General features: G+C 34.2%; 5 long non-coding RNA genes and 1 other non-coding gene across 13 annotated transcripts, besides 10 other annotated features; 4 read left to right on the top strand and 2 right to left on the bottom strand.

The window, feature by feature from the left end:
* Nucleotides 40810-41530: an enhancer, noted in NCBI's record as "H3K27ac hESC enhancer chr2:184862331-184863051 (GRCh37/hg19 assembly coordinates)". NCBI's record gives its function as "activates a minimal SCP1, AML or CMV promoter by ChIP-STARR-seq in primed H9 embryonic stem cells {active_cell/tissue: H9 hESC(primed)}" and the evidence as "EXISTENCE:reporter gene assay evidence [ECO:0000049][PMID:30033119]".
* Nucleotides 48417-48496: an enhancer, noted in NCBI's record as "active region_16840". NCBI's record gives its function as "activates an Ori minimal core promoter by ATAC-STARR-seq in GM12878 lymphoblastoid cells {active_cell/tissue: GM12878}" and the evidence as "EXISTENCE:reporter gene assay evidence [ECO:0000049][PMID:35858748]".
* Nucleotides 48567-48616: an enhancer, noted in NCBI's record as "active region_16841". NCBI's record gives its function as "activates an Ori minimal core promoter by ATAC-STARR-seq in GM12878 lymphoblastoid cells {active_cell/tissue: GM12878}" and the evidence as "EXISTENCE:reporter gene assay evidence [ECO:0000049][PMID:35858748]".
* On the bottom strand, nt 183934-247488 carry LOC105373777 (uncharacterized). 2 transcript variants are annotated; one of them, XR_923654.2, is made up of 4 exons: nt 247464-247488; nt 230456-230580; nt 185545-185614; nt 183934-184060 (listed from the first exon to the last, which is right to left on the bottom strand). It is a non-coding gene; the product is annotated as an uncharacterized LOC105373777 (long non-coding RNA). The 2 variants fall into 2 exon arrangements; XR_923653.2 differs by lacking the exon at nt 247464-247488 and adding an exon at nt 230679-230719.
* Nucleotides 200434-200634: a silencer, noted in NCBI's record as "peak3970 fragment used in MPRA reporter construct". NCBI's record gives its function as "represses an SCP1 promoter by STARR-seq MPRAs in K562 erythroleukemia cells {active_cell/tissue: K562}" and the evidence as "EXISTENCE:reporter gene assay evidence [ECO:0000049][PMID:32103011]".
* Nucleotides 230397-230897: an enhancer, noted in NCBI's record as "H3K27ac hESC enhancer chr2:185051918-185052418 (GRCh37/hg19 assembly coordinates)". NCBI's record gives its function as "activates a minimal SCP1, AML or CMV promoter by ChIP-STARR-seq in primed H9 embryonic stem cells {active_cell/tissue: H9 hESC(primed)}" and the evidence as "EXISTENCE:reporter gene assay evidence [ECO:0000049][PMID:30033119]".
* Nucleotides 230898-231398: an enhancer, noted in NCBI's record as "H3K27ac hESC enhancer chr2:185052419-185052919 (GRCh37/hg19 assembly coordinates)". NCBI's record gives its function as "activates a minimal SCP1, AML or CMV promoter by ChIP-STARR-seq in primed H9 embryonic stem cells {active_cell/tissue: H9 hESC(primed)}" and the evidence as "EXISTENCE:reporter gene assay evidence [ECO:0000049][PMID:30033119]".
* Nucleotides 233476-479696, top strand: LOC102724340 (uncharacterized). Of its 3 annotated transcripts, XR_001739819.1 has the most exons (5): nt 233476-233604; nt 269299-269387; nt 376000-376099; nt 476521-476710; nt 479007-479696. It is a non-coding gene; the product is annotated as an uncharacterized LOC102724340 (long non-coding RNA). The 3 variants fall into 3 exon arrangements; XR_923652.2 differs by lacking the exons at nt 476521-476710; nt 479007-479696 and adding an exon at nt 377948-378096; XR_001739818.2 differs by lacking the exons at nt 233476-233604; nt 476521-476710; nt 479007-479696 and adding exons at nt 247740-247782; nt 377948-378096.
* Nucleotides 241864-242447: an enhancer, noted in NCBI's record as "OCT4-NANOG hESC enhancer chr2:185063385-185063968 (GRCh37/hg19 assembly coordinates)". NCBI's record gives its function as "activates a minimal SCP1, AML or CMV promoter by ChIP-STARR-seq in naive H9 embryonic stem cells {active_cell/tissue: H9 hESC(naive)}" and the evidence as "EXISTENCE:reporter gene assay evidence [ECO:0000049][PMID:30033119]".
* Nucleotides 247458-247631: a silencer, noted in NCBI's record as "fragment chr2:185068979-185069152 (GRCh37/hg19 assembly coordinates)". NCBI's record gives its function as "represses an EF-1alpha promoter that drives an FKBP-Casp9 reporter gene in an ReSE screen in K562 erythroleukemia cells {active_cell/tissue: K562}" and the evidence as "EXISTENCE:reporter gene assay evidence [ECO:0000049][PMID:32094911]".
* Nucleotides 313627-314826: an enhancer, noted in NCBI's record as "CDK7 strongly-dependent group 2 enhancer chr2:185135148-185136347 (GRCh37/hg19 assembly coordinates)". NCBI's record gives its function as "activates an origin of replication core promoter dependent on BRD2, BRD4, P300/CBP, MED14 and CDK7 cofactors, with strong dependence on CDK7, by STARR-seq in HCT116 cells {active_cell/tissue: HCT116}" and the evidence as "EXISTENCE:reporter gene assay evidence [ECO:0000049][PMID:35650434]".
* On the bottom strand, nt 321966-438594 carry LOC105373776 (uncharacterized). 5 transcript variants are annotated; one of them, XR_001739817.2, is made up of 5 exons: nt 438533-438594; nt 403541-403599; nt 398119-398172; nt 388568-388662; nt 387043-387129 (listed from the first exon to the last, which is right to left on the bottom strand). It is a non-coding gene; the product is annotated as an uncharacterized LOC105373776 (long non-coding RNA). The 5 variants fall into 5 exon arrangements; XR_923648.3 differs by lacking the exon at nt 438533-438594 and adding an exon at nt 407724-407855; XR_923650.3 differs by lacking the exons at nt 387043-387129; nt 388568-388662; nt 398119-398172; nt 438533-438594 and adding exons at nt 321966-322053; nt 335169-335210; nt 407724-407855.
* Nucleotides 381643-382278: an enhancer, noted in NCBI's record as "OCT4-NANOG hESC enhancer chr2:185203164-185203799 (GRCh37/hg19 assembly coordinates)". NCBI's record gives its function as "activates a minimal SCP1, AML or CMV promoter by ChIP-STARR-seq in naive H9 embryonic stem cells {active_cell/tissue: H9 hESC(naive)}" and the evidence as "EXISTENCE:reporter gene assay evidence [ECO:0000049][PMID:30033119]".
* Nucleotides 422181-422250, top strand: MIR548AE1 (microRNA 548ae-1). Its single transcript, NR_039638.1, has one exon. It is a non-coding gene; the product is annotated as a microRNA 548ae-1 (primary transcript).
* On the top strand, nt 423364-427653 carry LOC107985968 (uncharacterized). The gene is made up of 2 exons (XR_001739820.2): nt 423364-423492; nt 425354-427653. It is a non-coding gene; the product is annotated as an uncharacterized LOC107985968 (long non-coding RNA).
* Nucleotides 479697-505134: 25438 nt separating the features above from the next.
* Nucleotides 505135-510393, top strand: LOC105373779 (uncharacterized). The gene is made up of 4 exons (XR_923656.1): nt 505135-505204; nt 506743-506904; nt 509430-509509; nt 510132-510393. It is a non-coding gene; the product is annotated as an uncharacterized LOC105373779 (long non-coding RNA).
* Nucleotides 510394-530765: the final 20372 nt, after the last annotated feature.

Below are 530765 nucleotides of genomic sequence, written 5' to 3' on the forward strand. Positions count from 1 at the left end.
TATTAGCTTCCTTCTTTGTACTGATAATGAAAGATTTCTGAGGCACAGAAATGTTAAGTATTTTTCCCAGAGCACAGAATTAGTAAGTAGCTGAGCAGGGATTCAAATTCAGCAAGTCTGTTTCCAGGCCCTAACCATTAACCTAGACAAACAAAAAGCAGCAACACAAAAATAAACAGACAATCAAAAGTTTAAAACATTTTCAGTTGATAGATATTTATAAATACATCCACTGGCTTCTATTGTTCCCAAATTCAAAGTAGTAAGAAAGGGAGCCAAAATTTGCAAATGCAAACATTTATGGCCTTTTCCATTTCAGTAATGATGGTAACACTTTGTTTTAGGGTTTACACAAGATGATTTTTTTAAAAAAACTGTAAGGATAAGACTAGAAAGGTCAAAATAAATAAATAAATAAAAATTCAAACAAATTTTTATCTGATTTCTTCAAAACACATGAATGTTTTCAGATTTTTGAAAACGCTTTTTGGGGAAATAAAAGCACTAGAATCAGAATCAAAGTTGAATATGTTAGCAGAAGAAAGGCAAAGGAAGACCTATACATTTGTATAGAATGGTGGCAGATACTGTATACTGTGCTGTACCTCTTAGGATTCACCAAGTCCGATATGCTACAGAATTGACAACCATTGTTCAGCAGTCATCAAACAATAAGTTCACATATAAGTATTCCAGCTCTCTCATCTTCCAAGTAGCATAACTTTAAGTTTGACATCATTTCCCAAATTTTTCTTATAGGATTAAGTTTCATTCACTCACAGTGATAGCTGGCTTGATGATACCCTCTTTTTACTGCTATTTTTTTTGGAATATTTATTGGCATTTAACAAACTACTCCAAGTATTAGTGGCTTCAACACCAATCATTTTACTGAATTTTTCAATTTTTATAATTTACACCTTTGGGCAAAGCCCAGCTGTACATTTCTTCTGATACATATCACGTCAACTGGGGACACTCAGTAGTAATCAGCTGGTGGCAGGGATGATACTGAGGATCCAAAATAATTTTGCTGACTTTGTTCACATTCCTAGTGCCTCTATGAGGACATCTGGAAACCTGAGCCCAGCTGGATCTCTCTCCCTCTCCATGAACTATTAGGACCTTCCCACTTGGTCTCTCTTAACAGGTAATTGGACTTCATACATGGCTGTTTACTGCCCTGATGCCAAGTGTTTCAAGAGACAGAAGGTGAAGCTGCCAGTCTCTTAAGGCTTTGACCTAGAAATTGGCATGGGGCCCCTCTGCCATATTCTATTTGTCAGAGAAATCATGACCCCTTCTCCTTTTACCAGGGCGTCATGCTTAATTGAAGGGGTAACCTCTCAATCTCAGGGGCTGAAAACTGTGTGGCCATCTCTAATCTGTCACACTCTTTTCTCCTTCCTCTCTTTCACTTGTTTACCCTCCTAGTGTTTTAAATTTGTATAACTCAAAAACTACCCGTTCTAAATTTACTATCTCAGTGTTTGTTTCTGGTGGAAACCAAACCAAGAAAAGGATGTTTGTATTTGGCCAAAAGAAAGATTTTTATAGACAATTATTATTTTGATTCTTATTCATGGTGAAGTGGTTCTTAATGCTTCTTTCTCATTAAATAGATTGTGAGTGAGAGATGGTAGCTGATTTGTCTAATAAACACTTGGGACTTGAACAACATTTTTCAAACCATAACTACAATGTTTTTGCCACTGTACCTAAGGATGAAATAAGGAGATAAACCTGAAAACAGTCATTTAAAGCTGCAAACACCAAGCAGTTGTTGGCTTTATTTTTTAACTCACTTGATTAAATTCAATTTGTGAATTTTTAAAAAGCTGTTTCTTTTCTGACAATTCCTCGAATGATCCTTTCAGTTGACATGGAGTCAAAGGGTTGGCTAATTTACTTACTCAACTACAGCATCCCTGATTCTTTGATTTTCCCAGGAAGTAGGAAAGAAGGAGGATTAACTTTTGCTGCACACCTCCACTATGTCAAGCACTGTGCTGTTCACATTCACTGCTCTTTTATTTAATCCTCACATCATAGGTAATATCCACATATTTTTAGATGAAGAAACTGCTTCAAACTAAGGTAGCAAGCAGGGATTTTGATGCAGTCTGTCTGGCCACGGAGCCAGACAGATTCGACTATACTTTACTCTTCCCAATAAGAAGAAAATGCTTAGTGGCGATTTCCCTGTAGGGGAAGTGAATTGCAGGCCCTGGGAAACCATGAGATTCTTTTGCACTGCAACTAGTAGTTTTAGTGCCCTGCTGGGGAAGTTGAAGCAATTTTCTCCTGCATGATAGGTCCATAGATTTTATTATTATTTTTAAACAGCTCCTATTGAGGTGAAGTTTGACCTACTCCTGATATGATTGCGTTTCTGCTTCTCCATGTTTTCTGTGCCTGCCTTTATTCTTGACTGTCCAGTCTTACAAATCAGTGGTTTTTATTTTTTAAGTATTCACAAGCTAGTTCTTCTTACTCTTGCTCTCAAGTTTATTATGCTTCAAATGTCACTATAGAATCTTAACACTCCAATTACAGACAGTAAGTTAAAAAAAACATGCAAAAAGAAGCCCCTTATACCCTTGCTAACATGACGTTATAAATTTTTTAAATTTGTTGACAATATTATGGATTTAAAAAGTGGTATATTATTTTTTAAGTGGCATTTACCTGATTCCAAATAAAACTAAATGACTTTTCTATCTCCCAATTTTCTTTCTTTTTAGAATTGAATTATTTTATTAATATTCTCAAATTAATTCATAAATTTCCTATGTATATTAAAGATTTATATTTTGACTGACATAAAAATTGCAAATTTTTCTCATAATTTGTAATTTGTCTTTTAATGCCGTTTACGGTATTGTTTGTCATTGAGATGTTTTAAATTTGTATGAACTCAAGTTTATTAGTATTTTCCTTTATGGGTTCTGGCTTTTCTATTTAAGAGTAAGTAACACAATGTAATAGAAATATTGTGTTAAATTTTTATTGTTACATTTAAATATCTAGTCTTAGATGATGTATTTCTTCTAATATATAGCTAATTATATGTATACTCTATCTTTCCCAATAAAATGAAACCTTATTAAAAATTATATCCTTACTTTCTCTACATGCAAATATAATCCCATATCCTTTATTCTATTTTTTTCTTTTTAGAGAAAGGGTCTCACTCTGTTGCCCAGGCTGTAGTGCAGTGGCATTATCATAGTACACTGCAACCTCGAACTCCTGTGTTCAAGTGATCCTCCTGCCTCAGCTTTCCAAGTAACTGGGACTACAGACAGAGGCCAACATGCATAACTAATTTATTTTTATTTTTGGAGAGATAGATGGGGTCTTGCTCTGTTGCCCAGGCTGTTATTGAACTCCTGGACTCAAGTTTTCCAAAGTGCTGGAATAACAGGTGTGCACCACCATACCTGGTCCCCTTTCTTTTTAATAGCAATATTTGCAGGTTTAAATTCCTCAATGCACTGCTTCATCTGATCTCAGAAACTTTGATATTTTGTATTTTCATTATAATTTAGTTTCAAACATTTAACAAGTTCCACTGTGATATCTAATTTGACCCGGGAGTTACTCATAATTGTATGTTTTAATTTCCTAATGTTGAATTCTATTAGATCAGAAAAATTATTCTGTATGATTTTAATTTTTTAAATATATTAAATCTTGTTTTATGGCTCAGCGTGTGCTTTATCTAGTTATGTACACTCATAAAAATTGTGTATTCTAAAAGTCAACCTCATGAAAACACTAGAATGGCTGAGGGGAAGCCATTACCAGGACCTCTGGGGAAGAGGAATTGGGGAGACGTTGATCAAAGGGTACAGTTTCAGTCACAAAATGAATAAGTCCTAGAAATCTACAGTACAACATAGTGCCTATAACTAAAAATACTGTATTGTATGCATTAAGATTTGTTAATAGGGTAGCACTTATGTTAAATGTTTTTACAACAACAACAAAAAGAAGGAAGAAAACATTTACAGGTGATTGTTATGTTTATGGCTTTGCTTATGGTTTCACAGGTATATACTTCATGTTCATTAAGGTATGTACATTAAATATGTACAATTTTTGGTATGTCAATCATACCCAATTAAAAGCAAAAAGATTATTTTAAAAAACAACAAAATATGATAAGTATTAAGTGTAGTAGTAGACTTATGTGTACATTTTAATAGTGTTTGTAGGAAAATATATGCCTTTAGTTTCAACAGTTTACATGCATAGAGAGTCACATGTGGAATGCTATATACCAAACTTTGATATTTGTTACATTTGAGAACATATAGAATTGAAGAAGAGAAAGAATAATTTATTTATATATTTATTTATTTATGTGCTACTGCATTATTTTATCTAAATGCAGTATTTTTGTACTTCAAATTTCAGTAAGTATAAAGCTAAGAACCTCATTATAATAAAAATTCAATAAGTAAAATAATTATGTAATTATATTACATTCTTTTTTTCATTTTCATAGTTTCCTGTTTTTAGCTTTTGTAAATATGTATTTCTAAATAAATCCCAGGTAAACCCAGACTTAGCCAATTTATATAAAGGTTTATATAAATAATATGAGGTGTTAAGAATAACAAGGAATCTGTAGAAGACCATGTTACCTAACAATAGCGTACATTGGGAAATACTGAAAATTCACATAGCCATATTTAAAGTAAAAGGCATTATTTATTGAATTTTGAGCTTTTACACTTTTAAATTACTAGCTGCTGATAGCTTCCTAGATGTGATTTAGTATTTGTACATAGTATTTGTGGAAGCTTTTTACAGTAACCTTCAACTGAATGCAAGTTTAGTTTTGAAACATTCCTTATAGATACACAAACGTTTCATCACACTTGACTCAGTTTTGAATATTACCCAGCCAACACTGGCATTCTGGCTGTTTTTGCAATTAACCTCTAGCCTATTGACAACAGCACTTATAATTATTATATTCCATATTTATGAAATAGACTATGTCAACTGAAATAATAGGCTATTGATTCGAATAGCCATTTTAAATGCAATTGAAAATCCAATCAGTTTTCGCAAAACTACTGAATATTCATTTACTATACTTTTGTGCTCCATTAATAACAGTTCTTGCTTCATCTTAGAAACGTTAGACAGTATTTTATTTAGCATTCATTAGATAACAAACAAAGGCCTACCACATTTTTATTTCAACAAGAGTTGAAAGAGATTGCCTTTATGGAATATCTTAAACATGTTTTTTTTTCCTTTTGATATAATTCATCAAATTACATTTGAAAGTGTCATCTGATGGTGGAAATATGTCCACTTTAAAGATTAAGATTCTCCATACTCAGTTTGACTCAATAGTTAGAGGATCACACATAAGGTTATTCAAGTTACTTCATGTGCTACATTGATACATTTTATTTGAGTAATTTAGGGGGTGGCTGTTTGAAGATAAATGCTTTCTTTTATATCTCATCTAAGTTTGTCATAGAATCTTTAAAGTAAGGCATCTGATCACATTTTACTTAAAAAGAAGTATTTCTAAATTCAATGACTACTTTAAGAAATTTAAATTTTCAATGTTTTGTTTTAGGTAATTGATATCTCTAAACAACATTTTTTGAGAGCTTGTTATATGTTAAAATTTGTGTTAAGCTATTATTTTATTTAATAATAGTTTAAATCTTTTAATTGTAGTAACTAGAAATATGCAGATATTTTTTCTCTTCAATGACTTTAAGAAAATATACATTTTATTTATAAAAAGGCATGTTATTAAAGGAAGTATTATTTTATTTTAAAGAGTGATAAACAAAATATACATTTAGTTATTTGTGACAGTGGAACTGAACTAGATTCAATTTCTTCCTTTCTGTATATTAAAGTCCAGAACATATGACATTTCCCATCCATCTATTTATCAGACATTACTTTATCCAATAAATATTTATTTTGTCCTATTATGGCATTTGCAGGCACTGCTTAAATGAAGATGAATTACAGTCTATGATCTGAAGGAGCTTATAGCCAGTAATGTAAATAAAACATTATAATTCATTTTGAGAAATGATTTAACAGTAGTATGTGTATGATCACAAAGGAAGGAATAACAATATGGTATGACCATGTGCAACTATAGTCACTTGTAGTGAATGAATACCTGGGTAAAGAAAATGACAAAAAGGAATATAGGCATTGCAACATTGTATGCCAGCACTCAAAGCATGGAGAATTTCTAGCAATTCCATGTGCACCTAAGTATGGGATTCAAGAGCAGGAGCAGCAAATACTTAGGTTTAATAAATAAAATGGGTGAGATCCAGAAATGCTCTGAACCTAGGAACTTAGATTTATCTTATAGTTGCTAAGGAGATTGAGTGTTTTGCAGTAGTTAAGTGAATAAGATTTTAGTTTGAAATACGTAATTCCAGAAGTTTAATCCATATTAAAGAGGACTGAGAATGGAAACAAGGGGAAAAATAGGACAAAATTTTAGTTGCCCAGAGGAGATTAATGAGGTCTGCCATGAAGACTATCTTAATTCACAGAAAGAGATGGGATAAAGAGACATGGAGAGGTAGTGTAAAGAGTGTTTGGTCAAAAATAAGATGGAAAAATGGAGTACAAGTGTATGAGCTACAGGGGAAAGTCTAAGACAATTCTTAGGTTTCAAGACTGGGTGCAATTATGCCACATTAAAATGGCAGATGTTGGTATCTCATAAATGACATAGGAAATTCAAGAGATGGTTGGAGGACGAAATGAACTCATATTTGGACATGTTAAATTTGAGAGGCCTATGTGAAATAGCAAAAAGATATAGAAAAATAGGAATTTAATCTTGGAATTGAAGACTGATGTGAGTGCATATCTAGATATAGAGGTCATTGAAATATAAGTGATTATTGATAGAAATATGTGAGCTCAATTCTCTTGGATGTGTAATAGAGAGGAGATGTAATAAAAATGCAGTCATAGCTTTTAATAGACAGGTACAGGAAGTGGAAACAGTGGTAAAGAATGCTTCATAAAGGTGTGATAAGATCCATGAGCAAACCATGTCCTGGAAATCAATGGGAAGGAAAGTTTCAAACGAGAGGCAGAAGAGCAGAGTGAATGAGAATGTGACTCCTAGTAACAAAGAGTTTTATCTCTAATTACAATTTCCTACCATTGTGATCTTGGGCAAGACTTCATGGAGAGTGATTTTCTCTCTCTGAGTTTCATTTCCTCAGCTGTAAAATTGGAACAATAATGGTTTCTGTCCTTTATAATTGTTTTAAGGATTAATAATATAAAGCACAATGCCTGACATATGATAAGTAACCAACAAAAGCTTCTCAATATTAGGAAGAGGTGGTTAATCATTGCAAAATTTCGAACAGGAAAATGAGAGAAGTCTCCATCTGATTTGGCATGCAAGTGGCGATAGGTAGTTATCTTATACTTTCTTTTCAATGACAAAACTCATGGTATAAGATGAAATACAAAATGTAGATCATAGAAACTCATTCTGTTTTATTTTTTTCAAGAGTGGAGGCTAATTCTGCTCACTGTAGATTGTCAGAGATACAAAAGTCCCTTGCTGTTAACATGAAGATGCAGGCACTTAGGGAGAAAGCACCAATATCAGAATAGAGAAAATTGTCAATATGAATAATCATCCTAAACCATCTAAAGGCCAGTTGAATATATTGATATAGTTTTGATGTAGGAATAACTGACACTGCATTTCACGATGCTCTGAAGGGAATATAAGGCAATGGAGAATGTTTGTCTGATCATTCTGTTGTATTTTTCTATCACTTCTCTTGCCACTTTCCTCCTGGGTTGAAATTACAAAAGGCATATGGAAAAAAAAAAAACAAAACTAAACAAAGCTTGTTTTATTACTTGACTGCCTCATAAAGGTGATTGCTGCTATCAGCAGTGCCCAGGGCTTATTTTCTTCTGTGAAGGTTGAAATGGGAAAAAGAAGCACAGGACACAGTTGCGTTGCTAGCACCATCCCAGATGGGAAATAGAGAAGTGAGTGAGCTTATCTCTAGACAGCATTTGATATGTTTGATGAAGATTGCCTTTGATGTATATAGATTATCTTCAATGAGTTATGTTTAATACAATTCAGAAAATATAAAATATGTATTCAGTAATGATAATGAATTATGATAATCTTTTGCAAGCCTGATAAGACATCATTCCGAAATTAGTAGTACTTATCTGTTCACTCTGTGTACTAGAATTTTGATAGCAAAATTAAATTGGTGTTCTTAAAGTCCAGGTAGCTATATAAAATCATTCCTTTAATTTAAGACTTTTCAAATTAGCAAAATTATTAATGAAAAATGAGTAAATAAACTTTATAAAATGGAAACAATATGCCATTTATATAAACATGATTATTTGTTTGACAAATTTTAAATAGTATATACATGGCACTCATATTAACTTCCAATTTCTTCTTACTATGTAAATGCTGAAAATACCTGTGCAGATACTGTTAAAAATGTGGTCTTTTTTCTCATTCTCTCAGTGTTCATTTCTCTCATTGTCTGAGTTTTGATGACATATTTTTTTGTAGCTCATTGTATTCTACAGTAAAACCCTGCCTTTGTTGTTTGTTTAGTGATATAAGAACACTAGCTTTGTTGTTAGGCAAATGTGTTCCTAGTACTAGCACCACCAGTGACTGGTGGGCAAGTCACCCACCCATTGTAGCCTTGATTTCTGCAAAAGGGAATACGGTATACCTTAAATATTTATTTGAGGACTGCATAAAATATTGTCTATAAATTGCCTACCACAATGTTTGATGTATTATATAAGTTTTATCATTATTATTGTGATTATTATCTTGATCATTTTCCCAGTTGAATAATATTATTAATCTCTGTATCAGTACATGCTCAAAGTTCAGATTTTCATATATCAAAGTCTTAATCAACTGTATTAATTATTGTTACTTCCTCTAATAATGTTTTCTTACAATGCCTAATGCCAAAAACTTATAATTTTCAATAAATTTTTTCCAAATTAAGATCCAGTTCTTTAGTTTATTGTCTCATTCTTCTGGTCATTCTTTGAATGTTTCCTCTTTCTCAGTTTTCTCAGTGTTATGTCCTCTCTGCTGTGATATCTTCTAGTTTACAATCTTTCCTTTCAGATGGAAAGCATAACTTTTAGCCTGCACCTGTTCCTAAAGTGAACTCTCTCATGCTGGAGAACTATGGGTGTCTTTATACCTTATCTGTGTTTTAGCAATACCAAGTTTTATTGACTAATTATTTCATATTCATAATAAAATAATTTGCACATGTGTATCATATGAAGCATTGTCTTAACTATGTCTTTAATTATTTTGAGGTTTTTTTTTTTTTTTTCAGAAACAAACTAGAAGGAAAATGCAGAGACAAAGAGCAGAGATCACAGTGAGAAGAAAGGCATATTTGTCATCTAAAAGTGGCAATATTGCTTTACCGGGACAGTGGAATTTTGATTCTGGATTTTTCTGGCAATTACACTGCTATACACTCCCTAGAGGGAGAGGGCTATTTTATAAGGATGATGCTTTAACTATGTCAAAAGAAATACTAGAACCTTGCTCTAGACATGATTGATGATAGTCTTTCAAGAAGTAACCCAAACTATCAGTGAGAAAGACAAAAGGGTGTGACTTTTCTCTAGCTTCTGTAGCTGGACCAGCAATTACTTGACAGGATACATTATTTTAAGTTGTTCATTTTCATACAGAAAAGGTGGTTAAAATTTTTGGCTATTTCCACATAAAGGAAGTGAAATAGGCATTTGAAAATTTGTAAAATAAAATAGGGATTTTCTGTTGGGAAATGGAGGTTAAATTGAAGGTTGAGTGACCATTTTTTTCAATATTGATAAACCGATAGCATTTTCTTGTGTGGACATAGTTTGTGTTCTACCTATTAGCAGTCTGTACATTTGCCTCTTCAAAATAGCATGATGACATTTCTTGTATTTTCCTTGGACAATACTTAATATAGTGCTGAAAAGAATTTTTCATCAAATAAAAGTTTTTACGGATGCTGCTTCTAAAAATATGCTTTCCTTTGTGAAAGTTTTTTCCTTTGATGGTTTTTGGTTATCATGAAAATGAATTACCGCAATTACAAAGTATATAACTATATAATTTATACAAACAACACATGCCATTTGAATAATTTATTTAATAGAAACTTTTAAATATATGGACTGTGTAGTGCTATATACTAGCAATCCAAGGTCTGCTCTTAATACATACATTTTTATGTCCATTAACAGTAATCACCTGGACCTATCTTCTACTAATTGTAATTAATATAAGCACACTTTCAATCTTTGCCCTTTTCATTATAAGTGCATAAGAAACACTTTGCAAAAGAGATAATGTCTTGAATAAATTGCATTGTCTCAACAGAAACTGGCCGGAAAAAAATTGTCAGGAAGGTTCAATTAATAAAAGCAATGCTATATGTAAGATTTTTATATCTAATACATATTTTCATTTTATATATAGTTTTATTTTTAACTCTAGGCATATTTTCATGCATATTTCCTTGAAACTGTAATTAGGATATCAATAGGACATATGTCCATTAATAAACGTTTTTGTAATTCATACCATGTTCCAGATGCTAGTCTTTACAAATATATCTTTTAAATATTGGTTAGAATATAAATATTAACTTTTTAAATTAAAATAGTAATCCTAGGAGGTGGTAATTCTTATTTTACAGAGGAGGAAACTGAGACACTCAGTGGTGAAATAATTGCCTGTGATCATACACCTAATAAGTACAGTAAATCCTCAATATCGTTAAATAGGTTCTTGGAAACTGCAACTTTAAATGAAGCAATGTATAACAAACCAATTTTACTATAGGCTAATTGATATAAACAAAATTAGATTCATTCCTATGGCTTATTTCTGATCATAAAAAAAATCACCAAACTTTTAGACAAAGATCTAAAACACTTCTAGTATTAAACGTTAAAGAAAATGTGAGTTATACATAAATTTAAGAAAGAGTAGTTAAGTAAGACAATAGTTTACCCGCTTACTTCAGTTCAGGGTCACAGATCACTGAAGCATCTCTTGGCAGCTCAAGGTGCTAGATGGAATCCACCCTGCACAGGATGCACTTCCATTATAGGACGCCCACACACACACACACACAGACTCACTGAGGCGGAGACCATTTAGACATACCAATGAACCTAAGGTGCACATCTTTGGGACATGAGTAGAAACCTGAGTATCTGGAGAAAACCCATGCAGACATGGGACAATGTGCAAACTCCACATAATTTGTGACTTTTGCGTCCGTTAACTTTCCAGCAGTATAATTCTGACTTTCTTAACTTAAATGGTTTTTCAGTAATGAAATGTGTTTTGTTGGATTGTTTCTCATTCATATTAGGGCCTAGGGATATTATTTTTTTAACTCGAATTTGAAACAGTGTCCCGAACACTGATTCACTATGTGCTTGAGATCTCCTAATAACTCAGGACGTTTTGTTGCTGGATTTCATGATATACACTAATGATTCCCTTTGTTTCAGAAACTGCACAGCACCCTCTCAGACTTCCCATTGACCTTCTCTCAGAACTTGTTCTACCCAGACCTAGTCATCTTCTCCCGGTGACCCTGTGTCCAGATTTTAGCTAAGTGATTGAAAAATGCATTTAAATAGATTGATAATGGAGACTAATGGCTTCTTTTTAACATTTATATTTGATCATTTCTTAAATTAGAAGAACAAGTGAGGCAGCAGAGTAAAGAGAGATAATATGCAAAAATGTAGAACCGTGGTTGTCAAAATTTTCAGTGCATTAGAATCACCAGAAGGATCTGTTAAAATAGATGACTGGGGTCCCATTCCCAGAGTTAATTTCTAAAATGTTCCCAGGTGATGCTGATGCTTCTGGTTTGGGGAACTACACATTGAAAAACACTGATATAGAGCTTCATACATTATCAAGACACAGAATGGGACCTGTACCTCCCTGTTATTGCTTTCTTGTAATTTAAGAGGATTAAGAGCTGTACTGTATATCATCTCATTTCTATCTTGTGTTAGCAATGACAAAATTTAAACTTCTTCAAATATGAGTTCCTGTCTGCTAGTTATCTATCATTTTAACCACAGACGTTTACTAAAAAGAAAAGAAAATTAAGCTTTTGGTGTGGGCTGAGGTGAGTCAGAGGTGAAATGGTGGATAATGATGTCTTAGGGGTCTTTAGAAGTTCACTGGATTAAAATGTATTCAGTAAGTAGGAGGCTTGCAGGAAGTGGAAAAGATGACTTCTTAAGGCTGCTCTATTAATATCATTTTCTATAAAAGACAATATAGTAAAAACTAGGAATTATGTATAAGGATTTAAAAAGGAAATTTTGAGAAAAATAAAATGTGAGTAATGATAATATTTAGATAAAATTCTTTTTCTGCTCATAAAAATTTTTGCACTATTTTCTGCATCGAATGGTAGCTCAGAAAGTAATTTGTTTTCCCTCTACCGTCTTTAAGGGTATATTATTGTCAAATTTTAATTTGAATTTGTATTACTTATTCAATAAATAATCTTGGATATTCACTCTGTCAGAAAGCATGGTATAGACTGGGCCAATACGCTCACATTATTTAATAAAAGTGTTATCAATTAAGGATCTGAAACAGTGCCTGAACACTGATAGCTGCTTGATAAATATTTTTAAGTTACGTTAAGAATAAATGAACGGAACTAAGTATTTACAGAAATATATGGTCAATTTCTTTTTTTTTAAATTTTATTATTATTATACTTTAAGTTTTAGGGTACATGTGCAAAATGTGCAGGTTTGTTACATATGTATACATGTGCCATGTTGGTGTGCTGCACCCATTAACTCCTCATTTAGCATTAGGTATATCTCCTAATGCTATCCCTCTCCCCGCCCCCCACCCCACAACAGTCCCCAGTGTGTGATGTTCCCCTTCCTGTGTCCATGTGTTCTCATTGTTCAATTCCCACCTATGAGTGAGAACATGTGATGTTTGGTTTTTTGTCCTTGTGATAGTTTGCTGAGAATGATGGTTTCCAGTTTCATCCATGTCCCTACAAAGGACATCAACTCATCATTTTTATGGCTGCATTGTATTCCATGGTGTATATGTGCCACGTTTTCTTAATCCAGTCTATCGTTGGACATTTGGGTTGGTTCCAAGTCTTTGCTATTGTGAATAATGCCGCAATAAACATACATGTGCATGTGTCCTTATAGCAGCATGATTTATAATCCTTTGGGTATATACCCAGTAATGGGATGGCTGGGTCAAATGGTATTTCTAGTTCTAGATCCCTGAGGAATCACCACACCGACTTCCACAATGGTTGAACTAGTTTACAGTCCCACCAACAGTGTAAAAGTGTTCCTATATCTCCACATCCTCTTCAGCACCTGTTGTTTCCTGACTTTTTAATGATCACCATTATAACTGGTGTGAGATTGTATCTCATTGTGGTTTTGATTTGCATTTCTCTGATGGCCAGTGATGCTGAGCATTTTTTCATGTGTTTTTTGGCTGCATAAATGTCTTCTTTTGAGAAGTGTCTGTTCATATCCTTCACCCACTTTTGGATGAGGTTGTTTGTTTTTTTCTTGTAAATTTGTTTGAGTTCATTGTAGATCCTGGATATCAGCCCGTGGTCAGATGAGTAGGTTGCAAAAATTTTCTCCCATTCTGTAGGTTGCCTGTTCACTCTGATGGTAGCTTCTTTTGCTGTGCAGAAGCCCTTTAGTTTAATTAGATCCCATTTGTCAATTTTGTCTTTTGTTGCCATTGCTTTTGGTGTTTTAGACATGAAGTCCTTGCCCATGCCTATGTCCTGAATGGTAATGCCTAGGTTTTCTTCTAGGGTTTTTATGGTTTTAGGTCTAACGTTTAAGTCTTTAATCCATCTTGAATTGATTTTTGTATAAGGTGTAAGGAAGGGATCCAGTTTCAGCTTTCTACATATGGCTAGCCAGTTTTCCCAGCACCATTTATTAAATAGGGAATCCTTTCCCCATTGCTTGTTTTTGTCAGGTTTGTCAAAGATCAGATAGTTGTAGATATGGGGCATTATTTCTGAGGGCTCTGTTCTGTTCCATTGGTCTATATCTCTGTTTTGGTACCAGTACCATGCTGTTTTGGTTACTGTGGCCTTGTACTATAGTTTGAAGTGAGGAAGCGTGACGCCTCCAGCTTTGTTCTTTTGGCTGAGGATTGACTTGGCGATGTGGGCTCTTTTTTGGTTCCATATGAACTTTAAAGTAGTTTTTTCCAATTCTGTGAAGAAAGTCATTGGTAGCTTGATGGGGATGGCATTGAATCTATAAATTACCTTGGGCAGTATGGCCATTTTCACAATATTGATTCTTCCTACCCATGAGCATGGAATGTTCTTCCATTTGTTTGTATCCTCTTTTATTTCATTGAGCAGTGGTTTGTAGTTCTCCTTGAAGAGGTCCTTCACATCCCTTGTAAGTTGGATTCCTAGGTATTTTATTCTCTTTGAAGCAATTGTGAATGGGAGTTCACTCATGATTTGGCTCTCTGTTTGTCTGTTATTGGTGTATAGGAACGCTTGTGATTTTTGCACATTGATTTTGTGTCCTGAGACTTTGCTGAAGTTGCTTATCAGCTTGAGGAGATTTTGGGCTGAGACGATGGGGTTTTCTAGATATACAATCATGTCATCTGCAAACAGGGACAATTTGACTTCCTGTTTTTCTAATTGAATGCCCTTTATTTCCTTCTCCTGCCTGATTGCCCTGGCCAGAACTTCCAACACTATGTTGAATAGGAGTGGTGAGAGAAGGCATCCCTGTCTTGTGCCAGTTGAATGATGTCTCTTCTTGGATGCAAACACACTGGGGTAGCATGATGCTGAGCTTCTTGGCAGGATAAATAGCCCTCATCACTGGCGTATTTCACAAAGGAAGACCATTCTAAAGAGATGCTGCTCAGATATTTCATTCTATCTAGCTTCAGTGAATGTCTACATGAACTCACATAGTTTTGATGGCAGATTCCTAAGCAGAAACTATATTCTTGCTTGTGTGTTGAGGCAGTTGCTTATGTCCCATTTCAAATTGCAAGCTAACCTTTTCAAAATGTCAACACACTTACTTCCCATCTTTACAATCACCAGGAATTTACATTTATTCAGTAGCTTCACAGCTTGAGCACTGTGTAAAATTATTTTATTCTCTGAGAACCTATGTTCCAAAGAAGAACCATCCACCTCATATTTAAGATACTTAGAGATAACTGGCAAATAAATCTGTACAAATATTTCAGCCTACCTTTCAACATGCTACTCACTTGGGGATAGGAGAATTCTGTCATTTTGTTGATAAGTGAGTGTTTCAAAATGACTGTCTACTCATAAGTTAATTGTGAGCATATGGAGAGATGACATTCATTGAAGCTAGTGTGTGTGTATCTCTCTAAATCCTTATTCTTAAAATGAAGGGTCCCCTGCAAAGATTATTGGAAGAAAGTCAGATGACATAGTTTCTAAAAACTTTATATAACATGGCTATGTAATTAAATTAATTTCCACTAAATTATGCTAGCTCAGACATTTGACTTATAATTGTGCAATTGTTGGAAAGCCAAATTACATCAGGTTGCACAGACAGCAAGTTATTAAATAAGACATTAGCAGATATCAGATGTTATTATCTGTTTCTTAAAATGTTCTGTTTTGTAGAAGTTAAGCATCAAAAGTTTTTGTATCACTGAGAATGATGAAATTAACTATATATGAGAATCATCCTAAAGACCTATCTTCAAAAATTGCAGGACATGTTCTAAGAGTGGGATTTCTATTGTATGTTTGCCTATATGTCAATTGAGGAGAAACTTCTTTTATTATTATTACCTTGATTTGAGGACAAAGTTCATTGGCCAGTGAGGTTCAGGTCACTTTCCTTCCACCTGAATTCAAGATCCTACTAGATTAGATTCCAGATAGACAGTCTTCACCGTCAGGCTAATTTGTTATCACACTCTGTATTTCTTCAACCCAAAATACACTTTTCTGTTCCTAAAGGAAATGTAAATGGTAAAGAAAAAAGCAAAGTGATGTGTTTTCCAGTATTGTACATCCTTCTGTTCCTGAAGTGGCCATCAGAACACCACCGTTGGATTTATCAAACTGATGACTCCAGCAGCCCAGCAGAGAAAAAATAATCATGGTACTTTTCTGTATGCTGCTACATTGTTACACACACTTTACTGACAATAGTGATTTATTAATGTTACAAAACTAATACACTTATTTGGATTATTGTTTACCTCCTTCTCATCTGAACTTTCGTATGCCAATTGATTTTTTTAATTTTATTATACTTTAAGTTCTGGGATACATGTGCAGAATGTGCAGGTTTGTTACATAGGTATATGCCTACCATGGTGGTTTGCTGCATCCATCAAACCGTCATCTACATTAGGTATTTCTCCTAATGCTATCCCTCCCCTAGCCCACCAGCCCCCAAGAAATTTGTAAATTTGTTTAAGTTTTTGTAGATTTGGGATATTAGCCCTTTGTCAGATGGACAGATTACAAAAATTGTCTCCCATTCTTTAGGTTGCCTGTTCACTCTAATGATAGTTTCTTTTGCTGTACAGAAGTTCTTTAGTTTAATTAGATCCCATTGGTAAATTTTGGCTTTTGTTGCCATTGCTTTTGGTGTTTTGGTCATGAAGTCTTTGCCCATGCCTAGGTCCTGAATGGTATTGTCTAGGTTTTCTTCTAGGGTTTTTATGGTTTTAGGTCTTTCATTTAAGTCTTTAATCCATCTTGAATATAAAGTGTAAGAAAAGGGTCGAGTTTCAGTTTTCTGCATATGGCTAGCCAGTTTTCCCAACAACATTTATTAAATAAAGGATCCTTTCCCCATTGCTTGTTTTTGTCAGGTTTGTCAAAGATGAGATGGTTATAGATGCGTGGTGTTATTTCCGAGGCCTCTGTTCTGTTCCATTGGTCTATATATCTGTTTTGGTACCAGTACCATGCTGTTTTGGTTACTGAGCCTTGCAGTATAGTTTAAAGTCAGGTAGCGTGATGCCTCCAGCTTTGTTCTTTTTATTTAGGATTGTCTTGGCTATATGGGCTCTTTTTGGTTCCATATGAAATTTAAAGTCGTTTTTTTCTAATTCTGTTAAGAAAGTTAATCGTAGCTTGATGGGGATAGCATTGAATCTATAAATCACTTTGGGCAGTGTCGCCATGTTCACAATACTGATTCTTCCTATCCATGAGCATGGAATGTTTTTCCATTTTGTTTGTGTCCTCTCTTATTTCTTTGATCAATGGTTTGTAGTTCTCCTTGAAGAGGTCCTTCACATCCCTTGTAAGTTGTATTCCTAGGTATTTTATTCTCTTTGTAGCAATTGCGAATGGACGTCACTCATGATTTGGCTCTCCTTTGGTCTATCATTGATGTATAGGAATGCCTATGATTTTTGCACATTGATTTTGTATCCTGAGACTTCGTCGAAATTGCTTATCAGCTTACGGATATTTTGGGCTGAGATGATGGGGTTTTATAAATACACAATCATGTCATCTGCAAACAGAGACAATTTGACTTCCTCTCTTCCTATTTGAATACGCTTTATTTCTTCCTTTTGCCTTATTACCCTGGCCAGAACTTCCAATACTCTGTTGAATAGGAGTGGTGAGAGAGGACATACATGTCTTGTGCCGGTTCTCAAAGCGAATGCTTCCAGTTTTTGCCCATTCAGTATGATATTGGCTCTGGGTTTGTCATAAATAGCTCTTATTATTTTGAAATACATTCCATCAATACCTAGTATATTAGGAATTTTTAGCATGAAGGGCATTGAATTTTGTTAAAGGCCTTTTCTGCATCTATTGAGATAATCATGTGGTTTTTGTCATTGGTTCTGTTACGTGATGGATGGTGTTTATTGATTTACATATGTTGAACCAGCCTTGCATACCAGGGATGAAGCCAACTTAATCGTGGTGGATAAGCTTTTTGATGTGCTGCTGGATTCAGTTTGCCAGTAATTTATTGAGGATTTTCGCATTGATGTTCATCAGGGATATTGGCCTGAAATTTTTTGTTGTTGTTGTGTCTCTGCCCGATTTTGGTATCAGGACGATGCTGACCTCATAAAATGAGTTAGGGAGCATTCTCTCTTTTTTCTGTTGTTTGGAATAGTTTCAAAAGGAATAGGACCAGCTCCTCTTTGTACCTCAAGTAAAATTTGGCTGTGAATCCATCCAGTCCTGGACTTTTTTTTGTTGGTAGGCTAGTAGTTGCTGTCTCAATTTCAGAACTTGTTTTAGTTCTAGTCATGGATTCAACTTCTTCCTGGTTTAGGCTTGGAAGGGTCTATGTGTCCAGGAATTTACCCATTTCTTCTAGATTTTCTAGTTTATTTGTGTAGAGGTGTTTATAGTCTTCTCTGATGGTAGTTTGTATTTCTGTGGGATCAGTGGTGATATCCACTTTATCATTTTTTATTGCATCTATTTGATTCTTCTCTTTTTTCTTCTTTATTACTCTGGCTAGCAGTCTATCTATTTTGGTAATCTTTACAAAAATGAGTTCCTGAATCCAGCCAAGATGGCCGAATAGGAACAGCTCCAGTCTACAGCTCCCAGCATGAGCGATGCAGAAGACGAATGATTTCTGCATTTCGAACTGAGGTACCAGGTTCATCTCACTGGGGATTGTCAGACAGTGGGTGCAGGACAGTGGGTGCAGTGCATTGAGTGTGATCCGAAGCAGGGCGAGGCCTCACCTCACCCAGGAAGCGCAAAGGGTCAGGGAATTCCCATTCCTAGCCAAGGAAAGGGATGACAGATGGCACCTGGAAAATCGGGTCACTCCCACCCTAATACTGCACTTTTCTGATGGTCTTAGCAAATGGCACACCAGGAGATTATAACCCACACCTGGCTCGGAGGGTCCTATGCCCACAGAGCCTCGCTCATTGCTAGCACAGCAGTCTGAGATCAAATTGCAAGGCGGCAGCGAGGCTGTGGGAAGGGCGCCCACCATTGCAGAGGCTTGAATAGGTAAACAAAGCAGCCGGGAAGCTCGATCTGGGTGGAGACCACTGCAGCTCAAGGAGGCCTGCTTGCCTCTGTAGACTCCACTTTTGGGGTCAGGGAATAGCCAAATAAAAGGCAACAGAAACTTCTGCAGACTTAAATGTCCCTGGCTGACAGCTTTGAAAAGAGTAGTGGTTCTCCCAGCATGCAGCTTGAGATCTGAGAACGGAGAGACTTCCTCCGCAAGTGCGTCCCTGACCTCCGAGTAGCCTAACTGGGAGTCACCCCCCACTAGGGGCAGACTGATGCCTCACATGGCTGGGTACTCCTCTGAGACAAAACTTCCAGAGGAAAGATCAGGCAGCAACATTTGCTGTTCACCAATATTCGCTGTTCTGCAGCCTCCACTGCTAATACCCAGGCAAACAGGGTCTGGAGTGGACCTCCAGCAAACTCCAACACACCCGCAGCTGAGGGTCCTGACTGTTAGAAGGAAAACTAACAAACAGAAAGGACATCCACACCAAAACCCCATCTGTACATCACCACCATCAAAGACCAAAGGTAGATAAAACCACAAAGATGGGGAAAAAACAGAACAGAAAAACTGAAAATTCTAACAATCAGAGCACCTCTCCTCCTCCAAAGGAACCCAGCTCCTCACCAGCAACAGAATAAAGCTGGACGGAGAATGACTTTGATGAGTTGAGAGAAGAAGGCTTCAGACGATCAAACTACTCCGAGCTAAAGGAGGAAGTTCAAACCCATGTCAAAGAAGTTAAAAAACTTGAAAAAAGATTAGCCGAATGGATAACTAGAATAACCAATGCAGAGAAGTCCTTAAAGGACCTGATGGAGCTGAAAACCAAGGCACGAGAGCTACGTGATGAATGCACAAGCCTCAGTAGCCAATGTGATCAACTGGAAGAAAGGGGATTAGTGATGGAAGATCAAATGAATGAAATGAAGCGAGAAGAGAAGTTTAGCGAAAAAAGAATAAAAAGAAACGAACAAAGCCTCCAAGAAATATGGGACTATGTGAAAAGACCAAATCTACGTCGGATAGGCGTACCTGAAAGTAACGGGGAGAAGGGAACCAAGTTGGAAAACACTCTGCAGGATATTATCCAGGAGAACTTCCCCAATCTAGCAAGGCAGGCCAACATTCAAATTCAGGAAATACAGAGAATGCCACAAAGATACTCCTCGAGAGGAGCAACTCCAAGACACATAATTGTCAGATTCACCAAACTTGAAATGAAGGAAAAAATGTTAAGTGCAGCCAGAGAGAAAGGTCGGGTTACCCACAAAGGGAAGCCCATCAGACTAACAGCGGATCTCTCAGCAGAAACTCTACAAGCCAGAAGAGAGTGGGGGCCAATATTCAACATTCTTAAAGAAAAGAATTTTCAACCCAGAATTCATATCCAGCCAAACTAAGCTTTATAAGTGAAGGAGAAATAAAATACTTTACAGATAAGCAAATGCTGAGAGATTCTGTCACCACCAGGCTTGCCCTACAAGAGCTCCTGAAGGAAGCACTAAACATGGAAAGGAACCACCGGTACCAGCCACTGCAAAAACATGACAAATTGTAAAGACCATTGATGCTAGGAAGAAACTGCATCAACTAACGAGCAAAATAACCAGCTAACATCATGATGACAGGATCAAATTCACACATAACAATATTAACCTTAAATGCAAATAGGCTAAATGCTCCAACTGAAAGACACAGACTGGCAAACTGGATAAAGAGTCAAGACCCATCGGTGTGCTGTATTCGGGAAACCCATCTCACATGCAGAGACACACATAGGCTCAAAATAAAGGGATGGAGGAAGATCTACTAAGCAAATGGAAAACAAAAAAAGGCAGGGGTTACAATCCTAGTCTCTGATAAAACAGACTTTAAACCAACAAAGATCAAAAGAGACAAAGAAGGCCATTACATAATGGTAAAGGGATCAATTCAACAAGAAGAGCTAACTATCCTAAATATATATGCAGCCATACAGGAGCACCCAGATTCATAAAGCAAGTCCTGAGTGACCTACAAGGAGACTTAGACTCCCACACAATAATAATGAGAGGCTTTAACACCCCACTGTCAACATTAGACAGATCAACAAGACAGAAAGTTAACAAGGATAACCAGGAACTGAACTCAGCTCTGCACCAAGCAGACCTAATAGACATCTACAGAACTCTCCACCCCAAATCAACAGAATATACATTCTTCTCAGCACCACACCTATTCCAAAATTGACCACATAGTTGGAAGTAAAGCACTCCTCAGCAAATGTAAAAGAACAGAAATTATAACAAAATGTCTCTCAGACCACAGTGCAATCAAACTAGAACTCAGGATTAAGAAACTCACTCAAAACCGCTCAACTACATGGAAACTGAACAACCTGCTCCTGAATGACTACTGGGTATATAACGGAATGAAGGCAGAAATAAAGATGTTCTTTGAAACCAACGAGAACAAAGGCACAACATACCAGAATCTCTGGGACACATTTAAAGCAGTGCATAGAGGGAAATTTATAGCACTAAATGCCCACAAGAGAAAGCAGGAAAGATCTAAAATTGACACCTTAACATCACAATTAAGAGAACTAGAGAAGCAAGAGCAAACACATTCAAAAGCTAGCAGAAGGCAAGAAATAACTAAGATCAGAGTAGAACTGAAGGAAATAGGGACACAAAAAACACTTCAAAAAATCAATGAGTTCAGGAGCTGTTTTTTTGAAAAGATCAACAAAATTGATAGACTGCTAGCAAAACTAATAAAGAAGAAAAGAGAGAAGAATCAAATAGATGCAATAAAAAATGATAAAGGGGATATCACCACCGATCCCACAAAAATACAAACTACCAGCAGAGAATACTATAAACACCTCTACGCAAATAAACTAGAAAATCTAGAAGAAATGGATAAATTCCTTGACACATACACCATCCCAAGACTAAACCAGGAAGAAGTTGAATCTCTGAATAGACCAATAACAGGCTCTTATATTGAGGCAATAATTAACAGCTTACCAACCAAAAAAAGTCCAGGACCAGATGGATTCACAGCCAAATTCTACCAGAGGTACGAGGAGGAGCTGGTACCATTCCTTCTGAAACTATTCCAATCAATAGAAAAAGAGGGAATCCTCCCTAACTCATTTTATGAGGCCAGCATCATCCTGATACCAAAGCCTGGCAGAGACACAACAAAAAAGAGAATTTTAGACCAATATGCTTGATGAACATTGATGCAAAAATCCTCAATAAATCACTGTCAAACCGAATCCAGCAGCACATCAAAAACTTATCCACCATGATCAAGTGGGCTTCATCCCTGGGATCCAAGGCTGGTTCAACATACACAAATCAATAAACATAATCCAGCATATAAACGGAACCAATGACAAAAACCACATGATTATCTAAATAGATGCAGAAAAGGCCTTTGACAAAATTCAACAACGCTTCATGCTAAAAACTCTCAATAAATTAGGTATTGATGGGATGTATCTCAAAGTAATAAGAGCTATCTATGACAAACCCACAGCCAATATCATACTAAATGGGCAAAAACTGGAAGCATTCCCTTTGAAAACTGGCACAAGACAGGAACGCCCTCTCTCACCACTCCTATTCAACATAGTGTTGAAAGTTCTGGCCAGGACAATCAGGCAGGAGAAGGAAATAAAGGGTATTCAATTAGGAAAAGAGAATGTCAAATTGTCCCTGTTTGCAGATGACATGATTGTATATCTAGAAAACCCCATCATCTCAGCCCAAAATTTCCTTAAGCTGATAGGCAACTTCAGCTAAGTCTCAGGACACAAAATCAATGTGCAAAAATCACAAGCATTCTTATACACCAATAACAGACAAACAGAGAGCCAAATCATGAGTGAACTCCCATTCACAATTGCTTCAAAGAGAATAAAATACCTAGGAATCCAACTTACAAGGGATGTGAAGGACCTCTTCAAGGAGAACTACAAACCACTGCTCAACAAAATAAAAGAGGATACAAACAAATAGAAGAACATTCCATGCTCATGGGTAGGAAGAATCAATATCATGAAAATGGCCATACTGCCCAAGGTAATTTATAGATTCAATGCCATCCCCATCAAGCTACCAATGACTTTCTTCACAGAACTGGAAAAAACTACCTTAAAGTTCATATGGAACCAAAAAAGAGCCTGCATCGCGAAGTCAATCCTAAGCCAAAAGAACAAAGCTGGAGGCATCATGCTACCTCACTTCAAACTATACTACAAGGCCACAGTAACCAAAACAGCATGGTACTGGTACCAAAACAGAGATATAGACCAATGGAACAGAACAGAGCCCTCAGAAATAATGCCACATGTCTACAACTATCTGATCTTTGACAAACCTGACAAAAACAAGAAATGGGGAAAGGATTCCCTATTTTATGATGATAATTCATTATTTAGTAAATGATATCATTGGCTTTTAATCACATAAAATGTTTGAAAACTTTTAAGAAGACCAGAAAAAGAAATCAGCAAGTATATCAAAACAGTGACAATCAAAGGGAAGAGTCCTGTTTTTTTGAGACAGAGTCTCACTCTGTCACCCAGGCTGGAGTGCAGTGGCAGGATCTTGGCTCACTGCAAGCTCCGCCTCCTGGGTTCACACCATTTTCCTGCCTCAGCCTCCCGAGTAGCTGGGACTGCAGGTGCCCACCACTGCGCTAGGCTAATTTTTTGTATTTTTAGTACAGACGGGGTTTCACCATGTTAGCCAGGATGGTCTCCATCTCCTGATCTCATGATCTGCCCGCCTCAGCCTCCCAAAGTGCTGGGATTACAGGCGTGAGCCACCGTGCCAGGCCCATTTTTTTTTTTTCAACTGGGAAATGATTCTAATCGTCGGCTTGAACTCCAGGCCCAAATTTCAGAATGACTTTTCTTGGTATATACATACCTTAAACATCCCCACCTGAGTGCTGAATGTAAATTCCTAAACAAAACACCTGTTAAACAGAAAATCACTTAGGTACAGATAAATGAATTATTTCAAGTACATTGTGCCACAAAGCTCTATCAACTATATTCCCTTGTACAGGGAATTAAATTTGAAAGAGGTAAAGAATAATGGTGAATGCTAGAGAAAGCTATGAAAAATTGGTGTATGTTTTCAGTTTCATCGCATTTTTCACCCTTGAACTTAAAAGGGATTTATCCATGTGTAAAAACAATACCTCAGATTCACATTTACTGACGTTGAGTTGAATTTTTACAATCCAAAAACCAAACCAGGTGAGAATATCAGACTTTACAAAAGTTAAATAAATACTTGAGAAGAAAAGTGATTTTATACATGAAAATACATTCTCTTGTCAATCTTAGTATCTGTAGATTATAAGAAATATAATATTTCATTTTGAAATCAAGTCTTCATACTATTTTCACCTGGGACACTTTACAAAAGATGTTCTGTGTTCCTTGATGTTGTGGTACGGACCCATAATTTGTATGCTCATGATATGTTCCTCTCAGTTTACTTCTGCTGTACTTATGCAACAAGTAATCAGAGGGGAGGGTTCACTTTACCTCACAATTTGCATTAACAAGACAGATGTGTTGAGTGACATTGCTTGACATTGGTGTTTAAGTTGTTGTTTATCAGTGGAAGACACAAGATGTAGCCAGGTATGGTAAACATTGATGGCTCCCAGGAGAGAAAATGACTGTCAGCGAAGTTAAAAGGAGCAGTGCAAACTCAAAAAGGACAAAGATTCTATAGTGATAATGCAGAATAAAATAGATACTAATAAAACAAACCAAAGTGAGCAGCTGTTACATATATATGTATGCATACACATTTATCATTATAATACCCCATTAGAAGAGTTTCATTTGCATCTATGAAATCTAGCTATAAAATGACTCTCTGATTAGAAAGCTTTTCATAAGAGAATGCAAAAGTCTAAAAATGATTCTTATCAGTTGCATTCTTTTTGAACAACATTCCAAGTATCAAATACTACTGTAATGCATCAGTGATGGCACACAATTATATTTAAGCCTCAAGGCACAATGAAAGTGCTAAAAGGTTTAATCAAGTAGACAGTATTAGAGCATGTTTCTCAGCAATGTCTCCCTTTACAATCTCTTATGCTTGTGCAGATCCCTACAGTGGTGTTTATCTGACTCTTCTCCATCTCTGAAATGCCCAGTGATTTTCCCAGAATGATCTTATTTAGGTTGACACACTTTAGGGGCTGATTCTGCTCTCAGTTTGATCCTGTTAGGAGTGTTTACACAAGAGAGCCTATTGTGATCTTCTCAGGGACATTTATTTTTCATTAACTTTACTTGCTTGATTAAAATAAAAATTGATTTATGTTTTTGATTTCTCAGGCTATATTAATTAGCAGGCCTAGTTCTAGAAGATGGTAGCTATATAGTTTTATCTCAAAGTCTCTTGGATGCTTAGGGACTTGGAAAAAAAGGAAGCCATTGCTATTATATAAGTGACATATTTGCAATATTGTTCTTATTAATAGATAATTATTTTTGAAGTTTTGAACACTTTTAGAATTAACATAGCAATTTGGGATATTTTGGGGATGCTCCTAATATATTTAGCAATTTAATGAGACTTACATTAGAACCCAAACAGTTGGATAGTCATATATTTGCTGAATGATCATTCTAATTTGAGTGTTTTTCAGCATTTGAGTGAAATTGCCAATGGATATAATAAAACTAGAATACAGTACTTTCTGTTAACTGAACATCCTAAGGTGTTTACAAGTTTTTACAATGTATACATCATCATAGTAAAATTAATAAGAAGCACAAAATCAAAAGGAATTTTTAAGGAAGAAAAACATTTAGAAATTGTATGGTTGTTCTGACATTTTACCCCATGTGATTCTATGGAAGTCAGCATGCAGTCTGTAATTACGTACCCTTAAAATCAAGTATAATAAGAAATAATTTCCATGCAAGGTCATTTCTTGTCATGAAGAAAGTTGAGCAAGAAATAAGAATATATTACTGCTGATGTTCACAGGGGGTAACCAAAATCCTGTATCCAAATATCTATAGAGAGAACAATAAATTCATTAGCAGTTGTCAAAAAGTGGTCTGAGTCTTACATTCATTTTTTCTTTGTTTCATAATGAAGTATTATCAAGTAACTAATCAGGAATCAAACTGATTTTAGTAATTGCCACCTTGATAATTTCTGTGTAATGCTGGTGGGTCAGCTAATTCCAGGTCATGGTAATCTTAGAGGTGGATAATTGGGTACTATTATTATTGCATTTACTCAAGACTACAAATGGTTGATTTAGTGTAATAAAAAGACTATATGCACTGAAAAGGAATCATGTTACAGGTATTTGGTCATACTGTTGTTATCTGGAAGATTTCCTGGTAACCAGCATAGTAAAACTATTTCCTTCCTGATCTTCAAAAAATCTTACTTTTGCAAAAGTGATATTAGCAGACTAAAACAATCTACAGAACTCAATCTCAGACTCTGCTTGGCCAGAATTACACTTTATTTTATAAACAGAGAAAAAATGTATTTCAGGAAGGTTTGAAAATAAAAATGAGGCCTGGCACGGTGGTTCACGCCTGTAATCCCAGCACTTTGGGAGCCCGAGGCAGGTGGATCACCTAAGGTTGGGAGTTGGAGACCAGCCTGACCAACATGGAGAAACCCTGTCTCTACTAAAAGTATAAAAAATTTAGCAGGGCATGGTGGTGCATGCCTGTAATCCCAGCTACTCGGGAAGCTGAGGTAGGAGAATCACTTGAACCCAGGAGGTGGAGGTTGTGGTGAGCCAAGATCGCACCATTGCACTCCAGCCTGGGCAACAAGAGCAAAACTCCATCTCAAAAAAAAAAAAAAAAAAAAAAAAAAAAGAAAGAAAATACAAATGAACTAATAGAATAGTGATTCAAATGTCTGTGTCACTTTGGCTAGGGGGATAAATGCTGTGCTTGCTTGGTTACAGTTTCCAAGCTTCCCTACTAACTTGTATCTGTTGCTTAAATATTATAAAAATAAAGAATATTTTACAAGTTGAATTAATTATCAAAGCTTTCACTCCCCTAACATGCTAACTCTGTGCTAATTCCTCTGTGAGCCTTAACATTTTCAAATGCTGTATTATGGTATCATTCTATTGATTTTCAGTTCCATTTTCAGACCTCACAATCCAAAAAACAGGATTTTCTGACTTTTATAAATAACTAAATTGATGTAGCTATTGCCTTCACTATATCACCTCTATCTAGCCATTTCCTTCTGTCTCAGCAGCCACAAGTTTTATCCTAGCCCTTGCTATCTGTTACCACAAATATACCAGTGACCTTGCAGATCTTTGTTGTTGGTCATCCTATTATCTTTATTATATATCGTTGTCCAAGATTTCTGTAACAACTTTCTCTGGAACTTTATTTCCTCTCTTCAGAACAATAAACTGATTCCCGAAATGGTTCTACCTAATAAAAACTCTGATTCCTTTCAGGTTTGCCTTTAACCTTGTCTATACATATACTTTCTTACCCATTAAACAATTTTGTTAGGATTGGATTGTGTATGAATACCTGGCTAGGCCTAAGTGGTCTTTCAAGTTATTAGGAATAAAGCTATTTGAAAAATACACCTCTTTCCTGATCAAGAACATTATTTATCAACTAGACCCATTCTACCATCTGTAGCTCATTGTTCATTACTTTTCTAAATACAAATCAATTTCAGGCTTCCTAACCTTAGTCTACAACCCCATCTTTCCTCTCTTCTTGACCTTTACTGATAGTCCTTCATTCTTTAGATGGTTTCTAAACCCTTGCTCTCTTTGAAGCACAATGGAACAGAGCCATTCTTTCTAAATGATCATAAGTTATTTTCCAACTCTAATTACTTTAACACTACTTAAGTTATATTTTCTAGTATTCTCTCACATGTCTACAAACTAATGTCCCTAGAATTCAAAAGACAGAAGTGAGCCAGTGCAAAGGAACTTAAATATTTATGTTGATGTCCTAACTCTCCAGGTCTTGCAGGTAATTATCTATTGTTACTCTTATTGTGTAACAGTAAGCCAGTAGTCTTTAAACTTTTATTGTAGATAAAAATTTACTCCTCTAAATAAGGAAGCATTATGTAAAATGCAGAATTTCTGACCCACCTCTTGAGATTGCTGTCTCAGAATCTGTATATTAAATGGCACAGCCAATACTACTCTTAGAAAGCCACACCTAATAACACTTGGTATCTGTTGGAGGAAGATGAGACACAAAGGAACAACTTCACATTTAATGTATATAGAGTGCTTGAATGAGTATAGCATACATGTTGGTATACACACATTTTACTTGCTTGTTTTGGTACATGCTGAGTCAGTTTGCTGCCTCATTTCCCATTATAATTATATTTTCCATACAAAGAGGGGATAGTACTTCATCTCAGAAAAAAAACCTGATGTCACAGTGTACTACATACACAGTGGGATTTTAATGCTGTGATTTTACTAGTTACTTTTGTGTTTTGTTGAACAACTTCTTTGTACCAAACCTATTTAATGTGGTTTACAAATATTTTCTCAAATTGACATAAGAACCTTGTAAGGTAAGTCTAAGTGCATTCCATATTATAGACAAAGAAATTGAAACCCATAGAGGCTCATGAACATATCTGTGAGCAAACATCTAATAAGTGGCTGAGCTAAAATCTAAATTTGACTCCTGATCCCATGCTTTTCTCCATAATGTCAGATAGCTGATTTTGTTTGATTGACTGTCTTGTTAGATGAATTATAAATTTGCATTAGGGCTTTATTTGGATAAAGTATTTTAAGTCATCATATCAATTTATCTTTGGTTTTAGAAAAAATATAGACAAAAATATTTAGCATGGCAAATCATAACCAAGAGAATTTCAAATACTGTCCTATGATTTTGTTTTTTGTGGTTATCACACTTGAAAGTGACCCCATGAACTCTGTCTCCTCGAATTCATGCCTTTGTGTATCATCTTCCCTATGATTCTAATCAATGGTATGTATTGATCATGTTTAGGTGATTACATAAGATTGTATTTCCTATATTGCTAGAATTTCTTTCTGTTGCTTGCTTTGAAGAAGAAAGTTTTTTGTTTTGTTTTGTTTTGTTTTTATGAATCCTACAGTTTCAAGAAAAGGAATTCTGTCAATAATCTTAGGAAGTTTGAAAACAGATTCTTCCTCAGTCAAGCTCTGATGAGACCTCAGCCCTGGTGATCACTTTCAGCCTGTGACCCTTTAGCAAGTGACCCAATTAAGCCATGCCTGGTCTCCCGACTCACAGAAACTGAGATAATAAATGTATGTTGTTTTCAGCCATTAAGTCTGTGGTAATTTGTTATGCAGCCATAGAAGACTAATATGGTTTTGATTTATTTTTATCCTTGGAGTCTAATTATTGATTACCTAACCAGATACTGAGTTTTTCTCTTTTCAGCATATGTAAATTGAGATAGCATTTTTTCCCATGTCTTAAAACCATTATATGAATGAAAATGCCTATGTTTTATTTGGATATGGGAAATCATTAATTTTTCTCTTTTTAATCCTTTTAACCCCGATAAAACCCTCATTAATTGAATAGACTAAGCATAACTCTTTGCCTCAGTGAGCCTGTTCTACATTAGCTAATTTTTTTTACTTTATGTTTTCCTGCTGTGTTTTAAAAATGTTTTATCAGCATCTAGTAAATGTGTGCATAATACTTTTTATTGTCATTTAAGGTTACACACATTTCCTCAAGTTTATTAAACTAGAGCTTTAGTATTTTATGATACTTGGGTTTATGATTATAGATTTTAAATGACTGAGAGAGAAGAGACCATCGACAATGAAGTCTTGATGTCTACCAACCTTTCTTGTGTCCCCACCATTTCTCCAAAATCTCCCCAGAAGAATATGAGGTTTAATATCTAAATAAAATGTAGGTAGAACATTGTGTTATTTTGAGTTCTCTAGAGATAACCAATTATATGCATATAATTGGCTATATATATAATTTCACATATATATAAAATAAGGTAAGGTATTAGCTCATGTGATTATAGAGGCTGAGAAGTCCCCAATCTATTCCCACAATCTGTCATTTGCAAGCTGTAGACCAAGGAAAGCTGGTGGTATACTTCAAAGGCCTGAGAGCCAAAGAGTCAATGGTAGATTCAAGTCCAGGTCTAAAGACCTGAGAACCAGGAGCACTGAGGGCAGGAGATCAATGTCCCAGCTCAAGCAATTAGACACAGAACAAATTTAACCTTACTCTACCCTTATATTCTAGTTAGACCTTCAACAAATTGGATTATATCCACATACACTGAGAAGGGCCATCTTCTTTTCCCAGTTCACCAATTCAAATGCAAATCTTTTCTGGAAATACTCTTACAGACACACCCAGAAATAATGTTTAGTCAGCTATCTGGGTATCCCATGGCCCAGTCAAGTAGACACATAAAAGTAACCATTTAGTAAGTATACACACATGTATTTGCTATGCATAAACCCTGTATATTTTTACAGAGTCAATCTTCAGTCTTGGGAAAGGCTGCTGGGTAAATTTAAGAAAAAATTAAATTGCCCAGCAAAATGAGAAAATACAAAAATTTTTAATATTTTTATCCTACCATCTTATTTTTTTAAAAGTCCTCTTTATATAACTTCTAAGTTTTATACTTCTAAATTGTGAAGTGATCACATCAACATTCATACCCTCCCTATATTATGTGCAAAAATAGAATTCCAATGTATAAAGAATTTTTTTCAACTTTTATCTTAGAGTCAGGAGGTACATGTGCAGGTTTGTTACCTAGGCATATTGTGTGATGCTTAGGTTTGGAGTACAAATGAATCTGTAAAAAAGTAGTGAGCATAGTACCCAGTAGGTAGTTTCTTTCAATCCTACCTCTCTCCCTCCTTCCCTCTCTTATATTCCACAATGTCTATTATTCCCATTTTTATGACCACGTGTACCTAATATTAAGCCCCAACTTACAAGTGACAACATGTGGTACTTGGTTTTTTGTTTCAAATTTAGTTAGCTTAGGATAAAGGCTGCCAGGTACATCCCTATTGCTATAAAGGACATTATTTTATTCTTTTTTATGGCTGTGTAGTACTCCACAGTGTTTGTTTATCACATTTTCTTTGTCCAAACATTTGTTGGTAATTACCTGAGTTGATTCCATGTTTTTGCTACTGTGAAGAGGGCGTGATAAATATAGGTGCATACGCATTTTTGGTAGAATGATTTTGTATTCCTTTGGGTGTATACCCAGTAGTGAGATTGCTGGGTCAAATGGTGGTTCTAAATTATTTGAGAAATTGCAAAATTGTTTTCTGCAGTGGCTGAACTAATTTACATTTCTACCAAAAGAGGATGTTTCCTTTTTTTCCACAGCCTTGCCAACATTTGTTGTTTTTTTGACATTTTAGTAATAGCCATTCTGTCTGGCATGACATGGTATCTCATTGTGGTTTTGATTTGAATTTCTCTGATGATTAGTGATGTTGAGCACTTTTTTCAAGTTTGTTGGCCATTTATATATCTTCTTTTGAGCAGTGTCTTTTCATGTCTTTTGCTCTCTTTTTAATAGCGTATTTTTTTTTTTTTTTTTTTTTTTTTTGCTTATTGATTTGTTTAAGCTCCTTACATGTTCTGGACATTAGACCTTTGTCAGATACAGTTTGTAAATATTTTCTGCTGTTATGTAGGTTTTTTGCTTACTCGGTGGATAGTTTTTTTTTTTTTCTTTCTTTTTGCTGTGTTCTTTAGTTTAATCAGGTCTCATTCAACAATTCTTATTTTTGCTCAATTGCTCTGAGGACTTAGCCATAAATTATTTGCCAATGCTGATATTGAGAAGGATATTTCTTGGTTTTCTCACAGAAGTTTTATAGTTTGAGGCATTACATTTATGTCTTTAATCCATCTTGAGTTAATTTTGGTACATGGTGATGGGTAGAAGTCTAGTTTCATTATTCTGTATATGCATAGCCCACTAGCCAGAACCATTTATTGAATAGGAAGTCTTCTTCCCATTGCTTATTTTTGTCAACTTTGCCAAAGATCAGATGGTTGCAGGTATGCTACTTTATTTCTGGGTTCTCTATACTATTTCATTGGTCTCTGTGTCTGTTTTTGAACTAGTACCATGACATTTTAGTTACTGTAGCCTGGTAGTATAGTTTGAAGATGGGTACTGTGATGCCTACAGCTTTTTGTTTTGTTTTGTTTTGTTTTGTTTTTTTGCTTAGGATTGATTTGGCTATTGGGCTATTTTTTTGGTTCCATATGAATGTCAGAACAGTTTTTTTCTAATTCCTTGAAAAATGTCATTGGTAATTTGATAGAAATAGCATTGAATCTGTAAATTGCTTTGAGCAGTGTGGTCATTTTAATGATACTGATTCTTTCAATTCATGAGCATGGAGTATTATTCTGTTTATTTGTGTCATCTCTGATTTCTTTTGGCAGTATTTTGTAATTCTCCTTGTGGAGATATTTTACCTTCTTGGTTAGCTGTATTCCCAGGTATTTTATTCTTTTTGTGGCTATTGTAAATGGGATTATGTTCTTGATTTGGCTCTCAGCTTGGATAGTATTTGTGTATATTAATGCTACTAATTTTTGTACATTAATTTTTGTACATTAATTTTTTTATCCTGAAGTTTTACTGAAGTCATCAACTCTAGGAGCCTTTTGTTGGAGTCTTTAGGGTTCCCTAGTTGTAGAATCATATCATAAATGAAGAGAGATAGCGTGACTTCTTTTTCAATTTGTGTGCTTTTTATTTATCTTTCCTGATTTCTCTGGTGGCGACTGGCAGTACTATGCTGAATAGGAGTGGTGAGAGTAGGTATCCTTGTCTTGTTCCCGTTCTCAAGGGGAATACTTCCAACTTTTGCCTGTTTGGTATGATGTTGGCCATGGGTTTGTTATAGACGGCTGTTACTATTTTGAAGTGTGTACCTTCAATGTCTAGTTTCTTGAGGGTTTTTATCATGAAGCAGTCTTGGATTTTATCAAAAGATTTTTCTGCATCTGTTGAGAGGTTGTTGTTTTTAATTCTCTTTATGTGGTGAATCACATTGATTTACATATGTTGAGCCAAACTTGCATCCTAGAAATGAAGACTATTTGAGCAAAGTGAATTAATTTTTGATGTACTGTTGAATTTGGTTTGCTAGCATTTTGTTGATGATTTTGGCATCTATGCTCATCATAGATATTAGCCAGTAGTTTTTTTGTTGTTATTGTGTGTTTACAAGGCTTTGGTATCAGGCAAATAGAATGAATTAGGGATAAGTCATTCCTCCTCAAATTTTTGGAATAATTCTAGTACCAGCTCTTCTTTGTACATCTGGTAGAATTTGGCTGTGAATCCATTTGGTCAAAAGTTTTTTTCTGTCGGTAGATTTTTTATTACTGATTCCATCTCAGAACTTGATATTTGTCTGTGCAGTGTTTAAATTTCTTCCTGACTCAGTCTTGGGGGGTTGTATGCTTTCAGGAATGTATCCATTTCCTCTAGATTTTCCAGATTGTGCAGAGGTATTCATAAAAGTCTCTGAGTATCATTTGTATTTTTGTGGGATCAACTGTACTGTCACCTTTGTCATTTCTGATTTTGCTTATTTGGATCTTGTCTCTTTGTTCATCTATCTAGCAGTCTATAAATTTTGTTTATCTTTTCAAATACCTACTTTTGGTTTTATTGATTCTTTCTATGTATTTTTCGTTTTCAACTTCTTTCAGTTCTGCACTGATTTTAGTTATTTCTTTACTTCAGCTAGCTTTGGGCTTGTTTCATTTTTGTTTTTCTAGTTCCTCTGGTGTAATATTTGATTGTTAATTTGAGATCTTTCTAACTTTTTGAGGTTGGTGTTTAGCATTATAAACACTCCTCTTAACACTTTTTTTTAACGCTACATCCTGGAGATTTTGGTATATTGTTTCTCTGTTTTCATTTATTTCAAATAATTATCTTGATTTTGTTATTTAAAAGTCATTCAGTAGCAAATTGTTAATTTCCATGAACTCTGTAGTTTTGAGAGATATTCTTGGTATTGATTTCTATTTTTATTCCACTATGGTCGAGTATTGTTGGTATGATTTCTTTTTTTTTTTTTGTATTCATTAAGATTCCCCCAAGGATCTCCTATATGGCTTGTCTATGGGTTAGGAATTCTCTTAGTGCTTGCTTGTCTGGAAAAGCTGTTATTTCTCCTTTGCTTGTGAAGCTTAGTTTGGTGGGATATGAAATTCTTGGCTGGAATTTCTTTTCTTTAAGAATGCTGAAAACAGGACCACGACCTCTCCTGGCTTATAAGGTTTCTGCTGAGAAGTCTGTTCTTAGCCTGATGGGTTTCCCTTTGTATATGATCTACTCTTTTTCTCTAACTACCATTAAGATTTTTTTCTTTAGCATTAACCTTAAATAGACTGGTGACTATATGCCTGTTGATCTTCATTATGTATAGTATCTCACGGGTATTCCCTGGATTTCTTGTCTCTGGATGTCTATTTTTAGCAAGATTAAAGAAGATTTCTTAAATTATTCCTTGAAATATATTTTCCAGGTTGTTTACACTTCTATTTCTCTCAGATATGCCAATAATTTGTAGGTTTGGTAGCTTTACATACTTTTATATTTCTCAAAGACTTTTTTATTTTTTTAAATTCTTTTTATTTTTCTCTGAGTCTATCAGTTCAAAAGACCAATCTTCAAGCTCTGAGTGTCTTTCTTCTGCTTGGTCCATTCTATTGATGAAGCTTTTAATTTTTTGTTTGTTTGTTTTTGAGATGGCATTTTACTCTGTTGCCTAGGATGAAGTACAGGGGCAAGATCTTGGCTCACTGCAACCTCCACCTCCCAGGTTCAAGAGATGCTCCTGCCTCAGACTCCTGAGTAGCTGAGATTACAGGAATGCACCACTACGCCTGGCTAATTTTTAGTATTTTTAGTAGAGACAGGGTTTCATCATGTTGTCCAGGTTGGTCTCGAACTCCTGACCTCAGATGATCCACCTGCCTTGGCCTCCCAAAGTGCTGGGATTACAGGAGTGAGCCACAGCACCCAGCCTAAATTGTATTTTGAAATTCCTTAAGTGAGTTTTTTAAGCCTAGAAATTCTGATTCATTTCTTTTTAAGATGTTTATCTCTTCCTTCATTTCCTGGATTGCTTTAGGAGTGTCTTTGTTTGATTATCAACCTTGTCTTGGATCTCATTCAGCTTCCTTGCAATCCATGGCTTGAATTATTTGTCATTTCTGAGTTTCCATTTCAGTTAGGGTGCATTGCTGAAGAGCTAGTACAATCCTTTCTTGGTGTCACTGCATTCAGATCTTTCATTTGGCCAGAATTCTTGCACTGGTTTCTTCTCATCTGGAGATCCTGGCACCTCTAAGTTTTGTAATTATTTTTATGTGGGTAGGATTTTTTCTTTTTCTTCCTTTCCCTACAATGTTATTATTATTTTCTTCTTTCTCTTTCCTTTCCTCTCTATTTCTAGGAGTTGTAAGGCATGCTGGTAGGGTCTCTTGGCTTTGTTTCTATAGCGCTATGCATTTCTTTCAGCAGATTTTATATTAGGCTGTGGAGTTTGACATGTAAGCCCATGGATGGTGCTTATTGGTAAGAACAGACTGTGGCCAACGTGGCTGGGTATATACATAATCCTTATTTACTGGCAGCTCTCTGTTGCCTCAGGCATTGGGATGATTTGTGGAGTATACAGTAGTTTGAGCTCCCTGTTGTGCCCTAGGAGCAAGAGACTGAAGGGTGGGACCAAAACAGACAGGTTGACCTATGGGTCCCCCATGCCAGGCAGAGGCACCAGCAACAAGGGGAGAATCCAGTGAGTAGCCACCAAGCACCCAAAGGTGTACCTAGGTGTGGAGGTAGGAAGCCACCTACTTCAGCTCCAAGTTCTCTGCACAGGAGTAAGGGATGGCCTAGATTTCTAATCTAGTAGAGTGGGTGCTCCAGATGTCTGGAGATCTGCCTGGGCATGTAGCAGAGTGGGTCCTGCTGCACCAATATTTCTGCACAGGAGGGGCTGGGCAACTCAGACTGCTGATTCAGGTGATCTTGTGCTCCAAATGTCTCGAAATATGCCTTGGTTTGGAGTGGAGAAGGCCTCACTACACCATAATCTACATTTGGGAAAAGTGGGGCAGCTCAGGCTGCTGAATCAGGCAAACAGGTGCTTCACAAGTCTGGAGATCAGCCTGGGCATGGAGCAATGAGGGCCTCTTTGCATCAGAAACTCTGCACAGAAGGGTGGGGCAGGTCAGATTGCTGATCCAGATGAGCAGTTCTCTGAATGACTGGATTTCTGCCTGAGCGTGGAGCAGAAATGATCCCCCAGCACCAAGCAACTCAGGCTGCTGGACTAAACAAGCAGGTGCTCTGAATGCCTGGAAATCTGCCTGGTTGTGTAGTAGAAAGGATTCCCCTGTGGCTGGATCTCTGCACAGGAAGGGTGGGACAGCTCAGCATGCTGATTCAGTCAAGGTAGTACTCCAAATGTATAGGATCTGCCTGGGAATGGAATAGAGAGGGCCCCCCACACCACAATTTATGTCCAGGAATGGTAGTGTGGCTCAAGCTGCTGAACCAGGGTAACAGGTGTTATGGATGCCTTGATATCTGCCTGGGCATGGAGCATAGAGCCCCACTGCACAATCTATGTCCAGGAAGGGTTGGGTAGCTCAGGCTGCTGGTCCAGGCAAGAACATGGTCCAAATTCCTGGATTTCTCTCTGGGGGTAGAGCAGAGGGGAGCCTCTACTGCACCATGATTTCCAAGGAGCAGCATGGGCTACTCAGCAAAGTCACACACAGATGAGTTCCATGTCACCAAACTGGGCCTTGGTGCAAGTCTTGTTACCCAGGAGAAACCACAGCCGTAGGAGTTCTCTTCCTGCCCTAGGCCTGCTACAGGGAGGGCACAATTTTAGCCATACTGCTGAGGCACTTTCTGGCTGTGGAAGTCCCTACCCCACTCCAAAGCAGATACTCTAATCTCTGGTCTGAGACTAAAATGTTTGCACAGCCACACTGCCAGGTAACCAAGGAATGAATAATGAAATAATGAAAGCATCATTATCTGCAAGTAATGTGATTTTATATGTAAAAATTTCAAGACTCTACAGCAAAACTATTGAAATTGTTAAGTTAATGTATCAAGTTGCTGGGCTCCATTATGTATTACAATATGTTATATGTTTATACACCAGCAATAAATTTGGAACTTGAGAAAATAAGGTATTTTGATTTTGCCAAAAAATCAAAATATATAAATTACCTAAGAATAAATCTAATTAAACATGTACAAGACCTCTAAACCGAAAACTACAAAATATATTGGGGAGTAAAGTAGAAAAGTATCTTCATTATTTTGGGTTAAAAATTTTTCCTAAATGGGACAGAAAACTACTAATCATGAAGGAAAAAAATTACAAATTAAACTATGTGAAAATGAAAAACCTATACTTACCGAAAAATGTCATTTACTGAGCAAAAATGCAGGCCAGAGAATAAATGGAATTATTTGCAGTACATATACCCAATGAAGAAAGTTTTATATCCAGTGAAGAAAATGCAAATTACTCCTACAAGTGATTGAAAAGAAAGAAAAAGACCATCTGATAGAAAATGATTTCAAAAGTCTATAAGATGAAATAGAAAGTATGCATGAAGCACTGCTACTGCATACCAAAGTATAATGCTTATCTCAAAAAAAAAAACCACTAAGATTGCTTGGATTATGAGCTGAACGAGCTGCTTTTCTTCATGGAACACCATTTTCATTTGAAAAGTAACAGACAAATTACAGTTATTACAATTTGGGTATTTGTCATCAATTTTCTTTGTTAATCATAAAATTTGAATTTTCAGGGAAAAAATAGAAATTTTAGAAAATTTGCATTCACCACTGTAAGCTTGAAAGCTTACAGTGCAGAACACTTAGCTATCTGATTAGATCATTACTAATATTAACAAATGTGGTGGTTTTTATATTGTATGATATATATGTCAAAGTTTGGAAGATCTGCATAACTCAGTGAGCTAATGTTTTACAAATGACCAATGCATGAAGTAACACAATCTAGCAAGGGCTAAATTCCATTAAAATGAAAGAGAGATCAAGAGATTTTCATATAATGGAATATAAAAACTACAATGATATTTAGATTCCACATTGCAACTAAGTTTAAGAAACTACCATTTGTTGAGTTTGGGCATATTATCAGAAAGGAATAATAATAAATTATTTTCAGTAAAATAATCTGAAAAGATTTCTCTCTTTTCTAACTATATAACTACATGAGGAGAGAGTCTTATTATATACTTCAACCAAAAAAATATATTGCAACTTACTGGATGCAGAAGAAGATATGAGACTCCATCTGTCCTCTCTTAAGCCAGAAATTAAAGAAATTTGAAAAAAATATAAAACATTACCACTTCTTAGTTTCTTTCTGTTTTAGGAGATATCTTTTTTAAATAAAAATAATGTGACTATTTAATGGTACTATTATTGATATTTTAAAAGCATTAATAAACATTTTAAAATTTGTCAGTTTTAATTTCTAAGGCAATAAATATTAACAGATATAACCCACATAAAGAAAAGCTCATTGGAGTCCCCACTGACTTTCAAAATTATAAAAGGATGTGGAGACCAAAAGTTTTAAAAACCATCATTGTTGAGCTGTGAAATGAAGCGAGAGAATCTGAGAGGTGTGCCATGTGGCCGGAGACTGTAGAAGTCAATAGAGAAAACCCTGAGTTCTGAGATTGGCAGAGTACCAGGGTGCTGATGGGCCTTTAGATCTGGTTTATTTGAATGACATTATAGATTTCAATGACTCCTTACTGTTTGCTGCTGAGATGCTTTTCTGTTTCACCAGTGGTGACACATGAAAAAGTACTGATTATTTACTTAAAACAACCAGCAGCTGCCAGAGACATTGAATCATGTTACTTTTCTGCCTGAATACCTTCAGTGGCTCCCTGGTTACTGTTTTATGTTGGAACTCATTGGCATGACACAAGGAATCCATGATCTGGTCTCTTCATATCTGTTCAGTTTTATCTTCTTCCAGTGCCCCTTCACATATTACTTCCCATTCATCTATTTCTGTTACTAAAACATTTTTTCACTTTATCACATGCCATTTCATAGGAAGAAAACTTTGTTTCTACTTGGAATTTTTTCACTGTCACTCCCCCTTTTTTAAATAAATAAATAAATCTCCTGTTCTTTATCCAGATTCATCTAAAGCATCTCTTCTTTATGAAGCTTGGCATTTGACTATCCTTTCTGTTATCTTTGCACATGATATATTCCTCCAAAATAGCATTTACCTCAATAAATCTATTCATCTTTATCCCTGGACTATAAAATCTTGCACACACACAAGTAGTAATTTTTATGTTAGTATCCCTAGCATCTAGTATCTTTCCTGGCACACATAAGGAATAAACATAAATGAATGAACCAATTGTGGTAGATAAAAGAAGGAACATAGTAAGATTAGGCTTTGGGATTCATTACTGCCCAGAAGAGTCTACAAAGGAAAGCATTCAGAGGAATTGCAATACGAATTATAAATTGAATTTAATCACTTTTCCCCACTTATTCAACAACATCTAGTGGAATCAAGAATAATAAAAAACTTAATAGAGAGTTCCTGCTGTCTAGTTAAGATTACAGAGCAAAATAAAGAAAAGAGGCAAAAATGGCATGCTTTGAACAAAACTGTTTCTTCTAAATTATACAGTCAGACAAATCTATAAAAAGCAATAAATAGGTCATCAAAGTCTCCTCTTTAGGATATAAGTTTATTTGGAATCCTTTTTTCTTTTCTGGAGAATTTCGGCTGTAAGTATTCACATCCCTTTCTTTAATCTTTTTTTCTATTTTTGGCCTTTATAAAGCCACTTTTCTTTTATTCTTGTTTGAGCCTCTATTCTTCTTTGCCACCTCCTCTGCTCTTTTCTGTTTAACACCCTTGGAAATCTCAAGACCCTACTGTTTGAGATGTGATTGCTGTGGAATGTGTTATTACCGTCTCTCACCCAGACCATTGTAATAACCTCCTAAATAATCTCCGCTCCTTTCTCTCCCTTTGGAGAGGAAACAATATTATTATTTTGTATTATTATTCAAAATCTTTGTATGTCTTTGTTAGGGTTTCCCTCCTCCCTGTGGGAGAATTGTGCTCTTGTCTTTTGATGTCGGACTTGACCCCATGATTTCCTCTGGTCAATGAAATGTAATTAGAAGTAACTCAGGGCACTTGTGAGCAGAAGGTTTAAGAGGCAGCACCTGGTTCACTCTGTCTTTTTCCCTTCGCTATGAGACTGGCAAGGTTCCAGATAGCAACTGTTCTAGCAGCCAGGGTCCTGGAGAGAAGTCAACATGAAGCAGAGCCACAGATACGCCACAGATAAGCTTATGTAATGAAGGTAAGGAAACAATTTTTTTTTTTTACTTTGCCTTTTAAATCTCTGAAATTTGTGTTGTGTGCTACCACAGTATAATTTAGTCTATACTGATACGTTATCCCTCCCCACCCCCCAGCATTTTCTCAACACAGTAGCCAGAGTAAGCCTTTTAACATTGTAAACCAGATTATGCAATTTATCTTATTTGGACTTTGAATGTTCCCCTATTCCACAAGAGTAAAAGAGTCTTTCAGTGGCTGAGGAGACCCTGCCTATGTGCCATCTCACTCCCTCCTTAGCCCTCTCAACTCAATTACTGAGCATCAAGCACTTAGGCCTTCTTGTTCTTTCTTAAATTAACTCGTATCTTAGGTTTCACTCGCGTCCCTGTGAAGAGACCACCAAACAGGCTTTGTGTAAGCAATAAGGCTGTTTATTTCACCTGGGTGCAGGTGGGCTGAGTCCGAAAAGAGAGTCAGTGAAGGGAGATAGGGGTGGGACCGTTTTATAAGATTTGGGTAGGTTGTGGAAAATTACAGTCAAAGGGGGTTGTTCTCTGGCTGGCAGGGGTGGGGGTCACAAGGTGCTCATTTGGGGAGCTTTTGAGCCAGGATGAGCCAGGAGAAGGAATTTCACAAGGTAATGTCATCAGTTAAGGCAGGGACTGGCCATTTTTACTTCTTTTGTGGTGGAATGTCATCAGTTAAGGCAGGCAGCCATTTTCACTTTTTTTGTGGTTCTTCACTTGCTTGGGGCCATCTGGACATAAACGCGCAGGTCACAGGGGATACCATGGCTTAGCTTGGGCTCAGAAGCCTGACATTAGGAACTTTGCATTTACTGTTTCCTCTTTCCTCTGGCTAACACCCTCACTTGCTTCAAGTCTTCACCCAGGTGTTACTTTCTCAATGACTCCTACCTTAACCACCCTATTTAAAATTGCAACCTATTAACCAACTTCTCCCCCACTGCCTGCAGATTTCATATCTCCTTTGGCCTAATTCACACTTTTCTTCATTCCTTCTGTCAACTTTGAACATACTATGCAATCTATGTAACTATTTACATTTAGTTTTTATTGTCTGTGAACACTCAAGAGAGAGCTTTGTGAAGTCAGGGATCTTTCTGTTCATACAATACTGAACTAGGATAGTGGCTGATATATAGTAAGCATTATTTGGTGATAAGCATTGGACCAAAAAAAAAAATTTCTATCCGTTTCCTGTCCAAAAGACTACCAGTATAGGTAGAGAATAGAAAAGAGAGTTTTACTGGAAATATCAGTTTACAAACTGGGGAGAGATAGTCTCTGGCTTTAACTGAAACTATTCTCTCTGAAGAAGATAGAGAAGGTTACAGGTTTTATGAAAAGGAGAAATGTTATGTATTACTCTTTGAGAAATTTCATTGGCACTAGTAAGGTTTTGAGAAATTGGCAAGCTTTGATTGGTAAGTGACAACCAGAACCTTGGGCAAAACTAGTCTGAGAGTTGCAGCAGATTGTTTCAGTGGTCATTAGATAAAACTGGTTTTAGGTTACCTTAAGGCAGTTTCAGCTTCCAAGCTTGCAGAAAATTACATTTGTGGAGGAATGTTATGTGCCCTGAGTGCTCCCCCACCCGCCTCCTGCTGGCTTCTTGACTGTTTTGGTTGTGTGTGACAAGAATGATGCAATTCATATGATCAACTTTCACATATTCATGACTTTTTTCCTAATTACCTCAGCTTACCTGTGAAGTCCTAGTCTATAAATCTTCATGAAAATAAATGTGCTACACTAGAGACTGGACCTAAAGCCAGAAAACATGGTACATATTTGGTATTCAGTGGTCTGAGGGCCACTGCCTTCACAAGAGCCCTAGAAACAATAGGTGTAAGTAAAGTTTGCGTTTGGTTTTTCAGCTCCTTTGCTGGGTTTTTTGTTTGTTTGTTTGAATAAAAGAGGGTAGAATTATAATTATTCAGGTGAACAAACATAGATATCATATTTGATTTCTCTTACACGACAAAAATAAAGGAAATAAAAATATTAAGTAACTTTCCTGTTGTCCTTCTTCCCTTCACTCTAACCCAAGTGTAAACAAAATGAGTCAAGGAGAAGGGACAGAAGACCCAAGTGGAGAAATTGACAAACTCAATCCTGGCCTCTCTTCTACTAAAGATTACAGATCTTAAGGCATAGAGTGCAAGAAAGCTTAGAAGTAGATGAAAAACTAAAGCCTTGGTATTTGGTTGTATTGGAGTTTTTACCACAAGAAAAAAATAGTTTGATGGTGCTGGTTTAAAGGATGGTGATGAAAAAGAATCAAGCTTAAATCCTATTTAATCAAACTCAATACGGTTATGCTATTATTGCTTAAAAGTATTTTTATATGTGCCTAATTCTGTTTAATGATGACTTCCTAACTGGTCTTTGCAAGTTCAAAGATCAATGAACCTTGATTTTATAGACCTTATTTTAATATTAAATACATCCCTCTTTAATGAATATCTTGTATAATTATAGGGCTGTATTTTTCTTAATTTTGCCTGGTGTTTAATAATCTTATGTGAGGCATTAGAAAGTATCTTTTAAATTATTTTATCATAAATTTTGTTTTATTTGTTACCTTTGGAGAGTTAACTCCTAATCAGGTTATTTAAAATCCTAGGGCAGGTCGAATGTTAGACTTTCCCCCTGTTAAAATAGAAACTTTAGACAAATTAAATTTAACTGTGTTTAAATAGGCAAAGAATGATTAGCAAGTTAGGCAGCCCCTAGAACCAGAATAGATAGGGTCAGAGCAATTCCGGGGCAGCCATGTGATTGGATAACATTTATTCAGAGAAAAAGGAATGTGACATACAAAAAAATGGAAATGAAGTACAGTAACAGCTGGATTGGCTTACAGTTTGGTGTTTGCCTTATTTGAATATGATTTGAACAGTTGTATGCTTGTGATTGTCCCAAACTTGGCCACTGTAATTACACATCCAGTTAGGTTATAGTTCACTATGTATGGAGAAACCTTTAGACTCAACTTAAAATATGTAAGGAGGCAACGGTAGGCTAAACTTAACACTTTAAGCAGATTTATTTTACAGTATCAATTGCCACAATAGTGCCCTATGCTTTAAAAGGACTATTTTTGAAGATTAAGAAAATGTCTCTGAAAAAAAAAACTTAATTTTAGAGATACAAGTGTTCAATTATAAAAGCTTCTGGTTGAATGTGTGATATGATTTTGCTGCTGCTCACTCTTTGAGTCCTCGCAGCCTTTATGAGTTGTAACACTCACCGCCAAAGTCTGCAGCTTCACTCCTGAAGCCAGCGAGACCACAAACCCACCAGGAGGGACGAACAACTCCACACGCGCCACCTTTATGAACTGTAACACTCACCGCAAAGGTCTGCAACTTCACTCCTGAAGCCAGCGAGACCATGAACCCAATGGGAGGAACAAACAACTCCAGACGCGCTGCCTTTAAGAGCTGTAACACTCACTGCGAAGGTCTGCGGCTTCACTCCTGAAGTCAGAGAAACCACGAACCCAGCAGAAGGAAGAAAATCCAGGCACACCATCTTTAAGAACTGTAGCACTCACCACCAGGGTCTGTGGATTCATTCTTGAAGTCAGCGAGACCAAGAACCCACCAATTCCGGACACAGTTTGTCTGTGTCCCCACCCAAAATCTCATCTTGAATTGTAATAATACCTGTGTATCAAGGACGGGACCAGGTGGAGATAATTGAATCATGAGGGCGGTTTCCCTCAAACTGTTCTCCTGATAGTAAGTGAGCTCTCACAAGATCTGACGGCTTTATATGGGGCTTTCCCCTTCACCCAGCTCTCATTTTCTCTCCTGCCACCCTGTGAAGAGGTGCCTTCTGTCATGATTGTAAGTTTCTTGAGGCCTCCCCAGACATGCTGAACTGTGAGTCAATTAAAGCTTTTTCCTTTATAAATTACCCAGTATCTCGTACATCTTTATAAGCAATGTGAGAACAGACAAATACAATGTGGATGAAATATGTTATCCAGCCAGTTCCACCCTGGTATTTCTGCAATGGCACTTCTAGGCCCCAGGGAAACCAGTCATAGATGATATAAAAATTCAGAAAGTTAATATTTTTGTTCAAGAGAAACTAATAGCTTTGCAAGCCATTCTTTAACATAGAATCAGGGATGCTTCACATTTAAACTGTTTTTGTTTGTTAAGAAAACTAGAAATGTTCTTAATATGGTTAATGATAACCTCTTATATTTGTCAAGTATTTTGTAAAGCAAAGAACAATTTTACATCCATTACTGGGATTTGTTTCATAACATCCAGATAGAGAATGGTTGTTTTGTAATTTACCTGAGGACTAACAGGAGCACAGGTCTTCTGTTTTTTGGTACACTTTACTATTTTGATGGAAAGGTAAGTGGTTATCCCAAGTCCTGCATCTGGGAAAACACCACAAATTCTGTTCTCTCAACTGTGAAATGTGAGTGCATCTAAAAAGATTAAAGTACACTTTATTTTGCTTTAGAAATTCTGCCATCTAATATCAGGCTGAAGGATAAAACTCAATTCAAATATTTCAATTACCTTAGGCCCTTGGCTGACATAACAGTTGAAATGTATTTGCTTTCCAGAATACCTTCACTACAAAGTCATCTGTTTGGGTCTGGAATTCCTTCCATAAAGTTACAATTTAGATGAAGTTTTCTTTGATTTATTCAATCTTGTTCTATGTATTTTTTACTCTAACTAGTTAATGCTTTTTGAATATTGCTATTTAATTCATTGGCTGTTTCTACATAAAACTTACTCTCAAGCAGAATTTTACAAATGTATTAAAATATGTAAAAGTATAATGAGACTTAGTATGTTAGCTCTCTCAGTGATATTTGCAATTACTCTTAAGATAAATAAATTTCAGATATCCACAAATAATTTAAGAATTTTTGAGGTAATTATAGAGTGCTTTTTTTTTTAAATTTCCTCAATTCATACTATAGAGTGATTGCTTTTTCTGCTCAATATGCCTGGCCTATGGACACTGTGCATTCACTTTGCCCCAGTAGTTGGTTGGGGGAATCTGGGAGTTCAGAAGTGATAAAACTGCTATACAGTAATACCTGAGACTGGGTAACGTACAAGAAAAGAGGTTTAATTGGCTCACAGTTCTGCAGGCTGTACGGGAAGGATGGCAGCATCTGCTTCTGGGGAGGCCCCAGGAAGTTTTTACTCATGGTGGTGGGCAAAGCAGGAGCAGGCATCTGACATGGCAGGTGCAGGACTGAGAGACTGAGGGAGGTGCCACATTCTTTTAAACAACCAGATCTCATGAGAACTCACTCACTATCACAATATCAGCACCAAGGAGATGGTGCTAAACCATTCATGAAGGACCACCTCCATGATCCAATCACCTCCCACCGGGCCCCACCTCCAACACTGGGGATTTGACATGAGGTTTGGGTGGGGACACAAATCAAATCATATCAATGTGATACATCACGTTTACAGAATCAAGAAGTAAAAATGCATGATCATTTAAAAAGATGCAGAAAAAGAATTCAATAAAATTCAACATATCTTCATAATAAAAACTCAATAAACTGTGTATAGAAGGAACATACCCCAAAATTATAAGGGCCATATATTGCAAACCCATACTGAACAGGGCAAAACTAAAAACCTTTCCTCTAAGACCTGGAACAAGGCAAGGATGTCTCCTTTCACCAGTTTTATTCAACATAATACCAGAAGTCCTGGCCAGGGCAATCAGGCAAGAGAAAGAAAGGGCATCCAAATTGGAAAGGAAGAAGTCCAATCAGCCTTGTTCACAGACAACATGATCCTATATTTAGGAAAACCTAAAGATTCCACCAAAAAACTGTTAGAAATAATAAACTAATTCGGTAAAATTTCAGGATACAAAATCAACATATAAAAATCAGTAGCATTTCTATATTCTAATAGTGAACAATTTGAAAAAGAAATTCAGAAACCAATCCTATTTACAATAGCTATTAAAAACACCTAGGAATAAATTGAATCAAAGAAGTGAAAGATCTCTATAATAAAAACTATAAAATCCTGATGAAAAAAATTGAAGAGGACACACACACACAAAATGAAAATATATGCCATGCTCATGGATTGAAAAAAATAATATGGTTAAAAAGTCCATGCTATCCAAAGTTATCTGCAGATTCAATACAATTAATTTCAAAATACTAATGACATTATTCACACAAATAGAAAAACAATTCTAAAATTTATATGGAACCACAGAAAACCCAAGTAGTCAAAGCAATCCTGAGCCAAAAGAACAAAGCTGGTGGCATCACACTACCAGACTTCAAACTATACTACAAGTCTATACTAACCAAAGAAGCATGGTACTGACATAAAAATAGACATATAACCAAGGGAACAGAATAGATAACCTGGAAATAAATCTATGCATTGATAGCCAATTCATTTTTGACACAGGTGCCAAGAACATACATAGGGAAAAGACAGTCTCTTTAACAAATGGTGATGGGTATCCATATACAGAAGAATGAAACTAGACCTCTACTTCTCACCATATACAGAAAACAAATTAAAATGGACTAAAGACTTATGTAGCTATTTTTGATTAAAAATGAGTTAGATTTCAACATGTATTTACTTGAAGAGATGTCCATCATATGTTATCATATATAGACAGAAAAAAAAATCTTAGATAAAAGTGTATAACAGAGGTCATTTTATAGAAAAAAGTAGAAAATCATATGTTAGTACAAACATAAATAAATATTTCAAAAATTGTGCAATTAACATTTGACACTGATTACTTCAGAGATGTTGGAGAAAAGGAATTAATAGTTGATTAACTTTTTGAAATAACTGCATTGTTTAATTTTTTACAATAAAACATTTCTTTTTATAATTAAAAATTCAATAAAGTACAGGCACATAGAAAAAGAGAATGACTTGTAATTTTTCTTATTAAGATAACATTGGTTGACTGACATGAACAGGATGAGGGGAATGGAAATGCCCCCGTACTGGCCATGACTAATTTCTTCTCCCCATGCAGTTTGTAGGGAAAGCCTGTGGACAAGTGTGGCTGTTTTCTCTTCCTGCCAGGGAAAGAGAATTCTGGTTTGCCCTAATCTGTCCTGTCCAGTTTTCCAGGGAAATCCTTGTTTGCCAGAAATGTTCTTTGCTGCTTTGTCAATTGAATTAGAAAGGAAACAGAGTGTAGCACAAGGATTGAAAGATTTAGATTAGGGTGAGGTGTGTGGGTTTGAAGGAAAGAACATTTGGTATGAGAAGTCTGAGGCCAGCTGTATAATAGGAGGAAAGAAGATAGAAGAGAGGGCATGTTAAAAATACCTCAATGACTAATATATCAACTTCAAACTGCTGGAGAGAAGCAAGTGATGACATTGAGGTAATTTGATTCTACTTTGGTTATTAGTCTTAAAACAAATGCAATACCCCAACAGTGCTCTGAAAACAGAGCATGTGAGTTATCCCTCTAATATCTTAAAATAATGTTTTTCTTAGATTTGTTTTTGGCTCAAATTGACCAAGTTGTTGCATTGCAGACAACTTATATAAGATGTAGTTTTAGTCAGTTTTGCATGATAAGTCTGCTTAACAAACAACCCAGCAATGCCAGTAATTTACAACAAGAGACACTGTCTCACTCACAGGTCTGGCAGTTGGCTGGAGTGGCTTTCTTTAGTCTGAAACTCAGATTCATGTCTGCTCCACATGTCTCTCATTCTAGGACCCAGGCAAAATCTGATGACAGATGGCAGAAGCACAAAAGCACAAGGCAAACCATTTGAGCTAATTTAAAGCCTCTGATTTGATGCATCACAGATTATATTCACTCACATATGATTGGCCAAAACAAATCATATAGCTAAACCCATATTTGGAGAGACACAGGAGTTCACTTCAACAGAAAGGCATTAAAAAGCTGCTTGGAAAAGGGCGTGAATGAATAATTCTATTATAAGGAGAGAGTGGACAGCTGATAATAGTGATCCATGCTGGGGCTGGATCACAGGGAGTGAGTGGATAGCTGATAATAGTAATCTACATTGGTGCTAGATCACAGGGAGCACTTCCTTAAACTAGGTAGGCCTAAAAAGTTTCAGTCCTAACTCTAAATAAAGACTGCTCTCTATCTTGTTTTCAAACTCCCCTTCTACAACATCAAATCTTTGCTTGAGTTTTACCACTGTGATGGTAATAGAGAAATGGAATAGAGAGAAATGGGCGAAAACATGATAAGCCAAGTCTTCTACTTTGAAAACAGATCTACTACTTAGCATTTCTGTTCCATGGACAGAGGGAGTTAGGCTGAGGGCTATGTCCATATGAAATCTGGTGCCACATTGTGACTCCACCTATTATTTGTATGTGCTCCAGTCAGTGTAGTAGAAAATAATCCATAGCGACTTCTTATGGGGCAAAAATAGGGAGATAAGGTAGGGAAAGAAGCTCCAAACTTTCTTCCCTGCCTAGCAAATACACTGCAGAAGATATCTATCATTTTTGGCCTGCTCAACTTTCATTTTTACTTCTGGCAAAAGCATTATTGCTTTTTCCATTTACACTCTATGTGTTTTGAATGAGATGGAGTTGAACCCTGCTCTGTGAGTGGCCTTTTGACCAGGCTTAAGCAAACAGATTCCAAGGATTAATTTAGGGTTGAGTAGATGATCCAATCAGAGTTCTGAGGGTTAGATTCTAGGATTTTTCTTGGAACTGCTGAAGATAATATCCTTCTACCTGCCCCACTGGAGTTGCTCTTAGGATGATTTATAACCTGTGTAGTGTAGGCAGCTATCTTTCTACCTTGTAGGGGGAGCTAAGAATTTAACCAAGCCATAGCAATGTAGAAAATGTAATGGCACAAGCAAGAAAGCTTTTTTTGACATTGTTTTATTTTCTGTAGCTAGCCAGTCCTAAAAATACTCCTAGACATTCAAGTTATATGAGTCAATAAATGCACAGTTTTAATCAATTAATTTTGCTTGTTTTTTTTCTGTCATTTGCTACCAAATTACTTCCCGAATAGTTAATGTTAGTATCTACATTTTATCTAGTTAATGTTGGTATCTGGACAAATTTTGTATAGAAGATGCCTGAAATAAATATGAAGGCACACACAACTGAGAAGAAAATTTCCTACAAATTCATGATTTTATTTTTAGTGTTTTTTTCTATAATTCATTCCTACCCTTGTCTATGCCCAGTGAAATGTGTTTGTTGAATATTCTTATGTGAATAGAAAGTTCATTAATGCCACTAATTAGACATGGCAAAATGATTCAAATACAAACCACTGTCCCAAAAAGTTGCATTTAGAATAATTTTTTAAAAGAACATAATAGGTCGATGCAAAATAATTGCTGTTTTGGCATTTTAATTGCAAAAACCACAATTTTTGGACCAACCTAATATAAAGGTAATTATATAACAAATACTCCCTATGATCAAAAGATATTATGGAAGGTGACAAAAGCATTTTCTCTCAAAGAGGTATTGATACTTATGTGCAGATTTGGGCCATCAGAGGGCCTGAGTTTTGACCTGCTTCATGACTTTGAGGAAAATCACTCAGCTTTCTGGCCAGCAGTATCATCTACAAAATAAGGGACCTGAATTAAACCACTTCTAAAACTGCCTGTCTCTTTAAAATGCTATATGCTCTCCCACATTGCTCACATTAGTTTCACTTTATTATTTTTTATTGTTTTTAGACACAGGACTCACTCTGTTGCCCAGGCTGGAGTGCAGTGTTGTGATTATAGCTCACTGTAACCTTGAACTTCTGGGCTCAAGTGCTCCACCTGTGTCAATATCCCAAGTAGCTAGGATTACAGGCATATGTCACCATGCCTGGCTAATTTTTATGTTTTTTATTTTAGCAGATATAGGGTGTTGCTATATTGCCAGGCTGGCCTCAAACTCCTGATCTCAAACGGTTTTCCTGCCTCTGTCCCCCAACTCACTGGGATTATAGGCATGAGCCACTGCACCCACCCTAGTTTCACTTTAAATGGCATGTTTTCCTAAGTAAATGGAATATTACCTTTATATACTTATGTATGTCTGTAGTGTCTATAGAGTAAAATGTGTCCTTGATTTTACCTTTGGAGAAGTAATTCCATTCTTAAGCATGTGGAACCAAGTAAGGAAATCAAAGAATGACAAAGTGGCTTAATTTGTATAATCTCAACTTTGTCTCCTAAGAGAGTGGAGATAATACTGACCAATTCACTATGCATAATGTATCTCAACTCTGTGGCTCATGCTGACACACTCATAGTATTTATCTGAGGGAAGAAGAAAAAAAATATTATGCAATGGGTTGATGCCCCAATAATCATATTCTCAAGTATTTCAAGTACTTAATTATAAGCTAAACACTGAAACCTTGCTATAGAGAGGTGACTTCCTCTGGGACCAATACAAATTTATATTGTTACTGAACAAACTGGAGAACTTTGAAAAGTGGATTACCAAGAAATTTCTTAAGAACTAATTTTCTATACTGGATTAGTGAAGTTTCTTGTGGTTTATTAATTTGTATCCCCTTTAGAAATCTTTTTATTTATCTTATTACTTACCTTTGCTTGAAAAATCCTCACGAATCTTTGAGCTAAAAGAAAAATAAGAGGATTTTTCAAGGTTTCTTTGTTGCCTAATTCAATAAAAATTGGAGATAAGAAAATGCTATTAACATAGTTTTAAGGGTGTTTTTATTCTTGTACAAACTCAATGAGTATTAAAATATACACAAATTGTTAAAAGATTTAGATAAATATAGGAGCAAATTATCCTTATAAACATGAAGCCTGATGAAATAAACATGACTAATTTATATTTATTTGTTTCAAAAAGGAGTTGAAGTGGCTTACAATATGTGTAGGGAAAACGGCTAAAGCAAATAGCTGAGAAATTAAGTAAAGGAAAAATAAGAATAGGAAGATAACAAAAGCAGGGATTCATAGAACACAGGCAGAAATGCACATCAGAGGCCCTACTAGTTACTAGAAATATGCCACATTCAGCTCTAATTCACTCAAAGCCAGAAAAAAGTGAGGATCATGATCCAGTAGAAGATTCATCATGTTGGTAAGATAAATATAAACCTACTGTTACTCAGAAGACAGGTGTTTCTGAAACTGAGACTTGAATAATAGTTCTCCTATGAAATCTTATGGGCAATACATGATATTAAAAGACACTTTGATATTAGAGACAACATCCTTCATTTGAAGCATCATAATTAAGCCACAATACATTTGATAAAAGTTCTAAAAATAATATATCTTTGAGTTGATTGATGGTATAAAGTGGAGTTCAGTAAGAGTAATCCTGTGAAGCCAATATAGTGTAGCTCATTTGTATTGATATATCATCAAGCTATTAAACACCATACATTAACTATTATTATGGTGATATTTTTGGAGAATGATATATATTTCATGTTATAGACAATAAGCTAAATGACAGTCTACATTTTTAGTTATAGTGCATAAACTTTCATTTGTACCAGAGTGAGCTGGGTGCTATCTGGTATACAGTTAATTTCATAAAACACAAAGCATGCCAATTATCTGTTAGGTAGTTGGTTGTAACGATGAAAACTCCTGGCTGCTTGTCTCATGAGGTCAAGTTCTACTACTGTGCAGAAAGCACTCAGGATTACTGATACAGGCTGATGGGCCATTTTGTGTCCCCTACCCATCAGTAGCCCTCTTTAGAAGTAGATAAACAGGTAGTCTACAAAACAATCTAGAAGATACTTTACTCCATAGTGCTCTGCTCATAAGAGCTGCATTAGCTTTATTAACTGTGACTTAAATCATACATACACACACACATACACATGCAATCTAATAACCATCAATCTCTTTGAAAGTTCAATTTAAATAAAAATGGAGACATGAACTTTTTTCTAAAAATGTAAATTAATCCAAGTATACCGTGAGGGAGGAATACAGTATTGCTTATAAGCTTCACATAGGTGAAAAGCAGAAAATATCAGAAGTGATGAAATATGATGGCTGGTCTATGAGTTCATCTCAATGGAATTGAAAGCTTAGAAGGGGTTAAAAAAGTGAGCTGACAATATTTGCAGTGGCAATCTTGATTTGGGTTTGGCAATTTTGAATATTTTTGGGTGATTGGTTGTCTATAGTTGTGTTTCTTGCTATATGATCTCTATTTTAAAAAGTTTTTTGTAATTAACATATATTAATTTCACAATTAGGAACACTAATAATGACTGTGACTTCAAATTGCCCAACCTGAAAAATTTTAATAACAGGATCAGATTTAGTGATGTCATTAATAAACTTATGGTTGTTTCTGGAAATTTTAGCTAGAATGATATAGAATTAGAATATCTTTACCTCAGGGAAAGCCTGTGATTTTTATAGTAAAGAAGTAAAAGAAAGCATTTCCATTTCTCATATGAGATAAGTGCACTACAAGTCTTACTACTGTTCATTAATCTCTTTTTGAATCTTTTATACTATGTCAGAGTAGAAGGAATTCATGATTGGTTGGTGAGCAGTGTTAAACTGATGAGAAGTAGAACCCTGGAAAATGGGTAGAATTGAAAACGTTTCTTTCCCACGACCCCCTTCACCTTTGGAAACCCTATCTTTCAAACTCTATTTCTATTTTGGCACATTCTAGCTTCCTTGTGGTGGTTTATTTGGGGATGTCAACTTGACTGGATAAAGGGATAGCTGGTAAAGCACTATTCATTCTCAGTGCTTCAGTAGGCACTGAGCTTGTCCCTCTGCTGAAAGAGAAACCCAGGTGGCTTTGATTTTGATTAAAGATTGGGCTGACCCAGGTGTCTGTGGGGATACTTCCAGAGATTTCCATGTGAGTGGGTGGGTTGAGGGAGAAGATATGCCTTCAAATGAGTGGGCAATAGCCCAGACAAAACAAAAAGGCAAAGGAGGGAGAATTTTATTTTTTTCTCTCCCAGAGATGAGAAGTCCTTCCTCTGCCCTTGGACATCAGAATTCCAGACTTTCTGGCCTTTGGACTCAGAACTTGGCATCAGCAATCCCTGGGGCTCTTGGGACTTTGGCTTCAGACTGAGAATTATTCCATCAATTTCCTTGGTTCTGAGGCTTTGGGACTTGGCCTGAGCCAGCTACCAGCTTTCCTCGTTCTCCAGCTTGCAAACAGCCTATCATGAGACTTCTCAGCCTCCATGATCACATTAGCCAGTTCCCCTACTAAACTTCTTTTTATCTGTATATCCTGTAGGTTCTGTTTCTCTTGAGAACCCTTGCTAAAACCCTGAAATAACCTAAGTAGAGATAATAATTTTACTCCATTAGTTCTGAGGATGGTGTTGCAAGATGGTGCCCACCCCAACTATCTGTTTCTATTTTGACATCACAAGGGGGATGAAACATGAACAATCAACAAGTATTCTTAACCAAGTCATGGCAGTTCTATAAAAGAATTTAACATGATTATACTGACCAATAAATATGAAGTTTGCATTTTAATTTTGTGTAATTAAAATCTAGCTAAGTTGTTAAAACAATTTACGTGAGGTGAAAGTTTGTTTTTTTTTGTATTTATTTTTCTGAGTTTGACTAATCACAATCTTTGAAATTTATTTCTTCTTCTTTTTTTGTTGTTTTTTAAGCATGAAATGAAGCAGCAGGTGTATTTTTCTCAGAAAGCTCATCATCTAATCGGTCAATCTGTCTGATTATAATCGGTACTTATTATTTTTGAGGGAGAGGTAGGTGTAACAAAACTTAACATAAAATCTTTCAGTGATTTTAGTTATACATTTGGATTGCCTGCAAGTCTTTAGGAGGAAATCTTTGGATACTTAAATGTGGGATGGGAATTGAGAGGCTTCTTACCATACTGGATTCCTCTTGGCCCAAGGCTGTTTACTCACTTAGCAAAATTTATTACACATCCTAGGCTTCTAACTTACAAGGAATATGAGAATGCTTTATGTAAAAGAAAATGAATTTTAAAAAATTAAGAAACTCTTCATGTTTTTATTTAAAATTTCCATTCTATAAATAAGCAATATTCTATAATTATATAGCCATAGTTTATAACTTATTGCTGACCAAGTTGGATATAATCTATTCATTCACAGCTCTCAGATTTGATGCTTGAGACAGAAAAAAAATGTGTGGCAAATAGTTACTTATTCTATGTAGTATCATATATCTAAGGGGAAAATCTTTACACTATTAGAGGTATTTTTCAAAGCCTCACATCAATTTACATCACTAATGGCTTTTATTTCTGGCTGTGTTTAATTCATTGGTAATATAAGCTTGGGGGAATTTACCTATACTTTGGGCAGGACTTTGAACATCCACAGGAATGAGGTGGGGATGCAAAGGAATCTCATGTAGATCTTATAGAGCAAACTAACCTCACCAGAAATCTGAGTTACATAAAAACAGCTGATTTGGAAAACAAGAAATCTCTAATGCCCACCAGAATTCACATCAAGACCATTTTTGACTTGTATTAAATCATCCTATCTTTTTCTATCCCCATGCTTAGTGGTTTATGAAATGGCTTTACTTTTAAGTAATTGCCTTTAATACCTAAGAATTACTACTGTGAAATTGTCTTACACTGAATTCCTTGTAGTTAATTCTGAACCATCCTACTATCGGCACTCTTGTATTTATGTTTTTACCTCTTAAGAAAGCATTTTATTTTCTGCAGGATCACAGATATTCAATAAGTTGACATGCATTGAATTCTTAGTGTTCAGGCTACTGCTGCAGAGGGAATTGTAATAAAACTAGGATACTTGGTTCTTTAAAAATCTCATTATATGGTAGGGATGATGGGGCCAAAACAACTGGGAAACATAAACCATTTGTAAGGATAATGGACAGAAACATATGACACTCAGGAGGTTACATTCTCAGCCATCCTATTAACTAGAGATGTAACATGAAACAAGTCAATACACTCTTTTTCTGAGTTTCCTCATCTGAAAGATAAAAAATATTACTTCCATGGTTCCTTTTGTCTCTGCAAATTGTACGCTTTTGTTGTAATTGTTATTTCTTCATGTTTTCTGACATGAACAATAATTGTACATACCTGTGATTTCAGAATAACATTCTTAAAAGTATAGAAGAAACACTTAAGCTTTAAATGTTCTAATTTATTTTTCTAAATAATATTAACCTCAAAATATAAATAATACATGTTCATGTAGAAAACTTTGATAATATATTAACATATAAAGACAAAATTCAGATTCTCCCATAAGCCATCCACACCTACAGAAGCACTGAAAAACTATAGTATACCTATGTAATAAATATTATTTTTAGACCTGGGTATGCTGCATTTTATGACTTTAGTTTATATTTCAGGTATTTTAGCCAAAATGTTGTCCTTATATTTGAATCAAGGCCTTGAGAAAGTTCTATGAATTTAAAAATTCAGTGACTATGTCCTAGAAAGTAATACAAATGATGTTGTAAAAAATAAACCAGAGTCAGCAGATACCTCAGATAGCCACAATAATTACATCAGGGGAGAGTAATATAGAATGTTATTAGCCATTACATTCATTTATAAACAAAACAGAATGAAAGCGATGGAGAGGAGAGGTAAGGTAATGTCCTCAAACAATAGTGTTCTCGGAATTAAGTGGACTTCTTGATGCCCTGGGATCCTGGACCTATTTTCCTGCATGCTTTTAAGGAAGGTGCACATTTATAACCTAGATTATGTTACACACTCAACAAAAGAAGTTCTTGAAAAAAACTCAGACTGAAAGAATAATAGGCTCTAGGAGAATTTTAAGGTTGCTAATAAGCAAAGTTAGCAGAATTTCTTGATCAGTTTTCAGATGTATTAGTTTTAGACCACATGTGCGAAAAATATTCATCTTGCTTAGACCAAAGATAATTTTAAGTGGCTATTATTATTAATCATGAGCAAACATGTGGAAATAAGAAAATCCAAGTGGCAACATAATCTTTGCTTGTATGTTATGCATCTGAGTTCCTTGCCATCAGTTTCAGACTCTGTTGTCATGGGAAGTATGCTAAAAGTGTAGTGTTGGTTTTATTGCAGTTTGAAGAAAAATTTTAAAGGAGACCATTGCTATGTCAGACAAGGACAAGGTTCCATGGAGACAGTTATCAGTAAATCTGGATGCTCTCAGAATTGCACATCAGCCCCTGGATGTGGGAAGGGAATGGAGGAGCAACTGTTTTTCTCTGTTTTACCCAATAGTCTTTACTACTTGAAAGAGGAGCCCATATGCAGGAAGTAACTAAGTGCCTCTTGTCTCAAGTGAGTAAAGGGACCTATAGGAAAGAAGAAGGAGGTTGAGAGAGTCCTGAATAGGAATTATTTAAAAGATTTCTAGAATTAAAAGTAATACACTCTGAATCTTCCCAGATATTATTTTTGACCACACCTAATTTACATCTTCAACAATATTTGTAATTGTGTATTCTCTCATTTTTTCCTCTCTGATAGTACCTATCAAAGATTTAGCTCTTATATAGGTATCCTGCACCCTCTCCAAAAAGGGGTAGCATTTGGTTTTATTAATTTATCTTTTCTTCAATTTTATTTATTTATTTATGTTTATTACTATTTTTTCTTTCACTTCCTTTGAGGCAATTTTTCTTTTTTTAAGATTTTTATTTAACAGCATAATTTTATTAAAATTCTCTAATAAATATATTGAAGACTATAAAATGTATTCTGAATGCTTTAGATAGATTTTCATACATAGTTAATTCTGTACTAAATTAATTGTCATTATATTTCTGTTTCTTCATTATCATCAAATTTATTTGAATATTTAGCTGATTTCTAAATGCAAAATTCTAGAGTCAAGGGGGCTGCCTTTTGATTTTTCTATGCTAATTTTACTGCATTGCATTCAGTGAATATGGCCAGTATGATAGGAGCTACTTAGAATTTGTCGAGATTTATTCTGTCTTCCAATGCTTGATCAATATTGTTGTTATGCTATATATATTATAAGAGAAAATGTTAGGAAGAAAACAAAGGACATCATTTCACACATTAAAGATCAAGCGTATTAATTATGATAATCAAAACCTATCACATTTTTGTACTACTATTTTGGGTTTTAATTTATGTATTTAATCAATTTGCCACCAAATATTTATTGAGCATCTACTGTGTTCTGGGTACTGTTCTGCCTTGCTTTCCTCCTTCCTTATTTGCTTATTTACTTTCCTGTCTTTCAGCTTCCTTTTTTCACAGTGGGTTTGCTAGTCTCACATAGTAAATCCATTTTAACATGACCACCTTCCTGGGTCTTCTGATGCCTTTCTCATTGCCCTGCCAAAACCTGATTTGATGAGGGACATATTTGTGTCTAAGTTTGAAACAGCTATCCTGAAAGTATACTAGGACTGAGTGCATACCACTTCATCAAGCTATTGTATCCTGAGTTACAGGGGTGAGCCCTCATATCAACAAAATGTTTCCTACTGAGTATTTAATCTGTGCCTCTGTTGTAACCCTGAAGACCTACACGTATATGTGTTACTCTAGGCCCCACTGAAATATATTAGTAAGATACTGTAGATCTTTGTTTTGGTAAATCATCTATTTTCTTTTTCATATCAGGGCTTTGCTATGCCAAGCTATGTTAACTGAGTGAGCTATGCTGAGCCATGTCTCTGATTATTGATCTAGACCATAAGAGAAGGAAGGGGAGTATATTAAGGAGGATAAGCATCATTTTATGAGGCATTTGCCTGAAGTGTGGCTTTTGTGATGTCTTTGCAACAGTAGACACAGTACTATAGAAAGGTGGCTGCTTCTGCTGGCCTAGGGTTTTCAGAGGAATCTGAAGATTTAAGTTTCTCAGGCATGTGCACCCAAATATCATCATTCTAGATTTTGGATTCCAACTCTTTCCCAAGCAGGGCCCTGATTTTAGCGTAGGAGAGTTTCTGGGGTGTGTACTCAATCTCTTTTGTAGCTTTACCACTCTGGGAATCAAATCCTATACCTGCTTAGTAAAACTGCCTTATTATTACAGGAGATTAGGGCTCTTTAAATATTGGCATTGAGGTTTTCTGGTTTTCAGCAACAAGCCCTAGGTCTGGAGTTGGCTAACATGAGCCTATTATTCTCTTATTCAAGGATTCTAAGGTAGCTACCTAAAACAGCTAATTCCACAATCCTTTTAATGACTTTTGCTTCCATATTTTTAAGCCACCTGTACTTCACTCCAATCCACAACCACTGAAAGTCTTAGTAATTATGATGTCACAGCACACCAGGAGTTATTAGTATACCAATTCTCATAACAACTGTTTTGGTTTGGGTTCCCCTAAAAGCAGACCCTAAGAAAAGGACTTAGGTGCTGGTATTTTATCTGGGGTGTGATCCCAGGAACCACACAGTGTGTGGGGAAAGTCAACAGGGCAAGAGAAGAAGCCAATTAAAGGATGTGTTAACAAGCAGGTTACCACTTTGTGCAACTGGGGCTCAATCTTACCAGGAAACCTATGAGGTACCTCACAAGCATCCCACCAAAGAAATGGGAAGTTGGGGATATTTATCCATCAAATTCAGTTCCTCATTGTTTAAGGGTTGCACCTGGGAATATGGAATTCTCAGATCTTTGGGGCATTCCTGGATACAAACTGAGCACACTCCAGTGGTGCTGGAGAAAACCTTTAGGAACAGAAGGAGAAAGCTCAGGCACTTGATATGGTAAGAAATCGTGTTGGGAACTGTCCACTTCAGCTTCAGGCAAACTTAGACATGGATTAAAATGGCAGGAAATGGAAGCATCAAGTGTCTGCTCCAGTATGTCACTGTGTTTTTAATATACTTCTAGTATATAGCAAATAGATGATTTTTTTTTTGCTTTTTAAGTATACCCATATGTATCCTGTTTGCTTCAGATTGATTTTTGTACTCATTTCTTCCCAGAGTTAGAAGTTATGCAATCTCTCTTTTTCTCTAGATGTTTTCAAGTTATATTTCTCATCTAGTTTTTTAGTGCTTGAACTTAAATGGTTAACTTAATTAGCCTTTATTCCTCAACAATATTTTGAATAATCTAGTATTCACTCTCTTCTGCAAATATGTACTCTATGTTCATGTGAAATTTTATTTACAAATTGATGTTAAGAATTAGTAATCAAAATATGTGATAATATTTTACTAATTTATTTGGTCACCTGTGCATTTGACACTTTCTCTTGCATTCATTTTTTTCACTTGATGGGCTATGTATGAATCGTAAATGTTTACATACCTAAAATATCTTAATTTGCTATATCCCTTGAATGTCTTTTTGGCTAAGTATTATGTACTATTCATAATTATATATGCTATACTTTTATAAAACAGGCAGTGCAGTAGGTTTGTTTACACCAGCATCACCACAAACGTGAGTAATGCATTGTGTTATGAGGTTACAATGGCTGTGACTTCAGTAGGTGATAGGAATTTTTCAGCTCCACTATAATCTTATGGAACCACCATATATAAGCTGTCTGTCATGGATGGAAACATCCTCATGTGGTGCATCACTACGTAACTATGAATTTTTTTGTTCCATCTCCTATATTAATTTTTTTTCCTCCACAGGTACTAGTTCTGCTTCTTGAATCTGCTTGTTTCTCCTTAATGGCCCTAAGTTTCTGCATATATTTGCTGATATTTTTATTTAGAGCTCACACTTTGATATGGTTTGGTACTGCGTCCGCATCCAAATTACATCTCAAATTGTAATCCCCATGTGTCGAGGGAGGGATATGGTGGGAGGTGATTGGATCATGGAGGCGGTTTTCCTCACACTGTTTTCATGATAGTGAGGGACTTCCCACAAGAACAGATGGTTTTCAAAGGGGCAGTTTTCCATTTACGCCATGTCTCTGTCTCCTGCTGCCATGTAAGACATGCCTTGCTTCACCTTCACCTTCTGCCATGATCATAAGTTTCCTGAGGCCTCCCAGCCTTGCAGAACTGTGAGGTAATTAAATCTCTTACGTTTATGAATTATCAGTCTCAGGTATAATCTTTATAGGAATGTGAGAATTAATTAATACAGAGAATTGGTACTGATAGAGTAGGGCACTGCTATATAGATAACCTGAAAATGCACAAGTGACTTTAGAACTGGATTAACAGGAAGAGTTTGGAACAGTTTGAAGGGCTCAGAAGAAGAAAGGAAGATGAGGGAAGATGAGAGAAAGTTTGTAATTTCCTAGAGACTGTTGAATGGTTTTGACCAAAATGCTGATTGTAATATGGACAATGAATTCCAGGCTGAGGTGGTCTCAAATGGAGATGAGGAACTTATTGAGAGCTGGAACAAAGGTCACTCCTGCTATGCTTTATCAAAAGATTGGCAGCATTGTGGCCCTGCCTGAGAGATCTTTGGAACTTTGAACTTGAGAGAGATGATTTAGAGTATCTAAAAGAAATTTATAAGCGGCAAAACACTCAAGATGTGACCTGGCTTTTCCTGAAAGAATATAGTTACATGTGTTCACAAAAAGATGATTTGAAATTGGAACTTATGTTTAACAGGGAAGCAGAGCATAAAAGTTTAAAAAATTTGCAGCCTGACCATTTGGTAGAAAAGAAAACCTCATTTTCTGGGGAAAAATACAAGCCCACTGCAGAAGTTTTCATAAGTAGTGAGGAGATGAATGTCAACAGCCAAGACAATGGAGAAAATGTATCCATCACATGTCAGAGATCTTCGTGGCAGCCCCTCCCATCACAGGCCCGGAAGCCTAGAAGGGAAGCAATGGTTTCGTGTGCTGGGACCAGGGCCCTACTCTTCTGTGCAGCCTCAGAACTTGATGCCCTGCATCCCAGCCACTCCAGCTCCAGCCATGGCTAAAAGGGGCCAAGGTGCAGCTCAGGCTGTGAGCTCAAACAGTGCGAGCCTCGTCTTGGCAACTTCTACATACTGTTGTGCCTGCAGGTTGGGAGCCTCTGACTAGATTTCAGAGGTTGTATGGAAATGCCTGGATGTTCAGGCAGAAGTCTGCTACAGAGTCAGAGCCCTCATGGAGAATCTCTGCTAGGGCAGTGTGGAAGGGAAATGTGGGGTTGGAGTTGGAGTCCCCACACAGAACCCCCACTGGGGCACACTGCCTAGTGGAGCTGTGAGAAGAGGGCCGCTGTCCTCCAGATCCCAGAATGGTAGATCCACTGACAGCTTGCACCAGCTGCCTGGAAAAGCCACAGGCACTCAAAGACAGCCCGTGAAAGCAGCCAAAGGGGCTGTACCCTGCAGAGCCACAGTGGTGAAGCTGCCCAGGGTCTTGAGAGCCAACCTCTTGCATCAACATGCCCTGGATGTGAGACATAGAGTTGAAGGAGATTTTGGAGCTTTAAGATTTAATGACTGCCTGACTAGGTTTTGGACTTGAATGGGGCCTGTGGCTCCTTTGTTTTAGCCAATTTATCCCATTTGGAATAGGAACTTTTGCCCAATGCCTGTAACCCCATTGTATCTTGGAAGTAACTAACTTGTTTGTGATTTTACAGGCTTATAGGTGGAAGGGACTTGCCTTGTCTCAGATGGGACTTTGGATTTGGACTTTTGGGTTAATGCTGGAATGAGTTTAGGGGACTGTTTGGGAAGGCATGGTTGGTTTTGAAATTTGAAAAGGACATGAGATTTGGGAAGGGCCAGGGAAGAATCATATGATTTGGCTCTGTGTCCCTACCCAATTCTCATCTTAAATTGTAATCCCCGTGTGTTGAGGGAGGGACCTAGCGGGAAATGATTGGATAATGAGGGATCATGATAGTGAGGGAGTTCTCACAAGATCTGATGGTTTTCAAACTGGCAATTTTCCCTGTGCATGTTCTGTCTCCTGTTGCCAGGTAAGACATACCTTGCTTCCCATTCACCTTCTGCCATGATTGTAAGTTTCCTGAGGCCTCCCCAGCCATGTAGAACTGTAAGTTAAACCTCTTTTGTTTATGTATTATCCAGTCTCAGGTAGTATAGCAGTGTGAGAATGAACTAATACACACTTATATTTAAGATTTCTTATTTGATTTTACCTTGTATCTTTGCCACTGTTGTTTGTGAGGATAAATACAGTAGACTACAGTGGCTTTTAATGCTGCGTTTCTTAAATGAGAATGAAAGGTCTGTAGACGATTTGTGTAGCTTTGCTTCTGTTACCCAAGCTCCTGTCTCCACTGCTGTGCTTTAAGGCAGACAATCAATTACTTGGCAAATTGGCCCAAAGAGAGAGGGGATATGATAAAAGACAACCACCTGTCTACTCATCCCTGTACCTCAATAGTCATGTGGAGGATACTCCTGGATTACTTTCCTGTGCTTGGTATATACCATCTCTAGAGTAAAACACTTTAGTTGAATACCACCTTTAATATTAGTCCTTTCTCCCTGCCCTCTATGAAGTTCTGTAAATAGTTCCTTTCATAATTTTTCCAATCTTATTTTCTCTTTTCTTTGAAGAATCATTTATTTTTATTGCCAGATTTAGTAAATAAAATAGTCTAAACATTAAAAACTTACTAAATGTGCTAAATACACTAAATATTAAATGCTAAAAATAATGTTTTGGTTACAAGCATATCCTAAATATTGCATAGAGCCTACTTATACCAAAAAGACATTTGTTTTTTTATCGGAAATTCAAATTTAACTGGGCATCCTGTACTTTATCTGGCAACCGTACTCATATTTTTTGTTTAGCTGTGCAGCTGTCTTCTTATTCTTGGCATATTCGTGCATCTATTTAGTTTTACTTTTTTTCTGTCATTGCTAGGCATCTGGAGTGTGTGGCAAAAAGGGTGTGTGTGTTTCATGTGATTCAAGTTTTTAATTGCATATTGATTTGAAGTGTTTAGTTATTTACTCTGTGTAGAATTCATTTTCTATATGTGATATGAGATATGAATCTCATTTTACTATTTTTTCAAAATAGATAGTCTATCATCTTCATACAATTAATTGAATAAGCTGTCATGTCCTCTTTGATTTGCAACCATTCAGGAAAAATATTGACATTATCCTTAAGATACCTCTTTCCTTCACTCCTTCATCCAGTAGATCACAGAGTCTTGTAGAATTTAACCATTAATTTGGAAAGGTAAAGAAGGCCTCTTCCTCTTATCCTCCTCATGCCCCCTTCCCAACCCCACACAGAGTTTTCTTACAGTTCCCTGCATGAGTTATGGCCAAGGGTAGCTAATGACAAATTGAGCTTGATTATTTCACATATAGAGCTTTCCAAGGGTTAAACTTTAATGTGCTTTGGGCCTGGACTCATTTCTGTTGTCCATTTAAGTTGATTCTATGTCTTCTTTTTTGGGCCAAGCTGCACTTTACTCATGTGTCATGGAATAGGCATTAGGGTGAATGCTCTCTCTCTCTCTCTCTTCCTCATCATTCTGTCCTTTGTCACTCTTCATATGGCCCTCAAGTTGTACAGTCATATATTCTCATGTTCAGGGTTGAAATTAGATCAAAGAAGCCACTTAGATAAAGGTAGTGTTTTGAGTATACTCTTGTTGTAGGCACTGTAATACTGCCCATATCCTTCTCTAGGAATCAAGAATTTATTACTTCATCTCTTAGGAGTGTTGCTGACCTTCAGCTATTGGTTCCCTTGGATAACTGCCTCTGCTCAAGATACTCACTCAGTATCATGCCCACTTCTTAGGATGGCCCATAGCCAGTGAATAATCAATGGGAGGTTATAATGACCTGATTCTCATCTAAACTCACGACATTCCTGAGAGGTCACTAAATTTTAAAATTCTCTGTATAGTTGGATGTCTTACCCTGCGAATACATCACAGTGCAACTTTTTTTTCTGCTCATTCCTACTTGCTTCCTACCCCTTTCCTTTCATTTTCTTAACTTTCCTTTCCTTCCCCTGGTTTTACTTCTGAGAGCACTCTTTAATAAATCTCTGAAATGTAATCTCTGTGTCTTGTTATTAGAAATTCAAACCTGCAACTCTGTATTAGAGTTCTGCTTTAGAGCCATTAAGGCAGAGCCACTGGTCAATATAAAGTGACATAGTGCTATACTCATTATTTACCTGGGCACATCTCTCTCTTTTGGTACTCTGTGGAACAACTGATATAAAGTTGAATTAACATAATAATTGGTTTGATCTCACATGTTGTCTTTTGAAATTATAATTTTGCCTTTTATTATGTTTATTTTTAATTTTTAAGATTACAAAGCAATTTAGATATACTCTAGACAGTTATAAAATACAGAAAAAATAGTAAAGTGCAATAAAAATATCAGATTTTCACAATCTATAGGTTACTATTGTTAACACCTAAAATTATATTCTTCCACATAGTTATCTATGTATCTACATAAATGTATATGTATTTTTGTCACAAAGATCATAGTGTACCTACTCTTTTGTAATCTATCCTCTTTTAGACAATGATTCTGACTATTATATTTCAATACATTTTCTTAGAATACCAAGTCTATATTCACATTTCCCCAGTTGTCAAAATGTCCTATATTGTTGATATCATTATATCAGGGACAGACCTTGTATCTGGCTGTTTTTTCTCTAAATATTTTTAAATTAAATTAGATAAAACTCCCTACACCCCAATGTGCAATTATAGTATTATTTTAGCCATCTTAATAGTGTGGTTCAAACCCTGGATTTAGACCACATAATGTCTAATTCTAGTCCATTTACTTGTTAGTCATGCTCCTTCTGTAATGTTTCTATAATCTTTCTATGAATCAGTTTCCCTGTATGTAAAATAGAAAAGATATTATTACCTATCCCATTCAGTTATTTTCATTATTAAATAAAATAATACGGGTAAAAGGCCTAGAACAGTGTGTGACACATTATCATTGTTCTACTCTTATTAACTATTAATACTTTCATTGCAATTTTGCTGCTAACTCAATCAACCCTCAATAACGCCTCCTAAACAGCTCCATAATCCATTCATTGTTCTCATTGTCAATGTTTGCCTCTAATCAAGTATCACCATAGCTTCAGAAGCAGAATACCTATATCCAATATTTTTCCTTTCCAAATAATTCATCATGTTGCAACCAGGATAATTTTCTTAGCACAATTCTGATAATGACAATTAGCCTGGTTTAAATATCTTCATGAATTATATTGTAATTCTTATTATAAAGTCTAAATTCATTGCCATATTTTATAGAACGATTTCTGATCTAATCCTCCCCTGTCCCTTTACTCTCTTCTCTCCCCTCTCAAAACTTTCCTTTTCAAGTTTTTCAGGTATTCTATGCTGTCACACACCTTTGGAACCTGAAAGATGGTATCACCATTGCCTGAAATGGTTCCTCTTTTTTCTTGCTGAATCTTGTCTGGTTTACTTCCCTAGTCTCAGCTGGGATGTTTGTTCTGCTGTTAAATCTTCTTTTATTCCCTAGACTCAATTGGATGACCTTATTATGCTCTGCATTGAGTCTTCTTCACCATTGTTAAGTCTCAATTGATTATAATTGCATGTTTAAACTCTTGTCTCTAATCACTTTTGTAGAAATAGAGGAAATATATCTGTTTTATACATTATTGTTTCCCCAGTACCAAGAACATGGTATAGGCTCGCTAAATACCTGTTATATGAATCACTGATTAAATGAACAAAAAAGGAGGCTCAGGAGATAATGATTGTTTGTCTTCAGTAATTCAAATTTGTGACTAAAAGAGTATTTTTTAAATAAATATTTGTAATGGATCTTACAGACTGATGAATGTGAAGCTTAAAAAGTTTAGCAAGAAAGAGTTTCTGGCATGATGTAAGGAACTAGAAAAGTAGAGGACAAATGACTGAACATGTGAAAACAATTCCCTGTAAGGCTGAAAGAGGAAATGAAAATAAATGGGCTTTACTTTCTTATATGGTTTTTTTCACCTAATTAACAACAACAACAACAACAACAACAACAACAACAAAAATTGGGGCTCTATTGAGGTCATTCATTTTCAAGAGGAATGGGATAATTAGATATGATAAAAATAAGAGACTTGGGATAAAATCAGTCATCTTCTTGTTTATCTTAGAACAATGTTAAATGGAAGTTTCAGGCATCTACTGGTTCTGAGCAACTATATAATTTCAGTGCTTAAACAAATAATTGGGCTGGTCAGGAGAAGAGAAAGTGGAGCCTGCAGGTTTACTCTACATTTTGGGTTAAGTGGCAAGAATTGAGTAGGCTTTTCCAATTTCTTATTTTATAGTAGTAACATATATCTCCTCTCCTTGCAGCTGGGCAGGCTTTTGAGTACTTCGGCCAGTAGAATAAGTAAACATGGTTACATACAGTTTCTGGCCTCAAACCTTGAGAGATTGGTACTTAATACTTTTAATGCTTGTGATACCATGAAAGAAGTCTGATTACTCTCAGACCACAGCACTAGAAAGGCCAAATGTAGCTACTCTGGTTGACTGGAGGAGTGAGCTCAGTCATTCAGCCATTCTTGAAAAAATGCCAGATATGTAAGGGGTACCTTCTTGGATTCTCCAAATTTGCCTATCTACAGTTGAACACTAATGAGTGACCAATTCAATGCCACAAAGAATAAATTAATTTCTCTATCTAAAATTCTGAACCACAAAATCATGAGATGAACCATAAAATCATGAGATGATAAGATATTTGGTTTAATACATTAATGTTAAGGAACTGTGTATGTAGCAATAAAAGGCCAAAATAAAATTTAGCATCTAGAAGTAGGGTGTTGCCTAAAACTTGTGACTTTATTTTTGTGATGGAGTGACAGATAGGAGCTGGAAGGGCATCATAGAAACGGTTAGTAAGGATATTAAAAAGAGTGAGGAAATGCTGCTGGAGGCTAGACAAAGGGTACCAGATGTCTCCAGCAGTAAAATGGGAAATAAAAAGGTCACTTAATGATCTGGCCAAGGCAGGGATTTGACTTCCGGTTGCCTATGATAAAAGAGAAGAATGCAATAAATGAAAGGAGGAGCTGTTCGATTTTTAAGTAGAATTTAGAGAAAATATATGGGTGCCAGTTCTGAAAATAAAACTGTTTCTCATCCTTGGTCTCTCCCACCAAGAGAATCTCAATTTTGAATGTTGTCAGGGCAAAACTGAAATGTAGAACAGCTAGCAGTAAGCATGGCTTAAGGTTAAAAATCACGTGTTGTACTGTGGGAACTTTTTTGATATATCAGAAAAATTTAAGGGCCAGCACAGTAGGACTTCAAAAATTCTTAGTACCTCCTCTTAGACATCATCTCTGATAGGATGAGAAAGGGTCTACAAGTCTTAGATAAGGCTACCAGAATGTCTCAATATGCCAATGACTTAGAAGAATCTTAAGAACATTTTCCTGTAGGATTCTGACTATTAGCTCAAGGTAGAGAAGGGCCTGTCTCAGAATTTGTTTAGTAGAGTGAATTGTAATTTGATACACAAGGAACCCTCGCGATTCTAAAAGAATTAAATCAGCTTAGATTGAATGTGACAGAGACAGTGCAAAATGAAAAGGGGTCTTGGGACCTCCAAATTTCAGTAAAGACAAGGCAGGCTGAGAAGCTACACAGTTATGAATATAGCATTTCAAATGCATGTGATACATGAACTAGAGGGCAGAAACAAGGGCTCAGAGGGTACTGTCAAGAATTATCCTGGAGATTAGTACTGGGCCTTAATCAAAGAGTAGAAGTCATGTGCCTGATTAGATTTCAGAAATGTCATGGACTTGTTACTGCTGTGTCTAAGTCTCAGCATTGAATGTTATGTGTGTGGGGGACAAATTATTTGCTTCACAGATATTCAGAATGAGAGATGCTTTACCTGAGGAAGCAAACCTGAGAAGGCTCATCTCCTTCTGGATGTGATTTAGGTGACAAGATCGAGGAATTTGAACAAATACTATAATGGGAGGAGACATTGGGGGTCACAGGAGTAGATAAGTGTATTTGATATGGAGGAAAAAATAATTTGCAGCCAGAGAGAAGCCTATGGCTAATTAAAGATAGTCACAGTATTTTAAGAACATTCCTTCCATAGAGGTGTATGTGCATGTGTACAGGGCAAGGGGTGTCTACAATTCCTCTCCTTCAACCTGGGCAGGTTTGGTGACTGCGTTGACCCAGAACATTTGGGACAGATGGTAATACTGTGTCTTATGAGAGTGGCAGCTTCCACATTCTGTGTCTTACTTAGAACACCTTTTCTGGAATCTCTAAGTGGTTTTGTGAGAAGTCAAACTACTTTGAGACTGCCAGGCTAGAAAGGATTTGTCTAGTTGCCCAGTTCAGCAGTCACAGATGAAACTAGCTTTCCTGGCTATCCCTATCAAGGTGCCAATATTTGAGTTAAGCCCCTCTGAATACTTCAGACCAGCCTATCTTCCAACTAAATACCGCCAAGTGACCTAAGTTAACACTACATGGAGCAAAAGAGTTGCCCAGTTTAGCACTGCCCTATTTCTTGACCCACAACATTATTAAATATAATAAAACAGAGATTTTTTAAAGTAGCCATTTTGGGATTATTTTTTATACAGCAGTAGATAATTAAAAGAATTAAAATATTTTTAAAATGAGATTATAATATACATATGATTTATAACTTCTTTTTAGATCTATGATATATTATAAATATCTTTCCATGTCAATAGGTATTCATCTAAAATATAACTTATAATAGCTGAATAAATATATTTTCTCAACATACTTATTGGAAATTTGGATGTTTTAATTTCTTTCACTGCCACTTTTTTCAGGGTCAGGAAACCATCATCTCTCAGATGTGGTAAAAAAAAATTTTGGGAGGCTGAGGCTGGCGGATCACTTGAGGTCAGGAGTTCGAGACCAGCCTGGCCAAGATGGCAATAACCCATTTCTACCAAAAATATGAAAATTAGCTGGGCATAGTGGTACATGCCTGTAATCCCAGCTATTCAGGAACCTGAGGCTGGAGAACTGAGATCATGCCACTGCAATCCAGCCTGGGTGACAGAGCGAGACTCTGTTTCAAAAAAAAAAAAAAAAAAAGAATTGTTGAGGAGGCCATTAGGCTGAGACGGCTCCAGTGCATTAGATAAGCAAACCAAAACCTAATTCAATGTAAACAATAAAACAAAGTTAAACCTTCTACTAATAAGCAACAGCCAACAAATCTCTAACTTGGGACTTTTTACCAGACCATATTCATATGCAAATAAGGTTAATGCCGAGAGGTAGCCAATTAAATAATTTCTTACTTTGATTCCTTGTTTAGCTTATAAAAGCCCACTGTTCATGTTGCTAAGGTGGAGCTCTTTGAACCTCTTCTAGTTTTGAGTGTTGCCTGATTCATGAATCATTCTTTGCTCAAATAAACTATGTTAAGTTTAATTTGTCTAAAGTTTATCTTTTAACAGTTGGGATATAACAAAGGTGTTTAAAATTTCTCTCTACATTAATTCTCACTTTTATTCAGTCTGTTCTCTATCCTGAAATGAGAATTATTTTTGAAAACAATCATCTGACCATTGCAAGATAAATTTCCTAAAAGTGGAGACCATGAATCTTTAGTTTACAGGGCCTTACATACAGTAGATGCTGAATAAAACATTGTTGCAAGAATAAATTAGTTTGCCATGCCTCTACTCAAAGGATTTCTGTTACTCTCCATTGTATTTAAATATGAACAAGTCAACTTGGTTTACCCAATCTTTATATGATCTTAGCTTAAAATCACATTGTACTTTTTTCAATGTATTATGCTTTTTCCCTGCTGCAATTCCCTTGCAAATGCAAATTTTATTGACTGGCTTATTCTTTTTCCTCACTATCCTTTCTTCATTTACGAGTTTATCATTCATCTTCCAGGATTCAGCTTCTATGCCACCTTCTCAAGAAATTCTTCTTTTGTTCACTTTATCTAGGTCAGAAATCTAGGTTTTAAGATCTCATTGCACCTGTATGATCTCTGTAATTATGACATTTACTCCCAGCTAAGCTAAGCTATAAGATCCATAATTGTGATAGTCTCAGAGTAATAATGTTTACCCCTAGTGACTGGAATATATTACTTATTTTAAAAATAAATGTTAATTTGTATTTTGATGAGCACTTTTATACCTTCTCATTGCCCAATTATTTACAAAATATTTTCCTAGTAACACAATTACAGAATAAAAGAGTAAACATGATTGTTATTATTTGAATTATATATAATTCAAATAATTCAACAAAGTTTCTTCCAGTGCACTGAATAAATATTTTGGCATTTTCTATGACTTTTTCTAAACATTTTTAGTAATTTCATTAAAAACAATTGCTATATTGTAGATATTTTAATTTTATTTCTTTGATTATTAGTAATGGTGAACATTTATTTATTGGCTATTTGTTTATATATGTTTATTTCTTTTGCCATTTTGTCTTTGTCTTATTGACTTATCAAATTCTTTATATATTAACATTGTCCTGTTTATTTAATATTTTGCTCTTTATCTCCACATTTTATATCATTTTGATGTGTAAACATTTTAATTTTTAAATAGTTTTTACTTTTAACATTGGCTGTAAAAATTTATATTGTAAAGATTTCTGGTACATATTTTGGTGTGTTGTAAGAATATTGATCTAATATTTCTCTCAACTCTATCCATGTTGACCCAATATCACTTCTTCATTCTTTCCTTTTCCAGTATTTATGAAACAAAAACAGTTTCAAAAAATGTGTAAGACTTTAGATTTTTATCAATCTTAGCACTATGGAGAGGTACTAATCAAGCTATAACATGAGCTTGAATACTCATGGTAATCAATTAAATCTGTATCCAAATGACAAAAAATATGAGATATTTTATCTCTCCTAAGATCATTTAATGTAAAATATTCTAAAAATTATTTGTCAAAATCATGGAGTAGAATTTTCAGTTTTCTACGTGATTTTCTTTATAGTTTATTGGGAAAAATCAGAAAACTATCCTGCCAGAGAGGTAAAAAGTGGGGAAGGAAAGCAGGAAGAATATGCAATTGTAAATTCAAATATGAGTCCTAAATGGGCTACATTGCCTTATTAACATTGAGTCAGATACCTGGTGAGATTCTAAGTCATCAGCAATATAAAACAATAATTTTACTTAGTAAATTTTTAAAGAGATGGCAATATATATGGTGTTCTGGAGGTATACCAGTATCTCCTGTATCTTCATCTTTCTGTAGGAAAGTGTAACAGTTTCTCCATCTTTCTGTAAGATAACTACTACTGTGAGATGAACTGATCAGCTTTGTTCCAATTAGTTACTTTCAGAAAGAAAGAAATCTGAATATATGTGCATTTGTGCCTTTACTGTGGAATGTATGTGTTAATAAGTAAAACTCTGAACCATTGAAAAAAGACATTCAGCCAATTATTTTGAGTACTGCTCAAAGAGGCCTTGTTATTTTGAGGTCTACTTTTTATATTTTTTTCTGAAAAATCGTAATGCAATTGGTTTAATCACTGTCATCATCAGCTTTCTTAAGGAAATTCATTTCAAATTTGTGCATTGTACTTGCTGGTATTTGAGTTTTGTGTTATGTGCTGTTTTATTAACAAGAACATCTATATTTTTTCTGAAATATTAGTTTTGAATGACTAATTTAAACAGATGAAGGAGTTAAGATAGACATTAGTCTAGAAAAAGAAAAAAGTGATTATTTAAAAATTATAATCTTAAGATTATATTGTTGGAAGGAAGCTTAAAAACTAGCCACCCATCTGGCAGCCGATTTTTAAAAATCTCATTTTTATCAGTTAGTGGATATTCCGTTCTCTTCCATGACAGGAAAATCTCTACTTGTTGTGTAATAAGCTATCTAATTTCTGGGTACCTCTGAGTCTAGTGAGGTTTTCCATCTTTACTTGAAACCCTTCTGTATATGGCTTTTTTTTTTTTACAATAGCCAAAACTGTGACCCAAGAACTATGCTTATACTCTGCCCTGTTCCTCTAAGTAATTATGACATAATGGAACAGGTTGATGAATATATAGCAATAATTTCTATCTTATGAGAAAAGTGGGGAGACCTCTTCCTCACTTCTTTCACACACTGATGGATGACATCATGCATCCCCCTACATGTAGGACAAATGCTTTTCAGTAGGGCAACGGCTGTAAATAGCATCCATCTTCTCTGTTGAATTCAGAACCATATGAGAGTCAGTCAGATGGCCATCAACATGTCAGCTTTATTGCTAGTAAAGCTGACTTCCAGGGTTGGGGGAATATATGGTTTTATGTACATAACTAACATACTCTCCTTGCCAGTTTAAATCATGTGACTGCCCATCTAAAATGAAAGTTTGGGCCTGGGATTACTGCATCACATTAATGCAACAGACAGAAAGCGAAGCAAAGACAAAAAATCTATAAATACTTATAGACTGAAAACAAATAAAATTAGTACACCATTGAGAAATGTGGACAAATTAGTCTGTTAGAACAAGCAAGAAAGGGTTCAGACAAAACACCAGACTTACTGCTCTATGGAAATACAAATAGTGGGATTTCTGTTGTCACCCAATGTCCAGGTGGTACTATATTGGACATCTTATTTTAAGAATAATAGCAAATGTTATTATTCCTGTGGACTTGTGCGAAAAGTTATTTCATTTAAAACTTGGAAAATTAGTTCAAGACCAGTCTGCCCTACATGGCGAAACCCCATCTCTACTAAAAATACAAAAAATTAGCTGGGCATGGTGGCAGGTATCTGTAATCCCAGCTACTTGGGAAGCTGAGGCAGGAGAATCGCTTGAACCCGGGAGGCAGAGGTTGCAGTGAGCCGAGATTGAGCTGCTGCACTCCATCCTGGGCGACAAGAGCAAAACTCTGTCTCAACAAAACAAAACAAAACAAAACAAAACAAAACAAAATTGGAAAATTAGTTTTGATCGCTTAAAAAAAGGAAACTTATTTTACACTCGTGCTGTAGAAAGGGTGTATGGTAAATACAAGATAAATGTGTCAAGTTTCAGGATTCAGCCACTGTCTGTTGATTGTCATCTGAGTGCCAGACGCCATGTGTATTGCTTACACATTTAATTTAGCTAGCATAGCTCGGGACGTAGAGATGATTTAAAAAATACTTCAGATAAGAGCTAAATATTTTTGTTAAAGTCACATAAATATTAAAATCAAGATTTGAACAGATTATGTTGGGCATGTTTTCTTATATTCACTCCTCTCTCTTCCCTTCCTGTTTATAAAAGGTCTAACAGCTAGTATCCTGTTCTCTCTAAGGACTGACATGATTGTCCTGGTTGGTGTTTTTATGCACATTGTAACTACTGGTGACCAAAAAGGCATAGTTTAACTCTTAAAATTATAAAATGCTGCAAAGACATCTTTTTGCACTTTCAATGTCTGTCATTTGATGCTTGAAACTTTATGAAATAAAGTCACCTATTTATTTGATTTAGAGAACACTTTCAGGGTAAATGACAATTCTGTGTTTTTAAATGGTGGGTATAGATTCACAGGCTTCCAAAAATTCCTTGCAACAGTGCTTTAGAATGCATTCTAAAGTGTTTTATACCTATATATTGGGTCCTCTTTTTGAATGTATTCAAAATAAAGTTCTCAAATAAAGATTCATAACTCAGATGAAAAGATGTTGTAGATATTTTACAAATTCAATATGATTTCCTAAAACATTCAGCTGCCTTTCAAGAAAATCAGTCTTTCTGTCAGGCCTTGGCAGTTAAGCTATAGTCTGCTGAGATGGCAGTATTCAACACCCTACATCCTGCTCTGCAGCAGACGTTAAGCTTTGGCTGTGACCATGCAATCCCACTTTAAACTCTTGTCTCTATATGTGTCAGTTACAATTTGGCAGCTGGCTGGAACAATCATTCAAATCTTAAGATCTGAGGATTTAATTAAAGTACTCTATAATAAAATGAAACCATGAATTCCATGGTTTGTAAATATATAGTTAAATAATTCCAAACATCTAAAATGTATGTTGGTATGTTTCCTTTGCTGTTCTAAATTTAAAATTAGAGTGCGTTTTAATATTGTAAAAACCCAACAGAAGTTACATGGGATATAATATTCTAAGCCTGAGCTCTTAAGTGGTGTACGTCTTTCTTCAGTAAGGTCAATTGGCAGAGAACAAAAATGCAGAGCTCAGGAGAATGAATTCGTAGCTTTTTCTCCCATCTGGACATGGAGTTACAGCTCAGTCCTTTGCTGATGGCTGGCTCAGCTATGACCTTTTACCCTGTTCTAATCTCTTAGAAATAATTCTAGTGAGAATGGAGTAAAAATTCACTGTTTAGCAGTTTAAGGAACCAGGTAGTTCCTGACCGCATGCCTTTATACTTGATTTCCTAAAGGTGCTACAGACTTGGTAGGCCCTTTTGGGGACATGCTAGAAAAATTCATTGGAAAAGTTTCTGTGGTGTCAGATTTTGGGCATAGTTTCTGTTCTTACAGAACTTGAAACTGTGGCATGTCAGGTAGTGGCAGACAAAGACAATCATTTCCATTTGAGGAAGCAGGAACAAAGAAAAGAACCAGCCTGCCACATAGTGACAAAATTGCTTTAGGAACCCAGACCCTTTAATCCCTAGTCCAGTTCCTCACCAACTCATAGCACACTGCATTCAAAAAGAATCACTATGAAATTTTAAGAGAATTTTTCTCCCCGCTGACTGGGAACAACTTACTATTTCTGTGTCCATGTGGCTCTTCATGATTTCAGTTTTTTAAAAAATTTTATTGTATACTAATGACAGTAATTTTTCAATGCTCGCGTTTTGGCACATAAATAAAACATGGTACAAGGGAAAATAGTGGGATTTACTGGTAGAATTACCGAGATAATAGCAAAGTGGTTAAGAATATGGACTGTAGAGAGCTAGATTCCTAAGGCTTGAACACTTAATTTGCCACTTTTTCAGTGTGGGATCAGGGACACATGACTCACCCTTGTATGTATGTTTGTTTCCTCTGTGTGAAATGGGGGCAAATATTAGTAGCTGTCCCATTGAATTGTTTAAGGATTTAATTAATCTATATTAAGTACTTTTAGCAGTACCTGGCACATGGTTAAGTTTGTATAAGGGTTAGCTATTACCATTATTAGTTGGACAAACCTAGACATCTTAATCTCTCTGAGACTCAATTATTTGATCTGTAAACCGTGGGTGTTACTTATCTCGTAAAGTTTTTATTAACATTTAAATAATACATAACATAAATGAAATATATATAATTATATAACACATGCACACAGCCTAGCAAAATAACTGACAAAAAACAGGTAATCAATATCTGTTGGTTCACTTTCACTAAAGAGGATACACTGATATTTCCTTTAAAAATATGTATTAATTTGTTTATATTTTTGAATGGGCAACACACTTTTACATGGGTTAGAAATTAAAAATTTTCAAATCTCTACAGTAGGAAGTTCAGCATCTAACTTTTTCCCATTTATTCAGTTTCTATTACCCACTATCATGGTTAATAATTTTTACCAGTTGTATATATGTCCTTCTAAAGTTGTTTCATGCAAATATAAATACATAGTTTTATTTTTTCCTCTTCCTTTCACATATGAAGCACATTACACAAACTGTTATGCATCTTTCTTTTTTCACTTAATATATTTTGGAGAGTTTGGCATAGTGGTAGTATAGAGAGCCATTTCCTTTTATAAATTTACAGCTGCGTAATAGCCCATTGCAGGAATGTACTATGATTTCATTAATCAGTGCCCCGCTGATGGTCTTTTGGGTTGTTTCCAACCTTTTGCTATTAAAAGCACTGCTGCAATTGAGTAACTTTGTACGTAGATTACTTTGCACTTATGGAAGGCCATCTGTGAGAAAAATTCCCAGAAGTGAAATTCCTGGGTGAAGCGTATATACATTTAATTGTCAAATTGTCCTCTAGAAGAATTGTACAGATTTACCTAAGCATTAGGTATTGTATAACTTTTGAATTCTGCCTGTCTGAATACATGAAAAATACACCTCAGTGAATTTTTTAATTGTATTTTTCCTATTACCATAGTGAATAAGCATTTTCCCATTGTTTAAGGGTAGTTTGTATTTATTTTCTATGAACCTTCTTTACAGGTTTGTCTTGATTTCTTAGGAACTATGAACATTTAGGGAATGAGCTCTTCATCTGTAATAAGATTAGCAACTGTTTTTCCTAACTCAACATTATTTTTATACTAATTTTTCCCCATACAGGCATCATAAAACATCTTTATGTGTTTGAATTTATTTTCTCTTATGTGAATTTTGCATCTGTGTTAGAAAGGCTTTTCCTATTCTGAGGAAATAAAATAATTCTCTTATTTTTCCTTTAAATACTTTTATGATTTCCTTTTTTTCACTTAATTTTTTAATCAAAAGTAATTTTTATCTGTACTCTGTATTCAGTCTATTGGCATTTATATTACCTCACTATTATTCAAAGCACCTACTGGCATGTAGAAGATGCTAAATGTATGTTTATTGAGTTGAATTGCATACATTATTCGACTTTACAAGATATTCTTAATTCTGTAACACTAAGGTCAAATAACAGCCCCACATCAATGCCATGCTTGGGTCCTGTGTGCTGCACTGTGTGCTGCACTCTACATCATTCCAGGAACACCATTGCCATTGTGATGGGGCAGAACTTAACCCTCACGGCCATGAGTTGCAACCTGCCTTCTTTGTCCTACCTCCATTAGAGAGGCATCAGTCCTCACTTCAAATTGTTGATAGGTTCTTGGAATCTGTGACTTTAAATGAAATGACATACAGTAGGCCCTCAAATAATGTGGTTTAATTGTAATATAAGAAAAAAATCTGTTTCATTTTAGTCAATTTGCTTAAGGTAGCAGTTTTCAAGAACCTATTAATGATGTGAAGTAAGGATGTATTGTACATGTTACAGCCTACTTGCCTTCCCATGATGTCATGATCTGCTTGAAGGCAGATACTTTGAAAATTCAACCTCTGATACCTAGAACATAACAGTATGCTTGCATACCTTATATATGTTATGAATCACTGTGGAATGAATGATCACATACCTAATACATTTTTGAAAGTGGAGACAGGTTGTATTTGTTTCATCTACAGTGTCATTTTTTATTTAAGTAAGCTATTAAATATAGTTCATCATTTGAACTAAATGTTCATTCAGTATTTCTTTGCGAGAATAAAAAAAGGTTTTACTCATACATTATTCCTAGAGGCAAGGGTTTCTCATGGAATTGCATAATTTTTAATATTTTTAAAATGACTGCCATATTCAGAAAGGTACTGTATGGCTTCTAGAGGAAAACTTTTATTTATGCTTGTTTTAAAAATGTAACTACAAACAGGTATCATTATTGAGCACATCCTACAGCTATAGGCACGATACTAAAATTTTGGCACACATGCTCTCTCATTTAATTCCTTACAACGATATGATCATTATCTCTATTTCATATATAGGAGAATCACAGTGTTCAATGTCTTAAATTGGAGATATTAAGACTCTTGCCCAAAGCCACAGACGTGGTTAGAGCCAGACTCTAAATGCAAGTAATCTGAATCTAGGGCCTAAGGGTAACAGCTATGGTATTCTGCCTCTCTCCTGACCTTGTTGAGGCTCATTATCCTAAGATTACTGATATGAATGTGTAAAATTAGAGGCAAAAAAGAGAGAGAGGTCACTAGCTGATATGGTTTGGCTGTGTTCCCACCCAAATGTCACCTTGAATTATAACTCCCACAATTCCACGAGGAACCTGGTGGGAAGTAATTGCATCATGGGGGTAGGTCTTTTCCATGCTTTTCTCATGGTAGTGAATAAGACTCATGAGATCTGATGGATTTAAAAGTGGGAGTTTTGCTGCACAAACTCTCTTTGCCTGCTGCCATCCATGTAAGATGCACCTTTCACCTTCTGCCATGATTGTGAGGCTTCCCCAGCCACATGGAATTGTGAGTCCATTAAACGCTTTTTTCTGTATAATACTCAGTCTCAGATATGTCTTTATCAGCAACGTGAAAATGGACTAATATACTAGCATTGCTTGATTCCTTAAACATTACTTTTAAGGAGAAGCTCCTGATTTTCATTTCTTTCATGCCAAAATCCCTCAGAAGACAGTGGATCTCTGAATACCTATCATCACCTGGAAACCACTGAAGAATGACCTGGTGGTATCATAATAGCCAAACAGTACACAACCAATGCATTTCTGGATTTTGGGCCTCTCTCTAGTGGTCAGGAATATACGTTTCCTTTATTTTAGAGCTGCAGAGACCCAAGATCATATGTTCTCGTACTCAGATTGCCTGTGAGGTATAAATATTTTAATTACATTCTCTCCAACCACTAAAGTTAGCTTTGCCACTGCCCCTCTGCCTATATCACAACTTAAATACCCCAGTCCCCACCTAACAGGTAATTGTATGTGTGAACGTGTGTAACCTGGTTGAAGTTCCTCTAGTAATTGCAGAAAAAAAATACATTTTTAACATTCGTTTATCTCTCAACATTCTTAAAAATACTTTCTGGTCTACATATTGTTAACTGCATGATGAATAAACATTCGACTGAGGTACTTCATTATTTTGGGCTTTCAGGATTAGCCTAACTCCAATGAACTGATAGTCATTTTCCTCACACATAAAAATGAATGCCACAAATGGGAAAACCCTCCAAATTCTATCATATTAGATCAATGATACATGATATAGTACAAGAAGGAGAGAGACCAAAAACAATGACATTAGTAAGTATGGGTTAATTGAAAGATTGTTGGATAAATAATCGCTACTTAAAAAAAATGCCTGTGGTAAAATCAGAATTCTGTTCTGAAATGTTAACTTCTTTAGCTTTGTATTTTGACTTTTCATGAAATTCAGTATCCTGTTCATTGGTTATTCTTAATTTATACATTGCTACATTTAAACATGTGAGAAAGTAAAAATTAACTTGGACTAAGAAAGTAAAGGTCTACCTAGCCATCCATCAGGCTGAAATAACAGACATAGATGAAGTTAACAGTTAATTTATCGGGAAACAATATTTTTTCCAAGGACACACTGCAGGTGGAAAGTGTCATAATGACCTCCTTCACTCAATTGGAGACTGTGTTTTTACACACTGAGAAACTTTGTTCTCTCAAATCATAGACTATCTGAAAATTTGCTCTTTGAAATTACATCAGTAAGAATTAAACACTGCATTCTTGCCTGGAGTACCAAAGTCACTTTGACACGAAGAGGTAACTCAGTTTCCAGCCTAGTCCTAGAGCTTCAAATATGGGGTTTCTAAACACAACCTTCTACCTTTATCTTGACTTTTTGGTTTCTAAGAAAACAAGATCCAGAATCCACTTTGCAGGCCATATTCTTTTTTACACAGTTCTGCTTTACACCTATTAATACCCGGCTTCATTTAAATTTCTCTTATGCTCTACCCTTCTCAATCTTATAAAACTCCATCTTTCTTTCATTTAATGAGATGCCCCAGATTTCTGCTAGAATGTAGTTTCCTTCATTGCAATTGGTCAGTAAATTAGGTTTGTCCCTGGTGTTAATGGTCTGATTGGGCTGAGACACATGGTTAAATATATATGAAAAAAGATACATCTGATACATCAGGGAGAAATAGTACTACAATTTATAGGGATAAAGGGTTCAAGTTGAGTAAAGAATGTGAAAGATTAACTCATAAAATATGTGGCATGCTATCCTTTGCTTTTCTAGGGATGGACAGCAAATTTACCTCTAGGCATGCAAGTAGCAGTGAGAAACATGCAATCAGGTTCAAAGCTTGCAGTATTTAAGAAAAATCAAATCAATTGCCTAGAAAAAGTTAAATTCTTTATGCCACTGGGATTTGCAAGAAATGTGTCCTCAGAAACACTGTGATGAAGTGAAATGTAGTCTCAACTCTCTCTAAATTGAATAGAGAATAGTAACATGTTCCACAAAGCAATTAATGTTATTGAAATTCCTCAGGACTAAAGAGCTGCTCTTGTCTGTGTCTACATTGATCACATTACCTCTCATGACCTATCTGAATTGCAAGTCTCTCTTGCCATTATCTCATCCTCTGGGAAGTGATGGAGAGCCTTAGTCGAAGAGCATGCTCGTCTTACATGTACCTGCCAAGCTACTAGAAACATGGAAATTACGAGAAAGTGCACAGGCAGCTGCAGTCAGCCCCCTCATTCCATTTCCCATGATTTCTCCCAGAGTTTTGGCAATGTACAAATTAGGGAAATAAAAATATAACTCTAACTGGTCTGCTCAGAAATCCCCTATTATATGCATAAAATCATCCATACAATCATAAAGTACTTACTTATTTTCTATCAAGGATATGGAGAAATAAAAAGAAGCAAGCTGTATGCTAAGGATATTATGGCTCTCCAACACCTTTAAGAAGATATACAAGGACAAATAAACTCTTGAAAAGGAATGTGCTCATAGTTAATTTGGGTCCATACTTTAGGTTTCTAAAAGACTATTTTTAAATTTAAGTCCTAGTTTTTATGAAAGAGAAAAACAAAATTATATAATTTAAGGAATAAAATGCAAAATGTATACAAACTGTAACTTGAGAATATTGTTCATTGTAGGGAACAATATTTAATCTTTAAAAATATTTTAATGATTAAAATAAGATAAATATAATTTATTTAAGTATTTAAAATTAAAATTTATGATAATTTATCTAAAGTCAAAAGGGAAAAAAACTGTCACAGCTATTAAAAATGCTTTCTGTTTCTTTATCTCAGTCTTGACAATTGTTCAAAATAAAAAAGTTCTGTTGTTTTAGTGAAGTTATCTTGCATCAATATTTTAAAGCATTTGAAAGTTCTGAAATTTTTTTCATACATACTTATTTTCATTCTGGTGGTGCTATTTTTTTGTGTGAAACTTTTTGAAAACATTATCCATCAATCAAACCAGTATGTTTCAATGTTAGGTATTGTGAAAGCTAAGAAAATTAAAAAAAAGACATATAAATTGCAAGGTTTGAGTTCTTGTCACAGAGGGATTTGTGACTCAGTTTGGGAGACATTTCTTTATTACTTATTATTATTAAATGTAAGCAAGTGTGGATCTAATGAATGCCAATTAGAGGCAGGCAATATCCTAGGTGCTTAGTGACCCAGTGGTGGGTGTGTCAGTAGGGTCTTGGCAAGGATCAGATGGAACACTCAAACTGGGTAATTTAAGAAGCTCTTTACCAAACTAGAGGTGGATTTTAGGGAAGTCATCAAGGTATTGTGCTGCAAAGGCTGCCATCAAAGGGGAGTTGTTTCTACCTCCACTCTGTGGGTGGAGGTAGCTCAGTGGATGTGAGACTAACATCTGACTGAAAAGAGAAAAGTGAGAGACAGCATGATGTGTCAGGAGAAGTAAATGTAATTATAATATTTTATTGTCATTTTTAAGTGTATGTATGTATGTATTTATATGTTCATATTTGTGGTTTTTTTTGTGGAGATGAATAAACGTGGGAAATTTGTGGAGATGAATAAACGTGGGAAATTTGTAGGACTAGAATAGTTCAAACTTCTGATGCTATGTCAGTGGTGTAGAAGGAGAAAATGGATTATCCAGAAAGTATTTAAGAACATTAAGCGGGAATCACAGATGGAACATAACGGGAGCTGCGTAAGAAGCAGGAGTTAGAGATTAGTCTTAGTTTTTGGTTTTGTGGAATTTGAGATTTGTAATTTTATTTACTGGAATAATTAATAGGGAAATGTAGTTGGTTTTGTAATATAGATTATTTTCCTGATTTCTAATCCCAAATTATTTCATTGAATTCTCTCATCCAAAATCATTGATCTTTTCACCACTGGAACTTGAAATTTTGTATTTCTTGCTCTGATAAATAACTAGGCTCAATCCCTAATATTTGAGGAGCTTACAACAATACAAATGAGGATGATGAAAATAAGTTCTTGCTTGGGCCACATAACTTTAACTTTAAAGAATAGTAAATAATATAACCAAATGTCCGTGATTGTGGTCCTGCAGTCAAAATCATAAAAGATAAATGAAAACTCAGTGTTATAAATTATTTCAAATACATAGATTCGATATAAGGTTCCATATTTCATATTTAGTTTGATATAATTTAAAAAGCCAGACATTATCTTTTAGAACTCACCAAGAACAGAGATCCTTTGTTTCTGTTTTAGGAGCTTAAATCAATAATTTAATTACTGTAGTTACCATTCTTCTCTTATCCTTACTAGGCCCCAGATTTCATATTGCTTTAATACAATTAGCTTATCTGTGTGTCTCATTTATATATTTATGGTTTGAGCAATTCTAGTTTTAAAAATAGTTAATTGCGATTGCAGAGTATATCTGAGTTAATTTAGGATTATAATGTGTAGTGTTCCCATACCATTAACTTATTTGGGAGCAAGGGATATTTAGGGGCAATGATGTTTTCCTAATATAAATAAGCGTTATTCCCAGATACTAGAAGTACCCAACTTCTCCAGAATCCTGATTTGTATCTGGACTGTGGAGTTTAAAATTTGGAGGGAAACAGTATGGAGGCCTCTCAAAAAAGTAAAAATAGGACTACCATATGATCCATCAATCTCACTTTTGGGTATATCCAAAGGAAATAAAATCACTATTTTGAAGAAATATCTGCATTCCCATGTTCCTTGCAGCATGATTCACAACAGTCAAGGATGGAAACAACCTAAGTGTTTATCAACAGATGTACTGATAAAGAAAATGTAAAAAAATATATGCATTGTATATAATAGAATATTATTTAGCCTTAAAGAGAAGGAAGTCCTGCTATTTGTGACAGCATGGATGAATGGGAGGCCTTTATACTACATGAAATAAGCCAGGCACAGACAGACAAATACCACATAACCTCACTTATATGTGAAATTTAAAATAGTCAAACTTACAGAAAGAGAAAATAGGATGGTGGTTAACAGTGGTTACAAAGGGCAGTAATGCAGAGATGTGGGTTAAAGGGTACAAACTGTCATAAACTGAACAAGTTCTGGCGATCTGATGTATGACATGGTGAGTATAGTTAATCATAACTAACTATATACTGTATACATGAAATTTTCTAAGACAGTAGATCTTAAGTATTCTTACCACATTAAAAAAGAGTAACTATGTGAGGTGATAGATATGTTAATTATCTTGATTGTGGCAATTATTTCACAATGTATATGTATACAAGTCACCACATTGTGCATCTTAAATATGTACAATTTTATTTGTCAATCATATCTCAATAAAGCTGAAGAAAGCTGCTGGAAAAAGCAGAAAGTGTTACTCCTAAAGCTGTTAAATTTTAAGTACTGTATACTCAACCTCAACTGCTGAAGATCTTCTGCCTGAGTTTCAGAGGGAAGAGTTTATTGGGTTATAATTTTCACACAGATTAAAAATGGTTAGGAGCTCCAGGAAAAGATCCTTTCTAAATTGTCTTTTCCTTACATTGTGATAAGTGCTTATATTACTTGGTATTGATTAAACATTTGTTTAAATAGCTGAGGAAAAAAGGGAGAGAGATTGATTTTTTGTGGGGCGTTAAATCCTCCAAATTATTTACCATGAGAAAAAACACAGTAATTTTTAGGTAAACAGTCACTAGAGTTTCTCTCTGAAAAACACACACAGACACATACACAGATGCACACACATACTTGCACACACACTGGGGATGTTTATTTACCTCTTATTTATGTTAGCTTTGAGGAATCTATGGAGACTCGTTATATTTATAATGATATAAAAATGCTCTTTCCTAATGTGCTTGCACTGTTAAAGCAATGTTGATAGTAAAACAGTGTGAGAACATTCCAGGGATATTTTAAAGAGATTAAACCTTGACATGGAGCTATTTATTATAATAAAAGACATTTTTAGACTGGGCATGGTGACTCATGCCTGTAATCTCATCACTTTGGGAGGCTGAGGCGGGCAGATCATCTGAAGTCAGGAGTTCAAGACCAGCCTGGCCAACGTGGTGAAACCCCATCTCTACTAAAAACACAAAAATTAGCTGGGAGTGGTGGCACTCGTCTGTAATCCCAGCTACTCAGGAGGCTGAGGCAGGAGAAAAGCTTGAACCCGGGAGGCGGAGGTTGCAGTGAGCCAAGATCGCGCCACTGAACTACAGCGTGGGCGACAGAGTGAGACTCTGTCTCAAAAAAATAATAATAACAAAAAAATACATTTTTACACACACTTTTCTAGTTTTTCATAGTATCTTTAAAAATCTATTGTAAATAAGTTTTCAAGAAAACGTCTGCAGCATCTTGTACATTGATACTCATAACATATACAGTCTTGTGCCACATAAGGACATTTTGGTCAATGACAGACTGCTTATACTATGGTGAACGTATAGGATTATAATGGAAATACAACATTTCTGGTCTTTTATGCCATATTTTTACTGTACATTTTCTGTATTTAGGCATACAAATACCATGGTGTTACAATTGCCTACAGTACTCTGTACAGTAGCATGCTGTGTAGTTTGTAGCCCAGGAGCAATAGGCTGTATCATATGTGCGTAGCAGGCTATAACATCTAGATTAGTGTAAGCACACTCTATGATGTTCAGACAATGATGAAATCACCTAACAATGCATTCTTCGAGCATATCCCTGTCGTTAAGTCACACATGACTGTATTTACATAATTACACCATTTTAACATTTTAGCTCAAGTTTTAAATTCATAATAATTAAAAATCTGTTTTAAACTGAAGGTTTTGATTAATATATGCATGCCTCTACAGTAAATATGCTATCTTAAGATTTAATGAAGTAGTGCTTTGATCTCAGCCCATGAAAAACAAATGAAGAGCAAATTTAAAAATTGGGTTATATTTCAGTGACGAAACTCTGCCACAGTGAAATAGTGTTCTTTGAAAAAAAATCAATAGATATTTGCAGCTTAGAAAAGCAAATCTTATTGTAGTTATGTCTTGTAAATGGCTCTTTCAATTCATTTTAAGTGCCAAAATACACTATAGTTGGACTTATGTTTAAGTATTATTTTTTACTACAATCACATAAAGTATCTCCTAACCAATTCTACCTAATGGTTTTCCTGGATAATGTGAATAGTTCTTTATTTTCTTTATGGGGAAAATTAACCATGTATTTAGTTAACAGATTAACTATTGCTGATTCCTATTATAGTCAATACTGTGATATTCTACTCAGATCCCCTTCCCAGAAATGACTGTCTCCTAACTGCTCTGTGTGCTGTTAGCACATACCCCCTTCAGGAAGTCTGATATAGTTTGGCTCTGTGTCCCCACCCAAATCTTACCTTGAATTGTAATAATTCCTGTGTCAAGGGGAGGACCAGGGAGAGATAATTGAATCATGGGGGCAGTTTCCCCCATATTGTTCTCGTGATAGTGAGTGTGTTCTCATGAAATCTCATTATTTTATAGGAGGCTTCCCCCTTTGCTCAGCTCTCATTTTCGCTCCTGCAGCCCTCTGAAGAGGTGCCTTCTGCCATGATTGTAAGGTTTCTGAGGCCTCCCCAGCCATGTTGAACTCTGAATCAGTTAAGCCTCTTTTCTTTATAAATTACCCAGTCTCAGGTTTTCCTTCATAGCAGCATGTGAACGGACTAATACAAAGTCCTTTAACTGAAGAATGCCATGTTCCTGGCTCAGCTTGCATCCAGTGATGGGTTAATGTGGATGATAAAGGTTAAGTCTCTTCTCTCCCAACTCAGTGCAATTCTGAAGGGTTATTCCAGCTCCAGAGTTCCCTGAGGGGTTGGCTGAGGCTTTTCTTGAGAATGAATCACAACCCAAACTTTCCATCTGCCCAATCCCACTTTCTTCCTTATCTTTTCTTTTCACACTTATTGATCTCAAGAACAGTCCCTAATAATCCCTCTTTATGCTAACCTCCATTTCAGAGTTTGCTTTTAAGGATGCAACCTGCAACACACACCGAAATCCCATGGCTTCCAGGCTGCTCTCAAGTATGCCCATACAATTGATTACTGCAAGCTTACCCTGTCCTGTGTTATTATAAAGAGTTAGGTGTATTTTCCCTAATTTATCTATTGTAGTTATTTTTGTAATTACATGATTTAACTGAAGACTATATAAACAAGGTAAAAATGTGAATTTTTTTCTTCTGATTATTGTTTTTCATTAAAAATATTTGCAATGGAATTAGGTGTGGGCAAAAACAATTGCAATTTAAGGGGTTTTTTTGTTGTTTGTCTGTTTGTTTTGTTTTGTTTTTTTTGAGACAGAGTCTCGTCCTGTCACCCAGGCTGGAGTGCAGTGGCGCAATCTTGGCTCCCTGTCACTTCCACCTCCTGAATTCAAGAGATTCTACTGCCTCAGCCTCCTGAGTAGCTGGAATTACAGGTATCTGCCACCACACCCGGTTAATTTTTGTATTTTTAGTAGAGGCAGGGTTTCACCATGTTGGCTAGGCTGGTCTCGAAATCCTAACCTCAGTTGATCTGCAATTTAAGGTATTTTAAATTGCAAAAATCTATAAAATTTTATGAACAGATTGATTAAGTAGAATAAATTTTTTCTCTTTTCACTTATAAGAAATAAAAGCAAAAGTTATAGAAGATGTGTAATGGGTGTGTTTTAAATCAGAAAAACAGTGAAAAACTCTTCTCAACAGACCTATATTCAAAGACAAATCTTTAATTAAAATATCATTAAAAACATACATGTATATAATTTTATTTACTTATTTTTATTTTATATTATAATTTGAGACAGAGTCTTGCTCTATTACCCAGGCTGGAATGCAGTGGCATCATCTTGGTTCACTGCCAGAGCCACCTCCTGGGCACTAGCGATTTTCCCACCTCAGCCTCCTATAGCTGGGACTGCAGGCGTGCACCACCATGCCCAGCTAATTTTTGTATTTTTTGTAGAGATTGGGTTTTGCCGTGTTTCCCAGGCTTGTCTCCAACTCTTGAGCTCAAGCATTTCACCTGACTTGGTCTCCTGAAGAGCTGGAATTACAGGCATGAGCCACCATGCCCAACCTAATTTTATATTATAATAAAATATTTCAGTTGTAAATATGGGTTAAACATTTTTCACTTAGCCAATAAACTTACTGTCAAATGCATCAGATAACAAAACACACTATACTGCATAATCAAAACAAGTAAAATATTATGACACCTTTATTTTTCATCTGTATTTTAAAACAAAGTTGAATATATGGATAGAGATTATCTGAAGGGGTTTTAAAACTCTTGAAAGCCAGATGACCCAAGAAAGGAAGAACACACAGAAACTTCTAGTCTGCTTTGTGCCTCCCATCCTGTACTATGGCTACAAAGAGCCTGATGAATTTGTTAAGATGCAGATTTGGATTCAGTATGCCAGTGGAGGGCTGGCATGGAGGGGCTGGAAGTTCTGCATCTCTAACAAGCTCCAGTCCAGGTAGATTCTATTGCTATGAGAACCAGCAAGATCTAGAAAACTAGCTCAGCCATTTCAGTATAATTCATTTTTCCTTTGTTCCACTCTTAATTTGTACTTTACTTCTAACAAGGGGTTCCCTGTTAGTGAATTGCTTGTTATTCACCATTGTATTAGTTCATCTTCACGCTCCTGATAAAGACTGGACAATTTACAAAAGAAAGAGGTTTAATTGGATTTATAGTTCCACGTGGCTGGGGAGGCCTCACCATCATGGTGGAAGGCAAGGAGGAGCAAGTCACATCTTATGTGGATGGCGGCAGGCCAAAAAATAAAAAAGCTTGTGCAGGGGAATTCCTCTTTATAAAACCATCAGATTTCATGAAACTTATTTACTATAATGAGAACAGAACGAGAAAGACATCCCCCATGATTCAATTACCTCCCACTGGGTCCCTCCCATGACATGTGGGAATTCAAGATGAGATTTGGGTGGGGACACAGCCAAACCATATCAACCACTTTTAAACTTTAATTCTATTCTACTTTTCCTGCTTTGTTTCTCCGTGTAAAACTCTATTAATTAATGTATGGTAGTCCCATTAGGTTAACTATTAAGCCAACACCTAGTATGGTTAGAGCACAATTCTGAGGTGATTTTTGATAATATCTGATGGGATAATTCTTCCTCCTTTCCTACAGTTTCTGAGTCACTGGCTATAAGGTCCTATTGCAGAAATGAGTAGCTAATCATGCTGAGAAGTAGAATAGAGATATCTGATGGAATTGAATGAGTAGAAGTGTTGAACAGCAAGATCTGGCTGCAGTGGGAAAATATATATTTTAGCCTAGTGCTGATAATCACAAATAAAGTGTTCTTTTTCTGAGAAGATGAGATTGGATGTATGTGTCTAACAGAAAAGGATTATAGAGCTAATACTGCATCTTGGTCAAAAAGGATGCTAGTCTTGTTTGTAACTTTTTCACATTATGAAGCTGGTAATAACAGTTATACAGGAAAAAAACTGTCCTATTTTTGAGATGTTCAATGTTTTTCTGTTTGTGGACATATATATTGGTTCATAGCACATTGCGTTATAAAAAGTTTGCGTGTACTCATTCAACAAACTTTTCCTTGCATCCAAAATAATGGTTTTGGAATCTTGTTTCAAAAATTAGTTTTTCAAGTTGGCTGAGACAGTTATTAAAAAGCATTTCCTCTATTAATAATATTTGATAACAATAGGGTTCTTTTTGCTTGTAAAGAACAAATCCCAACTGCTTTTGTATTTTTCTCAACCTTGTTCCACATATTTAACTTTTTCATAAGCTCAAGAAAAAAGTACAGCTTTAATTATACAGCATTAAAATAATTGGGGAAAATAACTATATTTATAAATGTATTTTTTAGAAATAGACATAAAAAGACGTCAAATCCATTAGTGGTTTTTCCAAACAAAGAATTACTCTTTGGTTGTCTGTTTGCCATACATTACTAATATTTCCTAGAAGGAACTCAGCAAATTCTTGTTGATTATATGACAGCATTCCAAATATTACAGGGACATCTTGTCTTCATTTAAGATATAATATTAGGGATGATTTTGACTTAAATAATATATCAAACTTGATAGTATCAAACAGTAATTTCTCAGGCTAACAAAGAATCTATAATAAAAATAAAACAGCCTTCACCCTGTCTGAATATATATGACTTAATTATAATGTTGATTCAGAAGATAGTTCAGAGAATTTAGTGTTGCAGAAAAGACAAAAAGCCTTAATTCTGTTAAGATTAACTGCATAGACTTTAAAGATATCTTCATGGCAAAAAAATTCTAAAGTAAAAACAAAAAAAACAGGTATTATTCAAGCTGGTAATTCCTACCCTGACTCTGTAAGATATATCTGGTTTACAAATCTAAGTGCTCACTTGTCCTTTATTGTAAGCTTTAATAGTGTTATTGTTTTTTCAGGAAATAAAGTGTGGCTGTGATACCACAGTTTACCATAGTATTTGTTGGCCAATACTGTCTGTAAACCTCTACCCTAATTATTAGCTTTGGTGGGAAAATCAGGAGAGGCAGCCTGCATGAGTAAGTTGTACCTCTCTCTTATAAATCCAAGATCCTGTGGTCGGGTCAAAATAAACAGATTTAAATATTCTAATCTCAGAAGCGACATTCCATCATTCCCAAACAGACTCCTGAGATTTGTTACTATCCTGTAACATTTCCTTCTCAAGTAGCCACTATGGCTTATTACTAAATGTATGCATTTGATTTGAGATAGTAAACCTGAATCTTGCCTTGACACCATTACAACTAAGCATATGAGGTTCCACAGTAGGGAACAACAACACAAAAGAATTTCACATCCTGAGATAAACTAAATACATATATAACATCTTGCCTAGTGCTATCCTTCAAATAAATAGCAGACTTGAGCCCTTTCTTGTAAGTTGCTAACTTCCTAACACAAACAATTTTATCTCTGACTTTTGCAATACTGGCATCTGCAGATATGTGGATATTCTTACAGATATGATAATGCTGTAAAAAAACTGTTGCATCCTCCCATTGTGAAGTGAATGGCAATAATCATGGTTTTATATTTTATATCAGACATACTGTATATTAGATATATAATACTTATGAAGTTTTATAAATATAAATATGAATATAAAACTTCTTATGAAGTCTGAACTCTCTTTCAAACCATTTGCAGGTAAAAATATACTTTTTATTTTCTTAATGCTTTTATCTGTGGCTTTTCTTTCCAAAGATGGAGGTCCCACCAAATTGCTCAGATTTAACTACCGGTGCCAAGTAGATGGTTTTGTCCAAGAGATGTAACTAATGAGCTCCTCATACTCAGGTCAGCCTTTTCCAGCTCTAAGGATAAATCTCGTAATTCCCAGATAAGAAAGTTTTTCTCTTGCTGACTCATGTTACTATTGCAGATTCTAGTTCTTGGTGAAGTCTGGTTCTCTTTTGTACAAGTTTGCCAATACATGGCTTCTATTAGTGGTAGAACATTAGGAGCCTAGCTTTGATTATAATATCGGATTAACTGGTCTTTGTCAGGTAACAGAAAACAGAAAGTGTGAGCTTTTCTTTATAGCTGGCCTTTTTATTACTGTCTTTGTCTTGATGATTCTGTCACCTCTTTCTTGGGACACCCATGACCTTGCCACCAGGTTATAAGATATCATAGGTTTAGTAGGACCATTAGCCAATATCAGTCGTCAGGTTGAAAAGTTGCTTGTGTCACTTTTTGTCTTCAATACAGAAGGTTATTTTGTCTTCTGACTTTCAGTAGCATATTTTTTTGTTGTTGTTGGACTTGTTTGTGTACCATTAGGACCTCAAATCATTAAAACAAAAACCACAAAACAAAAGCAAAGCTTTGTGCCCCGTGGAGTAAAGAGCAGCCCCTGGATTGAAAAACCGTAACAAGTTTGTCTCAGATATGTTTTGCACTCCTTGACTTTTCTATTAGAGAGCTAAAGCAATCAACAGGTGAGTTTTTGTTGAAAATAAATTGTGTGCTTCTCTTTTAACCTATGGCTAAATTTGTAAAACTGAGTGTGACAGTTTTCTGTGTGTATATTTGTGTAGATGTAAAAACACAGAATATTTTAGTATCTTTTTATAATTGGAGTGGTTTTTTTTTGTCTGTGGCTGGCATATATTCAGTTGTTTTTGGACTCTGTATAGGTCATTGTTGTGTTTTAAAAAACATGTTCACACATGCTATGATTTTTTTCCCTCTTCAAGAAGTGGAGATTTGTTTGTGTTCCCTTGAGTATAAACTAGAATTAATGACTTACTTCTAAAGAATAGACTATGACAAAAATGATGGGATGTCACTTCTGAGATTAGAATATTCAAAAATTGTGGCTTTGTCTTGAGATTGCACTTTTCTAGGGGGCAGCCAGATGACATATTATGTGAGCAGCCCTACGTAGGGGACCATATGGCAACAGCTTCAACAACTTGACTGTTTTATTCCTGAGATAACCTGACCCAGACCATTCAGCTAAACCACTCCCATATTTCTGACCCTCAGAAATCATATGAAATAATAAATGTTTTTTTTTGTTTGTTTTAAAGCTGTTATGTTTGGAGTAATTTGCTATATAGCAACAGATAACAGTAATGTTATAGACAAACTTATTTTTTTTACTTGAAATATAAAAATGATGTGCAAAGTTTATTCATGTGGCAACATCCTCTCTAGAGAGTGTGAGTCTTGGAAGTGTATGATTTTGTGGGGTCTTATATAAAAATTTAACTAAAATGGAATTATAAAATTCATGGGTTCATGTGTGGTATAGTATATTGTAGCTTATCAACAAAAACTTAGAGTAATGGTTAGAAAAAATGCTCTTAAATATTGCTTGATTATTTGATCAGTGAATGAGAAGATTCTTCATATTGTTCAGGCACCATCTCTTTCTCTTCAGTTCCAGGAACCATCTTTTCATGTTCATTATCATTAATTGTACATGCATAGCTAACTTCCTGTCTCTTACCACATGGAAAATGTAGCAGTACTGATGCAATGCAATGGCTTTTGGGAAAATGTTTGTATTAAAATAATATAGATCTTCCCTCTGCAGTTCTCCAATATCATGTATTTAAACCTGGTTACATCATTAATTATGAGGCTGCATCATCTATCATCTGTCCCTCCCATGAATACTGGCTTCCAACAACTCCTTTTACAGTTGTTAGTGTGTTTCTTTGATAATGATCACAATTTCAACACTTGCCCAGAGCATGCAGCAAAATGTGTGTGATATTTTGTTTTCTGGTCATGTTAAATTTAGCTTTTGGAATGTGTAGGTGTAGAATAGCACATCTTCCAATTGCAACTTCTCTGGAACTGTAAGATTGTAATCATTTCATTACCAGAATGTGGTCTCTTTCAGTGATGAATGCAACTACTTCCTTCTGCATATTGCCATTCAAGGAGCCATGGGTAGAACAAGAAGAGTAGTACCATCCATGCAAGGAACGATCATCACTCCTGAAGTGTGGTTTAAGAGTAACCTGGAAAAGCACAGTATCACCCTTTCAATAAAAGGCAAGAACGGACACCAATGGGAAGAGCCCATAGCCTTGCAGAACAATAATCTGAGAAGTCCTTAAGTCATTTCAGGAAATGGTTGCAGCCTGCTGGGGGACTGCCTGATATGTAGTGAGGCTCCTGTGAAAGAGATGGAATGGCCAATTTCAGTGTCAGTGAAATGGGTAGGCACACAGTGAAATGTAGTGGGTACACAGGATAAAAGATGCCTGCTGTCACTCACCTCTGCTGCCCTCAGGAACTATAGACCAGAGGTGGCAACACAGTGGGAACACTGACAAGTCCATACATGTGGCTTGAACTCAAGGTTTGACGATGTCCTCAAGAGCTCTAAAATTGTCTCAGGTCCCATGTAAGTGAGAATTTTCCTAAACATCGTTATCACCAAGGTCATCGTTATTCTGGTGGTCTAATCTTGCTTCTTCCTGTGAAAGAAATATTGCATTTGCCTGAAGAGGAGAACTCTTGCCAGTGCCAAGCCATACAGCTCTGAGATAACCCTATAGAATCATATTCCAGGGATCTGGAACCTATGTATGGTGTAGAAAATAGGAGAGCGTACCTAAGGGTTTTGAAAAACTGAGATGGGTTCCCATGTTGGATCTGGGGCTAATTTAGGAGCAGATATGACCTTGGATTTCTTTGCCTGAAGAGCACTGTTAATCTCTGCTGATTCCAGGCAGAGGAAGGGAAGCATCTCTAAATCAGGGGGCACTATGAGTATACTGAGGCCTCGAGACCAGGGCAGAGGTCTGAGGGTGATAGCATAACTAGGGCTGAGCATAGGCTAGGTTCAGTAGTAGCAAAATAATGGACATGGTTTTGCCTGCTTATTAAAGGAAACATTAGAAATTTATTAATGTGATAAATTCTCTATTGTCTTGTATGTTAAGGTGACTATATCTTAAACACTTGAAGTTGTTTAATTATATGAATGCATCTAGGTACACATATATACATATGTAGAATATTAAATTATAAAGAAAACAAATAATGAAGAGAAAAATAAGAAAAAATGGTATTTAAGTATAAAATCTGTTCTTAATAAAACCATAGCATTATTGTACAAAGCTTGGTCATAGAGATGTGCAAGTCTATGTGTCAGACCCTACTTTTTTGGGAGAAGCCAAGCTAAGACAAATATACAAAATGCCTCTGCTGAGTCACTTTACTTTTCATGGAAATGTAGTAATTTATGTATATTTCATAAGAATTTGTCTTCTTTCCCAAAAATATATAACTGGACAAATCGAATTAGTAATCGTGGCAATGATAAAAATGTCACATTTAAATATATATATCATTCCACAGACATAATAAGCCTGCTATAAAGAAACAGGGACTTACACAAGCACTCCCAGGAAAAGGGCCTCATACCTGATCTGTGGCTTACGCCATCCACACCTCATAGGCTGCGTGTGGGAAAATTGCCCTCATACAGTGTGGCCTTGTGGAAGACAACATAAAATTCTAAAAAAATACATAAAACTGATATCATTTTAATATGTTTTGGATTGTATCCTTTAACAACTTTTTAGTATGGTATCTTTCAGATATTTTTATAAGTACCTAACAATTAACATACACAGGAGAGTACACACACACTAATTTGTGTACACCTAAATACACACACACACACACCCCTCTAAACAGGGCTTTAGATGTCTTAAAAGTGATATGAACAAAAATTTGCAGTAGAGAAGAATCATGTTTTTTACCTTTCAAAGGATCTGTTTTTATTTTCTCTAGAAATTATACATGATAATTTATATTCTTGTTACTATATGTATAGTATTGGGTACATGCTTGCCTATGTGAATCTTTTAAATTGTTTTAAACTATAAAAGTCCACTCTATTGCCAGGCATGTTTTGCTCAGTTACTTAAAGTGGTTGAGATGATAGAATTAAGACCATAAGGTTAATTAAGATACATTTTGTTGCATAGCCACTAAACATGTTCCTAACAGCGGTCAGTGAAATCACACTGAATATGCAGTACATGCACTCAAACTGAACTTCAAAGGCAAATGGTTCTAATATGGTAATGGTCACATTTGTTCTATTTTTGAGTGGAATGCTACAAACTGATCCAGTATTTATGAAGGAACCTAAATTTGTGCTTTAGATATTAATCACAAATATGGCTCTTCATTTGTCTGATATCACAAAAGTTGATAAATTTTAAGTGTTCTGGGCCTCTTTTAATGTCTGAAAAGACTATTCTTTGACCATTGTTTCCTGCTTTTAGAAGCAATCAAAATATAATATAAACCAAAGTAGAATTCGCTGATCTTTGTAACTTAAAATGTAAAAGAGTCAAAAAAATTGGTCACATTAAAAAAATTTTTACTAAATAAATATAAGGCAAAACATTGCTTAAAAATATGAATATAGTCATGTTGAGGAAAACCAGTATTTTCAGTATGAATGAGAAATAATTAATAAGAATGACTATCTGTAGGCATAAAACATTTAATATAATTTTTGTTCTTTTCTCCATTTTTCTACTCTGAAAAATGCATTTATTTTCTTTACAAAAAAGTACAAGATAGGCCGGGCGCGGTGGCCCATGCCTGTAATCCCAGCACTTTGGGAGGCCTAGGCGGGCGAATCAGTTAAGGTCAGGAGTTCCAGACCAGCCTGGCCAACATGGTAAAACCCTGTCTCTACTAAAATACAAATATTAGCTGGGCGTGGTAGCATACATCTGTAATCCCAGCTACTTGAGAGTCTGAGGCAGGAGAATTGCTAGAGCCCAGGAGGCAGAGGTTGCAGTGAGCCAAGATCACACCACTGCACTCCGACCTGGGCAACACAGTGAAACTCCATCTCAAAAAAAGAAAAAAGAAAAAAAGAAAGAAAAGAAAGTACAAGATATTAATATTTTAAAATTGCAAACAAACCAAAACCAGGTACTTCTCATTTTAACAAGTAAATGTGCTGAAATATTATAGTTAAATACAATTTGTTTTAAAATTGCAATTAAGACCAGCTATATGCAGTTGTAAAACTTTCTACAAAGCAAATGATGTTGCTATAGAGTAGTAATTTCCTAATTAATGTACAGGTTTTAATACATTAGAGATAAAGGAGAATATGTAACGGTCTATAAGAAACCTTGGTTCTGACAAAATATAAATGGTATATTTTGTCAATATACTGTGTTACAAAATAAATGTATTTCTAAATTAATATCAAAGATGTAAACAAAAGTTCTCTGAAAAGAAATTTGGAAAAAAGAGACTTTTTTCCAGTGAACAGTTTGCAAACTGGTGAGAGACAGCCTCTGGTGTAAAATGAAGGTGCACTATAGAGAACAAAGAAAGAGTTTTGATTTTATAGTAAAAGTGTCTTTCCAGATTCCTAATCAGGTCTATTTATGCAAAGAAAGGACTGAAATTCACATAGTTCTGATTGGTCTGTATAGCTGAATTCTGATTTGTTTGTTTTCAAGCCCCAAACCAGAAGTCTCTGTCAGATGTTTATTTCAAACAGTCAATGGGAGTAGTAGTTTCTGGCCAAAGTTTATCTTGGCACCGACAACAGGAAATGATTTGGCTTGATTATAGAAAGAGGTGCTGTGACACCTTTACAATGTCTTTCTGAGAACACAGACATCCCTCACCCAGCTGTAGCTTCCTGGTTCTGTTGTAACTTTGAATACCTCAGTTAACCATGAGGAGTCTATTTTGGTCGTCGGCCAGGGCTCACTTTAACAAAGCTATAAGAAAGATAAATTAAGTGGGTCCATGAAGGTTTTGAATATATTAAGCCTATTTTATGTTTAAAAATATAAAGCAAAATAAAACCCCCTTATCAAAATTTAAATTCGTGCTTTTATTTGAAGCAGGCTCTGGATCCTTAAGCGTAATCTATGGCTACTTCATGAATGTTTCAGAGGGAAAACTGCTGGGCATGGAAGTATGACTCAGGACAGCTAAACAAATTAGAAGCAAACAAGTACACAAAATAAAAAATCAAATTGAAACTGGTCATTGACCATTCAGATCTAGATTTTGCAAATGTATGTATGTCTGAAAGTTTAAATGTTATAATAGTCAAAAAGTGCAAATAGAAAAATAGGGTTCTATTTTTATTGCACCACCTAGTGGAATTGTTATATAATTTTAATACCAAAAATATAGTAAAATAAACTAAATCAAGTGCCCTTTTTTATTTCTCTTTCTGGGCTCTGGCGTGTCTATAACATTTATTTTTCTGAATAGTTAAACCTCCCACATAAAAAATGGTGTACTATTGTTTAGCTACTGGCATTTTTGTACAGGATGAATGCTTTATTATTATTATGTTTTACTATTCCCCATTCCTTTTTTTTTTTTTTTTTTTTACTTTAAATTCTGGGATACACATGCAGGACGTGCAGGTTTGTTACATAGGTACACACGTGCCATGGCGGTTTGCTGCACCCATCAACCCGTCATCTATATTAGGTATTTCTCCTAATGCTATCCCTCCCCTAGCCTGCCACCCCGGACAGGCCCCACTGTGTGATGTTCCCCTCCCTGTGTCCATGTGTTCTCATTGTTCAACTCCCACTTATGAGTGAGAACATGTGGTGTTTGGTTTTCTCTTCCTGTGTTAGTTTGCTGAGAATGATTGTTTCCAGCTTCATCCATGTCACTGCAAAGGACATGAACTCATCCTTTTTTATGGCTGCATAGTATTCCATGGTGTATATGTGCCACATTTTTTTGTCCAGTCTATCATTGATGGGCATTTGGGTTGGTTCCAAGTCTTTGCTATTGTGAACAGTGCTGCTCTGTTCTAAGGATCAATGAGAATAAATACCAGCCTTCTAGGATCAATCTCTAGTGTGTCTAAGGAGCAGAGATAAAGCATTAGTATTGATTCCTGTTATTAAACCAAAGCTGATATTTTCTTTTTTGTTTGTTTGTTTTTTTGAGATGGAGTCTCGCTCTGTCACCCAGGCTGGAGTGCAGTGGCACAGTCTTGGCTCACTGCAAGCTCCACCTCCCAGGTTCACGCCATTCTCCTGCCTCAGCCTCCTGAGTAGCTGGGACTACAAGTGCCCGCCACCACATCCGGCTAATTTTTTGTATTTTTAGTAGAGACAGGGTTTCACTGTGTTAGCCAGGATGGTCTCGATCTTCTGACCTTGTGATCCACCTGCCTTGGCCTCCCAAAGTGCTGGGATTACAGGCATGAGCCACTGCGCCTGGCCCAAAGCTGATATTTTCATTCAGAAATTCAAAATTTGCAATAAAAATGCTGGTTTGCTATACATTGGCATTTGTATGTGATTTGTTCCCTCTTTACTATTTATAAATATATGAATATGCGTATTATATTGTGTTTTCTCCATGCAATCATTTCTTTTCTTTTTGTTTCCTTTTTTTGTTCATTTGTTTGTTTTTTGTTTTTTTGAGACAGAGTCTCACCTGTCCCCCAGGCTGGAGTGCAGTGGTGTGATCTTGGCTCACTGCAACCTCTGTCTCCCGGGTTCAAGAGATTCTCCTGCCTCAGCCTCCGGAGTAGCTGGGACTACAGACACGCACCACTACGCCAGGCTAATTTTTGTGTTTTTACGAAAATTAGAGACAGGGTTTTACCATGTTGGCCAGGCTGGTCTCGAACTCCTGACCTCAGATGATCTGCACTCCTCGGTCTCCCAAAGTTTGCGGATTACAAGCATGAGCCACCACACCCAGCCACTTCTTCTTTTCCAAATGCAAAATGTTAGCTATCTCAGTAAAATAAAAATATGCCTGTGATTATTACAGTATGCTGTAATTTCAATTGTTATTGAAATACTTTCAGGCCAGGTGTGGTGGCTCACGGCTGTTATCCCAGAACTGTGGGAGGCCAGGTGGGCAGATCACTTGAGGTCAGGAGTTTGAGACCAGCCTGGCCACCGTGGTGAAACTCTGTCTCTACTAAAAATACAAAAATTAGCTGGGCGTGGTGGTGCATGACTGTAGTCCCAGCTATATGGGAGGCTGAGGCAGAAGAATTGTTTGAACCAGGGAGGTGGAGATTGCAATGAGGCAGATTGCGCCACTGAACTCCAGCCTGGGCAACAGAGTGAGACTCTGTCTCACCAAAAAAAAAAAAAGAAAGAAAGAAAGAAAGAAAAACAACTTTCTCTTTTTTACTTATTAAAAGGAAGAACTGGAGAACATTTAAGAAGGTAAAAATATATGCGTACGAAGTGTAGCCTAAAGTTTTATTTTATATCTAGATCAGATAGTTCATTTAATCAATATTGCATAGTGGTTAAAATCATAGCTCCTAGAAGCAACATGTCTGATTCCAACTCTGGCTCTGCCACTTACTGTTTGGCCTTAGATAATTTTCTTAAACTGTTTGTGCCTTAGATTTTCATCTGTAATTTGTGTATTATAATGGTACCTGTTTCATAGAATATAAAAATTATGTTATTATATTTGAACACTTAGAAAATATTTATAACTGGCAGTTATAACACACTATAAAACTGTCAGCTTTATTATCATTATCATAATGTAATACTATTGTTATCTAGCTCACTATTTTTTCTATACATTTTATTTTATTTAGTTATCTATTACTAATATTAATATTACTACTACTATTATTATTTCCTTGTTTAATCCATTTATTTTACAAATGAAGCCAAGAATGTAACTTGCTAATGGTCAACCATCTAGATTAGGGAACTAGATTTCAGTTAAGAAAAAGAGGAGGAGGAGAAACTAGCCTCCTGAAGGACAATATTCAAACTTGTTATTATTATTATTATTATTATTATTTGAGGCTACAAAACAAAGCATTCTTCAGTTTCTCTATTGGTCCTTGTCCCATTTTTTTGCTTTTAAAAGGAAAAACAAATCAACAGATTCTTGCCTAGAGTTCTGAACAAACCTTGTTCTTCAGGTTTTCCAAAAAATCTAAATCCCTGGAAGAAGTAATACATTGTATTATAGTCTGAAAATAAAAGTCAGAAAATAGTTTCTGCCAAGAAAGAATGAGGGCTCCAAGCATGAGGTCTGGGAGCACCACAGGCCCTGAGATCCAAGCTAAATAGGTGATGTCTGTTTCATGAGATTGTAGTTAATTCTTTTGCTTAAATGGCATCAAATGTAGTAAAACATAGTAGTTAAAAACATGAAGTTTTGTGGGTTCATATCTTAGCCTTATCATTTATTATCTGAGGGATATCAGTCAAGTTACTTGACCTTTCTGAGCTTCTGTTTCCTCATCTATAATGAAATAGGTATAGACAGAGTACCATTCTCATAGATATGTTGTGAAAATTGAGTAAAGGTCGCCAGGCGCGGTGGCTCACGCCTGTAATCCCAGCACTTTGGGAGGCCGAGGCGGGCGGATCACGAGGTCAGGAGATCGAGACCATCCTGGCTAACACAGTGAAACCCCGTCTCTACTAAAAAATACAAAAAACTAGCCGGGCGTGGTGGCAGGCGCCTGTAGTCCCAGCTACTCGGGAGGCTGAGGCAGGAGAATGGTGTGAACCCGGGAGGCGGAGCTTGCAGTGAGCCGAGATCGCGCCACTGCACTCCAGCCTGGGTGACAGAGCAAGACTCCGTCTCAAAAAAAAAAAAAAAAAAGAAAGAAAATTGAGTAAAGGATGTAGTACAATTTCTAGCATAGGATAATTTCTCAGTATTTAACATTATCATAAACAGGTATAAAATGATTAGTATTTTAGATATTATTACTTATAGGAAAACATATTTTTTAAAGAAAGATAATCTGGGCTGGGCACGGTGGCTCACACCTGTAATCCCAGCACTTTGGGAGGCCTAGGTGGGCAGATCACAAGGTCAAGGGATCGAGACCATCCTGGCCAACATGATGAAACCCCTTCTCTACTAAGAATACAAAAATTAGCTGGGCATGGTGGCGCGTACCTGTAGTCCCAGCTACTCAGGAGGCTGAGGCAGGAGAATCACTTGAACCTGGGAGGCGGAGGTTGGCAGTGAGCAGAGATCGCCCCACTGCGCTCCAACCTGGCAACAGAGCGAGACTCCATCTAAAAAAAAAAAAAAAAAAGATAATCTGTCATTAATTTGAATAGTTCTGCTACAAAAATTTAAAGGCAATTTTGGCACATGCAACTATATAATATCTGTTACTACAGTCTCACAAAAATTTCCCTGGGTAATTAGTTTCAAGGAATATTGCTGAGTTTGCAGATCATCGTCCTTTACAGCACTTTTGAGAATAATTAAATACAGCTCAGAGACAGTTTCTCTTATCACAGATTTATATTAACACATTAATTAACATAGAATATTTAGTGCTTGCCAAATGACACTAAGAACCCTCAGTTTTACCTGCTATCAAGTTTCTCATCTCCTGGGGTCTCTATTTCTTATCAATGACTAAACATAGCACAAGTCTTTCTTACCCTCCTGGAATCAATCTTTGACTTCAAAGTAGCCTTAGCTTGCTATTCTGAAGTCCAAGATTCAGGTGAATAAAATGTTTTCATTTTCCCCTGGAAAAGGAACAATTTTTTTTTTTTTCAAAGATTGGCCATGTTTTCCTGTTTATTCCTGGGCTCTATCCCTTTACTGTCATCATCACTGTCATCATCCCACCTGAAGAGCTTAGCTCTATGTTAGGATCCTTTTCCTGTGGCACCTCTGACAGAACTTGCTTGTGAGTTTTCAGTTTTCTCTAGTATGTATAATTTTGTCGGTACTAAAGTGTTAACTAGAGTTGTTTGAGATTTAATGATTGGAATTCTACTTTCGTGGCCAGTGGATACTCTATCACAACTAGAGATGAAAGTTGTGGTTAAAAGTATCAGGAGGCTGTGTGTGGTAACTGGGATTAACTGTGACCCTGGAATCAAGAGATTGGGGTTTAATTCTGTGGCTGTCCCTTAATTTCCTCTGTCTGTATCCTTTGGTAAGTCATTGAATCTCACTGAGGTTCAGGTTCCTCACAGATTAAATATGATAATAACATCTACTCAAAAGGTTATTCTAGGACAAAGATCCTTAAAGCATAGTCTGGGAATCTCTTGCAGATCTCAGAGACACTTTCAAGGGGTCTATGAGGTCAAAACTATTTTCATATTAATACTAAGACATTATTTGCCCCTTTCACTCCTATTATTTCGCAAATGTGCTGTAAATTTTTTCAGTGGCTATCTGACACGTAATATCACAACAGACTGAATGTAGAAACAGCTCCAAGAGCCCATCTGTCTTCTATTTAGCCAGAAATTAAAGATATTTGAAAAAAGGTAAAGCATTGTCATTGTTCTACTTCTAAAAAATATAGTTATTTTTATTAAACTATATGACGTTAAACTGCAATAAAATTAGTATTGTTATTTTGAATGAATTAATAGATATTTTAGGCATTTCTCTGTTTTAATTTCTAATATGGCAAATACTGATGGATATAATTGTCATAAACAAAAGTTCTTTATGGTTTCCAATAATTACTAAGAGTGCAAACATCCTGAGACGCTGTTTGAGGGGTTTTGAGAACTGCTGTTTGTTCTAAGGATTAAATGAGATGTCTCCTAGAATAATGCTGTACAAAATAGGTATTCAATAGACATGTTAAGAATTACATTGACTCTGGTAAGATGAGACATAACTGTATTTTTAGCTTCTGTTCTTTTTATTATTTATTTATTTTATGATTTCAACTTTTATTTTAGAATCAGTGGGTACAAGTCCAGGTTTGTTACCTGGGTATATTGAGTGATACTGAGATTTGGGATATGAAGAATCCCATCACCCAGGTAGTGAGCATAGTGCTGAGTATAGACACTGGGGACTATCATTGCCATCTTTATGTCCATTAGTACCAAATGTTTAGCTCCTACTTATAAGTGAGAACATGTGGTATTTGGTTTTCCTTTCCTGCTTGTTTGCTTAGGATAATGGCCTCCAGCTGCATCCATGTTACTGCAAAGGACATGATTTCATTCTTTTTTATGGATGCATAGTATGCCATCACATGTATGTACCATACTTTCTTTATGCAGTCCACCGTTGATGGGCACCTGGATTAATTCCATGTCTTTGCTATTGTGAATAGTGCTGTGATGAACATACACGTGCATGTGTATTTTCGGTAGAATTATTTATTTTCTCTAGGGTATATATCCATAAGAGGATTGCTGGATTGAACAAAATAATGTTATTATTGCTGCATTTCCTGTTCTTATAATTTTTTAATTTTACTTTTAAGTTCTGAGATACATGTGCTGAACGTGCAGGTCTGTTACATAAGCATATATGTGCCATAGTAGTTTGCTGCACCTATCAGTCATCTAGGTTTTAAGCCCTGCATAAATTAGGTATTTGTCCTAATGCTCTCCCTCCCCTTGCCTCCCACCCACCGACAGGCCCTGGTGTGTGATGTTCCCCTCCCTGTGTCCATGTGTTCTTATTGTTCAGCTCCCACTTACTAGTGTGAACATGCAGTGCTTGGTTTTCTGTTCCTGTGTTAGTTTGCTGAGAATGATGGTTTCCAGCCTCATCCATATCCCTGCAAAGGACATGAACTCATCCTTTTTGATGGCAGCATAGTATTCCATGCTGTATATATGGCACATTTTCTTTATCCAGTCTATCATTGATGAGCATTTGGGATGGTTCCAAGTCTTTGCTATTGTAAATAGTGCCGCAATAAACATACGTGTACATGTGTCTTTATAGTAGAATGATTTATAATCCTTTGGGTATATACCCAGTAATGGGATTGCTGGGTCAAGTGGCATTTCTGGTTCTAGATCCTTAAGGAATCACCACACTGTCTTCCACAATGCTTGAACTAATTTACAACCCCACCAACAGTGTAAAGCATTCATATTTCTCCACATCCTCATCAGCATCTATTGTTTCCTGACTTTTTAATGATTGCCATTCTAACTGGAGTGAGATGGTATCTCATTGTGGTTTTGATTTGCATTTCTCTAATGACCAGTGATAATGAGCTTTTATTTGCATGTTTCTTGGCCGCATAAATGTCTTCTTTTGAGAAGTGTCTGTTCATATCCTTCACCTACTTTTTGATGGGGTTGTTTTTTTCTTGTAAATTTGTTTAAGTTCCTTGTAGATTCTTGATATTAGACCTTTGTCAGATGGATAGATTGCAAAAATTTTCTTCCATTCTGTAGTTTGCCTGTTCACTCTGATGATAGTTTATTTTGCTGTGCAGAAGCCCTTTAGTTTAATTAGATCCCATTTGTCAATTTTGGCTTTTGTTGTCATTGCTTTTGGTGTTTTAGTCATGAAGTCTTTGCCCATGCCTATGTCCTGAATGGTATTGCCTAGGGTTTCTTCTAGGGTTTTAATCGTTTTCGGTTTTACATTTAAGTCTTTAATCCATCTTGAGTTCATTTTTGTATAAGGTGTAGGAAGAGGCCCAGTTTCTGTTTTCTGCATATGGCTAGCCAGTTTTCCCAGCACCATTAATTAAATAGAGGATCCTTCCTCCATTGCTTGTTTTTATCAGGTTTGCCAATCAGATGGTTGTAGATGTGTGGTGTTATTTGTGAGGCCTCTGTTCTTTTCTATTGGCTTATATATCTGTTTGAGTACCAGTACTATGCTGTTTTGGTTACTGTAGGCTTGTAGTACAGTTTGAAGTCAGGTAGCATGATACCTCCAGCTTTGTTATTTTTGGTTAGGATTGTCTTGGCTATACGGGCTTTTCTGTTGTTTGAAATGAAATTTAAAGTAGTTTTTTCTAATTCTGTGAAGAAAGTCAATAGTACCTTGATAGGAATAGCATTGAATTTATAAATTTCTTTGGTCAGTATGGCCATTTTCATGATATTGATTCTTCCTACCCATGAGCATGAAATTTTTTTCCATTTGTTTGTGTCCTCTCTTCTTTCCTTGAGCAGTGGTTTGTAGTTCTCCTTGAAGAGGTCCTTCACATCCCTTGTAGGTTGTATTCCTAGGTATTTTGTTCTCTTTGTAACAATTGTGAATGGGAGTTCACTCATGATTTGGCTCTCTGCTTGTCTATTATGGGTGTATAGGAAAGCTTGTGATTTTTGCACATTGATTTTGTATCCTGAGACTTCGCTGAAGTTGCTTATCAGCTTAAGAAGTTTTTGGGCTGAGGCAATGGGGTTTTCTAAATATACAATCATGTCACCTGCAAATTGGGACAATTTGACTTTCCCTCTTCCTATTTGAATACTCTTTATTTCTCTCTTGCCTGATTTCCCTGGCCAGAACTTCCAATACTATGTTGAATAGGAGCGGTGAGAGACGTCATCCTTGTCTTGTGCCAGTTTTCAAAGGGAATGCTTCCAACTTTTGCCCATTCGGTATGATATTGTCTGTGGGTTTTTCATAGATAGCTCTTATTATTTTGAGATATGTTGCATCAACACCTAGTTTATTAAGAATTTTTAGCATGAAGGGGTGTTGAATTTTATCAAAGACATTTTCTGCATCTATTGAGAAAATCGTGTGTTTTTGGTCATTGGTTCTGTTTATGTGATGGATTACATTTATTGATTTGTGTATGTTGAACCAGCCTTGCATCCCAGGAAAAAAGCTAACTTGGTAATGGTGGATAAGCTTTTTGATGTGCTGCTGGATTCAGTTTGCCAGTATTTTATTGAAGATTTTTGCTACAGAGTTCACCAGGGATATTGGCCTGAAATTTTCTTTCTTTGTTGTGTCTCTGCCAGGTTTTGGAATCAGGACGATGCTGGCCTCATAAAATGAGTTAGGAAGGAGTCCCTCTTTTTCTATTGTGTGTGATAGTTTCAGAAGAAATGGTACCAGCTCCTCTTTGTACCTCTAGAAGAATTAGGCTGTGAATCCATCTTGTCCTGGACTATTTTTGTTTGATAGGCTATTAATAAGTGCCTCAATCTTAGAACTTGTTATTTGTCTGTTCAGGGATTTGACTTCCTGGTTTAGTCTTAGGATGGTGTATGTGTCTAGGAATTTGTCCATTTCTTCTAGATTTTTAAATTTTATTTTCATAGAGTTGTTTATAGTATTCTCTGATGGTAGCTTGTATTACTGTGGGATCAGTGGTGATATCCCCTTTATCATTTTTTATTGTGTCTATTTGATAATTCTTTCTTTTATTCTTTATTAGTCTGGCTAGAGGTCAATCTATTTGGTTAATCTGTTCAAAACACTTGTTCCTGGATTCACTGATTTTTTGAAAGGGTTTTTTTGTGTCTCTGTCTCCTTCGGTTCTGCTCTGATATTAGTTATTTCTTGTCCTCTGCTAGCTTTTGGATTTTGCTCTTGCTTCTCTAGTTCTTTTAATTATGATGTTAAGGTGTTAATTTTAGATCTTTCCCACTTGCTGATGTGGGCATTTAGTGCCATTAAATTTCCTCTAAACACTGCTTTAGCTGTGTCCTAGAAATTCTGGTATATTGTGTCTTTGTTCTCATTGGTTTCAAAGAACTTCTTTATTTTGCCTTAATTTTGTTATTTACCCAGTAGTCATTCAGGAGCAGGTTGTTCAGTTTCCATGTAGTTGTGCAGTTTTGAGTGAGTTTCTTAATCCTGAGTTCTAATTTGATCACACTGTGGTCTGAGACACTGTTTGTTATGATTTTCATTCTTTTGCATTTGCTGAGGAGTGTTTTACTTCCAATTATTAGATCGATTTTAGAATAAGTGCTATGTGGCGCTGAGAATAATGTATATTCTGTTGTTTTGGGGTGGAGAGTTCTATAGATGTCTATTAGGTCCACTTGGTCCAGAGCTGGGTTCAAGTCTGGAGTATCATTGTTAAATTTCTGTCTCCTTGATCTGTCTAATATTGACAGTGGGGTGTTAAAATCTCCCACTATTATTGTGTGGGAGTCTAAGTCTCTCTGTTGGTCTCTATTAATTTGCTTTATGAATCTGGGTGCTCCTGTACTGGGTGCATATATATTTAGGATAGTTAGTTCTTCTTGTTGCATTGATCCCTTTACCATTATGTAATGCCCTTCTTTGTCTTTTTTGATCTTTGTTGGTTTAAAGTCTGTTTTATCAGAGACTAGGATTGAAACCCCTGGTTTTTTTTTGTTTGTTTGTTTGTTTTACTTTCCATTTGCTCGGTAAATTTCCCTCCATCCCTTTATTTTGAGCCTATGTGTGTCTTTGCACATGAGATGAGTCTCCTCAATATAGCACACTGATAGGTCTTGACTCTATCCAATTTGCCAGTCTATGCCTTTTAATTGGGGCATTTAGCCCATTTGCATTTAAGGTTAATATTGTTATGTGTGAATTGGATCCTATCATCATGATGCTACCTGGTTATTTTTCAAATTAGTTGATGCAGTTTCTTCATAGTGTCGTTGGTCTTTATATTTTGGTGTGTTTTTGCAGTGGCGGCTACTGCTTTTTCCTTTCCATGTTTAGTGCTTCCTTCAGGAGCTCTTGTAAGGCAGCCCTGGTGGTGACAAATCCCTCCGTATTTGCTTGTCTGGAAAGGATTTTATTTCTCCTTCGCTTATGAAGCTTAGTTTGGCTGGATATGAAATTCTTGGTTGAAAATTCTTTTCTTTAAGAATGTTGAATATTGGCCCCCACTCTCTTCTGGCTTGTAGGGTTTCTGCAGAGAGATTCACTATAGTCTGATAGGTTTCCCTTTGTAGGTAACCTGACCTTTCTCTCTGGGTGCCCTTAACATTTTTTCCTTCATTTCAACCTTAGAGAATCTGATGATTGTGTTTTGGGGTTGCTCTTCTCGAGAAACATCTTAGTGGTGCCCTCTGTATTTCCTGAATTTGAACGTTGGCCTGTCTTATTAGGTTGGGTAAACTCTCCTGGATAATATCCTAATGTGTGTTTTCCAAATTGATTTCATTCTCCCTGTCACATTCAGGGTCCCCAATCCATTTTAGGTTTGGTCTTTTCACATAGTCCCATATTTCTTGGAGGCTTTGTTCATAACTTTTCATTATTTTTTCTCTATCTTATCTTCATGCCTTATTTCAGCACCAAGCTTGATTTTAGTAAGTTGATCTTCGGTCTCTGGTATCCTTTCTTCCACTTGATTGATTCAGCTATTGATACTTGTGTATGCTTCACAAAGTTCTCGTGCTGTGTTTTTCAGCTCCATCAGGTCATTTATGTTCTTCCCTAAACTGATTATTCTAGTTAGCAGTTCCTGTAACATTTTCTCAAAGTTCTTAGCTTCCTTGCATTGCGTTAGAACATGCCCCTTTAGCTCAGAGGAGTTTGTTATTACCCACCTTTTGAAGTCTACTTCTGTCAGTGCATCAAACTCATTCTTGGTCCAGTTTTGTGCTCTTGCTGGGGAGGAGTTGTGATCATTTGCAGGAGGGGAGGTATTCTGGTTTTTTGAATTTTCAGCATTTTTGTGCTGTTTTTTTCGCATCCACATGGATTTATCTACCTTTGATCTTTGAGACTGGTGACCTTTGGATGGAGATTTTGTGTGGGTGTTGTTGATGTTGATGTTATTGCTTTCTGTTTGTTAGTGTTTCTTCTAACAGTCAGGCCCCTCTTCTGCAGGTCTGCTGCCCTTTGCTGGAAGTTCACTCTAGACCCTGTTTGTCTGGGTATTACCAGCTGAGGCTGCAGAACATCAAAGATTGCTGCCTGCCTCTTCCTCTGAAAGCTTCGTCCCAGAGGGGCACCAACCTGATGCCAGCTGGAGCTCTCCTGTATGAGGTGTCTGTTGACCCTTGCTGGGAGGTGTCTCCCAGGCAGGAGGTGCAGGAGTCAGGGACCCACTTGAGGAGGCAGTCTGTCTCTTAGCAGAGCTTGAGCACTCTGCTGGGAGAATCTTCCTTGTCAGGATTCACTGCTCTCTTCAGAGTCAGCAGGCAGGAAAGTTTAAGTCTGCTGAAGCTATACCCACAGCCGCCCCTTCCCCCCGGGGCTCTGTCCCAGGAAGATGAGAGTTTTATCTATAAGCCCTTGACTAGGGCTGCTGCCTTTCTTTAAGAGGTGCCCTGCCCAGTGAAGAGGAATCTAGAGAGGCACTCTGGCCACAGCCACTTTGCCGCGCTGTGGTGAGTTCTGCCCAGTCCAAACTTTGGTCTCCTTAGCACTATCAGTGGAAAACTGCCTACGCAAGCCTCAGTAATAGTGGACACCCTTTCTTGCACCAAGCTTGATCATCCCAGGTCGACTTCAGACTGCTGTGCTGGCAGCAGGAATTTCGAGTGAGTGGTTTTTGGCTTGCTGAGCTCCGTGGAATTGGGACCCGCTGAAGGAGACCACTTGGCTCCCTGGCTTCATCCCCCTTTCCAGGGGAGCAAACAATTCTGTCTTGCTGGGGTTCCAGGCACCACTGGGGTATGAAAAAATACTCCTGCAACTAGCTCGGTGTCTGCCCAACCCGCCACCCAATTTGTGCTTGAATCCCAGAGGCCCTGGTGGTGTAGGCACACGAGGGAATCCCTGGTCTGCAGATTGCAAAAACCATGGGAAGAGCATAGTATCTGGGCCAGATAGCACAGTCCCTCACGGCTTCCCTTGGCTTCTGGAGGAGGTCCGCTCCTTGCATTTCCAGAGTGTGGCAATGCCCCACCCTGCTTCTGCTTGCCCTCCGTAGTCTGCACCCCCTGGCTAACCAGTCCCAGTGAGATGAACTGGGTACCTCAGTTGGAAATGCAGAAATCACCCGCCTTCTGCATTGGTCTCGCTGGGAGCTGCAGACCAGAGCTGTTCCTATCTGGCCATCTCCTGTTCTTATAATTTTTAAGTGATATAGTGTAAACATATAAAAAAGAGAAAACTGTGTTGAGTATAGATAGTTCTGTATAAATATTTTGATAACATTTGATTTTTTTTAAAAAAGAAAAAGTTTAGACACTGCAGTTTTGTTATTTCTTGAGAATACTGGGCTATATATATATATATTTTTATATATATATACACACACACATTGGGCATTATATACATATTTCATCTTGTATATATACGTGTATATATATGTACAGTTTTTTATGATGCAGTCAGTTTTATACAGTATTATTTAACTCACATCATTTAACAAATGAGAAACTTTAAAAAGTATTAGAAGTTATTCACTTCCATTATCTGCAATTTATACATTAGCTAGTATTTCATTCATTCATGTAGTCATCCACATATTTTTCCTTTCAATCAGCATATATGTATTGATGATCCATTATTCTAGCCACTGTGATCATTTCTGGGATGCAATGATACTCAAAACTTAATTCTTGCTCTCATCAACATTACAGTTAGCTGAAAACAACCACAAACAAAGAAAATGAGTATGACCAAGTGCAAGCTGTAGATTCTCTAACTTGCTACCAAACTTGAAAATAGGAGACAGATTTTTTTTTTTCAATTACACTGCTGGAAACCATGAATATCCTGAAGAAACTATTTGAGTATGGAGAATGAGATTAGATGAGGAAGTGCAGATGATGGCCGGCCAGAAAATGATGTGCTTCTGAAAAGCATGAACATGTGAAATAAAATTATGACTGCAAAGATGCTGTGTGTTTGCAATAATTAGCCAGGTGTGGCCCTGCTGATAGTGCTTGGCAGAATTATCTATAGAACAGAAATGGAAAGTTTGCAGAGGATTGTAATTTAAATAGAACAGCTACTCTGTGTAGGGAAAAGTGTAAATGGAGAAAAGTGTAAATAACAGCTGGCAGTAGTTATGTGTCTCAAAAATCCAATAGTGTTCTGTTTTTGAATATAGGTTAAAGTAGATCTGATATGCCAGTGCTTTTTTTAGGATCTGGAGTCCTAGAAGTCTGTAGAAACAGAGACTGGTGTAATTTTGTGCTCTGCAGGATGTAGGCGCTCTTGGTTTACTTATTTGATAAACCTGCTGTGAACTACTGGGAAAACTTTATTATTTCAGAAACGTTTTGTCAATCCAATGTACACTTATTCCTATATCAGTTTTTAAGTCTATCTGTTTTTAAAAGCCTATCCATACACCTGGTAATAAGAAGAGAATGTCTAATAACCATGTCCATACCACGGTTGGTGGTATTATCACACTACTCTTTCAATATAGACTGATGGTGTTACATGACAAGCTCTTGAAAATTTCATGAATAATCCTTCTTCTACTTACAGTGAATGGCATTCCTGGATTAACATGTTTAGGTTATAAAACAATATGAATTTGTGTGTTTCTAATTTTTCAGAAGGAATATGCAACTTTAGATTCTCTATCTTGCATTTTCAGGGATATTTTTGTTTTATAGTATCTGTTATTCCTGTAAAATGTGATTCTTAGTGATAGGTATATATCTGGCTATTGTTTAGTAAGCAAGGTTTAAAAAACCTCAAATTATATAGGAAGCATCTTTAATTTTGATAATTCTATAATTTAAGAGAACACAGTTGGCATTATGAAGCTGAAAACAACAAAAAAGAAGAGTATAACCAAGTGTAATCTACAGATTCTCTAACTAGCTGCTGAACTTAAAAATAGGAGACTTTTTTTTCAATTATGCATGTTTGCCTGTGAAGTCTGTTAAACATGGTTTTTTGTTTTGTTTTGTTTTGTTTTTTTGCTGATTACAGCACTCCTATTAATTCGGAAAACCAAATCAACAATCATGCTAGAGTAATAGATTCTTAATATCAGAAGAACATAAGAAATTCAAGTAGCTTAAAAATCCATATTTTGCTTGATACTATCTATTATTGAGTACTTTTGTTGACAGCAAACTCATTAATCTTTAGGACCTCCAATTCTGTTTTTACATGTCTCTAGTTGTTGGACCTTACACTCTCAGCTATTGGCATTTTCTCTCTAACTACAGTGAAGAGCTGTGCCTTTTCCTTTTAGTAGTGTGATTTCATCATCTCCCAAAAAGTAGCCCTAACATCCTTGCTCTTTTGATAATCATGTAATAAAAATCAATTTTTCTTTCTGGTATTTTTGTTGTTTTGTTCACAAAGCTTTAATGTTTAGATGTCTTAATACTTATCATTTTTGTAAATCCATGCTACTCTTTTTTATTGGTCCCTGATTACATGCATGTATTTTTAAAATTTGTCTTTTTTTTTTTTTTTTTTAATCAGTGTCTCCTGGAAATCTCTGGGCAGCGCTATCTACTATATATATTTCTACAGTTTCCACTTCTTTTTATTTCTTCTTGGTGTAAATGGTCATTTTGTATTTAGAATTCATTATTTTTGTTTTTCTTTTAGTCTCCTACAATGGAAGCGGACTTAGGAACTTTTTAAAGGAATGTGTCTTCCGACAATTGAGGCGTGTAACATTTATCTGCTTACATGGCTGCTCCTGTTGCCCTCTCATATAAAGGGATTTGCTTCTGTGTTCATACAGAATTTACTAGCCTAAACAACAATTTCCAACCAAAACGTTTCGCCTACTTGTAGGAAAATAAAAATATTGTAACATGTATTTTATAATTATGACCCAATTTAGCTTTGATTCTCCAACACACTGTACTTAATTTATTTTCCTGCCTTTTAAAGAGCCACTGAAATTGTATCTCATGGCTGGTTACTCAGGAATGCTACATTGCAAGATGTAAAATAACCTTTGCTAATAAGCTTTGAATGCAATTATTTTCTACCCAAAAATCATGGTAAAAATATCAAATAAAGGCCGGGTACGGTGGCTCATGCGTGTAATCCCAGCACTTTGGGAGGCTGAGGTGGGCGGATCACAAAGTCAGGAGATGGAGACCATCCTAGCTAACAGGGTGAAACCCCGTCTCTACTAAAAAAATACAAAAAAAAAAAAAAAAAAAAATAGCCGGGCGTGGTGGCGGGCGCCTGTAGTCCCAGCTACTCGGGGGAGGCTGAGGCAGGAGAATGGCATAAACTCAGGAGGCGGAGCCTGCAGTGAGCCGAGATGGCGCCACTGCACTCCAGCCTGGGCGACAGAGCGAGACTCCGTCTCAATAAATAAATAAATAATAAAAATTTAAAAATCAAGTAAATAAAGAGTTTTTTAAGTTGTATATGCAGTATGTTATTTCCATGGTGCAGCAGAGTTTTCTAAGTTTTCTTTTTTTTTATCAAATATATTGTTTTTGGGGTGATGTCTCCTACTCCTCTAATAATATGTAGGAGACATCTTACTAGAATGATAACTGGCTTTTTATTTTGATAACCTAATTCTTTTTGTTTTTCCTCACCACTTTTTCTTGACATGTGGTATAACCAATGAAAAGCCTAGAGATATCATTTTTAGAATGCGGTTACTTCTAAGATAATATTTAACATATCACTTATTTGTTTATTAGCTTCTCATCTATAGATATGATCTTTAAATGCTTTAATATTCAAAGTACTTGATTTACCTTGCCTTAAACTAAGAAAATTAATGCAAAATTATTGTTTCTTTTCATAATGCACAATGGATATAAACTAAAATTTTAGTAAGTTCATGAGTCTTTTAGTGAGTTTTGTTTGTTACTTTATGATTTAATGAGTTCTAATCATCCACTTTAAAAAGTATGTTGACAAGTTCACAGCAATATGTTAACCTCTATCTGTTTTTATCTTTTATATGACAGGTTGATAGTTAACTTTTTCTTGTAACTCCAATTTTGTTGAATTGTTATAAGAGTAGCAGTTGAAAATCACTCTGCCCTCCATTTTCCGAGAACCAGATGAAATAGTTGCTGTTGTTACATTTACCAGAGAGAATGTAAAATTTACTTAAATCAGCCTTTATTCCTCTCAAGTTCCAAGAAAGGAACACTCTTAGTTTCCTATTGCTAACCATTGTTCACTCTTGTGCCTCCTCATCTCAACATTTTTCGACCAATTGTAGGATAGTGGTAGGGAGTTCATTCATTTCTTTTCATTCTTTTTTTTTTGGGAGGGTTAGGCAGAAGCATATGACAGTCTACTGAAGAATTGCCATGGGTGAAAGGAAAGGGAGAGAGAAAATGGTTTAATGGTTTTACTTCCACAGGACATGATCATTTCTGTAGGTAATGCTCTGGACTGCAATGGCCATTTTCCAGTTCTGAGATAAACTAAGCCAAAATGTTGAGGGTAACAGAGAGAAATAACTAGCATCCTTGATAATGCAATTGCCACATCCCTTGAACTGTTCTCCCTTAGTGCTTAATGTTATATTAAATAATAATTACATTATTGCTTTAAAATGTTTTGATTCAGGTCTTCTTATACTTGTAGTGAAACATACAACCCTTTTTATCTTGTGATTAAAGCCCTTTAATTTCTCTAACCTCATTTATTCACCTGTGATTGGAGCTTCCATTTTATTTAAATTTCTTTCCTTTACACTTTTTTATTTCCTTCTCTTCATACTACAAGTAGAGAAGATGAGAGACATTAAAACTAACGGGATGATAAATTAAAAGAAAGGAGTTGGGTTGACTGTAATATTCTACTCCAATTATATTTAATAGTATTGACTCTGTGAATAACATTATAGAAATCAAGAACTAGAAAGCAATAAATGTTTATTATTTTTCATATCACTGGTCACTGGTCAATATGCTAAGTGTGTATCACACTAAATACATATTTTTAATGGTTATATATCTTCCCAGAACTTTGTTAAATAAAAATATAACATTTAAAAGTATTTTAATAATTTTACAGCTCAAAAACTTAGTAATGCAGAAAATATTTCTCTTTAAATTTTTCTGAAAGCCAAGCTTGATCTTTATATTGAGCTCCCATTTTGCTTGACAGAAGGGAACTTTTAAATCCCCAGAAATTTTACTTCCAAAGTAATTCACTGAGAATATAGTATATTTTAAAGTTAAGTTTTGTCAAATTCAGATTTTTCCTCCTCAACTTTTTTTATTTCTGTTGTAGAACCTGTATTCCTGTGGCTTTTATGGCATTGCGATATTTCATGAAAAAATAGTCCACACTCATTTTATGGTGGCATCCCTGAAAAATAGTCAGCCCACACAGACTTTAATTATTGGCACCAACCCACAGTGGCTCTTGTCAATATATCCATTGTCCTATTGCACTTTTAGTGATGCTCAACTGCTTTTCCCTAACCTGGTTTTCAGATCCATTTGAGCCACTGGTTTGCCATCAATACTGCCTATACCCTTTTAATAGTCCCAGAGACAGTTTACTGTGTTTCCTTCATGCGGGGTATTTGAAGATATCAACAAAACCTCTCTGTTCCTAACATTTCATGCAGTGGTCTTATTTCAGGATAGAACTTAAAACTGATAGGTGAGGCTGTCACCAGTCCTTTTTGTGATATTTAATATGCTACCAAATATTTATAAAATTTGAAAGCAAAGTAAGTATGGCATAAGAAGTGACTTGAATATCCTTATTAATCATTGACATATTAGAATACAGCCAAGTGGAAACTTGCAGAATTTTAGCGTTGCCACTACTAGAAGCATTCTTTGGAATGGAATGCTGCTTCCTAAGAATTAGAACTGCCAACAATAGTTTAGGTGGGGCATTGTCCTCCCTCTCTCCCTACCACCAAATCCCAATCTTAATCAGCTCTCTCCTCAATCACCCATGTAAATAAGTACCTCTTTAAGATACCTTTTATTACAACTAGATCTCCATGACTAAGGCCTGCTTATATAGAAAGCAGAATATGACTCTGTCATAAGTACTCTCACTTTGTTATGTAGGAGATATTCAAATTTGCAGTTTTTTACAGTAAATAGATCAAATAAGTACAAACTCTTTTATTTAGTATTCCTTCGTAAGTAAAACATGATGCTTATGAACTTGATTCTAAACTATTTTGTTTATTTCAAACTTTATTTCATTTATAATTCACATAATAAGTGTACATATTGTGCAATGTAATGGTTCAATTCATGGATACATTGTGTAATGATTAATCAAGGTAATTAGCATATCTATCACCTTAAACGTTTCATTTCTTTGTGGTGATAATATTCAAAATTCTCTTGCTATCTTAAAATATCCTATACATAATTAATAGCTATGGTCACCCTACTGTGTAATGGAACACTAAAACTTATTCTTCCTGTCTAACTGTAAATTTTAGAATCTTGATATAAGTCTCATCTCTTACTTGAATGAGAATTTATTTTTCCAATATTTCTAAGAAGATTAGTCATGGTTCTAGGAACTCTCCGATCAAATTATCTTTTATAGTCCTGTGGTCTCTTAAAAATTATAATTTTTTAAATCTTAGTGAAAACTGAAAAAAAAAGTATGACTGTTAATTCCTTTTATCCAGTAAATAACATCATCTGTGTGTCCTTTTCTCAAAAATACATATTTCATATTATTGCAACAAATAGAACTTTGCAAGAGTTGCACATTACTGAAAAATATATTTATTCAAAAATTGTACTAGGTAGATCTTTATTGTTACTCTTAATTAGCTTTGGACCCATCATAGATAATGGAGCTGGAATCAGACATCATCATGGCCAATCATTTTTTGCTGCAGGGAGAAAAGTTTAAAGAACAAAACAGCTCTCTTCTGTTTGAAACGGATATCTGATTTGAGGCAAAATCTTCTGAATCTCCTTCTGAATCTATAGCTGATACTGTTGTGGCAATATTTGAACATTGCATAATAGCATTTGGAGCATAGCTGATGACTTTCCTTTAGCCTCTTTGTACTCTGAAATTTCTACCTCATTGCTTATCTTAAAAGAAACAAAATCAAGCCTAGTTTACTGAAGCTACTCCTGACTTTCAGCCAGAACCGAGTATACTGAATTTCTGACTGTATTTTATTGTTAGAGTTCTGAAAATATTGAGTATTTTTTTTTTTTAGTTACTTAACTTCTATCTCCTTATGATACACACCTTCACATATTTGGTCCTATTCTTCTCTCCGGAGCAACAGAAGAAATGAATACAATCTTTTTCACATAAGTCTATTTGGGGGAAACTGTATATGTCCTGGCTATCTCCAAGTCCTTTCCTTTGCTATATTGCTATTCCCTTGTTCTTTAATCAGTCCTTACCATGTTTTAGTACTACGTTGTTGAAACACCAGGAAATACCCTAAATGTAGATTAATACATAGACGTCAAGTTAAATCTATCCTTTAAATGTAAATAAAACATTCAAAACATGGGAGCATTTTTATCTTTTCTATCAGAAAGGCTTTCACTTTTTTCTATCTATATCAAAGGTAAAAATGCACCTGAATGTCTTTGCACCTGTATGAGTGATTGATTGCCACAATAATGCTGAGTGACAAGCCAGTATAAAACCTTATCATAATAGAACAATAAGCATTGATTGCTTACACATCTGGACTCAGCTGGGGATTGGTAAGGTGCTTCAGTTGATGAACCTTAAATTTAATCAAAATTTTAGAGGTTGGCTGGCTATTGGCTAATCTAAGTTGCCTTTGGCTAGAGTGACTGGATGGTGAGCTTTACTCCCTAATTTAGTTTCTTTTGAAATAAGCCAGGACTTGCTTTGGCTGTTTATGCATGTGCACAAAAGTGTGGCAAACACTGAAGAGCATAAAAGGTAGAGTGCAAATGTGTAAGCATTTTCAAGCCTCTGCTTGCACATTTAACATCCCATTGCCTAAAGAAGTTCATATAAATAAGCCCAGAATCAATATAGCAGAGTACTACAAAGTTACCTAGCAAAATGGGAGGATGAAAGGAGGGATGAAAATTTGGGGCCAGTTTTGCAATCTACCTAGAAATGCTTAATTCGGCAAGTATTTAAAAAGAGTCTGTGAATTCAACTCTGTGCCAGGAGGTCTGAAGGTTTTAAAAGAATAAACATGGTTTCTAATTCTATGATAAATGAGCTCACATTTATTGTTTATAGTGATGATAAAATTTTAAAAATGATTATCGACTTTGCATTAGCTGACATACTACATGCCTGTTAATAGTTGAGCTAAATTACAGCTTGTTAAAATTGTGCAATAAATCATCATGAGGAAAAAAGGAGAATCCAAAACTACCAGTTGATCAGTTATTTAGAAATAAAAAACTGAACTTATACCTGAAAAGCTTTACCCCAGATTTAATGAACCTGAAATTATCTTCCATATCTTTAAAGTGGTTCTGAATCTGTTCCTGGTTTTTTAGGCTAAATGTGTAAGGATCTTCCTGAGATTTGAATAAATATAGAATCATGACAAACTGTCCTCCTTTCTTCCCTCTTCCACTCCACTGTTCCCCTCCCTCCCTCCCCTCTCTTCTCTTCCTTTCTCTCTTTCTCTCTCCCTCTTTTTCCTCCCTCTTACTTCCTTTTTTGTACTAAATAAAGTCTGATTTTGTAAGTTATTAAGTGATGAAAATGTCTGAATATGGTTTATCATAAGCAATAAATAATCTAAAACTCTTTAAAACAAGTACATATAATTATTTTCTTTAGGTGATAAAAGTGACATTTGATTGTCATGATCCATTTCACTTCATTTCCAGCATGCAACAGAATCATCATAATGCTTCATGTGATAATTGAACCATTTAACATTTATGTGACAGACATGAAAATACTAGAAAATATAAAATATATTAATCCTTTTGCCATGTATTTTGTATAATGACATATTTTCTACCAGATTAGGTTTCAAATAAGATTATACAATTCCAGCTTCACTTTTGGCTACCCTTTTTTTTATATTTTACTTCAACCCTGGTATATTTCTTTCCATTCCTCAAATATACTTTCTCTGAATACAGGTTGTCTTTTTCTTATAAACTTGTTTTTTTGAACTCTTAAATCAAGAGAGACCTTAACCTCCATGAGATCATGGTTAATGTCTGAGTCACTCATTATTTTGTCCCTGGGTGTCTAGTAGAAGATTCAATGTAAAATAGGCTACAATAAATATTATTAAGAGAATAAATAATGTTTATTTTATACATGAATAAATTCTGTTTCTCTGCCTTATTGTTTCCATTTGATGCCTTGAATAAACTCCTTTTTCATTCTCATTTTGTCCCTAGGTGATAATTCTAAACAGAGTTAGCTCTGCTGATTAAAACCCATAAAACCCGTAGGAATTTCTGCCCCACTCCCATGCTCAGTTCAGACCCTCTAGGATTGTTCAGCACTTACAGTTCCTGCTTGTCTAGAGTACGCCTTACTGCTAAGAATGTAGATGAGCATATGGGTTCTACAATATTGAAGTAAGGATAATGCTTGTTATTAATCAAGAAATTTTTATTTTTAGATCAAAAAGTATGACAAATTATGCATTATATGTTTGAGTATATTATTCATTGAAAAATTTCTTAAATATTTTAATGTTATTATTTGTGAACCTTTAAGAAAGATTTACTGTTTGATGATCATCTCAAACTTACTTTACTATTGAACCTTGTGTGTTTATGAATCATCCACAATATTATCTGTGCTATACTTTGAAAACACTACAGGCAAATTAAGAATATAATCATAAGACTAATTCAAATTTTTGCAATGTGACAGTTGAGACCATTATGTTAAGTGAAATAAGCCAGGCACAGAAAGATAAACATCACATATTCTTACTTATTTGTAGAATCTAAAAATCAAAACAATTGAGCTCATGAACATAGAGAGTAAAAGAATACTTACCAGAGGCTGGGAAGGGTAGTGAGGACCTGGGGGAGAGGTGGGGATGGTTAATTGAAACAAAAATAATAGAAAGAATGAGTAAGACCTATTATTTGATAGCACAACAGGGTAACTATAGTCAATAATAATTGTACATTTTAAAATGTACAATTGGATTGTTTGTAACTCAAAGAAAAAAGGCTTGAAGGGATGGATAACCCATTCTCCATGATGTGCTTATTTCACATGCCATGCTGGTATCAAAATACCTCATGTACCCCACAAATATATATACCTATTGTGTACTCACAAAATTAAAACAGTGATTTTAGTGAAAAAAAGCTAAAATTGAAATGAAATAGCTAGGTTTCACTAAATGCAAATGGAAGACATTATTGGTATTTTCATCAGATGCCAAAGAGTGTAATTTTACATAGAAATAAACAAACGCTGTCTCATTAGAACATTGAATCTCTGAAATCTATAAATTATTTATCATGACTTATATGACCTTTATTAATTGATATCAGGGATACCTTAGTCAAATGATCTGGCAGCATTTGGATAACCCTACACTCTATGAACAATGTCCTCATTCATTAACTCATTTTTTAATTAAAATTTATTAAATGGTAGATACTGAGTTGGGCACTAGCACAACAAGGATAAGTAAAATATATGCAGACATCTTAAACTCCACAAGAGAAGAATCACTCCTTTAACTTAAAATGTAGTCACCCTTAGAAAGCAGCACTTTAGTTTTACCAATAATTAATACATACATCAGTAGATTTAAATTCTTGATTACAAGCATGAGAACCTCAGAGTACAAAAAGTTAAACGGTAGGATGTTGGGACACAACAGAGCAGGAAAAAGCAGTGGGTAAAAAATGAAGAAAACTAATATTAATTTACTCCCTTCTATATGTGCTAAGTTCTCTACTAAAAGGAATCTAACACAAACTTTCTACATATTTTCAGACATAAATGTTATGTCCTAAAATTTGCAATGATTTTGATGAGTACACTTAATTGGTACAAAATAATTTTGAATAAGCAAAGAATGGGTATTATTATGTAAGCAACCAGATGACTAGTTCACATATAGTAGTAGTTAATAAATTAATACTTGTTACACTGAGTTGAATTAAAGCTTTTGGTTTCAGTAAACAACAGTGCTTTATATATTGAAAACTTTTAGAATTACAGCCTTGTTTTAAAGCAGAGGAAATAGAAGAGTTTCTTTGTTTGTTTGCTATATTAAAAATCTTGTATTTGCTAGAGGCAGATTTTAACTCCTCAAAAACATAATACAATTACCCATTCTATTCCAACAGCAGTACCATCTGATGATTTATGGTATCAGAGTTATAGGCACTTCGAACTTGTAGAATAAACATGACTGAGTTTTCCTCGTGGACCGGGGAGGAAGAATCAGTAACTATTCAGCAAAGGCAATGGAAAAATTGGTCCCTAAGCCAAAATACATGTTGTACTCCAGGGTTCTAGGAACTTTGGTGATAACTGTTTTCAGTGGAATCTCCAAAGGCTGAGGTAATCATATAATGTTCATTATTAGTCTCAAATTAAAAGTAAACTGTATTTCATTTTTGTTTTCACATTAATGCCAAACAATACATAATGTTTCAGATGTTTAATTTGAAAGGGAATTGTATCTATGTAAAGCTAGAACCAATTTTAGTTGTCTCCCCAGAGGACTATATTTTCCTAAAGAATGTGAGAGACATACACATTCTTAAACTCATTTATCCATAACCTCAAAATATGGAAAATATAAAAATGTACTTTGGAAACAGTAGTTTAAAGAGGGTAGATCTAAGAAAAATATCAATAGTTGTCAAATAGTAAAATATAGTTATAAATTAAAGTCCTTTGAAATAATGTCTTTGGATGATTTTTTAAAATATATCATTTTTATTTGGTTTGAACTTTAATTTTGTCTTATCTCTCATAGATGATTTGAAAATGCCCCGCTCTTGATATCTACTTATAATATATGATGGATAAGAGTTTAAAAAAAACTATTTCCAGCTTTTTAAAATGCTATATTTGTTGATTAATATGCTGACCACTTCAGACCAATTTGGTTTAACTTTTATGTAACAAAGTTGAGAGTTGGTTTTCATTGCCATGGATCCTAAGGTAATGAGCATACCCAGATGAATTAAGTGTGCAACTGCATGGAGAACCTAAGTGCTTGGACTGAATTAAGAAGTAGATACTGCATGGCAGGATCCAGGACCCTGGCATAGCCCCATGAAAGGACCCAGTCAGATCATGCCTCCTGGCATCACCTCATTGCAAGATCCAATCACATCACGCTTCATTACCCTATGCTTACAAAGCCCAATTCAAATGTCAGCTCATGGAGACAGATCTGAGTGTTTTCTCCTGTCTCCTTGTCAATTAACTCACCATAAAGCCTTTCTTTTCTCAAAAGATCGTGCCATGGCATTGGCCTCTATGCACATTGGGCAGTGAGCTCACTAATTACTTGGTAACAATTTGTTTTAAATAATAAAATTAAGTAAAAACCAAATAATAAATATCAACAATAGTGGTCACTAGAGCAGATCCAAATTTACAGTCAAAACTTTTTACCTAAATACTTTTATATTTATATATAATTTGGATATAAGAATGTGCTCAAATTTTAAGTGTATAGATTGAGAAAGTTTGACAAATATAGGCATTCATAAAACTGTCACCTAAATCAGGCTATAAGATATTGACATCACCCCAGAAAGTTTATTCATGCCGACTTACAATTCCCCACCCTAAGAAACAACTGATTTCTATTACAAAAGCTTAGAAATTTGATATATGTATGCATTGTTTTGTGTTTTGCTTCTTTCAATCAATATAATGTTTTTGAGATTAATTTAGCTTTTTTCTTATATCAATAGTTATTTGTATTATGGAGTAATATTCCAATGTATAAATATATCAGAATTTGTTAACATTCATATTATAACATGGGTTTTTCCAGTTACAGATAAAACTGCTATTAACATTCTTGTACTAGTTTTATGTGTACATATGTTTTCACCTCTCTTGGCTAAATAAAAAGGAGAGAGAGGAAATTACATGTCTGAGTTATAAGAAATTGTCAAATAATTTTCTAATTTGATTATATACTTTCATATCTCCAACAGGAAAATGTGTGTGTTCTAATGTTTTTGTCAATTTGGGCTGCTATAACAAAGTACCATTGACTGCATGGCTTATAAACAACAGAAGTGTATTTATCCTCATTCTGGAGGCTGGAAGGTTTAGATTAGGGTGCCAGTGTGCTCCAAGTCAGGGGAGAGCCCTCCTCTAGCTTGCAGACTTCTGACTTATCATTATAACCCCTCACATGGAGAAAAGAAGATGAGCTAGCTGTCTGGCTTTTTGTAATAAGGACACTAATTCCATACATGAGGGCTCTACCATCATGATCTAATACCTCCTAAAGGCCCCATTTCCAAATATCTTCACATTGAGGATTAGATATCAACAAATGAATTTTGGGAAAAAAATACATTCAGTTCACAACATCCGATTATTACACATCTTCTCCAAACCTAACTTGGTCAATTTAAAAAAACTAGTGGATATAAAGTGGTATATCATTATGATTTTATTATGATTTTAATTTGAATTTTTGTGATAACTAATTAAAGAGACATTTGTATATTTTTGATGCAACTACTTTTCTAGATATATGCATTGTGAATATTTTACTCTAAACTATTTTGCCTTTTTATTTTCTTAACAATGGCTTTTGAAAAATAGGTATTTTTCATTTTGAAGAAGATAAATATGTCAATTTTTTTCATTTAATGGTTAATTCTTTTTGAGTCTTAAAGACTCAGAGTCTTTTTACTTACCATTACTTTTCAAATATTACTTTTCTGTTTTTTTTCCTAGAAATTTTATTATTTTTATCTTCTATGTTTCGACCTATCTCTTTGAGATAGTTTTTGCGTTTTTGTGTTTGGTGAGAAGTAAATGTTAAAGTTCATTTTTTTAACATTTTTTACATGGATATCTAGTAGCTCTAGCACTTTTATGAAAACACATCTTTTTTCCTGGTTAACTTACCTTGGTTCTTTGTCAAAAATTAATTGGCCATATACGTGTGAGTCTATATTTGGATAATCTATTCTGTTCTACTATTTATTTGTCTTTATGGAAATAATAGTCTTGACTCATGCTGTTTTAAAGTAAATCTTTAAAAAAGTAGTATAAACCTTTCAAATATGTTCTTTACTGAAAGTTTTGGCTATTTTAGTTCCTTTGCATTTTTATATAAATTTAAAAATCAGTTTATCAACATTTCCATAATAAGTGATTAGGATTTACACTTCCAGAGCACAGGTAATAGCAGGCCACAGTTTCATTCTCCTAAATGAGACGACCAAAGAATGAACAAAGTATATGAAATGATAATTAGGCAAACTCTGGCTATAAGAGAATGAAGAATAGTGATCCTGAAGAGATGAGAAACAGATAAGGGTGCACCAGGTTGTGGCCTTAAAAATTTTTCTAGGCCATGATAAAGGGAGGTGAACACAGGTGGAAAACAGTGAGGTCCCTGAATTGAGGTTGTAGAGCTAAGATTTTGTGAAGAATGCAATGACTAGAGTTCACAGGACAGAATATCAGAGAAGAGAGATCTATATTGAGAGAAAATTCTGGAAATCTGCAGATAGGTAGTCCTCCTTGAGTACTAAGCTCAGTCCTGATTAGGGAGTGCATTTGTATGAGAAAACTACCTGCCCCTGGGGAAAGTACTACTCAAAAGGATTAGAGATTACAGTACTCAGCATTCACATAGGACAGAGAATGGTGCTTCTTCCCACCAGCCAGACTGGAAAACAAGTCTGGTGAGGATTTGGGTAGAGTACACAAAAGGCTAACGTCAATAGTGGAGAATAATTAGCTCTAGACTAAGTGCTATTTCACTCCCACCTACAAAAGGTAGAGGAAATGCATACAATAAACAAACAGTTTCTAATTAAATTAATTCTGTGCAAGAAGAACACTCAAGAATATTTTTTTTTTTTTTTGGAAACCAAAATTTCCAGTACTCTGTATGGTAAAATTGACAATATCTGACATCTGATCAAAATTGACTAAGCACATAAAGAAACAGGAAAAATGTGCTCCATAATGGGAGCACACGTAGAACTGATACCTATTTTAAAGTAATGAATAAAATCATTTTTATGAATAGATTCCGTTAAAAAATATGTTGAGATAAATAAGATATAAAGAAGGACCAAATCAAACTTCCAGAGATAAGATCTTCAAGTGTGTGATGAAAAACACACTGGATGATATTTAAGACAGATTAGACATTAAGGAAAAATATTACTGAATTTGAAGTCATAGAAACAGAAATTATCTACAATGATAAAGTTTAAAAAATATTTTTAAAAGGTGACACACAATGAATGACATATCAGTGAACAAGGGGAGAACTTCAGGCAGCCTAATATATGTGCAAATGAAGTATCTTAAAGAAAAAAAACGAGGAAGAAGCAGAAAGAAATATGTATAAAATTATGGCGAAATTTTGCCAAATTTGATGAAGCATGAAAAAATTACACCAAGGCATATTCTAATTAAACTGCTTAATACCAGTGATAAAAAGGGAGTTATAAAATTAGCCAGAAGAAAAGACATGTTGTAAACCAAGGAGCAAAGGCAAGTATAACAGTTGATAAAAACAAACAGACAAACAAACAAAAAAACTGCAAGTGGGAAGTCTATGGTATTTAACATATTTGAAGTACTAAAACATGGTGTCAACCTAGAATTTTATAGAAAACACAGACGTCTTTTCAAGAAGAAGGCAAAATACTCATTTGGACAAACAGAAGCTAAAAATATCACAGCATACCCACATTTTAAGAATATTTAAAGAAATATTTTTAAAGGATGATTGGCAATTTAAACAAAAATAATAACAATAAATTTGGGATTTATAATGTGTAAAAATACAATGAACAAAAACAGGACACAAATTAGGAATGGAAAATATGAACTGTACTATTTTAATGTTCTTGTACATGAAGTTGCATAATATCACTTGAAGCTAGACTGTGATACGTTAGAGATATAAAATATTGGCTCTAAAGCAATGAATAAAATAACATACACAGAAACACCTCATAAACCTAAGTTAATTATGGAGATAAATAAAAACAAAAACACCAAAATTTATGTAAAAGAAACCAGGAAGAAAAGGAAAAATGGAACAAAAACAGGTGAGATAAATAAATATATAGCAAATTGTTAGTTATAGACCTAGCCGTATCAATAATTAAATTAAATGGAAATGGTCTAAATATAAAAATAAAAAAGTAGAGATTGCCAGATTGAATATACAATATAGGCTGCCTAATAGAAATAAATTTCAAATTAAAATATACAAATGGGTTAATAGTAAAAGGATAGAAAATAACATAGCATATTAAAACACTTAAAATCTATTTATATTAGTATCAGAGAAAGTAGATTACAAAGAAAAGCATATTAACAGGAATAATTTCATTTCATAAGGATGCAGGAGTCAAGTCATCAAGTGGACATAAGAATCCTAAACATTTACTCACCTAATAAGAGAGATTCAAAATACATGACACACAAATGGATAGAATTGCAGGAAAATATAGAAAAATCCACAAATATATGTTCAAATTTCAATACTACTCTTTCAATGGTTGACAGAACAAGTAGGTAGAAAATTAGTTAATTATAAAAATAATTTGAACATCAGCAGCCAAATTTACACAATTGGCAAATTAACCAGATAACCAAATTAACTTAATAGTACTTGCCACCCAACAATAGCAAAATATACATTTAAAAATGTACCTATGAAACACTTATCAAATGAGACAATGCTTGGGTCCATAAAACAAATGTTAACTTATAAAGATTCAAGTCATGCAAAGTATTTTTCTGATCACAATGGATTAAAATAGAAATCAATAACGGTAAGTAAATCTTTGGAAAACCTACAAATATTAGGAAATTAAACAACACTCTTCCACGTAACCAAGAAGCCAAAGGTAAAATGAAAAAACAAAATCATTATTTTCAAGTGAAAGAAAGTAAAAACACAATATATCAATATTTGTTTGATAGCATTAAAACATTATTTAGGGATAGATTTGTACCAATAAATATTTATATTAGGAAATATGAAAGGGTTAAAATCAATTACCTCAGCTTCTACCTTAATAAACTAAAAAGAAGAGCAAATTAAATCCAACAAAATGAGAATAAATAAATAATAAATGAACATGTAAATAAATTTCTGAGTAGAAGTCAATTTAAAAAAGGAGAAAGATAATTGAGAAAATTAATTAAATCTAAAGCTTTACAAAAAAATCATTGATGTCTCCAGCTTTGCAAACTATGATTCTGACAAAGGTCTTATATCCAGCATCTATAAGGAGCTCAAATAAATAAAAAAGCAAAAAACAACCTCATTAAAAAATGGGCAAAGAAGCCAGATGTTGTGGCTCATGCCTGTAATCCCAGCACTTTGCAGGCCGAGATAGTCGGATCACTTGAGGTCAGGAGTTCAAGACCAGCCTGGCCAACATGGTGAAAGCACCTCTTTACTAAATATACAAAAATTAGCCAGGCATGGTGGTGCACATCCGTAATCCCTGCTCCTCAGGAGGCTGAGGAAGGAGAATCGCTTGAACTCAGGAGGTGGCGGATGCAGTAAGTTGAAATTGTGCCACTGCTCTCCAGCCTGAGTGACAGAGTAAGACTCTGTCTCAAAAAAAAAAAAAGGCAAAAGACATGAACAGGCACTTCTCAAAAGAAGACATACATGCATACACGCAGCTATGCAGCTAAACAAATAAGCATATGAAAAAATGCTCAATATGTATTTCCCTAATAAATAGGGAAATGCAAATCAAAACTACAATGAGATACCATCCCACAGCAGTCAGAATGGCTATTATTAAAAAGGCAAAAAAAAAAAAATAGCAGATCCTGGTGGGGTTGCGGAAAGAAAAGGAAATGCTTATAAACTGCTGGGAGGAATTTAAATTAGTTCAGCAACTGTGGAAGGCAATCTGGAGATTTCTCAAAGAACTTAAAATACAACTACCATTCCACCCAGCAATTCCGTTACTGGGTGTCTACTCAAAGGAATATACATTATTTTACTATAAAGACACATGTAGTCATATGTTCATTGCAGTACTATTGACAATAGCAAAGACGTGGAATCATCCTAAAGGCCCCTCATCGAATTAAAAAAATGTGGTACATACACACCACGGAACATTATGCAGCCATAAAAAAGAATAAGATCTTGTCCTTTGCCACAAGGTAGGTGGAACTGGAGGCCATCAATCTGAGTGTACTAACACAGAAACAGAAAACTAAATACCACATATTCTTGCTTATAAGTGGGAGCTAAACACTGGGTACATATGGAGACAAAGAAGGAAACAAGAGATACTGGGCCTACTTGAAGATGGAGGGTGGGAGGAGGGTGAGGATGGAAAAACTACCATTGGGTCCTATGCTGATTATCTGGATGATGAAATAATCCATACACCAAATCCTCATGACATAAAATCTATCTATATAACAAACCTGCACATGTACCCCTCAACCTAAAATAAAGTTTTAAAAAAAATTTAAATTGATGGGTGTCTAAAAATGCTGATTAGAGAAAAATATAATGAAATTATAAATTACCAATATTGATCCTGTGCAAAATGACAGCAGTAAAAATTCTACAGATATTAAAAGGTTAATAAATAAATATTAGACATTGTGTGGCAATACATTCAACAACTAAGATAAAATGGACAAATTCCTTGAAATAAACTGTTAAAGCTGGCTAAAGAACAAATAGATTACTTGACTAACACTGTATGTATTGATATAAACACATATCCACAAATTAAGAGTAGAAGACAATTTCCTCAAAGCAATTGATAAAGGGCATCTATGTAAAACCTAGTATAAATCAAATACACAGGAGAAAATCTTTGTGACCTTGGCTTAGGCAAAGATTTCTTAGACACAATACCAAAGATAAAATGGATAAATTGGACACTATCAAAATTTAACATTTCTATTTTTCAAAAAGTATTATAAGGAGAATGAAAAGACAAACCAAAGACTGGGAGAAAATATTTGCAAATCCTGTATCTTATAAAGGACTGTAATTACCAGTTTTCTGAGGTTTTTTTTTTTTTTTTGCTTTTAATTATGAATGTACATTAAATTTTTAAAAAAATATTTTTTCTGCACATATTGAGATGACTACTTTGTTCTGTTAATGTCATGAATTAATTAGATTCATTCTTGAGTGTTGAACTAACCTTGCATTATTTTTATTGATGTCACCTCATCATTATATAATACCTTTTATAGCTTGCTTGATTCAATTTGCTAATGTTTTCTTGAGAATTTTTGGATCTTAGTTCATGAGGGACTTTGGTCTTTTCTGGTAACATCCCTGTCAGGTTTTGCTCTTTCTTCTTTGACCTGTGGGTTACTTGGAAATGGTTTTTTTTTTTTTTTTTTTTAACCAGATAATTGGGATTTTTCTATGTATTTTAATGTTACTGATTTCCAATCTGTTGTAAAGAGAATGTACTTTGTATGACTTCTTTCCTTTGGAATTTGTCAAAACCTTGTTTTATGGTCCCAGCGTAAAGTCTCTCTTAGGGTTGGCAAAGTATGCTCTGTAGACTGGCAGTTATTGTGTGTGTGTGTGTGTGTGTGTGTGTGTGTTACTGAATGTACTATGCACATTTCAAGAGATGTATACAGTTAGCCCTCCATATCTGCAGGTTATACATTTGTGAATTCAACCACTGTGGATTGAAAAAAATGTTTTAAATACAACAGTGTAAGTAAGCAAATAAAAATACAATATAACAACTGTTTATACAGCATTTACACTGTATTTGGTATTATAAGTAATCTAGAGATGATTTAACATAAATGGGAGGATGTACATAGGTTATATACAAATACCACACCATTTTATATAAAGGACTAGAGTATCCATAGATTTGGTATTTGCAGGGGTTCCTGGAAACAATCTCCTGCAGATACTTAAAGGAGACTTAATTTTCTTTCATAGGTGTTGTATTTATAGCTATCAGTTACCATGAATTGGTTTATAGTGTTATTTAATCTTCTGTATCTTTATTGACTTATGGCCATTTTTAATGAATTACTGAAAGAAGAGTGTTAAAATATCCAACTAGGATTGTGGGTTTTTTATTTTTCCTTCAATTCTGTGAATTTTAGAATATTTTAAAAGAGTTAATTCATTTATGATTTTGAAATAATGTTTTTGTATTTTTGTATCACTCTTAAAATATAGCATATCAACATCTTTATTTGTTTTTCATGATATATTTTTTCCTATATTTTACTTTTAATTTGTGTATCTTTTATATGTTAAATATCTCTCTTGAAACTAGACAGCATGTAGTTAGTGATTTCTGTTTTATTCAGCCTGACAATCTTCAGCTCTTTGACTTTTAATTGGAGTTTTGGTTTATTAACAACAAATATATTAATAATTATAATCTAGTTATTAATATGGTGGACTCTATCTACACTAACATGCTATTAGTTTTTTCTTTGTTTCCTCTGTTCTTTGTTCCTTATGTCCATCCTTTTGTGTCTTCCATAGGGAAAATTGTGTAATTTTGATATTTTTTCAGCTATAATTATTTGCTTTTAATTAGCAGTACCTGTTTGATTTGTAGTTGTTTCATACATGACATATGCAATTTATTCACATTATACCTTGATTTTATATTATACTACTTCCCATATAAGGTTAACACCTTAAAACAATATAATTTCACTTATATTTCTTCTGCCCTTTGTGTTATCACTGTCATATATTTTACTATGACATCTGTTACAAACATCCCAATCCCTTGTTATATTTTGCTTTAAATAACTAATAGACATATACTTTTAAAGAAAAGAAGGAAAGTTTTATATGTACTCCATATTTTCCATTTGTAATGTTCATTTTCGCCTGTGGATCCAAATTTCCGTCTTATACTATTTCTTGTTGGACGTAAAGAAGTTTTCCTTGCAGTTTTTGTAGCGCATGTTAGTTTTTGTTTGCCAGTAAATATCATTTCTCTAATTTTAAAGGACTCACTGTGCATAGAATTCTAGGTTGACAGTTTTCTTCTTTTAGCATTCTAAAAATGTTTTATTGTCTTCTGGCCTCTATTGTTTCTGAGAAGTCAGCTTTCATTCTTATTCCTTGTATGTAGTATTTCCCTTTCCCGCAAGCCCCCATAAACTCCCATTTCCACTCTCACATTCCAAGCAAAAGCTATCTTTCTTTGGCAGGCTTGCTCCTTGGACATTTTGTCCCCTAGTCTCAGCAACTGGCACAGATATGAAAGTATCTTCTGTTTCCTGTTCACTTAAGGAATACTTGTCTTACAGGAGTTTGTTGGATTCTTTTATGCTCACAGTTCTTCGATGGATTTAAGGCAAAGAATAACATTTTTGTGTATCATTAACTTCTTATTTCAGTGGTTGTGACAGAATTTTGTTTTTCTACATCCTAACTAAAAGTAGATCATTATACATATAAATTTTAAAGGCAATAAAATGACAGAGATTGATGTTTTTGTCTTTTAAAAAATTTATGCATATTTACTTATTTAATACGTGGGTGTGGGTGTAACAAACTCCTGTAAGACAAGTATGTGCGCTCTCTCTCTCTCTTTATATATATACATTTATTTGTAAATATATATGCACATTTATTTATTTACCTTTTCCAAGGAATAAACAACTTTGAGAGAGATTCGATGACAAGATTTGGTCATAATTTAGAGTTTCATATTGACATGCATAAACTATTAATTTGATATGTACTTACTAAATGTCTACTAGGTCTTAAAATTATGCCAAGTGTTGTGGAGACATTGTATTTGGAGATATAGTTATGTTATCTCAGAAGAAACCACATCTTAACACACATCATTTGATCGTTAAAGAACAAAATGATTGCTAAAGCCATTTTTATTTTAGAAGTTCACAGAAAGAATACCAATTAATCTTGGCTGAAATGAACAGAGAAGAATTTTTATTCAAACTGTTGGGACTTATAGGAGAAACAGTGGAGAGTATCAGATAAACAGCCATTTTGAAGAGCATAAGCAAATGCTGGTGAATATATGACTTATTTAAAGGAAAGAACAAGGATCATAACAACCTATTAAAAATGAGAGCAGTTTTAATCACTTGTTCATATTTATTTGAATATTAATAAAGTGAAGGGCATATAATTTTACATGTGAGGGTCAATTAACTTAAACAAATACACTCATCCATGCCACCACCATACAAATTAAGATATAAAAGACTAGTAGAATCCTAGAAGCCTTCCTCACATCCCCTCCCAGCTATTCTCTCTCCTGAAGGTAACCATTATTGTGACTTTCAATTTCAAAGAATAAAGCTTCCTGTTTTTGAATTTTTCACAAATGGAGTCATATATATGACACTCTGCTATGTCTGGCTCCTTTCAGTCAATGTCAAAATAATTGTTCTCTATTACAAGGAATTCCTTAGAAGAATAGAAATAAAAGAAGGAAAAATATAATAATTATAGCCACTAGGCTGAGCCTGATACAAAGGTCAGTATGACATGGACAATATTCCTCAAATCTGAGATGTAAGGTGCATTTTGAGTTCTTTGTGTGAAGTCAGGTAATTTAATAATGTTCAATAAATTACTTGATTATTGATCTCAATGGTTTTTGATGTAAGAGATACAAACTCATAAGACAGAAGTAACATAATTATTTCATGTGCTTCTAATGATACAAAGTCTTTGAGGGGTGACAAGTTTGCAGAAGTTGATAGGGTAAAGTGTGCATTAAATGAGAAAAATAGTAAATAAAGGGTTAGAGGAAACTGAAATAATAAAAAAGTTACAGAAAAGCTATTTTTTTTACTTTTAAAGACATTATTACATTACTATACAATACTTAATTTTATATAAAATTTAGCAATGTAAAATAGTCAATTTGAAATTTAAATAAGTATCTTTGAAGAAAACTGAGCTTCATGTCTGTCTTCTTTAGATCTTTCAAAGAAAAAAGAAAGGTTGAAAGTATACATGTTTTACTCTTTGCTCATTAATTTTTAAAGTCTCATCTTTGAAATGTCTGCCGTACAATGATGTTTCACCTGATTGGTTATGGCATACACATTACTGTCATGTCACAAAACATGCTGCTTTAGAGAGTTGATTAATTTTGAATACTTGGTTAGAGATGAGAAAACATTGGTAGGTTGATTTTAGAATAAAGAATCTATGTGGAATTAATAATGCAATCTACAAGTTCAGGCAAAAATTGCCTATGTGCAGCATTTATGTTAATCATAGAATCACTGAGGTGATTTGCTCAAAAGGCATATTGATAAGGTAGCTAAATTTTTTCAGACATCAGGGACATAATAATTAATGTTTCATTTATTTTCAACATGCTGAAAAATGCACTTGTAAGCCAATATTTGGACATTATAGAAAACTTATTACTTTAGATATAGGTGTTTCATAATTTTAGTTTAAACAATAATCTCTTTTTCAACAAAGATGATAAAAAATGTAATAATGATTTATAACTTTCAATATCTTTACAAGTACACAGTTTGCCTGCATAATAATGATATCACCTCATGACCTTTACTCCATTTGTGTCTTAAAATAGGGCTTTCTTTTGGATGCCTGTTAAATATATGTTATGATAGAACACCAAATTTATTAGCAGAAACTAGAAAGTTGCTTTAGATCCAATATTAAAACTCTATATTGTCTGAAAAAGAAAAGTGAGAAAGGAAAAGGGAATGGAGGTAAGAGTAAACAGAAGCATTAAATTTAAAGTGAACAGGAGATGAAGGGGGGAAAAAGTATGATTTGTTGCGTTAGTCTTTTCTACTCCAAAGTTTTCTTTCCTTTCTCTCTTTTTTCTCCATTCATGACTACTCTCTATATTAATCTTCATTTTACAGACTTCAGAGGCTAGGATTCTGAGCTGCATCTCTCCAGTCAGTGGAGAGATGTAGAAATCCTTTGGCTCCAGCTTTAAGGTTTAAACACACTTCTATTGGGTCAAACTCCCATAAACTTCGGACAGAAAAGATTAGCTCTGCTCACTGGGACATTTGCCTTCGCTGACAATATGCAAATAGAAAATTCACTTTTTTTTTTTTTTTACTTTGCAATTTAACAAAAGGTAATAGGTCTTTACTGAGAATAATATACTAAGTTAGCCTATGAAGCCATAACCCAATAAGGGCTATTACCAAACATCAGTGAGATAGGCTTCATGAAATAGTGCAAATATATGCCAAAACCTGTGTCACATGTTCTTAAAAACGACGATTTGATAGAAGACAGCTAGTTTGGACAGTATGTCCAATCCAAAAGCTCTACCAATCTGAAACATGGTTTCCATATGCCCACAATATCATCTTCTATTTGTTGTCAATGCTTTCCAGCCAAAGAATATAAGAAATACATATGTAGGTGAGCAAGTTGGATTTATTAATCATTTCAGTGAGAAAATATGCATATGGGGGACACCTATGAGGTGTCTCAGTAAGAGGGTATTAGAAAGGACTTAGAGAACTTAGGCTTTCGTTGGGTGATTTGGGGCACAGTCCTGTGAAGCAGGGGTTCACTTTGAATTAAGAGCTTTCAGAAAGCAGAACCAATTTTATGGCGGTACACCTCAGTAAATCTTATCCATAGAGTGGGGACACTAAAGCAAAACTAAAACTGTAATTGATAAGTAGTTAGCAGTCACTCAATTAGCCTGAGATGAGGATGTTAGAAACTTTTTGAGATTTGGACAATGTTTTGTATGTGTTCAGACATGATTATGGAGTGGTTTTGTTTTTGTCTTGATACACCATGGTCACAGAATGGCCTTGTCTGTGGACAATCTTTTTTGAAGTTGTTCATCTTCAGCAGAACGCCAATACCTTATGGTGATGCTGTTAGAGCCTGGATACCAGGTCTGGTTTTTGTTACACAGTGGTCCAGGATGTAGGGTACAATTACTTCTCCTCCCTAACAATGACGAAGACATGTTTTATTTCTTATCTCTTCTTTATCATAACGTAAAATTCAGCTGCATGATAGCCACGAAATAAATAATAGGTGAATGAGACTGAATAAATGAATAAGTATTGAAATAGGCACATAAACCAGAGGTTAGGCTAAAAAATGAGCTGAGCAGGCAAAATGATCACTTAACCAGATATCCATTGGCACTGACTTGAGCAAATTTTATTGAAACACAGGATGATTATAATAACAATAATAATGATAAATATTTGTTAATAATCTATGATAGTCACTCTGCTGCATAATCTATTCAATTCTCAAATGAGTCTTTAAGAATCATTTTAACTTTAAAACTACAGTCTGGAGAGGATCAGTTATTATCTCAAGGTCATTCAGATGGTAAGGGTGGAGTTGGTACTCAAACCTCAAATCTCAGGCGTCCCACTCTCAAACTGCCACTTCCTCTTTATCCTTGAAACTATTATATTTTTATCCTATTCCTTGCAACCAAAGCTGAGTATACTGCAAATAGCCACCCAATTGCCATATTCAATAGCCTCTTTTCAAAGATAGTATTACTTAACTCCTCTATAGGTTTCAAACAGTACTGGATTCTTTTTTATATATTAATACATGGTTTATTGATCATTATTTTTAAGAGGTAATATTTTGTTTGACAAAAATTATTGTCATTTCCCACTTTGTGTTATTTATAGTTCTAATGATTGAATTTTTAGATCAGATTTTAAAAGATCAATTACAAGAAGCTTGAGGTAGTTTGGGGCATTTCACATTTTAAAAATCTCTAAAGGTTTAAAGGAAGTACAGTTTTGCACCACATAATGACATTTTGCCCAATGACAGACCGCATATACGATGATGGTCCCATAAGATTATAATGGAGCTGAAAAATTGCTATTGCCTAATGATGTTGCAGTTGTCCTAATGTCATAGTGCAACACATTCTTCACTTGTTTGTTATGAGGCTGGTTTGAACAAACCTACTGTGCTGTCTGTCATATAAAGGTACAGCACATACAATTATGTACATAAAACTTAATAATGGTAATAAATGACTGTTACTGGTTTATGTATTTTCTATACTATATTTTAATAGTTACTTCATTTTTTTAAAATTTCAATAGATTTTGGGGGAACAGGTGGTATTTGTTTACATGAATAACATTTTTAGGGGTGATTTCAGAGTTTTGGTGCACCCATCATCCAACCAGTGTACACCAGTGTACACTATAACCTGTGTGTAGTCTTTTTTTTTGTTTTTTTTTTTTTGAGATGGGGTCTTGCTCTGTCACCCAGGCTGGAGTGCAGTGGCATGATCTTGGCTCACTACAACCTCTGCCACCCGGGTTCAAGTGATTCTCCCTCCTCAGCATCCTGAGGAGATGGGATTACAGGCACATGCCACCATGCCTGGCAAATTTTTGTATTTTTAGTACACATGGGGTTTCATCATGTTTGTTAGGCTAGTCTTGAACTCTTGAACTCAAGTGATCCGCCTGCCTCGGCCTCCAAAAGTGCTGGAGTTACAGGCATGAGCCACCACACCCGGACCACTGTGTGTAGTCTTTTATCTGTCAACCCCCTAAACCCTTTCCCCAGAGTTCCCAAAGTCCCTTGTATAATTCTTATGCCTTTGCATCCTCATAACTTGGCTCCCATTTATGAGTGAGAAAATAAGAGGTTTGGTTTTCCATTCCTGAGCTACTTCACTTAGAATAATGGTCTCTAATCCTATCCAGGTTGCTGCAAATGCAATTATTTTGTTCCTTTTTATGGCTGAGTAGTATGCCATAGTATACATAAATACACACACACACACACACACACACACATATATTACATAGTATATATATACACATACATACACATATACATATGTGTATGTATATATATACACACACATATATATCACATAGTATATATATACACATACATACACATATACATATATGTGTATATATATACACATACATACACATATACATATATGTGTATATATATACACATACATACACATATACATATATGTGTATATATATACACATACATACACATATACATATATGTGTATGTATATATATATATACTATGTGATACGTGTGTGTGTGTGTATTTATGTATACTATGGCATACTACTCAGCCATAAAAAGGAACAAAATAATTGCATATATATCACATAGTATATATATATACATACACATATATACACATATACATATATGTGTATGTGTATATATATATACTATGTGATATATACACATATGTATATGTGTGTATATATATGTATATATCACATTTCTTTATCCACTCATTAATTGATGGGCATTTGGGCTGTTTCCATATTTTTGCAATGGCAAATTGTCCTGCTAGAAACATGTGTGTGCAAGTATATTTTCATATAATGACTTCTTTTCCTCTGGGTAGATACCCAGGACTGGGATTGCTGGATCAAATAGTAGATCTGCTTTTAGTTCTTTAAGGAATCTCCACACTGTTTTCCATAGTGTTCGTACTAATTTACATTCCCACCCACAGTGTAAAATATTCCCTTTTCACCACATCCTTGCCAACATCCATTATTTTTTGATTATGGCCATTCTTGCAGGAGTAGAGGTGGTATCGCATTAAGATTTTGTTTTGCATTTCCTGATTATTAATGATGTTGAGCATCTTTTCATATGTTTGTTGGTCATTTGTATATCTTCCTTACAAAATAGTCTATTCATGTCTTTAGCCCACTTTTTGATGAGATTGTAAGTTTTGTTCTTGCTGATGGTTTGACTTCCTTATAAATTCCAGATATTAGCCCTTCGTCAGATGTATGGATTGTGAAGATTTTCTCCCGCTCTGTGGGTTGTCTGTTTGCTCTGCTTATTATTTCTTTTGATGTGCATAAGCTTTTTAGCTTAATTGAGTCCCATTTATTAAATTTTGTTTTTGTTGCATTTGCTTTTGGGTTCTTGGTCATGAAGGCTTTGCCTAACCCATTGTCTACAGAGGTTTTTCCAATGTTGTGTTCTAGAATGTTTATTGTTTTAGGTCTGAGATTTAAGTTTTTGATCCATCTTGAGTTGATTTTTGTATAAGGTGAGAAGTGAGGATCCAGTTTCCTTCTTCTATATGTGGCTTGCCAATTAGCCCAGCACCCTTTGTTGAATAGGGTGTTCCTTTCCCCACTTTATGGTTTTGTTTGCTTTGTCAAAGATCAGTTGACTGTGAGGATTTGACTTTATTTCTGGTTTCTCTATTCTGTCCATTGGTCTATATGCCTGTTTTAATACGAATACCATGTTGTTTTGATGACTATGGCCTTATAGTATATTTCATAGTTTGTAGCAGGTAATGTAATGCCAGATTTGTCCTTTTTGCTTAGTCTTGCTTTGGCTATGCAGGCTTATTTTTGGTTCCATATGAATTTTAGTTTTTTTTTATAGTTTTGTGAAGAATGATGGTGGTTTTCTGATAGAAATTACGTTTAATTTATAGATTTCTTTTGGCAGTATGGTCATTTTCACAATATTGATTTTATCCATCTGTAAGCATGGGATGTATTTCCATTTGTTTATATCCTCTATGATTTCTTTCAGCAGTGTTTTGTAGTTTTCCTTGTAGCCGTCTTTCATCTCAGTTAAGTATATTCCTAAGTATTTTATTTAATTTTTGTAGCTATTGTAAAAAGGATTGAGTTCTTGATTTGATTCTCAGCTTGGTCCTATTAATGTATAGCAGAGCTACTAGTTTGTGTACATGAATTTTTTATCCTGATACTTTGCTGAATTTATTTACCAAGTCTAAGAGCTTTTTGGATGAGTCTTTAGGGTTTTCTAGGTACAAGATAATGTCATGAGTAAACAGCCACAGTTTGACTTCCTCTTCACTGATACGGATGCCCTTTATTTCTTTCTCTTGTCTGATTGCTCTGGCTAGGACTTCCAGTACAATGCTGAATAGAAATGGTGAGAGTGGGCATCCTTCCTTGTTTCAGTTATCAGGGGGAATGCTTTCATCTTTCCCCCGTTCAGTCTAAAGTTGCCTGTGGGTTTGTCATAGATGGCTTTTATTGCCTTAAACTATGTCCCTTCTATGCAAATTTTACTAAGAGTTTCAATCATAAAGTGATACTGGATTTTGTCAAATGCTTTTTTATTTGCATCTATTGATATGATCATGTGATTTCTGTTTTTAATTCTGTTTATGTGGTGCATCACTTGTACTGACATGTGGATGTTAAACCATCCCTTCACCCCAGGTATGAAACCCACTTGAACATGGTGGATTATCTTTTTGATATGCTGTTGGATTTGGTTTGCTAGCATTTGTTGAGAATTTTTGCATCTATGTTCATCAGGGATATTGGCCTGTAGTTTTCTTATTTTTTTGTTTTGTCATTTCCTAGTTCTGGTATTAGGGTGATACTGGCTTCATAGAATGATTTAGGGAGGATTCCCTCTTTATCTTTTGGTATAGTGTCTATAGGATTGTTATCAATTCATCTTTGAATGTCTGATAGAATTCAGCTGTGAATCCATCCGGTCCTGGACTTCTTTTTTTTTTTTTTGGTAACTTTTTAATTACCATTTCAATCGTGTTGCTTGTTATTGGTCGGTTCAGAGTTTCTATTTCTTCCTGGTTTAATCTAGGAGGGTTGTATATTTCCAGGAATTTATCCATCTCCTCTAGATTTTCTAGTTTATGCACATGAAGCTGTGCATAGTAGCCTTTAATGATCTTTTGTATTTCTTTGGTATTGGTTGTGATATCTCCTGTTTTATTTCTAATTGAGCTTATTTGTATCTTCTCTCTTCTTTTCTTGGTTAATCTTGCTAATTGTCTATCAATTGTATTTATCTTTTCAAAGAGCCAGATTTTTGTTTTATCTTTTGTATTTTTTTGTTTCAATTTTATTTAATTGTGCTCTGATATTGCTTATTTCTTTTTTTCTGCTGGGTTGGGGTTTGGTTTGTTCTTTTTTCTCTAGCTCCTTGAGGTATGACCTTATATTGTTTGTTTGTACTCTTTCAGACTTTTCGATGTAGTCATTTAATGCTATGAGCTTTCTTCTTAGCAGTGCCTTTGCTGTATCCCAGAGGTTTGGATAGGTTGTGTGACTATTATCATTCTGTTCAAATAATTTTGTAATTTACATCTTGAATTCATTGTTGGCCCAATGATCATTCAGGGACAAGTTATTTAATTTCCATGTAATTGCATCATTTTAAGGGTTCCTTTTCAAGTTGATTTCCAATTTTATTCCACTGTGGCCTGAGAGAGGACTTGCTATAATTTGGTTTTCTTAAATTTATTGAGACTTGTTTTGTGGCCTATGATATTGTTCATCTTGGAGAATGTTTCATGTGCTGATGAATAGAATGTATATTCTGCAGTTGTTGGGTAGAATGTTCTGTAAATATCTGTTAAGTCCATTTATTCTAGGGTATTGTTTAAGCCAATTGTTTCTTTGTGGATTTTCTTTCTTGATGACCTGTCTAGTGCTGTCAGTGGAATATTGAAGTCCCTGCTATTAATATGTTGCTATTTATCTCATGTCTCATGTCTAGTAGTATCTGTTTTATAAATATGGGAGGTCGAGTGTTAGATGCATATATATTTAGAATTGTGATATTTTCCTATTTGACTAGTCCTTTTATCATTATATAATGTCCCTCTGTCTTTTTTAACACTGCTGTTGCTTTAAAGTTTGTTTTGTCTAATATAAGAATAGCTAATCCTGCTCATTTTTGGTGTCTATTTGCATGGAATATCGTTTTCCACCCCTTTACCTTAAGTTTATGTGAGTCCTTATGTATCAGGTGAGTCTCTTGAAGATGGTAGATAAATGGTTGGTGAATTCTTATCCAGTCTGCCATTCCATATCTTTTAAGTGAAGTATTTAGGCCATTTACATTCAATGTTAGTATTAAGATGTGAGGTACTATTCTATTCATCTTGCTATTTGTTGTCTGAATACCTTTTTTTTCATTGTTTTGTTGTTTTATAGGTCCTGTGAGACTTGTGCTTTAAGGAGATTCTATTTTTGTATACTTTTGATAGAGACAGTAGACAGCCAAGTGCCACCCAGGCCATTGTGAACAGGGGGTTGGCCTAAACATGGCCACAGTGAAAAATTCCACCCCTTAACACACGCACAGGAAGGAAAATAAATCAATGTGGAGTGGCTCAGATTAAGGGCCTGCCTGGGCATGGGGAGAATGGGGTGGAGCCACCGGGAATTTGTGTTTTATGCAGGGGAGGGGATCCTGGCCTCTTCAGCTCCTGTGTGGTGGCCTGGTATTCAGTACGTGAGGTGGGAGACTGTTGGCAGGAGCCCCACCACCCACCCCCTCGGCTTTTTTTTTTCTCTGAGAGCTTTCTTTTAATGAATTCCATTCTCCTCACCTTTCAATGTGTCAATATGCCTAATTTTTCCTGGTCTTGAGACTAGAACATGGATTTTAGCTGAACTAAAGAGCAAAAAATCCTGCAATATTTTGAGAATTTGTTTCAAGATTTAGAGCAGCTCTTGTAGTGCTGGCTTGGTAATGGCGAATTCTCTCAGCATTTGTTTGTCTGAAAAAGACTGTCTTTCCTTCATTTATGAAGCTTAGTTTCACTGGATACAAAATTTTTGGCTGACAATTTTTTTGTTTAAGGAGGCTAAAGATAGGATGCCAATCCCTTCTAGCTTGTAAGGCTTCTGCTGACAAGTCTGCTGTTAATCTGATAGGCTTTCCTTTATAAGTTACTTGGTACTTTTGTCTCACAGCTCTTAAGATTCTTTCCTTCATCTTGATTTTACTTAACCTGGTGACTATGTGCCTAAGTGATGATTTTTTTGCAATTAATTTCCAAGGTGTTCTTTGAGCTTCTTGTATCTGGATGTCTAGATCTCTAGCAAGGCTGGGGAAATTTTCCTTGATTATTCCCTCAAATATGCTTTCCAGACTTTTAGATTTCTCTTCTTCCTTGGGAACACCAATTATTCTTAGGTTTGGTCATTTAATGTAATTCCAAACTTTTTGGATGCTTTGTTTATTTTTTAAAATTATTTTTTCTATGTCTTTGTTGGATTGGGTTAATTGAAAAGCCTTGTCTTTGAGCTCTGCGGTTCTTTCTTCTACTTATTTGATTCTATCACTGAGACTTTTCAGTGAATTTTGCAATTCTCTATTCATTTCCAGAAGCTGTGATTATTTTTTATTTATGCTATTTATTTCACTGGAGGTTTTTCCATTCATATCTTGTATCTTTTTTGTTAATTTCTTTAAGTGGGACTTTACCTTTCTCTGATGTCATCTTGAACTACTTAAGAGTCGATTTTCAGAATTCTTTTTCTGGAAATTAAGAGATTTCATCTTGGTTTGGATCCATTGCTGGTGAGCTAGTGTGATCTTTTGGGGGTGTTAAACAAACTTGTTTTGTCATATTACCAAAACTGCTTTTCTGGTTCCTTCTCATTTGGTTAGACTATGTCAGAGGGAAACTCTGGGACTCAAGGGCTGCTGATCAGATTCTTTTGACCCACAGGGTGCTCCCTTGATGTGGTTCTCTCTTCCCTCCCCTAGGAATGGGGCTTCCAGAGAGCCAAACTGCAGTGGTTGTTATTTCTCTTCTGGATCTAGCACCCAGTGGAGATGCCAGGCTCTGGGTTGACACTGGAGAGTGTCTGCAAGGAGTCCTGTGATGTGATCTGTCTTCGGGTCTCTCAATTGTGGATACCAGCACCTGATCTGGTGAAGATAACAGGGGAGGGAAGTGTACTCTGTGAAGGTCCTTGATTGTATTTTTTTAAATGTGCTGGTTTTGTGTTGCTTGGCCTCCAGCCAGGAGGTGGCACTTTCAAGAGTGCATCAGCTGCAGTAGTATAGGGAGGATCAGGCAGTGGGTGGGGCCATAAAGCTCCCAAGAGATTATGTTCTTTGCCTTCAGAGTTCCTCAGCTGTACCATGGAGTCTACAACAGCAATCCACCCCCTTCAAAAGGCCATGGATTCTCTTGGCTTTTCAGGTACGTTCCAATGGTAATTCTTGGAACAAAAGTTCACAGTGTAGATCTCCACACACTGCTCAGGCAGTGGGTGCTGAAAGCTAGCCCTGCCTCCTGACTGCCATTTTCCTTCAATGATCTCCAGTATTGGATGTTAAACCCCTCATCTCCACTGGCTTTCATGGCTTGCATGTCATCCAAGTTGCTCCTCTGGCTCTCCTCCTGTATATTTATTTCCTTCTTGTTTCATTTTTTTTAAATCACAGTTTCCTCAAGTTTTACCCTTCATTCTAAGTCTTCTCCTTTATTCTTTCTCCCTGTATAATTTCACTCCTGCAATTTCATTTGCTCCCCATCTTTCCAACTTTATATCATCACATCTGAGGGTGCATTTGAGCTCCAGTTCTGCATTTTCAGGAGCCAATTACACAATCCCACATGCATTCCATGCAGGCTTTTTTTTTCATACATAGATAGATAAATAGGTAATATTAATATGGACATTTGTCCCCTCCAAATCTCATGTTGAAATGTGTTCAAATGGTGCCTGGTGGGAGATGTTTGGGTCATGGGGACTTGGAGCCCTCCTTGAGGTAATGAGTGAGTATCACTCTATTAGTTCACATAGGAGCTGATTGTTTTCAGTGTGGCATGCCCCTCCTTGCCACATGACACACTGGCTCCCCTTGCCTTCTGCCATGAAGGAAAGCTCACCATGAAGTTGAGCAGGTACCAGTGCAGTAGTATACTTCTTGTTTTTTTTGTTGTTGTTGTTTGTTTGTTTTTGTTTTTGTTTTTGTTTTTGGAGACAGAATCAGGATCTGTCATCCAGGCTGGAGTGCAGTGTCCTGATCTCGGCTCACTGCAACCTCTGCCACCCGGGTTCAAGCAATTATCCTGCCACAGCCTCCCAAGTAGGTGGGACTACAGGTGCGCACCACCACACCCAGCTAATTTTTCTATTTTTAGTATAGACGGGGTTTCACCATGTTGGCCAGGCTGGTCTTGAACTCCTGACCTCAGGTGATCCACCCACCTCGGCCTCCCAAAGTGCTGGGATTACAGGTGTGAGCAACTGTGCCCGGCCGCATACTTCTTGTAAGGCCTGCAGAACCATGAGCCAAACAAATTTCTTTTCTTTATAAATTATCTAGTCTCAGTTATTCCTTTATAGCAACACAAAATGGACTAACACAGATAGATAGATAGAGATAAAGCTCTCTCTCTGTATATATGTATATATATAAATATGTAGTTATATATACATATGTTAGATACATTTGTGTGTCTATATTTATAAATAACACCTTTCACTAAACGTTTTTATTTTATCTTTCTCCAACTCACTTAAATGAGTCCACAGAGTTGCCTGAACACAAACTTTAGAGGTGAGAGCAATCCTGATTCTATCTTATTTCTCATATTCAATTGGTGATAAAGACCTATCATTTCAATCTCTCACATACCGCCCATCATTCAGGGTACTTACAAGTGCCTCCATACGGATATTCATCTCTTCAGTAAAAATTAACTCTTCTTACTGTATTTAAAGCACAGATCTGATTCGGTTTTTTTCCCCACTAAATTCTTACCCTTTTCTAGGCTTATAAGATATTTAACCATTTAATCCTAACCTGACATTCCAAATTTATTGTCATTGCTTTTCCTCCAATTGTGATCTCTACCAAAGTATATACTTGACCTAACTAAGCCCTATCATTTTCTCTTTACCATTTCTTCCATGTGGATTCCCCTGTCTTTACTTGGCCTCGTGGAAAATTCCTACTCATGTTAAAACACAAGATTTATGAAAGGCTCCTAATTTCCTAACATTCTATAAAGCCCTTTACATAAATTTTCTTATTTAATCTTCAAAACTACCCTATGGCAAAAACATTTTTGCATTTCCATTTTACAGAAGAGGGAACTACAGACTAATGTGGATAAAAACCTTGTTCATGGGCATATCATTATCGTGTAGTAAAGTTTGTATTTGAACTCATACTTTTTACTATAAGCTATATTAGTCACTTCCAGTGCCAACTCATACAGTTTTTCCCCTGTAAATTCATTTGTGTTTCCCCTCTTCTCTTGCCATAATAATTATTACATCCCCTTGACCACAGAGCATACTTTTAAGCTTCTACTGTAGAATTTGTATATTTACATGTAATTGTTGTGTCTAGTAATTGAGTATCTTGATAGCAGCCATTGTACCTTATTTGTATTTAAATCCAACATTAGTGCTTGGTAGATAGTAAGTTTTGTTGAATGAAAACTAAATAAAGAGATGACCCACAATAAAAGAAAGTATAATATTTTGGTCACTAACATAGGACAGTGATTATGTGTTTATTTTCTAGTTTGAAAACAATGGTAAAATACAAAAGAAAAAGTATTATTTATTTTCATATAAAAGATTTTATATGAACTGTATGAATCCTCTTATCCCTTTTCTCCAACATTCTAAACCCCATCCCTGAAACCTACCTAAAAATAAAATTCATGTAAAATGAAGAAGAGGAAATAGTGCCTTAAAAATTTCTAGCATCGATTCATATTACTCTTTTGAATTACTTTTAAAGTGTTCAGTTAAACCACTGTTTTGGAATTTTTTTAGCATATGAATTTTCTTGACAAATCATGTTGTGACATTTATAAAAAATATTATACCAGAAATCCAGAGTTGCAGTGTCAAAAGTTATTTTAAAATATCCATGAGTAGGTAGACAGCCAATTACATTCCTGTAGTTTTCATCTACTGACCAGTGTAAATTATTATATGGGGAGAGGATTATCCATGACGTAGAAATATCACTCTTTTCAGTAACTCTTCTCAAAGTCTGAGACATTTTCAGACTCTAATCACCTGGAAAGTGAAACACCAATTTTTCTCTTAAGTTGACAGGAAAATAACTTCTGTAACAGGTGCAAGGATCAATACAGAAGTTACATAGTATACAAAGTTTATCTCTTTTTACCTCAAAAACTTCATTGTGGCCTATATGCTACTGGATAGTAAAAACTAACCTAAATAAACTAAAAAGCAAAGAAACCAGTGTTGTAGGTGGTCAGTTCAGGTTCTTGACTTTGCCACACAAAAGAATTTGTGAGTCCAAAGTAAGAGTAAGCAAAGAAGTTTATTGCAAAGCAAAAGTAACACTCTGAGAGGCAGAGCATCTTATACGTCTGTAAAGATTCTAAAACACAACTTCTAATATCTGGCTTCCACCAAATTATCAAAAAATACATATTCTATGTCTTCTTCCTGAACCTAATGAATCAGGATTATTAAAGAGGGTACCCAGATATTGTATGTAGTTTTATTCCACCTCAGTATTTCAAACTCTTATGCATGAATGTCCTTTGAGTACTGCTGCTTTACTGTAACCCATTTAGGATGGAAAACAAATGAGAAATCAAAAGAACTGTTACACTAACAGCCAAGTACACTGTACTTCCTACTATGAAGATTACCTTGATATATTGAAAGAAATAAGAACTAAGCCTACTTAATGATTTTAAATTATTAGTCACAAAAATGACATTTATCCTATTCTCCATCTATGACTGGGACTGTCACTATTTGTGCTCAACCTGTTTCATCAACTCCTATCTGAACTAGCTAAAGGAACAGGCTAAGTGGGCATTTGTCTGGAGTAGTCAAATATCACTCAATTGTAAAGAAATGGAGAAAATTGATGAGACCTCCTCTCAGAAGAGTTCTGAGTATGTTTGGTAGTAATAATTTGATAAACTCCTTGCTGGTTATATGGGGCGGCAGTGAAGAGAAATGGACTGATGACACAGAACACCTAAGGGTAAAGGACAGATTTTTGTACACTTACTTGATAACCACCCCTCTGACACATCCCAACTCTGGATTTCTGGTATAATATTTTTTATAAATGTCACAACATGATTTGTCAAGAAAATTCATATGCTAAAAAAATTCCAAAACAGTGGTTTAACTGAACACTTTAAAAGTAATTCAAAAGAGTAATATGAATCAATGCTAGAAATTTTTAAGGCACTATCTCCTCTTCTTCATTTTACATGAATTTTATTTTTAGGTAGGTTTCAGGGATGGGGTTTAGAATGTTGGAGAAAAGGGATAAGAGGATTCATACAGTTCATATAAAATCTTTTATGTGAAAATAAATAATATTTTTTCTTTTGTATTTTACCATTGTTTTCAAACTAGAAAATAAACACATAATCACTGTCTTATGTTAGTGACCAAAATATTATAGTTTCTTTTATTGTGGGTCATCTCTTTATTTAGTTTTCATTCAACAAAACTTACTATCTACCAAGCACTAATGTTGGATTTAAATACAAATCCAAACTATTATATCTGGAATAATAGTTTGATATGCAATTTTTAATTAATCAAAGCTCCTCCTATGTTGGAATTTAGAATAAGAAAAAGTCTATGGAATATTACTTTATACTATTCGGAGTATAAATATTTCAAATAGCTAAAGTTCTTTTAAACGGTAATCATTCATGAATCATGTGTGCTTATTTTCTTTAATCAAATTTATTTTGTGTATATAAAATAATGTGTGTCATTTTGTTGGGGGTATTAAAATTGTTCAAGAAGACAACTTTTCCAAAAATCTGTAAGCATAATGAACCCTTAAAATTAACAGTACTAGCTACTTACAAATAATTTCTGTCCATTCATTAGGGTAAGCTATTTCAAACTTACGTTAGGAAGCATTTCTAGAGCCCACATTTGAGCTAATCTTCATATTTGGAAGTTAAAAAGCTTAAGATGTAAAGTATCTTGCAAATATGTACTGAACAACTTGCTATTTTTAATGTCTGAATATCAACTTTTTATCTTTATATTTTCTAATATAAAATGCTTATTTTTTATTTTTAATATAAGTATTAATTTGATATGTTTAGGTTATATTTTGTGATTTATTTTATATATGTATATTTTTAATTTCACTATTTTGCTGAAAGTAAGAAAACTCATGGTACCAAGATAAGAAATATACCCAGCCTCATCTTGGTATTGTTTCAGAAAGAAATCAGATGGTTTGTGATTACTTCTTGCTATGACGTTTGCTTGCAATATTTCATTGCTCTCTCCTGTGACATTGGAGGACACCATCTTGATGTCAATAAACTTGTCTATGTTTCTGCAAATCAGACTAGCTTTCTCTTACCCTAGGACCCCAAGGATCCTATAACTAGTAAGTAGATATTTTTAAATATATATTAATGTTGAATTGTTCAAAATGTTATTGATTATTCTACTTCTTTGTGGTTGCTGCTTGGGTAAAATTATATCCAAATTAACTGAAATAAATATTGAACATTCTTCCCAAATATTTTTTAAACATTGTTTTATTAATATCCAAATTTCTCTATTAGATCAGTAAAAAGATAGTTACTACTCTTTGTCCTTAAATACCCCTTTTTATATAATATGTGAATTATTGCCTCAGGAATATAATATTCTAGCCTGTACTATTCTGTACCTTTCAGGATACTGAACACAATGACACTTTGACTTTTATGCTCATTTAAAGTATTGACTATTTTATGAGACAGAGAAAATGACACAGCATTTCTTTACAGACTTTTTTTTTGTTTGCTGATTTCACTCTTATCCTATTTGATCAGAGAATCGTTATCTTTCCTGACATCACATTTTATATTCATAGAGAATTATTTTTTAAGGTGTCATCATTGAAATTTTTTAAATGGACTTTACAGTTAAATGTAAACACAATCTGGTTCTCCATAGTCACTGTAAATGTTTTGCTTCACTATTTAACTGAATACACTTTTTGTAAAATTTTATTTACCTTCTTTTAAATTTGGATTGTGTAAGTTTTACGTTTCAGATATCTTCTATGAAAATAAAAGTAATTTTACATAATATGGCAACAAATGACTTCAACAAAGTGCTGTGGTTCATAATATATTTTTACTAAAGGTTAGAAAACAGCAGAGGGTAGTTGGGAAAATGAGAAAGGAGCAGCTTTTAACTGAACACCAGATAACTTTAAAAAAATTTATTGGTCTTTATTCTTTATAGAGAACCTTGTACAAACTATGAAGCCTCAAGTTCCATAACTGTGATTATCTTCCTTAGCCCTGCTTTCTCCTTCAAGGCCTTTCTTTTATATTTCCCCTTATATAAGTTCTTCTCTTGGCTCTACAGTTAATAGGATAAAAATTGGAACCTCTCTCCTCTTATTATCGACAAAATACTGGATTATTTTTCCCAATACAAACCTCCTTCTTCTACACTATGTAAATGGGGCCATTTGTTTTATCACCCCAAACACGTTTTTATGACTTGGAAACTAAGAAGACGTCTACCATGAATAGCAATACATTTACAACTACAAAGACTCGATAATTGATTGGATATAGAATTAGAGAGAGGAAGCATTAAGAATAATTTTTAGATTTCTGGAACTGAGCACCTTGGAGTTCTTTATTGAAATAGATAGTATAGCCAAAAGCAATTTTGGGGAGAAGATGATGGAATCAGTGTTGGACGCATCAATTTTTGAAGTATTGAATGGATTACTGTAGGGCTGGGATTTTACCTGGCTGGGGCTACAGATGATAATGGGGCAAAGGATTCGAGAGTGTTGGCAAAAGAATAGTTGGGTGGAGCAAAGGATTTGAGAATATTGGCCAAAGAATAGTTGGTTGAAACAATGTGACACAAGGTTTGAGTTATTTAGGGAAGCAGGTGAAAACTAAATGGAATTAATAGGAAAAGGTAGAGGGGTAAAGGAACTAAAGATTTCAGTATGCTTAAAGAACAAATAGATAATGTGAGAGTTGGAAGAATGAATGCTAGTTTAAGGATTTCGTAAGTAATTCTGGGAGATGACTGAATGGGCATGGATGGGTAAAATATAACCAATGTTGTTAGTGTTATAAAAGTAAACAGTAAATAGCTGAAAATCTGGACATATTATTTTGCATTATCAAAGGACACCAGAATGATGGCAAGATTTAAGTTAGAAAAGAAGTATTTGAATAATGAGAAGCCATGCAATTGACAGATGAAAATGATAATACGAGAACGATCTCATTTATTAGATTGAGCTTAATTTCAAAGGAGGTTTTATCTAGTGTTGTTGGAGCACCAGTGATCTGGAAGTTGCACTGAGTATTCAGGGGCATGCTAAGACCACTTCAAGCCCCAAATTAATGGAGTATAGAAGAATAAGTGAAGTCCAATGTAGAGGGTGGATAGGAAAGTAATCCCTCAGAAAAAAAAGCTAGAATTCGTTTATGAGAAGAAGAAACAGTATATGCATAAACTAGTGGTCGACACAATGTATTTTTGAAGATAGTTGTATCAGAGGACAAAGAAGAAAGGTTGGGAAGGAGGCAGACAGTGGAAATCTGGCTTAGATACAAGAAATCACAGGCCATATATAGATGAATGCATGGGGAGATGGACATGTCAGCGGTCAGGGGAATTACTTTAGGAAAATGGCCAAGGATGGTGTTGACATGAGGTTTGCTGTAGTGATCTGGCTTTACAAGTAAGTACTTCTTCATCATTCTCTAAAGAAATAGGATAAATTTTACCTTTGTTGAGAAAATGTCCCTCACCCTGGTAGCAGCAATAATGGGGCTAATTATTTTACAGGATCCTCACCATAATTAGCAAATAGCACATACCTAGGAAATTTTTATTATATTCATTAAATCATTATGAATATTTATTAAATACTTCTATTCCAGACACTGTTGTAGAAATTACAGTTACAACAATTAGCAAGGCAAACAAGGTCCTGGCTTCCAAGGAGCTAAGCCTATGGAGCACATACTGATGTGAAAGTGCCCCTCTCTCTGACAGGAAGTTGGAAATGAACTGTTGACCAAAGTCCTTGAGTAACAAGAGACTTGAGTTTCTTGAGAAAAACTCCCTAGGCCCACTGAGGAGGAAGGATTGGCTAAACTGGGCCGGGCACGGTGGCTCACACCTGTAATCCCAGCACTTTGGGAGGCCAAGATGGGCGGATCATGAGCTCAAGAGATCAAGACCATCCTAGCCAACATGGTGAAACCCCGTCTCCACTAAAAATACAAAAATTAGTGGGGCATGATGGCACACGCCTGTAGTCCCAGCTACTTGGGAGGCTGAGGCAGGAGAATCGCTTGAGTCCAGGAGACAGAGGTTGCAGTGAGCCGAGATCACGCCATTGCACTCCAGCCTGGATGACAGGGTGAAACTCTGTCTCAAAAAAAAAAAAAAAAGAACTTAACCTCAAGGATCTAGAACTAGAAATACCATTTGACCCAGCCATCCCATTACTGGGTATATACTCAAAGGATTATAAATCATGCTGCTATAAAGACACATGCACACGTATGTTCATTGCAGCCCTATTCACAATAGCAAAGACTTGGAACCAACCCAAATGTCCATCAATGATAGACTGGATTAAGAAAATGTGGCACATACATACCATGGAATACTATGCAGCCATAAAAAAGGATGAGTTCATGTCCTTTGTAGGGACATGGATGAAGCTGGAAACCATCATTCTCAGCAAACTATCACAAGGACAAAAAACCAAACACTGCATGTTCTCACTCATAGGTGGGAATTGAACAATGAGAACACTTGGACACAGGAAGGGGAACATCACACACCGGGGCCTGTCGTGGGGTGGGGGTGGGGGAAGGGATAGCATTAGGAGATATACCTAATGTAAATGACAAGTTAATGGGTACAGTACACCAACATGGCACATGTATACATATGTAACAAATCTGCACGCTGTGCACATGTACCCTAGAACTTAAAGTATAATTAAAAAAAAAAAAAAAAAGAAATTAACTACTTTCAGAGAATGACAATTCTCCTTCTTAATTTTTAAAAAAGTGTATACAATGCATTAATGCCATGGATATAAGGCTAATTGTTTATGGTTCCTATAGCAGTCTGAATTTTAATAAGGGGTAGGAACAGAATTATTTTTTATTTGTTTTGGAAGCTGCAAGAACTTGACTCTATATTTCAGAGACATTGTTAATAGTAGGTGGTGGAAAAGTTAAAGGTCTACATCTCTTTACACTGTTACTTGGGCAAGCATATTGAGTCTTGTGCAAGATATTCCAGTGAATCTTAAATATGAGATAGAACATATGCTAATGTTTTCATTTGTAGGTATTTAGAAACTTGTGTGGCTTAGTTAATTTTTTCTTACGTATTTGTTTTCTTACATTGACACTCATAAAATTTTTGAATAGAATGATGAGACATTTTTTCCATGTCATTTTCATGCCATTGATTTAATATTTCTTTCATGATATAAACTAGCTGATTGGAAGTTTTCTGGGTAAAAATTATTTATTTATTTAATGGGTAACAGAATATTGTATTAAACAAAGTACTGGTTGGTTATTTTAATACTTTGTTTTGGAGATAATCAAGCCAGCTTTATTTTCCATTCCACTCCCACTTTTTCTTGTACTCTTCTCTCCCTTTTTCTTAATCAATACCTGTGTATATGAGGAGTGGGCAGAGAAGGGGCAGAAAATATATTGCCACCCTCCCATCTTATGGCATATAGTCAGATTTTTTTGTGAAATTTCTCCAGCATTGAGAAGTATTTGATCTCTACTTGAAAATCAAGGTGCAACTTGAAATAGTCATAATGTGAATAATGACTTAGATTAGTACACAGAGTTTTTATTCTTTCCAAAGTGGTGAATCTCATATTCCTGTTGTCTTCTGCTATACGTGATACTTTAGAGGGATTTGAAAAATTTCCAAGGGAAAAAGTATTTTTTTCTAAGAAACCCAGAATACACTCAATTTCCTTTTTATTATATTACATTGTTGCATGTTTTATTAATTGAATAATAAAATTATTAAATATCTGTATACATGGATATCTATATATAAGAAAATGGAGAGATTATGTGAACATTCCTAAATTATCTGATATACCCATGTTCCTGATTTCTTATTAAAAATGCAGTTTCATAAAATGGTCATTTATTTTCTCCTAAGTACTCATGTTAAAGAAATAGTTCCATGCTCTTTAAAAGACTATGTGCTTATCATCAGTATAGTGGCACTGGCTTTATTAATTTCTAATTTTTTTAGAAATTAATAAAGCTTAATTAATTTCAAAAATTTTAAATTTTAATCCTGATAAAACAAAGATTTAAAAACTTTAGCAACCACTTAGGAAAGCCAGGATAATAGACTTAAATATTATATTTTTAAGTGTTATTCCTTAGGGTATTTGGACGGGCATACTTCTTCTAACCTTAAAAATGCTAAATCCCCCTTGTTTCCAACCTGAGCAAATGTTATTCATGTGAAATGTCACTTTAATAAACATGTCTATGTTTATTCTGTTAATGAGACTCTGTAGACTAAAAATTTTTTGAAAAAATAAATCTATTCTTGAATTTAACTCTCAAAGACAGGGTTCAGGTCTTGAAATGGCATAACTATCACATGATAGGTATAATGAAATATATTGATAATATGTTAAAATTTTCAAATAATTATATAAAATTCTTCCCAGGTTCACACAATCCTTTGTGGGCAATAAATAATATGTCACAAATATGAATGAGATGGCCAGGTAAAAATGATGTGCACCAGGGCAGGTTTGGTGGCTCATGCCTGTAATCCCAGCACTTTTGGAGGCAGAGGCAGTGGATCACCTGAGGTCAGAAGTTCAAGAGCAGCCTGGCCAACATGGTGAAACCCCATCTCTACTAAAAATACAAAAATTAGCCGGGCATGATGGCAGGCGCCTGTAATCCCAGCTAATCGGGAGGCTGAGGCAGGAGAATCATTTGAACCTGGGAGGCAGAGGTTGCATTGAGCTGAGATCGTGCCACTGCATTCCAGCCTAGGTAACACAGCAAGACTCTGTTAAAAAAAAAAAAAAAAAAAAAAAAAAAAAGATGTGCACCCATAGTCCCAGCTGCTCAGGAGGCTGAGATGGGAGAATAACTCAAGCCCAGGAGTTCCAGACCAGCCTGGGCAACATACTGAGACTGTCTAAAAAAAAAGTTTTTTTTTTTAATGATAGAGAGTGACAGTACTTATGCCCAAGCGAAGGACACGTGTCTCCTAAATGCATTGGAATTAGAATTTTAAAAGAGAAATATTCTGCTAGTCATCTATACACTGTTCCCATCACTTTGCTAATTCTACATCATTCTTTACTACCATTTTGAAAGTTTCTTTGTGAAGTGGCAAATTTTGGGACTAAACACATGTTTCTATTTGAAAAAAGTCTTATTTTTTGACTCAGAATACAAAGGCATACACTTGTATGTGATTCTTGTGAATATACAATCTTCTCTCTCTACTCGATGTGACTTTTCTAGAAGGGCTTTGAGGTGTGAATATGAATCAGGCCATTTTTGCTTCCCAGTATTCTTCCTTACACCTTAGTCAGAATACATCATCATCACCATGTTTGAGCCGACTCTTCAAATAGAACATATTGTTGTAATAATTACCAAACCCTAGCCTCTTATATTTGAGCTGCTCTCCTAAGTAGGAATTTGATTCATAACATATTGTAGGAATCTGTGCATTTTAATTGTCCTTCTCTGTAACCTGACTGTGAAGCACTCCAATGTCAAGGATGTTGAATAATTCATCTTTGTCTTCTGGCACTTAACCGCAGTTCCTTGCATATGATAATTCTACTTACAATTTATTGAGTATCTTCTCTATGCTAGGCACTTTGGTAATTACTCAGTGTAGCCTTAACTAATTAACAAATTAATGAATGAAAGTTGAGTTAATCCTTCATGTTTGATGGCTAGAAGAAAAAGAAAAAGACCCATTTGTTCCATTCTGAGGGTGAAAGGACTGGTATAATTGGAAATGGGTGCAGATGGTAGCAGACTCACAGTGTCTGGCCGGACTTAGTATCTGCTAGTCTGATGCCCATAAAGGGGAAAAACACTGCAAGAGAAGAAACTATTGGAAAAATACCACTTGTGGGAAAATGAATTACTGCGCTTTTAAATAAGTTTTATGGAATTTAACAGATAAACATTACTATAGAACAACGTATTTCAAAATTGAAATAAAATATAATAGCATTAGACTATTGGGCAATAATTATTCATGGATAACTATTATTTGTGCACATCTTAAGAATGAGGCACTTTTGGAAAAGGCAGTCTCATGCATACAATCTTTGACTGGCATTAGGCCACAAACATTTGCTTTATATAAAACATTTATTTTATATAAAACTCCCATTATAAAACTTTTGTGTTCTCTAAGTTCAAGGTCCCTAGGAATTTCTGTAAAGCAACTCACTGTGTATATCATTTAATCCTCTTCATAGTACCCTTTATAAATTGTGGAAAGAGGACTAGTACAAAAGAATAATGACATACTAGCTACTGATATTGATCTGTGTAATAAAGTATTTTCTGTCTCTGACTGAGGAGTCCTGTGTCTCTACCATCATCTATGAAACTGTGGCACTCTCACATGACAACTTGCAAGTAGAGTAAAATCTCAGTCCCTTCAAAGCTCTTGACATAGACCTGCCTGGAATTTGGTATTTATTAACATTAGCCATGTTTGACAATATCTTACCATCTTTTCTTAGTATCTTTTTCCAGCTCTGAGAATTTTAAAGTAAATGGGTAAATGTAACAAATACTAATTAATATTTCTCAATGATGGCATAATTGCCAGTAAAATCATCCACTTTGGTATCACTGTATAACTTTTATAGAGGAAAATAAGACATGAAAGTAGGCTGGTGTAGAAAATTCACCATGGATTTAGATATTGAGCTATATTCATATTTTTAAGGACATAAGTAAGGCAAGTAATAACTGTAATAATCTACATAAGTAATGGAAAGACTGTTTTGATACTTGCATAAAGATATTTGAAATATAATTATTAAAATATAAAGAAGGTTTTTAATCAATATGTATACGTGGTACATTTTTAAAATCTGTGGGTTTTGGGCTTAGGATAATTTTATTTAATTTCCCTTACTGAAATAAAAAAGATCTACTAAGAACGAGTCTTCCTGTGAAATGAGAAAAAAGTTTTTAAAGAGTTTCTGTACTGAATATTTAAATACCCACACATTACTACAATCTGTAGACCACAGAGCATAGCAGATTCTCATGTTGGAATTGTGAAGCTAAATATTGTTGAGTTACTGCAATGGAGCATATGTTTGTGACTTAGTCTCTCACCTCTAATAATAGTCTTGTTATAATTGCACTGCAAAAAATGTTGGTTTTAAAACATCAGATTATTAGGGAAAAATGTAATAAAATATTCTAAAATATTTTAATACTTAAACACTTAAAAACCATAAAGTAGGCTTTAAAACAACTGTCTTTTAATTCCTTTTTAAATATTCTTTTCAAAATTTTTTCTCTGCTTTCTCAATGCAATACTTAATATATTTAAGCAGCAACTTTAAAGAAATACTTTTCTGGTTATTTCTGTTTGAAGCGTCTTGAACAATACAATATAGTGTATACACTACAATTCTTTAAAGAAGCTCAGAAGATATAGTGTATATATAGAGCCAGTCCAAGCCCCAAAACTGAAGAACTTGGAGTCCAGTGTTCGAGGGCAGGAAGCATCCAGCGCGGACGAAAGATGTAGGCTGGGAGGCTATGCCAGTCTGGTCTTTTCACATTTTTCTGCCTATTTCATATTCCAGCTGCACTGGCAGCTGATTAGATGGTGCCCACCCAGATTAAGGGTAGGTCCTCCTTTCCCAACCCACTGACTCAATCTCCTTTGGCAACACTCTCACAGACACACCCAAGATCAATACTTTGCATCCTTCAATCCAATCAAGTTGACCCTCAGTATTAACCATCACACTATGTTAGGTCAATCATATCATGGTAAATAAGATCTGTATTGGGGCTCCCTTACTTGCATTCAATTATCATTTTTCATTAGAATATAATAGCACATGGGCAGGGCCTAATGTGCATGGAATGCAGTGTTCCAAACAATGTCTATTCATTTTCATACATAATTTTACCTTGTAGCATGGTGTGTCAGGGATCCCCAAAGCCACCCTCAGGCTTGATCATTTACTAGGACGTGCAGGACTCAGAAGCTGCTATATTCATGTTTATGGTTATCACAGTGAAATAATACAGATCAAAATCAGCAAAAAGAAAAAGTGCATGGGGTGAAGTCCAGGAGAAACCAAGAGTAAGCTTCCAGGTGTTTCCTCCCAGTAAAGTCAAACATGGATGTAGTTACTCTCCCAGAAATAAAAGTTGACAACATGTGTAAGGTTTTGCCAACCTGGGAAGTTCACAGGAGTCTTTCTTCAGGATTACTACTGGAAGTTAGTCACCTAAGCATGACTGACCTCAGCTATCAGATTCCAGCACCATTACCTCCTTCCCTCTCACTATGTCCTCAGCAAAAGCAGGCATTCACTTTAAATCATAGTGTAAAGATAAAACACTGACACTGCCCATAGATCTAGGTATATTGCCAGAGGAACTCAGTGAAAATAAACTTACTGGAATAAATGAGGAAAATAGTTGTGATGAAAAGGATCAGGAAGTCTCAGAAGGAATGATGCTGGCAAAAAAAAAAAGAAAAAAAAATTACACTAAAAGAACTCTAGGAGATATTTCCTGACATTGAAAGTGAAAAGAATAACATGTTGTTAGATGATTCAAACCTAAAGAGCTGTATGACGAATCATCATGGCTTAGAAAAGACTATTGTTCCATACTGCAAGTTACGGTGAGTAGGAAGTACTGTTTAAACTACTCTTGTTCATTTTTAATTTTTTTTACAAAAATACAACTTAATGTTTAATGTTTAATGGTTTAAGTTGGTGCACTAAGTAAATATTAGTTTTATTAGTTTTTCATTTCCCAATACATTTATAACTGAAAGAGAGTTTTTAATGTTTTGACAAAAAAAATTTTTAAAGGTCATGGGACAATTGTACTTTTTCCTATTAATTATTTAAAAGTATTTTTTGTTTTTAATTGTGGTAAGAAACACATAACATAAATTGTACCACGTTAATGATTTTTAAGTGCATAGTTCAACAGTGTTAATTGTATTTACATTGCTGAGCAACAGATTTTCAGAACATTTTCATCTTGCAAAACTAAAACTCAGTACCCATTAATCAACAACTTCCCATTTTCTCTTTCCCCCAGCTCCTGTTAACCACCATTCTACTTTCTGTTTTTATGAATCTGACTACTTTAGATATCTCATATAAGTGAAATCAATACTATTTGTCTTTTTGTGATTGGCATATTTGACTTAGCATTATGTTATTAGGATTTGTCCATGTTGTAAAATGTGACAGAATTTCCTTCTTTTTTAAGACTAAATAATGCATCATACACATATGCCATCTTTTGTTTATCCATTCATCTGTAGATGGACATTTAGTCCCTGTCTCCAGAGAAATATACTTGGGAAATAAATTGTATTAAGTGTTCACATAGCCTTAAAGAAAAATGTTCACATTCAGACACATTCATACTTATGCTCAGATGATAATACACTCATGTATATCTATAGATGTTCCTTTCACTGATTTGTTAATACTTTATATTAATTTCAAAGACTCTTACAGTCATTATCAGAATGCAGATTTATTTATAGTCCTTCATGTTTCTAGGATTAATATTTTCATCTGCTATTTTGAACATGCATTCATCCAACAGATGTTTACTTGACTTCTGCTACATTCCAGAAGCTATGCTGGGTGCTTGGAATACATAAATTGATAAGGTCTCTGTCATATTAGAAAGTATATTTTTACATGGGGAGAAAGTAAACAAGTATGTATCATAAACAAGAAAATTGAGTAGTATGTTAGACAGTAGGTATTCTGGAAAAAAATTAAAAAATACAGAGCAAGATGAAGCAGGCTGGATGTAAAGAGGAGAGAGCAGGCAAGTTGTAGTGCTTAACAGGATGGTCAGGGAAGTCTTTAGTGAACAAAACTTACATGTGGTAAAGGCTTTGTCCTTGTGGATATAGGGTGAAGAAGATAATCTAAGTGGCACAAACAGCCAGTGAAAAGCTCCTAAGGCAAGAGCAAACCTCTTATGTTCAAAGAAAGTAGAATCCAGTGTAGCTTGAGCAGAGGCAACAAGGGTAAGAAAGGTAATGGATGAGATCAGAGAGGGGGCTCTGATCATTGAGAGGACTCTGGCTTTCACTGTGAGGAAATGGGAATGAAGCCATAGCAGGGTTTTGAGTAGAGGACTAAGTGAATGGACTGTCTTTGTTAAATGGCTCACTCCAGCTACAATGTTCAGAGAAGTCCATGGGGCTAGGGGACAAAAGTGGAAATGAAGAGATCACACCAGAGATACTGCAGTTATCCAGACAAAACATTATGTTGGTAGCAGTGAAAATGGTGAGGACTCACTGGGTTCTAGATATATTTGAAAAGTAGAGAATATTGGGTTTCCTAAAGTGATGGATTTGGAGTGTAAATGATGACAAGCTTTGGCCTGAATATTTTAATGTATAGAACTGTTAATCATCTGAGATGAGGAAAGCTATTGGAGAAACAAATCTCTGGGAAAAAATCAATTAAGTTCGACAATATGATTTTGAGAATTTGATATTATTAAAAGGGAGATGCTATAAAGTCAGTATGTTAAAGAAGTTTTGAGTTATGGAGATAGGTATGAGCTGTAGATTTCTGTTTGGAAGTTGGAGAAATCAACAGCTTTGAAAGCAGGGCCAACTACATAATAGGTGGGATCCAGGGCAATAAAATGTGAAATACCCTGTTCAAAAGACAGAAAATCCATTTTTTAATTCAGCACTCTCTCTTTCAATGAGTGAGTTCACATCCTCACAGACACTCAGGTCCCCACCTGGCAGCAAAGGGCACAGGCCCCCAATTTTAACCCTCCTTACACCCGCACCCAGGCCCCTTGCAGGTGCAGAAGGTGGCAGTGATGGCTGGGTGTGGGCAATAAGGCAGGAGGCAGAGAACCTATCTTGGAGAGGTGGAGAGGTGATGGGAGGAGAGAATGCATGCACCTACCTTGAAATGTAAGCCCTATAGCTTTAAATGACTTTCAATTTCTTTGTGGAATTTTATAAGACAGATTATATTACTCAATGATTTAAGCACATGGGTGTATTTTCTTTTTGTTTCTTTTTTGTTGTTGTTTGTTTGTTTTGAGATGGAATTTTGCCCTGTTGCCATTGCCCAAGCTGGAGAGCAATGGCATGATCTCAGCTCACTGCGACCTCCGCCTCCTGGGTTCATGCGATTCTCCTGCCTCAGCCTCCCGAGTAGCTGGGATTACAGGCGCTCACCAGCACGCCTGGCTACTTTTTGTATTTTTCGTAGAGACGGGGTTTCACCGTGTTGACCAGGCTGGTCTCAAACTCCTGACCTCAGGTGATCTGCCCACCTCGGCCTCCCAAAGTGCTGGGATTACAGAGGTGAGCCACTGTATCCGGCCACACATGGGTGTATTTGCTTGACATTTGGGCAGCCTCTGTTTTTAAAGAAATCCTTTGGACAAAAATCAAGGTGGTCAAATCATTAATCTACTAATTTTTTTCCACAAATATTTCTTGATCATTTACTATAGTCTTTAAATCCCTAGGATACATTTTTTTAAAGATTAAGTAAAATTGTATTATTAATATTTATTTTAAAATTGTGTCTCTTATTTGAATACTCAAGACATTTGTGTAAATAGCAACCCTTTTTATAGATAAATACACATTACAAAATATCAGTTGACTATTTTAAATAACTTAATTTTTGATGTTTATTTTAAAATCATCTTATTACAATATTAGCATTTCTAATTTTGTTTTACCACCCACATAACAGTTTTTTAATGTGTAAAACCTGGGTTAGAATAAACTTAACACATAGCACATTTATGCAATGAAAATTATAACAAGATTATACTAAAAGGTTTCATTTCTAACCTTGATTCATCACTATTGACTTTAAAAGGGAAGATGTACCTTTCTTTAAAAATTATGGAGATGCAAATTTAAAAACACAAAATAGCAAAAATGCATGCTAAAATAAATATAAAATAAAAAGAAATAGCGGAGTTGTGGAAAGAATAGTTATAAGGATAAATGCTTTTTCAGGAAGTAGATTATATGCCAAAGCAATTCCAAAATTAAGTGTAATTATTTTTAATAGTAGTAGTTAATTCTTCTGAGACATACATATAGTTCTGTATTTTAAATATTTTCCATGCTGTTTTATGTTGGAAGTGACTTGTCGTGGACATTAAATTTATACAAAGTCAATTGTACTATACATTTATTATGTTTAATGTAAATAATGATTCATATTTTAAAGATGAGATTGTTTATATACAGAATAATGCTTTGATAGAAATAGTGATGTTACTGTTAATAGTGAAAATATATCAGCAATATTCCTACCTCGTATTCTAGTATCAAATTAGTGTATGGTAAAATCTAGTTCTGGTTTTTACAGAAGCTGACTTATTAAACTTATTTAACCCATTTTAAAACATGCTTATTATAAGGTTCTTCACTTTTCCCTATTTTATTCCTTGTCCCGACAGAAAAATATAAGAGTTTCTTGGCTGCTCTGTGACCCAGCCAGCTGCATGTTTTCCTCTGCAGGCTGAATCTAATAACGATGTTCAGGTTCTTGCCCAAAACACTGACAGAAACGTGCCCTGGCCCTGAGCCAAGTTCCTTAAAGTTTCCTATAAACTCCATGCACCTTAGCCCCTCCTTGTAAATATATTGAGATAGAATATCCCTTGTATCACTTTCCTTTGGAGGATACACTGCAGCCCCACCGCTCCCAATATAAGTAAGTTCCTCTGATAAATGCTTTGAATTGCTCACCCTGCCTTTTAGTGCTTCTTTCTTTGGAACCAGAACCAACCTCTGTCAAGATGGTTTGGGACACCTCCTCTTGGTAATACCTCTGCCACCACTTTTGGGGTGACTACAGGCTCAGATTCATCAGGACAGAACCTGTGCTTGATTAAACACAGCCATTTTAATTAGAAATAAGAAAATAACCAGGCTGTTTGCCATTTTGTTCACCTTCTTTCATTGTTTCCTTTTTCCATTTTCCACATTATTATTTTGGAATATCAAATTCATCTGTGAGAGTTACTTGCAGATTGGTGTTTTTAGGCACTTGCACTTCTTTTGGTGGCATATAAAATATAGCATTAAATGTTCAATTGTGTATCCTTTCCAATTTTTGAGGTTTTTACTTTTCTTCAATTGTAATTTGAGATAGTCTATAAGAGGCAAAATTTCTCATTTTAATTTTGTCTAAAACTCCAAAAATTATTGACTACAATGTCAGAATGGTTATCATGGATTGTTTTTGTGTAATGGAGGGAAGATAACTATTAGAACATCGACCATTTGACATTCTTACTCCTCACATTAAGGAAATGATAAATATTCTGTATGTATATAATTAATAATGTAATCAAATTATTCATTTTGAAAAATTTAGTTGAAATTTATAAGATAATTCATATAATGGCAAGTTGCTTAGTGTCTCTAGGTGAGCCCATAATTGCATTATAAATGCCCCTATAATCAGCACTGACAGCAATCTCGGATGTGTTCTACTTGTTCCCATGGAGAGAGGTGCTCAAGCATTCTGTTTTGAATGAAAACTCACATTAACATGCATGGATCTATTATGTTATATATCTTCATATAAATTTTACATCTTTTAAACTTCAGGAAATATGTATATGAATATGAGCAATCAATCAATGAATAGGTTTTAATTATCTTTAACTTCTCCATATTGTTGTAATTTAGAATTTCTCTAACACAGCAAGCTTGACACTTCTATATGTAACTAAATATTCAAGATTCATGAAACTTATAATTTAGGCTCATTTTCTTCATTTTTTTTAATTGAAAGCATTCAACTCTGTATATAAAACTCTTTTCCTTCCTAAGAAATAAAATCAAATTCATGCCTGTCTAAAAGCAGAAAATTAAGTTATATTGTGAGTGTGACCCATTTAAAGCAGCTCTATTTTATGCCTCACAGTTTTAAATGGACCAACTTATTTAAGTAACTGAACATAGGCTTAGAAGGGAAAATCTAACAACTGGAACAGTGTGATGATGATATCTTGTAAATTTCCCTCCCCTGTGATCCATTGGCTTGTCTAAGCTTTATTTTTGTTTCTTTTTTTCTCTTCTGTAGGTTATTTCCTGTAGAGACAGTAGGAAAAACTGAGGGTTATTTTTCTGTTCTTGCTATTGAAAAATAAATCTCTGTTTTACATTCAGTGTTTCGTTCTGCTCTAAGTATCTTAGGTAATATGCATATCTACTTTATAGGTATTGCCTAAAGCATAAAATAATGTAACAGAAAATTAATGAAATGCGTTCTCTTATTTCTCTTTTGAAGAGAGTGTCAATGTTTATGAAAATAATAAATTGACCAGTAGCTAGGCAAGTTCAAGTTGTTCTTTTTTTTTAAAATAGAATTGTTGCTGGATAAACATTTTGATCAGAGGCATGCTCACTGGAGGTCTTTCTAAGGACAGCTTGCTAGTGATGTCAAATTAAGAAGTGCAGGCTAATGTTCTGGGACCTTCTGTATACTAAAGCCAACAGAACAGGCTTAGATAAAGTGCCCTGTTCCTGTCAATGTTAGATGGGTTGTATAAGCTCTGTCTGGCAGCTTGTGAAATTATCTTTCCAAGAGAGACAAGAAGGGTGGAGATGTTATTTAAATAAGCATCAAAAGTACCCTCTGCTTAGTTATTCAGGGCCAAAAAATTAGCATAAAAATCCTAGTTCTGTAAAAATGTACATTTTCTCAAACAACATTAGGCAACCCACAAGCTTTAGACAAACAACTGGCACATTGCTTCTGACATGAAAAATGAACCCCAACCACATGGAAAGCACATTCCAGCTATAATACTTGTCTTCTCATCATGGATCATAGCTTTGGCCTGGAGTCTTCCATTCCTCTTTGCTGAAGTAACAGCAGTGAGAGAAGCCAGTATCTTGGGGCTTTCCATTGTGTCCAGGTCTTAATCATGGCCCTACATAGGCAAAAATGTGTCAAAGTGGTTGGCAATATAATGACCCAGAAGTGTTAGCCCTTTTGGCAAAATGCAGGCCAGCATAAGGTTGCTCCATATGTGCTTCCAATGAAGAACTGATTTGCCAGATCTCTCAAACAGCCTAGCCATGAGCACTGCGAGCATTGGAAATTTACCATAATGGTAAATGAAACAGCAAAATAGCCTTTCATTAACTTCACATCTGAACTAAGGACAGAATTCTAGGTCATTAGAATGTCTTATTTTTGAAATCCAGTCAAAATCATTTATGATGTACAATGATTGAGTTGTAGCACAAGAGGAAGCAAGACATAAATTTACTTCAAGTAAAACAGAAATCTAGAGAAATTAAATATAATGTCCATAAAATAAAAAAATTGAAAATGTAATCTAGGTTTTCAAACCCTGGGTTATGAACTCTTGTAACTGCACAAAAGTGACTGACTTTACCCTGCAGAGAGTTAAACTAGTAGTTTGTTCACTTATTTGGCAAATATGTTTTGAGACTAATGGTACGTCAAGTACTGACCTAGGAACTAAAGATAAAGAGGTAAGTCAGACAAGAGGGTTTATGGAGCTTAAATTCTAGGGTGGGGAGACACAGAATAAGTAAGTAAAAAAAAATAACAAAATAATTTCAGATGAAGAAAAGTATTGCTAAATTATTCAGTCAATCAAATAGCCAGTGTGAAGAGAGGATGGGAAGGTTACTTTAGATTTAGTGGTAAAAGAAAGAATTCCTGAGAAAATGATATTTGAGCTGATATCTTAATAGTAAAAATAAATCATCCCATTACATGGTCTTGGGGAGAACATTTCAGGCAGAAGGAACACAAAGTGTTACGGCCTTAAAATGAAAATGATCCTCATGTGTAAAGGAATAAAAGGAAAACCATGGTGGCAATAGTAGATTTGACAAGGAGGAGAGTCTTCTGGAATGAGGTAGCCAGTGTCCAGATTATAAAAAGTTTAGTAAACCAGAGTAAAATAGTTGCTATTTTGTTCCAAATATAATGAAATAATTTTCTAGGGTATTAAAGAGGGTAGTGACATCATCCTATTTGTATTTTGGAAAGATAACCCTGGCAGGAAAGGTAAGGGGGAGTAAGAATATATTTATGGAGACTGCTTTGGAGTCCAGGCAAGCTAAATGGTGGCTTGGACTAGAATTTTAATATTGGAAATAGAACATAATATTGGACATATTTTGGAGACAAAGTTGAAGAATTTGTTGGTGGATAAATTTTAGGGATGAGGGGAAAGGGAGTGTCAAAAATAACTTCTGAGATTTGGCTTGAGTAATTTGTTAAATAGAAATGGACTTTATTTAGATAGAGAAGGAACCAAAAAGAAGTAGAAATTTTTGTTGGGTGGGGGAAGATAATCCAGAGTTCTATTTTGGCCATAAAAGAAGTTTGAGACAGTCATCTAAAATTCCCGGGAAAGAGTCAAGAAGGTAGTAGTGTATAAAACAATGCAAGTCAGAGGAACAATCAGAGCTATACATGTATCTTTCTCAGTTAGCACTGGGTCAGCATGTCTTGAAGTGTACCTCTAGGTATATGGAACATCTAGGGGGAGAGTTGTTTTGCTGCTTTCAGAGTCCTCTTTCTCCATCATCCTTAAACATCTCCAAGTTAGAGCACATACTATTAGACTATACTACTGCTACTCAATGTACCCCTCTACAGATTCTCAAGTTGTTCTTATTCCCTGAAAATTTTAGGATACAATTTGCATGCTTTCTTTCCAATACTACTCTTGTCATAGTCTTAATTCTGAATATCCATATGGGCAATCATTCTCATACCCTAGCTTCAGAGTTTCATGATCTGTAATAATCTTCTGCCCCAACATACCTACTTCCTTAGTCACTTACCATCTAGATCTTGCCACTGCCCCCAAAGACTCAAATTTGAGCATCCTATTTCCTAACAGCCATCTTCTGCCTTTCTCATGGTCCCTCTTGTACTTAGATTCCAGCTATTCTCTCACTAATATTTGATTGATTTTCTTCCTCTTTTTTCCTCCAAGACTCTCATAATGATCCATCATTGTAATCACTTCCTTCCATCTCTTCTTTACATGTTTGGCCTCTTAACCCTCTATGTTTCCTGCCAGTCAAACTCTAAACACAAGTTAAATCCAACCTTTTCCCCATTCTATGCCTAACTCTGGGCAATTAAATGTGGCTAGGAATAAGCAATCATGCGTATGTATTTCCATTTAAATTTGATACTCACTAAGTTCAGATGGTCCTTAAGGAAATTGTTGAATTTCCATTGCCAGTTCACTTTTTGACAGTTCCTGACAATTCTTCAACACTGTCTATGTCTTCCAACTTTTAACACCTTCGTTTTTCCTTCAGACTTGGGCTGATAACTTTGTTTATATTTCTTTGGAGGGCAAAACTATATATATAAAGTTAGAAGAAAATAATCTGGAAATCTCCACTCTCAAATCTACCAACCTCTATCCATATACCCTACCATCTCTCCTATTATTATGGAATATTCTCCATGCTCACAACAAAGCCATCTCATCCATTTGTGCAATGAATCCCGTCCCCCAGCAATTCAATGACATTGCCCCAGGAATTTTCCCCTCTGTCTTCTCCATCAATATTTTCCCTTCATCTTAAATAATCCTCATTAGCCTATTGACCTGTGGTTACACCTGATAGGAATCAAATTCTTCTTCTTTGAGCCTACATCCTCCTTCAGGTATCACCTCATATTTCTGGCAATGCATTTAGCAAAATAATTTACAAGAGCTCTCTGGAGCCTACCAGCCATTCCTGCCTCCTCCCTCTATTTATTTCACACTCTTGTAGCACTTTATTCCTTCTACCTTCAGAAAATATACCTAGTTCATTGACTACTCTTCATCTCAACTAATACCACCCTGGATCAAGCCATTATTTTCTTTTGCTCAGCCTGTAATTGACACCATTTGGTTTCCCTATATGAATTTCCTGCTTTCCTAGAGGAGTTACTGATACTCTTAAAATATAAGTCTGATTATGCTATTTTTTTGCTAAACCCCCTTCACAATAACTTCCCATCGCATTGTAAAAACTAAATGTAATTGTTTTACATTTCTCATCTTTCCATCTTCACTGTAAGGCTTTCTCTCTGTTGCTGCAGTCCCACTACTATCTTTCCTCTCATGCCCAGCCTTTTTCCACTATGGGGCCTTTGCATGCACTGTTCCTCTTGGCATCACTGGTTCCTTTCATTTCTCAAGGCTTAGAAAAGACTTTCCTAAATCCTCATAAATAGAACTTGTTATTATAACATCATACTTTCTTCCTTCATAGCATTTTTTCAATTTATAAATACATATTTACTTTTTGTCTGTTTTATCTTTTTTTTTAGACTATCAACTTCATGAAAGTAGAAACTATGTTTCATTAATTACCGTTCCAATATTTGGTAGTATGCTGCTTGCTACATAGTAAATGTTTAACAAATAGTTGTTAAAAAGAAAAACAGTAACAACAAACACAGCTCTCTGTACTCCCTGGCTTCACTTATACTCTTCCATTTCTCTCTTGAATCAACTCCAGTCAGATTTCTTATTCCATCTAGCTAGAGAAACAATTTTTATTAGAGTCACCTGAGACCTCAATGTGATCAAACTCAACCAGTAACTGATTATTTTCTTTCTTAGCTTCTGGGATTATCACCGTATTGAGAATTTCCTAAATCACTGGTGCTTCTTTTCTGTTTGCTCTGCTAGTTCCACTTAATTTACACTTACAAATTTGGAGTATATTGGGGTTCAGTCTTTATCTTAGACAGCTTCTCTTATTTATCCACACTAATTTCTCATACCTTCAGTACACTATGAACCATAAATTTCGACTTCAAGTCTGGGCAACTTTCTAGAGCTCTAAATATGAACATACAACTACATACTCAACATCTTTATTTTGATAACTAATAAAAATCTTAATATGTTAAAAATCAAATCTCTGATTTGATTGTAAATTCCACCAACTCTATTCTGCACTTCAGAAAATATCAACATTATTCATTTAATGCTTCTGGTTAAGGACTTTAGAGTTACTTTAATTGTTCTCTTTTTTTTTTTTTCGTATCCCAAATCCAAATTATCTGCAAATCTCTCTTCCATTTATGCTGAGAATATTACCAGTTCTCACTCTACTACCACCTTTATCCAAACTATTATACTTTTTGTCTATGGTATCTTTCAGTAGTCTTTTCTGGTCACTAATTTCAGGTGTCAACTTGATTTGATTAAGGAATACCTAGAGAACTAGGAAAGTATTATTTTGGGGTGTATCTGTGAGGGTATTTCCAGAGGAGATTTCATGTGAGTCTGTGTGGACTAAGTGGGGAAAGTCTTCTTTCAATGTGGGTGGGCACAATCTAATTGGCTGGGGTCCCAGATAGAACAAAAACTGAAGAAAAGTGAATTAGTCTAGCTGTCTTGTGCAGCTAGGATACACTCTGCTTCTCCTGCCCTTGGACCTCAGAATTTCAGGAATTCTGGCCTTTGGACTCCAAAACATACAGCATGGCTACTCAGGTTCTCAGGTTTTTTGACTTGAAATGAGTCATGCTACTGCCATCCCAGGGTCTTTGGTTTGCAGACCACCTGTTATGGAACTTGGCCTCCATAATCATGTGGGCCAATTCCCTTAATAAATCTCCTCTCATCTATCTATCTATCTATCTATCTATCTATCTATCTATCTATCTATCATCTATCTATTTCCTATTGGTTTTATCTGTCTGGAGAGCCCTGACTAACACCTCTTCTAAATGGTCTCTCTTATTTCTACTCTCGCCCTTCTATTGTCCATTCTTCTCCTTTTTTTTTTTCTTTCAGTTAATAAAATTGTGTTAGGGAATTCTGTTCAGTAGATTTTCTTTCCTTTTCTTAATTATACTTTAAGTTCTGGGGTACATGTGCAGAACGTGCAGTTTTGTTACATAGGTATACATGTGCCACAGTGGTTTGCTGCACCCATTAACTCATCACCTACATTAGGTATTTATCCTAATGTTATCCCTCCCCTAACCCCCACTCCCAGACAGGCCCTGGTGTGTGATGTTCTTCTCCCTGTGTCCATGTGTTCTCATTGTTCACCTCCCACTTATGAGTGAGAACATGGTGTGTTTGATTTTCTGTTCTTTAGTTAGTTTGCTGAGAATCATGGTTTCCAGCTTCATCCATGTCCCTGCAAAGGACATGAACTCATCCTTTTTTATGGCTGCATAGTATTTATTCCATGATGTACATGTGCCACATTTTCTTTATCCAGTCTATCATTGATGGACATTTATGTTGGTTCCAAGTCTTTGCTATTGTGAATAGTGCTGCAAGTAGTAGACTTGCAGACTATCTGTCTTTTAAAAGTTAACTCAGATAATGTCACTTCTTTTTACATAATCCTATGGTAAAACAAAAGCCCTTAGAATGATGCAGCAATGTATCTGTGATCTCTTTGCTCCCTCTTCAGGTTCACTGTGTATCATCGTGCCTCTTGCTCACTTTGTTCCAATCATCTGGTTCTCCTTGATGTTCCTTGGACACGCAAAGGAACATCAAGCACACTCCCACCCCACAGCATTTGCACACTCTCTGGTTCCTATTCTTCAAATTCCTGTGTGGTTCAGTTTTTCACTTCCATATTGTCTTCTCTTTTAGTCTGTTTGTGTTGCTATGCAAGAACACCTGAGGCTGGGCAATTAAAAAAGAAAACAGGTTTATTTGGCTCATGATTCTGCAGGCTATACAAGAAGAACGGTGCCAGCATTTGCTTCTGGTGAGGGCTTCAGGCTGCTTCCACTCATGGTGGAAGGCAAAGCAGAGCCAACATGTACAGAGATCACATGGAAAGAGAAGGAGGCAAGAATGAGAAAGGGAAGGTGCCAGGCTCTTTTTAAAACTAGCTCTTGGAGTTATCTTTCACAAGACTTAATAGAGTCAAAATTCACTCATTCCTGCAAGAATGGCACCAAGCCTTTCTTTCCTGAAGGAACTGCCACCATGACCCAAACACCTCCCATTAGGCCTAACCTACAACACTGGGGAATCACACTTCAACATGAAGTTTGGAGTGTCAAATATCCAAATTATAGCATCTTCCTTAAGCACCTTTTCTACAATGACTAACTTCATTCAACCCCATCCCACATTGTCCTATTCTCCTTGTAATACTTATTGGTACTTACAGCTTTTGTATTATCTGAAATATTATATTTAAAATTTTTTTTACCATTTCATCTCTAAATTATATTATTAATTCCATGAAGGAAGTTGTGTGTGTTTTGTTCACTGCCATATTCTAGTGCCTAGAAGGCTGGCTGGAACTTACTGAGCATTTCATAAATCTTTGTTGAAACAATGAATATAGGTGCATTTTAAATTCAAGAAATTGTTAAGGTGATGTTTCTCAACCTTGATATATCTTAAATATTATGTGATGCTATTTATTAGAAATTCTAATTAAGTAATTTTTAAATGCAGCTAGAATTCTGTATTTATAATGAAATAATTATAAGTTCTCATACATGAAGAATTGAACAGAGAAAAAGAACTTAGCCAGGGAAATTGCAATTGGTTCTATTTTGTGACATTATCAAATAGCGAATAGCATTTGTTATATTCTCTGTTACTTTTAAAATTTACACAACTTGGATTTGTAAAAAATTTGTAACAAGCTAGATTCTCCAACCTGAGATTTAGTTTCTAACATAATGACCATAGTGTTTTTTCATATTTAATATAATTGTCATTTTGCTTTTGTTATTGCACTAAGAAATTAAGACAAGTGAATACTACCTACAAATTTACACAAATTAATATCTTAGTAAAATGCTGAATACATTGCAGTTTTATTTTAACAAATAACTAAATTCAAATTAAACATTAAAATTTTTATCTAAATTTGAATAGCACAGAGCTATTTACCTTTCATATGTTTTTAAATATCTTTATTGTTATATGTTGTTAGTTGGTTTTATTTAGAGAGTATTGTCTAGACATAAAAAAAAAAAATCCAGCACTCCAAATGTCTATGCAGTTTAATGCACCATTTACCTTACTAGAAAGTAAGGCATCACACCTAAAGAAAGGAAGAGTAACTTACCCAGTGTCACAAAATGGCCTTTTACGAATTACTCCTCCATTGTCCACCCATCTGATACTCACTGTCTGGATTTCTTGGTTATAGTAAATCTAGATCTATCTATCTATCTATCTATCTATCTATCTATCTATCTATCTATCTATCTATCTGTGTATCTCTCTACCAGCTTTTTTTACTTGTTCTTAATTGTTCAATTTATATATTATGAGAAAATGGTTATAATTTTCTGAGAGCTGAATTACCATAGTAGGCAAAAGAGTTGCAGCAGCAAGGACAACATTGCACTTCTAGATATTCCACAATGTTTCCCCTTTCCCATAAATTACAATTTAAGTAGTTCTCTCTTTGTTACCACAGCCGAACTGCTGATTACATGTCAACTCAGAAAATATATTCTAGGCAATTCGAAAGTAGTTCACTCACAGCTGCTAATCATTTGTAATATGCAGGTGATTCAAAAAATCTTGATTTTGCAAAGGACTTTAAAGTATCTTCCAGAGGAATGATGATGCATTAATTTTTACCTGGCTTTCTTGTTTTTATTATTTCTAAAAACTTAATAGTCTTATCAGTATTTTTATTTACATTTGTGTTTCTTTAAATTTCTTTTAAAATACTAAGCTCACACACCTGCATCCACCAAGAATAATTTGTGGCAGCTCTATTTGGTTAAATGTTCCTTGTATAGAATGTGATTACATTATTAATTTGGACCAATTTATATATTAAGCTAGGGGGCCTACAAAATAATTCCTAGCCCGATAGATATCACTAATGATAATTGATTTGGCAAGATCTTTACATGTTAAATTCAACTTTAAAAGCATAGGTGAATTTTTATTTTAATTTACTATTTATGGATTATATGCTTCATATGACTTCATATAATGCATTAATATTGATTTAATTGTAGAATGGCATTTGTAAAATGAACTTTCGTTTCCTCATATTCATTATATAGTATTTTTTCTATTTATGTCACATATTGTTATGTAGTACTCCAAGGTATTCCTAAGTGCACTTTTAGTCACTTACTTATATTAAGTAAATTAATTTATATTAATGCAATCATTTTTATTATTCTTTTCAATTTTGTTCATTGCAAGAAACATCTCTTTTGTAAGCTCATACTTACAGATATCCACACATAAAAGTTTTGGATTCCCCTTTCTAGATATGGACTTATGTAAAAAAAAGTCAAATTTATTGAAAATGACAATATTGCAATATAAGCAATTCATTTAAATGAACAAAACAATTTTGAAACTTTTTATAAGAAAAATATGGTATATACACAAGGGTATACATTTATTAAATATATACATACACATAGGTATGTGTATATATGTGTGTGTATATATATATATATATATATATACACACACACAGAGAGAGAGAGAGAGAGAGACAGAGAGAGAGAGAGAGAGTGTATAGCAGGCACTATTGCAACCACTCATGTACTCTCAGATCTATTTCCCATTTTCATGTACTTGCCATGATGCATTAGCTCTCCCAGAAGCAACAACTGCTTCTCTTTGTCAGAGGGCTGTCCCCTGGCTGCCACAGTCTGTTTTGCCTACATGCACAAAGAGTTGCCCACAGATACATGGAAGCATCCTGATATTTACAGGTTCATGTTGGCTGCTAACCAAAGACTGGTGCAGAACTGACTAGCGCTCAGAGTTGCCATGCAAGTGTGAGGCAAAGTTATCTGCCCTTCAAAAGATTTTGCTTTAAATTGCACCTAGTCATAATATTCTGCTAGGGTAGCTTTGAAAATCCTGAAATGAAAAGAAGTCCAGTTTTTAATGGGCCATGATTGACAGAAGTTTTTTAATGACGCACATTGTTGCAAGAACTTTGTTGTAAGAATGTTGAGGAAGCATATCAAAAGGCTAACAGAAATACACATGTGAGAAGAGACCTATTATATACAAACTGTGAAGCTCTTGTTGGCCAACCAGTGAAAGTGTGAGTGGTATGCTGTTTGCTCTGTTCTGCCATAGGCCCTGTTGCCCCCTGAATCTGCTGGCCATCAACTCCACCTTCCCCTGAAGTAGCCCAAAGTCACCCTGGAATAAGCACTATTCATGCCCACCTTCAGGAGAAGTTGCTGCTTTGTAGGACTCTCCACTCAGGAGTTTGCCTAGTCCATGGAGGACGTGTTCAATTGATTGAATTGAGGACAAGGCAAATATGAGTTCATTATCAGCTTGCAGTGTTTCTTCAAAACACACATGAATGAGGCCTATGGCTATACCAGATTCTCAGTGGCGGTGCTGATGAAAACTCCACTACTGATTCCTGTTCAGTACTTTCAAGTATGCACTAGAGCTGCTCTGGTGACAGTCTCTAAGGCTAGGGCCCCCATGGCCAAACTGTCCGGGTTCTGTTCTCTGTTCTGTCCATATCCCTCTGTCCCTAACAGCACTATCCCCCAATGCCTAATGATATAATTTTTATATCTGTGGATTTAATAAAACTTTAACCAGTTAAACAAACAAACAAAGATGGCCCCTGAGGAGATTTCCTTCACCAAGATGAGCAATGTATCTGTACAGTTTGCACCATCATACTAAGGAGCTCACTAATTGCTGTCCTGTTGGGCCATGATTGACAGTCCAGAGATTTTTATGGAATTTGCTTCCTTAGTCTCAATAAAGATGATCGAATCCAGAATGCCTGTGGCCAGGAGCACAGTACTTAATAGAGTAAGGTGGAGAGAATTATGGTAATGAACAGCAAAGATGGAACAATGAAAAGGGGGCTCTGAGCTGCAGGGGATTATAATAGACCATGGTTTTCTAAGGATGGCCAACAAGGATGTTGCCTCATATATAATAATGTAACTGTAGATACATAGTGTGTATTATATGTTACATACACACACACACATACATAAAGACCAAAGTGCATGAGCAGAAGGCTTATGTCAACCATCCAAAGGCTATTTCCTTATTAGTTTCCAGATGGAGGCCTATTCTCTGACCCAGAGCCACTTACTAGCAGGAGTGGAGGCTGGCTCACTTGAAAGAGGTCCCTGCAATGCCACAGAAAGTATATACAGTAGTGATTCCTCCAATCATTTCCCAAAGGGAATCGATGGTCATTCATATGAATAATTTTACACTGGGGCAAACGGGGTTACTCAGATGTCCAAAGAGATTAGATACAATATATGAGAAGATTTGATCTGAATCTGAAATGCTGTCATGACATCCCTGCTCAGGTGGGAGTGCAAATAAAGTACAAAGGGTACACAGTCCCATCTGCAGTTCATTTCTCCCTCTCTCTGAGTATATAATTGAGATAGATACACTTAGCAGTTGGAGAACTTTTAGGTTGGCTACTTGCCCTGTATGAACCATCATAAAAGCCATGATAATTGTGAAGACCACAGAGAAGACCCTGAAACTACATGCAGATAAATTCAAATACTATTCTCAAAACTGTTATCAGAGAATTAAAGGATATAGGATTCATGTGTTTCAGAATAATCCCATTAATTTACTTATCTGGCTCCTGAGAAAAGCAGATGTACTGTTGAACTGACAGTGGCAGTAAGATGGCAGTGGTGATGGAGTGTCACAATCCCTTGCCAGGTGTCTGTATTTGAGCAAGTTTTAGAACTGAACTTTGTTGCCTGAGGAAGAGACTTCTTCATTGTAAACTAAAGAGCAATATCAAGTTATTCTTATCTGGAAAAGCCCAGAGTATTTAGTCAAGTAATTTGTCTACAGCAGATGCTCAATTCTGATACATAAATAAATGAATGTTTTATGCTAAAATATCTTGGCCTTTGCTTATTATTTCATAAGTCTTTCATAATATGTGGATTTTGCTAAATAATACTTACTATAACATTTTATATGTAATATATGTGTTATAATACAAATTTTCTATTAAAAATTTAAGTATTACTAAAGAATTTTTGAATTATAAGAGCATACACATCTTTATATTTTCATATAATGTATCTAATATTTTTATTTATTTATTTTAACTTTTATTTTAGGTTCAGAGGTATTTGTGCAGGTTTCTTAGATAGGTAAACTCATTTCACTGGGGTTTGATGTACAGATTATTTCATCACCCAGTTATTAAGCCTAGTACCCATTAGTTATTTTTCCTGATCCTCTTCTATCTCCCAACCTCCATCTGCTGGTAGACTATGGTGTCTGTTGCTCCCATTTATGTGCCCATGTGTTCTCACCATTTAGCTCCCACTTATAAGTGAGACCCTGTAGTATTTGTTTTCCTGTTTCAACATTAGTTTTCTAAGGATAATGATCTCCAGCTCCATCCATGCTCCTACAAAGAACATGATCTCATTCCTTTTTTATGACAGCCTAGTATTCCATAGTGTATATGTACCACATTTTTTAAATCACGTCTACCACTGATGAGCATTTAGGTTGATTCCATGTAATTGCTATTGTGGATAGTGCTGCAATGAACATATATGTGCATGTGTTTTTATGATAGAACGATTTATATTCATTTGGGTATATACTCAATAATGGGATTGCTGGGAGTTTAGCTCTTTGAGGAATCACCACTTTCCACAGTGGTTGAACTAATTTACACTCCCAATAGTGCATAATTGTTTCTTTTTTTCGACAATCTCTCCCGTATCTGTTTTTGGTTTTATTGTTTTTGTTTTTTTACTTTTTAATAATAACCATTATAACTGGCCAGGCACAGTAGCTCACACCTGTAATCCCAGCACTTTGGGAGGCCGAGGCAGGCGGATCACGAGGTCAGGAGATCGAGACCATGGTGAAACCCCGTCTCTACTAAAAATGCAAAATTTAGCCGGGCACAGTGGCAGATGCCTGTAGTCCCAGCTACCGGGGAGGCTGAGGCAGGAGAATGGCGTGAACCCGGGAGACGGAGCTTGCAGTGAGCTGAGATCGCACCACTGCACTCCAGCCTGGGTGACAGAGCGAGACTCAGTCTCAAAAATAAAATAAAATAGAATAAAATTAAATTAAATTAAATTAAATTAAATAACCATTATAATTGGTGTGAGATGGTATCTCATTGTGGTCTTGGTCTTGATTTGCATTTCTCCGATAATCAGTGATGTTGAGCTTTTTCTTCATATGCTTCTTGGCGGCATGTAGGTCATCTTTTGAACAGTGTCTATTTATGTCCTTGGACGAATTGTTTTGTGTGTAAATTTAAGTTCTTTATAGATACCAGATTAATATCTAATGACCTTTGTCATTAGACCTTTGTCTAATGACCTTTGTCAGATGAATAGTTTGCAAAATTATCCCATTGTGTACATTGTCTGTTAACACTGTTGATAGTTTCTTTTGTTTTGCAGAAGCTCTTTAGTTTAATTAGATTCCATTTGTCAACTTTTGCTTTCATTGCAATTGCTTTTGGTGTTTTTGTCGTGAAATCTTTGCCACTTTCTATGTCTAGAATGGTATTGCTTAGATGTCTTCCAGAGTTTTTATAGTTTTGGGGTTTACATTTAAGTCTTTAATCCATCTTGAGTTGATATTTGTGTATGGTGTAAGGAAGGGGTCCAGTATCAAACTTTTGCATATTTCTAGCCAGTTATTCCAGCATTATTTATTGAATAGGGAGTTTATATGGTTTGGGTCTGTGTCCCCACCCAAATCACATCTTGAATTGTAATCCCCGTAATCCCCACATGTCGAGGGAGGGAACTGGTGGAAGGTGATTGGATCATGGGGGCAGTTTCCCCCATGCTGTTCTTGTGATAGTGAGAGTTCTTACAAGATCTGATGGTTTTAAAGGGGCTTTTCCCGCCGGGTGTGGTGGCTTATGCCTGTAATCCCAGAACTTTGGGAGGCTGAGGCTGGCAGATCACCTGAGGTCAGGAGTTTGAGACCAGCCTGGCCAACATGGTGAAACCCCGTCTCTACTAAAAATACACACAAAAAAGTGAGCTGGACATAGTGGAGTGCATCTGTAATCCCAGCTACATGGGAGGCTGAGTCAGGGGAATTGCTTGAACCTTGGAGGTGGAGGTTGCAGTGAGGCAGGATCATGCCACTGCACTCCAGCCTGGGTGACAGAGCAAGACTCAATCTCAAAATAAATAAATAAATAAATAAAAAGTTAAAAAAAAGTATAATGGGCTTTCCCCCCTTGGCTCTCTCTCTTTCCTGCTACCTTGTGAAGAAGGTACTTGCTTCTCCTTTGCCTTCCACCATGATTATAAGTTTCAGGAGGCCTCCCCAGCCATGTGGAACTGTGAGTCAATTAAACTTCTTTCCTTTATAAATTACCCAGTCTCCAGCAGTTCTTTATAGCAGTGTGAAAACAGACTGATACAGGAGTTCTTTCCCCATTGCTTGTTTTTGTCAGCTTTGTCAAACATCACATGTTCATAAGTGTGTGGTCTTATTTCTAGACTCTCTATTCTGTTCCTTTGGTCTATATGACTATTTTTGTACCAGTACCATGCTGTTTTGGTGAGTGTAGCCCTATAGGATAGTTTGAAGACTGGTAATGTGATGCCTCCAGGTTTGTTCTTTCTGCTTAGCATTGCCTTGGCTATTTAGGCTTCTTGAAACGTTTTTATACGAATTTTAAAATAGGGTTTTTTTGGCTTTTTTTGTTTTTTTTTAGTTCTGTGAAGAATGTCATTACTAGTTTGATAAGAATAGCATTGAATCTATAAATTGCTTTGGGCAGTATAGCCATTTTTACCATATTTGTGCTTCCTATCTATGAGTATGGAATGTTTTTCCATTTGTTTGTGTCATTTATGGTTTATTTGAATACTGTTTTGTAGTTCTCATTGTACAGATCTTTCATCTCCCTGGTTTGTTGTATTCCTAGGCATTTTATTCTTTTTGTTGCAACTGTGAATAGAATTGTGTTCCTAATTTGGCTCTTGGCATGACTTTTGTTGGTATATAGGAATGCTCATAATTTTTATTCATTGATTTTGTAATCTGGGACTTTGGTGAAGTTGTTTATCAGCTTAAGGAGCTTCTGGGGCAAGACTATGGGTTTTATTAGATGTAGAGTCATGTTGTCTGCAAACACGGATATTTTGACTTTCTCTCTTCCTATTTAGATGCCCTTTATTTCTTTCTCTTTGATTTCTTCAGCCAGGACCTCCAATTTTATGTTGAATTGGAGTGGTGAGAGAGAGAATCTTTGTCTTGTTCCAATTTTCAGGTGGAATGCTTCCAGCTTTTTCCCATTGTGTATGATGTTAGCTGTGGGATTTTTATAAATGGGTCTTATTATTTTGAGGTATGTTCCTTCAATACCTAGTTTTTTGAGAGTTTTTTAACATAAAGTGGTGATGAGTTTTATCAAAATACTTTTTCTGCATCTACTGAGATACCCATGTGTTTTTTTGTTTTTAGTTCTGTTTACGTGATGAATCATATTTATTGATTTGCATATGTTTAACCAACCTCGCATCCCACGGATAAAGCCTACTTGATTGTGGTGGATAAATTTTTGATGTGCTATTGGATTCAGTTTGCAAGTATTTTCTTGTGGATTTTGGCATCAATGTTCATCAAGGCTATTGGCCTGAAGTTTTCCTTCTTTGTTGTATCTCTGACAGATTTTGGTATCAGGATGATGCTGGCCTCTTAGAATACTCATAGAATAACTCATAGAATACTCAGAATAACTCATTCTGAGCTAGGGAGGAGGTCTTCTCAATTTTTTGTAATAGTTTTGGTAGGAATGGTATTGATTATTATTTGTACATCTGGTAGAATTCAGCTGTGAATCTGTCTGGTCCTGGGATTTTTTTTTTTATTGGTAGACTGTTTATTACTGTTTTAATTTCAGAGTTCATTATTGGTATGTTCAGCAATTCAATTTCCTCCTGGTTCATTCTAGGGAGTGTGTATGTCCAGGAATTTATCCATTTTCCAGTTTGTGTGAGTAGAGGTATTTACAATATTTTGTGATTGTTATTTGTATTTCTGAGGACTCAGTGATAATATCCCTTTGTTATTTCTAATTGTGTTAATTTGGATCTTCTCTCTTTTCTTTTATACTACTCTAGCTAGCAGTCTATCTAGTTTATTAAATTTTCCAAACAAAAAACAACTTCTGGGTTTGTTGATCTTTTGAATGGTTTTTGTGTCTCAATCTCCTTCAGTTCAGCCCTTATTTTGCTTATTTCTTGTCTTCCGCTAGCGTTCAGGATGATTTACTCTTGGTTCTCTTGTTCTTTTAGTTTGAGATGTTAGGTTGTTATGTTGAGATCTTTCTAAATTTTTGAGGTGGGCATTTAGTGCTATAAATTTGCCTCCTAACACTGCTTTAGCTGTGTCTCAGAGATTCTGATATGTTGTATCTTTTTTTCCCATTACTTTCAAAGGGCTTCTTGATTTCTGCCTTAATTTCATTATTTTCCCAAAAGTCTTTAAGGAGCAAGTTGTTTAATTTTCTTGTAATTGTGTGGTTTTGAGTGATTTTCTTAGCCTTGATTTGTAATTGTATTTTGCTGTGGTTCAATATCACTTTTTCTTTTTTTGCATTTTCTGAGGATTGTTTTATGTACGATTGTGTGGTGGATTTTAGAGCATATGCCATGTGGCAATGAGAAAAACATATATTTGTTGTTTTCAGGTGGAGATTTCTGTAGATATGTATTATGTTTATTTGATCCAGCACTGAGTTCTGGTTCTGAATGTCTTTGTTAATTTTCTGCCTTGATGATCTGTCTAATACTGTGAGAGTGGGATATCGAAGTCTCCCATTACCATTGGGTGGGAGTCTAAGTCTCATTGAAAGCCTCTACAAACTTGCTCTATTAATCTTTGTGCTCTTGTATTGCATGTGTATATATTTAGCATAGTTAGATTTTCTTGTTGAATTGAACCCTTTACCATTATGTAATGTCCTTCTTTGTCTTTTTTGATCTTTGTTGGTTTGAAGTCTGTTTTGTCTGAAATTAGGATTGCAACCCCCTGCTTTCCTCTGTTTCCCATTTTCTTGGTAGATTTTGTGTTATTATGCTGACTTGTTTCTGTTGTTGCTTTATAGTGTCTCCGGTATATGTGTTTAACTGTGTTTTTGTAGTGGCTGGTAACAGTCTTTCCTTTCCAGATTTAGTGCTTCCTTTAGGAGCTCTTCTAAGGCACATTTGGTCATAACAAATTCTCTCAGCATTTGCATGTCTGAAAGGATTTCATTTTTCCTTTGCTTATGAAGCTTAGTTTGGCTGGATATAAAATTTTTGTTTGGGATTTCTTTTCTTTAAGGATGTTGAATATTTTCTCTCAATCTCTTCTGGCTTGCAGGGTTTCTGCTGACAAGTCCACTGTTAGTCTGATGGGCTTCCCTTTGTACGTGACCTGACCTTTCTGTCTGGCTGCCTGTAACATTTTTTCTTTCATTTCCACCTTGGAGAATCTGATGATTATACATATTGGGGATGATCTTCTCGTGAAGTATCTTATGAAGGTTCTCTGCATTTCCTGAATTTGAATATTGGCCTCTCTAACTAGGTTGAGGAAGTTCTCACGAGTGATATCCCGAAATATATTTTCCAAGTTGCTTTCATTCTTCTCATCTCTTTTAGGGACATCAATGAGTTGTAGATTTGGTCTTTTTACATAATCCCATATTTCTCAGTGTTTTTTTTTTTTCATTCCTTTTCATTCTTTTTTCTCTATTCTTCTCTGTCTTATTTCAGGAAGTCAGTCATCAAGCTCTGAGATTCTTTCTCTAGCTTGGTCTATTCTGCTATTAATACTTGTGATTGCATTATGAAATTCTTGTAGTTTGTTTTTTAGCTCTATCAGGTCAGTTTTATTCTTTTCTATACTCGCTATTTTGCCTGTCAGCTCCTGTATCATTTTATTGTGATTCTTAGCTTTCTTGGATTGGATTTCACTGTTCTTCTGCATCTCAATGATCTTCATTGCTATCCGTATCCTGAATTCTGTTTCTGTAATTTCAGCCATTTCAGCCTGGTTTAGAACACTTGCTGGAGAGCTAGTGTCCTCATTTAGAGGAAAGAAGGTGCTCTGGCTTTTTGAGTTGTCAAGAGTTCTTGTGCTGGTTTCTTTCTCATCTTTGTGTGCTGATGTTCTTCAATCTTTGAAGTAGCTGTCCTTTGGATGGATTTTGGGGGTTTTTAAATACTATTTGATAGGATAAATCAAACCCTTGAGGGTTTGAATGTTGTATATAAGGTGGGTTCAGTCAACTGGTTTTATTTCTGGAAGATTTTAGGGGGCCAAGTCTCAGCTCACAACTTCTAGACTGCATATTCTAACTCTGGGACACTGGTATCAGGCCCTGAGTTTGTTCTCTGGCTTCTCAAAGTTAGGAACTCCTTAAGCTGGGGGGCAGGGGGTGGCCCTGAGATGTTCTGTAACCATTGGTCCCAGCACTCTGAAGGGTGGCACCAGCTGAAGCATTTCACAGGGCAGTGGCAGTGGGATCCATCATCATTTGCATGTGTCAGCAGCAGGTGCAGCGCAGCAGGGTCTGCTATTGTCTGTACCTAGTTTCACTCTGGCAGAAGTGTTGGCACAGGGGTGGGCCACTGCTGGGAGTGGGGCTTATGGGCTCTGTGTCCACCAAGGCTCTGACTACAATGGCAGTATGGTGGGGGTATTGGGGGTGGGGAGAGCTTGGAGTGCACTCCCACCAGCAGCAATGGCAGGGCAGCATGCATGCATACATGTGCACTGGCGGGGCAGGGAAACTAAGATCTGCCTGCCCACATACACACTCTCAAAGTGATGTGGAGGGTGGCCGTGAGCCCCAGAGAAGTTGAAGGTGGGGGAGGGAGCTGGTGGGCTGGCACATGGCCGTGGGGCCTGCCCCACTGAAACTCTTTGTCAGTCAGGTGTTGTCCCCAGGGTAGTAGCTATGATACAGGTCCCCAGGTCACCTGAAGCTGCACTACAAGTAGCTGTGGCCAGGCTGGGGCCCCTGGAGAGGTCAGGTTGAACTATCTCCATCTAAAGGGCAAGACCACCCTGCAGAGTTCAGGTCCAACAGTTCCTCTAGAGCTAAAGTCTCCTATGGGAGCAAGTGGAGCCCAGAGGGTTGGGTGTCCCTGGCCATACTCCACAACAGATGCTCCTGCATCAAACCCTCTGGGCTCCACACCAGCTGGTGTGCGGTCCCTACCACCTCTCTAAGCAGCTCTCCCTGCCAGCTCAAGTCTCTATGGTGGTCAAGGGGTCTTCTCCTGTCAGGATTCCAGAGGGCCATGGTGAGAGCAGGTTGTTCCTTGCCAGTTCAACTCATCTATTCCCCCGGAGTCACTGGGGTCCAGGAAGGAGTCCCGCTGCTGTAGCCCATGCAAGGTTCTGAGCTTCCTCCTCCTTTAGCCCAGCTTCTGTGTCTTCCCTCTGGACACTCTCAGTGCTTTCCCTCTGAAGATCTTTTAGGAGTGCACTAATCATCTGGGTCCCTTGGTGGCAGCTGTTCCACCTTGCTGCATCTAGTTGGCCTTCTTGCCCAGTCCCATTCTAATATATTTAATTTACCATTTTTATAGGTAAACACTTCTCCCAAACCCCATTTTTCTTTACAAGTTTTACTTTTTCTCTCAAAATAGAATGAGTGTTTTGAAAGACTGTCTAAATTGTACACTGCCTATTACATACTATCGTTTTGAGGTTATGATTTTGAGAATGGCTTTTCAGGTGAGTTCCTTGAGATAGTAACACTACTTTTTAATCAATAAAGAGTATATAATCACAGGGCTTTTAGGGTTGCACTTTTCTCTCAGCCAGATGTTCACTGTAAAATCATCCACTAACACTGAATAAACTTACTTTTATTTTCATTACTGTGTTTATACATATCTATGAGATAGAGATTTTTGACTTGGATATCCAAACCTTTAAATAAAAAATATATTCACAGAACTGAAGACATGAGGTTTTTAAATTCAATTATCTGGTTTATTATAAAGACTTTATTTTCGTGTTAAAAAAAAATCTCATGAATATCTCAAAGTATCTCATGAGTATCTCAAAGTATGAAAGTTGATATCATGTAAATGAACAGGCATTATTTCTCCAAATCTATAGTTCATGTGTAAATTTTTCCTGTGTATCTTTGAATTACTGTTCTCCCATTACATTTCTTACTATTATTAAGAGAGAGTAACACCTTCTGCATTGACAGAAAATTTGTTATTTATACTTTCCACTTATATTTGATGCTTTTTATCATTCAAAAATTTTAGGTTGCCTAAAAATATAACCTATATGTTGTTTCAGCTTAGTGGCATTAGAAAACCATGCATTTGAAGTGGCTGAAAGTATGTGCCTAAAATTAGCTTCAGATATTTATTGTATCTTTTGTAAGACATTTACAAATAAATTAATTCTTTTTAATTCCAGGTAAAATTTCCAATTTTTTTTTTAATGATCTTGGCTTTGAGTTGATGAAATACTCCTTTGGAAACTGAAGTCTATAGTTGAGATTAATAAAGTTCTCGTGCTTTTAGTGTCAAAATTGCAGATCTGAAATGTTGAACCAAAATGGAACATCTTTCAAAAGCTGAAGAATGAAATCCTTTAAAATTATATGTGTGTCTTTAAAGCTCCATAAATCATTCTTTTAAAATAAATAATTCAGTCCTAATTTTATTCACTTATAAAAGAGAATAAACTCGAAGCATTATTAGAGTAATTACTTTTTTTAATGAACTGAGTTCAGAATATCTATAAAGATTTCTTTTTTCTAGTGAAATTTAAAGGTATGCATAATTAATATTAACTGAATAGATACTTTAGATATTAGTGGTTGAACTGTACTCTTGAAAAAGGAAATTTATGCAACCAGCGTAGCAGGTAGTAGAAATGGTTATTGTCAAACTTTAAATTAGCAATCTTTTGATAAAAAAGCAAATAAAAGACATTAAATATTCAAGCCTAAAATAGGAAAATTGAGAAAAAATTATAATTTTAATAAATGTGTTTTTCCCAAGTTCAATATTGGCACCGCAATAATGTTTTTCTCCTATTAAAAGTAACCAATTCATTCATCAAAACTCTGTAGTACTTAATAGTTTACCTTATTCTTTGTTCTTTCTGATTTCACATCTATCAATCAAAACTACTGCAGTAAATGCTAGCCTAGTGCCCAGTTTCAATAATCAAGAAGAAGTCACAGTGAATCATGATGAAATTTGAATTTAACAGGAGTAACTGGAATGAGAAAAAATATTAGGATTCCATAGGAATAGTAAGTGGTCGATTACAAGAACAAACTATAACCCATATTCTCTATCTAAAAAGGTGTCTGAAACCAATCAATATATAAAGAGTTTCTATATGGGACTAGAGTTTAGAACAGGTTAAATGTAATACCGTGGTCCTGGGCTGGGAAGTGGATTCACAGTAACACTTTGGGAAGAGGATGAGAATCTATATATAAGTGGATTGGAAACATACTCCCAGTGAAATGGTCTAAAAGGAACAAATGCGAGTGGAATTGTTCCAGGTCACTGAATTGGTGTTCAATGTAGTATGCAAGCTCTGGAGAAATTAAAATGCTAGAAATGGGAAAATTAGGCCAATTGACAGTTAAAATGAACAAACTCAACATGTGAAATATGGGCAAGCTTGGTTAGAACACAGGTGGCAAGTAATTGCCTCTGGCAAACAATGTAATAGATTTACAAATCAATACAAATACAAATCTTAATATACTTTCTAGGGAGGTCTAAGTATTAAATCTGTTCTGTCCAATAAGATAGCCACTAGTCACATATAGTTATTTGTATTAAATTTAAATTAATTAAAATTAAAATGTAATTCTGACTCTGCAGTAGACATTCTCAAGTTCTCAATAGTCTCTTGCGGCTTTTGGCTACCATATCGTTCATCATGAATATAAACATTTCCATTACTGAAGGAATTTTAATTGCTACTGTTTTAGGTGGACACAGTGACTCACTTTTGGTCAGTCTAGGGCTATGAGGTGCAATTTTTGTGATTAAAAAAACTCATGCCAATAGAGAATATAACCTATTTAGGGCCTTAAAATAAATATAGATAAGATAATGAAAGTTATGAATAACTACAAACAGAGCTGTTCATATTTCCAGGAAAATCTGTAAAATATAAGCAATTGTTCTCTCAAAATCCAGTAAACAGAACAAAATGAAATAAAATAAAAAGACACTTTCATCTATGCTGGAACCATACATTTTAAAAAATATATTAAAATTATAACAAAACAAGAAAGAATGCTGAGAGTCAATATATCCAAACTAGAAATTAAATAATCTACAATGCTGTTTGGAATGTCATAACTGAAAGTTTCACTTTTGTTTAAGATGTAGAAATTTACAACACACAGCTGTTCCTTTGCTCATAACTGGAGAATAACCAAGAAACTTAAAAACAGCAACAGCAGCAACAAACAACAACAAACTACATATGTATTTCATAAACACAAAATCAATCTATAAAAAGATATGTGAAGCAAATAAGTTAAGAATGAGCCCTTCCTAAATGAGTACTGATTAAATCACCAGAAGCATTTGTTGGATCATGGAACTGAAGGATTGGATCTGCCATAGAAAAGGAGACTGCTGTGAGTAAGCAAAATCAGTAGAGGTTTTAAAGCTATGTGGGCTGGCCTGGTGGACTGGTTTCTTGTGTTCGAAGAAGGCTATTTTACCTACCTGCCAAGACTTCTCATGGGACTTTTGCTGAATATAGTGATGGTAGTAGTATGACAGGCTGGGATCTGTTCTACAAATGGGAGGGAGGGAGGGACAGAGGGGGAGAGGGAGAGACAGAGAGAGAGAGAGAGAGAGAGAGAGAAACTCCATGTTATTACAATTTTATATATAAGAATTATGCTAGAGGAAGACTTCTATAATATACATAGTGCATAACTTGACCCCAAGAATTTTAAAGCAGAGGTAAACTTAAACTAATTTAATTGCAACATAGTTCAATCTAGCAGAATTCCCAATTAAATTTAAATGATTAGCCTCTTTTACTATCTGATGAACAGAGAAAGGGACTTTTTCCCTCTGAAGAAAATAATATTTATCTGAATCTCTTTGATTCTTTAATCAAAAATAGTCACCATGAAATATATATCAGATATGTGAAGAATAATTAAAATTGGCCATAATCAAGAGAAAAATAGTCATAAGAAGTAGATACAGATGTTGGAAATCGCATCTGGCCTTTAAAATAACAGTTATAAATATATTTAAAAAATTAGAAGAAAAAATGGACAAAATGATGAAAAGTACAAAGATTTTAGCAAATAAATAGAATTTCTAATAAAGACACAAAATAACATTCTAGAACTGAAAAATATAGTATCAGAAATTGATTTAATAAAATACAGGACAGAGAAAAAAAGAAACAGTGAACATACGACAGGTAATAGAAATTACCAAAGTAAAAAATAGGAGAAACATCAAATAACAGAAAAGACTGGTGAAGAAACTATGGACCATATCAAAATCCTAACAAAAATATAAACTGAAGTTATAAAAGTTGAGAAAGATTTAATGAGGTAACATAATGAGTTGATAAAGAGAAGAGGGAGAATTTCTTGTAATTTGAGAAATTAAGAAAACTTAAAAATAAAAATAATAAAATCAAATAAGAATATATTGTTGACATAATGCTAAAAACTAGAGGGAAAAGAAAAAAAATTAGAGAAAAACAAAGACACATTACATTCAGAAGAAAAATAACAGTGATTTATGCCAGACATCATAAAATTGGAAAAATATAAAATAATGCCTTAAAAAAACAGACAGAATATAAAAGTTTACCTAGAATTTCATGCACAACAAAACTCTTTTAAAAATAAAGAAATCTTTTTTTTTAATTTCTAAAAATGAAAGGCTGACAATTCTTCACCAGTGGGAGCACATTACAAAAAACACTAAGAAATTTAAAAAAATCTTTCAAAATAAATTAAAAGGATCCCAGATCAAAACATGGATCTACAGGAGAGAATGAAAGGGAAAAGAAATGATGGATATATAAGCATATGTAAAAAACTGTATTTTTAAATTTAAGAAACCATTTGAAAAGACTGTTGATATACTAAAAGTCCACAAAAGCAGTTGCAAGTAAAACAAGAATTAACCTAATTAGGCTAAAGAGCTTCTACAGAGCAAACATAGCTATCAACAGAGTAAAGAGACAACCTACAGAATGGGAAAAAATATTCGCAATCTATGCATTCAACAAACGTCTAATATCCAGAATCTGTAAGGCTCTTAAATAATTCAACAAGTGAAAAACAAATAACCCTATTAAAAAGTGGACAGAGGACATGAACAGATACTTCTCAAAAGAAAATATACAAGCAATCAACAAACATATGAAAAAAAATGCTCAACATTCCTAATTTGCATTTCCAGAGACATGCAAATCAAAACAACAGTAAGAAACCATACCAGGTAATTTAGAGTGGCTATTACTAAAAAGTCAAAAATTAACAGATGCTGGCTAGGTTGTGGAGAAAAGGAAACCCTTACACACTATTGTTGTGAATGTAAATTATTTCAGCCAATGTGAAAAGCAGTTTGGAGATTTCTCTAAGAATTTAAAACGGAACTACCATTTGATCCGGCAATCCAATTACTGGGTAAATATTTAAAGGAAAATAAATTGTTCTATCAAAAGGACATAAGCACTTGTATGTTCACTGCAGCACTATACACCATAGCAGAGATGTAGGCTCAACCTAGGCTTCCATCGACAGTGGATTGCATAAAGAAAATGTGGTACACATACACCATGGAATATTTTACAACCATAAAAAAGAATGAAATTTCATCCTTTGCAGAACATGGATGCAACAGAAGGCCATTATCTAAAGTGAATTAGTGCCGGAATAGAAAACCAAATACTGCATTTTCTTACTTATAAGTGGAAGCTAAACATTGGGTACACGTGGACAGAAAGATGGAACAATAGACACTGGGAACTACTGTTGGTGAGAGAGAGAAGTGGGCAAGGGCTGAAAAACTACCTATTGGGTACTATGCTCACTACCTGGGTGATGGAATTATCTGTACCCTAAACCTCAGCATCATACAGTATATCCAGGTAGCAAACCTGCATATGTACCTCCTAAACCTAACTAAAAGTTAAAATTTAACAAAACATAGTAACATTACTGTATCATGGGGTATATTTTATATATATATATATATATATATATATATATATATATATATATAAAATGTACATGAAGAGTCTGCCTCCAGGCCAAAACTTCTATATGTGATTTGTTTTTAGGTCAACCCTAGGCAATTACAGTGCTTTGCTCATCAAGCCTCATGTGGGAAGCTGCCTGCCTGTATAAGATATGGCACATAGTCAGTGCACTGTAACTTTCTGAGGGACATACAGTCAAAGACTTACCCCCTAGCTCACTCCCAAAACCATGTACATATGCATATCTGCATTCCTAGCCCTGTGCCTCTGTTTGAAGGCTTCCTGATTAGGGGCCTCAGCTAAGGCAATTTCCAGGCACCTCCTTTGAGATCTCTTTACCAGTCAGGCCCTAACTGATAGAGTTTTCCCCACTTTGACTCAGTATTTTTCCACTCCAGGCCCTTCTCCAGCTCTTTCCTTGTGGGAGCCCAGGTCCATAAAATGGCAGCAGGTTTTTTTTCTAGGAGCTCCTCCACTTTGACGTGATTCCCTCAATCTGTGCTCCTTGTCATCTGACCTTCACCTGGTGCTGTTCCATGGCAAAATATGGAACGCCAAAGTGTGGTACTTTCCCCTCTGCTTCTTGCCTGCCCTGTTGTCATAAGAAAATAACAGCCTTTTCAGTTTGGCTTGTCTTAATTGATTACCTCAACACCTGCCAGCTTAACTATGTGTGTGTGTGTTTGTGCGTGTGTGTGTGTGTGTGTATGTGTGTATGTGCATGTGTATATGCATAGGTATATGCATGGTTGTAAGGATTTATTTTCAATAAAGTGGTAAAACTATATCAAAATAAATTACACATGAATAGGAAGAAAATCAATAATAAATGAGAGAATTAATCCCAAACAATTCAGCAAGTACATTAAATGTAAATAGACTATTCAGTCTAAGCAATACCAGAGATTGTTATTTGGAGTGAAACAAAACAAAAAAGATCCAACTCTAAGATGTCCAGGAGAGTTACACTTTAAATAGACACACATGGATTAAAAGTAAAGGCATTGAAATAGAAAACACAACCACCAAATACTAACCACAATTTTATGGTGTGAACATATTTATATCAAACAAATTGTTCTAAATATTGTTATGAGAGATACCAAGCAATATTACATAAAGGTAAATCTTGTTCTCTAGAGGGACCTGAGTTCTAAAGGTCATGCCCCTAATGATGTAACTTCAAAATGGATGAAGCAAAGTAGACATGACCAAGGAGACAGAGATGAATGTACAATTATTATTGAAGATTTTAACTCCCCTACACTGAAACAATTTTACTGGGTTTTGTGATACAGAAAAAAAGTAAAAATAATAAATGCATTGCCCAAAGAATTTTCACACTCTAAGTGCATCTGTACCCAACTCAAGAATGTCACCTAAACTTTAGAAAGTATCTTTATACACTTCTCAGTCATCTCACCAAAAGGCGAACAGTATTTTGACTTCTATTAACATGTATTTATTTACTTTACTTATTTTTCCTGTATTTTAACTTTACTTAAATGATTTATTTAGCTCAGAACTAGGTCAGATTCACTTATATTGGCTCATGTAGCAGAAAATTCTTTATTGTTTAGCATTCAACTGTATGAATATACCATAATTTATTTATTCATTCTACTCTTGATGGATAATTTTGATATTTATAATTCAGGATTTTTTTTTTTCTTTTGGAGATGGGGTCTCACTCTGTCACCCAGGCTGGACTGCAGTGGCATGATCTCAGCTCACTGCAACCTCTGCCTTCCAGGGTCAAGCAAACCTCCCACCTCAGCCTCCCAAGTAGCTGGGACCACAGGCGTCTGCCATCACACCCAGCTAATTTTTTGTATTTTTGGTAGAGATGGGGTGTTGCCATGTTTCCCAGGCTGGTCTTGAACTCCTGGGCTCAAGTGATCTGCCCGCCTTGGCCTCCCAAATGCTGAGATTACAGACATGAGCCACCAGGCCCAGCCTGGAGTTCTAATTAATAAAGCTACTATGAACATTCTTATGCATTTATCTTATAAATATAAGTACATATATCTGTTGAATGTATACATAGGAATAAAATTGCTGGACAAAATGGTATGTGTATTTTGAATGTTAGTAGATATTATAAAACAAGTTTCCAAAGTGTTTATATACATTTTTATTTCCACCAGTAGAGAATGGGATTCTGGCCAGGCACAGTGTCTCATGCCTGTAATCCAAGCACTTTGGGATGCCAAGGAGGGCGTATCACCTGAGATGGGGGATTCGAGACCAGCCTGACCAATATGGAGGAACCCCATCTCTACTAAAAATACAAAAAATTAGACGGGCATGGTGGTGCATGCCTGTAATCCCAGCTACTCGGGAGGCTGAGGCAGGAGAATCACTTGAACCCAGGAAGCAGAGGTTGCGGTGAGCCAAGACTGCACCATTGCACTCCAGCCTGGGCAACAAGAGGAAAACTCTATCTCAACAAAATAAAAAATAAAGAGAATGGGGTTCTATTTTATTAGTATCTGTTTCATTTTTCTTATTGATGTTGTAATTCTTATTTTTTTATGTATTTTCTCTCTAAAGCTATATTTTTATATATCATTGTAGCTTATATTTGCATTTATTTGATGAGTAATGCCAATGAGAAGCATTGTAAATATAAGCTACCATGTGCACACTTTACATGTATAATTTGCAGTTTACATGTGTACACAATTTACATGTGCATACAATATGTGCACTTTACATGTGTTTATAGGCATTTCTGTATCTCCCTATAAGATTCCTTTTAAAATCATTTCCATATTTTCTTTTACTGAATTGTATATATTCTAGACACAAACCCGTGTTCAATATTTGTATTAAAAGTAACTTCACCTATTATGCAGATTACACTTAAAATTTTAGTAGTGTTTTGATGAATAAGAATTCTTAATTTTAAGTCAGTTCACTTCATTAACTGTGTCCTTCATTGTGAGCATTTTTGAGTTATATTAAAATAATATATAGACTTTTAAATGTAATGCTTTTATTATAAAAAAAAGATTAGTAGTGCTTCTGGGTGATAAGACTCCAGATTTTAAAAACTTATTTCCTTTTTTGTATTTTAAAATTTTGTTATAATGTTGTTTATATTCCTACCATTGATGATAGAATTAATCATACTGCTTAGCTCATTTTAGTTTATGAGGACTGGTCTGAAAAGGACTGTATTCTGTTAAGTTAATTGAATAATTCATTCTCTTTTTCCTCCTATCCCACTTTCGTCCTTCTCCCCATGGACCACCATGGACCATCCTTCTATTTTATGTGTTTTTATGAAAAGTCTATTATATCAAACATATCTATTTAATTGCTTAAGATATGACTTTGCTTTCACAATTTTTTATTAAGCATTAAGTTTTTAAGAACATTTTATGTTGATATGTGTACCTCAAACCTGTTGGATCTATTTGATATATAATATCCTATAGTTTGAATTTACCACATTTTACCTACCTATCTAAGTGACAGATACACATTGCCTCTGTTGTACCAGATTGCTCTTCAGAAGTGTCTGTGCCTGTATTAGTCCATTCTCACACTGCTACAAAGAACTACCTGAGATTGGGTAATTAATGAAGAAAAGAGATTTAATTGACTCAAGTTGACTCACAGTTCTGTTCCTCAGCCTCTATAGCAAGTATGGCTGGGAGACCTCAGGAAACTTCCAATCATGGCAGAAAGCAAAGGGGAAGCAAATATGTCCTACCAAGGCGGGGCAGGACAGAGAGCCAAAGGGGAAGTGTGACACACTTCCAGATTTCATGAGAAATCACTCATTCTCCAGAGAACAGTAAGGGGGAAATCAGCCTCCGAGATCTAATCACCACCCACCAGGTCCCACCCAACATTGGGAATTACAATTCAACATGAGATTTGAGCAGGGGCATAGAGCCAAACCATTTTGCCCCTGACCACTCCCAAATCTCATGTTCTTCTCACATTTCAAAACCAATCATGTCTTCCCAACAGTCCCCCAAAGTCTTAACATTTCTAGGATTAACTCAAAAAGTCCAGCTCCAAATCCTCATCTAAAACAAGGCAAGTTCCTTCTACCAATCAACCTGTAAAATCATAAACAATTAGTCAATTCCAAGATACAGTGAGAGTACAAGCATTGGGTAAATATTCCCATTTCAAAAGGGAGAAATTGGCCAAAACCAAGAGGCTTCAGGCCCCATGAAAATCCAAAACACAGCAAAGTAGATGTTATTCCTAAAGCTCCAATATAAACTTTGACTCCATGTCTCACATTCAGACCACACTGAAGGGGTGGGTTCCCAAGGCCTTGTGCAGCCCTGCCCCTGTTGCTTGGCAGATTACAGCCCCGCCCCTGTTGCTTGGCAGATTACAGCCCCATGGCTGCTTTCACAGGCTGACATTGAGTTTCTGTGGCTTTTCAATGCACAGGGTGCAAGCCATCAATGGATCTACCACTCTGGGATCTGGGGATGGTGGCCCTTTCTCACAGCTCCACTAGGCAGTGCCCCAATGGGGACTCTGTGTCAGGGTTCCAACCCCACATTTCCCTTCTGCACTGCTCTAGCAGAGGTTCCCCAGAAGGGCTCCACTCCTGCAGCAGACTTCTCTCTGGACATCCAGGCATTTCCATACATCGTGTGAAATCTAATTGGAGGCTCCAAAACCTCAGCTCTTGTCATCTGCACATCTGCAGCCCCAACACCACATAGAAGCCACCAAGACTTGGGGCTTGTACCCTCTGAAGCAATGCCAGAACTGTACGTTGACCCTTTTCACCACAGCTACAGCTAGAGCAGCTAGGATTCAGGGCACCATGTTTTGAAGCTGCACAGAGCAGTGGGGTCCTGGGCCTGCCCATGAAACCATTTTTTTCCTCCATGGCTTTGAGACATGTAATGGGAGGGCTGCCGTGAAGGTCTCTGAAATGCCCTGGAGGTATTTTCCCCATTGTCTTGGTTATTCACATCAGCTTTTCTACTGCATGGTCAGGCTGCAAATTTTCCAAACTTTAATGCTCTGCTTCCCTTTTAAACATAAGTTCTAGATTCAGGTCATTTCTTTGTTTATGCAAACGAGTATAGGCTTTTAGAAGCAGCCAGGCCACTTCTTGAATATTTTGCTGCTTGGAAATTTATTCCACCAGACACCCTAAATCATCTCAAGTTCAAAGTTTCACAGATCTCTAGAGCAGGGGCACAACGCTGCCAATCTCTTTGCTAAAGCATAGCAAGTATAACCTTTACTCCAGTTCCCAATAAGTTCCTCATCTCCATCTGACATCACCTCAGCCAGGACTTCACTGTTCATATCACTATCAGTGTTTTTCGGTTGTATCCATTCAACAAGCCTCTAGGAAGTTCCAAACTGTCCCTTATCTTCGTGTTTTCTTCTGATCCCTCCAAACTGTCCCAACCTCTGCTCAGTACCGAGTTCCAAAGTTGCTTCCACATTTTCAGATATCTTTATAGCAATGCCCCACCCCTGGTAACAATTCTCTGTATTAGTCCATTCTCACACTGCTATAAGGAATTATCTGAGACTGGGTAATTTATAAAAAAAGAGGTTTACTTGACTCACAGTTCCACAGGCTATACAGGAAGCATAGCTGGGAGGCCTTGGGAAACTTCCAATCATGGTGGAAGGTGAAGGGGGAGCAAGTGTGTCTTACCGTGGCAGAGCAAGTGAGAGAGCAAAGGGGGAAGTTTTAAACACTTTTAAATAACCAGATCCTGTGAGGACTCACTCAGTATTATGAGAACAGCAAGGTGGAAATCTGCCGCCATGATCCAATCACCTCCTACCAGGTCCCTCCCCACATTGGGGATTACAATTCAATATGAGATTTGGATGGGGACACAGAGCCAAACCATATAAATGCCCATCTATATTATATCAGAGCATGAGGCTCTATTAAGGTAATATCATTCAATAAATTGTTTTTAGCATTTTAAAATAGATATATTTATGTTTCATGCTTATTTTTAGTATCACTTCTAATGATTGTATGAATGTTTTCCTTTAAGCCTATAATATGATGTATATTACCTGATTTCCCAAAACATATTAGCTTATTCTTGGAAATATTTTACTCATGGTTGTTTTATATTGTACTATATATATAAAGATAAATTGCATTTAGTGTTTGTATTAATATTCTATTGCTGCCATAACAATTGCCACAAAAATAGTAGTTTAAACAACACAGATTTATCAGCTTCTTGTTCTGAGGTTTAGAATTCTGGCATAGGTTTCAATGGGCTAAAATTAAGTTTTTGGCAGGACTGAGTTTATTTCCGAAGCTTCTAGGGAAGAATATGTTTCCTTGTCTTTTCCATCCTCTAGATATCTTTGCCTTTCTTGTCTTGTGGCCCCCTTCCTCTGTTGTCAAAGTTACAGCTACATAGCATATTTTGGACTCTTCTTCCACTACCATATCTCATTCTCTGACCACAGCCAGGAAAGATTCTTGCTTTTAAGGATTAATGTAGATTAATTGGCCTCTCTGGGATAGGGTAATTCAGGCATATCACCATTTTTCAAGATCCGTATCTTTAATCACAACTGCAAGTCTCTTTGCCATTGTAAGGTAACACAATCTCAGGTTTTAGAGATTAGGGCGAGGAAATCTTTGAGGATCCATTATTTTGCCTTCCATAGTATTATTCATTTAATAACATGTAAGTAAGACTCATTTGAGGTAAGTTATTCACCTGTTTTGTTAGACCTGAGTATTAGCATTACAGTGCTTTATAATATGATTTGCAGATCACCTTTTCCTTTTACTTGAAAAGTAAAAGATTTGAGTTTTAATATTGAAATAGCATATGGTATATTATTACTTCTTTGAATATGAGAAATATATTTCTTATGAAACCACATGTGTGCATCTCTTTAATAGGGTCTGGTTCCTAAAATCTATATCCAGCTTTTTTCCTAAGTATTAGATGGCGTATGCTTTTGTCTTATCACAAACAGTAATTATTTCTTACTTTCAATTCCTCTTGTTGTGATTATACTCCCTTCCACTGTTCTAAGATTGTTTAATTTTGTATTCGTTTATATTATTGCATTCATTGACATTAGATATGAGTTTTAAATTTATTTTCAAAGAATCAGTATGTCAGTATGTTCAATTTTTTACCTTCTACTTTTAAACTTAACTTCATAAAGCAACTTTTTTTGATTACCTGACCCTGACTCATTCCAATTACCTGCTCTGTCATAACCATTTTTCCCACCAAACCACTCACCCTGTACTCTCTTTAAATTAGCCAATCAGAATTAGTTTAGCCCGTGTGGTCTAACTCCAGCCAATAGGGGAACGACACAGCAGCAGGAGCCACATGTGTCAGGGATAAGAACCCCTTCCCCTCCCTTGTCCAAGTGTGCGCTCCCTATTGCTCCATCTGTAAGGGCGTACCCTTCTATAGAAGTACCTTGCCTTGCTGAGAATTGAAACGAAAATTTTATATTTGAGTGCTATGTCTTTTGCAGCACTGAAACTTTATTTATAACAATTGATCTTATTATTGTGTCATAATTTCTGATTTTGTTCTGTTTTAGAAAACATCATTTTGATTTATCATTTTAATTCTTTTGTTCCTGAGTTTGTTGTGATATTCTTTCTACTTTTTTTTAACCACTTTACTGAGGTATAATTGACATGAAAAAAAAAAACTACAGTTATTTAATGTATACAATTTAATGGATTTGAATATATGCGTATATCTGCAAAGTCATCACCATACTTCTTGAATTGCATGGCATGTTTATTTCCTTTTTCTTAATTCCTTTTTTTTGTTGTTGTTGCTGAGATGAAGTTTCACTTTTGTTGCCCAGCCTGGAGTGCAATGGCACAATCTCAGCTCACTGCAACCTCTGCCTCCCAGGTTCAAGCAATTCTCCTGCCTCAGCTTCCCAAGTAGCTGGGATTACAGGTATGTGCCACCATGCCTGGCTAATTATTTTTTTCATTTTTAGTAGAGGCGGGGTTTTGCCATGTTGGCCAGGCTGGTTTCAAACTCCTGACCTCAGGTGATACACCCACCTTGGCCTCCCAAAGTACTTGGATTACAGGCATGAGCCACCACATCTGGCCAATTCCTTATTTTGTTTTAATGAAAGTTTAATATTTATACATACTTCACTGTATACCGTTTTAGCTCCCTGAAGTATTTTTCCTCTTAGTGATATCATAATTATTAGTTGTTTCCTCTTTTTGATGCCATAGTTACTTAGAAAAGTATTTTTTGAATGGTGTTTGGATAGCTTTTGTTTGTTTGCACATTTCTGCATCTCCCATCTAGGCCCATATATCCAACTGCTCGCTTATTTATGTTCCAATTTTATCATGTCTAAAATTGAACTCTTGATTTTTAGACTTCCAAATCAGGGTGTGGAAATTATCCACTATCTTTATCCAGAATTATGAGCTTATAATAACTTTATCCATCTGAAACTGAGTTTGAAATTAAAATTTTCAAAAACCCACTCAAAACTTGGAGTTCTCCTTTCATGAAATAAAACGGAAATCATGGTATAACTATATTAAAGTAGACATTTAAGTATAAGGTAAATAATCTACTCATTAATTCCACAAATAAATATTGTCTCCCTATTCTGTATCAGGCATGATGTTTTTTTTAAAAAAATGACAAGATTTGATTTCAGTCTCCAGCCATTAAAAGGATCACTGTTTAGTGGGAGCGACACACATCAGCACTAATGGTAGAAAATCCAATATGGCAAAATCAATGAGAGAGACTGTAAAGAGCACTATCAAAGCAAAAAAAGGGGAATCTAACCAGGGTCAGAGATGGCAAAATCAGGGAACACAAGTCTTGTTTTAACTCAATAAATACATATTGTGCTGTCCTTTAGTCATAAAATTACTTAACACACATTCTGTGTTTTAACAATGAACTACAGCACAGTGGTTAAAAACACAGTATAGAGGCAAACTGCTTTGATTTAAAAATAAACTTCACCAGTTAACTGGTTTTGTGAGCATGGACAAGTTAATTAACTTTTTATTGCTTCAACTCCTTTATCAGTAACATGGCAATAATAGTAGAATCTCGTGGGATTTTTAGGGACATTTAATAAGTGATGATAGTACCTAGAAAATAATTTCAATGTAAGTGATCACTGTTATTCTCTAATAAGTAACTCAAATATTTGGATCAAGGAAATGAATAAAAAATGAAAAGAGCAAAGCTTGAATTTAAAATTATGTTAATACATTTTGAGTTCCTCTAACATTCTTCTCTTAGTATACTTCCAATTTTCTCATAGCTAGTCTTATTTGCTTGGAACAGTCTCTATAGAGATGTATATGAGTATATTTACACAAAAAGAATTAAGGAAGGACATGCATTGTTACATCACTTTTTCAAAATTGTAGAGGAATTTAGTGGAAGTATGCACTGTATTTGTTAATCATACATTGTTTTCTTTTAGTTAACTGCTGGTATTTTAGGAGTTCTCTTTATTTTCCTACTAATTAATAACATAAATGGATTTTAATCACATAGAGTGATTTATTATATACTTTTGTTCATATGGCTCACTTCAAATTGCTACAATGTGATTTAGATTATTTCATTTCAAGTTTTATTTTTTCCAAAAGTTTAAGCAGCAGATTAACACTTCTCTGACATAATTGTTCTAAGCTGACATGTTCCCTTTTGTCCGGTTGCCTGATTAGACAGCATATGAGTCTGTAGCTGGTGAGCTCTGTTAATTAGTGCATTGCACTGAGTCAAGGCTGACTTCCCACTTTAGGGCTCATGGCTGTGCTCTGATTCACATCCGCAGGGTGCAGTCTGCACTACTAGAAGTCTGACAAATAGTATCCTACTGGTCACAAGAGGGGCCAGACAAGGTAGTATGAGTGCATTGGTACAAACCTGTCACCATTGCTGAGGGGGAAAAAATGACAATATCTGGCTTGTTGCCAGTATATTAATAGTATCATCTTTATTTATGAAAGACAGCACATTGTGGCCCACATCCAACAATTAAGGTTCTTTGTGACCTCTAGTTCTTGCTCTGAAATCAGAAATAGTTGGCTTCATTTGAAATAGCTGGCTCAAGAGCATAATAAACTTTATGTCTTCACTATTATAAAAAAGAGTGAGAAAATGTTACTCCAAACAGTTTTCCATTCAATGCTCCACATGGAAGAAGTGGGTAAGTTTTAGACCTATGATGGAGAAAGGCATTTCTCTTAGTACTTTGATTTTTAGTGACTGCCAGATCATGTGAAGTCTATTAAACCAACGATATACAGACTTCTAACTGCTCCTGGCCTCTGAAATATTCCTCCTGAGGAAGAGATGTGTAGCTATTTCATGTTGGGATATTTGCAAATCTCCCACACATTCTTCCCAGATTTTTTAAATGTACACACACACAACATAGAATAAATGCAATTGCTATGGGAAATAGATATGGTAGAAATTGCTTTCAGTTAGCTGTAGGGGGACTATGGAGATTAAGAAAAACTCTATATTTGTAAAACTTTTTTATTAAATCTGAAAATTAGAGTCATATTAAGCAAAGATTCACAGAAATAGTCTATAGTAACTTAAACTTTCCTAATACAAAATTTAAAAAAAAGAATTTGCATTATAAAAATGTATGTATTGAAATTCCATTATTTTTTTCATACACAGTTAGTGATGGTGTGTTTTAATACAATGGTTTTTAGTATAAGTGTCCCATCTGAAGAATAGCAACTTCATTAAACATTTATTGTGTAGCAGACATGGGCTTGGGAATGTATCTCTAACATAAATTATTTGTAAAGTAGTAATTATATCATTATTTAGAACTATCATTTTATTTTAGCATTCTATTAAAAATGGTAACATTTAGAAACACTTGATTGAAGGTAAATTCTTCAGGGGACTTATTAGAAACATCTTCAGCCCACACACAAAATAAGACCCTTCACTTATGGTGTATTTAGCATGTTGATTGTTATCTTGATCCTTGATCCCCTTAGATTAAATACAATGCTAAAGCAAATCTCTGCTTTACATTGTGGTCATGGCTATGAATAGAATGTTCAGCTAAGTAAGATCATTACCAAAAACACAATGGATCTGGTATTGAATAATTTTTAACAACCATAATCAGTGCGTGCTGCAATGTTGCAATTAAATCTGCTACTCTACTCTTTAACTAGCTTGGTTGTGGTTGGGAATTCATTCAATCTAAGACTTAATTTCTAAGTGTATGTGTGTGTTCTCTTTTCACAACACATTGAATAAAATGATTTTCAGTGTGAACTTTGGAGACAGATATCTGAGTTCAAAACCCAGATTTTCTGTAATTTATCTGTTGTGGATCTTAGGTAATTGATGATAATCTTTCTGTGCCTCAGTTTGTCAGCAAAGTGGAGGTAATAGAAGCAATCACAGTACATGTTATTATGTAAAATTGTTATCAGTATATACATATTCATACATCCACACACTCACAGACACACAGTAGTTAGATCTGTATCTGCCATACATTAAAGTCTCTTACAATATTAATTATTATTCTGTAATAATATTTAACAGTAATTAACTACAATAATTTGGAGCCTTTTGAATTAGAAATTGATATGCTTCAAAATAAAGATCAAACCCTTGAGAACTAAAATCCTTTATTGCTAACTTTTGTTTTCACTGAATGCGGCACATGACATAGTCATTATATAATAATATTTGAGAATCAATTAAATATTATGCTCTTCCTTTTGCTGTGGCTATGAATATATGTAACTGGAATTCCCTCATTTATTGTGGCTTATGCTAATATTAATAATGATAAATAACAGTCTACATTAATTGAGAGCCAACTCTGAGCCAGGTACTGATTTATATTCACAATCTTTCTGCTTTATATCCATCATTTCCAACACACCCTATCATTCTACAAGATAGGAGAAATTAACTTTATTTTACAGACTAAGAAACTGAGATTTAAATGTAAATTAGTTACCAGATTTATATGTGTGTATATATATATGTTTATATAACATATTATACATACATAATTATTCTTTATCTGTCCTTGAATAGAGACATGAAAGAAAATGGTACATTTTATGTACGAATAATTATGTTTTAGACATAAATCTATATTGAGAAATAGCTTCAATCACAGATTAACAAACAATCAAATACTCTCTTAGTTGATTATATAAATAACTGATTCACAGTGATCTGAATGTTTTCACACTAACCCTCTCCAGAGGAAAACAGGAGGCCTGCTGAGGCCTTTTTACAACTGATAACCAGTGAGAATTTGGGTTCTCTTCTCTGGTTCACTTTGTTTCCTCGTAACTAGTGTTGGAAATCCAAGTGTAAGAACCAGAAGAGCTCTGCAAGTATCTATAGAAACTGAGAGAAAGTTGACACTGACCTTACATGTCTGATCTTTCTGGCCTCTCTGTGACCAGAAGAGGCTAAGGAAGCTAGAAAGGAAATGAGTGAGTGGGGTGATCCAGCTCTGCCCTGAACTTGAGATAGAATCAGGACTCTAACAGTAGGGCCTGCTTTATCACCAGTTCTCAGTAGGACTCTCAGGTAATATAGAGACAAACTAAGAAAACAAATATTCGTGAATTTAAGAAAGCCCAACAAATTGGAAACAGGAAAATTTGTCAGAGCAATGATAACATATATACAACAAAACAGAAATAGTGAAAAAATAGAAGATACATTAATTTATTTTTTTAATTTTTTTTAAATGTAGGCTATATTTGTAGGGTACAGGAGATATTTTGATACAGGTATGCAATGTGAGATATTTTGATGCAGGTATGTAATGTGATATAATCACATAAATGGAGAATGAGATACCCATCCCCTGAAGCATTTATCTTTTGTGTTACAAACAATCCAATTCTTTTAGTTATTTTGAAATATACAATTAAAATATACAATTGAAATATACAATTAAGCTATTATCAACTGTAGTCACCCTGTTGTGGCATCAAATAGTATATGACTTATTCGTTCTTTCTTTTTTTTGTACATTAACACCTCCCTGCCAGCCCCCCACTATACTTTGCAGCCTCTGGTAACTGTCTTTCTACTCTCTATGTCCATGAGTTAAATTGTTTTGATTTTCAGATCCCAAAAATACGTGAGAATATTCAATGTTTGTCTTTCTCTGTCTGGCTTTTTTCACTTAACATAATGACCTTCTGTTCCATCCATGTTGTTGCAAATGACAGAATCTCATTCTTTTTTATGGCTAAACAGTAATCCATTAGTATATGTACCACATTTTCTTTATTCATTCATTCATTATAGAGGTCTTTTTCACTTCTTTGGTTGATTCCTAGGTATTTAATTTTATGTGTGGCTATTACAAATGGGAGTGCGTTTTTTATTTCTTTTTCTGATTGCTCACTTTTGGGAAATAAAAATGCTGCTGATTTTTGTAAGTTGATTTTGTATCCCGCAACTTTTGATGGACACTGAGGTTGCTTCCAAATATTAGCTACTGTGAAGAGTACTGCAACGAACATGGTAGTGCAGATACCTGTTTGATTTGCTGATTTTCTTTCTTTGGGGTATATACCCAACAGTGGGATTGCTGGATCCTACAGTAGCTTAATTTTTAGTTTTTTGAGGAAACTTCAAACTGTTCTGCATAGTGGTTGTACTAACATTCCCACCAAGAGTATTTGAGGGTTCCCCTTTGTCAACATTCTCACCAGCATTTATAATTGTCTGTCTTTTAAATGTAAAATGTAAGCCATTTTAACTGGGTTGAGATGATATCTCATTGTAATTTTTATTTGCATGTCTCTGATAATGATGTTGAGCACCTTTTCATATGTCTGTTGGCCAGTTGTATATCTTCTTTTGAGAAATGTCTATTCAAATCTTTTGTTATGTTTTAATCAGATTATTAGATTTTTTTTTTCTATAGGATTGTATGAGCTCCTTATATATTCTGTTTTGGTTACGCCCCTGATCAATGGGTAGATTGCTAATATTTTATCCCGGTCTGTGGCCCGACTCCTCATTTAGTTGATTGTTTCCTTTGATGTGCAGAGGCTTTTTAACTTGATGTGATCTCGTTTGTCTATTTTTGCTTTGGTTTCCTGTGCTTGTGGAGTATTGCTCAATAAATTTCTGCCCAGACCAATGTCTTGGAGATTTTCTCCAATGTTTTCTTGGAGGAGTTTCATAGTTTGAGGTCTTAGACTTAAGTCTTTAATCCATTTTGATTTGATTTTGTAATATGGTGAGAGACAGGTGTCTAATTTCATTCTTCTGCATATGGATATCCAGTTTTCCCAGCAACATTTATTGAAGAGACTAGCTTTCCCCAGTGTATGTCCTTGGCATATTTGTCAAAAATAAGTTCAATGTTAAGTGTGTGGATTTATTTATGGGTTGTCTTTTCTGTCCCATTGGGGTGTGTGTGTGTGTGTGTGTGTGTGTGTGTGTGTGTGTGTGTGTTTTATGCCAATAGGATGCTATTTTGATTACTATAGTTCTATAGTATAATTTAAAGTCAGTAACATGATTCTTTCAGTTTTACTACTTTTGCTTAGGATAGTTTTGGCTATTCTGGATCTTTTGTGGTTCCATATAACTTTCAGGATTGTTTCATCTATTTCTGTGAGGATGTCATTGGTATTCTGATAGGGATTGCTTTAAATCTGTAGCTCGATTTGGGTGTTATGGGCATTTTAACAATATTGTGTCCTCCGATCTGTGAACACAAAATATTTTTCAATTTTTTGGTGTTCTCTTCAATTTCTTTTCTCAGTGTTTTATTGTTTTCATCGTAGAGGTCTTTCACGTCTTTGGTTAATTCCTAGGTTTTTAATTTTTTGTGTGGCTACTGTAAATGGCATTACATTTTTAATTTCTTTTTCAGATTTCTCACGTTTGGGATATAGAAATGCTACTGATTTTTGTATGTTGATTTTGTATCCTGCAACTTCGCTGAATTTAACAGTTATAATTGTTTTTTCATGGAGTCTTTAGGTTTTTCCAAATATAGATTATATAATCTGCAAACAAGGATAATTGGACATCTTCCATGTCAATTTGGATGACATTTCTTTCTTTCTCTTGATTGCTCTAGTGAGGACTTCCAGTACTATGTGGAATAACAGTGGTGAAAGTGGGTGTCCTTGTCATGTTCTAAATCTTAGGGGGAAGGCTTTCAGTTTTTCCCCATTCAGGATGATACTAGCTGTGAGTTTGTCTGTTACATATAGCTTTTATTTTGTTGACGTGTGTTCCCTCTATACCCAGTTTTTTGACGGTTTTTATCTTAGAGGGATATTAAATTTTATCAAATGCTTTTTCAGCATCAATTGAAATTATCATACGGTTTTTAGCCTTCATTCTTTTGATATAACGTACCACATTGAATGACTTGCCTATGTTGAACCATTCTTGCTTCCCAGGGATAGTCCCCACTTGGTCATGATGAATGATCTTTCTAATACCTTGCTGAATTTGATTTGCTAGTATTTTGTTGAGGATTTTTGCATCAATATTCATCAGAGATATTGCCCTGTAGTTTACTTTTTATTATATGTCTTTATCTGGTTTTGGTATCAGGGTAATATTGGCTTCATAGAATGAGTTTGGAAGTACTCTCTTCTCTATTTTTCAAAATGGTGTGAGTAGGATTGGTATTAGTTCTTCTTTAAATATCTGGTGAATGTTTTCTCAGTAAAGATGCATTCTCCCAGCAAAAAATTATCCCAGTAAAGATAGCTTCACTGGTGAATTAGATTCTGTTCAGGTTTTGGATTTCTTCCTGGTTCGATGTTTGTAGATTTTATGTGTTCTAGGAATTTGTCCATTTCTTCTAGATTTTCCAATTTATTGGCATATAATTGCTCATAGTAGCCAGTAATGATCCCATGAATTTCTGCAGTATCAGTTGCAATGTCTCCTTTTACATTTCTGATTTTATTTATTTGGATCTTCTCTCCTTATTTCTTAGTCTGACTATAGGTTTGTTGATTTTGTTCAACTTTTCAAAAAACCTACTTTTCGTTTCATTGATCTTTTGTATTATTGTCTTCATTTCAATCATTTATTTCTGCTCTGATCTTTATAATTTCTTTTCTTCCACTATTTTGGGTTTGGTGTGCACTTGCTATTTTAGTTCTTTAAGATGCATTGTTAGATATTTTGTTTGAAGTTTTTTCTCTTTTTTGATGCGGGCACTTAGAGCTATAAACTTCCCTCTTAGTATACCTTTTGCTATATCCCATAGGTTTTGGCATGTTGTGTTTCCATTGGAGGCGATTCGAGATTCAAGACTTTTTCTAACTGTTCAGTGTCTTTTTCAGTAATACATAGTTAAAATCAGGTAGGTACTATGAGGGCTCACCTCGTTTTTGGCTCTTAGGAAGTTTTTTGTTTGTTTGTTTGTTTTTTCTGTGATAATAGTTGTTAACTTGATGTTTCCTGTCAGGGAGATGATAGGTGGAGGCTTCTAGTCCATCATCCTCCATTTGGTTTTTCTAAAATGACATAGTTTTAAAAACTCTACATTCTGAAAAAAAAAGAACATTTTAATAACTTTAGATTTCAAATAAAAAATTACAGAAAATGAATAAAATTCATGTATTCCATCTATAATTTTTTATGCTTTAAGTCAGTGGAATAGCATCTGCTGATTATGGGGAGAAGGGGACTAACCCAACAATATTATATTCAAGATAAATGTGATTTATCATCTGTCAGGATGGAATGAAAACATTGAAAGAAATGCAATTATTTATGACATCTGAGAAAAACAACACAAAGAAGGATTCTAAATAACAATAAATATAATAGTTTAGAACTTGGTATAGAAGACGAAGAAGAAAAGAAACAATGCTAATCAATGCTCTTTGGTTTCTCTAACAAAACATATATCTCTCTCATTTTCTCTCTGTCTCTGTCTTTCTCTGCTTCTTTATTCACACACGCACACACACATACATACACACACACATACTTAAAACCAAATAGATGAAAAGCATTGTCTTGAAATTACTAAATAATGCCAACTAAACAGAGGAAAATAAAGAGAATTAAGTGAAATCATTCAAAAAGTTTCATTCAGGGCAGGTAACAAGGGTAGAGAGTTGCAGCGGGGAAGGGATGTCAGAATATTCTAAACTTATCTTGAAGTAGAAGTTGGGGAAATACAGTATCTTGGCAAGACAGCATTTAGATAGGGAAAGGGTTGGTATGTTGTTTTCTAATAAAAATAGAGAAATATTTATCTAAATAGAAGAGCACATATGGGAAGATGGCCATTAATAGAATGAGAAGGTACAATAACATGTTCAAATTAAAAAAAGAAAATGAAAGAAATCACATCTTGCTGTAACTAGAAAAAGTAATCAAAAGACCAGAGGAAAACACAGGATACAGTATAAAATACTGAACTTAGTTTACATGGAAGAAATAAAGCTTTTATTTTAAAGTATTTAAGCTATACAAGTATATAAAATTGTTAATCATCTTAATAAGACAGATATAGCCCTAGCAAAAAAAGTATAAAATCTAGGCAAACAAAAAGACCTAAACAAATAATATAATGTTTTGAAATGAAAAACTTACTGTGATAAAACTAAAATTGTCCCAAATGTATATTTATATTTCCAAATAATATTTGCTGTACATTTACATTCACCATTAATGGTGTAATTCCAATTAGAGACAGTAGGGATTGTGGGGATATTGGACAAAATAGTAAAAAATATTTGTTTAGAATATGTATTTAAGAAAAATCAAGAAAATTACACACGCACACATACACAGACATTCATACATGCAAAAGGTCTTTTTGGGTTTGTGTTTGTATATCTGTAGTTGTGAAGGGGTATGCACCTTATCTGGTGTCAGTTACTACTCCACAGTAAAATCAGTTAAAACAGAGGAAAGCATTTACAAAATATATTCTAGCATACGTAAGAATTTAAAATAAGAAGAGACTGATAGTCAATTCAGTGTGAAATGACATTATTAAACCAATGATACTTAATGTCTGGCTAACCAATGGGAAAAGATAAAAATTGACTCCATTCTTCTGTTTTATACACTATAATTTTATGTAGATTTAAGGCTTGTGTATAAAAATAAATCTAGAATCAGAGGATACTTTAATTTTATAAAAATAATATATGCATATGTGATTAAGTATAATATTTGTGTAGAAAATATATTACAATTATTTCATAAGCAAATGACTGACTTGAGAAATAATTATAATGTAGATTGCATAAGAAGTTGTTAATGTCTACAGTCTATTGCGGGGAGGGGTTAAGGTAAAAACATGTTCACATATTGAAAATGAATGTGAATTGTTAACAGCTTTTTGGAGACCAACTTGGAGATATCTATTAAAATTAAAAATACCAATATATTTTAATGCAGTAATACCACTTCTGGAAAACTTTATCTTAGAATTCAAAGCAATTGTAGTAAATCTATATGTGTAAGTATGTTTATAGTAGTATTGCTTATAATGGCAAAAACAAATATTCTTGCCATTAACAGGGAAATTATTGTTTAGATTATGTCATGTTCTTTTAAAAGCTTTCCTTAAAAAAGGAAATTTTTTCTTCCTTTTTTTAAAAAAATTGTACAGCAAAGGAAACAATAGTTGACAGAGAACCTACTTAATGAGAGAAAATATGTGCAAATCATCTATCGGATAAGGAGACAATTTCCAAAATACATAATATATAAGGAACTCATGTAGCTCCACTGCAAAACATTCATAACCCAATTTTTAAAATGGGCTAAGACTTGAACAGACACTTTTCTAAAGGAGATATACAAATGGCCATTGAGTATATAAACAGATGCTCAATGTCATTCATCATCAGGGAAATGCCAATTAAAACCAAAATGAGATATTATCTCATACAAATTTAGATGGCCACAATCAAAAGAACAGGAAATAATAAGTATTGGCCAGGGTATAGATAAATTGGAACACTTCAACACTGTTGGTAGGAATGCAAAATTGTGCAGCTGCTACAGAAAAGAATATGGAAAGTCATCAAAAAAATAAAAATAGCACTCCCATAAGAACCAGAAATTCTACTTCTGGGTATACAGTCAAAAGAATTAAAATCAGTATTATGAAAAAGTATTGGCACTCCAATGCTTACTGTGCCATTATTCACAATAGTCAAGATATGCAAAGAGCCTAAATGTCCATCAATGGATAAATGAATAAATAAAATGGGATATATATGTGCAATGAAATATTATTCAACCTTTAAAATTGAGTATTTTGATAAAATACTCTTATTTGAGAAAAAAGATATAAAAATTATATCCAATATAATCATACATTTTAAAATGACATTTTTAATATATATTCACATATAATTACATAAGCATGGAGAAATAACTGGAACATAGTAGTGATGGTGGGCAGACAGAATAGAAAAGGAGATGAACTAAGTAAAAAAAGATTAGAATAAAGATTGTACAACATACAAAACATATATATAACCAGAGTTATGTGTTAATAACGTGTACGTGTGTGTGTATGTCTGTGTATGTGTGTGACTGTGTCTTTATAGCTAGTGAGAATTTATTCCTTTAAAGTAAAATAAAGTTATTGGTACACAAAAGACCTCTCAAATTTTTAAGTGACTGCCTTCCACTATCCCTCCTCTCAACTTCTCTACCCTACTAGAAGGAAGGAGATGACTTACTGGAAGAATAGCAGCTAAACAGACAAACATAGGAACAAAGAAAAAGAAATAGTCTTGGCAATATTGTGAAGCCAAAAGAAAACAAGCAATCTCCCCTATTTCATTCCAAAAAGAAAAAGAAAAAAGTACAGCACCATCAGCTTGCTTCTTGCCTTTTCTGATAACATTAGTATTATATTTATTTTCCTTTCAGTCTACTGCTTCTAAAATGGTCAATAGTAGTGTGATGGGATTCCACCACTACTGATTTTTCTCTTTTATTTCTTATCCACTTGAAGATTTCTTTTGATTCACTCAGTTATTTTTCTATTTCTATTCATGACACAAGTTTCATGTATTCTACAACTCTTAAGCCACCAAGTACCATGAGGCATGTCTGGCCTTCCCTGAAATAAGAATTGTATCCACACTATTTTCGTTAACCAGACAATTGTTAGTTGCAAAATCATTTAAGCTTTCCCAGCGCGGTGCCACAGTCATGGGAATCCATGACACCATTTGTGAGTGGGTCAGTAGAAATAAGGCACAGATACATACTCACCATATAAACAAGCATTTACCTTTCTTGGGTAAAAACAACACAAAAAAGCCACAGCTGGTAATTTTAGAAGAGTTCATTTAAGTGGTGGAAGGACCCTCCTTCTTTTTACTTTGTGAATGCGGTCTCTGGGTATGGGGTCTGATGTGTCCATTGTGGAGTGGAAGTCCCACAAACTAAGGTGAATACTCAGTCTCCTGGCTCACAGACTTTTTTTTTTTTTTTTTTTTCACATTGACTTTATTTTTTCATTGGAAGAAAATGCCTGCCAAGTACTGGTAATTTTCTTGTTTGGTCTCAGCCTCCATTACTATCCTCCTGTGTGTTATCCTTTTATGTGTGTTAGGGGTCTACAAACATTGAGCTACACTTTCTAGACTTCTTTCCTGTTGACTTTTAGTTAGATTCTGCCACTGAAGCACTAGTATTAGACTAAAAGTCAGAATAAAGGGAGAAGAGATAATCTGCCTTATGTTTATGGCTTCTGTGTCCATCCCAGATGGGTCATAGTCTTTTACTTGGGTATCTTCCAGTAATGGGCAGCAGCTGATTCCAACATTTTTCAGCAGTTCTAGCAAATGCAAGGTCAAGCATCTTCCTCAGTCTCAATCCTAGTATTAGTTCTGAGCATTCCTTCAGAAGGCTCAGCACCCTACCCCCACCTCCAAGGCAGTCCTCAGATCAACCAGGTGGCAATTTCAGTGGTCCAGCACCCACTATGTGACACTTGCATGTGGTGTCCAAGCTTTATCCCAATGCTCCTTTGGTGGTTGATGGTCCTGCCACTACTGCCAGCTCCTAATCCAAGATTTTTTTTTTTTTTTTTTTTGAGACGGAGTCTCGCTCTGTCGCCCAGGCTGGAGTGCAGTGGCGCGATCTCGGCTCACTGCAAGCTCCGCCTCCCGGGTTCACGCCATTCTCCTGCCTCAGCCTCCCGAGTAGCTGGGACTACAGGCGCCCGCTACCACGCCCGGCTAATTTTTTGTATTTTTAGTAGAGACGGGGTTTCACCGTGTTAGCCAGGATGGTCTCGATCTCCTGACCTCGTGATCCGCCCGCCTCGGCCTCCCAAAGTGCTGGGATTACAGGCGTGAGCCACCGCGCCCGGCCAATCCAAGATTTTTGAACTTTGATCACAACTTCAAACTTAGTTCCCCCAGCCTGAGAGATATTAACTGTTTGCTATGGATAATGTTCTCTGAGTTATTTCACTGTTTCCTTTTTGTTCTCTGAGCCCTTCTCAGTTTTCTAATGAGCATTCTATGTTAAACTCGTTTTTGAAAGCTCTACAGCACTTTGTTTTCCTGACTCCAGGGAGAAAGAGGAATGGTGCATCATCATTTCAACTTGTAAATCTTTAAATATCTACTTTAACTACTGTAGCATCTGGACCCAGTGCCTGAATTTTTAATGTAGAATTTCCCACTATGCTGCAGGCTTAGGAACTTTACAAATTCACAACTAGGGCTTTCAAAAATTGTAGAGATTTTCCACCACTATTGCCTTTTCTCTTTTATTTCTTATCCACTTGAGGATTCCCTTTGGTTCACTCAGTGATTTTACTATTTTCATTCATGAGACAAGTTTCATGTATTCCACAATACTTAGCCCACTAAATACCATGAGGCATATCTGGTCTGGCCTCCCCTGAAATAGGAATTATATCTTCACTGTTTTCATTAACCAGACAATCGTTAGCCACAAAGTCATTTAAGGCATCCTAGCTCAGTGCCACAATCATGGGAACCCATGACACCATTTGTGGTTGGGTCAGTAGATATAAGACACAGATATAAACTCACTATATAAATAGATATTTACCTTTCTTGAAGGTGTATCAGGCTACAGCTTATTACAAGGCATGAAAGGCACTTTATAAAATGATTGTTCCTATCTCCCATTCTGACCTCCCTTACTGCAACACAGCAAGCCCCTTTATTCCAGCCATACTAAATTTCTTGTATTTCCCAAAATGCCATATGCTGGCATACATCTATAATCTTGTACAACATATCTGTCTACATGGTATACCCTTCCCAGTTCACTCCTCATTCCTTATCCTCTTCTAATATTAATATCAAAACTCATCTTCTTTCAGAAACTTTCTCAGCCCCAAAGATGTCTCTGCATCTTATGTTTACCTGCAGGATGAACTATCTAATTGTTGGTTTGTTTAGCTCTTAGCCTAGAATATTTTGAGCCCCCAAGTTTTCTCTTTTATATCCTTCTCCAATGCTTAGTTCATTATAAGGCACAAATTGATTCCAATAATAAAAAGCCCAGAGCCAGATTGTCTGGTATAAAATCCTAGCTCTGACAGTTACTAGCTGTGTGACTTCAACAAGTCACCTAAACACTCTTAGGCTTAGTTTCCATTTATGTAAAGTTACTGTGCAGAAAAACTTTAGTTTAATTAGGTTCCACTTGTCAATTTTTGTTTTTGTTGTAATTGCTTTTGAGGATTTAGCCACAAATTATTAGCCATGGCCAATGTCAAGAATGGTATTTCCTAGGTTTTCTTCTAGGATTTTTATCATTTGAGGTCTTACATTTAAATCTTTACTTCATCTGAAGTTAATTTTTGCATATGGTGAAAGCTAAGGGTTCAATTTCATTCTTCTTGATATGGCTAGCCAGTAATGCCAACACCATTTATTGAATAGGGATTGATTTCCCCATTGCTTATTTTTGTCGACACTGTAAAAGATCCTATGGTTGTAGGTGTGCAACTTTCTTTCTGGGTTTTCTATTCTGTTCCATTTTCCATGTACCTGTTTCTGTGCCAGTACCATGCTCTTTGGTTACTGTAGCCTTATAGTATAGTTTGAAGTTGTAATATGAGGCATGCAGCTTTGTTCTTTTTGTTTAGAACTGCTTTGTCTATTTGGGCTCTTTCTTGGTTCCATATAAATTTTAGAATAGGGTTTTCTAATTCTGTGAAAAAATGATGTTGGTAGTTTGATTAAAAAAAGTGTTGAATCTTTAAATTGATTTGGGCAGTATGGCCATTTTAACCATATTGATTCTTCCAATCCATAAGCACGGGGTACTTTTCCATTTATTTGTCTTGTCTCTGATTTCTTTTTCTTCTTATTATACTCTAAGTTCTAGGGTACATGTGCACAACGTGCAGGTTTGTTACATATGTATACATGGGCCATGTTGGTGTGTTGCACCCGTTAACTCGTCATTTACATTAGGTATATCTCCTAATGCTATCCCTCCCCGCTCCCCCGACCTTATGACAAGCCCCGATGCGTGGTGTTCCCTGCCCTGTGTCCAAGTGCTCTCATTGTTCAATTCCCACCTATGAGTGAGAGCATGTGGTGTTTGGTTTTCTGTGCTTGCGATAGTCCTGATTTTTTTCAGCAGTGTTTTGTAGTTGTAGAAATATTTTACCTCCTTGGCTAGCTGTATTTCTAGATATTTGTGTGTGTGTGTGTGTGTGTGTGTGTGTGTGTGTGTGTGTGTCTGTGTGTCTATGGTAAATGGGATTGTGTTCTTGATTTAGTTTTCAACTATAATGTTATTGGTGTACAGAAATGCTACGGATTTTTGTACATTTATTTTATATCCTAAAATTTACTGATGTTTATCATTTCTAGGAGAAGACTCTTTAGGGTTTTATAGGTATAGAATCATATCATCAGCAAAGAGAGATAATTGAAAAATTATGCATCTGACAAAGGTCTAATATGCAGAGTCTGTAAGAAGCTTATAACAAGCAAAAAGCAAATAACCCCATTAAAGAACAGGTAAAGGACATGAACAGACACTTCTCAAAATAAAACATTCAATCAGTGTGATGGTTAATTTCACTCGCATCTGTGTGAAGAGACCACCAAACAGGCTTTGTGTGAGCAACAAGGCTGTTTATTTCACCTGGGTGCAGGAGGGCTGAGTCGGAAAAGAGAGTCAGCAGCGAAGGGACATAGGGGTGGGGCCGTTTTATAAGATTTGGTTAGGTAAAGGAAAATTACAGTCAAAGCGGGGTTGTTCTCTGGCAGGCAGGAGTGGGGGTCACAAGGTGCTCAGTAGGGGAGCTTTTGAGCCAGGATGAGCCAGGAGAAGGAATTTCACAAGATAATGTCATGAGTTAAGGCAGGAACAGGCCATTTTCACTTCTTTTGTGGTGGAATGTCATCCGTTAAGGCAGGAACCGGCCATCTGGATGTGTACGTGCAGGTCACAGGGGGTATGATGGCTTAGCTTGGGCTCAGAGGCCTGACAGTTAATATTAGGTGTTAATTTGATTGCATTGAAGGATGCTAGATGGCTAGTAAAGTGTTGTTTCTGGCTGTGTCTGTGAGTGTGTTGTCAGCGGAGATTGGCATTTGAGTCAGTGGACTGGCAGAGGAAAACCTACCCTCAGTGTGGGTAGGCACCTTCCAATCAGCTGCCAACCCAGCAAAAACAAAGCAGCCATAAGAAGATAGGATAACTTTGCTTGATGGGTCTCTGGGTGTCTTCTCTTTCTCATGTTGAATGCTTCCTTCCATTCCCCCTGCCCTTGGACATCAGACTCCAGGTTCTCTGGCCTTTGGACTCTTGGACTTACATCAAGTGGTTTGCAGGAGGCTCTTGGGCCTTTGGCCGCAGACTAAGGCTACACTGTCGGCTTCCCTAGTTTTGAGGCTTTCAGATTCGGACTGAGCCACTACTGGCTTCTTTCCCTTCCCCAGCTTGCAGAAAGCTTATCACAGGACTTTACCTTGTGATTGTATGAGCCAATTCTCTCTAATAAACTTCCTTTCACATATACACGTATCCTATTAGTTCTGTCCCTATGGAGAAACTTGACTAATACAAACGAACAGCAAACATCTGAAAAAATTCTCATCGCTAATTATCAGAGAAATGCAAACTGAGCCACAATGAGATACTAGCTCATATGAGTCAAAATGGCTGTTATTAAAGAGTCAAAATATAACAGATGTGGATGAGGTTGTGGAGAAACAGAAATGCTTATACACTGTTGCCAGGAAAGTATGTTAGTTCAGCCACTGTGAAAAACAGTTTGGAGACTTCTCAAACTTAAAACAGAATTACATTTAACCCAGCAATGTCATGACTGGGTATATACCCAAAGGAAAATAAATCATTGTACGAAAAGGATACATGTGCTCATATGTTCATCACAGCGCTATTCATGATAGTGAAGACATGGAATCAACCTAGATGCCCACCAATGGTTCATTGGATAAACAAAATAAAGTTGATAAAGAAATACATCATGGAATACTATGCAGCCATAAACAAGAATAGAATAATGCCCTTTGCAGCAACATGGATGCAGCCAGAGGTAATTATCCTAAGCTAATTCATTTGGCAACAGAAAACCAAATACCACATGCGGGAGCTAAATATTGTATACGCATGGACATAATGATGGGAATAATAGACATCAGGGACTACTAGAGGGGAGAGGGAGGGAGGAGAAAAGGCCTGAAAAAGTACCTGCCCAGTACTATGTGCTCTTCCTGAGTGCCAGAATCATTTGTACAGCAAACCTCGGCATCACACAATATACTCTTGTAACACATTTTCACATTTATCCTCTGAATCTAAAATAAAAACTGAAGTTATTTAACAATAAATAAATGAAGTTGGGATAGTAATAGTATGAAGTCAAATATGTAAAGAATTTAGAATAATGCCTGGCACATTGTAAACACTGCATAAAAGCTTACTATTATTATTATTATTACTATTACTAAATAGCTATTCCTATTAGGTTGAAGATCAAATATTATGCTTAAAGGTAGAACAGCTGTAGTTTGAAGAAAGACCTTGGAACTTGACAAAATGCTGTATTTTCTTATTATGCTTATAAAAAGCATAATCAGTAGACAAGGCTTTAGGACCATAAACTGGACTTATAAATGAAATCAAAATTCTTAGGTTAATTTAAAACAACCAGATAGATATGGGCTATTACATGTAATTTTGAATTTTCAAAAAATTACACTCATCTTTAGCACCACTGATGCAAAAAAAATACATAGTATGTTAGGCTGAGTTCTCCACTCATATAACTTGGCATAACGTTTCTTTTGTTTTATTGTGTCATGGCTTTGGTGTAGCTTCTATGACACTTTGGATTTAGATTATTTCATGAACATCCAGAGGGTAGAATGTCACCTAATGAATCATTAATACTGCTGTAGCAGCATGATTTTCCATTATACTTTCTTCCTGAATGGTAACCTGACTTGACCCTAATGATTCTGGGAACTAATAGAATCATAGCTCATCTGGCTGTATATATAATAATAGGGATAGATGCACAGAGAACATTCTTTCCATTTTATCAGCAATGGAATGGATCCATTTGGTGATAATCATTATGTGAACAGATGATGGATTTATTCACTCATTCATGAGGTTCCATACAGCTTCCTTTCTCAATTGTCTATGTAAACTAGATGGTTCCTTCACTACAGGAAACTTGAGGTATTTTTCCACTACAGAAAACTTGAGGTAGTTTTTCATGTCCCTGTAAGAAAAGAGTTTTTAAAAGATGCTATAGAAGGCAAACTATAAGTACTCTTTAAAAAGTATTTTTAAAAATCACAGACTATTTAACAGGAGTTTTCCAGGAAACAGACCCTGAGTCTATGATGTACTTACAGGAAGTTTATTGAGGTGTGATATCTGCAGCAATACCTGTAAGGGAGCAGCAGCAGAATGCAAAACAAAAGGAGTCAAGTATAATGCAGTTGTACAAAGGGATCACATGATCCAAAGGTACTACAATCCTACTGGGCCTTCTTAAGCTGGGATGGCCTTCCAGAGATGTCCCAGATTGAGGAATGAGAATCAGGCTTGTATTTTTGCATCAACTAATCATTGATATCATGGTACCCAAGAGGGGAACATAAACTTGAATGAAGTAATGGGAAGTCAAGAGTTGAACCATCAGCAGTCAGCACTTCTGGCAGCTGAGGAAATAGGCAAAGTGAGTGTCACACTACAATATCTCTATACACAGAAATCTCCAAAGATCAGCCATGATACACTAAATCTTCTACATTCAATCATGATGTCTTCCATGTGTTCCAAATCACACCAATTGTGTATATGTGTGTGTGTGTGAGAGAGAGAGAGAGAGAGAAAGAGAGAGAGGTGGCGAGGTGGACAGAGGGCGAGAGAGAAAGGAGAATCAATCTAAGCATGGACATTTATAGTGCAAAGTTCATATTTAATTACAGAAAGAATGTGAGAAAATAGAAATTCCTGAGATTTATTTAAATAGTGTATTGAATATTTGCTTTAGCTTTGGAGATTGTCTACCAGGACTCTGTAAAACAATATTGTATTCTCAAAAGCAATAAAAATTATAAGGGGTTGCAAGTTATTTATAGCCTGGTGAAGAAAGTTAAAATACTCTTACATAAAAACAGTCTTTCATATATAGAAAATATTCTAGTGATTCATTCAGCTAAAAGTTAATTATAAAAGTGTCATAATTTGCAAATTCAGTTTTTTATAAAATGTCAATATTATTATACATTATTTTTTAATGTGATTAAAAACACTTTTTATTTGTTTTATGGTATTAGAAGGTATTAACAAAGCTAAAAGTAGTTTTGTCAATTACGTTTTTTCAGTTAATAAGAAATCTGGCCCCTTCAATGCAAAGTTAATATGGATCATTACAAAAAAGCAGGCTAATTGAACAAATCAAATGAAGTATACCAAATAACAAAATAATAAAATAAAATGTGTCTGTTGATTATATCACCTATTTTCCAAAACTCAGTTTTATATCATACTGCCCAAATTATATCTGACTGTTAAATTGTGCTGAAAAATGTGAAGAAAAAGAAAGGAAAAACTAGTAACTTTATTATAATTCAGAGTTACTGACCTATTTTTAGGGCTGGTTGTGAGGGATCAGACAGAGACACTTTTACCTGACAGAATAAAACTAAAAACAGAAACACTTGTAATAAGAATAAAAGATGAGGAAAATATGTCTACTTTAACCCAAAACAGAAAAAATAGCTTTTAATGTCATGTTCTTCACATATATTCTTAGTTATTTCTCTAGGGGAAGTAATTTTCTATATAATTGAAATGACTTCCTACTTAGCATGTTTCAAAATATGACATTATTCTACTTGTAAAATTTGAAAATTAACATTTAGGTATAGGAAAGTGATCTGAAAATAAAGTGAAATACAAAAACAATATAATATATATAATATGGTTCCAAGAGGTAACCATTATTGATATTTTGATTTATAAACATCCACATAATTTTCTATGTATGTATACACACATACCTCTGTGTCACATAAGTATATCCAAATAAATAATGACTGTGTATATAATTTCTATATTAACATGATCTTAGTAATAGTTCTGTAACTTTTCAACTTAACATATCGACAATTTTCTCAGTCAATAAATGGACATAGAGCTTTGGCTCTTGTGAAATTTATGTCCCTTGATGAATGCTTCTATTCTCAATATTTTGTAATATTTTTAATAAATTTCTAATCATTTTCTATAGTTACTATCAACGCTACAGTATACAACCCTATATTTACACCTTACTTGATTCCAGGTAATTTTCTCAGAAAGAATTTCTAAAAGTGGCTTATTTTTTTAATATGTTTTTAGCAATTATTTGGAGGCACATTTTAAATTGACCTGTAGGACGTTTCTGTCATCACCTTCACTGCTAGTATAGGACAATACCAATTCTCCACTATCTTTTTTTGTTTCAGCGTATTTGTATTTCTTTTTAAATCTTTCCTAAGCTTCTAGGCAAAAATAAAAAGGGGAGGGGAGAGAGGCCCATTATCTTAATTTGCACTGCTTTGATTACTGCTTATGCTGAACATCTTTCATTTGTTGTGGGCCATTGCATTTCATCATTTGTAATATGTTTTGTCTGTCTTTCAATTGTGGTTTTGTCTTCTTATAATCGTTTTTAAATTTTATTTACATATTAAGGACATTAAATTATTAATCTATTGCTTCCCTATAATTTTTATTTACTAGTCATTTTTCTTTTAATTTTGTTTAAGGCCTTCATATTGTATTTATCATTTAATTTTGTTACAAAGAAATGTTTAAGTATATGGTCAAATATCAATGTTTTAAAAAAATTTCTGGTTTTCCTCTATATGTAATAAGGTCTCTTTTTCAAAGTTTCTTTGCATTGCTCGAAGAATATAAAAATAAAAACAAACATTACAACACTCCAAAGTCAAGAGAATCACCAGCTGCCTACTAGAATACTGAAGAATGTCTTGAAATATCAAACTAACCATACAGTATAGATAAGGGATTATATAGAGATGAGAAACTCCCAAGAAAATAGAAGCCAAAGAAAGATCCCCCACTCCTGTGAAAGAGTCTTCCCATGAAATTCTTGGGATAATATTTAGTTTAGAGTAGGGAATGGAAACAAATGCGGGTTTGGGAAGTCACTGGAAAAATTTGTCAAATGTTTGTGGAACAGCTACTCTAGTATTGAAGAGTAGATTTTGATATCTGAAACACAATACTCTCAAAAATTTGAAGACCTGCAGAGGGGATTAGAGTGAGGCAGGCCAGAGAGACAAAAGGTTAATCTCTGTGTAACTCCAATCTCTAAAATAGTTCGGGTGGCCTTGAATCCAAAATGCAAATCCCTTTCCATAGGAAAAACTTGACAAGGAAATCTAGCTGGGATTTACCACAGGCAAGATCCTTATAATCAGCCTTTGGATTTAAGACTTTCAGCACAGTAAGATTCATTTACATGGAGAAAGTTTATCCACGTCACCAATATTGCTGAATTTATGCCCTCACATGAATCAGCAAGAATCACTAGCTTTTCGAAGAAATACAACACTATGAAATAGCAAAGTCGGGCTGCAGAAACAGTGGAATTGAAGTACAAAACGTAAGAGATCTTTGAAATGTCTATTATTTGACTGCTCAGAGAAACATTACAGAATACCAAATCCCAAAATAGGCGATATGAAAGGGATCGAGGATATCAGGAATTAGAAAGACATCTCCACTTTAAGATTACTATCTTTTTGAAAACTGTTTTCATTATTTCAACCTTTATAATGCTGAAATTTGAGTTTAAGATATGAGGCAGGAATTTAATGGAATTTTATTTTAACTTGTTAGCTAGATTGTATAGTATTTACATTTGCTCTATGTGCGGCTCATCTATGCTTATGTTAGTATCACAATGTTTTAATTATTGTAATTTAATATATTTTGCTATCTACTGGGAGAAATCCTTTGGCCATTGCTCTTTCTAAACACATCTTATCCTAATTGCATTTTATATAAAACTGTTACATCATATGTTGAATTTCCAACAAAAAAAACCTCTCTTTTTAGATATTTTAGATGACTGCTAAATTTTTAGATGATTGTAAGTTGAACAGACATATTTTAATATCTGATATTCTAAATCAGTAATATGGCTTCTATTTATTTATATGTTCATATATGCCCCTTAATAAAATGTTTTCTGTTCTTTATGTATGTAATATGTAATCATATTTTTAAGATTACATATGTAATCTTAAATACTATGTAATCATATTTTTAAGATTATTGCTATTAATTGAATATTTTTGCTCTTTTGAATTGCCTATTTTTGTAATATCTTCAAGTCCTGATATATGAAGACATGTAGACTTTAGAAACAATTATAGAATGTAATACAAACAACACTTAAGCAGATTTTTTATCTTCTTTAGGAGGGGAGTTTCTAGATTTAATCACATTGTCTACAAATGTTTATAATTACTTTTCCTCTTTTCTGATAGGCATATTTCTTTCTCTTTCTTTTTTTCTCTTTTCAAAATTTGTAGTTGGTGTCTTTGCCCAGTGTCATGCCTATAGATCAATGGTTCTCAGATTTTCTTTGGTTCAATAAACTAAATCTGATAATAATTATGGACTTTCTCCCCAAAAAAATACTTAAATGTTGAAGTTGATAGTCTCCATTAAATCAATATTAAGAAGCCTTCCTTAACATTTCATTGTTAAAAATAATATTTTATGTTAATTTCATATAAGCACTTATTGTTACATTAAATAAATATCTTTGTAATCCTTGCTTACTAAGTAAACTTCAGAACAAAAATAGATGTTTGTAAAATGGCTTCTTTTTTGGTAAATACTGAGATTATATTTTTTTCTTGAACCTATAATTGAATTAATATGATAAATTACATTAATAGACACCCAGGATTGCTCTATCTATACATTCCCCAAATAAAGTATACATAATCATGTCACGTTAACTTTGACCATATTGATGTATCTAACATCCCACTGTAATTTGTAGGATTTTGGGATTTGCCAGGTTTATCTAACAGATTTACTATAGACCATGAAAAGATTTTGTGTTTCCTTCCCCCTTATGCAGTGGATGTAATGCGGACCACTTTTTTTTTTTTTAATTTGATAGAACTTTTGCACAAAACCATCTATGTCCAGCCCATCTCAACGGGAAAGACCAGATAGCTCTTAGAGATTTTTACAGTTGCAATGAAGGAGATGTTAGTGACAAAGGAAAGAAACTCTATTTACCATTGGCCTAATTTCCTTGTATTTATCATGTCATTTTGATTTGTAGCAATTACTCCAGAAAAGGCTTCAGCAAGGATGTGACCCTTCTTTAGTATTCATTGACATAGAGAAGTTTGACTTTTGTAATGGTTGGTTTGTTTTAGGGTTGTACTGAGAGAGGGCTGCTGCAAATCAAATTCTGAGAACTACCTTTATTCTTGAGTAGTTTTTAAATATGTTGTTTTTAAGTAATTAACAATCAGATTCCAGCCTTATATAATTCCTCCTAATTGTAGCATGGCATATCTCATATTTCTTAGAGGAAAAGGAATGTATTGATTAACTATTTAAAAATAAATGAATACATTCTTACATACATTTGAGCTAGTTTATAAGTTAGCAAAATATTGTAAGAAATAAAATTATGCTAAGGATACTTGAAAGAAGGCTGAAACTGACTATAAGCCAGCAGGTAGCTCTGGCTTTATCTAGGAGTTGATTCTTCTGATTGTGTAGACTATATGATGATGATTTATTCCAGCCCTGACACTATATGTTTTTAGAAATTCTCTCTATTCTCAGAAACTTCTTCCAAAGCTTTCGTCTACTTGATATTAGCTCATAAATTTGACGATAAAATAAACAGTATCTTTATGGTCAGATTTTGTTGTTGTTGTTGTTGTTGTTGTTGTGAAGGACTCTCGCCTGTCATTCAGTCTGGAGTGCAGTGGCATGAACTCAGCTCACTGCAACCTCTGTCTCCCAGGTTCAAGTGATTCTCCTGCTTCAGCCTCCCCAGTAGCTGAGACTACAGGTGCCCGCCACCATGCTCGGCTAATTTTTTTTTTTTTTTTTTTTTTTAGTATTTTTAGTAAAGTTAGGGTTTCATCATGTTGACCAGGCTGGTCTAGAACTCCTGACTTTAGATGATCCAACCGCTCGGCCTCCCAAAGTGCTAGGATTACAGACATGAGCCATCGCACCTGGCAGATATTCTAATATTTTAGGTGCTTTGTTTTAGATGGTAGGATACACAATTTCATCTTGCAGCTTCTGAAATGATTAAATTAGCATTAGCTACAAAAATTATTTTTGAAAAAATAACCAAATTCATTTAATATCACCTATTTTACTCCAGATATATATTTTTCTTGAATAAAATATAGTTTTCCACTATTTTTCAAATTGCTTCTATGTTCACATGATGTCCTTTTTATTTCTTATTCCTTTTTTATTATTGACTGGTATGACCTTGCTATATTCATGGTGAGCTTTTCTTTTACACTAATTATTTTCATTTTTATTGTGTGTGTGTGTGTGTGTGTGTGCGCACATTCAAGAGGAAACAAATCTGGAGACTTTTCCTTTCTTTTAATTTTCTAAGAAATGTGAACATCAATGGGGATGGTAGTTTATACTCTACCCCTTTAACTTATCAGCAGTATATTATATTCATCCCTTTAGCTGAAATTTAACGTTTAAGTGGGTTTTTATTAGGATGAGGTCTCAGAGTTTCTAATTCAGATGTCAGAGGTTGGAGGCAATATCAATAAGAAGCCATCGGCAGGGACGTTATTCCTAATTCTTATCCTGACATGTTACAAAAATAAGCATGATAATTTTATGGCTTCTTTTTCTGCCTAAAATGTAACTACATTAATCTGAAAGACAGCTGATTTTTCAAGGTCAAAAGTGCTTAGTTACAAATTGATGAGCTATTATGCGTGTCTGTGGTTTTCTTGATGGCACTGTATTAATAATATGCGTGCAGAACAGGCCATAAAAATTCCATTTAAAGGTATTAAGGCATACTGGGACATTTAATCAGGTTAAAATTCTTGTCAGTTGGCTCCAGGCACGATGTTGTTCAGTCAATGATTAACAAAGTGTGTGGAATATAAAGATGCATGTCTATTACATGAGTTCAGATTTCACTGAAATGACCTTTTGTTTTGTTTTGTTTTCTGCATCTAGCAAATGATCCAACTAAAAACACATTACAGTGATATTCATTGTTTTAAACAGCTCCTACTGTCTCCCAGTCTGGATTGTTTTGATTAGAAAATTGGGAGATAATATACTTGTAAAGATGTTGACATTCTTTCTGGATAGGGAAAAAAGCACTTGTGGATGAAATGTTTTAAAAATATAAATCACACTTTAAATTTTCTGTTGTGATTGATAAAAGCTATCTTACCAGGTGTGCACTATGCTTTTATAAAACCTAGATAAAATAATTGAGAGAAAGCTATGGAAAAGATTCTTCTGATAGTCTCTTCCAGTATACCTTACAAGTTCAAGGGGAATGCTATTTAAGAGACAGAATATAATGCAAGAGAAGTGAGAATTAGTCTGCAGAAGCAAACGTATATTATAAAAACACAGTCACATTTTTCATATAAATAAAAGAATGAACATTCCTAGTTTATGAAAATCTTTCACTTTTTCCCCAGTAGTAGATAAGGAGTAATTATAGAACGCTTTCTGAGAACACTTTTACATACCAAGGAAATGGTCAACTATTCAAGTAGCAATTATAGAGCTATAGAAAAACCTATGTTTTATTTTTTAGTTGTGTAAAATTAGCTAAAATTTATACTTGTCTTTCACACACATTTCATTTTCATATCTATAAGAATGTAAAATATTTTGGTAAGTAAAAAATTATACAATATTAAAAAATAAACTCAAAACCTGAATTACTTTGTCCTTTCACTTGAGAAGAATAACAATCTTTCCCATCTCTTAAAAACCCAGCTTCTCTTTAGCGCAACCTTACGTACTAATATTTTTAAAAAATGAATAGAATTTTAAAGCAGTTTTAGATTTACAAAAAAAATTGTACAGAAAGTGCCATATCCTCCCCCACCCACAGTTTCACCTATAAACATACTGCATTAGCTCGGCATATTTGTTACAATTTATGGACCCATACATTATTTATTAACTAAAGTGTATCTTTTATATTAAGTTGCACTCTTTGTGTTATACAATTCTAAGGGTTTTACCAAATGCATAATATCATGTATCCACCATGGCATTATGATACAAAATTGTTTTGTTTCCCTGTCCTAAAAACCCCATGTGTTCCTCTTATTCATCCATTCCCACCTCTACTCCCGAACCCCTGGCAACCACTTATTTTTTACTCTCTCGATAGGTTTCCCTTTTCCAGAATGTCATATAATTGGAATCAAATACTATGAAGCTTTTACAGACTGAATTTTTTTTAACTTAGCAATACATTTTTAAGGTTCCTCCATGTCTTTTGTCTACCAAATAGCTCGTTTCCTTTTACAGCTAAATAATATTTTCTTTTATGTATGTGTACCATAGTATGTTTATCCATTGACCTATTGAAGGAAATCTTGGTTGCCTCCAGGTATTGCCAACTATGAATAAAGCTTCTATAAACATTCATGTGCAGGTTTTAGTGTGGGCATAAATTTTCAACTTGTTTGAGTAAATACCAAGGACCACAATTGTTGGATCATTACTGAATGTTTTAGCTCTTTGAGAATGACAATTTTTTGTTTGAGAAATTTCATTACTAACTAGACACAGATGCCAAATGCAATTTAATTTTAACATTATGTGTTTTGTTTAATTAGATAATTTTCAAATATCAAAAGCAATTTTGCTTTTCAAATTAATTTCTGTAAAATGTCTATTTTCAATCATAACTAAAGGATATGATCTAGCCTGAGATTCTATCTTCCAGTAAAAATACATGCTTTGTTTATTATGTTGTTTAAAACAATGAGAAATATTTAGAGATTCCAAATTCCTATAAAATTTATGACTTTATCAATATTTCATCACCTTTTATTAATAAAGTATATTTTAATGTATTTTCTTATATTCCACAATATTTTATAAGGTTGAAAGCTTTGATTGATAAATGTTAAGAAATATATTACAACCTCAGGTGCTGCTTTTACACTTGTATTCTGATATATTAAGCTATCTAAAATGAAAGACAACTGTTATATCCGGCTATCATAAAATTTCAGTAGCACATTTATGCTGAGCTCATTGTTGACTACAACATGGGAAACAATTTTGTGCTTCAGTGAATTAAAGAGTTTTATGAGAGTGTAGAAATTTTACAAACTTAGTTGTAATGGATTATTATCAGATACTTTAAATATATAACTCAAATTTGTTATACAAATTGTACACACACGTATAGTGCCATAAGAACTGTTTAAGCCATTTTGTTTACCTCATTGGCCTAATTGCACTTTATGGATTAAACATTATATAAACTCAAAGAGGAAAAAGCACTTTTAGGCAACTAAGTAAGTTAAATTAGAAAAGAATATAATAAGGTGAAATGTATTTATAAAAATATTAAATTCAGATCGTTGGAGTAAACAAAACTAATAATTATATATTTAGAGGATCTTTATATTTCTCTATTCTAAACACCCATGTTGAATTTTTCTCTCAATAGCTTTGCCAATTGATATGAGCATATAAGTTACACATTCATATCTGCCTATATCTGTTTGTTCATTGTCTGAATTATAATAGCTATGTAATATTAGCACTCAACTTTGTCCAATTTGGCAGAGATAGTATCTATAAGATATTAAAGCATTTGACAATAAGTTAAAACATTTATTAATCATATGGGTGCTTGATTATATTGTGCTTTACATCTGCTATTCAAAGTTGGCTCTAAAAATCTAATTACAAAGATAGGTTGGATCATTTAATAGAAAATATTACCTAACAAATTGAAAAGTACAACGTTAGAATATATAGCAAGAGTACCTAAATCAAAATTAAGATATCCTCTGAACAATGAAAATGGGACCTAATATTTGGTGAAAACTTACTATGTGAAAGACATCATTCTAAGTGTTTCACATGTTTAATTTTTTTATAATCACAGAAATTTCATCTGGTAGTTAATGCCATTTTCATCATTTGTAGAAGAAATGGAGGCTGAAGATCAAGTAACTTGCCAAAGATTACTAAGCTAGTCAACGGTGAAGCCATAAGGTAGCCCAAGAAGGACAATTATAAGAGCTTCCAACAACTCTCTAATACCGATACTCTGTACTCTATGTATATGAAAGTTCTAGCAGAGCAATTAGGCAAGAGAAAGAAATAAAATGCATACAAATTGGAAATTAAGAAGTTAAATTATCCCTGTTTGAAGAATACATGATCTTTTAAATAGAAAACTCTAAAGACTCCACCAATGAATAGTTAGAAGTAATAAGAAAATTCAGTAAATTTGAAGGATACAAAATCAACATACAAAAATCAATAGCATTTCTATATACTAACCGCAGCCTATCTGAAAAAGAAATCAAGAGAACAATCCCATTTACAATAGCTAAAGAAAAATAAAATACTTATAAATAAATTTAACCAAAGTGGTGGAAGATTTCTACAATGAAAACTATAAAATATAGGTAAAAAAAAATTAAGGGCATAATGAAATGAAAGATATTCTGTATTCATAAATTGGAAAAATTAATATTGTTAAAATGCCCATACTACTTAAGTGATCTAGGGATTTAGTATAATCTTTTCAAAATAGTGATAATAGTCCTCAAAGAAATAGAAAAAAAAATCCTAAAATTCACATTATCTGACTTCAAAATATACTACAAAGCAATAGTAATCAAAACAGCATGGAACTGACATAAAAACAGACAGCAGACCAATGGAACAGAAAAGAGAGACCAGAAATAAATCCACACACTTTCAGGCAACTGAATTCTGGAAAAAGTGCTAAGAACACACAATGGGGAAGACAGTCTCTTCAATAAATGGTGTTGGGAAAACTAAATAGTTACATGCAGAAGAATGACATTAGACCCTTTAATCTCACTATATATAAAAATCAACTAAAATGGATTAAAGACTTAAATGTAAGAGCCAAAAGTATGAGATTGCTAGAATAAAATGCAGGGGAAATGCTTTATCATATTGGTCTTCAGAAGTATTTTTTGGATATCATCTCAAAAGCATAAGTAGATAAGTGGGTTGATTTAAAATTTAAAAATTTCACACAGCAAAAGAAACAACAGTGAAGAGGCAACCTAAGGAATGGGAGAAAATATTTGCAAACTCTATAGCCAATAAAGGGATAATATTCAAATTACATGAGGAATTCACAACGCTAAAGAAACAGGTAAACAAATAAACTAATTTAAAAGTGGGCAAAGGATCTGAACATTCCTAAAAAAAAAAAAAAGAGACATACAAATGGCCAACCAGTATATTTTTTAAATGCTCAATATAATTAATCATCACAGAAATACAAATTAAAAGCACAATGAGATATCACCTCACTCCTGTTGGAATGGCTATAATCAAAAAGACAAAAGATAAGTGTTGATGAAGATGTGGAGAAAAGGGAACCCTTACACAGTTGGTGGAAATGTAAATTATTATAGCCATTATGGAAAACAGAATGAAGATTCCTCAAAAAATTAAAAATAAAACTACCATATAATCCAGCATTCCCAATGCTGGGTATATATCAAAGGGAAATAAAATCAGTATGTCAAAGATATATCAGCACTTTCATGTTTATTGCAGCATTATTCACAATAGCCAAAATATAGAATAAACCTAAGAATTCATCAAAAGATGAGTGGATTAAGAAAATATGTGGCGTACACAATGGAATCTATTTAACTATAAAAAATGAAGGAGTTTTTATCATTTGTGAAAACATAAATGGAACTGGAAGGCATTATTTTAAGTGAAATAAGCCAGACACAGAAAAACAAATACTATGTGATCTCACACCTATGTGGAATCTAAAAAAATTGATCTCATAGAAGTAGAAAATAGAATGGTGGTTACATGGGACTAGAGAAATTGGGGAGGAGGGGGAATAGGGGATAATGAGAAGTGATGGTTAATATGGAATGTCAACCTGATTGGATTGAAAGATGCAAAGTATTGTTCTTGAATGTGTCTGCCAGGGGGTTGCCAAAGGAGATTAACATTTGAGTCAGTGGACTGGGAGAGGCAGACCCACCCTCTATCTGAGTAGGCACCATCCAATCAACTGCCACCACAGCTAGGATAAAAGCAGGCAGAGGAACGTGGAAGGACTAGACTGGCTGAGTCTTCCAGTCTTAATCTTTCTTCCATGCCGTGTGCTTTCTGCCCTTGAACATCAGACTCCAAGTTCTTCAGCTTTTCGACTCTTGGACTTAACACCAGTGATTTGCCAGGGCCTCTTGGGCCTTCGGCCACAGTCTGAAGGCTGCACTCTCAGCTTCCCTACTTGTGAGGTTTTGGGACTTGGACTGGCTTCCTTGCTCCTCAGCTTCAGCTGGCCAATTGTGCGACTTCACCTTGTCATTTTGTGAGTCAATACTCCTTAATAAACTCCCTTTCATGTGTACATCTATCCTATTAGTTGTGTCCCTTAGAGAACCCAGACTAACACAGGAGCTATTGGCCAAGAAATACGTAATTACAGTTAGGAGGAATAAATTCAAACGATCTATTGTACAGCATGGTCACTATAGTTAATGACAATATATTATATTCTTGAAAAATTCGAAGAGTGAATGTGAAGTGTTCTCGCCACAGAAATAACTATATGAGGTAATGCATTTGTTCATTGGCTAAATTAAACCATTTCACGATGTATATATACTTCAAAACTTGTTGTATACAATAAATGTATATAATTTTATTTGTCAATTAGAAATAATTTTTAAAAAGCAAAGCTCAGAAGTTATGTAAATTTATTAAGGTGACATTGTGAGTTATCTGAAGGAGCGGAGCTTCAGATGCAGATCTCTGCTTAAAAACTTAGGCTCTTTAAAGGTAGGTGATATAGTTTCCCTTGAATATTCTTATTGATTAAAAATTGCTTTTTATAATAAAATTTCTTTTTATAATTCAAATTTCTTTTATAATAAAAACTTCTTTTATAATAAAAAGCAATTTTTAATCCATAAGAACATTCTGTTTTTAAATATAGTTTTATGCATTTAATTGATTCTATATTTTTGTTAGTCAGCCATGCCTTGTCTTCATGGACCTAAAAGTTTGTCTCTTCAGAAAGATATTTACTATCTCACTAGTAAAGACTGAAATGTCTTTGTCACATAAGCATTGGAATTCATTGTCCTTAATACAGAAATGTAATTCATCTTTTCCCACACCTCACATGCAGCTATTAAATAGGAAAACTCACTTCTAAAAGTTGCCTCTAGAGTTGTCTAGTTTGGTGGATTTCAGAAAATGTTACTCTTATAAATAATTTTACCTAGCTATGAGAGAAAATGCCATAGTAGAGTATTCCAATTGCATGTTTTTAATATTAATGTTAAATTTTCTAAAATAAAAAATATCTCTATTATATATTATTTTCAACAACTTTTGAATACTCAGTAAAATGACTTTGTTCTTTCATTTGGTGATGTGAGTTCACCTAGGGCCTTTTCTTGCCCAAACTATTACATACTCTTGTTCCATTGACAAACATTATATGTGTTGTCAAAGTTCAACCACTTACTTAGTGACATTTTCACTTTAAGCTATCTCTATTTTCAGTATCTAAGAGAGAATTTTAAGAAATATTTTTGAGTCTAATAGGTCAACAGTTTGTGAAAAGAACAAAAAAAGTACTTTGTGTAATTTACTTGAAAGCTTTGCAGGAAATGTCATGGTAAAGTTTAGACAATTGTTTGTTGACAAAATGTGATTTTTGACTTAGAGGATAAGGCTACTTCACTAACTATACATTCACAGTAAATGTCATTAATTCATCTTAAATAATTTAAGGATGGCTTGGAGTCATATTGATAAGGACAGTAGGGATAAATAATTCAATATTTATGTATAATGAGTGCATTAATCAGAAAGGGGCAGTGTAGTGACAGGAAGCAGTGTAATAGATTTTCATAGATAGAATTTTATATTAATATATATTTCAAGCAGTTTTAGTAAGAAACTACAAACATCTATCGTATTCCTCTTTTCTTTTCTTTCTTTTTTTTTTTTTTTTTTTTTTTTTTTTTTTTTTTTTTGGTTTTTGAGACGGAGTCTCACTCTGTCACCCAGGCTGGAGTGCGTGCGGTAGAGCGATCTCGGTTCACTGCAAGCTCCGCCTGCCAGGTTCACACCATTCTCCTGCCTCAGCCGCCCGAGTAGATGGGACTACAGGCGCCCACCACCACGCCCGGCTAATTTTTTGTATTTTTAGTAGAGACGGGGTTTCACCGCGTTAGCCAGGATGGTCTCGATCTCCTGACCTCGTGATCCACCCGCCTCGGCCTCCCAAAGTGCTGGAATTACAGGCGTGAGCCACTGTGCCCAGCCCCCTCTTTTACTTTTCTTCCCACATGAATATTAATACTTTTCTCATTGCAGCATCCCTTAGATTAACATTTCTAAAACTGAGTGAGTGTCTATTATGTATCTAAAGGGTAATGGAAATTGAGGTCATATCATTTCAAACAGATATTTGCTGAAAGCATTAGCTAAATGCAGGAAAAATAGATTCATTGACCTCATGGAATATTATTCTTTATTCCTTCTTAACCAACATGTAAGAGTGTAAAAAAAGAGCATGTGTATATGTGTAGAAGACAGCAGAGAGAAAATACTCAATTTCAATCGTCTCTCTCATAGGCTGAAGTGATTATTATCTTACAAATTATCCAATAATTTATTAAACATTTATTACAGGCAGACCTAATTACATAACTAAAATGCATAATTATAAATAAGATAAAATGAATAGCATGTTTTTAATAAAATTAATTTTTATCACTCAATAAATTATTCCTAGTAAACTGAAGAAGTTTCTTAAATTACGGAGACCTTTATAAAAATCTGTTATCATTCCTCCTGTGACATATGGTTATCTAAGATTCATTTAAAATGAGGTTTACTTTTAGTACCATTTTGAAATAATGCAAGTACTGTTGCATGGGAGCACCTGGTGAGAACTGATCACACGTCAGGGTCAAGATGGGATGGAGTAATAAAGTATCAATGACGCAGCAAAACTGAGGACCAAAGACTGAAACTTTGTTTTCAAAAGGCTGGAAATCTGATGAGCCACAGGGCAGGCTCCAAAGTTGAGTTACTCAAGTAGGTAGTATTTGACTACGCTGTTGAGCTCATCCTCTTGAATGGAGTATCCATAAATTGATTTAGCAGAGATCTTAAACTAATTATAAGGCAGTCTCCTGATAAGGATATTTCATAGCTTGACCCTCCAAAATAGTTACTTTACAACAATATTAAAGACCAAAATACATTGCTATTTTTTATCATATTAGGCTATTTAATAACTTTTTGTCTTTGAGTGGTCAGATTTTAATGGTAATTTCCATGTTATGGTTTGGAAATTCTCTTTATGTTTTCAGTTCCCTGAAAATTCCACGTTTTTAAAAGATTTTCAAAAACTCAAAAAAAAATTACTCGATAACTTTTTGCATTGTGCTTGAAGTATTTTAAAAACACACAAAATATTTTCCAGGGCAGCCTTAGGTTAAGGTAAATTAAGTTGGTAATATAAATTCTAACTAATAGATGCCCAAGAATTGAATAAACACTTTCAAACAAATTTGCCAGCACCTAAGAACAGAAACTTTATAGGACAAACCTTGAGGAATTTAGTTGCAGGTCTGCAGACACTTGTTAGGTTTTGGGTCCTGGCCTTTCATTCCATTTGGGCTCTTATATGACTCGGCAGTGAAGACAGAGGTCAACATACCAATGAGAGTAGAGCTGTAAAGAGTAAAGAGGGATTTTACTATAAGTCTTGAAACCAAGTAGACTTTCCTATGGTCAAAATTGATGTTGGGGCTACAGAAGCGGTCCCCAACCTTTTTGGCATCAAGGATCAGTTTCCTGGAAGACAATTTTTCCACATATGGGAGTGGGGGTGGGATGAAACTGTCCCAACTCAGATCATCAGGCGTTAGTTAGATTCTCATAAGGAGCACACACCTTAGATCTCTCGCATGCGCAGTTCAATCGCATGCGCAGTTCACAATAGGGTTCCAACTCCTATGGGAATCTGCTGCTGCCCAGTCTGCCGCCTCCTGCTCACCTGACAGGAAGCGGAGCTCAGCCAGTAATGCCCACTCTGCGCTCACCTCCTGCTGTGTGGCCCAGTTCCAAACAGGCCATGGACCAGTACTGGTCTGTTGCCCAGGGTTTGGGGACCACTGGGCTAGAGGATAAGTTTGGAGAGAGGTGAAACAACATGTCAGCACAGCTAAAGCCTTCTCACTAATCTGAAGCAGAACCTAGAAATTTACACTCACTAGGAAAATATCATCTTTGTAAAATGTATGTTCACCAAGTTTAGGGGATGCCTGCATTGTTATTAACAGTGACAATATATTGGCTAAAGTTCAGGTACAATATATTTTACTATCAAAGCTTCATCTTTCTTCATTGATTGAGTTTCTTTGATTCTCCCACCATAGTTTACATTTCATGGATTAAGATACATCTTGCCCACATCACGATATTATCCTACTCCAAATTTATGCATGGTGTCAAGGGGTTGTTCCCCTTAGTATTATATAAACCAGAAATCTTTAAACATATTAGTAAATCATGCATCTTGCATGTCTTTCTCTATATAACATACACATTTCTTCATTGTACTTTTTTGCATGTAGGAAGAGAGTCTCGAGATCTGCAGTAGCATATGGGTTTGAATCAACATGGATCTCCTGGAATATCAGATTTTTTCTGTTTTTCTCATGAGAATATAGAAAGTAATTATTATTAATAATTGTATATTAATGTATTAGTCTGTTTTCACGCTGCTGATAAAGACCTACCCAAGACTGGGTAATTTTTAAAGAAAAAGAGGTTTAATGGACTCACAGTTCCACATGGCTGGGGAGGCCTCACAATCATGGCAGAAGGCGAAAGGGATGTCTTACATGGCAGCAGACAAGAGAGAATGAGAACCAAGGGAAAGGGGAAACCTCTGATAAAACCATCATATCTGTGAGATTTATTCACTACCATGAGATGAGTATGGGGAAATCGCCCCCATGATTCAGTTATATCCCACCAGGTCCCCCCCAACAACACATGGGAAAGATAGGAGCTACAATTCAAGATGAGATTTGGATGGGGACACACCAAGCCATATCAATTAAGCACTTATAAAGTATGTAAGTAGGCATACAGAAAATAATGAAAAAAACAACAGCCCTTATTATGTTACCCATGGTGGTAATGGCTCTTATAGCTGTATTAGTAAACAATACATACATATACACATGACAGTTATTACACACATGTATAGATATGTGTACACATATATATACTGAATAGTCTATCATTCAGAATAATGTTTGGAGTAGAAAAAGAGGTTATATAAAATGACATATGTTGTTTTGAGGCATGAGCATAAATGTGAAAAGATCAAAATTTTGGAAATATTTATTAAGAAATTGCTGAATTTCTAATTTATACTACTAAATTTTAACCTTAAGTTTGTCTCATTAATTTTCAGTTTGCAATTAATATTGTACTTGTACTATTGTAGAGCGGTATTGTTATTGTCTATTATTATTTTCAGAAAATGCTTTTCAAACTTTATAATGCCCCTTATACTACAAATTACAATTTCAGCAACATCATTTCATTGAAGTACAAATTAATTAAAAGTACCTAAAGAGTTTTTATTAATACACTCACATGTACACTAAAAAGTGTAATAAAAGGTATTTTAATTATAGCAATACAGTTGAAAAAAGTCAATCACTTTATTTTTTTAATCACTTTATAACGGTAATAAAAAGGCATGATCAAAATGACAGAAAATTCAAGACAACTTTATAATATAAATGGCAACATTAATGGACCAAAGAAAATAGAGAATTTTCTGTTTTTCAATTGACATTTTAATATAGGCTACTTAAAACTTTTTTCCTGAGTGTATTATTTTTCAAAAGGAAAAGTCAAATTTTTATCAATATATCATAGTTTTCCAAGACACATCAGCACATAATCCAATTAACATAATCCAAGGCATATGTTGCATGATTTTAAATATTGCATTAACAAAGCTGAAAAAATATAGACAGATAAAAGTGGGTATCTCTCACAGAGGGATGATAATTTAAAACCATGTTCTTCTATTGATCTTCTCAAATACACATTTGATTCTAATTTTTCTTGTTTTATCTTGATAATCTAAGAACTCGTTTTGGGTGAAAAATATTCTAAGGATGTCATAGTCTTCACCGATTGCTAAAACTGCAGTGAATAGGCAAAGATATAATTTTGGACTTGATATTGCAAACAAGATTAAGCTTCCATGACTTTATAATGAATTTCTGTGTATTAATCTTGAACATTATTTTCTTGAAAATATTGCATAATTTTAGCACTATTGCTCAGAATTTCACACTGAATTCTCTCTCTCTCTCGCTTTCTCTTTTTTTTTTTTTTTTTTTTGTCAGAGCTTCTCGCTTGTTGCCCAGGCTGGAGTGCAATGGTGCGATCTCAGCTTACTAAATCTTCCGCCTGACATGTTCAAGCAATTCTCCTGCCTCAGCCTCCCAAGTAGCTGGAATTACAGGTGCCCACCACCATGTCCAGCTAATTTTTTTTTTTTTTTTTTTTTTGTATTTTTAGTAGAGACGGGTTTTCACCATGTTGGCCAGCCCGGTCTTGAACTCCGTCAGCCTCCCAAAGTGCTAGGATTAACAGGCGTGAGCCGGCACGCCCGGCCTCCCCGCTGAATCCTTTCTTCATTTTATCATAATCCTTCTAAATGTAAGTAAAAGTTTTTTATTTATATAATAAAATATTTGTGAAAACTCATTTTAAAATTATCAAAATGTCTCTGGTGCTTCTGATAATGCAGATGAATAATGGCAAATACATTTTGTAATCAAAATTAAATATTAAAATACTAAATATGACATTTCTTGAAAACGAGATGTTATATTGCAACAGAATTCTCTGAACTTGAAGAATGTATAAATTATTACTTTTGGAATTGTTTTCATTTGTAACTCATTTTTTTCCAGTTTTACAAGCTCTACTGCTTTTCGGCTATGAAAAATGAGGATATTAACATGTTTTGCTTTACTTTCATCTCCCTGTTGTTCTGCCAAATTTTGTTATTTATATTTTTAATTTTACATTTTAAATCTTCACAATTATGGTACACGTTAGTAACACTGATAAGTATTTCTAGTACTCTTTTCCAAACATATGGTACAATTGTAATTTCTATTCTGGCCTCAGTCAACTCGGGCTTCCATAACATAAGACCAAAGCTCCACTGAAGACTTTCCTCAGGCTGGTGGTCTGAGGAACTTCCACAGGCACTGTCCCCTGCCGACCTATATCTATGTATTAATGTGGTAGAAATGAATACTGTTTGTTGTGCTAAGCCACTGAGATATTTCAGCAAATATTACTATGGTATAAGTTAGCTCATCTGGATGTATGTACAAAACTGTACAATTTGATCTGTATCTGTAGCTTCCACATGTTTTAGTTCTACAATTTCATCTCCATCACCAATCTATCTCAATCACTTTATCTTGTATTATTTAACTTATTATCAAATAGCTTTCTTTTTAAAAGGTAGTATGCAATGTTGTGCATTTTTAGGCATATCTATACTCTTTATAAATGAAGGAAATACAGTGATTAGGTTTGTTTTATTTTTCTGAACTCTAAAATTTTTTTTACTCTTTTCACATTGAGCTCTGTTTTAGAGAAGACTGAGAATAGTGTGATATTTTTCTTCTTATATTTGATGTTCTTTTCCGCTGGAGAGAACATGAGTGTTTAAATTCTTTGTATTAAGACATATTTTACGCATATAGAAAAGTACACAATACATAAAGGATGATGTAATGAATAATTACAAAGCAAACTTCCAGCCTGAAAAATACAATATTGCCAGGTTTATAGCCTGCCCTTCAAGAGGCCTTATAAGATTATTTCTCTCTTCTCCTCCTGGAATGACAACAAATACTTTAACTTTTCTTATTACTTCTTGCTTTCTTTATATTTTGCCACTTCTGTATATACTTAAAAATATAAATTTATTTTTTATAATTTTCCAAAACTGGGGACTAAAGGAAATGACATGAAGTAGTGAGTTTATCAACTGTCAGTGAAAAGATTGAAAAATAAACGAAAACAACTAATGTTAGAAACTTTAGTTGGAAGAATCAGTTACTTGAGGAAAATCTCCATAAATGGTAAAATTTAGAGGGAACAATTAAAAATCACTTCATGGTTTTGTGTTAATAATATTGCAAGGTAACGGTGTCACTCAAACCTGCAATTTTTTTAAAAGAATTTTATTCACATTTATTGTAATTTACATTTACATATGCATTTAGAGACCAGGGCATAGATAGAAAGAGAGAGATTGGTGTATATAATAAAATATGGCAGCTACTTCCTTTGACGGGCAAATATGGAACCTTCCAATGTGTATATATTTCTTCTGGAAAACAAAGTTCTTTTGTTATAATTTAAATTGTTCATGCAAACACCACTGCTAAACACAAAAAGTTATATATTTTTTTCTTATTAGAAATGAAATATAAAACACTACCTTATTTTAATCTTAAGGAATATTTTGACATATAGTTGAGCTAAGAGTATGTTTAAACAAAACAAAAGAGCAACTATTTAATAGAGTTATTCCCTGAAAGGCTAGCACCGTGTGTTCATAAACAATCTGAAAATGTTTTTATTTTTTTTCTTGATGGCTTATTTGTTGTTGGCAGGGTTTTGGGGTTTTGTTTTGTCTTTGAAAGCCTAAAATTACTAAGAAAAAATGGATTTGGAATATACTAACAAAGATTTTCTGGCATATTGGTTTGTATTATCATTGTGACCAAGCACTTGATTAATAGTGTAGAATATATTAAATTCTTTGGGTATGTTTGGGAATTGAAATTGTAATCCCAGAAATGGTGATACACACTTTTGAGAGATGCCTAATATTTTCTCTGTAATTAAAATTTTGATTCTAAGTTTACATGTCACATAGATTCCTTATGGATCAACTCTTCCTGAAAGACATTTTTATTGTGATGTTAACAAATTACATGCATTTTTATTGGTTTAACGCTCAAAAGAAGCATTCAACAAATTGCAAAAATTTTCCTCCACTTACTAAGTGCCTTGAAAATGTTCTTTGGTCTCTGACCTTTACAAGAGCACAAATTTGAAGCCTTAAATAGTGAATGTCAGAGTACTTTCCTGGAGGCGTAAGGAGCTCACTTATAGCTATTACACAACTCACATACCTTTATATAGTTTCTGCTCTAGGAAATAAAAGGTTAAACACATCTTTCACAATGCAAAAGCCAAACAGTGACAAATGAAAGGTCATGTTTTTTAACCTCTTTTTCTTATCTATAATGTTCAAAAAATACTACTATGAATAAAACATTTTAAATAGAATTGAATAAATTGAATAAATAAATTGAATAAAATTATATTCAAAGGATTGTAACTTTCATGACATCTTATGTCCTAGTAGCATGCAAACAAATTTGGAAATCATTCTAACAGTTAAGGCTAGCACAATGAAATTGTAATTACAGGACAATATTTTGAGGTAAAGAATAAATGGGAAATTTCAACCATTCATAATCAAAATCAACAAATAGAATCTCCTTTGCTGGGAATATATGACATATAACTATTCCATACATTAATGTATTTTAGTATTCAGATTTATCATCTATTTTTAATCCATGGTAATTGAATTTTTTTAATATTGACAATTTTTAATTATAAACAATTATCTTCAGAGAAAAATTCTCAAAATATTTATATTGAAATATTATAGGATTTTTTTTTTTTTTTTGGCTTTCATCTCTATGAAAAAAGCTGTCTTTGAAACTGGCATCTTCTATAATCAGAAAAGTTTTGACATTGTGACTCAGTATTTTTGATGTTTGGAGATTTTAGCAATGACCCTTAGGCTTTAGGAAACTACACTGAAAATCCAGTGTCTAGGCTGCTTGTGAAGATATGCAGAATCAAATATGGATAAATAATGAAATTAAAGTAGATCTGAATTATTGAAGGATCCTCTAATCTATCAAAGGCTGCAAATGACAAAAATTCACTAGTTTAATGAAATAACATCTAAACAGAGAGCATAATCCAAACATGTTTAACAAAAGAAAAGTAATGGAACAGTCAAAGTGAGAGTGAGCTTCATTCTCTCAGATCAGAGAATTTCAGATGCATATGATATGTAACTTTTTGACACTGAAGTTTCACTCATACATCATAGTGACACATTGTCCAATACAAATTCAGATATGTGTAAGTGTAAAATACACACTAGATCTCAAAACTTAGTTGAAAATGTATGTCATATAGCTTCAATAATTTTTATGCTGATTATATGGTAACATGATATTTTGAATACTAAAATTAATTTCACCTGTTTCCTTTCACCTTTATAAATATGCCACTCAACAATGTTAAATTATATATGTGGTTAACATCATTATCACAGTTAACTGAGACTCTATGGTCTTGAAGAATTATCTTTATTTTTTATGAAAGTTTGTGATCTCCAAGTTAATAAGAAGCTTTACCATGACTCTCTAGCAATGGCTACAACTGAAGAGTCTTCAAAGTTTGATTTACTAAGAAAATCACATTCTTCTCTAAATATTTCACACCTCCCTTCCTTTTGCAAGGGTCTGGTTAAGTCCTTTTGAGGATCATCATTTCAACATTTTAAGATTTGGATAAACTCATTTGATATGTTTGAGGTTATTTGGATGATTGCTTGTTTTAGGCAGTAAGTTAATTTATAAATAGTCTTGAGAGTTTTCTAGACCTTAAACATTGAAAACTTCAGTGTAATGTGAACCTCTCTTTAAATAAATAATTATTTTCATGAAAAAGAAGAAAATACATTAAAACTCACAAGCCTCACCTTGAAATGTTTGCACGTTAGATTTTATAAACCACACCATTTGATTACTGTTCTAGTTTTTCCGATAATGCTCTACAATCACTATCTGTATTTTACTCAAGCACTCTATATGTACTACTGCATTATATTGAATACATTTCATGTGTTATGTATTTAAAATGTATGAAACATGTTTTAAATGGTTTAAAAACTTATTTGTGTAGGAGATGTGTATTATCAATCGGACTAGGAAGTTAGAAGAAAATGTAAAAAAAAATTGCATGCAGTTTTGATAAAACGATCCTCTTCAGCACTACAAGTCTTTGGTTTTGAATCAGATTTACAAAAATTAAATGTAATTTTATAAATATACTAACATGTTTTCATATTTTGTTTTTGTGTCTACAAACCATTTTGAAATGCAAGAAAATATAAAGCCATTAAAATATTTTCTTGAGTTGAAGTTCTTTTCCAAAGGGTCATTTACACCTTTACATATTTTTTTGTTTTAGTGATTATTAAAGTACACTTCTTGAGTGTGTGATGCTCTTCAAAAGTTAATTTTACTAACTTTAGCGAACTAGACATGAATATTTAATATATAAATTACAAATAAAATTGTTTTAAATCTCTCACCTATCTCTTAGAATTGCCACATAATTTGAGAATTATATAACACAATTTCCAGATTGTTGTAGAAGATCAAAGCCAGAAAAGTATTATTTACATGTATTTTAAGTCAATTGACCAAAGATTTCTTTGTTTGCCAATACAATGCCCATGTGGTTGGTATGTATAACTATAGATTATTCATTATTCTGTGTAAAATATAACTATAACATTTTTTACAAGGTATCTATACAAGGAAGAACACTAAAATAAAAATAAAAAAATGATTTCCCTTTTGTGATCAACATGGAATTTATCTCATCGTATTTATTTCAGATAGACATCAAAAGAGTCTGTAGGGAAGGGCCTGATGCAAATACCTTTCTCTCATTTTTCTGACATGTGTAATGACTCATTTATTATCTAATTTTCACTGTTTAATTGATACAATATGCTAATTAGGGCTTAGGTTTACAGCTTTTGCATATACTTTATGATATCATAAAGAAAAGAAACACTGTGCAATTTTCTCAATTGAAAGTATTGCACTTGATCATATGAACCTTGTATTTCTTGAGACATGCACAAATACAGTATAAATAACCAAACCTCACAGATTAAGCAAATGTTCTCTGACATAAAATGAAGCACTTGCTTTGAAAACTATTGGATGATTTTGACATTAAAATATGCGTTTTGAACACATATTTTCACAGTAGTGAAGGGTATGTAGTGGTAGGCATTAAGGATACACCATAATACCTTTGTAGTTCAAAACATTAAATTCTCCTTTGAATGGCTCCCATTATTCTTCCTATTGAAGGACATTTTCTTCCCTCAAAAAATAAAGTAACAACTTGAGAAGTAGATTAATTTCCCTTCAGGAACAAGCAATCTTAGATTGATCTTATGTATTTTATTTGTGTATACTTTGCTGTATATATCTGCAGGATAATAATAATGGGCAAAGCTAGAAATGCACATTGTTATGCTCATTTTAACTTTTAAATTTAAAATTTATTCCATATGCAACTGAAATTGACAGTGACATTCCATAGTTGTGAAAGAAAGCAAAGTAAAACTTTGTTATTGTTTTTTAATTACTCAGAGAATATTTGAAATCTAATCTGTATTTTTCAGTTAAATCCAAATGGTCTTACAAGGTTTAAATCACAAGACATAGCTTCAAGTTTTCTTCTGCATTTAGAAGGCAGAAGAAAAGGATAATTAAGCTTCAGCTAGCTCCACACTTAAATATACCTTTTCCCTTCTAGTGGTCTTTTATTTCTTATTCTCAATTGTGTATGTTTTCTGTTTATTTTTTCTACCAAGATCAGAATTGTAATTGTGTCCTTCTATTTTCTTTGCACTTATTTTATTATTTCTTTTCCAATTTAGGTCTCATACTTAGTTCATTTTCATTATTTTTGTTGTAGATAATCAAAGAAACTCTGTAAAATAGTATGCAGATACAATTTTATTGTTTCAGCATTTACTTTCTGACATTGAATAGTCTCCTTTTTGTAGTAATACCTTTATGCTTTGATATTTTTGAGTTATTTTTCTGCTTTACATAGAGATCATTTAAAATATTCTCGGAGTTTCCAGGTTTTATTTGTTTTTATTATTTTTATTTTGCTTATTTTCTATTTTTATTGAAAAACTATGGCTTAGTTATAAAGTTAAATATTGTAAAATATATCAGTTATAGTGCTTGCCCTCTTTCTCCATATATGGAGGATTCGTTATTTAATCCTCACTTTAGGTGAAACCTGCAAGGGAAACTCTTAAAGTTACTACATTTTTTATTGGAAATAAAGCAAAGGTTATTGGCAATAATATCTTACAGCTCAACCAGAAAACTATATGCGTTAAGACTATTAAAGGGAGGAGCTATTTTGGGTATTGCCTTGTGCAATTTAAAAAAAATAATAACCTTTCCTTTTTTAGTAACCACAAAAAACCTTGCTTACTGCCTATGTTCCACTGAAGAAACTGATTTCTTTTCAGAAATGGTAGAATAAGAAGTGAAAGGGACAAAATGGAAAGATAGAGACTTGAATAGTACTTGTTCCTGAAAATAGCCAAATAGAAAAACAAAAAATAAAATAAAATAAAAATCAAACAAAACGACAAATCTGAGGCAGTGACAAGGGAGAAACAAGAAAGAAGACTGGGGCTGAAACGTGGGGTTTCTGCCCCTAAATTTGGCCAGGCACGGTGGCTTACTCCTGTAATCCCAGCACTTTGGGAGGCCAGGTTCCGGTGGATCACCTGAGGTCAGCAGTTCGAGACCAGCCTGGCCAAAATGGTGAAACCCTGTCTCGATTAAAAATATATATATATATACAAAAAGAAAGAAAGAAGATTGAAGTATTGCACTGTGGGACATTTACCACAACGGATTTAGTACCTCCAGTGTCCAGGCTGCCTGTAACTTGGGCCTCTCCCTTACCCCTCTCCCTCTTCTCCCTTCTATTCTTTTCCAGGTCATTTATTTGCAAAGCCATGTGCTGTGACCATTACCTTCTGCATTTTCATTACAATCAGTTAAACTATCTGTAACTGTTTACCAGGGTTTTAAACGTTCTGACTTCTCATAACTGGATTATTCTTGCCATTAGTTTAAATAAAGGCAGTGCTGCCAATTATTGTGCATTGATATTTTTCAAATCTCATATATATATGTATATATGACAATTTGTCATGTAAAATCTGATAAATGGATATTTTATGATTTTCATGAAAGTTAGAAAGGCTATAGTCTTAGAATGTGGTTAAGAAAAAGTAAAAAATCTAGATAGAAAAATAATTTGCTTACATTAGAACTTGCTTGAGCTCTAAGGGAAGAAAGTTAATTGCTTTCCCTGAAGGTTTTTCATTTCTTTTCTTTTCTTTTCTTTTTTTTTAATAATACATCTTTATTTTTCTGGAAGCTTTTATGTAGAGCCAAGACTTGAGGCAGAGAAATAGATTAAGATATTCTTGATCAATAATTTTATGAGATTTAATTCTTTTGCTCAAAGTGTCAGTTTTTCAGAGTTAAGTCTGTTTCCAGGCTCATATAATATAACCAAATTTGTACTGTTACTCTGAGAATTAAATATGATTGACCTTGCTACACACCTAGCATAGTACCTGTCACATGGTATACACTCAGTAAATGTTATCTATCATTACCATTCCTTTAAAAAATAGATTTAAATACAACTCAGAACATAATTTTAATTTGCAATTAAACAATGACAGGCACTGGAATTTTTTGTTCCCAACTGCCAACATAATTATGGTATCATAAAATTTAAAATGTTCAGCAAAATTTTTGGTCAAATAAGGAGATGATAAAGCTAATAACTAAACTCTTGTTTCTTTGGTGATCTATTCTTCTCTATGTTCCCTCACGGGGATTTCTAATTTTAGCTTTTATGCTAATGACTACAGAAGACCAATTTCTAATCTAGCCCTGTAAGAAACTGAGTTACAGTAGAAAAGGTAATTAAAAAAAAAAAAAGCACAGAGAATGTTTTGCTGTAAAAAGCCATAAAAGTTCAAATCTTGGAAAAATCATCTTTCTATATGCATACTATATACTTATATTGCAGATAAGTAAGGCACAGAGTAGCTAAATATGTCAGGCCTCTGAGCCCAAGCTAAGCCATTGCATCCCCTGTGACCTGAACATATAGGCCCAGATGGCCTGAAGTAACTGAAGAATCACAAAAGAAGTGAAAATGGCCTGTTCCTGCCTTAACTGATGACATTCCACCACAAAAGAAGTGAAAATGGCCGGTTCCTTGCCTTAACTGATGACATTACCTTGTGAAGTTCCTTCTCCTGGCTCATCCTGCTCAAAAAGCTCCCCCACTGAGCACCTTGTGACTCCCACTCCTGCCCGCCAGAGAACAACTCCCCTTTGACTGTAATTTTCCTTTACCTAACCAAATCTTATAAAATGGTCCCACCTCTATCTCCCTTCGCTGACTCTTTTCGGACTCAGCCCGCCTGCCCCTAGGTGAAATAAATAGCCTTGTTGCTCAAAGTCTGTTTGGTGGTCTCTTCACACGGACGCGAGTGAAAAAATATCTCATCAAAGCATCAAAGGTCACAGAATTCAAATCTGTCCTTCCTGATCTAAAATTATAGCCAGTATAATTCACTTACATAAAATATTATTTAGTAGACGATGATGATTATTATTTTGAGACAGGATCTCCCTCTCTTGCCCAGGCTGAAGTGCAGTGGTGTGATCTTGGCTCACTGAAGCCTCAAACACCTGGGGTCAAGCAATCTTCCTACCTCAACCTCTCAAATACCTGGTACTACAGACGTAAGACAACATGCCTTGCTAGTTGTTTTTTTTGTTTGTTTGTTTGTTTGTTTTTGAGACAGGGTCTCCCTATATTGCCCCGTCTTGAACTACTGGGCTCAAGCGATCCTCTTGTGCTGGATTAGAGGAGTGAGCCACTGTGCCCAGCCAGAGCAGATTATTAACAAGCTCAAAGATAGTGATCTATTTCATAGTTGCTCTGTATCAGGGTAATAAAATACAACTTTAGCCAATTCATGCATACTCATACTCACAGATAATAAATGTATATACATATGTTGTACATAAGTGCAACATGTCTTTGTATATGTATATACATATACATATATGGTTTCTAAGTTATAGTAACATTAAACATGCACACACACACTCTTGAACTAAATGTTTGGAACTCAACAACATGCAACAATCTATGATATTATTCAATGGCATATGTTTTACAATACCATGTCCCAAAATATAGTTTTACTAAAAAGCTGGTTTGCTCTTGATGGTTTAAAATGTTGTTTCCCTTCAATTTAAAACATGAAAAATATCCAATTTCCTTTAATACTAGTAATTTTATTATAACTCACATCCAGGAATAACACAGCATTATCTCAATTCTATTCCAGTAATTCACCACTTCATGTTGGTTCATTAGTCATACCATAAATCAATAGCAGGTTGTCCAACTGCAATATAAGAATATTTCACTTAACTTTTATTTTGCTACTATCCACTAGAAATAGCAGTTCAGGGCTTCAGAGAAGAAACACAAAAATACTGAAGCTTTACTGGCATAACTTAAGCTCTATTAAATTAGGTCAGATGCAAATATATATGCATGTATTTTAAATTAAATTATATATTAATACAGTAGAATTTTTCCATATATAAATGTTTCCATATATATATAAATTTATCACTGGACACTTTTCCTCTTAAGCACATCATTTATGGAAGATTTCTATGTGGTAAATGGACTGTCCACTTGTTACTGGCAGATCTTGTCTACCTAATGAGTTGCCTCCAGCAAAATGATTTTATCTATTTTTCTGATTGAAATACTTCATATGATGTAAATAATAATTTTAATACACATATTCTTTTCTATACAATGAAAGTTATATAAAGGAAAGTGCTTTTAAGTAACTCTTCAGTAAAATCACATGGCTACTAATTCTAATTTATCAAAATTGTGAAAGAAGAAAATGATACAAGGTAATGTTTCTCAATTACAATAAAATGTTTAAGTTCTGCAGGATAGCACACATTTGATAGGGTGCAATTTTACAAGGTACAGAAGTTTGAAATAATATATAGAATTACTAAATAAAATAAGAGAAGACACATCCAAAAAGATAGAAAAATGGTTGAGCCCAATAAAAGAGTGATAATGAAGGAGCTGGTTCATGTCAAAGAAAAACATCTCAAATAAACTCCATCATATTGTATTGAAATTCTTTTATTTTTGAAAAAAATCCGTATTTTTACTAAAACGAAAAATACTTTGACAGACAATGACTGTCATGAAATGGCACTGGCAATTGGCATTTGACTTATCAGTAAATACCACTTTCTAAAGTATTATACACCAGTTGTAAATATGTAATATATATACTCACCTTAAGATGGGCATTGAAAAGTTGCTCTGCTCTGTACTTTATAAATACTACTTTATACATTGAACGCTAAATTGTATAATGCTATGTTTCTTTGAAAATAACCTGTCTTTTGGCCTGGGCCTGTAATCTCAGCACTTTGAGAGGCCTAGGCGGGAGAACTGCTGGAGGCCGGGAGTTTGAGACCAGCCTAGGCAAAATAGTGAAGACACCCATGTCTACAAAAAAAATTTTAAAAAATAGCTACGCATGGTGGTATGTGCCTGCAGTCCTACTTGCTTGAAAGGCTGAAGAAGGAGGATCACTTAAGCCCAGGAGTTTGAGGTTACAGTGAGCTGTGATCACACTACTGCACTCCAGCCTGGGCAACTAAGCAAGACCCTGTCTCTAAAATAACAACAACAATAATAATAATGTGTTCTTTTTTTCACCTGGACATCACCTCAGCTTAGTTCTAAATACCCTCAGAAATCTTTAGATAATTCAATAAAATAGTATTGTTTCCTACACTATGTTATCCTAAGTGCTGTAATTATGTTATAATATAGTCCAGCTGGTGAAAAATATTTGTCTCAATTCTCCACTCTTTTTTTATTTAAAGACTTAAGTGTTTTCTATTTCACAAAACATTAGACGCAAAATTATTTACATCTTTGGCTTTGATTTTAAAATTCATTGCCTTGAAATATTGCGGCTGTTCCCACAGCAGTGGGAATCATTTCTAAATGCTTATCATGCATTTAGAATGGCACTCAAAGAGATTGTCCATTCAGGCAATCGATTCCATTTTGGTTTGTTTTCAGTTTGATTATATTTCTCTTAAAGCTTAGAAATCCTAAATCCTATGATACTCCTAAAATAAATAAGGATTTTTCATTAATGACACTTCCTTCAAAATATAAGCATTTTTGATCTTTAATAAAAATTATAAATATTTGCTCGGAAAGAAAAACTTATCTTTCTCCTTTCTCCTACTCATTGATAATCTTCTTATTGAAGCATAGCATGTATAGGGATTTATCTACTGTTTCCTCAAGACTTCTAGAGGTAAGAACATAAGTGATAGAATTTTGAACACGGCTGAGAGCTTGTAGAAAAGTCTAAATCAGAGGAGTGTATTTGACCTATTTAAGGAAGGAAAATTGACTTAAAGTTCTCATTATACAGAACAGAAAAGTAGTAGATAAATGATAATTTGAGAAACATTACAATCATTTCTCTGAGGGGTACATACAGTTAATGGTGGATTATTTGGTTTGTCTCTGGGTCAAGAGAGAAGTACTGGGATTCAATTGGCATCACTCTGTGTGGGGCTGAAGAACGGATATCTAAAATCCTGTACTCATGTGATTATAGACTGAATTGACTATGCATCCAAGTTTTTTCCAGGACAGTCTTGATAATTTATACTATTTTTTTCAGTTTATTTAATATTTAGTGCTCCATTTAACTCATTAAAATGTCTTTATTTGAAAAATAGATTATTTTGGCACTCTATTAAACTAAATAAAAGAGTCAAACTGGCCATTGGACAAGTGGCTTGGGTAAGGAATAAAATATAAGTTACGTAGTCCAAGCAATGTGGTGTGAGGAATCAAATAATTTCGTACAGAAGCAAAAGTTAACAGGAGATGATTCAGAATCTTTCTACTACTAGAGTACAGGTATTTCCTACAATGCCTTGCACAATGGCATCTTAGGTTATTTGAGTTTTTATTAAAATATCTGTGCATGAATGAATAGGAAAATTGAAGGGAGAAGTTCTAGAGAATATGATTATACCTAGGCTTGTCAAAGACAAAGAAAGGAATGTAGTCACTGCAAAAGAAAATAAATCTTTTTTGAGAGACAAAAATAAGTATCAATTGACATCCAGGGGAATACTAAGCATAAACCAGAAAGTACTGTCCTTTCCTTACACTGAGTGATGTTATGTCTCAAAATCAAATGCTTCAAATAATAGTTGTGATCTCAGTAGTTCAATAAATGCTATCAGCATTGATAAATGATGATAAACAGATGAAAAACCTGTGACGAATTAAGTGTAAATTTGTCTCCTGATCATGGAATAATTAGATGTCTACAGGAAATAATATATGAATACATTTGAATATATAAATGTAGACATATACAGCATATCTGAGTATTAATTGTAAAATGCTTTTAACAAAATGTTTATTATTTAATTCTATCAAAGTTATTTTTAAAAGTACAATTCTTTATGTTTATTTTTAGACTTGTTTACGCAGCAAAACCCGACAATAACATTCATGGCATAGAAAATTTTAGGAAATTGTTTTGATGCATAAAAGGATATGGAAACTGTAAGAATACAATGAATGAAGTAATAGGATTTACTTAGCCACAAAATATAATGATTCATAAACAAAGATATATATAATCGAATTGATAAAATATTCAATTAGTATATGCTTGATGTAAAAATATATGGGTATACACTTACTTTAAAATGTGTTACATTACTCAAGCACTTGGAAGAAATAACCAACATTTTAAGGTATACATTCTTAAGTATTTTCTATTTCTTGGACCTAAAACAGACACTAGATTGTTGGCTTTAATGTATGTACAGTTTATCTTGACAAATACACAAATGTATTACACTCCAGGAAATAATACATGAATTGTTCCCTTTTAAAAGCAGCTTGCTTTTACTGTTAGAGATATAGAAATAAGCATATTTTTATTTGTGTTTCATTAAGTTATGTGGTACCCAATATGCAGGGTACTAATGCAGTGCAGTCTGAAAGGTGAACAGATGGGGTTTATTTTTAGCTTGCATTAGCACACCCCACCAAATACTCATTTGCCTGATACACCATTATAAACTAGCTTAAAAGTTTAAAGTATAGCTTTGTCAGTGATATTCAACTAATAAAAGACAAATACGGAATAAATAATTATAACATTGATAGCCAATGAGTAGCTAAAGCTATTTATTGTAAACAAATGGTTAAAAAGGTTATTCATATTGGGAGAACATATAGAGCTCTCAGTAATATAAAAGTTGGAAAAGCCTTTTCATTCAGCAGTTTTTTCAGGAAAAATTTGCAATGAAGATGGCGGAAATAATTAAGGATACATAAATACCTGATGAAGTAAATTAAAGAAACAATATGTTATATTTTAAGATTATAAAATTCTGTTGCACCTTTTTTGAGGTATAATTTCTTTTTTTTTTTGACACGGAGTCTCGCTCTGTCACCCAGGCTGGAGTCCAGTGGCGCGATCTCGGCTTACTGTAAGCTCCGCCCCCCGAGTTCACGCCGTTCTTCTGCCTCAGCCTCGCTAGTAGCTGGGACTACAGGCGCCCGCCATCATGCCCGGCTAATTTTTTTTGTATTTTTAGTAGAGACAGGGTTTCACCGTGTTAGCCAGGATGGTCTCGATCTCCTGACCTTCTGATCCGCCTGCCTCAGCCTCCCAAAGTGCTGGGTTTACAGGCGTGAGCCACGGCGCCCGGCCTTGAGGTATAATTTCTGTTTCAGCATAAACTCCCAGTTTAAAGATATTCAAAATATTTAATACAGATGACCACTATGGAATAAAATTTTATTTTTATCTGTAAAAATTTATGCATCATTGTTTATATTTAATATTTGTCCTAAAAGTTTAAATAATAGTTTTTCATATATACTGTTTCTTTATTTACATTTTTCAAAGAAATTAATTGTATTTCTCACGAAGTAATTTAATTATTGATTCCACTTCTTATTTGTGTATCTGGAGTAGGGGGGTTACAATTAATTTTTAAATATCATTTTGATGGTTCTGACAACCTACTGTTTAAACCACTTACTCCAGTCTGTGTATGCTTAATGGGGTTAATATCACTCCAACTGAGTGAAAATGGGTTCTTCAGTGGAGGAGGGGGGTAAAAATGTTTTATACTATTACTACGTATAAAATACAGATATACGGATAATATAAAAATGGGGCTAATATCACCTCCAACTGAGTGAAAATGGGTTCTTCAGTGGAGGAGGGGAGTAAAAATGTTCATACTATTGCTATGTATAAAATACTGATATATGGAGGATATAAAAACAGATGTTTGTGGTCTTGAAATTTCATGGGGGGGATAATGAAAACAATGTATAAAAAGACTCTTTATGGAGGCAGTAATTTAAAAATGCTGAGACATGCAATTCTGATTCATTTTTTTTGTTTTCCTCTCTTCACCATCTGAAGTTAAGGTGTATTTTACATGGAGCACAATGTATTGATCTTAAGTACAGACTTAAACAAGCTTCACAAATACATCCACTGCAATCATGAAAAAAATTGCATCATGAGTAACAATTCCTGTCAGCATCTTTTCAAGCAATGCCCCATAGAAACAAATATTTATTTGTAATTTCGTGTCTGTTTTCTCCATTTCTATCACAGTAAATTAATTTTGCCTGTTTTGAGCTTTATATAAATGGAATAACACGATATCTACTGGTTGGTAACTTTTTTTTTCTTAACATAGTTTCTGTGAAGATTACACAATGTAAATATGACATGATTTAGTTATTCGTTCTTCTGTTGATGGACATTCAAGTTGTTTCCAGTTTTTGAATTATTAATAAAACCAGGATGACATTATAGTATAAGAGAAAAATAAAGAAATGAGAGGACAAAAAGTCTAATTTCAGAGGAAAAGAAAAAAATACTATCTAAAAATAAGACAATCTCATAAGCCTTATCCAAGTGACCCAAAGGTTCATATGTATATAAAAAACAAATTAAATTCATCTTGAATCAGGAGAATCTTAAATAGAAAACATATTAAACTATCAGAATATGTTTTAAAAAGTAATTTCATAGATAATTCATCAAAAGAATCTAACTTAGCATATTATATTATTTATCTTCCCCCCGTAGGCATATGCTTCCAATATTTAAAAAAAGTCTAAACTTATAACAATCAAGCAAATGGTACACAATTGTTTTTTGTTGTTGTTGTTGTTTTTCCATATTGAGCTTGGTTGATTAGGAAATGAGTGATACAATGATACAACTTACCAAGAATCAAACGTTTTCATTCAGATGTCTCATCTCTGTCTTAAACTTGCAAATCTCACAAATAAAGCATCAATTTAAATGTTATTTTCCTGACTAGTTTTCAGTTATTGCACAATTAAGTGTTGATACAAATGCAATAATTAGGAATGTTCTGTGGCAATACAAAGATGTTGATTGCATTTGTAATTTAAGTCAATTTAGCAAAGTTAAATAAAGATTCGTTCATTATACAAAACAATAAATTAATCCAATTGACAAAACAAGTTGTAGAGACAGTAGTATTGTTTCCTAAAGATTATCTCTACATTTCTCAGTAAATTATCTTTCAATTACTACTATTTTGGAATATTTCATAGTTAAGGAGAATGAAAAAAATCTTTAAATGCCAGAGTTATTGCTGTGGTACTATATTTACTTCTTATGATCATCAATTTTAATCTTTTCTAAATCATAACTCTTAGTTTTAGAGTCAATAATTCTTTTTGTTTGTTTGTTTTTTGAGACGGAGTCTTGCTCTGTTGCCCAGACTGGAGTGCAGTGACACAATCTTGGCTCACTGCAAGCTCCGCCTCCTGAGTTCAGGCCATTCTCCTGCCTCAGCCTCCCGAGTAGCTGGGACTACAGGCACCCGCCACCATGCCCAGCTAATTTTTTGTATTTTTAGTAGAGACGGGGTTTTTTCGTGTTAGCCAGGATGGTCTTGATCTCCTGACCTCGTGATCCTCCCACCTCGGCCTCCCGAAGTGCTGGGATTACAGGTGTGAGCCGCCGCGACCGGCCTAGAGTCAATATTTCTTATGTTTTCACTAAAAAAAAAAATTGACCGTTACCACAGTGATGGACAACTCTTGAAAATAAAAATAAGAAAGCAGTCTTAGTTATTGACCACTAGTCTCTCTCTAAAGAGAACTTTGCTATACAGAAGTGCAATCTGTGTGGTGTAGCGATACCCAATGCTCTGTATAAACACTAATAACTTGATAGTCTCTGACAGGTGACTATCATTGTCAGCTAAAATTCTGTGATAGTGTATGTGCTATGGTCTGAATGTTTATGTTCCCCTGAAATTCATATGTTTAAATCCTAACTCCCAAAGTGATCATACTAAGAGCTGGAGCCTTTGGTAGGTGATTAGGTTATCAGGATGGTCCTCAAAATTGGGATTTGTGCCTTTATAAAAGAGAACATGTAAGGATACAGCAAACAGACATTGTCTGTGAGGAACTGGCCCTCACCAGATACTAAATATTCCTGTTGCCTTTATCTTGGATTTCCCAGCCTCCAGAACTGTGAGAAATAAATGTTTATTGTTCATAAGCCACCCAGTTTGTGGTAGTTTGTACTAGAAGCCAAAATGGAGTAAGACAATATGGAATACTATTCTTTATTGAGAAAAGGTTACATTTTTGTCAAAATATTGTTTTACATTGCATCATATGCAATCTTTAAAAAGTGAAGCGTAAAACAAAGTATAATATCTAAAGCTATAAGACTTCTAGCGAAAACAGGAGAAAAACTTTTGTGATCTTGGTTAGCAACGATTTCTTAGATACAGCACTAAAGGCATGATCTGTTAAGTAACTATAAATTGTACTTTCTCAAAATTGAGAACTTCTGCTCTTTAAAAGATGTTATAATAAAAATATAATGCTACAGGTTGGAATGAATGTTTAAAAATCATATATCTGATATATAATTTATAGAATAAATAAGAAATTCTCAAAACAAACGGCAAACAGATTAAAAATGGGCAAATGTTTTACACGATCATTGATCAAATAATATATATGTATAGCATATGTAATCACATGCATGAAAAGATGCCCAACATCATTAGTCATTTAGAAAATTCAAATTTAACTCCTAACAAGATATGACTAAAAACCTACCAGGGTACTAAAATGTCTAAGTGAAACAAATGTTTAAAAAGTGACAATACAAAGTATTGACAAGGTTGTGAAGTAAGTTGAACCCTCATACATTTTGGTGGGAATGAAAAATGGCAGCCATTATAATTAGAAAATGAAAGCAGTAATGTTTCAACAACCTTGTATATCGGTTATATAATTCATAAAACTATTAGTTCATAGAACTTCAGATGGCAAATGCATGCCAAATTCTCATTATTTTGAGCATAAAAATAACATTCCTGTATTTTTTTTTCTTCAGTTGCTATCAATGGACATTGAACCAATTTACAAGCACCTAATTATTAGCTAGCCTAGGTTAGCTACCAACTTTGACAGTTATTCAGTTATAGATATCCAGATGTTTCAAGCTTTTCAACACCATGACACCTGCTGAACTAATAGAGATGTAGAAACAACTGTTCAGGAAGTAGAAAATAAAAGTTCTACGTTTGGGCACTGAAAGCCTCAGCCACAGACCAGGAAAAGTTCTTTTAAAGAATTCTGCTGGCCGGGCATGGTGGCTAAAGCCTGTAATCCCAGCACTTTGGGAAGCCGAGGCAGGCAGATCACGAGGTCAGGAGATCAAGACCATCCTGGCCAACGTGGTGAAACTCCATCTCTACTAAAAATACAAAAATTAGCTGGGCGTGGTGGCACTTGCCCGTAATCCCAGCTACTCGGGAGGCTGAGGCAGGAGAATCGCTTGAACCTGGGAGGCGGGGGTTGCAGTGAGCCAAGATCACACCACTGCACTCCAGCCTGGCGACAGAGCAAGGCTCCATCTCAAAAACAAAAAAAAGAAAAATTATTCTATTAAATAACACATGCAAGTGTGTGTGTGTGTGTGTGTGTGCGTGCACATACTCACATACATCTGGGATGTGAACCTCACGTACTTATTTATTTATTTATTTATTTTGAGACAGTCTCACTCTAGTCACCCAGGCTGGAGTGCAATGGCAAGATCTCAGCTCACTGCAACCTCCGTCTTCTGGGTTCAAGCGATTCTCCTGCCTCAGCCTCCTGAGTAGCTCTGGGAATAGAGGCGTCCACCACCAGACCCAGCTAATTTTTTTGTATTTTTAGTAGAGACAGGGTTTCACCATGTTGGCCAGGCTGGTCTCCTCAGTCTCCTCAGGTGATCCATCTGCCTCGGCCTCCCAAAGTGCTGTGATTGCAAGCATGGGCCACTGCGCCGGGCCTAACGGACTTTTGATTCTTTGTGGCTTAGGTACTTACTGCTTTCAAACTTGGACTTTTTTGATTTGGGGAAATTTTCATTTATTTATTATTTTACAGTGTGGTCTTCCTCCTTCCCTCTGTTCTCATTCTATAATTGCTGCCAGATTGTGGAGCTCATTCATCTAGCCTTCAAATTTCTAAATAGTTTTAAAATGATCCCCATGTCTTTATATGCGCTGATTTCTGGGATCCTCTGCTAAATCTCTGTGTTCACTAATTTAATTTTAGATGTGTCTTTTCTATTACATTTAGCCATATCTTGTTTATTTTTTGTACATTTTGGCAATTATATTTTTAATTTTCAATACTTCTTGTTTTCTTTTTCATAGCAGCATTTTTAGGGAAATGTAACCACTGTAGGTATGATTTCTTTATTGTTTTAAGTGTTTTTCAATGTCTTTTAATCAGCATTTAACTATCTTCAGGGCAATTTGCCAATCTTAGCAACTGAATTTTCTTAAATACTGCTGGTCTTTGATTTTTCTGTTAGCATTTCTTTTTGAAGAAATAAATTAAAAATTTTCTGTAATTACAGAGCATTTACTTCGGCAAAGAAAGAAAGTTTTGTCTCTTGCAGTGAATGTCAGATTCTGTTTAGAAGAGCTCTGCCTCTAAAAACTGCATGAGAGTGGGGATGTGGGGGTGTGGGGAATGGTAGTGATGGTTGTTGGCAGGAATGAGTATTGGGTGACCTACATGCTGTCTGGATGCATTATTATGTTTCAGTCAGCCAGTTTGTTTTCTGGGTATGGTGACAGGGCCCACATTCTTCAGGTGAGCTGAGTTGACAGAGACTGCCCTTTAGTTTGACCCAATGCACATTTTTAGTTTTTTCTTATATTTTTGTGATATACCTACAATATTTGCTTCTAGATTTGGGGAGGTCCAAATATCAGAGTCATTTACTGTAAGTGTGGAAAAATTCCCAGCTGATTTTTCTTCTATTAATTACTTTCCCAAAGAAAATAATCTTCCTTTATCTTCCACTGGCTTTGATTTTGAGGTTATTCCTTGACTCCACTAAGAAAACTCACTGTGAGGTTTTTGTCACCTACCTCAAAAAATTGGTGTTAAGAATTAAATGGAGCAATGCATATAGAGAACTTAGCGCATAAGTACTTATTAAATATTTGTGTTACTGTAGATTTGGTTGTTTATAGCTATTATATCATTTAATAAATATAGGTACCAGAAAAATAGTAATTTCAGATATTAAAGTGAATAATTATTCCTTTAAGTAAACTGCTGAATAAGCACTTAGAACATCCCTGTGTATGCCACAGTTGTTTCCTGTTGCTGAAAACATAAATGATCTAATTTTGGCAAACAAGATTATGTTAAGCTGGGTTTAAACACATTCACATTTTGTAGAGAAAACTGACCACGAAGTTATATGGTCATATTACGTGGGCATAAACACCTGAAATTGGTTTTTCCAACATAAGTATAAAAAAGCAATCTTTGATATTCAGAGCTTTATTTATGAGTCATTCTTTTTCATATTAAAAATAACCTCCATTTTGAAAGTTTCAGCTTTTGATTTAATTCTAAACATAGGCAACGTTCTAAGTTTTAATTTTAACAAAAGATATAGATTCTAGGAAAATGTCTTTATTTCATGCACTCTAAAATGTTTGTTCTTGGTATATAATTCATATTAATTTCTACTGGAGGCAAAAGCAATAACCAGAGAAGGCGTTAGAGAAAATAATTCAGTGCAATCTCTGTTTTTAGTTTGAACTGCAGCTGTAATGGAAAAAACAAGAGATATAGAAGGAAATGTAATTCCGAAACATTAATGACTAAGATTCTGAATTTATTTTACATACTAAGTGCTTTTATTTAGGTGAGCTGATGTTTCCTGTCAATATAAATGTTCACATGAGGTAAGGGAGAATACAAATTGATTTATCCAAATATCGCCACTTTTACTAGTTTTATCTCTACTTCTGTAAAGTCAAATGATTATTCCAAAAAATGTATGTAAAAAGCTTAACCACAACTATCTACATATCCTTAATATCCCCTTAATATTTTTTCCATTGTAATTGAAGTATAATTTACATTCAGCTATAAAACAATGTATTTTTAGTTTACACATCAAGGGGTTTCAGTAAATTTGTAAAATTCTGCAACTTTAATCACAACCACTTTTCAGAATAATTAAATCACCCCCAAAGTGCCTTCCAATCCTTTTATATTTAATCTCTACCCCACCACCATGTCTAGGTACACATTGATCTATTTTTGCTGTAGTAGTTTTGCTTTTACTAGAAATTTCATATACATGGAATTATTTAATAAGTGATTGTCCCTAGCTTCTTTCAATTAACACAATATTTTTTAAAGTTATCCATATTGCTGCACTTATTAATAGTTTGCTATTTCTTTATTCTAAGTAGTATTTTATTGCATGAACATACCATATTTTATCTATTTGACATTGGATGAATAGTTGCATTATTCCAGTTTTGGGCTACTGGATACTGCAGGAGTAAGGTGATATCTCATTGTGGTTTTAATTTGCATTTTGCTGATGATTAGTGATGTTGAGCATTTCTTCAGAACAGATGTGTTTATCACACATCTGTATATCTTCTTTTGAGAAATAGCTATTGATATGGTTTGGCTGTGTCCCCACCCAAATCTCATCTTTAATTGTAGCTCCCATAATTCCCATGTGTCATGGGAGGGACCTGGTGGGAGGTAATTGAATCATGGTGGTGGATCTTTTCCCTACCGTTCTGGTAGTGAATGAGTCTCATGAGATCTCATGGTTTTATAAATAGGAGCTTCCCTGCACAAGCTCTCTCTTCTCTTCTGCCTGCTTCCCCCTTGCTTTCTACCATGACTGTGAGGCCTCCCCAGCCCTGTGGAACTGTGAGTCAATTAAATCTCTTTCCTTTAAAAATTACCCAGTCCCAAATATGTCTTTATTAGCAATGTGAGAACAGACTAATACATCTATTTATGTATTTTGCCTACTTTTGGATGGGGTTATTTTATTTATTTATTTTTTCCTGGTGATTTGTTTAAATTCCTTATAGATTCTGGATACTAGTCCTTTGTTCGATACATAGCTTGCAAATATTTTCCTCCATTCTGTAGGGTGTACTTTCATTTGGTTGATTATTTTTTTCATTGTACAGAAGCTTTTTAGTTTAATTAGGTCCCACTTATTTATTTTTGTTTTTGTTGCATTGACTTTAGTGTCTTAGTCATGAATTCTTTGCCCTGGCCCTTGTTTAGAAGACATTTCCAATGTTGTCATCTAGAATTTTTTTGGTGTCAGGCCTTATATTTAAGTCTTTGATCCATCTTGAATTAATTTTTGTATATGGTGAGAGATAGTGATCTAGTTTTTTTTCTTCTGCATGTGGCGTACCAGTTTTCCCAGCACTGTTTATTAAATATTGTGTCCATTATCCAATTTATGTTTTTGTATGCTTTGTTGAAGGTCAGTTGGCTGTATGTATTTGGCTTTATTTCTGGGTTTTCTATTCTGCTCCATTGGTCCATGTGCCTACTTTTCCATTGGTCTGTGTGCCTACTTTCATACCAGGACCATGCTGCTCTGGTAACTATTGCCTTGTAGTATAGTTTGAAATCTGGTAATGTGATGCCTCCAGATTTGTTCTTTTTCCTTAGGATTGCTTTGTCTATTTAGGCTCTTTAGTGTTTCCATATGAATTTTAGGATTGTTTTTTCCAATTCTGTGAAAAATGATATGGTATTTTTATGGGAATTGCATTGAATCTGTAGATTGCTTTTGGCAATATGGTCATTTTTACAATATTGATCAATGCTACTGATTTGTGTACAGTGATTTTGTAACCTGGGGCTTTACTGAATTTATTTATCAAATGTTAAGAGTCTTTTGGATAAGTCTTTAGGAGTTTCTAAGTATATATTCATATCATCTGCAAACAGTGATAGTTTGACTTCTTCTTTTCAAATTTGGATGCCCTTTATTTCTTTCTCTTGCCTAGCTGCTCTGGCTAGTACTACCAGAACTATGTAAAGTAGGAGTGGTGAAAGTGAGCATCCTTGTCTTGTTCCTGTTTTCAGGGGGAATGCTTTCAACTTTTCCCCATTCAGTATGACATTGACTGTAGATTTGTTACATATGGCTTTTATTATTTTGAGGTAGGTCCCTTCTATGCATAGTTTGTTAAGAATTTTTATCACAAAGGGTGCTGGATTTTGTCAAATGCTTTTTCTGCATCCATGGAGATGATCATTTGGTTTTGTTTTTAATTCTGTCTATGTGATATATTACATTTATTGAATGTCATGTATTAAATCATTCCTGCATCCCTGAGATGAAAACCAATTGATCATGATGAATTTTATATATATATATATATATATATATATATATATAGAGAGAGAGAGAGAGAGAGAGAGAGAGAGAGAGAGAGAGAGAGAGAAAGGAGAGAGAGAGGGGGGAGAGAGAGAGAGAGAGAGAGAGAGACCCTCTCTGTTTCCCAGGCTGGAGTGCAGTGGTGTGATCTCGGCTCACTGCAACCTCCACCTCCCCAGTTCAAGCTATTCTCTTGCCTCACTATCCTGAGTAGCTGGGATTACAGGCACACACCACCATGCCTGGCTAATTTTTTTTTTTTTTGTATTTTTAGTAAATATGAGGTTTCATCATTTTGGCTAGGCTGGCCTCAAACTCCTGACCTAAGGTGATCTGCCTGCCTCAGCCTCCCAAAGTGCTGAGATTACAGGCGTGAGCCACTGCACCTGGCCACAATTATAGTTCTAATGTGCTGTTGGATTCAGTTAGCTAGTATTTTTTTGAGAATTTTTGAATCTGTGTTCATCAAGGAGATTGGTCTGTAGTTTTCTTTTTTGTGTTTTTTTTTTCTGGTTTTGTTATCAAGATAATATGAGCTTCATAAATGATTTAGGGAGGACTCCTTCTTTCTTCATCTTTTGGAATAATTCCAATAGGATTGGTAACAATTCTGCTTTGAATGCCTGGTAGAATTCAGCTGTGAATTAATCTGGTCCTGGAATTTTATTTGTTGGCAATGTTAAACTATTGAGTCTATCTCATTGCTTGTTATTAGTCTGTTCAAGGATTCTATTTCTTCCTGATTTAATCTAGGAAGGTTGTATGTTTCCAGCAATTTTTGCATTTCCTCTAGGTTTTCTAGTATGTGCACATAAAGGTGTTCATAGTGGTCTCAAATGATCTTTCGTATTTCTGTGGTGTCAATTATTATGTCCCTAGTTTCTTTTTCTTTTCTTTTCTTTTCTCTTTTTCTTTTTTCTTTTTTCTTTTTTTTTTTTGAGATGGAGTCTCATTCTGTCACCCAGGCTGGAGTACAGTGGCACTGTCTCGGCTCATTGCAACCTCCACCTCCTGGGTTCAAGCAATTCTCTTGCCTCAGCATCCTGAGTAGCTGAGAGTACAGGTGCCTGCTACCACGCCCAGCTAATTTTTGTATTTTTAGTAGAGATGGAATTTTACCATGTTGGCCAAGCTGGTCTCGAACTCCTGACCTGGGTGATCTGCCCGCCTAGGCTTCCCAAAGTGCTGGGATTACAGGCGTGAGCCACCACACCCGGTCCCCAGTTTCATTTCTTCTTGAGCTTATTGGATCTTCTCTTCTATGCTTGATTAATCTAGCTAATGATCTGCTGATTTATTTTTTCAAAAAAACAGCTTTGTGTTTCATTGATCTTTTGTAGTTTTTTTTGTTTGAATTTCATTTAGTTCTCCTCTGATCTTTTTTATTTTTTTTTTCTAGCTTTAGGTTAAGTTTGTTCTTATTTTTCTAGTTCCTTGAGGTGTAATATTAGCTTGTCAATTTGTGCTTTTTCATACTTTTGATTAAAGCATTTAGTGCTATGAACTTTCCTCTAAGCACTGTTTTTGCTGTATCCCAGAGATTTTGATAACTTGTCACATTATTATTATTCAATTAAAATATTTGTTAAATTTCCATCTTGATTTTTTTCTTCAACTTTTATTTTAAGTTCCAGAGTACATGTGCAGGATGTGCAGGTTTGTTACATAGGTAAATGTGTGCCACGATGGTTTGCTGCATAGATCAACCCATCACCTAGGTATGAAGCCCAACACCCATTATCTGTTCCTCCTGAAGCTCTCCCTCTCCCACTTCCCACCAACAGGCCCCAGTGTATGTTGTTCTCCACCATGTGTTCATGTTTCCTCACCATTCAGCTCCCACTTATACGTGAGAACATGTGGTGTTTGGTTTTCTGTTCCTGTATTAGTTTGCTGAGGATAACGGCTTGAGCTCTATCCATGTTGCTGCAAGGAATATAATTTCATTGCTTTTTATGGCTGCATAGTATTCCATGGTATATATGTACCACATTTTCTTTATCCAGTCTATTGTTGATGGGTATTTGGGCTGATTCCAGGTCTTTGCTATTATGACTAGTGCTGCAATGAACATACACGTGTATGTATCTTTATAATAGAATGATTTATATTACTTTGGGTATATACCCAGTAAAGGCATTGCTGGGTCAAATGGTATTTCTGCCTCTAGATCTTTGAGAAATCCCCACACTGTCTTCCACAATGGTTGAACTAATTTACATTACCACCAACAATCTAAAAGCATTGCTTTTTCTCTGAAACCTCACCAGTATCTGTTGTTTCTTGACTTACTAATAGTTGCCATTCTGTCTGGCGTGAGATGGTGTCTCATTGTGGTTTTGATTTGCATTTCTCTAATGATGAGTGATGTTGACCTTTCTTCATATGTTTATTGGCTGCATGAATGTCTTCTTTTGAGGAATGTCTGTTCATGGCTTTGCCCACATTTTAATGGGGTTGGGTTTTTTTTGTAAATTTAGTTAAGTTCCTTATAGACTGGATATTAGACTTTTGTCAGATAGATAGGTTGCAAATATTTTCTACCTTTCTGCGGTTGTCTGTTCACTCTGATGATAGTTTATTATGCTGTGCAGAAGCTCTTTAGTTTAATTAGATCCCATTTGTCAATTTTTGCTTTTCTTGCAATTGCTTTTGGTGTTTTCCTCATGAAATCTTTGCCCATGCCTATGTCCTGAATGGTATTGCTTAGATTTTGTTCCAGGGTTTTTATAGTTTTGGGTTTTACATTTAAGTCTTTAATCCATCTTGAGTTAATTTTTATATAAGGTGTAAGAAAGAGGTTCCGTTTAAATTTTCTGCATATGGCTAGCCAGTTCTCCCAGCACCATTTATTAAACGGGAATCATTTCCTCATTGCTTGTTGTTGTCAAATTTGTCAAAGATAAGATGGTTATAGGTGTGCAGTCTTATTTCTGAGTTCTCTATTCCATTTCATTGGTTTATGTTTGTGTTTTTGTACCAGTATCTGCTGTTTGGCTTTCTTTCTTTTTTTTTTTTTTTTTTCTTTTTTTTGAGTTGGAGTCTCACTCTGTCGCCCAGGCTGGAGTGCAGTGGTACGATCTCAGCTCACTGCAAGCTCTGCCTTCTGGGTTCATGCCATTCTCCTGCCTCAGCCTCCGGAGTAGCTGGGTCTACAGGCACCCACCACCATGCCCGGCTAATTTTTTTTGTATTTTTAGTAGAGACGGGGTTTCACCATGTTAGTCAGGATGGTCTTGATCTCCTGACCTCGTGATCCACCCACCTTGGCCTCCCAAATTGCTGGGATTACAGGTTTGAGCCACCATGCCTGGCCTGTTTTGCTCTCTGTAGCCTTGTAGTATAGTTAGAAGTCAGGTAGTGTGAGGCCTTCAGCTGTGTTCTTTTTGCTTTGAATTGCCTTGAGTATGTGGGCTCTGTTTTGGTTCCATATGAATTTTAAAGTAGTTTTCTCTAGTTCTATGAAGAATGTCAATGGTAGTTTAATGGGAATAGCATTGAATTTATAAATTACTTTGGGCTGTATGGCCATTTTCACGATATTGAGTCTTCCTATTGATGAGCATGGAGTATTTTTCCATTTGCTTTTGTCCTCTCTGATTTCCTTGAGCAGTGCTTTGTAATTCTCCATGGCGAGGTCCTTCACCTCCCTTGTTAGCTCTATTCCTAGACGTTTTATTCTCTTTGAATTATAACAATTGTGAATGGAAGTTCATTCATTATTTGGCTCTCTGCTTGCCTTTTGTTGGTGTATAAGAATGCTAGCAATTTTTGCACATTGATTTTGTATCCTAAGACTTTGCTGAAGTTGCTTATCAGCTTAAGAAGCTTTTGGGCTGAGTCAATGGTGTTTTCTAGATATAGGATCATGTCATCTGCAAACATGGATAATTTGACTTCTTCTTTTCCTATTTGAATACACTTTATTTCATTCTCTTGCCTGACTGCCCTGGCCAGAACTTCCAATACTAAGTAGAATAGTAGTGGTGAGATAGGGCATCCTTGTCTTGTGCTGGTTTTCAAGGGGAAAGCTTCCAGCTTTTGCCCATTCAGTATGATATTGGCTGTGGATTTATCATAGATAGCTCTCATTATTTTGAGGTATGTTCCTTCAATACCTAGTTTATTGAGATTTTTTAACATGAAGGCATGTTGAATTTTATCAAAGGCTTTTTCTGCATCTATTGAAATAATCATGTGGTTATTGTCCTTATTTCTGTTTATGTGATGAATTACATTTATTGATTTGTGTATGTTGAACCAATCACCATGCATCCCAGGGATAAAGCCAACTTGATCATGGTAGATAAGTTTTTTGATATGCTGCTGGATTCAGTTTACCAGTATTTTGTTGAGGATTTTTGCATTGATGTTTGTCAGGGATATTGGCCTGAAGCTTTTTGTTGTTGTTGTATCTCTGCCAGGTTTTGATATCAGGATGATGCTGGCCTCATAAAATGAGTTAGGGAGGATTCCCTCCTTTTCCATTGTTTGGAATAGCTTCAGAAGAAATGGTACCAGCTGCTCTTTGTACCCCTGGTAGAATTTGGCTGTGGATTCATCTGGTCCTGGCCTTTCTTTTGTTTGTGAGCTATTTATTATCGCCTCAATTTCAGAATTCATTATTTGTCTATTCAGGGATTCAGTTTCTTCCTGGTTCAGTCTTGGGAGGGTGTGTGCATCCAAGAGTTTATCCACTTCTTCTAGATTTTTTTTAGTTTATGTGCACAGAGGTGTTTTTTATAGTATTCTCTGATGGTTGTTCATATTTTTGTGTGGTCAGTGGTAATATCTTCTTTTTCATTTTTTATTGTGTCTATTTGATTCTTCTCTCTTTTCTTCTTTATTATTCTAGCTAGCAGTCAATTTTATTAATTAAAAAAAACAGCTCCTGGATTCATTGATTTTTTTGAAGGGTTTTTGGTGTATCTATCTCGTTCAGTTCCACTCTGTTCTTGGTTATTTCTTTTCTTCTGCTAGCCTTGGGGTTTGTTTGCTCTTGGTTCTCAAGTTCTTTTATTTGTCATGTTAGGTTGTTGATTTGAGATCTTTCTAGCTTTTTGATGTGGTCATTTAGTGCTGTAAATTTCCCTCTTAACACTGCTTTAGCTGCATCTCAGAGATTATGGTATGTTGTCTTGTTTGTTTTCTTTAGTTTCAAAGAACGTCTTGATTTCTACCTTAATTTCATTATTTACCCAGGAGTCATTCAGAAGCAGGTTGTTCAATTTTTATGTGGTTGTGTGGTTTTGAGTTTCTTAGTCTTGATTTCTAATTTGATTGCACTGTGGTCTGAGAGACTGTTTGTTATGATTTCCTTTTTCTTTTGCATTTGCTGAGCAGTGTTTTACTTCCAGTTATGTGACAAATTTTAGAGTGAGTACCATGTGGCAATGAGAATAATTTATATTTTGTTGTTTTGGGGTGCAGGGTTCTGTAGATATCTGTTGTGCCCACTTGATTCAGAGCTGAGTTCAGGTCCTGAGTATCTTTGTTAATGTTCTGTCTTGATAATCTAATATTGTCAGTATGGTGTTAAAGTCTCCCAGTATTATTGTGTGGGAGTCTAAGTCTCTTTGTAGGTCTCTAAGTACTTTCTATATGAATCTGGGTGCTCCTATATTGGGTACATATATATATATGGCATAGTTAGCTCTTCTTGTTGAATTGAACGCTTTACCATTATGTAATGCCCTTCTTTGTCTTTTTTGACCTTTATTGGTTTAATGTCTGTTTTGTCAGAAACTGGAATTTCTACTCCTGCTTTTTTTTGTTTTCCATTTGCTTGGTAAATTTTCCTCCATCTCTTTATTTTGAGCCTATGTGTGTCTTTGCAAGTGAGATGGGTCTCTTGAAGACACCATACCAATGGGTCTTGACTCTATCCAGTTTGCCATTCTGTGTCTTTTAATTAGGGCATTTAACCCATTTGCATTTAAGGTTAATATTGTTATGTGTAAATTTGATTCTGTCATAACTTGCTTCTTATCAGCCATCTTGGCCCACGTCCTCCCTCCATCTTGTTTCATTGTTAACCCAGAATCTTTTGGAAGCAGATTATTTAATTTCCATATATTAGTATGATTTTGAGGGTTCTTTTTGTGGTTGATTTCTATTTGTATTCTGCTGTGGTGTGAGAAGATACTTGATAGAATTTCAATTTTTGAAAATTTATTGAGACTTGTTTTGTTGTCTATCATATGGTCTGTCTTGGAAAATGTTCCATGTGCTGATGAGAAGAATGTATATTCTGCAGATCTTGGGTAGAATATTCTGTAAATATCCATTAAGTTCATCTGTTCTAGCATGTCATTTAAGTCCATTGTTTCTCTGTTGACTTTCTGTCTTGAAGATCTCTCTAGTGTTGTCAGTGGGGTACTAAAGTCTCCCACTATTATTGTTTGTCTGTCTATCTCATTTCTTAGGCCTAGTAGTAATTGTTTTATGAATCCAGGATCTCCAGTGTTTGGTGCATATAAATTTAGGATTATAATATCATCTTGTTGAATTTATCCTTTTGTCATTATATAGTGACTTTCTTTGTCTTTTTTTTTTTTCTGTTGTTGCTTTGAAGTCTGATTTGTCTGACATAAAAATAGCTTATTCAGCTGGGTGTGGTGGCTCACACCTGTAATCCCAGCAGTTTGGGAAGCCAAGGCAGGTGGATCACCTGAGGTCAGGAGTTCAAGACCAGCCTGGCCAACATGGTGAAACCCCGTCTCCACTAAAAAATACAAAAATTTGCCAGGTGCAGTAGCATGCACCTGTAATCCCAGTGACTCAGGAGGCTGAGGCAGGAGAATCACTTGAACACAGGAGGCAGAGGTTGTGGTGACCCAAGCACTCCACTGCACTCTAGCCTGGGCAATAGAGCAAGAATCTGTTTCAAAAAAAAAAAAAATTTGCTTACCCCTGCTCACTTTTGTCTTCTGTTTGCATGGGATACCTTTTTCCACCCTTTCACCTTGAGTTTATATGAATTCTTCTGTGTTAGGTGAGTCTCTTAAAGACAGTAACTATTTGGATTCTGATTTTTTTTTTTTTAATCAGTTCTGCCCTTCTGTATCTTTCAAATGGAGTATTTAGGCCATTTATATTCAACGGTAATATGGAGATGTGAGGTACTATTCTCTTCATTAAATTGATTTTTACCTAGCTTTTTACTGTTTTGTGTTCTTGTTTTATAGACCCTGAGAATTTCAACCTTTCAAGATGTTCTATTTTGTGCATATTAGGCATTTGTTTAAAGGTTTTGTATTCCTGTTAGGATTTTTGTAATGCTGGTTTAGTAGTGACAAATCCCCTCAGCTTTTGTTTGTCTGAAAATGATTTTATTTCTCCTTCATTTATTAAACTTGGTTTTGTGGGATTCAAAATTCTTGGCTGACAGTCGCTCTGTTTAAGGAGGTTAAAGACAGAACTCCAATTCCTTCTGGCTCCTGCTGAGAAGTCTGCAGATAGGTTTTTCCTTGCAGTTTACCGGATGTTTTTGTCTACTGCTTTTAGAATAGACTGCATTTTAATATTTCCAAAGCTTGTTTTAAAATTCTCTTTATGATTTCCTCTTTGACACCTAGGGTATTTAAGTATATCGTTTTTTAAAAAATTTCTGGGATTTCCCATTTTTCTGTTATTGATGTCTAACCTAATTTCATTGTGCTCACAGAATGTCTTTTATTGAAGATATTGAAAAATCTTAAATGCCTTTTATATGGTCTATACTGAAGAATGTTCTAGGTAAACTTGAACATTATGTGGATTTTATTATATAAATCAATTCAATCAACTTTAATAATGTTAAAGTTTCCCATGTTCTTACTGGTTTTCTGTCTTTTTAGTCTGTCAAATTTACTGCATTATTTTGGAACTGTTGTCATGATATTGTCATTATGAAATATCTCTCTATACATGTAAAAATATTCCTGTCTTAAAGTCTACATTGTCTGACATTAATATATCTACACCAGTTCTTATTGTTTTGATTGAATGATGTCTTTTTTATTCCTTTATTTTATGTTTTTGTGGCTCTGAAATTAAAATGCTTCTTTTTCGGATTACCTATAATTGTATCTTGACTGTTTTATTCAGTTTGGCAATCTCTGACTTGGCATTTTGAAGCATTTAGTATATTTACATTCAAGATAATTAATATAAGTTTTGAAATAAGGTTTTTGCCATTTTTTATTTGGTTTCTAGATGCCTTGCTGTGATTTATGTCATTATAGTTTCTATTTTGGTTTTGATGCCCTACCTTGAGACTGGCCATATGATTTAGCCCTGTCCTAATGAGAAATTCCAGGAATTTTGTTGTGGATCATTTATAATATGTCTTTTATGAGATTTTTTTTTTAAACCTGGCAGATGGCCCAGTGCTTAAATGTCTCACCCATAACCAGGTGTCTTTCTCACAGGAAAATTGTTTATACTGTCAGACCCCTTTGTAGCTTTTGTCTGACCTGTGTTCAATTTCTTCTTTCCAAGAATAAAACTACTCTCTAAGAGATAACACTGACCAGAAAGGTTAGGTTTAGATTTAGGTGGGTTGGTTAAATGAGACACAATGAGGAGGCAAAAACAAAATGCATGACACTGAAGAAAGATATTACTTACAGTTCCCAGAAAGATTAGAGGTGATGATATGGGGGGCAATGGGAAGTCCAGATGTGGCAGGGAACTCAAGCAGTGAATAGGAAGCAGGAGAGGACCTGTGGAACTACACCTTCATTAAGGTCCATGATCATTATCCCTTAGACATTCACACAGGAGTTGTGATTAGCTGTTTTAAAGATGGAGTGTGAAGGGAGAAGTCATTTACATAATTCTGGCATTAAACATTAGGTTTTATCATATTCAGTAGTAGCTGTGGGTGGTTTGGTTGTTGAGTCAATGGGATAAGGAACAAGTGGACTATATTACAAACAATCACATGGGGAGGGGAAGTTTTAAGCCAAAGGTTACAGGTACAACTGAGTTTTAAGCAACTTATATCAAACTGAAAAATGGATGTCAAGGAAGTAACTTCATTAAAGAAATTTATGACATGTCTCATATCTTTGTTATTCCTAACATTTTTACTCTTGTTTCTGCTTTGTGTTAAACAAATATTTTTAGTGTATCCTTTTATTTTCTGAATTTTTAGCTATATATATATATATATATATATATGTTTGAATTTTTTTTTTGCATGGACTGCAATATGCTTCTTTGATTTAATCATAGTTTATTTTAGGCTAGCAGTCTCTTAATTCTGGTAAATTATAGGAATTATGTCTAGCATAGCTGTATTTTGTCATTTTTGTGCTATTATTGTCATCTATATTTCATCTAGATTTGTTAAAAATTCAAAAATACTGTGCAATATTATCCATCAATTATGTGTTGCTTAAACAAATTTAATAATGTTTAATGGTAACAACTTTGAATTTTTTTATTTTTGTGAGGGTAATTGTTTCTTTTTTTTAAACTTAAATGAAAAAATCTCTGTCTTTCAAAGCATGCTGTCACTGATATGTCTGCTCAGTTATTTTTTTAACATTTTTATTTTTAATTATAGTTCTCAAAAGTCACACGTGTGACTATGTTTAGTTTTTAGCCAATAATGTGGGCAAATTTTGATAACACATTCGTGCCTCAAGGCTTTCCTTCTCTGTGAACTCAATTATATGTACCTGGAGAAATTTATTCAAAGTTGCAGCCAAATTTCAAGTCTCCATTGGCTTTTTTTTTTCTTTTTTTTTTTTTTTTTTACCAGAATCTCTCAGATCTCTCTTAAGCATTTATAATTTAAAGTTAGCTCGGGATATACAGAGACCTTATTTAACAAATTCTATGCTACTCTCACTTCCACAATTTCTAAATTAATTTTTACTTGTTCTGCTGCTTGTCCTGTCCTGAAAAACAGAGCTGTGGCTTCTGAGATAGTCCTTCCTCACTGGAAGCCATGAAATCCATGGGTCACTCTACTTCTTCTCAGATTAAATCCTCCACCTCTGTTGACAAAGCTGCTGGTTTTGTGGCCAGCCATAAAGGAGTAAATACATAGTGTTCACCTGGAGGGCTGGCAGTAGGGAAAATGGGAGCCATTATAAGCAAGAAGTACATTAACTTCATTCTTGCTCAATGACATAGCAGTTTATCAAGGAGGAATCCTCCTCAGTTGTTGCCAGCCTATGCTTAACTTTGCTGTCTAAGTTTCATTGAAATGGTTGTTTTTCGAAATGGGTAAAGTTCATGTCTTCCTGAGCTGTTCAACAATGACCATCTAATGTTATCAAGTTAGCAACAAATCAATAGGTAGATATAAGGAAAGTGACGCTCGGAGATACTAAAGGCATCTTGAATGTATTTTAGCCTTTGGGTTCTATAGGAATTTTCTGAAAGCTGTTGACCTTTTGAGCAAACATTGCAAACTAACGATTCTGTGCATAGGTTCTAAGAGTTAGTTATCTAAAGTGACACCAAAAATTACCAACGGATTTAAACAATGAGACAACTGCAGAAAGTATGTGGCCAACAAAAAGAACTGTAATTTGAATAGCAATAATGACTAGACTTGGAAGACTTTAGGATTCAAAAGTGCTGGCCTATGTATCATCCTATCTTTGAGAAAGAATACTGGAAGTCTCCATTATCTAATTAATATAAAAATGAAGGCAAATTCTTGACCTTAGGTTGTCATTTATAAATGTAGGGAAATATTTTTAATATAGAGTTTGAAAGTCTTTTGTAGTCTCAAGTAAAAATACAAAAAGACAAAAGATCATGATATTTCAGAGTAGGTATGACCTGAGGAGATGAATTTTAAAATAATTTTGAAACAAAAAAAGAAAATTAAAAAAAATTTAATATCGATCACAGCTTTGCTTTGAACTAGTACATCACTGGGGAAAGGCGAAATCAATGGGTGTGTGTCCAACAACTGAAGGGAAAGTGGAAGTAAATCACAGGAATGTCAGTTCTTAGATAATGTAAAATTGAGTAACTAAAAATATTCAATTTGTCCAATGATCAAACCCTTTCTAGAATGAGCAGGCTAAGTCAGATTTTTTTGAATTCTATAAAGACTGGACTTCCAGGAGTGGTTTGCCTGGTTCTTTAAACTGCCTTATCACACTTTGTCAAACTGCAAGACAATTAGGTTGTCTTTTTTTTTTTTTCCAAAAGTTTAGATTGATAGAAATTGTTTGTAATTAAAATATTAAGTTAAATTAGACTAATCCAATTTTTATAACATCATACAAACATAAGCATCTCAAAGTGGAAAGTCATGTTTCCATTAGATATTGGTTTCAGCTAAGCATGAACAACTAAAATGAATTTAAAAAGCTCACTGTCATTTGTTCAGTTTGCTAGGATTCATTTTTATCCACTGCAAATAAAGTTGAAATTCATACAATTACCTAAAATATTTTCAAATGATGTGGTATTGTCTAGATTGGGGCAAGAGAGTCCTGGAAATAAGCCACAGCTATGACCCTTGGAAGCCTTATTTTTTGACAATTTTTAAACCGCATTATAACTTAGTTCCCTAATATAAATGTGAATGATAGTACTTACCTTCTAGAGTTATTTTACAAATTCTTAAGTAATTTATTTCATTCATTAACTACATTTTGGGCATTTAACAAGCACTGTCCCCTTTGCCACTAAGAACCCAGAACTATGAGAAAAACTGGTGAAATGTTTAACGAGATGCCATGTTTCAAAAATTAGAAATGGACAAACAAGACAAAACTAACGTTACCTGCAGAGTCTGCAAAAGGTGACTGGAACTACTTATGCAGTCTCTTTAGACTTGGAATAGAATTGAGTGATTGAAACTATACACCAGTAGCTATGTGATCTTTATGCAAGTGGGGACATATCAATCATATTGCCTGCTATTTCAGCAAGAGCTAATATATAAAATGTTTAATTTAAGATTTATTTTGGCTGGGCGCGGTGGCTCACGCCTGTAATCCCAACACTTTGGGAGGCCGAGGCGAGTGGATCACGAGGTCAGGAGATCGACACCATCCTGGCTAACACGGTGAAACCCCGTCTCTACTAAAAATACAAAAAATTAGCCTGGCGTGGTGGTGGGCGCCTGTTGTCCCAGCTACTTGGGAGGCTGAGGCAGGAGAATGGCGTGACTCCGGGAGGTGGAGCTTGCAGTGAGCCAAGATAGCGCCACTGCACTCCAGCCTGGGTGACAGAGCGAGACTCCTTCTAAAAAAAAAAAAAAGGTTTTATTTCTTGATGGAATAATATTGTTCTTCCTTTTCTCCTGATTATGGTACATCTAAAACATGTTAGAGATTTTTAATGTTAGCTTGTGAGAAGAAATAAAAATAGCTAGCAAATGACTGTAAACGTGCTGGTATTTATACCTAAGGCTTCTTATAAAGGGATCTATTTCTTGCCGATGAGGAAGATACAATTCACAAAAGAAATTCAAAGTCAATGCATTTTTGTTCTTTCAGACACTTTCGGGAACTTTAAAAGATGCCTACCACCATTTGTCTCTCATGAAGATGTGAACTGCGACTGGAAACAGCTCAGTCTCTCACAGGTGACACAGACAACTCCAATAACCAATTTACCGTAACATTGTGACATAATCTCTTGTCTTCTCTAGTCTGTCTAAAAATTAACACCCCACACTAAGCTTCAAAAATCTCACACACACACACACACACACACACGCACACACACTGATAGGGTTTGGCTGCGTCCCAACCCAAAATCTCACCTTGAATTATAATCCCCATAAGCCCCACGTGCCAAGGGTGGGACCAGGTGGAGGTAATTGGATCGTGGGGGCAGTTTGCTGCGTGGCATTCTTGTGATAGTGAGTGAGTCTCATGAGATCTGATGATTTTACAAGCATCCAGCATTTCCCCTGCTTGCACTCACTCTATCCTGCCACCCTGTGAAGAAGGTGCCTGCTTCTTCTTTGTCTTTAGACTTGGAATAGAATTACCATGTTTGTAAGTTTCCAGAGGCCTCCCTAGCAATGCGGAACTGTGAGTCAATTAAACCTCTTTCGTTTATAAATTACCCAGTATTGGGTATTTCTTCATAGCAGCATGAGAACGGACTAACACACACACACACACACACACACACGCACACCCCGATGTAGAAAATTCTATTTTTGGTCTAATTTTCTGGTGTAAAATGTTTGGACATACGCAGACAACATTAAATTTATCTATAAAATGAAGTAGAAAGTTGTTAATTATATTATTAATCTGATAAATACAGAAAACCAAACCTAATAACTTAATGATTTAGGAAAATAAATTGTCAGAGACAGCTGTAGTTGAAATATCTATTTTTCCATATGGCAGTATGAAACAGTGCCACACATTTTTGTCTCACCAGAATGAGAAATAGTCACTGAATGTAATTTTCTCCTAACAGTGTTTGATTATTCATCAATAAAGATGAGTAAGCAAAGGTGTTTGTAATAAGCTTCAAAATGTAATTTTCAAACTTGAACATTTTTATACAAACATAAATTTTTTGGCCTTAAGGATTTTTAAATATAATGCCAAATAAGCGGACATCCTTATGTTTTAGAACTGATAGATAAAACCTATTATTCTGCAGCCACTTCAAGCACAATCAATCAAACTGGCAAAATGTGTTTGATAACAGAAGAGTAGGCAACAACATCATTTAAAATATGAAAACTATGAATGGCCATGTATTATTTGAAACAAAATTACCACTTTACTTTTTATTCTTCCATATAACTTAGCTATTGAACTACAAATAACACCTATCAAAATCATAAACTTTTAATTAATATGGGATCATGACTTTTTGTAAAGACAATTATTCTTAATAAAGATGAAGGGGAAACATCAATATTTTATTAAATAACATGGTTTAATAGAGTTCAGTTTTCATTAATCACTATTCACTTGGCCTTTAGGTAATTTTTCTTTATTAAAGTTTATCTCCCATTTTTTTTTTAAATTCTCAACCAATTATATTACCTGCATAAGACCCGTTCCATGAAAGAAGTCTCGTAAGCAATTCAGTCAGCTGAAGAAACACTGTAATCCAGTAGTGCTCTGATGTTGGAATAGAAGATATAAGGTTTTGATTTCTGCCTTAATCAATTATGAGGTATATGCTGATAAAATTACTAAGCTTTCTAAGCCACAGTTTCCTCATCTTGACAATGGGCATAATACTAATTTCCTATCTCATAGGGTTACTGTAAAGATTACAAAATATAATGTGTAGGAAGAAGCTATGACTGCGTTTGTAAGTATTAATCATTAAATAAATAGTTGCTGTTGCTATTTAATATGATATTTATATAATTATCATACTTTGATACATTGTGTTTCACACATCATTTTTTTCCAGAAAAAATAATTAATAATTAAAGTTAATTAAACTTTCTGACATAGCTCTGCAACACCTTTTCCTACATTATTTGGCCATATATATTTTGATTACCTCCTTATGTGATGATGGCTTGGTATTCGCTTTTCATTTTTTTATTTTATTTTTCTCCCAGTTTTGGATGTCAGAATTCTTTTTTTTTTTTAGATTTCAGATAATTTTCTCTTTATATTATTATTATTATACTTTAAGTTCTAGGGTATATGTGCGCAACGTGCAGGTTTGTTACATATGTATACATGTGCCATGTTTGTGTGCTGCACCCATTAACTCGTCATTTATGTTAGGTATATCTCCTAATGCTATCCCTCCCCCTCCCCCCACTCCATGACAGGCCCCAGTATGTGATGTTCCCCTTCCTGTGTCCAAGTGTTCTCATTTTTCAATTCCCACCTATGAGTGAGAACATGCGGTGTTTGGTTTTCTGTCCTTGCGATAGTTTGCTGAGAATGATGGTTTCCAGCTTCATGCATGTCCCTACAAAGGACATGAACTCATCCTTTTTTATGGCTGCATAGTATTCCACAGTGTATATGTGCCACATTTTCTTAATCCAGTCTATCATTGATGGGCATTTGGGTTGGTTCCAAGTCTTTGCTATTGTGAATATTGCCACAATAAACATACATCACACATCATTTCTTAATTGTAACTCCAAGATAAAACAATACTGCATTTATTCCTGGTGCTCATTTACAATCGTGACACATTGTTTTCTTTTACAACACATAAACAATTAACTTTACTATAACTAGAAATAAGATTTGAGATATTAATAAAAGATCACTATGCCACATATAAAATATAATTTATAGATATACCTGTTCAAATTTCTCTATTATTTATTTCTGATTATGACCCAAAACATAATGTCCAAAAATATTTTATAGATAAATATATCTTTTATAATATCAAACCTCTCTTAAATTATACCATAATAATTATATGAGAATGAGGTATAAGCATAAAAACTGAGTTGTCTTGTGAAATGAATTGAACAAAAAGTTGTGTGGTAATTTTTTAAAAAAGCTTGAAAGATAGTTTGGGACATTTTGTCACATTTAAACTATAGCTTTCTCCATTCCTATGGAGAATTGCCATTAAGAACTTAGTTTTCTCCATTATTAATGGAAGGTTGATTGGCTGTGCATGGCAGAAATGAATTGTTCATAGAGTTATTCATTTGCATAAATAGAAATGCATTTAAAAATATATAAATAAACACATATATATAAATATACATACATACGAGTGTGGTCTGTATTTAGAATAGCTTAAACCATGTAAGTCCAGCAAAAACTCACTACAATATAGTTTATTTCTAGAATAACTATTGAATTGCAAATGTTCATTTACCTGTAATTTATGCTATGCAAGAAAAAAAGGAACCAAGAACACATACCTATTGTATTTATAAACTGCTCAGGATCTGAGAATTTTAGAGAGGTAGAGATTTTAAAATTCTGCTTTTCTCCTGTGAAACTTATTACTCAGAGTCATGGAATTTTCAATTAAATATAAAAGAATGTAGCAGCCCTCTGGTACATTTACTAAAAAAGGGTATGCACTTTATTTCCTTTTTTGACTATTTTAATTCCACCTATAAGCAAAATCTATGTTTACTCTAATCCTAATCTAAACTATTTGAATGATATTAAATTAATTTTTCAAATTTGGCTATGTCAATTGAACAATTTACAGATTGGCATGTTTTTCAAGGTAAATATATTTTAATGTATTATGTATGTATATGACATTCATGTGTTCTGCCTAAAGTACAGACTGTCACATGGAGTTTCATTTATTCCTTAAAAAATTAATTTAAAAAATCTATCTGATATGAATAACATGACTTTTTTTCTAAAATTAGAGGCCACTTGAAATTGTCTAAATTCCTAATTTTTGCTGCCTATTTTAAAGTTGCATTGTTATTATACTTTAAGTTTTAGGGTACATGTACACAATGTGCAGGTTAGTTACATATGCATACATGTGCCATGTTGGTGTGCTGTACCCATTAACTTGTCAATTAGCATTAGGTACATCTCCTAAAGCTATCCCTCCCCCCTCCCCCGACCCCACAACAGTCCCCAGAGTGTGATGTTCCCCTTCCTGTGTCCATGTGTTCTCATTGTTCAATTCCCACCTATGAGTAAGAATATGCGGTGTTTGGTTTTTTGTTCTTGTGATAGTTTACTGAGAATGATGATTTCCAATTTCATCCATGTCCCTACAAAGGACATGAACCCATCATTTTTTATGGCTGCATAGTATTCCATGGTGTATATGTGCCACATTTTCTTAATCCAGTCTATCATTGTTGGACATTTGGGTTGGTTCCAAGTCTTTGCTATTGTGAATAGTGCCGCAATAAACATACGTGTGCATGTGTCTTTATAGCAGCATGATTTATAATCCTTTGGGTATATACACAGTAATGGGATGGCTGGGTCAAATGGTATTTCTAGTTGTAGATCCCTGAGGAATCGCCACACTGACTTCCACAATGGTTGAACTAGTTTACAGTCCTACCAACAGTGTAAAAGTGTTCCTATTTCTCCACATCCTCTCCAGCACCTGTTGTTTCCTGACTTTTTAATGATTGCCATTCTAACTGGTGTGAGATGGTATCTCATTGTGGTTTTGATTTGCATTTCTCTGATGGCCAGTGATGGTGAGCATTTTTTCATGTGTTTTTTGGCTGCATAAATGTCTTCTTTTGAGAAGTGTCTGTTCATGTCCTTCACCCACTTTTTGATGGGGTTGTTTGCTTTTTCTTGTAAATTTGTTTGAGTTCATTGTAGATTCTGGATATTAGCCCTTTGTCAGATGAGTAGGTTGTGAAAATTTTCTCCCATTCTGTAGGTTGCCTGTTCACTCTGATGGTAGTTTCTTTTGCTGTGCAGAAGCTCTTTAGTTTTATTAGATCCCATTTGTCAATTTTGGCTTTTGTTGCCATTGCTTTTGGTGTTTTAGACATGAAGTCCTTGCCCATGCCTGTGTCCTGAATGGTATTGCCTAGGTTTTCTTCTAGGATTTTTATGGTTTTAGGTCTAATGTGTAAGTCTTTAATCCATCTTGAATTAATTTTTGTATAAGGTGTAAGGAAGGGATCCAGTTTCAGCTTTCTACATATGGCTAGCCAGTTTTCCCAGCACCATTTATTAAATAGGGACTCCTTTCCCCATTTCTTGTTTTTGTCAGATTTGTCAAAGATCAGATAGTTGTAGATATGCAGCATTTTTTCTGAGGGCTCTGTTCTGTTCCATTGATCTATATCTCTGTTTTGGTACCAGTACCATGCTCTTTTGATTACTGTAGTCTTGTAGTATAGTTTAAAGTCAGGTAGCGTGATGCCTCCAGCTACCTGTTCTTTTGGCTTAGGATTGACTTGGCGATGTGGGCTCTTTTTTGGTTCCATATGAACTTTAAAGTAGTTTTTTCCAATTCTGTGAAGAAAGTCATTGGTAGCTTGATGGGGATGGCATTGAATCTATAAATTACCTTGGGCAGTATGGCCATTTTCATGATATTGATTCTTCCTACCCATGAGCATGGAATGTTCTTCCATTTGTTTGTATCCTCTTTTATTTCATTGAGCAGTGGTTTGTAGTTCTCCTTGAAGAGGTCCTTCACGTCCCTTGTAAGTTGGATTCCTAGGTATTTTATTCTCTTTGAAGCAATTGTGAATGGGAGTTCACTCATGATTTGGCTCTCTGTTTTTCTGTTATTGGTGTATAAGAATGCTTGTGATTTTTGTACATTGATTTTGTATCCTGAGACCTTGCTGAAGTTGCCTATGAGTTTAAGGGAATTTTGGGCTGAGACAATGGGGTTTTCTAGATATACAGTCATGTCATCTGCAAACAGGGACAATTTGACTTCCTCTTTTCCTAATTGAATACCCTTTATTTCCTTCTCCTGCCTGATTGCCCTGGCCAGAACTTCCAACACTATGTTGAATAGGAGCGGTGAGAGAGGGCATCCCTGTCTTGTGCCAGCTTTCAAAGGGAATGCTTCCAGTTTTTGCCCATTCGGTATGATATTGGCTGTGGGTTTGTCATAGATAGCTCTTATTATTTTGAGATATGTCCCATCAATACCTAATTTATTGAGAGTTTTCAGCATGAAGAGTTGTTGAATTTTGTCAAAGGCCTTTTCTGCATCTGTTGAGATAATCATATGGTTTTTGTCATTGTTTCTGTTTATATGCTGGATTATGTTTATTGATTTGCGTATGTTGAACCAGCCTTGCATCCCAGGGATGAAGCCCACTGGATCATGGTGGATAAGCTTCTGGATGTGCTGCTGGATTCGGTTTACCAGTATTTTATTGAGGATTTTTGCATCAATGTTCATCAAGGATATTGCTCTGAAATTCTCTTTTTTGGTTGTGTCTCTGCCCAGCTTTGGTATCAGGATGATGCTGGCCTCATAAAATGAGTTAGGGAGGATTCCCTCTTTTTCTATTGATTGGAATAGTTTCAGAAGGAATGGTATCAGTTCCTCCTTGTACCTCTGGTAGAATTCGGCTGTGAATCCATCTGGTCCTGGACTCTTTTTGGTTGGTAAGCTATTGATTATTGCCACAATTTCAGCTCCTGTTATTGGTCTATTCAGAGATTCAACTTCTCCCTGGTTTAGTCTTGGGAGGGTGTATGTGTCGAGGAATTTATCCATTTCTTCTAGATTTTCTAGTTTATTTGCGTAGAGGTGTTTGTAGTATTCTCTGATGGTAGTTTTTATTTCTGTGGGATTGGTGGTGATATCTCCTTTATCATTTTTTATTGTGTCTATTTGATTCTTCTCTCTTTTCTTCTTTGTTAGTCTTGCTAGCGGTCTATCAATTTTGTTGATCCTTTCAGAAAACCAGCTCCTGGATACATTAATTTTTGAAGGATTTTTTTGTGTCTCTATTTCCTTCAGTTCTGCTCTGATTTTAGTTATTTCTTGCCTTCTGCTAGCTTTTGAATGTGTTTGCTCTTGCTTCTCTAGTTCTTCTAATTGTGATGTTAGGGTGTCAATTTCGGATCTTTCCTGCTTTCTCCTGTGGGCATTTAGTGCTATAAATTTCCCTCTACACACTGCTTTGAATGTGTCCCAGAGATTCTGGTATGTTGTGTCTTTGTTCTCGTTGGTTTCAAAGAACATCTTTATTTCTGCCTTTATTTCGTTATGTACCCAGTAGTCATTCAGGAGCAGGTTGTTCAGTTTCCATGTAGTTGAGCAGTTTTGAGTGAGTTTCTTAATCCTGATTTCTATTTTGATTGCACTGTGGTCTGAGAGACAGTTTGTTATAATTTCTGTTCTTTTACATTTGCTGAGGAGTGCTTTACTTCCAACTATGTGGTCAATTTTGGAATAGGTGTGGTGTGGTGCTGAAAAAAGTGTATATTCTGTTGATTTGGGGTGGAGAGTTCTGTAGATGTCTATTAGGTCTGCTTGATGCAGAACTGAGTTCAATTCTTGGGTATCGTTGTTAACTTTCTGTCTCGTTGATCTGTCTAATGTTGACAGTGGGGTGTTAACGTCTCCCGTTATTATTGTGTGGGAGTCTAAGTCTCTTTGTAGGTCACTCAGGACTTGCTTTATGAATCTGGGTGCTCCTGTATTGGGTGCATATGTATTTAGGATAGTTAGCTCTTCTTGTTGAATTGATCCCTTTACCATTATGCAATGGCCTTCTTTGTCTCTTTTGATCTTTGTTGGTTTAAAGTCTGTTTTATCAGAGACTAGGATTGCAACCCCTGCCTTTTTTTGTTTTCCATTTGCTTGGTAGATCTTCCTCTATCCTTTTATTTTGGGCCTATGTGTGTCTCTGCACATGAGATGGGTTTCCTGAATACAGCACACTGATGGGTCATTGACTCTTTATCCAATTTTCGAGTCTGTCTTTTAATTGGAGCATTTAGTTCATTTACGTTTAAAGTTAATATTGTTATGTGTGAATTTGATCCTGTCATTATGATATTAGCTGGTTATTTTGCTCATTAGTTGATGCAGTTTCTTCCTAGCCTCGATGGTCTTTACAATTTGGCATGATTTTGCAGTGGCTGGTACCAGTTGTTCCTTTCCATGTTTAGTGCTTCCTGCAGGAGCTCTTTTAGGGCAGGCCTGGTGGTGACAAAATCTCTCATCATTTGCTTGTCTGTAAAGTATTTTATTTCTCCTTCACTTATGAAGCTTAGTTTGGATGGACATGAAATTCTGGGTTGAAAATTCTTTTCTTTAAGAATGTTGAATATTGGCCCCCACTCTCTTCTGGCTTGTAGAGTTTCTGCCAAGAGATCTGCTGTTAGTCTGATGGGCTTCCCTTTGTGGGTAACCCGACCTTTCTCTCTGGCTGCACTTAACATTTTTTCCTTCATTTCAAGTTTGGTGAATCTGACAATTATGTGTCTTGGAGTTGCTCTTCTCGAGGAGTATCTTAGTGGAGTTCTCTGTATTTCCTGAATCCGAATGTTGGCCTGCCTTTCTAGATTGGGGAAGTTCTCCTGGATAATATCCTGCAGAGTGTTTTCCAACTTGGTTCCATTCTCCCCGTCACTTTCAGGTACACCAATCAGACGTAGATTTGGTCTTTTCACATAGTCCCATATTTCTTGGAGGCTTTGTTCTTTTCTTTTTATTCTTTTTTCTCTAAACTTCCCTTCTCGCTTCATTTCATTCATTTCATCTTCCATCACTGATACCTTAAAGTTGCATTGACCAATAATTTGCAACTTGTGTAAAAAAGTTAATCAGCACCAAACATGCTACTATTGAGGAGTCTGAGGATTGGTTTTATTAATTATGTCGATTTTGAGCTCAGAATAGATAGTGGTAGCATGTGTTCTGTGTATTCAACACTCCTATTTTATGGCTTCAGATATTTTTATTTATGGTAGCTCACAAAATTCTCAGAATGTTAAATCTCCCAAATGCTATATAAATGTAATGCTGCCAGAAAATAATTTCCATAACAGTAGGCCTCTTTGTCTATTTTTTTTTAACTGATGTATCCCAGAACCTAGAACTTTTAAGCACTCATTATTTTAAGCACTCAAGAACCGTTTATTGAATAAGGTAATTTATACTCAAATAGATGCTACCTAGTGCAGCTGGAAATCAAATCATGTGTTCTGATTTAGGATGGTTTTAAAGAAAATATTTATGACTGTGACAGGCTGTATTTTTTTCCAAAGCAAACCACAATAGTAACTTCTATCCCACAAACCCTTCTTAAATGTGATTTTGGCACTCCTCCCATCAACAAGAAGAGTCTAGATTCTCTCTGATTGAATCTAGACAGGCTTGTGACTTATCAGATAAGGTAATATAAGCCTACATAGTTTTCACCTGGCTCTGTTGTTATGCAGCCATGGAATCCCTGAGGCACCATGTAAGAATTTCCAGGCTATTATGCTTTGAGGAAACCCAGTTCACGGTGAGTTCATATGCAGAAATATTTCAACCCAGAACCCCAGCTGAATTCCTCATCAACCCCCAGATGGACCAGTGACAGTCCTTGAGACAGACTGCAGATACACATCACCAATATCAAGCATGGACGAGTAGACTGCTATGGATAATAGGTGAAAAGGACAAATTTCTTGGATGACATAACCTACCAAATGTGACTCAAGAAGAAATAGCTGTAACTCAATTATAATAAATCAGGTCCAGATAGCTTCACTGGGCTGTTTTAATGGCTTAATACTCATTGACTATTTCCTGTAGGCCAGAAGTTAAGTGAGTTTGGCTAGTTACTTTGCTTAAAGTCTCAATAGGCTGCAATCAAAGTATTGGTCAGCCTGGGTTTTTATCTGGAGACTCAAGGGTAAAGGATAATCTACTTCCAGTCTTAATCGGGTTGTTGATAGAATTAAATTCTGTGAAGTCGTAGAGCTGAAGTCTCTATTTCTTTGCTCACTGTCAGACAGAGGTCATTCTTAACTGTAGGAGGCTGCTCACGTGCCTTGGCTCATGGTCCCATCCATCTTAAAAGTCCCCAACAGATCACTGATACACTCAACAACTTGGATAGATCTCAAGTTAATTATTGTTAGCAAAAAGCCAGTCTCAAAAGATCATATAATGTCTGATTCTATGTATATAACATTCAGAAAATGACAAAATTATAGAGAGAATGAAAACTGATTGGTGGTTGCAAGGTTTAGGAATAGGAGTTGACTATAAAGAGATATTAAGACAGAGATGTTTGTGGTGATGGAATCTGTCTTGAATGCAGTGTTTGCAATGGTAGTAGATTTACACATGTGACAAAATAGCATAGCACTATATAGGCAAATAGTACCAATGCTAATATCCTGGTTTTGATATGCTTCTCAAAAATGTATGCATGATCTCAGGAGTGTATAAGCCTTGTGCCTATTTTGTTTGATTCATTTATACTTGATGTAGCTTGAAGTTTAGTTTAAATGATATTGTTTTTCAAATTTTGTTTCTATTGTTTCATCACAACATATAGAAATACAATTGATTGTTGTATATTGACCTTTAATCTGCTAAACTCACTTAAGACTCCTAGCTGTCTTTTTATAGTTCTTAACTATATGTGAACAGTTATATTTGCATTCATTTCCTTTTGCTGCTGTAACAAGTTGCTACAAATTTAGGAGCTTAAATCAACACAAACGTATATGACAGTTCTGAAGGTCAGAAGTTGAAATGAGTTATGCTACACTAAAATCAAGTTGTCATCAGAGCTGATTTTTCATTTCAAAATATGAAAAATTTTTTGGCTTGTGTTTTGCATTTTCCAACATTTAGAGACTGTGCACATTCCTTGGCTCATGGCTTCCTCTGTCTTCAAAGCCAATAATGGCCAGTTGAGTCTTTCCACCTGCAGGGTCACCTTCTCACCCCTTCCACTGTCTTAACAACATTCTAAAACTGACACTTCTGCCTCCCTCTTAATCTTTTAAAGACCCTTGAAATTATATTAGGCTCACTCAGATAATCTGAGAAAATCACGCAGTTCAATATTCTTACTCACATTTGCAAACTCCCTTTTGCCAAGTAACATATTCTAGGAACTAGAATGTGACAGTCTTTGGAGGTTCATTATTCTACCTATAGTAATATTGCATATCAATAAACACAATTTTCTCCTTCTTTTACAAATTATATCTTTTTCTTTTTCCCAGCTTTATTGAAGAATAATTGATGTGCAAAAAATATACCTATCTAGAATATGTAATTTGAAGAACTTTGACATATTTGCTTTCCTGCTTGAATAATATGCATATAGTGAGCATATTTTTATGTGTTGTCATTCATTTATGTTTCCTGGAGAAGTGACCATTCAAATATTTTCCCTTTTATAAATTTAACAATTTATCATTTATCTTACAAAGTTTTTATTTTTAAACAGCTTTATCAAAATATGATTCACATACTATAAAATCCACTTATTTAAAATATAGAAAAGATGTCCATTTTCCTCAAGTTGATCTATAGAGTTAATGAATTCCAATCAAACCCAAGCAGATATTTTTAAACATTAATAAGCTGATTCAAAATTTATATGGAAATGCAAACTACCTAAACAATATTGAAAAGGAAGAACAGAGTTATGCAACTCTGAATACATAATTTTCAAAGTTAAGATGAAGCTTCTTCAATAACAGTAGTGAAGTATTGGCTTTGGATATTTATATATATCAGTGAAACCATCATATAAATGACTGATTAATTTTTGATAAAGACACCAAAGTAATTAAGTTGGAGACATATATTTAAAAAAATTGCGCTAGAACATATATTTATCTTTGTTAATAAAAATAAACTCTGTATTATATTATATCACATAAAAATTACAGGATGAATTCTAGATCTAAATATATGAGTGAAATCTATAATACTTATTTGAAAAACACTGGAGAAATATTTGATTCCTCAAGTTAGTCAAAGATTTATTAGTAGTACACAAAAGAAAAAACTATAGAAGAAAAGAATGATTAACTTAAATATTTTAAGCATATTAACTTCAGCTAAGTAAAACAAAACAAAACAAAAAAACTCTCAAGCTACCAGCTTGTGAGAAAATATTTACAAATAATATGTCTGAAAAAGGTGCTGTTAACTTTTAAAATGCAACAATATGAAAACAAGCAGTCAATTAAAATGCACACCAGATTGGAAACAACTCGCCAAAGAAAATATACAAATGGCAAGTAAGAATGTAAAAAAAAGTTGAACCCTATTAGTTTGTAGATAATTCAAATTAAAAAACAATGAGATACCAGTATATACCCAATGGTATAAATAAAATAAAAAAGATTAACAATACCAAATGTTAGCAAGAATATACAGCAACTGGAACTCATACATTGCTTTTGGGGATCGAAAATAGTATAGAACTGCTTTGGTAAACAATTTCTCAATTTATTATACACTTAAATATACAGATACCCTAGAACTCAGTATTCTACATTCTACAAGTTATTTATCTAAAAGAAACAAAATGATATCTATATCTATTTATAGATATATAGTGACAAAATGTAAGACAGTGGTTGCCCCTGGTCATTTTGGAGGAAATTAGTTGACTGTAAAGGGGTATTAGGACACAGTTCAAATCAATGCAAATATTCTTAGTTTCAGGGGTTATCTAACTATTATGGGGGCATTTAAAACTCAAACTATACACTTCAAATTAATTATCTTTATTTTATGCAACTTATACCCCAACAAAGCTAAGTAGAAAAGTAAAGCCTATATGTAACTATTTTTGAAGCATAAAAGCTATAAAACCCTCTATCTTTGGTAGTTCAATTTCTTTATAATTTTTTACAAGATACTACAATTTCTAATCTAATAAAAATAATACCTGAATAAGTTATAGTTCATAGTTATTTTTAACTCATTAGTGAGTTGAAGATTTTCTAGAAACTGAAATGAATTAATTCCATAAAGTGACTAGCGTTTCTTAGGAAATAAAAGACACATATCTACTTTCATCCCTGGCAGAGTTATGGGAGAAGAAACAAATCCTTCCAATGCAGAGGTATGGCAAAACTAGCCATTTATACAGTTCCTTACCGGTTCAAAGCTTTTTATCAAATTAATTGTATCTGATAATCTGACACAGAGCTTTCATTCTTCAATGTGTGGATTAATAAGAACCTCATCAATCTCACCAGACCTACCTTACATCTTTTTCTTTACCATTAAAAGACTTTGCCATCTTAGGTCATGGATCTGAAACACCACTTGGCAATATACATTATTCTCAACCTGAAGCAGTGATTTTGGGTTCAGATTGAAACTCAGTCTCGCCTGACAAATTAAGGTTCACCAGCAACAAATGTACTTGGTTTTAAGAAACGAACAGGACAGGTAATAACACAGATTACATGTCTACAGCATAGCACTGTTCTCATAATTCCTGGGTGTAGCCACTGATGATTTGCACTCAGAATATACATAATCATATGTTAAGAGAGTGGATGAGAAGAGGTCATCTGCTGAAGATTAATTAATCCATTATCACAGCAGTCCTATATCTTTTATACATTTCTAGTAGTCCTCTCTGGGGTAGTTCTCATTCTCTAGTGTAGTTGCATCTCAACAATGATAGTTGCTTGTTACTCAACAAATAGTGTTGATAATGAAATATGGATGTTTGGTCTGGTTTCTAGTAATTTAGGCGGAATTCTCATTTATCTTGGAACCAACCTAGGGATAATCCTGTAAATTCTGTGAATTGATATTGTAAAAACACTGCTAAGTAGCAAATTTTTTAGAAATTCCTGGAGTTAGGGAAAAGACATTCTAAACATTTGTTAACGCTTTCTTTTCACATAGTAAATTCCCAAGTAATATATAATTGTCTATTTGTCAAATAGTGAAAAACCCTTCTGGTACCTTTTGAAATTCAACAATTACGGTTTAGTCTCTACCACTTTTTCAATCCACCTCACAGTAAAAATAATATTAAAACAAATTTTCAGCAAGTTCAATTTATTGCATAATTCAAGAAACACTGTTTCAACTGTTTAGGTTTACTCGTTAAAAGAATGAAACTTTCACATTTCTAATGCAAATATTCTCTCTACTTGCATAGGCTTTATAATTTTAAATAAAATTGACATCCACTTCCATAACAACCTTAAGATAAAGACAATTTACACCACAACTAATGAGATTCTGATTATGATACGTATTCCTATTAGAAAATTAACTTTTTTTTCAGAATGTTGTTGATGCAGCTACATTTTTATCAGAATCTGGTAGAGTTTGCCTTATATTATTCCTTGGTAATATGTCTCAACAATTATAAATATGTATGTTTCCACATCTCACATATATACAAAGTATAGCAATATAAACTAGAATATGTTTGAAAAAAGTTTAACATTTAAATTTAATGTTCTAAGGTTTCAGTGCCAACTGTGTGGTTTCCCTCTATTTAAAATTTAAAATAAAAATGATATGGGGTATATTAAATGTGATCATTTACTACGCCATCAATGAACTGTATATTGTCTTTATACAGTGAATTGATTAATCTGATGTTATCCTTAGCATACCTAAGGAAGATGAAATAAAGACTTCAGATACTATTAATGGTAACTGGAATAAGAGGAACAGAAACCAATGTTCTAAGTAGTTCAAAAGTTTGTTTTTCCACTAAAATAACTATAAACTAGTAATATAAATATAAACATATTAATAAGCAAATACAACAGGTATCATTAAAATATCATTTGCCTATTAATGTTGACACTTTAGGTATATGTGTTTGTGTTTGAGTGTACATACCTCTGTGTGTGATGTTTAAATAAGCTATACTGCAATGGGTTGGCATTAGCAGAATGAAATTTCAATTCATATCAATCAAAATTCAATTCATATCAGTCAAAATTGAATGTGATGTAGCAGCTAAAATGTGAATATAAAGAAACTAGGAGAAGCTGTGTCGTTACCCAGATGTTGAGTCTGATCCAAGTACTAAATGACTGTGTGATTTTTACCAGATTATCAAGCCTCTTTGAATTTCCAGATCTGTCTCTTCAACTAGGAACAAAGGTTTTTGAATTTAATTTTCATTGAGTTCCTGTTTAAATATAAAGATTTAAAATTTGTGTGGTTCCTTTTGTACTGCCCAAATTGAAATCTTATAAATCCCAACATTCAGCATTACATTGTTTTATTTATATGCAGGTTTTAACCAGGCACATTGACTAGAGTTATTTCAAAATTTTAGAATACACTTGTTTAACAACCCATGGTGGTTGTTTATTCATTATTTCTCCATCATACTTAACTCCATTAGAAGTGATATGATATTACTAAACATTTGCTTATCTTTACAGAAAATCTAATGATTTACACAAATAACAAAGAAGTTCCCAGATGGTATTATACATGGATGTTCAAATGAAGAGACTAAAACTTTTATACTTTATGAATATTAGTGAGATAAATAAATAAAGATTAGGGTTTTTTTGAAATAAAGATTAGGGGTTTTTGACATCAATAATTGGGTCAATTTGTAGAGAATAGATTTTCACTGTGTTTTTTTTTGTACTCATCAAAACATTATACTTGTGTTATTTCATATTTAAGTATCTACCAAGATCTACTTTTGTAGGACTCAGTGCTCTTGATTAAGGATAATAAATACTATTGTATTCTGCTTTGTATTTTGCATTATACAAATCCACACACTTTTTTAGGCAAAACAAGAAAAACACCTGTAAAGCCCACATAGTTCTAAAGCATTTGGAAAAACTACAAAACAATCTTTCTTAAGTTTTTGTAGTATTGGAAATAACTGTCAATTAAATACATATTAAATATAAACATAAAATAAAATATACATGTATAAATGTAAACATATATATACAACTGTCCCAGATTATACAGCAGTTGTATAATGTAGCATTTTTAGATATTTTGGGTTATACTAATAAGGATTTGAGCAAAATATTGAGCAAAGCCCTAATTGTTTTGTATAGAATTCAACAGGAAAAAGCTTACTGAGAAATAAAAGATGTATAAATTTGACCTAGGCATATATATGTACTTAAAAACAAATTGAAAATTAATCTTTCTAAGCCCCCAAGAACTCCAGAGATAATGATAGGAAATTTGTACCTTCAAGTGGCCAAGCTTCATTGTACTATAATGTCTAGTTCTCAGTCCTTCAGATACTTTCCATGATTAAGCCACCACTTGCAGACTTAGATCCATTCCAGCCTATGAAAATTTTTTGTTTTTTCAGAGTAAATTTCGTTCAATAGCTCTATAGCTTCCTATTAAATTCACAAAACTAATGGACATTTTTCATCATTAAATGGTGTGGTGATCCCATGGCCACCTTTCTGCATTTTGGTAAGTTTTAGTAACCAAACCACCTTCTTAATTTCTATTATCTTACGTTAATAGACAAATTGTTGCTCTCTTCATGCAATCTTCTTTTTAAAAATCAGTCATCACCTGATGTCCAATCAAGCTGCTTCCCACCCTTGCAAGACATATATCACTACAATTCTCTCATGCTGAGAACCTACTGCTTTAGATATATGACTGTACCTGGCTTAAGAGTTCCAAAATGCTTCATCTGTTTGCTATGATTCCCTACTCTTCCCTAATAAGGAAAGTTTTACTATTGGCTTTCTCTGCATTGTGATCATTTAATTTCCAGCTCTTCCTTAATTTTCCTTCTCTACCCAAAAAACTCCTTGTTCTAAATCTACTTAGATGGGAAGAAGAAAGGAGAAGTTTCTACTTTCTCCATGTTTAGGGTTGGTTTTTCCCACTTAAATCAGAAGAAACCATTTTTCCACTTATTGGTGAGTAAACACAAAAGAGACAAAGCAAGAATAAGCTCTGACTCTAATTTCTACTCTTCCAGATGTAATGTGACTGTATTACAGATTTGAGACAGATCTAATTAATTCCTGTTATCCTCTTTTCACTCACAAAAATGTCCCTATTTGAGAAATAAAATATATGGTAACCTTAGCCAGAGGTGTGGAAGTCAGTTAATACAAACAAAAAACTTCCGAGGCTATGACTAGAAAGGAAGCAGATTAAAATGAAGGTAAACCTCATAAAATAAGAAGTGCAATTGAAAATGGTTAGACTCCCACACATTAATAATGGGAGACTTTAACATCCCACTGTCAACATTAGACAGATCAACGAGACAGAAAGTTAAAAAGGATATCCAGGAACTGAACTCAGCTCTGCACCAAGCGGACCTAATAGACATCTACAGAACTCTCCACCCCAAATCAACAGAATATACATTCTTCTCAGCACCACACCGCACTTATTCCAAAATTGACCACATAGTTGGAAGTAAAGCACTCCTCAGCAAATGTAAAAGAACAGAAATTATAACAAACTGTCTCTCAGACCACAGTGCAATCAAAATAGAAATCAGGATTAAGAAACTCACTCAAAACTGCTCAACTACATGGAAACTGAACAACCTGCTCCTGAATGACTACTGGATACATAACGAAATGAAGTCAGAAATAAAGATGTTCTTTGAAACCAACGAGAACAAAGACACAACATACCAGAATCTCTGGGACACATTCAAAGCAGTGTGTAGAGGGAAATTTATAGCACTAAATGCCCATGAGAGAAAGCAGGACAGATCTAAAATTGACACCCTAACATCACAATTAAAAGAAATAAAGAAGCAAGAACAAACACATTTACAAGCTAGCAGAAGGCAAGAAATAACTAAGATCAGAGCAGAACTGAAAGAGATAGAGACACAAAAAACCCTTCAAAAAATCGATGAATCCAGGAGCTGTTTTTTTGAAAAGATCAACAAAATTGATAGACCGCTAGCAAGACTAATAAAAAAGAAAAGAGAGAAGAATCAAATAGATGCAATAAAAAATGATAAAGGAGATATCACCACCGATCCCACAGAAATATAAACTACCATCAGAGAATACTATAAACACCTCTATGCAAATAAACTAGAAAATCTAGAAGAAATGGATAAATTCCTCGAAACATACACCCTCCCAACACTAAACCAGGAAGAAGTTGAATCTCTGAATAGACCAATAACAGGCTCTGAAATTGAGGCAATAATTATAGCTTACCAAACAAAAAAAGTTCAGGACCAGATGGATTCACAGCTGAACTCTACCAGAGGTACAAGGAGGAGCTGGTACCATTCCTTCTGAAACTATTCCAATCAATGGAAAAAGAGGGAATCCTCCCTAACTCATTTTATGAGGCCAGCATCATCCTGATACCAAAGCCTGGCAGAGACACAACAAAAAAAGAGAATTTTAGACCAATATCCCTGATGAACATCGATGCAAAAATCCTCAATTAAATACTGGTAAACTGAATCCAGCAGCACATCCAGAAGCTTATCCACCATGATCCAGTGGGCTTCATCCCTGGGATGCAAGGCTGGTTCAACATACGCAAATCAATAAACATAATCCAGCATATAAACAGAAACAATGACAAAAACCATATGATTATCTCAACAGATGCAGAAAAGGCCTTTGACAAAATTCAACAACCCCTTCATGCTAAAAACTGTCAATAAATTAGGTATTGATGGGACATATCTCAAAATAATGAGAGCTATCTATGACAAACCCACAGCCAATATCATACTAAATGGGCAAAAACTGGAAGCATTCCCTTTGAAAACTGGCACAAGACAGGGTTGCCCTCTCTCACCACTCCTATTCAACATAGTGTTGGAAGTTCTGGCCAGGGCAATCAGGCAGGAGAAGGAAATAAAGGGTATTCAATTAGGAAAAGAGGAAGTCAAATTGTCCCTGTTTGCAGATGACATGATTGTATATCTAGAAAACCCCATTGTCTCAGCCCAAAATTTCCTTAAACTCATAGACAACTTCAGCAAGGTCTCAGGATACAAACTCAATGTGCAAAAATCACAAACATTCTTATACACCAATAACAGACAAACAGAGAGCCAAATCGTGAGTGAACTCCCATTCACAATTGCTTCAAAGAGAATAAAATACCTAGGAATCCAACTTACAAGGAATGTGAAGGACCACTTCAAGGAGAACTACAAACCACTGCTCAATAAGATAAAAGAGGATACAAACAAATGGAAGAACATTCCATGCTCATGGGTAGGAAGAATCAATATCATGAAAATGGCCATACTGCCCAAGGTAATTTATAGATTCAATGCCATCCCCATCAAGCTACCAATGACTTTCTTCACAGAATTGGAAAAAACTGCTTTAAAGTTCATACGGAACCAAAAAAGAGCCCGCATCGCCAAGTCAATCCTAAGCCAAAAGAACAAAGCTGGAGGCATCACGCTACCTGACTTCAAACTATACTACAAGGCTACAGTAACCAAAACAGCATGGTACTGGTACCAAAACAGAGATATAGACCAATGGAACAGAACAGAGCCCTCAGAAATAATGCCGCATATCTACAACCATCTGATCTTTGACAAACCTGACAAAAACAAGAAATGGGGAAAGGATTCCCTATTTAATAAATGGTGCTAGGAAAACTGGCTAGCCATATGTAGAAAGCTGAAACTGGATCCCTTCCTTACACCTTATACAAAAATTAATTCAAGATGGATTAAAGACTTACATGTTAGCCCTAAAACCATAAAAATCCTAGAAGAAAACCTAGGCAATACCATTCAGGACACAGGCATGGGCAAGGACTTCATGTCTAAAACAACAAAAGCAATGGCAACATAAGCCAAAATTGACAAATGGGATCTAATTAAACTTAAGAGCTTCTGCACAGGAAAAGAAACTACCATCAGAGTGAACAGACAACCTACAGAATGGCAGAAAATTTTTGCAATCTACTCATCTGACAAAGGGCTAATATCCAGAATCTACAATAAACTCCAACAAATTTATAAGAAAAAAACAACCCCATCAAAAAGTGGGTGAAGGATATGAACAGACACTTCTCAAAAGAAGACATTTATGCAGCCAAAAGACACATGAAAAAATGCTCATCATCACTGTCCATCAGAGAAATGCAAATCAAAACCACAATGAGATACCATCTCACCCCAGTTAGAATGGTGATCATTAAAAAGTCAGGAAACAACAGGTGCTGGAGAGGATGTGGAGAAATAGGAACATTTTTACACTGTTGGTGGGACCGTACACTAGTTCAACCATTGTGGAAGTCAGTGCGGCAATTCCTCAGGGATCTAGAACTAGAAATACCATTTGACCCAGCCATCCCATTACTGGGTATATACCCAAAGGATTATAAATCATGCTGCTATAAAGACACATGCAGACGTATGTTTATTGTGGCACTATTCACAAGAGCAAAGACTTGGAACCAACCCAAATGTCCAACAATGATAGACTAGATTAAGAAAATGTGGCACATATACACCATGGAATACTATGAAGCCATAAAAAATGATGAGTTCATGTCCTTTGTTGGGACATGGATGAAGCTGGAAACCATCCTTCTCAGCAAACTATTGCAAGGACAAGAAACCAAACACCGCATGTTCTCACTCATAGGTGGGAATTGAACAATGAGAACACATGGACACAGGAAGGGGAACATCACACACCGGGGCCTGTTGTGGGGTGGGGGGAGGGGTAAGGGATAGCATTTGGAGATATACCTAATGTTAACTGACGAGTTAATGGGTGCAGCACACCAACATGGCACATGTATACATATGTAACTAACCTGCACGTTGTGCACATGTACCCTAAAACTTTTTTAACTTTTTTTATCCTAAAACTTTTTTTTAACCCTAAAGTATTAAAAAAAAAGAAAGAAAGAAAATGGCTAACCATAGAGAGAAAATTCCTAGGATCCAAGTAATTTCATTGAAATGAAATGAAACAGGTAAAGTGAAAGAAAAACATCACATTATGGTAATAAAATGAAATAATATAGCTATTAAAGGAAATAAAGACTAAGAGAAGGAGGATAAAAGAGGAATATGATCCAGGATATTAGGAGAATAGAGACGCAACTAATGAGGAAAAGAAAGTAAAAATAAAGGGATTGTTTGCAGGAAAGGATGGATTGTCTTTTAGAAATTGTAGAAATCATTCAAAATGCAGTTAAAAGGGCAGAAAAGTGAAAACCAGAAAGACATTGAAAAAGTTGGAGGCATTTTATTAGCAAAGGAAATTTTAGTGGGAAGAGGAATATATTTAAGATAACTCTACAAAAATAAGATGATACTCAATCTGAGCTTTTAATTTTTATATTGTTATGCTGCTTCATTTTGATTTAAATATCTCACCAATAAAATGTACTTAAATTTTATTTTTAATAGTAATTTTCACGTATAAACATGATTTTAAATGTTTATAAGAAATATGACCAAAGGCAAGAAATCTTTAAAAAGATATGCAGTATCACCTTAAAGAGTTACATTCAATTGTCAGTGTTTCAGAAGACAAGAAACAATCTCTGCAACAAAACAAACCAAAAGAAAACAACATTTAATAATTAGGTAAGTGACTTCCAGGAAAATCCACATGTTATTTAGGACAACAACATATATTAATAGAGTACTATTAAGTATTACTAAAAAGGGAAGAAGAAAACAATTAAGATTATTGAAAAATGTTTTCATAGAGGTAAAAGAATGGGTGGGAGGAACTTCTGACAATTAAAATTTTTACTTTGATAGACTTAATGAAAAATGTAATTAGAAGGGAGTAAAGTAGTTATGAAAAAAATAATGAAGAATAATGTAACGTGACTTTTATATAGCTTTATAAGAAATTTGTTTTTAAACTTTTAGAATAAAAATGTACTTCTCATATATATGTATACATACAAAAAATGTGAAGCAATTTATTGTGTGAAAACTCACTAAAAATTGCCTGGTGTCATGTCCAATCGTATCAAATTTATCACATCATCATCTGAAAATATCTTATAAGAAATAAACTGTAAATCATGGTTTTATTGAACTTGAGTTCAGCGGTGTCTCTCATGGTGTCTTATGGTAATTACTGAATTTATGAAGATACTAAAAAAGGCTATGTCATTTATTTTCTGATGAAGTTTATAGAAAATCAATCCAATTGATAGTTTGTAATTATGCAGAATGCTAATGCTAAATGGGTATATAGAAAATTAACTGTTTCTTCCTAAGATACTCAAGTGTTAATTTTTTTCCCCTAGACTGTCAGGCCTATGAGTAAATACTAAATCTATTAGCTGTCTCCACTCATAAACCAAACCAAACCAATACAAAGATATTAAATGAGGAGAGGAAATGTAGTAAAAATACTGTCTGGGTCTTATGGTTGGGATGAGTGATTTTATAACATATTATGGTGATAATTTTATTCTAGGATTTTATTTTTGGCCTAATATAGGAATGTTTAAAAAAGGCTTTTCTATGAAAATTATAAATTTATACTTGAGATTAAAGTCTAGAAGGGGGAGGACCTTAAAGCTAAGTTACCAGTAAGACAATGAATAATTCAGAAGAGAACACTACTCTTTTACTGACTGAGTGCCCAAGATGCCAATTTCCATGAAGTCTTGATTTATATAGTAAACGTTATGCACATATATGTGTGTGTTTTCTAACAGTTATTTTTTAAGCTTTAGAGATAATTTTAGACTTTCAGAAGAGTTGTAAAAATAGTAGAGTTCTTGTATACTCTGCACCCACCTTGCCCTTATGTTGACATCTTACATAACAATAGAACATTTGTCAAAATTAAGAAATTAACCTTGATATAATACTAACTAAAGTAGAAAGTTTAAAAAGTAGAGATTTTAGTCTTTTCACTAACGTCCTTTTACTATTCGAAGACCCAGCTTTGCATTTAGCTGTCATGTCTATGTTGTGTCTTCCAGCCTGTGATGTGTATCATAACAGGGGATACCTGATGTTGTAATGTATTTCTGGTGTTGTTAACTTTGATCACTGTGCTAAGGTGGTGTCTGCTAGGATTCGCTACTGTAAACTTACTGTGTTTTCCTTGTAATTATTGAATATTTGCTGGAGATACCCTGAGACTATGCAAATGTCCCATTTCTGCTTAAACTTTTGCTCATTTTACTATCCATTGGCAGATCTTGCTTGTGGCAATTACTACTGTGGTGTTCTAATGGTGATATTCTGTTTCTCTCAATCCTTCTACATTTATTATTGGAATTCTTCTGTAAGGAAGAGTTGTCACGTCTGGATTTATATTTTTAACTATAATAAGATATTCAGGATAAGTATAGATTTAGAACTTAAAGATGTTAAATCATGTTAAAATTATTCCAAATACCATATCAAAGAAAACTAAGTTGGTAATCTATCTCAGAAAATATATGTACTTAAGAAGGGAAATAGTTTTTATGATTTGTAGAATTGATTCAACTTTTTACTTAATATTGACTTTGGACTGAATTCAAAGTTTTCTTGAAATTCTACATCTGGACTTTTTAAAGTGTCTAGATTTATATTACTTTGGGGATCATTTTGTCAAAGTCTTGAATAAAGTTACCCAGTCCTGGCATGATAAATTTAAAAAAAAAGAAAAATAATTTAATAAAAAAGAATGAGACATGATTGTGTGTAATTATAGTTGCCCATTGAACATTTAAAGTTTAAAATGATTATCAAGAGAGGGCTAATTCAGGAGTCAACAAAGATTGGTCTAATATAGAAGTGCAGAAAGGAATAAGCTTCATAAAGTTCTATAACGGATGTGCTGTAATGGATGCTATTTACCTAGTATACTAGCATACCTTTGTACTACCTGGTCATCTCTATTATTGATTCTGAAGCATCATTATTGTTACTAGAGTGTGATCCCCTCCAGGAAAATTTATATAAGTGGCCATAGGAGTAGAAATGAAATCTTATCCAAAAGAACTAAAATTCAATGCAGAAAATAGATATTTATTAGCATCTAACTTCTGTTTTTTCATGGATTTATCAGCCATCAGCTTGATGCTTTATACTTAGAAACAATTACTTAATAAAAAGCATGTCAAGAAGGGAGTCACTCCTGCTTTTTGTTTGGTATGAATGTTATATGTGACTACTTCTGCATGTTCACTTCATATCTCTTATTTTGTATTTAAAAATTTCTGTTTGAGGTTTTAGAAGCAGATTTTAGAGGCAATGAGAAATGAGAAAACAAAGTGAAGCCTCCTCTTATCTCTGTCCCCTTCCACTCTGTCCAGTCCCATCCATGGCATGCATCCTAATTTATGCTAAAGAAAAAGTGTTAGTTTTAAGTACACGCTTCTGAAATAACTGAGGTCCTCAGTTTACCTTGGTGAAAATAATTCTACATGCTCAGGAGATAAGAGATATTATATGCTCTCTAAAACATTTTCAGTAGTAAGATGTAGAATGAGAGAAGTAAAATAATTCCATTTGAAAATACTCGTTTCAAGTTATAGTCTTTAAGACAGTGTCCGCATTAATAGTATCTTGGCATTTCCTGTTGCCTATTTCCTCAGCCAAAAAATTAATGTTGAGAGTTTAAAAAAAGACATGGTTAAAGTATAAAAATACACAGAACAAATTTATGTATTTATAGGTTATCACAAATTTTATAAAGAAAAATTAGGTAAAGCTGAAAAATATGCTTACCATTTGAGGAGAAAATATTACTTCATCATGTAGGCACTGTGATGGCCACTGAAGAAACATTTTCTGGTACATGTTATACATCCCAAATAAGAGTTCATTTTTCTCATAGTAAACAAAATATCTGCATTTATAAACACAAGGACATGATATTTATACCTTGTATATAATAATAGAGCAGTTTCCACAAAAAATAGGATAAATATTTGTTTGGTTTGTTTTTATGTTTATTAGGTAAACTTTCTTTTAACAAATCTTTGTCTTTATCTCATCAAGATCAGAAATCTTTCTAAACGTGATCTGTAGATTTTATTTATGTATATAAATTACCCTCCATACTTTGAACTAATGTGATCAATGAAAAACTTAAAAAATTAAAAGTTTGAAATAATAACCATAAATATATTAAATATACTGAAAAATTGATTCAGTGTTAAGAGTTAAAAGCATAATGTTTAAAATTTAATTATTGAAAGAATCTACAGAATTGGTTTTTCAAATTGCAGGCTTTTTAAAGACAGGATCATTATCAAAATTCTAGAAATTATCAAAAACCAACAGCAAAAAGTAAATTAAATAGTCCTTCTCGCTTAGACTTAATTGGCTTACAGGTGTCTTTCATATGATCTACATGTCTGACTTTGCCTTATTTACTTGTAAGCTCTTTATATACTGATAGGGCTCTCTGTCTTAGAAAGCTTGATAAATGCAGAGACCTTATCTATCCTATAACTTGCTTTACTTCCAACATCCAGAAAAATATCAGTGTTATTTCCTCCACAGTCTATGGTCTGAACAACTACACAAATTATACAAAACCCTTCAATGGCTTGCTATCTCATTTAGGATATAAACTCTAACCCTTAGCACCACCTCCATGGCCTTACCTGTTTTTGCTTCTACCTTTCTTTTAATCTTACCCTCTCCAGTTCCCCACAGGCACACTGAGCCAAGACACACCAGCACTGTACTCAGCAGAAATGCACTGAGTGTAACATTCTTAAGTTCTTGCTGTTTCCACTCTTCCTGGAGTGCTGTACTCCAGACATCCCCATGACTAGAACTTCTCTTTGACTCAGGCCTCCACACCAACACCATCTTATCAGAGGGGCATTACCTACCACCTCATCTAAAAGCACAATTCCCCCTGCTCACTGTGCAATGTTTCCTCACCCTGTCTTATTGTACTTCTTGATGGTTATGTCCAACAGACATTTACATGTTTAGTTAATTGTTCTTTTATTTTTGGACCCTATCTTCTGTTTGAGATTTTATTCATTTCAAACTCTGTAGGTCATGAGAGAGCATATCACAGGCATTCAAATAAATGTTTGTTAAAAGAAGAAATAAATGACTGGATAATTATCAGAAGAGCTCCTCAAAGAAACACACTAGTAGTCCCGAGAGTTCTCCAGGTGTCTTCTCAAGAGAATATTCTATTATCTTCTGCTTGGCTAACTGCTGCTTCAGACTATGAGATTAGTAACACATTAATATCAGAAAGCAGACTCCCATCCAAAAGTGAGGCAATAACAAATGCTCTCAAGGATATGGGGGAAAGGGAACCCTCATACACTGCTGGTAGGAATGTAAATTAGTGCAACCACTACAGTGAACAGTTTGGAGGCTCCTCAAAAATCTTTAAAAAAAGAACTATAATATGATCCAGCAATCCCATTGCTGGGTATGTATCTCCCAAAGAAAGGAAATCAGTAGATTGAAGAGATATCTGCCCTCTTATGTTTGTTGCAGCACTGTTCACAATAACTAAGATTGGGAAGCAACCTAAGTGTCCATTAACAGGTGAATGGAAAAAGAAAATGTATTTATACACAATGGATTACTATTCAGCCAAAGGGGGAAAAAAAAAGAAGAACGAGATTTTTTCATTTGCAAAAACATGGATGGAACTGAAGGTCATTATTTAAGTGGAATAAGCCAGGCATGAAATGACAACCATTGAATGTTCTTGCTTATTTGTGGGATCTAAAAACCAAGACAATTGAACTCATGGAGATAGAGAATAGAAGGATGACTACCAGAGTCTGGGAAGGGTCGTGGGGCATGGGGGAGGGAGGTGGGATGGTTAATTAATACAAAAAATAGTTATGAAGAATGAATAAGTCCTAGTATTTGACAGCACAACAGGCAGATTATAGTCAATACTAATTTAATTGTACATTTAAAACTAAGATAGTATAACTGGATTGTTTCTAACAAAAAGAATAAACACTTGAGGGGATGGATACCCGATTGTCAGTAATGTGATTATGCATTGTGGTTACATACCTGTAGCAAAATATCTCATGTACCTCATAAATATATACACCTATTATGTGCCCACTAAAATTTAAAAAAAATGAGAAGAAGAAAGAGGACTCCCATTGCTACTTCAATCACTCCTACCTCTTTTTAAGCATGGCAATAGAACAGAGGTTAGATTTTGGCATTTGACATTAGTTTACTGAAGGTTGAATAAAATCAACAGGACATAAAATACACAGGAGACTGCTGAATTTGACTATAGTTAGAATATGAATTAGTTGAATATGGTTGTTTGTTTGTTTGTTTTGAGATGGAGTCTCTTGCTCTGTCACCCATGCTGGAGTGCAGTGGCGCAATCTCGGCTCAGTGCAACCCTCTGCCTCCTGGGTTCAAGTGATACTGGCACCTCATCCTCCCAAGTAGCTGGGATAATATTGTTTTTATTATTATACATTCTTTTACTATTATCCCTGAGACTATCTGTTATATTTACCATTTACTAGTGTCTATAAATTCATAATTGTACCACTTCATGAACAATGCTAGAATCTTACAATATTTTGGCTCTACTTGCCACCCTGTGCTATTCATGTCAAGTACTTAAATGTTACATATATATTCTACCCCACAAAGAATTATGATTTGTACTTTAAATAGGAATTTATTTACATTTACATTAATACCTTCTCTGTTGTGCTTTTCTTTCTTGCAACTGGGATTATTTTCCTTTAGCCTGATAAAGTTCATTTAATATTGTTATTATTCCTGATTTATTGGCAATTTTATCTCTCTCTTTCTGAAAACCACTGTATATTGCTTCTTTTGGTAAATAATATTTTTAGTGGGATAAGATTTATAGGTAGGTCATTAGTTTTCTTTGAGCAGTTTAAAGGTTATCTTTTGACTTCCTCAATTTCTGTTAAAAAGTCGACTTTTGCTCTTATTTTTTCTCTTTTGGAAAAAGTTTCCTCACCACTTGAGCTATTTTTAATATTTTTGTTATTGGATTTTAGCAGTTTTACTATGTGATGTTTTAAATGCTTATTTCCCTGAATTTGCACTACTTGACATGTAATGTTTCACAATTATTTTGCTTGAAGTCTGTATCCAAGTCTCTTTGGAATATGCAGGCTAATATTTCTTCAAAATTGCTGCATTCTCCTTTCATTTTTATTCTGAAACTCCAACTTGCATGTATATTAGATCATTTCACCTTATGTAACGTGTACTCTTTCTGTATTGTTCATCTTTTTATAATTTCTTTCTGTACTTTAAATCTGTATATTTTTTTCTGACTTCTTCCAGTTCACCAGTTTTCTCTTTTTCTGTGTTTAATCTATTGTCAAACCTATTTCTCCAATTCAAAGTTTATGTATTGTGTATTTCAGTTTAAGAATACCCACTTGATTCATTTTTACCAGTTCTAGTTTTTTGGTTAGCATTTCCATATGTACTGCTTTCTTGAACACATCAAACTTGGTTATTATAGACCATTGGAGTCTAATAACTTCAATATCTGAATCTCCTATGGTTTTACTTTTTTCAACTTACTCCTTATATTTTAATCATTCATCCCTGTTTTCTATGTGTGGTAGTACACATATTTTATTTGAATTTCAAATATTCTGTATGAGAATATGTTAAGTTGCTAAATGACTGTGTATTCCTCCAGAAAGAATTTACTTTTCTGATGCAGCTGTGCTACTGGTAGGTCATCTTAATCTAATGAAGACTTAGTTTAAGATTTTGTGAGGAATGTTCTTTCTCTGGTTTGCTCTTTCTCTTCTTTTATCAACTTTTATTTTAGAATTAGAATGTACATGTGCAGTTTTACCACAAAGGTATATATGCTGAGATTTGGAGTACAGGTGAGTCCATCGTTCAGGTAGTGAGCATATTACCCATAGGTAGTTTTTCAGCTCTTGCATCTCCTCTATCTCCCTCCCCTCTAATGATTGTTAATGTCTATTGTTCCTATCTTTACGTCCACGTGTGTCCAATGTTTAGCTCCCACTTATAAATGAGAACATGTGGTATTTGGTTAGTTTACTTAGAGTCATGGCTACCAGCTGCATCCATGTTGCTGCATGGATATGATTTTGTTCTCTTTCGTGGCTGCATAGTACTCCATGGTGTATATGTACCACATTTTCTTTATCAAATCCATCACAGATGGGTACCTGGATTGATTCCATGTGTTTGCTATTTTGAGCAGTGCTATGATGAAAATATGGGTGCATGTATCTTTTTGGTAGAACAGTGTATTTGCCTTTAGGCATATACTTAGTAATGGGATTGCTGGGTCAAATGGTAGCTCAACTCTTAGTTCTTTGAGAAATATCCTAACTCTTTTCCATAGGGACTCGACTAATTTACATTACCATCAACAATGTATAAGCTAAGTCCTCAAAAGAAATTGCAACAAAAACAAAAATTGACAAGTGGGGCCTAATTAAGCTAACACATTTCTGTACAGCAAGAAACTATCAACAGAGTAAACAGACCACCTCCAGAATGGGAGAAAATATTTGCAAACTGTGAATCGGACAAAGGTCTAATATCCAGAATCTATAAGGAATTTAAACAAATCAACATGCAAAAATCAAATAACTCCATCAAAAAGTGGTCAAGGATATGCTTTTACTCTCAACTTAAAGACTGGAATGCTTCCTAAGACTTTTAACTTCAGGCTCTGAACTTTCATCACTAGCTCTTCAGCATCAGTAGACTATAGGAATTTCTGTTAAGACCCTTAGCACCTTGCCAGCTCCTTTCTTGTTTTTGTCTCAGGTCACAAAAAATGCAAGTTGGCAATCACATTGAGAAAATGTTTCAGGCAAAATATTGGGTTAAGACTCTATCTTATCTTGTATTTTGGCCACTTGAGTCCCAGCTGCTTTGGCACACAAAACTCTAAACACTGTCTCTTCAACCCAGCAAACCCTAAGCCACCTCTTTTTAATTGACCTCTATTTCCAGCACAGTGAATTGGAAATTGTCAGAGAGAAACATGAGTTCACTTTAATGTTTCTTTTCTCTTTTGGAATTTAGTCTCCCTTACTTCATCTTCTTCTATGTTTAGTCTATTATAAAACCTATCTCTAAAATTCTAAATGTATATATATTATATATTTCTGTTTGAGATTATCCATGTGATTCACTTTCACAAGTTCCAGTTTGCTAGCTGTATTGGTCTTCTCTTACATGTTTAAATAGTTTTTTGTTGTTGTTGCTTGGGTAGTTGGTTTTGTATTTTATTGAGATTGTATTATTTTTCTCTCCACGAGAGTTTGTTAGATACAAGACATTCTGTTATTTCCAGAGGAAATTTGGCTTTAAATAGCATTTTATATAGGTCATTAAGTCTCCAGTCCACATTTTACTAGAGAAATAACTAACTGTGGTGTAATATAGTTCTACTAAAACAGATCTCTTGAACATTTAGTCTAAACATTTCCATTCTTTTAAACTTTGACTCGTATTTTTCCAAAAAACACATATTGATATAAATTTTTATATTTGTGTTGTTAAAGAATATAATATAGTGTTTTTTTCAGGTATATAAAGTAAACAAATGTTACACAAAGAGAATAGTACATACAATTTTAAGCTGCTAGTTTTCTTAACTTATGTTTATTAGGGTCTTAAAAATTCTGGGGTTCTACTCTTATCCAAAGTACACAGGTACATATGTCTTTATCTGTACTTATAATCTATATTTTTTCTTCTACTTTTATTAATGCAATTTCTTCATAGAATTTAGTCGAGGAGCTCTGAAATGTATAGAGTCACTTCCACTCTATTTTTTCCTTACTTAAGAATGCCATCTCTTATTTTGGAACTAAGGTCAAGCTTGGGAATGTAATGCTAATCTTTAGCATGACTTTCTCTCTGCATGAATACCAAGTTGCTAGGGAGGAAAAATATCAAAGCAACAAAGCAGGTCTATGGTATTAGATATGAAAGGAAAATCCTCTTGCCAGACTCCCTAGAAAATCAGACACCATGTCAGGATTAACTTGATACCTGATAAGAGAGAAAGTTATTGAAGTGAGTTTCTCACATAAGTTTTTATCATCTTCTGATTTCATTTTTTTCTCCTAGAATAAAAGAATTGAATTTCAGCTAAATAATACTTCTTGACCTTCAGAGAAAATATGAATCAAAGCAAATAAATATTAGTTAAAATGGTGGAAGAAATACTGATAATGATTAATATCTAGCTTTATAATCATGTTGCCTAAATTGTAATCCTAAGTTTGCAACCTCTATCTTTAGTATTTTTTCAACCTTTCCTTCTAAGCCTAATATATTTCTCTGTAAAGTAGGCATAAAATAGCATCCACATACAAGGCTTTATATTATTATAGTAATATATACAAAGTCCTGAACAAAATGTCTACCATGTAAGAAGCCCTCAATGAATGTTCAATGCCATTTTCATTACCTACCCCATGCCTAGTATAATAAAAATAACCTAGTCTCAAAAAATTAAAGGTAACTCTTGAGGATGCAGACTCTTCATTCTATTTCCCAATTACAAATGTTTCATTAAATTTAATTTACATTTTTCCTCAATCTCTTTTAAAAAAAACCAAGCCAATAGAAGTAACATTTGATTTTGATTAAGGATGCAATCTATTAAAACTCTGTTTGCTCCTTGCTGATGCATTGATCATAATTATCTTGTCATATGTCACTAAAGGCAGTGACAAGGTGGTAATGAAGCTTTGCAAGTTTAAAATAAAATCTTTCTTATTATTAAGCCTGTGAATTCTGGAGCTTTTAGTCAAGTGTGAAAAATACTCTTAACAATAATTGAAACAAATAAAATCTAACATGAAAAACTTGAAAATCACAGCACTTTGCTTTGGAAGTCACGGTGTTATTTATGTAGGTATTAATAATGCCTTTTCATACCCAGTACAAAGCACAGCATATGGTACTCACTAAATGCTTAATTGTCGAATTTAAATTAAAACAGATTTCAAGCAGGTGAAGCTGAGACATGGGTGACAATACAAGAGATCTAAATCAGAGGTTCCAGATTATGTGTCCATTTACACAAGCTGACAGTTCTAAGCAGGTTTCAATTGCAGGGTGGTCAGTTAGAGTAAACAGCTATGCTGGTAAGAAAGTTCAGTAGGCAGCAAGAGTGGCACTTATTTAAAAAAAATCAGATTATTTACTCTCTGCCCTTATTTTGTATTATTGATGGAGATAGGAAATTCTAGATCCACTGTTATTGAATTTATATGAAAAAACACATGTCTGAAGATTAATGCCCATTTGAATTGAGTCATAAGCAAGAGGCTACTATTTTATTACCTCACATATTGAGGTTTGCCTATTAAGTGTTTTCAATTAGTTTTCAAATAGAACTGGATACCAATTATTACTCGCATATGTATATATTTAATTCTGAGGTTTCTAATAATGAATTGTTCAATGTTAGTTTCATATGGAACAGAGAATTTGGTAAACGGAATCACACATTAAAATTCAGTTCAGAATATAGAGAAAAGTGATACATTTGCGGAAAATACATATCTGTGTCTAAATAAGTTATGGTGGAACAATAATCCAAGTTAGTTAATTAACAGCATTGACTAAAAACTAAGCTTCCCATGGAAAATAACTCTCTATTATATAGACTTTATATATTTATCTTACTCAGCTAAAGTTTCCTATAATTCTTCCCAAAACCTTTATTTGGTGACTAAACTGTGGTTACCACAGCGATTTAATGATAAATTCATCAGATAACTCTACATATAATTATTATATTATGGTATGAAAAATAATATTACAAAATGAATTAATGTAGTTGATAACATGGATACTTCTAAATCCCTATGTGATTATTAGGATCACTAAAGGAAATTTTATGAGATGCAGATACTGGGGACACACTCAAAATATTCAGAATTTATTATAATTTGTCTTGGGACAAGCATCAATATTTTCTTTTAAAGCTCCCCAATATGTCCCCTGGTAGAGACCTACTGATTTGATTGATGGAGGTCAGTAAATGCAACAACAAAAGTATAGAAAGTAAATTTAAAATTTGTTAAGTAAGGAGAGAAAAAAATAAATTATTATAATAAACCCATGGATATGTAGAGTTAAGAACTCCTTAATTGGAAGGAGAAAGTCTATTCTATCCAGCAGAGAGAGATAATTATTCCTGGTTAAATCTCTCAAAAAATCTCTATGGTTTATTTTTGTTTTCTTTTGATATGTGGCTTAATAATGCATTTGGACATATGAAGAATTTTTTTTTCTGCTGACAAGAGTAGGAATTATAGATTTAGGTTAGAAGAATGAGTTCAGTCAACTGTGGGAAACAAAATACAATATGTATATTTAAGAACTTTAAAATTATAATCAACGAATGTATGTATAGGAGATTAAATGATATTTATATAATAATATATAATGATATAATTATTTATATAATAATTAAATGATATCTTTTCTGGTTCTTTGTAACTATATTAGTCAATAAAAATAAAATATAATAAAATGTCAACAAATATAATTTTCTCCAATATTTTAAAAACAGATTGATACTAAATAAACAAAATTAATTAAACTTTTACATCTGTTCATCATATTAGACATCCCTTTTACTCTTGTACTCCTGCACTCTTTTGCTGTTTTCTTAAACATGATTTTAAAAATAATAGTATTTTAATTAATAAAAAAAATAGAAAAGCAGGTATACAACATAAGAGAAAGGCTATTTTCCCTTAGCTGACACAAATATAAAATATTTTAGTATAAGGCATGTTACTTGCTGCCTGATTTTTTCAAATGTTTTCAAGTCCTTTGAGAGAAATAAAATTATTTAAGTGAATGAAATAAATGATATAACAAATTTCTTTCTTTCTTTCTTTCTTTCTTTCTTTCTTTCCTTCTTTCTTTCCTTTCTTTCTTTCTTTCTCTTTCTTTCTTTCTTCTTTTTTTTTTTTTTCCAAGATGGAGTCTCGCTCTGTCACCACGCTGGAGTGCAGTGGTGCAATCTCGGCTCACTGCAACCTCCGCCTCCTGGGTTCAAGTGATTCTCCTGCCTCAGCCTCCTGAGTAGCTGGGATTAAAGGTGCACGCCATGATGCCCAGCTAATTTTTTGTATTTTTTTTTTTTTTAGTAGAAACAGGGTTTCATCATGTTGGCCAGGATGGTCTCGATATCTTGACCTTGTGATCTGTCCACCTTGGCCTCCCAAAGTGCTGGGATTACAAGCGTGAGCCACCGATATAACAAATTTCAAATTCAAACTAAAATTTCAGAAAATGCCTTCTTACATTTGTGTTTTGTCTTCATTTGAGTGAATTAAAGAATTTTGAAACATCAAAGTATTTAAAAAATATTTATCTTTAAAACATTGTTCTCAGTTTCCAGACAGTGTTGGGAAAAAGGAAGACCTTCAACAAATTTGAGACTTGAGAGAATCCAGTGTTTTAAAGTCCACTGGTTGTGTCAGTCAATAAAATTGAGATGATAATCAAGGCAACAATCTGAGATTAATGACTTCCACAAGTATGAGGTGTGTTTTAGAACTAGGAAGCATTTTAAACATTATTAAAAGTGAGAAAGACACACAGTCATATGCCACATGTAATGTGCAAACTAAATATGTTGATCAAGAAGAATATAATGCATTTATTTTTCACCTATTAAGGATACAAAACTTTCAAAAATGCCGTCTCTGAAATTTGTGTAATTCTCATTCCAAATACAAGACAGCCCAAGTTTATATAGCTGATAATTAGTGTAGCTGATGAAGCTAAGACTGATATCTAAAAGTAACTAAAGAATCTGTTTATCTCACAGGTTCTGGAGATTAGGATGTGGACATCTTTGCGATGACTATTTTATAGCCTAACATAGCTTTGTTTGGGTAACAGAGACTTACTCAGGTTACCTCCCCTCGAAAATTGGGGAAAAACTTAAAGATAGGTGTCAATTGATAAGATAAAAGGTCTAAGAAAAGCAAGAATCTCAGTCACACAAGAATGCAGAATTAGACTGATGAAAAAGCAGGAATCATAGCACAGCTTCACTTCAAGATACTGGAATTGGATATGGATATTCTTTTCAAACCCAAGGCAGCTCTGAAGAACCTCAGCATATGAAGTTTGTAGAACTCTACTTTAGACTCTGCAATAATGTCACTTCCAAATTGCCTTTGTGTTTTTATGTATACTCCCTATTCACATACTAACTTCTTTTTTACGCTAATACTGCATGCATTTCATGGTTCATGATTATCCAAAACTTTGAATTTTTATTATTTTAACGGATATGCCAATAATAATTTTTTTTTGCCAGTGACTCTCACCATTAACCCTAAGCTTTTGCTCATGTTATGACCTACCCAATTCATTCCAGCTTTCTTGGCACATTTTTTCTTAGTGTCATTCATAAGAACTCTTTTGTTAGAACTGCCAAGAATTACTATTAAAGATACAGCTTCCTGAATCTAGCAACCAGAATCAGAGGACAGGGGTGGGCCTGGGATCTGACTTTTAAGCAAGCTTCCCAAATAATTCCTATACCCAGCAAAAATTGAGAAAACATATGCCTGAGATTCACCTGGCTATTCCTCTTATACTTGTTTAAGCAAAATTTGTTTTTCACAAATTGGCCAAAAATTGAGTGTCTGCCAAGTTTCTTTATTTACTGTCCTTAAATCAGTAAGGGACTGAATCAATATGCTTTTCTAGCAAATTGTTTTAAAAGTAAATTTATTGGAAATTTTATTCACTTATTGTCTATTAATCTATCCATCTATATTTCTATATCCCACTATGTGTCACTTTCTGTTCCCAATTTTGGGAAAACTTCAAGGAAAAACATAATGTTGTGAAATGGTAAATAAGTTATAATAGTAGGTAAGAGCTATGATACCACTGAGGATAAATGATCATGGCAGTAGAAATACCCTATACCAACTTTCTTTGAGTGGGAAAGTTAATGAAAAATAGCACTTTTGAGTCCAGGTAATGGATTCCTAATTCTGTCCAGCCCAGCCTTCTCAGATTTAGTCCCAAAGAACACTAGTGTATGAGTAAATTCAGGGAGCCGTAATATTGAGAGACTTGGCCAATTTGGGCCTGGGACATGCCTTTCTGCATGTTATATTAGGGAAGAGGTCATTGGCCTCAGCCAAGAGGCGATGACCATGCCTGGAGCAGGAGCCAAAGTCCTAGCCAAGTAGGGTAAGAGCTATCAGACATAGAGTTGTGCTGTGGTAACAGTGGGGAAAGTAACGGTGTCCAACTTTGGGATGTATGGGTTTCAACTGTGACACAAGGCTGTGGCTATGTTGGCATATATGATTTATGATAACATAATATATATAATATATATTATATCCATATATAAATATGTACATTTGTGTATAGATACATATTTTTCCAAATGAATATGAAACACACAGTAAATAGTCGCAGAGTGAAGTAAAAGGTATTCATTCAACCTAATTTTATTGATTTTCTCCTGAAATTTAAAAAATTTCCAATAAACTTTTTATTCTCAGTTTTGTACATGACACCTGATGATATGTGTCCATCAAATCAGAATGTACCTGATATATAAGCATTAATTTCCATGTTAAAGTTAAATTATACACTTAAAAAGAACAAAATAACTTTGGGAAAAGCAACCCTAGAACACAAACTTCACTAATTCAGATAATCCTCTTCATTCCTAAAAGAATATAGGTAGTAAGTCCAAAGCTTGTTTTACTTTCTACATTTCTAATATTTTAAGTGGGCACATGTGAGAAATGGAATATAGTTTTTACTATTCATTATCTAATCATTAATATTCATGAGTGAATTAGTAAAGAATTCAAATATAACAATAATAAAAATTATTGTTTCTTAAAAATTGCCTTTTGCAGGAAAGATTCTCATTAGTTTTGTTCCTCTAGTCAACAAATTATTCCACTTTAGTAGAAATGAATATGCTGTTAATATTTGATGTTTGTTGGAAACTTGTAGCTCAGTTTCATCTAAGGTATTATCATTTCAGAGAACTGAAAAAAATAGATGTCTTAGTCTGTTTTTTGTTGCTATAACAGAATACCACAGTCTGGATAATTTGTAAAGAAAAGAAATGTATTTCTCAGAGTTCTGGAGGCTGGAAATCCTATATCCAGTTGCTGGCATCTGGTGAGGGCCTTCTTGCTGCATTGTCCCATGGCAGAAGGTATAACATGAGGAGAAAATACCCAAGAGAGGGAAGAAGGGGCAAGACTCATCCTTTTATAAGCGACTCAGTCTGGAGGTAACTAACCCACTACTAAAATTAAGGCATTAATTTATTTATTAGGTCAAGCCTTATCACCTGCTTACATCTTAAGAGTCCTATCTCTCAACACTGTTGCATTAGGGATTAAGTTTCCATCAAACAAATGTTGGAGAACACTTTCAAACCATAGCAATAATCTATACAGATTCTGGGATTCAGAATTGTGATTATAATTTCTATCATGGCACTATGTCCAATAAATCCTTAAAAAATTTCATAATTTCAAAAAGTAGTTTGAATCTTAAACTAAAATTGTTATATGTAAATTTGCATGTTTATTATATTAAAAATACTTTATGACTCCTCATTAACGAATCATAAAATGATTATTAATGACAGATGTTTTAGCTCTTCACGAGATTTTATGTCCAATTAAATATTACAGGTCCATACAAAATGTAAAATGGCAAAGTTAGTATTGTAAAAAAAGTTTATCTTTATGAGAAAAAAATCTGATTATTAATACACATTAATGAACTACTCATCAAGAACAGCAAAGGAAAATGAAAACAATACTCTGGTGCTTACATTCTTATAAATGGGAAACATTAATCTATAAGTATTAAATGTCTTCCGTGAAACATGTAAAATCACATAGCTATCTGCAATTCTAAAATATAAAAGTTCTGAAAACTGAAAGATTTTTGTAAATATGCAACACTCAGTTGGCATGCTTTCTATGCTGAGGTGAGATATTTATATTGGTATTTTAAATATTGATAAAACTCAATATCAACACATTTTAGAGTAACTTTTCATGTTTTGCTGCAGGAATAGTAATGTGTTGATTATAGACTGATACTTCAGACTCTTCAGGGTGTTTATGCAATATTTGGCATACACATACTTAAATATTTTAAAAAGTTGAGGAATTCTGAATTATGAATCACAACTGGCTGCAATAGTTTGTGGATTTGTAGTAGGAATTATACAATTAAATAATCTGCAACACATAACCACAACTGTAATAAACAATACATTTGTAATTGTTATTATAGTATTTTTAAATTCCATTGAAATAGTGAAAAAATATTCCTCAAACAAGTACTATTAAGTCCCAACAACAAGAGCATGACCCACATAATTCAATAAATTGCTGGATTGTTTGCCAAAGATTTCCAATTCCAGCAGAAAATTCAATGTGTGTGGGTTTGTGTGTTTATTCACCAGGATTATTAAAATGGTGAGGCAGATGAAAATATACAAAGTATTGTGGATAAAAGACAATTTGGAGGAAGTAGATAAAGACAAGCACAAAGTAAAATAACTTGCTTAACTATTCACATTATATTGGATAGAAAATTTGAGACAGAAAATGAATACTACAAAATGAAAGTGGCTTTGCATATGAACAGGAGAAAAAAATGAAGAGCTTTGTATTCACAAAACCAACTCAATTACATAAGGAAAACTCAAAATAAGAAAAAAATTGTAACTGTGATAATCACTTTTACTTAATATATCAGAGTAACTTAATATTAGGGAGAGTGGGCTTACAAGGTGGAAAAGAGCATGCTTAAGAGTCTCATTGAGGGAAAGAACTGTAGCTATTTTTAAAAATCTTATAATAATAGATCTTAATATTCTATTTTAACATTTTGTTTTATTAGAATTTAATATGTTGTTACAGATAGAGTATCAATCACATTTTATTTTTATTCTTTTTTTTTTTAATTTAAGTTCTGGGATACGTGTGCTGAACCTGCAGGTTTGTTACATAGTCATGTGCCCTGGTGGTTTGCTTCACCAATCAACCCATCATCTAGGTTTTAAGCCCCTCATGCATTAGGTATTTGTCCTAATGCTCTCCCACCCCTTGCCCCCTAACACCCGACAGACCCTGGTGTGTGATGTTCCCTTCCCTGTGTCCATGTGTTCTCATTGTTCAACTCCCACTTATGAGTGAGAACATGAGGTGTTTGGTTTTTCTGTTTCAGTGTTAGTTTTCTAGAATGATGGTTCCATCTTCACCCATGTCCCTGCAAAGGACATGAACCCATTCTTTTTTATGGCTGCATAGTATTCCATGCAGCCATGGAATGTGCCACATTTTCTTTATCCAGTCTATCATTTATGGGCATTAGGATTGGTTCCAAGTCTTTGCTATTGTAAAAAGTGCTGCAATAGAGATATGTGTGCATGTGTCTTTATAGTAGAATGATTTATAATCCTTTGGGTACATACCCAGTAATGGGATTTTTAGGTCAAATGGTATTTCTGGTTCTAGATCCTTGACGAATCACCACACTGTCTTCCACAATGGTTGAACTAATTTACACTTTCACCAATAGTGTAAAAGTGTTCATATTTCTCTGCATCCTCACCATTATCTGTTGTTTCCAGACTTTTTAATGATGGCCATTCTAACTGACATGAGATGGTATCTCATTGTGGTTTTGATTTGCATTTCTCTAATAACTAGTGATGATGACCTTTTTTTCATGTGTGTTGGCCTCATAAATGTCTTCTTTTAAGAAGTGTCTATTCATATCCTTCACCCACTTTTTGATGGTGTTTCTTTTTCTTGTACATTTGTTTAAGTTCCTTGTAGATTCTGGATATTAGACCTCTGTCAAACAGATAGATTGCAAAAATTTTTCTCCTATTCTGTAGGTTGCCTGTTCACTCTGATGACAGTTTCTTTTGCTGAGCAGAAGCGCTTTAATTTAATTAGATACCATTTGTCAATACAATAATACAAACTACCATCAGAGAATACTATAAACACCTCTGTGCAATTAAAATAGAAAATCTAGAGGAAATGGATAAATTCCTGGACACATACACCCTTCCAAGACTAAACCAGGGAGAAGTCGAATCCCTGTAGAGACCAATAACAAGTTCTACAACTGAGGGAGTAAATAATAGCCTACCAACTAAAAAAAGTCCAGAACCAGACAGATTCACAGCTGAATTCTACTGGAGGTATAAAGAGGAGCTGGTACCATTCCTTCTGAAACCATTCCAAACAATAGAAAACAAAGGACTCCTCCCTAACTCATTTTATGAGACCAGCATCATCCTGTTACCAAAACCTTGCAGAGACACAACAAAAAAAGAAAATTTCAGGCCAATAGCCTTGATGAACATCGATGCGAAAATCCTCAATAAAATACTGGCAAACTGAATCCAGCAGCACATCAAAAAGCTTATCCACCACAATCAAGTTGGCTTCATCCCTGGGATGCAAGGTTGGTTTAGCATATGCAAATCAATAAATGTAATGCATTACATAAACATAACCAGTGACAAAGACACATGATTATCTCAATAGATGCAGAAAAGACTTTCGATATAATTCAATACGCCTTCATGCTAAAGACTCTCAATAAACTAGGTACTGATGGAATGTATTTTTATTCTGTAAATGTTTTACTACCATTTAATTACAGGACAATTAAGTATTCTGAAGAAATAGTCAATAACTCATAATTTTATTTAGTTGTCAAATAGATTAGCTCTTTTCTCAGAAATTATTAATTACACTAATGGGACCATATGAACACATTTTGCTAGGTGAATGTAGGCCAATTTTATTATAGCAGGAATCATTTACAGTTGTCATAATATCCTAATTACTCAAAACTTTGATATTCTTTATTAAAAATAAATTCTTTGTCCATTCTGCTGTTGGTTTTTGAATAAATACATTACTCAAAATGTAAACAGTTCATCAGACGATCACTTTTCTAGTAACATTAATGTAAATCCTAATACATTTTTAATCCTCCAGCAAATTTTTAACTCTTACCTAAAACTGAATAAGGTTTAAAGACACCTTTACTTTACTCAGTCTTTTACATAGCCAACTATTAATGATCAATAAGTCAGTCAGTAACCTTGGTTTTATCTTGTCATTAAATAGCTTTATCACTTATATATTTTTATCCATATTGATAAGAATATGCCCCAGGTAGGTAAGTAAAATAAAAGGAACATTTTCTACTTGGGATATGATAGGAAAATTCACGTTTAAAATACATAGCTTTAGTGTCTTGGAAATACCCAATGAGGTACATGCTAGCTCCATTTTCTGACGGTGTCCCTGGATATTAGTCAGTGTCAAATCTTCTTTCAGATTAGAGCAAATTCCTTATAATTTGACTTTCTATTTTCATATTAGAGGGAAATTTACCTTTTATGATATCTGAAAAAAAAATCCTTTAAACAGCTACACTTCTGACAAGTTGACTAAAGCAGCAAGCAACACAAACTTGAAAAAAAATAACTTCTTGGGTAAATTACTACTTTAGGGTATTCTGATTATGCCAGTGAACTCTTTGGGTAAGGATGCTACAAGACCCTCTAAACTAAATCTATTCCTTTCCAACTTTCATATGCATGCAAATCACCTGGGGATCTTGCCAAAGAGAAGATGCTAATTTAGTAGGTCTGGAGTGGGACCCAGGAGTCTGTAGTTCCAATAAACTCACAGGTGATCCCAATGCCAGCCACTGGTCTGGGGGCCATAGTGGGTCCCAAGGTTCTAGAGCATTGCATCTCACACTTTGGTGTTGGCTTGTGGATACTGATATTATGCCTCTGAAAATTCTGAGGAATAATTAGTTTGTGGCAAGGCCTTGGCATTGAGATTTTTAAAGTTTCTTCAGGTAATCTAATGGACAACAAAAGGTTGAGAACCAGTACTCAAGAGTGAAGCAATAATTTAGAACATTTCACAAACTTTCGAGAAGTTCTGGTTACTGAAATTGTAAAAGTTCTACTTCAGGGCTCTGGAGGCCTGGAACTTATATACCTTTAATGGTTGCCTTGCAAACAAGAATACCTCTAAAGCCTGAGCACAGTCTTGAAATAAAAGCATGCTTTGGGCAAATAATACTTTTAATTGAGACAAATTGACCCTTAGGATCAAGCTAATAATGCCCATTGTTCCTTCTCTATCATTAGCAGACATCAGTAGGTGGATCAGCATAAAAGTAGCAAATGAATACTTTGTGTGGTAATAACTGTACTAAATCTGAATATTTCTTGAAACCATTTGCACAACTTTAATGTACCTGTGATTTAGACATCTCCTTGGAGTGCAGTTTTAAACTGTTGCTCCCTCGGTTTAGAAACCTGTATGTGGTTTATGACCCAGTTAGTTTAAATTGATTCTTTCCCTATGTACCCAATTAGCAATTATGGTTTTCAGAGCCCAAAGCGGGGAGGTGTGTGTTGATGGTAGAGAATCAAAGTCATTAAATACAAAACCACTAACAAAAACCAAATGAAAACAAAACCAACTTATCTTAGCCATCTCAGGAAAATATACTGTAAAGGTTGTTGGTTAAATTATTTTAACCATTATTTTGTTTTTATATGGCAGGTTTATCTATTCTTAAACCTTCTGTACGTGACAGTGTCAATCAACAGTGGAATGCTTAAGTCTGTCTATAATACAACTTCCTTTCTCTTTCCCTTCACTTAGCCAAGTGTTGATTCTGACATTCCCTTTCTTCAGAAGACTGGGACTTTCTCATGCTTCTCATGCTCTAAGCCCTATTTTCAGGTAAATTATAAAATTACTATTAATACATGTAAAATATGCAACCTGGGGACTGTTACAGCTTCTTGTATTACTTGAATCCAATAATTTTCAAATTTGAGCCAAACAAATTAATTTCAATGAGTATAAAATGAGGCATCATTAATAGCCATGGAAACCATCTGGCATAAAGTGAACTTTCAACATTATTGATCTCAGACTTAATCCATGCACTTAGCTGGAGCCTGTCTGTGGTCCATAACATACGGTGTTATTTGGAGGGAAAACCTGCGTATTACAATTCAGACTGAACTCTCCATTTTTCAGTCTCCTAGCATTGCTCCCTTACTCCCAATATAGAAACATATAACTGGGCAGCTGCTGTCTCAGGGTAGCTGGGGCAGATCCAAAACAAACAAACAAACAAACAAACTGAACACTAAGGGAGATGGGGCAACGGGATGTATTGGTTTGCTAGGGCTGCCATAACAAAATACCACAAACTGGTGGCTTTAGCAATAGAAATGTATTGTCTCACAGTTCTGAAGGCTAGAAATCTGAGATCAAACTTCTATCTGAAGTTGACAGGGTGTTGACAGGGTTGGCTTCTTCTGAAGAAGGAAACTTGTTGGCCTCTCTCCTGGCTTTCGGTGGCTTGCTGGCAACTTTGATGTTCCCTGGCTTGTAGTTGAATCACCCTGATCTCTGCTTGATGTTCACATGCAGCTCTCCCTGTATTTGTGTCTGTCTCCAAATTTATTTTTTGTAACAACAGTCGTTTGGGATTAGGACCTGCCCTAATGACCTCATTTTAACTTGAAGACCATTGTAAAGACTTTACTTCCAAAAAAGGTCACAACCTGAAGTACAATTTTTAAAGATTAGGGCTTCAACATATGAATTTTGGAGGGGCACAATTCAACCTGTAACAGAAGGCAAACTTTTTGGGGTCAGGTTTTGGGGGAAGCATTCAGTTATGAGAGCAAAAGAAGACTAAGAATCCAATTTTTTTGATGATAACTATATACTCCTGAACTTCTACTGGCATCTTGATCAAAAAGAGGTTTACTACTAACGCATTCATCAACCACTTTGTGCATGGTATGCCTTCCTCTAAGTGCTCTACTTCAGCAGCCCCCAAACATTTTGGCACCAGGGACTGGTTTTGTGAAAGATAATTTTTCCATGGATGGGGGTGGGGACAGGAATGGAAACCCGAAACCATTAGTTATATCCTCATAAGGAGCACACAACCTAGATTCCTCACATGCACAGTTCACAGAAGGGTTTGTGCTCTCATGAGAACATATTGGTGCCACTTATCTGACAGGAGATGGAGCTCAGGCAGTAATGATCCTGGCCCACTGCTTACCCTCTGCTGTGTGGCCTGGTTCCTCACAGACCAGGGACCACTACAGGTCCGTGGCCCAGGAGTGGTTGGGTATCCCTACTCTACTTCATCTATTTCACACAGTCATAATAGAAGCTCGTTGTAAAGAGGAGGAAACTGAGACACAGAGAAATTAAGTAATTTGCTCAGGGTCACAGAGTGGAGGAAGAGTCAAACCCAGAGTCTGATTCTAGAGGCTTCATTTTTAGCCACAGTAGGAGACTAGGTGAACTGTCTGCCTCCACAGAAAGGATATGGATCTTGATTGAGCAGTGAGTGGTTTCAAAGGTTTCCTGCTAGACATCACTGCCTGTTACCTTGTTTATTTTCTACCATTTTACAGAGACTAAATATTGAATACTAATGAAATCCTCTTTTCAGTTAAATATATATGATATAGATTTTGTCTCATTTATTTAGGGTCCGTTTAATAAAAGTGAAACTAAAGTATGAATAACCTGAAGACCTTTGCAGAAATGACAAAGTAGAATGATGCTTAAAAAGGGTTGTGTTGCATTGAATTTTTAAAAATGCATGAAATTGAGAAAAGAGAAAACAAAGATATTTAGCTTCTTTAGAGAGAATACAGGTAATTGTGAAATCAGTTAACAGGGAATTTAAACCACTTCCTTTGTAGTGAGAATGGCAGATTCAAGGCAAGAACATAATACCCAGATGGGTCTTTGTTGATTGTGGGAAGAATTATTCTCCCGGATACGCCGGCAGTATTTTCTTCCTTAATGTCTACAGTTCAGCTGGAATCACTCATGTAGAGATCAGTTAAAGGGGCCACTGAACACATGGTAAAGAGAGATTTGAAGGCATTTCATCAGAGGCAGGAAAGCTCACGACAGAATAACAGGAGAGTTTCTAATGAAAGGGAGATGGGAATTGCCTAATAATTGCCTTTCCGCAGAGTTGGCAAATGTGCCACTAGATCCCTTTGGGAATCCAGGCCTGCAAAGAAGGGAGAATATGCATCTTGGCAGGTCACAAGCCTAGGAAGAGACATAAAAAGACAAAATAGCAAAACAGCAAAATAATACAAGTAAATCCACAGAGCAATAATAGCATTACTATTTGCCGTTCTTATCCCAAGTGGTTTGTTCTTTTCTCCTCTTAAACATATTCATGATAAACATTTACGTTAGCTCCTGTATGTTGTTGCTCTATTTTTCACTTAATCAGGTCAAAGAATCTATAATAGAACCTGACTTTGTAACATTCACAGGCATGGGTGGGAAGAGGTCAGAAGCACAGTTTAGAAGAGAAAAACATATTTTAATGGATGAAGTATGGGAGTCAGGGTAGGAAACAGGTTGCTCTTAAGTAGAGAAGCAGCTAACAAAATACATACAGGAAGGTACAAGTGAGGCAGAGTTCAGGCAAATACATAAGAAGCATGTGTTTGAAAATCCTACAAGTAAAGAAAACTGCCCTGCCAAGTATCCAGGCAAACAGAAACCTGAAAATCTGCTAGAAATAAGGGAGCGAGGCAAAGCAGCAGGAGAAAACAAGAAGTTACCATTAACAGAGAAAGACCTTAATAAGTGAGCAGAGGCCTGCTTTATCCCAGAACTTACATTTGTTTCCTGTGGATCAGGAAGTAATGTACAAGAATAGCTGGGCTGAGGCTCGTGGGTGGAGAGAATTAAGAATATTACATTAGTAAAACACTTCAGAGAAACAAAAAATACCTGTTTACAGAACTTTTTTTCTTTGCAATAAATAGAACACATTTACTCTCATATATTAGGCTCCCTTAACCTTTATCCAGAAGTATGATTTGAAAAGGGGAAAAGACTATATAGTTTCAAAAGGTGATTTTAATGAAGAAGCCACATGTAAATTAAACATTAGTTTCATGGCAAACACATTCTCAACAAACAAACTGAAATGTAAGTGAGATCTCGTCATTCCATTTTGGTTGTTTTCCCTGGTGGACTCCAGAAGGGGTTTATTACTTTGGGTTGTTCTCAACCTGAAACCATCCTGTGAGGCACAGTTCAGGGTTCCCTTGGAGTCACACTCATTTTCATATATGTTATCTTCAGGCCCCAATATGTTGTTTCACTAAACTAGAAACTAGTTCATTGTAATCTGCTAACATAAGGGGGAGGAGGCAGAAACCTGATGGCAGCATAAAGGTAAAGTGCATGTGGATAATGATTCTAATAATAGAAAATTGCAAGTCATCCAGAGACTGGGAATCTGAAGTGTAGGCTTTTCATAATCTGGTATCAACATACCTCTCCAGTCCAATCGCTGGTTATTCATTTTATTAATACAACAATGACAAGTGTTCCTGAAAAAACAAAACTGACATCTTGCCCTGCTGTCACTAAGGATGGGCATATAAATCATATTCCACAGTTAGAAGAAGAGGCACTTTGTACCCTGAAATGAATAATAACTACAACAACAACAAAAATGAGGGTCACTTTGTCTTAATAAATGACACCTTCACATTTCTCGTGATTTGCTGATTCCTTCACAAAATACATTTTCCCCTGACTTTCCAATTGTTAATATCGAAAGAGAGATGATGAACTTGGTCAGTGTAATAATCACGTGAGAAAATTCCAGTTTTTCCAACATAAACTGACAAGCTGTAGATCCAGCAGTATTGAAGATGTTGTGTTTGTTGTCCTTTAAATACTACTGTATTGTTTAAAGATTACTTGACAAGTCAATTTTTTACTGTCTAGACTCTCTTGCAAATCTTTTTTCTCACTGTTTTGTTATTTCTGAGACAGACTTTCTGAATCTTACTGTTTATCCTGGACTCCCAGACCGTGAGCCACACTTTCTTACCTCTGTGTTTGGTTTACACTGTCCTATCCTTCTAAATTTCTTTTTCCTTTGCTTTTCTATCTAGCAAGTGCCTATCCCTTCTTCATGGCCCAGATTAAATCCTGCCACTTCTATAGAAGTTTCAGATTTTGCTTCATTCTAATTACTCTTTTCAATATGTTCCATACTATTTTGTTATCTTATGACTAGTTACTAATTTTGGAATCTCTACTTTCTGGGATTGTACCTGGCATTTAGTAAATATTAATAAATGCTGACTAGAGAGGATTACTGATCATATGAGAGATACTTTGGAACACTCCATCAAATTTAACATTTTGATAGTGACCTACTTTGCCTACGTATTAGTCTGCTCTTTCTCAAATATATATAATTCACATAAAATTATCACTAAAGCAAAATATACAATTGTAAAGAATACTAAATATATCAATTTTGCCTTTGCTTAACCTATAAAGTATCAGCTTTTAAAATACAGTAATATTCTAAATATTTTGTCACCTTCACTCAATTAGAGCGATTCCTGCTATTGACTGTAAGTGTCAATAATAAGAATAGTGCAATTAAATTGGGTGTGTGTGTGAGCAAGAGAGGATCTTACAAAACACTAAGGACCTGAAAAATAAATTCAGCTCTAATAGAAAACAAATTTGAAATGTATGCTTTTTATGTAAAATACGATAATGTATTCATATAAAATGAGCATTTACTGACAAGCATTCCATATTTTGCTTTGTAGTAAACACTGTGTTTCTCTTTCTACATATAAAGAAATAAAACTATTATATATTACTCACAACAATAATTCAGTGGTTAAATAATACTTCATTTTGGCTCAAGGAATCATTGAATAGTTGGACGTATGAGTGCTAGTGTCAGATTGCCTGGGTTCGAATATCAACTTTCCTACAAGTTGTATGATCCTGGTTAGGTGATTGAAATTATTTATGCTTTACTTTAACAAAATTATTTTGGGAAGAATTTAGAGAAGTGTCTGACAAAAAGAAAGCCTTCAAGTTTAGCTATTATTATTTCAATTAATAAAGAGTCACAGAATATTCACAGAGTGGTTCTCTGCTTTACTGATTGTTACATGATACATACATTCCTAATCTTTTGAATCAAAAGTCAACTCAGAAGTCTTCAGAACTGGCACAATTTGGGGCAAAATATTCCTATTTCTGAGTATTTTATTTTACTGTAATAATTTTCCAAAGCTCTCTTCATCCACTGATCATTGCAATACTCACACCTAAAATTCCAATTTTGTCTTGTGCTGTTACTTTTGCTATGGTTTTAAATAAAATTTTTTCAGATTATTAGTAGGGAATTGAATGATTTGACATTTTCTTTAATGCCTAGATTTCACTGAGCAATTATTAAGTCTAGGCAACACTGTTGATTGCATCTATAATTTAGTGCAATATAAATTATATTTAGTGCAATATAAATATAATTCAGTAGAGATTTTAGTGTTCTAAATCTCCAGATCAAGTGATGATATATGCTTAACTTTAAACTTGCTTTATAATATTCATTCAGTATCAGTTCACAAGAAGCTAAGTATGACCACTTATAATATTTGAAATTCATAATACAGAAAATAAAATATACTGACAACATATTACCTTCACAAAATGAATTGAATTATATGTCTCTCACAAAATAGCACATGCTCATCTAGAAAGCCATCAGTGTCAATGCTTTATGTTTTCCAATGTATCCTAGTTATGACTTTTTTTCCTTCTAAAGAAGTTGGAAAAAACCAACCAGAAAAAGAAATACAAACAAAAATTAGCTCAAATGAAGCTTGTGGGAGTTTAGAACAGTAAAGTGCAAAGTCATTATAAGGGCAGAACAACCACGAAAACTAAAAAGTGGTAATTTGTCCTTCTACTGATAGTCTACATAGAAACACAACTTTGGTCATATAGATTCATACTGTAATTGTGAATTGTCTGTGGTAGTATTTATTGCCATAATGCTTCAACTACAAAACAAGCCACTGATTATTGCAATGCCCATGACTAAAATTTCAATACATAGGCACCATGTATAGAAACTCCATAGACAATTTCCATGACTTCACTTTTTCTCCATAAAATATAATGCCCATGTCTTTGAACATTTTATTTATGCTCTTGGTTATTACTATTCTGTAATTTAAAAAAATAACTGTCTAAACTGTCAATATTTTATTTTAACTAGAAATGACTTTAGAAAGCTCAGGCCAGTCACCACAGGACACTTCTCTGTCACATTTCCCCCCAGAGCTTGTTAATTTATTATATTAATAAGTTTGGTTTCACGATTATAAGCAAACATTTTTTCTGTCTTGAGAAAATATGGAAAATACACCTGGAGTAATAATTAGTAACTAAAATTAAAATCTTCTTTACTAAATATAAATTTAATTAGAAATTTTCTAATATACTTTTAACCTCAAAAATTTAAACTGAAAGCTATAGTTAAGAAAAGTTCTACTAATTCTACACCTATCTTAATCTCAATCATTAAGATGAAGGGCTGGCTTATGAGGCACAATAGATAACTTCCTGTAAAGATATTTTCCCACCCTGATGCCACATTTTCTGAAATTCCACCACAGAGATTTACTTCACCTGAAAATCGTCATTAATAATTACAAGCCGTTCTTTTATTTTTAGTCAAATTAACTCACGAACAAATACAGAAGACCTCACAGAGAAAAGCAACTGTTCCCCAATCCATACCACAGCACCACTGCACAGAGGCTACCACTTTTTGAAAACTTGCAATTGTAATTTTTTATTTCTATACCTTATGATAATTTTATATTTGAATTTTTATTTTGTTCTCAGAATTCTTACTAAGTAACATGAGGTTATAGTTTACTTGTACCTTCTCTCTGCTTCCAATTATTAGTGATAACAGCCCTAGCAGTTTTTCCATATATGGTCCTTGAAACTTTAAATAATGAATATAATATCTATTTTATAGTTCAACTATTTTTCTGTACTTTTAGAATTTAAATTTTGTAAGATTTGAAAATTAACATACTTAAATTCCTTCTACCTCTGCTCTTCACATTCGCATCACATTGTAAAGGAAAGATATACCTTTACTGTTATACTTTCAAGGTAGACAAGTCTATAGCTCCTATTTGTTTTAGGGGACGTTGTCTATATATTGAACCTAAATGTTGGAAATCAAATATCATAGTTTACATTTTATGACCATATAAATATATTTCAATTTATTTTTAGTCTGAAGGCAATGGCCTGAAAAAGCATTTCTAAAGTTCTATTCAAGCTCGATTCTGATGAAACAAAACCTCTCAGAAAATCTGCCATGATCATGAGGATGCATACTGAAAGAACATGTGGTATATAGACCAGCTCTGCTGCAATATGAGGAACAGATGCTGGCAAGCTCTTATCCTGACAAAAAGAGGGTCAAACTTCAGGGATTAGTCATGTAAAGATGAAGGTTTCATGCTTCTCAGGGAACACTTGACTGCAGGTATTTATTGTGTGTGATCCTAGCAGGTCACATTGGGTAACTTGGTGCTAAAAGATGTTCATGAAGGTCATACGGGTTTCCTAGGTGCGTCCCTATTCCTGAGGCTAAGAGAGTGCTAACACCTTTAAATGGAAAGTTCTGGGAGCAGCCAGGCTTCTTCCTAGGAGCTCAACTGTTGCTTCTAGTACTTCCATAGATTTTAGGAGAATGGACTGCTCTGCTTCCTACTACTCAGACTCCTAGAATGACCAGAAATATGAGTATCCAAAGAAAATGAAGATCTCCTTAGGGGATCCAGTAGAACAGTCAGCTCTAAGTGAAATAAAATTCCTGGAGTGGACAAAAGACAATAAACAAATAATAAAATATAATGACAGAATACAAAGGAGATTCAATTAAAGATTAATACTGTGGAAATAAAGCATAGATTTTTGGTTAAAGATTTAATATGCAAACCTAAAAACAAAATAGCAACTTGCAAATGAAGTGAAAAAAATAATCTCACAACACAAAATATAAGGTAATGGAAAAATGAAAACTTTTCAGATAGATTCAGTATATCAAATATGCAAATTTCAAAAGTGTAAATAGTTGATCTTTTATTGGAGCAAAAGAAACAGATGAGGCATAGGGTCTAACAAAATAAACTGATATAAAACTTTATTTCACTTGCTGAAACTTTCAAGTCTAGAAGTAAAAACACTGAAAATTCCTTATAAAATTGATGTTATCAGTACACTCTCCTAGACCCAGACTACTATATATTATAGTAGTGATGATTATAAAATATATACAAAATAGCTAGAATATATGATTTCCAACTAATGAAGGAAATAAAGTAAACCATATCACAGTTCTCATCATCTATATTGAAAGCTATGAGGCAGTGGAATATGTATAGAATACAAAAGGGAAAATAATTATGGATGAAAAATATTACATGCAGCAAAGATAGCATTCTTCTGTCACAGCAAAAGAAAGATGGTTTTGAGATATTAAAGGATTTTGGATATCCATCACTAACACATGCCATCTGAGTAATTTAGAAACTACCCATCCCAGAATGGGATTCCTGCGAAGCAGACTTTGAGATGTAGATTTACCTGTGAGAAAAGTATTGGTGAATATTTTCAGAACCTGTGCATTGTGAAGGAAGCAGGATTGGCAAAGGATGAGGTTGAATTGTAATGCTTTTGTAATATAGGCTTCCACTATTTGATTCATATTTTTTACATATTGGGGAATAGCACCATATAAAGTTCTTTAAAATGTGTACTATTATGTCCTAGAGAATGATGTTTAATTGACTCGCTTCAAAATTAGGTTACATCACTTTATCAGACCACTTATGAGTGGTACCATATATATGATATAAAAGTGGATTCTGTGATCCTGGGGCCTCACCTCCACCTCCTTTGTGGTAAAGTAGGTTCCATATCTTATTCAATTATATCTACATTCCTACATTAAACATTCTTAAGCCCTCCAAGGTGCTGGTGAAAGTTGATATATTATTTAAAGATTTTTCACACTTTGTATCAATTTTCCTGCATCCACTCATATCATTAGCCCAAGTTTGCTTAACCTTAATCTTCCAGTCTTTCTCTTTTCAGGTCCCTGACCAAGCCTTTGGTCAAGAGTGTGTATATATTCTAACCACTTCTATTTTCATACAAGATTGGTCCCCAAGTAAAATGCCCAAATTCTATCCATTAGGAGAATTTTCCCTTACCATTCTCTTTCAAGCCCACCCTTGAGTGGGAATATGTGGCAGCTATATTCCCGTAAAACTAGCATACATTTTTGGCTTGCACCACTTACGGAGTCAACTTATCTGTGAACTAAGCTTTAGGTGTTCCTCTTCTGTCATCTGGTCATACATGATTTTATGTATGGCCATAGCTGTGACATGAGAGAGAAAAATTTTGGTGCAAGCTTGGTGGAGGACATGAGGTTCTGGGCTGCGAGTTTTTGGAACTTGCTTGCTCTCTCCAATCCTCCTTCTGCGAAATTAAAGATGTACCATTTATACCTGACAATGGATTATTATCTGTACTACTTATATCATGGGTTTGACAGAAGCTGGCTAATGAGGGGAAGTTCTGTCCAACTCTACAAGTCTTTATTGTGATTCTACATATGACGTCTTTTCCCATAACTTATATTCCGATTTCACAGGTTCCTTAATGTATACCACTAATGTCAGTATGGGTCAATTAGCAAAGCCACTTGCTCAGCAGTTTGGATTTGTGGCAGAGCCCTTTTCTATTCCGAGTCTCACTCCTATATTATTCAGCTCAGGCTTCCCTAACAAAATATTATAGACTGCATGGCTTAAACAGCCTCAGTTCCGGAGGGTGGGACATCCAGGATCAGAGTTCTAGCAAAGTAGGTTTCCTTCTGAGAGCTGTTTTCTTGGCTTGTGGGTGGTTGCTATCTCTTCATATGCTCATAAGACCTCTTCTTTGTGCACCTACAGATAGAAAGAGAGACAGAGAGAAAGAACAAGCTGTCTGGTATGTCTTCTTTTAAGGACAACAATTCTGCCGAATCAAAGCCTCACCCTTATGACTTCATTTAACCTAGATTGTTTGCTTAGAGGTCCAATCTTCAAATACATCCACAGTAAGGGTTAGGGCTTCAACATATACATTTTGGGAAGATATGAATATTCAGTAACAACTCATTTTCTGTCTTCTGAAATATGGCCCAGAAGAGTACTCACAATTATAGAATATTCTGTCTCTAGAACCTGAAGACGCCTACTTAGGTATTATTACTCCTTATTAGTAGTGGAAGGTTCAAGATACACCAGATGGTTCTTTACTTTGAAGGGTGTGTCCAAGTATGTCCCAAACTACTAAATCCCTAAAATCTTTACTTATGTGGTAAAGGTTCCTAAATCATCATAGGACATAGCTCAAACTCTAGGTAGCACATGTGTCTTCCCAAGACCTCAATGTCTTGCTCATCCAGTCTGGTTAACGCAATTTCAGTGATAGAGCATGCTAGCATATTGAGAGATATCAAATAATCCAAAATTGTTTGAGCTATATTATGATAGAGGGAAAAAAGACTTAACATAGAAATGTGATGAAACTGAAACCTCTAAATATATGTGATTGTCGTTTTCATGTGAATGTTTACTGTTTCTTATCTTCTTTAAATGGAGACTGGATGAAGGCCATCACCCATGTATCCTGTAGGTCATCAAGGGTAGTCATTTTTATCAGAATCTAATGTTTTTATTATTTGAATATATTTGCTGAGTTTGGGACTCCACTTTTCTTTTTCCACTAGTCTTACAAGAACTCTTACTCCACATTCAAGGGTCCAAAGAAATGCTTAAGTCAACTTTCAGGTATGTCATATTTCAATCATTTATTCAGGGACTGGCTAAGTGGTCACTAGGTGGAAGTGCAGAGGCAGTGGGATTGCTGTAAGCTGGACCCAGATCAGTATTGCATCTATTATCAGGCTCTCATACACTTTAACCCTAATGGGCAGTATGATAGGGGGATGAGGGTGAGGGTGAGTATAATAAGACCTCAGTTCTCTGAATATCAATTGTAATTCAGACTCGGAGTCAAAAAGCCTTTGGAATGTTCAAGTTTTTGCTTTTCCCAGTGTACAGTTACACTCTCCGTACCACAGGGATTTATGAGATGACCGATAGAATACAATGGCTCTAGTGGCAAAAGAGAGATGCAGCCAAGAAGGATCCCTCTCAACGTATAAACAGATCAGAGATCTCGTAAACAAGTGGTATATTCTTTCTTTCGAAGATGGAACTAATTGACATAAAAAGAGCTCTGGTGCCCAGGAGGAAGTACCTTGCAGATTCCTCATAAGCTGGCAGGTGTCTTAGTTAGCTTGGTCTGCTATAATAAAGTACCAGAGACTTGGGTGATTTAGAAACTTATCTTTAATGGTCTGAAGTCTGATATCAGTGTGCCACATGGTTAGGTTCTTGTGAGGCCCTCTTCCAGGTTTCACATTGTTGACTTCTTATATGCTCACACAGCAGAAGGGGAGCTAGCTGGACTTTTCTTATAAGAACAATGATTCCATCCATGAAGGCTCTATTCTCATGACATAATAATCTTCCTAGGCCTTACTCCCAAAGACCATTATCCAGGGATTAGGGCTTCAATGTATGAATTTAGGGCAGAGGGTACACAAACATTCAGTTAATTGCAGCCCAATGATTGGGTTGTATTAAAAGCATATAAATAAAACAAGTACTATGCGTTTTGGTTACCATAGCCTTGTAGTATAGTTTGAAGTCAGGTAGCGTGATACCTCCAGCTTTGTTCTTTTTGCTTAGGATTGTCTTGGCTATATGGGCTCTTTTTAGGTTCCAAATGAAATTTAAAGTAGTTTTTTTCTAATTCTGTGAAGAAAGTCAATGGTAGCTTGATGAGGATACTATTGAATCTATAAATTACTTTGAGCAGTATGGCCATTTGCAGGATATTGATTCTTCCTATCCATGAGCATGGAATGTTTTTCCATTTCTTTGTGTCCTGTCTTATTTCCTTGAGCATTGGTTTGTAATTCCCTTTGAAGAGGTCCTTCACATTCCTTGTAAGTTGTATTCCTAGGTATTTTATTCTCTTTGTAGCCATAGTGAATGGGAGTTCACTCATGATTTGGCTCTCTGCTTGTCTGTTATTGGTGTATAGGAATGCTTGTGATTTTTGCACATTGATTTTGTATTCTGAGACTTTGCTGAAGTTGCTTATCAGGTTAAGATTTTGAGCTGAGGTGAGGGGGTTTTCTAAATATACAGTCATGTCATCTGCAAACAGAGACAATTTGACTTCCCCTCTTCTTATGTGAATACCCTTTATTTCTTTCTCTTGCCAGATTGTCCTGGCCAGAACTTCCAATATTATGTTGAAAAGGAATGGTGAGAGAGGGCATCTTTGTCTTGTGCTGGTTTTCAAAGGGAATGCTTCCAGTTTTTGCCCATTCAGTATGATATTGGCTGTGGATTTGTCATAAATAGCTCTTACTATTTTGAGATACATTCCATCAATACATAGTTTATTGAGAGTTTTTAGCATGAAGGGATGTTGAATTTTATCGAAGGCCTTTTCTGCATCTATTGAGGTAGTCATGTCGTTTTTGTCATTGGTTCTGTTGAAGTGAAGAATTACATTTATTAATTTCCATATGTTGAACCAGACTTGCATCCCAGGGATGAAGCCGACTTGATCATGGTGCATAAGCTTTTTGATGTGTTGCTGGATTCGGTTTGCCAGTATTTTATTGAGGATTTTCACATCAATGTTCACCAGGGATATTGGCCTGAAATTTTCTTTTTGTTGGGTCTCTGCGAGGTTTTGGTAATAGGATGATGCTGACCTCATAAAATGAGTTAGGAAGGAGTCCCTCTTTTTCTATTGTTTGGAATAATTTCAGAAAGAATGGTACCAGCTACTCTTTGTACCTCTGGTAGAATTCGGCTGTGAATCCGTCTGGTCCTGGTACCAAAACAGATATATAGACAAATGAAAGAGAGCAGAGGCTCAGAAATAATGCCACACACCTATAACCATCTGTTCTTTGACAAACCTGATAAAAACAAGCAATGGGGAAAGGATTCACTATTTAATAAATGGTGTTGGGAAAACTGGCTAGCCGTATGCAGAAAAATATAACTGGACCTCTTCCTTATACCTTATAAATAATTAACTCAAGATGGATTAAAGACTTAAACATAAGACCTAAAACCATTAAAAGCCTAGAAGAAAACCTAGGCAATATCATTCAGGACATAGGCATGGGCAAAGACTTCATAACTGAAACATCAAAAGCAATGGCAACAAAAGACAAAATTGGCAAATAGGATCTAATTAACAAAAGAGCTTCTGCACAGCAAAAGAAACTGTCATCAGAGTGAACAGGCAACTTACAGAATGGGAGAAAATTTTTGCGATCTATCCACCTGAGAAAGGACTAATATCCAGAATCTGCAAAGAACTTAAACAAATTTACAAGAAAAAAAAACAAGAAATGCTAACAAAAAGTGGGCAAGGGATATCAACAGACACTTCTCAAAAGAAAACATTTATGAGGCCAACAAACATATGAAAAAAAGCTCACATCACTGGTCATTAAAGAAATGCAAATCAAAACCACAAGGAGATACCATCTCACGCCAGTTAGAATGGTGAACATTAAAAAGTCAGGAAACAACAGATGCTGGAGAAGATGTGGAGAAATAGGAACGCTTTTATGAGTGAAAGTCTAAATTAGTTCAACTATTGTGCAAGACAGTGTGACGATTCCTCATGGATCTAGAACCAGAAATACCACTTGACCCAACAATTCCATTACTGGGTTTATACCCAAAGGATTATAAATCATTCTACTATAAAGACACATGTACATGTGTTCTTATTGCAGCACTATTCACAATAGCAAAGACTTGGAACCAACCCAAATGTCCATCAATGATAGACTGAATAAAGAAAATGTGGCATATACACACCATGGAATACTATGTAGCCATAAAAAAATAGGTTCATGTCCTTTGCAGGGACATGGATGAACCTGGAAACCATCATTCTCAGCAAACTAACACAGGAACAGAAAACCAAACACCACATGTTCTCACTCATAAGTGGGAGCTGAACAATGAGAACACATGGGCACAGGGAAGGGAACATCAACACCAAGGCCTGTTAGGGGTTGGGGGGCTATTGGGAGGGATAGCATTAGGAGAAGTACCTAATGTAGATGACAGGTTGGTTCAGTAAAACACCATGGCATGTGTATACCTATGTAACAAACCTGCATGTTCTGCACATGTATCCCAGAACTTAAAGCATAATGAAAAAAAAAAATCCAAACCACACAAAAAAATTAAAACAAAATGAAGCAAAACATGTATAGCTAGCATGGAATGAAAAATGAAGAACAGCTGAGTTTCAAAACTGGAGCTGGCACTGAGACTTGCCCAGGAAGGAAGCAAATACTCAAAATGTGTCTCTCAGGGGCCATCTGATCATATATGTATCTCACTAGGAATCTTGTCTCCTCTCATTCCTTTTCTACTCACTTAAATAAAAATATCTTGTAGAGAAGATCTTTATTTTTTTACAACTTTATTTTATTTTATTCTATTTATTTTTTAAATTATACTTTAAGTTCTGGGATACATGTGCAGAACGTGCAGGTTTGTTACATAGGTATACACATGCCATGGTGGTTTGCTGCACTCATCAACCCATCACCTACACTGGGTATTTCTCCTAATACTATCCCTCACCTTGCCCCCCACACCCCGAAAAGCCCCAGTGTGTCATGTTTGCCTCCCTGTGTCCATGTGTTTTCATTGTTCAACTCCCACTTATAAGTGAGAACATTAGGTGTTCGGTTTTCTATTCCAGTGTTAGTTTTCTAGAATGACGGTTCCATCTTCATCCATGTCCCTGCAAAGGACATGAACTCATTCTTTTTTATGGCTGCATAGTATTCCATGGTGTATATGTGACACATTTTCTTTATCCAGTCTATCATTAATGGGCATTAGGGTTGGTTCCAAGACTTTGCTATTGTAAATAGTGCTGCAGTAAACATATGTGTACATGTGTCTTTATAGTAGAATGATTTATAATCCTTTGGGTATATACCCAGTAATGGGATTGCTGGGTCAAATGGTATGTCTGGTTCCAGATCCTTGAGGAATTGCCACACTGTCTTCCACAATGGTTGAACTAATTTACACTCCCACCAACAGTGTAAAAATGTTCCTGTTTCTTCACATCCTCTCCAGCGTCTGTTGTTTCCTGACATTTTAATGTTCACCATTCTAACTGGCGTGAGATGGTATCTCATTGTGGTTTTGATTTGCATTTCTCTAATGACCAGGGATGATGAGCTTTTTTTCATAAGTTTGTTGGCCGCATAAATGTCTTCTTTTGAGAAGTGTCTTCATAACCTTTGCCCACTTTTCCATGGTGTTGTTTATTTTTTCTTGTAAATTTGTTTAATTTCTTTGCTGGATATTAGCCCTTTGTCAGATGGATAGATGGCAAAATTTTTCTCCTATTCTGTAGGTTGCCTGTTCACTCAGATGATAGTTTGTTTTGCTGTGTGGAAGCTCTTTAGTTTAATTAGATCCCATTTGTCAATTTTGTCTTTTGTTGCCATCGCTTTTGGTGTTTCAGTTATGAAGTCTTTGCCCTTGCCTATGTCCTGAATGGTATTGCCTATGTTTTCTTCTAGGGTTTTTATAATTTTAGGTCTTACGTGTAGGTCTTTCAATAGATGCTGAAAAGGCCTTTGATAAAATTCAACATCCCTTCATGCCAAAAACTCTCAATAAAATAGGTATTGATGGAACGTATCTCAAAATAATAAGAACTATTTATAACAAATCCACAGCCAATATTGTACTAAATGGGCAAAATCTGGAAGTATTCTCTTTGACAGCAGGCACAAGACAAGGATGCCCTCTTTCACCACTCCTATTTAATATAGTATTGGACGTTCTGGCCAGGGCCATCAAGCAACAGAAAGAAAACGTATTTAAATAGGAAAAGAGAAAGTCAAATTGTCTTTGTTTGCAGATGACATGATTGTATATTTAGAAAACCCCATTGTCTCAGCCCAAAATCTCCTTAAGCTGTTAAGCAACTTCAGCAAAATCTCAGGATACAAAATCAATTTTCAAAAATCACAAGTGTTCCTATACACCAATAATAGGCAAACAGAGAGCCAAATCATGAGTGAACTCTCATTCACAATTGCTACAAAGAGAATAAAACACCTAGGAATACAACTTACAAGGGATGTGAAGGACCTCTTCAAGGAGAACTACAAACCACTGCTCAAGGAAATAAGACTTGAGGACACAAACAAATGGAAAAACATTCCATGCTCATAGATAGGAAGAATCAATATTGTGGACATGGCCATACTGCTCAAAGTAATTTATAGATTCAATGCTGTTCCTATCAAGCTACCATTATTTACTTTCTTCACAGAATTAGAAAAAACTACTTTAAATCTCATATGGAATCAAAAAAGAGCCCATATAGCCAAGACAATCCTAATCAAAATGAACAAAGCTGGAGGCATCACACTACCTGACTTCAAACTATACTACAAGGCTGCAGTAACCAAAGCATCACAGCACTGGTACCAAAACCAATATATAAACCAATGGAACACATCAGAGGCCTCAGAAATAGTGCCACATACCTACATCCATCTGATCTTTGACAAATCTGACAAAAACAAGCAACGGGGAAAGGCTTCCCTATTTAATAAATGGCGTTGGCAAAACTGGCTAGCCATATGCAAAAAAAATTGAAACTGAAACTAAGCCCCTTCCTTACACCTTATACAAAGATCTTTATTTCTTTTAAGCTTCCTGCTAAATAATGCTAGGATGGTATCTCAGATCAGTAGACATTTATTTATATTTTCAAAGAAAACCTAGGACCTTTCAAGGAGTAGAAAGCATGAATAAACTCATTACATGATACTTTCCTCTTACAAGGCCACTAAAGATAGATAAACAGAAGAGCAAACATAAATTGTATTATTGTTCTAACCTGAAAGAGAAATCCAAAAAGGCAAAGAGTATTGCTATGAAATATTCATCGCCATTCTTGTTAACATTCCTCAGACACAAAATGCCACTTTCTCTCCTTACCACAGAAAAGCAGTGGTATAATATAAAATCAATTTAACTATTATTGAAATTAGTAAATTCTCCAAGGTTTTCTTTTTTATCAGAAATTATATAAATACTGCTTTTGAATCATAACTACTACTCTTCTATCATTTTAGAGGTTCATAACTAGGTGGGATGTTAGGTTTGAGTGGAGAAGTGTCACAACTGGGTAAGGAAAAATGTATACAAATAATTGCTGCACTTTTAAGTCAGGATAGAGCATGTGATAAATGTGAAAAGCAAAGAAATGAAATTGCATTAAGAGTCTCTTCTTGTATTGAAAGAAACACTTAGAAAATGCTTAACATTCATGTAAGACAAGCTGCGTGTCATTATTTGATCAATTAAAGCAGTTATTTCTGATATTAACATATTTTATAGCTATAAATAGTTTTCCTTTTTTTTTTTGCTAACTCAAAGGAGAGCAGGGTATTTTTTAAAATGCGTGTCCCACAGTGTATCTCAAAAGTGCTTACTAGTTAGACAAAAATCACAATAATCCTTAGATCCTAGGCTATCAGAAAGGTTTGTAGTCACCAAGAGACTTGCAAAATATTTTTGGAATTATCTGTGTTTTGCAGATGCTCTTAAGCCACAGAGAAAATTATATATTGGGAAATTTATATCCCATAAAGGATTGTGTAGCTGAGAAACTGGATTGCATGACTGACCAGGATTTAGGTAAAATCCAAGTACACCTCATCTGTGTGAGATCATCTGCCAGTCTCTGCATAGCAAGTGCATTTCACTCAACTTCCTGTCCATGTTGGCTGAGGTGTTTTATCTGAGAGACATATGTAGGTCCCGGGGGCCTGATCCTAGGGGTCCAGCTAGAGGGAAATAAAGACAAAATGAATATTTAAGTTTTGGGGGCATTCTTAAATTGGGTCTCAGGGAAGTTTGTGTTAAACTGCTTAGCAATTGTGATAGAATAAAGTATTTCTAAGAAAACTAATATGCTTTTTTTCAGAGGTTTCTGAAGTTATAGATAACAATGTAGTAACTACCCCTATCAGAGTATACAAAAAGGAAAAGACAACAAATATTTTCCAAAACTCTAGTAGATCAATATTTTCATACCTCTGGTATTTAGTTAAAATTAGAAGATATAGAGTTTTCCACATAATTAAGAAAACGCTTTTTCATTAAAATAGGTATATATGTACTAGAAGATTTAAAAACATGTAAAATAAACAACTAAACAAATCTTTGGTGTATTTAGGTTAAGATAAATCTTAAGAACACTTTATTTTAAATAAATGAAATTCAAACACTAAGAATTACATTGATTTATTTGTTTGGTAAACAAAATCCACATCGTGGGGGAGGGAAATCAAAATAAAACAACACTATGCTGACTGTAAAATGATGTTTAAGTACTTGACAGGTTAATATGTATAAACCATCACTTACTCTTTAATTTTCAGTATAGTCATTGTTTTATGACTTTATAAAAATATATAAAATAATGTTTTATAAACCTTGAAACTAACTCAAGCATGGATAAAAATAAGCTACACAGCATATTCAAGGTGCCTTATCTTCAGGTATCAGAAGCTTGTGGGAGGACACAGCGGGGGGAAAGGTAAGAGATAAAACATATAGAAAATATGCAATGCCAATTGAGCCTGTAATCTTTGCCTAAAAACTCAAATCAGCAAGATAATTTACTAAAGAGAAAAGCTGATTTTCCTTATTAAGTGAAAATAGATGATTTTGATTTTGTACATTTCTTCTTAAACAGTTTCCTCGCCCCACCCCCATTAACTTCTTGGTTTGTTTGTCAGCACTATCTTATATCAAACATAATTATTTTTTATTTCAACGTATTTTTCCATTCTATTTTCAATTACATATCAAATATAATTTATCCAACACCTTAACATGATTAGTTTATTTCCACTTTATTAGCAATACAAATTAAGCACAGCATTTTGTCAATATTTCTGCTACTACTAAGTATATCATTATGCAATATTTCTAGTCCTTTGAGGAAGTTTGGTTCTGTATTATTTAAGGTCCCAGTAGGAAACAGCACACTCGAAATTGAATGATTAAATGAGAGTTTACTAACAAAGAGTCATTTCTAATGATGTAATCTCAGGAGAAACTGAAGAAAAAAATAATTATTTTCTGTCACCCCCAACCCCTGCCTGATAGGACAGGGAAAGAAAAATTGCCAGAAACTGGAAAGAAAAAGACTTGTTTAGAGAAGGTCACCTTTGAGAGACCAAATCATTCTGCTGAGGACAAGGTCAACCAAGGTGACACCACAGAGAAGAAACAAAGGGGGTTAAATACCCTGACTTCACTCTTCATCTTCTCCAGACTGAACCTCTCTTAACTTTTTGGTAAGAATTATCCAAAACTTAGAAATTAAGCAAGAGAAAGACTGAGAATCTCTTCAATTTCATATTGGGGTATTATTTAACAAGTCCTTCTAAGAATTATTTATTTTTTTAGGAGCATAGAGCAGTAATTGATCTTACTATTTGCTACTAATTATAGGCCCAGACTATGTGAATCTGGATGTTAAGTTGCAGATTTTTGTCTGGTGGAGATCAAGTTATTTTTGTCTGATAGCAAAGATAACCTCTAGTTGTATTTCCCTGTATGATGTTCTTACTGGTTTTCATTTTAATTATTGAGTTGACAAATATCATTGGCACTTTTCTGTTATATTTCCATTTTTAACCGAATCTGATCAGAAACGAGGAAGCACAGCAGCCCTGTTAATGATCAGGTCAGTCTCAAGAGCAGAAAGTAGGGTGGAGAAGGATGGATCATACATCTGAAAGAGCAAATGGAAGATATTCTACCAAGTTACAATTTTTGATCTGATGTTATTTTTTCCTGAATATGACTAATCGAGTCATGAATACATTTTAAAATTACTGTGAGTAGATATTTTTGTACAAAGAGATCATAGACACATACCACTAAAGCCCATGGGAGGAAGATAAAAATTATGACTTATTAGGAGAAAATATTACAAATAGTAAAATATCTATTAAATATAATATACATTATAATATAGTTATATATTGTATATAATAAATATTATGATACAAAATATGTACCCTGCTTTCTGACTTGCCTCTCTGTTTCAGAGCAGAAACAGTAAATCCTAGAAAATAGGCCTCCTTCTATATCATTTTTCCTGAATTCTTGATGCCTATTATGTTAATGGTGAATAAGTTATATTACAACTTCTTTCTCTAAGATCCAAGTGAACCATAGTTTTTATTCCGATGCATCACTTATGTGGATTAAAGCTTTAGGTTTGTTCATCTTGAATGGTTTATTCAAGTCATTTGTAGGGTGTTTGATATATATGAATGTGATTCCTTTTTATAGGCCATTTATTATTTATAACATTTGCAACATACTATATAGCGCACTTGTAGTGTGGAAGAAGTTGCTCTCTGAACTGTTCAGAGAGACTTAGAAAAATACACGGTAATGTAACTAAAGAAGGACCTCCATTTTTCTAGATAGTGTAGATTCTTTCCTCATAAGAAATATGTAAAAGACAAATCCACTTGGGTTTATATTTCACACAATTGCTTTAGTTTAAAAAAGGTTATTTTAAATACTATTTTAATAATTTATACTACTTGCTAATGTGGGTAACTTGTTGAATCTGTTATGCTTTATATACCCATAGCACAATTCAGCTAGTAAAATAAGCCTACTTTTTGCTTTTGATGGATACAAGTGTCTTGAACCTCAGAATAGCATTCACCATAAAATGCTGTTATAACCTTTGTGCATAGAGAGACATTTACTCATTCTGAATAAATGATTAAATATAATAATATGCATAATATATTTGAATAAGATAAACCTGATAGTACTAGATATTTCTAAATTGTTTTGAGACATAGGTTTTAGTTTTAGTTTTGTACTTTTTTTCCAGACCAAACTAATTTATTCAAAATTACTTCAAAAAATTTTAGTAATGTTTATTTTGTGCAATATAAATGCACATGTGAATATAATATACATGTGCATATATATTCTATACTATACACATACAATATAAATGTAAATGTGAATGTTGACCTAAATATAAAATCAACCATTGTCTGTGGTGCTCTAGTATCTCTTTTAGTCAAGGAGAGTTAAAAATCAATATGTGGTCCTTAGGCTTACATAGCAGAATAGACTATTAATCTTTTCCAGTGCACATACTCTATAATCCAGTATATTTTTAATGCAATTTACTTTTAATTTACTTTATGCATTTGTCTGAAGTGCTTTGCATAAATTATGTATGATAATCAATACCTTGGGAATAGTACTGAAAAAATAAAGAAGCAGAAACTCTAATAGCATATTTCACATGCAAGCACTTTATTTCTAATATCCTTCTATAATATCATGTGGACTATTTAATAATGGAGTCTAGGTATATGCTCATCTACATTTTGCATAGTAAGATTTATCCTCACTGCAAACTTTTTATAAAATTCTAAAAGTACTTACATTTTACAAGGTGCCTTATGTCAAAAAATCTGTCCCCTGCATATACCTAAGTTTACAAAATCTACCTGTCTTCATATTCTCAATCCCCTTCACCAAGATTCCATGACAGAAATTGTAGGTATCAAAGTGCCTGTCTCAATTTATTAGAAAACAGTTGGAACTATGGGCTCATAAATGTGGGACCATAAATATTTGGAAAGTTAGAATGAGGGAAGAACCAATGAGTGGTCATTAGAGTTGAGTAGTTAAGTGTTTTAAGTGGTTAATAATAGCACACATTAATTATTGAAGGACACTGTAGATCAGTTTCATAGGTGACATATACTGAGAAGAATATTTCCAACAGGTAATAGTGACATAGGGATAATATATAGCCTATACAAGAAACTCTTACAAAAATGCAAAAAAGAGGATAAGTATTAGGCAAAAGATATAAACACGTAGTTTACAGGAAAAGGGACACAGAACACTAACAAGAAAATAAATGGATATTTATAGTGATACTACGTTTTTCAGAAGTGCTAAATAAAACATTGATATTACTTTACTCATTTTAAATTTAAAAGCCGGATTATGACTAATTTAAAGCTCTGCAATAAAAGAGGAAAGACTTTTAAACTTCATATTTCCTTGTGCCTTTGTATTGGGTACAATCATCTCTATGTCAATTGGGAACATCTTAGGAAAATTAAAGATAGGCATACCCTGGGATACAGTAATCTCATACCCAGGTAGAATGAAATATTAAGAAAATCTTATTTGGATTTTGAAAATTATATATACATCAGTATTAATTGGAGTGCTATTAAAGGCGGCTACGCTTTGAAGACAATCTTGCTAAACTGGGACAGTTGATAGTAAAACACAGTGAATATAAACATGAAATGTTTTGCTGTGTTTAGAAGTAACAAGTTGGACATATACATAGCAATATGAAAGGATATTTAAATATCATATTTATGACAGCATTAAATGCTTCAAAACATAGGAATCTAACAAAATATGTACAGGATCACCATACAGGAAACAAATAAGCAGAAATCATTGAGAGGAATTAAATATTGAGATGACTTAGACTGATTCAGTTATATACCATAACCATGGGTTGGAAACTCAATAGTAGAAATATTAAATTGACCTATATACTAATACAATCTCATACAAAGTCAATAAATTTTAATTTATTGTTCTTTTTTGTGAAAATATATAAGCTGATTCTAAAAATTGTATGTAAAAGAATAGGGCCAATAGTAAGTAAAATAATGTGAAATTAGAATAATTTTGAATACATACTCTTATTAGATGTTAAGACAATAAAATATTATAATAATTAAAACAATGTGGTATTATTGAAAGGCTTAATATACAGACTAACAGAAAAAAATAGAGTCCAGAAATCAACTTACACATATATGTTTTCCTCACTATGACAATTTGGCACTACAGTGCTGTGGAGACAAAAAACATCTTTTCAACACACTTTGCTAGATCAGTTGAATCCATAAGTCAGAGTAACAAATTTAACCCTCTGCCTCATAGCCTTATACTATATGCAAACAATAAATCCTAGATGTGAAGGGAATAATAATATATGCAGACACACGCACATAAAGATGAACACACATTTTTCCCAGAAGAATATGTACAAATCTGTCTTCTGAATTTCTGTAAGACTTCTTAAATAGGACAGAAAATTCACTAACCATAAAGAAACAAACTCATATATTATACGGTACTAAAATTAAGAACATCTGTTACTTAAAAGAGACATTAAACATGGGAAAATTCAAATCATAAAGGTAGGAGAAGACATTTGGCATACACATATTTAACAAAATATTCATATCCAGAAAAGAGTTATTAAGACAAAGACAGCACTTATTAATGAGCCAGAGACTTGGACATGCACTTAAATGTGCATGTAGATACCCAATAGTTACATTAAAGGATTCCCGACTTCATTGATCATTTGGGAAATAAATATTATAAACAAAAAAATTATAAAAACAATACCAAATGTTGTCAAAAATCTGGAAAAAGTGGAACACTTACATATCTTCTGTTAAGAACAAAAAAGTAGCACAATTTTGGAATATTCTTTTAAAGTACCTATAAAGCTTAACATTTGCCTATCCTATGAACTAGCAATTCAACTCTCATATATAACAGAAATTCATTTATATGTTCACCAAAGGAGGAATGTTCATGCTGCCATGAAACATAAATCACCCAAAGGTCTATAAACATTAGAATGGGTAAACATATTTTGGAGTAGTCATAAAATTATATATGTAATTTTATATGTTGATGTATGTATAATTATATATAATATTATACATGTAAATATTCATAACAATGAAAATGAACAAGCAATTACTGCATTCAACAAAATAAATGACTACCACAAACATAATTTTTAGCAAATGAAATCAGACACAAATGAGTCTAAACTGCAAAAATCCCAAAAATAAAAATAAATTGTATATGCAATTTTGTATATGCAATTAGTTGTTATGATAATGGTTACCTTTCAGAGGGTCAAATAACTGGGAAGCTATATGAGGCTGGCTTCCAGAGTGTTGAAATGTCCTCTTTCTTCATCTTCATGCTGTTTACAGCATTATGTGTGTTTTGAGAAAATTCATTAAGTTGTCCATTTATGTTACATATACTTTTCTAAAAGTATACTGCAACTTAATTTAAAAAGAAATGTTTATTTAAAGGCAGTGCTTTAGAAAATTGGAACATGTGCATTGCTGGGGTAATGTAAAATGATGCAGCTACTGTGGAAAATGGTACAGCAATTCCTCAAAAAATTAAGCATAGAGTTACCATGTGATCCAGAAATTCCGCTACTGGGTGTATACCTTAAAAAAGTGAAAGCAGGGATTTGAACAGATATTTGTACTCCCGTGTTCATAGCAGCGTTATTCACAGCAGGCAAAAGCCGGAAGCAATTAATGGATAAACAAAATGTGGCATATACGACACACAGTGAAATATTATTCACCACTGTTACCGAGCTTCTAAATTTCCCTTGCCTTAGAGGTCCTCAGAAACACTGAAAAGGACCAGGGGAATATTGTTTAAGGAGCTGATTTGAAATAGTTGAGTAATTTGGTGATTTATTATTAAAGACATAATAGTGTGTATTTTCGTGCTGATAACTTTAGTTTGGATATTCTCTAAGCAATATGTATAGAAAAGCCTAATTTGGATAAAAAATAGTGAATAGCAAAATAAAATTCTTGGAGCTTTATTTATTTATTCAGTTCGTTAGTTTTTCAGCTAGTATTTATTGAACTTTGACTATAAAAACTATGTTAAAACTATCTCTTTTAAATAGCACTTTTTATTTTTAAATTTAAATCATATTAAATCTGAAAATATATGCTTAGCATATACTATACAATGAGAAGTTTGTTGTACTTGCTGATTTATAAAAACCATTGGAAGACAGCTTTTATAGCAAAGGAGTTTATTACATTTTGAGATTATAGATTAGTGGAAAAATGAGAGAGATCACCTATATGGGAAAGATTTGACAAATATAAATTTGCTCTATCAGTTTGTAGAGTTTTTTTTCTTTTTTATTTTTTTTTGGGTGGGAAGAGAGGTAAACACATAAAAATCAATTTGGTGGCATCACTGTATTTTTTTGGAGATGCCACGTGGTATGACACTTCTTTCTTTTATGATTCTTTTATAAATATCAGAATTTTACCTTTAATAAACAGTAACAAAGCTTACATTGAGAAAGTGCATTTCTTAGATATAAAACACATTGTGAAGTTAACATTTGACAATTAACTGGTACGTGTTGGACAGGTGCTTATCAGTTACAGCAATTTAGGTTAGAAGAAGAACAATAAAGCAAAAGAAAGAAGAGAAGCAAAAAATCTGCTTATGTGGGAAGAGTTATGTGGGATAACTACGGAAATGTAATAACTATGTAAAGGGAGTCAGGTTGAACTTCAATGCTGCGTCATTTCAAAAATAAAATTTTAGGAATCTTGTTATTCATTTCTTTTATTCCATTGAAGTAAATAAATTTTCATGTAAAGTTATAACTCCATTTTATTTGGAAATGTTATCATTTTATATGAAATAATGATATAGCTTATATATATAGTTTTTTATATATTTGTCTGTTATTTTATATACATATATGTATATGTCTGGGTATAAAACGATTGGTAAAGTGAAAAAAATAATAGTTTGATTCTTTCCCTTTAAGTGGTGGTAGAAGCCCAAATATGTTTCTAACTAATCAACAGTAAAATTAGTTTCCACCCAGAAGGTATTAAGCAAAGATGCAGCAGGCTGTTTGCCTGAGATTAAAACTTTGGTGAGCCAAATCCAGTAAACGTGAATATAAGAACACAGTTTTCCTTGCTAGCCTTTAAAACTGTCATCTGGTTTTTTGCCATGGCTTTAAAGAGACTTGCTCAGTTGCTTCTAGTCCAGATGTTCCCAGTAATAGCAATTCCCCATTGTGTTTTCTTTGATTCTCTCCTTAATTACTCGTGGGGGTGGGATTTATAAAGTACATACAGTACACTGTAGTTCAGAATTAGACTTAATCATCATTATTATTTTATGCACTTTAAGGACCAGTTTCAAACTGTACCAAATCCTCACTCACTGGCTGATGCAGTAAATTGGTCTCTAATATAAAGTGGGAACTTGGAAGTAGAAATGGGCATTACTTGCTTTAAGATTTTTTTCTTTTTTGCATTTTCTCCAAGTGCACATGTCAGGGGGTTGACTGTGTCTTCTGATTTGGGGTTTGCCAATTGTTTAAAAATCATTCTTTAGTTCTCTTTCCCCTCTCCTTAAGTGCTCCTGTGATAAAAGATCACATGGCAAATAGCAGTTACTCTAAAAATCACTTTAAGCATGATATAAAATGAAGTATATTACATTAGAGCTGATTGCCTCACTTTTAATTTTTTTTTTTTTTTTTTTTACATTTTAAAATCTAATTTTACATGTTTTTCTACTTTTCCTGTATGGTTTCTGACCATTCTTTCTACTCTACTTCTTTCTGTGTTTCTCAAGATTTTCTTCCTAGCAAATTTTTGCATTAAAATAAATCCTAGGAAACATTCAATTACTCTCCCAATGTTGCTGATGAATTCCAAACTTAACGTCTTCTGTTCTCATGCGGTACTTACTTTTTATTCAGTTACATGTTTTGTCCTCAGCCTAAGATGATCATGTCCAAAAGTGAAATTAATGTATTTCCTGCCCATATTGGTTTTATTCTAAAATTATCCCCACTTAAGTCATTGGTGCATACTTTATTATTCAAAGTTAGAGATCCTCACATCTTTTCTGCCTTTCCTTGCTTTCATTTTTTTCCCCTAAATATTTCTGGAGGAAAGTAAAATGTTTTTTCCTTTCAGCACCTTTTGGGGCTGTGCCCCTGTCTTTCCTCTCTCTTCACCATCCTGATTCTCATTTTCATAACCCCATCCTATGATTCTTCTTCAAGCCCCCTAGAAAAAGTTCCTAGGCCAACTTATTTGAAAGCACTAGTGAATTTTTTTTTCTAAATATGCCTTTACCCTATCACTTCCCTTCTGAAGATATAAAAACTCTGTTGTCTGGCATTTAAGACTCTATAAATGTGTTCCTTGGTATTTATTCACCTTTATCCTATACTATATGGGAGCTGCCTTATTTGGAGAGATTACTCAGCAACTCATCTCTTTTGCTCAGTATATACATTATCATGTCTTACAAGATATTTGCATTTTTTTATTTTTAAGCCTTTAGATGTTTTCTTTCCCTGATTGAAACATTATTCATTCTCTAAATCCCAGATTAAACTCTGCCTTCTTCATGTAATTCTCTTTGAGCTACTGTTCTTTACTTTTTGCAACCTGCATTGCAGTTACAATCAGTATCAATTTGTGTTACTTCATTATTTCCTTCCTCATTTCACAGTATTTTATCAGATTGATGGCTACATCAAAATAGAGAGCACATAATTTCTTCTTTTGTTCCCCTACAGAGTATATCATGTGCTATGTATAAGGACTCTTAAAGTAGTCTTTATCAAATTAGCAATTCGATTATTTTTGTTTAGACTCTCGTTTATATACACCAGCAATCCACCACTTATACTGGAATTTTGGAAATTTTAGTCTAGAAGGCAGTCAGTGTACATATCACAGAGAAAATATATCTTTGGCAGTTTACAAGTGACATTCTTGTTTATATAGCACATTCTGAGATGAGATATGTTCTTACAAGAGAAAAAATTATGTTGACTATGAGAGATCAAAATGAAGATCAATGCTCATATTTATCTCCGCCTCCTTTCAACATAATACATCTTTAAATTATTATAGCATTTTTGTTAACGTAAGGGTCCCCAGCTAGCAACTGAGTATGCCTAACAGTCCTCTAGTGAACTTTGGATTCCAGAAGGTCAAGAATTATATATTCACCAGTAGTTTTCAGAGGGTATAAAAAATAAAAATTAATTATTGCTGCACAGGTGATAAATTTAATGTAAAACTGTCTCCAAATCTTCAGTTGTGTTATTGAAAATGAAAGGCAACTAGGTGATGGGACACATAAGAGAAGGGAAATGTTTACCTTAACTTTCCAAGCATGCACATAGTTTTGGACTTCAAAACAGTTATGCTGCTCAGTATTATTCATTCCTCAGATAACTTTCATAAATCAGTGCATGAATACAAACAAGGCTCAGGGCTGTGTGGTGGATATTCCAGGTTAATAAATATATTGGACATAGCTGGATATGAATAAAATTTGACTTAATGATGCATTCCAGAAATGACATAACTTTTACAACACTATTTGCATTTATGACCAATTGTGATTAATTATTTTCCAAGTCTACCAAGGATTTATTCGTAAGTCTGTCATTTCATCGACAATGCTAAGAAGGCATTTTGAGAAGGGAGTTGTGTATCACACCTTATATCATTATGGACTGGAGACAGAGAATGTTTTTATATAAATTCTAAGAATGCTTCTTATTGTGAAGGTAAAATAGAAATTCTAATAATTCAAGCAAAACAGTGCAAGATGTCTTCTCAGCAAGTGATTTCAAAATATCACTGTCATCCTCACTGGATACACCAGACCGCTTGACCCTGAATATTGCTGGGCCAACATGAGTAGTAGCTCTGACTGTGATGGGGGCAGAGACAACAAAAGGGCTAAGATGAAACACATGGCTTTCGTAACCAACATTACATCAGTGTTAAGTTATTGGTATAAGAGTATGTATAAATAGAATTAAAGAATAATAAAAAAAACTCATATTATTTTCTGCCTTTTTATTTGCAAAAAACTGGGGAAAAGACATGTGCACATTGGAAAAATGATTAAAGATACTATTTATGACCCTGTCACTAGAAAGATAATCAGTCTCGTTATGTTTATTAGACATAAATCTTTCCATCACAAGAAATCAACATTCTGCTTATGAAGCAACATATACGAAGAGGATTGCCTATGTTTGATAGTATTCTCAAATGTAAAGTAAAACCATTAGTGACCATATCAGACGTACCACTTACACTCCAACGCATATCCTCTCATCTCACCTTTTTATTCTAGCAATGGCAATGGAAACCAGCTGTATGCAAATGTAATCCAGCTTCAACTTGCTTAGCTGAATCATGTATATCTAGCTTTCTGCTCTGGGATTCTTGTCCACTACCATATGAGATTCTGACATGTATGCAAATCTACAATAGTGGGTGTGCTAATCCCTCATGGTGCAAACCTAGACTATTAGGTGATGGGATCTGGGAGATACTCACTTCTTTTGTTCTTTGGACAGACAATTGCATTATTATTTGTATAAATATCCTCAGAATTTCCCTAATGAGAATGAGCCCAGTTTTTCTGCAATGTTGGTCAACTTGAAAACCTACCATTTGATAACTTTTTCTTCTTTCCCATTTCAGTCTTTCCAGTTGTCCACTACTCTTTCCAGTCATCCACTACTCTTTCTCAAGATCACTTCCCCAAATAGCATAGCTGTATCTAGTCCTTAACTCAGTCTCAGTTTTTAGATGGAAGCAAAGATATACATTTCTAATAAAATGGCTTCATTAAAAAGCTACAAATTAATTTAAAAATTTATTTTAGAGAAGTAAGAAAAATCATATGACTCTTCTGTGTAACATTTTATGCTTGATTATTGAAAACACTTTTAAAAAATGATCAAAACTAACTAAAGTAGATATTGCTGAAGGAAGAATAAATGTATCAAATAAATTATTTGATTTTCAAAAGTATTTTGATCATTTCAAAATAAGAACACTAATGGCATGCTTACCATGCTCTAATGATGTATTTTAATGATACAAATAATGACTCTGCTATAATTATTTGTTCCAAGGTTGATAGCTCACTCAGTGCATAAAATGCATATTACTACATGTAGTAGCTCAGGAAACAGCATGTAGCAAACACTTGTTGAATCAGTTATTATAAATAACCTACAGTTTATAAGTGAATTCTAGTTAGGTTAGACATAACAACAACACTAGTGCCAACTCCTTGGGCATCCATTTGTTAAACCTGATAATTGGTTATTTACAAGAAAATCACTAGTACTGCCATTCTTCAATGAAGGAAATTTGCTACTTAACAAGAGTTCTCAAGGATCATGGTGAAAATATTCCAGGAAGTCATTTACCTGTCCAAGAAATATTGGTATTTGAATGTTTAGCTACCAAGTTTAAAAGATTCAAGCCTAAACTCAGGGGAGCACAATTTATTATTTTCAGGATGCAAGAGACCTTGAAAGAATGCCCTTTGACTCATTTAAGTGGCATAAACATAGCTGGAAAAGTTATTCTTGAAATTAACTTTGCCATACTTTAAGAACTTAAGTTGCAAATCACATATATCTCTGTGAAAGAGATGCACTTACATATCTTTTACACTTATGTACTGCTTAATTTATTCAAAAGTATCTATTTGATGCCTAATCCTATACTGTCACTATACCAGAAACTTGTGACACAGAAAAGAGGAAAATAGAGTACTTGTCCTTTAGAGGCTTGTTATCCAAAGAAGGATACTATAAGCATAATTACAATAAAAGTAATGAGTGCTTTAATACTTGTATGAAGTGTACTGTGGAAGCACAGGAGAGGAAATGACATTTTGCAAATACTACTTCTTATTTAGTTTCTTCATTAGCTTTTATTTTATGTTTAATTAAAATTTATTTTACTGCTATAGTTTGTAACAGACCTAGAGCATATCCTGTGAACATGAAATACCAAAGCAAAATCTAAATGCACTATTAGTTTATTTCTTAATTCTTTTACTCTGTTCTTTATGTTAATAGTTATTCTAGTTTGCTTTTAGTTTAGTGAGTTTTTTGAACTATTTTTGCTACATGTGATAAATATACTGGGTTTTGTAAATCCCCAAATATCAGTCTATTATAGTGCAAAGGGCATGAATTCAAACACAGGAAGCTCTAATTCTTATAATAATACTGCAGCAAATCCCCAAGTCACAGTGTTTCTGAATCTAAATTTTCTCATTCTTAAATTTTTTTAAAAAAGGTTAAATTTCAATGAGTTTGTGAAGATTAAAGTTCAATGGCTATAGGCTTGTGATGGGACTCAGCAAGCAGAATTTCAGCCAATTTTATTGCAACGTTGATAAAATTATAAAGGCATTTTTGTACTTTGTGAAAGCATTCAGCCTGGGTATAAAAAGAGCTTATGTTATGTGTTTTTGCTATAGAGTGACATAGGCTTTGAACACTCATAGGTTCAATTGGAACTCTAATCCAAGCATTGAATAGTTTATATTTTCACCTTTAATATTCTTTCTTATTCTACCATTCATTTTATTTTCTTTTTGCTCTTTTCACCATATCTAAATATAATATGTACATAATAAATCAGCTACAATATTCTTTTAAACTCAATTTTTAATAGTTTACTTAAAATTGTATAATATCCTTGAAATAAAAATAAGAGCAAGAAAGATGGTTATTGTTGATATTTTGGTTCTATTCAGTTATATCTAGAATAATAACCATATGATTTCTCTTTTCTTTTTCTTTTCTACATTATATAAATAGCATAAAATAAAAATTACATGCTAAGAATTTAAGGAACCACTTTCAAGCTTAATAAAAATGTGTACGTATTTTCTAAAAAAACTACTTTAATAAATATTATAAAATATCATATACATTTAAATATGTAGTTGAAGAAAACAAAATTTTAACTTTTGTATTCAAACATCCGGAGAAGTATGTCAAAGTTATATTTTAAAACAAATATATACATACATAGCTACATATACTTATTTAGCACACAAAAGGCCATTTTGATGAAAATGTGCTCTGGGAATTTGTAATTATTTGTAATGGTACTCATATATTTATAATCAGTTCTCATTATATTTCCATGGGAAAAACATAGTTTATAGCCTGTTAGCATCATTTAAACAATTTGATTATCTGAATATGTTTAATCAAATACAAAATTTAGATAAAATGCTAAGTTTAGAGAACAGAGACAATGGAATTTGCATATCATATATTTATCTATGAAACATATACACAAAAGAAGAGAAAATGATGTTCATATTTAGGAAGCAAGATAATACCATATCCTGAAACTTAGGGTAAGCAGTCTAAACTGTAAAGTAGTGACAGAGGAGCACAGGTATGTGTACCTGTGTATCTGCCAAAGCGTTGTTTATTTCATTCACAGATAAATCCCAACTGCCTGGAAAAAAGTGTCTGGCATGCAGAAGATGAATAAATATTTGTTGAAGAAATGAATGAATGAAGGCAGGTCACTGAAAGGGTAGATTCAAGATGATTTCATATAAGACTGCTTTACCATTTGACTTGTGTTGATATGCAAGTGGTGTGCATAGCTCAGTTCTTTAGCTGAATTATGATAGAACTGACAACATGCTTTTGTGATCTTTTTCAGATGAGCTTCCATAAAGGCTTAGCATGTTGTGTTTTGATAATGAGTCCTAAAATAAGCTCATGAGAAAGAGTCAGTGCTCATCTTGCCTGAGTTAAGTCTGCGGCTCAACTATTCTCTAATCACATTATTGAGATTTAATATGTGTGACATATTGGTTCTGAGAAAAGGTGACACCTTATACCATCACTTTCTTCCAATGCCTAGACTTAGAAGAATTAGAAATCTTGATTGTGCCTCATTATCTTGCCCAGTCAGTACTGAAGCTGCTGTTTCTTTTTTCTGAATATAATATCTGCTTTTTGACTGGTTCCAAACTCAAAAATTTGGATAATCATTACTATCTAAATCTGAGCAGAAAATAAATTAATACAGCAAAGTGAAAATAAAATGTTTTCAATTTTTACCGTCTGTACTAATTACATAACCTACTAGTTATGTTTTATATGTTATATCAACTTACAAAGTATGTTGACCTAATACATCTTATTTGAATCAGAGAACACAAATCATATAATGTAGATGGGAACACATTGGTTATTTTATAATCACATGGACAGGAATCCCTGTGGAATAAATCAAGGAAACTAATTTAGGAATAAATATTTACCAGAAGAGAGAGTTATATGCTTTTAGCACACAATACATAAAGACAAGAAAAGCTGCAAAATGAAGTAAAAAGATTTGTTTTTAATTCTGGATTTACATTTTATACTTGTGGGGTATGAGTAATCTGTTCATAAGCTTCATATATAAGATAGGGATAAATAATACCTATCTCACAGGATTTTGATTAGGATTAAATTATATAAGATATGACAAGTGCATAGCATATAGTAAGCATTCCACAAATAATAAAGCAAAACCAGAATAGTTCAAATTACAGGAGTATCCCCTTACCCTTGTGGGATACCTCCCAAGATCCTCAATGGACGCCAGAAATCTCTGATAGTATGGAACCCTGTATATACTATTTTTTTTCCTATACCTGTATAACTATGGAAATTTTAATTTATAAATTAGATACACCATTCTTGTGCTTTGGGGCCATTATTAAGTAAAATAAGGGTTACTTGAACATAAGCACTATGATACTACAATAGTCCTAAGTTTCTAAAGGTTAAGGGTTGTGGATGGCATGGATACATACACTGGACAAATAGATGATTCACAGCCTGGGAAGGATGGAGCAGGACTGTGAGAGATTTCATCATGCTACCCAGAATGGCTGCAATTTAAAACTTATAAATTGTTTATTTCTGGAGTTTTCCATTTAATACTTTTAAACTGAGGTTGACTGCAAGTAACAGAAACTACAGAAAGCAAGACCACAGATAAATGGGGGGACAGTGTACTACAGATCTTGGGAAAAAAAAACAGAAAAGAACTCCTCCAGGACATCACAGAATTCATTGGTGAAATATGTTTATTGCATTTATGGAAATATTTTTCTTTTTCATCAAAATGCTGATTACACTGTGAAGAATGCAAAAAAAGTGCTGTAAAATGTAAAATAAAATCTAATTTACTGTTTTCTACACCTTCATTACCCAAATATTTTATCTATCATTGCAACAAAAATGATGCTTAAAGCAGATTGTCTGTGATCCCTTTTTGTGCATAAACTTGTTCTCTACTAATCCTTGGATATATGTTACTGCATTCTAAGGTCCCTTTGTACATCTTAAAACAAGAGTTTAACCAAGGAGTTAGAGGCTTCATCTATTTGCGTATTTTCCTATTTTCAAGTCTTTGTATATTTCAAGAGAGAGAATAAAATTTTGAATAAAAATGTAACTTCCATAATTGTAATTATTCAAAATGTGTTTAATTTTTCAGATTGTAAAACTCAGAAGTATAATATCCTTGGCACTAAGGTAATGAATTTGAGCATTTCTTGGAACCCAAAAATGTATGCTTGTTGTTTTCTTAGTATGCTTTCATATTTACTGAATAGAACTTTTATTTCTATTTTATAGCAGTAATATGAACTTGGCTCAGTCTTTCAGAAAAATAAGTATAGATAATACATGAAATTACTTCAAATTAAAATTTTATGTTTATGCCAGCGTACAAGTAATTTAATGTGACCTCAACTCTTTTGACATTTTTTATGAGAACAAATATTTCATTGGCTGAACAAAAAGTCACTTCTTGCTATGATTATTAATTCTCTAGGTTTATCTTTCTCAGCCCAAAGAAATACAGATAAAAATACAATAGAATTTTATCATAAAATTATGGTACAATATGAAAATTAAAAGTTCAATTTGATAGTTCTGGAAGAGAATCCTCTAGATGCCATTTATTAGCACTTTGAAATAGGATGTTTTAAATCTTTCTAATGATCAGTATCTTCCTCTTTAAAATGAGAGTTATAATGATATTCACTCTAAAATTTGTATGTTTTAAAAGAGAAATTTCACATAATATTCAGTACATAGTTATTGACTTAGAATAAGCACACATTAATTATATTCCTATATAATATATATGACATTTTTGAAGTTCAAAACTAAAGTTATATTTGGAATACTATAATTACTACAGATGTCAAATCTAAGACATCTTGTAACCTGGCCTCCAGGGATGGTCTAAACTTAAGTGCTCAAACATATTACATTTTTGTGTGAATAAAGTTTGACATCCTGCCATACATTCTGACCAGTTCTGCATGATTCCTTTGATCTATCCAGCACACTCCTACACCATGTAGCTAGCAAATCTAAAAATGGACCTCTAACATTTCCTTGTGCTTACTCATAAAACCATTTGCTTGAACCTTTTTTATACAGTTCATCCTGAATTGTTCCCCACATTCTGAGCTTCTGTCTTCTTGATTTATTTTTTAGTGTCAGTTTTGCCACCCCCACAGTTCTGACATTTAGGTTCATTTTACCACCTATGATGTACTTTCGTCGTGGTCTACAATTTAGAATTCAGTTCCTCTGACTTCAACTACCCTGAGAAAAATCTTCCTAGTCCTTGGGATGATATACTACAATTTATCCCACTAAGAGATATTTCTGCTGAGCTCACCTTAGAATTATGTACCGACATTAGATAAATCCCAATTACTTATATTTTATCAAAATGGCATTCAAAAGCCTAATAAACTATAGCTTGGCTTCTGGGCAGAAATCAGTAAATTATTCTGAACAGCCAATACATTAACAAATACCCAATTTCACTCTGCACTACTCTACCTGGCAGCAACACCCTCTTGCCCACAGTTATTGTCCCACCTGTACGCTAACCTCGGTTTTGGGATTCTTGAAGAGATTACATAATAATTTTTTGCTTGAAGAGATGCTGACCCAGTTTCAAAAATCATTCTTGGTATGGCTTCCTATAATTGACATCTAGATCATTAGAAAGAGTTTATCTTTACCCAGCCTTTCTTTTCTTTGTATCTTGATGTTTATTGCTCGTTCTGTATATTTAAATCTCCTTTTAAGAGGATATATATACACACATATATGTTACATATAATATACATACATACATTATGTATATAATTAATGTGCACTTATTATATTTTAGTATAATTAGTATAATTCTGGAGTAAAAGAAGGATTATTGACTTCCATATCTTGTAAGCAAATCTCGTACCTCTTCCCAGGTACAAACTACAGATCGTAAGTTTTACAGTAATCTATTCACCCCTGAGCCTCTCTATGTCCATCTAGCATGCTTACTTGGAAAGCCACTATCAGCCTGACCTTTCAGATTTATACTACTGACGTAGATACAGTCATGCATCACTTAACAAGAATACATTCTGAGAAATGTGATATCATCATTATATGAACATCACAGAGTGTACTACACAAACCTAGCTGGTACAGCCTACTAAACATGGAGTTTATGTGGCTAGGAGCCTGTTGCTCCTACGCTACAACCCTGTACAGCATGTTACACTGTACTACATGTAAACACTGTGTACTACATGTAAACCCTGTACTACATGTAAACACTGTAGGAATTGTAACATAATAAGCATTTGTTTATATAAATATATCTAATCATAGAAAAGGTACAGTAAACATATGGTATAAAAGAGAAGAAATGGTACACCATTGTAGAGCACTTATCATAATTGAGGCTTGCATGACTGAAAGTTGCTTTGGGTAAATCAGTGAGTGAGTGGTGAATGAATGTGAAGGTCTACAACATTACTGTACATTACTGTAGACCATAAACACTGTGCGCGCTTAGGCTACACTAAATTTATTTTTAAAATTTTCTTCAATGATAAACTAACCTTAGCCTACTATATTTTTATTTTATAATGTTTTTAATTTTTTACCTTTTTGACTCTTTTGTAAGAAGATTTAGCTTAAAACACAGACATGTTACCTGGCTATACACAAATATTCTCTTTATATTTTTATTCTATAACAATTGTTTCATTTTTAAAATTTGTTATTATTATTTTAAGCTTCTTTGTTAATGCTTTTGTTTTTGCATGAACGCATACATTAGGCTAGACCTACATGGGGTCAGGATCATCAATATCACTGTCTTCCACCTCCACATCTTGTCCCCCTGGAACATCTCCAGGGCAAATAACAGACATGGAGCTGTCATCTACAGTAACAATACCTTCTTCTGGAATACCTCTTGAGTGACTTGCCTGACGCTGTTGTGCAGTTAACATGTTTTATGTATATGTAGAAGAAATACACTCTAAAATAAAAATGAAATGTATACTATAGTAAATACATAAACCAGTAACATAGCATGTCATGGGGGTTTGGTGTACAAATTATTTCATCACTCAGGTAATGAGCATAGTACCTGATACATAGCTTCTCCATCCTCATCCTCCTCCTACCCTCCACTCTCAAATAGGCCATAGTATCTATTGTTCCCTTCTTTGTTGCCACCTGTACTCAGTGTTTAGCTCCCACTTATAACAGAATATGCATTATTTGCTTATCTGATTTTGCACTAATTTGCTTAGGATTATGGCCTCCAGCTTTATCCATTTTGCTGCAAGGGCCATGATCTCATTTTTTTATAGTTGCATAATATGTCATGGTGTATATATACCACATTTTCTTTAGCCAGTCTACTACTGATGAGCATTTAGGTTATTTCCATGTCTTTGCTACTCTGAACAGTGCTGCAATGAACATACACATTGCATGTGTCTTTACAATAAAATGATTTATATTCCTTTGGGTATATACCCAATAATGGGGTTTGGGCATCAAATGGTAATTCTGCTTTGAGTTATTTAAGAAATCACTAAACTGCTTTCCACAATGGCTGAACTATTTTACATTCCCACCAGCAGTGTATAAACATTTCCTTTTCAAACCTTGCCAGCATCAGTTATTTTTTGACTGTTTAATAAATAGCCATTCTGACTAGTATCTCATTGTGTTTAAATTTGCATTTCCCTAATGATTAGTGATATTGAGCATATTTTAATATGCTTGTTGGCTCCATATATGTCTTCTTTTGAGAAATGTCTGTGTGTGTCCTTTGCCTATTTTTTAATAGGGTCATTTGTTTTTTGCTTGTTAATTTATTTCAGTTCCTTATAAATTCTGGATGTTAGACCTTTGTCAGATGCATAGTTTGCAAATATTTTATCCCATTCCATAATTTGTCTGTTTACTCTGTTGATAGTTTCTTTTGCTGTGCAGAAGCTCTTTAGGTCCCACTTGTCATTTTTTGTTTTTGTTGCAATTGCTTTTGGAGACTTTGTTACGAAGACTTTGCCTGGGTAACGTCTAGAATGGTATTTCCCAGACTTTCTTCTAAGGCCTTTTATGGTTTTAGGTTTTATGTTTAAGTCTTTAATCCATCTTGAGTTGATTTTTATATATAGTGAGGTGTGAAGGTCCAGTTTCAATCTTCTGCATATGGCTTGATAGTTATCCCAGTACATTTATTCAATACAGTCCTTTCTCCATTGCTTATTTTTGTTGGCTTTGTCAAAGATCAGACAGTTGTAGGTGTGCAGCTTTATTTCTGAGTTCTCTAACTTGTTCCATTGGCATCTATCTATCTATCTATCTATCTATCTATCTATCTATCTAATCTATCTATAGATAGATAGATATATCAGTACCATGCTGTTTTAGTTAACTGTAGCCTTATAGTATAGTTTGAAGTCAAATAATGTGATGCCTCCAGCTTTGTTCATTTTGCTTAGGATTACTTTGGCTATTCAGGCTATTTTGTGGTTCTAAATGAATTTTGGAATGTTTTTTCTAATTCTGTGGAAAATGTTGTTGGTAGTTTGCTAGGAATAGCATTGAATCTATAAATACATTTGGACAGTATGGTCATATTAACAATATTGTTTCTTCCTATCCATAAGCATGGAATGTTTTTTTCATTTGTTGTGCCATTTCTGATTTATTTCATCAGTGTTTTATAATTCTTGCTATAGGGATCTTTCACCTCCCTGTTAACTGTACTTCTACAGATATTATTATTTTTGTGGCTATTGTGAATGGGATTGCATCCTTGATTCAGCTCTCAGGTTTCATATCACTAGTGTATAGAAATGCTACTGATTTTTGTATATTGATTTTGTAACCTGAAACTTTGCTGAAGTTGTTAATCAGAAGAATTTGGTTGGAAGCTATGAGGGGTTTTTTTTTTAGGTATAGTATCATATCATCTATGAAGAGAGATAATTTGACTTCCTGCCTTCCTATTTGGATGCCTTTTATTTTCTGTCTCTTGCCTGACTACTCTGGCTGGGACTTCCAATACTATTTTGAATAGGAGTGGTGATAGTGGGCATCCTCACCTTGTTCCTGTTCTCAAAGGGAATGCTTCCAGCTTTTGCCCGTTCAGTATAATGCTGGCTATGGTTTGTAATAGATGGATTTTACTATTTTGAGGTATGTACCTTTGAAGCTTAATTTGTTGAGGGTTTCTAACATGAAGGGATGCTGAATTTCATCAAAAGCCTTTTCTGTGTCTATTGAGATGATTATGTGGATTTTGCTTTTAGTACTGTTTATGTGATGCATCACATTTATTGATTTGCATATGTTGAACCAACCCGGGAGTAAGTCTGTAGTCATTCATCATTATATACCACACATAAGTGTATGTGCTATACTTTTATATGATTGGCGGTACAGTAGATTTCTTTACATCAGCATCATCACAAACACATGAGTAATGCATTGTGCAATGAGGTTATGATGGTCACAATGTCACTAGGTGATGGAATTTTTTAGTCTCTTATGGGACCACTATCACATATGCTGCCTGTCCTTCATAGAAACATTGTTATGCAGCACACAATTGTACTTTCTTAATCTGAATACTGAGAATGGGTCTGTTTGTGTTATTCTATCTAACTTTACTAACTCCTTGACTTCATAGGCTTTCCATTTAGATTTTTGTCATGTCAGCATATTTCTTACCTAATCAGGGGTTTTAAACTGTCTCTATTACCAACAATCTATAGATGTGCTTGCTTTAACAGATTACTGGGCTTGCTTCTGTCAACCTAAATAACAAACAGAGAGAGGCTCTCCAAAAGAAAAGTTGTTTATTTGGAAATAAACCCTTACAATGGGAATATGCATGCCATAGTAAACGATGTGCACATTCAGGGAGGTAAAGAAAGACAAATGTTTTTAAGGAAAAAAATAAGGAAGGTTACATAATTATTTTGAAATAATTATCCTTGGTTACAGAGATTAATACCAGTCTGAAGTGATGCCAGTCTGAAGTTGGACAGGCAGGTGCTAGGCAGATGTCCTTGTGGAGGTATTCTTTTGTGTAAGGCTGCAATGGCCTTTGTACAAGCTTGTGGTTTTTGTAGTCTTTTGTGATTGTTTTTGTTATCAGGCATGCAAGCATGAGAACCCTCTCTTCATGGCTTTTCCTGGCTCTATCAGGGTTTTCTTAACATTAGTGACACAATTTTGATTTTGCCAACTTATACATTTCTTCACAGATTACCTGATCCTAACATTCATTATCTGTAATACATGATTCATAACTTGAAATTGTTATTTCCATATATAAAACTGGTTAGAAATATTTAACATCAGAACATACCATTTTTTCTTCTTTTGCTTAAAAATCGTATGTTTGTGCATATATATATTATACAATGTATTATATAATATATATTACACACATATATTATACACACATATATGTATATGTTGTGATATGTGTCTGCATATATGTATACACTGGATCATATGTGTGTATATATATACATGTATATATACATGTATGTGTATGTGTGTATATATATGTATATGTATATATATATGTACACACACACATATGATCCAGTTTAAAATCTAATTATTCAATTAGCAATATTGGGAGATAATTTTGTATCTCATGATTAATTTGGTTTCCTTTCTTTGGCACTGAGTCTAAGTGAAATTTTATTTCTTGCTACATGTTCATTATTAAATAAGCTTTATACCTAGAGTGATAAAATTGGTATTGTTTTACAAAGCAGAAAGAAAATTTTTGATGGCCTTTTTTACAGTCTTTTTTCCTTTAAAAATAGTATCATTGTATTTAATTATTAAGTATACACTAAAATTAACTACCAACTAATTTTAATTTTATCTAAATTACTTGAATGTTTCTTTAAAATCTTCTAGGCAGAAAGGTAGTAGATATATTCCCTACTTGAAGTTATTGGATAACTTTCAAACTGTATTTGTACAATTTTTTCTGTATTAGTCAAAGCCATTTACTGCTGCAGCCTGTAATCAAAGCTCAACGTACTTAGAAAGACAGCTATAACTACATTATTTCTCTTAAAGCAGGGATGGCTATTGTAAAGAAAAATCTGACCTGCAGAATTCATGTAGAGAGCCTTTGCATTTGATTGCACATTGGTAAAACAATAAAATCATCTTTCTGCCACCAGTAACTTCAAGAAAAAGATAACTCGGTGGGTATATTTTATGCAATATGACAACTTCGAAATCAATGAAGACTTCGTAATTCAAAAAATAGAATAAAGAGATAATATTAAATTATATAGTTATTCAGCGATGGCTGTTACAGTTACAGATTCTTCTTACTGCTAAAGATGAAATGAAAGAAAGCCCAAATCCTGCAAATGCATTTTTTTGACTTTTGGAGATGATTATATTAAATTTGAAACACATGAAGCAAAGTGGACTTTATGCAATAGATGAGGTATTTTTATCCAGAAGTAGTTTGTTTAATCGTTTTTTAAAGTTCATAATTGGGTAACATTAGCTTAATGTACAGAAAAGAAAATCTCCCAGTGTACTTATTATTTATTTCATACGAAATAGCAAATGACCATTTCACACAATTGATTCATTGACACTATATCAATAAGGCATCAGCTCTGTCACATTATTTATGTTGCAGTTAATAACTACAACAATGTGGATTTGCATATAGCACATTGGCAATAATACAGATAAATTCAATTTTGCGATATTTCAAGCAGTTTTAAACTATAAATACTAAACATTTTAATCAAATACATACAGAAATTCTGAAAGATTAGGAAAAAAATACCTAATAGAGCAGTTATTAAGCCTAGTAGAATTGTAGCTATCTGAAAGTCACCATTACATACCGTTAATCCCCAAATTCCTAAACACATACACACACATGCATACACAGCATAATAACCTGCAGAATCAGAGTCATGTTTATTACTTCCTACATGAAGAAAGAGCACTCACTTCACAGGATCTTACTAGTGTCCCAACAGAGAGAGGTGAGGTGAAAATTTTATGAGGTCTTTGGTTGTAGGATTGAGAGGCTTAAGGTAGGTGTTTCCATATAGGAAATCTGAACATGATTGGGCAAATTTTATAATATTTTTCAGATTGGTAGACACCAGAAGTTTAAGGTCTTGGAGGAAACCTGGATAAGTAAAGAACTGTTTAATAAGCAAATACTTCACTCAGTTTAGTAAATCAGTGCCCTGATAAAAAGGCTAAGTGATCAATCTATTTAAAAAAATTCAATTTTGGAAAATTGCTTTCATATACAATGAAGTTATTGACAGGTTTAGAGCAGTATCTTCCTCAGTAAAAAATTTTCTGGAGAAAATAATAATGTAATGATGATATAGGTAATCTCAGTTCTTAGTACTGACTGTTAAGCTACGTTGATGCAGGAATGTCTCTTTCACAGTCACCCCTTTTGGGCATTATTTAGGGGGAACTGGAAAATAAACCATTATGACACTGTCAAGAACTATAAAAGGTCTGGGATTTGGACATATTTACAATCTAGCAAGTTAGCCTATTACGGTTTCATAGATAGTGGCAGAAGAAGTAAGATTCCTGGGTCAGAGGCAAAGGACTTCATTACTCATGCAAAATGCAGCAACTAGAGCAGTTCCACATGCCTTCCAAGGCCTATGGAGGGGTGGCAGGTAGGAGGTCAACACAGGATGGACAATGGACAGATGGTGTCCATTTGGGTAACTGCATTACCTGAGAACAACACTGAATTTGGGAGGTTTTACTACTTTTGTAGCAAGGGAAAGAAAGTTTGCTCCTTTAATAATCCATCCTTCAGCCTAGCATGGTTTCAACCAAACTCAAATTTTCATTTGAGTGTGGAGCTTTGTTGATCACTTCGAGTAATGTAACCAAAAGAGGATTGGACCAAATCCATTTAATTTTTCTCATACAGTATTTAATTAAAGACAATATTAATATAAGTAGCATCAAGAGACCAACTTGCAGCATTGACCTCCAGCACTCCCCAGTGTTCCAGATTCAGCCAACTATAAATAAGTCCCGGGGGGAACCAGTAGGTCACTTTTCAGAAAGGAAAAAAGTCTAAGGCAAGGCTATAATTCATTACAACTTTGTTTAATCTTCTTTAATTCATGGGCTAAGAAAAGATCATTCAGACTTTTCTGTCAAGTACAACTTCATTTTCAAATTCAATTGAATGTCTGTATAAGTGTTTTCAGGATTATTATTTAAAAATCGCTGAGATAAAATGTAGAATATATTTTCCAAGATGTATTACTAACATAAGTCAAATTTAGATATCTGTATGTCTGATGTAATTTATTAGTTTATAGGGCACAAAACAAAATAATGCTGCCTCTGATAATGTATGACAATAAATAAAAAGAGTAACTAAAGCTATAATTTTAAAATTTAGAATTATGATAGAGGACAGTATTCTTTGGTAAACCTATGTGTATGTACCTGACTCTGGTGTTTGTATTTGGCTGATAATTAATTATGAAAAAAATATGTAGAGAGCATAAATAATCACTTTAATTTTATTAAATAAACAACTGTCTTTATCACTCTAATGACAAAAGATATATAATGATACCAATTAATTAATCTAGAATTTAGTATGTATTTAAACCTTTTAAAAGATGAGCTAATGTGAGAACTGGAATTTCTCGTTAAGATCAATTGCTGGAATATTACTGCGTTCCTTTGGAGGTGTCATATTTCCTTGCTTTTTCATGTTTTCCGTGTCGTTATGTTGATCTCTGCACAACTGGTGTAACAGTTGTTTCTTCCTGTTTTTGAATTTACTTTTGTTGGCGGGGGGGTTCCTTTTTACTGCGGATGCATCTGTGGTGTTGGTTGGGTAAAACCCTTTGGCTTTGCTTCTGGGTACATGGAACAGTGAAGCTTCCAGTGATTTCTCTGGCCATAAACAACGTTAGTGGTATCTGTGGTTTCCTCATGGTGTTAGGGTATGGTTATTAGTGGAGGCTGTGGTGATGTTGTACTGGGGACTGGAATGCCAAATGGGCCCATCTTCAGGCTTCAGTGGTAGTGACGGTGGGTTAAATGTGTCTATCCTTCTGTCCCGGGGAGGCATACACTGGCACTTGTGTTGGTGGTTTGTTGGAATTAATATTTTATAATATAGTTAGAGTCACTAGATTTATCTACATTTAAAAATTATGCACATATAATCTGAAAGAGAACAAGTATTTTTTTATCTGCAGGTTTTTTTCAGTATGTCATGAAAAATACAATAGTCTCCCCCAAATTTCAGTTACATTCTGAAATAATCTGTTAACGAATACTGTCTTAGGAAGTTTTAGAAGCAAATTTCAGGATTTATGCTCTCTGCCTTTTTCTAAAATAACTGTCACTCACGAACAATGCGTTATCTGAATGGGAGTATGAAAGGGCAAAGAGACTAATAATATTCCACCTCTCCACCATACAATCTGAAATCAGAACATTCCAATAAGGCCAGACTATGTTGTGGCAAGGCTCATACTTCCTCTGTAACTGAAATTTTATAAGACAGAGCAATAAAAGTTGCATCCCATTTTATGGAATTTTGAATAATCTTATTAACAATCTGATATAGCTATTGTATAGTTTTATTGACAATATGTATAATGTTAATAGTATTGATTTTTTCACTGAACTTTTTATCTGATAATTTGAAATACTTGATAAACTTATATACAATAAGATGATTAAATACCATTATGCTAAATGTGGTGGGTAGGGAAATCAAGTAATTTATTAGTTTGATAAACTTGATCCTCACTATAATGATTTCTCAAAATAATTTTTATGTGTTCAGTTGTAACAAATCACAGAATAAAGAAATAATCAGCCCTAACAGTTGCAGATCCTCCAACATATTTGTCAAATGGTTAGTCCCTAATTACATCACATGATATTATTTTTTTCCTTGGTTTCAGCTCACATACTAGTAGCATAGATAAAATTTTTGCCACATATATATTTCAATAATGTTTTTAATTAAATATGCTATTAATAGTAGTGCATTTTCAGATCATAAATGATGTAAAGTGGTTAATTTCATACCCTTATATTTGCATTTAGTTTTAAATTACAGATTAGACATTGTGAATTTTTCTTAAGTTCAAAATGATAACCCATATAAGATAGGATTGATGTCATTTTTGTATACCCTCTGGCGTTTCTTTATTACAATGTCTGTAATACAAAATGTATGTCTCTGTGTCTTTCTCTTCACTAGCTGAACTTTATTTTAAATATTTTCTCTGAAATTGCTGCTACTTTGAGTTTAACATTCCACTGACAAATGATCAAAATATAAAAATGCATATACTCACCTACATTAGGAAGAAATTATCTTCTATAGACTCTTAGCATAGGAATCCAAATGAAAATACAACAAAAGTTAGTTTCCTAAAAATTCTAGTAACCTGAGAGATAAATTTATAACTTGGCAGGGAGCTCAAAATGGGCAATATACCTTTTGTTCCGAAATGAGATCTCTAACTGCATTGCCAAGTTTTGAGTCAGATAGCTATATTTTTATGATTTTCACAGTACTATATGCATTTTCTATAGATCTTTCTTTTTGCTTCATGCACCGTAAGAATTGATAGTGCTTCTGGCTCTGATTACTTATCTTCTTTTTCACACTCAAGCTATACAATGTTTAAGAGTAGTAGGAAATATTTTATCTCTTACATAATAGGGAGAACAATGTGGTAACCTTCATTTGTTCCCTGCCAAACTGTTCCTCCACTCAGCCGCAGATCTGCACCACTAGTGCAGGAATAGCTCACCCAACTGCACTCACTTAAATTTTCCCCTAGTAGACATCATTGCCTCCTGGTTTTACACCTACATCACTGGTTATTTTCTCTCAGTATCCTTTTCCAATCACTTATAAAGCACTGTTTCAGGTCATTACTTTAATTGGTTTGGTTACTATTTTTATGCATTCTTTTCTTTGTTTTTTTTTTTTTTGGAGACGGAGTCTCACTCTGTCACCCAGGCTGGAGTGCAATGGTGCGATCTCGGCTAATTGCAACCTCTGCCTCCCAGGTTCAAGTGATTCTCCTTTCTCAGCCTCCTGAGTAGCTGGGACTACAGGCGTGTGCCACAATGCCCTGCTAATTTTTTTTTTTTTTTTTTACTAGAGACGGCGTTTCACCGTGTTGGCCAGGCTGGTCTCGAACTCCTGACCTCAGGTGATCCACCCACAATGGCCTCCCAAAGTGCTGGGATTGCAGGTGTGAGCCATCATGCCTGGTTAACAATTAATTTTTCTATGTATCCTTTGGTCCCTAAGTAAATCTTATTCATTTATTTTTTACATTCATCCAGCAATAATTCATTCATTATTATTTTATTTATTCACACTTTTTGTTACTCAGTGGTAATGGAAATTAATGGATAAAAAAATCTAAGAGTATATCAAACATACCAAGAGTGAAAAAAAAGTGATTTTATGACATTTTTAGTTTCTATTAGTTTAGTATCATTTTTATGATGAAAATCAGAAATGAAAACAAGAGCATTGTAGGAGTTTGTATAAATTTCAGAGAGTTGGGTGAGAAAATGAATTAGTTTGATTTTAGAAAACATAAACAAATGCATAATTATTTACAATTTAATCAAAAACATAATGAAGAATATTTCCCAAAGTAAATTTATCATTTGAAAAAGTGACCAAGTGATGTTATGGAAGACGGTGGAGTAGGAGGATCAGGAATGAGTTTCTTCACTGAAATAACTGAAGAGCTGACAAGAAATGTCAGATTTGACTATTTCAGAACTCTGGAATCTAGGCCAACACTTTCAGTGTCCAGAGAAGTGCTTGATTAAAAAAAACAACATGCAGATAAATTTCACCAAGTATTGACGATTCACATAACATATACAGTGCCCTTCTTTGGCCCCATAGAGGCTGGCTATTGTTTCAACCCCATCATTTTGAAGCAGCTTCTTGGGCAGTGTTCATTGAAATAATTTAAAGAGACAGAATACTTTTTATTTCTTCTACATTCAAGCACTTGAGGACATTCCAGTCATGTCACGGGCTGACTGTAGAGAAAATGGAACATATGACAAGGAATGTAATCCTTGGAAAAGAAGTTTGGAAAAATCACTAAACAAATGGATGACTGTGGCCCTCAACAAGCAGCAACAACAATACCTGGGGAGAAGAGAGAATTTTATTTACAGAGTTATCACATTACAACATTACAAATGTATAGCTCTCAACAAATATTATAAAGAATACAGAGAAATACAAAAGTATGAATCATTCACATTTCAAAAGAAATCAACAGAAACTGTCTCTGATGAAGCGCAGAAACTGGACTTACTAGAAAAGACTAACTGCTTTCAGTATGCTGAAAACACTAACAAATAAAAAAGACAATCAAGATGATGTCTAGGAACATGTAAAGATTATTAATCAGATTACAAATTACAGGAAGAACCAAATAGAAATTCTGGTGCTTAAAATTCAAATATTAAAATAAAAATTCACTGGAGAGATGCAACAGTAGATTTGTGCAGCCAGAATAAATAATTAGGGTACTTGAAGAGAGGTCTATTGAAATTAACCAGTCTGAAGAATAGAAGGAAAGAAATAGACAAAAATGAGCAGAGGCTAAGGGAATTATGGGATATCATATAGCATACCAACATACTAATTATGGTAGTTTCCAAAAGAAGAAAGGAAGAAAAATAGTCAAAAAATGTTTTTAAAATGGCGAAATGTCCTAAATTTAATAAAACATATGCAACTACATATCCAAGAATTTCTATAAATTCTAAGCAGATGAAGTCAGAGATCCACACCAAAAATAATCATAAACAATCTGTTGAAAGCCAGACAAAATAATATTGAAAGTCGTAAAAAAGAAGTGACTCATAGGGTACAGAGAATCCTCAGAAAGATTAGAAGACACTTTCTCATCAAACAAACAAATATATTGTCATTCAAGAATTAAATATCCAGCAAAACTATTCTTCAAAGATAAAAGAGAAATTAAAACATCCAAGATCAATAAAAGCTAAAGGAACAAGTTCCTAATACACCTGACCTATAGTAAATGCTGAAAAGAGTCCTTCAGGTGGAAAATCAATGAACATTAGTAGATAATTCAAATCCAAAACAAAAAAAATCTGATAAATCTATAAAAACTAGTGTGATTATGTTTTTTTGGTATCTCCTGTTTTTGTTTTAATTATTACAAATAATATTATACAAAATATGTTAAACAAACATTAAATAAAACAATAGTAACTCCTGTTTTGGCATTAATTATCACAAATATACAAAATATATTAAACAAATATAATAATATGAAACAAAACAATAATATTAAACAGTTGATTAATCAGGTAAATATGTGGGTGTAGAACATGACTGTCTATACTCTCTGGGTTTTTATCTTTTCCCTTTGATTTATATGTCTATCATTGATCTAATGCCACACATTCTTCATTCTAGAAAGTAAATGTTGAACTTGGGTAATGCAAGTCTCTCAAATTTATTTTTCAAAATTGTTTCAGATATTCTAACTCCTTTATATTTATATATAAATTTTAGGTTCAGCCTGTCAATTTTGACAAAAATTGCTTACTGGAATTTTGATTGTGAATACATTAAATAAGTTAATTTTTGGAGAATGTACACATTATATCACTTATATTTAGGTCCATTTTTATCTCTGTGACAGTTTTTTTGAGACAGCATCTTGTTAAGTTGCCCAGAATGCTGAACTCAAACTCCTGAGCTCAAGGGATCCTCTCACCTCATCTTCCCAAGCAGCTGGGACTACAGGAATGCCCCACTGCAGCCAGCTCTATTTTGCGGTTGAAATTTAAATATGTGGCATGTATTCCTTTAAATTTATGTTAAGTAATTTTATATTTTTATGTAATTTTAAGGGTAAAAATTTTAAACTTTAACAGTTGTTCATTTCCAGAAAACAGAAGTACAATTTATTTTTGTATACTGACCTATATTCTATGACCTTTTCAAATTCACTTACTTTTTGAAAATTGCATAATATTATCTGCTAAACTGATCACATTGTCTTTGAGTGAAGTCAGTTTTATTTCTTTTTTTCCAATCTGTTTCTTTGATATATTTTCTGGCCCTATTGCACTGAATAATACCACTGTAAAGCACTGAATAGAAGTAATGAGAGTGAACATTCTTGATTTTTCGTAATGTTCATGGAAATCATTCTTTCACTATACAAATATAATTTAACTCTAGATTTTTTTATAAATGGTTCTTATCAAAACGAAGAAGTTCTCTACCATTCTTGGGTTGCAACAATTTCTAACATAGTGGTTGTTGAAATTTCCAAAATGCTGTATCTACATCTACTGAGATAATTTCATGTTATTCTTCAAAATATAAATATGGTCCTTTATAATGATTAATCTTCAAATATTCACCAACCTTACATACAGTAGGATAGAGCCACTTGGTCATGATGTATCAGCTACTATATCTATTGCTAGAATATTTTCTCATATTGGGCTAGAAAATTTTAAGTTTATGTAATGAATGTGATACTTTTTTTACTTTTATATTTTTATAATGTGTTTAGTTTTAATAGCACTGGTTTTATAAAATTAGTTGTGTGACATCTCATCTTCATTTTTAGAAGAGTATTATGTAATTTCTATTATTTCTTCATTAAATATTTGGTAGAATTCATTAGGAAAGGCATCTTTGTCTTGATCTTTGTGAGAGTGTAATAAAGACTCATTTTCTGTAATAGATTTAGAGCTAATTAGGCAATTATTTTTGTAAGTGAGATTTGATGGTTTGTGTCTCACAAGAAATATGTCCATTTCAACTCAGCTGTTTAATGGGTTGACATTCCAATGTCAGTAATACATGTAATGTGTGCTTTCTTATGTTTTTTGAAAAATCAGCCCAAAGGTTTACAATTTTATTAATCTTAAAAAAACCCTACCATTGCTATATTTTCTCTATCCTTTCTTCATTTTCTAATTCATTGACTTCTGATTTTATATTTATTTTCTTTGTCCTTCTTATATCAATTTATTATTTTTAATGTGGAACCTTACATCATTAATTGAAGACTTTTCTTCCCTTACAACATAAGCATATAATGATACATATATTTTTAGGATTGTTTTAGTGATACCACACAAATTTTCACTAAGATGTTTCCATTTTTCCATTAAAATAATTTATAAATTTCTTTATAACTTTCTATTTAACCTATCAGTTGTTTGAAAGTATGTGTTATATTTCCAAATATTTGGCAGTTTTCCTGTATCTTTCTGTTATTAACTTCTACTTTAATTTTGTCATGGTCTAAGAATATATTTTGTACGTTTTTATTTGGTGAAATAATACATCATTGACTGATTTCAATTATTTAAGTTTGTTTTATTTTGTTTTGTTTTATGTTTATTAGCTCTTCTCATATAAGCCTAAACATATGAACATAAACGATACAATTTAAAAGATTAAAAATATCCTACAGATCTAAATATGGTGATTTTGCCTTCTGCTTACATATGTTAAGTTTTGAAAACTCACACAAATAATAGCTCCCTGATATATACTTAGATTCCTTGTCACTCCCTGCTGTGTTTGTATAAATCTTCTTTGAGCTTCGAGATGTTCTGTAGCAGTATATAATACGCTCCGTGAGAGACAACCTGGTGATGTATGATATGCATGGGTGACTCTCCTAAGAAGTATAATAGGCCTGTTGAAGCCAAATTCCTCTTTGAGGGAAGACTGTATGATTAACTGGTGTATACAGTGGTGGAATAGTTGTTATTGAGTTATCTCTTTCCAGAACATTGTATGTGTGGTTGTCATAGAAAATGACCTAAGAGGCTCATGGTTACCCAAGCAATTGTCGTTTTATTCACACATCTTGAAAAGCTAAGTCCAAAACATAATAAACATAACATAATCAACATTCTCTTCCTTTGATTTGCTCTTTTTTTCTCTTCCTCTCTCTGTTCTATGTTCTCCTCTCTTATTTTAGACAAGACTCACAAAATTAACGATCGTTACATGAAAAGAATAAAAGGTTTGAGTTACTTCTTTATAATGAGATATACATTTGGAATCATAGTAATTTAATTAAGATTTCTAGTATAAAATTAATGCAAATTTAATATAAAGATTACATTTAGGAAACATAACATGTGCCCAGAACATTGCACTTGGTATACAGCATTTAATATGTCACTCTTGTTTTTCTTCTACAAGAGACACAAAGAATGTTTTCTTATTTATCTGTTGGTATACTCTGAATCATTACACTTCTTCTTAGAAACAGTCAACAAAAGTCATACCATGATGAGATCTGGATGTAAATCAAGATCTGTTTTTAAGACTCGCAAAATTAATAAACTTTTTATGAAAAGAGTAAAAAGTTTGAGTTACTTCTTTATAATGAGATATACATTTGGAAGCATAGTAGTTGAATTAAATTTCTAACACAAAAAAGAATGTAATGAAGCACAGGGTCCATGATAAAAAATAAAACATGCTTAATAATAAATGGAACTCAGAAGAACATAATACACTCATTTTTAAATATATCTAGTCTTAAAAAATAGATAATCAGAAGACAGTAAAATATTTTAAGCAAAGAGTAATTTGGTTAGATTTATAATCTGAAATATAATAACAAAAATAAGGTAGTAACCACAATAACCACTTAATTCTGACAGTGGTGGGTGATGGTTAGGAATGAACAGAATATTATGAAGGGACTGTCAATAGGCCGTTTCACTGAGTCAATATAAAAGATACAGAGAAATTTAACCAAAACAGTTGAGAGAATGAATAAGAGGAAACAAATTTGTGAAATATGTGGGCAATATAATAGAGACAACTTTGCCAAATAGATGAATAGATGGAATCTTGAGGACATTACGCTAAGTGAAATAAGCCAATCACAAAAAGACAAATATCTATGATTTCACTTATATGTGTCTCCTAGTGTAGTCAAATTAATAGAGACAGAAAAGTAGAATGGTGGTTGCCAGAGATTAAGGGACAGTGGAATATGGAGTTAGTGTTCAATGGGTATAGTTTCAGTTTTGTAAGGCGAAAAGAGTTCTGGAGATGAATGATGGGAATGGTTACACAACTATATGAATGTATGTAATACTACTGAGCTGTACATTTAAAAGTAGTTATGTGTATTTTACCACAATAAAAATATTTTATTAAAAAGAAAACATTAGAATATATTAGAAATACTTTATATAAAACAGTATGTCTGTGGCCGGGCGCGGTGGCTCACGCCTGTAATCCTAGCACTTTGGGAGGCCGAGGCAGGTGGATCACAAGTTCAGGAGTTCGAGACCAACCTGGCCAGTATGGTGAAACCCCATCTTTACTAAAAATACAAAAAAAAAAAAAAAAAATTAGCCGGGCATGGTGATGCATGCCTGTAATCCCAGCTACTCGTGAAGCTGAGGCAGGAGAATCGCTTGAACCCTGGAGGCGGAGATTGCAGTGAGCTGAGATCGAGCCACCGCACTCCAGCCTTGGCAACAGAGTGAGACTCCGTCTCAAAAAAAGAAAAAAAAAAAAAAAGTATGTCTAAAAATTAAAAAAAAAAACTGTTAAATCAATCAACAAATATTTATTGAATGCCAAGTGGTGTAGTTCCAAAGAACAGAAGTACATTTTTTCCCCAAGACAATACATAAGAACATTATGACACAAAGAGAGACAAAGAGAGGAAGATGGAAAAGGTATTTCTTCATAGATGATTTGATCTCCTTGAAATACAAGATGAAATTATTTCTTAGGCTTAGGACAGGAGAGATGTAGTTTTCAGAATAGTTGATAATTATGTACAACAATGAGAAAGGAACTTAGGCATAGAAAAGTTTATAAATCAAATGTGACTACTTATATAATTTAATACATTTTATAAATATAATTATGGAATGAACAGACCATAATGTTAAAACCATCAATAAGCAAACTGCATTATATCTCTTTTAGGGGACTAAAAAAAAAAAGATTTAAAATGAGCAATTCTTGGGCTCTGTCTAGAAAAGACTTATTAGAAGATATAAATTTAAAAGGTTTCATGATACTTTCCATTTGTGAAAAGCAGAAAGCAAAGAAAAATTGTTACAGAAAAGAACAATATACGAGAGGTAAATGGAGCCCTAAAATGTTACTGGAACACAGAATGAGTTATGCGACCCTAATATTTCAGAGTCAGAAACTGGAGAAAACTATAAACAGGGAAAGAAGCAGACTCTTCCAGCATCACTTGCTGATAGCAGCAGAGTAAGTAAACTCATATCAGCTGGGCCGAGCATTTTAACACAGAATTTAACAAGTTCTGCCAATATATTTGTCTCATCTGTCACTCAGGTATCAGGAAAGAAAAGGATGATTGAGCTTGAGGACTTTGGTTTTTAAATGGGTAAAATGTGGTAAAAACAAATCAGGATGAATGTTATGGGGACTGTCATGGTTAATTTAACATGTCAACTTGTTTGGGCCATAGTACACAGTATTAGTCAAATACCAGTCTAGATATTGCTGTGAAGGTAATTTTTAGGACGTAATTAACATGTAAATCAGTAGACTTTATAGCCTAGCTGATTACTCATCACAATGTGGGTGGACCCCATCCAATCAATTGAAGGCGTAAGAGAAAGGACTGAAGTTCCTTGAAGAAGAAGGAATATGCTTCCAGATAGCCTTCAACTAGAGAAAGTAACAATAACTTTTCCCTCGGTCTCTAGCTTGCTAGTATCCAAATCCTTTAAAATAAATCTCTGTGTGTGTGTGTGTGTGTGTGTTTGTGTAAATATAAATATATTAAATAAGTCAATATGTATGTGTGTATATATAGGCATAAATGTATATATATAAACACATCCTATTGGCTATTTCTTTAATGCAGAAACCCAGAGTAATAACCCAAATGATGATGTAAAATTCTAATATAAAACTAAGAGATTAAATTTTGAGTCAGTGAGAAAGATAAACGCTAGTCCTAATAATGAAATGTCGTTAATTAACTTACGTAAAACAATATTTGCCAATACTTCTCTCATGAGATATTGTTTAAACAAATAAACAAAAGACAATAAAAAAGAAAAAAGAGCAACAGTATCTAGTAAATTGAAAAAATGTTGCATTGAATAGCTTTCACATCAGATTTATAATATTTATATTATTTGATTCACATCAAATAATGTGTCAGAAATCTTTCAGTAAAGGCAATTGTTTAGCTTTATTTAACCCTTTCAGTAAACACTATTGTTTGGACATTATTTGTCCTAGGATTTCACAAGTTCATTTGACTATCAAATCCTGAATGGAGTGTATGTTTAGTAAATGCTTATATGAAGCTTTGAATAGGACTAAGAAGAAAAGAAGAGCATATTAGCCTGTGCTAACAGAATTCCACAGACAGGGTGGCTTAAAAATCAAAGTACTGACAGAGTTGTTTTCTTCAAAATCCTCTCTCCCTGGCTTGCAGACCACACTGCTTTTTCTTTGTGCACATGCATTGCTGGTGTCTCTTCCTATTCTTAAGGACACTTGTTCTATTGAATTAGAACCTTGCCCTTATGACCACATTCAACCTTAATTACCTACTTAAAAGCCCTCTCTCCAAATATAGTCATGTTGTGGGTAAAGAGTTAAACCTATAAATTTGAAGGGACAAAATTCAGTCCATAACAGTGATTTCTTTTCCCTCTTAATGTGGTTGCTTATATTGGTAAGACTGATGGATTTTATCTGGCCAGCTTGTAAGCATGATACCTTTTTTCATCTAATTAAACTGACATGCTGAAACATTATACCAATCCTTGAGAAATATGAAATGCCAATTTAACCATCAATAAATACAATATGTTCCAAGAAAGTTAAATGCTTGCTTACACATCACAGTGCAATCTCTTAATCTATCACTTTTCTGAGTGTTATTTTTTACTTTCTGTACTTATAATGGACCAGTTAAAATATGTTTTGCACTTCATAAGGTAATATGACAGTTCGATCGTGTTTTTTTTTTTCCTTTTTGTTTGTTTGTTCATTTGGTTTTGTTTGTTTTAGAAAACTCACACCAGAGGCCAGCATTCCCAGGGATCGCAGGATGGCATGGATTCCTGAAGGACCCAAGAGTTTCTCTCCTCTACTGGAGAACGTGTCCAAATTGTAGCCCATTCCAGAAATTGATTACATTTTTATGAGAAGTTTCTGTCAAGCTGAGGGCCCAGGAGTTCATATCATCTTCAGGATGTTTAGCATGGCCAGGTGAATTCAATTTTTCAGAAACAGAATTTAAAGGATTATGCAAACGATGCAATTCCATTGCATCATAAGCCCCAGAGGCTTATCTGTGTTATACAAAAGATTTAAAGATTTAAACAATTATGTTCACTTACTGATTCCAGCAATTATTAAAACAGAACTTTTTCCAAAGTGGTTCCAGGATGAGCATTATCAGCATCACCTGGGAACTTGTTAGAGATGCAAATTCTTGGAACTCACCACCAGTCCTCCTGAATCAGAAACTCTGGAAGTAGGGTTCAGCAATCTGTGTCTTACCAATCTGTCCAGGTAATTCTAATAAATAAAGTGTTTCCTAAATGCTTCTTCCTTTTATCTGAGTTTCAGTTGGAGTTGTATTTTATAGTGAAAGTAGAAGTGCTCAATGAAAGGAACCCTTTAATTTCTTTTCTTTTTTTTTTCTAATGGAGTATTTCTGAAAATATACTCCAAAGGAAAATCAAAGCAACCAATTCTGTGAAGGCATGTTAAAAAACATGCACAAAGTTCCTAAAATGCTGCTAAAAAAAAACAAGAAAACAAAACAAAACAAAACAAAAAACCCATGCTTTTCTAGTCCAGTATGTCTTAAACATATTGGACCTAAGAGCCTTTTTTTCCCCCAACAAGTTACATCCACTAACTTTTTAAAGGTCAAGTGTTTCCTTTCGGGGATCATCTCTACTTCTTCCTTTGTGTGCCATCCCCCTGAGCTAGTCAGTCAAGAGTGAACAAAGAAGTTCACTTGACAACCTAAACCTATCAGACTGTTGTCTTGGTAATTTGCCTCTTGAGCTAAGACAAGAATATAAATTAATTATAGCTGATTCACTCCTTTACTCATATTGTGTCACAAAATAACCAAAAGTATTATAAAATAAAATATTGTATCACTTTTAATTATCAAATTATAAGACTTTCTCTTGAGCAGACTAAATTATAGATTATAAGAGCATTTCCTAAGTTATTATAGATACCCAGAAACTGTCTCCTGCTCTTCCTGGGATCTGATTGTTAAGCTTCTCTTCTGATTTATAAACACACAATAAGGAAATTAAATAGTTCAGTAAGAAAAAAAAATGCTGGCCTCTGGTGTGAGTTTTCTAAAACAAACAAAACCAAATGAACAAACAAACAAAAAGGAAAAAAAATTAGTGTACAAAGGACTTGAAAAGACACTTCTCAAAAGGAGACATACAGATGGCCAAGAAACATGAAAAAATGCTCAACATCATTAATCACTAGAGAAATACAAATCAAAACCACAATGAGATACCATCTCACACCAGTCAGAATGGCAATTATTAAAACGTCAAAAAACAAGAGATGCTAGTGGGGCTGCAGAATAAAGGGAATGCTTATACACTGCCCGTGGGAATGTAAATTAGTTCAGCCACTGTGGAAATCGTTAGGAGATTTTTCAAAGAACTTAGAACTACCATTTGATATGGGTTTGATACCCCAAATATATAAGGAATTTCTACAACTTAATAGAAAAAAAGGCCAGAAAACAAATTGCCTGATTAAATATGGACAAAATATTTAAATAGACATTTCTCCAAAAAAGACATATGAATGGCCAGTAGGTATATGAAAAATATGCTCAACATAACTAATCATCGGGAGAATGCAAATCAAAACCACAATGAGGTATCAACTCACATCTATTAGCATGGCCAGATGGCCAGATGGCTGTTATTAAAAAAAATGAAGTAAGTGTTGGCGAGGATATAGAGAAATTAAAACCCTTATGTGCTATTGGGGAGAATGTAAAATGGTGAAGCTATTGTGGAAAACAGTACAAAGGTTCCTCAGAAAGTTAAAAATAGAACTACCATATGATCCAGCAATCCCACTTCTGAATATTTATCCAAAAGAATTGAAGCCAGTGTCATTAAGAAGTATTTGCTCTCCCACATTCATTGCAGCATTATTCACAATATCAAAGAGGTAGAAACAACACAAATATTCATCAATGGCTGAATGGCTTTGGAAAATGTGGCATCTACATACAATAGAATATTATTTGACTTAAAAAATAAGGAATCCTGTTATACACTGTATCATTGAAGACCCTTAAGGACATTATGTTAAATGAAATAAGCTACTTGTGGAAGAACAAATTCTGCAGTATTCTACTTATTGAGGTATCTAAAATCATTCAGCTAAATAGACACACAGAAAGTCGAATGTTAGTTGCCACTGGCTGGGAGATGGAGGAGGAAATGTGTAGCTGCTGTTCAATGGATATAGAGTTTTAGTCACAAAAGATGAAAAAGTTCTACAGATCTACTGTACCACATTACTATAAAATTGCTTATAGTTAACAATATGTTACTGTACACTTAAAAATATTCGTTAAAAGGGCAGATCTCAAATGTGCTTTTTATCACCATAACAAAAAGTCTTACTATGAGTAGTTAAAATGGTAAGATTGATTATACATTTGTTATTAATTTGTTCCTTTTGTTATTTTTATTTTTTGTGCTGAAAGAATTTGTAATGAGTAGACTTGCAATACAGAAAAATAAAATTGTTAAAGGATGTTCTTCAGTGAAGGAAAATGACAACATAAGGAAAATTAGACCAACCCAAAAAAGACACCAGAAATAGTAAATATGTGAATAAGTATAAAAATAATTTTCTCATTATTTTCTTAAAGATAATAACTTTTATAAAATGATACAAATATATTGGAATTTTTATAACATTTGTGGAAGTAAAATTTCTTAAAACATTGTACATTGTATAAGTACACAAATTAGCATTGCACACGTGGCTTGTAATTGTTTTTGCAAAGATCGCTAGTAGTTCGTTCTAATTAGAGAGTGAACCACTTGGGAGAAATGAGTATGCTTTTCATCATGTAATTTCAGCATTTAATATATATTATTGTCTTAATGTTTGCATTTATTTACTTACAAATTGTCATAAAATTGTGTATATAGTATACAACATGATATTTTAAGTATATATATATATATATATATAGTGGAATGGCTAAATCTAGCTAATTAACGTATGTACCATCTCACAGTTACCATTTTTGTGCTAAGAACATTTAACAGGCACTGCTTTTCAAGAATACACTATATTGTTAATAACTATGTTACCACATTGTACAATGGATCTCTTGAACTTATTCTTCCTAACTGAAATTTTGTAGCCTTTGACCAACATCTCTTGGTTGTGGGGTGGGGGGTAGGGGGTAGGGGGTAGGGGGTGAGGGGTGGTGGGGAGGCTCAGGCATGGCGGGCTGCAGGTCTCGAGCCCTGCCCCGTGGGGAGGCAGCTAAGGCCCGGCGAGAAATCAAGCACAGCAGCTGCTGGCCCAGGTGCTAAGCCCCTTACTGCCTGGGGCTGGCGGGGCCGGCCGGCCGGCAGCTCCGAGTGCGGGGCCTGCTGAGCCCACGCCCACCCGGAACTCGCACTGGCCCGCAAGCGCAGCCCACAGCCCCAGTTCCCGCCCGCGCCTCTTCCTCCATACCTCCCTGCAAGCTGAGGGAGCCGGCTCCGGCCTTGGCCAGCCCAGAAAGGGGCTCCCACGGTGCAGCAGCGGGCTGGAGGGCTCCTCAAGCATGGCCAGAGTGGGCGCCACGGCCGAGGAAGCATCGAGAGTGAGCGAGGGCTGCGAGGGCTGCCAGCACGTTGTCACCTCTCAGTACTAAGTCTACTTTTTCCAGAAGTGTAAGACTTTAAGAAGTAGTGGAAACTTGAAAGTAAGAAACTAATTCCATTTTAGACCATTATTTCAAAAACTGCAAATTTTTTTTTCCCATTTCTGATAGGGTCAATCCTTTATAACTGGTGTTTTGTAATATTAGTGTAAAATATTGAGAAAAGTTAAACATGTAAAGTATAAAAACCTATCCTTTTAATATGTGCAAGAAGTTGGAGAATGATTCAACATACTGAAATCAGGTGATAAAGTATCTATATTCACATATAAATTAAAATAATGATGACAGAATTTAATTTCCTTTTGTGCATCTTCTTTGAAACTGTAATAAAATACATCTGTAGTCTGTATACTGGAGATATATCCTGGGCCAGTGGTGTTGAAGTTAAATTTTTGTTGGATTGCTGTGCAAAGACCTCTAGGAATTTGAAATTTCTAATTAGAGACTTGCTTAACTACTAGGAATTTTGGAATAGCCACCCACCTGCCAGGTTTACTAGCTGATGAACACCATGGATACTTGAAGTGTTTGTAGTTCCCTTTACTAAAAAATGACTCTGTGTAGTAATTAAGATGCTTATGGCATCTTCAGCAGCAAAACTAGACCATGCAGCAGCAGTTATATTTTAATCATTTCTTTTTGTTCTTATTTGTGCTAGCTCTTATAATAAATTTTTGTAAAAATTGGGCCCAAAGCATGTGTACATTAGAAGTCAATTAACTCATTTATAGCACAGAGATAGTATTTTAAAGTTGTAGGTTCAGAAAATTGTTATTTGAACAAGGTATGATTATCTGAGGCGTCTTTGACAAATTTTATTATTCCCAGTAGGTACCCATTCAACACACATTACTCTTCCAACTTCAAAGAGTTTGCAGTCAGTTTAGTTAGTAAGATGTACATTTTAAGAGTAACTAAAATGTAATGTAGTAAGAGTTTTTGAAACAGCCCACACAGGGAGCTCTGAGAGCACAAGGACACACAGTACCTGCAGCCTCAGGATAGGTTTAGAAAACAATAGTAATTAAGCTGCCTATTTACTAGGCAAATAATTGGAAAAGAGTAGCAAGAGGGATATTGTGGTGATGGAATAGTTAAGTGTTTTGATTATGGTAGCTATTATATAAATATATAGGAGATAACGTTGTATAGAATACACTCAAAACACACACATTTGAGTGCATATACATATGGTAGAAGCTGACTAAATTATGGGATTATACTGATTTTAATGTCTTTGTTTTGATATCAGACTAGAGTTATGAAAGATGTTATTATTGAGGGAAACTAAGTGACAGGTAGCTGGGACTTTTCTGTATTTTTTAATAATTTTCTGTGAGCCTATAATTATTGCAAATTTATTTTTTTAATGAAAAAGGAGAATTTGAGAAATAAAATTATACACTAAGACTAACATTTGGAATGATACAGATATTTTAAATAGATTTGTAATTTTTAAATAGATGGGAATAGAAAGAGAAGAGATTTGACTTAAAAATGTGGTTTGTGGCCAGGTTCCATAAGGCATTCTACACAATGCTAACACATTTGGATTTTCGGCTGAAATCATAAGATATTAGTCTGTCTTAGAAACAGAAGCAAATAATCAGGTAAAAACCCCTCCGAAATATATTCAATTAACGATATCAGAATCTCTGCTGTCTTTTTGCAATGAAGGAGCTCTCAGGAGATTTGAGGTGTCCTTTATAGAATTATTTTTGTTTATAAATGAATGAACATAATGCACTTAATTCAGTGCTAACAAATAAGAAGGTTTTTCTGGGCTTTTCTTAAACATCAATTTTGTCTTTGGTAAATGGCATTTACATGGGTATTGTACTGTTTCATTTTACTGTATTTTTTAGAGACAGGGTCTCACTCTTGTCACCCATGCTCCAGTGCGGGAGCATGATCATACCTCACTGCAGGCTGAAATTCTTGGGCTTAAGCGATCCTCCTGCCACATCCTCCAGAGCAGCTGGGACTACAGACACAAGCCACCCCACTGGCTGTATAATCATTTTTAATGTTTTGAATTAAACACTGGAAGTGTAATACAGTAATTTCCAAATTACTTGTAAGAAAATGTATTACAATTCTTCGTAAAATATTTTGAAAAAATACAGTACAATGGAATTCTATCATTTACATATTTATGAACTGTATTCGTCCATTTTCAAACTGCTGATAACGACATATCCGAGATTGGGCAATTTACAAAAGAAAGAGTTTTACTGGACTTACAGTTCCACATGGCTGGGGAGGCCTCACAATCATGGTGGAAGGCAAGAAGGAGCACGTCACATCTTATATGGATGGCAGCAGGCAAAGAGAGAGCTTGTGTAGAAGAACTCCCATTTTATTTTATTTTATTTTTATTTATTTATTTTTTCTTTTTTGTATTTTTAGTAGAGACGGGTTTCACCGTGTTAGCCAGGATGATCTCCATCGCCTGGCCTCGTGATCCGCCCGCCTCGGCATCCCAAAGTGCTGGGATTACAGGCGTAAACCACCTCGCCCGGCCCCCTGAACTCCCATTTTAAAAACCAAAGCCCAGTGCGGTCTGGGAGGCTGAGGTGGGCGGATCACCTGAGGTCGGGGGTTAGAGATCTGACCAACATGGAGAAACCCCGTCTCTACTAAAAATACAAAATTAGCCGGGCGTCGTGGCGCATGCTGTAATCTCAGCTACTCAGGAGGCTGAAGCAGGAGAATCACTTGAACCCAGGAGGTGGGGGTTACACTGAGCTGTGATCGAGCCATTGCACTCCAGCCTGGGCAACAAGAGTGAAACTCCGTCAAAAAAACAAACAAGCAAACAAACAAACAAAAACGAAAAACATAAGATCTCGTGAGACCCATTCACTATCACGAAAGAAGCACAGGAAAGACCCACCCCCATCATTCAATTATCTCCCACAACACGTGGGAATTATGGGAGCTACAAGGTGAGATTCGGGTGGGAACACAGAGCCAAACCATATCATGAGCTGACTTTAAAACCTGATGCTTGAGTAAGTGTCATTTAAAATCTCTATTATTCATTGGATGATTTAGTAGGAGAGAACAGGCAGGTAGTAGTTTTTTTTAGAGTTACCAAAGACATATTGTATGACAGTCAGATCAAACAAGGCTTAGACCAGTTCAAATCCAATAAACACTTATTCAGTCTGACATAGTCCGCAATGTGTTTCACATGTATTATTTATCTTAACTCCGACAACAAACATACCATTTAAATGTATTAAAGTTATAATAGACATACTTTTGAAATCGAGTGGATTAAATCCTGAAGGCAAGCAGGAGGGCATCAGAATTATCTTCTTCTCAATCACTTTATTTATGCTCGCTCCCCACAAGCGCACACACACACACACACACACACACACACACATTTGCCACTCGAATTTCGACAGTTATCTTAAAAGCAGAATGTCTGGTCCCTTGTATATTGCCTTTTCTTTTGTTCTTTGTAACTTTCCTCATTGACCCTGAAATCTTACCATGCATAAGTTTGACTAAATACGGTGTCATACAGAAAACTATAAACATTTTACTTCATCTGTATTTAGGAGATTTTGAATATTAATTTTTGATGTTCTAAATTAAATATTAATTTTCAGTGTAAAATTCTTACCTCACAGATTGACTTTATCAACTAGCCTAGCATTAAATGCATTTCACTTCCATTGTACCTCAAGGTATATAATTGACTTCTGGGGTAAGTAATACAGCTGACAAAATAAAATCTTATATTTTAAAATTTTTTATTTATTTTTACAATGTTCACAGGCATGGAAAACATATGTTTAAGACTCACTTAAATACAACAATTATCCTTGTCTGGAATTTTGCTAGCTTACACGTTTCCTTAATGTAATGAAATAATTGATTCATCATTTTGGGTTTAAAGATTTTTTTATGGACAGATGAAAAGGCTACTTTTTGTCAGTTAGAACCTATCTAAGCATGCCACTGTTATATATGAACAAAGAAGAATTTACACATTATAAAAATCTGGCTGACCTCCATTAAAAAAAAAAAGATTGTGTTTCACTTAGGGTCTAATTGTGCTGTCACTTGTTGTCCTCCATGTCCTCTAAAGCAGCCATCTAAACTTCCAAAAGTATGTTAATAAAAGATTCCTTGAAGATGAGACTAGAAATAAAAATTTGGCTTTCCATTACAATAAAAATCAAAATAATAATTTATTAATACTATTTCACATTTCTATCTTAAGTGTGTGCAATTTAATTATGTATTAACATACTTGTTACCTTGAAAAAATTATTGTAACTTTTAGCTTAAATTTATTGATATAAAATGAAGTTCTTCACATAGATTTATCAATCATTTAATTAACAATTATATAAAAGTAAGTACATTTATGTTTTATCATGTTCTTATAAATTGAGATACAATATACAATTGAATGATAGAATGTTTTAGTTTTTTTAAAAAAATGGCTTTCCAAATATTTTCACATCTTTTTAAAATTTTGTTTTAGTTTCCTACTCTCACAATCCATTCTACTGTTTTATTTCTTTTCCACTTTAGGGAAAGCACAATGACACAGAAGGAAATATAGAAGTCCCCAAATTAGGAATCTTGGATTTTAGACCCAGTGTTCCCTTAACTGCTTAAAGTGTGACCTCAAGTAAGTTTCTCATCCTCTCTGAGCCTCAGTTCTTTTGCCCAAATAATGCCTCAGTCTAGATAATCTTTATGGTGTCCCTACTGATGCAAATATTTCTCTGCTATGAATCTCCTAAATCTGAGATCATCCAGAAATAGAGATTAACAAGAATAATTTAATGCAAGCAATAAGAGAAAGAAATATTTAAGAAAAAAACAAAATTATGGAAGAGCTATTTTTCACTTCAAAAAATATTTTCATCAGAAGGTTAATATGTAATGTCATTGTACTCATGATTTTTAAAATATATTTCAAATTTAATCATACTTTTAGTCAAAAGTTTTCTTCCTAGACAACTGGAAATTTCTCATTGCATTTAGATAATTCATTATATGGCAATTCAATTATAAACTGGTTTAGCAGAAATTTTCTCTTGGAACAAAATGTTTACAAATTAATACAAGAGCAAGATAATTATTGATGCTAGGTCGAAGAGCAGATACAGCACATTAAATGCAGACAGAGAAGCAAGAATCAATACTGTTGACTCCACATGAAACAAAATAATTAGAGATATATACTTACAAAAGGAATAAACAATAGAGACATGATTATTTGTCTTTGATTGATGAGTAAAGTCCTACAGGAACTTTATCAGCAGTATAATTACCTTCTTTTCCTAAAATTTTCATTTTGTATAAGGAAAACATGCAGGGAATCAAATCTGAAGAAAGCTGGTCTTTCTGCTTCTCTATGCTTAAGTAACAATGACCTAAGTGGAAAAATTAGAATGATTCAGGCCAGTAGCCAGTAGCATATTCAGACTTTCATTTAGCCTGGACACCTCTTGACTCCAAAGGGAAGCCACAAGTTCAGGCAAGTGGTGGATTTTAAATGGTCTCATGTGTCAAAGAGGTTGAATGAGCAGACTTAAAGTTGAAGGTAGCATAGAAAGATAAGTAGAACCATATGATAAGAATTTTAACAAAACTGAATTTTTGAGCATATTAAATAAATCAAAACCCAAGGTATTTTATATCATCCAGAAAGTAGAAGGCATATGTTAACTAATTGCCAGGAGTATATGTTAATGAATATATGCATATAATTATAAAAGTAAAGTTATTCTAAACTCTTTAACTCTTGTAAGAGAAAATGTCTTTTTTATTCTGTCAAATAAAATTATTCGCAGACTAGAGTTAGCAGATAATTATTAAAATATCTAGGAGGCTTGCCTCTAAACCCCATCTCATAAAAAGGTGTAGCAACTTCATATGTAAAATAATAGAAGGTAAAATTTTGGGAGGATCTTAACTTCTTATTTTACTTAAAATTATATGTCCAAAAACGCACATATTAAATTTAGAGAATCAGCATCTCTGCGCTAGTCATGATTAAGGACAAATCCACCCACTTGATAGTCTTCCCACTGAGTTAGTGAAACATGTAAGTGAAATGTTGATTACACACCTGCAAGGGCTTTCTAACCTATGTGTGGTCCTGCTAGAATGCTTTCTGGTCATGGTTACTGCAATCAAAACCACCTATAAGAGGACAGGTAGAAAAGCTAATGCTTGGTAAAACACTAGTTATTTCATTCCCATCACCAAAAATATTCTGTTTATACAATTCTCTTTAATTAAGTGTAGCACAATTGCCATTTTTATTAATAGAAGCAAGATTTAAATGAATAGGTTTTTTCAGTGTGACAAATGAATAAAAGCCAACGGAGAACATCATTATTGTTTCACATTTCCATTAACCTTAAAAAGTCTCAAGAAACTGTGTGTTTGAGCACCAGAATATATAGGTTTTAATTACAAGATGACTCTATTTGGTATTTTTAACTTGTTACATGCTTTTACTTAGGCCATATACTGACATCAACACTTAGGAAGAAATAGGACTGCAATGAGGACAAAACCTGTTACAGGGAAAGGAAATGATAGAGGCCTGGAAAACAAAGCAAATAACAAGAGTCAGATGTTGAAGGAATAGAGGGAAATATACTAAGAGGAAAAAATGTATGTATTATATCAAAATATGATATATATTTTATATAATTTATATTTACATATAAATATATATTTTGAATATATAAGTCATAATATACTATAAATTTATATAATTTATATTTATATATAAATAGATATACATTTACAATACTCATTTTTAAATTTTTTAAATCACGGCTTTCAAGAATAATTTGAAAAATTGGGCTCTTTCAAAAGAGTTTGGTGAAATTAACAGCAGACATATTTATAGGAAGAAATTAATGGCTATGACAGTAGCTAACATGTTAGATGATACCAATATGCCATGCAGCATTCTAAGTTTCTTACATGTACAAACTCATTTAATCATCTCAACAGCCCTAGAAAATAGGTAGAATTATTATTTTTGCTCTGAGATCAAAATATTGCTTACAACTGCACTGAAGTAATCAGAATAGAAGAATAGGCATAACTCACATACCAGCTTTCATATCTACATACTAATCTTTCCTATTTGTTTCCACAAATGACTCTCTATGCTCCTATAAAAATTAAATCCTCCTTCCACTTGTGACTAGAACTGGGCAATAATAATCCTATCCCATCTCTTCCATAGCCTCCAACTCTCGTGCTCTACTGAATCATTTTCATCTGCATGCAGCCGTGCTATTACTTTTTTGTCTCATCTTTATTCTTATTATTTCAACAAGCTAGTATTCTATTTATTTTCTCCCCTTTGAAGTAAAACTCAATCAAATTCACAGTGTCTAGTCATTTTATCCATTCTTTCTTAAACCCATGCTATCCACATCTAACCTCTACTCCATTAAAATATTCTTATTAATTGCCAGCAATAGCCTCTATGTTGCTAAATTTAATGATCATTTTATTTGGCCTTTGGGCATCATTTGTCATGGTTGATCACTCTCTCTTCATTGTTAGACTCTCTCACTTGACTTGATCATACCCATAAAAGCAGCATTTAAAAAGACGAAGGAAGGAAAGTCCGGTACAGAACATACAGTTTTCAGATAAAGCAATTTGACTTACGTAAATACAAAGGTATTCGGTGTCATCGTTAAAATTTGTAGTGTCTAGGACAAGAATATCACCAGGGCCCGCTTTACCATATGTCTCAATATTTAGAAGTTATAAATCGAGTTTAAAAAAACTGTGAATAAACAAAATATATTATGTCTTTATCCTGGCTGAAATGCTTTTATAACAACAACTTTTCTTTTGTTGCTTTATTTTTCTGTCCTAAACTGTGTTTTTGTGCATTTTTTCTTTCTACAATGACCTTGATTTTTATTTATTCTCAATTATCAAAATGATTGTTGCAACAAAAAAATTTAATTGTATTTAAAATGTGATTATACGTGTCTTGAAAAACAAATTGAACAGAATGGGACACATTGGAAAAATAAAATTATTTATATAGATTTGAAAAACTATTTTATTGTAATCTAAAGCATTCATTGCTTACTGAAATTATATATTAATATTAAAGATAAAATACAAATTTAAAAAGTTAATATTTAAATCGAATTTATTTAAATAAATCTGGATATTTAAATTCATTTGGGGGAATTAAATACATGTTAGTAAACTGTATAAAAATATTATTCAGTACATAATTACTTGTGAATGTAGAAAATTATTACTACTTTTCACACACCTTCTATCTAGGCCCCCCAGATATACAAACGTAAGGGTAATTCAAGTTAATTGATATAAAATATTTCTCAGTCACCATGTGCAAATCCTACAAGTGCAATGCAAATTCTTGATTACATACAGAACTACCTAGTGGGCCATGAACAGAAACAAACAAGAAGATTGTATCTACTATTGAGAAACCATATTTTGTTTTGCACAAATTTATTGCATTCATGTTGAAAAGTATTTGACAAGTTAATTTGTCTTCTCAGTTCCACTAATTGAACTATCTTTCCCTACACTCCTACCAGTTGTCTGTTTCAATGTCAGCATAAGTTAAATCCACAAACTATCCCAGCAATGAAGCTTAGTCATCCTGTTTTCCAAGGATATGAAGTAAGAAGTATAGAGAGAAGTACTCTGGAAACAAGAGAGTATTAGTCACAAAAGAAGATGTTTTAGGATTCTGAGTAGTGTTGTTCTAGTTCTGGGTACCTGATCTGAAGAAACAAATGTTTCTGTACATTCTTTACTTAATTTCTTTTAGACGTTTGCAAATATGCAAGGTCCTCTATGGAGGCCAGGACAAAGGCCTTTAGTGCCTGGATTCATACCACAATTCTGTGAATTATTATCAGTTATTATTGTATTAAGGTTATTAAATGTGTCATTAATGTATGAAGCATTACTATAATAGGCACCACTGATTTATAAACTATGTTTTTAAAGTTTTCATGAATGAAACTGAGAAGTTACAGAGGAAAACAACAAATTGTGATGTGGACATACATTCTTAATTAATACCACAACTCTGGTTTTATTAAATTTAGAGAAGGAACTTTTTACTCATACTTTTTGTTTGCTTTTTAAAATATTGCTGGTGAAAAATTATTTAAAAAGCATTGTAATACACAGTAGAGTATAACTTGGAATAAACTATTTGAGATTTATAGACTAAAATGCACTACAAAATTGTCAAATTTATATTCATATTGTTCATATTATGAGTTTTTAAAATACTGCATTTACTACTTTAAGTTTTTTGATAATAGAGAGTTTTTGATGTTGCAGGATTTGGACTTATATATTTTAAATTATAGTTTTAATAGATACCATAAGATATCCTTTAAATTCCTTATCTCTCAAAGCAGCTGCATCTTTCTGAGCTCTTAGAATTGAATTGGCATTTGAATCAGAATATAGACCTTTAATTTCTCAGCTATTTCCATTATTCTTTGCTCTGCTAGAAACCAAAGTTTAAGATGTTAAGAAAAGAAACAAGATATGAGTCTAATGAAATTTGTTTAAAGCAAGAAAAAAACCTGAAAACAATGTGTTGCCTATTCATATTGTTATCTGTCAGAAACCAAAGGAAATGCTTAGCTTGTATTGCTTAATTTTAAACTATAGATCTTCAAAAGACTGATTCAAATTTGCAATGAACTTGGCATACCTAAATGAAATACCTATAAAAATTGGGGGAAAATTGTGGATGAAATACCTGGGTACTATAGCAGCAGGATGTAATTAGAAAGAGCGCAAACCCTTAAAAGGGCATTTGGCTAATGATAGTCTAGTTAATTTGGAAACTTGTAAGTCTAATGATTAATAAAAAAATATTTAACATAAATTTTTACATTTAACCTAGTTGAGACTTGAGAATCTGGTGGAAAGGGTGAAAAGGACATAAGATCAGAAATCACCACTTCTCATGAAAAAAGATCATCATTAACAATACAAGCAAGTTATGTCGACATAATTTACGTGAACTTTACATGAAAACAAATTTGTTTTGGAATCTAGCATTATAGACACCTAGCTTTTCTTCTCGTTAAAGATTTGAACACGATCATTTGCTGTTATTAATTTTTTTATATATTTTTCTTTTCAGCTATGCTTTTATCAAATAGAGCAATCAATGATATTCATTCCTTCTCCACCTTTCTCCTTCTTCTTTATATAAGAGAATATAAACAAACAAGAATCTTAGAAAAATAGGACTGTAGAAGTTAAATTGGAATTAACTTGAGAGATAATTTTGTCCAACATCCTCATTTTGTGTAAGAGAAAAAAAAAAAAACCCAGGAGTAGTGATTTGAACATACCACAGCTATTTATTTCCCCAGAATCATATCTGCAGCTCCAATTACTATCATTGGAGACTGAATTTTAATTATGAGCCAAATGACAGGGATCAAGAAGTCCTTAGTGTTTCTCTCAGTTGGATCGAGCTTTAAACGGGCTTCTTTCTGCCTCTAAGTCCCTGACCCGTGTTTTTTTGTTTTTTGTTTTTTTTTTTTTTAAAGAGCATTTACTTTAGAAATCTTGTCATTGTAAATTCGTTCCTCTGTTCCTTTGAGGTGTAAATCATTTTAAAAGCTTCTTGCTAGTTTTACAACCTAAGAATGTCTTTCTCAAAGACCTGGGAGGCATTCCTTTGAAATGTAATGTTAAAGAAGTGCCCCTATCTTCCAGATTCTATGGAAAAATAAGGGTCTAACTTCTGCAGGGAACCGCCTCCAAAACCACCTCTGCCAAAAAGGGAAGGTTTACTCTTCTTTTGGGTAAAGGCAGTAAGCAAACACCACAACTGGTCTATAACTCATCCTCCCACCTCAGCTTTTAAGAACTCCTAGCCCTTTGTTTTTGTCTCTTTGGTTACTGATACATAATAATTGTATATATTTATGGAGTTCATGTGATATTTTGATACATGCATACAATGTGTAATAATGAAATCAGAATTTTTAGGATATCTATCACCTCAAATATGCATCTTTCTGTGTGTTGGGAACATTTCAAATCTTTTCTTCTATTTTGAAATACACGATAAATTACTGTTAACTATAGTAACACTGCTGTGCTATTCAACACTAGAACTTACTTCTTCTATGGGAACGGAGGGGTTAAGAGAGGTTGGTTAATGGTCTCAGCCCTTTGTTTAAGCAGGTTTAATTCAGACTGAGTTCTGCCTCTATCCACTGTTTCAATAATAATTCAATAACCTTGAATAAGGTCATCTTGCCTAATTAACTTTGTCCGGTGTAATTTATTCTTCAATAGCAGCTACATGCATTTGGCCAAATAACATTAGAGCATAGCATGCCTAGAAAAGTAATATAACTGATGAAATATTAATGTAAATGTGTAGGTTTGGGGGGATAATATGAAAGACTGATAAATTTGGGGGATTTTTTAGATACAAGAGAAGGTGAACAAATATTAAGAATGTCTCAGCATGTCTCAGGGAAATGGAGTATCATTAAGAATACACTTAAAGTCTCTCAGTATGTTTGCTAACTTAGCTTTAGACTCTAGCATTATGGATGTTTAAGTTTTCCTCTCTTGAAGTACTTATAAATAACTATTTTGAAATGTCTACATTTATGATATAATTCACATATTTTAACTAAGAAGGTCTGATTATTACATTTACCATAATATTTGCCTTTTCCTGTTGAAAAGATTTCATACTGGGGAAATGCATATTTAATCAATTGTGGCAAAAGATATATAGTTGTAATACAGTCATAATATCTAATCACAAGGAATTTCCTGAACCAGGCACCGTCCTTAGTTGACACAAGTATAAATTTCAGTTAGACACTTAGATTTCTCAAAAATGAGTAATATGATTGAAATACAGTTATATTACACACACACACACACACACACACACACATTTAGCCTTCATGACTCATCTAGAAAAAATTTCAATATATAAAGATGATAAAGATAAAAGATGTCATAAGTTAAGCCAGGATTCTGCCATTTTGTGTAGTAATGAGGAGAAAACATCAATAATAGAACAAGAGTTAATGACTAACTCATGTTAATACCATATTTCACTTCAGTTTGTTTGCAATTTAGAATTATTCTAATTACAAGTCACTCACTGGTCCCTCCTCCCCGATACCAAGAAGGGAGGCTAAATCTCAGATAAATTATAGCAAACAATGTACTTGCCTTTCATTGTATTTACCTTTCCCCCAACCTGTTCCTAAACCTCTCCTTACCTCTGGGGAAGATACAAAAAAGAACACAGTAGTTGTATATTTCAAAAATTTCTCATTTTTAGTCATTACTTACTTGGGGAAATTTGCCTCACGAGATATTTGTTTACCAGATTCAGATAGAGCTTTTTTAAATTGAAGATGTCAGTCTTTACTAATGTAGTGGCCATATACTATGTTTTGACAGCCTAACTTTTAACAAGTACTATTATAGTTGTGAATTGTGTCACCAAATTAATTATAATTCAGTATGATTAACGTGGAAATACTGTGAATCTAGGTATCTTTAAACAAAGAGGTATTCAGGCTTCCACTACCTACATATACTGCATTTCTTTCTGCTTTATTTTAATTCCCTCACATCCAAAATTTGGATGGGTGCATAAAGGCTTGGTGATAGCCATGAAAAGTACTTGGTTTCTTATAGATGTAGCATCATTACCAGAGATAATAATGTTTACTTGAAAATTATTAATATATGTTTATTTCTGTTATATATCAACTAACAATGTTCAATTCTTTTCTAGCAAAACCACATATAAATAATCATAAAGTGATCATACTATTTTTTTTGAGACAAATAATAGAAACTGTCAGGTGTATCCGTGGAAAGCATCCTAGGGATGTTTAGAGATTCTTGGGCTTCTTAGCTCATATTGGAATAAAAACTAACAGGAAACAAGTTTATTCATGAAAAGCTGGAGGTACAGGATAGGTAGTAAAATATGGAAGAATGCTACATTTTATTCACATGATTTTCTGATATTTTAATACATGTAAGTAATTAAAACTAAATGAGTATTAACTGAGCACCTTGATGCCCAATCAATGCATTTCTGGGAAGAACTCAATTAGTTTATAAAAGGTTAAAATAGCATAAAGAAAATAGTTTTGTTGTGTTTCAAGTAAGGCTGTAATACCAACATTTTTATATTCATAGTTACAATATTATCTTAGTGGCTATTTATTCAGGTGTGTTAAAGTTTTCAAAGAAGCATTTATTGTAGTTGTAAAACTTTCCATTATAATATTGTTTTAAAAAACTATTTTGAACAAGAAAGATGAAATTTTAAAGTAAAATAATTTTTACCAAATACTTTGTTTTATAAAACATTTATATTTAAGCCCATTTGTTATTGTATATATTTAAGATATACAACATGGTGTTTTGATACACATATACATAGTGTAATCAAATTAACATTTCTATCACCTTCAACAGTTACTTTTCTGGAGTAAGATCCTCTGAAATCTGCTCTCTTAGCAAGTTTTCAGTATACAATACAACATTATTACCTATATTCCTCATGCTTTACATTAGAGCTCCAGATTTATTCATCCTACATAACTGCAAGTTTGTATCATTTTCTACTTTTTATCTATTTCCTCCCAGTCTCCACTCCTGGTAAGACACTGATAATTTCAAATAAATAATCTCATAAGAAAATTATGAACTTTTGTTCTCTGATTAATTGAAATTTTCTTTTGAAATCTAGCATTAGTTTTAAGCCCAAAATAGGGCAAAGTAAGTTTTTATACTATATTGCTGAAAACATAGCATGCTAGCCAATGTTATTATCTCATTTTAGATATGCATATATTTTTGAAAATCCACCTGAAATAGCCATGAATTTTATGTTTTACCTATACATATATTAGTGGGAGATACATAAAATGTAAACTTACGTTACGTCTGTCTTTCCCTGCATAATAAACTGTTTCAAATTGAGGTAGATATCATACAAATGAAGTCCTTTTGTGATAAATAGGGAAGAGTTTTGGCAAAACTGTGCTCAAATCATGTTGTCTAGGCTTGTGCACTGATTGCCTCAAACTAATCTTCACTGTATTAGGTGTGAAGAAATTAACTGGGACTTAAATCTTCTTAAGAAATACTGGCTTTTGGCATTACACAATTCATTAGGATTCTGTGTTTGTCCTTTGTTGTGTAATCTTAAGGTGGTTGCTGCATTGCTCTCCCTGTCACATGTAAATGATATGGAGGGTAGACTGGGGTGCCAAGACGTTACCCTGACTTATGCACTCACTTTGTGTGCAAATGGAGCTCTCTAAGATGCTCTAGCCACCGATTCCAGTGTTCCACACAGGATAGTAGGATGGTACCTAAATGTGCTATTAAAGCATGATATGTGAGCATTGTTAGCTGCTTGTAATGTCAAACGTCTGAGCTGGAGAATCTATAGGCAGAGCTGTGACCCCCTAAACAGGAAAAATGTGATAACCTAAGTACTTCATGTTCTCTGAGACTAGATACTAGATCCAGGCTGGCAGGCCAGGCTGGAGATCTAAGAGTCCAGATACACAGGGCTTGACAGACCCTCTATCTCCAGCACACTTCCCTTCCAAACTCTGGCAAGTGAACTTTCCTATTGTTCTTTCCAATGTATTTGGTTCTCTCCTATAGGAAACCCTTTGGATGAGAAATCTTAGAGAGGTAATGTGAGAGTATAATACATTTGAATATGCTGAAAAATATGTTTTTTACATTTATATCAAGATTTATGAAAGGTGCTAATTCTGACCTGTGGCACTCTCTGGGTTTGCCTAAGGAGCCCCTTTAACACGCACTGGTCTCCAATTACAATCCTCGTCAAAGAAGTTAATGGGAAGAGTACTAAATTTACCAATGAGGAATGAGACAATTTGTTTTCTGTGAATTATGTGTAGATTCCTAGACATCAGCCTTAATCCAGCACTAAGATACCTTGAGATGCCAAGAGAATGGTTTGGTTTAGATTCTCAATGGGGCCCTCTTTAGGCCTTCTTGTGACTTAATGCTTATACTCCAGTAGGACTTTGATTATCTGATTCAGCTGTATATATTATAAAAGCAAAAGCTACTTATATAAAAGTAATAAAGTAATTTAATTTAATCAGTTAATGAAAATATTTTTAAGTAACTGTGCCAGGTGGTAGCTTAACATTTTAACTTTCTAATTTAATTTACATAATTTAAAAAGAATATGAAAATTCCACATGACTTGACTTTCACTCCCATAAATTAGGCCCAGTCAATATATTCAGTGTTTAATGCCATTTAAAAACTGTGTAGCTTTATTTTCATTAATTTACCATGTATATAGAAAACAATTCCTAAATTGCTTTTATTTGAAAGCTTGCCATTTTTTTAAAAGCCTTCAGAATTATATAAAGGTTGCAAGAATCGTTCATCGAAGTTCTGTATGCCTTTACGTACATTTGCCAATTTTCATCATTTTGCCACCTTTACTATATCTTCTCTTTTTCTCTTTCTCTCTCCCTTCCTCCTGTCTCCTTCTCTCTGTCTCTCTGACATTTCTGACATTTGGCTGAACCATTTGAGAGCAAGTTACAGACATGATCAATTATCCCTTAATAATTCAACCTGTAAGAACAAGGACATTCGATCACATGTTCACAGTACAATTAACATGTTCAGAAAATTTAACATTGATATAATAATTATATCTAATACACTATCTATACTCCAATTCTTTCAATTGTCCCAGATATATATATATAGATAATATTTTTAATTGATCCAAGATAATGCTTTTATTAATTTGTGGGTCTCTTTAGCCACCTTTAGACATAAACAATTGCTCACCTTTTCTTTTTATCTCATAACACAGGCACTTTAAGGAGAATATATGGATTTTTCTTTGTTTTCACATGATTAGATTCAGATTACGCATTTTTGGCAAAAATTTAACATATATAATATCACAATTTTTTTTAGTACAACACATTGTGGGTGGCATAATGTCCATGAGTCCTAGTTGTTGTATGTTAATTTGACATATTTAATTTAGGTGGCATCTTTTATATCAGTATATTAAAAAAGCAGCCTGTTGAGATTCTCTGAGACTATGTAAGTATTCCATTCTCCATCACATTTTAACTGATGGTTTTGGCAGTCATGGACTATTCTTGGCTGAAATATAAATAAAAAATTGGTGCCGGGAGTTATTTTTAAAATCTATTGTTTTTACACCTACGTTATTTATTTATTAATACACTTACTTATAATCACTATGGGTTCATAGTCAGTGGATTATAATCCGTTCTTTTTACAATACGTTTCATGCTGAAATTGTCCCATAATTGGCTAGTGCGAACATTTTCACATTGACTTGAGTCCCTCCCCCTTTAATGGTATTTTCTTACTTTCTGGCAAATGAAGTGTTATGAGTTTACTTTGTACTTTCTCTGCCCCATCCTTTAAATCAACTATTTCTTCAAAAATTACTTGTTCCCTTAAGTGAATAATAGTTTTGAGGAGCCAGATATAATTGCTTGATGACTTAATGCCTATTGGGTTGATATTGCACTTGGATCCTTTTAACAAAGAGAACTATAATTTAGTAGGTTGGTAGGAGGGTGGGTAGATAGATATATTGATACATAGATTTTTAAAAATCATGTTTATGTTGTTATCTTCAATACTCAACTAACAACACAGATTTCATCCTTGCCTTACTAGACCCCCCATTCCATATTTGTTTTTTCATAGCATGAATACTTGCTTCTCATAATGTCATACATTTGTATTTGACATATATTTATTTATTTGCTTAATTTTACAATATGTATGGCCTTACTATACAGAAAATTATTAACACAGTGGGTTTAAATTGCTACCCTTGAAAAGTTCTGCTTGTAAGATGAGCTCTTGGCTGGCATCTGGGAACTTGGATTTCAAGAATGTTCCTACACTCCTAACTGGTAAGAATTGCTCACTGTGTCTAAACTGTTTGGGTAAGCAATATGGTATATCCTGAACACCTACTTTCCTTCTAAGAGTCTGGAATTTTTGTACATACCAGGTAGAGGCCCCCTATTTGACTCGGCCCAATAAAAACTGTGGATGATGCTTCTGTATCCGACTTCCCAGTTGAAAACATTTCACATGTTCTTGCTGGGGAAATTAAGCACATTCTGTGTGATTCCACTGGGAGAGGACCCGTGGGAAACTATCTGCTTTCCCCAGATTTGCTCGATACAACTTCTCTACTAGTTAATTTTGTCCTGTATCCTTTTGCTGTGAGTAAAACTTGTGCTAAATTCTGTGATAATTCCCCCTAGGGAATCATCAAACCAATAGTCTTGGGTACCTCTGACACGCCTGCAAACAGAACACCTCTAAGGAGAGTTTTAAAAATTATATCTTTTTTTTTTCCTTTCATTAGACTGAAAGTAGTCAGAAATACACAGTCAGAAATTACCTTTTTCTTTTTACTTTTTGTTTTGAAATAATTGCAAATTCACGAGAATAGCAAAAAAAAATAAAAAAAGGACAGAGAGCTCTATGTACCTTGTACCAAGTTTCCTACAGTGATTATATTTTACGTAACTATAACAAAATATCAAAGAAGGGATTTGGCATTGGTATAGTGTGTGCTTGTGGTTCTCTGTGAGTGTAAATTCAGGTAACCACCATGACAATCAACCTATAGAACTATTTCTTCAACACAAAGTTTCCCTTCAGGCTGCCCACTTTGCAGTCACATGTAACTCCCTTCTTATCACCACCCCCATCATCAGTAGAAACACTGATCTGTTTCCATATTTATTATTTTGTCCTTATGAGAATGCTATATAAATGGAATCACATGGAGTGTGACATTTTTGGGATTGGTTTTTATTATATAGTAATTCAGGTGAGATTAAACATGTTACCGCCTGTATCAGTAGCCTATTCCTTTTTACAAATGTAATTGCCTTGGGCAGTATGGCCATTTTGATGGTATTGATTCTTCCCATCCATGAGCATGGAATGTTTTTCCACTTGCTTGTGTCATCTCTGATTTCTCTGAGTAGTGATTCGTGGTTCTCATTGTAAAGATCTTTCACCTCCCTGGTTAGCCCTATTCCTAGGTATTTTATGCTTTGTGTGGTAGTTGTGAATGTGATTGCATTCCTGATTTGGCTCTCAGCTTGGCTGTTTTTGGTGTACAGAAATGCTAGTAATTTTTGTACATTGATTGTGTATCCTGAGACTTCACTGAAGTTTATCAGATTAAGGAGATGTTTGAGCTGTGACTATAATGTTTTCTAGATATGAAATTATGTCATATGCAAACAGGGATAGTTTGACTTAGTCACTTCCTATTTGAATACATTTGTTTCTTTCTCTTGCCTAATTGCCCTGGCCAGGACTTCAAATACTACCTTCAATGGGAGTGGTAAGAAGGGCATCCTTGTCTGGTGCTGGTTTCCAAGGGGAATATGTCCAGCCTCTGCCAATTCAGTATGATGTTGTCTGTGGGTCTGTCATAGATAGCTCTTATTATTTTGCGGAATGTTCCTTCAATACCTTGTTTATTGAGAGTTTCTAACATGAAAGGGTGTTGAATTTTATCAAAAGCCTTTTCTGCATCTATTGAGATAATCATGTGGTTGTTGTCTTTAGTTTTGTTTATGTGATGAATCATAATAATTGATTTGCGTAGGTTGAATTGAACTTGCATCCCGGGGATAAAGCCTATTTGATTATGATGGATAAGCTTTTTGATATGCTGCTAGATTTGGTTTGCTAGTATTTTGTTGAGGATTTTTGCATTGAGGTTCATCAAAGGTACTGACTTGAGGTTTTCTAATTTTTATCATGTCTCTGCCAGGTTTTGGTATCAGGATGATGCTGGTCTTACAGAATGAGTTAGGGAGGAGTCCCTCCTCCTAGATTTTAAAAAATAGCTTCAGTGAGAATGGTACCAGATCTTCCTTGTACATCTGATAGCATTTGGCTGTGAATCTGTCTGGTCCAGGGCTCTTTTTGGTTGGTAGGCTATTTATTACTGATTCCATTTTAGAGCTCATTATTGGTCTGTTCCAGGATTCAGTTTCTTCTCGGTTCAGTCTTGGGAGGGCATATGTGTCCAGGAATTTACCCATTTCTTTGAGATTTTCTATTTTGTTTGCATAGAGGTGTTCATAATATTCTCTGATGGTTATTTGTATTTTTGTGGGGTCAGCAGTAATGTCCCCTTTATTGTTTGTAATTGTGTTTATTTGGATCTTCTCTCTTTTCTTTATTTGTCTGGCTAGCAGTCTATTTTATTATTATTTTTTTCTTTTTCAAAAAACAACTCCTGAATTCATTGATCTTTTGAATGGTTTCTCATGTCTCTGTCTTCTTTAGTTCAGCTCTGATATTGGTTATTTCTTGTCTTCTGCCAGCTTTGGGGTTGATGTGCTCTTGGTTCTCCAGTTCTTCTGGTTGTAATGTTAGGTTGTTAAATTGAGCTATTTCTAAATTTTTGACCCAGCAATCCCGTTATCTAAATTATCAAATTTGTCCATAATCCCAGATGGCATTCTTAGTTCTTAAGTCTGCTCTGTCTGCAACTGACAGAGCTACTCCCACTTTATTTTGATTAGAGATAGTATGGTATATCTTTCTCCATCCTTTACTTTTCCTCTATAGAGTTCCTTAGATTTAAAGTGAGTTTCTTTTAGAAAGTATATAATTGGGTCTTATTTTTTGATGCACTCTAAAAATCTCTGTCTTTTAATTCACATATATTAATTATTGATACAGTTGGATTAATATCTACTATATTTGTTACTGGTTTCTATTTGTTGCCTTTATTCTTTGTTTCTATTTTGTTGTTCACACTTTGTCTGTTTTTTTTTTTTTTTTTTTGGTTAAACATTGTGCACTTTATATAATTCCTTTTTTTCTTATTTTTTATCTTCTTTTCACATCAATTATACTTCTAAAGTCCACTTTAGAAATAACACTGTACTGCTTCACAATTAGCATAAGTATCTTACATTCACAAAATATTCCGAATTCTTCTCATTTCTTATATCATTGCTGTCTTTCATTTCACTTGTACAAAAGCATACATAAGCTGTCAACACTTTAAATATTTTACTACAATAATTGCTTGCATAGTTTCTGAGAAGTTGGATGTAATTCTTATCTTTGCTCCTCTATAGGTATTTTTTCCCCCAGCTTTGTTCAAATTTTTTTAATCTTTGATTTTCTGAAGCTTGAATATGCTGTACTTAGGTGTAGGTTTTTTAGTATTTATGCTGCTTGGTATTCTCTGAGCTTTCTAGATCTGTGATTTAGTGTCTGACATTATTTTGGGAAAACTTTTAGTCATTATGGCTTTAAATATTTCTTCTGTTCATTTCTTTCTTCTACATGTGGTATTCTCAATATGTGTACGTTACACTATTTGTAACTCTGGAACTAGTTGTTCCAGAGTTCTTGAGTATTCTGTTCTCAGGGGTTTTTTGTTTTTTTGTTTGTTAGTTCTTAGTTTTTTTTTCTCTTAGTTTTTTTTTTTCTCTTTGCTTTTCAATTTTGGAAGTTTCTATTATTATATTCTCAAAGTCAGAGACTTTTTCCTCATCTCCTCCAGTCTACTAATGAGCCTATCAAAGGTATTCTTCATTTCTTTTACAGTGTTTCCATCTCCAGCATTTCTATTTGATACTTTCTTAGAATTTTTCCATCTACTTACATTTATCTACCTGTTCTTACATGTTGTCTCCTTTTTTCGTCAAAACCCTCAGCATATTAACTGTAAGATTTGTTTAAATTAAATGAAATTAAATTAGATTTATTTTAAGTTTCTGCTCTGATAATTCTAATATTCCTGCCAAATCTGACACTGTTCTAACACTTATTTAGCTTTCTCAAACTGTGTGGGGCTTGTTTTTGTTTTGTTTTGCCTTTCAGTATGCCTTCTAGTTTTTGCTGGAAGATAAATATGATGTACTCGGTAATTTTAAAAAAAGGCAGTAAATTGGTCTTTAGTAATGCAGTTGTAATGTGGGGACAGGAGGAAGAAAGCAATCTGTAGTCTTATTATTAGGTCTTAGTCTTTTGGTGAGTTTGTGCTCCTGGCCTATGGATTTCACCAGTGCTTCTTTATTCCCTCCCATCCCACTTAGGTGGGACAAGATAAGTAAAAGGGCTGGATTTTGGGTATTTCTCTTCCTCCGCTTAGTAGGCTAGAGGTAACTAAAGTAGGGTGTTTTACTTGCCCTGGGTGGGTTAGACTCTGGTAAAGCTCTAGCAGATTAAGGCTCTGATAAAAACAGTTTCTCCTGAGGGAAGGCCTTCTTAAGAAGAACAGAGTGCTCTAGTATATTTCAAAGGGGTTACTTCTCCCCTCTTCTGCTCAAAGCAGGAGGGGATTTTTCTCTGATATTCACTGTGATGAGCTGGTATAACTCCTGGAAATAAACCCACAAAAGCATTAGGGTTCCCTATAACTGAGTCCCCCTGGAGATTTTAACTCTCAGACTTGTCCATCCTGAGCCTCCAGCAGTTGCCCCATTACCATTTAGGTTTCCTTACTATGATAACTGGTTCCTGTGGGGACACCTGCTCTGATAAGTGGTGTTTTTTTGTGTGTGTCTGTCTACCTACCTGTTCCTTCAATTTTGGGCACAGTGGTTTGCCCCGTGATCTCACTTCTCCGAAATACCTAAAAAGCTTTATTGACTTTAAAAAAAATATTTAGCTTTTCATTTGTTGTCAGGATCATGTGGTGATTTCTAAGCTCCTTGAAGGACAGACCAAAATTAGAAGAATTTGCCCATTCTTTTTAAGTTGCTGAATAAGTTTTTACGGCAGGGATATACCACAGTTGGCTTAGCCATTTGCCTTTTAAAGGAGTTTTGGTTGTTTTCAGTTTTGGGTTATTAAAAATAAAGCTGCTATGAACATTCTTGTACAGGTTTTGTTTAGGTGTTTGTTTTGAATAAGAGCCATGTGACAGCTAGGTATATGGCATGTACATGTTTTTGTTAAATTTTAAAGAAAATGTCAAACTATTTTGAGAATGAGTATATCATTTTACACTTCCACCAGCAATGTATACAAGATCTAGGTTGTCATCCTCATCAGAATTTAATATTGTCACATTTTAAAAATATATTTTATCTACTCTAGTAGGTGTGTAGTAATATGTCATTGTAGTCTTAATTTCCATTTCCCTACTGGCTACTGGTGTTGAACATCTTTTCATATGGTCATTTACCATTCACATATCCTTTTTGTGAAATATGTGTTTATATCTTTTGGCCATTTTGTATTTGGATCTCTTTAAAGCAACAGCAGTTAAAAAAGACAAAAAGGATCACTATATAATGATAAAAGGCCTTTTCCAACAGAAAAATATCACAATCCTAAATAATATACACCTAACACTGGACCTCCCAAATTTATATTACAATTACTAATGGACCTAACAAATGAGACAGACAGCAACACAATAATAGTTGGGGACTTCAGTACTCCACTGACAGCACTAGACAGGTCATCAAGACAGAAAGTCACCAAATAAACTATGTATTTAAACTATACCCTGGAACAAATGGACTTAACAGATATTTACAGAACATTCCACCCAACAACCACAGAATATACATTCTATTCAACAGCGCATGGAACTTTATCCAAGATAGACCTTATGATGGGCCACAAAATGAGCCTCAGTAAATTCAAGAAAATTGAAATTACATCAAGCACTCTCTCAGACTACAGTGAAATGAAACTGATGGTCAACTCCAAAAGGAACCTTCAAAGCCATACAAATACATGGAAATTAAATAAGTGAAATCAAGATGGAAATTTAAAAATTATTCAAACTGAATGACTACAGTGACACAACCTATCAAAACCTGTGGGATACAGCAAAGGCAGTGCTAAGAGGAAAGTTCATAGCCATAAACACCTACATTGAAAAGTCTGAAAGAGGACAAACAGACAATCTAAGGTCACACCTAAAGGAGCTAGAGAAACAAGTACCAACCACACCCAAACCCAGCAGAAGAAAGGAAATAACCAAGATCAGAGTGGAACTAAATGAAACTGAAACAACAAAAAAACACAAAAGATAAGTGAAACAAAAGGCTGCTTCTTTGAAAAGATAAATAAAATTGATAGACCACTGGTAAGATTAACCAAGAAAAGAAGACAGAAAATCCAAATAAGCTCAATTAGAAACGAGATGGAAGATATTACAACTGACACCATAGAAATACAAAAGAAACAAGGCTACTATGAACACTTTTATGCACATAAACTAGAAAACCTAGAGGAGATGGATAAATTACTGAAAAGATACATTTTTCCTAGCTTAAATCAGGAAGAACTAGATACTCTGAACAGACCATTAACAAGCAACGAGTTTGAAATGGAAATAAAAAAATTACCAACAACAAAAAAAGTCCAGGACCAGATGGATTCACAGCAGAATTCTACCAGACATTCAAATAATTTGTACCAATCCTACTGACACTATTCCACCAGACATACAAAGAGGGAACCCTCCTCAAATTATTCTATGAATCCAGTATCAACCTAATATCAAAACCAAGAAAGGACATAACCAAAAAGAAAACTACAGACCAATATCCCTGATGAACATAGATGCTGAAATTCTTAACAAAATGCTAGCTAATGAAATCCAACAACATATCAAAAAGATAAGCTACCAGGATCAAGTGGGTTTCAAACCAGGGATGCAGGGATGATTTAACATACACAAGTCAATAATTGTGATACACCACATGAAAATTACATGATCATCTCAATAGATGCAGAAAAAGCATTTGACAAAATCCAGCATCCCTTTGTGATTAAAACCCTCAGCAAAATCGGCATACTGTTCAGTTTTGAGAGTACGTTATAATGTCTACATACAAGTCTTTTGTCAGATGTGGCTTGAAAATATATCTTCTAGGTCTATAACTCATCTTTGTATCATCTTAACAAAGTTTTACATAGAGTTAAAATTTCTGGTTTTTATGAAGTCTCATTTATCAATTTTTTTCAAGGATTAAGCTTTTGGTTTAATGTCTAAAAACTCTTTACCAAGCCCTATATCCCAAGGATTTTTCTATTTTTTTCTAAAAGATTTACAGTAGTTTTACATTTAAATCTCTTATTAATTTGGTATTAATTTTTGTATAAAGTATTGGGTTTATGTTGATGCATTTTCTTGGCTGTGTGTATCCAGTTGCTTCAGGACTATCTGTTGAAAAGGCTACCTTCCTTCACTGAATTGCACTAGTACTTTTGTTAAAAATCAGCTGGCTGGAGGTGTAGTTGTCTCGGTCTTTTACTTGGCTATCTGTTCTGTTTCATCAATCAATGTCAATTCCTTTGCCATTAACCCTTAGTCTTGAATACAGTAGCTATATAATTAAATAAAATTGGGGAATGTAATTCCTCCCATTGTGTTCTTTTCCATACTGTTTTAGCTATTCTATTTCCTTTCCTTTTTCATATAAGTTTAGGGTAAGATTGTCTGTATGTAAAATAAAAAGCTGAGGTTTTTACAGGAATTGCTGTGAAACCTTAGACCAATTAAGAATGTTTATAACCTTATTCTCAAAAAATGTATTAATTTATTCATTTAAAATATTTAATAAATGACTGTATTCTTCAAGTAAAGTTCTAAGCCCAGGGAATGCAGAAAAAGGGATAATCACAAGGCATGCTGTTTGTTATTAATTTTATATTTATTAAGCTTCTAAAATAATTATTCTACCTGGGACCTCAGTGCACACATGTAAGCAACTTTTTAATGATGAATGATTGAGATAAAGAATGTGACACCTTACATACAAAACTGGTAGAGAATCATGCTAGAATCCTACTAATTTGCACATCCCAGGTGCACCCGACCCTTACAGAAGCAAAGGTAAAATAAAAATGGAAGAATATTTGATGGAGGGAGAAAATATGTAGGAAAGAAATGTAAATAATTTATTCAAAATGCATATGTTTTAATCTGGGAATGATTAAAATGCACAAAATAAATTTGAGTATTAATAAATAATAAAATGTAAGTAATGCTTGTGTTATGGGAGAAATTAACAGAGTGATGTGATAGTTAATAACAAGCAGACGACAATACTTTAGGTAGACTGTCAGAAACCTGAAAGTTGAAAAGGAAGAAGTAGAATGTGTTACAGAACAGAACTTGTTATCTGAGCATTTAAAAATCCTGTGTTCCAGGAACATAATTTGAAAAGAAAAGAGGTATATTGGGTGAAATTTGGGAGGTAAGAAAGAGCCAGATGAAATTCTCAGATTAATTATATGTATTAGTAGTGATAACAAACATTATTTCAAGTCATTGAATGTAGTAGATATTATCCTACTGCATCTTTAAATATGTTGATTGCTTTGAGGATGAGTTGTATATTTCTTATAAATGTTAGTATTAAAAGAAACTACCTTTTCTTATTTTGTAGAGACATAATAATTCATTCTAAACAATGGATCTTAAGTTTTTTCTCACCTAATTCAAATCTACATTGGAGATTTGTATTTATTTCTCTTTTTAATCTACTAATATATAAACTTTCATGTAGTTGCAAATACACACATTTATAATTGTGTCCCTCTCTCCATATATAGAGAGACACAGAGACATATTCTTAGACTTCCCTGAAATGCAATACTCTTTACTGGGCTACATTTTTCTAAATTCACATTCCTAGATAGCTGTTTTGACCTTTCTATGGAGTGATGTCTTTATATTCTTCCTCTGCTACTTTTATGTTTCTTAAATGTCACAATATCAATTGTTTTTAAGATCTTATTCTCTCTTATATTAATATTGCTTGATATTTCAAAGGCTTTCATTGTTATAAAATCTTCCTGTATTACAAAACTATCAATGTTGGATTTTTATTTTTCCTTACTGGATTATGTTGGAAGCAAATCTCTTAGTTTAATGCATTTCTTTATTCTCTTTTGCACTATATATATGTATGGCTCTGTATAAATGATAAATAATAACTCTCAAGCCAAACTACTCAACTTCCTTAATGACTATTTGGACCTCCCTCAAGAGGATACATAATATCTTTCCTTGATAGTGGTGGGAGTAAAAGGTAAAAGAAAATTAACCTTAATACTATTTTAAGATTGTATTGATGAGCATCTAGAGATAATAGGTTTACTAAAAAAGAATTTCTAGAAAAACCTGATTAAGGCTTTAAAAGGAAATATTTCACAAATATATTTTAATTATTGTACTGTGCAATACATGTATATTGTACCATTTTTCTAAAATCAGATTGAGTATGTCATTTACAACTTCCTTTTAAAGGGGAAAGACCAAGTTTAACAAGATAGGTGATATCATCTTGTCTTTTGCTATCTTTTGAGTAATTTGAACCTTAATAGACCTCTGACGCACAACTATAGCCTAATAAATGGCGTAAGATGTAAAGCCTAAGAGAGTAGAAGATGTCACATGAAATTTGAATTTGAATCCTTTAGGATTCTCGAAAAAAAAGTTTTACAGAAGATAACACAGGATCATGCTCAAAGTAATTTGTAACAATTAGCAGAAATCTGTGTTTTTTTTTAATATGATGAGAACCTCACCTAATCTCTCACATGTTCTATGAAAAGTCCAACTTCCAGCAATAATATTAACATCTAAAAGACAAGTAAATACACACAAGTTATACTAATGGAAAATTTCTAGTTTAATATTGTACTATATTTAAGACATAACCAGTGAGGAAAAATTGAATGACGGGTACATCTCCGTACTATTTTTGAAATTCTCTGTGTTTTGTAATTACTTCAAAATCAAAGTCAGAAGAGAAAAATATATTCTACTTTTCATTAAGTATACTGAGTTTATTATTCAAGAACATCAATTCCTGCGTATCTTTATGACATTTGTTATCTAACTTGTCTATAAAACTATTACAATTTCTACTTTAGTTAAGTTTTTTTTTAAAAACTAAATCTTGGGGAACTTTAAAGTATATTATTTACTCATACATAACAAAGATATAGGTAATTATCTTTCTTACAGGAAAAAAACTAAAACCTTAATTGTCTTAAAAGCATTTAAATGTCTCTCTCATAATAATCTTACTAATGGACTATTATGCAATTTAGTATGGATCCCATAAACTACAAAATTTATAAGGCACCTCTATCAGTCTTCTCTGTCTTTGCTCCTTATGGTTCTAACAGAAAGATACTATTGAACAGATTTATTAAGTGCTAACATATTGCATCTTTATATTTTGCCATTATTAATAATTTATTTTAGAATCTTTCCAAAAACTAAAATTTTGTGTAAACTTCAGATAACCTCCAATATATAACTATATAACACACATGCATATATGTGCACACACACACACACACATATTCAATTTATTCCTCTAACAACTTTAGACTAATTCACAATGCAAGAGATCTGTATATGTAACACTATATCCAAACAAACGCATTCCTTCATTTAATTCCTAGTTTCCAAATGTGATTAGTGATGACAATCAGTGATATCATATGAATCTCTTTAAAGAAAACGTGGGACTTTGTAAATCCAAACATGCTTTATTAGATAATAATTTCAAGTGAAGCATGATAATTATAGTGTACATTCAATTACAAAAATGCATATTTCTAAATAAAATAATCAATTTATATAATTTAAACTTTACTATCTTCCTAGGTATAATAGTAGCCAAAAAGTTGTTACGTAATATTTATGGAAAATAAAGATATAGAATGAAGCATTTCTATGAACTTTAATTCTTTTGGGACTGGATTGGTAATAATAATAAAAAATAATAGCCAACATTTTAAACATTTTTTAAATGTCAAGAACACTAGCAAATATTTAACTTGCAAGAACTCATGTTGTTCTTTCCTTATTCCCCTAAAGCAGATATTATTGAAGTTATTTTTTACAAATGGAGATATTATTGACATGGGAGAGGAAATATCCTATTTTTTGTTTATGTTTAGCTACAATAAATAATTGATACCAGATATTGCATGTCAATATTTGTGATCAAATATTGTATATCGAAATACTGCTTTGTTACAAAATAAAAGTTTTTATTCATGTAAAAAACAGGAAATCGAACACTAAGTACAGAATTTCAAGAGCTTAGAAATGGCAAAAGGTTGTCTATCAATCAGCTACATGTATATGTAGAGAGACCCAATCTTAAATACTTTTCCTAAATATTATAGATGAGTGATTTTAAGTAAATATGTCAATCCTGAATTATTATTTTTTACCAAATGATTATTCTACCTCTCTTCCATCCTTACAAAATTACTCTGTAACCAGAATTTTTTTAAAACACCATGCAGAGTTTCTTACCAAATAAGTAAGTTAATTAATTAAAACAAAACACCCTATTCACCATCGTGTTAAATGTACAAAGTAGATCTGAGTTTCAAATTTTACATGACAGAAAAAAGTCACCATTTTTGTGCCTAAACAAGTCAAATGCATTAATTAAAATTGAAACATATATTTTATTCAATCATTCGGACTCTCAAATTTTCAATTTCTCACTAGTGCCATTCACTTGTCTAAGTGCTGGGGATATATCAACAAACAAATAAGACCAAAATTGTGTGCCCCCATGTAGCCTGCATTCTTCTGGAGCAAGGCAGACAGGACAAATAATAAAATTGAAAAGTATATTAGCAGGTGCTAACTTAGACGGAGAAAAGCCAAAGCAGATCAAGGTAAGAAGAACTATGAGTGCAGGGGAAATTCATTGAAATATTTAATGTTTGGTCAGAGTCAATCACATCAAAAGGGTGCATTTGAGAAAATACAGAAGGATATGGACAAGTTAGCCAAACAAATATCTAAGGGAACAGCACTGCAGGAAGAGAGAACAGATACGGCAAACGTCTAAATGAGGAAGTGTGCTGTGTTCGTTTGAGATAGAGCAAGGAGGCTGGTGTGCCAGAGCAGGGAGCACAAAGCTTAATACAGATGTGATAGCAAATTAAAGGTAAACCAGATTATGTAGGGTCTTACAAGGCATTTTAAGGACATTTACATTTAAGTATAAAATAAATGGGGAGTCACTTCAGGATTGTGAATAGAAGGGTGGCAAGATACATTTAGATTTAACAGGATTAATCCAGCTGCTCTGTTGAGACTAGACTGGGTGTAGAGTGGGGTGCGGGGTTGGGGTAGAGTGGACAAGAGAGACTCATTTGAATATGCTTGCATTAATCCAGTTGAGAGATGTTGGTATCTAAGACCAATGGAGGGAATAAGATGTGGTCAGAAAGCTGATATATTTTGAAGGCAAGGTAACAGGATTTTTTGATAGATTGGAAGTGTGAGGTGACAGAATAGTCAGTATGATTCTGTGGTTTGGGAGAGACAGGTGGCAAAAGTATGTGAAGGAGGAGCAAGTGAACTGTGTCAAATGCTGAAGGTTAAGATTAGAAAATAGCATGAGAACAGCTAGTTGCAAGTAGTCATATGTTGCTTAATCTTAACATTCATTCTTTTAAGTGTTTTTTTTTTTTTTTTTTTGACGGAGTCTCGCTCTGTCGTCCAGGCTGGAGTGCAGTGGTGCGATCTCAGCTCACTGCAGCCTCTGTCTCCTGGGTTCTGTGTGCCCAGCCTCTTTTAAGCTTTTAAGTTATTTTAATTAATTATTTTAAGTTTTCTATTTTGAAAAAAATCAGGCTTTAAGCATGAGTACTGATTTTAGAGAATATTTCGTCCAACATTGTGGTATTTTTAGCACAATTTAAAAAATATTTTTAATGGCATGATGATGCACAAACAAATTTTTATTTGGATTTTTCTTCAAAATCCAAATAAAAGCTATTTATTTTGGAACATGAATAATGGTATCTAGAATCAGTTATTTTCATGAGATATAGAAGGTATAAATGATAATGTTATTGCAACAAGACACCTACTTGAATTAGATAATTTACAATATTTGTTTTTATATAAAATAAGTGTATTACATTTTACTTTTATCATATACAGAACTTTTTATATTAAATATCATAGTTATAATACAATATCTCTCTTCTCAGATTAATACAGTAGGACCTATCCCCACAAAAAATATACAAAATTGGAACCAAATTGTGTTGAAAAATACTCCTTCTATTAAAATATCCTTTCTATTAAACTTTTAATAAAGGTCAACTGGATAATGAGGCAAATATAATTATAGTGGAGCCACTAAACTAATAATATTTCAATTCCAAAAGTAATAATTAGAGGAAAATTTAATGTAAGGCTTATTATTAGAAAGAATTCTTATTTTGGGAACTGTAATACACACATTTAAAAAAAGACTTAAAAACATCAAATGACTGACAGAGTAATTACGAAAAATGTAGTTAGATTTGAATGCATACATTATGCTGCAGGTGTGAATTTCAGAGCGTACTGGGATTATTAAAATGACATTCCTTTTTGAAGTTAGTAAAGAAAGGCTCTTGAACTTGACAAAAATGTTTGTCAACATATAAAAAATAGTACAGAGCTGTAAAGTACAATTACATTCTCCTCTTTTCAAGCAAGTATGGTTTCAATATGTTTGTCAAGTACTATACTTTGCTCGTCTCACCCACGGTATCAATCACTTCAAGGTTTACTTTGAAGTTATATTCAGATGATAGCAGAGACTGGTTAATATCCATGCAACAATAGTAACCTCTTTCCTTTTAGCCATACAAACCATGATGATTTTAGAGGAGAGAAAAAATGGTAGAGTATTCTAACCAACCAATTTGCATATTCTCCTTGCAAAAGTAGAACATTTTCAATATACAATATTTTATGCTTATTGTGTTAATCTTGAATTTCAGGGGAAGAAATGCTTGTTTTAATGCTATACCTCAGAGAGCCTGTGCTCAGTCTTTTCCTTGTTAAAGCTTTTGCTAGTATTTGTTGGTGATGTTGCTGTTGTCCCTTTGTTCTGGGCCTTTTGTTAATCCACAGGACTTTTGTCCTCCACAGAATAACCTTTTAATTGATACCAATATCTTAGATTAAGCTCATTTCATAGGTCAAAGTAACATTTGTAATCCATTCTTAGGCATTATATTTCATATGCATTTTTAAACACATAATTGGATTTTAAAATTGAGTTAAATTGAAGAGACAGGCACTAGGAAATTCTTATTCTATCTCTATATCTGCATGCCTCAATGACAAAAATTACTAAACACTTTTTCTCTCCGTGAATTGCTTCTTAACTGCCTCTATAAAGTGATAGAGAGACAGAGACAGACATAATGGAAGCCACAATCTCATGTCTCATCTGGGACCTTGCACAACCAGTCACTCTCTTTCTCTTTCATCTTCAATCTCTCACTTCTTTATCGACCACTTATGAAAATATGTAATATAAATTACTTCTAACCCTCATTTTTTCTTCAAAACATCACTGTTTTCTTTCATTTCTTCACTAATAAAGCATATGGCATGGGTGTATATGGTCTCACTTCTCATTACCTCCTTAAACCAACCCATTTATTTGGTTTAAGGAGGTAATGAAACATCTGAAAATGTTTCTTAATAAATTACTAATAACTATTTGCTTGATGTATCTAACATGCCTGAATTAAATTTAAATTTAATGTTATATAAATAGTGAAGTGAGAATGTGATCTACACTTTGACCTGATAATGGCTGCTCTGTGAAAAATGATCTATTAGGGAAAGGAGCAAGACTAGGAGCAAGGCAACTAATGAGGAGACTTGTAGTATTACAGGAGTGAGTGATAGTATCTTTCACTTGGGTATTAGGATATTATTATTTTTTAAAAATTAGATTTATGTTGTATTTTGAAAAATGTATAGACATGATTTACTAATAGACTGGATGAAGAGTATGAGACAAAAGGGAAAATCAAGGTTTTTTTTTTCAGAAATGTATGTGTAAATGTTAAACTGACTAGATATAAGTGAAATGCAGGAGTAAGGCAGTAAAAATGTAGACACGGAGTCACTAAACAAAAATATATTAAGAAATGAGACTGAACTTACCTAAGGGGAGGTTGCAATAGGTTTGGCAAGATGTACGTCATCACTATTTTTGATAAGCCCTGTTTTAGGAGAGAAAATAGGATAAAGCTCAATTAGAGTTGATTAAGAAGATTATGAGAAGAGAGAAGTTGGTGACAGCAAGATATATAGGTAGAAATAAGTGTATGATAGATAAGGTTTTTGTTCTATTGAAGGAAGGAAGGACATAAAAGTGAATAAATACTTTTAAATTGTGGTAAATGCTATTAAGAAAAGAAAACATAGTGGAAAATAACTGAAGAAAATTAGCATTTTGTGATGGGAGCATTGATGAAGAAGTGACATTTCAGCTGGCAACGGATTGGGCAAGAAAGTGGAGACCTGGTCCATATGTTTCTTTGGTTACTCTGCCAGCTATTTTCTGTGTATTCCTGGGAATAATTTTAAGCATGCCCAAGATTCTGGGGATCAGCATTTTGTTTGGGAAGGATCAACATACTTGCTTAAATCAGCCTTGCCTAAATTTAAGAAGAAAATCTTTAATTTTTTTTCTCACATAACTACTAGAATAACATCGATTTGGAAAATCATTATGGTAATTTATTTTCCTCTTAAATATTAAAGCATTTAAAAGAAAAATAGCATCACCACTAAAGACAGAAATTATTTTAATTTTATAGGAAGAAAGATCAAGGAGCATCTCCAGTTCAAATGATAAAAATAGGGTTTGATATTTGCAAGGACACAGCATATTATTAAGTTAGGATACTACTTGCTCCTACAAAGGTAAAAAAAAAATGCTTTATTTAAAAACACACACAATAAGTGGGAGCTAAAGAATGGCTATTCATAGACAAAGAGGTGGCAACAATAGACACTGGGGACTTCTAAAAGGGGGATGGAGGGAGGCAAATAGGATTGAAAAACTAAGAATTTGGTACTATACTCAGCATCCGGGTGATGGGATCAATCATACTCAAATCTTGGCATTATGCAATATACCCAGATGAAAAACCTGGGCTTATACCCCCAGAATCTAAACTAAAATGTAAAATTATGTATTTTAAAATAACATACGAAAATCTGATCATTTTAGTCAATTCCTATGGCAGCCTTAATCTGACTGTTTCTCAGGTATATGGTAACTGTTACAGGGTTGACAAATTTTAGGCTATTTTAATTGGAAAGGAAGAACATAAGTACAATGATGCATCCATACACTTGAGATTTTAGCATATTCACTGGTCCTTGATTATAAAAATCCTGAAAATGAATTCCTTTGTAGTTAGTACAATTACAATAAATTTCAATTAACATATGCTTGTGTGAATAAAACTGTATATCTAATTAAATGAATATCTCTTTATGACTATCATCCAACTATCTATCTATCTATCTATCTATCTATCTATCCATCCATCCATCTATCTATCTATCATCTACCAAGAAAGGGGCTGAATGATGGATTCACTTTCAATGAGAAATAAAAGCTCAGGAGCATAAGCTGTTTTGTGAACAGACTTTTGTATAAAGAGTGACCTCTTGAAGGAGGTCCCATTGTTCTGGCACTTTGAAAAATGGAATTTACAATAATAGAAGATATTTAGCATAGCAATTCGGCCTGAAAATAACCAAATAAATTGTGCAATTAAAAACAAAAATTCCAAGCTAGAGGAGGGCAGTGCTGCCTAGTGAGTTTCATCTAGACTATACTCAGTCAGGGAGAAATGGTACATCCTAAAAGGAAATTGATGTTATTCAGAATTGGAGACAGACACCGAGCAACCAAATGAAAAAAAAAAGTGCACATTTCATTTGAGAATTAAAATCATTCTACAGTGGCACAAATTCTTAAAAGACGACTTCACAGCATTATTAATGTCTGTAATTAGTTTTAGTACTCAGAAAAAACATATATATTTCTTCTCTTATGTTAAGGCCAATTTGGGTTCAATGAAACATATTTAGATTACACAGAAAGACATAGTTCTGGAGAATTAATAAGTGCAATTGATTATGGTGTGGGAAGACTATGAATTGATTTCTCTGGTGCTAAAGTAGACTAACTTGTCACCTGGCAGGAGTAGTTTGATGTAGCATAGGGATATAGAACAAAGAACCTCTTAAAAGTCTTAAAGTTCTATATTCAAAGATTCTCCCAAAATATATGATTATTTTTGTAGTATGTGTTTTAAAAGAATCAATTCTGAAATAATTTGTAACAAAAGAATTTGATGCTTTATCTAAGCTCTTTGATATAAGTAAAGGTAAGAATCCCCCAGATTGTCATTTATAATACATGTTATTAAAAATGTTACTTTTTGTCAAATGTTTTCTCAATGGTCCATAAAATTAAGATATAAGTCATAATTGAAATGTCCATTAAAAAGCTTTGCTTTAGAGTAATATTATCACTTATATGTCAGCATTAAGCAAAACAAAACGAAACACACTCACAAATATATTTACTACTTTATAAAGCATTGCTTATCATTTGATCATTTTTTATTTTGTTTTGTGATTCTGAAAGATTTAGGAAACTATATGTCAATCCCAGGGCAATTTAGTTTCAAAAAGACTTTGGCATCTACTAAAACATTTTAAGTCTAAACATTGATTATGGATATTTTATCAGCAAGTAAAATTAATAAGCATGTTATAAAAATAAAAATAGCAAATCTGATTCTTTTCTGTGAATCAAAATTGTGTGTGTGTGTGTGTGTGTGTGAGTGTGTGTGTGTTTATCTTCATATAACAGGAGTGGGTTTTACATTCACTACTTCTGAATTGGCGGAATAGTCTTATCTCCATTAGTTTATTTCCAATCTCACCCAAAAGTAGGTGCTGGAGGATTTCACTTCTTAACTCCCTATTCCAGTGTTCTTACCCAACATATTAGAAATCATAAGGAGGCTTTTAAGATATACTGATGTTTTGTCCCCACTCCCGACCCATTACAACAAAATCCTTCTAGCAAAGGGGTGTTGAGGTCTGAGTATTGGTGTTTTTATCTTTTTACCATGTGTGTCTGATGTGCATCCAGGGTTGAGACATATGTGACCGTCCAGGGCAATTATGGCCTTTGGACACATGCACTGCCATCACGTGGCAGCTTGTTAGAAACACTGAATCTCAGACTGCACTCCAGGCCTATGAAATAAGAATTTGCATTTCTACAATATCTTCCCGTAATGCATGCACAATAAGGCTTGAGGAGCACTCAATGAGATATGAGCATCTGGGGCATTGCAAAGAAGGGTTTATCGATTTGGTATAATAAGGCAGAGCTCAACAAGTGTATCAATTCTATTAAATAAGCATGGAGGCATGTAAGGTCCTGGGTAAGATGAAGCTCTCCACATATGACAAGGAGAGGGAGTGCAATTTTCTCTCCATTCTGTAGACTATGTGCACTGTGGACATGAGGGCCTCTCATGCAGTCTCATCAGGATATTAAAAATAGTTTTTGCTCTGGCAGAGACTGACCAACTGCTGGAGGTCAACTTTGCACACCTTTATGTGCACATCCTGGGAGATGAGCACCGCTCAGCCCTCCTGAAGTAAGCCCGTTTCTCACTGACAGCGCTAGAAACCCCAGTGGAGACTACCTGGTCCGGATCATCTGAATCTTTCCCCAATCTCTTACCCCTTTATTTTTGTCTAAATAAATTATGTCTTCCTTCCTCTCAATTTCAGCCCTTTTAATCTTAAAATCTATTTTTTCCCACAAAATGCGCACCTGTTCTAAACAAAAGCTGTGGTTTTCAAACCATTGTCTCTATTATGATTTTGTAATATTGCTTAGAATCTCAAAAGCAGAATATAGTTTTTTTCCTCTGTGTAATCTTTCAGTAAAGTTTTACATTTTCTCTGATTAAATAGATGCCTTAAACTTAATGAAAGCAGGGAGGCACTGAAAATAACTTTGAGAGAACTGGTAGAGCCACATATTACAAATGAATGGATATCTCCAGGTAGTTTTAATTTGAATATTAGTTTTTAGACCTTCTATTTCTTTTCAATTGATGCTTTGATGTAAAGAATCTTTATATTTCTTTTTAACTCTAAGAGACAACAATGTTGTTGATATTATTGACTCAGTGCCTATTTTTCTTTCCCTGTGAGGGAAAGTAAAAACAATATAATTTGGATCAAATTGTTAATAGTATACATGAATGTTACTTACAGGACTTCATGCACTCACCACTAAAAAAGGATGCATTTTCCTAGCATGTTATCCATGATCTCCAAGAGGTGCTTCCTAATGGGCTGATTTCATGATCAGAATTTATTACAGTACATTAGAATGATGTCTTTTTCCTCAGTAGGATGGCAGCTAACTGGTATAGGAAAACCATAATACATAATATAGCATATGATTATCTAGTAGTATCTTCTCAAGGTACATATGGCTAAAATCAAATGAGATTTAATTTTACTCTAGCTCAGAGCACACAGATATTCAGGAACAGCATCATTTCATAATATCATTTGAAATGAAAACCAGTGTTAAGCTGTGTCTACATAAAGAACTATTATTAAAAAATGGCATTTTCTGTCTAAACAAAGGCATATGTTTATATAAAATTTGATTTATATTAACAAAGTAAACAGAATAAGTCATGGATCATTTAAGGAACAATAACACTGAGTATACTAGTCAAGGATTATATGGTATTACCAAACACCTCCCAGCCTTCAAATCTGCTGATTTGGGTTGGTTAGAATTTTTCTACATCCAGATACTTAGAGATCCAAGTTTCCTTGATCTTGAGATGCCACCACAGCATCTCAATGCATGATGTTCAACTGTGCCAAGGTAGAGGAATCAGATTCATCATGCAAGCTTATAAAGGAGAGAGAAAAATGAATGCCTCTGTTTTCTTATATGAAGGCAGTAAGGAGAATTCAGTGCTTCTATAAAAAAATCAGAGTATAAGTCAAAAGTTTACATATATGTAAACTTGTATAAATCACAAGTTTACGTATATGTAAACTTGTATAAATCACAAGTTTACGTATATGTAAACTTGTATAAATCACAATGTATAAATCACAAGTTTACATATGTGCTTGAAAGTATGTATATAGATCTAGATATATAGTATATACATGTTACATCTATATATACACACACTTATATATAGAATGTATTTAGGTCGTGCTTATATTCCATTATTTTATAACAACTAAGTACCTTCATTCCTTTAATTACTAATATGTATTAGTACCCACTATGGGCCAGGACATAGTTGTTATATCACATAAGTGATTTGATCATCGATACATTATTTAAGCATGTCTTACAAAAATAGGCTCAGATCTATAATGCCTAGATGTATTTCTACTTGTATTTGTGTTACAATAACTTATCTGTTGGAACATATTGTATGAATGGACCATTACGTTGTTGCTTCTAACATCCTATTTCTTTTTTTGTGTGAATATTTCTGAGGGAACTATTAGAAACATATATAAATAGATGCTAAAGAATTACTAGAGTAATTCAACACACTCCTGCTTCAGCAACTCTATTTGAATCTTTTTATATTTGTTGTTTACAACAACTCTGGGTAAAATGTAAATTTTCCCACAGGTTCTTAAAATAGATGTGTTTTAAAAAATTCTCAGGAGGAACATAGGAGTTGAATAACAAGAAGTTTTCCTTTTATAAAGCCTCTTAGAATATTTTTTTCTTGGGGCAATTCAAACAGACTAAATAATTTTGACACAAATAAGAGGTGCTTAAATTGTAATTTTAAAAGAAGTCTTGAAATAGGTATGTCTCCTCTTGAGAAGAATTGATGTGCATGTAGTATGAAAACTCATTCCCAAAAGATAATTGGAGCATTTTTCTTTCATCTGTGAGGTGATTCTTAATAAGCAAAAAGTGTTCTAATTTTAAAAAGGAGGGAAATAAAAAGAAAAATAAAACCCAAGTTAACTCAAAAAGTTAATGGTGGAATGAACTAACAGCAAATGGGGCACTTCAGGAATGTTTTCTTCTTTTAAAATATATCTTCTTATAGCTTCTGAAATTAGTATTTATGTACTCTAAAAGCTATAACATAGCTTGTAAGTGATATCAGCAAGTTCTTAAACACATTACAAAACTTTAAACAATGCAACTTCCTTGGCTTAAGGAGAAAAAGAATAAAAACCGTATGTCTTAGTCCACCTGCGTTTCCATCAAAACTATCATACACTGAGTGGTTTAAACAACACAAATTTGTTTCTTCACAATTCTGGAGGCTAGAAGTCCAAGAACAAGGTGCCAGTTTGGTCAGGCTATAGCTTGTAGATGACTGCCTTCTCGCTGTATCCTTGTACAGCAGTGAGAGAAAGAGGAGACAGCAAGCTCTCTGGTGTCTTTTTTTTTGCACAAGTGCACCAATCCTATCATGAGGGCTCTGCTTTCATGACCTCATCTAAACCTAATTAGCTCTCAAGGCCCCATCTCCAGATAGCATCTCTTGTGTGGTTAAGATTACCTAACTGGAAATGTCCCTAATTTTGTCATTTCAAGAATGTTAAATAGGCCAGGCATGGTGGCTCATGCCTGTAATCCCAGCACTTTGGGAGGCCAAGGCAGGAGGGTCGCCTGAGCCCAGAGTTCTAGACCAGCCTGGGTGACATAGCTAGATCTCATCTCTCCTAAAAATACAAAAATTAGCTGGACATAGTGGCAAGGGCTTGTAGTCCAAGCTACTCCAGAGGCTGATGTGGGAGGATCACTTGAGCTGGAAAGGCAGAGGTTGCAGTGGGCCCTGAATGTGCCACTGCACTCTAGCCTGGGCAGCAAAGCAATACTCTGCCAAAAAAAAAAAAAAAACAGAACTCAAATTTAAAAAGAATGTTAAATAAAATTATACAGTACATAAGATTTGAGCATTGTCTTTTTTCATTTGGTATAATTTTCTCACAGTTTGTTCAGGTTATCACACGTCAATAATTCCATGTATTTACTACTAAGCAGTACGTCATGGTGTCTATGCATAATAGTTTATATAACAAGTAATCCATGGAAAGACATAGGTCATTTTCAACTTTTATTTGTTTTAAATAAAGCTTCTGTAAATATTAGTGTACAAGTATTTGTGTAAATGTATGTGTTCATCTCTCCGGGATACTCAGGAATGCAATTATGGGTCATATGGCAGTGGCAAGTTTAGTCATGTAAAAAACTACCATCCTGTTTTCCAGACTGGCTGTACCATTTTATATTTCTATCAGCAATATAGGAGTAATCTGCTTTCTCTGCATCCTGATCATTATTTGCTGCTGTCAACGTTTTAATTTAATTTTTATCACTCGTATGTGTATTTAGTGATATCTCATGGTTGATTTAATTTGTGTTTCCCTAATGGCTAACATTATTGAATACCTTTTTATGTACTTATTTTCCATTGATATGTCCTCTTCAGTAAAATTTCTGTCCATGTCTTCTGCCCATTTTCTAATTGGATTGTTTACTTTTTTACTGTTGAATTTCAGTCTGTTGTATAGTCTATATTTCAGTCCTTTATTTTATATGTGATTTGCAAATATTTTCTCCTGGTCCACAGCTTGTCTTTCCACCTTTTAAATAAGGTATTTTTTAGAGAAAAAAAGTTTTAATTTTGATGTATCCAATTTGTTAACTCTTTTTTTCTGTGTCATGTTTACTCTCATCAAGTATAAGAATTCCCTGCTCAGCTAGAGATCCTGAAGATAATATCCCTTGTGGTCTCTAAAAGCTTTGTAGTTTTACATTGTACATTTAAGTCTGTAATACCTTTGAGTTAATTTTTGTATGAGGTGTAAGGTTTAGATGTTTACATTGAGGTTCAGTTGTTGGTCTATGAATAACCAATTGCTCTAGCACCCTTTGTTGAAACGGTTATTCTTCCTTCATTTAATTACTTTTGACCTTTGTGAAAAAGCAGTAGAAGAAATCCAATACTTCTATATGAATCTACCAAAATACATATTGCATCTATTTGTAGAAAACAGCCAAACACTGATGAGAAATATCATAGGAGAATAAAATAAGTGAGGAAGATACTTGGTGTTTGTGAATTGAAAGAATCAATATTGTTTAAATGTCAGTTCTTCTCAATTTGCAGAATAGTTTCACCACAATCCCAATCCAGATTCCAGCAAGCTACTCTGTAGATGTTGACAATAATTCTAAAGTTTACATGAAAAAAAGAAAACAAATAAAATGTAGTACATATACACAATGGAGTACTATTTAGCCATAAAAAGAGTGAGATGTTGTCATTTTAAACAAAATGGATGGAACTAGAAGACATTATGTTAAGTGAAATAAGACAGGTACAGAAAGACAAACTGCACATTCTCACTCATTTGTGGGAGCTAAAAATTAAAACAATCGAACCCATTGAAATAAAGAGTAGAATGATGGTTACCAGAGGCTGGGAAGAGTAGTGAGGGATAGAGTGGAGATGGCTAATGTATACAAAAACATAGATAGAATGAGTAAGATCCAGTATTTGATAGCACAATAGGATGATTACAGTAAACAATACTTTACTGTACATTTTAAAATAAGAAAAACGTATAATTAGAATGTTTATAATGTAAAGAAATGAAGAATGTTTGAGGGGAAGATTACCCCATTTACCCTGATGTGATTATTACACATTATATGCCTGTGTCAAAACATCTCACATGCACCATGTCACGAGGACATAACTTGTACTTTCTCCAGGGTTTTATGGCACAGGAAATGACAACAACCAGCAACTCGAGTTAGATGCTTGAATCACATGATTTATTAATTACTATAACCAACTGCCATTTCTCAGCACAGGCAAAAACACAATCAAAGGGGGTTATTAAGGGCCAGCCTCACCACGGCAGTTAAAATCATTCAATCCAAGTTCCATTCAACATTCAAGTGTACCCTTGGAGGATCAAACAACCTCCAGTCTGTCCATCCTGGTCTTGTCAGATGTCAGAGTGAATGGGCAGAGGGCCTCCACACAGCTAGCTCTTGCCGCTAAGCATGCAGCAAGGGGCATAGAGATTGATCGGGGATTTGCCACAGACAACTGGTCGTGAAGTCCTTCTTTTCTGTGCTTCATCCTTAAGTGTAGTCCTGAGTCCTTCTTCCTGATTGGTTATGCCCGTGGTAATCCCTTGTTGTTTTGATCCATTTGTTTGCCAAAGTCCAAAATCAAAACATTTTGCAATGTCCATGACTGCTTACCTAACTTGTTTATCAAAATCCAAAGTCCCAGATACGTTTGGCAACATCTGTGTCAACATCTTTCTATTTTATCTTGTTTTACATGTCCTGACTATTTGATCAACACATGCTTACACTTTTATCTTTTTTTACCATGTCTTGACCTTTGCCAAAACATGTTCACAATGTTATTATACCTTATACTCCTAACACACCACAAATATATACGCCTACTACATACCCATAAAATCAAAATTTAAAAATAAATTTAAAAAATTCTCCCTCAAAAACAAAAGAACTGGAATAGCTAAAAAAAAAAGAAACAAAAAAAAAAGCTTGAGAAGAACAAAATTTAAGGACTCATACTATCCAATTTCAAGACTTACTATAAAGCTACAGAATTAGAAGCTGCAGAATATTAGTAGAAAAGTAGACACATAAATCAATGGAATAGAGATGTAATAGAGACCCCAGACATGAAGCTGAACAAATATAGTCAAGTAGTTTTTAACAAAGTCACAGAAGCAATTCAATGAAGGAAGGATACTTTTTTTCAATAAATGATGCTAAAGCAATTAGACTTCTGTGTGGAAAAAAAAAGAATCTCGCCTGATCTTATAAATTACACAAAAATTAACTTGAAATAGACTGTAGGCTTAAATTTAAAATCCAAAACTAGAAAATTCTAAGAAAAAAATAAACATAAGTAAAAATTGGTGTGATAATGAGTTTGGCAATTAGTTGCTGGATTCAACATCAAAAACAAAATTCATGAAAGAAAAAAATAACTGATAGTTTATCAATTTTAAAACTTATCTGGGAATGACATTGTGAAGAGTATCAATAGACGAGGCCCAATATCAGAGAATATATTTGGGAAACTCATAAGGACATGTATACAAAATAAAGAAGTCCTAAAACTTAACAATAACAAAACAAAGCACCCAAGAAAAAACTGGGCAAAAGCTCTGAACAGACACATCACTAGAGAAGAAACACAGGTAGAAATAATCACCATCGTATATCATTAAGACACTGCAAATTTAAATAAAATTAGATTTTACTACACACCTACTATAATGGTTAAAATCCAAAAAACTGACAATGCTGGTGAGGATGTAAAGCAATAGGAATACTGCTCATTTGTTGCCCTTGGGAATGCATAATTGTACAGCCACTTTGGAAGGCAGTTTGGCAGATTCTCACAAAGCTAAACATAGTCTCACTATAAAATGTAGCATTCATGCTCCTAGGTAATTACTCAACTGATTTAAAAACTTATCTCCAAACAAAACTTTGCTTGCAAATGTTTATAACATATAGTTTAGCCATAATTTCCACAAACCAGAAGTAACCTAGATGTTCTTTATAGGTGAATTCATAAACTATGGCATATCCATCCATGTGACAGAGGAGGCAGTTAGAGGCCAGTTATGTAGATAGAGAGGGAGGGTCTTGGGAGTGGAAAAACACTTTGGGACCACACCTGCATTGCCCATGTAGATAATGGGAAGAAATTTGATTAAGAACTTCCTCTTATGCCAGGATGTTTGCTCAGAAGGGACTGTCCCAACTTAGGTGCAGGTGAAATAAATCAACCTAAATATCTTTAACTGGACCCAGCTCATTATAATATCATTAACATGACATCAGCATGTGGCTTTAGCCCCCCTGTAGGTTTCACTTCTGCACTCATGGGTAATAACCAAGATGTAGACACTATGGCCAGCCCCAGGCATGCACAGATGCAACACCCCTAGGAGGGAACTTTACCTTTCCCATTTGGGAAGAACCCACAGAAGACTTCCTTGTTCTTGCTACATGAGAAAAAAAAAACAGAACTCAGGCCCATTTCCAGTGACCCACTTCAGGTCTCTGTCTTTGCTGAGAGCTTTCCTTTCGCTTAAGAAATCCTACTCTGCCTTACTCACTCCCCAGTGTCTACATGCCTCTTCTCAGTAATGGGACAGGAACTTAGACCTAGCTGAACTAAGAAAACTGTAATACATGAAATATTATTAAGTGCTTTAAAAATGAGTACTCAAGCCACCAAAAGACGTGGATGAATTTTAAATGCAAGATGCCTATCTAAACAGGCTGCATACTATATGATTTCAATTATATGGCATTATGAAAAAAGGCAAAACTATAGTTACTGTAAACATATTAGTGGTTGTCATGGGTTCAGATGGGGAAGGGCTGGATGAGTGAAGCAGAGGGTATTACTAAGGGTAGTGAACCTGGTGTTTGTGATGTTGTAATGGTGGATATATATCACTGTGCATTAGTCCAAACTCATAGAGCTTTATAGGATAATGAGTGAACTTTAATGTATACAGATGAATGCCAGATTACTTAGGAGGTCACGGGATCATAGGATGGAATGTAGAATATGATGAAAGACATTCATTGTACTACAAATGCTTGAAACAATCTACTGAGAATGATGGGGAATAAGATACTGGCCTGCATAATTTTGGAAATGAATAGAGTCTATAAGAATAAAGGCAAATAAATGAATCAATATAAATGAAACCAATCAGAGATCCAAAATGTTAAGTGTCTCAGGTCAGACACTTAAGAAAATTAGAAGTCATCACTCTCATCTTCACAAGAAAAAAGAGCTAAAAACTTTAATGTTTTCAACTTTTCTTAAATCCATCAAAGGCGAGCTGCTGTCCTTCAAATTAGAGACATAGGCAACTATAGAGAATCACAGCTTTTTGGAAAAGAAGCCCAGGAGCAGGAACCTATTGCTACAGCTAGCTCTGGGATAGGGAAACCTAAACAGTAATCATTGAATTGCTGGCAGCTCAATGTGCACAACTTTGAGACTTAAGAACTAGAGGGAGAGCCGCCTTGTAGGGGGACCCACATTTTCAGAAGTTTCACCCCCAGAAGTCCCAGCAAATTCTCAGGGCAAAGATCTGAGGAAATTCCCTGTCAGGGGAAGAAGAAAAGTAACCATTTAAAAATATAACCAGAGGATTCTGTTCTCTTTAACAAAAGCCCTCCCTCAAGTCACACTATTTTACCAGAACCTAACCACTGTGGGTTTTACAGGAGCCTGACATGGGGGAATGGGAATACTTAATTCCAGTTCCTTCCTGAGGGGAAAAGCACTAGCAAGAATTTGTGAAGATCACAGCCCTGGGTCACAGGCTCACTAAAAGCTTGCAATCTAATCATAGGACAATAGAAAACTTTCTCTCCCCCCATACCTTACCACCACATCAATAGGACTCCTGCATAATAATAGGCAATTACAATGGAGAGAACTGAAAACTTAAAGCATTATTTAAGAAGGAGGATCTAAAGAAACACAAAGAAAAGAAAAGAAACAAAAATAATGACAACAGAATAAATTTTAGCCTCTGAAACTTAAAGCTATAGAAAACAGTAAACACGCCTAAATCATCACACCAATTTTTACTTATGTTTATTTTTTTCTTAGAAGTTTCTACTTTTGGATTTTAAATTTACACCTACAATCCATTTCAAGTTAAGAATTATATAAGAAAAAAAAAGAGGTCAAATATTAATCACATGAGAAATAAAAGAGGAACCATCACTCCTGAATCTGTGGATATTAAAAGGGATATTATGAGCAACTTTATGCCTACAAATTTGATAATTTAGATGAAATGGACCAATTTTTTAAAAGAAACAATCTCACAATTTTCAGATTTCACAAAAGAAGAAATATATAAAATAAATATATCTGTACGTCTTAAATAAATTGATTCAATAACTTTTCAAATCAGAAAGTACTAGGCCCAGATGGACTCACCAGTATATTCCACAAAACATTTAAGGAGGAAATCAGGGCATTGCTTTACAATGTCTTCCAGATAATAGAAGCAGAAGGAATACTTCCTGACTCATTGTATTCGGTTAGCATAAACCTAATACTAAATGAGAGAAATATTACAATAAAGAAAACCATAGACCAATATCCATCATGAACCTAAATGTGAAAAACCTCAACAAAATATTACCAAATAAAATCTAACAACAATATATAAAAATATTTATATACCATGACTTAGTAGGATTCATTCCAAATAGGGAAAACTGAATCAACATTCAAAAATAAGTCAATGTAATCCATTACATCAACAAGCTAAAAAAGAAAAAAAATGTTTTATCATATCAATAAGTACAGAAAACATGTTCGATACAACCCAACATTCATTCATTATAAAAAAAACTCAGCAAACTAGGAATAGGGGGAACTTTATTAATGTAATAGAGACTGTCTCCAAAAGATAACTACAGCTAACATACTTAATGGTGAGAGGCTAGATGCTTTTCCAAGAGCAGGAACAAAACAAAGATGTTGCCTCTTACCATTTCTATCAACATCTTACCAGAAGTCTTAGTTAATGCAGCAAGCCAATAAAAGTAATTAAAATTGCATACAGATGGGAAAAGAAGAAATGAAAATATATTTTTTTGCAGATTACATAATTGTCTTTGTGGAAAATCACAAAGATTCAACAACAATGACAAACTCCTAGAACTAATAGGCAATTATAGTAAGTTTGTAGGCTATAAGGCTAATACATGTATACCTTGTTTTATTTCACTTTGCTTCATTATGATTCATGGATATTGTATTTGTTACAAATTAGAGATTAGTAGCAACCCTGCAGTGAGCAAGTCTATCATTGTCATTTTTCCAACAGCATGTGCTCACTTCATGTCTCTGTATCACATTTTAGAAATTCTCACAATATTTCAAACTTTTTCATTATTATTATATCTTTTAAGCTTATCTGCAATTAGTGATTTTTGATGCTATATTGTAGTTGTTTTGGGTCTCCATGAATCATCCTCATATAAGATGGAGAACTTAATAAAAAATGCTATGTGTGTTCCAAGTGGTTCACCAATGACTGGTCCCCCATCTCTGTCCCTTTCCTTGGGCTTCCCTGTTCCCTAAGCTATAGCAATATCAAAATTAGGTAAATTAACACTACAATGACCTCTACATATTCAAGTGACAGGAAGAATCACACATCTCTCACTTTATACTAAAAGCTAGAAATTATTAATCTTAGTGAGGAAGGCATGTCAAAAGCTGAGATAAGACTAAAGCTAGGCCTCTTGCATCAGTTAGCCAAGCTGTAAATGCAAAAGAAATGTTCTTCAATAAAATTAAAAGCACTGCTCCAGTGAACACATGAATGATAAGAAAGCAAAATAGCCTTAGTGCTGATGCGGAGCAAGTTGTAGTGGCCTGGATAAAGGATCAAACCAAGCACAACTTTTTTATAGGCCAAAGACTAATCTACAATAAGGCCCCTTCAGTTCTATGAAGGCTGAAAGGGGTAATAGATGCACAAAAGTTTGAAACTAATAAGGGTTGTTTCATAAGGTTTAAGAAAAGAAACCATCTCCATAAAATAAAAGTGCAATATGAAGCAGCAAGTGTTGATGTAGAAGCTTCAGCAAGTTATCTAGAAGATCGAGCTAAGATAGTTGATGAAGGGTGCTACACTAAACAACAGATTTTCAGTGTAGATGAAACAGTCTTATATTGAAAGAAGATTCCATCTAAGACTTTCACAGCTAGAGAGGAGAAGTCAATGACTGGCTTCAAACCTTCAAAGGACAGGCTGACTCAATTGTTAGGGGCTAATGCAGCTGGTGACATTAAGTTGAAGCCAATACACATTTATCATTTTAAAAAACCTAGGGTCCTTATCAGTGATGCTAAATCTACTCTGCCTGTGCTCCATAAATTAAATAACAAATTCTGGATGACAGCACATCTGTTTACACCATGATTTACTGAATATTTCTAGCCCAGTGTTGAGACCTACTACCCAGAGGAAAAGATTGCTTTTAAAATATTACTACTCATTGACAATAAACCTAGTCAGTGAAGGGGTTTGATGGAGATGTACAAGGCTCATAGTGTTTTCATGCCTGCCAACACAAAATCCATTGTGCAGTGCATGGATCACAGAGTAATTTTGACTTTCAAGCCTTATTATTTAAGAATATTTTATAAAGCTGTTTTTCCATAAATAGTAATTTCTCCATTGCATCTGGGCAAAGTAAATTGAAAACTTTCTAGAAACAATTTGCCATTCCAGATGCCGTTAAGAACATCCATGAATCATTAGAAGGGGTCAAAATATCAACATTAATATTAACAATTGTTTGAAATGAGTTGATTTCAAGCCTCATGGATGACTTTGAGGTGTTTATTACTTTGGTGGAAGAAATAATTGTAGATATAGTAGAAATAGCAAGAGAACTAGAAGTAGAAGTGGCAATTAGAAAATTGAATTGCTGAAATCTTATGAGAAAATTGGAATCAATGAGGAGTTGTTACTTATAGATGACAAGAAAAGGTGGTTTCTTGCAAAGGAATATATTCCTGGTGAAAATGCTGTGTGAATACGTTTGAAATCTCAACAAAGTGTTTAGAAAAATATATCAACTTAATTGATAAAGTAGCAGCAAGGTTTTGGAGTATTGATTTAAATTATCAAAGAAGTTCTACTGTTAATTAAATGCTATCAAACAACATCATATGTTAGAGAAGCCTTTCATGAAAGGAAGAGTCAACTGATATGGGAAACTTCAGTGTTGTCTGACTTTAAGAAATTGGCACAGCCACTGCAAACTTTAGCAGGCACAACTCTAATCAGTCAGCAGCCATCAACTTTGAGGCAAGACCCTCCACTAAAAAAAGAATACAATGCACTGAAGGCTCAAATGATTGTTACACATTTTTAGCAATAAAGTATATTTTAAATAAGGCCTGCACATTATTTTGAGATATAATAGTATTGCACACTTAAACCACAGTATAGTATAAATATAAGTTTTATACACACTGAAAAACAAACAATTTGTGACTTTCTTTATTGCATTTCCCTTTATTGCCTTGGTGAAGAACCAGAACTGCAATATCTCTGAGGTATGAGTACATACATAAGTCAATTGCTTTCCTATACACCAGCAATGAACAACTAGAATTTGAAATTAAATACACAAGAATTACAATAGCACCCTAAAATAAAATACTTAGTTTGGTATAGAAAAACAAATATGAAGAATATCTATGTGAAAAAAACAAAACTCTGACGAAAGAAATCTAAGATCTAAACAACTGGAGTTAAATTCCATATTCATGACTAGAAAGAGTCAATATGGTTAAGATTGTTCATACTTCTCAATTAGATGTATTGATTCAGTGAAAATCCAATGAAAATTTTAGCATGTTATTTAGTGGATACCTAAAATGTATTACAAAATTCATATGGAGGGGAAGAAAAACAAAGTTGGAAGACTTAGATACAGTAATTCAAAAATTACTATTAAACTATGTTAATCAAGACTGTGTTATTGTTAAAAGATATATGGAACAATAAAGGGCCCACACAATATACCTGTCACCTTTCTCAAAATTAACTTGATATACAACACAGACCTACATGTACAATTCAAAACAATAAAACTCCTAGAAGACAACATAAGAGAAAGTCTAAGTGATGTTGTGTTTCACAATGCCTTTTTAGATACAGCACCAAAAGCAAGATCTATGAAAAGAAAAATAAATTGGTAGGTTTTACTTAATATTAAAAGCTTGTGCTGTGCAAAAGACACTGTAAAGAGAATTTTTTAAAAGCTGCAGACTGGGATAAAATATTTGCAAAACACATATCTGAAAAATGCTTCACATCCAAAACACAGGAAGAAATCTTAAAACTCAACAAGAATTCTGATGAAAAAATGGGTAAAAGATTTTAGACAGATGGCTCACAAAAAAAGATATACAGATGATGTCTTAGTTTGTTTAGTCTTACTGTAAAGAAATACCTGAATCTGGGTGATTCATTTTTTTTTAAAAAAGGTTTATTTGGGTTATGATTCTGATTTTAGATTGAACATCTGCATCTGGTGAAGGCCTTAGGCTGCTTCCAATTATGGTTGAAGATGAAGGGAAGCCAGTGTGTGCAGGGATCACATGGCAAGAAAGAAACCAAGAGTGAGAGGGGAGAAGTGCTAGCCTCTTTTCAACAGCAAGCTCTGTTGGGAATTATTAAAGTGAGAACTCACTCACCCCTGAGGGAGGGAATTAATCTATTCATAAGAGATCCATCCCCAAGAACCAAACACCTACAGTTACACCCTGCCTCCCAACACCTCCACATTGGAGATTAAATTTCAACATGAGATTCATGAGGGACAAACAAACAATAGCAGACGGCAAATAAGCATATAAAAAGATGCTCAGCATCATATGTTATTGGGGGATTGAGAATTCAAACAACTGTGAGATACCACTGTACACCTGTTAGAATAGATAAAATTTGATACAGTGATGACGACAAATGCTGGTGGGAATATGGAGCAACAAGAACTCTCATTTCTGCTGGAACTGCAAAATGGTACAGCTACTTTGGAAGAGACTTTGGCCATTGTTATAACACTAAACATAGTTTTACCATACAAATCCAGCAATCACACTCCTTGGTATTTATCAAAATGAGTTTAAAACTCATATCCACACAAAAACCTGCACACATATGTTTATAGCAGCTTTATTCATAATTTCCAAAATTTGGAAACAGCCAGATGTCCTTCAGTGGATAAGTGGATGAACAAACCATGATACATTCATACAGTGGAATATTATTCAGCCATGAAAATAAAAGATCTATCAAGCAATGAAGACATGGAGGAACTTGAAATGCATATTGTTAATTAGAAGATGCCAGTCTAAAAAGGGTACATACTGTATTATTCAACTATTTGATAATCTGTAAAAAGCAGACTGTGGAGACAGAAAAAACTCTGTGGTTGTGGATTCAAGATGTTTAAAGCACAGAGGAAAGAAATAATAGGAGCACAAGGGATTTTTAGACAGTGAAATTATTCTGTATATTATTGTCATGGTACATTGATGTCATCAATTTGTCAAAACTCATAGAATGTTCAGCACCAAGAGTAAACGATAATGTAAACTATGGATTTTAGTTAATAATAATGTATTCAATGCTGGTTCATCAAGTATAACAGCTGTATTGTACTAATGCAAGTCATTAACAATGGAAGAAACTAAGTGTGGAGGGAGAGAGGGAATATGTAAACTCTGTTCTTTTAGTTTTCTGTAAACATAAAACTGCTCTAAAAGTCTGTTAATTTAAAACATTTTAAAAAGCATGCAACTATACACAAGTCCCATAATCTAGTTGATAAAGTTGCTTTCGCTGGTATATAAAATAATAATTCTGGAATTATGCATGTATACCGTAAATAAAAAATTAAGTGTGTTGATGGCAGATGGCAAAAAACAGATTTCTTATTCTTGGAATAGGAGGTTACAGAGACTCAAGGGGAAGATGCTAGAATAATTTATGTGGTAATGTATTGGAGCTGGCAACATCAGTATGAACTCATGTTTACCATAATATAGATAGATATTAAATTGATGCAAAAGTAACGGCAGTTTTTGCCATTAAGTTGCGGTTTTTGCCATTATAATGGCAAAAACTGCAATTACTTTCACACCTGCTTAATAGAGTGAGAGCGAGTGAGAGAGAGAATTACATATAGAAATATTTATAAGTACATGCATGTAAATCAATTATCACATACACCTGTATTTTCTTTTGCTCTAAACTAAGAGAGTCAAGAATCAAGGACACTCCAATAACAGTGTCCCTAGCACTCAGAATTTGGTTCCATTCTTCAAGAAAAGGGGCCAGAGCTCCTTGGAGAAATGACTAATTCTAGGACGAGGGCCTAGAACACCTTTTGTTTTCAAAAAGTAAGGAAGTGTTCAATAACCACACCCTGCCACACACACTATAATTTTGATTAGAAATTTTTAAAAAATTAACTTATATGCATGTTTTTTTAGAGAAATATTAAGGAGACATCAATAAAAGAATATGACATAGAATAAATAACTTACGCAGTGAAAAATTTCATGAGGGAAGTGGAATGGAAATAAAAGTTAATTTTTAAGTGTAAATTACTTTAATATTAAAAAGAGCTTACTCAACTATTTTAAATGAATGCTGAAAGCTGTATGATATTTAGATTCTACTCATCAGCTTTAAAAGCAAAAACAACTTAATGTTTAAGTTTACAAAAACTTGAAAAATTGCATTACTTGGAACTTCATAAACCTATAATGAAACAAATTTTATTTTAACTTAGTAAGTGTGAGGAGGTACACAATTTTCAAATGCGATTTAGAGAAAAATTAGAAAACCTGTTTGTGGCCACACTGCTCTAGAGAATTCCAAATAAAGTTTTTCCTAAATCCTTGTGGTGCCATAAACCTAACTTGGATTAATTTTTTGCAAGCAAATAATTTGGGCTCTGGTTTTATTCCAATCACTATTTCCCCCTCCTCTCAGAATAGTATTCCCCCTCCTTAGAAGAATATTACAAAACATTTCATATTTACAATGAATTCCCATGACCAACCCACCTGTAAGAGAGGAAGATGGTGTGAATGATGGGGTGGTAGCATGGGACAGATGATGTAGAGAAATAAAGCTCAGTTTATCCTGCCAAAACTCACTGTTTTGCTTATGTAGTATTTATAATATTGGGGTCATGGATAATCTAGTTTTACATTATATCTTTCTGATATCAAATGTGCTGCGGTAAAAAGAAGAGGCGTACACATGGCCAGGAGTAATTTGAGTTACCAGAGGAAGCATGGACCTGTAACTGACAGAGTGAGGATTGTGCTCCAGAAGTAAAACATAGTTTCAAAGCAACAGACAGGGATTCATAAGGGGTAAGTGTAAGAATGAACTCAAGACAGCAGCAGAATTGATCCATAAGTTATTTGAATGTTTCAGAATATTATTCCAGGCTAATTTATTGTGGGTTCAATGACTTTGCTGCTTAACTAGGTATAAAGGTATAAAGTAAGGCCATAGTAGTATGAAAAGAGTTAGCAGCAGGAAAAGAGGGCCGAGGAATGCAGGAAGCCTAAAAAGCTGAAATAACTACATGTATCAACAAGGCAAGGGCTCTGAGGTAAGAGGGCTTTGCGTGGCCTCAGAGAAGTTGAGGTGCCTTTAGAGTTTACACAGCCTATTTCTTTGGGTAAGCAGAACCAAGAAAAAATGAGATCAGCTATAACTATATTTCATTCTCTATATAATTAGAGAAAACTCATTGATGTCATAACTGAGGTTTAATGTTGAAAATTATCTTTTAAACATTTTTTCATATGACATAAAATATTTTCCAAAACATTATTTATGTTATCTACTTGATATATTTTATTTAGGTATCCTTTATTTAACTGTTTCTTTTATTTGGGTTGCACATATGGGTTATTTCCAAATTTTGAATATTATAAATAATGCTATGAAGAAATCATTCATTCATTTTTCTCTTTAATAAATATTTAAGTGCCTTCCTATGTACCAGGCATTATTATAGTCTCATGGGGTAAAATGATAGGTTTAAAAAAGAGCTTTTTTAACTTGATTAGAATGTTTAACTTAAATACATTATTTTCTAGAGTCTTTATTTGTATAGCATTTACACTTCCCAGAATTAAATGTGTTTCATGAATGTAGTCCATGAATTAAATAACCTCAGTCATTTATTAATAGCCTCAATTATTAAAAGTATTAGAATTTTGTTTGACAAGTATTTTCCAAACTAATTTTTTGGTTTATTGTTGTCTTTTACTTTTTTATTTTTAGATTTTCAAAAGCATTTTAAATATTTACATGGTCAAATACACTGACCATTTTACTTTGTGATTTATCACATTTCTATTACTCTTAAAAATTTTTTTAATCTAAGACCCATTAATCAGTATATATATTTTCTGTTTTATAAGTTATTGGTTACTTGACTTTTTTCAGTCTGATATTTATCTGATATTAAAATTTGAAGTAATGTATAAAATAAGGCTTTACTTAATTTTATATTTGTTTCAGCCAGTTTCCCTGACATTTTTTGCTAAATAATCTAGTGTTAACATTCTTATTTTCTTCCTTGACTCTCATCTATTTCATGAATTTATTTATTGATTTTCCCAACATCACTGTACTGCAAAGCATTTTTGTTGTTTTTAAAAGATTTTAATTTCTGGCAATTCTTTTTAACACACAGCAATTGTCACATTTTCTTTTTAGATATTATTTTTTATCACAATATTTACAAAGAGATGATTGCATTCAGTAGCATTCATAGAAATACCTTAGCAGATATTTTTCCAATTTTGCAAATATTATAATGAATAATAATGTTCAATCTTTACAAAAATTGTGAAGAAAAAACTACCTTCAGACACAGGAGGTGGGTTTCTAATTTTACGACATTTTTGTGAGGAATTTGGCAGCAGCCATCAAATTAAAACTGTGTTCATAAACCTACAGGAGGACTATACAAAAATTCTGTAAAATATTCAGAATATATATTTCAAGGAAAATTTAAGGATAATAACAGAATGTATAATTCCATGATGTAATAAGTATCTACCTATCTGTGTAAACATATATGTAAAAATAATCTGGGAGGATATACACTATTTGGTTAATAATGATTACCTGCTAGTGGGTGACAGTGGGAAGGAAGGGTCAGAAATTATTTGAAATAAAAAAGAAATAAAAATAAATACCTTTTTGTGGTAGGCAGAAAAACAGCTCTCCAAAGATGTCTACATGAAAATCCTGACTCTGCGAATGTATTACTTTACACAGCAAAAGGAATTTGGCAGCTGTGATTTAATCGAAGATCATGAGATGGAAAGATTATTATCTGTGTGCATCTAACATAATCACAAAGGTCCTTTTAATGTGAAAGAGGAAGACAGGAGAGTCAGAGGGTCAGAGAAGATGTGAATACAGAAGCAGAGGTCACAACGACGTGAGAAAGGCACATCTGGCTTTGAAGATAGAGGGGCGATGTGCCGAGGAATGCAGGAAGCCTAAAAAGCTGAAATAAGCAAGAAGTGGATTCTTTCCTGCTGCTGCCAGAAGGGACATACCCCTGCAGACACCTTGATTTTTGCCCCATAATACTCTTTTTAGATTTCTGACTCATAGAAATATAAGATAATAAATTTGCTTTGTTGTAAGCCACTAAGTTAGTGGTAAACGGTAAGTTTGTAAAGCAATAAGAAATGAACAGACATTTAAGAATATTATTTTAAGTCTATGCTTAGACTTTTCCCAAGAATATTTATGCAATGGGATTATATTCTAGTTTTATAACTGAGTTAATTTATATAGCAATATATCATAAATGTCTCTTCAAATTAATACATGCACATCTATGGTAATAACTATGAATTACTATGTAGTATATTTTATGTATATATTATAGTTATTAATCAATCTGAAATTGTGAGGCCTTTAGTTTTCTTCTTATATTTTTGCTAATATATAGAGTGTTTGGGAAAATATTTTTATATATGAAACTGTGTCAATCTATGGTTTTTTTACTTGTATTTTCAAATCTAATATTATTATTTAGTATAACATAAATTATTTTGATGGGAAACTCATATTTTCAATGTTTTAGGTATATAACTAGTTTGCCTTCCAAAAAAGGCAAATTAATTGCACCAATTATTAATTAGCCCCATCAGTTTATAAGATAGGTGGGAGAAGGGTCTGCCATTTTTAGTTATAATCTAAAACCCCCAAAAAACAGAACAGTAGTTTTTTTCTGAAAATCAGATTTCTCACAGAATGAAATAAATTAAAAACTCATACTTGTTATATTCCCTTAAAACAATAGAAGAATGATGTAGATGGAGTATATGTCCTTATCATGCAACTCAGATTATATACCTAAAAATATGCAACTCATAGTTATTTGAAAAATTAATATAGAAACCTAGATTGAAACCTTTAAAAAGTTGCCAAAAATCACCATTTAAAATTAGTTGATTTATTAAAATTTTGAACAGGAAGTTTATTCAATGTATTTAAGACAAAAATTAATGTTGGTAGATATTACATAAAACCTAGAAATCTATTTCCCCATATTAAAAACGAATAATGAAGTAAGAAAAGAGAGAGAGAAATGACGGGAAAAAATGAATACACAATAGATAGTTCAAATGATTAAATGGTAAGTGAAAAGGATTTAAAAAATAAAAAACAGTGAGGAAAAATATTATCTCCAATGGCTGTGTCTCATAGCTTATTAGTCTCTTATCAAATGCACTGTTTTAAAGAAAATTATTGCAGTAATGCTAATTTCTTTATATATTTTGGACATGAAAACCTGTATTAGGAGGCAACAAAATAATTTGCACAGTAGTATGAATACTGTATTTGATAAACAATAATTTTTTAAGATGGGTTTGTAGAGTACCACGGACTATATTTCAGATTTCAAAAGTAGAAGATATGAGCAATTTCTTCTAATAAATGTTTACAAAATGATCAGGTAAATAAATCACCTTTTACAAATCTATCAAATTAAAAAATTGAAATCTGGAGAAGTTAGGAGGCTTGCCAAATAGTTCAAAGAAAGTATTTTTATGAGACTCCAACACTATTGACTTTCAGCTTAACACTTGTTTATATCATGCACAATATCAAATATAGAGTATAAGAAGGGAATATAATACAGAAAGTAATATAATCATTTCAAAAAAAGTGAAGCTGAATTTTTAAAAAATATAATTCTCCTATAATTTTTTAGGTACTTGAAAATTATATTGGCCTATTTTATTTATTTTGTTAGATAGTGATGGTGCAAATACTGGTCTTTAGAAACAGAACAATGCTCCAAAATTACCCTATGCTGCATATTGCCAATAATATAACTGTAAGATATGTATTTAGTCTTAAACTATCTTATTTATCACCAAATACCTACAGCTAACAGCTGAAGGGAACGATACAATTCTGAATAAGCATGTATAAAGAATGCTTAGGGCTTAAGCACAAACTAAATAAAGTTTATCGCTTTTGTCTTCTTTTCTCATCGCTTTAAAGGATGCTTGTTGCAATTCTAAAACAGAATAGTGATGGAACCAAGGTCCCCATTTTCTTTCCGGCTGTCAGGTGAGGGCCACTCACAACTTCTTGAGGCTGCCACGTTCCTTGTTTCATGGTCTCCCTCCTTCCTCCACTTTTAAAGCTAAAGACGTGAGACTGGTCATATTGAAGGTCTTTGGCCCTCCGTTCTCCATCTGTTCTCACATCTCTGACCACAATCAGTAATAATTATCCACTTTAGGGCCTCATGTGATTATATTTGGTCCACTTGGATAATCCAGGATAATCTCCTCATCCCAACATTCTTAGCTTTATCACATCTGCAAAGTCCCTTTTGCCCTGAATTACAACATATTCACAAATTCCAGAGATAGGGTTGTGGGCATCTTTGGTGGGTGCAATTATTCTGCCCACCATACTATAAGATTGTTTAAGGTAGTGGAAATAAATCTTTCTTAAAAGTCCAGAAAGCATATAAAATGACTTACTGGTAATTACGCAGAGTTAAATATTTTAACTATCTGTTAAAATGATAAATGTTATGACTTAGAATAAAAACGTACTCCCATTATAACCTTTGTTATCAAAATACCTGCAATAGTAAGATCTTCCAGTTTAAAAAATAATAGTCATTTTTGATAAATGGGTATGACCGATGTGCAGAATTTTCTTTTTAAGTAAAGCTTTTATAGTTAACATATAATATAAATTTCAAGGTGAGGAGATGGGGCAAGATGGCAGAATAGAAGGCTCTACCGATTGTCCCCTCTACAAGGACACCAATTTAAAAACTATTTACACCATAAAAGCACCTTCATAAGAACCAGAATTCAGGTGAGCACCCACAGTACCTGGTTTTTAATTCATATAGCTGAAAGAGGCACTGAAGAGATGTAAAAAACTGTCTTGAATCGCAGATGCCACCCCACTCCCGTTTTCCAGCAATGGCGGCATGGTGCTGAGAGCATTTCCGTAACTTAGGGAGAGGAAGAACTCAGCAATTGTGAGAAATTTGAGAAATTGAACTCAGCGCTGCCGTGTTAAAGCAGAAAGAAAATGCTGACCAAACACTGCTGATGCTCCTCCATGGAGGGAGCATTTAAATCAGCCCTAGCCAGAGGGGAATTGTCAATCCCAGCAGTCAGACCTTAATTTCCTGCAAGCATCACCACCACAGGAGAAAGGCTCTGGGGTCTTAAATAAACTTGAAAGGCAGTTTAGGCCACAAGGACTGAAACTCCTAGGTGAATCCTAGTGCAGAAAGGGACCTAGAGCCAGAGGACTAGGAGTGCACAAGACTGACTGAGACACCAGCCTGGCTGGCTAAGGGAGTATTGGCCTCACCCCTACCCCAAACCCAGGCTTCACAGCTTGTGGCTCCAAAACAAACCCCTTTCTTCTGCTTGAGGAGAGGAAAGGAGAGAGCAGGGAGGACTTTGTTTTGCATCCTGGATACCAGCTAAGCCACAGCAGGATAAGGTATTGGTCAGAGTCATGAGGCCCACTTTCCAGGGCCTAGCTCCCGAATGACATTTCTAGGCAAACTCTTGGACAGAAGGGCACCTGATGTCTTGAAGGGAAGGAACCAGTTCTAGCAGGATTTATCACCTGATGACTGAAGAGACCTTGGGTCCTGAAAAAACATCAGCAATAGCTAGGTACTACATCAAGGGCCTTGGGTGAGACACTGAGACTTGCCGACTTCAGGTAAGACCCAGCCCATCCCCAGCTGTGTTGGCTACAGGGAGAGACTTCTGCTTGAGTAAAGCAAAGGGAAAAGTAAAGGAGACTTTGTCTTATACCTTAGGTAACAACTCAGCCACATGGTCATAGAGCACCAAGTGGGTTCTTGGGGTCTTTCATTCCAGGCCTTGGATCTTAGACAGTATTATTGGACCTGCCCTGGGCCAGAGAGGAGCACACTGTGATGGTTAATACTGTCAACTTGATTGGATTGAAGGATGCAAAATATTGATCCTGGGTGTGTCAAAGGAGATTAACATTTGAGTCAGTGGGATGTAAAAGGCAGACCCACTCTCAATCTGGGTGGGCACAATCTAATTAGCTGCCAGTGTGTCCAGGATATAAAGCAGGCAGAAAACAATAAAAGGCTATACTGGCTTAGCCTCCTAGCCTACATCTTTCTTCCGTGCTGGATGCTTCCTGCCCTCAAACATCAGGCTCCAAGTTCTTCAGCTTTGGGACTTGGCTTGGCTTCCTTGCTTCTCAGCTTGCAGATGGCCTATTGTGGGACCTTGTGATCTTGTGAGTTAATATTCCCTAAAAAACTCCCCTTATAAATATATTATTGGTTCTTCCCTCTAGACAACGCTGACTAATACACACTCTGTCCTCAAGGGTGAGTCCAAGGCCAGGCGGCATTCACCACAGGCTAATTGAAGAGCTCTTGGGCCTTAAGGGAACAACAGTGGTAGACTGACAATTACTCCCCATGGGCCTGTGGTGGTGATGGCCCAGAGTGAGACTCCTCTGCCTTTGGAATTGGAAGGAAGAGGAGGAACAACATCTTGTGGTTTGAGTGCCAGTTCAGCTGTTGTGCAATAGAATACCAGGTAGACCTCTAAGGTTTTTCACTCTGGTTCCTGGCTCCCAGATCATACCTCTCGCTCTGCCTAGGGCCCGGTGGATCTCACCAACCTGTAGGGAAGGACACAAGCCTGGCTGCCTTGGTCACCTGTTGATTGTAGGGCTGCAGGGCCCTGAGTGAACATAGGCAGTAGCCAGGGAGTGGTTACAACAGGTCATAGGTGAGATGTAGTGCTATGATGGCTTCAGATCTGACACAGCACAGTCATAGTGATGGTGGACACAGGGAAGCTTCTGTCACTCCACTCCCAGCTCCATGTGGCTCAGAACAGAGAGACTCCAGTTGTTTGGGAGAAAGTAAAAGAAGAGAAGAAGAGTCTCTGCCTGGTGATCCAGAGAATTCTTCTGGTTATTGTCCAAGACCATCAAGGCGGTACCTCAATGAGTCTGTAAGAACCACAGTGTTACTGGGCTTCAGGTGCCCCATAAAGCAGATACAACTTAGATCACAACACCCACTTCCTTTTGAATATCTGGTAAACCTTTCCAAGAAGGATGTGCACAGAGAAGCCCAGACTGCTAAAACTAAAATAAATATCTAACTCTTCAATGCCCAGACACAGATGAACATTGAAAAGTACCAAGACAATCCAACAAAACATGACCTCACCAAATGAACTAAATAAAACACCAAGGACCAATCCTGGAGAGACAAAGATACATGACCTTTCAGACAGAAAATTAAAATAGCTGTGTTGAGGAAACTCAGTGAAATTCAAAATAACACGGAAAAGGAATGTATAATTCCATCAGATAAATTTAGCAGAGATTGAAATAATGAAAAAGAATCAAGCAGAAATTCTGGAGCTGAAAAATGCAATTGGCTCATGAAAGAAAGTATCAGAGTCTTAATAGCAGAGTTGATGAAGCAGAAGAAAGATTAATGAGTTTGAAGACAGGATGTTTGAAAATCCAGAGGAGACAAAAAAAAAAAGAATAAAAACCAATAAGTCATGCCTACGAGATCCAGAAAGCAGCCTCAAAAGGACAAATATAAGAGTTATTTGCCTTAAAAAGATATAGAGAAAGAGATGAGAGTAGAAAGTTTATTCAAAGGGATAATAATGAATAACTTCCCAAACTAGAGAAACACATCCATATCCAAGTAAGGGAAGGTTATAGAACACCAAGCAAATCTAATCCAAAGAAGACTGCTTCAAGGCCTTTAATGATCAAACTCCCAAAGGTCAAGGATAAAACAAGAATCCTAAAAACAACAAGAGAAAAAAAACAAATAGCATACAATGTAGCTCCAATATGTCTGGCAGCAGACTTTTCAGTGGAAACTTTACAGGCCAGGAGAGAGTGGCATGACATATTGAAGATGGTGATGAAGAAAGAAAACAAAACAAAAACTTTTACCCTACATTATTGTATATGGTGAAAATATTCTTCAGACATGAAGGAGAAATAAGCACTTTTCCAGATAAAGAAAAGCCAAGTGATTTCACCAACCCAGACCTGTCCTATGAGATATGCTAAAGGGACTATTGCAACCAAAAAGAAAAGGATGTTAATGAGCAATAAGAAACCTTCTGAAGGACAAAACTCACTGAAGTAAGTATATAGAAAAACACGGAATATTATAACAATGTAACTGTAATACTATAACACTGTGGTGTGCAAACTAATCTTAAGAAGAAGTACTAAATGATGAACCAATTAAAATGATTACAACAACTTTTCAAAACATAGACAGTACAATAAGATATAATTAGAAACAACAAAAAGTTAAAAAGTGGAGAGATGAAGTTAAGGCATAGAGTCTTTATTAGTTTTCTTTTTGCTTATTGGTTTATTTAGACAAACATTTTTAAGTTGTTATCAACTTAAAATAATGTGCTATAAAATAGTATTTACAACCCCAATGGTAACCTAAAACCAAGAATTATACAATAGATACACAAAAAATAAAAAGCAAGAAACAAAATCACATCACCAGAGAAAATTACCTTCACTAAAAGGAAAACAGGAAGGAAAGAAAAAAGAAAATAATACCGGCCAGATGTGGTGGCTCACATCTGTAATCCCAGCACTTTGGGAGGCCGTGGTGGGCTCATCACCTGAGGTTGGGAGTTTGAGACCAACCTGACCAACATGGTGGAACCTCATCTCTACTAAAAAATACAAAAATTAGCTTGGCATGGTGGCACATGCCTGTAATCCTAGCTACTCAGGAGGCTGAGGCAGGAGAATCACTTGAACTTGGGAGGCAGAGGTTACGGTGAGGCAAGATCATGCCATTGCACTCCAGCCTGGGCAACAAGAGTGAAACTCTCTCTCTCTCAAAAAAAAAAAAAGATAATACCAATTAAAAGAAAGGTAAGACCACAAAACAGCCAGAAAACAAATAACACAATGGTAAGAGTAAGTCCTTACTAATCAATAATTACATTGAATCATTGAATGTAAATTGACTAAACTCTCCACTCAAAAGACATAGAGTGTCTGAATGGATAAAGAAACAAGATCCATTGATCTGTTGCCTACAGAAAACACATTTCACCTATAAAGGCACACATAGATTGAAAATAAAGGGAGGACAAAAGATATTTCATGCCAATGGGAACTAAGAAAGAGCAGGAGTAGCTATAATTATATAAGACAAAATGGATTTCAAGACAAAAACTATAAGAAGAGACAAAGAAGGTCACTCTATAAATGGGTCAATTCAGGAAAGGAATATAACAATTTTAAATATATATGCACCCAACACTAGAGTACCCATATATATAAAGCAAATATTATTAGAGCTAATGAGAGATATAGGCCCCAAAACAATAATAGCTGGAGAATTCAGCATTCCATTTTCAGCATTGGAAAGATCTTCCATAAATAATATCAACAAAAAATTATTGGACTTAATCTGCATTATAGACCAATTATATGCCAGTAAATTGAAAAATCTAGAAGACATAGACAAATTCCTGGAGATGCACAACCTACCAGGTTTGAACCCATGAAGAAATGCAAAACCTGAACAAACTAATAACAAGTAGTAAAACTGAAGCTAGAATAAAAACTCTTCAAGGAAAGAAAAATCCAGGACTCGATAGCTGCACAGCTGAATTCTACCAAATATGTGAAGAACAAATACCAATCCTACTCAAACTATTCTGAAAAATAGAGGAGAAGCGAATACTTCCAAACTCAAATCTATGAGACCAGTATTACCCTGATACCAAAACCAAAGACATATCAAAAAAACAAAAAAAACTAAAGGCCAATATCTATGATGAATATTGATTCAAAAATCCTCAAGAAAATACTAGCCAACCAAATTCAACAATAAATTTAAAAGGTTATTTATTATGACCATGTGGGATTTATCCCTGGGATGCAAGCATGATTCAAACATGGACACATGAAATCACATCAAGTTAAAAAGCTTCTGCACAGCAAAGGAAGCAATCAACAAAGTGAGGAGACCACACACAGAATGGGAGAAAATATTTGCAAACTATCCATCTGAAAAGAGATTAATAACCAGAATATACAAGGAGCTCAAACAACTCTATATGAAAAAAGATCTAATAATCTGACTTAAAAATGGGCAAAATATTTGAATATACATTACTCTGAAAAGATATACAAATGGCAAATAGGCATATGAAAAGATGCTGAACATCATTGATCATCAGAGAAATGCAGATCAAAACTACAATGAGATATCCATCTCACTCAAGTTAAAGAGGCTTTTATCCAAATATTAGGCAATAACAAATGCTGGTGAGGATGTAGAGAAAAAGAAACCCTCATACACTGTTGGTGGGAATGTAACTAGTACAACGAGTATGGAGAACAGTTCAGAGGTTCCGCAAAAACTAAACATTGAGCTGCCATATGATCCAGCAATCCCACTACTGGGTATATGCCCAGAAGAAAGAAAATCAGTATATTGAAGAGATATCTGCATTCCCATGTTTGTTGCTGTGGCATTATTCACAAGATCCAAGATTTGGAAGCAACCTGTGTCCATCAACAGATGAATGGATAAAAAAATGTGGTACATATACACAATGGAATATTATTCAACCATAAAAAGAATGAGATCCTGTCATTTGCAACAACACAGATGGAACTGGAGTTCATTATGTTAAGTGAAGTAAGTCAGGCACAGGAAGACAAACATCATATGTTGTCACTTATTTGTGGGATCTAAAAATCAAAACGATGGAGCTCATGAACATAGAGAGTAGAAGGAAGGTTGACAGAGGCTGGGAAGTGTAGTGCAGGGCAGGGGAGGGTTGAGGATGGTTAATAGGTACAATAAAAATCATAGTTATAAAGAGTGAATAAGACTTACTATATGATAGCACAACAGGGTGACTATAGTTAACAATTTAATTGTACATTTTAAAATAACTAAAACAGTATAACTGGATTGTTTATAACACAAAGGATAAATGAGGGAATGGATAACCCATTTATTGTGATGTGATTATTATGTATTGCATGCCTGTATAAAAACATCTCATGTGTCCTATAAATATATACACCTAGTAAGCACCCACAACAATTAAAAATTAAAAAAATAAAAATGTAAATAATAATAATATAAGGTGCATGAAGGGCAATGACTTTCATTTTCTTTTTTATCAAACTAGCTCCAGAACTCAGAACAGTGCCCAAAAGACAGTACATGCTAAAACTATGTGTGCAAGAAATGAGGGAATTAATAAGTGGAGTGTAACTAATGGCAATTTAATAAGGATTATTCAAATTTGATATTAAAAATAAAGTTAAAGTTAGTAAGATAACTAAGTCTACTAGCAAAACGGGCTTGTACACAATTGTAAAGTTTGTACTACACATGTTCACACAGATGGGCCTTTATTTAAGTTTTGCCGTCATTCATTGTTGCCTCAATATTATTTTTGTTGGTCCCCCAAAAGTAATGTATTTTGAAGTCCTGCTACCTTTGCTATTTAATTACAAATCAGAGTAAGTACAGTGTAACTCTTATCTGTTTACTTTAATGCAGTCTTTTGTTTGTTTTTGTTTGTTTACAGTACATAGTAACAAATACATCTATAATCTTTAGCTAGTGGTTTTCCATATCCTAGTCTTTAAGATAAACATGCATTGTAATTCAATATGAATCATTAATATCCTTATTTATAAAGCTATTATAGTCATAATTTTTCAAAAATTGTTGGTATAATGTTTTAGTTTTCATGTTGAATTTCATTTCCTAATGAAAAAATAGAACACATAGGGAAAATAATTATTTAGTCCTTCTTAAGTGAGTTCTGGTAAATAAAATTGAGTTCTGGTTCTATGCCTAGTATTAAATGTTACATTTTAAGAACAATGCTAAAACATGTTAAATAAGGCCTTGGTTGAATTTTGCAGAGGACAGCGAATATGGAGAAAATATCTCATGAAGATATTCCATGAAAAACAAGTAACGGATAGAGTTCAATTAACAGAAGAGATGCCTTTGAGAGGCTATGGAACTTTTATTCAAATAGTCTTGGAGCTTTGTGTGTTAGAAGAATTGGCCTGATACTATTAGTTCCACAAGTAGATCTGTGTTAAAATAAATGTGTAGACATTACCCAATGACATATTGTGGTTCAAGGAAAGCATAACTTTCTTACAACTCGTTAAATTCACAAATAAAATTTAATATTATATGTAATGTGATGGGTGCACTGTTATCAGAGGAATTCAAACAGAGCTACCGAGTAAGGCATGGTTAAAGAGAAGAAACAATGATACCTCCTGAAGGTAGTATACTCTGCTACCTCCCACATTAAATTTATGTCTCCCACCCCCATAAAAATTTGAATTTCTAACCCCTTAAAGTTGAAGAAGGAAGAGGGAAATGAGAGAAAAGCAGAGGGAGACAGCGAGCACTCAAACAAGCACCTGAGCCTCAGATGCTGATGCTAGTCTGCAGATTACATGAAGAGTTGCTATCTGTGGTCTCTGCTAGCTTTCAACACTCCAGGGAAGTGATATAATTTCAGTGTGGAATGGATGGGATGCAAAGTGAGAGGCAGGCTTGAGGGGAGGAGGAAGAATGCTGCCTAGAAGACTAAACCTTACGGCCCAGAATTCTCAGCCTAGAAAAAGGCTAATATGGATTATTTAACATTGAAACTGAATACCTTGTATCTCAAAGGATCGTGCTGACATGGATAATGATAAGTATGGTATACACTGACCATATAGAACTGAAGATTACAGAGTCTTTCTATTTTCTATATATTCAATATGTCTCCTGGAGTCATGAAACACAAAAATAAGAATTATTACAATGAAAGATTGAAGTGATTTGTTCTATCAACTCTTGGAATCAGAAATACTTAGATTTAGAGAGCTAAAATAAATAATTTGTTCATCTCTAGTATATACAACTTTCAGCAGTAAGATCATGTATATACATTACACACATAGAAAAAATCCATATGTGTATATATATAGAAAATGGCTATAAATATGTAGATCAATTATTCATAAGTGTGTATGTCTGAATATAAATATTTTTTTCCTGTCATTATGGAGACAGTATGATTCATATATAGTATACATATACATATAAGAACTTAACAATAGCCCTCCTCATAAGCGGGATTTTGTGGAGAAGTAGAAAGGGAGGACTTTTAATATTTACTATATTCTCCTGTATTGCTTCTAATTTTGCAATAAGCATAATTTTTATTAATATTAAATATTTTCAAAACTTCAATAAATAAAATCATTACTTTTTCTATTGTTCCCCTCAACCTCTGCCTTGACTGCTACATTAAGAATAGGGTTCGTGTGTGTGTGTGTGTGTGTGTGTGTGTGTGTGTGTGTGTTTTCTTTCTTGATATTTCTTCAGAGCCTATAATAGGGCTTCGCATATGACAAGCACTGAATAAATATTGAATGTCTGAATTACCTCTAGATGGATAGTGTAACATTCTAAAGGGACAGAATTATGTCATTCACATTTAATGAACATATGGTAATATAATGTCATTGAAATGGTGAATAGTAATATTTGATGTTTTTATTTTTGATGCTTTATGACATTAAGTTAAATAATCTCTTAAAAGGAAAATAAATATATTTTAAACATTTCTATCACAATCAATAATAATTAAGGGAAAAAATAGTTCTAACATTTGCAGGGTAATCTTCGTGATGTGGGAATTATGCATAACAGGACTAAGGGCCACATAGAGGGCGCTGGGTCTCGTTTTCATGAAGGACATAGCAATGACACTTTTGATATTAATCTCCAACTGAGGTTATTCATAAAGTCAGTGTATTTTCAATGTGTTAAAATTATCAACTGACTATCTGTAATCCTTTAAAGCCTAACCTCATTTTGATAAACTTGCTTTGATATTTCATCATTTATAATATATTGGGGCTCTCAAAATTCAAAATATCCTAGGCCATTTTCAACCTCTGGGATATGTTGATGAAAACATCTGAAAATGCCAGATGCCCTGAGAATTTTTCTTTTTTTAAACCCTTGTTCTAAAAAGTTATTTATAATAAATTGTGACAAAAATGGGACACAGGCTTTAAGTGTTCATTCCTAATGTGTATTAGCATTTTCTCTATCATATTTTATGTAGGGAGCATTAAATTTAGCTTTGTAACTCTAAATTTAATTCTCTCTCTCTCTCCCCAGTTGTGTGTGTGTGTGTGTGTGTGTGTCTGTGTGTGTCTTGTTTTAGATTTACTAATGATACTGACTAGGGGGAAAATACATGAAAAAAATCCAATTTAACTTATTAGTTCACTGAATGAGCCAGGCACTTTGCCAGGTATGCTCATGTTTGTGATTCCATCAATGTTTCACTAAATATTCTATTACACAGGGACTTGAAAATCATTTGTTTAGAAAAATGTTAGCTATTTTGCTGATTTCCATATTTGGGTTTATGTTATGTCAATCAAAAATAGGAGTAGATTATACTCTGATATTGTTTTTCAACCATAGGAAACAGAAACTTTAGCAAACAAAGAGATATAAACAAATCAAAGTTTTAGTTTTTTCCTTATTCAGGCAAGTTGGTAATCTTAACCCATATGAACATTTCTGAACCAAACCACCTCTTGCTGAAATTTATTTGTTACTTATTTTTGCCTTATTAGGAACAGAGAGGGACATGTGCTTCCTTAGTCTATCTGCTGACACAGAAATGTTATGAAGTAGGTAGAATTTTTAATTAAGGTAGTTTTAGGCTTAGGTTTACAGAGGTAAGTTATGCTGTTTCAGGCAGATACTGTATAGCTTACCTGTACATGTTGGTGTTTCTTCCTTAAACACATTTTCTTATTTGGTACAGCCATATCATTCTTTGGAAAAGGAAAATTCATTATTTGTACGAGACAACTTGGGCACATTTGGGATATTCCCAAAGATATCTAATAATAATATGAGTGAATAACTTTATTTAATTAAGCAACAGTAAAATCAAATAGCAATCAATTTGTTCAATGTAACTGTGACAGACTGTGATCTTTCAGGAAAACAATTGAACTACATCAGATTTTTTAATTAATAGACCACATTTGCTTAATCCATAGATTTTATTTAAAAATTCTCTAAAATATTAAAATAAATAATTCTCACAGATTCTGTGATCCAAAAGTCAGTCTAATGAAGAATGTAATATAAAGTGGTTGAATTTCTCTGATGATCAGTGATGTTGAGCTTCTTTTCATATGTTTGTTGGCCACATAAATGTCTTCTTTTGAGAAGTGTCTGTTCATATCCTTTGCCCACTTTTTGATGGGGTTGTTTGTTTTTTTTCTTGTAAATTTGTTTAAGTTCCTTGTAAATTCCATATATTAGACCTTTGTCAGATGGGTAGATTGCAAAAATTTTCTCCCATTCTGTAGGTTTCCTGTTCACTCTGATGATGGTTTCTTTCGCTGTGCTCTTCAGTTTAATGAGATCTCAGTTTTCCATTGTGGCTTTTGTTGCAATTGCTTTTGGCGTTTTTGTCATGAAGTCTTTGCCCTTGCCTATGTTCTCAATGGTATTGCCTAGATTTTCTTCTAGGGTTTTTATAGTTTTGATTTTACATTTAAGTATTTAATTCATCTTGAGTTAATTTTTGTAAAAGGTGCAAGTAAGTGGTCCAGTTTCAGTTTTCTGCCTATGGCTAGCCAGTTTTCCCAGCACCATTTACTGAATAGGAGATCCTTTCCCTGTTGCTTGTTTTTGTCAGGTTTGTGGAAGATCAGCTGGTTGTAGATATGTGGTGTTATTTCTGAGGTCTCTGTTTAGAGAAATGCAATTCAAAACCACAATGAGATACCGTGTGACGCCAGTCAGAATGGCAATTATTAAAAAGTCAGGAAACAATAGATGCTGGCAAGGCTGTGGAGAAATAGGAACACTTTTACACTATTGATTGGAATGTAAATTAGTTCAACCATTGTGGAAGACAGTATGGTAATTCCTCAAGGATCTAGAACCAGGAATACCATTTGACCCAGCAATCCCATTACGGGGTATATATCCAAAGGAATATAAATCATTCTACTATATAGACATGCACATATATGTTTATTGCAGAATTATTTACAATAGCAAAGATGGAACCAGCCCAAATGCCCATCAATGATAGACTGGATAAAGGCAATGTGGTACATATATACCATGGAATACTATGCAGCCATGAAAAGAAATGAGATCATGTTCTTTGCAGCTGGAAGCCATCATCCTCAGCAAACTAACACAGGAATAGAAAACCAAACACCGCATGTTCTCACTCAGAAGTGGGAGTTGAGCAATGGGAACACATGAACATAGAGAGGGGAACAACACACACCACGGACTGTTGGGGGTAGGGTGCAAGGGGAGGGAACTTAGAGGATGGGTCAATAGGTGCAGCAAACCACCATGGCACACATAGACCTATGTAACTAACCTGCACGTTCCGCATATGAATCCCGTTTTTTTTAGAAGAAATAAGAACAAAAATTAAGACTTATATATATATAATAAACTGGTTGAATTATTAGTGTCATGTAGACATCATTTGGAAGTACAATCACAGGCTGTGGGACACAAACAGAAATTAACAAGGGAAAGTATTTTCACCTCTGTTACCTCCTTAAGTAGAGATTATTTATTCAGCCAAACACTGGTGCTAGATGCACAAAAACTGTTTATTATGTGTGAGCAGAATAAGCTTCTATCTTTTAGAGTAGAAATATATGGATATGCTGCTTTCAAAACGATTTAATTTTTTATATTTTGATTTTTTAAACTGAGATAAAATACATCTAACATAAAATTTGAAAATTTAATGATTTCAACTGTACCATTCAGTGACATTAATGACAATCACAATGTTGTACAGCCATGACCAGTATCTACTTCCAAAAATTTTCCGTTATCCCAAACAGTTATGCAGTACTCATTAAGCAACAACTTTCCATTTCTGTCTCCCTCCAGTATCTGCAAACTCTAATCTAGTTTCTATCTCTATGAATTTATAAATATTTTATATAAGTAAAATAATAAATTATTTGACCTTTTTATCTGACTTATTGAGCCCATCACAATGTTTTCAAGTTTCATTCATGTTGTAGCATATATCAAAACTTTGTTCCTTCTTGGCTAAATAATATTCTGTTATATGTATAGATCACATTCTGTTTATTCATTCTTCTGTTGATCAACACTTGGATTCTTTCCACCTTTCCGCCATTTTGGTCATTGTGAATAATGCTGCAATAAGTATTGGTGCAAATGTTTGAGTCCTTGTTTCAATTCTTCTGAGTATAAGCCTGGAAATGTAATTGCTGGGTCATAGGATAATTTTGTTGAACTTCTTGAGGAACTGCTAAACTGTTTTTCACAGCAGCTGCACCATTTTACATTTTTCCAGCAATGTATGAGGGTTTCAATTTCTCCACACTCACAAAAAATTATTTTCCCTTTTTGTTTATTAATATAAAAAGCCTAGGATGTACAAATTGGTATCTAGTTGTACTTTTTATTTGCATTTCACTAATAACTAATGATGATGAACATCTTTTCATGTTCTTTTGGCCATTTGTATATCTTATTTGGAGAAAAGTTTATTTAATTTCTTTACCCATTTTAAAATACGGTAGTTTGTGTGTTGTTGAGTTTAACAGTTTTTTATATAATGTGGATATTAAATTCTGATTTTAGTATATAATTTGCAAATGTTTTCTCTCATTCCGCCAGTTTTCACTTTCTTGTTAATATTGTTTGATCCACAAACATTTTTAAATTTTGATGAAGTTCAATATACATTTTTTCTTTGTATTTTGTGCTTTTGGTGTCACTTTATAATTCTCTTGCCATATCCAAGGTCAAGAAGATTAACCCCTACGTTTTCTTCTGAGAGTTTTATGCTTTCAGCTTTTGTCGTTAGGCTGTTGTTCCATTTCAATTAATTTTTACATAATGTGAGTCTAATTTTATTATTTTACATATGTAAAGCCAGTTTCTCACCACCATTTGTCAAAGATGCTATTCTTTTTCAACTAAGTAGACTTGGCACCTTGACACAAATCGACTGCTCATTCATGTATGGATTTATATCTGGACTCTCAATTCTGTTCCACTGGTCTATATGTCTATCCTTATGCCAATACAACACTTTTTTGATTATTGTAGCTTTGTAGTAGGCATCAAACCTGAGAAGTATGAGGCTTCCAACATTGTTCTTCTTTTCCAAAATTGTTTTGGTTATTGGGGGCCAATTTAAATTTCATATGAATTTAAAGATTGGCTTTTCAATTTCCTCCAATGTTTTACAGTTTTCAATGTACAAGTATTTCACCTCCTTCATTACATTCATTATTTAGTATTTGATTCTTCTAGAGGTTATTGTAAATGGACTTGCTTTCATAATTTCATTTGGCAGATTGTTGCATATTGATATTGTATCCTACACCTTTCCTGAATTTATTAGTAGCTCTGGAAGATTTCTTGTGGATTATTTGATGCTGTCTATGTAGAATGATGTCATTTATAAACAGAAGTAACTTCCTTGCTAATTTGGATTTTTTTAAAATTTCTTTTAATTGTCTTATTGTTCCATTTAGCACTTCCAGTACAAAGTTGAATAAGAGTGGTCGAAAGCAGGCACCCTTGTGTTCCTGATCATAAGGAGAAACATTTTGGTCTTTCACCATCAAGTATAATGTTAGCTATGAGTTTTACATAAATAGCCTTTAATAGGTTAAGAAAATTCCCTTCTTTTCTTTGATTTTTGAATATTTTAGCATGAAAGGATGTTGATTTTTTGTCCATTGTATTTTCTACATCAAGTAAGTTGATTACGTGTTGTTTTTCTTAAGTCTATTAACATAGTGCATTATATTTATTTATTTTCTTATGTTTAACCACACTTGAATTCCTAGGATAAATCTCATTTGGTCATGTTAAATAATCCTTTTAATATGCTGTTTGATTAGTAAGTATTTCTTTGTTGATTTTTTTTTTTTTACCAATTCAATCTCTAAAAGAGCTTTATTTGCTTAGAATTCGATATTTGTTAAAATATAAGGGAATAGTTAGTGCCACCTACTGTTGCCAGACCCTATGATAAAATACAGTGTGCAAAATTGTGAAGGAAGACATGATTCTTATAATTTGTAGCTTATAGTATAGAAATTTGAGACTCTACATGTTTTTCTTTTTTATTCTTTCTTTCTCTTTTTAAGGGACCAGGGTATCATAATGTGAAGCAAAGCATCAATGAAAATGATTACAAAAAAGATGCATGACTCTGTTTTTCAATCTGAATCATTTGTATGTTTTCAGTATGTTTTCTAGGTTATACACATTGAAAAGTGACATTTATTTAAATTGAAACTTGGTTCAATTTAAATGAAATTAATGTTTCAATTTAAATGAACTTAAAAGTAGTATAAACTCACAAATGATAGTTTCAGTGTCTTCCTGGGTTAGCCAGGGACTATCAAGGGTTAAATAAAAGTAAAATAAAATTCCCATCGATTTATCCAAGACATTTATATGAAGGTAGACATCATCCTTGTAACTTGTTTGATCTTTTGAATAACGCCTTATATTATTTCATAATATTTATTTGTAATTTTTGCACATATTATTAGTAATTATTAAATGAATTAGACTTTTAAAGACAATGTATTATACAAATTAAACTATAATAAGTTTGCATGTGTTATAAACATGGAAAATTCAAGTTTATGAAATGGATACTTTTTCTCTGTAATATTAGCTTATCTGCCACTGCTGTATCTTTGCTGGTACACACACATACACAAACACACACACACATACACACACACATATTCAACTCCATACATATACTTTATTTAATTGGAAATTATATAATACATGTATCAATAATTATGTATGTCTACAAACATATTTACACATGTGTGTGTACAAATGTACACATTTATTTTCCAGAATTATATTTAGAAATTTCTTTCCCACATTTAATGTTTGATGGAAATAATGTTAACACTGGTTTGACAGAGTTGACTGGGTATTAAATTGCAGAAACTTACTGATGAATTCTTCCACAGCACTGTAGTCTTTATATAAAAGTAATAAACATTGTTTTAATACTTTTACTTCCAGTAAATTAACTAAACAAATAAATTAGTTGGTTGGTGATTTTTTAAAAGTCTTAAAAAGTTTTTGTGGGTACATAGTAGGTGTATATATTTATGGGGTACATAAGATGTTTTGATACAAGCAGGCAATGTGAACTAAGCACATTGCAGAGGGTAGGGTTTACATCCTGTCAAGCATTTATCCTTTGAGTTACAAACAATCAAATTATATTCAAGTTATTTTAAAATATGCAATTAAGTTATTACTGACTATAGTCACCCTATTGTGCTGTCAAATAGTAAGTCTTACTCATTTTTTCTACTTTTTAGTACTCAAGATTGGTAAAATTTAAAAATACTACTTGGAAACGAGAGATTGTGGTATGCTCAGTATATATTTAGTTCATACCTTTTGGATATGCTAGGAAAGGAAGAAAAAAGGCAAAATATTAGTGTAAGCCCACTGAAAATAAAAGAATAACAGTGCAATCACTTTTAAGAGAGAGTATAAGAATTCTTCAAATTTCTGAATGAAGAAGATAAAATTTACTAGAGTGCTACAAGCATAGAGGTTTCACTTGGACACCCTTATTCCCCAGTAAAATATAATATTAACAAAATGCATGAGTAAGCTTAAGAGAATTAAATTAAATCATCATGCAAAAAGCAAAATATTCAAAGGCAAACTATGTAAAACTAAAACAGGTTAAACCCAGCAAAGTGCAGTGGGTAGAGTGGTGGGAGGATCAGACATATTGCCTATGTGGATTGAGATATGTAATTTTAATCCTTCTATGCACATGTCAAATATTGTCTTTGGCCTGCATGACATATACAGTTTAACGAGGCCACTGCATAAAACCAATGATATAGTTTGAATGTGTGTCCCCTTCAAATCTGATGTTTAAATGTGATCTCCAATGTTGGGGGTGGCCTAGTGGGAGGTGTTTGGGTCATGAGGGTGGATCCTCTATGAATGGCTTGGTGCCAACCCCTTGGTAATGAGTGAGTTCTTGCTTTAGTAGTTCATATGAGAGCAAGTCGTTTAAAATGACATGGCATCTCCTCTTCTCTTTCTTGTTCCCACTCTTGCCATGTGACACGTATCCTCCCTTTCCCCTCCACCATGATTGGATGGTTTCTGGGACTTCACCAGAAGCAGATGCTGTTGCCGTGCTTCCTGTATAGTCTGCAGAACCATGAGCCAATAAATCCTTTTTAAAAAATAAATTGCAGAGTCTCAGGTATTTCTTCATAGCAGTGCAAAACAAACTAACACAATAAATTCTTTGAAATGTTTGGGTCCTCCAATAAACAAACCAACCAACAAATAGTCAAAAAATCTAATTCATTTACTGGCCCAAGAGAACAGGATGTTTTGATAATTTAAAATAAAGTAAAATATATTGAATATTTAAAATACCATAGCTAACTGAGAAAAAAAGAATAAATTACAATGACAATGTTATAAATTATTTAATACATATGTATAACTATCTACTTGTGTACAAATATATTTGCATGTTTTCTTGATGAAATCCAATTATTGTAAAGAGTGACATCACCAAGATGGTAGGGTAGGAGACACAAGCCTTGATAGCAAAATAAAAGTGAAAACAATTTGCATATAAAAATATATTGTTTACTAGTATTTAATGGGGCGTAAATCATGAAACACTGTCACTCAGATTACAGGTTCATGTAATATCAACCTCAAATTATAGATTGGAATGACAGTTTATAACATTGAAATGTGTCAAAGTGCCCATAAAATGAGAATATGGAAGGGAGAAACAAGCTTAAAGGTCAGCTGATTATATCTTCCTTCTAAAATTGAAAAACATTCCATGGTATCCATGACCAGTGTTCATCCAGGTTCAGCTGAACACTTCCTGTGACAGGAATGCACCACTCTGAGAGACAGCTCATTCCCTTGGAACTGTCCAACAGGAGCTCTAATTGTTATAGAGGCACACCACTTTGTACTGAACTGAAATCTGTCTCTGAATAATTGTCACACATAAAAGTTGTTTTTGTCATCTACAGCAACATAATTTAATCTAGCCACTATTTTCCATGACAGTACATCAGCTATCTGAAGGTATTTCTTTTGTATTTCATAAGTCTTGCCTTATGTAAGTGAAACATCTTACCTTTTCCTAATGTTTTCTCATGTCATACAGCTTCAAGACCTTTCAAACACAAGGCCAATCTTGTGTTTTATAGACTACAGCCTGTAAATACCATTCCTTAAAATGAGGCAAATAAGTCTAATAAGACATTTCCATTTAATTGGTCCAGGATAGAGTATTGTGGAGATAATAGAGATTAAGATCCAAACATTATTTTTCTTCTAATCCTGTTTTTTATTAAATTTGATTTGTTTTTCTACAAGCATATTGCATTTTCAAAATCACAGCAAATGTAGTCATTTGAGATTTTTACTGCTGTTTTCTATTAACAGTCTTTAAGCATTCCATAACTTTTAACTTTGCAGTTGTGTCTTTGAGTACAGCTAAAGAACCTTAAGTAGCAGATATGGTATATGGATCTAGCTTATAAGCACTAAGGAAGATTCATTATTTAGAATCCCAATTTTGCTAATTTGTGTAATAGCTTTCTAATTCTCTTATAATTGTGTATGATTCATTATTTAAGTAAAAGTCCTTTCTAAAATATGTGTTCCTGTGCTCATATTTAGCTTGTGTTTTAAATCCTGTGTCTGCACTGATTTATCAGTGCTTGTATCATGCTTATAAAAATTTTTTAATTTCACTTCTGTTACATCTAAGCAATTGATTCAAAATTTTAATGTTTTCTGAATGAGACCAAGGAAATTTTCAGTAACTCGTTTCTAATGTCATCGTATAGAATTAACATCTTTGACAATCATTTGAATATTTTTCTAGTTGTATCAGCATCTATATAATGTTTCTCATGCATACTCTTAAATAATTAAATTTTCTCAAAGGTCTTAGTGACGAAAGAACATTTTTAACCCATTCTGCGTACATTTTTACTTCTAAAATTGATTTTTATAATAAATTTTTAAAAAGTGGACATTCTTGTAAAATTTTTATATAATGTGTCATTCTTAAGTTTTTCGAAACCTCTTGTTTAACATAATCTTTTCTTTTTTTTTTTGAGATGGAGTCTCGCTCTGTCACCCAGGCTGGAGTGCAGTGGCATGATCTCAGCTCACTGCAAGCTCCGCCTCCCGAGTTCATGCCATTCTCCTGCCTCAGCCTCCGGAGTAGCTGGGACTACAGTCTCCCGCCACCATGCCCGGCTAATTGTTTGTATTTTTTTTTGTTTTTAGTAGAGATGGGGTTTCACTGTGTTAGCCAGGATGGTCTTGATCTCCTGACCTCATGATCTGCCTGCCTCAGCCTCCCGAAGTACTGGGATTACAGGCGTGAGCCACCACACCCAGCCTGTTTAATATAATCTTGAATCTTGCCAAACTGCTACTTGTATATCTAAACACTTATATATATGTACAGAATAAAAAATTATAAATAATAGAAATTACTCTAGTGTGGGGTTGTTTTTAACCAGTGATATTTATTTACAAATCTGTTGGTGAATTCAACCAGAAGTGGCTACGTTAGGGTATTTATGTCCATCACTGTTTTCTTTTTATTAGCTTGGTTGTAGGTCCCTAAACTACAAAGGATATTTCTACCCTTGCTTTCCTGATGTGCATAAACAAGTGTCATGTCACACATTTCAAAGAAGTCCTTCATGGATCATTTTATGACAATTTAGGGGCCCTGATGTTTACCAGCAGAGCCGACAAACACAGCAAACACTTTCTTTTAGGTATAATGCCTTACTAAACAGAAACAAACAAACAAAAGAAGCAAATTCTCTCCAGAATACAATCTTATAGAATTTCTGTCATCATTAAATAATGCAGATATTTATCTGGACTCCATAGGGTTTATGGGATGTGCTTAAACTAGGTTAATACTATAGTTTTATCCATGGGTATTATATTTGTAATTCAGTTCCTGGCCTATATAATCTGTCAAACACTGGGTGAATTTTATGTCTTCCAGAGATTCCAAATTTCCTACGGAAATAATCTAGCTGTTTTGGGTTATGACAGAGACATAGAGTGCTCTCTCTTCCATGCTAAAATGTGAAACAACCCTCTCATTTTTATCATATACATATGGTATTATGGTATTTTCACATACATATATGCACATCTTTCACATAGAAAATTTTTCCTCTTTGAAATGGTCATTAAACCCTGATTAGTGAAATTCATGATGCAGAAGCAGACTATATTCAATGGAGTTCAATTGTTTTCTCTTTAGACCCTCAGATTTTCTTTGCTATGTTTGATTACACATCACATTATATGCAAAAATTAACTCTAAATGGATTAAAGCTCTAATTACAAACTTTTTATAAAAATACCTGTTTTCTGAGAATTACAGAATTCTTAGAAAAACATGCATGTGGCCAGGCATGGTGGCTCACACCTGTAATCCCAGCACTTTGGGAGGCTGAGGTGTGTGGATCACGAGGTCAGGAAATCGAGACCATCCTGGCTAACACGGTGATACCCCGTGTCTACTAAAAATGCAAAAAATTAGCCAGGCGTGGTGGTGGGTGCCTGTAATCCCAACTACTAGGCAGGCTGAGGCAGGAGAATGGTGTGAAACTGGAAGGCAGAGCTTGCAGTGAGCCGAGATGGCACCACTGCAATCCAGCCTGGGCAACAGAGTGAGACTCTGTATCAAAAAAAAAAAGAAAGAAAGAAAAAAAGAAAATGCATGTATCTTTTATTGTCATGTGTTGTTTGGCAATGGATTCTTAGGTTATACACCAAAATTATAAGCAATAAGAAAAAAATTGAGAACTTTTGCAGTTCAAAGATAACTATCAAGAAATGTGAAAAGATAACCCACGTAAGAGGAAAAATACACAATAAATATATATATTACATATTTATTACACACACACACACACACACACACACATATATATATATGAGATAAGGGCTCGTATCCAAAATATGTAGATAACAATTAAAAGACAAACCAATTGAAAATCAGCAAACCTTAAATAGATATTTTCCAAAGAAGATATAGAAATGTCTAGTACGCACATGGAAAGAAGTTATTAGTTATTAGAGAAGTTCAAATTAAAATCACAATGAGGGCTGGGCATGGTGGCTCACACCTGTAATCCTAGCACTATGGGAGGATGAGGCGTGTGGGTCACCTGTGGTCAGGAGTTTCAGACCAGCTTGGCCAACGTGGCAAAACCCCATCTCTACTTAAAATAACAAAAATTAGCCAGGAGTGGTGGCAGGTGCCAATAATCCCAGCTACTTGGGAGGCTGAAGCAGGAGAATCACTTGAACCTGGAGGGCAGAGGTTGCAGTGAGCAGAGATTGCACCACTTCACTCCAGCCTGGGCTAAAGAGCAAAACTCCATCTCAAAAAAAAAAAAAAAATTACAATGAGATACTACTTCAGGCCTACTAGAATGTCAGTAATAAAAAAGATAGACAATAAGGGACTATGCTGAGAAGATGCAAACTTCATATATATCTGATGGAAATGTAAAATAGTGCCACCACTTTACATACAATTTGGCAAATTCTTAATGAGTTACACAAAATGTACTACATGCCCCAGCAATTCTAACTCTAGGTATCTATGAAGAGAACTTTAAACATATCTCTGCCTGAAGATTTGTACATAAATGTCTATAGGAGAATTTCTTCAAAATAGCCAAAAAGTGGAAACAATTCAAAGGTGCATTCACTAGTACCTGGACAAACACAATCACACATGATTTCATTTACAGAAACTGTCATTAAAAGGCAAATATTTAATAACAGAAATTAGATTGAAACTACTGGTTATGAAGAACTGGGGTAATAATAGGGGAATTGCTGCAAATGTGCATTAGGAATCTTTTTGAAACTCTAAAACAGGATTTTGGCAGTGGTTACATAACTATAAATCTACTGTTGTGGGAAGTCAGGGACCCCAAATAGAGGGACCAGCTGGAACTGCAGCAGAAGAACATAAATTGTGAAGATTTCATGGACATTTATCAGTTCCTAAAATTAATACTTTTATAATTTCTTATGCCTGTCTTTACTGCAATCTCTGAATATAAATTGTGAAGATTTCATGGACATTTATCACTTCCCTAATAATATTCTTATAATTTCTTATGCCTGTCTTTAATCTCTTAATCCCATTATCTTCATAAGCTGAGAATGTACGTCACCTCAGGACCACTATTGTACAAATTGATTGTAAAACATGTGTGTTTGAACAATATGAAATCAGTGCACCTTGAAAAAGACCAGAATAACAACGATTTTCAGGGAACAAGGGAAGATAACCATGAGGTCTTACTGCCTGCGGGGTCAGGCAGAATAGAGCCATGTTTTTCTTCTTGCAGAGAGCCTATAAAAGGACGTGCAAGTAAGAGAGATATCGCTGAATTCCTTTCCCAGCAAGGAATACCCTGGGGAAGGAATGCATTCCTGGGCGGAGGTCTATAAATGGCTGCTCTGGGAGTGTCTGTCTTATGCGGTTGAGATAAGGACTGAAATATGCCCTGGTCTCCTGCTGTACCCTCAGGCTTACTAAGATTGGGAAATTCCAGCCTGGTAAATTTTGGTCAGACCAGTTCTCTGCTCTCAAACCCTGTTTTCTGTTAAGATGTTTATCAAGACAATACATGCACAGAGGGACATGAACCCTCATCAGCAATTCTAATTTTGCGCTTTGCCTTGTGATCTTTATTGCCCTTTGAAGCATGTGGTCTTTGTGACTTACTCCCTGTTCGTACACCCCCTACCCTTTTAAAATCCCTAATAAAAACTTCCTGGTTTTGCAGCTTGGGGACATCACAGACCTACTGATATGTGATGTCACCGCTGGAGGCCCAGCTGTAAAATTCCTCTCTTTGTACTCTTTCTCTTTATTTCTCAGACTGGCCAACACTTTGGGAAAATAGAAAGAACGTACATTGAAATATTGGGGGCTGGTTCCACCGATAATCTACTAAAGGTTTTTACCTTTGAGAAAGCCAACAAGAACATATATTGGGGAAAGCATAGCCTTTTCAATAAACATTGCCGGAAAAATTGGATTGCCATATGCAGAAGAATAAAACTTGACCTGTTTCTCCCACCATATACAAAAATCAACTCAAGATGGATTCAATACTCAAATGAAAGACTGAAACCATAATAAAACCAGAAGGAAACCTAGGGGGAAATCTTCTGGACATTGGTCTAGGCAAATAATTTATGACTAAAACCTCAAATGTACAGGCAACAAAAACAAACAGACAAAAGGAACTTGATTAAACTAAAATTTTTCTTCACAGCCAAAGAAATAATCAACAGAGTGAACAATCTGGAGAATGGGAGTAATATTTGGAAACTATTCATCCAACTGGGGACTAATATATAAAACATTCAAGGAATTTAAACAACTCAACGATAACAAGAAATAATCCCATTTAAAAGTGAGCAAAGGACATGAATAGACAATTTCAAAATATGGCATACAAATGGCCAAAAGGCATGTGAAAAAATGTTCAACATCACTAATCATTAGAGAAATGCAAATTGAAACCAAAATGAGACATCATCCATCTTGCACCAGTCAGAACAGCCATTATTAAAAAGACAAAAAATAACAGATGTAGGGGAAGATGTGGGAGAACTCTATAAACTGCTGGTGAAAATGTAAATTAGCACAACCTCTATGGAAAACACTACGGCGAGTTCTCAAAGAACTAAAAGTAGAACCACCATTTGATCCAGCATTCCCACTATTGGGTACTACCCAAAAGAAAAGAAAGAAATAATAATAAAACAACCCTATAATTATATGTCTATTACAGCACTAGTCCCAATAACAAAGATATGGAATCAATCAACCTAAGTGTCCATCAATGGATGAATAGATTAAGGAAATATGCTGTATAAGTATATATGTATGTATACATATATATATATCCACACACATTTAATGAAATACTATTCAGCTATTAAAAAAAGAGTGAAATCATATTTTTTGCAGCAACATTGATGGAACTGGAGGCCGTTATCTTAAATGAAACAAGACAGGCACAGAAAGTCAAATATAACATATTCTCATTCATAAGTGGGTGCTAAAAATGTGTACATGTGGATAGAGAGAGTGGAATGATGGACAATGGAGACTCTGAAGGGTGAGGTGGTGGGAGGGGGTGGATGAAATTAGTTAAGGGGTACAATGCATGTTATTTGGGTGATGGATACCCTAAAGGCTCTCAGTTGTTAAGTAAATTAAAATGGATATAATTTATTCTATTTTACTTTATATTTGTTGTTCCATCAATAAATATAAAACCAGATATTTAGGGGAAACACTGTAACACAGAGGTTGGCAAACTTATCCTATAAAGGAAGATAGTTAATAATTTATGCCATTTTAAACATAATACACATAATACATGGTCTCTGTCACAACTACTGTGAAAGTGGTTAGAGACAGTATGTAAACAAATGGGTGTTTGTATTTACAAAACTTGTATTTACAAAAATATTGGTAGGCCAGATATGGCCCATAGGCTGTACATTTCCAACTGCTACTGTTACAGAAGTAACTGATGGGGTTTAAATTGGTATGTCTTTTCTTTCTGGAGACAAATTAGTCAAATATCAAAAGTTTTACTTGATGCTTTTTCATATTCTATTTTTAGTTTTTTGTCTCATGGCAAAAATAAGATCAGTCATACATTTAAGATATATGTGTATAAATATATATATCACATATATAATTAGTGTATTTGTACACATACATATATACATAATCAAATGTCATTTCTAATAACTGAAATTTAGAAGTGGTAACATAAATTTTGGTATCATTGTGCAATGAGACTCTATATGGCCAAATTTATATTTATAAAAATAGATTTTTATTGGCATGGAAACATATTCAACACGTATCAAAAGAAATACACTTATATGAATTGTAATGATTCTAATTTGTGAAATAACATATGTACATATTTGTGTACAATTTATAGATCTGTAGCTTTATGGGGGCAAGTCTAAAATATATGCTTCTAATTTTTAGCAATATTATTATTTGGAGCTATAATTTCTGATAATTAAATATTTTAAAATATGTATTTCCTGTATTGCTTATTTTTCTATAGTGAATATATACAGCAACACTTAAAATGAAGTGGGAAAATAAAAATCAGTATTGGCACATTTTCTTTAATAATTAAAAACATAAAAATCTGTTCTTAATATACTGATTTGAAGTTTCTAGTTAATTAAACTTTTATGAATATTCACTATATCATTACAACAAAGTACTTACCAACCACATAAAAATGAAGTGCATAACATATTACTTCAAAAATCAGTTAATTAAATATTCAAATCCATGCCTGAACTTGAAATATGACTGATTAAAAGCAATCAATTTTTAAAGCCATTTGAAAAGCACTACTCGTTGTTTCTTTGTAAAAACTGACCTGGATTACTAAGCTACACACTTTTAATTATAGCAACAAACATATTTCTGCTACATATTATTTTGTATAATCATTTATTAATTTCCTCCACTATCTTTCAAATGTCATTTAAACTGCTATATAAACAGCAAAGTCTAAATCATTTTAATTGCTAAATTTCCTTCTCAGGAATACTTAAAAATAAAAAGGCAATTCAGGCAATTAATCTGTCAGTAAGAAGACAACATAGATAAAAGCCTGATTAGCTAGAAGCCACCTTATCAGATACTTGTTAACTGTAATTTTGGAAACACAGTAACTTTAGGAAGAAAAAATCGGCAAAATTTAGATTTAGAAGCAAAGCAAACACACAATATCCCCACCAAAAAGCTTTGGAAACCATCTGCTCCTTTTCCCTTAAAAACAAAGGTTATCATTTAAATCCTGTCTTACTTCTTTTTCCCAAGACTCAGAAAAAGTCTTAACCTTAAACTCTCTTTGCACAACTACTAGTCAAGGTTAATGCCTTCACTTCTTGGCTTTCATCCTTTGTCATCCCATGACTGAGCTGCTGAACTCTACTGGGTATAATATAGCGTCATTTATTTTATTCTTTCTCCTTTGCCACTTAAGTGATTTAATCATATAAATATACCCTTATTTCCTTCATCTTAAAAAAAATTCACTTTGCAACTAAACTTCACAAAGCATTCAACTATGTATCTTCCCCACTTTATTACCTTGTATTATTACTATGCTTCTCCCTGAATTTGTCTTTTCTCAACTATTCTAAAATCTTTCTCAGGTGTTAACTGACTTCTCAACAGCCACATTCAACGTAAAAAGCTTACATTCAAGAAACCCTGGCTGCTCCAGTGATGTTTGTATAAGCTCGGGCAAGCTGTTCAGCCTCCCTCAGTCTTAGTTTTATCATCTTTAAGGATTATTATAGCTCGCATAGCTATTTTATTAACAAGTTTTGAAAAATTAAGGAAAGCTAATGTGAAGTAGCTACTCAACAATTTAACATTTTTAGAGCATGTATGAAAAATAGTAAATATTTTTTTAAACGTACTAAATTTATTAACATCATTAGATGACTTTATGACCTACTAAATATTTAACTTTTCAAAACTTACCTACAAAGAGATATAGATGGCTAATAAGGACGCGAAAATATACTCAACAGCATTTGCCATCAGGGAAATGAAAATCAAAACTATAATGAGATATCCTTTGACACCCATTAGGATGGCTATAATAAAACAGTCAGAAAATGACAAATGTTAGTGAGGATGTAGAGAAATTAGAATCCTTATATATTATTGGTGAGAATACAAAATGTTGCATCCACCTTGGAAAACAGCCTAGTGGTTCCACAAAAAGTTAAAAATGGAATTACTACATGATATAATTATTAAGTTACCTCAATACTAGTTAAGGGAGAAATTTTCTGATCTTAATCTCTAATCATTCAACTCTCTTTTCTTCCTAGTCTCCTTAAACCTTGAAGTGTCCATAAACAATAAGGTATTAAATGGGTGAAATTCTCATTTTCTTCCCCTCCTTTTACCTATAGAAAGCCCCAGCTGGGGGGCAGAAAGAGTCATGTAAAAATTTATATCGAATTCATAGTCTGGATTATAACATAGAACTGAGTATTTTAATTTCTAAATTGATACTGTTTTAGTAAAATTAAATGATCATGAAAATTGTATTACCTGAAAATCGTCAAAAATATCTCCCAGGAGTAAGGGAAGAATTTTTTCCAATGGATATATTTTAAAGTCACAGTGGGACACAAAAATACAATTTTCTTTAAATTGTAAAAACACAAAACATTCTGTATGAAGGATGTTTGCAGAAAAATCATAGCTCATTAAAAATTATAAAAGGCCAGTATGGTGGCTCATGCCTGTATCCCCAGCACTTTGGGAGGCCAAGGTAGGCAGATCACCTGAGGTCAGGAGTTGGAGACCAGCCTGGCCAACTTGGTGAAACTCCGTCTCTATAAAAATACAAAAATTAGCTGAGCGTGGGGGCACATGCCTGTAATCCCAGCTACTCTGGAGGCTGAGGCAGGAGAATCACTTGAAACCAGGAGGCGGAGGTTGCATGAGCCCAGATCACGCCACTGCAGACAGAGTGAGACTCGGTCTCAAAAAAAAAAAAAAAAAAAAAAAAAAATATATATATATATATATATATATGTATATTATATAAAACACACAAAATAAGATAATTTCATTTTTTAAAATAAAATTTAATGTGCACTATGCTTATATTTAATTTGTTTATGATATTGAGTGCTGTCTTTAAATGCCTGTGTCTTTGGAGATCTTAAAGAAACCTTGTGACTGTAAGCCTAAGCTTGCCTGAGAACATTCAGAAGACTTTTGGAAAACAAAGTTCAAACATTTAGGAAGTACAAGTTATGAGCTCTGGCAACTAATAGTCTTTAGTTGGTGCCTTAATGAAGACTAGACTTTTACATTGTTCCTGATATAAAATCCTGCACTGAATTATAGTTTCTGTAACTGCGTCTTTATTGTTTCTAACTTGAGTCCACTTAATGGTCTGGGTAATATTCCAATTTCATGAAGATTGCTCTCCCTCTTTTTTCTGTTTTTGCTTACTGTTTCCTACTTAAGTGTAAGTGTTGTTTAATACTCTCTCCTACACTGAATGATTTACATAATATTGAATATCAATATACAAACTCTTTTTTATTAGAGACACATGGCAGGCCTTCAATCGGTAGTTAGTCAATGAATAAAGAATATATGTTGATATTAAAGTCAGTCAACATTGATTTATGTGATCTATTATTTTATACTGTTCTTGGAAACCAATGACATGTCTGCAATTATTACCTATCATGTGTTGTATATTTGAGTTATTAAGTTATGTCTGCCAGTATAGATTTTCCCCAAGAAAATAGCTGGAGATGGGTCAGCCACCTTGGTGTTTGCCCCCTACTACTAAGTAGATTAGGTTCCAGTTCCCCTCCACCTATGCTGAAATGGGTCATGCCTTGTTGTGTCTCCAGTATGTCATATTCCATGGAACTACTCTCCTGAAGACATTTTAAAATTATATTTTCAGTCAACATAAGATAGCAGATGGATAATCTGCTTGAAGGCAATTGAGGTCATATATCGTTAGGCATCAGGGAAAGTCTATATGTAACCAAACATCTGTATTTGAAAAATATAGTCAAAAGCTTTCCAAAAAAATTCTCAAACCCTAATTCTTGCCAATTTAACATCTGAAAAATATAGAAAAGTCCGTGGATTTTTGAACTGAAAGAGCCACTAGAGATCATGTTTTCCAACTCAATAATTTCACAGATGGAAAATGGAGCCAAAGGAAGTTAAATGCTTTACCTAGATTCATATAACTAGTTACTGACAAAAGTGGGACTGAAATGCAAGTTTTTGATGGTGTTTTATTACCATGCTGCTACCCTCAGCCTACTGAATCTATTAAATCCTGTGTATATATTGTAGACATTAAGTTTGTTCTCTAAATATAATACCAAAGTCCCCAATCATTTTTAATGAAGTTTCTGTAATCATATTGGAAAAATGAGAGTCAAAATTATCTTTCATATATTCTCGGAGAATGCTTTCTCCTGAAGGAAATATTCAATATAAGATTAGGATAACAAGATCTCTTTAAAATGAATGTTTCCATTTGCAGAATTAAATATTTAGAGCTTCCCAGAAATGTGTTGGCATGAGTTCACATTTGAATATCTCCTTTCTAGTTTATAAGAAATAGCCTAAGAAATGAAGAAATATGGAAGCTGTATCATCTGGAAGCTAGGGTAAATCATTTTGAAAATGCCAGAAACTATGAAGAATGTTTGATATATATGGGGTAGATGAGGCTCTAGACAGATTGATAAATTTTCTTCCTGTAACAGTATGGCTTAATGGAAAAGCAATGGAGATGATGAACCACTGGGGATTAGGTAAAATGGGGCAAGGACTGTCAAGTGGATTGGTAATTTGATTAAAGTTCCTTTGGTCCAGTGGTTTTTAACATGGATGTTCCAGTGTGAAGGCATTATTGATTGAAAGGTGCTATTCACAATTACTGGATTTGTGCCAGAAATGCTTGAAATCTGGCCATGCTCTCAACAGTTCTGCATAACAAGATCTGCTCCATATCTTGCATCCCTCATAATTTGAATGATATATTGATTACTCATGTAGGTGAAAGTGAGTTTATTAATAACTGTGTTGAGAACCTTTATTTTTCACATAAATACAAAATATTTCTGTACATATTTAATACTCAATGAATTTTACAGTAAGGTAATTACTATTTATGTAGATTTAAAACAAGACCATACTTTTTTTTTTTTTTTTTTTTTTACAAGGCATAGAATGAGTCATTCCTCATTTTGGGAAACTGTTTTCTTGTATTTTTTGAATAGGTCATCTCACAGAATCATTTCTGTCTACAGTTGTACTCATGACATTTTCTATGATTTTCTACATTTAGGCACAAGCATTTTGCTCTTTCAGTATTTCCACTTGTATAGTCATCTCCAAGTTTTTGTGTATAAAATATTTTTATTATAATCTATTCTCCATTTTATTATACATTTATATTATACTTAGGGCATTATATTTTTTAAATGTATGTAGCCATAATTCTGAATTTCATTTCAGGTTAGATAAGGGAATGAATAAAATATTCAATTAAAAATGGGGCAATGGGTCTGACTGGGTTGCAAGCCACTGGTCTCACTGTTCTGAGGAATTTAAAGTCATCAGTCAACACTAGGACCCCACAAGCTCCTAGGACCCCACAGGAGGCTAAGAACAGAATGATTACTTGGTAGTGCCAGCAACATATAATGCTGTAGATTAAAGGTCACTGGCTCAAATCAACATAGAGGCCAAGAGCAAAATAGCAAGATGTGACTTGGGCAAGTAGAAAACAATCGAAATGCTGCATTATAACGTGGAGGAAGTTCCTTATCTCTAGTTGATTGCTGATCTGAAGTGTAATAATATATTTTAGTGAGCACATGCCACCAAGATACCATTTCAAGGAACTAGTGCCTATCTCTGTAGATGTACTTTAGCAATTAGCTTCTTCAATAATTCCATCCACTTTAAAAAAATATTTATTTTTCATTGTTTTGAGATGGGGTCTCACTCTGTCACCCAGGCTGGAGTGCAGTGGCACAGTTTTGGCTCACTGCAGCCTCCACCTTCCAAGTTAAGCAATTCTCCCACCTCAGCCTCCATCACGCTGGGCTAATTTTTTGCATTTTTAATAGAGATGGAATCTCACCATGTTGGCCAGGTTGATCTTGAACTCCTGACCACAGGCGATCCGCCCTCCTACACCTCCCAAAGTGCTAGGATTACAGGTATGAGCCACTGCACCTGGCCAGGATTGATTCCACTTTAAACAGCAGCCTCCTCCAGTGTAATCTGATCCAGCCACCATAGAACCAATGCTAGTTTGAGGCAGAATATAAATGTGGACACTGTGTTGGGCCATTTTAACTCTAGAGTGTCTCCTGGGGTCAGCTCAAGCTGTCATTGGTGTTGCCTCCCTCTGACCAACTTGCCTAGACTCCGCTGTTCCACAGGTATTGATCCTAAGGGCACTCCCTAATTAACATTCTGCCCATTTAGCTCAATCTCAGAGTCAGCTTCCCAGAGTTCTCTGAGAACCAAGTACGGAACATTCATTGTTAAAATCTCATAATGATTTTCAAGAGAAAATGGCAATGTGAATTCTTATGTAAACTCTTCTGATTTTTTAACTATTGCCAGCTAATTTAAATCTTTTTCCCATCAACACATTGTAGGCTCATTTAGATCACAGTTAGGGAGATTATAATTCAGGATTTTCTACAATTGTCTCAGAATAAGCATTAATAGAACCCCTTTCATTGTTGAATATGTCCAGTTTAGACAATTAATGAATTTTATGATCACCCTTCTCTTAGACCATCAGCTTGCTACCTCTGCTTGAGAAAAAAAGATTCCTGAGGCAGCACATTTCTGCCAGGCTCAATTAGGCCAAATTTGTTCAATCAAGAATGGGCCACTGATTGCCACAAGGCATCTAGGGTATATTTGTTCTTACACTGTGGTTGGCAGTCTGGTGACACTGGATGAAAAGTAAAAGCCATTTCGGTGTCAGAAATGGCAGCCAACCAAACCAAGTCTGGCACGATGTTTTGACAAAACCGTTTTCTCAGAAAGAGAAAAACTCCTATTTCCCTGCTGGGTTTATTCGTGTTCTTGGCCTCTTCACAAGTCTACTTAGTCAACTGTAAATCCTTTAAGCTGGTAAAAAATCCTCCACTTTGATATGTTAGATAAAGTGTCTAATTTTCTTTAAGTGTCTAGGAAACATAGAAAAATGACCGTATAGTAAATCTCAAAAAATGTAAATAAATGCAAAGAGCAAAAATGAAGGAAAAAATATCACTGACAATATAAATGTCAATATTACAGGCATTTTAATAAAACTATAAACAAATACAAACACGTTACTTGGTTATTAGCTAATTAATTAGTTGATTAATATAATCTGGAAAAAATTAATAATTAATTCTCATATCAGAGAACAAGTAAAACTGCACTGACTTAATGCCTGGAAAATAATAGTGTTGAGAACATTCCCTATCAAAAGGTGTGGGATGCAGCCAAAGTAGAAATCAAAACCAAATCCATAACATTGGGAGCATTTATTTAATTTTTTAAGAAATAAAAATAAATGAAAAATTTTAGAAAAAAGAAAAAGACAAAGAAAATAATAAGGCATTTATTTTAAAGTATATCATTTATTTGTAAGGCAAAGGGTTGCTTTTTTGAATAAATAAAAACGAAAATGATTAGTTAATACCCTGAATGGGAGCTATGTATGTATGTACGGGCATGTATTTGTGTGTGTGTGTGTGTGTTTGTGTGTGTATATATGTGTGTGTGTGTATATATATATATGTGTGTGTATGTATATATATGTGTGTGTATATATATGTGTGTATATATGTGTATATATATGTGTATATATATGTGTATATATATGTGTATATATATATGTGTGTGTATATATATATATGTAGACATATATACAAGGGAAACTGAACTTAATCTAACTTTACTGAAGCAGGTTGAAGGATGTGACTAACCCGATGTGCTAATTACACTGTGGGAGCTACGGAGGTGCTTATAAAGATTTATGATGAACAGAACATGAGACTAAACTTGATGTAAAATTGTGAAAAACAGGATATCAGAGTAAGCTTAATGTAACAACTTGACACAAATTTAATATCTGCTTTTTATTTACTAAAACTAGGATGATGTATGAAAACTTGTATAGCTTTTTTTAATGTATATCTTTCCTATATACTAGAAATTCCCCACACTTTTTAAGCTACTTGCTGACTGCCTGCTTGCATTCAGCATATTTTTTGTGCAAATTAGCTAAATTCTATAAAATGCTACACTATATATAATATATAACTATACTATATATAAAATACTATAAAATAAAATTCTATAAAATACTATAGTATGTATATTTAGGACAATTTTGGCTTTGTAAATAATTTGGCTCAATATATTTCTTAGAGTTACCCTTTTAAAATTTTTTATCAGTTAAGTAAATTTTAATAGTTTGTTCTAAATCAAAGTATTTATTTGAAAACCCTTTTATTAGAAAATTATATATATCTGCCTCAATATTCAGTAATAACACTATCAAGGATAGTCTCCCTCTCTCTCTCACGGGAGAATTAAACCAAGACCAAAAGAAACATGTCAATTCATAAATATGGAATTACCTAATTTGGAAATCACTATTAGCTGACTAGGTTAGTAAGTATCCAATAAATGTTTGCATTGCTAGGAAAAAAACAATATGATTCATATCTGTAAGTAAGGGCTAACACAGACTGAGTAACAAATGTGTGCCAGACACGAGGAAGACCATTAAACATATTGTCTCTCTTAATTCTCAAAACAAACAACTGTATTTCCTTGGGACTATAGCTCTTTTTACAGACAAGGAGACTAAGACTTAGAGAGGTAAATCCATTTATCCACAGTCACATAGTAAGTAATGTATTTGACTTAGTAATAATGGGGTAAGTTTGAATGGAGTAGGAGACAGAAATTACATTTTTTTAACTATACAAATTTTTCAGCATTTCCAGTATAGCATTTTTAGTATATTTTAAATCAAGTTTATAAATTGCATGTGTGTGTCTGTGTGTGTGTGGGTGTGTATCTGGATTTTGGAATGTTTACATACACATTATGGGATATCTTGGGGAAGGGACCCAACCAAGTCTAAATATAAAATTCATTTATTGCTCATATACAACTTAAACATAGAGTCTGAAGGTAATTTTATATATACCTTAAAGAATTTTTTGGATGAAACAAACTTCATGTACATTGAACCATCATAAAATAAAGGTGTCATGGGATACTACTCAGCCATATAAAAGAACAAAGTAGAGTCTTTTGCAGCAAGTTGGATGGAGCTGGAGGGCATTATCCTAAGTGAAGTAACTCAGGAAGAGAAAACCAAATACCATATATTCTCACTTATAAGTGGGAGCTAAGCTATGTGTATGCAAAGACATTCAGAGCGATATAATGATATAATGAAATGGAGACTCAGAAGGGGGCCAATGAATAAAAAAAAACCCTACATATTGAGTACAATGTACACTACTCAGGTGGCAAGTGCACTAAAATCTCAGACTTCACCACTATACAATTCATCCATGTAGCCAAAACCACTTGTACCCCAAAAACTATTGGAATTAAGCAATTTTTTTTAAAAGAAAGTTTGTCACAATTTTAGCCACCCATGGGGACAATCTGGTTGTTTGCCATCACCATCATTCTTGGCTCTTAATTTATATGCTACCAATAGGCAATCTTTTTTTACACTTATTCATATAAAAGTACTTAACAGTAAAAAAAATACAATTAATACAGTGAAAACGTGTTCAGGGTAACTAAAGTAGTAGCATCACCAGAATACTTGTGTCTGCTGTTAAACAACTGCAAAAACAAACAAGAGCAGGCTTTCAGTCACCACCTACAACGTTGTGTATTGATTTAAAAGTTGCTGTATGCTGTATTTTTCTTTTAGGTGAGGAGAAACATCAGAAGCAGTGGGGAGACTAGGAAGTTGGTCCTCTAGGGATAAGGAGGAATTCTACTAGACATTTTTTAAAGGTGTTTCCTCTGGTCTTCTGCCTCATTAAACATACGTTTTGTCTTAGAAGTCTCTCTTTGATTTTCTATACTGACATAATATCTTTTCTGTTATGAATGCACCCTGCTCTAGTTTTTAAATAAGCCCATCACACTTTTTCACCATGTCATATATAGGCACTTTTTCCTCAATGTCAACGACATGATCTCTATTCTTACTATTATCAAGATTGCCTTAATTCACAACCATTTTGGCTATTTTACCATCAGTCAATGAATGAACAACTGTAGCCTCAATATAAATGTATAAAACTTCTTTGATATCTACTTCTTCAAGCTTACTGATGAATTCTGAAGGTATATTTTTTTGCATATGTAGGAAAGTCAGCCATTTTTTTTTCTCACTTGAGGGCTGTTGTCACCCAGTGCAGCTTCCCTGCAGTGAGCATGAATCACCTGTAGAAGAGCTTTGTGAAATCAATCAGGAAGATGTTTCTGGTGATCCATGCCTTTTGTTATCATAATAATGGGCTGATAAGAAATTCTCTCATTTAAAACAGCAAAAATGCAAAATTTTGCCTATTTCAGCAACTTTACACTTAAGCTTGCCTACTGCACTAGCACATCCCAGCATAGTTACTCTATCCTTAGCATCCTTCATTCCTGTAGAAGCTGTCTCGTCAGCTGTGGTCAGTGTCTTTATGGAGCAATAACATCAGAACAATGATGTTTTATGAGCATTAAAGACTCGTTCTGTTGTAAATTCTCATCTGCAATGATCTTTGTTAACTCCTCAATGAATTTATCTGCTACTTTGTGATCAGCAGATGCTTTATCAGCAGAAATCATTAAAAATTTAATGCCATGTCTTTTCTTAAATATTTGCAAGTGGTGTGTTGAATATTCATAGTTCCCTTCAATTTACAGTTCATCATGATGGATCTTTGCTTATTTTATGATTACTATTACTGACATGTAATAGTAATCACTGCAACACTTGCAGATCCACTCTTCCAAAATATAATCGACATCTTTATTTTTAGCTTTATGCAATGTTTTCTTATTTTTCACTAACATTCGTTTATCACTTTCAGCATAGAACTCAACAATTTATCCTGTTTCTTCAGGCCATATATAGTGGTAATTCCAACACCATACTCTTCTGTAAGACATTTCACACTTACACTGCTCTCTTTCTCCAACAGCTTGATTTTCTATGCTATAGATAAACATAAATGCTTATTATTTTTGGTCCCACTGTTACTGATAGGGGTATCTGCAGGCTTTTTTGACTTTTTCAACAATATCTTTATACCGTACAGCAGAGATTATGCAAACAATCTCGATGAGTAATTCACATAGATTTTGGTTCCATGTAGGGCATTGTGGGGATCCTGCCACTGGTGCATTTAGCCCTGACCACATGCTTTTCTTTTCTTTTTCTTTTTCTTTTTTTTTTTAAAAAAAAGCAAAACAAAACAAAACAAAAAAACTTTAATGTGTATGCTTGCCTGGGGGAATCCCGGCATGCAATGGAAAAAGATATCACAGCTTAAGTGGACTGGGAGGGTCTTTTTCTCTTGGGGACTCTAAAAAACTGAGTTGTGTGGCTACATTTTGACTGTACCTGTCACACGAGGTCAGGTGTGGAATTTTCCACCTGTGCATCATTTTAGAACTCAAAAAGTTTTAGAATTTGGAGCATTTCATACTTTAGATTTTTGGATTACAGATGCTCATCTGTATACAAAATAAGTAGGAGCTACATGTACTGATATAAAAACGTTTTTATGATCTAGCATTAAATGGAAGATAATATGTAAATTATGATACTACTTTATGTAAAGAAAATGTTTTTTGAAAAAAGATTTACTAAAATGTAAAGACATTTATGAAATATTAAAACGCTTCTATATTATCTCATTTAATAATATTTTCATAAAACTGTATAACTAGATTATTTAGTAATAATCATGCTTATTAAGTGGTAAAATTTTATGTAGTTGATTTTATTTTCTGCTATTTTTAATTGTATTTTATAATTTTCTTTCACAAGTAGTAACACTGTTAATGCAATAGAAGTCTTTAATAGGCCGGACGTGGTGGCTCACGCCTATAATCCCAGCACTTTGGGAGGCTGAGGAGGGCGGATCACGAGGTCAGGAGACTGAGATAATCCTGGCTAACACGGTGAAACCCTGTCTCTACTAAAAATACAAAAAATTAGCCAGGTGTGGTGGCACGCGCCGGTAGTCCCAGCTACTCAGGAGGCTGAGGCCAGAGGATTGCTTAAACCCAGAAGGTGGGGGTTGCAGTGAGCCTAGATCGTGTCACTGAACTCCAGCCTGGGCGGTAGAGCGAGATTCCATCTCAAAAAAAAAAAAAAAAAAGTAAGACGTTTGAAATTTACTCTCAGTTATTTTGAAATATCAAAACATCACATTGTACTTCATAAGTGATCAATTATGACTTGTCAATCAAAAACAATCTTAATAATAAAATTTAAAATATCTATTGGTAAAAACTAATGGTTTTATGTAAAGCATAAAATTTATCAATATTTCTTCCGAATGTTCTTTTTGAAACTGTGTATACTGATTGGGAAACTGCATTTATTGTAAGAGTTCATTGGAATTTTAACTTACATAACTAGGTGTCAGCTCTGGATAATTTTTATTTTGGTATTGAAAGAAAATTGGCTGAAATCCTATTCCATGTATGGTTGGGAACTGTGCACCCTTTAAAATGCCTGCCAGAGATTTTAGGGGACTTTTGTTATACCTGGTCACTTCTGAGGTACATTTGCAGCTTCTCCTACCTTTAAGAACGTTCTCATTTCTTGCTTCCTATAGTAATTTCCTTATTTGCAACACAAATGTGAGAGAAATATAGTCCCATTTTACTTAGTTACCCTAGGCATCAAGATAACAATTGTAATTCATCCAATCCTAGCATAGAATGCAAAATTAAATTTAAACATATTTGTATCTTGTTTCTATTATTTCATCCGTCTTTGATTCCTTGTCAGAGAAATTTCATTTGTCACATCTTCTACCCTGACTCAAGCATCTTGTTATATTGTTGAGTACCTTCCACCTCCTTTAAACTCCTCTCTTCCCGTTTGTACATACCCAGCCTTTAAATTTTTATTTTTTTTTCAGATAAAGTTATTCTTTGATTTGTTTGAACTCTAACCTAAGAAAAATCTTTCCACAGTTAAAATGATCCATGAAAATATTTTGTCAGTTGGTTTTCTTCCTCTCCATGGGGAATTATGAGGTCAACTTTACATTTTTCTTCTCACAGTATATGTATTACAACAGCCTAATAAATAAGTAGCTATATCTAAAAAGTTGATCACATTTTTCCATGATATTAATATTACATGGTCATTCTACATCCTCAGTGCTGCAGTTTTAAAGTTATCTATTTATCTTTTTAGTTAATCACACTTCAGCTCAGGAATGCTGTTCCTATCAGACTTGTTACCATTGGCAAGCCAGGGTCTCTAAAAGCATTTTAGTTTACAGATGTGCTAAGTGAGTTGGACTATAGGCTTTCTAAGAATATTTTCAATTTATGTAACATAGGTATGTTTTTAGATGCATCCATTAAAGAAGATAAAAAGAAAAATAATGTACCTAACTAGTACATTTACTTCATTTCCTAACACAAATTTATGATTTGAAATATGAATCCCCAAGTCCTTAAAAAAGCTAGGCTAATTATATTTTAAGAAGTATTCATTATCTTATTTCCTCTTTGGATTTTAATAAAAACAAGCTTTTAATTTTCAGTAACATCATTATAAGACATTTTTATTTGTAGAAGTAACAATATTTCAAAAATAATTATTTTCTTGCACCAAATCTTGTGAATATAAAATCCAATCTACAGCTCTAAATTGGGAAATCTCCAGGGATGTTTTGAATGGTGGCATTATTTTGCCAAACTCCATGTCTCAGAGAAATTTTAGAGAAAAGCTACAGCTTTTTCTTAATGAAAGTAAGGTAGAAGAATCCACAAAAACTAAAGATAATCATTTGGTATGGTTAAGAGAAAGACTATGGAATTTTTATTAAATTAAATTAGGACTTTAAAAACCAGACTATAAACTATATGCTTATATATATAAGTAATATAGTAAACTATATGCTTCCAATATTTGCTTTTGTTCACATATCAACATTTGTCTAAAAGGAAATGAAAAAAGAAAATAGAGAGGATAATTAAAACAAGCCAATGTATTGAGAAAATTGCATTAAAATGGTAAAAGATGGAAGGAGAGAAAAGGAAGAATAAAAGAAAAAAAATATATTTTATCATATTTTCTTCTACATAATCTCTTTATATACCTATTTAATTTAGAGAGTTTAAATTCCTCTTCCCTCCAATATCATGTGTTAGGTACTCAAATTTGATTTCACTCTACCTTTTTGAAAGAGAATTTCCATTGTATCTTTCGAAACAGTATTGCTTAAATAGGCTATAAATTTCACTTCCAATCTCTTAGACACATAGTTTTCTTGCTGTGATGTAGTCTCATCCTTTGTCTCTTTCTAAGGAAATTTTTCTCCAATAGAATTTACTTCTAATTTATAATAAAGATTCTGACTTCATTTTTTATGTTTTACTGCTGGCTTCTTTCAATTCCCACCACTCCCTCTGCCTCTTCTGCCCCATATTTGAGCACGCCGAAAAGAAAGCACAGGTACTCCTTCTTTGGAAGCCAGGAGTTCAAAGCAATTAAGCCCTAGCCCACGTGTGAGAACCTTCACCTTAACCTTTCCCTAATCACAAAAAACCCAAGCCAGGCAACTTTTCATACTCTCTCAAACCACTTTTGGACCTGCTTGCTGCTTGCCCTGCTCTCCTGAGAAAGTCTCATTATGAGAGTAATAAACTGTTTCCTTAACCTCTTAGTGTGTATGTGGCATCATCAGTCTTGACATTCCAAGCAAAACTTTGGGGGATGGGTCTATCCTGTTTCTTCGTGGAGATCACAAAATGTCTGCATTATTTAGATAAGTCCGTCCTCACTCCCTTGGGGTGAAACAAGTAAAGAGACACACTTGGTAATTTTTCCAGGTGCATAGCCATATTAGAAGAGGATCTTGTTTTATATTCAGGAACATAGGAAACAAGACGGAATTGTTGACTCCATGCAATCCCCTCCATTTTGTTTTGTTAACCACTGGGCATAACAGTAAGTGAATGGCTCTCCAGCATTCTTTAGCTATTCTTTAAGCTATTCCCATGTTCTTTAGGGAAGGGGAATATCTGTTTAGCATAGTTATTTTACTCTCATTTTCTAATGCAACATGTATCCTTCTCATAGCAATGTTTAGTTGCTTATGTTTTTGACCCCAGAAAGACCTGAAATGGTTTAGACAGATACACTAGTTACAGAAACCCAAGGCCATAAAGTTCCCTAGCTCCAAATTACACATTTTTATGTTTTCATCTTAATTATTTTTCCCAGGAACAGGGTTAATTATAACTCACTGAAGATTATATAATGATTCAAATGATCTTATAAAATCAATCTTAATAATACAATGTCAAAACTATTATGCCACATATTTGATCATTATAAAAATTTTCCTATTATCAAAACCCTAATAAGAAATTAAAGTAAGATAAGTAAAATTCTTTTAAAAATTAAAAATCTATGAAGTAGTCCCAGTTTTATATTGGAGACATCATCTCAACAGTATCACACCAAAACCAAAAGTCAAGCTCTCTTTTCTTCTTATGTTAATTTCAGGCCCCAAAACACAAGTGCAAGAAAAGCAACAAAAATATTTAAGAGAAAACTGGAGGTTAGAATTATGACAAGCCAACATGTCATGTGGATAAAGCAATTCTACAAGACTAAGAGCCCAGTACTCATTCCCCAGGGTAACATTATGTCAGCGTGTCATGCCATTGCTTTGACAGGGTAACCCAAGGGAGGTTGAGCAATGTCTGTGTCTTAGGTAATGTCTTGGTTCAGCGAGCTCAGAGGACCTATGCCCTACATGTTCATCTGAACACTAAATTTTTAGAATAAACTAATTTGTTTTTATTATAAACCCAATTATTGATAAAACATTAGCTAGATTAAAATAATCCCCTAACCAAGGTGCTTCCAGTTTCCCTAGAGTCATACCGATGCAGCTTTATAGATACTAGTACCAACTTAACCCCGCTCATGTGATAAGTTTAAGACACTAAAGCCTTGAAAATATTTAGCAAGCACCAGTCTGTTTAACTGATTGTTATGTTATTAAGAAACTCTTCATGCAAATTTCTGCTCTTTCCAAAAGAAAATTCTACCTTTCCACGATGTAAGAAAATGAACAGTTTGAGCAATTTGTGATTGTGGTATCTCCCCTGCCAGGTAAGTATCAGTTTGAGCAATTTGAATTTATTTTCAGGGTTCTTTCATAGCCTTACTCATAAACTTTGTTCTCCCTGTAATTTCCAGAAGTCAGCAAACTACATAGAGTTAAGATAATTAATTTGGCTATTTCAGTCATTCTTACTGCTTAGGTCACCAACACTACCAGTTTTAAGAGTCAGTGTCTTTTTCTAATCTCTCTTCTCTGAAGTGGAATATGATTCCAGTGTTTTTCTAAATCTTTTGGGTTGGTACATGAACCATAGTTAGCTTAGGTTATACAAATACCAATTTAATTATGGCAGTCTTTCTTGTAACATCCTTATTTTATTTCTAGTCAGGAAATACGTAATATATTAATAGTTCTTTTCCTTGTCATATTTTCTTAGCATTGAATGAGTCAGTGCCTAGACACTAGTATTTCAAACGTTTCCAATATTACCAGAGACCCTCTTCCCCGACTATTACATGACAACCATGGCCATGAATAGATACTAACTGTATTTATGAGAACAGAATGTGATGTTGCAAGTCAACATGTATTTTATTGTGCAGTTATAATAGAAGTTAACTTATATTTTGCTAAGAAAAAGCAGTTTACTACTATCCTCTCAAAACAAAATTAGATAGATTTCTTATTTTAAAATGCCAATGATGAAGAGTATCAGTTTTTGTATTCAATTCTTCCTTCTATTTTGATATTTAGAATTGATTTGATTTTGCTAACTTAACCAGTAAAGGTTATATCTTGCAATAAATCTTTCAAAGTTCTACTAGAGCTAAATTGGTTAAGAAAAAATAAAACATTCTGCCTCTAACACAGCCTAATTTGACTTGTTGGATATTTGTGACAGCAAAGTTCAAAATCTTGCCAAGATTAAGACCTTGGAAAAACCAAAGAGTTCCAAAGATACACTGATCTTCCAGGCCTTCGGAATAACTTACTGTTACTTATACTCCATTCAAAGAATGACTATGAAAAATGGCCCCTTTCTAATTTTACTTCTAAATAATTTTATCATGGTCTCTCAGGGTCCCAGACTTGCCCATCTGCTCAATATTTTCAGAAAATTCAAATATTCTGCTTCTAAAGTCTAGAACATACCATGTTTAAAAGTTAAATATTACATACCTGTAGTTTCAGCTACTAGAGAGGCTGATGTAGGAGGATCCCTTGAGCTCAGGAGTTTGAATCTAGCCTAAGAAACATAGCAAGTTTCCATCTCTTAATAATAATAATAATAGAAACAAATATTAAAGAGATCCAGTCCACTTAAAAATCAGTGTTAATTTTGATAATTTATTTTAAATGATACCCAAGTTATTTAATAGTAAAATAAGGTAGAATTATTCTACCAGGGCCCAGCGCAGTAGCTCACGCCTGTAATACCAGCACTTTGGGAGGCCAAGGCAGGCGGATCATGAGGTCAGGAGATCGAGACCATCCTGGCTAACACGATGAAACCTCGTCTCTACTAAAAATACAAAAAAATTAGCTGGGCGTGGTGGCGGGTGCCTGTAGTCCAGCTACTCAGGAGGTTGAGGCAGGAGAATGGCGTGAACCCAGGAGGTGGAGCTTACAGTGAGCTGAGATCGTGCCACTGCACTCCAGCCTGGGCAACAGAGCGAGACTCTGTCTCAAAAAAAGAAAAAAAAGAATAATTCTACCAGTAGGCTTAATGTTTTAGATAGAAGATGCTAAGAAGCATATGTCAATAGTTTTAATTTTTGTATTGCATATTTTGATTTACATAGGGAAATTTGACCTCAATCAATCAGTGAATCTACCAGTTTCCACTGATTCAACATTTACCAAGTTCAGCCTATTATCCTTGTTATGAAATCATGCCAGTGTGGTCGCAAGCAATTAATTAGCTACAGTTATGAGCACTCTTAGTAGCATTAATAAATTCACTTCTACATGTATACTTCTAATGCATTTATAGGTGACATCATATAGTGGTTTTCTGGAGCAATGTATGTCTTTAAATTAGCATTATCTATAACAAATAATATTTTTAAGAAATCATTTTGGAAGGGCCGTTACAGATTTTAGTAAGTAATGTGTATTCTTTATTTCTTTATCTGTATGAGTTTTATATAAGTTTACAATTTTCCAGACTCAGACTTATGATATACTATCAAAATATTTCCAGGGATATAGAAAATTTATAATTTAGAAAGAAATAAAAAGATGTCATTTTACAAGTCTGGCATGTGATCCAGTAGCTAAGAGACTCAAGGCTTCAAGAAGAATTAGTTAAAATTAAATTAATTGAAGGTTTTATTTTAATGAGTACTCTGAGAAGATTGTTGTAAGAAATTAAAATTCAGTGCTTTTCAAAATGAGAAATGTCTTCAGGCAGAGTTTTCGTGTTTACCAGTTAAACTATAAGCAAATCACAGGAAATGAAATACTTTTTTTTCTATTACCTGCCACCAAATAAAAAACTTTCTTCAAGGTGCTTTCAAAATTAATGTCTTTTTTTACTTGTACAATTGTACTAATGGTATTTAAAATGTATAGTTTTTTTAAGCCTAAATTAATTTAAAATTCAGAATCGTTTCTTTGAAAAGCTAATAAGGTATACAGATATTGATGTGCCATTGTAATTCTACAAGAATACTAAGGCCCAGATGTATGTCTCTAACAAAAACTTAGAAAAGCACAGACACACAATAGTTAATGAAACAACAATTACGAATTGTAATCTTAAATAAAAATAAAAACATAATCATTATAAGTTATTTAAAAGCCCTGGAATATCTTTACTAAATTTAATATTTAAATATTAAAGTGGTATTACAATTTCAAAAAGAAATCCATAATAATGAATTTGAAATTATAAATACATACAAATAAATGGTGAAAATTATCAAACTCAAGCATATATGATTAGAATTGCTATCATAATTCTAACATTAACTGCGTAAATTTGCAGCTCCTTTTTGAATCTGAGCTTATTTTTTACAAATGGAATTAAAAAAAAAATAAGCAGGCACTAGATTCTTATTGCCCATTTGGAAGAAACAACAAATCATGAAGGAAATTAATTCTTTCTCAGTGTTTAAAAAGATTTCCAGAGACTTAATTCTGGGGTTCTGATACAGAGAAAGTATTTTAAAATACTTATTTAATGGCATATTTTGGTAGGAATGATAAATATAAGTTGGAACATGACATCAAAATAAGTTTTAGTATACACAATTTTTAGAAGAGAGCCATGCATAAAATCTAGAATAAAACTGAATTGTATGTCTTACAAACTGCCCTGCAAAAATATTATCTTTACCATAATTTTTTAAAAGACAAATTAAAATGTTTAAGGTTACATTATATTTTAAAGGCTCAACATCAAGTAATAAAAGTCATCTCTATATGTTACTGAGTATGCAGATAAAATGCTTGTCAAAATTTTTTGAAATTAAAAAACTTAAAACTTTCACATATGTTAATTATATTTTACACACAAACACACACACACATACACACGTATAAAATTTCACTCAGAAAGTTATGAGAGAGTTTATTATCAATAATCTAGTAAGTCCTTAAGTACTACAGGGAACATTTACTATTAGATGACTAAATATCATAATTTCCATTTGATATTTTAGTGTATACAAAAATGAAGACATTTAATTTGTCATAGCATTAATTTGAATAGAATTTCTTAAGGATTAGACCAGACTAACCTTTTCTAAAGAGTCTAGGTAAACAATTTCACCCATGAAAAATTAATATGCTAAGATAGCAAACATTTTTGATTCTAGCTCAGCATGCTACTTTACATTATCCTGGATGAAACGCATAATCCTCACTTTATGGTAATGTGTTAGGATTTAAAGATGATGGAGCATAAAGGAGGAAGATGCAAAGTCTAGGTAACTACCACAGTTTGAGCACTGAATATTTGCATACACACACATACTCATGTATGTATATACATATGCATATAGAAATGCATGTTTATTATGTGTACATACATGTTTATTAATTTTGCTGTTTTTTGCCTTTTATAGTCTTTTGTTGGATACCAAGAATGCATTTTTTTAATCATAAGGGGTGTCACACACTGTATTTCTCAATATTATCTTTAGCACTTACTTTGTCTCTTGCATATAGTAATCGTTTGACCTAACTTTGCTGAAAAAGTGACATCAACCTGTGAGAAAACTTATTATATGAGGGCTGAAGCAGTGTGTGTTACTTATCAGCATGCTGTCTTATCCCAGATTACATTTGGTAGATTTTTAAAGAAATAGCATTTTGTACTTCCAAGTTACAGATATGTCCTTCTTTCATTAAAGATTATTTTTCATTTTGAATATTTTATAAAAGTGTTAATATTTTGTGAGTCTGAGAGAGAGAGATGTGAAATGAAAAGCCATTGAGCTGGGCATGGTGGCTCAAGCCTGTAATCCCAGCACTTTGGAAGGCCAAGGCAGGTGGATCGTTTGAGGTCAGGAGTTCAAGACCAGCCTGACCAACATGTTGAAACCCTGTCTCTACTAAATACTAAATCCTAAGTACAAAAAAAAAAAAACAGCTGGGCGTGGTGGCGTATGCCTGTAATCCCAGCTACTCAGGAGGCTGAGGCAGGAAAATCGCTTGAACCAGGGAGGCAGAGGTTGCAGTGAGCCCAGATTGCACCATTGCATTCCAGCCTGGGCAACAGAATGAAACTCTGTCTCAAAAAAAAAAGAAAAGAAAGAAAAGAAAAAGCCATTTATTGTGACACATTTTACTTGCCTGTTATAATCATTTTGTAATTGAGCAATTTTATCAAAATTAAATATCAAATTTTTATGTATGACAATTGACATTATAAACTAAATTAAAAGACAAATGATAAACCAGCACACAATATTTGGCAAGTAAAGGGCAAAAGGTTATATTTTCTTATATATGAAGAAAACATAAGATATAACTTTAAAAAACACACAAGTAATCCACAGAAGAGAAAATGAAAATGAACACTCATTCATTCATCCAATTAACCAGAAATTCTCAAATACTTACTCTGTAACAGATACCATTCTAGATGCTGTGAGATCAGTGACTTGAATTAAAAAAAAAAAAGAAGCTCTTAGATTTATACAATATTTATAGTCTAGTGGGGAAAGGTTGGGAAGCAGACAATAAATAAATAAACAATTGAATGTATTGTGATTTCGATGTTAAGTGTCTTGAAGTAAAATTAAGTAGGATGATAGGGATAGAGTAGGTCGAGTTGGAGAATGTTGTTATTTTACAGAGAGGGATCATAGAAAGCCCTATTTATAATAAGGTGATATTAATCTGAGGACTGAAACAGGAAGGGAATGAAACATATGGGTGTCCTTCAGAAAGCAGAAGGGATAAGATGTGGAAAGGCCCCAAGGTATGATCACGATTGTTTGTCCAATGTGAGGAGGAGACTGATTATGGAGAGTGGAATTCTGGGTGATGTCACAGAGCTAGCTGGGCTCAGATCTTGTAGTCTTTTGCACACCACTGAAAGGCTTTGGTGTTGACCTTAGTGAGGTGAAAAGCCATTGGAGGGTTTTGCACAGTTGGCATCCAGTTGGCATTAAAGACATAAAGTTACTTGAATAACCCGAAAATGAGGGTATAGCATAGCAAAGAGGTCTGAGGTCTGGGGCACTCCAACTTTTAGAAGTCAGAGGGTGAAGTTCCTACCAAAGGAGACTAAGAAAGAGAAGGAATGATGTGAGAGAAACAGCAAAAGACACAGATATGCCAAAATACAACCAAGAAAAGTGCTTCAGGGAGGAAATAGTTGAAATGTTTCCAAATATTTTGATGGTTCAACTAAGAAGTCTGCAAATAGAGAATGTAATGTGGCAAGGTAGAAGTGGAGTGGGTGGCTTTCCCAAGAACCGTTTGAATGGAGTGTGAAAATAAGACCCTTAAAATGAGGTGGTATGTGTGTAGAGGTTGAAGAGCATGTAGAAGAGGAATCAGAATGGCTGAATAGTGGTTTGGGGGCAGTGTGGTTTGTTCTAAAGGGAAGCAGAGGAATGAGGAGATAGTGAAGGGAAATGTGGCTTCAAAGGAAGGATCTTTTTAAGAAAGAAACAATCACTGCTGTTTGTATTTAAATGTTTCCATAGCTCCAATAATTATCAAAGAGAAAGAGAGAAAAAATGGTGATACAAGAAATAGAAGAGACAATTGTTGGATCAATATTCTTAAGAGGGCATTAAGGGATGGGAGCTAATGTACAAGTAGAAGTTTGCTTTATGTAATAACAAAGGCAGTTCATCCACAGTGTATGCTTAGGGGTCCCTAGAGAGAAAAAAAAATGGGCTGATTCAAAATACAAACAGTTAAGGAGGGTTTCTTTATATGAGTGAAAGTATAGGGAAATGATATTTTTTAAATGCCTAAGCTGTTACCAATCCTGAAGCCAAAGTGACAAAAAGAAGAAGGGGAAGACAGGGAATGCTGTCAAGACAGCTGCCTAACAGAGAGGTGATCTATCCATCAATAGGTAAATCATAGTGAAGACACACATGGGTTATTTTGATGCTTTATAAGCTGATGACTTTGCTCTATATAGTTTTCTCAACCTTGTCTATGCATTAGAATCACCAGGTACAGGGGGGTGGAAACTCTAAAATCATTCACTCCTTGGATACTGCAATAAGAGATTCTGATTTAAGTTATCTGGGTCTTGCCTGGACATAGAATATGTATTTCCAAACGTTCACAACATTTAGTTTGTAAACATCTAAAAATGTTTTGACCTGGAATCATCTGTAATATTTTATTCAAAACACAAGTTGTATATTAACTAATGGGTATGGTTTGATTTAATATTTGTAAGCTATGGGAAAATATGTGTAATATCTATGTATATCTGTATCACATTTATATGTGATACATAGGTTTATACGGATGGAATGGTGATAAATGGTAAAAGCAAAGAGTTTTGGATTTCATCCTATTTTTTAGTCACTAAAATTAATGTACTATTTTGTAGGCTGAAAGAAAATCTTTAATAACATATAAATTAGGTATATCAGATTAAATTAGAAAGGAAATGAAACGATTGGCCTATAAAACCATCATTGTTTGCTGTCTTTTTTTTTGACTCTTTTTTGGAAAATATGGAATAGCTTATTCAATAGCTGTCAACCTGTTCAATAGTGTAACAAATCATTTCATAATCGTTGACCTTTCTTCATCTTAAGTGCAATTATTTATTTATTTATTTTATTATACTTTAAGTTCTGGGATACACGTGCAGAACATGCAGGTTTGTTACATAGGTATACATATGCCATGGTGGTTTGCTGCACCCATCAACCCGTCATCTACATTAGGTATTTCTGCTAATGCTATCCCTCCCCTATCTCCTCCCCACCTCCCCCGCGCCACCCCCGCTGACAGGCCCCAGTGTGTGATGTTCCCCTCCCTGTGTCTATGTGTTCTCATTGTTCAACTCCCACTTATGAGTGAGAGCATAAGGTGTTTGGTTTCCTGTTCCTGTGTTATTTTGTTTTTCCTTCGCATTACTATTTATACTTTTAGCAGTATTCATTTTGCTTTTTGATTTTTTAAAATTAAGATAGGATCTCGCTGATGCCCTGGATACTGCCACAAGGGATTCGCGTGGGCTGGAGTGCAGTAGCACCATCACAGCTCACTGCAGCTGCAGGATCACAGTTCATTGCCCCTTCAACTTCCTGGCCTCAAGCCATCCTTCTGCCTTGGCCTCCTGAGTAGCTTGGACTACTGGTGCTAGCCACCATGCCCAGGTAATCTTTTCTTAAAAAAAGTTTGTAGTAGAGATGAGGTCTCACTATGTTGTCCAGGCTGGTCTAGGACTCTTGGGCTCAAGCGATCCCCTGGCCTCGGCCTCCCAAAATGCTGGAATTACAGGCCTGAAACACTGCGCCTTGCTCCTTTTGCTTGTTTTAAATAAAAATTACTTTAGCCTTGCAGCCTACATTTGATTCAGCTTCTCATTTTATTTCTACTTGGTATTTCAATCTCATGTTTAATATTTTTTTCAAAGTACATTTCATCAAGTTTTATTGAATTTTAATAAAATAGAAATTAGATTAATTGCATAATCTTATTCTGGTTTTAGTTATTACATATTTTTCTCTCCAACGAGTATTACTTTCCTTATTTTGTGTATTGCAAGTTTGTACAGCTACATTTTGTGAATGTGAATGTGCTTATATTTGCGAATGTGTTTGGTTACTTATATTTGAGTCCTAGCTAATAGCGTCCTCAAAATTGTGTGAATTCACCTTGTTGCTGCTCACTATCCAACTTCTTGTTTCTATGTGTCTCTTCTGAGAACTTAAACCAAAGATCAGCTTGTGAAACATTTCTACTTCTAGCTCAGCAATTACTAACCTATGAAGAATTCCACAACTATGGTGATCCCAGCATACAAAGTTCCTTTATGCCATTTCTTACTGATAACTGGTGTAGTTGGCCTGTGAAGGACCAACTTTCTGAGATGATTTTGTTTGGTCCAGTTTCCATGTCAATGTCATAGTATGTACTGATCTCCTTGCTACAGCTGATCTCTTTGATTTTTTTTTTCTTATTTTAGCCATTGCCTTTATACTAGCATTTATACTTTACAAATTGAACACATGCAAGTGCTGCTAACCGCCTATGATAAAATTAAGTGGAAGTCCTGAAGGTACAGGGTGTCAGACAGGGTTTTTTGACTATGTTTTCTATCATTTTTAATGCTTTTCGCTATTTTGTTGCTGTATCCTTAATTTGCCTATTTTGAGTCTTCTACTGACAATGGTAATTGTAAGAATCCCACACTCATTGCTTCAAACTGAAGGTCGAGATCTACAAGATCTTTTACACTTAATTCCTATCAAGGACAAGCTCTTATCACCTAACAACTACCTACTTACTTAGCTGTTGTAAAACACCTCTTACACACAAGTGCCATTGCTTTAAACTTCTACTCATTAGTGGTATAAAACAAAATCAATGTGGTTTCTTTAATCCTTACTTCCACCTCCAATCTTCACTCCTGAAAAAAATCTGGGATTCCCCAAAGGTCCTTATTGATCCCATGTTTCAGAAAGGAATAGAAGTTAATAAGTTAGACCCATTAACTTCTTCATTCTGGTTCAATGACAATGTATTTTCCATTATTTCCTTGAGGATTATTTATAATACAATTCCCTATTTTCCGAGAATTCCAAATTTGTTCAGAATTTTCTTCCGGTAGCTATTTTAATAAAACTCTGAGCTTAGAAACTGAGACAAACACTGTACTTATTTTATCATATAACTTGGAAATCTGGAGTTATTGTTACAAAATTAGGTGGTTATTTTAAAATTCAAAATATGTGTTGTATTTTGAGACACCATTGAGGCTTAAATCTGGGCTATATTCTTCGTTGAACATCTGCATTAGGTTGTTTATAACTGCTTGCTCTTTTCATAATTTGATTGCATATGAATTAACAACTCTATTCAGGTCACAACCAGATGTAAATAGTTTTATTTTGATTTAATCACACATCCTAAAATTGTGAAAGCGATTTAGACTTCCTTTTCATAATCAATACAACTTCCTCCTAATGCTGATATCAGCCAAGAAGTCTTGTCTATTTTAATACAATCATGTGAGATTGACTAATGGTAGGTTAATCCTGCCACCACAATTTGAGTCACTATGCGTAAGAAGCATTTTCTCATTCAGCCAGTGGACCAATACAGTTTTTATGGTTGGCAGATGACATTCAAGGTAATGTATTTAAGGACAAGGGCCACTTCCAGCTTGCAGTTTTACCATCCCTTGTGTCCACTTTTCCATTTGATTCTAACAGCAGGAAGAGTAAAGAGAATGTGGAAGGGGCACATTTACTTCTTAAAAGGCTTGGCCCAAAAAGTGAATATTGCAACAGCTCTGCTCAGATTCTACTGGTGAGAACAACTTTCTGGGATATGAATGGTCTTCCCTGGTTACAAAGCAAAGTGAAAATCAAAGCAAAATAATAATTCCTCTTTATATAAGTTATTAGATAATGGATGACAATAATAGCTTGAATTGTTTCTTTTTAGGAGGATGAAATTTAACCACATCAAAGAAACCTACAGCTCTGATACTCTCAGAAAAAATAAGACTCAACACAAAGAGAGTAAAAAGAGTTATTCTGTCAACGAAGGGTCTTGACCGAATAATGTATACATCAGATCTTTTCATCTTGCACTTCTTGGACACTGTGATTCAAAAGGGAGATTATTTGTGTCAGTAAAGAAGTATCCATAATGATAAAACACAAGTACTTCAAAGAACAACCTGTGCTTCTCAAAAGGAAAATAGTTTGGATCCATTTACTTTTCTCCTCTACTTCACATTCTAAATGACTGAGAAAATGTCTTCTCGTTTTCAATACAACCCATGGGAAATCATACTCAAATAAGTAGTAACTGAATGAACTAATCTGGAAAAGTGGTCCTCAATTTGTTTCTGTAATATCAGCTATCACAATACTGCCTTGATATTTCATACAATTCTGCAGAGTATAAAAAAGCAAAAGCCTCTAAAAGTTGGTACTAGAATGTACTACACGCTCAATATAGACCACAAAATGGATCAGACATGAAGCTTAGTATTGTCTGTGTGCACAGTGTTTAAATATTCCCTTGTTTTAAAAGTGCCAGTGTTTGTTAAGTAACTTAAAATATTTGCCACATGTAGCTTATTTTTTTTACTTTTTATTATATTTTTGTCATAGGTAAAAAAGTGAAAAGATTTATGACAGTCATTTTTTTAAAACTAAGTTAAGCTATATAAATTGTTGTGAAATAAAATACATTTTAATTATATACAATAAAGATCCTAATTTTAATTTGCAAGTATTTTCAAGATTACAAGTAACGTTATCAATTGTTTTACTTATAACAATATTCCTAGGGTGTCTACATTTAATAATTCTAAGTTTTTAAAACAATTTTAAACTATTTCATTTAACAGACAATACAAACTAACTAAGATAAATTGAGAAATATAAATATCCCTCACCTGTGTTTTTAAAATTAGAGACAACTTTTGTATCATTCCAGATATAATTTATACCTATATAAATGTGTTTATTTTAAATGTGCCATTTAAAAGAACTGGTTTATGCTTTGAAATGGCTGCATAATATTCTACTCTACCTAGATACCATTAAATATTGAATCAGCTCTCTATTGTGTGTTTTTTGCTGTTGTTACTGACAGATTTTGTAATTACAATGCAGATTAAAAACTTGTTTTAAAAAATGTGATTTTGCTCATAGACATATGTCTTTAGAATACATTCGTCATAGTACAATTGCTGAGACAAAGAGTTTACGCATTTGGAAATTTTATAAATATTATCACATTGCTTTCTATCAATATCATCTCACAAGTATAATGACAAGTGAAAGATACTAGGTATGAACATTTATGTAGTATTCAAAAGCAGATAAGTTTATTACCCTGTCAGAAGATAGCAAAATGATTAACTTTATGAAGGTTTCAAGCACTTAGTTTGAGGGAAGGCAGGATAGGCAGTTTCATGAGAAAGGTATGTCCCATCTCTTGATCAGGGTGAAGTTTAAATGGAGTTGTTTCCTTGATGATGCATCAAAGTCACCACTTGAAATTTGATTACTTTTTAATATATGCTATACTTCAAAATGTTTATTAACATGCAAATCATATAATGAATTCCATTAATTTAGTGAGAGAAATTTTTTTTATATGCTTCGAAGTCATTTGTTTTGTTGTTTGCGTTTACTCAGAACAGTGTGTCAATCTCCTTGACTGATATTTCTATTGTTTCTAGCAGGTCATTTAATAGTTTATAATGTTTATATTTTCAAAGTTTATTGGGGTGTAATTTATTTATAATACTGTACATATTTAAAGTTCAAAATAAGTTAAGCCTTAACATGTATATACAGCCATGAACACATAACCATAAAGTAGGTCCTAAATATATTCACCACTCACAAATGTTTCCTTGTGAACCTTTGTCATTCCACCCGCCCTTACTTCTTCCGCATAATCTCCATCTATAGCAACTACCAATCTATTTTCTGTTATTATAAATTAATGTGCATTTTCTGGAATTTTATATAAATGGAATCATATCATATGTACTTTGTTTTGTCTTGTTTTTTCAGTAAAATTATTTTGAGATTCATACATGTTGTTACATGTATCAATAGTTCATTACTTTTTATTGTTGAGTAGTATTTCATCATATGGATATGCCACAATGTGTTCACACCTTAACATAAATTTGTCAATGTAGTTTCCAGTCATTGGTTATTAAATATAAAGTTTCTTGAAAACTGATCTATAAGTATTGATATGGAATGTGATTTCTTTTCTCTTGGGTAAATTCCTGGAAGAAAATTGGTTCTATCAAATGGTGTTTGCATGTTTAACAGTTATAGCCAAACCATTTTCCAAAGTGGTTGTAATATTTTACATTCCTCACAGCAGTGTATGAGAAATCAAATTGTTCCAAAAGTTTGCTAAGACTTGTACATTTAGATGTATCACCAATTTTGGGTAAATTTTTGTACTAATTGTGAGTTGCAATTGAGGTTCACTTTTTTATATGGATACTCCTTTTTTTACACAATACATGTTGAAAGCATCACCTTGTATTAATTGAACTGCCTTTGCATCTTATTAAAATCAGTTTCAATATATGTGAGGTTCTATTTCTGAACTCTATTCTCTGTTACATTGATTTATGTGAACACTTTTTCACTGAAGCCACACTATTTTGAGAACTGTAGTCTTGAAATTGAGTATTGGTAATCCTCTAAATGTGTTTGTTTTTATAAAAATTGTTTTGGCTATTTAGATCACTTTGCCATTCAAATAAAATTTAAAATCTGCTTGTTGATAGCTACAGAAAAGTTACTGGCATTTTAACTAGGAATACATTAAACTTATAGATAAGATTGAGGAGAATTGCCATTTTATTCTTCCAATTAATGGCTATATTACATGATTCCATTTATTTAGAACTTTTGAATTTATTTCATCATTGCTTTGTATTTTTCCATGTATATTGAGTTAGAATTATACCTAAGAATCTCAGTTTTGGTGCCATTATGAATAATATTGTTTTTTAAAATTTCATATCTCAATTGTTTAATTTTGGTATATAGGCATATGATTGACTTGCATATTAATGTTATATAATAAAAAAGCTAACAGTTCTAGATTTTATATAGATTATTAGTTTTCTAAGTAAGAAATCATGTCATCTAGAGAGAGAAAGAGTTGCATAACTTCTGCTCCAATCTGTATGTCTTTTATTCCTTTTTCTTATATTATTGTACTGGTTAGATTTCCAGTAAAATGTACAATAACAGTGGTAAGAGTGGACATCATTTCATTGTATTATTCTCAACCTTAAGGAAAAGATATTCAGTCAGTAAACATTAAACACAATGTTAGCTATAGATGGTATTCATTTTGTTCTATTTAGATGTTCTTTTTCAAGTTAAGGCATTTATATCCCTAGATTGCTGATGGATTATTTTCTTTTCCCTTTTTCTAATTATCATGAATGGATGTTAAATTTTGTCAAAGTTTTTTTAAAATCACCTATTGAGATGATCATAAAGCTTCTATTCTCTAGTCTGTTAATATGGTGAATTACATTGTTCGGTTTTTGAAAGTTGCAAAATTCCTCCATTCCTGAAATGAACTCCACTTGGTTGCAATGTGTCCTCATTTTTATATGTATTGGATGTTCTTTAATAATACTTTCCTAAGAGCTGTTGCAGGATATTTGGTAGAATTCTCCAGTGAAAATATAAGGGTTCTCTTTTTTGGAATCTTTTGCATAGAACTCTAATTTATTAAATAGATATACGACTAGCCTTATCATCTATATCTTCTTGAATGCATTTTGATAGTATCTTTCAAGGAATCATTTGTTTATTTGTTGTAACTTGTAAACTTTATGGGCAAGAGTCCTGTGTCATAGTCCCTTATTACCGTTGAATGTTTCTGGGATCAGTAGTAATATTTCCTCTTTCATTCCTAGTATTGGCAATTTTTGAGTTAACTTAAAAATATTTTCTCAATGAATTAGCTTTTGATTTGATAAACTTTCTCTATTTTTTCAATATTATTGATTTCTGCTCTAATTATTATTTCTTTACTTCTACATCCTTTGTTTCTCCCTTGCTGCTTTTTCTTCTTTTTTCTTTCTGTTGCCCACGCTGGAGTGCAGTGGTGTGATCACGGCTCACTGTAGCCTCAACATCTCAGGGCTCAAGTGATACTCCAACCTCAGCCTCCTAAGTAGCTGGGACTATAGACATGCACCACCAAGCCGGACTAATTTTTGTATTTTTTTGTAGAGACGTGTTTCCCCATGTTGCCCAACTAGCCTAGAACTCCTGGGCTCAAATGATACGCCCATCTCATCCTCCCAAAGTGCTGGGACTACAGGCACGGGTCACTGTGCCTGGTATTATTTTTTTGCTTTATATAATAAAACTTTAAGTTATGATATTGAGACTTATTTCTTTTTTGATATAAATATTAAAACCTGCAAATGTCCTTGTAAGCTGTGCTTTACTTATAGCTTATAAATTTTAGTATATTTTAAATTTTATTAATTTTAAAATACGACTTTCAATTTTTCTTAAAACTTTACTGTTGACCTATGGGTTATTTAGATGTATATTGTATCATATCCAAATATATTTTGGAATTTTTCTTATGTCTCTAGTTATTAATTTCAGATTTAACTTTGCTATATGATCCAATAACATACTCTGTATGGTTTCTATTCTTTTAAATTTCTTAAGCTTTCCATACGGGCTTGGTTATACTTTATCTTCATGTTTACTTGAAAGAAATGTACGTTTGTGGAGAGTACCATAAATGTCACTTAAGTCAATTAAGGGCATTATCTTTGATTCCATTTATATGCAGATCAAATGAGAGCAATTGAATATGTTATGAAAAATATTAGTTTGAGAATGATCTATAAGGGATGGGAATTTACCGGAAGGCACCATGAGGAAATTTTTGTGGGTGATGAAATGTTCTGTATTATAAATTGGATGTTTTTTACATGGGTCTATATATTTTCTGAACTTATCAAATTTTACAGTTAAGAGCTGTACATTTTACTATTTCACAAATTTTGGCCAATTTTTTTTTTAATTAAAAGAGACAAGGGCAGGAATTTTCTCAGACCACTTAAGGGGAATATATAGTCTGCATAATTTTGGAAAGAATAGTGACTATTTTTAACCTCTGTGTACTTCTATATCTGTGGTAACATAAATCTAATGATTAATAAATTTCAATGTGACACTCTTCAGTTATGAAACCAAAAGTACAAATTTCCAATTTCAAGTTGACAATCTTCTTCTGTAAAAATTTGATTACCAGAAACATATTGTAGCATTGTCAAAACTCTATCATTTCAATAGAGTTTCAATTGAATTATCAATATCCTCCTTGCCACCATTAGATTATCAGAACCCAATAACTTAACTATACTAAATTAAAAGATATTCTATCATCATTTTTACCCTCAGAGATTTATTGATTTGTTTTCTTTCTGATTTTACACTGTGCCTACATATGATGAAATAGCAAGACAAATAAATAGGAATTACATGGTACTATTTATCCATCTCTATAGCTTGTACTCTATCATAAAAATGCATCTAGTTTACCCTTAATAACTTCCAACATTCAAAACTAAAATGTTATCTAATGTTACATTGTTTAGAGACTAATATTTATTAGGCATCTGCTATTTTGCTAACACTATCATAAGTACTTTTTGATTTCTCTAACTTTATCTTCACAACTTTATAAGAAGTTGCTATTATTCCATATTATAGATCATACAATTGTAACTCAGGCTTAACTCCTTTAGCCTTATGTATTAGATAATTTGAGGAACTGCTGTTCAAAGCTAATTTGGTAAGACAACATTGTCCATGTTTTTATTACACTGAAGTGCTATAAAATATTCCCCTTTTCATCTTTTTGCCAGTACATATTAGTAGTATTTTTAATATCTACATCTATCTAATAAACAAAGATGATTTCTTAATAACCATGTCTCCTTTAACAGCAACCTTCTTCACTCTTATATATATCTAAATACACATTTACATATATTACATTTTAAATAGTTCATTAGTACATAAAATACTCTTATGATTACTTGGCTAGATTTTATATTGCAGAAAGTCATGGTTTCATTGAGTGCATAATGACTTTCAAGTTATAATTTAAGGACTCCATAGATTCAGTGTTGCAGTTTAAAATTGCTTTCCTTCAAAGTAAATAGCCCCAGATCTTCAAATAATTCTATTAAGAGGATATCACAAGGCTACTTTTAAAAAGACCTCAAATGTTGTATTAATGTTTCAAACATAGTTAATGTGAATCCACAAAAATATGTAATTATTCACATTAACAAAATCCAAAAGCCACAAGTCCTGGGTAAATTTATCTGCTGTGTGTGTCTTCACTCTCATTATAAATTAAATTAATTTCTACTTGTTTTTCTGGGATGATATTTTAATTTTTTAGGATATAGCCATTTAACACATACAAGGTAAGTTCGTATACCAACTAAATACCGCAATCAATAAACTTTTGTTTTCATGTTTTATTTGATTTTTTGAAACAAGTAAATAGGTTTAATCTATCAACATATGAAATTTACTAAAAACTAAACAAATTAATTATTTCAATGTCTGACACAAAGTTTGTTATAATATTGGAAAGTTGGTTTAACCACTATATTCGAAAGTAACCTTAAATCATATACAACTGAAAATTTTAAGGACATGCCAGTTTTACTTTTTATTGTTTACTGAGCTGAGCACATGGTAAATACTTACCATTTGTTGAATTTATCACATTTCTTGTATTCAGAACATCACTTTCAAAGGCCTAAGCCATGCTCATTTGTTTAGCAGACTTAATTGTTTTATTGAGTTATTATTTATTTAAAAATTGTTTTTAAAGTACTTCACTCACCAAAATCACATTTTATTTCAAAAAAATTTTGAAGTTAAAAATGTGGCTGGTAAAATACTTCTATAGCATGTTCAACAAGTTGTCTTTATTTCCAGGCATTATTTTTAATAGCAAGGATCTCATATATTTGATAGAATTATGACATTTAATGACTTCTGAAGACTTTGCATCTAAGAATTGAAAGCACTCAATACCTGGAAAAGACAACTGACAAAAAGCTGGGTTAACTTGCTTGCTGCAAACAAAAAGAGTTTATAGTTCTCTGCACAAACAATATCTGCCTTGATAATCCACCAATATGTGGTGGCTCAAGACTAAATTTCATAAGATCCACTTTATTGTAAGTACTTAAAATGTTAGGCAAAGACCATTACATGTTAGGACCAAATTATGTAAAGTACAGTGGGAAGAAATACAATATTCGTGATGTCTTTGTCTACTTGTTTCTATGGTAAAATAGCCTCTAATGCATTTTTCCACTCTTCAGTTACTAAATTAAATATGCTCAGAGTAATAATTGTTTACATAGTGATAACAGAACATTAAGTATAATATATGGTAGCTATATCCTTAAAAAGTGTACATAACCTCAACAAATTAAATATGAATCAATTTTGTAAAATATGACCCTAAGTCTGTAGTTTTGATGTTTAATATGGGATAGTTTTCACTCACTGCAGGAATTATTCTTCTTTAAAAATACTTTTAAGCAGCAATTTCAGTTTTTGGGTGTAAATTGTTAATTTTGATCTGATTTTAGTTTTTCAAACCATACCTTAAGATTTAAATGATTTTGATATTTTATAGAATTTATGTGAATGAGATGTAGTACTCACTTTTGTATAAAATAAATGTATGTAAAATTGAAAAAATGTTAATAAACTAATTACATAAGTCAGTAAATAGTAACAATTTACAATAAGCAAATATGGTAAGTGCAAGTCAACCATACAACCAATAGCCTCAATAATATTTGCAGCATTGAGAAATCATACCCATTTCTCAGAATACATTAACATGGAATTGTGAAGTTAAATTAGATCTGGCAGTAATAAGAGAGGAGGTAAGGTCTACAAGTGGTGATGGTTGTGTTTTGTGTGTGTGTGTGTGTGTGTGTGTGTGTGTGCTAGGAGCAAGGATAAATATGAAGGGAGTGGGCAATAGTTGCCTTTACTATACACAAAATATGGAAGATAAGTAATGTTTTGTCTAATAGGCTGGCAGAGCTAGTTTTTCTTGAATTCAGTCTAATTTTTATTATGAATTTCTTTTTTATTTACTTGGAAAGTTTTCTTCCTTCCAACATAGGGATATAATTTCTTTCTTTACATTCTTGCTCCCTTCCCACACATCTTCAGGATATAGATTATTCTTAGGCCCTTTATAAATAGATTTAATCAACAAGGTAAACATTCACACAGCAATTATTGCAAATTAACCAGTTTGATGTTAATCATTTCTATTTGTGTTTTTCAAACTTGATTTCTTATGTCTTTAAAAGAGATAACTTTACTATCCTCATAAGATGCCAACTTTTTGAGTCATCAACATCGTTAAAAATAAAGGGGATCACCTTGAGCTTCAAAAATGCAAATCAACTGGAAAAACACCAGCTGGCCTTAATCTTTCAATATTGCAGTTTAGTCTGCCTCATGTCAGCAGGCTAGCAGGTATTCTTTTTATAGAAACAGAAACTTAGCAGATGTAGCTGCTGTTTCTTCCTTGTCAAAAGCGTATTTCTCCCTTCCCCAGCTGTATCCAACCCCCACCCCACACACACACCTACTCTCTCTCTCTCTTTCCAGTTGCACCTAAATATACATTTGAAAAATAGTATCAGGGCATTAGATTGAAGGCCTTTTAATTAATTTTCTACTTTAATAATGTAAAAGGTGAAATGTGCTTTGCAGTTTTTTTCCAATGAATTATTAATAGCAAAAAGTAAAATAAAATATAAATAAACATGCCACAATCATTAGTAATATACTCTTTTTTAAAAGATGTGAATGCCAGAGATGGTCATGAAAGTTAACCTGAGGTTATGCTCTAGTTTAAAAATATTCAACTGTAGTTCACTCTCAGAATGTTCTGATTCAGTCTCCCTCTCCATTTTTTGTGCCCTTATTTTTACAGCAGATAATAAGTCACTGTCTTCTTTTCTATGTTACTGCGTCCCAAAAAAGATGAAGAGGTAATATATGCAACCCAAAATAACCATTCCTTTTAATAAGTAAAGGTTAAAACTATTTATACGGTGACTCATATAGACATCAAGTGCTGCAAATGTATCAGGCATCTGATGGCGTCCACATACAGTCAAGGTGGGTTACATGGAATTTATGTACCTGCACCTAAATTCAGGAAATAAACCTACTCTATTATTTTTCCCCATGAAATGGGACACCATATGAAACTAAACGTTGAAGAAAAATGAAACATGAAACATAACCTATTTCTATGAAGTAGTTACAACTACTTCAATTTTCTATTTATCCAGCTATTTCTCTTTCCTTGGTTTATACACTATTCTATATCATCAGAGGTTATAAACCAGATAATAGATAGCTACACAGTTTCTTTCTCTCCACCATTGATCTACAGTTGCCCCTTTATACACTAATAAATTGCATGAACTATTTTTGACTGTTAGTTCCCTAAATTTTTTGTGTAAAGAATAATGGTAGATGCTTTTTGGCAATGAAGATCTCTCACTATGATTTGTACCAGCTCTGGGATGATGTGAAAATATTAATTTATATAAATAAGCTGCTATTGTATGCCTAACTACTGTTCTGAGTATAGCAAATACTACTAGGAGTGCAGGCCAGCTGCCATGGGGTTTCTTCGTTTTGCCACACTCAATTCCTTTTCATGTATCTACTCAATATAAAAGAATTAAACGTGTTCACAAGTCTTTAAATGCAAGGGAAAAAAAACTGTGAAATCTGATTCATTGTCTATTTACATCCTACATTTGTGGAGATGTTGAGAGTAGTTTTATATCAAAGAGAGGAAAATAAGAAATAAAAAATATCCACAGTAAATATTACATAACATGCTGTATAGAAGTAGACCACAAAGAAACATGACATAGTTAAAATACTAGTTGCTCTATATTTATTACATTTTTAAATGTACTGCAATGCTGTTATATTATTTATAAAGTTTAATTATAAAATATACCAAAAAGAAAAATTAATTCAAAACAAAAAATTCATACTGTTTCTATGATTAATGTATATTAACATCTTACTATACATGTTTCAGATATATTTTTAGGAGCTAAAACATACAGCTGTAACTATAATCCTTCAATTTTTTTCTCTAAACTTTTATTTCCAGATTAAGTTTACACTTGAAGTAACTGTTAATTATTCTGTTAATTTTTGAAGCTTTCCAACATGCATATGTAGTCACAGGTGTATATAAATATCATTGCATAATTCACTATTTCACAGATAACATAATAATAAACATGTCTTTTTGCAGCTCAATTTTCACCTAAATATTTTGATATTAGGTGAAAATTGCTGTCTTTACACGTAGCTTTATTTTGGTAATTCTAAGTGCTTTGTATTACTATTCCAGTGTATAAATAAACCACAGTTTAGTTATTTCCTGCAAATCGATCATTAATTTGATTATTTCCTTTTAAATTGCAAACAATACCACAAGAAATATTTTCTATACGTTTTCTTGCCTACATGTACAGGAATTATAGAAATATGTATATTTGGTGAACTCCGTGTCACAGAATATATACATTTTCAAATTAGTTATGACCAAATTTTCTCCAAATGTTTGTACCATGTTATACTCCCAACAGAAATGTATGAATCAATTTTTCTCAAATCCTCTACCCCTCGTGCTATACAATTTTATTAACGTTATTTTTGCTAATCTATTTTGGTGACCAGCCATGTCTCATTTTGTTTTAATTCTATTTCTCTGATTGCTAGGGATTTTGAGTACATTTTCATGTTTACTAGCCTTCAAATATCTTTTCCCATATATTTTCTGTTCATATCATTTGCTTGGTGTTCTAACAAATACTTATTTTTCATTTTTGCTCCATAGAAGTTCTTTAATACTCAAAATACCTTACATATCTTGTTAAGAGTTGCATATAATTTGTCTCCCACTGCGGCTTTTCTTTTCACTTTGTATATATTTTTACATAAAGAAGTTTTTCATCAAATTTTCATTTAATTAAGTGTATCAATCTAGTCCTTCATGGTATGACATTTTGAGACTTGAGTATGTAATCTTTCCTACCTTGATATCATAGATAACTCGCTTATGACCAACATGACACATGTATACATATGTAACCAACCTGCATGTTGTGCACACGCACCCTAGAACTTAAAGTAAAAAAATAACAATAATAAATAAATAAATAAATAAATCCTTCTCAAAGTTAGTTTTTTTAATTTTAAATATTCAATTTATATGTATTATATTTACGTACATAACATGAAGTAAACATCTAGAATTTATCTTTCAGTAACAATAGTAAATATACCAGCAGCACATTTTGAATGGGCCATTTTCCCCTACTAACCCATAATGTCCCATATTAAATTTATGTATCTGTTCCTAACTTCATTTTCTAATATTGATGTATGTATGCATATATGTATTAGTACCAACTGTTTAAATAATTAAGGTTTTTGGATATTCTTGGTTCTACATTGGTCCTTGTACATTTCAGGCTTTGTTTGTCATTTCTATAGATCATTAATTTTAATAAAATAAAAAATTATGTATAATTTTATAAATATATACATGTAGTGTATACATTTATCTAATATTTATTGTGATTACTTTCCAAATTGATTCATTTTTATAAAAAACATTTTAGTTATTTGTATACTGTCCAATGGATATGCAAAAATTTATTTAGCGAAATTATTATTTGGAATTTATGGATTATTTCTGCTTTATATTATAATTAACTTTCTTGAATAATTATGTATATATACATATATAATATATACATAATATATAATTTTATATGTATATTATGCCAAAAATGAAGTAAATAATTATAATTTTTTTTTTGAGACAAGGTCTTGCTCTGTCACCCAGACTGGAGGACAGGTGCATGGTCTCGGCTCACTACAAACTCCGCCTCCTGGGTCCAAGTGATCTCCCGCCTTAGCCCCCCAAGTAACTGGGATTACAGGCATGCCACCACGTCCAGCTAATTTTTGTGTTTTTAGTAGAGATGGAGTTTCACTATGTTGGCCAGGCTGGTCTCGAACTCCTGATCTCACTCAAGTGATCCACCTGCCTTGGCCTCCCAAAGTTCTAGGACTGCAGGCATGAGCCACCATGCCTGGCATATATATATGTGTGTATGTGTGTGTGTGTGTGTGTGTGTGTGTATACACACACACCTGGCATATACATATGTGTGTATATATATATTTTATATATATAAAAATATATTTATATATTTATATATATAAAAATATATTTATATATATATATAAATATATTTATATATTTTATATATATTTATATATATAAATATATTTATATATTTATATATATAAAAATATATTTATATATTTATATATTTATTTAGAGATGAGATTTAACTATGTTGCCCGACTGGTTTTGGACTCTTGGGGTCAAGTGATCCACTCGTCTTAGCCTCCCAAAATGCTGGGATTACAGGCGTACACCACCACACCTATATATCTTTATATGTAATTAGTTATCTAATATAGAATCTCCAAGTGAGAATATTAAGGCAAATGATACAGATATTTTGATATATTTTGATATATTATAAAACTGTTTTCTAAAGACTCTTTTTATTTGTAATGCTACCCATAAGGTATGGCAGTACTAGATAAAATATGTCTGTTTTAACACTGAATATTGACATATAACAATGTTTCAAATTTGATACATAGTAGCTAACACATTGTGTGCCCACACATCCATATACCTTCCCTCAAGGGGGACAATTAAAAGTCTCATTCACTAACTGTATCCTGCTTATAGACATTGATACCTGTGAGGTTGCCTGGGTAAGGTTGGATGTGGCTTTTTAAGGTTGAGAAACCTAGAAAGAAAAAGAGGTATTTTGCTTTCCTGCTGGCCCCTTCATCCCTGATACGCCTACAAAACTAACAGAAATATGCAAACATAGTAAGTCCTTTCTATCCAGAAATTTGATAAGCATTCACTCCTATTTTTCCCTAACTTCTTTTTAAGTAGTTTAAAAATATTAAGGTCACTTACTATAAATTTTGATACGGGATATGAATATAGAAGTTTTCTTAATATAATATTTTTTCAAAGCTGACCAAGTTATGCCAATATAATTTGATAATTTATTTTCCTTTCTAGTTTTATTCTCCCTTTGTCTGTTTTTGGTCTTTCAGCTCCCTTCCCATTCCCAGGTACTCCTTAAACTTCCCCAAATTATTCACAGTGATTTTCAAGTTTGATGAGAATTCACATTTTTACATATTGTGATATGGTTTTCCCACTCTGTTGACAATAGTCTAATATTTGTAGCAATATCTTCTTTATTTGCAGTGTGTGCACATGCACATATGTACGTATGGATACATCAGCACTGAAAAAGGCTGTGTCTGTGTTGTAACTGTCCTATCGTCCTATAATGACATACAAATAGCTCTCTTCATGGTGTTTCTGTTGAACTGCAAGATTTAATTTACAGTTTTTATTTCAATAGACTGCTGGTTATCTTGATGCTCTTGACTACTTTTTGAAGCTCTCTCAAAATTTATAAAACCATTCCATCCTGATTCTTCCTACTTGTCTGAGAGACTAAAGATTACCATCATGGTACATTCTATTTTATATATCAAACAATAGGTTTTCCATAACTTTACTCTCATTTATTTTTCCTTCATATTTAAAGATTTTCTGGCTTAATTTACAATCTGTATGCTAATGATACTCAAATCCATAGCTTCAGGTCTCCTATATACAATGAAATATTGGACATGTCAGGTTGGTGTAAAAGTAATTGCGATCTTTGCTCTTACTTTTAATAGCAAAGATAGCAATTACTTTTGTAACAACCTATAGCCATTTCAAAATAGCAGTAGTGGCTCAAAATTTAACAAGATTAAATTTTCAAAATTGCATCAGTGACTTTTATCCTGCTGCTTATCTTCTCATCCATTTGCTATCTTGAGGCTCAGCCCCAGTCACCATCTGCTCTACCTGTTTATTCTTCTACATCCTCCCTCAGTGAATGACTTAACAATTCACCCTGTCTCTCAAGTTAGAAACTGGGAAGTCCACCTCAATAATTATTTTCCCCTTTCTAGCTATATCCAATGTGATATATTTTCTGTCATTTTTATATCTTAAGTACCTCTTGTTCTCTAACCAGCACCGGTAGCTAAAATTTAGGCCTTAATTTTTCTCTTAGTTCCATAGAATCCTAAACTGTCCTTTGGTCTGCAATTTTATGCTCCTTCCTATCCATCCTAATTATACAAACGTGATTGTCAAACATTTTAACTTGATCATACTACTCTTTCTCTGCCTGGAGTCCCTGAGTAAGTTCAAGCTTATTAGATCTTTTCTTACCTGCTTCTGAATCTTTTATCCTGTTCTCTAAACACATCTTTATTCCAGACACATCCTGTAAAATGTCCAACTTGTTGAACATTCAAAATCTTTTTTTCTGGATGTTTGGACATGGTTTACACTCTGTTTGAAATGTTCAGTCTGACCTCATCCATATCATTAATTCCTATTTTTCTAGACACAGCTATAGAGTCACTATCTGGTAAACATTACACTGAAGCCGATACACAATTTACTTTAGGTCGTGCATTAGTTGGGGCTCCTAGGAAAATGGAGCCAACAGTCTGCTGATTTAAAATGTTAATCTCATTTAAAAAAATCACAAATCTGTGGGCTCACTGGCTGTTGACATATAGAATTAACCATTTTCTGTGCTTCTTTTCTGTATTTCTGCAGCACTCTGGCTACTTTTTAGGAGTTTGTTTTTTTTTAGTTTTTAATCAATGCATTCTTAAGCATAGTATAATGATAAAATTGTACAGGAAGGCTTATTACATAAAGCAAGAGTCTTCTGTCCTTTCCCTTCCTTATTTCTTGTATTACACCTTAGAGAAACCACTTTTACTCTTTTTCTGCTTGTAGTATCTCTTGTAATTAATCGCATATTGTAAACAATGTTTTATAGCTGTTTTTAAGTTTATCAGCTTCCCATAAGACCTCTTTATTTTCTTACTCAGACCATCCCCAGTAAAAATCGATCTCTCCCCAAAAATAATTTTAGGTCCTTTTTGTTTTTACTTGCAGTTAAAGCAATATGCTTATACTTTTAGGTATTGATGGTTGTGATTGCCCACTTTATAAGATAAGGATATGTGTGCCTTTGTCCTTATCTGCATTTTTCTATTCTTTCAACCTCTCTATATCCATCATGTCATATTATTGTTGCATTATCAGATAGTGATAGCATTTAACTTTTTCTTAAACATTAAAAACTGTATGTACTTTCTGCATGAATATATCATATACTCATTTGGAAAGCCAGGCAGAAGTTATACCCTACTTGCAACTTAGCTTCAAAAGGGACATAGCATCACTTCTGCAATGTTCTATTCATAAATAGTGGGTCATTAAGCCTGACCCACATTCAAGGGAAGAGAAAGTATTCACATCTTTTGAAGAGGAAATATCAAAAAATTACAGACCTATTTTCACTTCATTTTCTTTACCATGTTAATAAAGTTATCTTCTATTTTAATAGTTTAATTTATATCATAGAAATGAACATCAATGTCTTCTAATTGCATTTCAGCAGTTTCTTTATTGTATGTTTAATATGTCAGGAAGAAATATCTATCACTGCTGATCATCCACATGCTCCTCTCTGAGGTCTACTTTTCTGAATCTTCCAAGCTTGGTCCTTTCCATCTGCTGGCCAACGAGCAGATCATTTTGTTACTGCCTCTGAATTCATGTATATCCTTACTTCGAGTTATATTCTCTCCACAGAAAGTAGATAACTAAGTGCATTTCCTGCAGCTATAATCAGTGGAGGAGTATTTCCTTCCCCCACTGTCTTTTAGGGTCACCACTGACTGTGTCTCTAATGCAGCAATCATTCATTTTCAGCTTACACTTACATACAAGGCTGGTACATTCATGACGTGTTTCATTCCCTGTTAGCTAGTCATAGAAAATCACCCATGAGGACTTTTTTCTGACAATGTAAATACATCAACGTAACAATGATAGTGACATGTACTTTGTGTCAATGTTTAGTACATCTTCCTATGCTTGAACCTAATTGTGAAAGCAACATATACATTTTAGGATGGATTGCATTTAGACCCACTTTATCTTATGATTGGGTTGGTCTGGCAGTACCCAGGTCATGATGTTCCTTGATTAGAAACTCAGTATGTACTGAGAACCTTTATATGCTAAGAGCTGTTTTGTGAATGATGTAAACTTCTTTGTTGTGGGGATCATGGCTTTGCTACCTAACTTCATGGGTCTGCACTGCGACTTTCCTATTGGCACTTGCCAAAAATTCCACACAGCCTCTTTTTCTCCCCCAAACACCTCTAGTAACTTAGAATCTGTTGAGTCATATACAATAAACCTGAGAGTTTCTTGTGTCCCAACCTATACCTACTCCAGTACTTGCCTTAGAAGCTACCTCTCTCCAAATAAATATATCACAGCATTATTCCCAAGAGCAGAATATACAGCCATTAATACTTAGACTGTCATGCTTCTTTTTTTTTATTTTCTAGGATGCAAAAGGTGTAATTAGTTGCTGCCTACCTTATGGGTCTTTTTCTAGCATGTCACAGACCACTGGAGCTTAAACTCTTCACCAATGCGGCAGGTTGTGAGTTTCTTTTGGGTTATTCTCCCACAAGCTGGAGCACATTTGTCTATTTGTTTCTTTCCTTTGCTTCAAATGATTAGAGTTTGTTAAACAGCCCAGTTGGACACTTGCTCATTGAAACTTATTTCTGCCTCAGCCCCAGTTGTTTGAGAAATGCAGGAATTGTTTTCACCAAAAGATCACCTCACCCAAGAATGTTGAAAAGTTAGCTACCTTAGCATTATTGCTACCTCCAACCTCCAATGAGATCTAAAAACCTAGAAGATTAAATGTAGAAAAATGTGAACAGGAAATATAATTTACAAGTCATTTAATAACTATAATTACACAGAATTTACTCACTTTTCAACTTTTTCTGAATGAATACAAAATTTGTGAAACAAAATATACCATGTTATACCACATGAGATACCAAGATGACTGTAATCAAAAAGACAGAAAGTAACAAGAGTTGGCAAGAATGTGGAAAGACTGAAACCCTCATACATTGTATGTAAATGAGAAAGTCACTTTGGGAACAGTGTGGCAGTTCCTCAGAAATTTGGGTTGTTTCCTCTTTTTGTCTGTTGTGAACAATGATGCTATAATCACTTGTGCACAAATGCCTTAACAAAGCATCACAAGCACTTGCTACTTGGCACTCGTTGCTGATCAGGTCTCAATATTAACAAATATTAATATAGTGGATGTGGTGTTCTCAAGGATTTATAGTTAAATACTTAATTATTTACCTCCAATCTCTTCCCACTAAACTAAATATTTTTCTGCATTTATTGGAAAGAGAAATTCTGCTATTCACTCAAAAAAACAGGTTAATAACATCTACTTATAAATGTTATATATAGTCAGGATGGCCAAGTTATCCAAATATGAGTAAACATGTATATTTTCCAGATAATGTAATATAAATTATATATTTACAATGAAAGACTCTAAAGCATGGATTGTTTTTATTCAATTTGATAAGAGCCCTTAATGTTGAGTCTCTTGTTTAATTATCAAAGCTCTGTTAACTAATGCATGGATGGGTAAAAGCTCAGATAATATAGTCTAGGATATACATGTAACCATGAAGATTATCCCTGTCTTCCTGATGTGTAATTATGGCAGAATTCCAATTTCTTTAATTATATTATCATACTAACAACCAGGCACTTAGGTAACCATCATTAGCTACTTAATAGTTTACTGCTATTCATGTAGAAACCTAGGAAATAAAAAATGGATGGCAGGCAGCCAATTAAAGAAAAGGAAATAAATTAGAACATCAGTGAATTGCTAGAGTCTACTATATGGATGTAAGTATAAGTAAGAGAGATTAATCACTCTAAATCTTAACATTCTTTTTTTTAACCTTCATACAATACCTAAAAGTGCCATGTAATTATATCACTAGGTGTATCACATGCAATATGTTTTCTTTTGTAATGAACTCTGTTAAATAAACTATGGAAGTAACATTTCAATCCTTATTAAAAACATGTGATATGTATACTTGCAATTTTATTTTTTCATATCAATATCCTTTATTTTTCAAACAGCTTTAGGTTTATAGAAACATTTAGCAGAAAGTACAGAGAATTCTCATAAAGGCAGAGAGCAGATTAGTGGTTTCTAGGCACATTGGGTATGGAGGAGTGGGAAGTGACTGCTAATGTACATGAGGTTTCTTTTTGAGGTGATGAAAATATTGAAAAATTAGATAGTTCCACAACTCTATGAATATACAAAAAACAGTGTACACTTTAAATGGGTGAATTTTATAGTATGTGAATTGTATCCTAATAAAGCTGTAATTAAAGTACAAAGGATAGAATAAAAACAGCTTACAACTCATCTGCAATACATAAATATTATCAATATATGATGCATAGCAAACCAAGTATCTCCATGAGTATATGTGTTTTAATTTACTCGAATTATCTCTTACTATCTACAGTTTTCAGAAATTGTTTTTATGTTGTACAATAGTATTGATAGACATATTTTCACTGAACAAATTTAATTCTAGATAATCGTTTTCAATGACTAAAAGTATTTTTGTGAAAACATACTGAAGGGTACACTATGTTTAAATAAATTGGTTTTAACTTTTAATTATTACAAATATTTCTCCAGCAAACAATTTTAGCCCTTATTATTTTGGAACATATGGACTTACCTATGCACGGTAAATTTAGGAAAATAAAATTACTAAAATCAAAAGAAATAAATACTTAACATTTGATACAAAATTCATAATTGATAACCTGAAAGATTATATTTCTTTGTACTTCAATAAATAATGTAATTAGGGCCAGGTGTGGTGGCTCATCCCTGTAATCCTAGCACTTTGGGAAGCCAAGGCGGGCAGATCCCTTGAAGCCAGGAGTTCAAGATCAGCCTGGCCATCATGGCGAAACCCCTTCTCTAGCAAAGATACAAAAATTAGCTGGGACTGGTGGTACACACCTGTAATCCCAGCTACTCGGGTGGCTCAGGCTGGAGAATGACTTCAACCCTGGAGGCAGAGGTTGCAGTGAGCCAACATCTTCACCAGTACACTCCAGCCTGGGTGACAGAGCAAGACTCTGTCTCAAAAAAATAAATAAATAATGTCATTATTCCACACTCTATAAATATTATTATAAATATTGTTGGGCTTTATCAATCATTTTAATTTTGTCTATCTCAATATGTACCTATTATTATGCTTTTAATACTGAATATATCCTAACAGTGACACACATACATAAGATGACTTCTTTTATGAGCTTATATCTTATATATATTTTATTTAGATATTCTAACATTTGCCTTAAGGCAAAAGTGACACAGATGCCTTGGTGTACACTCCTACTTTTTGAGCTTCTGTTTTAAATCATTAAAAGTACAAGAATATATCACTTTATAATTTTCAAAATGTTCAGATTTATGTGAAGATCACATACAGACAATCAGATTTATAACCACATGAAGTAGCTATATGTGACTTTCTAATAGACATTAGTCTTAAGCTTTAAACAAGTAAAACAGTTTGGTACAAATAGGTAACCCATTTAATCACAACATACATTAAATATGTTTGATAAATCCCTTTCTATAGCTTTCTAATACATACTGTATACCGTATGAAATAAATAGTAATTTGTGAATAGTATAACTATGCTGACTCATCATTCAAACATTTATATGCAAATATTCAAAGTATGTTTCTACAGATTATATTAGAATTACACATGTCTAACTCCATAGCTCTGCATCTGTATTCAAAATTTATGCTTCAAATGTTTTCATCTCAACTTCTGAGATAAGCTCTTTGGAATATAATTAAATGTGTAAGGACATACAATGCTTATCTTTCTGTGTCAAAGAAAACATTTTGTACTAGAAAATTAAAACTTTCTATTTATAGAAATAAGTATGATCTAAATTTTCTAAAGTAACATAAAATGTTACAAAGTAATTAATAAACCCTGTCTTCTCTTTCGGCATCCTGATTCACTTTTTTTACTTCTCTGATCTGTCTCTTATCTCTTATTCTTTTTCTACCATTCTACTGTGGGTTTTCATACATTTTGTAGGAGAAATTACCTACAACCAGAAATCTAGAGAGACATGAAAATCCAGCTAAAGCTATAATCTGCGTACCTGGAGCAGAGGCTGCTGCGGTTACGAACTGGTGGGAACACTTACGTGTTAACTTTGATAAGTTGCTGGAGGCTGAATGTGGATTCCCCTGCTAGAGAAAACCCCGTAGGGGCTAGCTACGATCTTAGTGGGACCCTCAGACATTTTCATGGGCTTTCCTCTTATCAACCCCAGGGGGAACTGAGACAAAATCCCTTGTGGTTTTGTCATGGGAAGCGGACCATAAATTATAATGATTGATGCCCAGAATCATAATGATTGATGCCCAGTCTCATAAAAAAGGCCTGTATTCAGGCTGGGCGCGGTGGCTCACGCCTGTAATCCCAGCACTTTGGGAGGCCAAGGTGGGCGGATCATGAGGTCAGGAGATCAAGACCATCCTGCCCAACATGGTGAACCCCGTCTCTACTAAAAATAAAATTAGCTGGTCGTGGCGGCGCGTGCCTGTAATCCCAGCTACTCGGGAGGTTGAGGCAGGAAAATCGCTTGAACTCGGGAGGCAGAGGTTGCAGTGAGCCGAGATTGGGCCACTGCACTGCAGCCTTGAGACAGAGGTAGAGTCTGTCTCAAAATAAATAAATAAATAAATAAATAAATAAATAAATAAATAAATAAATAAAAAAGCCTGCCTTCAGACAAAAGGACTGTACCAGAGGTGCATTTTTATCTTTATCCCAGCTGAGGAAAGGGAATTCATCCCAGTTCAACCCGCTTATTTCTTTCTGTCTTACATAAGGTGAGTGTGGCACAGTCAACAGAGGTCAGACATTAAAGGGAATAATCATAGTAATAACTCTGTAATCAGGAAAAGGAGTAGGGATCAGGAGAAAATAAACTATACAACTAAAGAAATATTTGTGAAGGCCACAACCCAGAGGCACAGACCCATTAAAAGAAAGATTTAATTGGAAAATTATAGAATGCTCTATCTCCCTACCCTTTCCACCATACATATAATAGCAACAGAATATAGATGACAGAGTTTCAAGACACAGAATCTCTCTGAGGGGGCATCCACATGGGAATCCAAAGTAAAGAGAGGAGAGAAAAATAAAGATTAGAAACCTCTGGAACCTTTAGCTACAACAAACCTTAAACATAGCCTGATTCCCAGCCAGATTAACATCATTCTCCACAGCAAAGTCCTGTTTAACTCAGTTTCTATTACCCAATACAGCATCCAGCTTTCAACAACAACAACAACAAATACAAGACATTTCAAAAGGCAAGAAAAAACACATTCTGAAGAGGCAAAGCAATCACTGGAACCAAACTCAAATATCACACAAATGCTAGAATTATCCAACACGTAATTTAAAATAACTATGATTAGTGTGTTTAAGGGTCTAATGGAAAAAGCAGACAACAAATAAGAACAGATGGGTAATGTAAACAGTGAGGTAAAAACTCTAAGAAAAAATCAAAGTGAAATGCTAGAAATGAAAAAAAAAAAACAGTAACAGAAAGGAAGAATGTCTTTGATCCCCTCATCAATGGATTCAACACAGCTGAGAAATGAATCAGCAAACTTGAAGATATATCAATAAAGCCTTCCCAAACTGAAACACAAAGACTAAAAAGAATGAAAAATAACAGAAGGCAATATTCAATAAACGTGTGACAATATTCAAAGGGCTAACGTGCAATTGGAATACCAGCAGGAGAAGAAAGATTGAATGTGGCAGAATAAAAAATTGAAATAATAATGACTGGAGACTTTTCATAATTAATGACAGATTAGCAAATCATAGATTTAGGAAGCTCAGAGAACACCAACCAGGATAAATATTGAAACACACACACACACACACACACACGCACATATCCTAGGAATATAATACTTAAACTGCTGAAACCGAAGACAAAGAGAAAAATTATGAAAGTAAAAAGAGATCTACAGTCTTAAGTTTAAAATTGAGGAACATTTTTCACTTTATAAAAAATCTGTTTTTATAATCTGTATGAAAACTTCATAGTTACAGATATAGGTACATTTCTTTATTTCTGTGAATGTAAGATGCAAAGTAATATAGTTGTCCAAAAAAACCCATAAGGAGTCTTATGTAGAACAAGTAATTTTAAGATTATTGTTAATAGTTTATAGTGTCTGTATTTTTCTGAAGAAGAAACACATTCTGGAAAATAAATGCTTATTAGATGAGTGGGAATACTAAATTACATGCTGCTCTTGTTAATCAAATAAAGTTATTTATAAACAATATATTTATTTTATATGTTTTGTACGTATACAATTAAAAATAATTACCATAACTATTTTACATATTTTTCTTAAATATGATATTACTTTTGTATATTTCAAGGCAATTAGAATGTGGATGTGTATTTAGTTCTAAAACTTGAGAAAAAAATTTCATGCTATCAGCTGTTTACTATGTACCAATTTGACTGCTTAGAAATCTTAAAAGTAATTATAAACATTATCCCATATAAATAGGGCATCTATTCTCACTAATTAAATCAGTGATGCTACACAATACATATATACAATTCCAAATCTAACAAATGCCTGATGACAGAGTACTAGGCATATCAAAATCTGAATTTATTGTTTTGCATCCATATCATCGCCATTTCCCACATTCTTCATTTGTGATAATTGAATTTCCATGCTTCTATCTTCCTCATTCATCAAGCTGTTCAATAATTGTATAAATCCTGAAACCCTGTCTACAAAATGGCATTTAAGCCAGGTTTCTTTTATTTTCTTCTTTTCTAGGCGATCCTGATCCTTTTCTCATTGTCTAGAAGATATTCTTGTTTCTGGTCTTTCACCAAGAACATAGTGCTTCCATCTAATCTCACTTCTTTGATAAATCGTATTGGTAAAATTACCTAGATATTTGCTGTTCCTTTATATATATCAGGATCCTTATCTTGTCCTTACAAAATAAATCTAAATGTGCCAATGTTAATTAAACAAATAAAAATATTAAATATATGCTATATTTCATAATTTTGAACTAATTATATCTGTATTTATCATTATTACATTACATATATATGTCAGAAAAGAAACTGATAGAAAAAGTCTGATTAAAGTTACTACAGACCAGATTGAAATATTTGTTTATTTTTTATCAAAATTACAACAAATAATTATCTGGCCCAAAATCTCAATAGTGGCAAGATTGAGAAACTGATTTTAATAATTAACTATTAGGAATATAAATTAGGATGGAGTGAAATGGGCACTACAAGCATCCTTTCTGATTATTAAAATTGTAAATCTCTTCTGTAAAGAGAGTTTAGTGATAGAGTTTAATGATACACTATCAATATTTAAATACAATCGTATGAGGCATAATAATGTTTCTGTCAACACAGACTTTGTATACAACAGTGATCCCATATTATTATAATGGATTTGAAAAATTCCTAGTGCCCAGTGACATCATAGGCATCCTTATAACACAGCATAACACATTTCTCATGTGTTTGTTGTGATACTGGGTAAACACATTTACTGTGCAGCCACTTGTATAGAAGCATAGCACATTTAACTATGCACTGTACATAATACTTGATAATAATAATAAATGACTATATTACTGGTTTATGTATTTACTGTACTTTTTATCTACATATGAAAACAAAAGTTAACTGTAAAATAGCCTCAGGCAAGTCGTTCATGAAGTATCCCAGAAGAAGACATTATTATCATCAGAAATGACAGTTATACAGTAATTGCCTCTGAAGACCTTCCAGTGGGACAAGATGTGAAGGTGGAAGACAGTGATATTGTTGATTCTGACCCTGTGTGGGCCCACACTAATATGCATGGTGTGTCTTAGTTCTCAACAAAAAAAAGTTTTAAAAGTTTTGAAAAATTTAAAATTTTAAAAGTAGAAAAGAACTCATAGAATAAGGATATAAAGAAAATATTTTAGTATGACTGCAAAAAGCGGTTATATTTTAAGTGAAGTGTTACTACAAAAAGTCAAAAGTTAAAAACAATTATAAGTTTATACAGTTAAAACGTTATAGTAAACTAAGATGAATTTGTTATTAAAGGAAATTTTTTTATAAACAGCGTAGTCTAAATGTATATAAAAATAGTGTGCAGGATTAAGAAAGTCCACAGAATGTACAGTAATGTCCTAGGCCTTCGCATTCACTCACCACTCACTCTACTGACTCACGGAGAGCAATTTCCAGTCTGCAAGCTGCAGTCATAGTAAGTGCCCTATACAAGTGTACCATTTTTTATTTTTTGTGTTGTATTTTTATTGTCTCTTCTCTATGTTTAGATACAAAACTACTTATCATAGTGTTATAGTTGCCTACAGTATTCAGAACAGTAACATGCTGTGCAGATTTGTAGCCTAGGAGCAATAGGCTATATCGCATAGCCTATGTGTGTAGTAGGCTATACCATCTAGGTTCGTGTAAGTACACTCTGTGATGTTCACACAAGGAAATGGCCCAAAGACACCTTTCTCAGAACTTGTCTCTGTTGTTACGCATCACATGGCTGTATAGAGTAGATCCCCTTTTCCCTTTTCCACAGTTGCAGTTAACAGCAGTCAACAGCAGTCAGAAAATAGGTATACAGCAGAATGAAATATTTTCAGAGAGAGAAAGAGGAAGGCCACATTTGCATAACATTTATTAAAGTATATTTTTATAATTGTTTTATGAAATTATTAACTATTGCTAATCTCTTACTGTGCCTAATTTATATATTATAATTTATCATAGGTACATCTGTACAGGGAAAAACATAGCATATATAGGCTTTAGTACTGTTCATGGTTTCAGACACCCACTGGGGTATTGGAATGTATTCCCCACCAATAAAGGGGGACTACTGTACATGATTTGATTTACTAATTCTACTTCTAGAAATTATTATAAGAATATAATTGAACAAGAGCTGAAAAAATGCATGTGTGGCTTTGTTCATCCCAACATTGAATGTTAAACTGCTAAAAACTGAAAACTATCTGATATGGGAATCTGTATTTAAATGATGATAAGTACATACAACAGAGTACTACGTAAACATTAGAAAATAACATATAACCCCTATCAGGTATGGAAATTAAGTCATGACAATTTACAGAAATTGAAAAAGCTTTAAAATAACAGGTACATCATGAGTTAACTTATTATAAATAGACATATAGTATAAATATATGCATTTTCCATACTATTTTTGCATATAGATATGTATATGCATGCTTGCCAAATTGAGAGCAATATTTAACACACGGTCATGAAGTAGAGCATTTTTTAAACCTTTATGTTGGTGTACTATAATTATTAATTTTATGTGAAAATAGGTGTTATCTTTATGTTCACAAAATAGAAACTACCAATGAATATATATTATTTGCATAATATAAATGATTAATGTAGTTCTTTTTTTTTTTTTTTTTGAGACGGAGTCTCGCTCTGTTACCCAGGCTGGAGTGCGGTGGCGTGATCTCGGCTCACTGCAAGCTCCGCCTCCCGGGTTCACGCCATTCTCCTGCGAGTAGCCAGGACTACAGGCGCCCGCCACCGCGCCCGGCTAATTTTTTGTATTTTTAGTAGAGACGGAGTTTCACTGTGTTAGCCAGGATGGTCTTGATCTCCTGACCTCGTGATCTGCCCGCCTCGGCTTCCCAAGTGCTAGGATTACAGGCGTGAGCCGCCGCGCCCGGCCAATGTAGTCCTTTTTCATCAACAGTTTCTGTTCAAGGTTAGACTAATATTTCAAGCAAAATTATTCTAAAGTCAGTTTTAAAAGATGTCAAATTAAAGTATGTAGAAACTCTTTTTAGGTTGTAATGCCCCTTTACTCTTTAAATTTCCCAAGAATGGAATTTTAGCTACCTGCAAAATGCACTTATTTTATATGTTTTTTATAATGTCCTATTTATTTATTCACCCCGAGGAGCACTTGATATTGGTTTTCACTGACAATTCATGTATAAAACAATGAAAAAATACATTATTGGAACTATTGCTGAACTATACAAACAATAAAATGAAATGTGAGTGATCAGCAAACTAGCAAATGCAAAGAGTAGTGACTGTTTATTTTTAAATTTTTCATAAACTCTAATAGGGCCATTCTTTACAAATTAAAAGAGGTTCCAGATAGGCATATTACAAAACGACTTATCACCTTTCTTTATCTTTTCCTAAGAAAAAAATCACAAAGAACCTATTTATTTTCTTGGTTATCTGAAAGGAAGAATGAAAAATATGAAAAGCACAGGAGGATAATTTAACTGAGTACAACAAGTAATCAAACACCTTAATAAGCCATTGTGATTAAGAATCAAAAATGATTTCAAAACTATTTCTCTGAATATTTAGTTCAAAAATTATAAAAAAACATTTTCATTTTAGTGTTTAGGATATACTTTAAAGCATTTTCTGTTCTGTTAAGAAATTAGCAGATTACCAATGTAGAAAAGATCACACAAGATAATTGTATTTGGCAAATTACATTTCAAATGAAGATGATTAATAAGACATTTTCCATCACAAGGACACAAAAATAGAAACAGAATTATTATGAATTTATTTCAGGACATTAATGTATTTCCATCTTTCTTTGCATTTATAAAATGTCAAGTATTTTCAAATAGTTTGCCTACTATTAGGGATCTAATACGTATTTGTCTTGATATAGTGGATGAACGTCTATATTCTCTGTCTCTTCAATAGCCTAAAATTAGTGTGCATAGCTGGCAAGGCTTTCTGAACTCTAGGAAGTTACAAGAGGCAAATATCTTTGTGATATCCACTTTGCCCCTGACAGTAGAAGTATGCTTACTTTTCAACTTTTATAACCTTTGCAGTCTTTGTAGCTTTTTCTTATTATTTTATTTCAATTTCTCAGCTCTTGGTCCCAGACCTACTCTTGTATTCCTATTTCAAATATTGAAGCTGAGAATATTTAAACTATAGACTTCCTTACAAGCTTGCTTTCAGTTGTGTTCAGCCAATATCAGGCACTGATCAGAACTGAGAAGTTTGAAGAAGAGAGCAACACTGATCCTATTTCAGATTCTTTTCCATGTTAGCAGCAAACACCAAAGGATTCAGTACTAGCTAAAGTCTCCCTGTTCCCCCATCCCAGCTGTGGCAACTCCATACATTTCCAAAGTTCCGACTCTGAACTATATCACTCTCTCTCAGGTCTTTCAGCCTTCTAAGAGCAGTGAATACGTTCTGTGTTTTGCATCTCTTATTTTGAAATAGCTAGTATGATTTCTGTTTCTCTAGGTGGACTTTGATACATAGCCTGTGAAGCACTTGCAGAGGAGAAGTTGGGGAAAGAGAGAGAGCCTTCCTCCAGGTGCATAAATGAAAGAGACAACTCACCACCTGGAGCACTGTTAACATACATGGGCAGAGACACTGTTTGCCAAACGGCCCAGAAGTAAGGTACAATAACAGTGAAATCTGATTTCCAGTGAGCAAACATTTAGGAAAATAAAACTTATCTATGAGATTTCGCAACCACTGAGAGAAGGATCAAGTGGACCACATAGGAGAGGTGGTTAATAAGAAATACACTACTAGAAAAGACAATAATACCTTTATCAGATATAACATGGGAATTTAGGAGACTAAAGTAAAGCAATCACAGACACAAAAGACTTCCTGGACCTTAAATTTATAATCTATAAAAATTTAGTACTTAGCATTTTATATTACTTAGCATTTAGTATTTAGCATTTCTTGTATGAAAGAAGGTAATAATTAACTCAAATTAGCAAACTAGCAGACGAAGTGAACTTTTACCCAAAATACAGTGTAAGGGAAAATATTCTTGTCTTTAAAACAGATCTAGAACAACTAATATTGAGATAATAGTTTCAAAAAGAGGAAAGAAATTGAAGTATGTAATACTAATTAAGTTTTCAATTAGAGAATAAAATATATTCCTAAGACATATTAGAAAAATTTTTCCTGTACTCAAAAAAAAAAAAAAGATCTGAATTTGTAGAGAGCACATTTTTACCAAATTAAAGGGAAAATATATGCTTATACCTGAACTTGAGCTATGCATATGGTGGTATAATTCATAAATTCTAAGAACAAAAAGAATGTTTTTTAAACAATCATTTAAGACGTCATACCAAGTTACTTAAAAATAATGAGACTGAGCCAGGTGCAGTGGCTCAGCCTGTAATCCCGACGTTTTGGGAGGCTAAGGCAGATGGATCACTTGAGGTCTGGAGTTTGAGGCTAGTTTGGCCAACATGGTGAAAGCTGTCTCTATCAAAAAATATAAAATTTAGGTGGGCATAGTGGCACGTGCCTGTAGTCCCAGCTACTAGGGAGGCTGAGATGGGACAATTACTTGAACCCAGGAGGCGGAGGTTGAAGTCAGCAGAGATTGCACCACTGCACACTACACTCCAGCCTGGGTAACAGAGTGAGACTATATGTCTCAAAAAAAAAAAAAAAAAAAAAAAAGAATCAGAAAGAATTTCACACCCAGCTAAGTCATTATTCATCCATCTAGACAAAAGAAAGTTATTTATTTAGGTAAATATGAGGATTCTAAGAATATATTTCTCTTGTATTCTGAGAAAGGGTCATAAGAAAGAAATCTGTCTAAACTGACAAAAACAAAAGGATGCAAAGTTTATAGCTAGTTTTAGTTAACTTTAAATAGATTACAATAGTATGAATTAGAAAGTGTAAGTGAAGAGATAAAAATGACACTTGAAAGGAAATGAAAATAAGTTTCCTTTGCTATTGTAAATGTGGCTTAAGAATGATGCAGTAAAAGTACTTAAAAGCTTTCATTATTTAAGATGTTAGCAGGATAGAAATGAAAAGGTAAAGTAGAACACTCACCTTGAAAAAATTTTTGAAAAGAAGGTGGAAGGTGATAAATACAACATAGACCAAACAAGCTAGTAGGAGGAAAAGAAAAAAAAAAGTACAAAAAGTAAGCCATAAAAGAGAAAAATAAAAATAAAATAAGTTTATTAGTTGTTGCATCAAATGTGAATTCAGCTCTTTAAAAAATTAAATAGAGATTATTGGAGAAGATGAACAAAAATAGCACCCAACACTAAGGTTTAATTTCAGAAGTTGCTGCTGCTTTTGGTGACTCTAGAGGATTGTTAAGAGAATGACTGTGGCTGAGTATTGGTAAGTATTTTAAAACTACCTAGTAGAGGAAGCAGGATTTTGCAGAATAAAAAGAAGAGGAAAACCAGACTTGTTAGAGTATGCTGATATTTTGTTTTTCTTATTCCTGGCAAAATATCTGGAAAGACATTGATGTAGAAGGTGGATTTAAAAGTCTCTACCTCTGACTATGATTTTCAAAAGAACTGAATTATTGTATGGAGTAGGAAGGATACTGGTCTGAGGAACTTCAGACTCATGATGGGTGGATCTGACCTATTTGGAGCTGACTTGGGCGAGTTCTGCTTCAAGCTTAACTTAAATAAGCACAACATACACAGAACGTCCTAGTGACTAAATAAAGAAACATAAGGTTTAACAAGAGAAGCCAGGCATTCTAGATAGAGGTATTTAGCAGCACTGGCGAGGCAGACAGAGCTTTGTTTCAAGAATTAAAAACCCTGATCAACGCTTTATAGACATTGGGGAAGCTAATGGCAACCCTTCGTTTGAGTATTTCAAGAAACAGCTGTTAAAATGAAGTAACCCTTAAAAAAAGATGAAGAAACTCCGCCAATGTGCCAAACATGAGAACTTCTCCCAATTTGTCTCTAATATGCCCTCCTTGGGCCATATATAGAAATTGCGTCTTGGAAAACAAACAGACTTTATAAACAACGCTGGAAAGTAAATTGCCCAGCATCAGAGTGAAATATTTCTTCCCCGGTAGAAATTTTGAAAATCACATGTTATTATGAAAAATGTACATGTCATAATGAACTGCCTCCACTGGGAAATAATCTATGGTTTGTATTGCACAGGTTAGAGCAAGTTTGAAGAGTCTTGTAGAATTGGAGAGCAATGAGGAATGAAATTCTTCCAGATCCACAAAGCTCCATAGGTATCCATTTCTTCTGACATGTCTGCTCCAATCACAGGGTTGAATGTGAGGGCTGTCACCTATGCAGTCTAGTAACCACACTATCCATCAATCATCTAAACCGGGCACATCACCTGAACTGTGAAGTCCAAAGTCTGGGCATATAGAGTCAGGGACAATGAGAAGATAATCAGACCATGTTTCCTACAAAATTGACTACATCTAGCTGTTTTGAAATCAGGCATCAGTTCTTTCCCAGTTTAGGAACTAGTTATTTTCGGTTCAATCTGCCTCAGTGAAATTTTTATCACTCTATCATGGATAAAGTTCTATTAGAGGGTCAGTGCTACAAAAGAGAGTCTTGAGGGGGTAGAAATTAATCACCATCAAAGGCTAAGACACAAGGGTCACATAATGATTGTAAATACCAGGTCAATTTTATTTCTTACTCCTTGAGGGAAAGTACAAGAAAGCTGATAATATGAGTAAGATAATTTGAAGGTTAACAGCATCTGGAAAACATGTCAATATTATTTGCAGGAATGCAAAGACTTAGTAAGGGTAATGTGGTATAATATTCTGAGATGTTACTCTACATATTTTCTTTTTTATCTGTACCTACTTCCCTGCATCCCTTGCTCAGGCAGATACTCAACTTCTTCAAGCAAACAATCCAGAAAGTTACCCAGAAAAAGAAGGGAAGAGGGAAGGAGAAATGAGACACATCTCTAGGTTCTGAAGCAGAGGACACCGAGCCAACAAATTTCCAGAGAAATGGCTACACTGGAGCATAGTCACCCTCACAATATTCTCCTTTCCTGTGAGTGACATGGAACAGGTAGGGAGCTCAGTCCTAAAATGCAATGATAGGTGTCTCCAGTATTTATGTGAACCGCTGATGAACAGAGGACCCCTTGTTACCACTATAAATCACCAATATCTCGGCACTGGCTAAGGTCCCTAAGAACTAAAGGAGGGAAAATGAAAAAGGAGTTCGTTGTTTCCTCTAGCTTAGCAGAACAGGGGTTTAAATTCACAGCCCAATTGGCACTGTTAACAAATAACGTGCCATTTCTTGCACACTTCACTTTTGTAGCCTTGAGATTCATATCCACTACATACATGTATTTTGAATTGTGTGCCCAGTGGGCAACACATGAGACCATATTGTCTCTAAAAATGTATGGGATACATACATAAATTGCCTGTATAATATGCCATAACCAAGTGTTATTTATTTATTTATTTATTTATTCTGGAGACGGTGTTTTGCTCCTGTCTCCCAGGCTGGAGTGCAGTGGTGCAATCTCGGCTCATGCAACCTCCACCTCCCAGGTTCAAGTGATTCTCCTGCCTCAGCCTTCCGAGTACCAGGGATTACAGGCATGCACCACCATGCCCAGCTAATTTTGTATTTTTAGTAGAGACAGGGTTTCTCCATGATGGTCAGGCTGGTCTGAAGCTCCCGACCTCAGGTGATCCGCCCACCTCAGCCTCTCAAAGTGCTGGGATTACAGGGGTGAGCCACCGCGCCTGGCGGTATTACTTTTTAAAAAGCAGAAATTACTGGAACTAGAGGGAGGACTCCAGTAGACAGCCTACATAAAGACAGAGCCCTCAGTCATTGAGCTGCAAGGAAATGAATTCAGCCAACAGCCTGAATGAGCTTGGAAGCAATTTTTCCCCAATGAAGGCTTCAGATGAGAATGCAGCCTGGTTGACATCTGCATTCTAGCCTTGTGAGACTCTGGAAACTCTGACCCATGGAAACTATGAAAATAGTATGTGTTGCTTTAAGATGCTAGATTTATTGTAAGTCACTATACAACAATAGAAAACTAATGCAGTATTAATTGCCAGATAAAATGTGAACTTTTAAGCAAAACTTATAATTTTGAAAGACTTACGCTGTTTCTATTGTTGATTATACTATAAGCTTCACAGCTTCCCAATACTGAATTGATTTCCTCATGAGATTTGTGGTGGTGTTAATGAATGTGATATTTTTCTATTGCGTAAGGAAATGTGTCAACGTTTGTAAGATCCATGTAACTCTATGAACCAATATTTTCAAAATGACCAATTTGTGATGCCACAAAATCATGGATAAATAAAAGTGCAAGATAGAGCACTGAATTTAAAAAAGTAAGGGTTTTATTTTGAAGTCTTGAATTATTTCCACATGTAATACCGCCTCTAATACTTTGTAATTAATTTATTTTTTCAAGTTTCACAGATCACGTTAATTTTTTGCTAGATTCTCACATCAGTTTCTGCATTCTATTTCAGTCTGTTGCTGCATGTATTTTCTCTACTTCCAATTTCCAAGCAAATGTAGATTCACGATATACAAAGAAATGTACACTTTCACCCAGCCTACTCCAATGTTAACATCTTGCGTAACTGTAGAAGGATATTAAAATCAGTAATTCGAAATTGGTACAATCCATTGAGTTTATTCAGATTTCTCCAGTTATTTATTGTACTCATTTGTGTGTGTGTATAGATCTGTGAAATTTTATTACACATGTAGCTTTGTGTAATTACCACCACCATTAAGAGACTGGCTTTATCATCACCTTGAACTCCCTCATTTGCCCTTTCATATACACACTCTCTCCTCTACATCTTTAACTACTGGCAACTACTAACCTTTCTTCCATCTCTATAATTATGTCATTTCATGAATCTAATGTAAATGGAAGGTCGCAGGTTGTATCTTTTTGAAATTGGCTTTTTTTCTCCACTCAGCATAATTGCCTTAAAGTTTATTCAAGCTATCCTTTGCATGAACATCCTTTGTACTATAGTTCAAACTACAGTATTACATGGTACGGATGTACCACAGTTATTTAACCATTTAGCCTTTGAAGACCGTTTGGCTTGGTTACAGTTTAGGCTATTTTTAATAAGGCTGATATGAACATTCATGGAAAAAAAGTATTTAAAAAATAAAAAGCAGGAATAATAATATCCATACTATCTGGCAATAGTATTATGTAATAACCAAAATTGCAAGTAAAAGCTTTTAAGCATTATTCCTCCACTAAAAGTTGTTAAAGTGTGTGGAAAAGGCAAAACTGAGAGTTGCAAATATTTAAATATTTGGGAGACAGCCCAAAATAGTAAACAGAAGAAAAATGCAGCCTTCAATGCCGCATTTATTAGAAGATAGACATATAACAACATGGGAACTTGAAATCCTAGCATCTTTGGATGGATATGATCACATCTCAGAAAAAGGAGCGAATCATCAGTTTTTGTGTACATGAAGTCTGATGTACTTTTCATACAAGGTTAGTTAATATTGTATTGCTAATGAATCTAGACAAATACTTTCAACAAAGTGGAGTTATCAATTCATCTGCAATATCATAAATTTTCTTTAACAGCTTTTTTCATTTCTGAACCTTCAAAAGACCTTGGCATATTATACAGTTAGAAACACAGCAATTGAAACTGGAGCCAGATTTGATTATTTTTAAAAAGTACAAAACTCAAACACATCCTCCTGTGTTAGCACTCTTTTCTGTTTGCAACACTTTAAAGAAACATCAATGGATGAAAGGATAAAGAAAATGTAGTCTGTATGCATAATAAAATATTATTCAGCTATAAAAATAATGAAATACTGTCATTTGTAACAACATGGATGGAACTGCAGGTCATTATGTTAAGTGAAATAAGCCAGACACAGAAAGAAAAGCATCACATGCTCTCACTCACATGGGGAAGCTAAAAATGTGGATCTCATGGAGGTAGAGTAGAGTGGTGGCTACCAGAAGCTAGGAAGGGTAATGGGGAGGGAGAGATGAAGAGAAGTTGGTTAATGGGTACAAAAATACACTTAGGTAGATGGAATAAGCTCTAGTATTCTATAGCACAGTAGGGAGACTACAGTTAATGGTAATTGATTGTATATTCCAAAATAGCCAAAAGAGAATAAATGGAATACTTCCTACACAAAGAAAAGACACATGTATGAGATGACAGCTACTCTTTTTGCCCTGATTTGATCATTGCACATTGTATACATGTATTAAAATTCACAGGTACCCCAGAAATTTGCACAACTATTATATATCAATTAAAAAAAGTAAAATTGTAATAGCCAAGAAAAGAAGGGTGTATATTTATCTTCTGATTTTATTGTTGCTTATATCTTATGTACATATCGGCCTTCTTATAGAAAACCAAAATGTTTAAACTAATGTTCTTAGAGTTCATATTTATATTTTCTTAAAGATTTTCTGAAAGTGCTATAATATTTAATATTGCATTCAAAGGCCAGATTCAATTTTGTAGTGTCAAAATTTAAACAGCTTTCCTATTCCTGCCATATCTTGTGATTGGTATTGACAAAAATGTGAGAGCACAGTGTCCTGAATTTGATTTATGAACATGCAATATTTACTCTAAACTAGCAAACATCCACATGCACTTCAACTATGTTTTTCTATCATCCATTTTACTTTTACATTTTTAGAATCCTTTTAATTTATACACTTTTTAAGCCACTATACATGAAAATTTTTTCATACTACTCATGTGTTGCTTTCTCCTCATAATTTCATGAGCGTAAATATTCAATATCTAATTTCTTTTGTGGGGAATAACATCAGTGTTTGAGATATGACACTAGGTGTACACATTAAATTGTTTAATTTGATGATTAGCAGTTGCCTGGGTAATGGCAAAGAAATCAGCGTTTTGTCGTTTCTTTGTTTGTTTTTAGTTTTTTAAGCTGCATACAAATGTTCACAGTAGTGTTACTATAGTAGCTCCAAACTGGAAACAACTAGATACGCATTAACTTGGGAATGCATTGAACAACATGGAATATATTCTTAAATGCATAAAACAACATGGACTACAGTGGACTCCTACTTGGCAATGAAAACAAATAGACGATTAGTGCATACTGGAACATGAGGAATCTCAAAATAATTATGCTAGTGAAAGAAGGCAGATACAAAAGGCTATAGACTGTATGATTCCCTTTATACAACACTCTAGAGATTCCATAATTAAGACAGTCAGTGGTTAATGTTTGCAAATGGGAACATAAGAAATTTTGGGGTGATCGAATATTCTATTTGTTGTGGTCTTTGTTACACGACTACACATTTGCAAAACTCATCAAACTCTGCATTTAAAGTAGATTAATTTTGCTATATGTTTATTCCAAAATAAATATAATTTATTTTTTTAAAAAAAGGTAAGAAGGAACATGGAGTTCCAGATACTTGACCCAACTTCAACACTTAGAAGAAAAAACAGTCCAATTTTCTTAACTTCAGTTTTATTAATACATAATATGTAGATATTTAGATTATACCTTCTATGCTACTGTACAATTAGAGATGGAAATTATATATATGTAATATGTATTTACATTTATACTGTGATATAAGTCCTAAATTATGAAAATGCTACAGCCATTTTCTTATAACCTAAATAATACAATCTATTGCTTCACTAGTACATAAATTAGAAATACCTTCAGCTTTTTGAAAGGAAATCAAAATGCTTAAACTAATGAGGGTTTATTTTTCTCATTTGATAGAAAGTCCCAAGTTTGTTGGCCTGGGCCTGATATTATTATTCAAAGATGTTACTATAGACCTGGATTCTTTCTTCCATATCTTTCTTGGAGTTCTGGCTTTTGTATTCATGCTTATTACCTCATAGTCACAACATGACTGCTGCCAAATCCAAACATTGTACGCATAATCCAAATCCAGATATCATACCCATATTCCAAGCAGTAAGAAGGAGGAGGATGAAGGGAAGAATGACTTTTTCATCATGAAATGTTCCCAGTGAAGGCTGGGCAAAGGGACAATACAGGAACTGAACCATCCATCTGGGCAGTGGGGTCCTGTGGTCAGAATGTGGAGTTGCACTGCCAGGACTAGAAACCCAACCAGCACACAGCAGATGCGGGCAGTTATAATTGGTGACTTGACACTTGACAAAATACAGAGGAGAGGCCAAAGAGCAGGAAGGCAGTGGAGAGGTGTTTGGTTGTTTGGTGTGTTGGGTGGTAGGGCAAATTTTCATAGCTTATTTTTTTATTCAAAATAGGAGCATTTCAGGGACCTCAAATAATGTGATGTGGCAAGTTTTCATCTTCTATTCAAATTGTTAACTAAATTCGAAAATGAAATAAAATTAAATTATGGGAATTTGAAGGAACTTACTGATTTTTAAAAAGCAAAATATCATATAATAGAAAACAAATATGATGTGTCTATAAAAATGTGCCTCAGCGATCTCTGACTGCCCTGCCAGGAGTGTAATTGCTGATGTCCCCAATGGCTGCTCTTTAAAGTCCATAACTGCATTCCTGCTGAAGCCACACCTTGCATGGCTTGCTCCTAACCAGTGGCTGAATGCAGCTGGGATAATAAGCCAGGTCTCTTTCTGTGAGAGGTGGCATTCCCCTGAGGGGTGCCATTAGTTCAAGAATTCCCTGATAGTCTTACCAAACCTTCCTTGGAATTGCACTAGAGTCAAATACACTTCCATCTAACCTTCTTTTCAGTTGAAATTAAAACTCTTTCTGTTGAAATTAAAACTACAGGGTGGTCTGATAGCTCGGCCAGACTCTACACTTCCCCTCATTTCCCCTAACAGGCATTGCTCCTAATAAATCTCTCCCACTGCTAATCCTGTTTTGGAGTCAGCTTCTCAGAGAATTCCAACTAACACAAATGGCAACACTTTTTCAGTCATGTGAGGCAATAAACAAACAAAATTTGAAAGGAACAATACAATAAACCCATATTTGACAATTCTAGCTTAGGGTAAAAAAAAAAAATAGCATTGACAAGATTTGTAACACAAAAGACTACCTACCAACACTAAGGGAATTAAATATAAGGATAGAAACAATTTTATAACAAACAATTTGAAAATTAATGTCCTCAAGTATTAATTGAATTAATCATTTTTAATATTAATATATTAATTGAGATATTAATTATTTAATATAATTTAATCATTTAATGGTGATTAATCAATGAATATATTAATATCAATATAATATCAATTATTATTAATTGCTATTATGTATTCATTATTATAATTTTATATATTCATATAATTAATAAATATAGGAATATACAAAATTATAATATATAGTATATAATAATTATATGGTTAATAATTAATTATGAATTAATTATTAATAATCAATTATTAATATTCTTGGTACATTCTTAATTCATTTATATATGCATTTAAGATATACATATGTGTATATATGTGTATGTATATATGTACACATGTGTGTATATATGTATGTACATATATATGTATGCGTGTATATATGTATGTACACATATGTGTATATATGTGTGTATGTGTGTATACACACATAATATACATACACACATATATACACACATACACACATATGTGTGTATATATGTAAATTTACACACATGCATACACGTGTGTATATATACACACATATAATACATATACACACATATAATACATATACACACATATGTATATATGTGACCTATTATGTGAAAAGGTTGGCAGCAGTAAATAAAACAGACAAAACAAAATAGACAAAAAAAATCCTGGCCTCCTGGATTTTATGTTGTAGTGAGGGAAATACTAAATACAAGGAATAAGTATATTATTCTTCATGATAGGTAGTGATAAGTTCAAATAAGTAAAATAAAGCAGGGAAGAGAAAAAATGTGTTGATGAGTGGGTAAGAGGCTATGAAAATTTCAGATAAAGTGGCCTGGAAGGACTTATTCAAAAGGTTACATTTAAGTAATGGCCTCAAGTAAAGAAGAAATGGGCCCTGTAAATATATTACTTTATCAAGGAAAGTGTATTTAAGGCAGAGAGAACTGTAAAATGCCAAAAGCCTTGGGCAGAAGTATGTCTAATATGTTTGAGTAAAATCAAGGAAGTCAATGTCCTCACCAGAGAAAACTGGGGAAGAGTGAGTGCTATAGGAGCTTAGGCCAGAGAGTAAGGTCATTTGGGTCTTATAGGTCCTGGGATAATTTTGGAAAAATAAATAAGCAATATCCCATGATCTTTACTTAGCAGGATAGGTCTAGTTTCTGTGTTGAAAATAGACTACATAGGACTAGAAACTAAAAAGCAGGGAAACCAGTTCAGAGGCTATTTCAATAATCAAAAAGAGGTTACGGTGGACTGTGGCAAATTGATGGCAGTGAATATTTTGATAAGTAGTGATAGCTTAATATATACTGAATTTAAATCTCACTCATTCTGCTAAAATCTCAGATGTGAGGGATGAAAAGGAAGAGAAGAATCAAATTTGGCTCTTTCTTTTTTCCTGAGCAAATGGACACCTTGAGTTTTTATTTATTGATTTGAACAGTGAGAGAAAGAGGACGGTTGGGAAGTGGGAATTCTTCAGAAATTTAATTTTGGCTAGGTATAGTTTGTGATACTTTTAAGATATCCAGTTAAAGTGATCAAGTAAGCATTTAAAGAACTAAGTCTAGGGGTTAGAAGAGAGGCCAGGTTGAATATTTACGTTAGGGAGTCATTTTAATTTTGATACCATGCTAATAAAAGTGAGATAACTAAGAAAACTGTGTAGTTAAATAAGGTGAGCACAGAGGACTGATATTGATGGCAATTAATGATTGATTATTTAGAACATTTTTAGTGAAACAGTGGAAGCAAAATTCTGGTTAGAAAAAATGAGAATAAAAAAAAAATTGGAGACAGCAAATGTGTAAACTGCTTCAGGGAATTTCTCTCAACAGGCTGGAAAGGAATAGGCCAGTAGCTAGAAAGACAAATGAGAACAAGAAAAAAAAAAAAAGAGAGATTTAATAGCTTATTTTAAACTGATTAAAAATGGATTCAGTGAAGAAGGAAAAATTGATGGAAAAAGAGAGGGAGTTTGTGGAGCAGTGTTTTTGAGTAGACGAGCAGGAACAATTGAAGAGTGGATGCTGGAGCAGAGATACTGACTACCCGCCATATATCCTTTCAACTGCTGGGTTCATCCACAGCTGCAGTAGATAGCTTCCTTCCTCAAACCATTTTCTGGCACTGCAGAAGATCCTCTGCTAAAACTAGACACAACCTGGAGGTATGGAGGTAGTTGTGGGAGGAGGGGAAAGTATAGGGATAACACTCCAGGCAACTTAGGAGAGTGGATCTCATGGTCAACGCTCCAGTTTCCCAATGTTCTAGTGAGACAATTCCCAGGCATCATTCAAAGGATCCCCAGCAGATTGATCCCACATACTCAGTGTGGTAACCAGCTCCTTAAAATCTTTTCATTGACTTTACTTCTTTTCTTCTCCCACTTTCCCCATTCCTTTACTTTCTTTCCTAAGATCACTTCTCAAATAGACCGCCAGAAAGTGAAGCATCATTTCAGAATCTGGGTTTTATTGGAGGGAAAAACCTGATAGCGTGTCTGACTCTAACTGAGAGTGTGGACAATTTGTCCATAAAACTGGAGACAATGCAGAAAGTGGACACAGACACAAGTAGGAGGCATGTGTGGAAGTGAAAGTTTGAGGAGTTCTCTTTAAATCGCTTCTGTTTTCTCTCTGAAATAGGAAGCAAGTGATAAGCTGAGTATGAAGATGTTTTGGAGTTTAAAAGAAAGAGGAGAATATATAAAATGGCAACTAGAATAATGATAGAAAAAAATTGATTGATAAAACATTGTATAATTTCTGGGCAGTAAGAAGAGCCATAAACATAATCTAAATTATATTTCCTTTAAATCTGAGTTTCTCACTCTGCCTAGACCACCATACCATTCAACCCCTTTCTAATATCTACTTTTACATATCTCTTTTAAAAAGTATGTTGAATATAATATTTACAACTGATATGATGTGATCTCTCACATCTGCAAATCCCTGATTGAAAGAACAAACAGCCTAGCACTGCTTCTGCTTAAAGACTTGCTTTAACAAATCCTTTTGCTCCTCTCATTGCATTATAACTGGAACGGAAGAAATAATGATATGTAGAATTTTGAAAATAGCTAAATGGAAAAGCATAAACAATTACTATAGATATAATAAAAGAAATGTTTGTCATCTTTACATTCAGTTATATTAAAGTACATTTTCATGTGGCAACACTTGTATAATCTACATTTTCCCCATTTTTTCTAAAAAACTAAATTTATAATCCCTCTCCTTTTTTTTTTTTCAAAAAATACTTTACACAAATTCTTAGAAGCTTAAAACAATAAGCATTTGTTATCATGCTTACAAGACTGGTTCTCTTCAGGTGATTCAATCTCAGGTTCCCACACTGGGGTCAGATAAGATACCTCTGCCTAGTAAATTTCTTATTACTCTTGACCGGGGGCTATCCGGAACAAAGTCCTTATTCTGGTAGAAGCTGGGGAAAGGAATGAGGAGAATCATACTTTGCATTAACTTGGAACTGACACACTTTCATATTACTTTGGCCAAAACAACTCTCGTGACAAAAGCTATGAGCATAGGAAAAGAGAAAAATTGGTAACAGTAGTTAACAGAATCTACTATACCTCACATGACAGCTCCTTCTTTTAAATAGTTTCATTTAATTCAATCACAGTGAATTGTGTATGCAATTATTTGGGTAATAATGTTTCTCTTCTTAACAGGTAACCCATGAAGGCTGTCCAATTCCATCTAGCTGAGAGTCTAACATAAAGTTCAAATGCAGTAAGTATTTGTTGATTTATCACTAATAGGTAACAAAGTATAATACTGACTTAATCAAAACACAATATACTGAGAAAATCAAAATGGGATCTTGGAATAGAAAAGAAGAAATAAGGATTCTAATCATTAGGAGACATAATACTACAGCTGAGTAGTAGTATTGACGCAGAAGATGGATGGAAAAAGTCATTAAGAACATACACTAGTTAAGGCAAATTGCAATAAAATGGAAGACTTACTTCAAAGTATAATTCTGAAAAAACATTTAGAAAGTAAGGAATAAGGGGAAAAGGAAGGCAGAGGAAAAAAGGAAGGGAGAGAGGAAAGGGAAGAGAATGTAGCAAATGTGTATTAATTAAGTTCTAAGGAATAGAGTTAATTTTATTAAGTGAATATTTCAAATTCTGTATATACATTCAGGCTAAGAAGATACTAAGTTTTACTTTAGTAGATTTAGGGAAATGTTAAATCTTCCCAGTTTTTCTACTCACATATTGCTGGCCTAATTTAGAATAACTAAAGATCTTAAACATTTTATTAAAAGAAATAGGCAAAAGAAAATAAATGACTCAAAAAAAGTCTGTAAAGAATAATAAGAAAAAAGAAAAAGTTACCCTGTTGTTTGTGGCTCAGCAACAGGTCTTCATATATGAAATCCAGCACTGTGTTTTTACTTTGTAAGAGAAAGCGAGGACTTGTACAAACTTTTTATTACTACAACTGCCTACCTCTATACATTTCCTTATCCCCCTTGCTACTGGCTTGTGAGAGGATATAACCTGAGTTGCTCTCTTCTTGAAATTTCCATCTACATTCTGAAGATTTTTCCTCCCAAATTGCCTTTAGTGTTAACTGATATCTTTAATACATTTTCCTTGCTAATTCCAAAAGAAAATGTAGCTTGTCCTTTATTCCCTTTGGTCTCTTTTTGGTATTCAACATGGAACTGGTTATTTTAAAGAAGACATCTTGGCCAATTAATTTTTTTTTTTTTTTAAGAGACATGTTGCCTAGGCTGGCCTCAAACTCTCAAACTCCTTCTTGGGTCAAGCAGTTCTCCCATTGTGGCTTTCCATGAGCCAATGCTCCAGGCAAAAATCTATCTTTTATAGAAGTATAGACCAAATTCAGTACTAAAAGCCACAAGGTTTAGAAAAGGCCATTAGCCACCAGGCATGGTGGCTCATGACTGCAATCCTAGCACTTTGGGAGGTGAGAGGCTGAGGCGGGTGGGTCACTTGAGGTCAGGAGTTCGAGACCAGCCCAGCCAACATGGTGAAACCCCATCTCTACTAAAAATACAAACATTAGTAGGGTGTGGTGGTGTGCACCTATAATCCCAGCTACTCAGGATGTTGAGGCAGGAGAATGCCTTCAACTGGGGAGGTGGAGGTCATAGTTAGCTGAAGTCATGCCACTGCACTCCAGCCTGGGCGACAGAGTGAGACTCTGTCTCAAATAAATAAATAAATAAATAAATAAAAATAAAAAAAAGAAAAGGCCATTAGCACATGCTGTTAGCATATGGCAACTACAGAATTATAAGAAGTCAAAAAAATATATAGAAGTTTGGTGTCCTTTTGCTTTCTAATCTAAGAAGCAAATATATAATTCATCAGACTAAATCAAGGTCTTCAATTAGGGATATATTTGCCAGTCTCCTCAGGCTGCATTTGGCAATGTCTCAAGACAGTTTTGGTTGTTACAACTGAAGGGGTTTGGCAGTTGCTACTGCCATTTAGTAGAGGAGAGCCCAGGGAAGTGCTAAGCATCCTACATTGCACAAAGCAGGCACTCATAACAAAGAATTATCCAGCTCAATTGTCAGTAGTGCCACGCTTGAAATACATTGGCACTTAATATATGGAAATTCAATGTAAGGAGTTACAACGACATCAAAGTTTGTAAGATTAGACTTCAACCAGATTGAATGTCTATCAGAAAAGAAACTGTGTCCCCCAGAAAAAAGGGTGGTGACTCCCAGGCCTATGAAAACAGTAATTCTTCAAAAACCAACATCAGCAATGACTACAAACAAGGTCCAGAAGGGAGAAGACCTTAAGCACAGACTTATCTGCTACTGGTAAGGTCACCCCTCTAGAAAGGAATCCAAAGACTCTGTTATTCTGGAAACATTCAGTTTATCTAACAGACTTCCACTGTTCTGATTTCCTTGCCCTCACTTTAGTTTCAGATTACCAATTCACTTCCCATGGAGGATTGCTTGCCATAGGAAGAAAATATATTCATCATGCATGCACAGGTATCCGGGTTCTGGTAACAGTTACTTTTATTATTCACACAAATTGTTATTTGTATTATAATCTATGTTCCCACACAGGTTCCCTAAACAGAAAATATTTTGGCCATGTTGATACAAGTATTAGTGTCTGTATTTTGTGTTGTTTTTAAAATGTTATTCTAGTAATCCACACCACTATTTTGCATTGATTAAGTGGAATCCATTTTTGAAATCTGCATCAACTTCAGAAAAGCTGAAATTGTTATACTTCTGAATCTTTAATGCTAACATCCAAACTCTAGGCAACACAAAATTCACCCAGAAAATACATGTCAATATTTTGGAAGATAGTCAATTGTTCTTTGATTTAACTGTGTCTTAACTGATTATTTCCCTTAAATTTTCACAACTAGTTCTTTAAAAATCTGTGCTTTATTCATATTCTGCCTATATGTCTGTTCTATCAGACATATAGAACATGTATTTTATAATGGCTTCCAGAGAAAAATCAATATGTTGGGAATTTTAAAATGTAAAAATATTAATGTGCACAGATTTTCCCTTCTGGACTTTTTTTTCTCCTTATAAAGGCAAATAAGATTCCTTGATGTTAATTAAGATGTTAAATTTCTCAGAGGCATTTCTGTCAAAGCTGGTAATAATTTCACAGGTACATAATTATATTAAGCTCTCTCTCAATCTAGTGTCTACCAAGGAGTTCTTTGTTTGGGGAAAATAAAAATAAAATGATGGTGGCTCAGGTAAGTTTTATTTTCTGTTATTGAACACTTGTGCTTTAAACTTATCTATAGCTAGTAGAAAAATCTATCTACTTATTTTCTTTTTAGTAAATAATGTTATAGTTTCTGACCACATCTGAAAGATCTAATAATAAGAAGATGGCATATAAATTTCCAAGCTATTTTAAGTGTGGATATCAAGTATTCAAGATACTGTGAAAAATAACTTATAATAATGATCCAGAAGCCCCTTAATCAACAAGCAATGTTTTACCTATTATGTCAGCATGATGAAAAGCAACATCTTTAAATATTCGGTAGCTAACAAATGTGATTTCCCTAGCATTCGTTTTCCAAACAAAATTCCAAAACTGTAAAATTCTAAGCAAATCATAAAATAACAACAGTTTTCCTTATGACATCTAGATGAATTGTAGAAATGCACATGCAAAAGTCACTTTAAGTGTGTGAAGGTCAAGACTTTCTTATTTTTTCATGCAAATTAAAATTGTTTGAGATCTTTACAATGTAAAATTGTTATTTTAAAGAGCATGTCATAATATGGGTTGCTTGTTTTTGTTTTTGTGTACAACATCAACCAGAAAGGTAAAGAAAAATAAAAGTATCTATAAACAGCAACTTCCTGTGGAATAGACCCCAGAGACCAAAAAAAAAATGCAGAATTTAGCACCAGGTATTCACTATTAGCACACTGATGAATTCCAGGTAAGCTGTCTACCTTTTAATAGGTTAATAGGTAAACTTTAGCCCACGTAATAGACATAGGTCAGAGCAAGGGAGAACTCCTGCAGCAAAACCAAGGCAACAGCCACTTCTACCCTCCCTAGAGCTGCAGCCTCAGGAAGCAGCCCCTCTGATTCTGCTCACACCAACCTCAGGAAGTTGGAGGGAACTCTCTCAATATCACTGAAAAAAGACCTTGTACAGCCCAAGTAGTAGAGACTCAGAAGCCAACATACTATCAAATAAAAACATTCCAGACCATAGTTTTATGTCTCTATTGTTATAAAGAGACTTCACAATTTATTCTAGGGCTTCTCCATGTTTACCCCAGTCACCATCAAAGTCAACATTTGTCATTTTGTTTATTATATGTCACCTGCAATTAAACTTTATCACTTTCCATAAATCCATTGATTCTCTCTTCTTTTTCTCCATCCTTTCTTCTCTCTCCAAAACCCTTGAACTCTATGCAGTCATTGACTTCTGCTTTTTGTTTTCCCAGCACATTTGCTTTTTCCTTAACACTGTCAGAGCACTCCTATATAGCCTTGACTTAACTAACCCTCATTACACTCTGCAAAAATTGCTTCACTGGCCTTTTCAAGGTAGGTTTGTGTTTTTTCTATCCCAAGTCAAACATATAAGGAGAGAGAAGTTTTCCTTTTCACCTTCATTGCCATTTCTTGACAATCACACCTTTTTCCTACAAAATATTTGCTCCTTATGAAGCTGCTAACTTCTTCACTGCTGGTCTCATACCTCACTTAAGGTGATACTTCACTTAAGGTAACGGATACATTTTGGCTCTGTGTCCCCACCCAAATCTCATCTTGCAGTTCCCATGATTCCCATGTGTTATGGGAGGGACCCAGTGGGAGATGACTGAATCATGAGGGTGGGTCTTTCTAGTGCTGTTCTTTTGATAGTGAATGGGTCTCACAAGATCTGATGGTTTTAAAAATGGGAGTTTCTTTGCACAAGCCCTCTCTTTGCCGGCTTCCATCCACATAAGATGTGACTTTCTCCTCCTTGCCTTTCGCCATGATTGTGAGGCCTCCCTAGCCATGTGGACTTGTAAGTCTAATAAACCTCTTTCTTTTGTAAATTGCTCAGTCTCGGGTATGTCTTTATCAGCAGCATGAAAATAAACTAATACAGTGGCTAATTGTTCCAGTTTGCCCAAAACTGCAGGGGTTTTCAGGAAAAGGGACTTTCAGTTGTGAAATCATGAGTTGGCCATCCTATTCCTGACTCACAGTTATTGTTTCAGTGTCACTTTTACTATACAAGGACATTGGATTTCCATTCCCTATATGACATCTTTAACTTGTTATCTATGACTACCTCATTTGTTTCCTTATAACTTGTCCACTACTCTCAGTTACCTCTCCCATTGCCACACCCAGAAATTTACTGCTACTAAAACTGATGCAACAATTATGAAATTTCACTTTTCTGACCTTGTTCTCCAGCCTCTTTCCTTGTCAATCACGTTATTAATTATCTTAAACAATATACAGTCCTTCTGGAAACAGCCAAAGCATTGATTGCACTGGTTTGTAATTTTATCTCTGCCCATTATACTTTATATTGTACTTTGTCCACCTTAAGCTTCATGGTCCATTATTTGTTGCTATTTCCAGAGCAGTACTATCAGAAGCACTAATTTATCCCGAGTAGGAAGTCAGTAGCCTCATCAGTGTATTTCTGAATTATAAGTCAACATTGGCCTGATTGACCTATGAAAACTGCTCTCAGATGGCTGTGGAATTCTCCAGGAACTAAATCCTAAACAAAGCATGATTGTGAAGATGAAGGGAGATGAAATTCTGTCAATATGGTGAAGACAAAGAACACTAGGAAAAAACAGGCTATTATACCCTCACTGGGTGTATTATGAAATGGTTTGGCCCAATCTAATTAAATAAGAAGGGAACTAACAAATGACTCAAGAAAAACACCTTAGAAAAAAATTGTATTTACTTAATTTATAGAGTAGCATATAAAACGCTTATAAATAAACATACTTGAGTTTGAACACTAAATTCCATAAGGATGCAGTGTGTTTTTAATTATCTCAATAACTGACATATGTTTAAAGATTTAAACGAAACAAAATAATATAAAACTAAACAAATAGAGCCAAAGTTCTAGAAAGTGTTTTCAGTTTACATAAATCATTTTTTACATCATAGAATGTGCAGTAATTCATAAATGTTTAAAAAAGTCATGTTAGTATAATTTTAGAGCAAAACATACTCATCAATTGTATTTTAAGGAAATAGTGATTAATTAATAGATATTTAGTTTGTACATGGGGAAATAGGCAAGGACAAATTACCAGTTACAGTAAACACAGAATATTTATTATACACATAGTAACCAAAGGAAAAATCCTTCAAAATATAATTTGAGCTATATAGATAATATATATACATAAAATTATATAAATTATACATATACGTATAATTTACCTTTAGTAATATGTGCACTATTGTAATGAATTTTGGTATCATTTTGGCTGGTTTTCTTTTTTCAAAAAAATGCTTAAGTTTCCTAAGCATTCCTTCAAAAATAAACTTTCTTTCATATATTTTGCTATACCAAATGGTAGCTACAAAATTCCTGCAATTATTTACCAAGTTGCAAACTACCAGGGTATATGATTTGCCATCTTTATTTCATGTTTAAGCAATGCTTAGAGAAAACATTCAAATCTGTAAAGAAAAAATAAATATCTTACTGCACGTATTTTTAAAAACCTTAAATCATTTGTTAAAGTCTAGCAATAGTTGTTTTGATCAGATTGCTCTGGAGAGAAACATCAGTGCCCATTAGGGCCCTACAAATGTAGATAGAAGATAAGTAGGAAGAAAAATATGTGCCATCATTTGTGGGAGAAGAAAGTCTAATGAGAAATATAACCTGATTTAAGTTGGTTTTAAGCTCTTTCTTTTTTTTTAGTTTTGCCACCTTGGACTGTAAGTAATTAATAGCAAAAGTTCCTCTGAGCTCCCTTCTAATGTCAGTAAGATGCTAAAATTGGTTAGTAGGCACTGATTTCTTCTCTGTTTCCTTCATATTTTAATTCATCACCTGGTCCAATTACCTTATTTTCTGAGTTCCCAAAACTTTTTTTAATCCCTCAGAAATTCCAATATAGTTCCAATTAAAGCCAACCACATAAAATTGAGAAGAATTTCTTATGATCAATAGAATTACAAAAAAAATTAAATGAATTAATGATTAGCTGCCTGTGGGGATTATTAATTATTTAAAGTTATATAAAAAAAACCCGCAGCATTTCTGTGACGTTCAGCTTCATTGCATATGTCATTCTGAGTAGCAATTATATTTTTTAATAAAAAGGTACTGACTTTAAATATTTTCCTTTGTATTTTATCTTTAATTATAACTGTAATATTCAATTTTAGACTTACAAAAAGTTACAAGTAATACAAAGAATTTCCACTTGTTCTTTACCTAAAATTACCAAATTTTAATATTTTACCATACTCTCAAAATAGATAATTTTTTTAATTATCAGAGGGAAAATTGTAGATAAAGTACCTATTTAACTCTAAAACTTTATTGCCCACTTTTAAAAATCAAGATGCTTTTGAACATAATTTTAGTCCACTTATCATAATCAGAAAAATAACGATGAAATAATATATAATCATCAGCATTTAATCGGATTTAACAATTGTTCAAATAATGTTCTTGATAGCAAAAGAAATGTCCAGATTATGAATTATATTGTGTCATTTTAGTCTACTTAATCTACAACATCTTCTCTGTTTCTTTTGTGTACCATGAGATTGGCATTTTCAAAGTAAGCAGTTATTTTGTAGATTATCCTTTGGGCATGGTTTATGTGATGTTTCCTAATGATTAGATTGTGCTTCTACATGTTTTTGAAAAGCACCACTTTCATGATGCTTTATATCAGAAGGTACATGATTTTGATTTGTCCATTACTGGTGATGGACCAACTTTGATCACTTTATTAAGGTAGTGTAATAATTGTAACTTCATTTTAAAGTTACAATTTTCCCATTGCAAACAATAAGCATCTTGTGGGAAGATACTTGAAGTAGAGCTTGGAGACTATGCCAATATCTCCTTACTTCTCAAACTTCTAAACTCAGTTTCAATATTCATTTATGGCTTTTCCCTAAATCAGTTATTATCATGAGAACCAGTTGTTTCCAGACCAGAGACTGGAAAAATAAAAGTTATGCCAGAAATATTATTTGTAGTGCCTGACAGTAAGGTAGGACTCAAAGATTAGTGAGGCTGTGTTAGAGAACACAGAGCCCACTTAAAAGAGCTCTACTGGCCAGATCTAGAACAATATGACCATGAAAATAAGGAATGCTAGTAAAAGTTATAATTCATTGAATAAAATTAGAATCAATGACCTATTCAGAAGGGAATTAATTAAGAGAAAGCTTTTTCTTACAGAAGATGTTAAATCAATAAATATACAAAGAATGATGAGATTCAAAAATCACTGTATGAAATGAATTTTATTAAGGAGCAGCATCAGCATTAGGGCTTTAGAGAAAAGAAGAGAGTATCATCAAGGATCTGAATTTTGCAAATCTTGGTTTATACAGTCACAAAGAATAATTTTGCATAGATCACAATTTTCTCCAAAATTAACTTTGAATTGGGTACAGATATAACTGGGAATGTTATTCCTGGTATGTTTTGAAATAAAGTAAGATGTAAACTTAAAAGTATGCAGAATCATAACCAACAAGGCAGAGAACGAACTTCAATGGGAAGTCATCAAAGATGATGTAGTTGGCTGTTTTCCAGTTAGCAAGATCTAAAAAACCTACTAGAACTTAGAAACATTGGCATATTTCTACAGATGGTGAAGCTAAATATAGAAGTATGGAAGTGTAGGATTATCCAACTTTCACTTCATCCCTATAATAAGAAAAAGAAAACTGCCTCTGTGGATAACAGGACCTATAGGCCTTCACTCAGAACTAGTTGGTTTCAAGGATCTAATTAAATTTACTAAAAGTGGCAGTGTATTCAACATAGGAGGATTTCTTGTAGTTGTGTAGACTGTCCTTACATGAAAGCAAAGCTTAGGCTGAACACCTGCCTCAAGTATAAGCAAAAGTTTGCATTATTTTATTCGAGTGGAAAGTTTACCGTCTTTGCCATTTACTTTTTGGAGACACCAGAAGAGAAATATTTATTACATGTAAGAAGAAAATTTTGTCTGGCAAAATGGTCTTTACTAGCACAACGTAGGGCCAAAACATCCTACATTGAGAATGTGCACTGGCATTGGAGTGAAGAAGGGGAGAAGAAACTCTGGATAGGCCTTTGTTTTCTTTCTTGATCCAAAAGTTATGGAAGATACTGGGGACTAATATTGGGCTGTCACAGGAATACAACATGTATAGAATATAATTTGACCATTATGTGCAAGAAATTAAGTCAAGCTACTGATGCAAAGTGAACAACTGGCAGAAATTGATTGTCTGGACTTAGAGGTATTGCTGAGTTGGAATAACATAAAATACTGATAATAGATTGAAACATTCTCCTTTTGTACTGTTCTTTCATTTTTGTTTGCCATGATGCAGTCAGAATGATCTTCAGTTTATCAAATGTAATACAGCTTTCTCTGGCTCAGGAATCCCGCACATGCTGTTCCTTCTATTTGGAACACTTTTCTTCCCTTTACCACCCATACCTTTTCACCTTGGTAATTGCTATACATCCTTTAAATCTCTGCTCTAATATTCTAGCCTTAGGAATTCTTTCCTAATCTTCTTAACCAGGTAAGATTTTATTAGAAATAAGATTTTACTTAATAATTATTTTCATATACTGACTATAGTTGCAATTTAACATTAATTTGTATGATTCTTAAATTAATGGATGCCTGGATGTTGAGCTTTATTCCTGTTTTTGTTTTTCTGTCTACTTTCTTAAAGTCCCCTTGGACCTAGGACATTTCCTGGCACACAGTACATCCTAATTAATGGTTTATTGAACAAAAAGTAGTGGGGGATGCTATATGTGGATATATAAATAAGAGCTGATAATGCATAAACAGTTAAGAAAATGGCTGCTAAGGTAATTCTGTCTAGTTTTTCAGATGATTCCTATTGTGCCCAGGGTATTTTTATTTTTTCAGGACACAACTGTTAAAAACGTCACCCAGAAACAGAGAAAAAAGCCCTTAAAATTGATGAAAAGGAAACCATTTTTCATTATCAAAATACTTTCAAACTTCATTGTATGTGTGTGGATTACCTTTTTTAGTATAACCCTTTTAAGGTATATATTTTACTTCTCTGTTAGATAAGGAATTTCTGGTCAGAAATATCAAGACTTATACACCAAATCAAAATTAATATTGACTCAGCAGAAACTCAAGCCCACATCTTCTAAATATATGTAAAAATTGCTAGATATCAGAGTGGCAGTAATCATTTAGCTCATATAATTTTTTAAGAGTGTATTGTTATGTGGAATTTTTAATGGGGATTTGTTACTTAAATTGAACTTGATTTAATCCCCTTAACCCTACCAGAAGTAAACATGATATTTTTACTTTGGCTCCAAAATGGAAATGCAGAAATACTGAAATGATTTTTAAATCCATTTATTACCATGTTTATAAAAGCATGTTATACTTGTTGCCAGCTAGACTTCATGTTAATAAGGTGCTACCGCAATAAGTATCACCAGTACTGATTCATGTTATTATTAAAATCAGATCATATGCTTTAACAATTAATTTATGTTCTCTGACTTAAAACAAAAAATATTGTAAAATATCAGATTCTAGAGACAAATAATAAGTAAAAATAAAG

The sequence above is a fragment of the Homo sapiens genome, chromosome 2 (genome assembly GCF_000001405.40).
Source record: "Homo sapiens chromosome 2, GRCh38.p14 Primary Assembly".
Classification (NCBI taxonomy): Eukaryota; Metazoa; Chordata; class Mammalia; order Primates; family Hominidae; genus Homo; species Homo sapiens.